General features: G+C 42.0%; 36 protein-coding genes across 47 annotated transcripts; 18 read left to right on the forward strand and 18 right to left on the reverse strand.

Annotated features, from left to right (window-relative positions):
• Positions 1 to 1,689: 1,689 nt before the first annotated feature.
• abcb7 (ATP-binding cassette, sub-family B (MDR/TAP), member 7) lies at positions 1,690 to 23,540 on the reverse strand. The gene is made up of 16 exons (XM_070912973.1): positions 23,391 to 23,540; positions 21,887 to 21,970; positions 21,728 to 21,805; positions 20,232 to 20,351; positions 17,448 to 17,580; positions 15,306 to 15,574; positions 14,543 to 14,631; positions 14,250 to 14,337; positions 11,644 to 11,818; positions 10,904 to 11,061; positions 8,699 to 8,862; positions 8,403 to 8,532; positions 7,798 to 7,969; positions 5,979 to 6,082; positions 5,152 to 5,259; positions 1,690 to 3,760 (listed from the first exon to the last, which is right to left on the reverse strand). Exons 1-16 carry the CDS (start codon positions 23,538 to 23,540, stop codon positions 3,542 to 3,544), a joined length of 2,241 nt encoding a protein of 746 aa, XP_070769074.1. The 3' UTR covers positions 1,690 to 3,541.
• A 78-nt stretch (positions 23,541 to 23,618) lies between these two features.
• uprt (uracil phosphoribosyltransferase (FUR1) homolog (S. cerevisiae)) lies at positions 23,619 to 28,983 on the forward strand. The gene is made up of 7 exons (XM_070913159.1): positions 23,619 to 24,145; positions 25,268 to 25,310; positions 25,445 to 25,514; positions 25,733 to 25,795; positions 26,310 to 26,471; positions 27,196 to 27,294; positions 28,159 to 28,983. Exons 1-7 carry the CDS (start codon positions 23,919 to 23,921, stop codon positions 28,263 to 28,265), a joined length of 771 nt encoding a protein of 256 aa, XP_070769260.1. The 5' UTR covers positions 23,619 to 23,918; the 3' UTR covers positions 28,266 to 28,983.
• Positions 28,984 to 30,639: 1,656 nt separating this feature from the next.
• Positions 30,640 to 35,218, reverse strand: zdhhc15b (zinc finger DHHC-type palmitoyltransferase 15b). Its single transcript, XM_070913167.1, has 11 exons — positions 35,101 to 35,218; positions 34,661 to 34,687; positions 34,452 to 34,546; positions 34,229 to 34,349; positions 33,834 to 33,903; positions 33,460 to 33,492; positions 33,258 to 33,378; positions 32,930 to 33,062; positions 32,619 to 32,745; positions 32,189 to 32,307; positions 30,640 to 30,683 (listed from the first exon to the last, which is right to left on the reverse strand). Exons 1-11 carry the CDS (start codon positions 35,216 to 35,218, stop codon positions 30,640 to 30,642), a joined length of 1,008 nt encoding a protein of 335 aa, XP_070769268.1.
• Positions 35,219 to 73,026: 37,808 nt separating this feature from the next.
• Positions 73,027 to 77,514, forward strand: fgf16 (fibroblast growth factor 16). The gene is made up of 3 exons (XM_070913405.1): positions 73,027 to 73,330; positions 74,929 to 75,032; positions 77,269 to 77,514. Exons 1-3 carry the CDS (start codon positions 73,027 to 73,029, stop codon positions 77,512 to 77,514), a joined length of 654 nt encoding a protein of 217 aa, XP_070769506.1.
• Positions 77,515 to 82,457: 4,943 nt separating this feature from the next.
• atrx (ATRX chromatin remodeler) lies at positions 82,458 to 109,671 on the reverse strand. Its single transcript, XM_070912955.1, has 34 exons — positions 109,613 to 109,671; positions 109,422 to 109,471; positions 109,183 to 109,304; positions 108,992 to 109,072; positions 108,717 to 108,826; positions 108,524 to 108,591; positions 106,983 to 108,142; positions 106,098 to 106,949; positions 105,353 to 105,425; positions 104,635 to 104,804; positions 104,378 to 104,527; positions 104,143 to 104,257; positions 103,910 to 104,009; positions 103,458 to 103,631; positions 102,362 to 102,503; positions 102,137 to 102,246; positions 101,412 to 101,558; positions 101,094 to 101,271; positions 100,441 to 100,578; positions 100,168 to 100,343; positions 99,955 to 100,072; positions 98,489 to 98,619; positions 98,127 to 98,221; positions 97,854 to 97,993; positions 97,012 to 97,162; positions 96,794 to 96,894; positions 95,907 to 96,015; positions 95,605 to 95,782; positions 95,032 to 95,223; positions 87,084 to 87,233; positions 85,167 to 85,283; positions 83,851 to 83,946; positions 83,545 to 83,673; positions 82,458 to 82,698 (listed from the first exon to the last, which is right to left on the reverse strand). Exons 1-34 carry the CDS (start codon positions 109,667 to 109,669, stop codon positions 82,474 to 82,476), a joined length of 6,105 nt encoding a protein of 2,034 aa, XP_070769056.1. The 5' UTR covers positions 109,670 to 109,671; the 3' UTR covers positions 82,458 to 82,473.
• A 5,063-nt stretch (positions 109,672 to 114,734) lies between these two features.
• On the reverse strand, positions 114,735 to 130,009 carry kif3a (kinesin family member 3A). Of its 2 annotated transcripts, XM_070912765.1 has the most exons (19): positions 129,869 to 130,009; positions 129,007 to 129,280; positions 128,597 to 128,741; positions 127,901 to 127,985; positions 127,595 to 127,700; positions 127,107 to 127,246; positions 126,769 to 126,966; positions 126,377 to 126,551; positions 126,176 to 126,274; positions 125,348 to 125,437; positions 123,862 to 123,870; positions 123,118 to 123,274; positions 122,835 to 123,015; positions 120,728 to 120,838; positions 120,368 to 120,493; positions 117,315 to 117,368; positions 117,118 to 117,186; positions 116,877 to 117,007; positions 114,735 to 115,823 (listed from the first exon to the last, which is right to left on the reverse strand). In XM_070912765.1, the coding sequence occupies exons 1-19, from the start codon at positions 129,872 to 129,874 to the stop codon at positions 115,775 to 115,777; spliced, it is 2,205 nt and encodes a 734-aa protein (XP_070768866.1). In that variant the 5' UTR covers positions 129,875 to 130,009; the 3' UTR covers positions 114,735 to 115,774. The 2 variants fall into 2 exon arrangements, with proteins under 2 accessions (XP_070768866.1, XP_070768867.1); XM_070912766.1 differs by lacking the exons at positions 123,862 to 123,870; positions 125,348 to 125,437.
• Positions 130,010 to 131,166: 1,157 nt separating this feature from the next.
• sh3rf2 (SH3 domain containing ring finger 2) lies at positions 131,167 to 146,480 on the reverse strand. Its single transcript, XM_070913381.1, has 11 exons — positions 146,406 to 146,480; positions 145,663 to 146,095; positions 142,971 to 143,267; positions 141,481 to 141,576; positions 140,030 to 140,431; positions 133,503 to 133,624; positions 133,167 to 133,337; positions 132,671 to 132,945; positions 132,272 to 132,576; positions 131,892 to 132,196; positions 131,167 to 131,766 (listed from the first exon to the last, which is right to left on the reverse strand). The coding sequence occupies exons 1-11, from the start codon at positions 146,438 to 146,440 to the stop codon at positions 131,586 to 131,588; spliced, it is 2,622 nt and encodes an 873-aa protein (XP_070769482.1). The 5' UTR covers positions 146,441 to 146,480; the 3' UTR covers positions 131,167 to 131,585.
• A 14,996-nt stretch (positions 146,481 to 161,476) lies between these two features.
• Positions 161,477 to 170,992, reverse strand: LOC139291311 (BTB/POZ domain-containing protein KCTD16-like). The gene is made up of 2 exons (XM_070913310.1): positions 170,170 to 170,992; positions 161,477 to 161,928 (listed from the first exon to the last, which is right to left on the reverse strand). The coding sequence occupies exons 1-2, from the start codon at positions 170,990 to 170,992 to the stop codon at positions 161,477 to 161,479; spliced, it is 1,275 nt and encodes a 424-aa protein (XP_070769411.1).
• Positions 170,993 to 176,621: 5,629 nt separating this feature from the next.
• nr3c1 (nuclear receptor subfamily 3, group C, member 1 (glucocorticoid receptor)) lies at positions 176,622 to 194,109 on the forward strand. 5 transcript variants are annotated; one of them, XM_070913551.1, is made up of 8 exons: positions 176,622 to 177,820; positions 188,724 to 188,894; positions 189,125 to 189,246; positions 189,383 to 189,664; positions 190,349 to 190,493; positions 191,498 to 191,628; positions 192,289 to 192,446; positions 193,728 to 194,109. In XM_070913551.1, exons 1-8 carry the CDS (start codon positions 176,622 to 176,624, stop codon positions 193,878 to 193,880), a joined length of 2,361 nt encoding a protein of 786 aa, XP_070769652.1. In that variant the 3' UTR covers positions 193,881 to 194,109. The 5 variants fall into 5 exon arrangements, with proteins under 5 accessions (XP_070769652.1, XP_070769651.1, XP_070769653.1 ...); XM_070913550.1 differs by having other exon boundaries at positions 188,724 to 188,884; positions 189,130 to 189,246; XM_070913552.1 differs by having other exon boundaries at positions 188,736 to 188,884; positions 189,130 to 189,246.
• Positions 194,110 to 199,240: 5,131 nt separating this feature from the next.
• Positions 199,241 to 200,742, forward strand: fgf1a (fibroblast growth factor 1a). The gene is made up of 3 exons (XM_070913562.1): positions 199,241 to 199,406; positions 200,274 to 200,377; positions 200,551 to 200,742. Exons 1-3 carry the CDS (start codon positions 199,241 to 199,243, stop codon positions 200,740 to 200,742), a joined length of 462 nt encoding a protein of 153 aa, XP_070769663.1.
• Positions 200,743 to 201,764: 1,022 nt separating this feature from the next.
• On the reverse strand, positions 201,765 to 208,391 carry ndfip1 (Nedd4 family interacting protein 1). The gene is made up of 8 exons (XM_070912883.1): positions 208,240 to 208,391; positions 206,935 to 207,028; positions 205,356 to 205,495; positions 205,147 to 205,234; positions 204,647 to 204,771; positions 204,377 to 204,443; positions 204,147 to 204,255; positions 201,765 to 203,839 (listed from the first exon to the last, which is right to left on the reverse strand). Exons 1-7 carry the CDS (start codon positions 208,273 to 208,275, stop codon positions 204,149 to 204,151), a joined length of 657 nt encoding a protein of 218 aa, XP_070768984.1. The 5' UTR covers positions 208,276 to 208,391; the 3' UTR covers positions 201,765 to 203,839; positions 204,147 to 204,148.
• A 779-nt stretch (positions 208,392 to 209,170) lies between these two features.
• On the reverse strand, positions 209,171 to 211,622 carry gnpda1 (glucosamine-6-phosphate deaminase 1). Of its 2 annotated transcripts, none has more exons than XM_070912881.1 (7): positions 211,573 to 211,622; positions 211,178 to 211,321; positions 210,575 to 210,676; positions 210,299 to 210,481; positions 209,957 to 210,141; positions 209,630 to 209,804; positions 209,171 to 209,487 (listed from the first exon to the last, which is right to left on the reverse strand). In XM_070912881.1, exons 2-7 carry the CDS (start codon positions 211,299 to 211,301, stop codon positions 209,426 to 209,428), a joined length of 831 nt encoding a protein of 276 aa, XP_070768982.1. In that variant the 5' UTR covers positions 211,302 to 211,321; positions 211,573 to 211,622; the 3' UTR covers positions 209,171 to 209,425. The 2 variants fall into 2 exon arrangements, with proteins under 2 accessions (XP_070768982.1, XP_070768983.1); XM_070912882.1 differs by having other exon boundaries at positions 211,178 to 211,305; positions 211,573 to 211,610.
• An 833-nt stretch (positions 211,623 to 212,455) lies between these two features.
• hspa4b (heat shock protein 4b) lies at positions 212,456 to 219,987 on the reverse strand. Of its 4 annotated transcripts, XM_070913679.1 has the most exons (20): positions 219,768 to 219,987; positions 219,709 to 219,726; positions 219,087 to 219,144; positions 218,758 to 218,898; positions 217,591 to 217,713; positions 217,173 to 217,272; positions 216,882 to 217,015; positions 216,463 to 216,707; positions 216,257 to 216,333; positions 215,977 to 216,128; positions 215,728 to 215,834; positions 215,489 to 215,622; positions 215,025 to 215,209; positions 214,805 to 214,900; positions 214,353 to 214,508; positions 214,112 to 214,237; positions 213,882 to 213,989; positions 213,670 to 213,789; positions 213,295 to 213,456; positions 212,456 to 213,005 (listed from the first exon to the last, which is right to left on the reverse strand). In XM_070913679.1, the coding sequence occupies exons 1-20, from the start codon at positions 219,875 to 219,877 to the stop codon at positions 212,799 to 212,801; spliced, it is 2,559 nt and encodes an 852-aa protein (XP_070769780.1). In that variant the 5' UTR covers positions 219,878 to 219,987; the 3' UTR covers positions 212,456 to 212,798. The 4 variants fall into 4 exon arrangements, with proteins under 4 accessions (XP_070769780.1, XP_070769781.1, XP_070769778.1 ...); XM_070913680.1 differs by lacking the exon at positions 219,709 to 219,726 and having other exon boundaries at positions 214,353 to 214,498; positions 214,825 to 214,900; positions 219,771 to 219,987; XM_070913677.1 differs by lacking the exon at positions 219,709 to 219,726 and having other exon boundaries at positions 219,771 to 219,987.
• Positions 219,988 to 220,919: 932 nt separating this feature from the next.
• uqcrq (ubiquinol-cytochrome c reductase, complex III subunit VII) lies at positions 220,920 to 223,244 on the reverse strand. Its single transcript, XM_070913530.1, has 3 exons — positions 223,206 to 223,244; positions 222,062 to 222,233; positions 220,920 to 221,102 (listed from the first exon to the last, which is right to left on the reverse strand). Exons 2-3 carry the CDS (start codon positions 222,213 to 222,215, stop codon positions 221,008 to 221,010), a joined length of 249 nt encoding a protein of 82 aa, XP_070769631.1. The 5' UTR covers positions 222,216 to 222,233; positions 223,206 to 223,244; the 3' UTR covers positions 220,920 to 221,007.
• Positions 223,245 to 225,123: 1,879 nt separating this feature from the next.
• Positions 225,124 to 231,719, reverse strand: gdf9 (growth differentiation factor 9). Its single transcript, XM_070913482.1, is given in 3 exon segments — positions 225,124 to 226,064; positions 227,435 to 227,766; positions 231,628 to 231,719. Coding segments are annotated over 3 exon segments (1,365 nt in total).
• Positions 231,720 to 235,242: 3,523 nt separating this feature from the next.
• On the forward strand, positions 235,243 to 243,478 carry LOC139291514 (septin-8-A-like). Of its 2 annotated transcripts, none has more exons than XM_070913564.1 (10): positions 235,243 to 235,272; positions 237,075 to 237,189; positions 237,338 to 237,533; positions 238,092 to 238,278; positions 238,369 to 238,530; positions 238,939 to 239,035; positions 239,255 to 239,423; positions 240,334 to 240,466; positions 240,568 to 240,755; positions 243,339 to 243,478. In XM_070913564.1, exons 1-10 carry the CDS (start codon positions 235,243 to 235,245, stop codon positions 243,391 to 243,393), a joined length of 1,332 nt encoding a protein of 443 aa, XP_070769665.1. In that variant the 3' UTR covers positions 243,394 to 243,478. The 2 variants fall into 2 exon arrangements, with proteins under 2 accessions (XP_070769665.1, XP_070769666.1); XM_070913565.1 differs by lacking the exon at positions 243,339 to 243,478 and adding an exon at positions 241,141 to 241,204 and having other exon boundaries at positions 235,243 to 235,257.
• Positions 243,479 to 244,687: 1,209 nt separating this feature from the next.
• Positions 244,688 to 248,985, forward strand: ccng1 (cyclin G1). The gene is made up of 6 exons (XM_070913130.1): positions 244,688 to 244,874; positions 246,173 to 246,436; positions 246,533 to 246,786; positions 247,176 to 247,254; positions 247,516 to 247,626; positions 247,808 to 248,985. The coding sequence occupies exons 2-6, from the start codon at positions 246,173 to 246,175 to the stop codon at positions 247,997 to 247,999; spliced, it is 900 nt and encodes a 299-aa protein (XP_070769231.1). The 5' UTR covers positions 244,688 to 244,874; the 3' UTR covers positions 248,000 to 248,985.
• nudcd2 (NudC domain containing 2) lies at positions 248,738 to 251,395 on the reverse strand. The gene is made up of 4 exons (XM_070913131.1): positions 251,053 to 251,395; positions 250,413 to 250,461; positions 250,160 to 250,311; positions 248,738 to 249,401 (listed from the first exon to the last, which is right to left on the reverse strand). Exons 1-4 carry the CDS (start codon positions 251,239 to 251,241, stop codon positions 249,318 to 249,320), a joined length of 474 nt encoding a protein of 157 aa, XP_070769232.1. The 5' UTR covers positions 251,242 to 251,395; the 3' UTR covers positions 248,738 to 249,317.
• A 523-nt stretch (positions 251,396 to 251,918) lies between these two features.
• Positions 251,919 to 258,593, forward strand: gabra6a (gamma-aminobutyric acid type A receptor subunit alpha6a). The gene is made up of 10 exons (XM_070913129.1): positions 251,919 to 251,977; positions 252,054 to 252,160; positions 252,316 to 252,383; positions 252,827 to 253,047; positions 253,150 to 253,232; positions 253,336 to 253,479; positions 254,358 to 254,510; positions 254,617 to 254,867; positions 256,464 to 256,708; positions 258,572 to 258,593. The coding sequence occupies exons 1-10, from the start codon at positions 251,919 to 251,921 to the stop codon at positions 258,591 to 258,593; spliced, it is 1,353 nt and encodes a 450-aa protein (XP_070769230.1).
• Positions 258,594 to 259,786: 1,193 nt separating this feature from the next.
• On the forward strand, positions 259,787 to 287,989 carry gabrb2a (gamma-aminobutyric acid type A receptor subunit beta2a). 2 transcript variants are annotated; one of them, XM_070913127.1, is made up of 10 exons: positions 259,787 to 259,860; positions 259,979 to 260,079; positions 260,517 to 260,584; positions 271,665 to 271,885; positions 279,411 to 279,493; positions 283,253 to 283,390; positions 283,690 to 283,842; positions 285,634 to 285,878; positions 286,345 to 286,485; positions 287,633 to 287,989. In XM_070913127.1, exons 1-10 carry the CDS (start codon positions 259,787 to 259,789, stop codon positions 287,987 to 287,989), a joined length of 1,581 nt encoding a protein of 526 aa, XP_070769228.1. The 2 variants fall into 2 exon arrangements, with proteins under 2 accessions (XP_070769228.1, XP_070769229.1); XM_070913128.1 differs by lacking the exon at positions 286,345 to 286,485.
• Positions 287,990 to 292,674: 4,685 nt separating this feature from the next.
• atp10b (ATPase phospholipid transporting 10B) lies at positions 292,675 to 309,626 on the forward strand. The gene is made up of 21 exons (XM_070913419.1): positions 292,675 to 293,084; positions 295,863 to 296,067; positions 296,415 to 296,500; positions 296,806 to 296,912; positions 297,415 to 297,546; positions 297,785 to 297,912; positions 298,009 to 298,261; positions 299,487 to 299,686; positions 300,889 to 301,047; positions 301,773 to 302,313; positions 302,399 to 302,499; positions 302,588 to 302,714; positions 302,815 to 302,999; positions 304,844 to 305,111; positions 306,027 to 306,103; positions 306,187 to 306,312; positions 306,409 to 306,609; positions 306,734 to 306,814; positions 306,955 to 307,059; positions 307,284 to 307,471; positions 308,761 to 309,626. Exons 1-21 carry the CDS (start codon positions 292,675 to 292,677, stop codon positions 309,044 to 309,046), a joined length of 3,966 nt encoding a protein of 1,321 aa, XP_070769520.1. The 3' UTR covers positions 309,047 to 309,626.
• Positions 309,627 to 311,741: 2,115 nt separating this feature from the next.
• On the reverse strand, positions 311,742 to 313,880 carry fbxl3l (F-box and leucine-rich repeat protein 3, like). The gene is made up of 4 exons (XM_070913510.1): positions 313,527 to 313,880; positions 313,120 to 313,242; positions 312,708 to 312,879; positions 311,742 to 312,385 (listed from the first exon to the last, which is right to left on the reverse strand). Exons 1-4 carry the CDS (start codon positions 313,878 to 313,880, stop codon positions 311,742 to 311,744), a joined length of 1,293 nt encoding a protein of 430 aa, XP_070769611.1.
• Positions 313,881 to 319,638: 5,758 nt separating this feature from the next.
• On the forward strand, positions 319,639 to 331,275 carry atp7a (ATPase copper transporting alpha). The gene is made up of 23 exons (XM_070913646.1): positions 319,639 to 319,707; positions 319,998 to 320,128; positions 321,483 to 321,987; positions 322,640 to 323,404; positions 323,592 to 323,795; positions 323,899 to 324,062; positions 324,518 to 324,679; positions 324,829 to 324,905; positions 325,489 to 325,711; positions 325,871 to 326,104; positions 326,221 to 326,312; positions 326,675 to 326,802; positions 327,150 to 327,304; positions 327,393 to 327,527; positions 327,702 to 327,896; positions 328,106 to 328,288; positions 328,411 to 328,624; positions 328,777 to 328,923; positions 329,045 to 329,187; positions 329,563 to 329,766; positions 329,971 to 330,088; positions 330,168 to 330,270; positions 330,411 to 331,275. The coding sequence occupies exons 2-23, from the start codon at positions 320,009 to 320,011 to the stop codon at positions 330,682 to 330,684; spliced, it is 4,545 nt and encodes a 1,514-aa protein (XP_070769747.1). The 5' UTR covers positions 319,639 to 319,707; positions 319,998 to 320,008; the 3' UTR covers positions 330,685 to 331,275.
• Positions 331,276 to 335,129: 3,854 nt separating this feature from the next.
• Positions 335,130 to 341,697, reverse strand: sfxn1 (sideroflexin 1). Its single transcript, XM_070913318.1, has 11 exons — positions 341,663 to 341,697; positions 339,725 to 339,894; positions 339,441 to 339,611; positions 338,983 to 339,081; positions 338,793 to 338,868; positions 338,354 to 338,439; positions 338,027 to 338,154; positions 337,787 to 337,836; positions 337,473 to 337,522; positions 335,404 to 335,451; positions 335,130 to 335,226 (listed from the first exon to the last, which is right to left on the reverse strand). The coding sequence occupies exons 2-11, from the start codon at positions 339,886 to 339,888 to the stop codon at positions 335,130 to 335,132; spliced, it is 969 nt and encodes a 322-aa protein (XP_070769419.1). The 5' UTR covers positions 339,889 to 339,894; positions 341,663 to 341,697.
• A 799-nt stretch (positions 341,698 to 342,496) lies between these two features.
• On the reverse strand, positions 342,497 to 345,644 carry LOC139291317 (serine/threonine-protein phosphatase 2A catalytic subunit alpha isoform-like). Its single transcript, XM_070913317.1, has 7 exons — positions 345,508 to 345,644; positions 344,850 to 345,059; positions 344,577 to 344,750; positions 344,403 to 344,492; positions 343,672 to 343,833; positions 343,432 to 343,550; positions 342,497 to 343,288 (listed from the first exon to the last, which is right to left on the reverse strand). Exons 1-7 carry the CDS (start codon positions 345,607 to 345,609, stop codon positions 343,216 to 343,218), a joined length of 930 nt encoding a protein of 309 aa, XP_070769418.1. The 5' UTR covers positions 345,610 to 345,644; the 3' UTR covers positions 342,497 to 343,215.
• A 1,728-nt stretch (positions 345,645 to 347,372) lies between these two features.
• Positions 347,373 to 349,965, forward strand: atp5po (ATP synthase peripheral stalk subunit OSCP). The gene is made up of 7 exons (XM_070913220.1): positions 347,373 to 347,421; positions 347,699 to 347,749; positions 347,857 to 347,967; positions 348,119 to 348,248; positions 349,270 to 349,382; positions 349,507 to 349,593; positions 349,698 to 349,965. Exons 1-7 carry the CDS (start codon positions 347,395 to 347,397, stop codon positions 349,806 to 349,808), a joined length of 630 nt encoding a protein of 209 aa, XP_070769321.1. The 5' UTR covers positions 347,373 to 347,394; the 3' UTR covers positions 349,809 to 349,965.
• Positions 349,966 to 350,309: 344 nt separating this feature from the next.
• On the forward strand, positions 350,310 to 352,285 carry LOC139291499 (UPF0461 protein C5orf24 homolog). Its single transcript, XM_070913543.1, has 2 exons — positions 350,310 to 350,522; positions 350,811 to 352,285. The coding sequence occupies exon 2, from the start codon at positions 350,814 to 350,816 to the stop codon at positions 351,480 to 351,482; it is 669 nt and encodes a 222-aa protein (XP_070769644.1). The 5' UTR covers positions 350,310 to 350,522; positions 350,811 to 350,813; the 3' UTR covers positions 351,483 to 352,285.
• Positions 352,286 to 353,679: 1,394 nt separating this feature from the next.
• On the forward strand, positions 353,680 to 366,434 carry nsd1a (nuclear receptor binding SET domain protein 1a). The gene is made up of 23 exons (XM_070913799.1): positions 353,680 to 353,776; positions 354,404 to 355,275; positions 355,705 to 355,846; positions 356,006 to 356,178; positions 356,260 to 358,120; positions 358,312 to 358,436; positions 359,114 to 359,345; positions 359,539 to 359,642; positions 359,766 to 359,825; positions 359,928 to 360,149; positions 360,277 to 360,369; positions 360,486 to 360,609; positions 360,729 to 360,929; positions 361,923 to 362,102; positions 363,164 to 363,320; positions 363,420 to 363,625; positions 363,733 to 363,845; positions 363,950 to 364,219; positions 364,316 to 364,432; positions 364,556 to 364,697; positions 364,826 to 364,932; positions 365,064 to 365,268; positions 365,587 to 366,434. Exons 2-23 carry the CDS (start codon positions 354,421 to 354,423, stop codon positions 366,432 to 366,434), a joined length of 6,537 nt encoding a protein of 2,178 aa, XP_070769900.1. The 5' UTR covers positions 353,680 to 353,776; positions 354,404 to 354,420.
• Positions 366,435 to 368,283: 1,849 nt separating this feature from the next.
• Positions 368,284 to 373,910, forward strand: slu7 (SLU7 homolog, splicing factor). The gene is made up of 15 exons (XM_070913221.1): positions 368,284 to 368,378; positions 368,641 to 368,809; positions 369,503 to 369,656; positions 369,752 to 369,832; positions 369,947 to 370,111; positions 370,504 to 370,569; positions 370,694 to 370,825; positions 370,989 to 371,086; positions 371,180 to 371,247; positions 371,840 to 371,979; positions 372,318 to 372,479; positions 372,572 to 372,673; positions 372,791 to 372,868; positions 372,966 to 373,088; positions 373,174 to 373,910. The coding sequence occupies exons 2-15, from the start codon at positions 368,649 to 368,651 to the stop codon at positions 373,351 to 373,353; spliced, it is 1,710 nt and encodes a 569-aa protein (XP_070769322.1). The 5' UTR covers positions 368,284 to 368,378; positions 368,641 to 368,648; the 3' UTR covers positions 373,354 to 373,910.
• An 11,860-nt stretch (positions 373,911 to 385,770) lies between these two features.
• On the forward strand, positions 385,771 to 387,346 carry c1qtnf2 (C1q and TNF related 2). Its single transcript, XM_070913640.1, has 2 exons — positions 385,771 to 386,044; positions 386,706 to 387,346. The coding sequence occupies exons 1-2, from the start codon at positions 385,795 to 385,797 to the stop codon at positions 387,344 to 387,346; spliced, it is 891 nt and encodes a 296-aa protein (XP_070769741.1). The 5' UTR covers positions 385,771 to 385,794.
• A 1,943-nt stretch (positions 387,347 to 389,289) lies between these two features.
• ccnjl (cyclin J-like) lies at positions 389,290 to 404,648 on the forward strand. The gene is made up of 6 exons (XM_070913547.1): positions 389,290 to 389,361; positions 390,071 to 390,181; positions 393,851 to 394,061; positions 403,000 to 403,299; positions 403,431 to 403,590; positions 404,126 to 404,648. The coding sequence occupies exons 2-6, from the start codon at positions 390,104 to 390,106 to the stop codon at positions 404,646 to 404,648; spliced, it is 1,272 nt and encodes a 423-aa protein (XP_070769648.1). The 5' UTR covers positions 389,290 to 389,361; positions 390,071 to 390,103.
• An 8,530-nt stretch (positions 404,649 to 413,178) lies between these two features.
• On the forward strand, positions 413,179 to 413,947 carry LOC139291590 (gastrotropin-like). Its single transcript, XM_070913658.1, has 4 exons — positions 413,179 to 413,258; positions 413,343 to 413,506; positions 413,629 to 413,718; positions 413,841 to 413,947. The coding sequence occupies exons 1-4, from the start codon at positions 413,192 to 413,194 to the stop codon at positions 413,892 to 413,894; spliced, it is 375 nt and encodes a 124-aa protein (XP_070769759.1). The 5' UTR covers positions 413,179 to 413,191; the 3' UTR covers positions 413,895 to 413,947.
• Positions 413,948 to 414,924: 977 nt separating this feature from the next.
• On the reverse strand, positions 414,925 to 416,028 carry LOC139291144 (gastrotropin-like). Its single transcript, XM_070913079.1, has 4 exons — positions 415,878 to 416,028; positions 415,609 to 415,769; positions 415,402 to 415,491; positions 414,925 to 415,265 (listed from the first exon to the last, which is right to left on the reverse strand). The coding sequence occupies exons 1-4, from the start codon at positions 415,942 to 415,944 to the stop codon at positions 415,206 to 415,208; spliced, it is 378 nt and encodes a 125-aa protein (XP_070769180.1). The 5' UTR covers positions 415,945 to 416,028; the 3' UTR covers positions 414,925 to 415,205.
• Positions 416,029 to 420,755: 4,727 nt separating this feature from the next.
• LOC139291235 (alpha-1A adrenergic receptor-like) lies at positions 420,756 to 430,441 on the reverse strand. The gene is made up of 2 exons (XM_070913201.1): positions 429,469 to 430,441; positions 420,756 to 421,917 (listed from the first exon to the last, which is right to left on the reverse strand). The coding sequence occupies exons 1-2, from the start codon at positions 430,439 to 430,441 to the stop codon at positions 421,352 to 421,354; spliced, it is 1,539 nt and encodes a 512-aa protein (XP_070769302.1). The 3' UTR covers positions 420,756 to 421,351.
• A 37,624-nt stretch (positions 430,442 to 468,065) lies between these two features.
• LOC139291853 (hepatitis A virus cellular receptor 1 homolog) lies at positions 468,066 to 469,949 on the forward strand. Its single transcript, XM_070913971.1, has 6 exons — positions 468,066 to 468,108; positions 468,283 to 468,621; positions 468,698 to 468,751; positions 468,960 to 469,039; positions 469,553 to 469,646; positions 469,796 to 469,949. The coding sequence occupies exons 1-6, from the start codon at positions 468,066 to 468,068 to the stop codon at positions 469,882 to 469,884; spliced, it is 699 nt and encodes a 232-aa protein (XP_070770072.1). The 3' UTR covers positions 469,885 to 469,949.
• Positions 469,950 to 506,701: 36,752 nt separating this feature from the next.
• Positions 506,702 to 510,793, reverse strand: egr1 (early growth response 1). The gene is made up of 2 exons (XM_070913275.1): positions 510,127 to 510,793; positions 506,702 to 509,309 (listed from the first exon to the last, which is right to left on the reverse strand). Exons 1-2 carry the CDS (start codon positions 510,335 to 510,337, stop codon positions 507,988 to 507,990), a joined length of 1,533 nt encoding a protein of 510 aa, XP_070769376.1. The 5' UTR covers positions 510,338 to 510,793; the 3' UTR covers positions 506,702 to 507,987.
• Positions 510,794 to 571,746: the final 60,953 nt, after the last annotated feature.

A 571,746-nucleotide genomic window follows, 5' to 3' on the forward strand; every position in this document is an offset into this window, starting at 1 on the left:
CATATTACAAGTGTGTGGCCTGGATCATCCAGGCTGTGCTCAGAGGTTGCATCATCTGCAGCATAGTGTATAGGTGTAGAGACGGTAATATCTGTGTTTATTGACTTTAAAAGGATCAGCCGTGTGTGTGTGTGCAAGTGCACGCATGTGTGAATATTCACTCTCATTTTGACCAGGAGCATTGATATAGTACACAGGGATTACGCACATAAATTTACACTCCCACACAAAACGGTGGAAATAACTACATCTTCTCTGAGGCATCGATGCATATTTATCAAGGCGTATAGACGCCCTTGGCCACATACTAGTTCCATTGTAGTGGGATGGGAGTGAGCTGACTGTCTGGTGCAGAGGGATCGCCCTGAGTCTCTGCCTGTTATCATGATGAAAAAAAGCGCAGTAGACTTCAGCAACAGGCCACAGAAGGGTCGGCTGGGATTTGACGTGTGTGGCTGAACCCCTCTTATCACCTGTGCTCTCTGGACAGCTTTCATGAGAGCAGGGATGCAGCTTTTTGGGGCGTGTTTAGAGGATCTACATATTAAATCCATCATTGACTCGTCGTTCAGGATAACATGATATAGCCATGTGTAGACAGAACAAGGGGACATCATGCTATCTGCACATCAGCAGCATGTTCTTCGAAAATCTTTCCTTCAGTAGAAGGTCGTGGTTTGCATTAGGGGCTGAGTCTCCGACCCATATTAAGGACGTTATTGAAGGCCTTTGTGTGCCTGTCTTGCTTTATGCCTGCAGAATGCAACATGGTAAACAGGGAGATGGCTTCCTCATTACCTCCTGAAGACATGCAGGCAAACAGCTCACAAAAGCACTAATCACATGCACGCCATACAGAACAATTAAGGGTCATTGAACAATAGATTTTGTGATTCAGTTTTTAAACATAAATAGCCAGGGAGCAAACACCCCTCGCTTGTGTAAGTCCATCTCGCATTGCTCAATAACTTCACTACTTGAGTGTTATGTCCTTGACCGTATCAAACGCAAACACAAACACAAAGCTTTGCCTCAGCAAAGAGGAGGAAAGGCATAAAAATTCTGCTCTGTATAATATCTAAGGCTCTCTCACAGAGCCCGAGCAGATCATAGTGAATTATGTTCACTGAATAATTAGCGAATAACCTGTTAGGGGCAGCAGCTGAACGTTGTTGGGAGTCGCTAATGAATAGTCTCATAATCTCTTCCTAGGTTAGATTAGAAGGACGCCATTAACATCAACTCATCTGCCTGGACATCTGACGCATGAAAGGAGACACATCCAACCAGTAATCATCCAGTTGCTTTCCTTTTAAGCAGGGCTCTACCAAAGTCTACTTTCATCTATAATGTGTGACTTCCTCAGGAGGTGCAGCGCAGCAGGGTTTGGTCTGCCACGCTACGTGAATGTTTACCAGCGGCGACAGCGTGTCTTTTTTTATTGTTTTCACCTTGTGTGTGTGTGTGTGTGTGTGTGTGTGTGTGTCTGTGGACAGATTTTGTCAATGTGATAGTATCACAACCGCGCAAGACGCAGTCCTGAAACGTTACAGGTGTGTAGTTGAGATCAAAATGAAGGCTGAGTTCAAAGATGGGTGTGGTCCAAGCAAGGGCACTGGAAGTAGGGGGGTAGCCCTGGTCCACATTCGCTTTAAGTTGTTAAGTAATTGTGAATTTGAAAAAAAAAAAAATGGTATAATTCTTTATTGCTGTATCAATACAAATTGTATCATCAGAGATTCATCAGAGACACGTTATAGATAAAATAACCAGATGCATGTCTGTTCTTGGTGAATCCAGATACTTGATTTTTTTTAAATACAAAACTCCTCCAAATCCAATATTGGAAACATTTCCCACAATAGTGTAAAACAGTGTTTGGCTTTAAAAGAAAACAATGTCAAAGTTTACATGTACTTCTATGACTAATTTTACCCCTTCAGGCCTCTAAAAATACTCAAAATAAACAAACTGAGCTAAGCGAACTAGCAGAACATATAAATATGAGAGTGGTATTAATCTTCTCATCTAACTTTCGGCAGGAAGGAAAATAAGTATTGCTTCAACAAGTGAAAAGCAAACACTAGAGAAATGCCATGGTTCTATGTAGCAGAAATATGTTTTTAACAACCACTTCCACCACCCCCAGTTTGGGAACCAGTGGTCTAACCACTAAAGACATAGTTTCCTTGGTATAATGGTATAATTAAATATGGTCTTACTATACAATTTCCCCCCAGGGACCAGTAAAGTATTTCTGATTCTGATATCCTAATATCACTCAATCAGATGGAGACCTTGTTATTTAGACAAAAGTCAACATTTATTAATCTGTCTGCAGTGAACTCACACAGTCAACATAGTCCAGGATACTATGAAACAGGCTTTACGTTGTGTGTATAGTGCAAGATTTTTAGATCTTTTGTAGATACAATATCAAACGTTTCAAACATAATGTGCATATCACAGCCAAAACAGCCCTCAGAAAATGAGGACCTACATGTACTGTCTCTAGATTCTGATCATACAATCCAAAATGCTGTCTTAGCACTGTTAAAACTTTTCATTAGAAGAGGCCCGTCAACCAAGGCTAACTGATATGACTGCAAAATGTTCCCAGAGGAGGCTTTCAAGTTGTTGCCTCTTAATGTGGCTGCAATTGTGGTGAAAACCATTCATAATTTATTAGAGTCACTTCCTGTCATTCTGTGTTATATTTACATGAATGTGACTGTGACATTGTGATAATCCACTGGAGAGCTAGTTTGTATCTTCATGAGACCAAAACATCAACATTATGTTGCGATTCGTCTAGAAGACTTGGTTATCTGCCAAATTTGATATTTTTAGAACATGCATTGAAAACGATGTCATGGGCAATGTGCATTATGCCTGAATCCCATTGATGTATGTGCTTTATAAAACAAACACATACAGCAAAATAATCTTTGTAATTCAGTATTTTAACTGTGATCTCAGAATGAATTGTAATATGTATACATCCTTGATATAAAAATGCAAACTACCGGTTCAGTTTATTTTGAAAATAATTTAAAAAATTTAAATCAATACAAATTTAGTGTCAACATCAAGGCATATGTAAGCCATTACGTGTACTCTCATCTGTTTCCAGTGCAATGGAAGATGTCAATAAACCTGATGTCAAAAATGAGGAGGAGGGGGGGGGGCTACCATGTTGACTAACAGATGTCTTAAACACACGTATGTGATATACAAGGTCTCTTATGCTTGGCTTCAGCTGAGGCAACTGGCATAGAAGCTCCATCTCTGGACACCAGCCAGTGCTAAACACACTTGCTCCCTGTTCTGCTCCTCCTCCTTCACTTTGGCGAGCAGTGGCCTTTATTCACATGAGTAGGAGGAGGAGGAATAGTCACATGGGTGGGGGCTTGGCTGAAGTGGGAGTGGGTAGCGGGGATGTGCCCCTACCCTGCTCCCTCCCAAATACTGCACAGACTCCAGCGGATTCCAGCGTAGGCCATCTGTGAGGGATGAAGGGACGTGGAGGTGGCAGCTTCTCTCAACAGGAGCAATTCCCACAGCCCTTAACACTGTTGAGGATCTCCTCCTGCAATTTCTTCCTCTCCTCCTCCTTCTGGGAAAGACGCTCAGCTGGCGGCTCGGACAAGCTCTTGCTGCTGTTGAGGATTTTGCTGTTCTGGGTGTTCCACAGGTCTGCGTACAAGCTGCCTGGGAGGTTGAGGAGGGTGTGATGGTCGCCTCGCTCTGCCACTTTACCCTGGCAGAGAAAAAAAAAAAAGAGCAGGGAATCAAGGAAAAAAGAAACATATGAAACCTAGACTTGCCAAAAAAAATGGCTGCAGCACATATGAAGTTAAAACAAAGAGGCCACGCACACAGAGTCCTATAGTTAGCATCTCTTCATGACCAAACAACACTGACCACACTCTCTGCAGAGAGTCAGCTCCCCCCTAGAATCCCTGCCGCCTCCCCAACAACTGTTGCGATTCCTCTCGCAAAAACACGGACTCGCAGACACACACGCGCATGCACACGCAGCAAACACACATCCCTCCCACACAGTCAAACACAAATGAAGGCACCCCCTTCCCCCACCTCCCATGAGCATGCAGAGGTGTTGGCATCATCTTTAGTGCACCCAAGATGAGCACGTGACTGTTTCCGCTCGTTATTTTAATGAGCACCCCAGGCAGTCCTCCGCTGGTGACACAAGCAAACGCCATGGCGACATCACACGCAAACATGCCTCCTCGCCACGACCCTCTGATCCCTGCCATCTGACTCTGGAAACATGGAACGGCACATGCTCACTCGCCGCAGTTCAAAGAAAACTCTTTCTCATTTTATCCAATCTGACTCTAGCACTGGTGTAAAATGTCACTTTATCTCTGATTTTTCATTTCATATTAACTCTTACTTTCCAGGTAATAACTGACTTCACTCTCTGTCTTTTTGTACAGTTTCTCAAGCCCAACCCATTACGTACTGCAGCATTTTCTCTGATGCACAATTCAATGACAATGGACCAAAAAGATTCCCTGTCTCCACATTTATTCTTAAAACGTTCTCTGTCTTCATGGCGCCTTCAGCCTGACTTAAACACTTCAGACCAAACACTGTATAGATAAAGCATTTGAATGGCGATCTCCGTGTTCAGTCCTGGATGAGGCCTCATCAGTGTCTGGGAAGCTGGCCCATACATTATTAGTCACCGAGACAAACAAGACACACCATCTGACCAAAACAGCCAGTCGAGTCTGACTGCTTTAATGAGCCCTTATGGAGAAAATAATACATTCAATTCTACCAACAGTGTCCTGTTGTTGTTGAAGTTAATGAGAGAAGCTAAACAAAGCATGTTTTCATCACGTACGTTGTAGAAGGTAAATGAGTGGCAAAACAGAGGCTACTTGCAAAATTCTTGTTGCTGGCAGAGACAGTGCACTGCAGGTCACGCAGAGTGCAGGTCATCATCCTTCCCTTCAATGCAAAATCGTCTAATTGGACTGGCAATTAACACAGCGCTTGTTTATACTAAACTCTAAAGTGTCGTACGATTTGCTTTTTATGAGACTGACGTTACAACAGGAAATGTTAACCAGGGAAGGTACGAGATCAAGTAAAAAAAATAAGTGGATGAGTTCTTACCTCATTGAGGACTACAATCTCGTCTGCGTCTACGATTGTGGAAAGCCTGTGGGCAATGAACACTGATGTCCTGTCCTTCACCATCCCCTTCATTGAATTCAGGATGTTCTGGAAGCACACAAAGACAAATAGCCTAATCAGTCTGTTCAGCTTTACAAGAGTATCCCCTAATCCAATAGAAAATAGTTCCCTAGGTTTGTAATAATGGGGGCAATAACAATACGTTTGAAAAAGTGCATGAATGACAGGATATATATGAAATGTACTCCCAAATTTTGATCTGAAGGAGAAGCTAAGTCAACAGAATGTTGCTCAGCAACATCCTCCTTCATATGCTTTTCTTTCCAGTGTTTACATATGATAATTTAAAAACACCATCGAGGTGGAAAGCAACAGAAAATCTCAATTAACTGTCACATCTACTGCCCCACTCTTTTCTCTGAAGTTCAGAGACGGCATGCTGAACTTTCTCATTAAATGTAACATTTACAAAGACTGTGGGGTTTAAGCTGAGCTGGAGATTAAGTAGGAGAAAACAGTGGCAGGTGGCAAGGGAGAACATGGGGGTGGTGTGTGTGTGTGTGTGTGTGTGTGTGTGTGTGTAGAGGGGGGTGTGTATGTCACAGCAGGTATGTGACGCAGGAGTGAGCTGAATTATTGTGTACCTACAGCAGGTGACTGAGTGGGTGTTTGTTCTGCTAAATGTGTATGCGGGCACGGTGAGGTGTCAACCTGTACGTGCAGCAGAGAACGGGCATTTGTGGGTATGTTATGTCCGCACGCCTGTCTCTGTCAGTGTGTATGAGTTCATGCACCGTCAGGCCCACCTCTTCTGTGATAGAGTCGAGGGAGGATGTTGCTTCGTCATACAGGAGGACGGGTGGATTCTTTAGTATTGCACGGGCGATGGCGACACGTTGCTTCTCCCCTCCTGAAACAAAACAACAGATGTCGTCAATAAAAGCAAACCAGGCTAAAGCCAAAAGGTTTGAAATATGTGAGGATACAGCAGGTCTCTCTCTGGCCCTTCTCATCAGATAATTACCTCAAACAGAGGGCCAACACCGATGCTACAGGCGTCAGACTGGTAAAACAGACTTTCATTCAATTGAGAAGGAAAATCAGCAGGACGCAAAGACTTCTCCCACTGTGTCCAACTCGGCCTTTATTACATATGAGCTGTGTGTGGCCTCTTGAAAGCAAGCGGCATTCAGCAGATATAAATATTGCTGGCAGTGGAGAACAGCAATGAAGGAAGTTAGGAGCCTCACAGCCCAGACTGCCCCCCTCCCCTTCCTGAACCCCCCTCCTCTTACAAACTCACTGGCAGCTGTCACGTACAGCAGCAGTGAAATTAATGAGAACTTAGTCATGTCTTTATTTTGTCCGTTCTCTCACTCACTCAGTCACTCCACATAAAGAAATCTGTGCTGCCAGTAATTGCATCTTGAATGCTGAGTGAAAACGCTCACACACTGTGTGTTTACGTGGGCTAAATGAGTTGCAGAGTGAAGCTAGGAGCCAAATACTACGCAGGCTTGTGCTATCACTGCAGATCAAATAAGGCAACATGCCATTAAACAAGTTCATACGACACATAGAAGAGGACAACAGAGTAACAATGGTGCAGCTACAGATTAACTCATAATGAATCTCATAAAATGAGGTCAAATTTAATGATTAACTCATTCATTATCACCTCCTTTTACAAAACACCAGCTCATGATCAAAGTCTTAAAAGTCATTTTCAACTGCATAAATGCAGACATTTTATGTAATCTAGAGCTGTGCAAACTTAAATATTCCTCACAACATTTTGCAGTCACTTTCTCAAAGCATTCAACATGGAAACTACCAACCTAATATGTATTCTTGGCAGCAGATGGAGGACGATTAGAGTGGCGTGTGGAAGATTTAGGCTCTTGTACTTTGCTTTATTTCTACTAGTAACTGTATAGAAATGACTGTGTGTAAATGTTGAGCTGCACAAAACTGACAATCAAATATCGAAACATTTTAGACTCAATACTTGAAGATCAATAATGAGGCAATAGTTAGGACTATTTCTGCTTTTTATAAAATATTTGCTGGGTAATCACATAATATGTAATGTGGTTAGGAGTTCAGCTACAACAGCTGTAACAGTCTGTAAAGCACCCTTTGAGACCAGAAACATTACATATATACCCAAAATACCAGACAACATCTAGCCTCATGTCACAATATCAATATTATATTAGAGATAAAAGTATTAGACCTGCAACAACTTTAATAATCAATTAATTGCAGTTAATTAGCAAACAAACGGAACACATTCGGTCTGGTCCCAGCTCCTGAAATGTCAGGATTTGCTGCTTTTCTCTTTTTTTTTTTTTACTTCATTGTAAATTACACGTTTGGGTTTTGGACTGTTGGCTTGACAAAGTAAACTATTTGAAAGTCACCTTGGGCTTTAGGAAATTGTGACAGGCATTTTTCACTATTTTCTTATGTTTTATAGACTAAACGTTCTGTGAGGATATTGAAATGACTTCTGGGTTTTTAAATTTTTCAGCTTGGTATACCATCCAGGGAAATACACAAAACACACAGCTCTTTTACTTGCTTCTGCAGAGGAGACCATATTTAAACAGTAGTGCAACAAACCTGACAGCTTGAGGCCCCGCTCCCCAACCTGGGTGTCATAGCCATGGGGCATCCTGAGGATAGCATCATGGATGCCTGCTAGACGTGCCACTTGGTACACCTCCTCTGGTGTGGCGTTGATGTTCCCGTACTGCAGGTTGTAGAAGATGGTGTTGTGGAACAGAACAGCATCCTGAAAACAACACAGTTACAGAGAAAAAAAATGAGGCTTCAGAGAATATTTTTATTGCAGCAGAGACGGAAACAGAGGACTGCAGATACAAAGACAAGGGTAGGAGGGAGAAAGAGAAAGAACGCAAATGACAAAAATACTGTTCATGTACCATCTGTTCAGATCAGCCTCTGAGCTCACTGCAGTGAAAATCTAACTGAATTCAGCTTATTTCTAAGGCTGCTGTTAAACTACTAATGTTACATTGTTCTATGCTGCCCCCTTGTTGTATATAATTATCAATAATATATTACATTTACTATTCAAAATTCATATCTAGAAACATGTACATTTAATTTGTGAGGAAGGTCCAAAGAGTGAAAATCAAATCGATGTGGTGTTACTTTTTCGTTGTGTGTGTTTGTTTATTTTGTTGTGTTGGTGTGACTCAGACCTGGGGTACGACCCCCAAAGACTTCCTCAGGCTGTCAAGGCTGACGTCTCGGATATTCTGCCCCGCTATGTAGATGTTCCCCCGCTGGGGCTCATAGAAGCGGAACAACAGCCGCACAATGGTGCTCTTCCTGCAACCAGACGTGGAACCAATCGTCAGCATCATTCTGTCAGTGAGCTGCACCCCCACAGTCTAGTGATGATATCTGATGATAAGACTGTCTGCACACACACACACACACACACACACACACTAAAGGTTTGATAGTCAGTGTGCTTCTATGAAATCTGACCTACCCTGACCCGCTGCCACCGACTATCGCCACCTTCTTCCCAGCAGGCACTTCGAAGGACACTCCGTTTAAGACTTTCTGGCCCTCCAGGTATTCAAAATAGACGTCCTCGAAGCGAATAGTGGCCTCCTGTGGTGTGATGGTTAACGGCGGGGCGAGATCCCTCTCCTGAAGGAAAGCATCAGAGGGTTGAGACAGACGAAAGGAGAAACACGAGAGGAGACGGATACAGAACAGCCACTGGCAGACGTGGCCCGACATGATGCAACATACTCCAACACCTTGTAAAGAGGGATACTGCTGGAGCACAGAGGCAACATGGACCACATAAAGCAGAGACATTCACAGCAAATTCAAGAGGTCGTTTCAAAAGACCGTCTGAATCTTCACACGCTGCCCTTCATGGTGACTGAAGGATCAATAGGCGTGAAAACTTTCGGTACATACTGAGCTGAGCCATAGGGCTGAGATGCAGCCAAGGTCAGCAGCGAATAAAGCGCTGTCCTTACCCTGAGAGTAAAAAGCCTGTTCTGCTCCGTTTCTATACTACCTAATAGCAACATAATCACCCACAATCCACCTCAGCCAATTAATACAAATAACTCACAGTCCATTAGTATAAACAGATGATAATTTCACACACCCCCCCAACATGGAAAAAAGCCAAAATCATTTATTTTTTATTTTGTGGAGCAGTTTCAAGTGAGGGGGAGTTTTAAATTATTTTACATCTACATAATAGGCCAATGTGTTGCTTCCAAAAAAAAAAAAGCATTCAGACAGTAATGGCCTGCTGGGCAGCGCCATTCCACAGGGAATCACAATGGAGAGGAGTATTACTGATGAGTGAAAAATAACTGGACAGATTCATTTCTCCTACTGTAATTACAGGCTGGAGATGGGAATGGCATTCATATTGTTAGGCAGCAGGCGCACAACTGCACTTAAATGTGCTCCTCTGATGCTAGGAGGACTGTCAAGTCGTGTTAAATATATATATATATATATATATATATATAAATGCAATGAAATGTCTCATAAATGATTGATGGCTATGACGTTGAAGAGGACTTGCATGTCCAAAATCTTAACTGTTTTGGTATTTGTAATGGTTGAGTTAGAGAATAGTAACTAGTTTTGAATATGATTTAGTGTCTCTGTGTGTTTTTAAGGTGAACATTAATAACACTATGTAGTGTCACAACCCTATATAAAAAGGCAGTAAATGTTAGCTGGCAGAACTGAAACGATTAGTCAACTAATTGATTAGTCCATTAGAATGTAATGATTTGATGTTTTCCTTTATCAAATATGATAGTAAATAGAATATCTTTGGGTTTTGGACTGTTGACTGTATAAAACAAGCAATTTGCCACCTTGGGCTGTGGGAAATGATTGTTTGCAGAAAAGGGTGGCTTTGGTTAACACAAATATGAATGAACTGAGAGGCAAACATGAACCACAGGAAGTTCAACAAAAACAGTTTAAACTATAACATTTAGAACAGTTTCACCCTTCCTTCCACAACTTCCACGACAGTGCTCATTCACTCACTGTTTAGAGGATCTAATGATACATAATAGTGAAAACACTACCACTGATTGAGCAGATGATCTGCACAAAACAGTACAACAACAACCAAAAAAAACCACACCATAGTGGAGTTGATCGTTTTTATCTGATCATAGTTTTGTGGAACAAAAAACAAAACTACACAAACAAAACAACCCTGTGTTGTGCTATTTGAAAGACTGAAGACAAAAAGAAGAAAACTGTTGATGTGGGAAAAACGGCCTACTGAAAAGCCTTTATACACATTACAGAATCAGTCAAAATTAAGAGTGCTTCAATTAAAATGGCTATTGATCAGAACTGGTTAATAAATGCTCTGAATAAAAATGTGCAAATCACAGTTCTGCTGCAATTTGTTATAATATCCCGATACAGATCATGCTAATGCAGCAAGTAATGTTATGCTCCACAAGTGGCAATATATGAGGAAGCACCTGAGTCACATCAAGCACGGAATCACTATGTTTTACTGCAACCAAGAGTCTTGTGTTAAAACCTTTTACCACTTGTGCAATTATATGTGCTGTTGTTGGAGAAAAAGGCTTTATCAAGTTTTTTGGGTTTACTTTGAGATTGTATATTTGAACCTTACATTTTCTTTCTATTGTGTGCGAGTTCATTCAAGCCGACGGGTTACCTTGATCTTGGTGTCGACACTGAGCAGGGTGAAAAGAGTGTTCATGTCTATTAGGGCCTGCCTGGTCTCTCTGTACACTGTACCCAGGAAGTTGAGGGGGAGGGAGAGCTGGAAGAGAAGGCCGTTGACCATCACCAGGTCTCCCACTGTCATCGTACCTACATGACAGCAACAGAACAACTTAAACATGTGATACAATAGAGCTACATTATGTGCAGCTATGTATCTTTGGAGACATGATCTAAAAAAACAACTACACTAAAACCATTTCTTCTTTCAAGTAGTGAAAGCAGACAAAGCATGTTACAGCCTGAATCTCCACCCACTGTGATTTCATTTTCTGCATCAAGGCTATTTTATTTCCTATTCATGCCACTTTTTCATGCTTGCTGTGCTTTGTTCTCGTTTAGTTTCTATTATCCAGTTCAGTAAGGGTTTTGCTTGTCATTTTCATCTGTCCTTTTCATTTTGTTTTGAGGTGGGGGTTTTTTAAGCTTTCTTATTTCCAAATGCACTATTTTTTCCACTGTGCTATGGACACAGATCGTGGGCATAAACAGGTAAATTTAGGTCAGGTGATGTATTTTGCACCTTTACACATGGATGCTATGAAATTTTTTCATGGTTTATAGATCTTGAGGGAATTATTTTTCAAATATTGGAAAATCCTCCCACCTCACACACACACACACACACACACACACACACTCACACATGACCATTGAAAACGTCTAACTCACCTGCCACAATGCCCTTGCTGGCCAGCAACATGATGCCAGTGAGGCCGACACTGAAGATGGCACTTTGGCCAAAGTTGAGCAAGGCGAGCGTGGACGTGGTTTTTAAAGAGGATGACTCATAGCTCTTCAGGTATCCATCATACTTTTCAGCTTCATACTTCTCATTGTTGAAGTACTGCAGCCGAGATGAGAAACATGAAGAGAGGGAGGAGATGAGGGAGCACAGGGGCACGGAGACCACAAAAGGATTCAAACAAGGAAAGAAAGTAAGTTGGGAGAGAAAGAAAGGGAGACACAAAATATGGTTAAGGTTAGAGGTTAAGGAAGCATGGAGAGCAGCGTCAGGCAGATAGACACTTTAGCGCAGCCTGCCTCAAGGCTGCATTTGTTCTCAGTGACCGCTCTGGGCGTAGTCTGGGTCTCAGTTGGCCTCTAAAGCACTTTTTCATGTCTCTGTATCTTCATCTCCTCCCCACTGATCTTAAAGGATGAGCTTCTGCTTTGCTGAGCAGAAGCTTTGGCACAGTTTAGAAAATATTAGGAAAGCCTGAACATCACTTGCAAGTTAAACAATTAGAGTAGTCATCATCGGCACAGTCGTCAGCTTCTGTATTTACATCTGCAGCAGCTTACCCAGACACCTACTAACAGAGCACAGATAGCTCTTAAGTGTTACACCACACAAGCAGCACTAATTTTGATTAAGACATACAGCTATCATTGAGAGAAAAAAAAGCCTCATGAATCAGCCAGAAGCACACCTCTTAAATTCAGCACATTAAACTACGGCATGATCATAACAACGACCCTCCTCAACTCTGCTGCCAATTACCTAATATTGCTGTTTGTTTAGTTTGCACTATTGTTTCTCTGCTCTGGTTAAGTGGGCGATTTGCTTCTCTAGCTAACGGCAATGGTGCTGTGCTGCTACCGACTTGCCACTGATTTGCATATAGGGAAATGCAGGAAATCATAGAGAAAGAGAGAGAGACAGAGAGAGAAAGACAGAGAGAGAGAAGCACATGGAGGACAAACAGAAGCAGTGCAAGGCACCGTGTTCAGGTTCTCATCCAGCCCTTTGTGAAAGTGGAACGGATTTCTGAGTGGGCGGAGATCTAATTACATATGCACACTCACAGCTCAGAGTGATGCTAAATCCGGCCGCATTGGCACAGATGACACAAAATAACACAGAACAAAACGTTAAGGAAAACAGGACGCAAAATAATACAGAAAAGAAAATAACACGGGTACCAAAATATATCTGGAGCAGCCAACAAAAGCACCCCAAACTGGATAGTGGTGATTATGTTTGTATGTGTTCTGGGTACAATGAGGTTACCTAGAAAGAGGCTTAAAACAGCAAAAGATGAAGATTCATGATAACCATGCCACTGAGGAAAGTATAAAGCAATGTTTACATCCACACCACATCACACCAGTCAGGTGTCAGTGAGTGCACACTGGCCCTCAGCAGACATTTCTATTCACTTCCAAAACTATAACTGAGACACAATTTGGGTCATTGACTTAACCAGGAAAATAGTCCTGAGTGTCCGGTGAACAATGTCTCATTGTTTGTAGCGACTGGAATGAAATTTATAAAAAAAAAAAAAAAGAAGAAAAAATAAAGTGGACAATTTTTACACTGGAAGAGGAGAAGAGCAGGACAGAGAATGAAAGCAAGAGAGACAAAAATATGAGCAAAGAAAAAAAACAAGAAATTATGTGTTTGTCAAATGTGTGTGTTAATTGATCAATATAGATGAAAAGATTATTTGATTAATTGATCGACAGAAAATAAATTGACAACTATTTTGATAATCATAATAATTTTTCAAGCAAATATGCCGACCAAATCCTCTAGTTTCATCCTTTTCTGTCTTTTGTGACAGGAAACTGAATATCCTGAGGTTTTGGACTGTTGGTCGGACATCACCTTGTGCTTTAGGAATTTGTGGTTACATTTTACAGTCAATTATTCAAAAAAATGGGAATCACAAGAATCATATTACAGCATATGAATATTTGAAATCTCACCAAATGCTGAATAACTGCATAACAAAAAGGTTCCACGACCACACCAGCCTGCATCTGTAGGCTTACGTTGGTGTGACGCTGCTCTATAATCAGGCAAAATATGATAACCTTTAAGTAAACCTCTAATAAAGATTGGCAGTGACTTTCCCCCCCTTTAGCCATAAATTCCACTCCTCTCACTCAGAAATATAAACTTGACTTGAGTTTAACACAGAGAGAGAGAGAGAGAGAGAGAGAGAGAGAGAGAGAGAGAGAGAGAGAGAGAGAGAGAGAGAGAGAGAGAGAGAGAGAGAGAGAGAGAGAGAGAGAGAGAGAGATTTTCTTTGATTAAAAGGCAAATTGTGACAGTGACAATCATGCTGGTGGAACACTATTACCACAGACGAGTAAATATTTATTCACGTCAATGTGCCTGGTTTAAGTGAACAGAAAAAAAAAGACAAGAAAGGAGGAGATAAAAGGGAAGCACTGATAAAGGAAGGAGGGGTGAGGATGAGGAGGAGCTGGAAGAGGGGTGTATGGTAGGTGTGTGTATATGTGTGGTTGTGCGGGGGGTTGGCTCTTACCTTAACAGTCTCATAGTTAAGGAGGGAGTCAATAGCTGCGTTGCCGGCTTCATTGTCCGCTTTGTTCATTTCTATCCGGAAACGAGTCCTGTGTGCAGAGTCACAAAACACAATCACGTAAGCACTTTCTCTAAGCACATATTTCAGCCTACGAGTGAACATTAATACTGTCAACACAGATAGTCACAGAACTATTCACTCAATCTATTTCAAGAGATAACAAACGTAAGCATTAAAACAACCATTTAAACTACAGACAGACACAGGATTAGTACAAACATCCTTGTGGTTACCTCCACTGAGTGAGGAGAATGGTGAAGAGGGCGTATGCTGATAAGGTACCCAAGGACACTGCTGCAAACTGTCCACCACACTTGTAATACTGCAGAAGAGAAAAGCACAGTCAAAACAAAGCATCTTTTACATGCTGTGACTCAACGGCTTTGTGATAAAAAGTCAAGCGACCACATCAGACCACGTTGGCGTCACAAGGCATTTTGAGAGTGTACTGTTTTTGACCATTCCACTATGAAATTGAGTGTTACAAATGGAGGAGAAACTACAAGAACTAATCGTGCTAATGCTTTAGCTATTTGGGCAATGGAGTCTGCCCTCATTACAGGCAAGCTGACATTATGGTCCAACGTGGAGTAATAGCAAGAAGCTATAGACGAGCCGTGCTTTCAGTGGTGGCCAAGGAGGGGGGGCATCTGTTCAGGGCATACTCCACAGGAGGACATTAAGCTGTTACAAAGCTTTGGGATTCATCATTGACACTAATGGGCTCTGTGTTGCCACCAAAAGTTCATGGGGATTCATATTCCATTTAGAATGTAAATGAGACAATATCCCGGAAATTAATTTCCGGACAATCTGCTGAGAAGAGGGCCAAGGTGATGGAAGGTCCTGAGCTAGCATTAAGGACTGAAACAGTAACAGCAACAAGAAATAAAAACAAGAAAGGCGTGAGTAGTGTTTCTGGGGGTATCCTACAATAATGTTGAAGCAAATGACTACCATCATTAGTATCAGCATGGATGTCACCATGAGACTCACCAAAATGGCACTGACAAGGCCCATCTCAAAGACTGTGGGTCCTAGGTTGAAGACGAGTGCACTGAGGACAAATGAGATGCCCCGTGTGCCGCGGTCGATGGCCTTGGACAGCGCTCCTGTCTGGCGGTTGAGATGGAAACCCAGATCCAGATTGTGCAAGTGCAGGAAGACGTTCTTGGCGATGCGTCGGATGGAGCTCTGGGCCACCTTGCCGAACACAGTGTTCCTCAGCTCGTTGAAGAGGGCTGCACAAGCCCGTGACACGCCATCTGGGATAGCGGAGGAGACAGAGAGTTTAGCACACCTGCTGTGAAAGGCAGGGAGATTCAAACAGCGGGGCTAGGCGCTATCAAGTCAGAATATATCCTCATCCTAAACACTGAGGACTGTGTTGTAGCTCTAAAGTGACATGAGCCAGCATCTGACCCCTACCTTTCCTGTCTTGTAAGATGTTGTATAATATTCAAACAGTTCAGACTATACAGGATTGAGGCTTGACAACTGCTCTAAAGTCAAGGCTTGTACGGCGGGGCAGGTTTTTCACATCATCTCTGGTCTGCAAGCACTGCAGTGCAACAGCAGCAGCATCCCCGAGCCTGTGTAATTACAAAGCAGGATGCTGTCTGAAGCCTCACTACTATGGCAGACCAGCACACTGCAGGCTGAGGGAAGGGAGGGTATCAGAGAGTACACAAGTGTGTTCAGTGTGTGTGTGGCGGAGAGTGGGCTACATGTGTGAGCAGAATACTAGAAGAGGGGGAGGAGGTTTTAATAAGTGTCATGGAAAGATGTGACTATGAGTTGTCGATGAGCAGGCTTAATTTCACCACTGTCTGAGTCTAGACTTTGTCTGGCTGATCTGTATGATGATGCTGGATGCCAGTAACACAGTCTTTCCTTAAGGTATTCTTATTGCTGCATATTTTGGGAGTTTTCTTTAAGGAAGCCATCTGATATGCAGAAAAAAACCAAAGCAGTTCTATAAAGAGTTTCAGTTCAATAAAATCACCAATCTAATTCCAGGACAGTCAGTTATTTGATCCCTTACACTTCTCATAAACTGTTATACAAGGAGATGGCTAGCATGACTGTCACAAATTAATATTAGTCTGTGTTTGAATGACATGTGGCCTTCCTGTGGCGATTTCACCGAGTTGTGTGAATACACGACTTGTCTGCTGAGACCAAAGTCAGGGTAATAATCGCTCTGTCTGCCGGTCTTCAAGGGGCTGTAATGTGGCGTTAAATAGGAATGCTCATCTAATGAACAATGTGTCCACATCTGACAAGGTAGGATGAGCACCGTGCAACCTTTTCAGCCAAATTACACCCATCACCACGGGCTCCAAGTACCGGGCCCCGAGGGTCGCGAGGGAACAAAAAAAATAGCAAAAAAATATTTCCTTTCTTTAAGAGCATCCCCTTCATTCTTCCTCGTCATCTTAATTCGTCCTGTCTGGAGTCCTGTTCATGAGCTCCAATTATTCAACAAGCAGCATTAGTGTGCAAGACCTAAGTGGGCTCATTAAAATAAGTGGCTACAGGGCTAAGTGTACATTGCATCCAAGCTGATCTCACTCAAGGCCAGAGTGACTTGCAGTGGGTGTCAGGTTCACAATATTTATTTATTTTTGCTTTTCATCAGCAGCTCAGAGAAAAAAAATGCTCTAATCAGGAAAGAACTTCACATTCACGCTACATGTCACCCCTGACCCCTCTTGCTTTCGCAGGACTCATTTGGACAAAGGGGAGAAAAAAGGGAGGTGCTGTGAAGGGATGAAGTAAGAGAAACATCCCTGGCCTTTGCATAAGACTAAAAGATATCCAACCACTTTCAAAAAGGACATTAGCAATTTCTTCCCCACTGCTTTAGAAATACATCCAGCTCTGTTTGCTTTGAGAGTACACAGGTATCATACTGAAAAGTCGTCCGCGCTCACGAGAGGGCCGTGTGGATTGATAAAAGTGAACTCGGACGCAGGACGGAGCACATAATGTAAATAACGTGAGGGAGAGGCAGAGGTTGCGGAGTGGCATTGATATGGATGTGTTGGTAAAGGTCAGCCGGTAGATAATAGGCAGTCCCACAGTCCCCTCTGATGAGCGCGGCACCTGCCAGTGCATTACAAGTCTGGGACTCACAGCCAATCAGCACGGCCGTTGCCATGGTAGCCACAGTGCTTGGCGCGTCATTCAGGTTCAGCATGTGTCCCGACATCTGGTTAAGCTCGTCCACTGCATACTTAAACATGAAGGGCACCGTCACATTGGTGATCTGGGAAGGCAGAGAGGGAGGGAGGAAACATTCAGAGGGGAGGAGAAAAAAAGAGAAGGGAAAGAGTTTCAAATGGCCTATTAGACAGACATATGCTCAATATAGTCCAGTGCCATTTTTCTAGTCCTGTGTAGTGCCTCTCTTTTTCTATATGTGGACCCCATGTGCTTAGAAAGATGGATTTCTGCGATTGTTATACAGTAAAACATTACCCGTTCAGGTGCATTCAAAAGACACTCCATGTATGCATGTATGCTGTGTGAGTGTGTGTGTGTGTGTGTGTGTGTATATTCTTCTTGACTGGCTGGTGAGGTGGCTGGTGCTTCCTGCTAATGGAATTGAAATGGTTATTAGGGCTAATTAAAAGCACAGGGACAGCTGTGTGACTCAGGCTAGGCGGTCCGCTGCGCATTAGGACAGCCAGAGAACACAGCAGCACACTGCAGAGCATTTTCATTTGAAACCCATTTTATTTGAACCTCTCAACCCCTAATACAGGGGAGCGCTTCTTTTTTCCCCCCAACTTATCTTTTTGGTCCTTCACTTCTGTCAAATTCTCCATGGTACAAGTTTGATACAATAATAGTAATAACAATTATGTAAAAAAATAAACCCATGTCTACCCTGCTAATGTAAAAGGACCCAGAATAATGCACCATTTATACCGCAAAAGCTACATCTCCAGGGTTCTTGCTTTATACACTTGGGTATTATACTCAGACAATAGAAAGCCTCTGAGTCCCCCAAGGAAAAACAATATCTTTGCTACCAAGACAACAGAACATGACACAAAAATAGCCTGGGCCTATTATCACAGGGCCAAAACATGTCCTCAATTTTACCACTAATACATGATAAGGTTGGATGTGCTCTTTTAATCTATCAACTGGAGGTTAAATCAACACCATGTCAATCTGTACCTGGCGATATGTCATCTCATAATAGAGATATTGTGTCAAGTAGAGAGGAAGAGGCTTCAGGCTATCAAGAATTAGCTTAAGCTTATAGTTCAACTCACAGACATAGAGGGGCTTCAGCTGAGGCCAACGAAAACAAGAGCTTCTATATAATCAGTTACTTGAAATGAAAATGTCACTGATATTGTGGAGTGCAGAGGTGTGATGCACTGTAACCACCTAATTATTCAGTTGATTTAAAAATTGCCTCCACACTGCTGGTGGTTTCAGTTCAGACAAACTGGAGAAATCGAGGCTAACTCCAGCCATGCAGGAAAATAGGAGGAGAAGATTGGATCGCACGTGTGTGTTCTCTCCTCCTTAGCGCACACACACAGTCATGTTGAGCGGCAGCAGTGCATGCTTATTTAGGAGCTGTGAATTTGTGATTGTTTTCCAGGGTGTAAATTAGAGACCATCAACAAAGGAAGAGGAAATACATTATGCACTGATTGATGCTTGCAATTAATTATTTTAAAAATTGGTATCTGTTTTAAATGCACACTATTTTTAGTTTTACACCGGTTCTTTATATAGTGCAATAACCTATGATGAGCGCTCATGTTGCTTGAGCAAAGGGTGGTTATTTAATTTAGCATGAAGGTATTTCTGATTATTTCATATTTTAACAAATAAAACCAATGCTTTGATGTGTTTGATCATCCACCACATGACCAGGCTTTTCATATCAACCCTGTCCTCCAACAGCAGGGCCAAACAACAATGGCGTAGCACTGACAAATAATAAAACCAGGCATGATGTTTGCCTAAGCTAGTAGTGGCCCACTTTGCTGTGAAACAGGTTTTAGCTAAACCAGTGTGATGCTGCAGCCTTCTCTTAAAAACATGAGTGTTTAGGAAACTTGTTTTGCCAACTCAAACTTTTTAACAGTGGCATACTTTCATGCTTCCTGACACTTGCTTCAGAGACACTATGAACTTAAAAGATCTCTGACATTTAATAATCTTGTAGGTTTAATTGACGTCAGCAGCAACCTTGGACTGTCACTTCACTCTTTCACTGTATTTCAGTGGCTGCTTTTCACTTTGAGGCCCAGCAAAGGCTCCTGATCTCAGCAGCCACTTACATCATTTATTATTACTATTAGGACTGTGTGTATAGTGAATTTACCACCCTGATGACATCTAATCATAAAAGATCTCTATAGATCAGTGCTCTGGTCATATTGTGAGATACAGTATTTACTGTTTTTCTCATCTTAGCTGTAATATTAATGTAATATTTAATTATTGTCTATTAAACACCATTTAGTGAGCTTTTAATAAATAAGAGAGAAGAAATTATAACCCCAACCTGTGAAACAACGAGTATATCTTGTAAAAGCATTTCGCTTCAGTCTTTCAGTTGTATCGGAGAGAAAACTGGTCCTAATGTCATCAGGGAGAGCATTGGCTATTGTTAGAAAGTTTAACTTTAGGTTGGAAGAAATCAACAAAGCAGAAGGCAGAAGTAAGACTCACCAAGGATAAATATGAAACAGGGACTGCCGCCTCTTCCTCAATGTTAAGTGGAAAGACTTCGAATAAAAATATCTTCAGTTGTGGGGTATGCATAAACACTGCTTAGCGCCGATTAAAACAGATCAAATTAGCTTTATATGACAACAAATAACACAGACGTAAGAAAAGGAAAGAACCCCACTGTATTACCCATGACACTGTCTGCAAACTTACCTTGGCTCCAGCGAGCAGACCCAGAGAGATGGCAACGCGGGCCCGCAGGTCTGGTCTATTCTTTGGCCACACGTACGACAGCATTGCAGACAGGATCTGGGTTGAATTCACCTCCTTCAGCTGTGGAGAAGAAAACAAAAGCAAAGCCTCTTCTTAGATCATAATACCCTTAGTTTGATAAACGGTTCTGCCCTGTAAGATACTGGTCAAATGAGTAGAACAGTACAAACTAATCTACCATATGTTTGCCAATATTGGCAACTAACTCGCATTTTATTTCAGTGTGACAATCACAATAAGCTAAAGATGGTTCTCTGGGCAGATATGGAACATCAAATGTCGATGGGAGTCCCTCGAGAGCTCTGGGAGCAGCGATGACAGCAGAGTCTCCAGGTGGACTTGGGGATCCAGTCTGACACTACAAGTCCCAGGAGACACCTGCACTGTCATCCCAGCTGAGTTTGGGAGCGCACTGGTGCCAACATGGCTGTTTACCCACACTCCACCACACACCTGCCACAGGGACTCTCTGCAGGCCAAAGAATATGCAGTAATTCCTCTAATCCACTCAATATGGTGGCAGCAACATACAGCAGTGCTGTATGGCAGTGCCTCCAAGCAAATTACAGTGAAATTGTGCCCAACACCTGCCTTTAATCAAATTCAATCAAGCAATATGTGACACTGTGAAGTGAGGATTAACATTAACAGTTGAGTGCTCTACCAAGGTCCCTGTATGTATGTGGAGGAGATCAGTTAACGTATAATGAATGTCTGTTAGCCTAACTTCATTACAGTTTTTTTTTTTTTTTTTATTAGTTGACTGACTCAGCATTAAACGCTTAACATTTTATATAGTTAACAAAGAGATGAAAATGTCTGTTTTGGCATGTAAAACATGTTGCATACACTGATCATGTCAAGACAAAGAGATTCCCACTATAGCGCTTAAATTATTAACCAATGAATCGATTAATCACAGGCTTTTTCAAATGTTTCTGGCCCATAACCCAATTTCTAGATTCAAAGAATTCTCTTGACCCCAGCAATTAGACAGTTATACTTTTGTATAGAATTTTAAGGAGAAAAAAAGGAGAAACGATTATGTATTTCAAACCTCTGTCATTTTTTATTCAAATTTGTCAATACGTATGTCAATATCAGCCTTAGAAATCTTATACAACTCCATTGGCACAAAAACCGATCCCAAGGCATCCCGACCCCAAGGGTCACAGGGCTGACAAGAGTAAATATCAGCAAAGACACTTTTAGCTTTGGTAACTTGGGAAAGACATTTGTCAGTATTTTTTAAATGTATAGACCAAAGGATCAATTAATGAAAACTGTTAATATATAAATTAATACTGAAAGTAATCATTAGTTGCAGCTAGAGTCCACGGCAAGATTTTCAATTCACATGTGCTCTTTGTTTACTGTGTGTGTATGGCCCTTAAAAATAAAACTTCAATGACTAAAAGAGGTACTGTACTACTCACCACATTTTTTGGATCTGCACTTAACCTTCCTCCTGCATTTCCATGCCAACATGTTCTTTTGTCTGTGACCTGCAAATGCTGTGGAAACATCATACATTGTTATTCATTGTTTGATTTTGATAACAGACACTGATTCACAACTATTTCTCAGACACCTACTTTCGCTGCTTCCAAAATCCGACGACTGTTTTCGCTCCTGCTGGTACTCCATGTTGCCTTTTGTAGGTGTGGAGGGGAACTCAGCTGAAACACATGAAATGTCTTAGTTGACTGAACACTGAACCCCAATAATAAACAACAGAACAACCAAAACATCCACACACAAAAAAGGTAAAATAAACAGCAAATTCCAAACAAACACTAAAGCTTTTCTTCCCTGAGTGTTTTCACACACAAAAAAAAAGCTCACAGTTTAAGATCAGAGTTTAAAGGTTGTGCAAGGGTTGGGGACATGCTGAACAAATATATGGTAAGGTTTGAGAAGCTTCCATAAATGTTTTGATAGCTGTTGATATCTTCACCATGAATATCTGTTTTAACCAAAGCAATACAAGTTGAGAACCTTTCTGAGCTCTCTTAATTTATGCACAGTCACTGTTTATGAAAGATGAAAACTGTTTGATAATGCAAGCTACATTGTGGGTGGTTTAAGATTGGCATACTGAGTTTAAACTTACATGTATACTAAGACTCTAACAACAATAGGTATCTTTATTGGTGATATGTGTGGGCCAATATTGAATTATTTTATCTCCTTGAGGACACTACACCAGTGCAACCCATACTCTTATCTATGATGACTGAGCACATTATGTACACAATACTGTAAAAAACAACGCATTTAAGAAACGTGTTATGAGGCTGTAAATTTACATATTTACTTACTTATGCTAATGATCTAAAAAATACTCCATACATTAATTGTAAATGTGTGATATAAAAAAACCTTCAAAATGATCATAAAGGTAAATCAACACCTCACAAAAACAGTTTCAACAAACGCTGAACATTATAACCTTCATGAAGGTAGGAGTTACGGCAGGACAGTTGCATTAGACTACATGTACCTAATGAACTGGCAGCTGAGTGGCTGTTGAAAGGTTAAGTTATCAAATATTCAATAACAAACTGTTAACACGTGATGACATGACGTGATGTTACATGAGTAGTTACAATAGCGTTAGTTCTCCTGGGTGGGACAAACAGTCTTATCTAACATTTACTGACTCTTGTCAGTCGGCACATAACACGTGACTGAGACCACTGACAGGCTACAGTGTTAGCATTAGTGAATAGTGGCAGACAGCAGGACTTGTGGTATAATCAGTTCACTTGTCATACGGTCAAATATAACGGGACATGAGCAGAGCCCCTTGTAAACATGGTGTTCAATAACCTTAATGTTGACGCAGATGACACAACTAGCTAGTTCATATTAAGTTAGCCTGTTAGCTAGCTAACGTTCAAAGCCAAGTTAGACGGCTGGTTGACTAACATTATATTGCCATCGACCACTCTTGAAAACAATCGAGAAACCCAAACCGAATCATTTAATCTAACTTCCCGGAAAGTTAGTTAGAACCACTTTCCATCTCTGCCCTTGCGCGGTGACAGTCACACCACAAACACTGTGTCCCCTCCAAACAGCCGACCCCTCACTCACTAGGTATGTACTTTGGCGTTTGTGGTCCGTCCCATTTTCACTGCGACTCTTATTCCAAATATGATATGAGCTCGTCTGTCGAAGGAGAAGCGCTAATTTTCGTCTTTGGAAGTGAAAGCCGCATTTCAGCGGTACCAACATCGGCGCCATGTTGACGAAGGAGGAAGGCGGTTAGTCAACACGCCGGGGACGTCATATCCGGTCTTCGTCAACGCTGTCAGTGTCAAAGCTAGCAAGCAAGCAGCTTTACTTGACACTACATTTTTAAGGGAATATCAGCCGCTAGTTTGATTTTAACACGACGTGATTGAGTGTCTAAAGGTTTGTCGATGTGGTCCTGATGCGCAGTTGCTATGCGGTAGCTGCGTGAACCGGAGAATTACACTTCAAAACAACAGTCGAAGCTAAAGGAAGAACACGTTGTCTTCTTTGTCAGACAGCGGGTAAACCGTCTGTAAGTGGGTCGCTCGGTCAAGAAACGCTATCTGGCTTTAGCACAGTTTTAAGGGAAAACTCTTCGTGCTCAGGATGCCATGCCACAATCAGCAACTGAACAGTGTGAACAGTGGCCAGGAGCACCCAATGAAGCAAGTACGTTTTGCTAGCAACAGCAACAGTGTGCCTGCAGTGCTGCCCAACTCTGAACCAACTGATGCCACCATACAGCATGTCAACCAAGATAACCTGGGACCTCAGCTTAAACTGCTTCCTCTGAACGACCAGATCCGTGAATTACAGACCATAATCAGAGACAAGTGAGTCCCCACTCTTCTATCTTGGCATACAGACCTCTGCCAATCTGGTGGTTGTGTTAGAAATAAAAAAAATGTAGAACAATTTCAAGACAAAACATTAGGAGCCTGGAGTATTACATCTAAACTGTGAGTGTGTGGTAGACAAATGTTGAAGCTTTCATAAATTGTTCATTTCACTCAACTAGAATAGGCAGACTTTAATTCTAGGAAAAGGCAACATTCAAGCGGTATCATAACTAAAATCCTGTAGTCTAGTCTCATATAACTGTGTCAAAAATACTATATATATTTGAATAATCTATATGTCTGCTGTGTTGTTTAAAGTAGTGATGCACCAATCTGATATCTGATGGGTATCAGCGCTGATGCTGACCTTATGAATCTTTGGTATTGATCATACAGGGTATGTGACTGATCCGATTTAACCTCTTCCCACTATCTTGCCAGCGGGACAGTCAATGCAAGTTCATGCTGTGCAGCCAAACATCCTTCAAACCCACAGATCTTTATTTCAGTATCCAGTGGAAGTATCAAAGACATCTAGAATATTTACATTTGATGGAATGATGCAGTTTGAATAATAGTTCACTCAGTGTGAACATAATGTAGCTATGATAAAGACCTGGAAGAAGCTGCTAAAGGATATACAGTATATGCTGTACTCTCAAGACAGTGTTGAATAAAATAACTTTCCAACCTTAAAGCTACTTAAAGGATAAATAATAGGAAACTGGATGTTAAGGGGTTGAATACTGTTTAGTTACTGTCATAATAAATCATTTTAACTACACTATTCAATAAACCCTCTACAACGTTGTAATTCAAATTTTGCACAAGAATCAAAAGAATATTAGCGTATGAAGTTCTGTGTAGTTAAAGCCTCATTTTACCTCACCGTACACACAGAGGAAGGATCCCAATCAGTTCTACACGGTGAGGTAAATTTTAAATTGAAGGAGATCACTGGTATAGGATCAGTGCCCAGTATCGCAAATATATCTATATAATACCTATATAATATATTTATGTGTCATAACAGGAGAGAAAAAGTGGGTTTGGTGCGTCCCTAGTGAAAGGTACATTCTCAACTATCTAATCAGATGTTTATATTCATATTTTCAGGACAACCAGCAGAGGAGACTTTGTGTTTTGTGCTGATCGACTGGTAAGATCATGACTTAATACTACATACTGTATATATGTGTGTGTGTGTGTGTGTGTGTGTGTGTGTGTGTGTGTGTGTGTGTGTGTGTGTGTGTGTAAGCTACATGCTGTGAGCTTTTCTTTCTCCAACAACAGATCAGACTAGTAGTTGAAGAGGGTTTGAATCAGCTCCCCTACTCAGAGTGCACTGTGACTACACCAACAGGTGAGGATCTCTTTCTGTTAATAACAGTCAACGACCAGGTTTAACATATCATAAGATATAACATACGATCCCTCTTGGATAGAACTGTATAGAGCTGACCAATTATAATAACATAAATGCAAAAATAAGTGCAGGGCTCCCATCTTGTGTTTCACCTCCAACATGTATGTGAGCAGCTACATTTGTGAATGTTCCTACTTCATTTTTGTTCCCCTCAGGGTACAAGTATGACGGTGTCAAGTTTGAAAGAGGCAACTGTGGAGTCAGCATAATGAGGAGTGGTAAGTTAAACCCGCCATGATTGCTGTGTGTTGCACCTACGTGTGTGGGGATGCAGTCAGTAATGTAAAGTAAGGTAAAGGTAAGGTAAGGTAAATGTGGAGAGGAAGTTGACAGCATTGTTTTTTGTTTAGTGTGATATTTTGATTGACAGCACTGTGTACATAGGCGCCAAGACTTTATATTTTATTAATGTTTTAAAGGTGCATTTAACTTTATTTTCTACGCACTTATCCAGTTGTCCATTGTATTCTGCATGTTTGTAGAGTGGTGGGCTGTACAGACCTTCACACACACTTCACTTTGTGTTCCGAGACAGACAGAATTCAATTACTTTTTTTTTGTTGTCAAAAACCAATCAAAGGCGCTCTCTGATTCCTATCCCTAATATATGGCGTGTAAAGAGAATGCCTTCAAGCTGTTGTTATCCAACGCTTGCACACTGGCTCCAAACAACAAATGTATTTAAATGGACAACATTTCGATCCCAGTTGTGACCTGTGTGTCTCCATACAGGGGAGGCCATGGAGCAGGGTCTCCGGGACTGCTGCCGCTCCATCCGGATTGGCAAGATTCTCATCCAGAGTGACGAGGAGACACAGAAAGCCAAGGTCTACTACGCCAAGTTCCCTCCAGATGTGTACAGAAGAAAAGTGCTGCTCATGTACCCCATCCTTAGTAAGTAACAGAGGGCTGAGCACAGTTTATCTTACTGATGACTCCAATTTACCATCTTCAGTAGCATGTAAATGTCAAGAGACATCTATTTTTGTGCAAATGTAAAAACAGTTTCATGTATTTATTCATTCTGAGAAATCTCCCTTGAGTTGACCTTCACCAGCAAGTCTGCATTTCCACATCATACCGGCCCATTCACACTGTTCTGATAATTATAGCTCTCATGGGGGAAATTATACACTGCCTGGGAGATGGCCACCAAGCTGCTGAATAGCATAATGAGGGCCAACAAAAATAGTATCTTAATAGTCATGGTTTCCCAATGTCACCAAGCAGCATTTTTCTGCTTTCAGTTTTTAAAAAAAATATGATGGTGACCAAGCCAGGTTGAAGGTATGTTTTATTATGTCAGAATGATTGAACATATGGTTACACTGATGCATGCTAACAGGGTCAGAAATTAAAGCCTGCCAAGTGCCCAGACTCATGGGCGGATCAATCAGCACACAGCTCAGTGCCTTTTTCAAAATGCTAACATACTGTGATAAATCAATCAATTTATAATGCTTTTAATAATTATAATTGCATTATGAACCTGATACGTTGTGAAGGTGAGTGAGCACGTTTTAAATGAACACATTGTTTTTGTTTCTGTAAATAAAGTGACATTGCAAACATTGGAATGTGAGGCAAACGTCAAAACTTAAATGTTCTGTGTCTGCAGGTACAGGGAACACTGTGATTGAGGCGGTGAGGGTGCTGATAGAGCACGGAGTCCAGCCCAGACATATTATCCTCCTCAGCCTCTTCTCCACGCCTCATGGTATACAACCACGGCCAGTTCACTGCAACTGCAGCTCTTCACCAATTTACTTTTGTTTACCCACCAGATCACAACACTTAGTCTTCAATCTCCTCTCCACTCCTATCCCTGCTGTATCATTGTCTCCGTGCAATATACTGCTGGTAACCACAGTGCTGCTCCGTGACACTGCTGACTGTCAGTCTTCCTCATCAGTTCAGCCAACAACGGCTTTAAATGAGTGAACAAAGCAGCAAATTATTTTTATATTGGACCAGAAATAGGGTTGTCCTGGAAAAAACTCAACATAATATTGGAAATGTATGGGGTAATTTGTGGACTTGTAATAGTAGTTGTCTACTAGTCAAACTGCTATGACATTTAATGTGGATATTCATGGTTTCCCAGAGAGGGATTTCTAATGTTTTTTTAACGGCTTGAGTTTTCTTCTAGTGCCGTTATTGAACCAAAAGTTCTGCTTTAACACAAGAAATATTGAAATCTGAAGGGCATGTTACCATAAACATTTTAATGCTCCGAAGAGGATGAAGCCCTTTTATTTTAATAATTCCACAGACTCTCCTGTCACACCACCCTCAAGACGATTGTTTTGGAACAGTCTTTGTTTTCTAGATTTTTTAACTCCGTACTTATGTACTAAAAGTTGGCTTTAGGAGTTGGCTTGGTTCTTTGAGACATGTCTTTCCAGCATTTTAGAAATGTATTGACCATAGAAAATAAGTTTGATTTTGGCTGAACAACATTTTCTCTAGTTGCTTTTGCATCACTTTCAACCACTATTTCTACTCATTCCTAACAGAAGCAGAAATGCTTCCTCAAACACTTCATTTAAAGTGTAATACCTTTTTTTTACTTTTTTCTTAGGAGCCAAATCTATAATCCAGGAGTTCCCAGATATTACCATCTTGACCACTGAGGTTCATCCGGTGGCTCCGACACATTTCGGACAGAGGTACTTTGGCACTGACTAAACCGAGGACAACCTGAGGAACATGATCTGCAAAATGCTTTGAGTATATTTTGTCTTGTTTATTTAAATGTATCATGTTCTCCTTGTTGTGCCAAATACTGCTACTTTATCTCCAAAGTTCCTAAACTGATACAAAATGATTAATCTGAGCGACTGTATTTATTATCATCATCATGTGTTTTGCTGTGTATACCCAAGCTTGAGAAAGAAAACTGAGCAATATAAAGAGTTCAACTTGGATCATTTTATTTTGCATGTTACAACAACTTGATGGGAAATAAAGAATTTATATTTGTTAACAGACAGAACAGCAAATGAAACGGTATCAGTACTTTTGGTGGTTCAGTGGTGTTGAAAAAGGGGAAGCGCCACAATCACGTACTCCAAACGACAATTCAAAAGGGACCATACTGTATGTGCTCTAGCAATATTGAACTCCGGTCTACAAACTGGGTATAATTTGTCATTTTTTCATGTTATAAATATCTTACTATCTGATAAAAGCACATTGCTTCAATAGTTTATTATAAGTGTCACTTGATGGAGCAAAATATACAGACACCGCCTGCAGCAGTTATGAATCAGTAAACTCAATACACAGGAAAAAAGCTGATTATTATTATAACAATAAATAGACACAAGACTACATGGAACACTCAACATCCATATCTTTCCTAATGTTTTATACATGCTTTCAAACACTGAATCATACCTCAGATAAAAACAGCTTTAAATCAATAAATGTATGTTATGTTATTATTTCTCAGACATGAGCAGCATATGATTTGGCTTAGCCAACAGAGTAGAAAAACAGATCTGATGAAGCAAGTTAAAGTGTCAAGATCATACAGCATCAAGGTTTGATAAAGGCCCAACTTTTTTTTTTACTCATACTAAATAAGTGGGTGTACTCAATTACAGAAATCGTTCTCAACTAAGTACACTGGCTAAACACACACAAGTCCATAAATCAAAACAGTCTCGATGAGGAGAATCTGTTTCACCGGTATTAAAAATTTCAAAATACATAAACACAGGTAGAAAAAATTTAGGACATCATATTGCAGAAGAGCGCTGACCTCTGCCAACCAGTGGATGAGGATCAGTCATTCTATATATGTACAGTCATCTGCATGTTTAAAAAGATCAAAAATGGAAACAGACAAAGAACCTACAGTACGTCCTCTCCTATGAATGATTTTGTGCCAAAAGCTAACGTTACTTGACTTTCCTTTGACTTTGCATCCACACAGAAGAGAAGTGTTATCGTGCAGGGATGGCCGATATGGTAGAAAACAAGATTGTGATATTTTTCTTATCACAGTATGTCTCAAATGCTCATCCCAGACTTAAATAATCTAACTGATCACTGCATCCTTAAAGTCATATTATACAGTATATTTAGGATATGACTCCACTGAAAAATGATCAACATTATATTAAGTTTGCCATAAAACTCTGGTTGAGATTTCAGCATTCATTTTCAATCATAGTGAGCTGTGGCTGTGAACCAAAGCTACAAATGTATGCTAGTTGTGTTTTTATTACTGTCACCAGTGTGATCAGATGTTGATAATGGCATTTTAACTCTATACTAATGCTGATATTCTCTATTAAAGCTTAATATGAGAGGTTTTTCTTGGGTGCTGGATACATTCTTAGGAGAAATGGACTCCCAAAACACAAGAATAAATATGTTAATAAGGCGCAGGTTAAGTCAGGTATTCTAAATATGCTTATGTTCATTGAAAAAAAAAAAAATAAAGTCAAATCTTATGTTAATATGCTGCAACACCCAAACTGGTAGAGGCCAGACAACTGAATCACTACAAGAGACCTCTGAAGCATTATGAGTATGAGGTCAATTTAGATACCACCACCCTGCACAGACCAAGCTCTAAAGGTGCAACACTGTAAACTCACGACCCAACGCTGAAACACAGGCTTATAAAATTGTACAGTGCCAGACAGAAGCTTCCAGATTAACAGCAATTTATAATCCCACAGAGGCCAGTGCCTCGAGATGAACAACCAGAGGGAAATATAGGACCCATGGTAAACAGCAGTTGTCTTTTTGTATGCAAGGTAATATTTGACAGGTTTTTTTTTCCCGAATCAAACTGATACTGTTGTCCATGAGAGGAGAGGTGATGCCACCGGTTGTCCATCGAGTTCCTCTATACACCATAATGTAAAACACCCGGGTAAAAGTGGCAATGACGATCCAAATACAGCTGTTAATCCACACGTTTGGCCCCCTTCTGAGTGTCTGGACATCCTCATGATTTGGAATGCATTTGCCTCGTGGTACACAGTGTGAGCGATATTAATCTACATCCTCTGTACCAGTGTAAATTGTCTTTTACATTTAATTACTATTCCTCCATCTCTATGGTAACAGAGGGGTCTTGGTCCTCCACTGAAATGAAAAAAACAAAGACATTTCATGCATTACACTTGTTGTACAGAGTGTTTGTTGTAACTGATTCAGCTCACACATTAGTTAACATTATGTTGTATATGACCACCAGGTGGTAGCAGAATATTATGGTTGGAATCCAAACACTGCAAACTATTGTGCAGGGGGAGATTGGTTCCAGCAAATTACTGAATTTGAACACACAAGTTTGATTGTTTCACTATGGCAATCACATCTCTGAGCCTTTTTTGTGTCCTCCTAACTGCTTATGGTGGTACAGAAGATATTTTTTGTTTTTAGGTGTGTGCCCAGTATCATGACAATAGAAAACTGAGTTATGGAAAATGTGGGGTCTAAAGATGAATCCAAATCAACTGCAGTTGTTGATGCATTTTCAGGCCACATCTTTTTTTGGAATTTGAGAAATCAAGTGAGTACAAATAAAACGTACAAATAAAAAGAAATTCTATTTGAATATAATATATTTCAATGTGCTACTGAGGCTTTTAATTTTTATGTTTAACTGAAAGACAGTGGGACCTGGAAGCTTTTGTTTGGGAAGAAAATCCTCGACAGGCTTGCGAGGAAAGTAAGAGTGAAGGGATCATTTGCCACTTAATTTTACAGCCTTACCACAAGTAGAAGTGCAAAACTAATTTGAGAAGTGAAAATTGTCCAAAATAAACACAGTAATTAACTGCATGATATGGTCATATCTGGAAGAACAGCTATACGCGTCATTTTGTACGTCTGTGAGCTGTGCCAACAACATCTGTGATGTGAGGTTGAACTTTATGAATGTGGCAGAAACATCAGTGGGTTTGCAGTGGTGATAATAATAATAAAGCTTCCCACGTTTTATGTGAAGACAAGTGCACTGATAACTATCTTGGCTTTATAATGCATTATTTACTGTAGCTTAATAACCTCATTAGCAGAACTGGATATGCTTTTAAGATTATGGTGATTATAGTGGCACATTAGGCAGCTCGGGGGACTCGTTAAAATTTGCACCTTTACTTAATTGTTTGAAATTCAGTAATAATAATAACTGATATTTAGTTTTGATTGAATTGAAAGCAGCTTCAAAAATACTGTCGTATTGTACTAAATTACAAACTCTTTCAAAGCCACAATTTCACATGAAATTGATGAGAGGCAAAAAACAACAAATTCAGAGCACATATTCAAATTCAGTTTTTTGGTTGTACCAATCAAACCCATAGAAGTTTATCAAAAGTTTAAATCCATATTCTTTGTGGATTAGGTGTTCAATGTACTGTACATGTACACAAGACATACACGTCAGACTGGTTTATCGGGTGACACCTGTCCTGGTTGACACTGCAAATCAACCATCTAATTTTATAACTGGAATAAAAAATGTATTTAAACTCAATGCAAAAAGTTACTGATTCAGTTGTAATATATTGAAAAGTATTCTCTGTACTGCAGAGAACAGATGGAAGTATAAATATGAATATGACAGAATTAAAGTGACTCACCCAGGCTTCCTTCTTCAGAGCAGTCATCTGACTCCTCCCACGTGTCCTCATTAGCTAATAAGGGGTTCTGGGATTCAGAACTCCGATTCTTCAAGGGGAAGTAGTGGCCATTCCCTTGGCTGACATGTACGTTGCACAAAAGAAGATGGAAGGTAGTTAAGGAACCATCACCATTACAGTACCGAGTCCCATCCACTGATCCAATCCCTCATTCTACATTTTGTTCATTAGCTTATATTGTCCGCCCTATCAACTGTCCATATCCCCTGTATTTGTATTATATAAATGATATAAATATAATTATTATGGGCATTTATGTTGTATGGTATTACTGTTCTCTGGTTAAGTATTTTAATTGTACAGTACAGGTGCATTACAGATGCAAAATGAGCAAGAGGAGGAGAATCAGCTAATTATGCATCCTACTCACCTTGTGAAGACAGGGATGAACCACAGTCTCCGATCCTCTCCAAATACCTGCTGCAGGTTTCTGCGTACACCGACATTGAAGCCATTTCTGTCTGGTCCACTGACAAAAACTGGAGCTGAGAAGGCCTCTGGAAAAGGGAAAACAACTGTGGGTCAGAATATGTCTTCATGCTTCAATTCTCCACATCTGCTTGACAAGATAGAAAGATATCAAGACCTAAATTCAAAACACAGCAAATAATCCACAAGTCATTTAGGTGGTGAGAGAGCAGCTTAATGAGCAGAACTAACAATAAATATGTAAACCCTCACCTAAAGTGGATCGGTTCTTGGCCACCAACCAACAGTGGTAGCCAAAGAGGAACATGAGACTGACGAAGAACATGAGCGCCACAAACATGAGGAAGAGGACATGGAACTTTGCGGGCCCATTTGGCAAGTCCCCCTGGGAGAGAGAAACAGGAGAACTTGAAACTTGAGGAAAATGGTGGGCTTTAAAAAAAGGTATAACTCATGACAGAGGGTTTAGTTCGCTGTTCTTGTGGAATTACAATAGTGCTGACAATGTGCAATTGTGCTGACAATGTCATATGACCCCATTATGAGAGCATGACTGATCATTTAGACGCATAACACTCACCACCCAGAATTTGAGGAAATACTGAAAGACTGTTGCTGCAATGAATACACAGTACAGCATGGAGTAGGAGAGGAAGAGCAGGAAAAACTTGTAGTTGGAAAAGCCCACACAGTTGTTCACCCTAAAAGAAAGAGAAATCCTGGTGTCAGAACTAAATTAAAGCATAAATTCTTCCAAACAGGGAAATAAAGTTACTACTTACCAGGGACAGTGATGGTCCATCTTCAAGACACATCTTTAAAAGAAAAACAACATATTTTTGTTTCTACACGTAATTTTGACAGTAAGGCAGATATGCATACAGGAAGCAGTAAATACCTCAATACCCTTTCTACATCATAAAACTCATTTCAATTTGTCTTACAGTTAATACAACCTTTTTTTCATGTATCCTGACAGCAGTCTGCTAATTCCTAAAGCTTTGCTCTGATTGATCATTAGGATATTCTTTCTGGTAGATTGTGTGCCAACAAAGCAACACCTTCTAATTATCACAACAGTCCCTGGCCAACAAATATCTCCTTGCCTAGGGCAATCTCTCTAGATGAATGGATTGAGGAAGAAAGAGTGACTTACGTTTCACAAACCGAGCAGTGGTGACAGCGGTCAGGCTTCAGTACCTGGCAGCGGTCGCAGAACCTGATAGCTAGAGACAAGAGGATGGCTAGTTGAACCAACGACATTCGAGCTGAGCTTACCCTTCACTTACTTCCTGCAGCCTAGAACTTAGTCTTAGCAATCAGCACTAATGAAAGAGATACATTGGCTGATTACTCTGGATGGGGATGCTGAGGAGCACACCAAGAGCTAATTGCCCTAGCCTACTTGCTGTCAACACACAAAGACTATGAGCAAGATGACAAACTGGGGCTAATGTACCTGCCTTGTTACCCCTGTGGTTTTGAGATATGGCAAGTAAGTGACTAAAACCATATGTAATCATATCAAAATGACTCGACAGGACAACTGACCTCCAGACTGAGCTCGAGTAAAGAGGGGCAGTTTCTTTGCAATCTCAACCAGGATTTGTTTCTGAGCATCTGGCCTCTCCTCCATCTCGTATCTTTGCTTGTCTGAGTACGACAGCTGAAACTAGAGCAACAAACAATGAACACCAGATTTGTTTTATATTACAGACTTATTATATGGTACAATACATCAATAACATTATGTTCAGCCAGTCATTCAGGATACCTTTTTGCATGGCGATGCAGGGGGGGTAAATATGGACTTCCAGTAGGTCCAGGAGAACATCACAAAGCAAACATGAAACACCAGTAGATAAGCCACTGCAAGCACAAAACAGCAGTCACAATAATTTACAAAACAATCATATAATAAACTGAATGCACTGTTCAGCAGCGCTACACTGCTTGTATCAGTAAAATGAATGGGTAACTCACCTTTTTCCAAAGGGTTGGTCAGTGTAACTGTAAAAACAAGAATATGGCATCATAAAAACACAAGCCGGATGCCATAGACTAGCAGCAGTGTAACTAACAGTTTCAAAAAAAAGGAACAACATTTATCGGCTAACACGACTAGCCAGATTGACAGGTTGTAGCTAACGTTAAGAGGCACAACAATAGCCAGTCTTCTTCTACAGAGTTAACACTGACCTCTGAGTGGCAACGAGACAATAAATGAGGAGTCACTTTTCTTTTATAAAAGTTGAATGTTACGTTAACCAAATAAAAGCACACATCCTTAACCACTTCCGCCTAGTTTGCTAGCTCCTGCTGTCTTTAACGTTATTTTAGTCAACACTGCTGTGCGGCAGTCTGCGATGTCTACAGTTAAACGGTCAAAATCACAACAAACGAACACAGTTCCTCATACTTACAAAGACATAGCTCAAAGACGTAAGCGTAGTATGACCACAACACCACGGAGGTTATTATAAGCACAGGTATCCAGGAGAAAACCCTTTGACAGCATCTCAAACCTCTGGAGAGAGCCATGTTCTATCTATCCTCTGTTCTTATCTGCGCTCGACTACCATGCCTGGGATTTATCCATCAGTGACATCGGCGAGCGATTCACCGCTCTCCAGGAGCCAGACCAGTGTCCTTATCTAAAATGACCATTTTTTTGTTACAGTATTATGGCAAAATAACTATTAATGTAATATCGTATACTTTTTTAAGATAAGAAAGGCAGAATTCTTGGGAGACCCAAAGCTGCCGTGCCATAAGCAGAGCAAACCATGGCAAAAACTCCCATCAACTTTCTATCTTATCGGCCATCAGTTTAGTTTATTGACAAAATTGTGATACATGTATTAAGAAGGAAAAATCTATCAAAACAATTCCCAGATCGTCCAATATCCCTGTTTCCACAGTCAGGTGTACTTTTTCTGAAGTATGATAAGATGAATAAGAAAAAAATCACATTTTCAAAGAAGACAGTCAATAGCAGTACAGAGGCATTACATTACATTCATTTTACAGACTCTTTTTTCAACAAAGCAACTTCAATTTTATTTCCACACATACATACTGTACATTAGGAGCAATATGGGGTTCAGTGTTGTGCTCAGGAGTACTGCGCTGTCTCCAGGAGGAGCTGGGGATTGAACCACTAACCCTACAACTAATGGATAACTCCTACCAGCTTCAGTCTCCCAAGTGCAGCCTTTTCACATGAATCCTATATAGTCCAGCCCATATGAGCATGACCAAACCAGAACTGTCAACACGTTACGTACTACTTGAAGATTTAGGGTCTTATTACGGCTTCATACCAACAGTCAAGTATAGACAACGATAAATGATATTCATTTTTCAACATGAATGCTAAATATAAACAAATTTTGATAAGGATTCCTTGATTTGCAATTTTGCAGTTGGAAAAAGTTCTCTCTGGTGGACAAAATGTAACAGCAACAATATCACTGTGGTATTACCAGGCAGACATCGCCTGTGGTTCTTTACAGCCTTTGTCTTTGTTAGATAGTGGACTGTAGAGAGCTGACAAGAAATGAGGGGAGAGAGACAGGGAAGTGACAAGCAACAGAGGTCCCCAGCTGGATCTGAACTGGGGTTTGATTTAACTTTAACAGTACTTTTTCAAGTAAGTGCCCTTGTTTTGCTCGTGTGTGCCTCATTTGTGAGTTACACAACCAGCTGGAATTCTGTCAAAATCTCCGCAGGCCACACACACGAACAAGAAACCACCTAATTGTTTTGCCCTCCCAAGAGCAAAATTGGATCAACATAAGCCACAAATGCTGCTGCAGTTCATCTACTTTTAACATAAACAATAATGTTCCCCCTCTCCATTAAAACACGCAGTGAATTACATCATCTTGGGTTGTTTCTTATTTGCATTTAATGTGATAATACTGCCTTGAGTTACTTTCATCCCTGCCTTCCCCGACTTACACACACACTTAAACAGCTCATCTTTTAGGTTTGACTGGATTAGATTAAACTTTAATGATACTGTGGGGTCATTGTGTACATTGCAGCAACAAACAGTAACAAGATACATCAGAGGAAACTGTATTAAATAAAGAGAAGAGCAAACGAGTGTTACATACACATCTTACAAAGACCAGTCCTTGAACATGTTATGTATATTATGGGAATAATGGATTGCAGTAGAAGTTTAGAATAACAGTAATAGTGGAATTGGAAGCAAATGTAATGACAAATGCAGTGTGAGAGTATTATATAACAAAAGATTTTAACACAAATTCATTAGAAAGAATATATGTGGAAATATCTGCAGGTCTAATATTTTCACATTAATGTGTTACAAAATATCGTACTATATATAAGCAGGCAGGATCATATACTGCAGTACAGTGTGTGGCAGATGTTGTTCAGCTCCCCCTGGTTGCCTTAGTGTGAGCCTCCTTGGTCAGGGAGTTCTGCAAAGTTGTGATTGATATTTGCACAACGGCTTCCTGTCACACCTCCGAGGTATGAGGTGGATGCTGTAGGTGCTTCATGCGTCAGCTCCTCACAGAGGAGGTAAAAAGGATTGTGTGTAACTGTCTCCAGGGTGTCAGGTTCAGCCCTATGACAGCCAGCCTTTTCACTACTTTGTTCATCCTGTCTGCCTCCCCTGACTTGATGCTGCCTCCCCTAAACACCAAAGCTATTAATGCTAAAGGGTCGATTGATTACATGTACTGTAGAATACTGAAAAGCTTGAAACTCATCAAGAAGAACATTTCTTCTGCTCAGTGCCATTTAAGGTTTAGAAGTAACACTCCAGATAAAAACAGATCTCTCGCTCTGTTGGAAATTTACTGACAGCTTCTTCATCTTACTGAGGCTGAGCTGCAGATGACTTTCCTTTCACTGGTTGAAATTCTCAGTCCTGCTGTCATCCCAGAACAGTGGGGCAATCAGAAAACTTCTAGAGGTTACACGACTCACAATGGAGTCTGAGGCTGTGAGAGTGAGCAGAAGACGAGCATCTATACTGCTCTGGAGTCAAAGAAACTGCAGCCAATGTTAGGCCGTCTTGTCTCGCTGTGGGTTCAGCAGAACTGGTTTGTGGCCCCAAACTGTCATCTGGCTCCACAACCTCTGTCACACTACTTTTTAAAGACATGAAAGTTTTGCTTCACTGCTGTTTTTCTTTTTTAGCATCCTCTCAGCTGTTACAGGCTACCAACAGTGTGGTAAAGGATTTACATAATGATCAAATAGTGGCAAACCCAGAATCAGTTTTAACACTTAATGCTCACTAAAGGGGAAACTTACTGACTTGGTTTATTTCTGTGTTCACTTGAAATGAACTTTAACACATTTGGGGGTAAAACGACATCAACACCACATGCACTTTGCAGCAGTGACCAATGGGAGGCACTGTGAGACTGTTCAAAAACCAGTGACCTGCAGCCGTGCAGCCCAAGATATCATCTAAGCAGCTTACAGCACACCTTTTACCGCTGCTCTTCAGAGATTCTCAAATTTGAACAGTGTGGCTATAGTCAAATGTTGGTTTAATGTGAACTCATCAGCAGTGTTCATCCCACTACGCAAGTTTTGATATCTGCATCAAAGGTTTAGGGTTACTGAGGCTAAATGCCAGTTTGTGTGAACATCAAGGTACCCAATTAGACTGGTGATTGGACTTGTTTGAACATAGACTTGTGTGTTTTTATGGCTCACAGTTATCTTTGTGAGTCAAAAAAGGGGAATCCAAGCAGAAACAAACTGATCTCATGCCAGGAAGACCAACACAGCTGATGTCACTATCAGCACTGATCTCTTGTTTATGAGTGTGCGACTCTCATCTTTTATATACACCATTAATTCCTCCTCCATCCCTTCAGAGAGATGCTGCTTCATCCGTTTGCTCCTTTTGTTCTGAAGATTTATGACATGCCGTCATCCTCTGACGTGGCCGTCCAACACAATGCGTAACATCTAGTGTAATAGTCTCCCCATTACTGAATGCTGTGAAACTTTTCATCATGTCATGGGACCCCAGAGTCACTGGAGCATTTAACCATGGACTCTAACAGTCCAGCAGGCCTGTTGATCCGCAGGCTTCGTAGAGAGGCTTTGTTTGCTCCACACTACCACCTGCTCTCCCCCTTTTACGTAATGCAGACTCCCTCTCTGCAGTGCCTTCTGGGATAGGGGTGTGAGGTGAGCTGCACCCAACACTGACCTCCTCTCTTCCATCACACATGTTCTCTCCTCTCTTTCTCTAGGCCTGCTCCTTTCCCTGACATCTTCTCCCACTTCAACACATTGTCTGTCGCTGGCTCTCCATCCAATTCCTGCTCTCTCTGCGCCCCCCCCCGCCCCTCCTCCTCAGCCTTTCTCTCTCTTCAGGCAACAGTGTCGGCAGCTGGGTGATGACAGCTCCTCTCTCATTCAACCGCTCACTGGAGGCAGGGAGCGGCCGTCCATCCATCAGCACGGCAGCAAACCCCTCAACTACAAAGCCATTGTGACTAGCAAAATAGTAACGGCCTTTTAATCAAAACATTTACCCCCGTGTAAAAGTAAAACACAAACAGCTCACATCAGCAGGTTGAGGCAGACTCCCCGTCTCAGAGATGTGTGTGAGCGGAGCGCGTTGGAGGTGCATTCCTTGCCGCCCTGGTGGTAGTCTACATAAACAGACAGTAGGGGCTGGAGGAGAGCCCATTTGGGGAGAAGTCATGCGTGGCTGCAGAAAAGTGCGAAAGGACCCTGGTTTACAATGTACCACCATGCTGGCTTGCTAAGGGGCGAGAGGAGCACAATGGCCGACACAATTCTGGTGTTATTTGAGTTTGCTCTTGAGTTGCTGCTCACTGTTATGCCTTGAAGATGAAGTGGCACTTAGAGTGTGCATTTCATTTGACCCCTGAGACTCTCATGTCATGCAGTTGTGCTCTGCAGTCATGGCTGGTTCAGGGAATGCTGATGATGCTAAGCACTTGGGAGGGTGATTCATTTGGGAGGTGTGTGTGTGGAAGCAACAGGCCTCATGTGTGTATGCATGTGAGGAAGAGTAATGGAGGTGTTTGTTTTGTGTGTTTGCAGACTATGTTTTTTTTTTGCAACAGCGCAAGATGATGCTGTATTGAATTTGATAGGATTTCCAATTAATTCCCTGCATGCTTCAGTGTCGGACGGGGCATTCATCATGTGTGCATCCTTTTGAAGTCAACATGGAGCACATGTTGGAAAGTCTGCATTCATCTTAACATATTGTCATTGGTGTGCATCCAGGTGATCAAAGAGTTGCTTTTGCGGCTCACATTTAGACAAAAGGTATGTGTGCAAAAATCAGACATGAGCACAGGAGTAATTAGAGAGACAGACCAGCACAAGAAAACACAGCTATGACTTCACAGAACATGGTCACAAACGTCATTTGCAATTTAGCTTAACAGAACACAGAAAAGGACTTAATGCATTCTACCGTTAACATATTAACACCAATGCATTGCCCTGAGAACTGTCTTGAAGCTTGTTTTGGTGTATTATGCATGTATGAATAAGTCATGGTGGAATCAGGGGGAATAATTCATGCCTTTTCTGCATCTTTTACATCACACAGCCAAATGTTCTGACTCTGAGGACAACCGCAGAGCCTCAAGGTCTGGTTCTCACCCCACTGATGGACACGGTGGACTACAGACGTCTGGAAGGCTGTTGGGTTAGCGTGACATCAGCAAACGGCACTCAGCGGAGCAGGAGAAGCCCTTAAACAGGGCTATATTTCTGCCTGGCCTCCGCTCACATTCACACTTAGCAGCAGAACAAACAATGACAGGGCGGGGAGGAATTGCAGACACCTCACCCAGCATGTGTGAAAATAAATCTGCTCAAGGGTGGAGACCTGTGTGTCTTCAACAATCATGGAAATTGCAATGGCCACGCCACGGAGGAGGGCTATATGTGCTTTAATAAACACCGCGTGCGTGTCATGCTCTCCTGGGTGATTTTCTTTATCACATGCTGCCTTGAAAACACACGGGGAGCTCTTTTCATTGCCTTGATGCAGAAAGGATCTAAACTGAAAATGTATTTCATCAGTATCATTGTTCTTGATCTCTGCGCTTGTCATCAAACAGATTAATTGCATTTCGCCAAGTGATACATTGTGTCTAACCACATGGCAATATTTGGAGTGGAACATCAAAGGGAACTTGTAGCAGCTTTGTCGCTTTCAAGGGCCCTTTTGAAAGCTGAAACACTGCCGGTGCTGTCTAAACTTAACCACCCCTCCGCTACTGAAAATGCCTGATGGAAAATGTGATCTGGAGATAACCCTTTTCTCCTCGGAGATAGCGAGGACAAAAGGCAATCCTCTCACTCAGACTCATTTTCATCACCTCCAGTTGGCTTTCCATAAAATACGATTGGTTGTATCAATGTGTGTTATTTGGTTGAGTGAAAAGGAAGTGGTTGTTAAGTGCCACTGGTGAGATACAAACAGAGGCAGGGGAAAAGAAAGAGTGCAGCACTGGACACAGAGGGCAGCTGGAAAGTATATCATCTCACAGGTTTAGATGCTGTTTGCCTTGCATTGTACACCAGCCTCCAGGGTCCCCCAAGGACACTTATCTGTGGCGCTGCACTCTTTCCATGAAACACAGACACAACATACACAACACCACACACAAGGAAACATTTACTGATGAGTACAACCCCCCCCCCCCCCCCCCTTTGGATGTTTTGCTGCAGGATATGAATTTAAGTAGGTGAAGGAAAATAGGAAAATCAGACTTTTTTTCTCTCCTGCTTGTATCAAACTCGCTCGAGACATAGCAAGCAGTGAAAACACATAACAGCAACAACCAGAGCTCGAATATGTGAACATCCCTTTTTCCCATACTGCCTCAGAAAACAGATTACTCCCTGATGGTGCAGCAGGGAATAGACTGAGGTAGACAGTGGAAGGCCTCATTGGGTTCTGATGATCCAGCCCTACTGACGCAACCATGTCAGGCTCACATGGAACCAAATCAGTCTGCTTCCACCATGGGTGTCTGTCACTCATCCTCATGAATACACACTGCTGTGCCTATATACACACACAGAATGACCTTTATATATCAGGCAGTCGCTCCCAGGATTAATGTTATGGAACTATTAAAGCATACGTAAACTTTAAAGACTTATTGCCCACTGTATGAAAGGCAATAATGAAAGATCCAGGTGGCACTTGGCAATAATCAACAAATCTTATTTTCTACCTGCCGTTCTTTGATGGTCGTACCTCATTTTCCATGTTGCACTCACCTGAGGACATGGCCCTGGTTGGAGAGAGGACAGAGGTTAACTCAAGTGTCAGCACTCTCGTACCAGATGTGCGTAACTCTATCAGCGCCGGATCACGCAAAGAACCGAGCTCTGACAGAGCAGTAATGTGGCATAAAGAAAATCTGGGTGACAACAGCTCATCTGTCTCTTGCTATGGTAGTTTACAGTAATTTATGAGCACCCCATTTCAACCATACCCAAATGAATGCTTTCCAAGATTACATGCTCATAAATATTCTGACAAATGCCTCGAGCACAGAGGTGACCCCATCAGTGACAATAATTTACATTTCAAAGGTCGCAAAAACACTTCAATGGCTTGTTTTTTCTTTCCCCCCTCTGAAAATTTGAGTTTGCGTTGACTGTTTTCTCAGTTCTGCATGGAAAGGGTCTGGAGTTATCATCGCGGAGGAGATTCCAAAGCAGGTACTTAAGGGAATCTGTTTCCAGGCTCCAATTTAACATACAGGGGTAGAGAGGCAGACTGCGAGAGTGAAATAAATAGAACAGAGAGAGAGAGATGAATGTGGGAGGGAGAGAGATGGAGAAAAAGACGAGATGGCGGAGGAGTAATGAGAGCAGGGAGCAGACGGGAGGGTAAACAAAGCGCAGGTAAGAGAGATTAAGAAGATGCATGAATGTGGGGGGTGCTGACAAAGAAACATCCAGGTATAAGGAGCCAATAGAAAGTGTATGGGGGTGGAAAGGGGCTTATGGAGTTAGTAATGCAGTCAGAGCTCCCAGCACTGTGGGAGAAGGCAGCCAAAGGTGGCACAGTCACTGAGTTGTAAACCACATTAAGGAAACCCAGCCATTGCGTTTAAAGCCTCCTGATGTAGGCACTGATGTGTTTTCATGCTCCAGGTTACCAAAACAAACGGGGTGACCATGTTTTGTTCTGTTTTGCAAGGAATGTAACAGATGCAGTCTGGAGCCGCAGGGGGCTGGTTGGTAGTCATAGCACACGTTGTTGACCTTGTCTGCACCCCCAAGAAACCTGGACCGGTCGCTGTATCTGATGCATACATGCCTTTGAAGTACAGACAGACAGACAGGCAACCGTACAAACAGGGCACACGTGCCATTTCAAATCACTGTCTATGCCAGCGGGAACACTTCATTAGCTGACATTGCTTATAAAAATAGAAAATAATACATAAACCATGTGTCTTGCAAGTTGTTACTCATACTGTAAAGAAATTTCCTCCCAATTTGTTCAACACTGCATCACGCCTGAGGGTTCACACTGTGTAATCAGTTGTGATGATAGAAATGAATACCAGCAGAAACCTGTCTGTTGCCATTATAAACAGCAATTTATTGTTTCATTTGATGCACTTTCTGAATTTTGGGACTTTTTTCCCTTGGAAACAATGAGTGCATTCAGGGAGGTGGTATTTTTGTCTCAAAGAGAAAGAGGTGGACAAATTAAACAACACTAAGAGTCTACAGCCATGCTAGCACCTCTGTGAGGCTGCACTTTGGCACATCAGTGCTTTGAGCTAAATGTTAGCATGCTAACATGCTCACAGTGAAAATGTTAATGTCAAGTTTAGCCGGTATAATGTTTACTTAGGTTAGTGTGTTAGCATGCTACCAATTGCTAGTTAGTACTAAACACAAAGCTCAGGCTAAAGGGTATGTCATTCATTTTTCAGGTGTTTGGTAATTCGTTAAATTTTGACCTGATGGTAGCGCAAGAAGAAAAAGTTGTTGAATCATCAAAGTTATAACAATTCATCCTGAGAGGACCATGAATGTCTGTACCAAATTTGATGGCAATCCATCCAATAGTTGTTGAGATATTTCAGTCTGGACCAAAGAGGTGGACCAACTGACTGACCGACGCACATTTAGTGTGGCTAAAAATGTTTATTAACACATGTAAGATTGTCATGTTATAATTAATTTAATCATTTTCTGAATGAAAATCTTCCACCACTTTGACTGACCTAACATTGCTACAGGCAAATATTATAAATTAATGAGTAAGTCAGTTCATCCCATATTTGTCAGTAATAAGTGCAAAGAGTGTGTCAATAGCTTCTTTTATCAGAAGGGGAAAGCTGGTTTCATTGAAGGTCTTTCCACTGATGTATTTTAAACGCCCCGTCTTTCCATTGGCAGTGTCATGTAAACCCTGGCAGCTGACTTTGTCTCCCCTGCGTTGGATCCAGTGTTACAGTCCCACTGCTGTCAGGAGCCACTGGCCAGACCGACAGCTGCCTGGAAAGAGATTCTTGTGGGTCAAAACAGAACCTTAGTTGGGGTCCTCTGGGTCTCAGTGTGATTGTAAATCCTCATCCAGTCTATGATATCCCAAATGTTCCCAGTGCACACAGATACATTCACTCATTCACTCACACAGACTGCAGACTACACCTACAGTGACCCCAACGCCTACTATGGCATGCCATTCCAGAGGCTATTATAAATTTGACAACATAAGTAATCACTGTCGAAAGAGTGCAAACACAAATACCTCTTAATGTGTGTGTGATTCATTGATGGGAAACAGTAACTGAACGGGTAGAAACATGTTTCTCTTGGATAGTCCTGTAGGGTTAATATTATGAGCAAGTGTTGTAGGTCTGGCTTGGATTGAATTCAGACTAATAAGAATGGCACTACTGTTGTTTTGTTTCAGCTAATCTTCAGCAGATTTTTGTCATTAGTTATAGTGTCAGAGATCAGTTACCTGATGTAGGATATATGCATTTGTGCAAAATCCACACTACCAGTGTGCAGATGTTGTTCCCCTGCAGACAGAGATATGCATTGTATATTGTATATACAGAAGTGTTTCCATCACCATGACAACAAATTCAACTTGCCCACATGTCATCAGGTGGCTGATAATGGACACGTCTTGTAGTGATGATGTCACTACCTCCATACAAAGGAGAACTGCAGCATTAAATAGAGTGTGGAAGAGACTTCTCATTCACATAAGAGCTCTGTGTTGAGTTAGGGATTAGGGGGGAATTAGAGTGCCAGTGTCACCTCCAAATAGTTCCTCCATCTTTTAAAGTCACATAAAACGTTAAATCTATGCACTTGGGCAGCAACAAGAACTTTGTTACATTGTATTTTCCATTCGGTTTCAATAGCCAAGAAAAATATGGCATAACCAGCAGTGCTACATCAAAGTCAGGGATTGCAAAGGGAGGAGAGGGAAAGCAACTGAGAGGGAGGAGGGGTATGGTTCATACTGCTCCTGTGTACCCCACTCCCTCGTCCCGCCCTCTGGCAAATAACAGGCCCGCACTGCCTCAGTGCACCAGTGCTGAAGCTAAGAGCTGGGACGGCAGCCTAACTATTTAGCCTCCACAGCCATACACCCTTCATGCTTGACACTTCTCCCTGCAGTCCCTCAACACATTAGCATAACAAACTTTCCACTTGAGGTAGTTCTCTCATAGTTCTCTTTGGTTAAGCAGGGTCTTTGAGGAATGTCTGTTTTCTGGTGGATGGATGGCCACTGATGGGGCAGCCGCTACGGTCTGTATGTGTCACTGGAGGCCAGGCTGCCTTTCTGGTCTGCAGGGTTCTCATAAAGTCCCAGTCGCTTGTGAAACAGCCTTTCATGTTAACTGGCTCAGAGCAGGGCTCAGTGGATCTTTCATGTTCATGAGTCTTGCTTTTTTCACACCCTTGCCATGCTCTAATACAAGACCTGGTACTCATTTAGAGTCTCATTTAATCATAAATGATTACTCTCAATGTGAGTGCAGTAAAATGATATTAAAGCTGTTATAATCAATATTTTTACAATGAATCACATGACTTTTTGTATATGAAAGGGGTTTCTTGAAGAGACAAAACCACTTTTATTTAGCGTCTTTCAGCTCCCTGCATTGGTTTTCCACTCTTTTACAGTTTTTGTTCACCCTTATCCATTGTAATAGCGTAGCTTCTGACTGCAGCAGGAAGCTGTTTTTAACAAAAGCTCAGACAAACACTGTTTGCTTCCTGCCCTCAACAGACAGACAGAGTTAGCATAGCTGGTGGACATAGCGGTGCGACAGATATCAACTCAGGAGTTGGTGGAGACCAAAAGCTAAAAGGAAAGTGACATTCGGCAAGTGGCTGGAAACACAACTCCAAATGAATACTGATGTTGCTCCAATTTGCTTGATGTTTAAATAGACGATCAACTTAAAAGGTGATAATACATCAGCGCTGTGTTTAGCTTGTTGCCCTCAAGTGGCCAAAGAAAATCTGTTTTAGTGAGGTACAACTTAGCATAGTGACTAAATGTAACGACTTTTAATAACCTGGTTGACAAAGAAAGAAGGCAACACTCACAGCTGTCCAGACAGCCTTGCTCAAAGGAAGGATGATTACGCCTGTTTTGAATCTAATAGACACTCATATCGTCTGCCCTTCAAAGACAACACTTCTGCTGTGTCTAAAACACAGGAAGACACATATATACATATGCCTCCTCCCTCTGATACATATAATACAGAGAATAAATTGCATCTTAAACCCCTCTGTTATGCATGTTCTCTTACTGATGCCCTCAGTTTTGCTGTTGCACCTGCAGGTGTGTGTGTTGTACCGCCCACTGTAACCTTGACAGTTAGAGATGTTTTGTGTTTGTCGGGGGGGGGGGGGGGGGGGGGGTGACAAAATGTGAACTCTGCTGCACACTCTGTTGTGAACTTTCTTGTCTGGTCGAGCTGAGGACAGCCGGGGTCACAGCACCGGCCAGATAATCCCCATCCCCACGCACGGCTAACACGTCTGTGTTTGGCCCCTAATAGAAAACAGACAACATTAATAGCAGATTCCTGCCCGTGATTAATGATATTGATTCAGTTTCCCATGCCTGTGTTTTTCTCCTTCTGAAATGTTTCATCAGTGTTGCCATGGCCAATTAGTCTGATTGCTCTGCGCTGGCATCAAAGGCCGGCTGGGAGAGCGGGCCTGATGGGTCCTGGGCTGAGTGTTCGACATGCACAAGAAGGACTGGAAAACAAGCCTGATGTCTCTCATTAGAACCTTTCTCACGTAATCAAACAAGACTTGGGGAAAATGTCAGCTATTTCAGCTATGCTTTTACGTCTGCTTGCATAAATGGTTACAGGGACTAAAAGTCTGCCATAAAGACGGCACAACAGGGGGTTGAGATCTCCCTGATGCAGAGGCACAGAGAGATGAGAGGACTGTTAATGCAGGTGTCCTCACAAATAAGCTCTTATTACGCACATTCAAATGTACTATGGTTGATTGGGAGACATTACCACATGGCTGGAGAGATTAAAATGGAAATGGGAATCTTTTCATAATTAAATCTATCATGAGGAAATGTCATTCAAAAAGCAAATGTCATTCAACAGGGGATTTACAGATGCAGCACCAAAAGGACAAGTGGAAACAATCAGTGTCTGAACCAGGAAAAGACTGAGCGACAAACACCTACAGCATTCTTCCTCTCTCAGCCTTCACATTGTGCTGAGCCACTGGACCGGCTACGCCTTAGGACACCTGATACAGGTACACCCTCTCTTCCATGCATCACTTTCCAATTCCATTCAGTTCAAACTGCGTCACGGACAGGAATAAGCTGGGAAGACACAACGTGATCTGACAACTGATTTAATGATCATTCTGCACTTGTGCAAAATTAGGTATGCACCAGCCCAACTTTTCTCTCCCAGCACCGAATCCAACATCTCAACTCACTTGCAGAAAGCAAGTACCAATCCAATATTGGTGCTCTCTTTTTCCCAAATTCGAAATCTGTATGGTGGCTGGCCATGACTGAATGAAGTGCTTCCTTATGAAAAGAATATAGATGAATATTACAAATGGGAAAAACACTGCTAATAAAATACAACAATACACTTTAAAGTTGCTCTAATCAGTTTCTTAATATCAACAATATGACTACATGTAACGATAAGAGGTTGCTCATAGTGATGAACCCACAGAGAATTATCACGTTGCTTTGAGTTTTACAGCCCACAACTTTGTTGTTTTGGTTCACTCTCACTGCTCTCATCAACCTCTTTTCCAGCAGCAGCAGCAGGCAACTGTTTTCAGTGAAAAGGCTCTGGTAAACCTTCTGTCAGAGAAACAAACAGCAGACTGACGAAGTCTACGAACAGCTAGTGAACATAACAAAGCATTCAGTGGCTTAAGGAGCAGATATTTACATCAGGATTTTGTTGAGACCAAAAACAGAGCTTAAAGGAGAGCGAATACTGGACAACTTGCTAAGGGTACTCTGTAACTGCTGGATGTGTATAGGGCCTATATCATCTTATATAACACCATATCAGCTTATATTGTTGTACACCTTCTTTCTGCTGCCCAAAAAATCTGTTATTGCAGATTTATAATAAATCCTGTAATAGTGTTTTTTTCCCCTGGATTACTTAGTTGCATAAAGGTTATCAGTTGCCACATTCAGCCGTTGTCTTCACTTTATAACATGCAGTCAAATATTAAGCAGATAAAATGCTGTATGTCATTTTCCACACACTATCTATAGCGTTTAATTAAGTTGATTATATTTGTCACATTTTATGGAAAAATGCTGTTATGCTGTTACCAATTTTTTTCTTCTTTTGATCACTTCTTTTTCTTTCTCCCTCGCTAATATTTTGTTTACTGATCTGCCATTGCTTGATGCGATTTCCCAGAGACTCTCTCATCAGAGATTCTGCTTCTGTAATATGCAAACGATTAAACTAAATTACCTTAGCACACAAGCTGCAGCACATGGCTCATGAACTGTTTCTATTGGCGTTGTTGAATGAGACTGAAGAGCATGTTTGGTGTGTGAACACAGACAGAGGGGGAGGTGGGGACTGTATGAAGGCAAGTTGGATGTTCAAGGATAATTCAGGCGTGAGAGAAGTGGACTTTCACATGTTTACATGCATATGCTAAGTAAAGATAATCTGTTACAAACATATAATAACTTTGAGTAATTTTAGTTGTGTCTCTCTCATCCTGCTTCTAGCTAATTTAGCTAATGGAGACGACCAAATCTGCTGCTTCCTGCCAGAATGATCTGTGCTTTACAGCCGAGTGGCAACAGAGAGCACTTTAATGGTGCTGAAATTTGTGCAACATGTGGTTCACAAGTAACATACCAGAAACAGGAGCGAGGGTGGGGTGGAGGGGGGTGAGGGGGGTCAGGCACTTCCTAAAAGCAAAATGGTGCACCGTCATGGTGCAGCGGCTCCCTCTGAACACGGGCACTGCATCCCACTGAGAGTCCTGCGTTTGTTGCACACCGTGAGCCTAAACTGCTAACAAGGCTTTATCGATTTAGTAATGACATTCCCGTCCACTCTATCTCCACAGGGTGCCCCACCCTAACTCAATCCAGATGAGCTCCATCATGTCATACTTGGAGAGAAACCAATCTTACATGACAGAAGTGGGTGGGTATTTCTATACTTCTGATAAAAATGGGGAGAGTAGGAAAAACATTTCTAAGGGGACACTCTATTAAAGAAAAGGCATGAGGCCTTTTCCACAGCTGTTTTGCACATTGGCCTGAGTCAAGCGGCGCGGCTGGTAATGGAGTGATAGGCCGTGTGGAGGCTCGCTCCACTGAGGGCCATTTTACGCTTTTCAGGGTGTTGAAGAAGTACACTAGCAGGACCGCACACACTCACAGCCTTTTCTGTTTGTTTCTCACACAAACGCAGACGCCGTCCAAACGCAAAAAGAATCAAAGGCAGACAAGAACTGATACATAAACATATGCTAGACACTTAGCATGTCAAAATTCGTCTGTGAAGAGAAACTTTAGTAACCGCCTGGAGATCTTGTTTTTGCTGACATCCACTGGTTTAACTTCTCACCTTGCTGCAGTGATGTACAGGTGTATTCTGGGATACCAATGACACCATTGTTGAGCAAGGTCACAGGACCAATAAAGGACAATCAACCAACCACACCCAGCAGTGATGCTGGTCAGAAGACAAACAGGTTTAAAAATGTCAAAAGACCAGTGAGATTCTGCTTATCAGCCTGGTGTGAAGTTACTCTTTAAACCTGCAATAACTGAATTTGGTCCACCTGCGGGCAGCAGAAACAAGCAAAAACAACAAAAAGTTGCTAAGTCGAGAATTAAAACACACTTTATGGTCTAAAGTCAGAGAGGTGAGCATTGCATTATTTATCAATGTCCAGCTGACAATGAGGAACAAGGCTCAGCAGCTGTTTTGAATGTCATCACTGTTCAGAGATCAGTGACACACTTTTCTTTTCCATGACTGCCGCCGCTCCAGTCCATACAGTCGACACAGCAGCGGTCAGGTCTGAGCAGGCCTCTTGCGGCGCAGCCTGCAAACAGCTCAGACAGCTTGACAGGCCGCGTGGACTCACTCTGTCCACCGGTTCCCACAATTTAACTGCCTGGCGTGCAAGAAAAGTCATTACACGAGTGTGTACTTCAAAGTTCATTTGGATTCCTGAGCTTCATGCGCACTGATTGCCTCACTCCTACATTAGAGTCATGAGCAATCCTAAAACAGGCTGTAAAATTACAATGTGACTGTAATGTTTAAATGCAGTTTCTGGTGTTTGCAGCGCGGCACAAGACTTAATGTTTCCTTTCCCCACAGCCAAGCCTTATTTCAGTGCATGCTCCAGTGATCACTTTGCATTTACACTCGGCGGCGCTTTGTTCGAAACACAGACACACATCTAGAATCATCTGTGTCACACGTGATGATGTGTGAGCAGACGGAGGAAGGTAGGTAGAGAGGGAGGAAAGCAGTGAAATAGGATTAAATCAATCAATAACAACAACAAACAAAAGGGCCCAGGTCAAAGCTGCAGAGAGTTGCTGACTGGCCCCCAGGGGCCAAGTACACCTCTGCTTGTTCTTCACCACATTTGGCAGCTTTCTCTGCTCTGAGTGAAGTAAAAGCTTTGCGTGTCTCTCTGTCTAATGTGCTTTCTCCTGCTCAAAGCTTTCACTTTCTCATTATTTTGTTTGCAGCATCTACTACAAATCTGCGAGGTTTATAAGCTATAATAATGGCTGTATTAATGGTTAATAGAATAATTTACTAATGCTTATAGTTAGAACAGTTATAAAGAAGAACACTAAAAAAGTCCTCATCCAGCATGACACACTTGCTTTGTCTCCCGTAAACCGACATTAACTCAATAAGTTAATGTTAATTAAGTTATTAATAGATAGATTTAAGAGTTAGCTGAAAGGACAAAGCTGGTGTCATATTAGATTTTCCACAAATCAGTCTTGGAAATAGCTTGTAACTGATGTATAAAGCACTAGTGAACGATCTATTAACCTTTAAAAATGTCATTAGTTACAGCTTATAAACCCTTTATAAAGGGTACCTTATTCACAAAGTGGTACCAGAAACTGCTTTCTTTTAAAATGGCCACACAGTTTATAAATTAATACAAAGGTTGGGAATTAGTCTCATCCCTTGGAGAAGCATGACATCTGTTAAGTAAACCAAAAGTGTGAAAATCATACCAGTTCAACATAGAAGGTTTTCATGCTCCACTAATAATATATTACACACACACACACACACACACAGTTGCTCACAAAAACTTCAAAAGAAAACAGCATGAATCAGCGGTTTCTTATTGTCTTTGTATTCACCTTATGATGGAGGATTTATACAACTGTGGCTATTTCATTTGACTTTATGGTGCCTGCGGGAGCACTTAAAGTCAATTAATATACGGAACAATAAACAGCTTCACGCAGCCATTTAAAAGAAGACTACGCCAATGGCCTTCATCAGTCCAGCACATAAAACACCTAAACGGTAGGTTTCACAAAACCACTCGGACTTCTACTGAGCAAAAAGCAAAATAACAGACAATTATCTGCCGAGGTTAGTCAAGGTCCAAGGGTTCACTTCCAGTTTCCTCTGCTGCCAAACACTAAGACTATATTAGTTCACACCTTGTAGTGCAATGAAACATGGTTGTGCTAGTTTTACGGGTTTTGGCCAATGGTGCTCTGCATCCACACTGACCAGTAAAAACCTCAGAGTGCACACAGTGGAAAGTCAAGGTAGTTGGCCCAAGTGTGCAATCAGACAGAGACAGTCAGGATGGGAGAGATACAGGCTCTCACAGCTCACCCAGCGCACAATAATGTCACAGAGCGGAGAAATGAATCCATGGAAAAGACACATAATCCTCATTACAAAGGGTTTGGCGTCTCTTTTTATGACACATGTGACTGGCGAACAATTATGTATTCTCTAATCCCATCAACTAGTCAGCAGCCAGCCTTCTGGAGGCTTAACCTTTGCGGTAATAATGGAATCTCCCGATCAAAACAGGAACATGTCAGGTTCCTTTCTCTCTCTCTCTCTTTCCTGCTCACACTCGCTGTCCTTATTACGTTACATCAAGCACCAGTCTGACAAATTAGCACATGCATAGACCAGTACGTGGAGAACAAGTCATGTGTCTATGTGAGTGCACTCCAACAGGATAATAGTCGGGAAAGAGCTTCTCATTTCATGTCTTGCAGGATTGAGCCCTCTGCTTTTATTATTTTATTTTTTTGTTTGTTTCTATGGCCACAGATGATTTGAGACATTTCCTGTCAGAGTAATAAGGCTATCAGTGAGTGTCTTGCTTTGTTTTAAGGTGGAGTGAAGAAGACAGAAAGAAGTGGAGAGGCTGGCAGCAATGGTGGAAAGAAGACGCAAACAAACAATAACACACTGATGAGCTCCCGTATGAGAGGAGGATATGTGCTGCAAGTGTGCACCATCCTGTGCGTGCATCTGATACTTTGCACCAGAATGCATGCGTGAGTGTATATAAGGTGCATGTGTGTGTAGTCTTCCAGAATCGTTAAGGATGGGGTTCGCTCGGTGACCCCGCACAGGGCTCCTCCAGCAGCTTGTCAGGGTTGGCGGCTCCTTCCCTGGGACCTCTGGCTCTCTTATCCAAATTGCAGTCAAGCTTCAAAAATAAAGAGCCCCTGAGACCCATTCGCCTGAGCAGGCAAACCCCGCACCGACAATGCGTCACAAACTCCACATTGACACTTTCATGGCCGATTCTTTTTCTCTTTCTTCATTTTTCTCTCTTTTTTTTGTATATATATTTTTTACCAGTGCTTTGAACTTTGGAAGATTTTCACAATTGTTTCCTGCCTAATTCCCTGTTTTCTTCTTCTACACCCCCCCCCCCCCCCCCCCCCCCCCAATTACAGTTGTTTTGTTTTTCTGTTTCTTGCTCTTGATTTCTATGGTGACAGTGCACTTCCCAGGAATAATGGAGGCTGGGGGATTAGGAGGCGTGAAGGCGGATGGATGGCTTTCTCATAAATAGGTAGGAAACTCCTGGCGCTGGGTGGATGGGATCAGCAGATGTGTGACATGAGCTCAGGCTCTAATTGGAGACGTTTCAATCACTCAGAGGTTCAGGGAACCAGGAAACATTCACACAGGAGAAACACAGGCATCCTCTTGTACAGACCTTCATATCATCTCATCTGGATTGTGGGGCCACGATGAAACACCACTTAATCCCTTTTATAACCCAACATAGGTGCACACGCACACACACACACACACACACACATATAAACACTGACACACATCTCCTAAGCTCCTACAGGTAATGCCATCATCAGATGCCACTTGCAGGCTTCATCACAGCGAGGCTCTAGGCTGACAGGATTCCGTCCAGTGCAGCCCCAAATGGCATGGGAACCACACACACCGCAAAAGCCTCAAGTCAAAACACATCAAAACACTCAGCACACACACATGGGCAGCAGAACGGGAGGTCGAACAGAAACAAGCTCAGCGTGTTTACAGTCTGATTCGACTTGTTTGGAAGATAAGTTCGGGCCCTTGGTGGGTTCACGGGGATGTCTCACTGCAGCGCGCGGCAGTTCTAACACGGCATAATGAGGGAGTTGGATTTCGACAAGTGGTTTCGTCAAAGGAAATGCCAACCTCTGTGGTACGGCACTGTTGGCCTTTGGAGAATGAAAGACAGAGAGAGTGTAGCTGCTGAGAGTGTGTGTTTCTTAGAGAGCATTCAAACATCCAGTGGCTGCTGCGCTCCATACTTGCCTGACCGCGGTAACCACAGGCGAGCCACAGCTAAGCCTCCAAAGCCAATTAAAATGTTATGAAGTGGAGTTCCCTTTATTTATTTATTTATTCCTCCTGGCGGGGAATAGCCAGACAGTTACTGTAACTACACACTGCACAAAACTGGCTGCGAGCGTCAGGCCTCCTCCCCCTGTTGCTGCTGCCTGTGGGAAACGTGTGAGTGGAGGTCCCTCTGAGGCCTGGCAGGGCAGACCAAAACCTCCAGATTTTTGAACAAGCCTCCTGACAGACTGACAGCGGAGAGGAGAATGTGTACGAGCCTGGCTGCCATGAAGTAGACATCAGACAGAGGCTACGGGAAAGGCCCCGCCACTGCACTGAGACCGACCTACGTGCCACATACCGAACATATTGCGCAGTGACGCATGGTGCACTGACCACGTAACCCTGTGCCGTCAGAGCTAAAATCTGTAAGCACCTGTGTGTGTGTGTGTGTGTGTGTGTGTGTGTGTGTGTGCAGGAGGGGATCGCCTCCCTTATAAAAACATCCTGCAGGTCCAGCTGAACACACACCGGAGTCCCCAGCAGCCCCAAGCTCCCCACACTGGGCTGCATGGCAAACACCCCAGGAACACACACACTTCTTCAGGCCTCACACACATCCCCACCCTCGTCCCTCACTGACTTCCCCAAGGGAGCCATAACCATGCTTTTCCCAGGCTTTGCTCATATTGTGTGTCGCAGGTGTTTAAGTAGAGAAACAGCGGCAAGGCTTCGGATATACTCCCGCTGCCAGTCGCAGGCGTGAGGGAACATGCTTGATATCGCCTTGACAACATGTTTATTTCTTTGCTGTTTTGCCTTCGCCTCAACTAAAAATGCCTCTCCCTGGAGTTCGCTGCATAAGTCCACGTGCAACACCAACACCCTGCAGATGACAAGGCATCACCCAAAGTAATACCCAACTCCTGATGTAATCCACCTGGCCTCGGTCTGCAGCACGAGTGTGTCTCTGTGGCCTGTATGTGTGCGTGTGTCTGAACCAGAGGAAGAGCTCTTTCTTATTTCTTACCCTGTTGTCGACAGTGTGTGTGCATGTGGGACATTGTGTCTCCTGCACTACAACAGGAGGGATTACAGGTGATTGTTTCCACTGTCTTGTTGGGGAAAAACTGCTGTGAAATGACTCCTTTGTCTTTCTGTCCTCACACACACACACACACACACACACACACACACACACACACAATCCTTCAGGGCACCTCCACCTCCTGACTGAGGAATGTTTTTCTCGCTCACCCATCAACACAGGGGGAAATTGTTTGTGCACGCGCGGGCTCCGGAGAGACAGCTCGTAGAATACCTGTGAGCAGGAAGACAATATCTCATGTCTTAGCAGGTTGAGGAGACAAAGTAAACAGCAAGTAAGCACAGCAGGAACATGTCAACCTGTTCCTAGATCAGGCGGAAAGTTCCACATCGTTTTCCATCGGTTAATCTAGATTGCTATCAGAAAAGATCAAATTCTCAGTCATTACCACTCCCCTTGATGTGGAAGAGCGTGGAAACATCAGCTGCAAACCAACTTACAATGCAATGGAAAATCCTTTTTTTCCCCACATGTAATTGCTGAAAAGACATGCAGCTTGTTTCATCTTTTCAGTCACATATCAAATTGTGTGACCACTAGAGGCCGTAGTTTGCTCTGAAGTGCAATTCATCAAAATAGATAACACACGCCCAAGGTTATGAGAAGGATGCTCTGAAAGGAATGAAGGAATTCAGATTGCATGTTCGGAGAGAGAGATCCAGCTTGAGAAAGACGCTCTGTCCTCCGCTGGGTGAAGAATGACGATGTTAATGGTGCTCTAGTGGGATGATGGATGTGTGAAGAGTTGTGTTTCTCCAGGGCCCAAGAGGTGTGCTTCCTCACTCTCCAAATCCTCCCCAGCCCTTTGATATCATTTCTTCCCTGCAGCGTGTTTCGGCCCTGGCAAGAACACCAACACTTATCCTCCCCTCTGGAAGGAGTGGGAATACTTGTATTTGTCAAAATGGTGGAAACATGGAAGCCAGTGAGAGGATGATTCCCACAGAGCTGAGGTGCAACCTTGAAGAAACACAACCAGTGGACCAGTTCAGTGGATGACTGAACTGCGTGAGCATTTACATTTCCGTCAACAAAGATACCACTGCTGAAAAACAGTTCTGTGTATCAGTAGCTGAGGGAAAAGTCAGAGCAAATCCTGATGGGTTGTAAAAGTGTCTAAAAAAGCAGGGAGTTCTTTGGGCTTTGGGAGGAATTAAATAGACTCATGTCCTCCAAAAACAGCCAACAGTATCCAGCAAAGACAAAAAGTTGTCTGAGGAGCTGAGAGGCTTCATATATAATTTGCTCTGCCTTGTCGATGTTCCACTCTTGATTTAAAGTTCTTGGATATGCAGGGAATCTCAAACAGCAAGTAGCTTTTTTTATCCAAATATAGAGCTAAACCTTACGTCTGAACTTTGACTTATTTCCCATAAATAAAGACAGATACCCATGGCAAAGCACATATAACAGCTCATATTTTTATCAAAGGGGGCTGCAGACTGCACCGGGGGAATGGGGGCGGGGGGGGGGGGCGTAACTCACTTCGGAGCAGTGCATGCAGACCATCTCAAATCAAAAAAAACTCTTTGATCTCCCGCTGTCTTCCTTAGCTTGAAAAAACAAACAGTGGCATTCTTTCCAATCGAGTCTACTGTATGTGCAGGCGCATATTTGTTTTCCCTTTTCCCCCTTTTTTTCCCAATCCCAATCAATTTCTGATGGAATTACTGCATTATTCCATGGAAACTGCCTAACATGAGCAGGTGTTTCAGGCTCTCGAGCTGATTGCCAGACAGAGCAGGCCGGGGTGCAGCTGACTGTTAGCGCTAATGTGAAGTGACAGGGCCTCTGAAGCCAGAGAAAAGAATAGAGGATCATTCAACTTTCCAGAGCTGCTCCAAGAGTTATCAGGTTAACCACAGGTTAAACACAAATCAGAGAAAACACTTACATCCAACATTAATTGTTTTTCTACTTGACAAGTTCAACTGCAATTGATTAAAAGGCACTGTATTTTATTGCTAAGTAGTAAATAAATGATATCATAGAAACTATCATTAATGTATAGCCTCAGCTGTACAGATTTAACACTTGGTGCAGGGCTAAATCAGAAGATGAAAGAACATTCTTGGAAAAGGCTGCAGTAATAAAGCAATAGAGATATTTCATCCCTGAGTATATTGAAGATAGTATAATTTGTCAAGATGGTACTTTTTATAGCATGTAAATTAATGATGGATGCTGCTTCTCCTTCGTGTATAATGTAGCTTCTGTGGCACACATTTATCTCTTTTATGAGCATTACAAAAAAATCACAAATAATATGTCAACCAAAAGATATTTTTCACTTTGCATGCTTTCCCGTTATTTATTTTTCCGTTTGATTTTCCTTTGTACGGCGATGTCAGAGACGTGAGAGTATCAACTTTGACTTGACATCTGCCCCAACGCAGCAGGTGTTTTGAAAGCGGAGAGACACTCCATAAATCCAATGAAGAACATGTTCACAGGCAAACAAAATGTCATCAATCCGACCATCTACCAGGTTCTCGATCGAAAACAGAAACCAGCATGGAATCTCGCTCACATCTGTTTCTTGTGACGCCAACGGACAAAAGTCATGAAATCACTCACTGGAGAGGCAGAGAGGGATGGAGGCAGTGAGAGAAACAAGAGTCAAGGTGGTTCCAATTAGAGCGCTATAGATAACCCTTCATTTATTTGAGGCTTGGCCTCGAAGAACAAACGTTAAATTCACACCATTGGCTAATAGAGTCGTCCTTAATGAAAGCAGATACCTCTATCATGCCTGGACATCATCAGCTGCTGGCTGTTTTTAGCCAGTATCCAGCCATGCTGACAGGATGAAGGGTAAACACTGGGGAGGGCGCACGCAAGGCCCGAACCTGTACTCTCTGGGCTGAACCTCTGACAGAGAATAACTGAAAGACTGCCATGGCAGCCTGGACGAGGAACAGAGAGAGGACCACATCTGTTAGGCTCATGACTGGGCCAATCCACACCGAGTCTGTGCCCCTACGCAGGAGCTGAGGCTAAAAGTAAAAGTCAGAGCCACCTTCAGACTTCTTCCACACCTCGCCCCCTCATCCCAGTCCAGTTCAAATAATCCTGCATTCATCCCCCCAAAACATGATATCCCCCAATAAAAACCATGCTGTTTTTAAATCTTTCTGACTGGTCACCCTGTACGGACAATAGCACCTAATATTGCACCACAGAGCAGTCTGCGAAAAGACGACGGCACAGCTCAGTTTAACTTTTTGTCAGCGTTTTAATATTCCAAGGCGGAGGACGTATGAGTGAAACCTTATGGGCCAGGTGCATCCGCAGAGCAGCGTCAGAGTCTCTGATTGAGACACAGAGAGAGGCGGCAGACAATAGACGGGCTTTGTGAGGACAATGAAAAATCCACGTGTCCACGTGGGCATTTCCAGACCCCGGGGTCAGAGATGTAAAGTTTCATAATACAGTGATCACGCGGCAAAACCTAAACAAGCCTATGATTTTAACATCGCTGCTCTCCACCTTCTCTGGAAAACGGCTTATGTCTGGACCTCTGGAATGTGTTTATAGACGGCCGTCCACCTGACAAAACCATCGCCAGATATATGAACTACTGTCACCAGTCACTTCAAAGGTTATGCTCATATCTTCCGAAGAAGCTGCCGCTGTGTGTGTTCTGTCTCCATCGTCCTAATGCTGAATTCAACAGAAGGAAATGTACTTAATACTACAAATAGAGACCACCAGGTCTATTTCCTCTGTTTCCCACAACATGTCAGAGTCACCCAGTATCGGTACTTCTCTTTATTGCAAACTGACTGTTCACTTAACCCCTACCCCGAACAGTGGTTGTCCAACCATAGCTTAGCAACTGTAACCGCGCATGGCAGCCCTGTCAAGCTTTGGATTTCTCCACATGTTGAAGCAGCGTGCACAAGACTGTAATAACAGCGAAACTCTGCATTTTAAGAGTTTGGAGGGTGGTATCTTTTTGATAGCTTTTCCAAAACTAAAAACACAAGAACAAAAGTGTAAGGAATTCATTTAATTCATTTATCTGCTCTAACATAAGCTGTAATCGTCTACTACCAAGCTGATAAAATCTGCCAGTGAATATGTGTCATTTCAGCCAGTAAAATCCCCAGTCGCTGGCTAGAAATGAGAAACCTGCATTTGTCTACCTCTGTCTGAAACGAGGGACCCGTTGTTTTAAAAATAATTAAGAATTCTTAGTGGTAAACCTCCTCCACTGCATGTTTAAGCTTGACAGGCATAGCAACAGTAACTAATGGGGGTGAAGCTTAACTATCAGTCAGTTACACACTGGGTTAACGATGAATTTCTAAAGAAATTGCTTCATCATTGTTCCTTTTTCTTGCAGTCACTTCAGCTCTCTGGTGGATGTTTGTGAGAAACACATCACTCTGAGACGCAAAGATCTATTTCCGTCCCTCTCTTTTTATACAAAGCTGCCTGTCCTCTATGAAATGCAGCTGCTGCCTTTACTAGAGCTGAGAGACTGTGATAATTAATAACCTCACTTGTGCCTCACATGCAAAAGCCAATAAGAACATGTTTAACGTCAAGATACACACTATGCATGACAAATAGGCCCATGGAAATCCATGAAATGCTGTTTTGGTCTGCGATGGTCGAAGCTGATGTTGTGTACTCTGTGATATTGATTTGTTCAAACTTTCTGGAAACATCAAATGAAGTCGATGATATCAGAGGATGATTTAAGAAGCATGTTGTCAGACTTTCAGAACGTGAAAAGGGCGGAGAGACCAAACCACTTGTGGACTTGAGTGTCCTTTTCAAGTTTGGAAAAACAAATATGCACACATACACGCAAGCACACAAACAGCAGAAAACATGCATATGTACCTCATCTCTATGCCTTCAATTAGAGTGGGACGAGCTGTTCAAAGGAAATGGCTGCTGTCTTTTCCAACTGACAGATCTGAACATGTGCCCCCTGAAACCACAAAGGGCAGTCAGAGTGAGGGTTTGATTCAAACTCTGCCACTTCCACGTAAAAACACAGAACGGAGTGGTAAAAGAAACTTCCCAGAATGCTTAGCAAACTGAGGCAGTGTAACATGGAAAATGGCAACCTGGCACCCATATCTTCGCAAATAATCATGCAAATGATTTTTTATTCATTGAAATACCTTAGTTTAATGTAGATGCAAAGGAATATGTCATTGGATCGTTATAACAAGCATTTCAGAAAAATCGCTATTCAACATGTCAACATGCTGCAGGGATGACGTATTTTTGTCGGCCAACCCAGAAGATAGCATTGCCCAAGCTATTCTTTCAGTACCTTCAGTGATTGATGCCTGCTGATGCCACACTTTGATGGTACTTTGAAGAGTAAACTGAATGCAATTTAATGCTTAGCAGGTTGTGCTAAATGTATTAATTTGTGTTGATACCAGAAGGAATTCTGCTTATCCCAGCAGAATATTTGACACTTGAGTACACAGAACAAAAGATTTACTGTTGCAGTCATGAATATATTTAATCAATTACAATTACTGATTTTTTTTCAAAGTGTATGTAGTTTGACTTTAATTTCTTTTTGGTGAGATATGAGAATGGGGTGGGGTGGGGGGGGGGGGGGGGGGGGGGTATCTCAACAGCCCAATTAGGTTTGTAATCCTTTAATATATTGTATTTTTTGTGTTCTGTGACCTGTTATCTGCAAATTAATGAACTAAACTTTCAATTGGAAACAAAAAAAAACCTAACCCTCTTGGAGCAAAATGGAAAATCAGAACAACCGACAGGTAAACCAAAGAGCCTTTGTTCCACCCCAGTGTGTCTGATAACCACTTTTATCTTTGCCCACATTTTTCCTCATCTAATCCCCTGCACGTCGACTCAAACAAGGAAATGAAAAACTTCTATTTGATTCCATAAATCCATTTGGCACATAAACAAGGCCTCCTCTCAGTGTGTGATCCCAAAGAGAGGCAGCGCCTCATCAAATTACCACAGCTATTCATATCTGCCTCCCTTCTACTGGAAAGATTTAGGTAGAAACCAATCCCATCTTTCCTCAACAATCTTCAGTCTCTCTTAATTGTCCACTGTTTAACTGCTGGATTAAACAGCATCAAACACATAGCCTGCGGGAGTGAGATTAGGCTTTCTGTTAACTAAAACCTAATTGAATAACCTAAGTAACCTAAATTCTCAGATATTTTATCTTTGGCAGTCTGTAATCTTTAGTCTCATACATTTTGTCTCTTCGTCTTCATCTCTCCATACATTGCTGTTTAATTCTCACCACTGTTGTTTCTCAGTTGTGCTGTATGAAACTTGTTTACACCAGCCAGGAGGGGGGAAAATAGATTTGGACCTCAGTGCACAAAGTTTAATTGTGGATTACAACCCACTGTTTATTGAGATAAATGTCTCTAATGGAAGTAGAAGAAAGAAGCTTTTAATGCAAACTTAATAGCACTTTTTCCAAACCAGACAGTTTTCCGACTGTTTGGACAAATTATAGATCTGCAAAGCTCAACAAAACTTTTACAAGATGCCCCAAAGTGATGTGTTTTTTTACTGTATTTAATGCTATTTGATTTTTAAACCAAACACTATCAAATTTGGGTTCAATTTGTTCAACTTGAATAAGAATTTCATCGTTGGCCTTTACAAGCTGGCGACGCCTAGTTGCTGCTCCCCAGAGTAGAAACACAATCAACCGGTGTTGTCCAAAGATAATCAATGAAATTACTGCGCATGTCATTTCTCATAACAAGTAAGAAGTAAGAAGGACAAGTAGCCATGAACCAAGTACCATAGTGTCTTTGCAATAGCAACAAGCAAACATCATCTCAGCTTGGCTTCAGCTGCTGATTCAGAAATGTATTACCCGGTGTGTTGCAAGAAAAAATACTAGAGGCAAAATAATTTCCGACAAATACGGGGTCAAACGGGACATTTCAGCATCAATCAAAATGTCTGCAATAGGTGCATTTTTTGAAGTTATCCTTCTTAATTTTGACACATCCTCGGCTTGTTCAGAGTGGACTACAGGGACGGAGCAGACAGACGGCTTTGGAAGAGTCCTTTTCTTTGGAAGTTGCACAAAGTTGGACAGCGAGTGCATCCTGGTGTCCTGCAGCGCTGAAATTTCCTCCTGCTCGGAAAATTTATTACCGTACTACAAGCGACCTGCAGCTTAGCGCTTGCATTACTGTCTTATTCATGTTGCAGACTGACAGTGAATGGAAAATCATATCTGGTTCAAATAGCTTCACAGTATTGCGAGGCCCGAGGCTTGATGTTAAAAATTGTGTGTAATCAGTGCTTTGGCATTGTTATCCAATCGCTGCAGCCGGCCAAGTGCAAAACTACAAACATGTACAGTTTTTTTTTAAATCACAAGAAACTTAACAAACTGAATACAAGATGGCATTTGTGTTTGTTTGGCTGCAAACACCTAGATTGATTAATCCTCTGTGTGGGAGTCGAACAACAGGTGTCTTTGTGCATATGAGGCTGCAGCGGGCAGAGAGCGGCCGGCGCTTAGGGTTTCACTCTTTGAAACTGATATGGGTGAGCTGCTTTTCTCAGGCCTAACCCCAAATCTGCAGTTGATGGACAGACCACCCAACTCTCAGCTCTTGTAGGCGCACAGTGGGGCCGCTCGCAGCAAAGGCAGACCCCTGTCATTCTCCTTTGGGAAGGAAATGGATCAGCCGACTGTTTGTCAAGTACGCTGTCAGGGTCTCCGCCACAATCAAATGGCCAGATTTCCTAAACAACGGCATTACACTAACAGATACCACTGGAACACATGCAGTGCTTTACAAACCCAAACCCTTACATCAGTCTTAAGACGGCTTCAAATGTGACGACAGAAAAGAAAAGCTCATTCCTTGCTCTTTGTTTAAGTACAGAAAGGTACCTTGTAGGAAAAATAGGACAGTGTAATCAGTAAAAGTAGAACCCCCGAAAGATAAATGACATTTTTATGGTGATCTGTCCCCTTCGCCTCTCCAGTGAAGTCCATGGTTTCTCTGTTTCACTTTATTGGGGGACTTTATAAGAGGTTGCTGCCCTGTATTCTGATCAGAATAAAGATTCCCCCAGGACGCTGCAGTGCCAGAGCCGAGGATGCCAGAGCCATTGGTCAGAGGCGGAGGGCCGGGGGTTAGCCTCGCTGGGCTGCTCAACTGACAGCGCGTTGCCGCCAAAAGTGGACTCAGACTGAGACAAAAGATTTACACCCATCCTCTTCTCTCCAGAAGGATCCCTTCCCTAAAGTCTTCCTGATCAGTCGCAGGGAGAACAAAGCCACCAAATTCACTTGGTTTGGTCTGTATTCTGCTTGTTCCTAAATTATCTCTCACATTTGTATATTTGCAACAAATGTTCACGTATACTGGAGCAAAGAAATATTAGGATGGAGGTGGGAATGTAGTTCTGGTGCCCCCCCTCTCTCAATAACAAGAGGAAAGGCTTGAGAACAGCCAAGTGTTGAGTCAAATCCTGAGCCAAAAACAAGCTGCTCTACCTCTTGTCCTGGCACATCACACCCACTATCTTCTTGGACACAAACCCTGAATCTATCTTTCTCCCAGATCTTTTTTTCCGTCAGAGGACATGTTGCTACATATGTACTCGCACCGTGCGCCCAGTTTTTGTGAAAGGATACAAGCTGTGTTTGGCTGGTAAAGGGGGCAACCCAGTATAAGTACAAATCCTAAACATATGTCGTCCCCCAGCTCGCTGGATGAGGTCTGAGATACTGATCATTACTTTCATGGCTTTTCAGGGGTGAGCTCTTATGAGGGAACCCCTCCCCAATTAAACTGGGGCCCCATGTGACTCTCCAATCAATAAAATGGGAACCGGATCGAATAGCTCGGCCAACAAACAACACAATGTTAGCCACACAAATTAAAACCTACCCTCAAGAGGAAAAAAACACAATAGCTGGCCTCTGCTTAATGCGGTTTATGTCAAAATGAGTATATAATCCATATGCTTTGGAAAGCGTGAGATGTTACAAATATTCCAAGTTGAGTCTTGAATTGGTGACTGCAGTAATCCAGCGTCTCTGCTCTGAAATAAATCAGTCCATTGCCACATAAATCATACAGCTTTTTAAAAAAAAAAATGGGGCTGAGAAGAAATTAAGCCCATGATTAATTTTTCTGTGGACATTTTTGTCAAAACGCTTACTTCATCCTACACTTTGTTCATTACTCAAACACATCTGGCTGACAGGTGCCCCATCTGTTAAACGTTGAGTAATTTCATTCCGGCAAAGAGGAGCAAATGGAGAGGAGTGGAGGATAAGGTACTCTATCTTCTATCTGTGATGACATCAGGGCTCTGAGAGCTTGTTAGAGATGGAGAGTTAGAGCGGCGTTGCTCGCTTTCTACAGACAGTAATCCAGCCCGCCGCTGTCAGTGCCCTTTCAAAGCACTGATTACTCCATTTCCAAGGGCCTAATCTCTGTAAACAATCTCTGTTTTCATTATCTTTTAAACTGATTAGCCCTATGAATATAACTTTCCAGCGCTGGACTCAGACAGAAAAAAGCCCTGCCATATTGATGCCAGCTGTAGCTGCATGACCTTACAAGAGAAATAAAGCTGTGATACAAACACAGATAGAGGAGTGGACTGTGGAGGAACATATGTGACTAAGACGTGCTTGAAAAGTATGACAGACGTCGGATAAAAAAAGATTTCCTGAGGGAAAATCCTTAACCTGCTTGTGGTTTTTGCTCAATTTGCAGCTGAATATTATAGTAAAAACCTAGGAATAAACAAAGTCTCTACCATTTTCTCTCAGAAGAGATTGTCAATTAAAACACATGTCCACAAAGAGGTTCTTGTGGTTACTCTTACTACTTTATATTATCTTTAATCGCAGCGCTTGGACTTGCAAATATTAAAATTAAATCTTGATTGATTTCTCTCTTATCTGTCTCTTTCTCTCTACCTCAATGTCTTTCGTGCCATTGGAAATTAAACGTTGCTTTCCACCCCATCCCTTTTTCTCTCCCCTCTCTGTGGACAAAGTGAGGTAACGTTTGCCAGCACATGTCTCCATCTGTTAACAAACACTTCCAATATGCTGAGAACAACATCTTGGCCCTCGGTCTCCTCCATCAGGATGTGATGAACGCGGTGCACCTGTCTCAGCCTCCAGCCTTGTTTCTGGCAGCGGAGAGACTGTCTCAACCTAACAACTATTCGCCCCCATAACATCAAAGACGGAGAAGTTGAAGACTTCAGATGAAAACAGTGGGTTTCTGTGCTTTCTTTTCCATTTTAGCCTCCCAATACAAATCATCAACAATGAACCCGTTGCCCCCATTAGTTAGTTTGGTGTTTCCTCATTTGCCAAAAATCACTTAAAGTCAATTAAAACGTCTCTGGTAGAGGAACTGTTTAATGTCAATGAGCACACGAAAGACATGCCTTCTGTTAATCCTATTTGGTAAACAAACTTTAAGCATTCACATGCACAGGCCCGCACAATCACCCCAAACTGTAAATCACTCTAGACAGTAAATTACCTCCACTAATATACCAGATCTGAGTGTTCACTTAAGTCAACAATAGAGGGGAGAATAACAGCAAAACTACGTCAGAAGCTGAGGCGGCCTTGATTACAGAAACTGAGAGAGAACTCATCCAATCACGCCAGGAGAGTCAGCGAGTTGGACTCGGCTCTGCCTTTTGCATCGTGACACGGAGGAATGCTTAAGAATGAAAGCAACCAAAAAAAAAGGGACGACCTGCGTCACCCCACTCTGAACTCCCCACTTTAATTAACTAATGTATCTCCATTTGTCATAGCGTGACATTGCATGATTCTGAGGCAATCTGAGATGTTGGCTGGGCTTTGAAAGGGGAAAACATCAGCACCCTCTACTGACGAGCCGGCCAGCTTCAGGGTCCCAGCGGACTTTGATTTCATTTCCTTTCATTTGCATGAAGGTTGCTTGTCTAATTATCATCTTATGATAATGCTGCCACTGAGCTGCCTGCTAATGAGGACCAGATCCCTCCTCTGAGCGAGAAAACTCTGTGCTGTTTTGCATCATTTAAGTCATTGTGACTTTTATTAAAGCTTTATTGTGAAAATGACAACAATACGCTAAAGTGTCAAAACCACACAAGAGCACAATATGTGGATAAATATAGTCTATCCACACTTTGTTCACTGTTTCTTGCTGCCACAGTTTGGCTCCTGTTCTTAGGGACTGTATAAAAATTATTAGGAGGAAGCAGGAGGTCAAAAAACGAGGAGAGCTATGTATTGTTTTTCTGAAGGGAGGGCAGTTTCTTTGGAAAGCTGGGGAGGTTTCCTTTAACTTTTTCTCATCCTAGATTTATATTTTATTTCATTCTTCCTTTATATCTATTGCAATGTTTATTTTTTTTAAAGTCACATATAGAATTATTAGAAAATAATTGCTCCATTACCATCTTAAGGTTTAATTGGGTTATCTTAAATTACTACTCCACCATTAGTTATTAATGATGAAAATAACTGTACCATGTTTGTACTGTTACATTATTTTTAGATATTAAGGAACGTTTGTTGCAAGTTTTCTCTCACTCAAGGGGAGGGTCCAAAGAAAAATGTATAAACCCAGAGGAGGGCCTCTCTTTTTCATGAAGAGAAAGACGGTTCAGCCCCTCTCCCTACTCCAATAATTTGCGTACAGTCCCTTAACTACTCTGAACTTGATATATGAGTTAAATAAAATTAAATAACAAATGACTTTACTGTAGGTATGCACATATCAAAGGCCAGGCTTGCTAGAATAGAAGTGCGAAGCATTTTATATCACCTCACATGATTAGTGAGAAAGCAAATATAAACTCTGATTCCAGGAACGGTTATCATTATAAATCCTTCCCTCCCACATCTGCTTGGGCTAGAGGGGACAATAAGTCAGCAGGTAGAAGTTTTTGGGATATATTTGGCTTTTCTGTGAAAGGGAATGACTAAATATAAAGTGTGGGCTAAAGGTTTGCGTCAGCACCGAGATATTCAGAGATACGGGACGCCTGGCCTTTTTCATCTCTGTGTAACTGAACCTGCATCAGTATGTCACTGTCTCCTCGGCTAAACAAATTAGTACGTTTGATTGATCAAAGTTTATATGAGAACGGGTATTTGATTTCAAACAGTGAGGGGAGGAAAGGGAGGGAGGAAGAGAAAGAGGAGGGGTGTAAATGTAAAGACACAAGCAGAGCGAGAGGGCAAAAGCAAGGGAGGGAGAAGAAGAAAAGGAGAGACTGAGCAGCTGGATTGCCATGTAAATAGCTGTGCAGATAGGTAGGGTTGGGCTCCATGCCAAAGGCTCTACAAAGGGCTCCTAACATCTGTTTGAGGGTAGATTCCTGCTCTGTGTTGTTGTAAGAAAAATAGTCTCGCTCTGAGGGCCTGTTCCCTCATCAGACAGGATCATGATCACGCATATACACTCTCTAACGTCAGACCGCAGCCCTGCAGAGCTGAGAAACACAAGTCGAGCTGTTATTGATGTTATTACACCGCGCCTCAGTCATCAGCATGGACGGACAGGTGGAACATCGCTCAGATGGTGAGGGCTCCTTTCAGCTAGTCAGTCACAAAGCAGGAGTAAGCTGATGGGAGGCTGCAGTTAATTAGACTCATTAGCATCAGCATCACTGCCTGTAGCCCTAAACATGTCCATTCATTGATGAATCAGTGGCTGTGACGATGACCAGAAGAATCAAATGTGTAAAAACCCAAGTTATATCATGGAGAAGTAGGAAGTTTAGAGCATGAAATACAGCGTTTAGTGTTCCAGTTTATATTCAAGTCAGCCGTCTGATGAAAACAGCAAAACCACAAGTTTGGAGTACGGATAATTAACTGCTAAACCAAAATGTTGGAGACAAACTTAAAATATTCCTACCGAGGTTTTCCCATCGAGTCAAAAAAAACATGGTGGGACATCTCTGTTGGTGTGTCATGACAAGAATCTTTTTCCCTCTCCCAAGAACATATGCAAGCAATTTGTACAACAAATGTTGGTTTTAGACTGTGTTCCTTGCATACTAGTGGCTTCTCAAAACCTGCAGGACCTGGAGGGCTCCATTCGTTAGTGCTTGAAAGCAAAGCAAACAAATTAATTAACACTATCTCTACATGGGGTGGCCAAGGAAAGCAGGCGCTGAAATGTTACACCATTACCTAAATTCGCATGCATCTGTCTGCCCCCCCCCCCTCCCCGCGTACCCTCCCACCCCTGCCCCAGCGCACACAGCGCCCTTGAACAAGGCCGAAGGACCACCTGTGTGAAAGAGGAGACCCTCTCTGTTATGTCTCTGCTAGGGAATGAAATAACACGGAATCCAGCTCTGCAAATAACTCACAGTGAAGATCATTTTCCACATGCTGCTTGACAAAAGGTAAAATAAGAACAGATGATGTCCTCTCTCTCCTCTCCTCTCACTGGGAGTTTGTAGCTACACTCTGCAGTCCTCACAGCTTTGTTGTGCTGCTCTGCCAGCCAGGAGACGCAGGGGTTTGACCCCTTTAGTGGCCTTGTTAAGCGGGCGGTATGAGATAGGTCTCATTCCTAATAGCCACTGACATCGAGTCAGCCGTTTTTTTCATGCCCTCACTTGGCTGAGGTTAAGAGGGGTTCGAGGAACCTGATCCCAGATCGGATGATTACGTGTGAGCCATCGGGAGCAGCAGGAGGCCTTCTTCTAAACTGGGCATCCATCACAGCAGAGGGAGGCTGCAACTGGCTCCACTATAACCAGTATAAAGGGGGGGGGGGCTGTGTTTCACAATCTTCACATGTAGAAGATCAAATGCTCAACAAATGAGCATCTTGTTGAGCAGTTCACACAAATAATACATTTTGAGAAATACAGTTATTCGATCAATACCACTCTCATGTCTGTCAAATATGAAGCTACAGCCAGCAGCAGCTGAGCTTAGTTTATCTAAGATAAAGACTGGAAACAGTGGGAACCAGCTAGCATCTACCAGCACCTGTAAAGCTCCCAAACGAACACATTGTATTTTGTTTGTTTAATTCGTACAAAAACTGCAGTTTAAAAATGACAATTTGCTGTTTTTCGGGGGGTTACAGGTCAGACTATTTCTTGGCCAGGACCAGTTGCCAGGAAACCGGCGGAAACTCCAGGAAGTTACCAGACCCGGCCGAGAAGTAGTCCTGCACATAAACCCCCTCTGTAAAAATGCAGATTTTTCACTGTTGTACGGATTACACAAATGACATATGACGTTGTAATCTGTGAGTTTTAGAGGTGCTGGTAGGAGGATTTTGTTACCGTTGGACAGAGCCAGTTTAGTTGTTTGCCCTTGTTTCACGTCTTTATGCTAAGCTAACCGGCTGCTGGCTTCAGCTTCATATTTACTGTACAGACACAAGAGTGGTGTCGATCTTCTCATCTAGCTCTCGCCAAGAAAGCGTACTTCCCAAAATGTTGAACTATTTTTTTAACTTGAACGGTGAGAAAATACAGACAAGCACCTCCAGCGTGCTCCGTCAGCGTTTCGAACACATCTCAGTCAGTACAATACGCCGGCTTTATTTGTCCAAGCACCTTCGCTCATCCTATTGAAGAGGACACATATGAAGTTTGTCTAATCTAAATAAACAGATGAGGCACTTATTAGCCCCCAGTTCCCGCTGCAAGTGTAACTTCATTTTCAATTTCGACTCTCCCGCTGTGACTCATGGGAGAGCGACTTCAAAGCTGCAGCTATGCACTTGAGGTCATTATCTTCATTTCTATATCCTCTGCAGGTTCTCAGCATATGGGAACATTTTAACTCTGGATTTGTGTGTGTGTGTGTGTGTGTGTGTGTGTGTGTGTGTGTGTGTATGTGTGTCTGCAGCCATAAATCTACCATGTCAACTATAAAATATAGCTGACCAGCAACAGATGTAGCTCTAATAGCTACCAAAAAAAAATCTGAATTTACCACCTCTAGAATTTTATTCTAACACTTAATAGTCTTTAAGATTGATTTTAGTTTTGCGCACAGGAGATGGACAGTGAGCGAAAGTCAGAACACACTCATGAAGAGGAAAGAAAAGGGGGTTGGGTGTTTCCTTTTAATTTTCGATTACTCTGTTTCACTTTCTTTCTTTCTCCCCTTCTGTCTTTTCTTTAATCCCTCTCCTTCCAGCCTTTAGCTGAGACGAATCCTCCTTTCATCCTCTTCTGCAGCGAGGGCCCTGGTGTCTGCTCGCACAAAGCCTGACCGTCCCTGACTCCTCGTCAACCCCTTGCCCAATTCATCAAGCAGAGGCCCATGGGCATTCATCACCCCCATCACCTTTCATATCCCCCACCAGCTGAAAGCCACTGTCCCTCCTCTGACTTCAATGCAGCCACGACACACCCGTAAGATTTATAGTGGCATAATTAGTAGCAGTGAAAAAGGCCTGCGTGCTTTGGAGGGTCAATCATACTGTATCCCACTCAGAGGAGCTCTGAAAGCCAAGTCACATCTGCTTCAGAATAGATTGCACCGACACCACAAACGTTGATGAATTGGCCAAAAACAAGAAGCCAAGAAATTCATCAAAGCCCGGCAGTGACATCAAAACAATCATACGTACTTTGGGTAATTTTAACATACTATTTGTCACCATTCATGGCAGTGAGGCGCTGTCATAAATCCCATTTCCCTACAGGGAGGCTGCTGCTGCTGCTGCTGCTGCTGCTGCAGCTTGTGATGAGCAGCTCTGAGGTGAGAACTCCCCCTCAGGACGGGGGTTTCCGAAAACAGCTTGAAGGAGGTCTAAAATAACATGCCTAATAGTTAAACGGTGTTATTGATGTAATCATGCCCTCCCCTCCCGTCCCGTCCCGCTGTCACTGATATCTCAAGAACAGTGAACTAATTAAAACACTCCTGGCGTTTGTTTTCATTTCGATCCTCACACAGAAATAAAGGCTTCACTAAACAGCTGCATTTTTTTTTCTCCTTTTTTTCCTGCAAATCCACAAGTTGGAACCCGTCACCCCAATGTGCTCAGAGGAGATGCAAAATCCCCATTCAATCATAAATTACACCTATTATTCATTATTCCTGTTGTGGCTTTCTCTGTGTTCTCTTTCATGTACATGATGGCACAGCTCACTGTGCACCTGAAAATCAAGATGTTTGACATCAGTGGAGGCACTTTGGCCTCAGACGGAGGTAACTTAGTACATTTACTCGAGAAATGTACTCAAGTACAGTTTCAAGGTACTTGTACTAAATGTTATGCTACTTTATACCTTTACTTCACTGAGTTCACATGTTTTCATTTGTACTCCACTGTGTTTATTTGACAGCTACGTTTACTTTTCTGATTATTATTTTACAGACAAAACATGTGATCATCTTTTAGATTTGTTAATGAGAGTTAAAATCAGCACCACCTCCACTAACTACAACAGAAAAATGCTACTTATAGTTTTTTTCTTTGCATAACAAATACTCGTTGACTGCAGGACTTTTACAAGTATTTTTACAATGTAGTATTTATACTTGTATTCAAGTAAAGTATCTGAACCCTTCTTCGACCACTAGTGCTAATCCTGAGGGGACATTTGTTGTGACTTATGACAGTAACGTAGTTAAATATATACGGGCATGTCTTTCTTTTCACAGTGTGTGGTGCTCCTGTTTTATGTAGTTACATAATTACTAAGCAGCAGAGGTTTTGTGGAGAAGCAGCAGCTTATTTGAAACTTTGCACAGAAGTCAGTGGTGGAAATTAACATTTTGGAGAGAGGTTTTTAAAAAACAAACATCTAAATCATTTATATTAAAGGATCTCTGATGACTCCAGAAGTTCATGAAGTCTCTGCACCAGTCGGTTTTGATACTACACGTCATCCGCATTTGGATTTTCCTTTTTTTCCCCTTCCTTGCCAGTAGTACAAGTGGTTAAGCTGCTGGTTTGCTGGAGCACTTTGCAAACGTTGTGCAGAGGGGCGAGGAAGCACCTGCTTCCAACGAGGAGGTGGAGAAAATGCTCTCATGAAAACGTCCAACTGCAGTGGTTGGCACTGACTCTTGTGCAGGAGGTCGGATTTGCTCCGAGAGTATGCACAGGTTATTTTGATAATCTTGTTGGGAGAAACGCTCGCCTGATGCTTTGTGGTTTTCCTTTTCGTTTCCAGGAGAGGCTGTGGTGTGGCCAAAGCACCAGTCAGAGTAAATGATGGATTTGCTTTGTGGTGGTGTGGTTGTTACAGTTTGGGGTAGATGTAGCTTTTCGCCTCTGTGTTTGAACAATGATGATCTTTGCTTCTGCATCTGTGTCGCATTTTAATGCACCACAACCTGTTGCCAGAGTTCCCTGCCCCTGGATAGGCGATGTGGTTTTATCAGACAGCCTCGGACCGCAATCAGGAGCGCAGGAAGCTCTGAGGGGATACTTCTGGACTCGGATCTGCTCGGTCGGGAGATAGATACAGCTTTCTGAGAGAGAGAGAGAGAGAGAGAGAGAGAGAGAGAGAGAGAGAGCAGTGACAGACAGCGCGTAGACAGCGGCATCATCAGTGGTAAAAGTTGGACTGAAAGTACACATTCAGTGAGGAAAACTGATGCGCGTAAGAAGGGATGCCAGCCAGGCGTGGCTTGTGTTTGAATATCCAATGTGAGAATGCGTGGGGAGTATGTATATAATAGAGTGTTTCCATCTGATAAACAGAGATATCAAACTGATGATTATAGCGAAGGACGATCAATAAAGTGAAGGGACGCTGCTGATTTGGAGGAGCACGGCGCGCTGGGTACGCTTTGTGCGTGCATGGACCGGACTTGTGCAAACTTTTTTCCCCCCTCCTTGAGTCGCCGTACATTTTAAATGCCTTCGCTTAATTTGACAGCTGTGCACACGATGGGAGAGGTCGGGAGTTTTCTGGGGACCATCGACTTGGATTTACAAAGCTTTCCTGCACTCGGGAATATGCCCTTACCGGAGTCTCCAGTGGGCTTGAATGAGCGGCTGGGGCAGATTGAGGGGAGGCTGCAGCGGGGGTCGCCGACGGATTTCGGGCACCTCAAAGGGATCCTGAGGCGGCGGCAGCTCTACTGCAGGACTGGCTTTCAGCTGGAGATATTCCCCAATGGGACTGTGCATGGGACAAGACAAGACCACAGCAGATTTGGTGAGGGCATTTCTATAACATTTCTTTTTTTTTTTTTAATCATTATTATGAGAAATATGGAAGATTATGTTGTGTAATTTGCCTGCTTTAATTGACAGAAACAGGCCTATAGTTTGATTTACCATCCGCGACTTATTATACACAATTACTGTCAGAGGTGGAGGCTGAATGAACTGTGTCCTCGGGTAATGTAGAGGAAAGCAATTATCAATATTACAACATTTAATTACAGTTATGAGTCATTTACGTGGTCACTGCTGTGTAATATATCTTGTACTATCAATTTAGATCATTTCCACTGCTGTCACTCTAAAACTGGGTGACGTGAGTTTAATTAAGAGGCTTTTTCCTGCCGCGCATCCCCAGTGGATACTCATTCGTGCGTCACTGTCACCTGGCGCACAGGGAAGCAGCGCCACACACCTTTCTCTGGCAACCCCCCGCTGCGCTGGGGGGGGGGGGGGGGGGGGGGCAGGTGTCTCTTCTCAAAGCCGCAAACAAGCAGCGCGTGCGCGTCTCGCGGTCACGGCAACAGCGAGACAACTGCGCGCCCGCACTTCTGAGGATTCTGTGCCGTTAATGTAAATGGAGCGAGGTGCGGCTCGCGGGAGAACGATAAACAAATGAAGTCAGAGGGCAGATACGCACATGTCTCGCGCCTCATAGCCATGCAGTCATCTCACAGGTGCAGGCCGGACGGCTAAATTAGAAGCACGACCGAAGGCGGAACTCAGAGAAGGTTTAATGTTCAGACTTCAGCCAAAACAAGCCGGTTTACAGGGATGGGTGGTCCGCGTGTTTGTTTCTGGCTTCACTTAGCTTTTAAAATGCAAGGTCTTTGTCAGAGCTGCGAGGAAGACGTGGCTTTGATTAGAGGGATATGAAACACACTCTTCACCCCACAAAAAAATTAGAGGGATGTTCTCTGTCATCCTCTGGCATCAGATGAGGTCGGCGAGATGGGGACCAGGTGGCTGTAAGCTGGCCTCTGCCAGTCAGCACGGCCAGCTGGATCCTCTCTGACTAACCTCTGCATCACAACGGCCAATAGCTTTTAATTTCACCGGTTGTTTCCCTGCCTTTGAAGCACGAGTTAACTTTGCTGTAGCTTCCTGTGAGTCAGCAGCCCACTAAACAACTTACCCACATCTCAGCTTCATGAAAGTGACTTCTCAGTCTGTATTAGTAGTCGGGAAGTCCCGAAGACAGGATGAACACATTTATAGACACCACATCCTATTCTGATTAACTGAGCAATGTATGTTCTTTAGGCCAGAGTGAAAAAGTGAGCTACAAAATCAAAGAAATCTTTATCTGGTGCTGTTCTCATCCGGTCCTTACATCTGTCTTTTCTGCTGTAATCAATTACAAAATCAGTTATTTAGTGGCCTTAAAACAGCATTTTTTTCTGTTGTAGAATGGAGATGTAAGAGGATGCTGAACATATACTGCGTGACGCAACATGACAATGAACAAGTTGCAGATCAAACTCAGCAGTCTGGTCTGCTGTCACATAAGTGGAGGCCACTTGTTGCGGTGTGTTTGTGGGCTTCTTCTGACTGGTTTCTGTGCATTGTGTGTGCATTGTTTGACCTCAGGTATCCTGGAGTTCATCAGTCTGGCAGTGGGTCTGGTCAGCATCAGAGGGGTGGACGCTGGACTCTACCTCGGCATGAATGAGAAAGGAGAGCTCTATGGGTCGGTGAGTCAAAAGAAAAAACCTCCTTTCATTCACAACCCCGCCCTCGCCATGCAGCCCTCATTCACAACAAGTCTGGCACTTGATACGCGTGACTTGTTTTTACAGAACACACTATTTTCCAGCCATTCTCAGTAAATGAAGCTTTTTTTTGTCTTACAATATGCGTCAGTAACTGAGCTATCAAAAGTAAGTTTTCAGCAGCAATCTGAGAGTCACTTTGTTATCACGGTTCCCGTACGTCACCGATGGGAAAACCTCTGTGAGACAAAACAAGTATATGTTTCTTTTACAGAGTCCCACACTCTCCGTCACATACTCCCCCCTGCTGCTGCTGCTTTACTTCAGCATGTTGACCAGAGAAATTAATAAAGACAGTAGATCCAATACATGATGATGACTTTTTGACCACTGGCAGCAGCAAAGAAAAGACCTTTATACTTGTTTTCCATGTGAAGGAACTCCGGGAAAAAGCAGAGTTCGCAGCTTTAGAGAGCAAACCAACCTCTTCATTTCGTTTTGAGATATGCAGAAATATTTACATATTTTCCCAAAGTGGAGACAGGAACGTTTGGAGTCACTCTGGATGTGTGCTGTGGGTGAATTTGATGGAGATTACCTCTCTTTGCACAGCTGTTGGACTCTAGTTTGGACCGCAGTGTTAAATATAGAAGAAATATCTTGTGTTTTTCCACAGTAAATTTGGAGCATCTAGTTTTTTTTTACTTTGTCTCACATGTGGTTGGTATCTGGAGACAGGGAGAGAGGAAAGGGAAGAGATAAAGACAATGAAGGGGAAGTATGTGAGGGTTACCTGTATCAGGTGTCCCAGGGCATTACCTGAGGGCCTCTCCGGGCTCAGACCAAACCAACCCCCCCCCTGGCTCTGAACATTTCGAACAGAGGCTACTTTTAAGCATGGCCATTATGTTGAAAGTGCAGATATTGTTACTGCGTGCTATCAGAGTCTGGCATCCTGGAGCTTTGACCCTGGGGGAGGGGGCGGGTGATGGAGGGAGGCAGGGGTTTGTGTGTGTGTGTTGGGGGGGTAATTGCACACCTGACTGAGTCACCTGACTGACAGAGGGGAGCGATGTAGACACGTCTGTCTGAAGCCGAGAGGCCAGGAGGTGGAGGGGGGAGGGTAACAGGTAGAAGGGTGCTTCCGTCCCACAACCACCAGACCTTGACGAGCTTTTGATCCGATGAGGTGTGTGTGTGTGTGTGTGTGTGTGTGTATTAGCATGGAGCTGGCCCAGTCATGTGCCCTTGGGGCTGTGTTTACAGACAACAGCTTCACCACACAGCCGCAGCCAAGCAGAGCCTGACAGCCAATCAACAAAATTGCTGCTGGAATAAAAAACGAGACTCTTGCACAAACACTTGCGAGAACTATAACGTGTGTTATTAAAGGCAGAGATTGACTGATTGCCGTGCAGAGACGCCACGTCCTCTTAGCCAAAAAAAAGTCCAAAAGGTCGGGGGGGGGGGGGGGGGGGGTCGGGGTCGGGGGGGGGTTAGTAACTGTGGGGAGATAGTGACTGTTTGGGACAACCTCAAAGGGGGTTCATATTTGGCCCCTGGTCCTCTGTGATACCCCTGACTCGGCTGAGGTTCGACCCTCTTGCAGAGCAGCATGACTGACTGGTCTTGGCAGGAGAGCAGCTCCAACCCTGATGTCTCTTATTGTTCTCACACACTCAGCTCAGCCAGCACACTCTCACCTGCTGAACCCGCAGCCATCGCTCATGCTGCACTGTCAGCGACGACCGAGGCTTTGAAAGCTGCTGTGTGTGTGTGTGTGTGTGTGTGTGTGTGTGTGTGTGTGTGTGTGTGTGTGCGCAAGGGAAAGATTGTACGCCTGCTCGCTTTCGCCTTCTTCTTGCATCACAGGGAGGGAAATAATTCTCCACGCACAACGAGAGGTTAACAGGTCTGAGGAGTGAGTGTGGGGCGTACAGTGAAAAGCCGCTCCTAATGACTTCCCCTCGTTTGTCATAATGAGCACCTGCCTAAATGAGTTTCTACTGGTTCATTTCAGCTTTCAAGCGCGGTCCAAAATAGTTAGTGGAATACATAAACCAGTATATCTGGAAGGGTGGAATCTGCATGCAAAGTGGCATCATCCATCTCAATCTACACTCTCTTTAATCTTGCTGCAAATTGTCTTCTTATCTCACTCAGTGCCCCGTGAGCAGGACTCGAGCACACGACTAATCTGTTGTTTTCTCTCCCACAGAAGAAGCTGACGGCTGAATGTGTGTTCAGGGAGCAGTTTGAGGAGAACTGGTACAACACCTACGCTTCAACTCTGTACAAGCACAACGACACGGGGCGCTTCTACTACGTGGCCTTAAACAAGGACGGCTCGCCCAGGGAAGGCGGCAGGACTAAAAAACACCAGAAACTCACCCACTTCTTACCCAGGCCGGTGGAGATTGAAAAGATCCCTCAGGCATACAGGGACTTGTTCCAGTACAGCTGACCAGGGCTTACACGTGAAGAACTGGTCACGTTCGGAGGAACTGAGATAAAAGAGGAGGAGAGAGGGGGTGTTGTGGATGTTTTGGACCTGGTACAGAACTGTTTACCCTCAGCTCCCCCTGAGGTCACTGTGTTTGCGCCTCAGCCCACTGCCAAGCACGTACAGCACTGACATAAACATTGTGCATGTTCCTGGATGGAAACGTCTTTGCTTCTGCAGTGGACTTGTGACCTCAGAGAGGAGGAGAAAGTGATCTTGTGAAACCACTGCGGACATGGACTGCCACACTGCGGGGCCAATCAGGTGCCACGTTTTCTCAATAACCACTTTTTTTAGGGGTAAATGTGTTGATATTGAAGCGCCATGCAATGACAAGTGGAGTCTCTTGGCAGTTTTTTGCGTAGCACTAAGCTGATGTGGGAAAATGAATGGTTGACTATAAGACACCAAGAAGAGACTTTTAGGAGCTCCAAATGATGGATATTGTGCATCATTGTGCATTTGTCATGCACTATACACAGTCATGGCAAATGTAAGAAAGGCCACATATGCAGAGATAGACAGGAGAAGAAGAAGAAGAAGAAGAAGAAGAAGAAGAAGAAGAAGAAGAAGAAGAAGACGAAGGGTCAGAAAGACACAAACTATGTGCTACATGCATGTTAAGTGAGAGGTTGGGATGGTCAGGTTACTAAAGAGTCTGTAAGGAGGATGTCTGTGAGGCAGAACTGGAGTTTTATTAAAAAAATCAAAGATGAAAGAGATGATCGTGTGATAGATGAAAGAGCACTTACTGCACATCCCCAGTCCCGGCTGTAGGCTTACATGCCTCCCATGTAATCATCGGAGTCTAACGATCTCATTCATCACATCTGAATAAAATATCAAGCAGCGCCTTGTAGGAATTGTATGCAAAAACAAGCGATTAAGCTCGGGACAGAAGCACTTCTCTGGCTGTGGTTGTAAAGAATAAGTGATGAGGGTGTTTTTTTTTTTTAAAGGATGGTGACTTGTAATGTTCAGAGTGTCAGGAACATTATTAAAAATGCAAGCAGCTGAGGTGTACATATGGGTGATCCTATTTATGAGATGTACAATATATTTATTTTCTACATACTAAAGTATAAATATAAATCTATATATTTATTTATTGCAAAGACTTTATTTTGTAATGAACTTGAAGTTATCTGGACTGTAGATCCTACTGAAATTATACCAAAAAAACAAAAAAAAGAACTGCAATGAACGTGACAATAAAATTGTCCTGCTATCGAGAACTCATTGTGAGAGACTATTTTTGCTTGGATAAAAATCTGATGTACCAATTAAAACCAGATACAGAATCTATGTGAATGTTGCATTTCTTTCCTTTTATTTTCAGCCATGCTAGCAACAATTGTTGGATTGCCATGAAACTTTGTACAGACATTCATCGTCTCCAGACGTTCATCATCGACTGACTTTTCCTCCAACGCCACCATGAGCCATTATGAGGCTTTCACCTGATAATGAACAAAACTGTCTCAGATAAAAATTATGGACAAAAACGATTTAGGCTTTGCTGATGTAAGATAACAGTACTGAAAGACCATTATTATGCAACAGGCTCATTATTATTAAAATACCTCAAATGAAATAACTTTAAAAGCAATGGCCACATGGCACTTTGTCCTGCAGTCCAAAAGACAGAGAGAAAAATGGGTAAAAAGATCCAGCAGATTTCTTCCCAGAGGAAAGCACTGATACAATCCCATGCCAATTTGCCCTCATAAAACCTTTACCAAGTAATGTGCACAGGCCCTCTCTGTCTCCACAAGGTCTTAGTCAGCCTACATCCACCATACAAAATCAGATTCCTTATGCAACTGGATCCCGACTCCTAATTGGCTTTACACATCAGCATGGATTTAGAGCAGTGATTGGTTGTTCATTGCAGGGGCCTCACAGACTACAGTGGAGTCAATGGACAGAAACAGCTGCCTGCTGCACAGAGAAGCAGCAGGGATGTGCTGCAAACCTGGAGTGGTGGTAATCTGGGGCTGAGAGGGGATGGGATCAACATTTCAACATCTGCAATAGTTGTAATGTTTCTCCACTGGCAGATATCTGTAAGCTGTGAGAGCAAGCTCCCCTGGGGGGGAGGGAATGGAAAAGTCAAAGACATGCAGGGGAAAACCCTGGCAGACTGAGAAATGAAAACAATACCGGGAGAGGGAAAAATAGATGAAAGATTGAAGGGAGAAGAGAGTGGGACAAAAGGCACTTAGTGCTGTGGGTGTGAAATACAGGGACAATGCAGCAGGATGTATCTGCTATCTGCTTTCCAACTGTTTAAGAATAGCTCTACATTTTGGGAAATAGGCTTTGCTTTCTTGCAGAGAATTAGATAAGAAGATTGATACCACTCTCACATTTATACAGTAAATATGAGGCTGGACTCGGTTAGCTTAGCTTAGCATAAAGACTGGGAGCAGGGAGAAACAGCTAGCCTGGCTCTATTGGTTGGTAAAATAAATCTGCCTACCAGCACCTCAAAAGCTCACTTGTTAGCTTGTTATCATACACTTATTTGTTTAACCTTACTAAAACCCACGTTTAAAGAGTTGTGGTTTTTACAGTTCTTGGTCGGGCGCAGTGACTTTGTGGAGTCTCTGTTGGTGGCCTGGCAAACCAGGAAGATTTTGTTACCTTTGGACAGAGTCAGGCTAGCCGTTTCCCTGTTTCTAGTCTTTATGCTAAGCTAGGCTAACCCACTACTGGCTGCAGCTTCATATTTACCACACAAACACGAGAGTATTATCAATCTTCTCATCTAACTCTTGGCAAGGAAGCAAATAAGCGTGTTCCACAAGATGTAAACCTTTAATTTCACACAAAACAGTTTTCTGTTGATTGATTGTTGACTCAGACTAAACAGGGAACCTGAATGAAAATATATAACAGAATAGGTGTATATGTTGGCTAATAAGTAACAAGAAATTGCACTCCAGAAATAATAAATATATGTGTGAGCGCATTTAGAAAAACAGTTTTACACTTGGGCACTTGAAGTTTTAATTTTTCTGTCCAAATTTCCCTCTTAATTTATAGGGTCCATACCAAAAACATGTATTTTTTGTCTCTATGTTCTAGTGGCTTTCTGGTTCTGGTTTAAGGCACTGACCAGGAACTATAATGTCCCTGATTCAAGTCTGGCTAGGGACATTCGTTGCACATCATTCCCTGTTTCCCTCCACTCATTTTCTTTATCTGTCAACTGTCTAATAAAGATAAAATGGCACAAAAATACTGGCTAATATTTTGTTGTCAGATTTTTTTAACATCTAAAATATCAGTATTGGTATAAGCCTCAGAGACTTCACGATCAATAAAAAATCTGTGTAAAAGCTACAACAACGACCCCCCAACATCCCCCGTTATACATCCAGCCAGTGCAAAGGAACGCACTGCAAATCATTGGTCAGTATTTCAGTCCTGAAACAAAACAACAAATAACTCAAACTCAAGAGTTGCTCATCCTTTTGGTCACTTTATTAAATGTTATATTAAATACTTATCAAGATAATAGCAGATCAGATTCATGGCAAATCATGTTGGTGTATTTTCTAACATAAGAACATTCTTAGAGGAGGGCAAAAAAGTTTCTCTACATTTATGAAATACACCTTGTGCAAACACAGGAGCCAACTAGAGACAACAGGCGCCTCTGTGAGAAATGTACATATTCCTCATGGTTAACAGCTACACCAGTTTAAGCATTTAGAAGCAAACATGTGCCAAAGTAGAATACAGGTAGTCTGGGGGCCTGTCTGGTGAGACTACAGTGTCCAGAAGGCATTTCTCACAAAGCAGAGGAAACAAATCAGCCAGACATAATAAGATTTCCAGTCTTTACTCTTTCTATCGAATCCGCCATCAAACACACATTTCAGTCTTTGACAGACAAGTAAAGGGAAACGTTTTGGGCCCTGTGACACCCGGCTGAACTGCTTGTTGCTTTGTGAGACCCAGTCACTCACCCAAGCTTGGGATCAACACAAGTGGAACATAAACAATGAACAGGACGCACAGTGCTATGCTAGACAACACGTGACAATGAGAATGATGTTACAAAAAGGTCATAGGAACCGGCAGGCAGTTTTGAACAACACAAGCATTCCATTACCATGTTCAGCGACAACTAATGTAAACACTTAAAAGTATAATAGAAAAGATTCTCAACAAATCTCAAATCTCAGAACTTTACAGAGCTTTTTTTTTTTTTTTTAGGAAACAAATATAATATAAGGCCATCCTTTTTAAAGATTTTTTTTCTTGTTTTTGTTGACTTATCAATTTCTTCTATCTCCCAAAAAGAGCAGGACTTTGCAGCACCATCAGCTGTCTGCTTTGCTAGATATTGGTGAAGGAATCTATTGGGGCTAATAATCATGTAGAGCTTTACAGTATAGAGTCCTGTCACCAACGACACTGGTCCCACTCAGGTTCAGTTAGGCATTTAAAACAGTATAAAAAACTGAGTTTAAATAATAAGGAAACCCTCTTTTAAGGGGAAAACAATACAATGCTTAAAAGCATTGGGGGTAAAACGTGTTTGTCTTTAAATACATGAAAAATGAAGATATAGAACTTGAATAACATTAAGGCGGTATATACATTTTTGTTTCTGTTGAAATTCCTAATAGACGCCGTTCACACAGTCATTTATACATTACCTTCCACCTTCTCTCAGTGAACTACAGAATAAAGAACTGAGAGTCTTGAAGCCCCAGTGGACAGAAGCCTAGTCTCCAAACTACTCCACCCTCTGCTTGGTGCATCAGTTTGCTTTGAGCTCTGAGCGGTCTCACAGTGTGTTTGTTACAGAGAACTGGGCCTCACTTGAACTGGGCCACTGGGAGCCGGCTAGCTGAGTGGAAGGGGGGGGGGGGGGGGGGGGGGGATTATTATGAGGAAGAGTCCCTACAGGCCCTTGGAGGGCCCAGGATTCTTGCCCATGCTTTGATGGGAGCCCAGGCCGTGGAGCTGCTGGTAAATCCCCAGCAGGTCCATCTGGCTGAGCCCGCTGCCTCCCATCATGCCGTTCTGCAGGGCCAGCTGGTTCAGGTAGCTGGCCTGGTTAGCCATGGCCAGATGCTGCTCCTGCACCTTCCTGTTGGTGATCAGCTTCTGCACGAACATCATCAGCTGGGCAGACACAAACAGAGAGACAGTAAGTACCAGCTGAACAACCAGTCCAAAGCACATGTGAAGACAACGGACAAGAAAAACTATAGACACTGACGAACTGGCCAAATATGACTGATCACCAAGGTATAATATTATGGCTTAAAGAATTATGGAACTAAAAACAAAAGAGCAAAAGGTATGTGCACAAAAAAATGCTTTTTGGATGAAATCAAGTTAAGGCAGGAAATTAAAGAAAAGTATAAAAACACACTGCAATAACCTGGTTACTGTAAAACCCAAATTTACATGCAGCTGGATTTCCTACAATATTTCTGAACTACGGCTGGCTGCATTTATGATGCTACAGCTTGAAACACTACAGCTTGATGTTGGAGGTCAAGTATAATGGTGTCTCAGTGATGGAGTAAAGGTTAAATAAGAGCTTTTAAGGGGTCAAACAAACAGATGCTATTACTGCAGTCCAATGTTTAGCTCCTGCGGGTACATTTATTCAGCTAGGAGTGGGCAACACATAGCCGTGATGTGCAACTAGAGATCATCAAGATTTTAATATGAATGAATAAAACTGTTTCTTGGTCTAAAAGACTGCATTACATTTAGGTTACACAACTTTCTGAACTTATTAGACTTATTAGTTCTTGAAGAGTGGATACCTGCTTGGTCATGATGTTCACATTATTAATGACCATTCAGTTACCTAACCCTAACCCAAGTGGACATATCTCCGTTAAGCACCAACAATAAAATATTACGACTGAAAAGTATTGTGATGATAGATTTGGTCAATATGGCCCAGTTTTTCCTGCGATAATTTAGTTTTTCTAACCACAGAGCAGTTCTTACCGTCTGCTGCCTGGTGAGAACGTCCCTGTACACGACTTCCCTGCGCTTGAGCTCCAGCTCCACGCTGGCCTGTCGTCCCAGAGCCATAGACTGGACCTGATTCTCTGTCAACGATGGGTTCTCCTTCCACTGTGGACAGAGAGGACAGCTCACACATGTTGCCCTCAACCACCATCACAACTGACAAATTCTGTCAAAAAATCTTTTCAACAAATTAAGATTGTTGCTCTAAGAAAAGTTATCAAGATTATCTTAATTGACTGAAGACTGATTTAGAAGCAGTGTAGCATTCGTTTTGACACTCACCACTCTGGCGATAGTATCTTCCAGTGACTCCCGTGATAAAGTCTTCAGTGCATTTGTTGCTTCAATGACTTTCTGTCGTCCCTGATTAATCAGGTCCTGAACACAAATGAAGGAGACATTGAGATTTACATTGAATAAAAAGAGCAATGACAAAAGGCTCGTAGTGACAAAACCAGGGAATTATCATTATATTAACTGTGCAGCTCTGCAGAAATTCTTTTAGCTCATTGTTTTGACGGCCTGCATATTTACTGCATCGTTCAGTCTCACCACTCCCAGTGACACCTAAAGGTGCAAAAAAGCTGTAATTGATTAACTCTTCCAGCACCAAATGGCAGACAGACAAAGTTAGCGACTAGCTGGTAAAGAAATATTTTTCACAAGAGTTGGTGGAGACTAGCCTGGAAACCAGACGAATCTGCGAGCTCATATTTTATTTGCTCTGGCAGATGTGTCTGGCTCCCCTCCCGTTCAGACAGATTTCCAGCCGACCTGGCACAGGTCAGGCCAATCACTTTTCACAATTATCTAATTTGGAGAGGGTTTTATATCATGACTGACAGAGGAGCGCTGTTGAGGCATTTAAACAACCAAGATGGCTGCCGCTGATGTAGAACGTTCTGTTGAATCAGCTATCATGTCAGTATTAAACAAACAGGATGGTATGTTGTCTCTATTTTTCTCATTGCTCTGATTGGTTGCAGTACTGCGTCCAGAGGCATTTTGGTCTGCGCCCGCTGATGACGCCCCTTGGAAAACAAAAATGAACGCAGCGGTTCCAGGCGATGGCGATGCCAGGCTAGATGGAGACCAAAACAAAGCTTAAGGCTAAAATATTACATTTAGATTCATCAGGTGGCACGAAACATGACTCCAAATTAATACTAATCAAGCTGTTTGTGTGCAGGATGTGAAGGTAGGCAACACGTTTGTTGATTTTAAGCTCCAAAAGTTGATGTGACAGGAGGATGCATAACTTACAGTTACTGAATCACTATTGCAAGTTTATAAGAGTACAAGGATCGAAGCCAGTGTCCAGTATTTCTACACTCATTTGACTTCCTTATTGAAAAACACAATCTGCCTCTCGGACCTTCTGTCCTCTCCCTCAGTCCGATGTGCCACTGTGTATAAATAGCTGCTGCCCCAGACATAGAGTATTACAAACTGCTGGGTGGAGGAGCGGGGCAGAGCCAGGGACATCGGCTACTAGACTGTTGTCACAATTAGCAGTGGGGTCTGAGGAATGTGGGGCGCCATGCCGTGGGGGAAGGAGAGGGGAGGAGTGTGAGGGGCATGTGGAGCTCATTACTTGCCTCCAGCTGCTGGTTGGTCATGGAGGCCAAAGCCGCCACGTTGTAGGAGAAGTAGTTGGAGCCGCCCATGTCCATCTGTGAGTACGATGACTGGTAGTTGGTCCTCATGGACAGACCCTGAGAGATGAAAGACACAGAGGCATCCAACAAAAGAGCAGGATTAGTACACATCAATTAAGCAGGTGTTAAGAGCCACCTAGGGCATGATGGGAGACACTGTATGCCATCACTGTGGCTGACGAGAGACGACAGCTCACTTCGCCTGTCAACCTCAGTCAGTAACTGGTCCAGCTCCTCACTTCATGGTCAGTCAGTAATCTTGACAGCAAAGCTTTCAATTCTTCACACATGTGACTTGGTTCAGTTCGTGAGAGTAACAAGTAGCCCGGTATCAGCGTGCTCCTCTTGTATTAAACACGTGTGTGTGAGAGGAGTGACCTGAAGTAAACAGCCTCGTCCCAGTAAAGGCCAGCAGGATACCGATGTTTGTATGTAATTGAGCCTCTGCTGCAGATGGTTTTCCCGTGCCCTGTAATCTGGCCATCCGGTATGTAGGGGTGGGTGGGTGTATGTGTACTTGTGTGTGTGTTTTGGGGGCCAGTGGGGGTCTTTGGACGTGGTCAGAGACAGGTGTGCAGGCTTAAATGCTACAAAACCTCAAAACAACCGCAAAACCACAACACACATGAACGCACACACACACACACACACACACACACACACACACACACACACTTCAGTTTTGGGTTAGCTATTAACAAGCAGCCACTCTTGGACTTCAGCTGCATCCTGAGATGCTCTGCAGACTTCATACATCTTCAGACAGACACAAAATCTAGACTTGACTTCATTTCCAAAAACTCAGTGTCTGAAATCTAAATTTATGACATGAGCCTCGCTAAGCTCTGTACCGAGCTGAAGTCATCCCAGTGAGACTGAGGGCTCCTGGGTTCAGTTTAGTTTTGGGCGCCTGATCATGTTCTCACAGTTTTTCCCATTTCCTGAGTTGCAAATCTGATATTCATACACATAGCTTTTCCTGGCCACCACCGGCCAACCCTTAAGTTGTGAAGACATTAGCAGAGGCCGGGTTACGTTCCAGTTGATTCTCCTACAAAGCTCAGAGTATACAATGTGATACTGAACAGCCTCTCGTGGATGAAAGTGGCTGCTTGTGCATCTTTACCTTATGACAGATTGCAGTGATGCGAACGCAATTGAAATTCTCACATTCGACCTCAGCGCCGCTGTTTTTCCAGCGACTGGGAACCCTCTGTTCTCTTGAAAAGCAGAGGAGCTCTGAGGGAAAAGCCGCTTAAGGCACACAGAGGGCAGAGGAGGGAGAGTGTGTTGGAAAAATAATCATTAGAGTGAATTAGAATCTAGGATTACACAGGGGGGAGAGGAGACCTGCTCCTGCTCTCTTACATCAACCCCCCCTACACTTCTCCAAATAAACCCCACTAATTGTCCATTGATTTGTCCCACAAGAAAGGAGAGGGAAGAGGAGGGGACAATGGAGGAAATGCAGGAAGAAAATAGAGAAAAGTGAACACAGAGAGAAGGAGTCCCTAACCCTCTGTGGATCTACGTACTGACTCTGCTTGGACAACCTCTCACAGATTTGTATGGCAGATCACTGGCCTGATGGTGGGCCAAAATGACTATCACGGTAGTGGGGGGGGGGTCCTGTCATCGGCTTATTCTAAGTGATGAAAGGATTGTACAGATCTTACACTAACTCACACATCTTGACAAAAGAGGGGCCTCGCGTAGCTCACCTTGCACTTTGATGTTAATGATTTAGAGAATGATGGACAGAAGGGCTAAGTGTCGTATGTGAGTGCTTTGGTTTTGGAACTGGTCGATATGCCAGTGTGCAGCATGCATTTCTGTGTGGTTTTTCTCCTTGCCTACCTTTTTCTCTGCCTCATACTCGGCCCAGGCAGCCTTGCGATCCTCCTCGCTCAGGGCCTCCTCCTCCTTGTGGTCCAGCAGGGAGTCGTGTTCGTGGTAACACGCAATCTGGTCCTTATTGTTCTGCAGCATCTCAGCCAGGAAAGGATCCTACAGCGAAAGATGACAAAAAGAAAGGAAGGGCGTCACTGTGGGTTTAAATAATCATTGGAGGAGATACTCTGTGTATTTGTCTAATTCAGACTGCTGAAGCCTCACAGTAGTTTCAGATAAACTTTGATGGTGTGCCTCAATATGTCCTCTCAAGTAAGACATTCAATTGTCTTTTTAATAGTTCTTTGGACACTTCTGTCACCAGTGGAGAAATGACAGGCAATGAGGGGGGAGAGAATGACATGCAACAAGGACGTTGCAATCATAGTATATTTTATGCGTCCCTAAATTGTCTCTTATGTCACAATGCAACACGAAACACTAAAGTCGAATTTAGAACTGTCTGCTTGCACCAAACAACCTCCACAACAGGAGGTCTGCACAGCAACTAGACATTGCTTTGGTTTGAGGAGCAAGTTCTTTATCTAGCCTGCAGCTTGGTATTCATATTGGGAAAAACTGTGGCACCAGTTACCATGTGTACACCTGCATTGTTACTGCAGCAAACAATAGAAACAGGTCAACAAAACCTGAATACACAAATCCAACCTCATCTAGGTTCTAGCAGTTCAAACATTTCAATTTAAGAAAAAACTTGGATTTCAATGTAGGAGGATTAAAAAGACATGTAAAAACTCAAACAAACAACAATAAAATAAATAAATAAAGGGTTTTCTGGACTCTGGTTTCCATGACTACATTGTTATTGAAAACAATACCTGAGTAAAATTAAGAGAGCTGGGCCAGGCTCAGCTCACACAAACATGGTTTAAATTACCCTCTCAGCAGCACGTTTGCTTTTCTTTGCCTCGACTTTGACTTCGCTTTACATTAAACTGGAACTCTGCAATCTGGAAACAACGTCATACAGAAGTTGCATCATTAACCTCCACACGGGCCAATTCACAGGGAGGCTCTGCTCTCCTCCCCCGCCCTTCTCTGTCTCACTTTGAAATGTGACAATGAGTGTGAGGTTGCAAACAAAATTAATCATAGATGTCACTGGTATTAAGGAGGGGAAAGAAGACAAAAACAGAAACACCACACTATGAAATTAAGCAGTGATTGCAGACCTGTATTGAATAAACAGAAAATAAACACCAGACCAGATGGAGTGAAAGTGGATCCCTAAAAAGGGGGGCGGGGGGGAGTGAGCACCATGAAAACTACATAAGAACCTATTTTTAGGGCTCACAACTCCAGATATTGACAGATAAGGTGGCTGAAACAGGTAGGAGCAGACAGGGGCACAGAGCTTCACACCTGCATACCCTTCAACTTCCAACACTCGGACCCTGGACCTGATTGTGCTCTTCATTGACACATGTTTATGTTTCCCAGCCATCGCACTTAATCAGGACAAACCAGGCCACCCCTGAACAACCAGACATTTTGAAGCAGCGGCACAGCCAGCAATTCAACTGCTGCTTTGCTCTCTAATTAGGACATAAAAGCACAGAAGAGCCTGTTGGCCTGACTAGGATAAAAGGCATCCATTGTGGTTTGTTCTGCCAAAATAGGTGAGCACAAGGTCAAATAAAGGCCACAGTAGATGCCAGCACAGGCACTTACGTTGGCGCTGGTATAGATACAACATGGTTATGACCACAACGTATGACAAAGTCCAAATCTGACTCAGTGGTGACTATGAGGATTACCCAGTGGCCACATCTGGGCAAGTTGATTTGTCTGTCACAGTTCCCCGTTAAAGACGATGAATTTTCAGCACAAATTTTCACCGCTCTGCCTGTCGGAGGAGGAGGAGAGGGACAGCAGGTACTTCTAACTATGACGCAAAAACAAACAAATTAGAAATGCCCATAATTTGAAAATGAAAAACCAATCTCCTGCTGTATTTTGCACAACTCGCAGTTGATTCCTAATTAAACAGAGTGAGAAACACCCAGGTCACTCATTCATCTGAAAAAGCCATAGCCTGCTAAAGAAAGACCAGACTTTGAAATTAAAAAAAAAAATTCAATTAATGCTGAAGTCTAAACTATGGTTGGGGGAAAAAAGCTGCAATCTGTTAAACATGTAGAAAGTGCAGGTTTTATTTAAACGCATGAAAGAGGAGCACTTTTGACTGTCGACCGTGTAACGGGTCAGTGGAGCTACAGGTCAAATGACAGTACTGACACTCCCACTGGAAGTGCATTCTGGGATCCTTAAGTAATTCCCACCAGCAATGGCTCTGGGGTGGTCTGGTCCATCTCCAATCCTGGTGCGCTCAGTGTGTGTGTGTGTGTGTGTGTGTGTGTGTGTGTGTGTGTGTGTGTGTGTGTGTGTGTGTGTGTGTGTGTGTGTCTCTCTCGAGCCAGCACTAATGATTGTAGGTAAACTGACCTGGGCTATTGTCATCCTCATGGAGCTGCATGGTAAAGCCTATCGCTTTACTGCAGGGGGAAGAGAGAGAGAGAGCCAGACGCTGGGTGGGCAGATGCTCAGAGAGAAAGAGGTAAATTACCCCACTCAAGTTTTTTTCCTCCTCTGAGAAAAAATATGTGGGGAGCAGGGTGAGCATTTCTAGAGGGTGAAATTTGGGAAGGAATTTTGGCATCACAGAATGTGCATTTGTGAGTTCAGATGTAATAATGGAGGTGGCTGCCCATGTCGGAGGATAAGCTCAAAACTTTGTCCAGTTTAGACCAAAGAATCTCAACAGGTTTGGTCTCAATGAGGGTCTGATAATCTGATGTCTTGATTCTAAACAGCACTTTTGTGCAAAAAAAGCCTTTTATTCAACAAAGGGTGTGCAAATGTGCTGTTAATGTAAAGCAAGCTGGAAGTCTCGGCTTCAGCTGACTGTTAAACAAAGCAAAGAACAGGAGTCAGCAGAGCAAGAAAACTTGGTGTAAGAATTGGTATACTAATCACACAAGCCATCCAACATGCATGACATTTACCACTGTATCAAACCATTTCCATTCTTTCCATTGAGAAAACAATTTATGCCCTCCTTAAGCCAAATTCTTGTACATGTATACATTATGAAAATGGCTACCCTGCCAGCAGTCCATAAATGATGTAAAGCAGTTTTCAAGCTCGGCAGCTCTCACATCAGAAAGATGAAAACTTGGGAGTCGACATAAGTGGGCCTCATGTAGACTTTACAACTTGGCACTGGCACCAGCATGTACTTTACCAATAGACTTTAGGTGGCGCTTAACTGTAAAAGGTCTGATGCAATTAAACACCCGCCTACATTAATAGCTCTGGGTTCTATGCAGGCAGGAGTTTTGGCCGCTTTATCAGATATTTCTCGAGCTGAGAACATTTTCAACCATGTTAACCCAATTTCCTGCACAACGGCCGCTTATTGTGTTGAGAATACCTTAACCATGCTTCTACATTCACCTTTTTATTTTATTTCTGTCATTGCCACAACAATAAACCTCTACTTAACAGAGAAAAACACCACACAGGAGGAATTAAACGTGCAGAAGGAGAGATGACAGTTGGGTATACTGTAAAGATGGGAAGGGAAAACAGACAGGAAAAAAGGATAATACAGATTAAAGGGAAAGAAAAGGAGAACATAAATTAATACAAAAATAAACCTTAAAGTAGCAAAGTGACAGAGATCCACAGTTGTCCAACTATAGCAACTAGTTTCTGGCTGTGACGGTGTCTGCCAGGAACTGCTTTTGACACACAGGTGCGTTAACTATAGCAACAGAGGGGGCCAAGATCATCAGGAATGTGAGTGGCTGAGATATTTGTAATACCTAAACATAGCCAGTCAAAACTCACTCTCTCCCAGCTGCACACAAGTGATACACATAACCCTACTGGCCTGCTCTAAACAGTTTCTCTGCAGAAACGCACTTAACTGCAGGCGCTGTACCTGATATCAGGAGGCCACCCCTGCCCTCAGGACCACATTGTCTTTACACCCTACAGGGCCTGCACAAGTCAGAGAGTTTATCTAGCTGTCAGCCAATTAACAAAGAAACAAAATCACGCATGTCACAAAGGGCTAAACAAAGACGATACACATACCACATTCCTATAAAAACAAGCCTCAGCCAGCAGCGGGGGGGGGGGGGGTGTTTCTACGTGAGCTTGCTACAAGGGCCAGCCAGCTGGAGCTGGACATGCAGGTAAAGAGGGATTCACAAGGAGTCAATTAGAGGATGATGGCTGAACTGTACTGGGCAGAGAAAAAAAAGTAAAAACATGGAAATTGGTTTTTGAATAATTTCTCAAGTGAGAAACAGGCTGTGCACTAGTTGTAGTAGTTGAAGTCTGCGAGTGGAGAAGAGGTGAGATGTTGCTCAGTTCAAATTCAATGTTAAGGGTCGGGTTATGTTAGAAAAGAACCGGTGCATAAGGTGTGTTATCAAACTATGTCGGAAGTCATAAGTGTTGAGGCTCTTTCAAACAGCCTCACTGAAGGGCGGGGTGAAAAGCCTACTGTCATAGATGGGGGAGATGCGACATCGCTTAAATGTAAGGATAATGGATAATACATTTGGGTATTCATGGTGTTGCACTTGTACACGTGAAAAGTGACAGAAATAGTTTTGTAAAGAAAGGAAAAAGAAAGCTTGGGAGAGAACTTCAAACTCCTGCTCATTTCTCATCTCATCTCATGAAGTGGGTGTGAACAGGGTCTGAAATCAACCCGTCAAGCCGGGTAGATTTTCCGTTCTCGGAGTGCTATCCACCACACTGGCGAGTAAATGTTTGTACCAAATTGGTCATGTAATAAAAAAGTGTGCTGAGTCTCTACTGCGTTTTGGTGCATTTGAGGGTGCGCTGCTTCTGTCCTGTGTTGTCTGTGTCAGACTTTCTCACACACACAATTATGTGTTTTTACGTGCATCTCAACAGTGCCGTGAAACTGACCGTCTCAAGCGCATTTCCTGTTCTGTTACCGTGCAGGACATCAGCTGCTCCGCTAAACTATCACTTGCCGCTGCACTGCTGCTAGCTACCGTTAGGTTAATTAAATAGCGATTAGAAGATGTTCAATCGTCCGATGAACAGTTCTGAAGGAGTATACTGGTGCCTTAATACCTTCAAGCTAAATTTTGGCCATATTCATCTTGGCTTCAGTACTACAGCACTGTTTAAAAACAGGCATTGTGTTCTGTGCCCATTTTATTGTCTGGTGGTGCGTTTCATTTCACTTCTATCAAACAACCATCTTAGTGCATGTTGCAGTTCAACAACATTACAGAGATTCATCATACAGAGCAGAGACATCAATATCTCCACAGACATGGCTCTCGCTTTCTCTCACCTGCAACCACTCGGTCTCTTCCTGTTACTATCATTAGTGATCTCTCCACCTGCAATGCAACAAGCTCAGGCATGTTTTATGAAAGCTGGCAAAAAGCATTCAGGGAAGTATGAGAAACCACTTACTCAAGTAGATATAGACGGGGCAGGCTGAGGTTGGGTACACCCAAAAAATAATTTACAAACCTTTCATCACAAAATAACCCCTGTAGTCCCCTGAACCATCACTGTCTGATGATATATAATGCCTACAGAGTATCTGAGGCAGAATTTTCCTTTAAGGTCAAAGTGACTTCCTACCCCTAATGAGACAAGCATGGTGTGGCTTATTGGTCCAGTCTGCTCCTGTCTATGCTGCAGGTTCAAGTGCAGCCTTCCCACTGCCTTTCAGTGTACGTGACAGAGCCTAATGACCATCACCTGCTGAGAGCCCATACAGTGAGGTACGCCCACAGCCTGCCAGCTTGACCGACAGTGTACAATGCAGCAACATTTGGAGAGAACACTGTGGAGTTGTATAAAAAAACAACACCGTGCTTGCCTTGCGTTGTACAAGTGGTCGCATGTTAGATGGAAGTGTGATGTACAGGAAATGGGTGAGGGTGTCTCAGGATGGGTGGGGAGTCAAAATCTCATGTCTGGGCTGCGACTGTGAGGACCTTCTTTGTCATTAGGGGGAAGTGCTCCTGCTTCTTTTGTCTTCAATTAGTTTCTCTGAAGAGCGCAGAGACATCTTTAAGAGAGGGGTTTAAATAATGACCCTTCATTATGCAGGGTAGGCCAGAGGGAGAATAAGAATAACAACTTTACTGAGCTTGCTTTGAACATTCGGAGGCGGAGTGGCGAGTCAGGGCAATGGCCGCAAAGATGGCGGGGCAAAGACGCGGTGGGGTAATGGTGGACGGGGAAGAGAATGAGGACATCAGTAAGGACAAGGGGGAGGAAAGTGGAAATGAAGGTAGGATATGAGGTGAAGGTGGTGGCATGGTATATCCAAGGCAGGACATAAGCAGGTAAAGGACATAAAGGGGGACTGAGGAGAAGTGATAGCAGAGAAAAGACAAAGCAAAGCAAAAGATGAGACAGAAATAACTCCATCTCAGTTTCTTAAGCATAAATATCAACCACTGGTGCTGTGGCCTGTGTGACCCCAGTTTTAAAGCAATATGCCCTCTCTGGCTGAGAAAACAGCACTTCCCAGTGTGAAGAGTATAAGAGAAGAAGAACAAAACTCCCTCTGCTGTGGCTCGAATCACTCTCTCCTTCTGTGCAGAGCGTTGTTGGCTCAAAGTGATGGAGGGCGTCTGACTCATCTTCACATCATTCCAGACGGCAAATTCCTTCCGTAATACTGCAGTCCTGCTGCCACATCATAGTTAACCCCCTGGCCAAAACAGGTCGGCTTGTTAAAGAGCTTGTCAGCCTCTCCGTCTTTAATACTGTGTCACATAAATGTCACTGGGCTCATTAAAGATCATACACATCTAACAGGCCGCGGCTCAATGAACACATCTTTCCTCTTCAAATCTCCAACTGTGCTCTGCTGCACTGTAAGTAGGCTACTCCTGGTTTAGAGGAATATGGAAGGTGAGAGTAATGATATCAGCTGCCGGCTGAAAGGATTCATGCAGTGCTCCTACCTGTTAATACTCATGAAGGGAATAGCGATAAAGATCTTTTGACAGCGTAAATGTAAAACAGATTTTCCATTAAGGTGCACTGAAAGGCCTCTCGACTGTCCGGTGAAAGAGCGAGAGAGTTGGATGTGCAGTGTTTCTGTTATCCATTCTGTTTACAGATGTCTGCGGAGTAACCCAGGTCAAACCAAAACAAAGAGGTAAAACCACTTAAGATGATCTGAATAAACCCAGAGACTGCAAAAAAGGAAGGAGTGGGAAAGGATGGGAGTAATTCAAAGTTCAACAGAGAAGGAATGAATGAAAAAAAGGAAAAAGAGGAGTGCAGGTTTATAGCTGGGCAGCAGCAGTGTTGCAATGAGAAGACTATTTAGTAAATAGCAGTAAACAGACAAATCTGTGCAGCTGTGCGGGGTTGGATGGCCCATGTAAGGGCTGTGTGTTCTTATTAAACCCCATGGGGCCCAAATAGTGACACAGCACCTGCATTAAGGCGAGCGCGGGATTATGAAAGGAAACGAGAAGAAATTGAAAGATCCCGGAAAGGCCAAGCAGGATACAAGCTGGCATTGAGTCTAAATAACAGTTTATCACAAAAGTGCTAAACTTCAAAAGGAAGAACATACTACTTGATGCAAGTTTGGAAAAACAAGCTTGGCATTTAAAATGGCATTCTGCGCCATGTTTGTTGAAGGAAAAAAGACTATTTTACTACTGTTAATGGGTTTCAGCCGGCTTTTCTGCATTTCCTTTGGGGATCAGACTAAAGAAAACCATGAACTCTCAGTCAATGGTTCACCAAAGACCAATAACATGTATGATTTATTCTATATTTAATTTACAAAGTCCAACATAGAAGCATATTTGAACAATCTATGTAAAATATATGGCATGCATATATGCCTGTTTACCTTAGGGAGCAAGGGTGTGGCTTTCTTGTTCTTCTTCTCTGAGGGATCATCCACCATGTCCGGCTCAAAGGTGTAGAGCTCGGCCAGCTCGTTCGTTGTAAAGTGCCTCTCAATCTGCTGCTGGTCCACCACCCGGAATGACAGAGACTGTTTGGTTACCTGCCGGTCATAAATCTTCTCCTCCATTGTGCCCTGAAAGAAGAGAATGACATGAGAAGACAGCCAGGAAATAATAATTACAGCTTTACTTAAACATCAAGTGTCACAGGAATCAACAGTTATTCGCTTGTCCTGCATTAGTATTACAGGTAAGGCTCATTTAAGCCACAGTGACTTAATACGAATACGGTACATGAAACCGTTACTAGATATGGATGCTCTGAAACACGATGATCAAAATATATTTTACATGAGCTGTCAAAACCTTGTAACGCCAAACCTTCGAGGGATCATGGTCACGCAGCAGAAATGGTGATCACAGATGACATGTTTGCAATCATCTTTTGGTTGATGATTGATGACCAATCAAACAGCGCATCTACAGAAATGACCAAAACAGTTTCATAAGCTCACCTGAGCCAGGAACCTGTATACATAGACGGTCTTAAGCTGGCCAAAGCGGTAGACCCTGAAGATACTCTGGACGTCGTAGGAGGGGTTCCAGGAGGCGTCAAAGATGATGACCCTGTTGGCTGCCACCAGGTTGATGCCAAGAGAGCCGGCTCGCGTTGAAATGAGGAACAAGCGACCTCTGGGAAGACAGAGACAGAGGTGAGCTAGTGCTTAGAAATTCACATCAACTGTGAAAAATGTCATTATTGTTCTGTGTTTTGAGGGTTAGGGTTAACCCTGTTTTAAAATAAAAAGTATAGTACCTTGTGTTACTGGTGTCATTAAACTCTTCAGCCCACTTCTTCCTGGTGGTGGCGTTGGTGGAGCCATCCAGGCGATAGTAGTCAATGTTCCTGAACCACTTGCCTTCACCTTCACAGAAATGTTACAGTTAGAAATCGGCTATGACTATTCAACATCCATATCCATGCTCCACAAAACCTTCAAAAACACACGTGTCACCATCAACTGGGCCCTTTCCTTGTCAAAAGGACTTAGTTTGGGTGTTAGCAGACAGCAGATAGATGGTTGTGTTGGTTAGAGGCCAGCCGTGTTTAGCCTTCAAGATGGCCAACCCCCCCCCTACCAGCCTTCATACAACATTTCAGTATGTTTCCAATTACGGCACTGTGATCTTTTCATTACAAATTACAAACCCTTGAGCAAACATTTTTTTGTGGAATAAAAAGTCAAGGTCTAATCATTTTCAAAATGAAAGTAAAAACAGCTGCTGAAGTTTAATTAGGAACATGACCTTACACCAGCGGCGGTGTGTGTGTGTCTGTGTGTGTTTAAGGGTAATAAGCACACCAGCGCGTACAAGAATACATGTTGCATGTGGGCTGTCGAGTGTGAAACCTGTATCACCATATGAAAATACTTCAGCCTTCTCCAAAGCTAATGTTAGCATTTTTTATATCTCACACACAGCTTAGTGAGTTCAAAGACGAGAGTGTAAAACCGCAAAAATGAACCTCGGGACAGACAACTGGGCTCCTCGAGCTTACAGTATTAAACATTGCTCTGTGATTTTAGCACATCATGAAAAAAGAGCAGCCTTTCAGATCATAACATTAAGAGGGAAGCAGATGAGTCGACTGAGTACAGTGAGAACGTCTTGAATAAAAGAGGTCCTGCACTAAAAATGCACCTTTGTATGGAGAGATTTTGCCTTCATCTTTCGCTCGACAAGACAGCTCCAGGAAATCCTCAATCAGGTCCAGAGAGATGAGAGACTGACTGAACACCAACCTGAGGACGCATGAGGACAGCTACATGTCACTCTGTGATTAACCCAAACACTTTCCAGGAACATAACAGAAAAGGCCAAAAGGGTTTTATTTGCGCATAGAGTACAGACACACTTACACTTTGTCGTCTACCTCCTCTGCCATGCGCAGGATCTCAAAGAGGAGCGTTATCTTTCCAGAGTGCTCTATGATCTCAGCGTCAGCCTCAGTAACAAACTCCTTGTGCCAGTCAGGAGTGGGACTCCCTGGTGCTGAGCTAGTGGGCTGAGCTGTTAGTGGTACAAGTTACATATTAGTCTTCATGCAGTCAGAACAGTCTCACAACAACAAGCTGTAACAAAGACATACAGTTTCACTATTACATGTTTCTCTGCTACGCTACAGATGTTAGCTGCCAAAGCAAGAAAATCATTGAGAATCACAATATAAGTAAATATATTTTTTGTTTTCTTCTGGGCAAACTTATTCATGCATTTTAAAATGACAACAGCTTAATAATGTTTCCGAACATTTTAGATGTAATAATACAGTGACATCTATAATAGTGACCATGAAAGCATCGCAAAGCCAAGTCAGTTGTTTTGTTTTACCCCAGTTTGTTTGTTTTTTGCTTTACAGTCGACTGGATCACCTTTAACCCCTCAGAACCACAAAAAAACTGAATACAGCATTAGTAACATTACACAGCTAATTGTTGTCATATAGAACTGGTCCCTGAAGTCTGCAAATTGCAAACGTCTGGATGCCACGCTCAGTACGCTCACTCGCCTAAGTGGATCTGAAGAGTATCTAGGAACAAAAATTGAACAGTTGTTTTTCAAAGATGGGCGAGACCTATGGTCCGTGTTTGAGCAGAGGCGAAACACACCAAACACTCCAGATATTCCCATACATGCAGTTCTGGTACCTCTAATACCTAGCCAACTGCCCATAACGCTCTCATGTGCATAACAAACTTACGTTCCTCTACAGGCTCTTCTCTTTTTCGACCCTCTCCGTTTCTGCCCCGAGAGCTGGTGTTCCACTCCTTGATGACCTCCACGTCATCACTGTCCGAGTCATCAGATCCCTTCTTTTTTCCCCTCCCTTGCTTCTTTTTCCTATTAGGAAGGAGGAATAGTGGAGGAGACGGGGTCAGCAAGAGTAACAGATGCAAGACAGAAGGGCAGTTAAATGAGGTCATCTCTGTATGAATGTACAACAAAGGGAAATGGAAGTGAAATTGTATTTTACTTTTTTATCTTCTCGTCCTCAGAAGTAATACTCATAGAAGATTCTTCCGTTTCTGAAGCGATGAACTCGTCCATACTGTCCTCGTCAAAGAAACCCTGTAAGAAAGTGCACTCGCATGAGTCTCGACTGTGACGACGATATAGGTCAACCAAACACTGAGAGCTGAATCGTGGGTAGCAGAAATGATGCATAAGGGGAAAATTGTGCTGCAGTGGCAATGTGTGTGTTGTTGTCCCCTGGTGCATGACCTGTCAGCACTATGTTTCTATTGTTTTCCCGCAGTGTGTGATTTGCACTAACGTATTCCCAGTTTTTGAGTTAGTGTTTAGTGTGGTTTTTCGTCTCGTCTTCCCCAGCCCTACCCTGTTTTCTTTACTGATGTAGTCCAGCTGAAGGCACCAGGGATGGGTCCAGATTCTGCTGAGCATCTGGAAATCCTGGAAGAGTTTGGTCCCTGCGCGGCCCCGGCCCCCCTCCATAGCATTCCCCACACCTGCACACAAGGGAAAGAGTGTGAGGAGGAAGATGGATGTGTGTTTGCATTATGTACTTGACAGCGTGCCCTCAGTCTTCATACATACACACTAGAGTGGAAAATGTAGTGCAACAAAACTTGAACATTGATGTCTGCCCCTAACCACCTGACTATGGACAAATTGGAGTCATTAATCATTATCATTTAGATAAAACAAATCACACCAAGTATCAGCCATTCTTTTGACAGCAATATCCAGTCTAGAACTTGTCTGGTCTGATCTGTTCAATCAGTGGGTTCACGAACAGAAGTGAATGGCAGCTGCTGAAATGTTAATGTTGCAACTGCTCTGTGTTGACCCTGAGAGGTCAGACATTACGGTGGGTTTTACATAAGCAGCAGCAAGAGGATGTAACATTTGCGGCCGACTGCAGACCGACTGGTGGTCTTGGGTCCAAAGACACCACTGTGGAGGTCCAGAGCCACAGTCACAACATCAGCACTGTGCCCTGTGGACAACCCAGACTAATGAGCCACAGTACATACCACCAAACCCCCCATCACTCCTCTTCTTACATACCGGCTCTCCTGTTCTTTGTTTTCGCTTTTGGTGTAAAACCTCTGGCCCCTCCTTCCACTAAATTTCTTTCCCTTTCCTTTATGCCCCTACATTCCCCCTTTTACCCCCCACCCTATGTTCCCTCTCTCCCAGAGCTCTTCATTAGGGAGACGTGGGAAACTGGGCTTAAACCCTGCCTGCGGCACTCTGCCAGCTGCCACTCTTACACACACACACACACACACACACACACACACACACACACACACACACACACACACACACACACACACACACACACACACACACACACACACACACACACACACACACACACACACACACACACACACACACACACACACGTCCTGGGCCACATTCTGAGAGGAAAGTCCACTAAACGACTTAACAATGCAGCACGAAAAAGTGAGAGACCAGAAAGGCCATTTATCTAAAAACCTTGTCTGAGTAAATGACGTCCAGTCAAGAGAGCACTTTTAAGAGAAACAAGACTCCTGCAGTAGGATTTAGCCTAGTCCTAGACTACGCATGTTTTCCAGTGGAATTCTCAATTGAATTTTGTGTTAGTCTACGACTAGGCTAAATCCCTGTCTGGGCAATCAGACCTGACCTTGTAAAAACCCTGTTAGCAGCCCCTAGAGGCTCTGCTGCTCCAAGCACCCAAAAAGATCAGAGCAGTTTGAACCAAGCAACCAAGGGCACTGCCATTCTCAGCACCCTGTGCTCCTGTGCAACTAAAAGTCAAAAAGGCTAGATTAGAGCATGGTTCTCACCTGTGAAGTGCTCCAGGTAGTATCTGTAGAGTTTACACTGGATCGGAGTCACTCTGACTGACAACACATACTCGTGTTTAGGAGGCAGGAACTTGGTGAGCGCTGTGTAATCTTTCCTCTGTGGGAAGCAGAAATAAATCTTTGGCTTTAGGAGGCAACAAGAAGGAGGTCAAAGAGAACCTGAGTCAATAGTTTCAGCCAGTTTTCTTTTACCTGGACACAGCCAGCCAGCATCTCATAGAGGATGTGAGCCCTCTTCTTCATGATCCGGACATCGTGTAATGTGGAGTCTGCACATTGACCGTTCTGGATGGGGTTAATGAAGCGGTTCCTGAACTCCTTAACTGACCCTAGCAGGTTCTCCTTGATGAAGTTCACCATGCAGTGGTCTAAGGAGGAGTAAGGAGACAAAGATCACAGGTTTTAGATACATCCATCCACACAAAACCTTAGTCCAACATTGTCTTTATAACCATGCAATCTCACATTCAACAAGGTTGTTTTGCAGAGGCGTTCCAGTCAGCACAACCCTCCTCCTCGTCCTGATAGAATTCATCGCTTTGCACACAGCAGACGCCTCGTTCTTCAGGATATGACCCTCATCACAGATCACCATGTCTGGACCTGGTGAGAGCAAAGGAGAAAAAGAAAAGGTGATCACAGGTGGAAGTACAACTAGAGACATATTTGAAAAAACATAAATGCTTGTTAAACAGTACAAGCTAGGAACTGATGTAACAACAGAGTGATGTCTTTTTTGACATGTCTTATGGGCTTCTTTCACACTTTTTCAAGCTTGATCAATTCAGCTTTATTGCCAAGATTGTAAGCCTATTCTAAAGTGGCCAATTTCTGTATGAGCAAATCACACTCCTGAACTGATGCACATGCACAAAGAACATCAAAGTCATTACCACTAGCAAGCTCATGCTGATGCAAACATATCAAAGGGAGACTAATTTGACTAATGCCACACACCGTGTCATTTGTACATGAATGTATAATGGATACCATCTGGGAATTTGCAATAAAAGTATAACAAAATTCCTTTGAACACTGAGTAGTCATGCTTTAATGAATCAAACTTCAAAACAACTCCATCACAGCTGTCCACATAGGGGCATTACACAGCACTGTACCTGGATCTACCAGTGTCTTCTGGAAGGTCTCTTTGAGCTTCTTGCTCTTGATGTTCCTGCCCTGCGTCAGATTTCTGTACATCTCATAGCCGATGATCATAACGCCCCCCATCTCTTGCCACCGCTGGAGAGCGTATGCTCGCTCTTGTGGCCTCTTTACTGTGGCTAGTTCAGTCACCTGGTGACCACAAGATAGACATTGATCAAAAAAAGAGAAGCCCTGAATCAGGGGTTTTATAAATGCACAGACACAAAAAAACAGCAGCACTGCTGTCAAATAGGACCTGAACCTGAAAGGTTACAAAAGCAACTTGTTACCTCTAAACTCTCGTCGTCCTTCATTCCTACTTGCCACTTCTCAAACTCGTTAAGCCAATTAAGGACAGTGTTCAGGGGACAAACCACCAGCGCTGTAGTGAACTCAAGCTTCTCACAAAGCAGTAAAGTGTGAAGGAATGTCACCACCTACAGGGCAAAAACAGAACTACAGTTAAACATTGTTACCAGTGTCACACACACACACACACACACACACACACACACACACACACACACACACACACACACACACACACACACACACACACACACACACACACACACACACACACACAGACAGACAGACAGACAGACAGACAGACAGACAGACAGACAGACAGACAGACAGACAGACAGACAGACAGGGTTTTACAGGCTCAAGTTTCCGACAGTTCTTACATGCACTATCGCACTTCAAAATTTTTGCATTAGGCTTCAATTGCCACAGTTTGCACAAGACTGGCAGTGCCTGAAAGTACATCAGTAATTCAGTTTATTGCTGTTTTTTAAATTCGTTCAGACAAATGAATTCTGTTTTATTCATTTAAAATTAAATACGCAATTCCAGGTACATAGAAATGTACCAAATTGTCTCAGAGGGATAGAAACACATCCCTAGTGTTTCCACAAACACTGTGTAAGATTACATTTCTTTCCATATTGCACAGCTTTAGTGTAATTTTCACCCCAGACAACAGAAAGGCTTGTTGCTCTCTCCTCTGTACCTGCAGAGTTTTTCCCAGACCCATACAGTGGGCGAGGATGCAGCCGGAGCCAGCAGACTTCTCGATCTTCTTCATAGATTCACAGCAGCAGTCCCACATGAACTGCACCCCTGAAACAAAACATAAACACAGAGGGGCCGACATTAGTCCAAAACATCTCAGTGTTTCATATACAGGCTTGTGTTGGAATTTGAATTTTTGAGACTGAATTCACTTTGTCCTTACCATCAACCTGGTGAGGTTTGAGCTTTGTGACAAGGTTCCTGTGCACCTGCACCAGCGGCTCCTTGGTCTCCTCATCCTCATCCAGCACCAGCTTGGTGGTGATGGGACAGGTCACCTGGGAAGACTCCTTCACCACAATCACCTGAAGAAGGATCAGAGGTAGACAGAGAGGAAGAGGAGTCACACAAAATATGTCAGTTTCATTCTGAGAGAAAATAGTGTTTTTCACATCCTGGGTATACACAATCTTATCAGATCAGTAATTCTGCAAGTGCCATAATGTCATAAAGTCATAATGGCTGGCTTTCATCTTTCTGATACCAACTCATGACAAACATCCACCTAAATGAATGATTACACTGTATGATTTAATCTCTTCAAATGAACACAAAAGCAGACTTCATTTAAATTGAACTATGATTCCAAACACAAATGCCAGAGCCTAACTCAGATATGTTAAGTGACAGTGTGATTAGTGCAAGCAAGCTGGTAGCATCACTATTATACACAAAAATAAGCAGCAAACATGACGCTGTATTTGGATTAAATTGAACTTCAAATGCAGGGTTTCACCACAACCATTCATTGTGGGCAAGAACATGGAGGCATCATAATTATTCAATTTTGTTTTATAAAACTAAGGATCATTGTTCAGACTGCGTGTCACTTAGTCGGTCTGCCTGCTAAATATCTGACTTCTTACCCATCTGGTCAGATATATTTACATCACTACATTTCTGGATTTAAGATGAAGAAACCTTAATGAGACGAATGGCTGGTCTTTGATGAGTACATTTTGGAGTTTAAATACTTGAAGCAAAGCCCAGAGCGGACTCCCCAACTGTTTGATCTGACAGACAGTGGGCGATCAGCAGCAGCATAGATTGTTATCAGTCTGGCTAACTCACCAGTTGGTTATGTCTCATCCCTTTGCGTACATTATCTGGTTCAGTGCTGCCAAGCCAGTACTTACCTCCTCAAAAATTGCATCACAGTATTGAATGAGGTCTTGAACATTTTCCCCTGGCATGCAGTATCATCAAGAGGCTACAGCTCAGGGCTTCGGACACACAGCCTGTTTCTGTTTCATTTTTACCTCTCGGAGTTTCTCCCTGAGTGCCTCTCTCTCAGCTATACGTTTCCTCCTTTCCTCCTCTTCTTTCAGAGCATCTCTCGTCTCTGTCCGCAGCTTGTCATCCTTCAGGATTTTGCGGATCTTTTTGCGTCCTTTGCGATCCTCTCCATCGGGGTTATCATCTTCCTCTCCGCTCTGTGGAAATGACAATTAAGTTCAGCCCTCTGATCTTCCGCCCATGGGAAAAAATTCACTTGCTATGATCAGCAGCCAAGCAACCCTATGGTTAATTTGTGCCCTCAATAATCCTCACAACACACTCCAGGGGTAAGTTCAAATAACATTTTATGTGTCATGCATGACTTGACTAGTAAACGTTATGTGGGTCCAGCTCCTCCACCTGGCAAATCCTGCCATGGAAAAAAAAGAAACTCAGTTCAAGACTACCACCAAGTGCTCTGCATTTTAAACACCTTCTCATTGCTGGAAGAGGAATCCTGAACTTTGATCCTGCGTCGCTTCTTCTTCTGCTTGTAACTTCTCTGTTTCTCCTCATCCTTCTTCTTCGAAGCTCTACAGACACAAAACAGAATTCAAGCAATTTATATTTTTGGTATAATTTAAGCAAGAGCAGCAGGAGATCAATCCACATTCAGTGGCTGTAATAAATTACTGCTATTGATTGGTCGGAGTTCTCTCATCTCACCTGGTCTTCCGACGCTTCCCGTCGTTCTCTGATTCACTAAGCTCCTCGCTTATCCCCGACTCTGCACTGGACTCTGACTTCTCAAAGTCTGAGTCTTCAGAGTCATCGCTGCCCACTGACAGACAGACAAAAGACAAAGAAACAAAAGTCACTTGCTGGTCTCAAAGAGTTCAGAATATTTGCTTCCATATTGTTAGACATGACACACCGGGCAACTGAAAAATTCCAAATTAACCTTTCTGCCCCGACTTCTTCTTGCCCCGCTTGTTCTTCTCTTTACTGGCAGCTTTCTCGTCTCCCGATTCACCCTCGCTCAGCGAGAGTTTATGGCGAAGCAATTTGTGTCGTCTGCCACGCTTCTTCACTTCGACATCAGAACTTGAGTCTTCTGAATCCTCATCTTCAAAGAGAAAAACAAACAGTTTGAGAGGATACACAATGAAAAGAGGCTTATTCAAAAACAACTGGGTATATTTAGCTAATGTATGCTACCTTTCTGCTCTTCTTCATCTTCTTCTTCTTCTTCTTCTTCATCCTCATCCTCTTTTTTAACTCTCTTTGAGGACTTTTCATCCTTGTCTGCTCCTTCATTATCAGAGGAACTCTCTGCTCCAGAAGAATAGTTGGATTTTATTTGGGCGAGAAGCATTTTCTTTGCAATCCTTCAGCATAAAAAAGGGAAAAAAGAAACAGAAACAGACAAAAACATTAATCACATAATAAAAATGTGTCTTTACAAAATTATGTTGATGAAAAAAACACAAAATAATCATTTTGAGTCATGTGACAAATAATCGATTGTCCCTTATGTAAATATAATTGTAAAATGTAATATTTATTCATAAGAAAATACATATAAAAACAAAGAAAGTGCTTTTCTGCTAATTTATTATCGCTACACAGAAGTTTACAAGTGGAATAATACAGGACTAGTTGCAGCTTGTGAATGGATAACTGATGGAAACACTGGCAGCCTATAGAAATTGGGCAAAATACTGATTCACTGGGATCAACCCAGTATGTAACAAGTTACAAGTATGTAAAATGTAAAACACCACTTTCTTCAGTGAGGACCAGACTGAGCAGCCACACTGTCCTTGCTGAGTATAGTAATGCAGTGTGCTGCCAGAGCCCAGCTAATATATTAGGTTAAACAGCTCTACCTGATGGACAATCAAGAGTATCTTTGCAATTTGTGGTTTCTTAGTACCTGTTTTCAGGATCATCATCGTCATCATCTTCACAAACCTGGGAGATTCTCTCTTTATCATCCACTTCATCTCCTGCACAACAAAACAGGACACATGCTGTTAATGGAGGAGCACACAAGGCATTAAAGGAATAATTTGACATTTTGGGAAACACGCTTTCTTCCTCATTATGCCAAGGATTCTATTTCTTACTTTTCTTTTTTTAAAGATTCTTTTTTTGGGCCTTTTGCCTTTAATTGACAGAGTGATAGAGAGGAAAGGTGGGAGATAGAGAGACGGGGTGACATGCAGCAAAGGGCCCCATACTGGAATTGAACCTGAGGCCACTGCGGCAAGGCCTTTGTACATGGGACGCCTGCTCTACCAAGTGAGCTACAAGGCACCCCCATTTATTACTTTTCACTATCCAGTTTTTGTACAGCTTAAACAAATTAGATAACATGTTCCTGAGTGAGCTTTCAAGGTGCTGATAAGCAGATTTTGTTACCTTAGGACAGACCCAAGCTAGTTTCATGCTACGCTAAGCTAACTGGCTGCTGGCTCCAGCTACATATTTACAGTACAGGCATTAGAGTGGTGTCAAACGTTTAATCTAATTCTTGGCAAGAAAGTGAATGAACGTACTTCCCAAAAAGTTCCCTAAACTCATGGACTTAAAGTCAAGTCAGGTTGGTTAAAATGTGTGATAGTCAGCCAGACGCTGAGCTGAACGCCACTCAACACTCCTTCCTCTCTTCAAATTACCTGAGGATTGATGGAAAGGTCCGCTGCCTCCCAACACGTTATCCTCCACAATGGGTTTGATCTTTTGCGCGTCACTGTCATCTCCGGAGTCGCCTTCAGCCTGCTGTTCCTCTTCATCCTCACTGGAGGACGACTGCAGCTTGGAGGCCGATTTGAGGCTCCTTCCCTTGCACTTCTTTTCATAAGATCTTTTCCGCTCGGCTGCCCTCCTCTCAGGTGATTTTTTGTCTTCCTCTTTTGCTTCATCTTGTTTCTTCACACGGCTAGATCTCCTCTTTGCTGTGCCCACTTTACTCTTTGCCTCCTTCTCCTGGTCAGAGTTGGAGGAGTCTGAGCAATTCTGTTTCTTCTTCTTGGATGTCTTTTTACTTTTGTTCTCCAAGTCTGAATCAGAGCTTTCAGACTTCCTTTTGCGTTTGGATGCTTTGTCTGTGTCCTGCGTGGATGTGTTGTTTAGTTTGAATAAACACTTTTTAGCACTTGTGCTTCCCTGTTCGTCATCTGTGCTGTGGCCTTCTGCAGCTTTCTCTAGCAGGATGTTAGGAACTTCGTCCGAGTCAGAATCCACCGTCTTTTTCTCTGAAGCCTTGGTCTGCTTCCGATCCTCTTTTTTGGTGTGACTGGATTTCTCTGAGGATTTGGCTTTGCCCTTACTATCTTCCTCTGACTCCGACTCAGAGGACTCTTCCTTGCCCTTATTCTCAGCCTGCTTCCTCAAGGGAGTGGTCTTTACTCTACTAGAGCGACGGCTGGGTGGAGGGCTGTCTTTCCCATCAACTGTATCAGTAGCATTGTCTTTCTCCCCCTCACATTCTTCTTCTTTACACTTTTTCTGTGTCTCTTCATCTTTGTCTCTGTTTTTTGACCTGGATGACCTTGACCCACATGTTGTCACTACTGGCACAGGAGTCAGTTTGACTATAAGGTTCTTCACCTTGGGCTGGGGGCGTTGAGAGTCTGTTGAGTTTCCATTTGACTTTTTATCTGTATCTGTGACCAATTTGGTGTCAGCCTGTGAGAGCATGGTGGAATCCGCAAGACTCTCCACCATCTGAAAAAGCTCTTCGGGAACCGAAGGAGGCACAGACATAATGTCGTGATCTAGGGACATTTCACCAGCTGACACTAGCCCATCATCACAGACTTCAGTTTTAATTGATTTTTTGGTTACATCAGTTTCTGTTTGGTTGTCTTTCATTTCAGTGTCATCTGACAGTTGATCATTGTCCACGTCCTGTTCATTATGCTGCTCTTCGACTGGCTCCCCGTCCGGCTCCCCGTCCAGCTCCCCGTCCAGTTCCCCGTCCGGCTCTCCATCTGGCTCACCATCAGACTCTCCGTCCAGCTCCTCAGCTGTTTTAGCCCCATCAACTGCATCCGCCACATTATCCACATGGTCATTTTCTACAGGTGCCACAACATCAGTGCTCTTTCTCACAATATGTTGCCCTTCATTACCATTCTGCAACTCCATGTTTCTGAACTCAGGCCCCAAAGCCGCCTCTAAAGCACTATGGGCTTTTTTCAAATCGGCAAGCACGGCCTTGAAGGCTTTCAAATGCCGATACCTGATAGACTTATCTCCCTGCTCCTCGGCTGCCTGCTGAATGAACTGGATGAACGTATTGTTCAGACCTGTTGTAGTTTCAACAAGCTTTTTTGCTTTCTTTATAAGTTCTTTGGGTACCTGCAGTTTTTTGTAGGAGAACGTCATGGTCCCTGAGCCTTCGTTGTGTTCTTTTCCATTGATAACTGCTTTGTGCTCTTTGACTTCTTTGTTCTTGTGTCTCTTGCTCTCACGTTCCTCGATTTTATCAGTTTTCCGTTGCTTGTGTTGCGCAAGTTCCTGTTTTTCCATGATGCCATGGCATTTGGAGACCAGAACCTGGAGGGGTTCTGACCTGCAGACATAGCAGTGCCACTTTGAGTTCTCATCAGTAATGACTGACAGCTCCTTCCTGCCCAGGTTGCGTAGGATGCACTTCTTGCAGAAGGCGTTGTTGCAGTAATCACAGCAGATGAGCTTGCCACCTTCAGCACACCACCTGGGGAGGACATGTTCAACAGAGTTTTAAAGCATAAAGAGAATGAAGTCTTCAAAACCTTAAACAGTTCAGACTACTTATAACAAGGTTTCCAAAATTATTGGCCCTTAATAATTAAGGTTTAAGCCAAAATATTTGTCTGAAGAATAATCATCTATCAAAGATCAATTTGAGAGAAATGAAATGAAAAAAGGGACAGAAACACACATTTAATGTTGCTTTTAAACAGGCAATCAAATCATTACGTCATACACTTTGAACACCCAAAAAATGCCCAGCCAAGCCTACAATGTTAGAATTCATACCTCATTACTTATAACTTATTGTGTATCTTAACAAATGAACCATAATGTTGTGTTGGTCTTGTGTAAAATGTTGTACCTGCATTGCTCATCCATCCCATCAGAGTCTCTGTTGATGTCATCACTTGTGTAATACTTGTAGCATGACTAGAGGAAGAGGAAATAACGCTATCACTACTACATCAAGAATGGAAAGGCAGATAAAATGTCAGCGTGGAACTTCACTATAATAGCTATGACAGTATGTGAAACGTATATTTGAACGTTCTTACCTTACAAATAAGTACTTTGAGCACAGGATGCTCAAACACAGAGTTGCGCTGAAACTGGTTCACTTGTTTTCCACAGGCAGTGCAATTTACCTTCTTCTGCAGGGAATCATCTGCGATAAAGAGAAAGAAATCACTAATAGTCACTTTGTCCCTGTAACTTTTTTCCACACATTACTTTCAGGCTATCCAGCTCATTACCAACTCTATGCATGCTCACTTGTGAACATCAACATACCAGACACATATATAGTTTCCAAATAATGAAATGAAATCACCTGTATGTTTCTGTTTGAAATCCACTCTGAGCTTCATGGCGCCTTTATTTTCATTCCCAGCTGGCCTCATCACTAAAGTGCCTAATCAGAGGCAATAGCAAAAAAAAAAAGGTCTCCCAAAATCAACATCCTGTATCCTCAGCATCAACAATATATTGGTCAAGACCAACAAGTACATTGATAGTTCATACCTTTAGATACACCGCCTGTGTTACTGTCTGAAGGATTGTCAGAAGTGGCGCCTTCATTTTCACTCTCAGCTGAGGCATCAGCTTCATTCAGTCCAGTGTGCTTAGCTACCGTAGCGGGCTTCCTATAATGAGTTAGCAATTAGCTTTAATATTTTAAGCTGTGTCAGTTGGAACTCCTTTGAGAACATGCAACTGCAAACAAAACAATAACAGCCACATTTAAGAAAACTGCTCCTCACCTCTTGTTGCGAGAAGAAGAGGGCTTCATAGTTTCTGTTGAGCTACCAGGCTGACGGGAATAGAAATAGAATAGATTTATTTTAATATCTTGACAATTAAGAACAAAACAAAAATAGTAAGTTATGTGTGTATTGTCAACATACAGAGGTCAAAACACATGGTTTGACAGCCACAGAGGCTGCATACTTACTTCCTCTGTTTTTTCTGCCATTTGGTCTAGATTTGATTCAGAAGAAGGCAGACTCATTTTACCTGGAGAGACATTTGAAGGTTTTCTAATGAACATACTGGTAAATTAAGATGTTGAACCATGTTTTATCTGAATTACAGAGATTTGAGTCTTAAAAAAACTGTATTACTACTGTTACTACTCCAACGGGTTACTGTTACCAAACAAGAACCAAAACAAGCATGCTTTGCACTGGTCAGTACGTGATATTACACTATGTATTTCCATAGTTTGTGTTTAACTTTCCACTGTTTGTGTATTTCATTCCTTACAAAGCAGCTGAACTTCAAAAATATTCATTTGAGACTTTTCGCCAGACTGCCTGGTTCAAGGATCAAGTCTTCCACTGAAGGACAAGCAAGAATTACACACATGTTGCACAAAGTCAGAAACGCACTGATACAAATTTAACAGGCCAGGACAATAAAACAGGAAATTAACAACAGCAGGAGAAGAAATTATTACCCACAAATTTCAACTTTCTTCCTAAGGACTATTTTATCATTTTTCAAATTCACATGCCCATTTCATTTTTATTTTCACTATACAAGACAATTGCATTAACAAAACATAGCTATGCAAACATTTGCTATAATGATACATTATGTTCAAGAATATTTAGAAACTATAATTACACAGAACTATATTGGGGACGTGAGACCAAGTGAACACGTTTCCTTCAAACAGTTAATGTCAAAGCTTACTGACAATGTTTGGGTTTTAGTTGTTAATCTATACGGAAAAAACAACAAAACTTCACTGAATACCGACAATAAACGGTTAATAAACTGCATGTTTTCCATCATTTGTGTGATTATATCATATTGCATTAAATCTGTGCGTTACCTGCATGATTTTACGTGCATGTATTTGGAGCACATCACTCCTGAGCCAGAGGCACCGCTGTTTATTTAGTCGTTTTGCGTCATCATAATGTGCTGATTAGATCGCTATGAGCTGTGTTGAGCTATCACTCAGTCCTGCCAGCAACAAACAGGCCTAAAATCTATCCAAAAAATTACTGTGTCAGTCGAATAAAAGGAGTCAACTGGCCTAACAAGCAGCGCACGCTTCTGTATTTGCAGCCCTGTGCTCCTTCTTTATCCTCAACGCAGCCTTTCTATGTTTTGACAACACAGGAACTCCTGACTATCAGGGATGCCAAGTTTAGGCTTGCTAACATTAGCAGGTTTAGCGCCCGTCGTTAATGCAGAACTACTTTTCACGGCCCCACGTTGCCCTGGCAACATTGCAATCTCGGTAGTGCATACAAGGTCCAATGCATGGGCATGCACCGAAAAATGCATCTACAGGCCTTCTCTGTTTCTGACGATACCATGGCATGAACCCGTGCGCTAAACGCAGCCTGGCACTGCCTAGTAGACTCCAAAGTAGCAATGCAACGTTTGGCTAGCCACAATACAAAGCAAGTAGTTGCAATTCTACAAACAAGCGCATATTTTACATTTTAATTACCTTGGCAAACATCCTGGAATGCGCATATGCACGTCTGAATCTGCGTTTGTACGAACTTAAACATTGCCGGCTGCGCAGCTAATAGCTACAACTCAGCTAGCCTAGCTTGCTAACTAGCAATAGGCATTCACGGGCCGGCTCGCCGCTAGCGAAGGTAGCAATGTAATCAATGCAAAATTGACTTGTCTAAACAAACAGGCTAAACAGTGTTCCTACCTGCTTATCACCGTCGTCATTTCTTGACTGACAGAGACACGTTTTCTTTGTGGTAGGGGCGGCCCAGTTTAATCCAATTTGCAGATTTTCGATGGTACGGAAGCAATAATAGCCGCTGAATACCGAAACAACTCCGGTCAGGGGAGACAAAGCAAGGGGACCATCTTGCCGGATGGCTGTGGACGCAGTAAAATGGCGCATCTAGCCTAAATCCTGTGAGCTTTCCTATTGGCTGACCACCTCAGATGCTCTCCCGCTCTGAGTGGTCCAGCCTCACAGGAGCTTATTGATTCGTTTAACGATGGAGAGGATGATTTTCTCTGGGAAGTAAAGTGGTGCTGGCTGTATTTCCATGTCATTCATTTGTTGATACAGTGAAAGGCGCGCTGGTTTGTTTCCCCATCCAAGCTCTCTAAATGATGTAGCAATATTAATAGATAGATAGATATAATCACATAATAACAACATAAGCACACAAAGAGGTAAATAAAAAATAAAAACAAATAACCAGTGATGAAAGAAGTATCAAATCATTTACTGAAGTAAAAGTACCAATACAACAATTAAAAAATACTGGGTTACAAGTTAAAGTCCGGTATTCATAATCCCACTTGAGCAAAAGTATTATCAACTAAAAGTATCTTAAAGTAAAAATACTCATTATGCAGACTGATATAATACGAATTTGTATTCATGTTTTGGAGTTTGAAGTGAATCTTTGATGAGAAGTTTGGAGGAGAAATGTCTCCTTTTATGGACCTGCCAACAACTCATAGACAGCTTTTTTTGTAAAGGGTCACAAGCCAAAGAGGTTGAGAAACACTGGTTTAATATTTAGCAATGTATTGTATTTCATAAACACATACTTTTTATGCTTTTTAAGAGAACTGTTTCCTGAGGTTTAACATTACAACTTTCTAATTGCACAAAAGTAAATGAACATGATTATTTGGAGCATGTCTGCCTGCCCTGTGGCTCGGGTACCTAAACAAACTGCACTGGCGTGAATATCGTGACTCATATAAGTTACAAATATTGCCTGAAGATGGGGCTCTTCTTTAAAAAGTTGTCAGTTGGTGGTCCAAAATATACCACAATAGAAATAGTAGACGTAAACTGTGGAGATGTGAATGTGTTAGAGTGTGCAAAGCTAAAGTTTTATGAGCTAAAACTTCCATCATATAAAACAAGTCAAAACAGAGTCACTATTTTACTCTTATCAACAATTAGTGCCTTGTTTCCAAGTTACTAGAGGACCGGTTTTATCACTCAACCAAATAAAATAAATCTATTTTTAATTTGTTTTATTAAAATTATTTTAAGTCATATTCAAAATATTTTGAGTAATATTTAGGTAATATCTTTTTTGTGAAACTACTGTTTCCCAGATCAACAATGTTAAATATTTAATTTGTTTTATTTTAATAACATAGTTCTTCTGTATTTTAAGAATGACAGATGTTAAACAGCTGTTGTGGGCTCTCATCACCCAAAGTAAAAATGAAACTTAGGCAGAGTGGAATTATTTCTGTCAGTCAGAGTTTCCTCCTAATGAGTGGGATAAAGGTAAAAGCTTGACTAAAAATATTTCCCATATGCCTACTCACTGCAGTCATTTTGACATGAAACCCACAGGTGTTACTAATACTGTAAACTACATTAATTATAGCTGCATCCTGGCTGTCACAGGATTTAATGGTCATCATTCATTTCTTCAGGTCCACCTGTGCTTTTCTGCTGCGACAGGTCAAAACGTGGTGTGAAAAAGGTCCATAAGCATCTCAGTTTAAAGACACACTTAATAGTTTTTCACAGTGAATTCATACTATTTGGACATTAGATGGTTTGTAATTCTCTGCTTTGTGTTCTTTCCCATCCTTACACACTAAGACAACATTCACAAGATGTTAAAACAAGGTGATGACCAGCAGTTCTTGGTGGGAGCTTTGCTGATAAGGGATTAATAGGTAATTCTTTCGCAATAGATAACAAGTCTTTGCATCTAGTGGAACATTTGATAGTAAAAGAGATACACATCATGCTTTAGTCCTTATTTGGTGTCTTCCTCCTCTGACGTGTCTGTATATTGTGGTGTCAGAGTGTCAGCATGATCACAATATAAGCAACAGTAGTATGAGTGCAGAGGGTATTCAACTCTTCTGGGCAACCTGACAGTGCTGGCTCACAGTCTCTTTCAAAGACATGAAGAACTTCAATATTCCAAGACTTGCACTGGCAGTGATGATTGTGATGGTCTATGCAGCATCAACCAAACCAACTCGTAAAGACAACCGTCATGTTATTCTTGTAGAAGCAAAGAACGAGTTAAAGAACGTGGTAAGAAAACAACAAAACTACACCTGGTTTGTTTGTTTGTTTGTTTGTCTGTTTTATAATGTACTGACATTCTTATCTTGTCTTTGAAGACCGTGAATGAAACCGTGGAAATGGCGATACTAGAAGACACAGATTGTGTGGTATGTTGGAAACATTTTATGATTATTGTACACAATGGTGGCATTTGTCACACATATTAAACTCCTCAAGATTAAGCTTAGCTGGTTTCTCTAGACTAATTCAGTCCTAATTCCTGCTTGTTTGATACCATTACTGATTGTGCCTTTCTCTTCACAGAGTGAGTTCTTCTGTTTGGCTGAGGAGGCTCTGAATAACACACGTTTAAAAAATTCTAGTCTCAACCGCCACTTGCACCACTACAACATTGAGGTAAAGAGGAATTCAATGTAATTGAACAAGATTTTTAGTCCTAAACCAAACCAAAATTCTCTAAGGGGCTTTTTTTCCCCCTAACAATGAGTATGGTCTTTAATGTCAAACATGTTCTATATCATTTAAGTTCTGTGTTCAGCTTTATGCGCTTAAAATTTAAATTGTCAAAATGATTTTGTTTTAGGAAAATGTCCCTTGTCCTGATCACAGGAAGAAATCCACAATACGCCTAAAGAAACTTCTGAACTGCATCATAAAGTGTGCGCATTGAACGAAGAAGGGGAGTGACCACATGAATCATTTGGAGTGATCAGATGTATTATTTAAGTAACACGTGTAATATACATTAAGTTATTTTTATTTATTGTAAAATGTAATATTTATTTTTTTACATCTTATTTTTGTAGCACTTGTATTTACATATCAATAAATTATAATGAGAAAGTGTTTTGTTGTTAAAGTTGTATTTTTCACAGCCTGTCTGCTTATAATGTTTCAGGTATCTGCAATCCGTCCTTATCATCCAAGTAAAACTGTTCAGTTAACCAGCTGTTTCAGGACATTTGAACATATTACTGATTTAATAATGAAACACAGAAAGAGCAACAAGTATGTGAGATAAAACATGTAAAATAATTTAATAAATAAAATATCCAAGGGATGTAAACATTTGACATACACTATGATAAAAGTGACAAAATAAAAGTCAGTTTGCCTCCACTACAGAACATCATAAAATCAAAGTATCTCCACAAAAGCCTCATACTAGTGCATTATACTAAGGCATACAGTATGTATGGTGCATTTCAATGTCAGTGTTCTGACATTTGAAAATAAATAAAAAGATGACTTGCTTAGATTAGCAAATGGCACTAACATAAGAGCTGGCTGGCATGCATGCCCCCTATGTTTCTGACCTCAAGGAAAAAGTATAAAACACACTTCTCAATTACATACTTGATACTATATACTCTCCTCTCCTTGTTCCCTCCATATTAGTGTTTATTTTTGTTTCTTTCCATGTTAATGATTTCTTGTATTCAAATGGGAAGAAACATGGAGGCTACAGCTTGTGCTGAGAGTAGAATAATTTGCTTTCATTTAAGTGAAAATGCACCCTTAATTACAATTCAGTTATAATGTATTCATATCAGCATGGCCAATTTAACATGAATCACTTTCTCACATAGCAGGAAATCAGTAGAACAGAAGTTACGACTTCATCTACATGGTGTTCATCGTGAGACACTTTCAGAAATTTCAGAAGATATGAATGCAGTTTCTAGTTCATGTCCTCAATTCTATTTTCAACATCCTGTCAATTATGTACCTTCTTTCAGAGTGCAAAACCAATGATGTTTCAAGTGAAATACGTTTACGGTAAATTCCTGCTTACGTAAAAGAGCTTGATTTAAACAGAGGCTGTGGTCGCCGAAATGTATTCCAAAGCAACATTAAAATGTTGAACATCCTCAAAGAAGTCTTGCACAATAATACAAATAACAGGTCCTCTTGTCTAAGAGGTCTTAATCGTATCATAGGTACAGCTCCTTCACATTTAAAACCTTACCAGCTATACAGTGTATTTAGATAATCATATAAATAATGTTCAACAATAAATTCTTCAGACTCGACTAATGACTTGTTTTCCTAAAGTAGCATGAAAGTTGCAGTGAAACCAAGCTCTCCTGTACGCCGTCTTCACTGCAGAAGGGATTCGATCACAGCGTCTGGCTTTGCAGATCTTTTCCTGTGTGGAGATGGGTACATGATAAGTGTTATCAACGACTTCAAGGAGATTTCAGCGTTCTCATTTCTCAGAATAACAGCATATCATGATAACAGCAAATACCGTTTTGCTAAGGTTTTATATCATCATGCTATAAACAAACCAATTATACAGTGCAGCCAGTGTGGCGAGGGAATAAAATGTTACTAGCAAGTAAAGTTGCAGATAACCAGCTAAGAATGTGAACAAATTACCCCAGAATCAGGTTTTTGCTTTTCAGAAATAGCCCATTTACACTTAAGTAAATGGTAAATGGTCTTCACTTATATAGCGCTTTTCAACCTTCCCAGTTCCCAAAGCGCTTTACAGCTAAGTCACATTCACCCACTCAGTCACACATTCACACACCGATGGCGACTGAGCTGCCATGCAAGGTGCTGGTCTCCATCAGGAACTTAGGATTCAGCGTCTTGCTCAAGGACACTTCGACATCACAGTGGATTGAACCCCCAACTCCCTCTACCCTGTTCTACCTCCTGTGCGACAGTGCTAACCACTGCGCCTCCATGCCGGCCATGTGGCACCCCATGTGTCATGCAAACAAGAAGCATTAGAGATGGATAGAAATCCAATTGTTTAAGGAGGTGGTCTGTGGAAGTGGACATTTAAAAGATGTGATAATGGCAGCTGAAGTGACATTAAAATTATGCTGAAGCCATCTCTCTCTCCCTGTCTCATGATAAGTAACAACAAAAAACAGCTGTTTTTTCACTGTGCACGATAAATTCAGAAGACGTTAAAGTGCTGTTGTAGCATTTATGTGATCCCTGATCAGTACATCCCCTGAATGGTCTGTGTGGGTGAGGGAGCAGTATCAATGAGAGCCTGTGAAGACTTGCATGTGGCAAATCCATGCATGTTTGTGTTATGTGTTGTGGGACAGTTATTACAAACAGTTATTGTTGCAACTTTACTGCTAAACTGAACGAGTTATCATTAAGACAGATGCATCAGTAATGCTCAACAGGATGTGGAGCATCAGCATGTCTGTGGTCTGTGTAGAAAGCAGATTACCTTCGCCCAGTCTTGGGTCGACCACTCTTGCCACTTTTAGAGGTTCTGGGTCTCTCTAGTTTCATCAGTGACTGCCGCATGCTCTCCTCTGTGTAGGCCAGATACACATGGGACAGATCCACCTCAAATGGCTACAGGGGGCAGGGACAGAAGAAGAGTGTGGTCAACAATATATTGTCAGGGAGTATCTCCGAGATCATCATTACACAAAAACAATCTCAGGCAGGGACAAAAAACATACATCTTTTTCTTTTTTGTCTGGAGCAGGGGTCTGTTTTCTCATGTTGTTGCCAGTGTATGCCACACATTTCTGAAAGATAAAGTACAAAGACACACATTACTAAGAAGCAGCCCTTAACACAGTTTCACATTTCAATTGATGTCAATTGAACCGCAAAAAAGCAGAGCGTGTGTATGAGTTATGCATAGTGAGCTCACCAGCTGCCATTCTCCAATGTCTTCATTCCAGTGCACGTAATTCTCTATCATCTCCTGCACAGGAAAACATGTGAAAATATAAAAACTAGAAACAAGGAGACATAGACAGTGATGCAAAGCCAAATAAAACCCAGCTAATATCATCCAACTGCAGAGCCTCATGACCTGCAGGTTGATGTGCTGATATGCGCCACCTACAGGCAAATAATAGTTACAGCCTCTGCAATTCTTACAGCTGCGTCCCCTGCAGGCAATGGGTGTTACAAATGCCAACAAAACTGTACAAATTGTATAGCTGCTGTTTGTTTGTGTGTTTTGGGGTTTTATTATTTACATTTCAAACCTGCAAAATCTAAAAATGTAGAGGGATCTCTGGAGAGTGATGAGTGAGGATACATGAGAGCAGCCTCCCCGGAAGATAGCAGAGAAACACTAAGGGTCCTATCTTACACCCGGCGCAAAGCAGCGCACAGTGCAGCTCAAGTGTCATTGCTAGTTTCCAACCAACGCAGTTGTCATTTTCACGCCCAGCACTCACGCTGTGTAAGAAGCACATGTACTTGTGCCACACAGTAGAATACCTGACATTCTCCGTGAGGGGATGAAGGCTGGGAACAAAATGAAGCCTACTGCTGTGAGAAAGAGGGGATGATGCGCACTGTAACAGTCGGGAAAAAAGGCAGCTCACCATGCGCCAACAGGCAGGAGGGAGAGCACACAAAACGAATCACCCGATAACAATCACTTCGACAAAACACTCAGTACAGAAGCTCTGATGTTCACAAGTTCACATCACCTCATTTAGGCCTACGATCCGTACAGCTGCGAAGAAAACATGTTTTATCGTTTGAATTATTAAGCCACAGAAAACCTGAGGCCTACATGAGGTGATGTAAGAACTTGAACAACAGAACTTCTGTACTGTTTTGTCAGAGTGACTGATGTCGGAGCGCATGGAGAGCTGCCTTTATTCCCTCCTCTTCTCCTTGCTGGACTGTTACAGTGTGTAACCTTCATCTCCTCTTTCTCACAGCAGTAGGCTTTATTTTGTTCCCAGCCTTCATCCCCTCGCGGAGAATGTCAGGTACAGTGCATCCGGAAAGTATTCACGGCGCTTCACTTTTTCCACATTTTGTTATGTTACACCCTTATTCCAAAATGGATTAAATTAATTTTTTTCCTCAAAATTCTACACACAACACCCCATAACGACAATGTGAAAAAAGTTTTTTTGAAATTTTTGCAAATTTATTAAAAATAAAAAACTAAGAAATCACATGTACATAAGTATTCACAGCCTTTGCCATGAAGCTCAAAATTGAGCTCAGGTGCATCCTGTTTCCACTGATCATCCTTGAGAGGTTTCTGCAGCTTAATTGGAGTCCACCTGTGGTAAATTCAGTTGATTGGACATGATTTGAAAAGGCACACACCTGTCTATATAAGGTCCCACAGTTGACAGTGCATGTCAAGAGCACAAACCAAGCATGAAGTCAAAGGAATTGTCTGTAGACCTCCGAGACAGGATTGTCTCGAGGCACAAATCTGGGGAAGGTTACAGAAAAATTTCTGCTGCTTTGAAGGTCCCAATGAGCACAGTGGCCTCCATCATCCGTAAGTGGAAGAAGTTCGGAACCACCAGGACTCTTCCTAGAGCTGGCCGGCCATCTAAACTGAGTAATCGGGGGAGAAGGGCCTTAGTCAGGGAGGTGACCAAGAACCCGATGGTCACTCTGTCAGAGCTCCAGAGTTCCTCTGTGGAGAGAGGAGAACCTTCCAGAAGGACAACCATCTCTGCAGCAATCCACCAATCAGGCCTGTATGGTAGAGTGGCCAGACGGAAGCCACTCCTTAGTAAAAGGCACATAGCAGCCCGCCTGGAGTTTGCCAAAAGGCACCTGAAGGACTCTCAGACCATGAGAAACAAAATTCTCTGGTCTGATGAGACAAAGATTGAACTCTTTGGTGTGAATGCCAGGCGTCACGTTTGGAAGAAACCAGGCACCGCTCATCACCAGGCCAATACCATCCCTACAGTGAAGCATGGTGGTGGCAGCATCATGCTGTGGGGATGTTTTTCAGCGGCAGGAACTGGGAGACTAGTCAGGATAGAGGGAAAGATGAATGCAGCAAAGTACAGAGACATCCTGGATGAAAACCTGCTCCAGAGCGCTCTTGACCTCAGACTGGGGCGACGGTTTATCTTTCAGCAGGACAACGACCCTAAGCACACAGCCAAGATATCAAAGGAGTGGCTTCAGGACAACTCTGTGAATGTCCTTGAGTGGCCCAGCCAGAGCCCAGACTTGAATCCGATTGAACATCTCTGGAGAGATCTGAAAATGGCTGTGCACCGACGCTTCCCATCCAACCTGATGGAGCTTGAGAGGTGCTGCAAAGAGGAATGGGTGAAACTGCCCAAAGATAGGTGTGCCAAGCTTGTGGCATCATATTCAAAAAGACTTGAGGCTGTAATTGCTGCCAAAGGTGCATCAACAAAGTATTGAGCAAAGGCTGTGAATACTTATGTACATGTGATTTCTCAGGTTTTTTATTTTTAATAAATTTGCAAAAATCTCAAAAAAACTTTTTTCACGTTGTCATTATGGAGTGTTGTGTGTAGAATTTTGAGGAAAAAAATGAATTTAATCCATTTTGGTATAAGGCTGCAACATAACAAAATGTGGAAAAAGTGAAGCGCTGTGAATACTTTCCAGATGCACTGTATATGGGGTTGTATGTGCTATTACGCAAGGCGGTTGGGTATGGAAGCCTTATTGCTTCATCTCGTGAAGTGGGTGTGTATTTGTGCTTGTGGTACCGGACCCAGTGAGGGCATATAGACTACATCCTGCTTCGCCCCTGGTTACGACGGCAATAACATTACAAGCATACACCTGGCTGCCACATAACAGAAATGACACTGGCTGATCCAGCTGTGTCAGTGCAGGCGTCATTAGAAATGTAAGTTGCTTCACATGGGAACAATGCACATCATAGGTATTGAGCAAAAACAGAGTTGCTGTGCTACAAAAGTAAGCACACATACACACCTGGTATTCCTGGGGAATAAAGTTGTCTATGATGAGCATCTGGAGCCGCAGCTCTCGACTCAGCTGGCGGATGTTCTCCAGGAGGCCCTCGATCTCTCTGTGATGCTCCTGCTGCAGATCTGCCATCTAACAGACAAAATGCAACAACCACAGTTGATCAATTTGTTTTGGTCCCCTGATCAAGTTTCATAATTTATCAGTTTAAGCTCCGATTTGAAAAGTATTTCATTGTATTCTATAGGAATTCAATCTCTCATGAAAGCCTTGATAGTCCCTCCACACTACACCCCCCAGCTGTCCTGACAAGGGCTGTTACAATGTATGATCTCTCTCAGTCTTACTCTTTTATGTTATGCTTACCTCTGATTTGGCAGCCATCAACATGGTCCATACTTTCTTCAGCTTCTTAGTCTTTCCTTGAGCCTCCTCCTGCAAGCTAGTGTACTTCTCTTCTATGTCCAGACGTTCTTGCTGTTTTAAGGGGAGAGAGAGAGAGAGAGAGAGAGAGAGAGGGATCAGTGCTTATGCAAAAGCAAGCTAGCAAGCTGTAGCCTCTTGTCATGACTGTGAAGAACCCATATTGACAAAGGGCAGAGGTCAAAATGATGTCCTAAAACAGTTTTTTTGTGCATATAAGAAATTGTTTTAAAAATCTGACATTTGCGTGCTCAAAGGTCACAAGTTCCCCTGGCTTTCTCTTAACAGTGCTTATTCACCTGAACACAAAGGAAGTGAGAGTCACTATGAGCGTCTAACCATATTTGCCAACCACAATGATGCAGCCATGTCTGCGTAAATCAAGCTAATATTAAGATCGACACCTCATGTAGACTATGTTGTACCTGATGTCATATCTTCTTACCCACTGCACTGCTTGGCAGAACTGTAGACAACTGATGATGTTGCACGCGGCCTGTTGATGAACTCTAGACCTAAACTGGATTATAACTCATTTGAAAGCCTTGTTCGGGTCTCTCACTCCCAACCTGGAAAACACTGAAGCCAGTTTTATTCGTTATAGTCTATCGCGCTCCAGGTCCATACTCTGAATTCTTATCTGAATTCCCAGAGTTTTTATCAGGTTTAGTCCTTAAAACAGACAAAGTCATTATCGTAGGTGATTTTAATATTCATGTGGACGTTGTTAAGGATAGCCTTGGTACTGCATTTATCTCTTTATTGGATTTGATCAGCTTCTGTCAGAGGGTACAGAAACCCACTCACTGTTTTAATCACACCCTCGACCTGGTTCTGACATATGGACTTGAAATTGAACATCTAATAGTCTTTCCACAGAATCCTTTGTTATCGGACCATTATTTAATAACTTTTGAATTCCTATTACTGGACTACACGCCATTAGGCAAAAAAGCCTACATCAGATATCTATCTGATAGTGCTGTAACTAAATTCAAGAAAGTGATTCCATCGGCATTTAATTCAATGCTGTGTCTCATTAAAACTGAGGACTCCTATGCAAATCTTCATCCCTCCCAAATGGATGATCTTGTTGACAGTGCTGCAGGCTCAATGCGATTGACACTTGACTCTACTGCCCCTCTTAAAAAGAAGATAATAAAACACCCAAACCCGCAAATTAAAGCAAACAGTGCAGAAACTCGAAAGGAAATGGCGCTCCACCAAACTGGAGGAATCACGTTTAATTTGGCAAGATAGTCTTAGAACTTATAGGAAGGCCCTCTGTAAAGCCAGAGAAGCCTTTTACTCATCATTAATAGAAGAGAACAACCCCAGGTTTCTCTTCAGCACTGTAGCCAGGCTGACAGAGAGTCACAGCTCTATTGAGCCATGTATTCCTGTAACCCTCAGCAGTAATGACTTCATGAGCTTCTTTAATGATAAAATTCTAACTATTAGAGACAGACTTGATCACCTCCTGTCTTCAGGAGGTACCTTACCTTCAAACACAGGAATCTCAGAAACAGCTGTAAAACCTGATATATATTTAGATTGCTTTTCTCCCATTGACCTTCACCAAATTACTAAAACCATCTCTTCATCTAAGCCATCAACTTGTCTCTTAGACCCCATCCCAACCTGGCTGCTTAAAGAGGTTTTACCTTTAGTCAGCACTTCGGTCTAGACCTGCTCTATTTGTTAAGTGTCATGAGATGACTTTTGTTGTGATTTGAAAATTGAATTGAATTGAATTAAAGATGGTACTTATTCAATTTGTTAACAGGCTGTGAAATAGCTTATGCCCATAAAAACACTATTTATTTTGGTGAAATTGTTCATTCAGTTATTTACTAAAGACATCTAAGCCAACAAACCAATACAGCATTAAGCATTTAACTCTGATGTAACAAATGCTTACATTCATGTAAGTACCCCTCATCAGCTGATCCACTTAGTGGTATTTAGTAGTATTTTGTAATCAGTAGCTGGATTGTTTTTTGGAAAAATGTCATTGTGCGGATCCAACTACACTGTCATCTTTCCCTACCTCTTTCTCCTCCAGCTCCTTCCGCAGCTGCTCTGCTCTCATGCGACGTTCTTCCAGTTCATTGTTTGACTCCTGCAAAAGCTTCTCCTGCTCCTCAGCCTTGGCCAAGAGGTCCACCCCACCCACGATCACCTTCTTCTCCAAGGCTGACAACTTCTCCAGCAGAAGGTGATGCTCCTGCCTTAAAGGTTAGAGGTCGATACGGTATCAAATGAGCAGTCACCACATACCACATTTAAAAAGTTCATCAGAAGTACAAATATTCTTCTTTTCATGGACTCACTGGGCTTTAAGAAGGTCCTTCTCCCTCTTCTCAAGCTCTGCTCTTGCCTTATTCCTCTCCTCCTCCTCCATGTCCAGCTTGGCCTCCAAGGCCTTTCTTTCCTCTTCAATCTTTGCCTGCATCTCCACCATCTTGTCCGGTGAAACCTTCTTCCTCCCTTAAGAGAGACACACAGGGAACCATAGTGTCTTTAATTGACAGGTTGTTTTAGATGTATCTTCCCATACTAAGTACTTGTCAGTGCATAGGTTAGAATGCCTTAAATGCAGATTAATTCATTTTATACTGTGTTTTTAATCAGCATTAGTATTATTTAATATGTGCAGTTTTAGTTCATAAATTTGTACGACAGATGTCAAATTTATGTTTTTTTCGAAGGAACCTCCTAACAGTCCTAACAGTGAGTGCCAGTGAGATCCAGCTGCACAAAGTTCTAACTTGATAACGCACAGTATTAAATAATCATTGTTAATGTAAGCAAAATTTGAACATAAGGTAAACTGTATAAATTCCAAGATTTACTTAAAGACATGGTAGCTATGAAGATGGAGAACAGGAGACCCATGGGTTATATATGGATGGACAGAAAAATGTTAACAATGATTATACAATGAACCGATGTTATCTGATTAGTCAGAGTTAGTGAAATTGCTACTGAAACACACGGCAGCCGCCTGGATAACTTGTGCAAGTGGAGACATCATTGCTACAGGACAGAAGGGCTATGTAGATTCTTACACCAACCTCTTTCTTCTTGAATTAAGAGGTGTATAGCAAGCCAGACAGGCGGCATTTGCACGAGGAGGAGGAGAGAGAGACAAAGAGCAACACATTACAGAGTGATCTCAAAAGTCTTATGACTCTACAGAGTGGAACACCACATATGGGACAATGAGTGGGAGAAAGACAGATCAAACAAGAGAAGTTTCAGTGATAATAACAAAATTATTAGTTATAATAACAAAATGCCAGTAGAGAAGTGACAATGAATAAACATGAGGCAAAAAAATAAAACAACCACTTCACATAATGAAAAATGATGTGGGTGATTTGAGTCACAGATTACACAATACAAGCCTGGCAGAGGTAAGCTGAAACTGAGGATATGAATCTGTCATGCAGAATCGTCAAAGTTGTGCTCATTTAGGTCACACCAGGAATCACCATTTTCATGTAAATCCTGACAATGTTTGGGACATGAAAATTCAGCAGTATGGTCAGTCGCGCATGCGCGCGGGGGGTCTGGACTGTGAGCCTACAGGGGTGGCAGTGACACAAGGAAAGTATAAAGCCCCTTTCACACATGCACTGTAATCCAGGAAAATTCACTCTGGCAATTTGCCTACTTAGGACCTTAAACAGCTCAAGTGTCAATTAAATGAACAACATTAACAGAGAAGGTTACAATGAAGTTTATTTATTTGGTTCTTAAAAAAACTCTTCTGTTGTGAATTCCTGAAAGAAAAATACTAGAGATACTACACTCTAATTAGGCTGAACAACCCTCTAAAGTTGTTCATTTATAAATATCTAATTTTAATAATAATTAAATATATATATATTATATAAAAATAATCTTTTGGATGTGGATAAGCATTATAACACATAGTGACATATAGCGATTGACATGAAATTGTCAAGCACACCTGCTGCATTATAATGTGAATCATGTGCACCCCTCTTCAGACAGCTGTGCAATTTCAACATACTATATAATAAGCACAAGGACAAGAAATGAATTAAGCCGACCACTTTAAAAAGGAAATACTACGAATGACTCAAGCTGTCGAGGAGACATCAAGTCATCAGTAAAACCCCCTAAGAAAACCACCTACATATACCACACTCCAACACATCAGTCAAATTGCTCTCAGTTTTCAACTCTCATGCAAGCCAACTGTTAACCACACATAAACAGAAAAATAACGCTCTGCCCGGTCAGCAATCAAGTAATGGACATAAACAGCAAAATCAGCTGCAAAATATGCTCTCTCATTTAGACTGCTTGCACAGGATGAGAACTGATACACTCTTCATCCAGAAAACCTGGATTGGTCATGAGTGATCATCTCAACATGGAATTTTTCTGTATAGAGGAGCTCAGGGTAAATGACAAAAACTCTGCCTTACATTTACATTTTAAACCAGCAATTTTACAGGTTCTATATGTGAAAAGGGCTTAAGTTTGTGGGCAAGTGGGTTGGCAGAGCAGAGTCCTGCTCCAACTCACTATTCTGAGGTTTGTCCTCAGTGGGCAGTAGCACTGAGGAGGAACAGGCAAATTCTGAGCTATTACTGCTGCTGCTGGTGCTGCTGCTGTCTGAAAAAGAAGCAGAGGAAGCACCATTTCCACCAAAGCCTGCAGTAAGAACCAGGCAGAGGTAGAGACAGAGCTCTAGGAGCTGTTGCAGAGCGTAGCCTTTGCAGAGCTAAAAAGCAAAATATTGGTGCTTTATGTGGGTCTAACAAATCAGGCAGCTGTGGGTCCTCCATGCATGCATAGTACTGCAGATACAGCAGCATACTCACAGAAGCTGAATGGTTATTATCAATTCAGTAACCTTATACTGTAGTATTGGAAGGAACAGTAAGGACAACTGGGAAATATAAAGAGACCAACATCAAAGCATCTTATATGGCATCACAGGAACATTAGTGTCAGCATTGCAACGTGATGACATAATGATGCTTCTTCCTCTTAACATTTTCCACTTAAAACAGAGAGGAGTAGAAGGTGAGAATACAAGGGGAATTCCTAAATGAGAACAGTGTTATGTTTATGGAAGTCTGTTAACAAGTAGAGCCTAACTATGACTTTAAAGCAACTGATAATTAGGAGGAACTGAACGCTGACTCATATTACAATTAACATGCTGATAAGAGATTAAACTAGATACACACAAATTAAACGGATGTATATACAGCCATTTACCAAAACCACATATTAAACCACTGCATGAAAAAACGCCCAGGCTTATGAAGATTGCATCAGCAGGTTTTCAGTCATTTGCTCTAATGCACACTTGTATCTATGTGTGCATGGATGACAATTTCTTACCTCTTCTTCTCCTGCGGCCTTCTCCTGCCTCTCCTCCTTCATCATCACCTTCGTCCATTTCTTCTGATCCACTGCCCTCTGATCCAGAGATCTCTTCACCTAGAATCGCACAAAACAACATTTTAAAACGACACGAGTCAGTCTTTAAAAAATACCTGTAATCCGAACAGCATGATTATTTTTTACTGTCTGGCTCATTACCTTCCACCAGTTTCTTCTTTAGCTCCTCAATCTCCTTCTGAAACTGGCGCAATAGGGCATCCTTAGGATCCTCATTAATCCTGGCTTTGTTCTTGATGTTTTTAGCCCTGTTAGCGTAGCGCAGGGTACTGATGGTCTCATCATAGTTATAGTCTGCAGGGCCTATATTTGCACACTGGTGGGGAGAAGTATGTCATTTAAAAAGTGAGGCAAAAACTGTAATATCAAAGTAGAGTATAGGAAAATGCTTAGAATTTAAAAATGCTGAGAAAATGTTAATTTGCACATTTATTGCTCTCTGAAATTATGCATTTGAACCCTTCAGTTTAACAGGAGAGTTTTTTGTGTAACTCACTCATGTTTCTAGTACTGTTTTCAAACTTTCACTCTACCATCATGGTCTTGGAGTTTCCTCCAAGTGAATCCTGCAGCAGACGGGTTAGTTTAGAGTTCCTGTAGGGTACGTGTGTGCTCTTGCCATCCACCAGGGCAGAGATGACGTTACCCAGCGTGGAGAGAGAGAGATTGATCTTTGTTGCTTCCTTTAAACGCTGACCTGTGGCTCCAGTCTTGCCCTGTCTCTCTGAACCCTGTAGAGGTAGAGTGGGAAATTAATTGGTGGTCAGATGGATTGTGGGTGATAAGGCATATATCCTAGTTATATCTGTATCATCTAATTTTCTAGGAAGTAGTTTATTTTCACTCGAAATGTCTGGCCCCAGATACATACTGCAAGATCAACCAGATGAAGCTTTCCCATGCGCACATGCTGGTTTCCATCCATACCCTTCTCACTACACTCGATGGTGATGGTGAAGATAGCATGAGAACGGGAGCTGTGTTCATTCATGTTTGTGGCACCGACAGACCCTAAACACAGTGAAATATTATTTCACCAGACAACATGACTCATGTGGTATATGTATGACAACATACGTAAATATTAGCTGAATGTCGATTTTTCGAAATGATTACCTTTGACGACTAACAGCAGTTTAAGTATTTTTGCACAGAAGGCCATTGCTTAATAGTTTGAATACATTTCATTTTGAATAAAGAACTTATAAGACATTTTATCTGATGTATGTCAACCAGCTGAATCAAACACAATGTTGTATATAACGCAAGACTGCATCTATATTTCTATTCCTTGAAAGATCAATGTTTGCTTTTGTGAGTATCAATTTCTCTTTTAATGCCGTCGGTTATTCTGCTTACGGTTTTTGTGGCCCAGTGTCATAATTCTGTCCATGTCATCAGCATTGTTCACGACGTAACCAGAGAGGTCTTTGATATACACGCCAACATCTGGTCTTTCTTTCACCTGTGATGAAAAAAATAGAACTTTTGTCATGGAAAACTGCTGTCAGCATCAAACTGTTAATACAAGCAAATCTATTCAGCCATCCTCTGCAAGTTTTCCAGTTTGGAAAAATGACTCTGGTGCCCTTTAAGACAGATCCTCAAAGATAGTTTTGTTATTATTCACTCACTTTTTAGCATTGAATTTAAATATCCTTTTACCTCTAGCCTCTGCAGCTGGTCCTTGCCCAACAAGTCCCGCACTTCCTCATTGTAAATCTCCAGGTACGAAACACGAACCAAAAACCTGTGAAAATTCAATGTGTAATCAAAGTCATGTTAAATGCTGAAATGTAAAACTGCAAAATAGGCCTTGTAAATAAATGTTTCACTCATAACACTTGTGCCCCTTCACAAGAGCTCTGTTTACATGCAGCCTTCTATTCTGCTTATTCTGCCTCCCATTGCAATCTAAGAACAATAATAAACGTTATCTGTAAGTAATTAAATTAATTCAGATGAATGTTTTTAAATGCTTTGTCCAAATACTTAATGTTCTGAATATACATGAGCTCCCTCACTTGAGTAAAATTAGAAATATACAACCCTCTCCACTAATACTTACTCACAAGTTTGTCTTTCTCAAAGAAACCAACTTTAAATAGGTGTTTAAAATATAAATAGATAGCTAGATAGATAAAATAAATAGATGTTTTTACTCGCCTTTAAGACTCATAACAGTACATTCAGATGAAACGTCAGTACAAAACCAAGGCAGTTTACCAATAATAGTGTCAAGCTCTGTCCCCTTTACTTTATTTCAAAAGGTTGCTTATGGTGGAGTGTCCATATTAGACAAATAAACAGGATACCAAAGTTCTCATTTTATTTAGCACTGCTGATTGATTGCTTTCTTACCTTGTGTCACCCTCTGCCTTGGCAATGTGACCAAAAATATGAGCAAAGGAGTTTGGGATTATGCCTCTGAGTTCTGGCACTGCTCTCACACCCTCCATGGTGAATGTTTTTCCTGTGCCAGTTTGCCCATATGCAAAAATGGTGCCTGAAATGAACAGTCAAGCATAAGACCACACCATCAGTGCCAGTATGGAATATGAAAATTAAAGATAAAATAATTAATTGTAGTTATCATATTATTATTACAGCTAATAGTGAAACCACAAATTTGAGGATTAGATTTATAAGAGCCAATAAAGTGCATGTTTGAGTGTATCGCAGGGGTGATGCAGTCATTACATTGATGATGCATATTTTACAGCAATGGTTGATATTGATAAATATGATAGGTAATGTGATATTAATTTTACCATTGTATCCCTCTAATACTGAGTCAACAATGGGGCGGGCTGTGAGATTGTAGACATCCAGCTGTTTGCTGTCTGGTCCAAACACAGTGTCAAATGTGAAGGTCTTAGGAGGCTCCTGGGGAGTCTCCAATTTGTTAACTGTTATGGTCCCACGGATCTCGTCCACAAGGACGGACAGTTTGTGGCCCATCATCTTCTCTTTCTGGTTGAGGGGACGACATCTCACCACCACCTTGACGTTATCATTGACCTCAGGTTTCTCAAGCTTATTGCTCTGGAAAAAAAACGGACCGTAATAAGAGATAGTTATATCAAAGAACGTAAGCTAATATGTAGTGATAACTAACTAACACATGTACAATTTCAGTTACCCACCATGAACATAAGGACATAGCTTTCAATCTCTTTACAGTAAATAACACCAGGCAGTAAGTGTGCAGCTAGCTTGTTAAGTGACTCGTCAAAACGCTGCCAGAAGCTAGCTAACGTTAGTCAGTTGAACGTTATCTGTTATGCCTTTGCGTTTGCTGGGTTGCTAGGCAGGCAAACGCTAACGTTACTAACGTTGACGATAACGTTAGCTATAGCGTTACCTGACTAGCACTATAGACGGACAACAGCTAACTAATTTTGATAATTATTTTCTGACAAACCCCCACATTGTAACACTTCATGCAAGTCATTTTGTGCTGTCTGGAAAAACCCAATGTTGGGAAGAGTATACCATTTTCTTGTATCCTACACGAAAGGCAACTGGTAAGCTAACTATGCTAACCGGTTAGCATCACATCAGTGAGGTCGGAGGAAGGGAGGAACCCCTTTGCAAGCAAAACAAAAAATGCAAACAGGGGTAGCTACTTACCGGCATAGTGAGCAAGCAGAAAGGCGATTATAGTGTATGTGTAATGACAATGAAGTGTGTGTAAAGCTGTGTTCATGTGACTGTTGATTATCCGAAGAATTTAAATGCCAGCGCAGTGCCCATATCATCAAAGGCTCAAAATACGATAGCTTGTTGTCAAGTCTGTGTCACAGTGCGCATGCGTTGCAGGGGACGGTGGATGGATTGGGGGTGGGGGGGGGTTGGTCGGTTGCAGTAACTACTGCAATGTACTGCATGACATCTTTATGTCCATATATTTAATATAACGGGAACAGGGGACATACATAGGCAGAGGTGGGAATTACCAACATACCTTTACTGTAGCACTCACTGTAGGGGACAAAAGTAAAAAACTCCATGACAAATGTCCATGACCAATTAACAGCAGGTTAGGGCCTCAGAGAACAAATTGCTGGGACCCCGTTTACTCTCTGTCCGTTGTCTATTATATTCCTGTGCCGGAGTACTGCCTGGCCCCAAGTTTGCTGTGTGTCAGTTTGATAATACACACATTAATTTGGCACATATTCTATGCGCACATTACTGAAATGTTGACAGTCTTGAAACTAGATTTTGACTAGCGTTAGGCAGATAAATAAGCCGATAATAAATTCGTCCAGACCGATATATTATTGCAGATATATGTCTGCAGATAAGTAGCAACAAATTGCAGTAAAGAATCCCAAAGAAATGCTTGAGTTTAATTAGGAACAGTGTCTTCAATACATAGTTTTTCTCACTGAAAACACTGAAAAGTTCATTCATCAACTGTTCAATTCGTGAAAAAAATAAATATTGACATACAAGGTTATGACATTTTTCCTAAATTCTCAAGTATTGATTTGAAAATCCAGTGTCAGTTGGGCTGATTTTTACACAAGAAACCTCTTCAAGACACATTCAGGGAGGACCCACCATAACCTCTTATGTTAACTTGTTAACATGTTAACAGTACTTTAGTGGTGCATATTCCCAATCACATTTATTTATCTAAATGACCACAAACCAGTTGACACACAGTGAACTAGTGGAGCCCCAAGGCTTGTAGGGAATCCAGCCTTACCTCAGTTGCAATACTAAAATAGTTCTTGCATGAATATTTTAACATGCTGCAAGAACAGGTAGACCTACTTAGACATTTTGCTGCCATTACTTATATATCTTCATTTGCAGTTGAAGTTTCAAATGCAGGACTTTTGCAATTAAGATATCCCCATTATGGTATTGTTGTTGGATAAAGGATTACACACCTGAAGTAAGACACCAAACTACTAACGTTCAGGAAGTATAGTTTATTACCACATAAGCAGTACAGATATTTTACCTCATAATTTCTCTAAATATATTTAAATATAGTTTGTTTTCTTTGCAGGTTTTGACAAAGGCACTAACCAATGCGTGTAACATGGGTATTAAACAAGGAACAGTCATTAGGTGGGTTTTTGTGCAAAACAGTACATGTGTAACAAACATGCACATACATTGAAGAACACACAATATATGTCTGGAGAATTTAACCACACTCTCATATGCACTCAGGACAAAAAATAAACACCTCCTTCATAGGATTGTCATTTGGCAGTATTAACCTTTGAACCTCAGCACGCATCTTCTTGTTGAGCAAGTCAGTCAAGTCATCAGGCAGTTTGAAAACATGGAATATAGAAATATACACCATTACTGTAGTAGTACACAGTCAGCTGAGCCTCTCGAGGGCTTGAAGAATACTGCTGTGGAATAAGCCGGTATGCCCACTGCTCTCCTGAGTAACCAGAACCCGTCCATCAGGTCGGGGTCTGTGGACGAGGACGAGCTCTCCTTGAAGCAGACTGAGCTCCGAGTCCGTCTGGGCTAAATGCGTTGCGTTCACTCTGTGTCTGGAAAAGAAAAGACCCCAGAAGTTTTTGTCCAGTCAATCAATAAAACATTTTAAGTCTTCTCTGTCTGTCTGACAATCAATCTGCTCTTTATTTTCAAGGACAAACATACAAATCCAACTTACCTGCTGGGGCTGAACTGAGCTGACACAGCTGATAGCGACGGCTGTGAAGATATCAGTTTCTGCGGGTTAGAATTTAGATCTGAGATGGTTGTTTCGAGGCCTTTCCTGAGAATAGGAACTTTTCCTTCTTTGAGGATGATCCCTGGTCCGTCTCTTCCCAGGGTGAGCGATGGGGCCCATACTTCTAACGGAGGGGGGCCGGGGCGGTAGCTGGAGGGAACCTGATTTCCCGACGACCACGAGGAGGTCCGACGTCTTGGAGGAGGGGAGTCTTCCTCTGTGAGGAACCGCACTGACTTTGCCGGCTAGGGGAGTAAAATATTTACTGTGAGGCACATGCAGAACAGTGATCACACCAGAAATCATCAGTATGACATTACCTTGTCTATATTGTTCTTGTGTGAGGCAGGTCTGACTAGGATTGAGTGAGGCCCATTGGAAGGCTGTCTGTCATGCTGAAATGTGGCCTCATGTGAAGTAGTGAAGTCCCTGTCTTTAAAGACTGCAACAGCAGAGGGCGCTGCTGGCTCAGTCATCCAGCCCAGTGGTCTGCCAGAGTTGGACAGGATGCCGCTGTTCTTCTTCCTCTGCAGGGCAGGTGAGTAGCCGGACGCCTGAACTTGTGCAAAGTGCTGTGAGTTGGACGGGACGTTCATATTGGACGTATGGGAGAAATGGTTTGAGCCTGAAAAAACATTTAAAGACAATATTTGACAACCTGGCGAAATCTCTAATTTAATGAAGCAGTTTGAAGATAGATGTGGTTGTTTAACACTCGCCTCTATGGGGGTTAAAGATGCGCCTCACAGTGTCCCAACCTTGTGCAGTCCCATAGAGGGATGGTTTTCCAGCGCCAGTGGATGACATTGCATGCTGTGCTCCATTTGGCATAGATGGGACTTGTCCTGTTGAGTATATCGTTCCATCAGCGTTTACCCTATCAAGAGCAAGGACCACAGCAGGATTCTTGGCAGCTGTGGGTTTCTTTCCAGCAACTGTGTTGTGCTGTGAGGACACATTTGCTGCTTTGGTCTCCAGGAGCCTGGCCGAGGTTCTGCAGTGAGGCAATGAGACACTTTAGTACAAACTGAAGTAACTACTGTATATCACTTGTTTTACAGCAGTAAAAGCACCAGCCTCAGTGTGTTATTACTGTTCCATGGATCATTTAAATGAGTGCATGATGACATGTCATCCTGCCCACGTGAAATTACAGTCTGAATCCAAAAGTCATTTAGCTCCCACTTTCTGCAGTCAGGGATCACAGCCTCTCACCTGAGCACAGGCGAGATGTAGTTGCTGGGCAGAATGCCCACTTTGCCCGTTCTGAGCGATAACCCACGCAGCCAGCCTTCTTTGAACTTTCCGTACACTCCCACCATCTCTCCTTTCCTCAGCTCCAGCTCCTCTGGTCGTCGTGGTTTGTAGGAGTACAGGACGGCACACCTGAGAAGTCACACGGAGGGTTTGTCTTCATTACTACCACACTTTCTACAATATATATCCGCATTATGTTGCGTTTTTTCTAGTTTCTTTTTTCTTTTTCTATATTTCACATTTTGCACCTGTGATCTGACATTCATTAATATAATGTTTAAGGCAGTGACTCACACACTGATGGAGAGCTGCTGCGTGGAGGAGTTTTTGCCGTCTGCAGAGGCAGAGGACATTTGGGGGTTCACCAGTGCCATGGAGATGGTGGGTGGAGTCTCACTGGTCATCTTCTTCTGACTCTGTATTGGGATGGATTCAAAATGAGCATCATGTGGAATGCAAACAGTGATGCGTGGCACATTATTTGAGAACACAATATGAAAACATGCCAGGCTAGCAGTCCTGTCATTCATGGCATACGTGTTGAAATCTTTCAGACCAACAAATACTGTGTGTGTGGGAACCCTCTTTCTAACATTGTCATATTTGTATTTTTAGATTGTTTTTATGTGTGCAAATTAATTGTATATGTGTACTTCTGTTTGCACGCTTGCTTTCCTCAAATGCCCCCTTGAGGGACGAATAAAATAATTTGAATTGAACTGAATAAAATTAGGCACAATTGTTTTGAGCTAAATACTAACATCAGCATGCTAACATGCTTATCTTAAGCGGGTATAATGTTCACTATCTTGGTTTAGCATGCTAGCATTTGCTAACTAGCTCACAACACAAACTACAGCTGAGGCTGATGGGAATGTCATTAGTTCTGCAGGTATCTGGTCAAAAATGAAAGGATTTAAAAAAAGAAATTACAATTTTCACTGGCTGATGGCAATAGATGAAAAGTCAGGAGATTACCAAACTATTTTACTATAACCACCCACATACAATAAAAAAAAAGTAGTTGTTGAGATATTTCAGTCTGGACCAAAGTGGTGGACTGACTTGAGGAATGATTACAGCAAGCAAAAACAGTTTCAAAGGGAATGTGTGTATTATTTTAAGACAGACCATCTTATATCTAATATCTTATATTTAATATCTTATATCCAATATTCCGTCATTTGGTTTTAATGATGGTGGTGGGGAGCACTGTCTACCTAAATTTCCCATAGATGTTCAGTTGGTGACTGCAAACACCACAGCGTTTGATTTACGTCATTTTCGTCTTTATCCAACAAATCAGCGACCCCTCGTGTTCTGTGAGGAAAAATATCTGTGTTCATTACGTTTGCTCATTAATTCAGGCTTTTCCTTTCATTTGTCACCCATCTGAATATAAGATATGATTTGTTGGATTTTCTTTTGAGTCTTAGCTCCAACTTCATCAATACAGAAATTAATACAGTGACAGTAAAAATAATATATATAATGGCCTGGCGGACCTCTTTTTGCATTTTATCTTCATAGATCCAAACTTCTCGTTTTAAAGCTGAGAACTGAGAAATTCTGACAGGCTTGAAGTCGGCAGGCTGTGAGTCAGGCCTGCCACAGACAGTGACTAGCAGGGAGTGACACTGAGGTGTGTCTCACAGCCGTTAACGACTATATGTATGTATGAAGCTTAATCCCTCAGTAATTGCCAAACTGAAGAGGGCCTTTTTTTTTTCCTCACTCATTGTTATCATTACAGAAAGGCAATAATAACTTTCCCAGTGCCACAGTGATGTCTACAGAGGCTTGCTGCTATTTACAGTGCTACCACTCAACTACTGCTTAAAGCATTCATGCTGGCCTATGGGCCTGGGGTTCCCTCTATACAGCATGTGCCTGGATCCTGCAGCTCTACCACCATTAAGCTGCTATGCATTCACACTGTACCTCAGAGAAGCACAAAAGAAGTCATAATTAAGAGGCAGCCATTGCTATAAGCACAGTCTCACTTGTCAAAGGCAGTGCTGTGAGGCAGAAGTAAAGCGAGACAAAGTTATGATATGTCCTTAAGACAAACCAGCCCTTCATCATATAGGAGAGTGGATGGATGAGTGTCACTGTCATCTACAGCTTTTTTGTGTATGTGCCTTACACTGTCTTCTTACACTGAAAGCAGCCATGGCCACTAAATTAAAAATGTTATGTAATGCAACAAGAAACTCCTTTTTTGATGTATTAAATGATTTAGTTCTTTTCATCACTTTGTGTCCTTTTTCTATTTATATTCTCGGTTTGTGTTTTATCAGATACATAGAGACTGCAGTCACGCAACGGCCCAGTTGCAGTGACCCAGCAGTGGCAGTGGCTATATTTACATGGAGAGGGTAATTCTGTGTCTTACATGGTGTAAACGGGTTGATATGCTCCTGCAGCCAGAATCCCTGCCACCATAAATAAATCAGTTAAGAGAATGTCAATGTCCATCTTTTGGTGTTATCCTAGAACAGTCAACCAGCAACCTTTCTTCTCACATAATCAAAGTAAGACAGTTTTGTATGGAGGCTCAAAATGTTAAAAATGAAATACATAAATAAGACATTATTAAATAAATAATCACACAAATAAATATGGATAAAATATATAATCATAGAACTGTGAAACAATCCAATATTTCTAAAACTCATTGTGAAGTTTTCTTCTTCTTTTCACAATAAAAAAACATTTTGCAGTTAATTTATATTACTTAATTCAAGCAGTTTTTACTTCAAATTTTTTCCCAATTACTGTTTTATTTTATAACTGCAGTCTTAGTCTGTCAATCAAGACAAACAGTGCAGAGCCGGTTATGTGATTAGCTGTTTGTTCTGATTGAAAAAAATAATGATAACTGTATGTTATATACTATATTTGTATTAATTCCTATGATTGTTTATTTCATAATGACTAATTTATTTATTGAATTTTGAACACTCTGAGTTGCCATGTTATGACTAAAACTGTCATGCCAACTGACTTTCAATGCATCAGCTGATAACTAGCTTCCTTAGTGATCATTTTAAGAACAAAATTCACCCCTACATGCCCAAACTGTATAAAGGACTCAGAGATGTCTAGTTTTTAATGTTGCCACCTTCGGCAACAAAGAAACAGCCAGCGATATTTCCTGTTGAAAATAGTGGATGAAAACCCCCCCAAATCCCAACTAAAAAGATATATGATAAAGATATGTTTGTAAAGCACAACACTATCAACACTAGCTCATGATGAAAAGACACACAGGATGTCCAATATTTTTTCTTTGAGATGAACACAAAGTGAAATTTGCCAGAATGAATTACTGATGCAAAGGTCCTGCACGCCCACACAGGTGTTTTCAGTTACTCTGGCTAATCAGACCTCAAAATCAGGCTGAAGTTGGGTGTAGCTAAGTTGGGTGTAGCTAAGCTGGGAAGTACCTAAAGTCATCAAACTCTATTAAAAAGCAACATTAGACATGTTCAAGATGAGCCAGGCCTGCACAGTCAGCCACACAACGCATGATAGTTAGATTTCTGTCTGTTTGGATTTCCAAATATTCAAAATACAATAAAAGAAGCTCATCGGTTTTTAATCACTGTGATGTGACACAAAACGTCTGGTAACAAGTGGGATGTGAGGAAAAAACAGACTGAAGATGCAACACTTTGCTGAGTGAATAAAATCTTAATATATTGGACAATTATACGGGATAGGGATCTGATCTAGCAGGAAAGGATTATATGACTTTCTGTGATGTATATTCTGGAATATATTCTGGGCCGATTTAACTGCAGCTTTTTTGCACTTCCACTGACTGCAGCCACCATCTTTTGTCCACTTTCCAGCCGAAGTCAAATTAATCTCAAACACCTACTGATAATGGTGTAACTTGTCTGTCCTACAGGTGCAACAAAGCTAACAGGAAAGTGAGTGAGATGTCAATCAAATGCAGTCTGCACATGCCCACACAGGCTCAAGGAGGTCTAATCAGGCAACAACAGGTGAAAACACCTGTGTAGGTGGACTATGTGGCTTTAAAAGTTTAAACACAATTTATTGTGTATGGTAGGTCTGTAACTAAGGATTATTTTCATTATTGATTAATTTACAGATTATTTTCTTGATTAATCAATGAATCATTTGGTCTTTAAAATGTCAGAAAACAGTGAAAAATGCCTGGACGAAGTCTGAGGTCTGAGGAGTCTTCAGTTTGCTTTTTTTGTCCAACTAACAGTCTAAGACCCAAAGATGTTCACATGTACTATAACATAAGAAAAAGAGATGCTGCCAATCCTCAAATTTGAGAAGATGGAACAAGAGACTGCTTGCTTTAAAAACTTCAAAATCCAGGCTTTTATTTCATCAGTATTGTCAAATCCTCTTCACCTGCCTCAGCAAAACATCCCTGGATCGCTTGCAAGTCCAAAATGCTGCTGCTGAGCTTTTGACCACGTCCTCGAAATGTTTCATGTCACCAATCTTGATTTATCTAAAGGAGAGTTTCCCATCGGACCTCAGATCCGTGGACACCTTTAAAAAGCTGCTTAAGACCCATCTGTTAATACATGCCTGTATGTCATTTTCTATTAATTTCTGTTTATATTGTTTTTACTCTTCCTAAGATTTGTTGCCTTATTTGTGTTATTGTGAAGCACTTTGCGACATTCTGCTCTTGAGAGGTGCTATATATAAAAAAGCTTATTATATAAATAAAACTACTTACTAATCAGATATCACAATAACTGCTGATTAATCAACTAACCATTTCAGCTTGATTATAGTCAATTCACAGTGTAACTAATTGCAGTTAAGCTTTTTGTAAGAGTCATATCAGGTATTTTGGTGTACCACTAAAGTATGATATGGAATTGAACTTTTCTATGTTGCATTTGAAGATGTTTCTGCTTTTGTCTCATTTCCATCCTAAATCTTGCTCTTACATAACGACGCCAATATTCCCACTAATACGCATTGTTTCATCCACCGTTGGTGAGAAGCCGCTTCTCTCTGTGCAACAGTGGAGCTAGAGGTGAGAGCTGATGGGACGCAGCACTAAGAATAGCACACATGCTGGCTTGGTCAGTTGGGAGCGCAGCCTCGGCTTTAGGGACAGAGCTCTCCGCTCCTTTAAAAAGGGAAGTGCGTGGCTTGTCTGCTATTACTGGCCCACTGATGTGAAAATGAGTGTTACCTGCTTAGTGAAGAGGAAGGAGTTTGAAGGCAGGGGAGAGAGGGGTCTGTTATGTAACCAACTTCACCAGTGACTCATCATCATCAGCATGAGAGAGATAAGCAGACACACTGAGGGACTCTCCAAGCCTCCCACTCTCTACATCTATCTCTCATTTTTCCTTCTCCTTCTTCCTACGTCTTGTGTTTTGCCTTTTTTGCAGCTCACACATTTTGTTTTCTGTTTCTCTTCCCAGCTCTACGCCATCTTTTTTCCCGCCAGTATTTCCTCTCACCTTTTCCTCTTCCTGTCTTATCGTTCCCATTTCCTGCTTTTTTTTATCTTGTTCCCAAGTCTTAAGTCTCGTCCACCTCCCTTCCTCTCCCGGTTTTTCTCCAACCTGCATGAGGTTTAGCATTTTTATGCTCTGACATGTATAATTGCAGGGTAGAGCAGTGAAATATGAACTAAATCAAAGGAAATCATTATCTCAGGAGGCAGGGCACTTGGCAGCAGGTTATATTATTAAACCTGGCAGAGGCTTTTATGTTGGAAGTGCACTCAGGCATTAGCTGGCTATGACTTTATGCAGTATTCACAGTATTTTATGACATTGTTTCCAATGCAAATGAATGGCAACATGTCTAGCTGTATATATGAAATTGTTGATATGAAATGTATCCACCCAAACTTTTAAGCTAAAGTCATCAGAAGTAAATGAGTTCATATTCTTTTAGCTTTACCGCAACATGTTATTTTACAGTATTTCTCTCTGATCTCTCTAAACATCATCCATTCATCATCCTGCCATGTGATACAGACTGTCTAAAATATGCAGCAGGTATCAAGTTAGAGGGATTTAACACTTCACCCTGATAGTTTTGAATTCATAGATGTCAAATGCAGCCCTGAAAGAGCCTCAAGTAACATTGAAAAAGCAGTAAAAACGGTCCCTTTCAAGAGTGTTTGTTACACGCACTCTCCTTGTGAGTAATTTAGATGGCATGATTAAATTGGGCCTCTATGTGTTGTACATTTAAACATTTGTTATTCTATCAAACGTTTAATTCAAAGGAGCTTCTTTCTTTTATTTTCCATGCTGTTTTGCCTTTCCAGAAAAAGACAATTACACAACATCCCTCGAGAACTACATCTATATCTGAGCTGAAGAAAGAAAAAGGACACACACCCTATTATTGCTATTCATCTCTGAGGGGAAACCCTGGCTTATGTCCCGGGACTCTTGATTAAAGACCTTTCAAAGTTTCGGTCCACTCACCTCCAGTCTTCACACCTTTCATATCTAGCCCCTTTCCACATCTGTGTTGTCTTAATGAGAGGCACTTAATCATGTGGCGGCCAAAATGAGGGCGATGCCTCTCTCTCATTCATTCCTTAAGCTTAGTGTCACGGTTCCCTCCCTGTAGTCCGGAGGACAACTGGATTCGTTAATGACTCAAATAAAAAACATCAATTATCTACCACCATGCCTTTTTGCAAACCAAATGCTCTCTGCATCACTGCAAACAAAACAAAGCCAGACATGGTTTAGCCCAAAGACTATGAGAAAGAGGGATGTTATAACTTCCTCACATCAGTATAGCATGCGTAAAGGCAGATATGTTGGCACATGACTCACCTGTAACAGGTGCCTGTGTGTAGAGTCAGCGTGGCGTCTCATTCGCTGAGAATTCACTCTCGAGGAGTGAGAGAGGCCGCGGGTGGCAGGTTGCACAGAGAGGCAGTGTGACAGACCCTGATGTTTGAAGCTGTTGAACGTGCTGATGTTGGTCGCCTCTGCTTTGGTAGTCTGATAAAAGTTGGCGCTGCTGGCTGCGGGCTGTTTCCGCTGGTTGGAGAGGGGCGAAGCATTGATGATGGGTGTCTTTGCTGGGACTTCAGGGACTCCGTAATGGGTGGTCCTATTGGATACGTCAGTGGCCTTGTCTTTGCCCTCGCTACCAGTCCGATGGTGAAATTCTGCTGAGTCACTTCCCCTCCGATTCTTTCCCTCTAGCAGTTTGGCAGCCAGTGAGTTTGGCTGTAAGAGATGAAAACATAAAGAGAAATCGGGATAAATCCTTACACAGAGAACAGTCAATCCTCTGTCAGAAAAATCCTCTCCAACTCGCTCCTACCTGCTACTAGCAAATCTGCTCCTGCTGATCAGCGAAATGGCTGTCTAAATACACCCACTTATGACTACTCCACTCACCCCTACAACTTGTTGGGCAGGCAGGCAGGGAGGCAGGCAGACAGGAGCATAAGCACCAGCCAATAAGCCAGGAAGGGTTGACTGGTGCTGAGAGAGGAGCTGCACAGACAGGCAGGCGGACAGACAGACATGGCAGGGTTAATGCTTTCACTCCCCACAGTGATGTGCTGTTATGCCACCCAAGCAGAGAAAGCATTACGGTGTCTTCACGCCTGGCTGCACGACACGAGGAGAGGCAGGCTCAGAGATGAGAAGGGAGAGGAGAAAAGAGGAGGATGAAAGAATAGAGCGCGGAGGTAGAAAAAGACCAAGAGCACCACTGAGGCGGCGCTTCAGGAGGAGACATGGGTGGACAGGAGGCGAAAGGAGGTGTAAGAGGAGGAAAAACTACAGAAAAACATATGACAAGTGAGGGAACTGTATGAAGCACCACATTAACCCCACTGTAGGAACAAATGCAGTTTTCCTCGGCAGGGATGAAGTTAATTCCTGGAGGCAGAAAGTACAGAGGAAAACAAATGACAGTCAGCTAGCTAAGCAAGCTCTGTGAACCTGAGTAAGTCACATAGTCACACACTAATGAGCAGCTGCAGACACAGCAGGACTTCACAGATTAGCTCTCTGCCTCAGCACTTTGCAGCGCAGGAGTGACATTTATGGATGAATCAAAGATTTGAATGAAAATCAAGGTAGCGCCCTGGCAGTGACCTGGAATTAATGACATCCAGCGACGACATCTATGGTCCAATTCATTACAAGAGCTACACCATCAGACCAAAGTGCCAAACGGCAGGTGTCAACCTTGATCACGCTGAAAAGGCCACGAGCCACATTCAAACAATGAAGCACGGGAGAGAGAGCTAAGAGGGACTCACCTCTGTGAACTGCAGAGGACAAATTCCAACTTTCTCCCCGAGCTTGGCTTCAATCCAGTGTTCATCCAGCCGTCTGATGACAGTAAGGATGTCTCCCTGTAAACCAGAATGAGTAACAGACACACAGAGAAAACCAAACTTAGACAAAGTGCGGAAAAGGTGAGACGCAGAGAAGAAGAATAAAACAAAACAGGATGCCAGGTGCTTATAACTGAGTGCGGTCGCCCTGGAGACTGAGCACTCAGCTCAGGATCTCTCCGAGCCCTGCGTTCCTCCTGCAGCATGTGACATCTACTCCCTTTGTGTCTGCAGGCCCAGTCCTTTCTGCAGCCAGCCTCGCTCTAAAAACCATTTGACCATCTGCATTAAAAACTGAAAAAAAAAGAAGAAAAAAGGCGAGTGCGTGTGTGCTTTAATGGAAAGTACTGAGGCCCTTATATAACTGCCTCAGAAATCCTTCAGGGTAACAACCACTGCAGCAGAGGTCTGAGCCTCCAGCTCCACAAGTCTCTCAAAGCAGTGAAAAGAACAAAAAGCAATGATCATTATGTATTAGTACTATTAGGAACTTCCTCTGTTCTATATTATCATAGACTACCAAAAGTCCAAAAACAGTGATGCTAAATGTGTTAAGTGGCCATTTTTCTAATATTTGAGCAGGTGGTAAAGCTAATAAATCAGATATTTGAAATATTATAATGCAGCTCCCTCACTGTTTTCAGAAGTGAGGGATCCAGCCATTAAGCTTTCAGTAAATCAATACATTATTTCGTCCATAAAAAAACGGGCCAAAGTGATGTCTTTACATTCACCAACCAGCCAGAGAGTAATAATTTATTATGAAATCAACCAGCAAAATCAGGCAAACAGGTAAGTATTTTAGAGCTGCAACAATTAGTTAATCAATCTATTAGTCGCTCAACTGGAAATGAATCTGCAACTACTGATAACTTTTTAAAGCAAAAATGGCAAATGTGAATATTTTCTGATTTTCTCCCTCTTCCATGATAGAAAATATCTTTGGCTTTTGGACTGTTCGTCAGACAAAACGAGACATTTGAAGATGGTGACTTTGACTCTTGGCTGCATAAAGAAAATAATAATTGGAAATGAAAATAATAATAAAAAATAATTTTAAAAGGTATTTTTTCTCAATACATGATTTAAATGAGCACTAGCAGCATCCCCATACGTCCTAGCTAGAGTTTCCAGATGCATCTCGTCAAGATCAATTTAATTAGCAGATGATGGCCTAAACAATAGCAACACTCATTACATGCAGTATAATTGAGGTGACCCTTTGCTCTTTCCCCCCGAAGGTTAATGTTTCATTATTCCCTGAAGGTTTCTGTTAAGTGTAATCATTTTCTTTGTGCATTAATTAAAGCGTATGAAGAGTATTTTAAAAGATCAAGTGTGTAGAAAGAAGACTGAACCCAATGAAAAGAAGCTTTTCCTGCTGTGTGTAGTCAATAGTTTGAGAGTCACACCTTGAGGAAGCTGAGACAATATTTACTGTCTTCCAGATTCATCTCTTTGGGGTTAAAGTCGTGCAGTGCCCTGCAGAGAACCGGAGGCTGGGACTGCTGGAGGGGCTGCAGCTGAGGTATCTGGCTGACGGCCTGCAGCGTGCTGCCGGTGACAGACGCGGTGCTACTGTCAGCAGCATTTCCGTGGTGCCAGTTCTCATCCGCTTTGTGTTTGGGGGTGATACCGTTACCAGGCGTGAGGACCAGCTCTCCTGACGAATCACCTCGTGGGTGACGCATCAAGGCTCTGAGAGCAAGCTGAAGAACAGATGAAAATCACATATCAGCTACTGTATGTTCAGATGAAGTGGTGGGTTTATTTTATATGATGATACACATTTATGAAACCAATGTCTTCAAAGAGTTTGGGGCGTTAAGTACTGCATTTTCTGTAACCGTGACAAACTGTGACCAAGTGCTTTGCAGCAGTCACTGGTTAACAAGAGAGACAACAGGCTGAAACATCTGTAAACGTCCAGACGCATGATCTCAGTCAGGATAAGTGACGGCAGTTCAACACACTCTGGTGTTTGTTTTCAGGACATTTGTTAGTAAAAGCACGAGGTGACAAACCTCTGCATGTTCTTAACAGATCGTTTTGTGCTGAGCAGACATTCTGTAAATGTGTGATGTTCTTATCAGGATATGCAGATGTGTTTAATTACAATCCATAAATGTGATCACTGTCATTCACGATTGGCACGATCATAACTAAAGAAACAAATTAACTTGTATTTCATCTCACACTTACTTAGAACACCCAAGATTTCACTGAGCAATACTGCTTAGGAAAATAATGAAGTTGCTTTATATGATAAATTTGAAGAGAGGGTTTCAGGAATTTAAATAATAACATTGAGTCTAATAAATAAATCTAGTTTTCCTTCTCAGTTTCAGGTCTAGGTTACATTTGATCAGGTTGCTCCTCGTAAATGTATCTACAGACAGTGAAATGATGATGGTGGAAGAAATTGCAGAATATTTCATCGTTTGGCACTGGAGGTTTCTGAACGATCATAAACTCACCACTCGGGAACTTGGCTGAGCTGTTTGAACTCCGGTTGAACTCGAGCAACGGATTACAAGTAAACTCTTTGACGCTCTGAACAGTTTATGCACAGGACTACTGAGAAGGCAGCGTGCTCGGTGTTTGTAGCCACCTCAGAGAATAAAACATCAGCCTCAAATGAAAACTGCGTACTGATTTTAGGAACTGTGAAGTACGATCCTCACATCTCTGTCGGGCACAGACCTGCTTCACACAGACAAATGATTTTTAAACATGCACAGAAAAAGTTGCTATTTTGTAATTTTCTCTAAAAATAAAATGAGACTGAACATAAATTTCAATAAGTGTTTTCAGGGTTCTAAAAATGACCTTTTATCATTATCCAGCAGTAATACTGAACAATAATAAGCGTTAGTCCTGGTACAAGTCAGTTTAAGGTATTAAACTACTTATTAATTTACTCCAATGATGATGTCACAACTTGAGTTCTCTTTGTCATCTGTTTTAGTCCTTCATTTGTTAACTTCTGATCTTTAATATTTGAATCTTTGTATGTAACACACTCATTTCTCCCACCCCTTCAGATCTCAGTGTATCTAATCCACTCCTTCTGTCTACTCTTAATTAGTTTGAGATATTCATCTTCTGCATTACTTTTAATTCATCTTTATCCGTCCTTCACCTACTGCCCTGTATAGTAGGTGTTATAATATAAGTTATAATAGAGCTCTCCTCACAGGGAGGACTAGGAGAAGAAGTATTGGGCTTCTTCATGATGCGAGAAACAAATCATCCTCCGTCTTAAATGCACTTGGTAGAGTCATGATAGACACCATTCATACAAGTCAGAGGGGACATTTTGGTGAAGTTTGGTAATTCAGTACACACAAGGCCCTATTCCACAAAGTGCGAAGGAATAAATCAATGAGACATCAAAGGCGAGAAGACAATAAACACCACACGAGGCAAGAGACTGAGATTTCTTCATACTGTTAGTACCGAGAGAGCTCTCCCTTCAACATGTGTGGGTGCATTAGGACGTTGTGGGCAATGTTACAAATCAATGAGCAGGACTGCTTTATGGAAATATTTTTATGATTTTTGCATCAATGTGATAAAGTACTTTGATCTGTCAGGTAATTGATTTGCTGAATTAACCAAAAGCAGACATTAACGTCTGGTAATTTCATCCATTAAAAGGTTTGTCAATAGATTTTCAAGAAAATGTAAAATATCACAATATATATCAATATTGTGATATCAAATGACCGTACATGTACTATTATAGAGGTTATTATCCACATTGCGCACCCCTAGGAGGTCATGTTTACTATCCCAAACAGTTTATGTGTTGAAAAAAAAAAAACGAATGGCTGCCTGGAGGGAGGGAGGTAAACATTTAAATAACTGTAATAAACAGGGGTTCCCATTCACAAAAACTGGTATCTTGGTAACCACTGAGCCAACAAACCAGTCTTTGTTGTAAGAAAGAAAACCCTTTGGCTTGCACACTGTAGTGGTGAAACAGTTACAGTAGGTCATGGCCATCCACAGATTGTGTCACCCAAAGTGGGGACAAGGTTGTTGTAGGTTATATTGCTTGTTCTAGATCTGCAGAGGGTTAGGCGGGGGTCGTGCACTGACCTCATTGTGCCCTTGCTTCTCACTGTGTTGCCTCTCCTGCTGCTGCTGACCTTCCTTGACTGTCAAGCCACCCCTGGCCAAGGGCACTGTGTAGCGGGCTGTCTGTCTGTCCCTGCCGGGCCCCGCTGGGCCCTGGAGCCCCTCCAGGAGCCGCACCAGCAGGAGGTTTGCAGGAAGCTCCTCCACCGTCCTGGCGGGTACAGGAGCGCGACACTCTGGGCAGAGCAGCTGGGAGTGGGCTACCTCCTGCCTCAGCAGGCAGGACATGCAGAAAGTGTGCTGGCAGGGCAGCACCTTGGCTGACACATCCAGCTGCTCGAAACACAGAGGGCACTCCAGCAAGGCCATTAGAGCCAGCTCCTCCATTTTAAAAGGGCCACCTGTCTTTGGGACTAGGGCTTCTGGTACATCTGAAACACTGTAATCCACCATACTGGGAGAGACAAGAATGGAAAGCCAATTCAATGAAAGAAGTTAATTCTACAATGAAAGTGTTACAACATTACTGATCAAAGTCCTCTAGTGTGTAACAACCAATAACACTCGAGGATACCACCATAACATTAGATAAGGAAGGAATTACTAAGACACGCTGTAGTAAACATTACAGGCTGCTTGCTTACAGGTGTCATGTCAGCTCACCTGGCTACACAGGTAAGTCGGCAAAAGGAAATCTCCGCAGGAGACGAAACATCCCCATATTTGTCTCAATAACACCGAGTACAGAAACATTTAGTACTTACACATGCGTCTGCGGACAGCCAGAGAGATACTCCATGAACACGGTCAGGAAATGCGTAACTTTGTCGCCGCCGTCGCCATGACGCAGTGCGCTGAAGACGGAACACTACGACGCAGAACAGGCGCGCGAGCTTTTACATTAGTATCACCGACCAACTCGTGCCAAACATTATGACCACATGAAACCCACCTGTGGAAAATTAGACTAAAAGCAAACTGGTAACAAGGTCTCAGTCACAAGCAGGCTCATTCATCAGGAACTGCATCGGATTTCAGTGTCACGTCCGACTGAGTTTAACCCTTAACAGCTAATCAGCTCTCACATTTACAACAGCGTCAACTTTAACGACAGGAAAATACGGCAATGTGATAAAATAATAATACACATAGGTAAAATAATTATAAAAAATGTTGTGCATTAAAAGACAACAGTTTAGTAATTGCTAAACTAGTTCTTAAATAAGGATTAATTAAAAAAAGTTTTGAAAGGCAGGTTTACTTTCATTAAATACTTCAATTGTTACATTCTGCTCCCTAACCAGTCTGGTACTGGTTTAATAATATTTATATCTCCTTATTTATATAATTGTTCTGTGACTAGCCCCTCTTTTATTGATTCAAATGTGTGGGTAAAAGGGAAAATAAAAGCAGAGCAGTATTCGCAGCTCTGTCATGTGACATGGTCTCCCTCTGCTGGTGCATTCACTGACCGGCTCTGCAGCTCCAGCACGGTCCACATGAGTCCTGCTGGAAACAACACCACAAAAAGGCAACAAACCTGAGCTTTACCAGGCAGCCATCAACCTCCATCACTTTGCTTAACGTTTGTGTGAATGTGAGCCTTTGTGGGACATGCAGAGCACCCACACTTATGCTAATGATGGTGCACAAGTCACAATCACTGGCTTTATCATTGTTTGGACTTCGTTTGCAAAGTCCAAACTCACAGATTCCCTTTCTTGCATCCCGAGACTAAATAATTTATCCATATTGGCTGTGTAGCAAAAGTTCAGGACATCTGTTTGAATTTTTTAAACAAGCATGAATCTTTCATCTCTTTCTTCACGTCAGCAGAACTCGGGGAATTCTAAAAATGTGCATATGGCTTTTACGAAGAGAGAGAGAGTGAGAGCAACAGAAAAGAGAGGGAGATAGAGAGATTAGCCATGACTTATTTACACATTCATATCAAAGTTGATACAGGCCCTTCCTCTCAGGCCTCTCACAGTTTAATGGCTCTGGCAGAGTAAAGGGGGGCCTAAACAGGACTTGGTTTTTGTTCATGTCTGGATAATGTGTTTTTTTTTGTTCTGGATTGAAATGTAACTCCTTGATGACTGCAGCGCTCCCATCTGTGATCTGTGAGTGATGGATCTTCTGTCATCCAATCAAAGACACAGAGGAGGGAAAGCAGTTGTTGTTGCTGCTCAGAGGAAGTCAGTGCATAAGTGCTTATCGGCTGCCTACAGCCCGACGGTCAGTCTGGCCTCTACTGAGGAGCCTCGGATGTTGTGGGATGAGGGAGCGTGTTTGATGGTCCTGATATATAGTCTATCTGATGGAGAGGGAAGGGTCTCCCCAGGGATAGCTCTGAGCTCGGTGTGCTGTCTCTCAGAATATCATGGCTTGTCACAAGTTGCTGTATAAGGAGGAGTGCCTTCTTCTCCAGCTTTCATGTTTTATTTAAAATGCTGTCTTACTCAGAGAGTGCTGCTAACTCATTGAATGTGATCTGTCTCAGCATAGCCTTTCCCTCTCTTTTTTCGGGTCTCTTTCTCCCCCTCTGTCTGCGGCTCTGTTTGATCATTTGACTGTGGTGTATGTGCAGATGTGCTTGGCAGTGTACGAGGATGTGTTTCAGCAGTTTCATTTGAACAAGGTGTCAGTCAAAATGCATAATCCTTGTGCAGCAGTTTGATGAGGATTAACCACAAATCGAACAGCACTTTAGGTGCATCAAAGCCACATAATTAACTTCTCCCTTTCAGAGGGAACTAATCCTCCGCCCAAAACTTCGCTGTCATAGTTGCAGCAGTTCTCAGGTGCTGATTAGGTGACTCATTTTTGTTGTGTTTCTTTCTTTTCTGAGAGATGCATTGACTAGCTTCAGTAAAAGCCAGCTTTCTCATACAAAGTAAACATGTGAGGTGGGGCTGCAGTGTGTGTGTGTTTGGAGGAAAAGCACAGCGCTCCAGTCAAACTGGTTCAACTGGAACATCTGCAGTTTTTTGGACAATCGCTTGTGCACCTTTTATGCAGGTGAGGTGTCCACTCCCACTGTCAGAAGACAAAGTCCTGCCGACAGTGAGATCTTAATGGCCCACAGTGTGTTGTCACTCCAAGTCAGCTGACTCCCTGAAAGCCTGGGAATGTAATTTAGGCTGGAAATGCATGCAGAGCAGCAGGCAGCCCTCCACCAGATGCTTTCTTTAGCATCTATCCATAAAGCAACTTTGCGATTCTTCCACCCACAGTTTGTTCTGCCTGGTCCTCCTCTGCCAGTAGATTGAATCCTATAAATATTTCATATTTGATAAATAAATGAAACAACCTCTTTTCTTACTTCTGGGTAGCGCACTAACTTGTTCCCCTACCTACGTATGCAGGAGCTTATTATCGCAGCTCTGACATGGTTTCAGTCATTGCCTAAATGAGGTTTGGCTCAGGGACATTTTCATTTATTTTTCAAATTTGCATCAGATGCATCCATTCTGCTGGTAACAACAAAAAAAACTGTTTTCAATAGTGCTCCTGTTCCGTTTGGAGCCATTATTGAGGTACATTTAAAGATTTCCTAAAGCATTTCATGAATTAAATATTTTGTAACCATAACAGTGTCTCAGTGTTTCTTTAGGAAAAGAATAAATAAACTATTCTTTCTTTTGTCAGCAGCCTACAAAAGAAGCTACTTTTCCGGAAGATATCAGAGTGACATCTCAGCCCGTCGTGTCATTAATGACCTCCTTTGACTGCTGGGTCCCGATACATTAAGTCACATGGGACATATGCTATTTACAGCTGCCTCTTGCTTGCCAGACTGCAGGCGGTGTGCATCAGCAGTACTCCGGGTCATGTGACTTTACGCTACACCTCACCTTTGTGTTCAAGTCTAAAAGGAACTCAACCTTACAAAAAAACACAACCTGAGGGAAGCGGGAGCTGAGAGGCGGGACTGGAGCTTTGAGCCAATCACAGCTGAGACACCTGAGCCAGAGTAAAGTTTAAGCTTTCCTGTTGGTTGCGTGGGTTTTTTGTGTCTGCAGGAACGACGGTGCTGAAGTCTTTTGGTGTGCAAATGCTCCAGCAGCTGTTTGAGTTGGAGATGTGCATGAGGGAAACTAAAAATAGGACGCACACACCTCTGAGCCAGCTGCCTCTTCACTGCCTTTGGGACTGCCTTTGCGTCTCCCCTCTCTCCTCTTTCAGTCCTCTTGCTCTCCTCCCTCCCACAGAGTGGCTGTTGCCCCTCTCTCTCTCTCTCTCTCTCTCTCTCTCTCTCTCTATTTTCCTGGTTTTCTTAGTGAATCAGGCCTTGTGTGTGTCTGGCCAGTCCTGTGCTGGCATGAAAGACCTGAAACGGGACACCGCCTCCCTTCACTATGGTCCATTATCCAGCCTGATGGGAAACTAGAACACTGTAGCACAGTACTGAAGATGTGAAGTCTCTGTCCCATGAGTCTTGGATCCAATTATTTGAGAAGCGCACAGAAGTTTATATCCATCCCAAATAAAGAAGATCTTGTGGTAAAAAGGATATTAATATCAGAAAATGTGTGCTTGATAAGGATCTTGCCAAACATTTTTGTATTCCAAGGTTGGCAGGACATCAGGCATGCCTTGGTGCAGTTGGAGCTATTTCTTTGTACTCTGCTCCTGTTTAATCATAAAAACACTTCTTTCCATCTCAACAGACAAACTTCTCATCTGACATCAGACAATGGTCATTTTGGCATTTTACATATATAATGTTTTTGCACAACAGCGTAAAAGAGAAACGCTGGCAACACTCACACACACAGTTTTTTAAATTAAAAAGACCAAATTCAACAATTAATTATTCCAACTAGTTTTGCCTGTGTAGCTAAAGCCTGACCTTTTTCCTCTGTTGTCCAAAAAATGAATCACCATTGCGGCTTCCTTCAGCTGGTGGCATTTCCCTTCCAACCATATCGGCAGACAACAACGTCGATAATGAACGATTGTGCAAAACCCCGGATTATATTCAATACCGACCTTTTTAAAAGTCTTGCTTTTTGCAATATCTTCACGTGGCAAATACAGAATGGTTAATATTAGGGAAAGTTCATGGTTATGGCAAATTAAATATGGTTATGGTATGGTTGGGTTTAGTATCTAAACACTTGATTAAGGTTAGGCAATGATCACAGTTTCAATGAATAAAAACACAAACATTAATTGCAGGTCTGTGACAGGAGGCAAATCTGGTCTCCTTCATGAAAGTCGGGACTTGCTACACTCGTATCCACCACCATCCAGGGATATTCAGCCAGTTCCTTTATTACGAAGAACGTAGGCACTGTAGTTTATTTTGAGTCAATCCCTCAGAGACCGTCCTGGCACCAAATGTGTATTAATCCACGGCTGAAAATAGTCCCCAGCAAATACACCATTTTCACCTGTTTAAGTCATGTTCGCTAAAACCTACAGTACCCAGCAGTGTCAGGAAACTACTAAACCTTTTTAAAAATGTAACTATACATTTGTGACCCATTTTTAAAGATTTATGTCAGGAGGAACAAATGGGCTTGGGACTGAGTGGGGGAAATCTGATAATATTGAGAGATGGACTAATGCATTGTTGGCTTTAGTTTTCATGGTATTTGACATAGCCCGTCTTATCTTTTAAGTAGAGCAACACGCCAAAAGGCTTTTGTACTTGTACTTCTGCAGAGTATCAATTCAAAGGTGAAGCTGCATAACAGACAAATATTTGGCTCTTTTCCATGAAGGACAAAAAATCAAGCAGGCCTGTCCACATGTACACTGCTTGGCCTATGAATAAGACAAGAAGCAGCCTTTATTTGTCGTCCCTCAAGACTCTGCGAACAGGAAAATTCTCTTTCACAAAGTAAATGCAGTAACATGATTATTATGGCCTGGCGCATGTGTGCAGATGATGAAAGTAATTCACATCTGAAATGACTGGCGGAGTTTCCTTCACTCATCTCCTGTGGAACAAACCCCCTCAATCACACCCTTTGATGTGCTTTTGTGTGTGTCTAATTCCCATTCAGTAGGCAGATACATGTGTCACACTGTTTGCTCTGTATCAATTCTGGAGAAAGACTCGGAGCATTCAAAACAGGTTATGCAACCTCTTCCTTTCTCTCTCTGCCTCATGGTTATTCATGGACGTCCATTACAAAAACACATCTGTGATACTGCTACTGTTCAGGAAATTACCTGTTGGGCAAACCCTGCAATGGATGATTGTGAAAACGAAGGTTGGAGCTACAAGAAAAGACGAATATACATGTGAAAAATGTTCAAGTTGCAAATATTACCGGAGCTCTTCTGTCAGTCAAGCTTCACTATCCTGTGACATTCTTCGAAAAGTGGTGGATGTGGTCACGGCAGTGATGAAAAGTGTGTCAGAAGTGATTAAGGTGACACTGAATGCCATCTAGAGGCCAGATCACGACTCCTGTAAAACTGTGGATATAATCTGTATGCCGCACAAGACTGAGAAATGTCACCAGTCCCTTGGAGGGGTTTATGCATTTGCTCCCTCTCTCTCACACACTAACACACACACAGCAGTAACTGAATACTGTTTTGTCATACTCACTTTCTGTCATGATTTGAGTGTTTTCTCACGTGTTTTAGCCACACCGTAAGAGTGAAACACTGTATGTGTGTTATTTTTCAAAAGAAAATAACTAGATTATGATCCTGTAGAGAGTGAGGTGTCCTTCATCCTGTATGTAAGTCTCGTCTCTATTTCCTCCAGGAGCTCTGATCCTGCTTGGCCAGGTCTCTAGTCTCCTTTATCTAAAGTTAATCACAGCAGACCTGTCCCTGACTCATGGCTGGCACCCAAAAAACTGTGGATTTATCACACACACACACACACACACTCACAGGGCAGCTCAGTATCACCCGCCGCCTGCACCCCACCCTCAACGCACTCGTCTTTCCTCTTCTTTCACCTTGACTTCACTTACATTGGCTTGACCTCTTGTGACTTAAGAAACAACTGTCCAGATGTTGATATTTCACCCAGCAAAATGAGACTTGAGGCACTGAAACAAACGGCAGACAGAGCTGTCGTTCAGATGCAATCAGTGTTACTTTTGAGGCTAAGCTTTAGTTCAGCTGTGTAAGAAGCTTGTAGGTTAAAACCACATGAGTAAGCTCTTTGATTGTAGACTGTGATAGACTGTCGGCCATCTTCATGAGGCTGACTAATTAACAGTGCCCTAATTTGGAAATCAGTCATTCTTCGGTGCAGAAGCAGGCTGTGATTTAATACCATAATCAAAATCAAACCCAATCACCCAGGCTTTCAGGGTCTGCAGGATTATTTTTTGAGTTTGTTGCCATGGCAATCAAGTCCATCCCATCGTGGCATTTTCCAGAGTGTAGTGAAGGATTAGATGGTGATGTCAGACATCTGTGTCAAATCCTTCTCCAGCTCATTTCAGCCATTTGTCATGTTCTTAGATGACAGATGACAGCCTGACACTAGCAGAGGAAGTGAATGTGCTGCAGCTCCGTGATGAGTTTCAAACTCGTGTTCATACCCCACTTCCTTTTTCCCCGTCTCTTGGCTCCCCAGCTCCCTATCCCTCCTCCCTGAGGTAATAAGGCCTTTGAGGTAAATACCATTTGTTTTGTGGCATTCCTATGATGGCTGAATAATGGCTTGAAGTATGTGGCTAAATGAGAGTCTAAGGCCGGGGATGGGAGTAATCTCGCCTTTATTTCTGAGCGTTGACACGGGCCAATAGAGATTAATGAGAGTGCAGGGGTCTTAACACTTTCACTGCTACAAGAGAAACAGCATCTTCTCGGCTCTGTGTTGTTTACACTGGCCATACTTTGCTGCACAATATTAGCATCAACACTACACAAGTCTTGATGAAAATAAACAGAGTACAGATGATACTTAAGCCAGGATAAATACCCAGGTCATCAATAAGTCCCCACATCATGACCTTACCATCCTCAACTCCTCAGAAATTTCATAGTAACTTTTCCTCTATCGCCACCATCAAATTTGCTACATTATATGAACTTGGTGAACTTGCGCCACCATCAAGGAAAAAGTTCAGTGTTTCCAATGCTTTGGTTTATGACCAAATACATGCAAAACTTATATTCCCATCAGTCTCAGCTGTATTTTGTGTTTAGTGCTATTTAGCAAATGTTGACAATGTTTAGCATGCTAACACGCAAATGGTGAACATGGTAAACATTAGCACGTTAGCGTTGTCATTGTGAGGATGTTAGCATGCTGGCATTAGCATTTAGCTTAAATAACCCCTGTGCAGCCTCACAGAGGCACTAGCATGGCTGTAGACTCTCAGTCTTGTTTCAGTTAATTACTGAATTAAATTTCTTACATTACAATACATTACATTACATTTTTATTTCCCTACAAGAGAGCCTAAATCGTGTTTCTTCTCCAAAATTCGGAAGAGGGGAATACTGAATCCTTTATTGTGCGTTGGCCCTTTGTTGGCCTCAAATTTAACACACAGAGTCTAATAATACTGAAATCAGTCTGTAAAATACCCACCATGTGTAAGTTTTAGGTACTAAAATTGACATGAACTCTATAAAGCAATTGTTTGCAAGAATCTGTGTTAAAAAATATTTCTTTCTTTCCACAGGCTCTGTTTTTAGTTTAATATCTCTCTTTGCTCATGTTCATTGTTGTCATTGATGTGTGCATTATTTTGCTTTAGTGCTTTATTTTAAGCCAAAAGCTGGAATATTCATGTGCAGAATTTAGTGCTCTGTTGATAATCACAGAGCAGTGGTAGCAGGTCAGCCGATGTGGATGCAACATGCCCACCATCTGTCTGCAACATTTAATCTCTGGAAGGATTAATCTGGTACTCCATGGGTAATATGGAGGGTTTCTTACATGCATAATGCACTCAGCTTTGTAAAAATACTCAATGAAACCCCTCAAAACACATCCTGCAGACCTGTACTGGAGGGTGACAATGAGATAATTACTGCTCCAGAGAAAAAGAATGCTGTTTAATGAGTGTAGCCGGGGAATAAATATATTTGGCATTAATATGCGGCTTCTGTTGTGTAGTGCTGTATCCTCCCATCCTTTAAAAACAACAGATTACCACTGAAAATAGATTGGATTACATTCAAAGAATTGTGACAGACTGAGAGACATTCTTCCTCACTGTGGGTTTGTGCGCCACATGATAGTCACCTCCCAGCCATGACTCTCTCCAACATGAAACTGATTTCGATTACAGAAAAATTCTGCAGATTTTTTTTTGTGAAAAGACAGATCCTACATACAGTGGCTTTTGTTCTATCAGTGAGTTTTAAGCAAATCGTGTGGAGGATTTGTTTTGTCAAACCTGAACCCCCCCCCATTGCCTTGGAGTCAAATTGAATGCTCAAAATTAATACTGCGATTATTTCCTTTCCTCAGACAGCAATAGCTCCTTCCGAGCAGGGTTTCTCCCTGGGCCCTCGCTAAAAGGCATGAAAGAAATTAACAGAGTCTTTATCCCGCTTATGTGCTAAAAAGGGCAACACATAAGGAAAAGTGCTCTGAAGCTATTTGAGGATGTTTTATAAAGCAACGACACCTCAAGGTATGGTTCAGGCATGCAATTCTAATTGCGCAGCACTGGGAAAATGTTGGGAGGAATTAAGACAATGTTCCCCTACTGATTATTTAATCAGCTGAGTACAGCACATTTTGACTGTACAAAATCTGTCTCAACAGAGAAGTGAAATCTTCTGTCTTTACTCCTGTATGATAACACATCCTGACAAACTCCATCATAAAAAGTCAGAGTATAAAAGGTTCTTGCCATAACTTCACCGTCCTAACAGTAAGTCCTTGTCCATTCTCTCATAACATCATAACTGTTTACCTGTCCTGCCGTATTCATTGTCTGATATCACAGCTCACAGACAATCAGTGATTATGTTCCAGATTTATGATAAGGTGTCCTACAGTATTTTATCCTCTGCAATATACTCTGTACTCCTTCCTTTGATTTATAACAGCCGCTGCCCTGCTCAGCAGCACACACCACTGTGAGCTCCTTCACACTGTGGTGTGGCAGCTCTGATCAGTAGCCCTTGGAGGTGATTTATGAGCAATGGGATTTCCGGTCAGAACAACTTAATTGAGCCTGTATATTCTCCAGAGCAGTCCTTGAGAAAAGGATAAGGTAATGAGGGGGAAAATGACGAGTGGAAGACACTTTGGCTGTAAATCAGTCTCCTTACAGCTGCTAAGAGGAAATTATTTAAAAAAAAAACATTAAGTACACCTGCACAAATGCTGCAGCTTCAAGTTCACTTGACTGACCTCATAACAATGGAGCAGCTTCTCTATTGTCATTTTTCTCCCCTTTCTTCACCCACTGGTGGACTCTTTGTCCCAGGGGGAGCCCAGGTGAGCACAGGTAGGTCCACTCCCCTCCACTCGTCACTCGGGTACCCTGAATATTTTGCCCAATTAGGAGCTTTGCACCTGGATTCAGAGCCTTGTTTTTGTGCAGTGCGGGAGGCTGAAGATCCCAGAGGAGGTTGGAAGAATATCCAAGAATGCGTTGAGCTGCACGGATAATACAGATAACTAACTGTAATGCTGACAGTGGTTGTCTAAGGAGGTGAGTGATGGTGTGTTCTGTGTTGTACCTCGCTGCTGGCGCCTGGGCAGCGAGCTGAGGGAGGAGATAGGGCGCCAAAGGAGTGCAAAAGTAGACTCACTGTGGACTCAATGCCTGCTGAAGTCAGCACTATTGACTGACATCTGTCACTGCAGTATATAGATATATATGTCTGTGTGTGTGTGTGTGTGTGTGTGTGTGTGTGTGTGCCCATAGTGATGAGAACAGGGTTTTTGACTACCAAGGGCCTAATTTGAGGGAAGGCCCCTATACAGTAGTTTTTGGTCCTGAAGTGTGTATTCATAAATAGATGAATAGACCCAGTTGCCAGGCAATAAATCATACCTTCTTGAATCTAATTTGATGAATTTAATCGTACTGTGAGATGTTTATAATATTTAGTTTACCCTTACTGATATAACTGTGTTGTGTTGTGTTGTGTTGTGTTGTGTTGTGTTGTGCGTGGAAAAATCTCAGACTTGTTTCACCCAAATTTACCAAAAAGACATATTTTCTAACTTACCTGTACTGTTATCCAGCCATGCAGATGTTTTGGTTTTACTTGCCCGTGTTTTGAGACCTCCATGTCTGAGATTTCGGGTTTTGTTGCACTAAAAATCAATAACTCTTTTCAGATGTTAGTCCCTTGTCATCCTGAATAATCCACAGACCTAACTGTCAACAGTTTTTATGGGGACTATTTCTTCAGTATAAAGTAGATCCAAAGAAACCAGTTCACCGCAGAGTCAGTCGATTCTCCAGAGTAACTAGGAAACTAGTTTCTGCTGCATGTTTAACATAGATTTTATATTTAAAACTAAAACTGATGGCATGACTTGAGTTAAGTGAGAATTTGGCTTTTTTTGTGGTTCGGGTGAACCGTCCCTTTGTTAAGTTTGGCTCTTTTATCCTGTAAAGAGTTTGAATTAGAGGACAGTATGTTAATCAAAACCAATTAGCACTCTCAAATTAAGTTTCATTTCACGGAATATGTGCAATAACATGAGTAAACAAATGTGTAGGTTGTTAATAATGTTTAGTCAAAGGCAGGACGATGTTGAAGTGGGGATGAGATGAAAGCAGACTGAATGTGCATGTTTATGTTTGTACCTCCCTGTAAGCCTGTGCTGTGTCCACATGTGTGTTTGTGTCTTCTTCTCTCTCTCTGTATTTGCATTCTAGTGGGGAAATCCCACCACACGGGATATGGCTCCCAATTTTCTCCAGGGGGTGATGGTAATGACATTCACCGTGGTTTTGTCATTTCTTCCCCAGGATTCATTTGTAATCTGTTCCATTGGTATTTCCGCACATTGGATTTGGCAGAATCAGGCCAGAGTTGGACCCCAAATGTGCTACAAGGCTGTAAATTGGCTCCCATTTTCTCTAACTTCGTCCCTGCAGGCTCCCTTATGAAAGAGCACAAAGTATGTAGGTTTAGTGTGACTGCAGCTCAGAGCACAATGTAGCTTAAAAGGGAGTAACAAGGAGAAATTGACCTGAGTATATAATATATATAGTCTATGATATATTTGTCAAAAACATATACATTAAGTGACACTAATGGGAAATCTGGGCCCCAGAGTTGTGACGCTAGAATGTAAATGTTTTGCTGTGACTAATCATCCAATTATCTTCCCATTTAAAAAGATAATTTATAAAAGTTGCTTCTGGGCAAACCATTTTGAGCCATTGTAAGTTTTTTGTGAGCCAAAAGCATTTGTACATGATCATTATCTGTCTTTTCTCAAAGTGTACTGTAGCACAGTCCTGGGAATACCCTCTTTTTTTGCCATCATAATGAATAAATATGCAAATAACAAAGATGTGAATCTCAGGAGAAAGATCTCCCAGTTAGTCAGCCACATTTCCATTCACTTCTCCAGTGTTTATAAAACTCTGAGGTGTCAGTCATCTAAAATTAGATGAGTGAGCAGGAAAACATGTTGGTCTTATGGATATTTATGGAGACGTGCTGCAGGCAACAAGACCTCCCCCAGTAAGAGTTTGGGTATCTTTTTCAGAAGAAAGAGACACATTGCATATTTCATCTTTCTATTCCAGATGTCAAGCTTAGTAGAAATCATCCTGCGCCGCCTTGATAAATCCAGACATCTTCCACATTGCAACACAATAACACCAGTTATCACCTCGGATTTATAACGTTATGAAAGTGAATTACAGTCTCTTATATAAAACAGAGCCTAATCCTTATATTCATTGTGTGAAAAATGAAATCCTGTTTGCTTGGTTTTACATTGTGCCTCTATTATTCCATGTGTGAATTGCAAGTCTTTTCTGGTCGCCTAATATCTGATAAGCATTGTAATTCTACCACTCTTGAATCCACAGGCTTTGCAGTAATTTTCTAATACAAGGGCAGTAATTACGCTGTCAGACCTGTCTCATGCTAAAGAAAGCTGTTGTGGGAAATGCAAGGCCTGCAGGCAACCCTGCCGGATAATTGAGGGCAGTTAGCGGTGGCAGTGATGTTTTTTGATTGAAGATTTAATGTTACTTTGCATCCTAGAGGAGGATGTTGGTTATCGACCGACTATAAAGACAGTAAGGCCAGGGCCAGGATCTGAGGCTATTGATCTGTAAGGAAGGCAGAGTGGCAACGGCTGTTCTGTGGGATAGGCCAGCAAGGTCACCAGGGCCAGGCCAGGCCAGGCAACGCCGTGAAGCTGTGTATATTTGATATGCAAAAACAAATTCATTGATTTCTCATTGGGTATAGGATTCAGATCGTGCTAAGTGCGAGGCGAAAAGCCTTCCAAAGCAGATCTGGTTGTCAAAGACGAGGAAAGGGGCATTGGATTTCAAATTGAGAGATTTCATGCTGTGCTCCTGTTGAATGGAGGCTGAGGGGAAGAGATATGGGTCCGGGTGCAGAGTGGAGGAGAGGAAGAACGGCCACTATATCCCTGACAAATTCATTATGTTACAGTCCCCCACCAGGTTTTTGCTATTTTATTCTCTGCTGGGATATTAAGAATCTAATGCCCTTTTTTATGAGTTTCTGGAAGTTCATTCACATCCTAACCCATATCTCTTCTTAGTTAAATAGCAGCTAAGTAGAGACTTTAAAAAGCCCTGAGATTATTTAAAACTTTCTTTTTGTAACATATGGGTGTCTTTTTTGACTACGATTATAGGTTTCAGTTTGCATTTATGCCTTCACTGACAAAAGTAGAAGGGCTACAGGGGTGAGCCTTATACTTATAATCTGGTTATTGTCATATGTATTTCTGTATATAGAGCAAAGTTTACTGCCAAGCCCTAACAAAGCCTTTTCCTTTGAACTTGTGTTGGAGGACACTCACTGTCTCAAGAGAGCAGCAGTTCTTCATCTGTCATCACACGGGCTGTTTTTGGGGTTGCAGTGATACGGTCCCCAAGCCTTGCTCCTTACGGATGCAATGTGGCGACACTGCAGAAATCTGTTCGCTAAAAATAGTGCCTTCTATAAATGGTGCTTGTGATGCACAGCTATGGTTCTCTTCCCATTTCCTTGAGATCCTCTCAAGAGGATGAGGCACACATTAAAATGTCAACAAGGAGGGATCTATTTCACTTCTTAAATGACACCAGTTTTGCATGGGGTTGGCTGGTGATGGTGGGAGCAATACAAGGCAAGATGCGTTTGTTTTCAGCAAAGCAGAGCGTCTATATCTGGAAAATCCCAGAAATCTCAAACCAAACTATTATGCTAACATATGCAAAATCCTGTCGCCTGTGACCGGACAAACACAGAATATGCAGCTGTCAGTTACAGGAAAATTCTGGTATTTTTCAACCTGGATCTTGTTCTCATAATTTTGGCCTTTTTGACAAATAGGTTATGCTAAATTTGCACTCGCTACCTCCGTTGTAGAAATTTGGGAAATGCGACTCAAGCAAAACAACATATATCAGAGCAAGCCTCCTAAAGCTTTCCAAATAAGCTTATATTATACACAAATCATTTCAAACGTTATTTCCAAATCCAAACAAAAAAGAACACAGGAGGTATACAGCACCCTAATGAGCTGTTTAGCTAACTGCATCTGGATCTACTTATGGGAAAAACTGCCAACTAGTTAATCTTGCCGTAATATTTATTACTCATGGTTTTATGTATAGCATGATTAGTAACCAGACCTTCTATTTTGCCAGCGACTATTACCAGCAGATTTCATCAGCTTTAACGTTTGCAGCTTATGTTTGAGCAGATAAACACGCTGTTTAAACCATTCCTTATTTTTTTGTTCTTCTGTTTTTGGCTTTGGAAACACAAAAAACAAGACGCCACTCTCCAAACTCTTTAGAATATCTTACCGAAGCCCTGTACAAACCGCTTCAACGTGGAAAAATCTAAAGACATTTCCTTGTAAATCTAAATGTACTGAAGGTCACAAGAAGGTCCACTATGAATAAATACAATTCTAACCCATTTATTAGCTTTTTTGCACACTTACAATCAAGGATTAGTCAAATATCCATTGGCATTATATACTCTACCTACACAACATCATCTATCCAACACATAATGACAACAGTGGACAAAAAGTTTTACAATGGCAAACAGATCTAGGCAGTGCTTTCCTCATTTAAGTTAGTCTCAGTCATAACACACCATTTTTACCCATCACACAGGAGTGAATTGAAAGTTTGCTTGATATTGCATAATTATGCTAAGGGTGAAATGACATGCAGTGCCGTTATCAAAGCCTACTATAACTATATGTGTTATCAGTGGAGTAGTAGTGATATTCCATTGCTAACTCACAGCACCATCTGGGTACATCCATTTTTAAAAAACAGCTATTGTGGGTAATTGCACATACAGTATGTGATAGGTTCATGAATTGAAATGATGTTGCCCCTGAGGTTGCGTTGTTGCTTCAACTAGTGATATAGCTTTTAGTACACCTGGCTGCCAGCTCTTTGAAGTGAGAGCAGGGTTAGTGACGTAAGCCCCAACAGGAGTAACCTGATTTACACATGTGCATATCATACACAACACTGTGCATACTTTACAAATCAAGGACTCACACTGCCTTGTACTTTTTGTGTGCGCCGCAAGTCATGCTGGCGGGAAAGTGGCCATAGTTTTGTTTTCTAATACAGTATGTGTCTTAGAGGGTGCAGACTATTGCCTATGCAGTTAATACTGTTCATTGATGGTGACACGATACGGATCTCCCCCTCTCCTTCGTCTTTCTTCTTCTTCACACTCATATTTAGAGACGGTACTTTCTCAGGAGCTCTGATTGCCACATGTACTTCCTCTCCGGAAAGCGATCAGGAATCCTAATGCGCCGGAAGTCCTGGATGCATTTCTCCATCTCCTGCTCTGGAGTCATCTTCTCCTTGTTCGCTTTCCTCTTTGCGGCCTCTCGATCTCGGACCCCAAAGGTCCTCACACGGAGCATGTCAGTCTTGCGCCGCATCTCTGTCTGCTGCAGCATGTGCCCTGGTCCTTTTGGCATGGGACGGTCCAGCGTCTGGATGTTGCCCTGGCGTCTCACGGGGCCACAGATCACAGTTCCTTGAGGGGAACTGGCCTCCGACTGGGTCTCAGAACAGGAAGTGGAGAGCTCATTGAAGGAGGTGCCGCTCTCTCCCTCGCGCTCGCTTTTGTGGCTCTTGCAGCAGCAGTCACAGTGAGAAGACATCCACCTTGAGGGCCCACCTGGAAAACACACACACATTTGTCAGTTGTTTTGACCACGTGCAGTCAATTTTCTGTTGCGGAAAGACCCTCATGCAGAAACGCACTGTAAACTAATGTCCCAGCTGTCTGTATGGTGAAAGATTCAAGCTGTAATCAAAAGAAACAGTTGCACTGATCAAGCAAATGCTGACAAATGCCTACACAGCAGTTTCAATGTCATACAAATATCTTTAAACGACTATCACATGGGTGTGTGTGGGTATTTAGGAGGCTACAGATGTAAAAACATTAAAGTTATTGGCTTTGACATTTAATTGCTGAATCTCAAAGAGCTGGTGGGCTGTGCATATTGCTTCCTCTGATAAGGAGAACCCCAGAGCTCTGTTCAGTACGTCTCCCTAAAAGACCTTTCCCATTTCCCAAGGCAAAGCTTGTCTCGGAGCCAAAGCAATCTGCTTTGCAGTTGCAGTTTCTTATTAGAACTGTAACCTGACTGACTTGTATCAAGAAGGTGGTGTATTATTTTTGTGTTTTCAGATCACTTCGTCAAATAAGTTGGCAAGGTGCTTTTAACCTTTAGGGAGGCAACATGGTAGAAAAAGCAGGTAAACACAAAGTGTAATTTATCTTGGGTGGTAACAGAACCGGGTCAGCGAACAGTGGAGTGAATATATGTACCTGCAGGCCCCGCAGGTGTCCTGACCTCCTGTCATGAAGTTCGGATGAGAAGTGAGCCAGGTAGAGGGTTTTAGTAGTCTTTGTTTTTCCTCCTGCACCTTCTTCTTGTATCATCTCACATCCTCCTACGCTGCTAATTATGAACCATGAAATACTGTACTGCGCTGCCCGCTGGCTTGTGAAGTGTTCAAGTAAAGACAGTAAACACCGCAGCTGTCTTTCTTTTCCAAAAATATCCCTGAACTATGGTCTCCTTTAGATGTACTAACAGGTAGAAATGTGCTGAAAACTGCTGTGCTAGCTGTAACAAAACAACAGTGTATGAGAAATAAACTAATGTACACAGACTCTAAAAACCTCTTAATGGCTTTTTCCATTGTGATGATACAGACTCAACAGCAATGATATCTCAGAGGGAGCAATAATTTGTCCATTACCTCCTTCCACCGCACGCACCAATTTATACTGAACAGAGTTCAAGGGGGATTTTAACCTCTCCGCACACACTGTAATAATGACCTTATCTCTGGTGCAATGATTGCGTTGAGCTGATAGTGAGAGAGTCACTAACAGCTTTTTAATGGCTAATCCATGAGTAAAGAGGCCAATCAGCGCACCAATTTCCCCCCGCAGAAAATGAATCTAGCTGGATCCGGCAGACGGGCAGCACCAGGCAAATGGATGCAGGCGCTTTAGTGAGGAGGATCAAGAGGAGGGAGGCTGAGCATTGTTTCTAAATGGATGGATGCTGTGGTCCAGAGGGGCAAATCCGTTTAGGAAACTAGCCAACACCCAATAATAGCATCATAAAATTTTCAGGCCATGCAGGAGAATGAATTGTATTAAAGCCTTTGACAGGCTGAGACGCACCTGCGCTTGCATTTTCTTTTATATAACGATTTGGACATGGAAATGACTGTTGCCGTATAGCCTATAATGCAAAAACACATCTGTGTGTGAGAATGCAACCACAAACTGTTTCGGTTAAAGTTGTGTAGCGTCAAGCTTTGATGTCCCCTTCAGAGCCAAGACAGGAAATGACTAAGAGCCTTGTCAGGAAACACAGTCATTGTGGGGTACATCTAAACAAGAGGGTGTGTATAATACCCTTTGGTATCTTTTCAGGGAAGCCATTGATTGCAATGTGCAGTCTAAGAGATCACATTCCAACCACATTAGAAGACTAGGGCTGGTCCTCAGTCCAGACTCAGGCTGTGTCAGACTTCTCATAAATAACACAGAGAGAGGGAGTCGAGTTCTGCACAGAGGCATGCAGGCGTGTCACACGGGGTGTCCTCAAACTCCTCTCCATCTCTAATGAAAGCAGGGATGTTTGTCCTCGTGCCTGAGAGAGGTCAGAGCTTTATGGAAATTCAGCTGCCAGGATATTAGATTAAAATGACACGTTTTTACCCATTAAAAGGTTTTAAATGGCAGAAAAGTAGGACACGATAGGGACTGAAGGCGGAGGGCTCTGGCAAACACAAATTCAAATGTCAGTGGGTTTCTTGCCAGACATTAGGGTGTTTGTTTTTATCTGTGCCTCTAAACTGACTCATCAAGGGTGTCTGATGATTAGTCCTTTAATGGCAGAGCAGCTCTGCGCTCCAGTCGTGTAATCTGAGAGACGCTCTGCACAATCATACGCTGAAAGTTGAGAGGCGAAAAAATAAATGAAGGAGAACAAGAAAGACTTGTCACTCAGCAATTTCATGTTGTTGTTGCACATAACCAGGAGGCCATAACGCAATTTATTTCATATTTGGACTCAAGTGACCCAAAGCTGTCTGCTTTTCAAATTTGACTCTCTGCAGTGATGTGAACTGCGCCCGCAATCTAAATAAATGAAAATAAGTTTTGAACACAAAGCAGCACTTTACATCCAAGCTGCTGGAGTCAGACAAAATACAGACAAAAAAAAGCGAAAGCAAACTTAACTTTGAATTTCTGAAATAAACATACTTCCTTTCTTTGCCCGCACACAACAAAATCCTGAGAGGCTGAGAGGAGTGAATCATCTTCAAATGCCTTCGGTTGCTGCTTGGTTCTAGTACAATAATATTCTCTGGCCAAGACTTTGGTTGTGAAACAAACAAAATAGGAAGAAAATAAATTGAGTATCAGCGCTGATTAATTTGGTGAAAAAAAGCTGTATGTATCAGGGCTAATATTGCCTGGCAGGTTAAATATGCATATTCATTCAGCCAGTCAGGGAGTTAAGCCCATATGAGTGGAGACGCTCTGATCTTAGACACACTCTTACGTTCTCCAGCTCACATATCCAGTAACAAAAAATTATTTTTTTTGCTCTGCCACTGCCTCAGGAAGAGTGTAGTTTACATGCTTGTTAGCTCACAAATTAGGCCAGCGTGTCCTTGCAGCAGAAAAAAGGCTTGTCTTGCAAAGGCAGTGACCGTCCTTACAGGGCAAGGGAAATCTATTTCAGATAGTCCTATTTGCTGCAAAAGTATGACTTCAGCAGTTTGTGTCCAGTCTAACTGATGGCTACAGCCTTCCTCTTGCCAGGTAAAATAACACCTGTAATATCTGCATACAATTGAATTTGTCAATATGAATTACCTCCACACAGCCAGCCTGCTGTGCTGGAACAACCCTCTTTAGAAGCAGTGATGAGAAGGAGCTGGAGAGGAATAGTCGGGGTAACCCATGGAGTCCCAGTAAGCTTTACATGACCGAACTCAAGGACAGGCTTACTCTCTCATAGAGCCAGCACTGCCCTGGCCGCAAATTATGTGCTTTCCATGAGGAGAGTGACAGCTTCACTGGCTGATTGTTAATGACAAGCGGGTGCTGTCTCCTCCCAGAGTCAGAGGGTGGCTGCCAGCTGAGTGTCTGCCTGACAGGGAGATGAACAAGCAAACGCAGACAGATTGAAATGTCTATATCAGCCTCTCCCCGTAGGCCTGTCCCCTGACCCGGAGCCACACCCCTCCACTCCACAAGCGCTGATGAGGCGGGGAGAAAGCGGGAAGGTGTCCCAAGTATTCACCGAGCTCCTGTCATCACCTCAATGATGCCTCAGGAGCCTGGAGGAAAGAGGAGGGGAAAATCTCGCACTGTCAAGTAGGTGATATTAAAAAGTGCACCTCTTTGAATTTCTGCATCACTAACAAATGTTACCACATATGTATAGTACACCCCCCAAACATGCTTTCATTTGCTTGTCACACAGGTACCCTCAGAAAAAGCCATGCCAAAACAAAACAATCGCTACCTCACAAAGCTGACCTCCTGCACAACCAACACACGGGATCCCCTGTCTTCAGAAAACTCCCAGCCCAGCCCACAATATGAGTTCCACCATCCCAGTAGCCATTAAGCATCTCTGGAGGGATCATTAAGGTGTTACATGTCAGACGGTAAGCGATGTTATACCTGTTTTCCAACAGCCGCAGAGTGCAGACACAGGAGAACCAGAGACAGAAAAAGTATTCAAATTATGGCTGACAAATGCTGTTAAATAAGTGTATGTGTTCTTTTAAAGGAACATACTGGAGGTTTGGGTGGGTGATCCATCAAAGTCTATATTTAGTCTTTTGATTTCTCTTATTATTGCATTATCATTCACCTTGGTAATGAAGTTACTAGCAGGGACTATTTCAAAAACTCTCCTTGTTGGTGCGTTCAAGGACACTCCCGACATCTGTGACAATCAATAAGCAAGAACGGACAGTGTGAGAGGGTTAATGTGAATTAGCTTATTCCATGCATGAAAGTTTTATTTCCAATTTATTTTGCTACAATCCTCCCAATCCCTGCTTGTAACAGCTACTGTACAAAACTTGAAAAAAAAGATGAAATGTTCATAATTATTGTAGTGAAATGAAGTGGAAACTAACGGCAGCATAGAAATCAATATAAAAGCTTGTATAAGATTTAGAAAACAATCAGCAGTCATGTGAAGAATACTATTTGTAGTCTAAAACATGAAAAACCACCAACATGACCCTTCAAGTTTCTGTGCATGCTGCTTCACAGAATGATTTATTTCAAGAAATACATTTCCCTTTTGCGTCTGCAGCTTTTCAATAAGCTCAGGTTTACTCCCAGGTGAGCTGGATTGTCTACTTGAGCTGATGTAGTGCACAAGGTCCTGCACACACCCGTGCTTTACTTCTGACCATCTTTCTGCCCAGCTGCACTTCGAGACGTGTGTGAGTTGTTCATAGGAGCACCATCCGTCTCTTGAAGGCACTGCCAATCCATCCAGACTCCAACCAGGCTCTCTGGGAGTTCGGAGACGGCCCAATCTTTGCTTCCATTACACCCAAGCAATTGATTACCCCCCCGTCTCTCTCCCTGCCGGTGTGTGTCCATTGTTCTGGAGCCATCATGGCCACACATCATCTCATTCACAGCCTAAATGAAGACTGCACAGTTATATTAACAAAGCACACCTAGCAAGTATAATAATTCTCCATCTTTTCTGTGCGTGTCTTCCATTTTGACAAGGCACTTCTGCACAGCCCTTTCAGATGGAAAAAGATGAATGTCTCTGATGTTACCAGTCTTACTGTTCAGTGGTGATTTGCTCTGCCACTGTGATGTGGAAGCAGTCATGTCAAAGCAGGTTATGATGTTATTTTCTCCATGACAATGGGTCATTTTCATCTATGAATTGACTGAAAGAACCTTTTTTTCTATTTTAGAATATGACTTCTATTTTAAATTGCCTTTAAAATAGGTCAGGCTTTATCTTTCTAAATTGCATCTCCATCCTGGGTGACTGGAGACGAGGAAATATTTTGGGATCACAGATTGCTTTTTAATTAGCCAACACTCTCCTCTTTCCCCAGAGATAATTAGCAATAAGGAGACTGGGCCCAAACGCCAACTGGGAGGTTAGAGTTGTTAATCACTACAGCAATAATGTTGTCACTGCCAATCGAAAGAACTAAATGTCCCCATCATGCTCAACGACCTACATTTCTGCTTGACAAATATCTGACAGGATCAATTATCTATGGAAGCCTATTTCTGCCAGTAAAATAAAAAAAGTCCTTTTTTTTGTTTCTGTATTCTAATTTTTGCGTAAGACTTTTAATACATTTTACGTTTTTTTAATTACATCATATATTTGACTTAATAAGTCAAATGTGGACTTACCATCTTTTTAATCATGACTACCTTTTCATCTATTTTTGGGCTTCCATACCTATCCCCTCCATGAATAGCATGCAACCAGCTGATCCTCTGGGGCTTCTGTTCGTCCTTCCCCTTTCACTCTAATGTGTGCTGGTTATCGGTTTTGATATATTTCTCTCTGGCTCAGTTGTTTATTCAAAGGGTGAGCAAGTCACACCCGGTCAAATGCAAATTATTCATCACGGCCATCAGGTGCACAAACTCTTGGTCATGATGAATGCTCAGACAGCGCGGCCTCCTGAGGAGAGTGCCCTTTTCCTGAAAGATTCATTTGTTTTAGTCGGTGGAGAAACCAACAGCATAAATCCTACTGAACAGGAGTGTATGACAATAATTAAGAGCGGAGTGTCTTAACTTTATGAGGGAACGAATCCCCTGCCTGTTAATACAATTGATACCATGCTGTAAAATTATGAAAATCTACTGTGGGCATTTTGCAAACTGGAGTCCACACGCTCTAATACTGAGAGTCAGTGGAGCCTGTAGAAAACAACTGACGCATTTAACAAGAAGAGCAGCATGGATGATGCTAAGGAACTGACAGGCTGGAAGAAAGTCTCTCAATTTGTTTACTGCGCTGGATTGCTCTTTTTACACTCTGCACAAACCCAGCCTCCCTGTTTCACTCCATATGAGCCTGTGAGTGGATGGGAGGGAGTGGATGGGAGGGAGGGGAGGGGGTGAAAAGAAAGCAGTGAAATGTTCTGCTGAAAACAACAAACAACAATAGAGAACATCTGTTTTATGCCCACCCCAAAGGTGCACTTGTCTACATGCATTCTTAGTTTAGGACTACCTGCCCTAGGCCAGCCAGTGTCCCACATTCAGAATCAGGTTACTGTATTAGTTTTGAAAGTGGATGCGGGCCGCTGTGCTGCTGTGTAGAAAGGGCTCTCACGCCTGTCTGCCTTTGATGTGTCCATCCATCATCCTGACTAGGCCTCCGTCTCATTCACTATACGCATGTGTGTGTGTGTTCCTCTCATCCTCACCTTGTCTGCTCTCTTTTAATGAAAACCCATTCTCTCCCTCGTCTTCCGTGTCTTACCACCAAAAGATATTTTTCCTCTCCCGCTCCCTCGGACCCAATGAACTTTCCTGTCTGATACTTACTTTAATCTATTTTTGCTCCTCGCTCCCTCTCTCTTCTTTCTGCCTCAGTTCTTTCTCCCCATGGCCAGGTCTCATGCAACTTTTACTTCCTCATCCATCCTGCTCAGCCGCTCTCTCCTCCATCTGCTCGCCTCCCTCTTCACTTCCTTACAGCTCGCTTCCTTAAATTCCCTCTCTCTCCATTCCTTTCCTCTCTGTGCTCTTCTTGGTCTGCATCTCCTTTCCTTCCATGCTGTACTTACTGCAGTTTCTTCCCTGTCTCTCCTCCCCCCTCTCATCCTACTCATAATTTGTCCTAGGGCAGAGTCTGTTAATGGGGAAGGGGGTGAACACCCACACCATATGCTGTGCTCCAGAAAGTTGAATGACTCAGGAAAATCCTACCTGGCTGGATGTTCGTGCGGGTCAAGGCAGACCCCTCTGTTATAATTAGCCTGTATTAACAAAACTATTGGTAAATCATTAGCAAACCATATGTCATGTCTTCCTCAGCCCACCCTCCTGCACCCCCAACCTTGACCCACCAACTGGGTTTTCTTCTGCTCTTCCAAAGGGAGCCATTCAGAATAATGAACAAAGTGCTTTTTAATCGGCCATATGGTCCAACTCCTCCCTCTGCAAAGAGTGGAATGAACCATATTTGCAGCTAATTAAGGCATTTGCTGACGACCAAACTTTGTCTTTGAGTAGAAAATTGAGCTGATTCAAGAGAACGCTGCAGCGTTTATATGAAACGTTGCTGCCCACTGGTGCTATATTATTCATAACCCCTCAGTTTATGCATGACGCATGTGTGCTTGAAGTGTAGCAGCGTTGTGACTCAATTCCCCCTGCGGCCTGTGGGCAAGTTTGCCTCTTATCTCGGACCCAAAAGAGAGGTTTAAAGTCAGCCACTGCAAGGCATGCAAAGATTCAAGAAGGATGTGCTGTAACCCGACCATGCCTCCTGGTGGTGTGAGCTCACACACACCAGTCTCTGCAGATCACCTCTAAATGTGGAACACTAGAATCAAATAAAATGGGTTTTCTTATGGGAAGCTATGTGTGTAAACTTTTTAACACCATTTCATGAGAAAACACCCTTTCTCATGGACATCATGCAATGATGTGCCCACATACCTACATCCAGCCTGGATGTGGGGATGTGGGGGGAGGGAGGGGCACATTTTTTGTAGTATAAATTGGGTGCTGTTTGTGTTTAACTTGGCTGTTGTTTACATTCTAGTTACTTCTGGAGGTAAAAGCCACCAGTTTATCTCACATCCCTTCTGAAGTGTAGAGTAGGAATAAATCTTCACTCACGGTAGAAGATGTACTGTGCGTTATTGGACCAGACCCTGTCATCCGCGTAATGACCTATGGAGGACGCGGTCAGGGACGAATTGCAGGCCACAATGTGAAAGCCGCTCTCTGACAGCATATCAAACGCTCTCTCCAGGTGCTTGAACTTGAGGAAAAACCTGCAGGTATAGCGGTCCGGCGGCCTGTCCGAGTCCCTGTTCTCGTTCAGGGTGTCTCCAAATACCTCTTTCGCCAAGCCAATCCTACTGCTGATGAAGATCCGCGGTAACTTTTTGGCCTTGGCATCACTTTGACTGTCTCTGCCTCCCCCGGCGCAGACGCCTTTGAAAGCGACCGTGATGTAGCCGTACCTCCCGTCCAGGGAGTAAGAGGGGTGAAACCTGGGGTCGCTGCCCTGCGATGCGTCATCGAAATCACTGTAGTACAAGTCGTCTGGAAGTAGTTTTGAATCCTCGGATGACAAAAGTTTGGCCAATTCTGGCAGCTGGAAGTATTCCGCCTCTCTTTTCAACCTCCCTCTCTCGGGGAAGTGGTCAGGGAGGACAACTTGCTTGTCTCTAAGGTAATCCAACACATACCGAAACAGAAAGCCATCTCTGTCAATAAAATAACGCCCTCTGAGGTCCCGGGACAAGTCATTTGAAGACCCCTTCTTGTTAGAGAACAGCTTCCCAAGTAAGGAATTTGGAAAGCTTGTCAATGTGGCATGGCGAGTGTAGTACACCTGACCACCCACGTTCAGCTCAATAACGTCCGATGGAGGGTTTTGGACTGAACCTGGCTCCTTAGCAGGTTGCGTTTTGCAGTTTTCGCTCAGTGCCATTTTTCCCCTTCAAGATCTTGCACGAAATCTGAGTCTCGACTCGGAGCGCAAACGTCCCAGAAGTTCAGGGTGTGGGTTGTCGCTGCATGGTGTTGATGCGCTCAGACCCAAAGCATAGTCTTGATTCAAGCTGCAGTCCTTGCATCCAGCGTCTCATCACAAACAATCCCAAGGTGTGCCTACCGTAGATCCTTTAACCCCCATGCGTAAATGTGCCTGCCCGCTTGGCTTCAGAATCGATTATCATAAGCAGTGAGCGCATCATGTTACACACATCCACTGCGATGGGTCATTAATGTGACTTCAAAGAAATGTAATCCTCACTTCACTCTGAAATCTCACCCACCATCAGAAAAGTAAAAACATTTTCTTTTTCTGCTCAAGTTTTCTGTGGAAAGGTTCACCGTCTTGCGTCCCGGCTTCTAGTTCAATCACATCAGCCCGAGATCAATTGAAGAAGGCGCGTGCATCCCATCATGCTGCTGCTAAGCGTCACTCCTGACAACTGGGATGCTGAAACATGCTCACAGAGAGGAGGAGGAGGAGGAGGAGGATGGAGGCGCGACTCCGGTGCGCACCCATCTCTCCAAACTGCTGAGTGAGGAAGCGGTTGGTCCGGCAGAAGGTTTAAGATAATGTTGCTCCAGGCTGTGCAAGAGAGGGGGGGGGGGCGTCCCATGAAGTAATGTCTTACATCATCTTAAAGGAAAATGACATTTTCAGACGATCGACATAACGCGGACTGATGTGGGTGCATCTGTGCAGTTTTTTTTTTCTCATGAAATTCTGATCTATAGCTGCGGGCGACGTGCAGCTGGCGGAGAGGATTCAGGTCTGATGCAGTTTTAACATCCAGCGTTGCGGATTTTAATCCCTTTTTCTGAGTCTTCACAGAGGCTTTCGCATTTACACTTAACGCTTTTAGCTGACGCGCTTATCCCGAGCGACGGGTGAGGGGGTTAGGTCCCCTGCATGTGTCTTGCTCAGAGACTCATCGTGATTTAACTACACTACTACTCCTTAACTCATTGTCTGCCCAACTGCCCATAAAGGCTCAAACGTTACATGAAATGAACTAAAATCAAAATGAGCTGCACTGATCTCCAAGCAGCAAGAATCACTTCTCTCACCCAGAACACTGGGACTGAATATGAAAATCGATCCCTTCCTCATCGATTTGACCGAGTGAATTCTTAATTCAGCATCAGGGACTTGATGCTCCATCCGCTCTCAAATGAACGGATATAGTATACTTCAAAAATAAAACAATACATTGATTCATCTCTTAATTTTACACAAGTATGTGAGTTTGATGCTAAATGAACATAATGCATCAATATGAGCTCCATTTTTGGTATCAAATCCCCCAAAAAAGTGTATGTTCCTTGCAGCTTTCCCAGCAATTTTGAAGGGGGGAAGAAAGAACTGAACATTACTCACATTACTGAGTCATTTTATTCTGGATTATAGTAGCAGGGGGACAGGGGGTTTGGGACTTGTGTGTTATTGCTCAGGGCCTGCTCAGTGAATTTGTCATAGAGCCATCAGTATACTCCACAGTGAAGCCAAGTAGTGTAGGGTGGAAAATCCAGTTTGGAGGAAGTGAGATGCGGGCCTGAATTTAAGGCTTGACAATGCATGTCATCATGCGTACACAGTCATATATAGGTCACAAGCTAGTGTTGTATATAAGGTGTACAACAAAGGATATAAATGTGGACGTTTACCAGGAAATATGCATTCAAAGGCGTGTGATCGTGTGAATTCGTGAGACCGAAGGTGATATAATTTTATACTTATGGGCCTGTTTGTTTTATATATGAAGTATAAGGTCCCTTATCTCCACATAGCCACATATCACATGGAGCCACCAGCAGCACTGACACAGATCTGGGTTTCAGACTGTTTGGTACCTCGTGTTTGCTTTTCAGCTTGTTTGTTTTTGTGTGTGTGTGTGTTTTGAAGCCACGTTGTAATAAAATCAGAGGGCTTTTATTGCTGCAGTGCTGAGAGAAGGCGTGGATGATGGGAGAGCACCCTTGACTCGTGGTTTTTGAGGAGGCAGCGGTCACGCTTTACCCTGTTAATTCAGAGTATATTGTGCTGGAGAGGGGTTGCTAAGCAGCCACAGGGGACTGAGTGGGATTCAAACAGTGGGGATTTAGAGCTACAGTGAGCATACCACTGATCTCTTTTTCTGTGATGTGAGGTTTCGCCGCTTACATTATACATAATATTGTAATATTTTGCGGATTGTGTGACCTTAACAGCAGAGCAAACGCCACTTTAGATAGGAAAAACTGACATCATTAGATGGTGATACTCTAGATTATTCTATGGGGGGTCTCTTGCTTTATTTGTTTAATAAATTCATATATATGTGACTACATCTCTGGTGTTGGACTTGTATAACAGTAAGACAATAAGAGTGCGTTCCCTGCCCCTTGCTTGGGGATGATTCTCTTTCCACATGTGCTATAAACCCTGTTTCTTATTCATCTCACTCATCCTCCTATTAGAGCCAATTTCCCTACCTCCTGTCTTCACTTTATTTCCTGTTCGTGCACTACTCCCAGGTTAGATTCCATCTTTTGGAAGGGGTTGAATATCATGCAACTTCAGCATGAATAATGTAAGACAATATGGGTTCCCAGCTGAGTGTGAAGTAAGGAAATCTGTATGTGCTGTAACATTAAATTGACAATTGTGGGTTTTGCAAGCCTTTGCATTATAATCAGCAGTGTGGCTTGGGCCAAAAGAAACATCTTAATTAAAAAATTAAGACATTTTGAGGCAGGTCAGGTTGTGTTGCATGTATAAAGCTGTCAAACAAGAAATGGTTTTGAAATTATTTTCTAAATCTCAGCAAACATGATTTACATGTGATTTGTGTTCATTAATGGATTTTACAAAAAAGCCAGTGAAATTGTTGTCTTATAACGTTTTATAATGCGCTGTTGTGCAACCTTGAAAGCAACAAATAACACAGTCCTCTCTGCAGAGTTATTATCCCTATGCACACACTAATAGCCTGCCTTACCCTATTTCCTCATCTCCCCGGCACTTTTCAACCACTCATATTTCCAGATGAAAGAAGCAGAAGTGTGAACTGGCATGTCTTGAGAAACAAAATGAATTTTGCAGTTTTCTGACTAAATCATACATGGAATAACGGTGCTGCAGTTTTTGATAAGTTAACAACCACTATAACCTCCCTTCTAATTGAACAAAGACATCCTTTGCTTCATACTATCTTTGAAAATGCATGTGTAGATTGTTTCCTTCCAAACAGTAAGGTAAAAAGGCCACCCATTACAGCTTTCTGATTAATAATCATCCAATATCCAAATCCAGGGATTTATTGTTTACTGGTACAGCCATTTCAGTGACATTGAGTATCCTCTTGAGCCCCTAGAGGCAGTACAATAAGTAGACCAACAGGGAAATTATAGTCTCAGAATTTTTAATTTCATTAAGTTTATCTAATAAGCATTCAATTAGAAAATCTTAACATATTAGATGTAACTTATTTTAGTCAGCACATGGTTATTAGTTTGCACAAACTAAGAGTGCCCTAAATTAAATAGCTGTTTCAAACATATTGCTTCGAATAACAATCATTCAAGAGTAGTGTCATATCATTGCATGCTATTTACACTTATGTCATTGTGTTGCATCCTGTCAGAGACATCGTCGGCTACAGGCCAGTTTAGCAAGGAGTGAGACGCTTCAGATTACAAAAAGACAAATGTTATAACCTACAAATAAACACCAGATAGACTTGAAAGCATTTAAACACAACAATCTGTTGCATCAGATTTGAACAACAATCCTGTTATTTAATGATAATTTATTTTGAAATTCTAATAATCTTACAGTGATGTGGTGCACTGCCTTTTTGACATGGCAGATCTTTTGTATTTTTCACAGGAAGAATTAAGGGCCACCCGCAGTTCCACTGCCCAGCCCACAGATCATCATCAGTGCATTTTGGATGACTACAATGTCAATTCATAATTTCTCTCATTGTCCTCTGCCTCAGATGTCTGTCTGCCTGTCTGTCTCTTTCTGTCAAAAGCTCCATTGACAGCTGCAAGACAGTGGAGCCCCCGCGCTGGCCAGCTGTATGAACAATTATGTAAGAAGAGACAAATGCTGACGTTTTTGATGAGCACCATGTGTTCATGCACTAGGATAGCATTACTAAATTGCACTGAAATATTTTTTTGCCAAGGAAATGTGAATATGTATCATTACATAATTATTGCATTGTATTTTGTTAATTAATTTTCCTCAGTTTTTATTCATTTAGTAATTTAGTTATTATTGCTTTTTCATAAATATTTATGTATATAGACCACACATATTTTTTCACCCATTTGTATGTGCATAATAATTCTATGTTTACTTATCTTTTTTCAGCTTTGTGGCTCTTGTTTTTAGCTGTGTGACTACTTCTATCGTCCTGAAAATGGTTTTGAACTGTACGAAAGTAGGCTACACTGAGAGCAACTTAAAACCGGAGTCAAATTCCTTGTATGAGTACACCTGGCCAATAAAACTGATTGTGAGAGTTTGAGCTTGAACTCCAGCACATGACAAGCTGCAGTCATCCGCCACGGCCAGCAGGTGGCGCTGCGTGTTGTAAACAGGTCTGCCATGGGCCTGGCTTGTTCAGTTCTCCATTTTGTATGTTTTTCCTGGAGGTTAGCGCCTACTTTCCTAATGGCTAGCTGCGATTCACCGTAGCTCAGCCAGTTTAACGCAGTTTGCATGACAGAGTACAGCTAGATCTAACCGGAAGACTGGAAACTCATAAAACACACTCAGCGTGGCAGTTTCTGTCGCTTTAATCAAGTCATGTAGCTTGGACACGACGCGCGAGGCGTAACGTTAACAAACATTGAGTCAGTGTTGCGTGTTGTGGACTGCCACTTTCAACCAAAACAATGTTGACAGACGACCTGTGGACACATCCCAACAATCAGTCATTTCAAGGGTAAATATGAGCTTTTATTCAGATTTGAGTAGATGCACATGTTAGCTAAAGACAAATACAGTAACGTAGCACATTTAACGCTAAATGTGCCATTATAAGGGCTATGTTGGCTAGCAGGCTAACATTAATGTCAACGACATTCGACCGAAATGTGGGCACGTAGCCACTTTAACTGTTAGCCACATTGCTACCTAGCCTGCCAACAGTTAGCAATAAGCTTACGTTAGCATACCTTACACTTGGGTAAACTTTGCGGCTCTCTGCATGTGATTTGTGGTTGAACACATGTATGTTTACTTTAGGTGCAGTGTATATAAGATGGACACGGCTTTCTATGCGCTCATGTGAACACTGGAATAGCTAACTGTGATAGCTATCTTTAGCTTCGTTAGCTATCAAGGGCGCGCATGGGGGCATACATTGCAACTTTCCCCAGTTTTACGTTGACCTAACATTGGTTCTTTGCTCTCTGCATGTGCACAACCTGAAACCATTTAAAATGACATTTCAATGTGGACACACTACCTTTTCAGCACGTCAGATAATCCCCTTCTAGTGTGTCTTAATGTGGTTGCTATGCACTCTACTTAGCCCTATCTGTTAACGCTCTCTGTCTCCCCCCCAAAAAAGATGGATAAAGGTGGAGTGAAGAAGATAACGTATAGAAGAGATGACCATTTAACCAAACTGGTCTACACCGAAAGCCCTGAGGAGGGAGGTCTGTTGAAAGTGGCTCCTCACAGTGCCATGACCTCTGTTGTTCTTCCATCCAGCTTGTTGATGCAGCCAGGACAGGTGCATAACGGCCTCAGCAACAGCCCCCTTCCAGAGGAGCTCACCTCCACCTCTGTCACTGCCATCGTAAGCCCTTTGTTGGAAGACGCAGAGCCCAGGGGCCTGACCAAAGATCAGAGGCCTCAGCAGCAGTTACTCCAGACACAGACTTCCAGTACGTTTGGGCGTCAAACCTTGAGGGAAAATTTGGCCCAGTTGGAGGCCAGTATAGCTGACATTACCCAGTCCTCCATGGATTCACTTATTGGGGGTTCAGATCCCAACTTCTTTCCCATGAAAACAGAGGATTTCTCCATGGATAAAGGAGACCAGGACCCCATTGACCTAGACCATGCCTTTGAGCACATTGGGAAAGATGTGGACGCGAACCAGAAATTGTTCAGTGACAACACTCTGGACCTGCTCCAAGACTTTGAGCTCACTGGCTCCCCCTCAGATTTTTATGTAGGGGATGACGCCTTCCTGTCCTCTCTGGCAGATGATTCTCTGCTTGGGGACATTAGCTCGGACAGGGATGTGAAGCCCTCCGTGGTTGAGAGCATTAATGGCAGTGGGGCAGTCTCTGTTGCTCTTAATGGCAACAATATGACAAGTCCAGATCAATCCAGCTCTAGCATATCCACAACTACCTCCTTAACCCCTACAACCACTCTGTCTGCGTTGGTGAAGAAAGAAAAAGATGCTGGCTTCATTCAGCTCTGCACCCCCGGTGTGATCAAACAGGAGAAGACGTCTGCAGGCCAGAGTTATTGCCAAATGAGCGGCACATCCTCCACAGACATGCCCAGCTCTAACCCCATCTCCATCTGTGGGGTCAGCACCTCAGGAGGACAAAGCTACCACTTTGGAGTCAACCCCAGCAGCAATGAAGCTCAGCAGCCGAAGGATCAGAAGCCAGTGTCCAACCTGTATCTCCCATTAACAACCATCAGTGGGCCCTGGAACAGAGGCCAGGGTGTTGGGGACAACTTGGCAGTGCACAGGGCCAGTGAGGCTTTCTCAAGCTCTCTCTCTTACCCCACCAGCTTTGTCAGGTAAGACATGTAGGCAATACTCAGCTGTGTGGTCTGACCTGACCTCTCATTTTAGTCTTACTAACTTGAGCTAATGTATATATGTGGTTATGTCTCATTTTATCCCCCCTTGCATCACCAGCCATCTAATGTTCTTTGCTCAAAGACCAGAAGCCTTAGTCTTCATCTTTGCAACAGAACTGTGTCCTATTATTTGGTTCTGGTCATGAGCTTCATGCCCACAAATTCTCAAATCCTTGTGCTGAAATGACTAGTCATTTTATCAATTAGTTGATCAGAATATTAATTAATGATAATTTGGGTAACAGATACTGATATTTTCTGATATGTATTTCCCATTAATACAGCTGCACAGTGCACTTCTGTACTGCCAGCAAATTTGGGCACGATTTGGACAGCCTTTCTTTATCCTCAACATGAACACAATACAGACATTTAAATTCAGTTTCTTAGCCACCTACCTTAGTTCACCTGAGAAATTTCAACCCAAAGAGGGTTTTGGCTCACTGAGGCTTTCTAACAGGGTAGATATTAATCAACACTGCTGCCTGCTGATTGTTTAACGCCACTTTCTGGTTCGTTTACGTTTATAACCTTGTGTGTTAGGAAATGGTTTCAGTGTTGTAATTTAGGTGTCATTGACAGCTCGTGTAACCTGAGTGCAGTAAACAAAGGATCAGAAAGAGAAGAGGCTTCATGAAGCAGATACTAATCTATTTTAAAAATGCCTTGGTCAGCCCCACATTTAAAGACATTACTAGGGCTTTAGTAACTTGTGATTGGCATTTGTCATTATTTTTGACTTGCCATTGACAACATTATTAATCGGTGCTGAAAATAATTGTTAGTTTTTCAGCCCTACTTGTGTTGTTTATAGCTCAACTTTGGCCGTCTCTGTTATCTGGTTTCACAAATGAAACACTGGTGATTCTGGATAACAGCACTCACAAAGCTGGTTATCAGCTGGCAGTGGCGTTAGTCCAGGATTGTCCAGTTTATGAGTGCCTGCACATGAAAGAGTTAGGGTTTGTAACAAACAGCCAGTCACATGCAGCATTATTAGATAAAGCACAGGATATTTAATACATGTTGAAGTTATTTATCTCTGCGGGGAAATCTGGATAATGCAGTTTCAAAAAGTAGAGTAAACAGGGTAAAAGATATACTCTATAATGACTTGATTAGAAGAAAAGGTGATGGAAAGAGTAGAAAATGATACAGTCATCAAATGCCGGAGGCAGTAATCTATACATTTGTGTTGAAATATATTTAGGGCTCTGCATTTCTTACATGCTAAGTAGCCTCTACCTATGTGCAGATAGATATGCATTACGGCATCGTAGTGCACATAAATTAGCTACCTCTCAGTGTCAAGATTCACTTCATTATTTGAATTAAAAGGCTGATCAGTGCTTTGTTAGGGCACAATGGGAAAACCACTTGTTTGATAGTGTCATCTCAGTTATAGGCTATATAAAGATTACAGATTTCATCAAGTGGCCTCATGTGCACCTGAGCAGCGCTGTCAGTTAGATACAGGAACTTCAGCACAATTAATATGCAACAATATGCACAGAATTTCATTTATTATAAAGAAAATCTATATCATAGCTACCTGCTATAACCTCTATATACACCTCTATAGAAAATGTGTATCTGATATAATGGAAAGAAAAAACATTTTGTGGTTCTTTTGCATTTGTAACTTTAACATGAGTGTGGTATTTTTGTCAATTTTTGTGATTGTGTAAGAATGGGAACTCTATTTTTCCCTCACAACTGATGGATGAGGAGGTGTGCAGGTGTGGTTTGTGGTGTTGGTTACCATAGCAATGGAGCTGGTTTAACCCTTATGATAGTTAGTTAACCTACTTAACCTCCTTTGTGAGAAGGGCTCATGGACTCTACAGGATGTGGCTGCAGCAATATGCACCAAGATCTGGAGAAAGGATGTGCTGTTAAAAAACCAGGGGAATTCCACTTTTATCCAAGTCAGACAGTTAATCATTTTTCACAAGGCAAGTCTGAGCATCATTATGTGTTTATGGCATTTGCCAATCCGAATGTGTTTTCCTTCTAAACCAGATAACATTTTTTTTCTCTTTTACTTTTCAGTTTAACAGCCTGTTGGCTCTGCTCAGCAGATCTCTGGGCAGATCTCTTTCATTATGCCAAAAATAAACGTGAGATGTACACTGTCTTCACTCGAAGCAGATCTGTCCCCAAGGAGCAGTGGAGACAGTTCATTCAATAATAGGGATGAATGAATTGTGGCCTTTACAGAGTAGTCAGGCCTGTACAGTAAGAAGGAAATTCTGTAGTAGAGAAAAGTGAAAAGGCTGCTTGTTCACTGACTTACTCGTGATTTTGCTGCATCTTAATTTCTACTGTGATTCCTTTCCAGTGAGTATCGAGTCTCAGTGTGTGGACTTCACAAAGTCTCACAAAGTGTCTTTTGTACAATTATTACTTTGCTGCATTGTAGAGTTTTATAGGATTCAGCTATGAACGTGGCTTTGGGATCCAGTCATGAAGTATTTTTATAGGAATTCCTCACCAAAAGTGGTCTGACAGAGTCACGGCTTAGACACGTCTTAGAGGCTTTTTTGTTTGAGTTTCTTTTACATTCACACCTGTCTGATTCACAGTGACAGGGAGTGATCAGCCCAAAGACTGGCACGCAGAAGTGCGTCATGTCAGCGAGGGCACAGCTATGGTTGTGTTTTTATCGTGCCACTGGTGACTGTCTGACAATCGTCCTAATGCGTGGTGACGAGGAACAGATGGGGAGAGACACGAGATACACCTCATCTTCATTTCACATGTGGCCTTAATTGTCTGTGTGTGTGTGTGTGTTTAAGCATAGGATTATGTTTGTGCATGTGGTGTGAGCCCAGATAACTTTGTGTGGGTATTGGCTTATCTGTGTGTAAGCTTAGCATTTCTCTGTTTGGGTCTCTAGTTGTTCGCCTCAACCTGTGACATTTAGTGGCTTGAAATTAGTTGGTTGTCAGGCTGTTGGCATCGGGTCTCCATCTCCTCCAGCTTCTCATGCAATGGTGCTGCTGCTGCTTCCTGCTGAGGCTCATGGCACAGAGCACCTGACCTGCCGTAGCCCCACAGTTTGCTGCTTTGTCTTTTTACCTTAGTCCCATTTAGCTGGGACGCGTAACATAACCAGTTCTCTACCACATCACCCGTGCTTTAATTTTCCACATTGTCTGTTTATTTGATGCATCACCGTTTTACAATCTGACTCAGTTTTAAGATCTGACTCACAAACAACCGGTTCTCACACAATGAAGAATGCTTTACCTTGAGAAATGCTCCGCTTTGTTCCTATTTTGGGAAATACACACCCTCATCATATGACAACTGGTTTTGATGTGGGATGACCTGATTAACATTGAGTTGCACTGAAAGGAAATACCTGCAATGAATGCAGAAACATAATCCTACTGGTAGATAACCACATGGCTCATTTAGTAGGCCTGCATTATATAACCTTTGTTTTTAGCGTGGCATTTCCTCCTCTGCCTGTGATTGGCCCAGCCCATAGAGAGGAGTTCAATTTGTGGGTCAGATGTTAGGCCATATATCCTGCTGCTGACTTTAGCCTGTGTCCCATTGTGTTCCTTAGGGCTCTTTGATTTCAAAATAAGAAATGTTGTGCGTTATTTATAAATATATAATAAACATTATTTATAATACACACCATAGCTTACTGGAATTTCTTGGAGGGTTTTGACGTGCAAGAGTAATAAAACCAACGCACTGAATAGAGCTGTTCTCACATCTCATATTCAGACAAAGCAGCATTGTTCTGCATCTAGTGTTCTCTATGTGCATGTTTGTGAGTAACGTGTGGTTCACGTTTTCACACAAATAAAAGGTAATTCATTCTGGCTTTCACTGACGTCATGTCAGTGGAGATGGATGCATAACTTTCGTTCAGTTTTAGACTTTTCGTTCAGATTTAACCATTATTCTCTGGTGAATATTAACTTGAGCTGAAACAATTAGTTGATTAATCAATCAACAGAAAGTTAATCAGTAACTACTTTTATAATCAATTAGTGTCTTCACTAAGGTGGTAAAACTCACAAATTTCACATTTGGGATTATTGAGTCAACTTTGGAAAACTGCTATGACTCACTGCTGACTGAGGGCCTTCTCACACCTGAAGGTCTGAACAAAGGTTTGCGCTTTTGTACATGTATGTAACAGATTCAGTTGGTTGTTACTGTAACAACAATTATAATTAGTAATTTGGTCTCCTCTCCCCATGTGCCACCACGGCTCATTTTGTTGAGTTGTTTTTACTTGTTCCGTTTCTGGCGATAGCCTGCCTGTTATTGGTCTGAAAGTCCATCCAAAAAATATTTTCACATTAGAAACGACCCGAACCATAGTTCAATTTGATCTGGACCGAGACCACCTCTTTCAGTCAGACCAAGGTTCGGCTGTTTGGTCCAGGGGAGGTTTCACACCTGTAATTTTAGTCAGAAAGTCCAGACCAAACGAGGTTGGTGTGAAAGGGCCCTAAATCTTTGTAAGAAAACCACTTGAAAATAGACGCTTTTACTATGTCCTCATGTTGGTTTCCTCAAATCCTGCAAAAGATAAATAACTAGCATACTTCAGATGCAGTACTACACAGTGCTCTTGTTAATGCATTGTATTGATGAATTATAGGTATGAATCCTTCCCTCAGGGCTGTGTTTGACAGCTGCAGTGCCTGCAGGACTTTGTAACAACTTGTTGAATGTGTGAGTTTCTTCATGACAGGGTAATTGTGTAGTAGAGCTGAGTATTTATCAGGTTATTATTCTGCCTCAGCTTAGAGCCTTATCAAACCATTGCAGTGACCAGAGTGATAGGCCTTGATTGGGGGGGCTACAGCTGAAATAAAATGTGTCTGTCACAGGTGTGGTCTGGTGCCTGGTTTGATACATGAGTAGTTTATGGTCTTCAGTCCATTTATATACAGCTGTGTATATATATAAAGCTTATATTTAGTGTATGAATAGCCTCCGCTCTCAGTCTTGGCTCTGTGTTTTGTTGACAGTAATCTTTGGTCAGAGTTGCTATTCAGTGCACAGTCTTGCTCTGGCACGCCCCCCCCCCCCCCCCCCCTTCTCTCGCTCTCGCTCTCGCTCTCGCTCTCTCTCTCTCTCTCTCTCTCTCTCTCCCCTGTTTTTGCTTCCTGCAACCTAGGGCAGAGACCTTGACTGTCAGCAGAAGCTTTCAGCTGCTGCAAATTACCTTTTTATGATTTGCTGCGTGTCTGTTGGCTTTGTGTATTATGCATGAGTGTGTAGGTGTCTGCATGTGAGTGCTGTGGCAGGCAGGCAGGCGGATCACAGAGCGCTGCCGTGAAGCTCTCACTCTCCTGACCTACTTTCCCTCCCGCCTGCCCACAGCTGGCGCCGAGTGAACGCACCAAATCAAATGCCAGCCATTCCAGTAGCTTTCGCGTTATTACCGCATTCCCCTGTAACCACAGTTTTGCTTTTTCAATTTAGTTTTTGTTGTGTTTTGGTGTTTTGAAACCGAATAGGCTTATAGAAATTCCGTGTATTGAGGTTAAGAGGATATAGCTAAGTCAGTGTGTTGTTTGTGCTTTTCTTCTTACTTTTGTGTACAATTGTCGAGTCAGCAAAGTCAAACTTTGGGAGTGGGTTCCTCCCACATCCAGCGGTGTCCAGCTAAATGTATTACAGTTATGCACACAGTAGCAGCAGCAAGCCTCCAATTCATTTTATGGGCTAGGAAGCTGCCTCCCACCTACACACAGTCGCTAACGACTCCTATTATGGAAACTAACATGGAAACTTAAATCCTTTGGGGTTATTTTTCTTGTACTCAGCCATGGGTTAGGTTAAGTCTTCTCCTGTGGTGTTTGAAGCCAAGCAGTAGCTGCTGCTCTGGGCTACAAAATGTAGCCGTTATTGAAACAGGTTTGTCAACATATGTAAGTGAGTATTGCTGTATCATGAACCACAACAATGGCCATAAAAACACTTGTCAATGTAAAACTGCTCTCCAGGGCTCTCCACTATATTCATTTTCTGTGGCAGCATGACTTATGTTTAGGGAAGATGTTGCACTAATGTCAAGTACTTCTAAAGACATACGTTCTGTTTTTATTGGAGGGCACATGAGGCAGATATTTTAGAAACGTCCAGCCCAGTCTTTTAGCTAAACAAACCCAGTCTCTCCACTCCTCATAGAAGCTGTGTTGTTGTTCTGCATGCAAGAATGATTCAGAGCGTGCAGACCAGTTCCCCTTTCTATTTTGGTGGCTCTTACCTCGGGGAAGGAGCACTTCCTTCTGCTCTTCCTCTGCTCTCCTCTACACGCTCATAGAGTTTTGATGAAGATGAGCAGATGTTTGTGCAATGTTGATCCATATCAGATCAGTGCACAGAAATCGGGTGTTAAGCATGCAGCCACCCTGCCAGATTTGTATTTATTTAGGAGGCCAGAGACAACCAGGTGAACAGAAATAATTATTAATATTTTTGAATGATGATGACTCATTTATAGTGGCTGGGCCTGAAGTAGGTCAAGTAGGATGATGTAGGCTAATATGTAGGATAAATGCACAAGCACAAAATAGTCTATCACACCTAAAAAGAAATAGCTGGGCATTGCAGTGATGTAGCTGTAACAGCTGCTGGTCTGAGTTGACAAAGAGGCTGGGGTATATAGAGCAGGGGCCTCCCAAGCTACTCGTGACACTCGCGGCTAAAAGGGGATTATGAATTGTTAAGCAGGGCACTGGGCCACCGGCATTATTGTAAGTGCATGAAGTGGCTTGCCTCGTTTAAAACCCAGGCTGATTGATCGCACTCCTACAAATGTCAGCGGTTAACTTTCTCGGCACTGCTCTTGTTGAAGTCGAGGCCCATCTCGGGGTGTCTCTGCCTTTCGTGCTGCGGCTGTGCTCTGACCGATAGTAAACTCTGAGGGAATGTGAGAACTTCCTGTCGATTGCGAGCACTCACTTCAACAGATGGTTTCAGAAAGAGGAAATTCGGTCTCTCCACATTGCCATGCTACTTTGATTGGTTTGTGTATAGCAATCCTAAAAACAGATTTGTAACTTGTCTCATGGCTCAGTTGAATGTCGTCAACTGATTACAATGATGAGTTTTGAGAAAATACTGAAAAGCACTGACTTCAGGCTTACTTTGTTGTTGGAAACATAGCGGCTGCAGTAATTGGCTTTGACCCAGTAGCCTAAAGCCTTCTGGTAAAGCTGTCCTGCTGACACCTTCCCAGTGGACCATTGAAGGACAAACTGGTTAGCCCTCCACACCCTCTGACATCATCATCATCACTGGACTCTTTAGCCTCTTCCGCCGCACCCTCCTTTTGGTGCGTGAGGGGCTTTTGTATTTATGTGTGTGTGTGTGTGTGTGTGTGCTCTCTTAGCAGCATGTTAAGAGACCCAACATAAATCTGTGTGTGGGACAGATGGCGTACTGGTTACATGGTAACATCATTGCAACAGCACGGCTTTTGTGTGAATTATATTTACCATATGACCCTACACCCAGGCTGCTGCTGTTTGTGTTCACTGGAGGACTGTTGGCTGTGATCAAGCTGGTGGAAGGCTGAATGAAGAACTGAGAACTATAATTCAGATGATGATATGTAATACATATATATATATAATATTTATATCTTCCAGGACAATGCATAGACAACACATTTTGAATTATTGCCCATCTTCAAATGGCTACAGTGAAGTATTCAGTGTTTGACCTTGAACTTAACTGACCTTGAAGCAGCCTTAATTGTGGGCAATGGATCAAGCTGTCAACACAACATTGACATATTATCATTAATGTGGCAAACTTGTTAGCAAACAGTTGCCGACTTACACATTCAGCTGAGTCATTCTTCTGGCCGACACGCCTCACAGCAGGAAGGTCCTGGGTATCCAGCCTGCCTGCTGGCCAGACCAGTTTCCTCCCACGGTCCAAAGACATGCAGGTTAGGTTAATTGGTGACTGTAAATTACCCGTAGGTGTGAGTGTCAATAGGTGTCAGCCCTGTGATTGATAAGCGACCTGTAGAAGGTGTACTCCACCTCTCACTCAATGTCAGCAGGGATCGGCTTCAGCCTCCCTGCCCGCGCAACCCTTGATTTGATTTAAGTGATTCAACCGACAAAATGACATTCGAAACCAGGGGGTTCTTGACTGATTATTTGAACCGGGGAAGCCCTAGTCCACACTGACTCTTGAAGGAAATATCTGGCTCTTTAGCTGCAAAATGATTCACTATGTTCACCAGCTAGTTGCTGTCTTTGTCTGTCTGCCATATGGTGTTGGGTGATTTTGATTATATTTAATTATAAAACAATGGGCTATAAAACAAAAACAATGTGCTGAAAAATGCTGAAATGCTCTGTAGAGCTGCAGTGTTGGGTGATAATACTGTTGGATTATCACTATTGGCAACCTCTTTCACATTACGCATATATTCACATGTAGTGAGATTCATTGTTGATATAAATATATTGATTATTGCAGCTTTAAGTCCAGTTGGCTGGTGAGTGTTTTGTCTGTTACAAACCACCTTCTGTAATTTGTCCAAACAAATAGTGCTGCTATCAATTTATCACTGGCAATATTACCAATAATTCATATTTTAAAATGTATGGTACTACACACAAGTAATATATCAGTAAAAATGCTCTTAAACTTTATTCTTACTTGTTTCCTTAATCCTGTATAACATGGTGCAACTTTATTGATCAATTTTAGATTTCTTAGTGGAACGAGGCAACTACCAAAAAAGGCTGATCATATGTACACCTATAGTGTATCAGATTTATTGGATCAGGAAATGTGACTGTTAATTTTAATGTTTCCTATTTCCACTTTTACAAATTAATGATTAATGTAGTTTCTGTAGAAGTAATGTATCTGCGTAGGTTGGGCTCTTTTTGAGTTAGAATGATGAATCCAATTTTCAAGTCTAAAAAAGAGTTCTTTGATTTTCACTAGCTATAAATATTTATGTTCCTTCTGTTCAGCTCATCGACTTCAAACAATGATACATTGTGCACACAATATGGGATGTGATTTGTTTAGTGCATCTGTATGATACATCTTGGCTGTATCTACCAAACTGAAGTCAAAACTTTTGTTCTTCAAAACTTTTGGTAAAATGTGTTATTTTTTGCTGGTTTGCTGGATTTTCATGGATTTAGTGGTCTCAATAAATCTGCCCCTGGTTTCACCTCTCACTGCTGGACCAGGAGGGTGCTGTTCAGTTAGCACCCCTCTTTGTCACTTTGTTTTTTGGGTAAACACTTTAGGGTTTGAATCTCAGCTGTACGAAACAATGCAGTCAAAGACACTCAGGAAATAAAAGCTCACAACCTGTCAACACACAGTTTTATTGAAGAGGTAAATGGGAAGACTTATTGACCACAGTGTGTTTTCAGTGGTGCTCAGAAAGCTCTCAGCGCTGTCGAGGCTAGACAGTCTCTCCCTGATGGGTTTTTTTTATCCGGCTGCTGAATGCTTCTGGACTTGATGCTTTGATGTTTCACTCAGGTTTTCCCATCCTGCTACGCCCACTGACTGCTGGGGCCTGACTTGCTTTCATTCTAATACCCTCATGTTGTATAACTAAGAGTGAACTTGGCTCCCCGGCTCAAATCTGCATAAGTGTGTTAGTGTGCAGTGACAGTTCAGAGCAGCTCTTATCAAATAAAACTGTTTGTTTTCATTGTGGTGGCAGACTTGTGGACACATGGACGGACAGACACAGTTGTTGCATGTCTTAGGCTCAACATCCTCTCAGTAAGGTGGGCGTTGTTGCTGTGGCCACTTGGTTAGAAAGGGGGTGTGGACCTCCGGCACATGTATGCTGCAAAGCCTGACGTCCTCTAGTGGTAGTTTTGTAAAAGTGCATCTCTAACCACTGATGACAGGAAACGTTTGTGGTTCAATCAAAGGAAGAAGGGCTGTTTTATGACAACCACTGGATTTGGGATGTGACCACACATCTTCAGATAATTTAGGCTTTAAAGGCCCAAACGGGCACAATGGACTCACTTCACTCACGTCACTCATGATGATGGGTAGGAACGAAGGCAAAGTGGAGGAAAAACAAGCACAAGGACCACATTGACTCTGATGGGAGTATATGTATGTGTAGTGTATCTGTGTGTATTTAAAGTTTTAACGCAGAGTTGTAAATATGAACTACAGCTGAACTCTCAAAACTGAGAGGATGCTTTCAGGAGTAGGTAGGCAGTATAAATGGCATACTGTAGACATACAGTATTTGTCTCATATGGATTTGACTGAAATGTTTGTGCAACTATTTTGTGATACTTAAAAACGTTTTAATGCAACAGAAGTCAAGATATCATAGTCAATGTTTTGTCTTTGTTGGTAAAATGTACAGTGTTTTTATGGTCAAAGGGGCTCTGTAGAATTTTCTTCTAAACAAAAGTGATGTTAGGTTCAGGGTTACTCAACACATTGTGCATATCATTGAAGTACAGCAAACATGGTGAAGGCTTTTCCTTCCTTATAAAACACTTACAAAGCCAATTTTTACTATGAGTTTGAAATCTGCATTGTTTACATCCATGTTTACTAGCAAGCAGTTTGCTTCTTTCCTGCCTTTGCTGTCGCATTACTGCATATCTTGGCACTACTGCCAGCTGTAGTGGAATAGTGTTACACCATTGACAGTGTCAGTGACTGTGCATGTGCATCCATGTTTGTATGCACAAGACAAACAAAATGGGGACCCACTCATAGAAAAACAGCTCTATAGCGCTACTAGAGGTCAAAAACTCCACAGGAACCTTTTAAGAGAATACCCCTGACATTTCTCTGCTCTGTCTCCATCCTCTCCCTACAGTGTTAACTCCAGACAGGAAGGGGTCACCGCTACACCCTCGGTGCAGGGAAAAAGCGGGACTCATAAAATCTGCCTGGTGTGCTCTGATGAGGCTTCAGGCTGCCACTACGGCGTTCTCACCTGTGGCAGCTGCAAGGTGTTCTTCAAGAGAGCAGTGGAAGGTACAAAGCCATAAGACATCATTATTTCCTCACTGATTTATTCATCACCTGTGATAAACTCATTCATCACTAATCTGTGTCACTTTAGTTTGCTCAAACGCTGGAGTTCTAATGATTTTAAGTTGGAGGCATGATCATTACAAAGTAAAGGACTGTGCTACAGCTAATTAGTTTTTCCCCCTGGAGTGTTTGCCACAGCAACGAAGGTAAATAACAGATTAATCTTCCTCTTCTGTGCACCTCAGGGCAGCATAATTACCTGTGTGCTGGGAGGAACGACTGCATAATAGACAAGATCAGGAGGAAGAACTGCCCAGCCTGCCGCTTCCGCAAGTGTCTGATGGCAGGCATGAACCTGGAAGGTACATGTTAACCACACGGATAACATCGAACTGTGTAGCTTTGAGTTGCTTTAACTGCTCCTGTCTCCTCTTCACCTTATGTCTTTATTTCACTTACCTCTTCCCTTCATGATTATCCCCGTTTCCTCTTCTGCAGCGCGCAAAACCAAGAAGTTGAACCGCTTAAAGGGCGTCCAACCAAGCAACCCGCCCGAGCTGACTCCTTCCCCGCCAGTCGAGGCTCGCTCCCTTGTGCCCAAGTGCATGCCTCAGCTCGTTCCCACAATGCTGTCACTGCTGAAGGCCATCGAACCGGACACCATCTACGCCGGCTACGACAGCACCCTGCCCGACACCTCCACCCGCCTCATGACCACCCTCAACAGGCTGGGCGGCCGGCAGGTCATCTCTGCTGTCAAGTGGGCCAAGGCTCTGCCAGGTTAGTAGTGTACTCTGCTAGTAGGAGTGTAAATATGTCTTTTGCAGTGTGTGTAGACTATGTATGGTGAAATTAAGGTTGTTTTATATTGGTGAGTGACACATTGTTAACCTGCAGTCGCAACAAATTTCTCTCAAACTTTGTACATGTAAACGCAGTATTTAAGAGTTGCATTTGATGTTCTTATGTGTCCTCATTGTTTGTTGTTTCATGCGATATGTGACCCAAAATGCAGCCAGTATGTGCAATCACATTTTATTTTAATGGCGCACAACAGATTGGAAGCATGAATATTTGACAAGTGTTAGCTAAAAGCAAGAGATGTTGTAATGTATTGTAATCTTCTCTGCTTTGATTTGTGTAAACAAACACTTGTGTCTGGATCTGCTCCATCTGTGGCTGAGATGACACAGAGGCACATTTGGTAAACAGTGTGAAATCTGATAAAGGTTCTCACTTGGACAAATAAGTTAAAAGAATTGAGTAAAATGTGGTTGTGTCAACCAGATTCTGCTTCTACAAAATGTATGTGACATATTTATCAGTATCAGCTGCCTAAGATGTTTACGAGACATCTGTATTTTTATTTGGTTACTCTTCAATGTAACTTTCACCAGCACACCCTCTCGCACATTGTGACTGTATTGGTAGTCAGTTGAAGTATTTCCGTGTCCTTCCCCTCAGGTTTCAGGAACTTGCACCTGGACGACCAGATGACTCTGCTGCAGTGCTCCTGGCTCTTCCTCATGTCTTTCGGTCTGGGCTGGAGGTCTTACCAGCAGTGCAACGGCAACATGCTCTGCTTTGCTCCAGACCTCGTCATCAACGAGTATGAATCAATCCATTTTCAGTCCATATATGTCTAACCCTTGTTGTTTATTTGATACCAACAGTAGTACTACACTAATGTGTTTAAAATCCTCTGGGTGAAATATTGTATCAGTATTTAGTATTTTATGATTATTCATGGTGAAAGTAAGAATATACAATATGACCATGGCCTGGAGTCTATTAGCACCTCACATGAATTGAGCACTAAAGTGATATTTTCCAGCCTGTGATTCTTATTCCATCAGTCAGCCAACACATGCATCTGTTTATGTATGTCTATGCTGTGTGGGTGTGTGTGTGTGGGTGTGTGCGTGTCTGTCTGTGTGTGTCTGTGTCTCCCGAGAATCAAATAGTGTCTGTCAGCTGTCATCAGTAATCGGTGCTTCATCCGTCTTTATAGACTTGATGACTCTGTTAGTAAACAGCGCTCTGAGTGTAGTGAGCAATCTGCATAGTTACCATGCTGCTTAGGCCGTGTTTCTTTTTCCACAATCACAAGCTGAAAGTCAGAGTGATCATAATTAATATCTGATGATGTTATGTTCTCTATTTCATCAGCCATCGCAAAAGCATATTGCCAATTTCATTCTAAAGGTGGTTTCTTGAATAATCACCAAGAATCTGGCCCTGGTGTTTTGTGATGTACATTTATAATACATTTTCAGTTCACTTTGACTCAAATGAAGGAATGAAAACTCCTGAGCGAAGAGTTTTTGCACGAGTTTGTCCCCATTTTCACCCCCAATATTACTTCATCACCCATTCATCTGAAATATGCATTCGCAACTTTCTACTCCACCAAACTAATAGACTGAATCCGGAAGAGCGATTTTAAAATAGGATCCACAAATTGTTAGCAGCAAGACCTTGAACATTTCATCTACAGAGATATTATGGGGAGCTGCTTCATCTCCCTGATTGAGACTGCAGCCCCATAAATCAACTACGACTTGAGCAGAAAAGAGAATGTGCTGTTTAACTGTCTTTGTCTAATTCCACCAGAGAGCGGATGAAGCTGCCCTACATGGCCGACCAGTGTGAGCAGATGCTGAAGATTTCCAGCGAGTTTGTCCGGCTGCAGGTTTCCCACGACGAGTATTTGTGCATGAAGGTCCTGCTGCTGCTCAGCACAGGTCAGACTTTGAACCAACCCCACACACCTGCCTCCACCATCACGTCCAACATGGTGCTGCGTTAATGCAATCATTACAAAAGCCATTACTCCCATCCAGTACTGTCCACGGATGCTGAAAGATAATGTTGATGCATGCACAGGACAAAACACCACATCACAGCACTTTCCCAACTCATTAACTGACATGCAATTATCGTAAATTAAGAACTGAGTCTTCATAGTTCTGCCTGGTTTGATGCAGAAAAATACACACAATTTCACCAACTGTTATAGATCAACTGCAGAAGTACACAACAACACTTTATGTTGTCTCATAAAGGTAATGTAGTGCAGGAGTATTAAAGGAGTAAACAAAGACTCTAATTATACTCAATTATACTGATACTTAAATCCATAATTGCATATAGCTTAAACACAGCTTACAATCGACAAAGCCCTCCTCAGGGTGTGCTGGTTTTGTTCTGGCGGTACGTTGTGCTGCTAAATATTTTGAGGGGTACACCCTGAAACTGACCCGATGTAATGTAAAGAACCTCCTTTGAAATTTAAAGCTGGAAGTTTTATGTGTGTGTATTGGCACAAACAACTCCTCTCGGGTGCAGGACATTATTCTGATCTCTGTCCCAGATATTGACTTTTAGTTTCCCCTCTCCCACAGTGCCAAAGGACGGTCTGAAGAGCCAGGCGGTGTTCGACGATATTCGGATGTCATACATTAAGGAGCTGGGGAAAGCAATCGTGAAGCGCGAGGAGAACTCCAGCCAGAACTGGCAGCGTTTCTATCAGCTCACCAAGTTGCTGGACTCCATGCATGAGGTACAGAGACAAAATGCATCCTCTAACATCAGCAGTGCACGTTATCAGCTGGTGGTTAATGACCACCTGCAGTCTGCAGCTTTCTTAATCCTTAAACAGTGATTCACTGTCTGTGATTTACCTGATTAATCAGTTTAGTTTTTTTCCAATAATGTAAAGTTATCTTGATCTGCAGTATTTGATAAGGTTGTGACAAATGGGATTGTAACCACTCAGCTTTGTGCTTATTTTGTGAAACCAGGCCTTCGTTAATACAGAATTTTTCTTTACATCTAACTTCAATAACACTAATTATCTCAAACACGTGCAATGTTTCATCTAGAGCAGCATTTGGGTGATATGGGACTAGTGATGGAAAATAAAGTTTTTTTTTACAAAGAGAAAATAACGTACTGTATGATCTCATATCTGAACTAACATATGATACATTGTGTTTGTCCATGGAACATCACCTCATTAATAAGTCAAAAATACTTTTCGGATTGCTTCTGCTGTACTTTGATGTTTTTACTAAGGCGATAAATCATAAAGAATAATGGCAATGACAAAAGTCTCTGGAAGTTTTGCTGACGCAAGAGATCCTGCTGAAGTCTGCACATCAAAAGTTTCATGTTCCTGTTACAAGAAACAAATGGAACTGTATAGCATGATACTGAGAGTGCATGTCAGTCTCATAAAGGTAAACATAGTCTGTTACAGGCGTTGTTCCCCAATAGGGCTGGGCAGTATAATCATTAGAAACTTTGATAACAACCAATCACAGAAATTACATTTTTCTAACCAAAAATATGGCAGTCCTTTTGGAACAGACAGCCCACCTTCCCAAAGTAGGCACAGCAGGGTTGGTTTAGATACTTAAACACACCTCATGTTATTGTTTTGATTTATAAGGATTTATGCTGACATAATTGAAGATTTTTATTTCTTTTTGTGTCATTTATTTATTTTAAAATGGATTTTGTCCGCAGCTCATAGGTGTCTTTCAGGTTTGTGAATCTACTACTCATGAATGTTAAGCTTAGAGGAATCTGTAAGCGCAATAGAAATATCAACTTAATTTATATTGTGATATATGCTCATAAAACAAATCATGAAAAATTGTGATTAAAAAACACAAGAGATTATTCGTCGAGGAGGAGATCTTGATTTGATTTGCAATAATTTGTAGGCTAACCCGAACCCAGATATATCATATTCCATCAAAAGGTTTAACAATATCACCAAATGTGTGTGTTTTTGTGTAAATGACCCACTAATCCGTTCTCCTCTGTGTGTCTGCAGATGGTTGGTGGGCTGCTCAGCTTCTGCTTCTACACCTTTGTGAATAAATCCCTGAGCGTGGAGTTCCCGGAGATGTTGGCAGAGATCATCAGCAACCAGTTACCAAAATTCAAGGCCGGGAGCGTCAAACCTCTCCTCTTCCACCAGAGATGACTTTGCGCCGTAACAGACGCAATGCCTTAAAATCCCACCACATCACCTCACCCCCACCCCCCCCCAACCCCCTTCCCTCGAAGAGCGACGATGAAAGGACTGAGGATCCGAGGCGAGGACTGACTGATGTTTTAGGGAGCGAGTATGCAACTTTGTGTAGTGGCTTACAGATGTGGAGAGACTGGAGATGTTTGTGTAGAAACCCGACAGCAAGCACAGAGGTTTTGTTTTGTTGAGCAGTCTAAGATGTAGTGCGTAACAAGTAGGAAATGTCCGTAAGATAATCACAAAGAGAAATAGGCTAACATCCATGTCGTCTCAGGTTTCTTACCTTCAAATACAGAACGATATCTAAAATAGATAAAAACAAATATCTGTGTACAGGTTCTGATAGTATTTTCTACATTTTCAAATTGTAACAGTTTATACAATTTTCCAGGTCGCCGTTACCTGGGAAGGTAACAAAGCTTAATTAATAACATGCTCTTAAGTAGGCTTTTAGACTGTATGTTCCTCTTTTAGTTTTTATAGGAGGTTGTAACAAAATGTTTATCAGTCACATGGGGGGGGGGACTGTTTTGCAGTCATTTAAAAAGCATATTTCATTGCTTTAATGGATACTTTGGACATTTGAACAATTCTGTTGGATTGTTGATCGACGTGCACCATTCAAAGGATGATTTTCTCCCACAAGCTGACCTCTTCCAGGTTTACACACGTCTGTTATAAAAGGGAAAAAAAATGTGCCTTTTTTGCTTCAGATATCATCTTAGCCATTTCTGCTGACCTGTCCAAGGCGAGCTTCTCTTTAACCCAACGTGGTCTACCTTCATCGTATGTTGATTGTACTTTTTATGTTACATGCAGTTGCAAGTTTTTCCTTCTTCTTTTCAATGGCGTTGTTTATCTTTAGAAGTGGCAGCTCGGTCCATCCTCCGTGTGTAGAAATGATCCTTATCGCTACGAGAGAATATTCAAAGCCGGTTTCCTTTCACGCGACCTCTCGCACACTCAACTCCTCCAGTGCGATTTGAGCACTTTGAACCCTGCTAAAGGCTTTAAAAGACTGAAGAAAGACTGTTCTGCTGTGCCAGTCTTTAATGTATGACTTTAGATGGAAGTTGGAGAACTTTTTCTCTTAGGAAATAGCCCACTTTAATGTTCATTTTAGCCCCCCACGATAGTCTAATAATGGAATGTGATAGATACCTGCGTCTACCAATCAGAGAAGGGAGGGCATATTTTATTGTGTTTGAAACATTATGTCATTTTTAATTCATCAGGAAAACTAATTGTTGTTCTAACGTGGCTCAAACTGGTTTGAAAATAACCGTCCTTCATTTTTTAAATTCTTTTTACTGTCTGTTTTGTAAATCTGACAAACATGCAGTTGTGATTCTGCCTCTGATGATCCTTCTTCGACAGTATGTCCATGCTCTCAGTAAGCATCTGATTTGGATGATTAATTATTGAAAGCCTTTGCATTGTTGCTTTGCTGTATTTGTTAAAGGAATTGTTTGACATTTTGGGAAAATGCACTTATTTTCTTTCTTGCCAAGAGGTAGATTGATACCCCTCTCATGTTTGTGTACTAAAGATTTACCTGGAGTCAGCAGCCACTTAGCTTTAGCTTAGCTTAAAGACTGGAAATTGGGGGGAAAGCTAGCCTGGCTCAGGCTAAACATAACAGAACCAGCTTACTTGAACCTCTGCAGTTCAGCTATACATGAGTTCAAGTTTGTTTAATCAACACAAAAACCGCAATTCAGCGTTTTACAGGGGGTTATGTGTCTGCCTACTTTGTGTCCACGACCAGTTGCCAGGCAACCGGCTCCAGGAAGTTGTTGATCCCTTTATGCTAAGCTAAGCTCACTGGCTCCTGGCTGTACGGTCGCATTTACAGACGTGAGAGTGGCATCAGTTTACTCATCTAACTCGCAACAAGAAAGTGAATATGAATATTTCTCAAAATGTTGGAGTATTCCTATTAAAATGAACGATTTGTAGGATAAACAGCTTGTGTATGCAGCACTTTGGATCAGGCGATGGCAGATTCATTAACCTGTAAACTTCCCACAGCTGCTGAAAACCTTTGACCCCTTCTGCTCCTTTAACGCCCTGTAGGCACCTTGTCTTAATGTCTGTGTCTTTGGATGTTTGTTTGGTCGTCTGTTAGGTAGTCCAGCCCCAAAGTTTGAAAGCACTTAGCATCAGTCACCTCATGGAGTCGTGTCACAGTGAAAGTGTAGTGTCACTGACTGGGGGAGGCAGGCAAAATGGATCCTTTTATTCTCTGGGAACTATTTCAGTGCCAAACTCCTGTTTTGTCTGTTTTCAGTGATGCTGAACGTCGGTCAGTGTTTGTATCAGAAGAGGAAACAAAGTCCCAGTATTGCAGTTTATACATTTGTCCACAAATAGATGAAAAGGTCCTGAATTATCTGCACCTCGGTCTGCTGGATTGAGATCATTATTAATGAGGGATAGCTGTATCACTCACGGATGTGTTGTGTAATCGCACAGAATAATGTAGGTATCCCTTTATTTGTGTTGTGTGTAAGTAAGTGGGAATTTTAATGTGCTGCAACATTTTCATCAGCATAGTTTGTCATCTGTGTGTTTCATAACCCCGACATGTTATTTGTGTTTAAAGCACAAAATAATCCAGGTTATTTGACATGAATGTGAACCTTAAAGAGAAATTTGTTTCACTTAAAAGAGATGCTCTTGCGCCTGCCGGTTTAAAATAATTGGATAAATATGTCAAGTGGGCAACTACAAAGGGCTCACAGGTGCAAGTTTAATATGGAAAATGTCAAATTGTTCTGCTGTTGGTCTTTTGCTAAACTATCCCGACAACAAATATGAAAGCACTAATAATACATCTCGAACTGCTCCCGTGCTCAGGTTGTTCAAATTTGATGTCTGGTTCACGCAGTATGTGGTCATCCATGTTTGAAGAACCAAAAACATTCAGTTTGGATTCCCCAAATGTGTCTCCTTCTGTGATTTATGGTGTTTTGTTTTGTTTGTTTTTGTCAGGAAAAAAAAGTTCACTTGACATATTAGGAAAGTTTCAGGAATGTGCTGCCACCGTCGTCATTCATACCCAGGCTCAGAAAAGGATTCTTGTTTTTCTTTCTGAGGTTTATTCAAAATAGTTTAAAACCATTTTCATTAACTGCTTAAGGGTTACTCATGGGTTACTTTCACATTCAGTGTATCCAAATCTCTGCTGCTGCTGCTGTTCATTTAAACAGGTATATATATGTATATATATATATATATACATACATACAAGAAATCGCACACTTGCCTCTTCTTGCTCAAAAATGTATCCTTGCTTACTTTGGTGTACATTTTTGAGGAGGACAACTGAATATGCAATAGAAACGCCAGATAATCTATCACCATCACATAACAAGATGTGGTTGCTTCCTTTTCTTTCTTTTTCTTTCCAGTATAAGCTATTTGCATACAGGAGATTCACATTTAACTTTATCTCTGCAGGCCAGACTTTCAGGAAAAGATACACTTATTCAGTAATCAGTCCAACAAGACTGCACACACAAAAAAGCCTATTTTATGTTTGACTACAAGGTGACCAAAGCAAGTACAAATTCAACACGTCAGTGTAGACTAAGTAGCTCCTAGAAGACAAATGTACAGTTCTTTGTTTTGTTTTGTTTTGTTTTAAAAAAAAACAAACACATTTTTTTACTCTAACGTGATGGCTTTGGTCAAATTGTGTAATACTGTGAATAGGATAGGAGTCAGTCTTTTTCACACACAACCTGTTTGTGAAAGTAATCAACCAGCTTGAATCTAAAAAGATTTGCACTACCCAAATATTGTTTGAAAATCTATTTTGTATAAAACATATGCAGACATTAACTTTTGAGAATTATCAAGGGCAGATCATGTTTCACTGGTATATGCTTTCTCAAAAAAAAAACATTTGTTTTGCTTAAATTTTTTGAATATGTACATATAATCCATTGTAAAGAAAATGTGGTGTATTTGTTTTTCTATACCCACCCTCTGTATTATTTCTCCTCTGTAGTGTGACTCCTGTTGCTCTTATCCACCGTTGATTAAAGGTCGAACTGTATGTCTTTGTGTGGTACTTCTCAAAATAAGGAACTGTATGCTGATGTTTGCCTTGATAGTAACTCGATGACTCTGAGTAATGGAAACGGTAAGCTCTTTGTAAGACACTTTTCATGATCACACCAAGCACTTGTTCATCAAATAAATGTGCTTTTCCATTCTGACACCTGGTTTATTGACTGTTGAAGGTTACTGAACTTCTCCACCTTTATGTCTGTAGCGCTCAGAGTTAAAGGTTCTTGTTTTCATGACTTAAATGGTCGTGTTTAGTGTAAGTGCAGTTAAGATGGTATGAATGAGGATGAGGAAAGAAGCATTCAAACTCTGGACCCTGATTGGCCGACAGCAGCAGCTCCTCTAATTCAAATGAGGTAAAACAGCAAACTTCAGGCACTTTTGCTTTGCTTGTTCATGAAAGGTAACACAGACCAGATTGGACCTTAGTGGGTCTTCATCAGGGTTCAAATGAAGTAAACCTGCTGAGAGGAGTCACATGATCCTGAGGAGAGCCAATCGGGACCAAGTCCAGCTGTAAAGTCACAATGAAACTGCTTGTTAAGAAATTAACCAGAGGTGGAAGAAGTACTCAGATGTTTTACTTAAGTAGCAGTAATACCATAGTGTAGAAATACTCTGTTGCAAGTAAAAGTCATGAATTCAAAATCTTACTTAAGTAAAAGTACAAAAGTATTAGCATCAAAATATACTTAAAGTCCCAAAAGTAAAATTACTCATATGCCCATTTCAGAATAACGTATATCATACTGATGCATTAATGTGTGCATCACTTTAATTATAATAATTGTATTATTAATCTGAATCTGCAAAGTAACTTCAGTTTTCAAATAAATGTAGTGGAGTAAAAAGTACAATATTTCCCTCTGAAATGTAGTCAGGTATAAAGTAGCATTCATGATCAGACAGGCCTGGCGGTGTCCTTATTGCCTCTAGTGTGATGAAGTACATAATTATTTTCAAATGAGTAAACAAAAGAAAAAAACATCAACAGACAAACAATAATAACCCAACACTTTTGAAAAGTTATGTGTCAGGGATCTCACCATCGTCCCAGTTGGAGGTTGAGGCCCGGAGTCGGGGACGCGCACCCAGTGTGATCTCTGCGCTCGTTCACGCGCATGTAAACACCTGACCACTGCAGGAGTCAGAGACCGCTGATTATTCTTCATAGAGAAACGGGCACCTCTGCAAACCTTCCTGTTGATCACACGGCTGTGCGTCCTCCGAGCGGGATGACGGATGAGCAGGTGTTGGTATCGGAGGATCAGACCGTGGACAGCGGCCTGCTGCGGGACTACAGGCGGCGGGCTCGGCTGTACTGCATGAATGGCGGACACCACCTCCAGATCCTCCCCGATGGGACCGTGCAGGGCCAGAGGGATGACCGAGACGTTCACAGTAAGGCTGCAGCACACGGCGCATTTTACATCCAGGCCAGGCCTGCAGCATGATGCGTTCACTGCCTTTCACTGCAGGTGTGTCAGGTTCACGGAGCAGGAAAAGAGACCAAGAAATCCCCTCAGAGGGGAAAGGTGGAAGATTGTACTGACATCTTAATGTTCGGCTTGGAAAAGAGAGGGCATCCCAGTAACCTACTGCTGATCTGCACAGGTTTATTTGACTTTGAAGTTCATTTTAAACTGTAAGAGGAATAAAATGCAAAAGTACTCCTGTGATAGACACAGATAACACACACACACACATTTTAGGGAACCAGGACACTTGGTGCTATTTGGTGCAGAGGTAGGCCTACTTTTGAGAATATTTATTTTCTACAAGGTCAATCTTTTGCTCTTGAACAAGTGAACATACACAGAGGGGAGGACGAAGAAATATTATAAAAAATATAGGTCTTCTCAATAATGTCTAATATGAAAGGTCATTACATAAACATGTCAACATTAGTTGCCTGTCAGTCCTCTTACTTGTGATACTTTGTGCAAATTTATGATGTATATATGCATTTTATGAGATATGACACCTGGCCAGGGACGACAGATGAGATCAAATGGGTGGTTGCCGTTTACCTTTTTTAATTCTCCTTTTTATCGTTTTATCCTCAAGTACATCCGTTCCAAATGCTGTACAGACTGAGTGACACTGAAGACTTCAAGACAACACATTTATTCAGTCTCAAGAATAACAAGGATGCTCTAACTGGAGCTGCGAGGAAACAGCAACAGTGTTTGAAGTGACACAGAAACCTCAGATTTGAGGTGTATTTATAGGTGTCAGTTGTTTATTTGAAACATTCTCTCCTTCCAGCTGTTTTAAAGCTCACAGCTGTGGACAGAGGCGTGGTGCTCATCCAGGGAACAGAAGCCGAGCGATATTTGGCCATGAGCGATGAGGGGCGATTGTACAGTTCAGTGAGTATCTACACTAGACCTGATGATCTATGTGATTAGTACATTAGCTGTAATGATGCAGGCATATGGAGAGAAAGAGCGACATTTTCCAATTATCTAAATTTGATGTCTGCATTTTTAAACTTTCAACCTCAAACCAAACAACTGGTGCTTGTTTTGTGTTTCTCTCTCAGCCCACAGTGACTGACGAATGTTACTTCCTGGAGAAGCTGGAGGAGAACCACTACAACACATATCTGTCTCAGAAATATCAGGAGGAGAACTGGTACGTGGCTCTGAAAAAGAACGGAAAACCTAAACTGGGTGCAAGGACTCACATCGGACAGAAGGCCATCTTCTTTCTACCCCGACAGCTGCAAGAGTGAAGACGCTCGTCTCAACACACAAGTGATACCTCAACACAGATTTCTGTTGAAATACACCTATTTCACCATGTCACCAAGAGATGAAGAAGTGGTGTGAAAATGGTTGATGAGCTGCTGGCAACACCAAATGAAGCTCTGATGCTCTAATATTTATCAGAGCAAGGACCAAGGATTAGTCTTAATGTGCATGTCATCTTCTTTTTGTCCACTAACACAACATCCTGCTTTATTTGGCAGCATGTCTTCTGAGTGCTCAGAAGAAGCAAACAAGAAAACAGTATCATCACAACAGATACAGCGACCGAGGCTCAACCAGCACTGATTTTGAAGTCAGTTTTTTGAGTGAAAAAAAACACTGAACAATAATAATCTATAATATACTGTATGTACTGTAGTTATTATTAAAAAACTCTGTAGTGTTAGTACATATTTAGTTATCTAAATAGTTTATTGTCTTAAATATTGTTTCCAGATGTCAGAGACATTTGGTGAAAAGTCAGGCCAGAGGCAGGAACAAGTAACTCATTTTTCATGTGGATGTGGACAGAGGGATGAATGCAGGAATCGCTTCAAAAGGTTCATTGTGACCTACAGTAGGAAAAATTCCCATTTTCACGTAAAATACTGCCCTTAACTTGAATGAAAAATGGCACACGTAACACACCAGTAGAGAACTTGCTGGCTTGGTGGTTTGAGGTCCTTTTCTGCTTTGCTATTGACTCGGCTGATTAGAAGAGAAGAAATATGAATGAACAGCTTGAGAGGGGCTGTTCAGCCTTTCAATGCATATATTACACTTTGCTGCCACTTGGTGCCACCAATGTGTAAAAGCGCACAATTAAACATAAATAAAGGCTGTGACTCTATTTTGAGCCACACATTTTAATTTTCATGCCCCCCCCCCCCCCCCCCGTGCCATAGCTTAAAAGTACTGATAATCATACTAATAAATAATGGTATTACATTTGCATATCATCAGAGCATATCTGACCACCAAGCAGTCAATAATCCAGACTCAGAAATGAGGCATTAAAAGTGACATTTATTTAACACTAAACGTTCTGTACAGTTCATGTCAATAAAACCCCAAAGGTTGCAGCTCTACATCACATAGAAATAAGCATAATGGATCTGTATGAAAGCCACGGCAGAAGTATGAAATTAACTGATAAATAGATCAGTTTGGGGACCAGACTAAAATCAATATGAACTCCTTCCATTGACAACAGTGGTTAGATCATGAAAAAAACTGCATTATCCTGACATGCTGTTTCCTCCAGAGTATAAAACAGAAACAAACTCCTGCACCAATGCGTCATTCATTCCTTGTTTTATATGTCCGGGACATAAAATAATGATGGGAACATCCTCTGGGTTTTATTGGCTATGTTTCTAAAAGTGCACCTGCATACAACATTCTTTGATATAGTTTTGATACCCACAAGATAGCTAACATCTTACACCTTATGAATCATTTAAAAAAAAAAAAGAAGAAGAAAAAAAGTTCCCTTCACCATCTGTCAATTAAATCTTAAGGCAAAAAACCCACCTGAAAATGGAATTTGAGTTATTTTTATGCTCTTGAGATAATTTGATCCAAATGTCTGAGGAGCAAAATCATTAACAGCTGAAATCCAGACCGCTAAGACTCTTTTCCTATAAGCTTCTTTCCATCGACTATGAATGAGATGCCGAGCACACTGACTCACTGACGAGTCATGGAAAGGTCACGCTTTTGCATCTAAATGAGCTTTTTCAGGACACGAACCAGAAAATTTGCTCACATGCGGCATAAAAATCATCTTGGTTGCCGTCACTGTCCAGAAAATTTGCCGTCCCCTCACTCACAACCCAGCTGCTCCGGGGGGTTTGTCGCCTGACATTTGTGGCCATCTGGTTTCTGGCTGCGGCTTGTTCATGTTCAAAGAACTCAAGCTGGATCATCCAAGATCATAATTTGTCACCCAAATTCAATTTCCAGGGTAGAAAGTTTCACCTGATTTAATGTACAACAAAACATTTAACAGGCAGAAATCATGACTTCTGACACATGGATGTAATTTTGCTGCGCTCCACTGACGTTTGAATCACAAGCATGTATGTTTTATTATGATGATGCCCTTAATGAACACTTTCCAACAAGTTAAAAGCAGCAGACAACACTGCCCCCTCCTGGCTAAATAAAAAAGGGCAACACTACTTAAAGCCAACAGGTGAGTGAACTATGTGGTAATGCGTAGATCAGCATTTACAGCCTAATGAAAACTTGCTTTGTAAGTGTATGTGGTATCTAAAAACAGCCTATAATAGTCACAATAAAACCATGAAGTGAGATTAGTGCAGGTTACAAAGTGTGCTGCATGCTATGGAAAGTCTTCAGAGTGTTGTATTAATTAATACCTGTTGGCTTCAAGTGTTGCCAACATGAGACTCCCTATTTATTGACTTTAAGGGCAGATGCATGCTCATATGCTACCATCAAATTATATAAGGCATTACTTTACAATACAGACAGATGTAAATAGCACTTAACATTCGCCACTAATGAGTACATTGAGGGACTATTACTGTTAGCCATTATCCAATAATAAGGTTTCAAAACAAAATAAAACAAGTGATATACAGTGGCTTCACAAAGTACTCCAACCCCTTCACTTTTTGCACACTTCATTGTGTTGTAGATTTACAGGGAGTGGGATAAACCTCCTAAATCTAGGTGTGCAGAGCTTGTAGAGACTTGCCCAAGAAGACTCGAAGCTGTAATTGCAGCTAAAAAGGCTTCTACAAAGTATTGAAATGCAAACATTTCTAAAAACTTGTATTCACTTTGTCATTACGGGTTATTGAGTATAACTTGATAGGCAAAAAAGGGTATTTGATCCATTTAGAATTGAATCTACAATAAAAGTGTGCAAAAAGTGAAGGGGTCTGAATACTTTTCTGAAGCCACTGTAATTCCTGAATATTTCATTGAGAGTTGTCTTCATCTATCAGTCATCTGGCCGATTTCTGGTGAAGCATCTTCACTTAAAATGTGAAACTCTTCACAGAGTTGCTGCTTGTGTCGGTCATGTCCAGTCCTTCCACATCCAACATCCTGAATTCAAGTCAAGGGAAGATGTACAAATCAAATCTAGAAATGGACCTCGTCTTCAGAGGAATTAATATTCGAGGATGTGGTGAGGTCTCTGTGGTTTGTCAGGAGTTATTGTTTACACGCACATTAGTAACTCAGACTGACAAGATTAAGGCAACACTTTTTTTAAATTTCCTGTATTTAAGTTATCAACATAAGGACGTCATGTGTATACCTTAATCACTGTAACTGGAGTCCTGTGTGCATGTAAATGTCTCCAATGACAAACATGATCCATGATGAGTGTGACCTGATGAAAACACCTTACCTCTAATAGATGAAGAGTACCCTTGTTCGGGGAAGAGTGGCATAGGTGGGATCAGCCAGTTTACGCACTCTGGAGTAGTTAACAAAGCCTCTGATGAACAGCATGAAGCCTGGAGGGCAAAGAAAAGATATGTAATGCAAGACGTTACAATCATACAACTGAAGACAAAATGTAACTGTAGGAAATAACAGGAAATGCTATTTGTTTATAAAATAAAGTCTCTCACTTACCCAGGGCCAGGAACACCCACCACAACCAGTACTGCCCATCAAAGTAACCAGGGAAGTAGGTAGAAAACTGGAAGAGATATCAGATAATACCTGTTAGGAGCTGTACATTGACACATTAAAGACATGATCCCAGAAAGTTATCATTTCCAGAGTTTTTGTCTTCCTGTAGAGTAACACAGATAAGAACTAGTAATCCTGCACCTTCACACCACTGAGCAGCCATTTAATAGCCGAACTGGCAGACGTGAATATTCACTCAATAACTCTTACCCTGACAATAAGAACCCATTTGATGAGGGACAGACCGAAGCCAGAGATGGCCCCATATCGGCCGGCGGCTGATGTTGTCAAACAGAACGACAAGAAGAAACCGATCCAGTTGAAGAGGAATGCCACTGGTGACACAAAAAAAAGAATAATTAATGAAAAAGAATGAAAAATTTGGTTTAACACAAACCCATAACTTTGAAATTTTTAAAGCATGACCCATAGATATGAGGACATTTTTAATCAAAGATGCAAGTCGTTTTTGAAGTCATCAGACCCGCCAGCACACAGTCTCCTCCATCTTTTGCTAGAAAACAAACTTGTGTGGCGAGTGTGCACTCAGTACAGTATTTAATGGCCTTATACCAAATTCAATTTAGAAAATAGTACACCAGAGCAACTACCCAACAAATGAAGGGAGAGTGCAAACTGAAAGTCAGTTTACTCTTTTAAAAGAACAACTGTACACAAGGCAACAGCTGAAATGCTAAACGAGTTCTTACTGAAGAAAGTGAGCATGAAGATGCCGTCATTTCCTATTCGCAGCTGGTCAGCATCTTCAAAGTCATCCCTGGCCACAAAGTCGTCCTCCTGCACCAACAACAAGAAGTATGCTGATATATTACAGTAACTCGTGTTTACCTCTGTTTTCTTTTGATGTTTACTTAGTAATTAGGAATATTTCTAAATGTCTTAAATGAGATCAATCTACCGTGACTCTTCCAGTGACCAGGGGGATGGCTGCCTCTTCTTTGCTTCTCTCGGCCTCATCATAGGACGGCAAAGTGGTGGCAACGCTGTAGGATGGAGGGTTGGGAAATCTTCCTCCATCTTCCTTGTATTCAAAGAAAGCTGCGGAGGCAACAAGCAAATCACTATGAGGTCTCAAAATAAACTCCTGACAAAACAATGTCATGTGCTGATTCATTGTATACGCAGGCTGGGCTAATATTTAAGCTACAACACTGCATTTGTATACTACTACCATAAAGCTGGATTTAGTAACAATATATCAATTTTAAAAAACATTACAGATTTCAGCTTTATGTAGTAGCAAATGATAAAACATGAGTTGCACTAAATCAAATTCCACCGAAACCTTATCATTTATAATTTTTCATATGTTTTTTGTCTATTCATGTAATAAAATGTGTATCCAAAAATGTCTCTGGTAACAGCCAACATTAGATAACTTTGAAATCTGCTGATTTACCAGCGGTTATGAAAGACAGACAAAATCTACTTTCACTTCTGCTTTCACCAGACCAGTGGAGGTGAGGGGGGATGTTACAGCAGGAAGAAAGACATTAGTAGTGTATGTGTCCATTACTCTTTATGTTCTGTCCCATACAAGCCAAGACTATCTGGGTCATTTGGCGGCTTTCCAGAATGCTTCTTTGTATTGCTCAAACACAAACTGCATTGAACCAGATCAATGCACTTACCCAGGAAAGGCTCAAGGCTACACCCACTTATGCAACATGTTGACCTCTGCCCTCTTAAGACATGAGATTAGAGACATCAGACCTTTCTAAAAGGCCTCGCACACAACCCTCTACATTATTCATTCTAAGGCTAACAGCGTAAGACAACTTAGAGCAGAAGATTGACAGAGCTATATACACTTATTCAAGTGCTCCACTTCAACACAGTTATGAGGCTTTGGTACTTTTATATTGTACATTGTACCCTTGTTTTGACTATTTATGTGCTGGATGTAGTTACTTTTCACTTTGCAGAATACGGTTTTAGATGGAAAAACACAGGATGAGCTCATAAAATTTGAGGAACTGTTAAGAGTTTTAAGTAGTCAGCAGTACATGCAGTTGTTAAACAGCCTCAACATTAAAATACTTCATAAAGGTTGGGGCTGTGATCAAAGAGCATGTGACTCTCAAATGCAAGGTACAGCAATTAGACAAGGTTCCTGCTTTGCAAGAACAATGTGACACTGTGGAAAGAATTATTCTGAACAATGATTACTTTTGCTTTTGTTTCTTCGGCACTGCAAGTACTTCTACACTAACTAACTATGCTTTGTCGTCCGTGTTTTTAACTATATGCCTATTTCTATCTTCCTGTAAATTGTTTTCGGAAATCTGTGTAAGTAAAAACCACAGTCAGATTCCTTGTATGTGTACACATACTTGGCCAATAATGATTTCCCTTTTAATACAGACTTAATAAGTAGTGGCACTGATATTTATGGATTTAAATATTTCTCCCACTTCTAAATTTTACTTGTTGTGAGTTATCTGACAGTATGTGATGGAGCTGTGAAGGTTCCTAACCTGCATTTGCTGCAGCAATGCTGCTGTAGGGTGGTGGTGCGTCCTGGGCAGGAGCCTCCTGGGATGACTGGGCGGGTTCCTCCTCATTCACCAGCTGAGGAAATGTAAATAAATGACATCACAACTAGGGTCAAACTTAAATGACATCTATTAGGAAAATTATATTTACGGAATGGAATTTAGGAAAAAATACTGCAAGTTTAACCTTCAAGTAGGGTTGGGCAATATGACAATATGTTTATATATTGTGAGATAATAGATATTTGCCAACTGTTGCCATATTGTTTATGTCTTGGTAGCTATCCCTTTAAGATTTCTGGTTGCATTGGGCCATTACAGACGTTACAACTCATTTTCACTTGCAGTAAACTATCAATAACAATAACAATAAATATATATATATATATATATATATATATAAACGTTGCAATGTTTAGAAAGATACAAGAGGATTTTATCCATATTGTCCACCTCAACCCCAAAGTACCTCTTGGTTTGCGCACCCCACGTATAGCCCTGGTATTGATCAAGCACAATACAGATGTACTGGAGGTGCTTTAAGGGAAAATTGCACTGATTGCTCAAAGAGTAACAGTGCAGCAGCACTGATGTCGTGTAATGTACTGTGCAACAAGTGGTCATGGGAGACATGTCTGCCCCCAAACCTTTCTCCAAATAGGATGGATTAACATTCGCTGTACTACTTCAATCAGTTATAACCCAGTCACCTCTGATACACCATCAAAACCACATAACCCCAATCAAACTATAAGCTGCGCACTCATGATCTCACACATAGTCTGCAATATATGTAAATAAATGAGCAGGCTGCACCTTCATACTTAATATTAGTATTTTAATCCAGTTCTGCCTCTGGAGTGCAACTTACTGACATGCTGGACTGGTCACTGATCCAGGACCGTCAGGTAGTATGACGGTTTTGGTCCAAGGCTAGACAAAGTGACACTACACAGCGTTCCTGTTCAGACCAGCCAACACTAGCTAACGTTCCGAGTAACTAACTAGTCAGCTGCTAAATGAAAATGGGTCACATAGGCTTCAAGTTATATTTGACATTATTATCATTTTGATAATTCATTTAAGCTTATTTCAAGGGGAGAAATTCGATTTGACATAAGATCAAGATATGAATCGCCAACTCAGGCCCGCCCGTAAACAAATGTCGGCTGAGCTCGCGGTTATCCTCTCAGTGACAGGCTAATGTTGACCAGTGTTAGCTGACAGGGCAGCAGCTAACGATAGCTGATAGCTACATTTTTAGCGTGCCAGCAAACTGTTACATACCTCTTGATATCTGACGTTGCTGGTTTGTTCTGCCATTGTGGAAGAGGAGCAAAATATTTTAAACGTCCTCTGTCCACTTCAGCCGTGAAGATGTTTTAAGTAAAAGCAATCTCGCCTACGAAGTAGCAAAGCTAACGTCTCCTCCTAGTCGGCCATCTCCTTCCTTCTACCCTCCTGACGCCCGGACGGCAGCAGGCTATTGTGCTGCCTTCATGTGCTGTCGGAATATTTAGCTGCAAGTTGTTCGCACACCAACGAGTAAAAGTAGAAATATCACAGTGTAAAAATAGAGGAATATTATTAACAAAGTGAACTTCATGTATTTCAACACTCATGATACAGAATGGCCCATTCCACAATGTTATGTTTTTGTGTCTGTTATATTATTGTATTACCAATAATGATGGGCAGTATTTTAATGTTGTAGCTCCTCAAGGTGTAGAAAAAATACTTTTTATATCATTGAGTAATTTTTCATTAACAATGCACCATATTTTATGAGATGGTCATAGTTGTTTTTTTTTTTATAAAAGACTGCAAAGTCACCACAAAATATAGCTCTCAGATAAATGTAGTGGAGTAAAAACTACAATATTTGCCTCTGAAATGTAGTGGAGCAGATGTATAGTCAGTGTATGTGCTTGAAGAAGTATTGACTAGCAGATAATCACTAGCAAAATAGAAGTATCACGAAATTGTACTTAAGTATGGTACTTCTGTTCTTAGTTACATTCTACCGCTGGACTCTTTAACTTAAACCATATATGAGAGCAGTTTGTTAAAAGGGCAATTTTGTAATTTCATTACACCCAGCACAAATTTGGAAGCAGAAGCTTACAAGGAGCACTTAAAGGCAACAGCAGTAGTTCCGTTTTGTCATGTGACTGAATACTAAACACTATTCCCAACCACACAGAGAGATAAGGAGATGTACAAATTAAATGCACTTTATTAAAAAGAACAAATGATAAGCAAAGCTGTATGAACAATCACCTGAAAACCTGAATAGCCTGCGTAACATCATAATTACCTGATTATTTCTGCAAGGATTAGTTGAGGTTGACACCAAGCACTGCTTGATGTCAACATATGTAGAAGATAAAGATAAAGAAGATAATCATTGGAATGTTAACTTTTGAAAGATGCCTCATGAATCAACAAAAGGAAAAGTTTGGAAAAGATCTCCTCAGTTCTTCTTCGGCCCTGAAGGAGGTGGCTCCACCAGCTTGTTGTGCACGTGCATCATCCCTAAAGAAAGAGCAAGAATCAACATGTTCTCTATGATTCACGTCTGTTCGGAAAATATCTTTGCTTAATGCAACCTGGGTGGCAATTTAATAACAGTCAAATATAATAACTTAAGCACTGCAGTTTGGTGATTTAGTCTCACCTTTGAAGTACTTTACAGTTTTGACCCGCAGTTCCAGGGTGGCGTCTTCGTCACATACAAAAACAGTCTGCGGGTGCTGCTGGAACGCAGACACTGTCCACATGTGATTCACGCCGTCCTCTATAGCTTTGTATAAAGCAAAGGCCTTGTGTGCTCCAGTGATGAGAATCATGACCTGAGAAAAAATTGAAAGTGTGACCTGTGTGACTGAGTAAGAGCAACTTGCAACTGGTGTTCCTAACAATGTATTATTTGAGATTTTGCAGAAACACAAAACAACAAAGGCACAAACAGGTCAGATGGTTGACATTCTTGTGGACTTCGAACCTCTTTTGCGTCCATGACAGTGCCCACTCCCACAGTCAGAGCCATGGTGGGCACCTTTGAGAGATCCCCATCAAAGAATCGGGCGTTAGCCATGATAGTATCCTTTGCCAGGGTCTTCACCCTAGTCCTGGAAACCAAGCTTGAACCAGGTTCGTTGAAGGCAATGTGGCCATCTGGTCCAATACCTGACAGGACAGGAGGAGTAGTTTGAATTTTACTACAGCTTCAACAATGACTGCGGAATCACTTGATACCAGAATGGGACTGAACACCAATCTGAAATGTGTAGCCACGATGTGTTTGATAACAGTATATTCATTATCAGCACTGGGACCTCCTGACCTCCAACAAAGAGCTTGATCCCCCCAGCAGCTGTTATCTTTTCCTCAAAGGCTTCACACTCTGCTTGCAGGTCAGCAGCGTTGCCATCGAGGATGTGCGTGTTCTCTGCTCTTATGTCTATGTGCTTGAAGAAGTTATTCCACATGAAGGAGTGGTAGCTCTCAGGGTGATCTCTGGGAAGTCCTATACAGGAGTATAAGGCAGTTTCTTATGCAAGATCACAGCTTTTAGGAATTCCTAAATCTGTAACCATTTTAGGAGAAAGAACAGACTTACCCACATATTCATCCATGTTGAACGTTTTTACATACTGGAATGAGATTTCTCCATTCTTGTAGTACTCAATCAGTTTCTTGTAACAACCCAAGGGGGTGCTTCCTGCAAAAGTAACAGAGAGGAAACTACCTAAGTGCACATTTTGAGTCACAGTACTTCAGTCATTCCATTTTGGGAGACTTCATACTACTACTCCTCTGTGTTTCAGAGGAAACTATTATATTTTTATGGCTGTACTGGCTCTTTGAAATATAAAGATTACATGCAAAACATGTAATGTCACAAAATATGATGTGTTGTTTGATTTTAAACTCCCAATCTGCATGAAGACAAGCTAAGTTAGACCGTTTTTACAGATTCATGCATCAACAGTTTTACTTTGTGCAGAAATATAAACAAACTTTAATATTAAGTATATTAAGTATAATTTTTCCATTACTGGATTATATAAGCACATGGTCTGATGGCTATTTCTGCCACTGACACTGAATCAGCAGATTTGGGGGGATATTGCTGACTTTATCACTGTTTTACACACTGTAACACAGTATATCCTCAACTGAAATTAAACGCAGCTTCAAGGCGTTGCCAGCTCCTCCTTACCTGTGGGCAGCCCCAGGGTGAAATATCTGTCAGGGCCAGGTTTGAACATTAAGATCTTGTTCCTGATGTACTTCGCAGCCCACTCGCTCGCCTGGTCGTAGTCATTTAGGATGATCAGCTTCATCGTCCTGGACAAAAAAACACCTGAAGGAGCTCAGCCTCGAAGTAATTCAGGACAAAACACACCTAAATCAGACTTTAGACTCATCAAGGAAACTAACAACTAACAATCCAGCAACAATAAAACGAGATCACTGGTCAAGATTTGATTACTAAACAAGCTGCCAAAAACACTTTGACGCAACCGCGCAGCAGTGTGACCAAAACTTTCACCGCAGTATTAGTGTCCTAATAAAACACACAGAACAGAGTTAATTGCATGCACATATAGATACCTTGGACTATCTGTAGCTTTTACTCGCAGCAGACAGGATCTGGATGTGGATCATGTGATTCCTGCGGTTGAATGCAAACAGCGCTCGCCGCGGAGGTGACGTTCACTGAAGATGTGTTCCAATCATCAGATTTTGTTAGCTGGTAAGCTAAGGAGGCTAATTTAACGTGAGAAATGGAAGCACGGGGCTCTTCAGGCGAAAACTGGTCTGTCCAGTGGTTTATAGCTCTTTAAAGTTATGCATAGTTACATACACGTATCAAAGAGCGCAAACACGAACGTTATCATTTATTTAATTATTTATTGTTTGTTTTTTCCCAGCAGAACGTTAACAGTGGTTGCTAAGCGACAGTACATTTTCAGTGGCTCTGTTTCAAATACCCTTGATTCTAACTCAGCCTCCTCATCTTATCAGTATCAGGTTTATATGTTACCCATAAAGTTACCTACATATTCGACAAATCGCATCGGTTACGGATTTAAATAACCTATATTATGTCATGACTCATTTTAGAAATACACGAGGTCATGAGTCCCAGTTACTCTGACACCAACTAGGTTAAACTTAAATGTCACATTTGTTCATTTCACTGTTCTAATTTTCTGTAAGTTTCACCTATTTACTTTATGGGGATAAATGCTGTTTTTCTAATGCTGAGCCCCATTTTATTTAAATTTTTTTACCTTTTTACCTAAAAAGTACAATTTTAAGGTAGTCTAAAATGATTTGAGAATCAGTCATTGAACCCAACATGTGTAAAATGTGTCAGGAATATAACCAGAGATAATTTGTCTTCAGTGGTAGTGACCACCCTGCGAGCTAGACGCAGTACCTCCGTGAAGCCATGGGTATTCTTTGACCCAAGTAATATAGACGACACAAGTGATTTTCAATAACTTTATTAAAACCATATTGTGACACAGACCAGAACACGTACAGAGCACACAACAGAAATAAATACCATCATGTGTACAGCGCTCATTGTCAAACAGGCTTATTGCGGCTGGCTTTTGATTTATGTCATCCAGAAAGAGAGAGGGGCATGCTATGTCATCAGAGAGATACCACCAGGAGCTGGGCTCAGTGTGCTAATCACCCTGCCTGATTTTTAACTGTGAAGTGCAGTTCCTGAAACACTTAACCTGCTCTGATATACACCCGGGCTGCATCTCAATCTGAAACAACCAACTCCCGTTCAGCTTTGCTTAGGGAGGCGTTGGGCTGCTTTAATCAAGGTCCATGTCGGGCTTGTTTTCTGTGGTTTCTGAGGTGGGGTTGCCTGTGTTCTCGGTAGTTCCCTTGTCTGCAGTTTCTTCCTGGGGTTTCTCCTGCCCGTTGACAGGCCCGTTCTGCTCTGCAGGCGTGTCCTCCTTGGGAAGCTCCACCTTGGGCTTGGGCTTGGTCGCAATGGGGTTACAAGCAGAGAACAGCTCCTGGGAAATTACAAAAAACACAACATGTAATAATGGTTTTATTAAAAGAAATATAGTTGTGTGGGAGATCTACCAAGTGGACCTGGCCCAAATAAAAAAGTACATAAGTGCATAGGCACCAAGTTGTGTGTTCCTGGTAGACAGGCTGACCCCAGTGCCGCATTTTTCAATACCAATATATGTGATGAAAAAGTGGCAGAAATCATAAGCTATTCACACATTTATTTTATATGTATGCACTCTAGTCACTTTTCTCAGCGCTTTGGTATTATAATGAGTAGAAACTCACCCTTGTTTTTGCTTGAATGTCTTTTACTTTGACAGACGGATCCACTGCCAAGCTCTGTTTGCTTTGCTGGTTCATGGCGCTGTTCATCCAGATCATTGCATCGTTGGTCAGTTTGTCCACTTTGGTGACATCTGCCTCATCTAAATGGTCATACTGCTCATCCTGGAAATCAATAATGGAAACAACAAGCATTATTACTTTTATTTGCAATGATTCCTTCAGTTTTTATTGTCTAAATTTATAGTATTCTAATGTCATTTGAAAGGATACACAATAAACACGTGTGTATGAGGTAAAGGCTGTTATGTGGAGAGGAATAATAAAAGATTTTTAAAAAAAAGCCAAATTTCTATTTTAAAAAGCCTTTAGTTTTACCTTGATTTTGAATGCTTCAACAAATTTCATGTACTGCTGGATTTGTTTTCCCAACTCCTCAAATGCTTTAGGTCTCTCTTCAGCCTCTGTATACCTCTCCTGGATGGGCTGGCCAAGTTTCTGTAGTGAACACAGTATACATGTTGGTTAAAGAAATCAAAATGTCAACCAAGCAATGGAGGGAAAAAAGCAAGTACTATAGCAATAATTACCTTTAACTCTGCCAGTTTGTCAATGTACACCTGTTTGGGTTGGTCCTCTCCATCTTCATACAGCCAGTTTTCAGTATCCTCCAGCTTTAATGACAAAGCATCTCGGTCCTAAAAGTAAAAAAAATTTTTTCACAATATGTAAAGAAAAGTCAAATCTGTTGTAAAGTGATTATAAATAACTAACTCACAATTATTTCTTTACAATGAGTTAGAAGTGACCGTTTACTCACAGATTCACCAACAAACTTCTCCAGCATCCCATGTAGTTTGTCCCTCATGTCGTACACGTACTCTTCTACATAATTCTTGGCGTCATTCCTCTCCTTCTCCAGCTTGTCCTGCATGATCATCTTACCCTGTGAAGAACCCAAACAGCAACTGTAACGGCGAAACACTTAAGAATAGATCACATAATTAAAGATGACAGTGGATTTACTAATGTGTCTGTGTGATGGCTGAAAGTTTAGTTACCTCGTTTTCTACAAAAAGGTTGAGCATGTCCTCCGCTAGCTGCCACTGTGGACTGTTTTCAATTGGAAGCTCCAGGACTTTTGTTTTGACTTTAGGCTTTTTGGCTTGTGGGGGTTGGTCGGACTTCTTCTCGCCTTTGCCCTCCTCTGGGGTAGTCTGACAAGGAAAGAGAATCGCCATTAAGTTTCAAAATATCACTCAAAGTGAATAAAGACATGCAAGGACATACCAGTTTATTAGAACATCTGTCCAATCGAATGAAATCCAATTAGCTCTGCATTAAACGCATCTTTGTGAGACAACGTTTTTATTTTCAATGTTTCAAATGAAGATGCAAAAATGAACATTATAAGCTTCTCAAAGATTTAATTTAATTTACGAATGGATCTCAACTTGAAGACAATCTAATAAACTGGTAACTATTTGTTTTACGCAAAAAATGAGCATCTTACCTCCATCTCTTCATTCTCACGTGGCGTCTTCTCTTCCGTTTCTTTCTGACCCTCTCCCTGACCCTGCTGCTCATCCTGATCGGTCTGCATCTTGCTCTGCAGAGGAGAAATAAAAACCAGACATGTTTTTTTTTTCCAGTCTTTCAAAAAGAAGTACAGATATTTGTACACACACTGATCTGATGCTCAGAGTAAAAGCACACTCATCAGGCTGCAGTACCTCTCCATCTTTGTCATTCGCCTGTTCTGTCTCCATGGGTTCCTCTGTCTCATCAGACTTCTGCACTTCAACCAGAGAGGCGCTGGACACACTGAAGATACCATGGATGTTCACTCGCACCTTGACTTTCACCTTGGAGCTCTCCCCAGATGCCTGCGGGACAACCTTCTGGATCAGGAACTGACCTGTAAGAAAGAAAAAACTAAATTAAAAAAACTCTTTAAGGCCTCCTGATGCAATCAGTCTCGGCAGGTGAGGTCAGTAGTTTAATTTTGCTCATCAATTTGATCTTGTTAATTAACCAAGATATTTGTCTCTGTGGACCAAACCGGTGCTAAAAGGAGAGCGAATACTGGACTTCAATGACATGATGCTAATCTTGCTGTGTGTTGGCTGGATGTGCACTCAGGCGTCTTTCTATCCCCTAGTGGTCAGACATCACTCAGGAAGCTTTAGTTGCTTACCAATAGTGGGATCAGGGTAGGGCAGCTCATTAGGGCAGTTGTAATAGGCCTCCAAAGAAAAAGGCTCTTTCCGGTAGAAGGTCAGCACTTTGGAGAAAGGTGCTGCATGGTTCTTGGGAAATACCTCGCAGTCACTGTAACAAACGGATATTTCATAATAATTATTACATTCAATAATCCAGTCTAGACACAGTAGGAAAAAAAGATAGAAATGATCAGTAACATTTTTTTTTTTGTACCTCAACCCTTCCTCTGCAGCAGAGTGCCACTTCAAGGAGATGGGATAGGGAGCAACGTCTGTGATGGAGAATTCACGCACTTTGAAGGCAGGTGACAGTATCGCACACTGCAGAGAGACAAACAGTGTTCCAATGAGAGCTGCGGTCATAATAAAAAAATTTAATCTGAAAACAAAAAACATCCCTTTCACATTACTTTCAATGTTGTGACAATGAGAGGGGAGGAGACCGGCTTTAAAATCAAAGTACCTGCAGAGCACACCCTCTGGCCACAGCTTCGTCAGCATTCAGTGTGGTGCTCAACTCCTTCCCAAAGAATTTGCTGATTTTCTCTTTGACGACTGGGATCCTGGAAGCTCCTCCCACTATCTCGACTGCATAGATGTCTTCCTTTTTCAGTTCTGACGGAACACAAACACAGTTTTATTATCGCACCAACTAATGCACTTGCATATGTTGTGTTCTTTAACAGAATTCATTAAAAAAAGAAGACGTGAAGTAAATCACAACTGGGGAGAATTATACTCACTGGATTGTTCCAGGAGACTCTGCAGTGGAGCCTCAACTCGGGCCAAAATGTCGGCACTCAACTCTTCAAAACGAGCCCTTGTGCAAAAGAAAAGGCGAACATGACTTAAGACTTAAAAAGGACATTAAAAAGAAGACGGATAGATAGTACGCAGTAGCTATGATCCATGGATTCTAAAAGCACCAAATAATTTATTGTTGGTCTACCTGTTCAGTTTTCCAGTGACATCAATGTCATTCATGAAGCACTCAATGTTGAGCGGCAGGTCAGAGGAGTTGGCACTCATCAGTTTTTTCAGTTTCTCACACTCTTGGTAGAGCCTGACCAGGGCCCTGGGCTTTGACTTGACATCAAGCTTGTACTTCTTGCCAAATTCCTCACAGAAATACTTCACCAGTACCTCGTCAAAATCCTTTCCTCCCAACTCTGGGTCACAAGCCGTAGCCAGGATCTGAGAGACAGGGAGAGGAGCAATGAAACAAAGCCTCTCATAGATTGATAAAGAGCACACAGTAATGTTGATTTGACCACACACACACACACACACACACACACACACACACACACACACACACACACACACACACACACACACACACACACACACACACACACACACACACACCTTGAGTTTGCCCTTATTAAAGGCACACACAGATGTCTGGTATCCAGAGTGGCCCAGTTCCACAAACACCACGTTCCTGGCCTTCTCCTCGGGTGCAGGGAGATCCTGTTTGTAGATTCCATATGCCAGTGCAACTGGAAGGGCATTTGTTATATTATTAATGAAGCAAACAACTACTGGAATCAACGTCAAAGTGTGCATTTTATGACTAATGTTTGTCTGATAGGCAGCCACAGTCAGTTCAACAATCAGTAACACGCACATCTTTGCCCAAAAACACCTAATACAGACCTGCAGTTGTCTCATTCATGAGCCTCAGGCAGTTGAGACCAGCAATCTGAGCAGCATCAACCACTGATCTCCTCTCAGCATCAGTGTAGTAACAAGGGACCTGGTTACAAAAGAACAGCATTAGAAATGAATTTAATAATTAACATAAAGGCCCTGCACACTCACACAAGTGTTTTCAATCAACCTGCTTGATTAGACCTGAAGTTGGGTGGAGCTACACTGAGAATCTCTACAGACAAACTCTACATACTAATAAACACTGATAACAGGTGTAACCAGGCAACACGAGTGAAACCTCCTGGGTGGGTGGAGCATTTAAGCTTTCATATGCTGAAAAAAAGGGACTACATATGTTGCCTCTCTATGTATCATGTGCAAGGGCAGCATCAAAAACTGTACAGTAAAATGCAATACTTACAGACACAACACAGTCGGCCACAGGCTTCTTAAGCGCACTCTCTGCGGTCTCCTTCAGCTTGGTCAGCAGCATGGCGGTGACCTGTTCAATGCTGAACACCTTCTCCTCCTCCATGTACATCACCTTTAGAAACAGTCACATTGTCGGACGCGACAAGATTACTACGCCGCTCGAGATGATTTCTACTATGTCAGTTCAAAATTAAGTGTTCTGCAAAGCAAGTGACTGAATGATCTTAATCTAAAAATAAATCACTGACTTATTTGCGTCATTGAACATTGCCTGTAACTAATGTTTTCAGGTGCCAATGTCAGTCTTCCATACCATATCCCTTACACTTCCACTGTATCACCAAGGCTACATTTCATACTTTATCTCAGTTCCGCTTGTGATGTCACAGACATTTCACAACTTCAAGACACACACATGCCACGTCACAAGTGCAATAAAGTGTTGTTCATCTACAAGCTTTTAGTGCTTGTTGGCATTAAAGCTTTCTTTGACAAAACTAAATTAATAAGCACCAGACTAACACCACAGGAGAGAAAAATAATAATCCAACACAAAAATAGTTTGGTCTTCCAAACACAAAGAGATACACACATTATAAACCACTTTAATAAACAATACCTGTAATTACACCTTACCGTGATTATACCTTATGTGTGACAAACAAACTTGATTGATTGATTTACGGGACTACGTCATGCTGTGCAATATGACTTGTATGTCTATTGCTTTATTATCTTTACTATATAAACATATTTGGGTTAGGGTTAGTGATGTACTGTCTTGATAGAATACCAGGTTACACCTCAATCTCTTTTTATTGTCTCTGCCTTGATGAGTGAAGCAGAAATCGGTTATTGTTTCAAACCACAATTATGCCCAACTGAATTAAGGCTTTCTCTGTGCCAATGTAATGTTTCTTTCCTCTGGCCAAAAATGTGTTTGGCAGGTTGTTAATTACCTGGGCTGGCTGGCCAAATGGTAACTTATGGGAATCATTATAGAGTTATTATCGTCATTGTTACTATCAGAGTGAATATTGAATTTTAAAAGGATAATTATGAAGTACCTTCACCTCGTCTGGGCTACAACTAATAGAATCTACAGATTACTAAACACTCTAGCGTATCAAATTAACGGTGAATGTTCTTCTCTCACCTTGATGCCAGTTGTTCCTGCAGGCATTTGTGCAATGTCGTAGACCAAACTGTTTTTGAGACGCTGCACAAAGGGATCAGAAAACGCCCTGCCATGAAACCTCTTGAAACCTTGGACTGTGTTCTTGCAGTTTGTGACGACCTGTGACAAAAAAAAAGAATAACATGCACACCTAAGCAAATTGTGCAATGAATTTAATTTGCTATGTGCTATACCCATGCCTAGTATTGGTCATGCTCGCACTCAATGCACTATGGAAACACTGGTTCCTCTTTTGTAAGGTTAGTGATCAGGTATCCAGTGTCCCACCACTGCCCATGAAAACATACCTGGCTTTTGGCAGCTGCACCAATCGATCGATTCCGGGGCCCAAAAGAGACACATGCTCTAAAAACAGAAAACACAGTTCAGTTCTCTCTTCTACCACTATTCATACAATGATGCAGCTTCGTAAAGGGTTGAGCTAACCACTAATAAAATGTAATTCATTGTGATGATGACGATTTCCCGTAATAATAGTTTCAAATGTTTGCGCATATGTATTTTTTGCGCCTTTATAGATTTCTTCTACGGACTATGGTCTGAAAATGAAGTACAATGGATTGATCAAGGCGTTTTGACAGCCAGGATCCGGCCTCCTCCCATCATGCGCTCATTCATGCCTGCAGTAAAAAAAAAACATCTATCACCTGACTGGGCAGGTCAATTATCAGTCTTTAGGTTACCTCGACGACATTAATGTAGTAAGACACCACATGAAGCATTTCATCACGTGAAGTGGTGCCGGGATTTCTTTATACTCACAATGGTTTCGTTTAAGCTAGCATTAGCTTTAGCGCTCACATGCCGTTTTCTGTTGTGAAATCCGTTAGCCTGCTAACTAGCTAAGTAGCAACGTTAGCTTCGCTCAATATTATGGTGAACAAAAGTGGATTCGTTCACCTTCGGTACCTGCTATCAGCGCAGATAATACAACGCAAATCACACACAAAAATGTGTCTAATCGTACTCACGGTGTACATCGATCGCTGTATTCATTAGCGACCGTTTCAATCCCTCCGGCTCTTGCTACCGCTACATAGCAGTTCATGAACCCGACGTCAAATCCGACAACTGACATCTTCGCTAGCTATCTGAACAGTGCAGAGTGCAGTGATTAAAAGGAAGAACAGGAATTTAGTTCAGTGCTAAAGGTGACAGCAGCAGCTACAGTGGATTTCAGTCAGCGGACGGTGATCCACCCTTGTTCTTGTTCCATGAAGCTGAGTAGCAGCATGCGGTGCGCCGGTAGATGCGTGATAGCGTTCAGGAATTTTCTGTCTGTCCCACTGACCAATAGCATCCGACTGCAGAGCACGAGAACCCGTTGTCGGGCGCCACTCAGAGTTGAGGAAAGTCATTACAGCAGCAGGTTTAGCTACGTAAATGTACTCATAGAGGTGCCATTTCAGTTTCTTGGCCATATGAATATAGCATATCCGTTATAATGATCTGGACCTGCTTTATTCGGTTATCTGCTAGTGCTGTGGCTCCCCAACTTCCGGTAGCCTACTTCAACATAAAAGCCACATCCACTACCACCACCATTACAACTACTGCAGATAAAGGCATATATGCTTATCATCACTTGCCTTATTATTGTTTCTAGTGTGATTCTATTTGTTAGGCAAGTGACAGTGACGACTCTCTCGCCAATGAAACATTTAAGTCGGCTATCATTGCCAAGATTTTCTTAATTTATGCAATTGTTTTATTTACATATATATATATATATATATATATATATATATATTTATTATTGATTAATCTGTTCATTAGCTTGTCTTTAACCTGTCAGAAAATAGCACAAATGTCCATCACACTTTCCCAGATCACAAGGTTGTATCTTCTTCAACCCAACAATATTCAATTTACAAAAGATGAAAAAGAAAAAGGTAGCAAATCATCATATTGGAGATGTTCAAATTACAAATAATTTACATTTTTGCTTGATACATTATTTGAAGCCAATTAATTTTCTGCTGATTGACTTATCACTTAAGCACTAAATTTGTATTATAACTTGTCAAACTGCAGCACTGATTTGACATCCACATTAAGGAACCCTAATGCACATTAGTCCAACCACAAAGAGATGGCAGAATGAAATCAATCAACACTGATTTTCACATAAATACTTTCATCTTTATTGGTGAAACATACAGAGCTGGAACTAATAACAGAGGGCAGCTGTCAGAAGGTGTGAGGAGTTCATTCATCCTTCTCGAAGTCAACAGGATTCTTCCTCTTGCCCTGCTGATGGACACTGTTGCCCCAGCTGTATGTCAGGTACATGACAATCATTGCTGCGAAAGCAAGAAGATAAAACAAATTAGCACCAGGACGATCAGTATATTTCATTGTATTCAGCTGCATCTTACTGTGCAATAAAGGCCATGAGTAAACTCTTAAAATCAATTGTGTCAGAGGGTCAGCAGTATTTGCTCTACCAGCATAATCTTACTTTCCAAATACCAAACAACCAAAAATTAGTTACTTTTCACCCCATAATTTTAAGTGAATATATAGAATACAATGCATGAAAACTATTATAAAATTACATTATTACTAAAACAAAAAAAACAGGGTTTGTGCAGTAAAGAAAGGTGCTGCCAGCACTTGCGGGCATGCACGTGTCATTTGACACAAAGTATTGTATTGTATTGTATTGTAAAAAAAAGTATTCCACTGTGACTTGTCATTTAAACCAAACAGAAGCTGGGGTCAAAGCAGGTAATGGGGCTATCATATGACTGAGCACCAGCCCAACTCAACGCCCACGTACTGACGAACCTAGACATTAGGTGAGGATATACAGTAGTTTTACTAGAAAAAGTATAAAAGCCTGACATCCAAAGCAAACATCGCTCACAGGTTGGAAACAGCCGAAACTGGCCAACATCCTCCTGACATTGTGCCAGATGAAAGTAATGAAATTGAGAAGGGCAAATAAGTTAGTCCCAGACCTATTTTTCAGAGCTGCTCTGTTTTTTAAGAAGCACAAACAATCTTGTGCAGAAAGGGGAGAGGATAACTGGTAGGCTACAGACCCCAGTGTGGAAATACTGGCAGATGATATGACTGGCCATTGTAATGTTGCAACTCAATGAATAGACTACTTTATGGGAATATTGTACTTTTATATTGTTTTGTATCAATGTGATTGAACATATCACAATATGCATCAATATAGCAGTATAAAATTATATATACAGTGATATAGAACTTTATCCATTCACTCATAAAAAGAAACGCAAAAACTCACGGGGGGCAACTTTGAAGAAAGAGGTTGTGAACCGTCTCCACACATTGGGGATTCCCTTGGAGAAGTAGTTGGGGAAAGCCCTCTGCTCAAAAGGGGACAGGCTGTATGTGATCACATGCCTGATCTTAGCCAAATCTCCGAAGTGGCGGCCCATGTTCACCAGAGAGCTGATCTGAAATGACAATAAGAAATTTAAAAAAAAAGGTAAATGAATAGGCAGCCGCTAGCATAAAAAATGTTTTCATGATTTACACTAAATGCTAAATAAAATAGTCCAAATCAAATAGATGGAAAGTGTATCCAGGGACACTCACACAACTCTGTGCATCTTGGAAGAGAGAAGCAAAACTCAGTGTATCTCAGTAAAATTAATTACATTTTCTTATGAATTTTAGTGTGACTATTTAATAAACATCACCTTACATCCAGCTGAACTATTACTACGGCTACTAACTCATTTTAGGAAATTAAATGGGGTTGGCTGTGTTTGGTGACAAGCAGCTGTAATAATTCAGCAATAAAAGCATGAGCTTACATGTAAGTTACCGAGGGTTCTTCTGAGTGTGACTTTATTTGACATTGATTTTTAATAATGATCTTTTCACTTGGCATGATTGGCTGGATATTACGTCATATGTTTTGTATTAATTGCAACTGTTACTTAATGAATTGTTTTAAAGATGTATCATTGTTAATGATCGTAATTTGTTGGAATCAACTAACCTCGCTAACGTCTGCTTTTTACAGATGTTTCCCCAATAACATGAGAACGCGCGTGTAACGTTACTAAAAGTGTAATTACGTCGTTCATAAAAAGCTTCCATGGATAAATTGTAAGGCAAGAGCAGATTATATAAATACATGATTGCTACACCACAAAACAACCCTAAGCAAGATAAAAGAGCACCGGACGAGCTAGGCTTGTTAGCCGTAATAGCGAAATGTTAGCATCGTTAGCTAACTGCTAAGGTACACACAGACCTTGAAACGTTTCCGTGACCAGCGCGTTAACGTGGTCATTTAATCGGAAGACGCCAAAACTAAGTCACTCCTACTACAATAAGGCACATATATCTCACACAATTCTGCGATAAAAGCTAATGGAAGTAAAACTGCATGGTTAAAATATGACATTGAGGCTTACCGTACTGTTGCTCAACAGTGTTTGCTAATAAAGTTCCGGTGTCCTTCCTTTTAATTCAAGCGGCGGCTGGCTGCTCACTCTGCAGGAGATACCGCCACCTGCAGGACTGGAGGTTTTTCTTCTAGCTCCAGGTACACCAAGGATTTATTCACGGGCCTTCACATATTCATGGAGAACTTGTTTAATGTGTGTATCGACTGATTTCGACAACAGTATGCCAATGACTACCCAGAATTCAGCAAGAACCACCATCTGAGGTTGACATCAGAGAAAAGGTAAAAGCCACAGAAAGCCTTGAGCTGTAACGGCGTAGGGTCTGAGGTTTTTGAAATGCTTCACAACTTGGCTCATATACTACGGCTTGCTCACATGCCATTTGGCTTAACATGTGGCCTTTCTATTACGATTAACATGAGTTATTTCTACTCTGTCTTCTGTTTGTGCCTTCCTCAGACAAGCAACACAGAATAAGTGGAGAGCGGTGCAGTATCTGCAACCATGGAGATCGACAGTAGAATACCAAAACTAAATCACTTACTTGACAAAGAGCCAGAGGATGTGGGAGTTCTGACTGAGGCTGGGGTATCTCCTGTGAACTGATCTACCTGTAAATACTCAACTTTTTCAATTTCAAAAATGTACCTTTATATGTTTACATGTTTGTTGTCCGTCAGATTATACGTTAAAGCACCATCAGACCACGGCAAATCCCTTGTAATGTATATTACTTGGCAATAAACAGTTTCTGATTCTGATCTCTACAACTGACTTCAGTTACATGCAGGAGATCCAGGTACTTTTTCCACATTATGATCCCAACCACGAATGAAAACACGCTTTCATCTGACCTACAAGCCCCAGAGAGACAAATCACAGGGACATATGTCAGAAAGGCATCTAAAGAGGGGAGTATTGACAGATTGACAGTCCACTTCTGCCAAGTATCAGATAACTCTTTACCACTATCTTCACTGAGAGTGTCAGACAGACAGACAGACAGACACACACACAGACACAGGCACACACACAGACACACACACAAACCCTTTCCCTATGTCATATGAGCCTGTTTAGCCAGCTGTTTGCAGACAACATTTTTGCATGTTATTATTTTTTTTATTTTCCAACTTTTCTTTTCAGAGAATCTGTCTATATATTTTCATTCTTTTGAATATTCCTAAGCTGAGCACAGACACACAGTGAATTCATACAATTTGCATAAATAGACATGACATAAATTTAGTCACATTCAACCAGTACAAATTCATAAGTGCAGTCAATTCATACGTATGCAGTCACTCAGTGACCAGAAGTCATTAATACACACTGAAACCTTGACAACTTTCATTCTGGACATTATGAAGACGGCTGCCATTCAGACAGTTGTCCGTAATCCCCAGGAATAAAACGATATGTAAAAGGTTTGATAAGAGTTTGAGACTGCTTTTTCCAACTTTGGTCCAGAACAGGGCTACTTAAAACTTGGCAATTGTGTTAAATTAAAGAATAATGACAGACCACCCACCCAAAATAAGTTAACAAAAAAAATAATCATACAAAATCATACAACACTCATTTTCTTCTTCAAGTGTGTCAGATTCAAGACAATGTTTCAAACAGCAAGTTGAAGAATAGGATGCATTGGCATCCTTTCTTGTCACACCTTAACAGAAAGGAAATAAATGGCACGTCTCCACATTTTTCATTTGGATAAAATACTTTTTGTTTAAGTAAACACACTTGATTAAGTAAACACGCCTGCTCCAGATCAAACTTCTTTCATGCACAATGATTTTATAAATTCATGAAATCACTGAGCCTGGTCAGAGTATCTGATACTCCATCTGTGACGTCTGTTGAGGAGGTTTGTGGGGATGTTCTATTCAGCCTGTAGAAAAGGGAAGAAAGAAGAGCTGGCTTAGCGACATGTGCACCTGGTGGCAACCATGTCTTCAAACTCCTTGTAGACATAGGAGCCGTCCTCTTCAAAGATCATGACACTCAGGGGGCTGTAGTGGGAGGGAATACACGAGGGCCTGGGCACGGAGGAGTCAAGCTTCTCATAGATGATGTTTTGCACCATGGTGTGGACAGGTGAACCGTAGATGAAGCCCATGGTCCTCGGGCAGATGCCTCTGCAGTACCTGGGGTTGTACTTTGGTGGAAAAACAATCCAGTGATCCAGTTTGAGCTGGCTGAATCGCACCCTGAAGTCATACAAGGAACAGTCGCTTGTCGGGAATTCAGAGCTTGGCAGAAGCTCAGGCAGGTGGATGTCCAGACTTTTATCCCCTCGTTTGCTCTTCGAAGATTCCCTCTTCCATCTCCTCTTTCGCCCAATCTTCTGTTCTGGTTTGAAAACCATCTGCTTGTGAAACGTGTTCGCTGCAGTGTCTGGCCTTTGACCTGCTTTGCCACTGACCAGTAACCTCTGGTGGGCGATTTTGCTGGTGTCATTGAGATAAAGAAGCAGAGGAGGGGACCTCAGGGTGAACTTCAGTGGGCCTCTGCGCCCATCACCCCTGGCTCTTTGTTCCTCTGGGCAGGTGACGTTGATGAGCAGGTGTATATTCTTCTTCTGAAACTTTAAGAGAGGCTGGAGAAACGAGGTGACGTCAACCTCCACCCAGTTCCTCCTGCTCCTCACGTTCGTGCTGGCTGTGAAGTTCACAGCGTGGTGGACCTCAGGACACAGCTGACACTGGTTTGGGTGCTCCTGCACCTTGATACTCAGGTAGCACACGGAGTTGACGGGTGCTGCACGGTCTTGGTCAAAATTGTACAGCAGGGCCGACTTCATAAGCTGCTCTTTTCTTCTCACTTGATCAAGGCTGTAGGAAAGATCCTGCATGAAACTCTCTGGAGGAGAATACAAGAAAACATAAGTCAGTCATCACTGCATGTCTGTCTCACAAAAGAGTCAGGACACAAATGTCACACAAAATTTAGTGTAATCATGAGTACTCATGATTACACTAAATTTTAAGTAACCAGAATAAACATGTCCATCTTGTACAAATGGATGTTTAAGTGCATAATGGGCTTTAAGGGGAGGCACTACAGGTGAAAATGGCAAATTTTGATTTGATTGGTCCATTTTGAGATATCATATTTCCCTCCTCTAACGACTATTTCACAAAAGCAAGATTCAAAAACGGAATAAAACAGATTGATTTAGTACCAAATGTACCCATTTAGTGTATAAGTAGTTTTTAAAATATATTTAATATGAACACTTAAATTATAGTAAATATAGGAGATTATCATAATAAATTGTACTGTTGAGAAAATTCATCAATAAGACATGGCAACACACAGATTTGCTCATTTTAGGAATATTTTGTCAAATTTCCATGTGGCAATGAAATATTAGATATCAAAGTTATACAAAAACATGTCTTTCAGGCCATGGGGATGAAAATACCATTAATACCTCTTAATCCAACTTTAATGTTTTTGTGTGACATTGTACAACATTTAGTCAAATCTATTAAAAAAGGACCAAAAGACAAGCAGCTTTTTGTTTAAGTGCTGTAACACAGCACATGATGCATTTCAGTCTGGCACCGAACCACTATCTGACACACCAGTGTCATTATGACCCCACTAATGATCAGATTAAAGCTGTTGAGCCACTGTTAACACTTTTTCCACCCTGCACATTGTGTGTATACCCCTGTAGTTTAAGTACAGTGAATATAGCAGACTACACATTGCAAGTCATAACTGCTATGCTGGAATAAAACTACTGTGCCTTTGGTTTTCTGTGTCATGTCAAGTTTGTGGACATTTGACTGAACACAACTGTATTTATCTGCACCATACATGCTCAATGTAAATACTTAAGGTCATCAAACTCGATTTTGACACATGGCCTTTATACAAAACACAGCCACATCATTAACGCAGGGCCCTCCTTCATGTTGTTCCTTAATGGTGCAATTCACCTAACAAAAAAAACATTTAATTATATTACCTAAACCAGAGACCCCTGGAGGTCTGGGACCTACAGCTTTGAAAAAGTGACCTTTTGACCTGCTTAGTCACTCTTTACCAGGCCAAAACATTGGAGCTGTTTTTTCAGTTGATTAGACCCCATGAACTCATTTTTGTGTCTTCTATTGTTTAGAGAAATGCCAATTTTAATCATGTAATTTGCCATCGACCCTCAGCACTGTGAATGTTATATTAAAGTGTGTGTATGGTCATGGTCTGTTTCACTTGCTCACCTTTAGTATTACACTGTGCGAGACATTCATCTTGTGGCTTGATCAGTCGGACCGTGTTGTAGATTTTATTCCCGTCCAAACTCCTCTGCACTCGGGAGGACTTCTTGTAAACCTCCGTCAGATACTTCATGTACTTGTGCTCAGGTTTCATCTTCCTCTTCAGGCGTGGGTTCCACCTCGACCCTCCGTGCTCTGACAGGGCTTTGAGCAGCGGGGAGAAGATGCTGCCGTAAGGGTACGTGAAGTCGCCCAGGTTGTGCAGCGCATTGGAGGCAGCCAGAGAAGATCTAACCAGCGGGCAGCTGCGGGTGACCAGCAGCACTAAGACAGCCGTGCGAAAATAACCAAGGACAACTGACATCAGCATTTGTTTTTCCATTATAAACAACGAAACCAGTCAAAACGTAGAGAGACTCTCTGCTGAGAGCTCGAGGTCAACAGGACCACGCACGTGCCGCCGCTGATCAACACACGCAGGTGTTGGCAATCAACCCCATCACTCATATCACTTCAGGTATCAGGTAAAGACACCTACTACCAGAAAACTTCACTTTCAGTCATGTTGTCACAAAGAGTCATCAAAAACAGCAAGAGGCCAGTTTTACATGATAGCGTGGTTAAGTTGAATTAAACAACGCTGTGTCCTGCACCCCTGATTCTCATCACATTTAGTAGCCTAAGCATTTTAGGAACTTTAATGTAAAACTAGAAATAATAAAAGCAATTTCCGGCTATGGTCACAATAACATTCAAATTCAACATTTCTTTTTGAACATGCCATGTCCTTCAAAAACAGATTCTGCGCTTTTATTTTGAAGATACATCCTCCCAGCGCCCGGTTCTTTTTCGAGTTAGTTTAACTTTACATCAACATAGAAGTAAAGAAAAAACTGGGCCTCTGGAGGAGACTTTCAAAATGTGCAGAACACACACAAGTGTCTTTGTTTGACGAATTTGATATCAAACACAGTTCACTGTTGATGTTTTGAAACTCAGCTGTTATCTGTCATCTTGCCCTTGCTGCTTGGCATGTATACCTAAATTTGCTGCGATGAACAAGTCACTGCTAATATAATATATATAATAAAGTGTTAACGCTGATAGAGGGTTAATAAAGTGTTAACTTGATACTAGAAGCCACAGATCAAATGTGACAATGTGCAAATTACAGCATGCTTGCAGTATTATGTTTTGCAAACTACAGTATATCATCAGCATTGTGGTTTCATGTGTACTTTTTACTGGTGTGGTGAGTTGTGTTCTTCGCCTCTGGGTTTGCAGAAGTCTGCCAGACAGCAAAAATACTGGATGTTACAAACAAACAGCTGGACTAAACAGTGTTATTGCACACTGGAGGTTTTGCATATCTTTGGCAGTTGGCACAGTACATATGGAGGTGTGTTGAAAGGCACACACTGCTGAATTTTTCCACTTGGTTGGTAGTAGGACACCGTGGGATTCTGGTAGTAGGGCTTGTTCATATAGTTGATCAACTTTCAGTGTAATCTTATCATGATGATACGTTACCATTTCACACATTTTTGTTGATGATTGTACTTAAAAATGAACAAAATACATGATTTACTATTTTATTTAAGAGGTTTGGTGTTATTGCACATTGTTTGTTGCCGTGAGTTCAGTTTATGTGATTTTATGTACATTCAATTCAAAACCAAACAATATTCTTACTAATCATCATCATGGCATTGATTTCAACCATTTCAGCCAGTTTTAGTGGCTGCACATATAAAACTAAACTTTTTTTCTCATATTACACATTATCTTACTTAAACTGTGATGTGGTACTTCAATCTTTGAACAAATATAAACATGGACCACTACTTCAGTGACCATTTAAACTGTAATGACGCCATTAGCATGCCCTGCTCTCTAGTGGCCTGAAATATGAAGTGCAAATAAAGGGACACAACACTTCCCATCATGTTATTAAAATCATCTAAGATAAACTAAATAAACATGTAATGTGATTAAAATGAAAGAGTTGGTCTGTTCAGCATCAGTCAGCCATGGAAAAAGAAAATCAGCCAAGGTAGTACAACAAAATCTTATGCTCATGTGTGGTGGAAATAGCTGTAATAGGCCCTCATGTTGTGGCCACTGTAAATGTGTTTACTGCAATGACTTTACTTTGTTACCTCTTTAGTAGCTCCATTATCATGCTAGCAGCATACAATGTTTTGTACAGTGGTTGTCAGGGTAGAGTTGGATAACATTAAAATTGATTGATTATTGATTGGTTGATTTAATTGAGGGTACGAGCCATTTTGTTGACCGTATGGTTTTCCTGTAATGCCATCCAAGTTTTACAGTTTTTGCCCCACTGCTGGCAGGGTTCTAAAAATAGCAAAATGATGTTGTTTGTGTCATCCAACACTTTCATATCATAAGGGGCAATTTCAGGGACCACCAGCTGGGCTTTAAACTTTGGTTGTAGCTGTTGCACAACATAAAATGTACACTAATGTGCATGTAATACTGTTTTGAAGCAGCTATAAGTATACAAAAAATAGGTCCTTTTCTATTTTGTACTGACAGGAAATGATACAAGACCTGGATCACACCACAGTATTGTTAGACAATCTTTGATGTTGGCAAATTTTGTCTGAACCATTAAAAAAGAGACACAGGAAGCCTTTCTGTGGTAGATTTCCTCTTGTGATCATCCAGTTGTTTTGCAGTATTAAAGAAAGGTTCTGAGGTGGGATTTAACACATAGTCTACTATGCTGATGGTTGTTGTGAGTGCAGCTGTCCTTTGTCGGGATCATTATGCAAGCAGCTTCTTTTCCAGATAACAAGACAAAGGACATTGTTCTGGCAGTGTTTTGCTCATGGCTTCATTGTCTGAGCTCCAACTCTTTTCATGTCATCTGGGATTGTTTTCTCTCTTGGTCAGTTAAGGATAAAAATAGTGCTTTAGTGCTGTTTTAGATGTCTGATCTGGGAAAAGAAGGCGAATCATTCATTCATGACAACATGAACATTAAAATGTGTTTCAATAGGTTGTTAGTTTTCCACTTAAGGTTTATTTCCTTACATTAGACCCTACCCTACTATTTCATCTTCGACTTCTTTGTTTGCAGGTGAGAGAAATCATGTCAAGCTTGTATTCGGCTGACATCCTTTCTGATCGATACTAAAATGATTGATTACTGTGGGGGATTTGGGAACATGGTCTAGCATGTCACATCAGTCCAGAGAATGAAGCCCATGTTGACCCACAAAAGGAGGCCTTTCTCATCTGTTACAGCTCAAGTTCACAAAGAGATTGATAAAGGAGACATTCCACCGCCCTGTCTAGTTGCCTGCTTTGCATAACTGGCCCCACAAAGTTCCCCTTTGCTTTTACTGAAGTTGAACGGCAGCTTTTTCAAAATGTTAAAATCTACCACTGCTCTTTTCTACAACAGTATGCAGTGTTTTCTCTGCATTCTGTTGGCTTTGAAGAACTTTAACTGATTTAGTTTTCATGATCAGAATATCATAAATAGACGATCGGCTGTGCACAAAAGCAATGAGCATCAACATCAACAACACAATGACCAGTGTTGATAGCAACGGTTTCCCAGGTGTGGTCTGTTTTCACATTTCCTCATACTTTAAAGTCACAAATCAAGAGCTAACTGCTACAGATTTATTACACATTGGGTAATGAAGATATGTGTGACTATCACTGATTGTTTGTGTTGTTAGTAAGAAAAATAATTTAAATGGCTTCAAAATAACAAATTCATTGTTAATTCATGGAGTTCAACTGAAGGAAAAAAAAGATGATAAAATGATAAATACTGTTCATAAATAGTACATCCAACAGTGATACACTGTACAAGAGAGCTAAAGCCTGCAACAGGTACTAGTAGACTACATGTTTATAATTCAGATATAGACTTTAAGTGATCTAAAGGAGATTCAACAATGGCTTACATTGTTTTATATTAACATAATATACAAACTAAGACAGTATTATCTCTTACGATTTTAAGATTGTCCACCTCACAGCTTCTTTTGTGATCCATGTCATCCTCACCAGTCATGAGCAAACTTAGTTGCTGTCTTGTGTTTCTTCCCTATGTGAGGCTGGAACAGTTTACTAATGGTATTGAAGCCCTTCGGGTGCTCTCTGTAGTCCCCATCTTCTGCCTTCTCCCGGTCCTTGCTCTGCTGTTGTCCTCCCAGAAGTGCTCTGACCTCAGCTGACACACTTTTGCCCAGGTAGTGGAGGGCCTTCTTGCCATTGTTATCTCTTTCGTTTACATTGGCTCCATACCTTTGCACAAGCAAAGCCATCACGTCAGCGTGGCCGTGTATGGCTGCGATGTGCAAAGGCGTGTATCCTCCGTGTGCTTTGCTGTTGATGTTAACGTAAGTGCCTCTTTTCCTGGAGATCTCCACGAGCTTATGTATCATCTCGCTGTTGCCGTCCTTGGCAGCCCAGTGCAGGGCTGTGAAGCCTGACATGAAGTCTTTCTTCTGTGCTAGTCGTGTGTCCTGCAGCAGCAAACCATAGATCTGTCCCCACAGTCCAGCTGCACACTTTACCAACCACTCATGAGCTGATGGCTCCAGAGGCACACACTCTGAGTCCTTCACATCATCTCCCTGTCTGGTGGTCTTGTTTTGGGGCCTCACCTGGGGAAACCCTGAGGGTTGCATGTCCTCTGTATGTCTATAACATTGGGAGTCACTCAGTGAGTCCTTCTTGCAAGCTGGAAAGTTAGAATTCAGAGTTGGCACTGATGGTGCAGAAACTTTGGTTACCAACGTGACTGGTTCGTGTGAAGTTTTCTGCTGATGCACTTGGGAGAGTAATCCCTCTTGTGTTACCGGTGCAGAGTCTCTCGGTGGGGATTTTACTGCTATGACAGCGAACACAGCTCCAGATTTCCTCGCTCTGCTCGCCTTATCTCCGGAGATATTCAGGACTTTAACAGTGGTAGTGTCCGCACTACTAATGTTCCTTGATAACGGCCTCTTTTCCTGTGTGGCATCGCTGTAATACTTGTCATTTATGTCTGAGGGATAGCAGACATTATTGTTCTCAATGTCACAGTAAACCATCCTGGCTGACTCGGCTCGGTGAGGAGATGTGTACGAAAAGCTCGTGTTTTGGCTCGAGAAACTGTCATCCATCTGCGTTTTCTGCGAGCCATCATGCGCCACCTCTTTGACAAAGTCCTGATACCGTTTCTTCACGACCACAAATTTAACCTCGTCGATCTGTTTGACCACAGCGACGCTGTTCACCAACTTCTTGAAAAGGTCCCTATTGTGCTGCTTTTCCGCGGGATCACTGCAGCTGATTTGACTCCTGAAATTGTTCAGCAGCTCCGAGTTCTTCACTTTGCCTCCGTGCTCCAGTAAAAAAGACAAAATAGATTCCTGGGTCAAAGCCATTTCGTCCTGCCGTGGTTAAAAATGTGAAAAGATAGAACAGATGGTTTAAATAAACCCCCCGCTCTCTCTGCTCCCTCTCTGTTGTCTTCCACCAACCTGCTGCTTCCGGCGCCTCTCCAAATAAAATCACCCGGTTTTCATGATGGCTCTCCCCGTTAAAGGCTGTCTGAGGGCAGGGCAGACGGAATGTGTCGTCTCGTGATTAGTGGATCAATGTCAAAGCTGCCAAAAAAGGCTTGATTGTATATTTATTTGTATGTTTACATTTATGAATTATGAAATGGCTTTATATAAAAAAGCCAAATGTTATAAGATTATAGTAGCGTAGAACTATATTTGAATGTTTATTATATCACAGGCATATATATAAATGGATATTCTCCTCCTATGAATATGAATACACAGTAAATGTTAAATCCCTTGTGACCTATGATATTAAATAAGATAAGAAATATCGTATGTGGTTTATGTTTATTCAAACACAGCAACACATATGAATGATATAAAATGGATCCCAACAAGATCTTGACAATATTCTGGTATTTAACACATCTGCTTTTGATGCCTGTCCATACTGCAGTAGTGCAAAGTACTGAGATTTCTTACTTAAGTATAAGAAGCAGAACCTCAACGTTACAATACTAATCAATATCTAAAGTATTAATACTACTCAGGTAGCAGAATGGCCCTTGTGAGAGGGCTCTGTTATATAATTATATAATTAGATAATTATTACTAATGGATGTAGCTTGTAGAGTGATGTATATATAATAATTTTATATAATGTTGGGTAGTGATGTGTATTATTTGATACTAATCATAAAAGTAATCTTTTCATAAAATGATATACAGTACAAAGTTGTCACGTATGCAATGTTCCAGGTAAATAACTAGCAGATGTTGGGGCCCCATACTGATAAGATTCATTATTGTTTGGGTGTCTCCCTTGGAATGTGGGAGTTATGCGATAGAGGTCTCTTTTCCTGACCCCTAGACTGCTGTCCAAATAACTTGTATATCATCGGTTTTGGGGTACTGAGGGACCCTAGGGAAATATAAGTTTATAGACTCATGTGTTATAGTAGGACCCTATGTATGCCTAAATGTATAAAAGACGAGTTTGAACAGTGTTCGAGGCAGCAGTACTGATTCGGCTACGGGTGCTGTACAGGTCAAGATGCGCATGCCTGTTGATCCTGATCTTTGATGCAAATAAAGAATATTATGTGAAAAGTCAGTATCAGCGGAGTCTCCTTCCATCATCGAATCATCGCCTACATCTGGGGAATGAAGAAGAAATTAACAACAGTAGCTTCACATTTTATATGTTTAATATACATTTTGTATGTAAAATCAAAACTACTAGTTGTTCAAAGGGCTGCAACTAACGATTATTTTCATTTTCGATTAATCTGCCGATCATTGTCACTATAAATCGATTAATTGTTTAGTCTATAAAATGTCAAACAATTGTGAAAAATGCTCATCACAATTTCCCAGAGCCCAAAGTGACGCCTTCAAATTGCTTCTTTTGTCCAATCAACAGTCGAAAACCCAAAGACTCTGCATTTACTAACATAAATGTCAAAGAGAAGTAGCAAATCCTCACATTTAAGAAGCTGGAACCAGCAAACGTTTTACATTTTTGCTTAAAAAATGACTGAAACGATTGATGATTGATTGATGGATTGATTGATTGATCGTTGGCGACTAATTTTCTTTCGATGGAATAATCGATTAATCGAGTAATTGTTGAAGCTCTATTTGTCCAATAAATGTAGTGGAATAAAAAGCACATTTTCCTCTGAAATGTATTGGAGAAAGTAGCATTTAATGGAAGCAACGTTGTTAAGTACTTAATTTACTTCCCCCCACAGCCTGAGTGCAGTTCCTCTGTCGTCGGTTTTGCGTTGCTAGGAGACAGCTGTTCAAGTGCTGAATGAACTTGGGCCCACTTGAAATATGAAATTACATTTTTTTCAATACTGTTGTAGTCGGACTACAGTCGTGTGAAACCCTTTGAGCATGGACAGTGAATCTTTATACAGTAAAAAAAAAAATCTAAAGTAAAATTGTAGAGAAACTGCTACTATTTCTGTGATGGGCTGTCGTTTCCCATGACAACAGCTACAAACCCGGATCCGTCTGTCAGAGCAGTTATCTGAATAATGCCTGGCATAAAAGAAAAACAGCTAATGGAGCATTAAACTCATTCAGACTTAAGAGTAAGGGCTGAGGTAGGCTGTTCAGGGCTGTTGTAATGTCGCCCTCCCGCACCGAGGGGGTGTTGCCTCCAAGTGGCCATATTGAAGGGAGTGAGAGTCTGTGCCTGTTAGATGTGGAGAGCAGGGCTGGCTGAAGACGGATAATTCCTACACACAGCCACTTCTGACGATGGCGGCCAATGAGGTAGATGTTTTCGCAGTGAGTATGATGACCTACTGTCTGCGGGCCTGCAGTGACGAATGATCTGGTGTCTTCAGAGTAGAAACAGGAATTAAACTAGCTAGCCCACAGCATTCAGGTGTATGTGAGAGCAAGGTGATGGTAATGAGATGTTTGCCGAGAATGCAGCAGGATCGCTGCGGTGTTTAGAAAGCTTGTCATGTCCGATAAATACGGATAAAGACGGATTTTAAGCTAACGTTGATGATGCATCGTCGCCCCGTGGAGACGTGCAGGAGGAAAAAAGACGCACTTAGACATCCAGCTGTCCAGCATGAAACAGCACGAAGCGTGTGCATCGACACTTCGCTGTTTACCATGTCAACACCTCTGACAGGTGGACACGGGTGCTGAACTGTCAGGACGAAGGGACCGAGCATTTGAATGCAACACTAAGAGGATAAACATAAGTAGCGTCCTCTTCAAGTGGTAGCTAGCTGCTTAAGGTTCAGCATTGCATTGCTCAGCTAAAATATAAGTATGTATCGGCCTAACGTGTAATTCGTGGCAACGTGTTAATTAAAAAGCCTTCATAGTTTTCAGGACGTGCCTGATATTTAGTCTCCTGTTTACATGCTGCAAATGATGGAAGACTTTGTTAAGTTAAGGTAGTGTGTGTGTGTGTGTGTGTGTGTGTGTGTGTGAAGGGGAGTTATGGGTACCAGGGCAGCCAGCAGCTTGGATATCCTCCCACCCTGTGAAATAACCTCTAGATAAAGAGCTCTTTGTGTGTGTGTGTGTGTGTGTGTTTGTGTTTGTGTGTGTGTGTGTGTGTGAAGAGAGAGGGACAGAAACGGATGATTGTTGTATTGAACACATCCTGGTCCTCATGTTGAGCCTTTTACGAGATGCCAGTATCCCAGGGTGTATCTGGTACAGGAGGAATGAACCATGAGTCCGAGCTCATACAGCCAGGGAAACATACATTCTATATAGTATGCATTCATGTACACAGATTCAAATGCCTTAATGTATTTTCAATGTTATGTATTAATGAACATGGTGAAAGTAGTGCTGAAACGATTGTCATTTCAGTCGTTCGACTGAAAAATAGTTGCCAACTATTTTGATAACTATTTAAGTCATTAATCAAGCAAAAGGGACCAATTTTGTCTCAAATTTAATGCTTTTATTTCCATTTTAATAATTATGAATTAAATATTTTTGTTTTGTACAGTTGGTTGAACAAAACAAGCAAGTTGAAGAGGAAACTTTGGGCTAAAAGTAAATGATTCATCTATTAATCAAAGAAAATAATCGACAGAAAATGGAGATATTTGTTAGTGTCAGACCTAAAGCATACTTATAATCACAAACCATTACTGTCTGCATCATTAAAGTTATTAACACATGATAGTTATACTATACTAAAGCTTATTAATTCAGACACAAGACACACAATGTGAAGTGTGCAGTATCAGTGCTGCACAATCAAGTGATTCTCTTAGCATGTTGTTGTCAAATTTGCGTGTGTTTAGCAGAGGAATTCTGTTTGTGATACCGAGACAGAACCTTTTTATAGGTCGGACTATTCAGTGTGTTAAGTGGAAGAGAGATGACCTCATTTGCAAAGAATGCTTTTAAGCTTGAAAGCAGAAATGTGGGGATGGGCTCTGACAGAAGGACTTATTTAACCTCACCATTTTATTGTTTTTTGTTGTAATTTCCTTTGGATATTTAATGATATGAAGTGAATTTGATGAAATATTGCTGAAATGTATATATATATATATATATATATATATATATATATATATATATTCTTTGTCCAAATACCTCAGAATGAAGACAAGCGAAACCTGGATCTCGGAGGCCATGTGGGGTTTGACAGTCTTCCAGATCAGTTGGTCAGCAAATCAGTTGCACAGGGATTCTGCTTCAACATCCTCTGTGTAGGTATGTCTGAACCCAGGAAGAGTTCATTATCCAAAGTTAGTACTATGAATGTAACATGCATTAATGGGGAATTTGGTGCATTAATGCATCACCTTGTCTTGCCCTGATCTCTGTTCACCATGTGTCATTTTCTCTCTTTTTTTTAAAGGTGAGACCGGGATAGGCAAGTCCACATTAATGAACACTCTTTTCAATACAACATTTGAAAATGAGGAGGCCAGCCACTATGGGAGTGAGGTACAGCTACGCCCACAAACGTATGACCTGCAGGAGAGCAATGTCAACCTCAAGCTGACCATTGTGCACACTGTAGGGTTTGGAGACCAGATCAACAAAGAAGAAAGGTACAGATTCTTTGTTTGACTTTTAGTTAGTGTGCTATCCAGACTGAAAAAAGGATTGAAAATGGAAGAAACTGTCTTGCTCAGTGGAAGAAAAACATAGAATGATAGTAAAATGTTATAGAAAACTCATCACAGAAATCCTCTGTGCTGTTTTGATGCTGATCTTTAAAAATTCACAGAGCTAGCTATAGAAATGTCTCTTGTTAAGATCAGCTCCAGCTATTAATGATTTCCCCCTCTTGCTCTGGTACTTCAGCCAACAGTGTGGACTTGAGGAAGAGATCTGGCCTGTTTCTGGCATGTGAACTGGGAGGGAAGAAAGGGAATATGGGAATGACTGGTTGAACTAATGCAATCTCAATAGACATTTGAGTGCTCAACAGCAGGGAGTAAAAAAAGCTGCATTCTTGGCTGCAGGACTATAGTTGCAGAGTTTGTAACCAGGATACTAACATGTCTCTCAAACAACAAGGAAAGCCATGTACAGTCTCATGTTCATACATGTAAGGATAAAATAATGATGCTCATCTGTTATGTCTGTGCTATCTTTCTGTGCAGCCATAAACCCATTCTTGAGTATATCGATGCCCAGTTTGAAACGTATCTTGAAGAGGAGCTAAAAATCAAACGCTCCTTGTTTAATTGCCATGACACAAGAATCCACATCTGCCTGTATTTCATCGCTCCCACCGGACACTCCCTGAAGTCCCTCGATCTCGTCACAATGAAGAAACTGGACAGCAAGGTGACAGTAGAATCTGGTCACTGCCTGTTTCAGCAGTTAATGTTACTTGTCCCTCAGTCTGTCACTCACATATTGTGTTTTCCCGTGCAGGTGAACATCATCCCTGTCATTGCAAAGGCAGACACGGTATCCAAGAGTGAACTGGACAAATTAAAGATCAAGATTATGAGCGAGCTGGTCAGTAATGGAGTGCAGATTTATCAGTTCCCTACAGAGGATGAAGCTGTTGCAGAGATCAACTCCTCCATGAATGTGAGTACTAGAAACACACAGACACACATACATAATACAATACACGTACCCTATGAATAAGATAATATGCGTCCACTGTATTGTAGCACTTATTGGGGCATCGGGTCATTTTATTAGTCTGGTTCCACACCTTTGAATTGCTGCCCACATCTCAGATTTTTTTCTGCAATTCAAATATAATATAAATGCTAGTAATATAGTAGTAATAGAAGTGGTTGCATAGTAGTAATAGAATAATGAAGTGAAACAGTATTTATCATGCTACCATTTTATGATTGATGTTGCAGAAAAGGTAGGAAATTATTACATTTAGCATGTTGTAATAGCAGTATGAGATCCTGGTTATGACAAGTATCGTGTCATGTTTTTTCAAACATATTGTAACAATATCAGTACTGTATGTTACAGACTCATCTTCCCTTTGCTGTGGTTGGAAGTGTAGAAGACGTTAAAGTAGGAAATAAGATGGTGAAAGCGCGGCTGTACCCCTGGGGATCAGTACAGGGTGAGTCCGCTGAATCGATTTGACACACACAATAAAAGCCCCCCCCAAACAGTAGAGTTGTTTAGTCAGATGCCTGCTGCCAAACTATTATTACTTTTTCAGTTCAGATATAAACATGACTCTCTGTTTTTATGAGCACAGTAAGCACTGAGTTGTCATTTAAGATTTTCAGGAAGTGCAAAATGTTAAATGACCAAGCTTCTGTTTTTTTTTTTCCAGTGGAGAATGAAAACCATTGTGATTTTGTGAAGCTGAGGGAGATGCTACTGCGTGTGAACATGGAAGATCTCCGAGAGCAAACACACGCTCGACACTATGAGCTCTACCGTCGCTGCAAGCTGGAAGAGATGGGCTTCAAGGACACAGACCCGGACAGCCAGTCGTTCAGGTGAAATTAGGGACAGCAGTGATGTAATACATCTTGGCAACTTACTTCTGTGGAACTGCAAAACTGCTCTCTTATGATGCTAAAACCGTGCTGATAAATGATTTTACTGATGAACATAAATGTTTTGGTGAGATGTAAATGAATTAATGCCATCTGAACACTATCCAGATGGGATTTCTCCAGGGAGGATCAGGTAACTCTGTGTATCCATGATATAAAATGCTCTTAGCGACTTGCTATGTTTTGTAGAAATGTGATGAGGAAAATGGGAAATGTTTGGTGTGGAGAAAAAAGGAATAGATAAATGATTAAACATGTGCTAAGACCAGAACAAATAAGAGAACTAAGGAGTTGAAACATAAATAGAGTAAAATAAACAAAGTTCTAAAAGGAAAAGATGAAGCTTTTCTCTTTTTTACCCACCGATTGGAGCCCTCTATTTAGACTCTAGTTGAATTATTTAATGAACAGTATAATTCATTGATGTATTATATTTTTGACTCATCTGAGCCTTTTAGTGCCTTCTTACATTCTTCTAGAGATTAGCCACACTAGCCCGTCTTCTTAATACTGGGCAGAAACTACAGTAAATCCAGCTCCTGTGGTCATGAAATGACAGATGATATGTTTATTGTTATATCTCAGATGGAGTTCAGTACTTTGAACCAGCTAGTTATAAATCCTGTTTGTGAAGGCCTTCTTGGCTTTTAGTAACTACAAGCTAACTAGTTTGAGGTGTACAACCCATTTAAATTTTGGTATGCATTAATCCCCACCTCATAAACATTGCTATGTTACAACTAAGCTAAGTCTGAACTTATAAACCACTGGAGCAACCAGCTTCTGGTTACTAATCCTCTCCAAATGGGCATTAGACTGATATTATCATTGCTTTTATGCTGATCTTCAGCCTTCAGGAGACATATGAAGCCAAGAGGAAGGAGTTCCTTGTGGATCTGCAGCGCAAAGAGGAAGAAATGAGACAGATGTTTGTCAACAAAGTGAAAGAGACAGAAGCAGAGCTGAAAGAAAAGGAAAAAGAGGTGAGGACTGACATCATCATACAATAACTACTCATTGAAAATACACCATATTTGGTTTGTCTCACATTGCGCCCTGTCCTCATCATCATCATCGTCTGTAGCTTCATGAGAGGTTTGAGCAGCTGAAGCGGATGCACCAGGAAGAGAAGAAGAATCTGGAGGAGAAAAGACGAGAACTGGAGGAGGAGATGAATGCCTTCAATAGAAGAAAGATTGCAGCTGAGACACTGATGGGACAGGCACTCCAAGGCTGCTCACAACCTTTCAAGAAGGACAAGGACAAGAAGAAGTAAGTCTGCTTTTCTGTATGCATTTGATTTGTATTGCTGCTTAAGTGGTTTCTTTCATACACCATGGTTGTCAGAGCGAGCATTAATGCCACTAAATAGTAAAAACACTAAGCTGTCTCAGGTCATTCAGGGATAACTGGCTAAATGTCACACATATATTATATTTACAAGCCATGGACGTGTATTCTCTGAGCCAGTCTATGTGGAGTTGATTGGACAGAGGGGGAGGCGTACAATATGATTAATGAGATTGTGTTATCTTCCCAGAAGCCATGTTGGCTCAGAAACTGATACAGGGACAGATTCAGACTGACACTGCGTGCCCAGACATAGTAGGGAGGGTCACAGCTTGCATGACACAGCCTGATGCTTATTTCTCTGCAGGCTGACCTGCCAGACTGTATCTCAGACAGGGGCACTTCTGTTTACATTCGACCGGTCTCACTGATGCTCACGCCACGTGCAATGCAGATGATACTCAGACATCCCACATAGAGCCTTAATCATTTCTGCAGGTGGAAACATTTTATGTCAGGATCGATTATATTTGCTCAAAATGTACATGCAGTTTGAAGCTCCAGATTAGCCTTGAATAGGTGTCTCAATTATGAGCAAAATGGAAACGGGTGTGATGAAATGAAAGCATGGTTCCCTCAAAAACTTTCACCTTTAATGGCAGCTTGTACTGGCTTTAATGCCCTACCATGTGGGTGAAAATGTTAAGAATACCAAAGGCATTAAGCGAGATTTCAACAGGTTTCTACTGTTTGTTTTACCTCCTAAAATAGCAGTAAAACCATTATTACATATAAAAAAATGCAAGAACAGCTACATACACTAAATACATGCACAAAAGGGTGTATAACATAATACTTTAAGTTTGTCATATAGAGGACTAAGATGAGGAATGTATGCTCTGGGTAAGTTAAACGTTTAAGGCAAGGCTTTGTTCAGACTTCAGGTACAGCTGATTTCTGTTTCAAATTGCAAGTGATAGGCTGGATGCCTGTATCTCCTTTGGTTGCTATGGTTAAGAAGAAGAGGTGGTGTGTTTTTCCAGGATGCCACCAAAACAGTAAACTGAAGTGTCCATGAATGGAGATTCTCTGAACTTCTCTGTCTCACCAGACTGCATTAGTGACAGAAAAAGTTGATTTTTATATGCAACCATTTTTGGTGGTACAGTCATGGTTAGTTAGCTGTGCTTTAGACGGGGTGTCAGCGCAATGTGTCTTGTTGGATATGACCTTAAAGACAGTTCAAACTCTTGATTTTAGTGATCAGGTTTTTTAAACCATCTGATTTAAATGTCAAAATGACTATTGGGCTGCCCGTCTGACTTTGAACATAGCCTAAAATGTACACCTACAAGCCAAACACTGTTGCATTCCCATTTCATTCATTTGATTTCTACCATACCTCAGGTCCTCCATCTTTTCTTTTTTTCCATATTTTGTCTTATTTTTTCCCCCTTTCAGTTGATTTATGGATCAAACATCCAGGGAAACCAGGAATGTGTCTGTCATCAGCATGGGAAAAAGAGACTGTCATATCTGACATTACTTCCTGACACTGTATGTGTGGACATAGTGTCACAGTGACTATGCACGTATGTGAGCCTGAATAATGTGATGGTTATAAGCCACTGTGTACTTATGGATCAAAAAGGTAGCTTTGCTCAGTGTATTTAATTTATCGCTAATGCTGACTCTGCTAGACACACAATCCATGGACTGTTTTCATACCAAGTAGCGTGTGTTGTTTTATGTTCTTGCCATGAATGTGTGTTCATCTCCCGTTGTAATTTAAAGTCTCTGTTTCTCAGTGAGACACTGACAAGACTTAATGGAAACAGAACAGTAGACTTTGAGTTACTGACTGAACTGCAGTTATGTTATGTGTTAACATGGAGTAGTAAGCATTTGTGTGTATTTATAAATGCAGTTATTCACAAGTTGAATGGTCTCTAGTATGTTTTTAAATACAGATTGTCTAAAAATGCACATAATAATATTGATAATTGATTTTTTAAATTATTGGTAGTTTGATGTAAGATGATTTGATTGTCTAACACTCTGCTAATTATATGCAAAGTGTGAGTGAGTCTGGAAGTGAGTCAAATATTTAGCCTTCATTTTTATTCAAATAAATAATGGAAATGAAAAAAAACGAACAGAGCATCAGTTCATCTGTTGGTCAGCTGAACCCATTCCCCTTAAACTCTCTCAGTTCTCTGAGACTTCCCATCATGTCAGCCATTTGTATGATTCAAAGCATTTCATATTGCACCCATTGTCGCCATGACGCACCAAATGTCCACATGCACTACATGGTTTTCTGATTTTGATTGGTTAACAGAGTTAACAGTGTTTCTGTAAAATAATGTACCCATTTAATTCAAGTGTCAGTTTTTTCCTTCAGTCAGTGGCAGCAAAGAGGATAAATAACAAAATGCTTAGTAAACTTCATTATCATTTGCACTAAATGTTTGGATTTCATATTGAGGTTTGTCTAGTGACCTTAATGAATATGTAGAGTTGCTTGTTCAGATAAATGACATGGCTTTTCTTTCCTTTTCATAGCTTCTTTAGTCTTCCATCTGCGTGCTCCTTAACCTCAGGAAGGAATTTGAATTAGAAGACTTTCTACCACATCAAAAGATCACAGACTAACTATCAAGTGTATTATTTTTACAATGTGAAATAACAATTTTATAGAAAAGCACTTAACATCCCTGGAAGTGAGTCAGCCTGAAGTCTTCCATGTCTACTAAACTTTCCTTTAAGCTTTTCAGCATCGCTCTGTAGCATGGTCTGTGCATGGCTCCTAACCTTCATTCCTAAAAGTATTAAAAGATCTTCATTGCCAAAATCTCTGTTTTGTACTAAATGTGCTACCTTCTGTCATCTGCCATGTTATACTTGTAGTTTCTGACTGATGACTATTTACACTGTGAAATATATATTATGAAGTGACATGATATTGCTGTTAAATGTTGTACGGATTGAGCATTATATTATGATTTATAAGCACTTTACATCAGTCCTAGTACAAATACTATCTTTGTAAAAGGTGCCCTATCATACTAACATGTCAGCTCTTATGTTGTGTCAAAAAGATCTAGTTAGAAGTATTTTATAGTTTAAAAATGCAAAAACTATATATACTGTTGTTACATGAAAAAAAGCCTGGATGTATATAAATTCAGGATTAAATCTCTTAATGTTGGTTGGTCTATATGGTGGGTCTGTGTGGGCCCGCTTGCATATTTGTATATCCTTATGTAATAAAGAGTTACTTTATTGAAAACGTGCATTGTTCTTTCCATATTTGCACTTTTGGACAGAAAAGTCGAAAAAGTTGACAGAAAACGGGTTGTGGTCTCAGCAGGTTCAAGTTCCTTCAAAAAACTTGCCAGTGGGCGTCCATTTAGGAAGAAGAAGAGACAGCATACTGTCATAATATCTGGTCTATGAAAACAATCCATATATGTAATTTTAAGAAATCCTGCAGTTTTCCAGAATTGTATCTGTTATTCCCCCTCTCCTGTAATGTTGTATGCCTTTTCTTGGCCTCCATTTTATTGAACGCACACTGTATGTGCTGTGTCAATTGATACCTTTTCTATTATGCCGCTTTATCGTTGAAAGTAAACGTTATTTATTGTATGAGTTTAGTATAATTTTATTGCCAATATAATAAGAGAAGAGACAGTAGGACGCAGTTTTCGGTCACGCCCCGCCTCCTCATATACGATTGGCCCGCCAACCTGTAAAGGGCGGGATTTAGTCGTGACTGTCTGGAAATATATCCAATTGAGATTTAGAACCAGGAATGTCATCCATCGATGACCAATGAAAGCTCACCATGTTAGGGCATGGGCTTGGTTTTATGCCTGCATTAAAAGCTAAACTGCCCTTTTCCCCATCGCCTTACGCCAAGGGTAGGGGGTGTGCATAGGCAGAAATTAACCTATGCTTAAAACTTTCTTTAGTGAAAGTTCATACTTACACTTTTTTGTGTTTTAAACCTCTTTTCACACGCTTATTTTAAGCGCGCGGAGGTTTTTTCCACTGCTGATTTTTCATTATAATAAAGGCAACGTAACTTGATCCAAGGTAAGTTAACCAATCTTCCTTCTATATCATGTTGACTAACCATATGTTTAATTTGATGTGATATTTGGGGTTTTAAAACCTTAACAACGCGTCGTTATGTGGCTGTCCGTAGCTTGAAATAAACTAAACTAACGCTATGAACATTGAAAATGCATGTAACGCTAGCGGTTATGTAGCTAGCGGTAGCAGTTGTAGCTAACGGTTACTTCGTCAACGTCGAATTAGTTTGTCATTTCCCCTTCACCTCCAAGAACCACAACGTCAAGTTGATTTAATTGCCACCGTGTTGTGTATTAGAGTTTTAGAGACAGTTTGAGGGTTTAAACTATGTTATATCACAGGTTTGTTATTGTCATCAGGCTCTGAGTTAGCTAGCTCTCCATTGGTGTGTATGGCAGGGACATGTCCCGACATGTCGAAGGTCCAGCCCTGCCATACAAAGGGCCTGGCCACTTGAAACAAAGCCTAATGTTGTGCCCAGACAGCCAACAATGTTACTAAATCAGAGTGTATCATATATTTTAAGAAACGTGTATTAATCTAATGTGAGAAAACGCTATTGTTGAAACTTTGTTTGACATGCCCCTGTTCTGTCACCCCAGTCTAGTCCAGTTGAGTCCAGATCAGTGACAGGTGTTGGGGGAAGGCTTGTTACTTGATAACTTACACATTTGGCAACACTCCCATGTCTCAGATAACGTTACTCCTAAGCAGTACATAACTTCATCCCTTAATTCAGATTTACTTCGATTACTAAACTACATTCATTTTCTATGCTGAACTGTGTTTAACCATTTTCTTATCGAAGTGCAGCTGTTCTGAAATGAACCATCCATTTGGAAAATTGGACACCTAAATGCAGTATCTTGGGTCCATATGTTACAAAATATTAACATCTGTTAGATTTCATATTAGATTTTTTTCATAGATATCAACTTATTTGACTGTTATAGCAGAGTGAAACAGTTAATGTCTCTACCTGCTTGGCCATAACATCCATATTATTAGGTTTTTAAAGACCATATTGCCCAGCACAATATCTTATTAAAGCATCTGTCTACATGCACATTAGACACAGTTATAGTTGTATAGATAAGAGCTATTAGGCGATTAATCAACTAATCATTTAAGTTCAAATATATAAAGATACAGCCATACCTGGTTACAAGGTATTACATATATTTTTATAGTCATGCGCACAATCTTGTCACATAAGTATTGAGACTTTGAGTAAAAAAATAATGTGTTTCAAGTTGATGTAGTCAGTATTATTCAGCTCTATTTCCCTATATGCACAGATGCTTGACACAGTGACAGGACCTGGAGCACAGCCCTTTGCAGTTCAGCTGAAGGCCCTGACGGATCTGGAGGGCCGATACCAACCAAAGCTGAGCGGCTTGAGGCTCATCGAGGGCTCCCAAGACAATGGCCTCAGGATGACCACCAGACTGAGGGAGCTGGAGGTGAAGGACCTGCTCTCCCTGACCAGGTTCTTTGGTTTCAGCTCAGAGACCTTCTCACTGGCCATCAGCTTGCTTGATCGATTCCTCTCTGTAATGAAGGTTTGTAAATACATAAATGCCTGTAAAGTAAATCTAGTTGGCTAAAAATAATGAAGGTAGTTTTACAAACGAATTTCCTTTCCCTGTCCTCCACAGATTCAACCAAAGCACCTGTCCTGCGTGGGCCTGTGCTGCTTCTACATTGCTGTGAAGTCCGCAGAAGAGGAGAAGAACGTGCCTCTGGCCAACGACCTGATCCGCATCACTCAGAATCGCTTTACAGTGTCTGACATGATGAGGATGGAGAAGATCATCATGGAGAAGCTCTACTGGAAGGTGAAGGCCCCCACAGCCCTCCGCTTTCTCCGCCTCTTTCACAGCCACATCCAGGAGCAGCTCGATGCTGAGAGGTAAGGACAGACAGTCACATCAACCTGCAGGGCTGAACCATGACTCAACAAGATTATATTTACTCTACTAAAATGTGTCTTCTCATATTTGGCTTTATAAAATAGTAGCCAAAAGTATTTTTAAGGCCAACAGGCACAGTCCTATTTGAAATCAGGTACATTTTTAGACATGTGAAGTGTTAGAAAACAAATATGAAAACCATCTTTTCAAAACATTATCAGTTATTATGGTGTTGTACTTAAGTTAAAATATATAAATACATTTTGTCGTCATTTGTTTGTCACGAGAATGACTGAAGCATATTAGCGTCTGATCTAGTGAGCTCTACCTCACATCCATCTTGTATAGAAGTTGCAGTCTTGACACTAAAAGCATTTTCTTTTTACAGCAAGAAGATACTGAGCCTTGAGAGACTGGAGGCTCAGCTGAAAGCCTGTCACTGCTCATTTGTCTTCTCCAAAATAAAGGTAGGCCAAAATAACTGATCTGCCAATGTTGTAAAAGATGGCCTATTTCCAGTTGTAATTATATTGTATTAAACAAATTCATAATGTCAAAGTGGCATCCAGCATTTCCTCTTTGCTACACATTTGTTCGAAAATCAAACAGCTTTCATGTTGCATAGTAATCATAATGGTAGGCCATCTGTCTATTTTTCTTAGACAAACATATTTACTGTGTTTGCAGTTTGTTTGTGATTGAGAATCTATACTCTTCTTTCTCTGCAGCCATCTCTGCTTGCCATGGCTCTCTTGTGTTTTGAGGCCCAGGAAGAACATGATCCTGAGCACACTGACAAAATATCAGAGGCCCTGAAAAGTCTGCAGCAACAGCTGAATGTAAGTACAAACTATTTTTATAATCTTAAATATGTGTTCTGCACTGAACTCAAAAGTAATATTTTGTGTAGCTTTGTTTGATTAGAGCCCAAAGATTACCAGGTTACCATTGAGATATGATACTGGCAATCTGGTATGTTGCCACAACTGTATGATTTAACATGTTGTTCCTTCTGTGCAGATCAGAGACGGGGACCTGGTTTGTGTGCGGGAGCTGGTTGGAAAATGCCTGGCTGAATATGCCACCACCAAGTGCTCCAGGCCCAACAGCCACAGGCTTCGCTGGACTATTTCGGGAAGAACTGCACGTCAGCTGAAGCACAGCTACTACAAGATCACTCATCTTCCCACCATCCCTGAGTCAGCTTATTAAACCTGGGGGTACGAATGGGTGATGCAGAGAAAAATTACAGCTGTCCCCAAATTATATTTGTTCTCTGATTGGATGTAACTTTTGGGTGACTTTCTTGCAGTATGTTCACCCACGTACAGCTTATTTTCCTTACAGACCTTCATTCGTGATAATGGATTTCTTTAAGGAAAAGCTAAAAATGTTACGCTTTTCCCCAAGTTTGTTTTTTGTCATCCGTTGATCAAGCACACTGTATTTTATCTGCCCCAGTGACAAGGAGTAATGCTTCCTCAGAAAGGTTTACCTACTACCATCCTGCTAAGTTTTACTTTCTTGGTTGAGTTGCTTGCACAAGTGTACAGTATGTTCTTGTTTAAATCCGTACCAAGGTGTTTGGTATTTCCTGGAACGGGTTGCTGGTTTTGAGCTAATAAGTATAGAACCACCTAGGTCCTCAGTCCACCATGTGGAAGAGGAGGGAGAAGGATTTTGTGAACAGCAAAAATGGAACCAAGAAATCGGGCCCAAAATCCTTAACTCTCACCCTAGGTTGCTAAACTGTCCTGAATGCACACTCCTACCCAAGGTGATGATTTTTTGTTTTTTATTTTGATATGGCGAGGGAGCTCCGGGTTTCTCCGGTGAAGTGAGGCTAGTGACGATCGCGTCATATATGGCTAACCATACTGTTAGAGCTGAAATGTCATCAGTGGTTACAGATGAGTTGTTTTCACAGATTCTTGATTTGTGTACACAGAGTGAAGCACTACATGTATTCATTTATTTCAGTTTCAATTATGCAGAGAACACTAAAAAAAAAGGTCTTTGCAGTGGAAATGTGGATTGGAATTTGTATTGCATTTTCTTTGCCAGTTTCCCTGTCTTGTTTAAGTTTCTTTTAGCGATAAAAGTAAAAATGTGTTCTCGAGTTCAAAATGGCTGATTGAATACACCATCTGATTAACCTATGTGCTTGTACCTTTCAATAAAACTTTATTGAAAAGCCATTGCTGTGTGCAGTCCTCTCATTATTAAAAGACAACACATCTCAGTCGTCTTACAACCAGATGGAACAGTTTAAATCAATTGTTGTTCTGCCTGTATTATGAGCCTTGCAACTTCCCGAAACAATATCAGTCCCTCACAGCCAAGAGAAGCCAGATGAAAGGGCTGCAGCAAAAAATGTCTCTATCGAACTACAGTCTTGTAGACCGCCCAGTGTTCGAGTTCTGAAGGCAGATCTTTTTGACTTATCACAGGAGATCTGATGAATCTGTTCCTCAGCATGTCATTAGGCAGAGGTGACATCTCCAGCACGTAACAGGTTCTTGACATCATGTCACTTCTGTAAACTGGAAAAGTCCGGACCACCACCAGCAAAATTCCCAGAGATCTCTGCACCGCTGAAGTCAAATCCAGGATTCTAGCACAGAGGAAGTGCAATTAATTAGGAACTCTGAGGCTAGCATACATTTTCATTCATTTAACAAATTCATATCTGTGATGTCTGTGGCTCTGAGGATGAATTAATATCTGATTTCTCTTTGTCACTTTGAGAAGTAGTTTGAGAAGAACTGATTAAGTGTAAATGGACAAAACAGACATCTGCTGTTGCTTTGCTTGTCTCAAAACATTCCCAAACAACAGTTGAAGAAAGTTTTGCAGCGAAGCGATCCAAGTTTCTATCTGGCGGTACAACTTTCTAATAAGGCACACTATTAGGGGTTTATAAGCTGTAAATTAATTGCCAACAAATAATTTACTAATGCTTTATAGAACAGCTAAAAGCCATAAATAGGAACAACTTTTGGGTTGGCATTTTGTTTAAAATTGCTTTGACTGGTTAGACCGTTCGACCACTTATTTCTAGAAAAGGGCTGCAAAATCCATTTATTAGCATCTTATTAACACTTACAACTGCATTTATTAATGATAACTAACATTTATAACTACATTATTACAAACAAAAGAGATTCTCAAAACCTGACAACCTAAAATGTGTTATTATTAATGGCTTGCAGCTGATCAATAAAGCATTAGTATAATATTTATATATTATAATAAAGCCATTCGTTAAAACTTATAAGCCTTAACAAAGTTACCCTGATGTGGCCAGGTGAGCATCTGATAATGTCTTGGCAACACGCCATGACCCTTCAGATGGCACTTAGTCAAACTAACCTCGCGCTGGAACCTCTCCAGTGTGAGCTTTCTCTGCATCTGGTCCTGGACCCAGGCATTCGCACAGTACTCTCCCTCCAGCAGGGAGGACCAGCAGTTCCCTGCCTCTCTGTTAGTCTTCATCAGAATGATCTGGATGAGGCACTTGTCCTCTAAGCAGAAAAAGAGGCAAACAGGAGGGAGAAAAGGGTGGCTTTTATACATTAAAGTCTAAGTCAAGTCTGAGATCGTTACTTAGAGGTATGCAACCTACCTAGTGTCCACGTAGCCTCGTCAGGTATGGTTGTGTCAAACAACTTTCCCTGACAGAATATAAAATGAAGAGACTGTTAAGTTAATGTCCTCAAAAAGCAGTCAAAATTGAGCAAATTGAACAACTTTGAGCATTCCTGTATTTATGCAGCTTTTGCAGTGTTGTAATGAATGGAGAACAGACTAATTTTACATCTGGACATTGTCCAATAGTCCCTTTTCACAGCTGACATTTTGACTTATCATAGCAGGAAAATCACAGGTGGAACATCTAATATTATCGATGGCTGTGTTTCGTTGAGGTTCACAGAAGGCCTCTCCAGTGAGCCAGCATACACAATACCAAACACTGGAACCCGATCACCTAAATGGAATACAGCCACCGTTAATGTTGTTGATGACATCATTGCTTTTCCTGCTTTGACAAGTACTCCCTGAAAGTTTTTCCCTACCAGTTTGTTTGACAGTGGATAGACTTCATGAATCACATATTTTACTTTCTGTCTTACAAAACAGATTCAGAAACTGCAAAGAGAATTGACTAAGATTGGATCTCACATTTTCTTTATTTAGCCTTTTTCACTCTAAGTTAAAATGATGTTTGTTGGGAGATGGGGGGAAAGGCCTGAAGAATCGCTTACTTTGAATATTTCCTCCCCTTTGACATGCAGCTCGATGTCTCTGGTCCCCAAGTGGCACTTGACCTCTTTGGCAGACGTCCCATGAGGCACATTGACTTCGATGAAAACCTCCTCCATGGTCTGGTACCAGGAGCCCCAGGGTGTCTTGCAGGGGACGACACCGCTCCTCTCATCGAAGTGCACAGACATGCTGCGGCTTCACACCGGCTGACAGGTCGGCTAACGTCAGCTAACTAACTAACAACTAACTAACAACTTACACTATATCTGGCTAGCAGAGAAGTTATGCTAACAGTTTGCTGCGCTGTCAACCTACACCACTCTTTACTTGTCGACTGCTTTACACTCATCGACTGTTATTCTGAGCATCTCAAGTTAATTTTGTTTCAGTATTTGGTGGTTATGTTCTCTTTCGCCATGTTGTGTTGCCCCTCACTCCCTCGAAACCTCTTCTTCTTCTCTCAGTGTGGATTTTAGTTCCGGTTGTGAACAACATTGTGGCGCCATCTGCTGTCTGATAACATAAACTACAACAAGAAAAACTGTTCTCATGAGATACATGACATACTTTTGACAGTGATTTATTGTAGTAGTACTGTAGTAGTACTGTAGTGTAGTGTAAACTGGTTAGTTGCATTAAATTTAGTTTTTAGTTTTGTTTTAATTATTTTACTTTGGCTTTAAAGGAAACCAATAGAATTCACTGTTTGTCTAAAAATGGAGTGGATTTACTAATCTGTTAATTAGATTACTTAGTGCCTCCTGTGTCCTTATGCATACCTACCAGTCACTTTAACGACTCTAAAGACTCCCCTCACACACTAGGTATGAGTTGCTCAGAGAGTGAACTGCAAATTTGGTGATAAATGCAGCCCAGGATGGCCGTCCTGACGTTAACTTTAGTTACTTTTATCTGTTGGATAAGGTAAGTCTTCCCTCTTTGCTTGAACATGGATCAGAGTGCAATGAGCCGTGTAGTTTAACCTTTTGTTTCCTTGCAGTCTTGGTAATGTAAGAGGGAATGAGAAGATTTACTCGGATAACATCACTCGCATTTTGGATCGACTTTTGGATGGTTATGACAACAGACTGCGACCTGGATCTGGAGGTAATTCAGACTTTTAATCCTTTAGGATTTAAAAAGGCTTTAACCTTGTTTCTAAAGACGTCTTCATTTAAGATAAAGTAAATACATTGAGCTGGACTATTTTTGTGCATCTTGTGTTATTATATGCATTGTACAGTTGTTAATTACTGTTGCAGGTGGTGTTACAGAGGTGAAAACAGACATCTTTGTCACCAGCTTTGGACCTGTTTCAGATGTTGAGATGGTAAGATACTACTGCTGTAAGGAGACATATATGTGCTGACTGTGGGATATAACAGCGCTTCAGTGACCACTGAATGCCTGCCTTATGGGCAATCTGCCATGAGACCATCTAATGAGCTTTAATCTGTTTGACCAGCCCCATAACTCCATTATTGATGGCCTCTAAATCAATATGACAACATGTCAGACAGAGGGAATGGCTGAATGGATTGATTAATGATTATCTGGGATGAGTGGCATCCATCATTGCCTCGTCATCTCTCCTCACCTTCCACTGCAAGTTGAAATGGCTCTCCAGTATTATGCATGCTGATGAATGATATGGACTACGTGTTTGGGATGAACAAAGATTTAGGTTTAAAGCTAAAATTTTTATCTGTTGGGTAGCATGGTTCACAGAGCATACAATTTTGCATCCACTAACATATTATGTTCATGCATCAGGAGTACACCATGGACATGTTCTTCCGTCAGATGTGGGTTGATGAGCGGCTAAAATTCGAGGGCCCTACAGAAATCCTGCGACTGAACAACCGCATGGTGGACAAGATCTGGACGCCAGACACTTTCTTCCGAAACTCCAAGAAGTCCATTTCTCATAACACGACCACGCCTAACAAACTCTTCCGCATCATGCAGAATGGGACTGTCCTCTACACCATGAGGTGATCTTACATTGTACAGTTATTGCTTTGTTGATGAGATCTTTTGTGGACACTTAGGAAAGGATAACTCAGGCTTGTTTCTGTTTGTTCTCTTGGTGTTAGACTGACAATTAGTGCAGAGTGTCCAATGAGGCTGATGGACTTCCCCATGGATGGCCACGCCTGTCCTCTCAGGTTCGGAAGCTGTAAGTATAACAGATGTGTTCATAAACAGAAGGAATAAAAATGTCCAAGATTCATAAATGTATCTAATCTTTGAGTTTTTCCTTATTGCCTCCTCATTTTTAGATGCCTACACGAGCAGTGAAATCGTGTTCACTTGGAGGAAGGGGCCAGTAGCATCTGTTGAGTGTCCCACAGAGTCCATGAGTCTTCTGCAGTATGATCTGGTGGGACAGACATTGTCCAGTGAGATATTTAAATCTAACACAGGTAATGCTAACTGTCAGCTATCACATTGCTCTTCTTATAAGGACACTGTTGCAGTCATAGCCACACTTAGAAGTTTAATTTAAAGACATTCTTGTGGAAAGAGGTCAAATGAGTCAAACTCTGCTCCAGTGTCCATTACTCCCCCACAGTAGAGTTGATATAAAAGACTTCCTTCAGCAGCCATCTACAGTAAGATGCTTAAGTGGTCAGGCCTAATGCGTACGGTGTGCCTAAGAACTATGAGGTTTAAAGCCCAGTGAATGCACTGACAGAGAGGAGGAAGGATGGAGCAGTGTTTGTGTGCATTTTCTCTTTTCACCAGAAGAAGGAGAAGTGCTCCCCTGCTGTGAACCCAGCAGATTCCTGGAATGGAGAGAAAAAAGGATGAGGCAGGCTCGAAAACGTAGAGATGATACCCATTTAGAAAACAGAGAGAGAGGGAGAACCTCTGTGTATATATGTGTGTGTGTGTGTGTGTGTGTGTGTGTGTGTGTGTGTGTGTGCAAGATGCAGCGTGCTTTTGGTCTGTGAATGTCTGCATGCATGTGTTTAGACAGAGCAGGGCAGTGTTACGCATAGTGACACTGCATGCTCTCCTCCTGCCCCCTCCTCACTCGCTCCTTCCTCTTGACTTTATCCCATTTCCAAATGTCTGCCATGCTCCCTCCTCCTTTTTGTCCTTCCTCTCTTCCTTCCTCTTGTCTCTCACATGCTGTCTTACAGTTAGCAGGGTAGTCCAGTCCTAACAGAAGCAATATATCAATATGTTTCTCCCCCAGCAGCTATTCTGTTTCAAGGGCAGGCAAGGGCATCCCTTCAGTGCTACCCTGCTCTGTCCCTCGGGGTCCCTCTCTTCACACGTGCTGTTTATCTTGCAGGTCACTACTCTGTGCAGGTGGTCCATTTCCACCTCCAGAGGAAGCTGGGCTACTACCTCATACAGACTTACATCCCTCTTATAATGGTTGTTGTGCTGTCACAAGTCTCTTTTTGGATCAACAAAGAGTCTGTTCCTGCTCGCACAGTTGCTGGTATGCCCCTCTTCCCACCGATGTTGGCCATTTAATGTGTACCAATCATATTTGATATTATAATACATCTCCATTTGTGTTTCATGAAATGCTTCTCTTCCTCCAGGCATCACCACAGTGCTGACCATGACCACCTTGAGCATCAGCGCCCGTCAGTCACTTCCCAAAGTAGCCTATGCCACCGCCATGGATTGGTTCATTGCTGTGTGTTTTGCCTTTGTGGCGTCTGCTCTAGTCGAGTTTGCAGCAGTAAACTACTTCGCCACCCTCCAGGCCCACCGTCTGAAGAAGCACAAAGCTAGACAGGACAAGCTTGAAGTGTTGGCTACCGGCAGCGAAGATGGCGACACAGGTTTGGTGAGCAGCTGACTTTATGCCGAAAATTAAGGATAAATTCAAGCTGACATGTCACTGTCACCATTAAAACATGGGATCATTTAATTGAGTACAACATATGTCCCAGCACTTTTCTGTGCCACTCTCATACCAATGGTTGTATAACTAGAAGAAGAGTTTTATTGGTAAGGTTTGCAGTGGCATATTACAAATTTGAAAACATTGTTTTAAATCTTCAGTAATATGACTATGACCTTAAATATTCATATTCATAGTTTGGAAAACAACATTCTATGTTAATATTTGTTAGGAGTTTCTACAGACTGTGCAGGTGTGGTTTGATCACATTTGACTGACAGTACTGGCAACATAAGCAAACAACCCAACAACTGCCATTACATTTTTATTTAAATGTTGCAAAACTCTGATTGGTGCGCAGAAATGTTTCACATCCTTTTTTTCCAACAGAGACCCGCCCACTTCAAACCAGTGGGAAGAGCACACACAAAACAAAAAATACAGAAATCTCTCGTATGAAATTAGTTGTAACTTTGGCAGAAAATGTTACAACACCATGGCTCATAGTAAGACACTGATCAAGAAAATGTGATTTCAGGGAAGTGTAACAGTAATAATTCAGTAATTCAGACAAAGACAAGAAAACCACAAGACACTGAATATATTCTAAGTTATAGTACATTATAGAAATAGTTGTGCAAGATGCGCTTATTCACTTTCTTGCAGAGAGAGATGCCTGTACGGTAAACCTGATTGTCTGCAGTGATAGGATAAGTGATAAGTCAGTCATTGGAAAAAACTAAATGTAATGGGTTCCTTTTTACAAAAGGATAAACATACATCTTTGCAGCCTGATCAGCTTATGCTATCACTTGAAGAAGGGGTGTGATTTATATCACGTGGCGTCTCAAATGCATTTACATAGCTAATAATGGTGAATGAAGGTGCAGAGTCTCCTCACTGTTGCAGAGAGTTTGATGCAGTGATGGTGATAATGAACAGGAAGCCAGCAGCTCCAGACTCCAGATGTAGAGAAAAAGAAATCATGCCACAGATAGGAGGTCTTTTTCTATGCATTTCCAAGTAGTCACCCTGCCTCTTCCATTCTTCCCATTCAGGGCACACCACACATTAAATAGCAATACGTGCTGTTGTAGTGTTCTCATCTCTAGCTATATGCTTTATGCTAATACAGTAAGCCACCACAGCTTCCTCCTGGGATCTGTCTCACGTGTAGGGCTCATGGTTAGATGCTTTAAAAATAGCCTCAGTGTGAGAACAGAGAACAACTCCAGCACTCCTCCCTGCATAATCTCCTAACCATCCTATGGGCATCCAGCTAACTACCTGCTGCGTTCTATAGGGATGTTGGCATGCCATTGAGAGAAAGATCCTGTGGGAACAAACATTACTTCCAGCCTTATATACATGACTCCAGCATGTTAAAATAACCATACATGCAATTGCTGGCCAGTTTTACACTACCTACCCTTTTTCTCTCACTGAGCAGAAAACCCACAAAAAAACAAAAACCCAAACTAACCCCATCTCACCTCTTCCTGCTTTTCCTCCAAATCACCCCCACCCCCCTCCCACCAGTCGGACAGCAGCCCCCAGGAAGGCCTGAAGAGGCGAAACCACTCAGTGTGTCGCAGTGAGCCAGGAGATGTTCCACCGCTGCCGATTTTCCTCCAGCAGGGCTCAGCTTTTCCTCAAATCCCGCAGCTGGCCGGCACCAGCCCCATCGACAAGTACGCCCGCGTCCTATTCCCACTGGCCTTCGCCCTCTTCAACCTAGCCTACTGGTACATCTACCTGGCCAAGGACACCATGGAGAGGGCCAGGTACACTAGTGACATTCAGTTATCTTGGTACATTATTGTGTTACTTTATATTTTTCTGATGATCAACAAATCCAAAACCAACAATCAATTGATCCTAATAATAAGTATTGTCTGTGTGGCCAAAGTATGATGTAGCTTATTCCTCTGTGTCATAGAGCCTCAGAAACTGAGAAACACACACTGTACATGGACACTGTAGTTTATTTTGAGTCAATCACACACACCATACTCTGTCTTGGTGCCATGAATACTCACTTGAGCACCAAATATGTATTCATCCGCACCTGAAAATATATTCCCCAACAAAATTGTTGAGTAATGTTTGTAAAAAAAAATAAAAAAAACTACAGTGCCCAGCTGTTTTAGGATATTACTTGGACTATATATATTATTTATATATATTATATATATTTAACCCATGGACGGGGTATGCTAGTCAGAAAGTATAGATTTTTTTTCTTATTCTTGAATTGTTCTTACACTGTAGGTAATGGAGATTGCAACAAGATAGTCTCTACCATTTTGGCCTGTGACCCCCTAAAACAAAGCACGGTCTAGCTGCAACCTCTTATAACAGGCTGAACGTATTAACCAGAGTGATTATCTCTCCCCACATTGTTTCATCTGAATAATATTTTGAGATCTGATGAGAATTTTTTTTTTTTTTAATCTCAAGATTTATCTTGTCCCAGCCCTACCATTTGGAGCCACTGACATGAACATACACACTAGTGCTTTTACCCATGATTACGTCTTACAAGTAAGCTTCCCTTTTGGAGTTTAACCTTTAAACTTTTGAGTCTTGCGTGACAAGGTAGCAGATCCAAAAGGCCTTTCATGCAAAACAGTAAAAATAGCAGAGACATACTTGGAGGGCATCCAGCATTCTTGCACAAATGAGGTAAAAAGGGAAAAAAAAGATCAGACAATGGGCAAAGGATATTTATGCACACTTACTTTGTATCTCAAAGAGCCACAAACCTGTCTCACTCTGTTCTAATTATGATAGCTTCAGTGGAACAATAACTACCCACCATTTTTGTCAAAGACTTTTATCTAGGCAGTAAAGACATCAATAATTTCTAATGCTGAAACAGCCCCGGGAGTTGTAGGCGAAAAAAGAAAGAGGAGAATGATGTTAGGTGGCGTTGTTCCTGCATTGACGCCAACAGTGTGGCTTTTATCATCATCATAGATTTACAATACAAAAAGGGCTGGGCGCTTAGTTAATTTGAGAAGAAAAACACGCATCAAGCTCTCTCTCCTCTTTTATATAAGGTTTACCTGAGGGCCGTTTTAATGACAACTCTGTTTCTCCATGGGGAGCAGGTCTCACAGGCAAAATAAACCAGAGCCTACTTTGTACATTAAGCACATGAAAAAGCCACTATTCACTTTCCCGCTTATAAGTGAGCCACTTATAGAACACAAAGCTCCATGTCCAAGACAGAAAGAGAGAGACACAGTGGAAAAAGACAGACAGAGAGAGAGAGAGAGAGAGAGAGAGAGAGACGGGGGGGGGGGCATGTTATGTAACACTGGGGAGTGCAAATCTGCTCATCATGCTTCTCATGTTCCTGTCAGAGAATTTTTATGGTTGTTTTGTTTATAACATTCTGCAGAATAATGAGAGAGACAAGATGGAAAGCACGAGAACATCTGCATCACATCTATACCCTTTACATAGTTTCGCCACGTCTCTCTCTGGGTACTTTTTGAAGAAGGCACTGAGAGGACAGGGAGCACAGAGGCAGTTTTGGGTTGTGCAGTGTACTGCAGATGCCGAGTCTCTGAATGTGGAAAGAGAAAGGTGTCTGCATGCTCCTCTCACATTTTGTGCTCTGCTGTATTCTGGTCTTGCAGGGATGCGGATCTGAAAAGCTAAGAGGACCTGGAAGAGGGCACGTGCAGCCGGAGAGACCTTCAGCATCCAGCCAGCCTCACCTCGCCCTCCTCTCTGTCTCTGTGAACAAGCTCTCAGCAGTCACTCTGCTCTCATCTGACAGAGGAAATGAATCAGAAACTCATTTATTCTCCTGCTGCACATCTATTCATTTCACAGGCTGTGACCACTGCCCACTTGTGTTCTGATCAGTAGCTGAAGAGCTGCCCTTCACGGGCCTCAATCGCTTTAAAGCCCTGCCGCGTACACACAACAACTTCTCGGGGCTCCGGACAGAGACAGACGCCACACACATACAGTATGCATGACACACACACACACACACACACACAAACCAAGAAACACATCAAAAAGAAGTGGATGATATAATCTATGATGGCTGTAACTGGTGGTGATGCAACAGTGAACCAATGCTTTCAGAAGCCTGCCCTCTACAGAAGCACAGCTCCCACTACAACAAGATCAAAGGCAATTTAGAGGAGGCTCGCATCCCTCCCCGCGGCTTCAAAAATGTACTCAAACCTGAGAAAATGAATTGTGGGATTGTGTTTTCCATCCCACCTTTCTGCTCTGGCGCTCTGGTGCTCCCTCTGCATTTTCAGACCCACTGCAGGTTCTCTGAAAACATTGCAGGGAAGAGTAGGATATAATACCCATGGGTGTTGATGACATTCATTTTTTCTATTTTTGTACGGATGGTGCATGATTGTTGGGCACAGATGTTTGTATGTAAAGTGTCTACCTGTGATGGATGTGAGTGTTATTCTCTTTTTAGCCACTTAACACGTCCTGTGACACAAACACTGAAGGAATAAACTTGATCTTAACTTGACCACTTTAACCCTCCGGTGCATCCCATTGTTTGACCTTGTCAGGATGTAAACTTATCTGTCATGTTAACAAACACGAGAATAAAACGAGCCTGAAATTAACGCCGCTGTTGTTTCATTTCTCTCCTGGCATGAACGCTTGTTTCTTCATTACGCACAACCACTTGTCCCTTTAATATTTTTCTCTGCAATGGAAACTGCTCATCCACCATCATCAGTCTCCACTCTTTGATCTTGGGCTGGCTGCACGCATGCGCCTCTCATTGGCTCCTCTGCACCGTCTGGAGTAAGTTGGATGTGCGCTCTCCTCACTCGCATCGCGAAACCGCCTCAAAAACTGTTGCGATGGGGAGGATCAGGAAAAACCACTTTGGGATTTTGACTTTTTCCTTACTAGTGACTTTCGTCTGGGCTCAAAGGTAATCTCGTTTTCGCCTCTTTTGTCCTCTTGTCTTGCATGTAGGCTTCTGTTAAAGCGAGCCTGGCGTGTGACATTAATAAGCTATTCTGCATTACACCACCTTTTTTTCTCCCCAGCGTCAAGGATATCAAAGATCCGAGCAATATGCCTCTGGTAAAAGAAACAGTGGACAGACTGATGAAAGGATACGACATTCGGTTGAGGCCAGATTTTGGAGGTAACGAGCAAAATTGAAAACGGAATGTCATGTTTTCACGCCCTCCTGACGTGCAATACATGTTTAATGAATCGCAAAATCTGCTTTAATTTACATAATCATCCCTTCACAGCCAAATAGGCCTTTCCAATTAGGCTATGAGAAATGATGTGCATATTTCACTTGATGAGGAGATAAGGCAGGCTTTTAACGTGATCGATCCCGCTCATCAATGTTTGATTATTCCAGTAGAAAGATGAAATTAACAGCATTTGAAGCTCATCTGCGTGTGAAATATGAGGGTTTTTTTTTTTTTTGCTCAGGCTGATGATGCACAAGTCTCCTGTAGGTGGAGGGGAGCAGAGAGGAACCTGAGCGCGCGTCACGAATTTGTTAAATTTACATGATGAAAGAATTATTCATATATGTTGTGTTAATGCCTCCTCTCTCCTTCTCAGGTGCGCCGGTGGCCGTGGGGATGAATATAGACATAGCCAGCATAGACATGGTCTCTGAAGTCAACATGGTAGGTGCATCTTCATGATTATTACCCCGCTTAATGTTGCCAATGGAGCCCTAGCACGGCAGGAATACCTTCTGAAGTGGGCTACTTATCACGGGTCAGTGTGTGTGGGGGGGGATAACCTGAGCCAGGCTGAGGCATCTTATTGTGAATACATTTTTACTCGGGTTTAAAAAAAAAAAAACATTTTTGAAGGCTTCCGTTTCCAAACACATCATCGCCATCCTCCTCTCGGTCTCCGCATTTGCAGCTCTGGTGTGTTGCTGCATTTGAATTCAAAACACACACTCACTGGCGCACTCGGACGCACAGCCCCGGCTGCGCGCGCGGAGGAGAGCTGCGTGTGTAGGCTTTGTGTGTGTGTGTGTGTGTGTGTGTGTGTGTGCTCCTGACTGCTTCACGTTGTCAAGCCTCGGTGGTGTAATTTTGTTGACACGCACCCCCCCATCCTCTCTCCTCTTCATGCAGTTACCTACAAAAAGAATAAAAACACCCTCTCCTTCTCCAAACTGGCATCATTTGGCGTTTTTTTTTTTAGCCTTTTAATTCGACCAATCACATCACCACCGTCTACGTAAATGATCTTCCCCCTACTTGTCAGATGACGTAAGCAATTTGTTAATAATAAATGTCTGGTCACACAGCAACCAAAAAAAGAAAGAAAGCTCTCTTGAGCTCTGGTGCACAAAGATGAACGTCATGTGCGACTTGGAGAGGACAGGGGGAAAAGTTCAGCAGCCCATGCAAGAGCACCACCTATTGATCCGTGTGACAGACAGACAGACAGACCGCAACCCACATGAAACTGAAGGCAATTTTAACCACTTCAGTGAAGCCCTGCTGAATTAAATGCTCTCTATTTATAGTGCAGAATAACTGGTTATGCTCATGTGATTCAGAGAAAAATATTAGGGGCCATCTTTGCAGAGAGTGTGAGATGATATTTTCTCACATGATCTTTTTTTTTACAAAGCTGCCTCTCCATGGAGCAACATAATAGAGATGTTATATAAGAGCATGAAAAATAAGTTTGCCAGTAGGAATGGAAGGGGATGTGTTTTCTATTATTAATTGAGCCATTTTTTTAAGTTGATGTCTGGTTAATGTTGCCTGTCAAATCCGTGTGTCTGGTGGTCATTTGAAACTGCACTGAATGAGTGTTTTTGGCTCATGAACACAACAGCGTATGTGACGAGGAAAAGCACTGAATGGTCAGAGCTTTTCCTTTGATGGAAATGATTTATTTTGGTGGAGGATGCAGCCAGGACGGAAGTGCCTTGGGGGTCCGGGGAGATTTGAAATAGAAACCCCTCACTCGCTTTCTCCTCTCTCTCTTTCTCTTTCTCTCTCTTTCTCTCCCTCCCTCCTCCATCCTTCCCTCCCACCACTTTGACTGGATCCCTGGCTGTGACTCTGGGCTCAGCAGCCATGTAATCCACCTCTGCCTTGCTCCAAAGGGTTATCTTACTTAAGAACTAGGCATCTATGCAAGCATTCGTCTGGAAAAAAACACTGCTTCATACATCCGTGTGTGTGTGTGTGTGTGTGTGTAACAAAACACAAAACTGTGCACAAACAGTGAATGGCGGCTGACGTCATGCAGCTCCCTGTGGCTAGAAGAGAGCGTTCATCTCGCTCATTTCTCGGAAAAGCTCTCCCTGCCAGATCTGACACACCGGACAAATTTAGACGAAAAGTTACAAAAAAAAACAAACAAACCAAAAAACATCCAAGACCTTGGCGGACTTGTGTTCCACACGTTGTTGTTACCTTGTGAAAAATCCTTCCTGGGACTTACATAACAGGCCGGATTCTCCTCCATCTCCTTCCCTCACGTCCAGCTGTCTTTGGTACAATAGAGGATGAGATTGATCTCAGAGAAATCAATAATATCACCGTGCAGCGTGATCACGTGGGTGGAGTTGGTGACCTGTGCTTGGTGCTGGGGCTGCTTTGATCTTCCTCATCGAGGCGAGGGGGGGCAGCCTCTTTTAAGATTAAAGTGCTGAGAGGGAAAACAACACGGAGAGGCGAGGATGAAACTGGTGAAGAGCAGGGTGGGAGAGAGGTGAAGGTTACTGTGATTTCACCGTCTCCTCTAATGATATCTACATCCTGGTGGAGACCGAGGAAAAGTTACTGCAGACCCTGTGTGTTACCACGAGAGAGCTGGAGCCAGTGTTTCATTAACCCCTTAACATACAGTCTCCATTTTTTCTACTCAAGTGGCTTTAAGGTGGCTTATTCCACTCAGTGTGACACTATCATGTTTATTATCTGCTTGTTCCAGCTCCTCATTCAAGCTCTGTGACAAACTGGGGGGAAATATTCAAACCCAAGATGGCTGCACAATTTCATCAAATAGATACTTTATATCTATAGATCTTTTGTGCATTATTTTATACCACATTTTCTCAAAATTTAGCCTGAAATATTTGGTATTTTAGCAAACTACAATAATCTACAATAATCTGAACAGTGTTTGGCTGCACAGATTGAGTTTGTAATGACTGGCTCAGTCGTGCTTCAGTGAGATCTGAGGGGTTTAAAACAAACCTCTACATGCAGCAAATTTTATAACTCTCAAATCAAAGACTGCAACTAATTTACCAATTATTCTCTTGATCAATTGTTTTGTCTGAGAAATGTCAGCAAAAAAGTCCTTTGAGCCCATATTGTTGTCTTCAAGTGTCTTGTTTTGTCCAATCAACAATGTAAATCCTGATTTTCAGTTTACTACAATAGAAAAAAAAATCACATTTGAAAAGCTGCATTTTTTTTTTGTTGCTTAAAAATGTACTCAAACGATGAATAAGAATTTAAAATAAGAATGAACACACTAAGTGCTGAGTCAGTTTCATATGTGGCAAGAGGTTGTATTATCACACACTTCAATCAGGGTGGAAATTGTAAAAACTGCACATTCAAAGTAGATTCTGATTTTGTTTATGATCACAACAACCAAACCCACACCAGTTATGCTTCAGTCCAACTGAAGGCTGGATTTTGCACCTACAGTGTGTGAACCTGAAGGAAAATGAAGCAAATTGCTGTCAGAAGAGAAAGAATATGATGTGAAATCAGTGTTTGTGAGCAGGCCTGCCATCATGGCGGGGAGCAGGTTTGGGTTGTAGACAGCTGCTCGCTCCTCTAATTAAAGATAAAAATGCCTCTGGTGGAGAATGAACTCTGCATTTTGGTCGGGGCTGATTGAAGCCATTGTGGCATTTTTCTTATGCGCTGACATGAAGGGCATGATGGTTGTTGAGGTGGTGTCTGAGTACGTAATGGGATTTGTAGTTTCATTGCTCCTCTGTGTAAGAGGTTGGTTCGCATGTGTACGTGCCATAGTGGAGTCTTTTTTTGTGTGTGTGTGTGCATTCCCGTGTGATCCACAACGATGGCCCGTTGAGGCTCAAAGGTCAGCCATGTTGTCGGGCAATAAAAATGTGCAGGTCAGTCGGCATCGGGGCAGCAGCCTTGTCTGCATGACATTACAAATGTGTTATTTTGAGAGGGAAGTGTCCTCCGAGTCCGAGGTGTGACCACACATCCTCGCTGGGTGGGCTGTGCTGACTCACTGGGGTTAGTGCAAAATATGGCACAGATATGATATCATGGCTGAGACCCCCCCCCTACCCCATCCTACCCCATCCCCCCCCCCCCCCCCCCCCTCCCGTTTATCTCTGTCTGTTCAGCGCTGGCATCTCGCTCCATCACTCATCTCCCTCACTTAGCAGCTGAAATTGCATTTGCATAATGCTGTTTGTTTTTGCTGAAATCACAGATCCAGGAACCGAACCCTGGTTACGGTGCATTAAAAAGTGTTCTGCACACAGCCAGTGCAGCTGATTAAATACAAGTGGAGTCTGTTGTCTCAGCAATGCATCAGTGCTGCATAATAACGTCTCCAGCACACATCCATATGTTGAGTATAGCTACAATGTGCACTCCGAGGCTGGAATAAGGAGGGAGGTAAATGAGTATTTTCACTTCTCGTCTTTTTCTTCGTGCCACTTGTTAATTACATGTAAAATACCTGAGGTTGGTGGTTGTTAAGAGGCACTGCCTGTACTATAATACTGCTCTCTGAATGTTAATTAGCTGGCTGTGAATTAAAAGATTTAAACAAACCAGCTGTGGTGGCTTCTGGGATGGAAGAATTAGTGGGGCGTGAGCGTTCCCTTTATTACGATCATTATCCTGACAAGTGCTGGTTTCTTTACATGAGGAAGGGGATCTGGCCGTCAGATAACGGGGGGAGCCGGTGACCAGAGGGAACGCGACGCTGCGGTGCGCCCGCGTGAGAAAGAGAGACGCAGCTTCTTGTGTCTGTGAATTAGCAACCATTTTGATCTTGTTTGTCCAAACTGATCCTGTTCCATTTTATTTTCAGCTTGTGGAAAATAAGCTTGTGTTATTTTTACTCAGTGTTGCCATGACAACGCAGCCTCTTTTGGTGGATCTAGGGAAGTCAAGGAAAAGCAAGTAAGGCCTCTTCTTCTAGGGACTTTTTCAAGGTTTTTTAACATGTATGATCCAGGTGAAGGTTGTTCTGTCTTTGAAGAGGCCACATTTTTGTTGTTTTTGCATTTTGTTGATATTTTGCCTTTTTTTTTAAATGCTGATGATACAAGAAGTTACCCAAAATGTTAATAGCTATAGTGTCTTAATAATTGTTTTAATTATTGTATTATTGATTATTTTCGTCGTTTACTCCATACAAAATGTCTGAGAATAGTGAAAAATGCCATCACAATGTATCAGAATCACTTCTTTTGTCCAACCAACCGTCTAAAACTCAAAGACGTTCAGTTTGCAAAGACATAAAACAGAGAAAAGCAGAAAACTCTCCCATTTGAGAAGCCGGATCCAGCAAATGTTTGGTGTTTTTGCATCATAAATGACTTCAACAACTACTCAATTATCAGAATTGCTGCCCACGACCTCTAATATTATGGAATCTGTATTCTTCTTCTCTGTGGCTTTTCTGAGGCTGCTGCAACAAATGTTGATCAAAACTACGCCCCATGCACATTTTTATACAGATATATTCACAATCGTTCAAACATTTGAACACAAGACAGATCGGGTCTCTTTGTTCATGCGGTGCAGCTTTGATTCTGCCCGCTCTGTTTGCTCTGCTGAGCTTTCCAGAAAGCTTAAGACAAGAATGCAGGTTGTCCAGAACAATGTCATTAGTTATGCTGAGTGGACACACATAGTAACAGATTAATATGGTCAGCAGCATAATTACAGCACAAGGACAACACTTAATCCTGCAGCTTTCTTGCATGCACACTGGCTTCTCTGTTTAATGTTTAGTCCATAGAGACGGGGGTTCATTTGAAGATAGAGCAATGTCAGAGGAGACCAAGAGCTTTAAAACATAATTTGCAGCATATCTGAAAGTAAGGTAATGTAAGGTTTTAATACATGCAATGTAGCAGTGCTTATCTTATGCATATCTTAAACATTATGCAGTTCATGTTGTATTTCTAAATGGTTATGTGTAATTCCATGTGGTTATGTGTAAATAATTGATTTGCTTTATGCGTTTGTAAATCGAATGGTGGCTTTCTGAAATGCATTTCCTCTAATGCACCTCATCGAAATGAATCAATCACATTTAAAGTTGAGAAAGAGTATGCTTATTTTTACTGAGCTGGTTTGTCATTTGCTTTAATTATCAACACTTACCCTTGCAGAGTCCCACTGCAAGAGCGAAGTTACGCCAAGTTTAAATTGGTGGTAATATTCTTTCATAATGGCCGGTGTGGAGGAACAAAAAAAAAGCTACTTGTCTTAAAACAGAGAGTAAGTTAGCCAGCTCCATTAAAAGCCTTTAATGTGCTGATGACTCCCTTAATGATTCTGTCAGGCACTTTCTCCACTGAAGCTAAGTAGCTGAAAAATGACCCATTGGAAAGAGAGTCATCAAGGCGTCCATGTTGTCACTCCCCTCAGGGCGTGTATGGCCGGCAAGTCATTCAGAATGCACTAACTCCCCCTTGACCCCTAATATTTAATTTGAAGCCTGTACTTAACCGAACACGGAGAGCACAACAAGCGAATAAACTCAGCTCGACCAGCTGATGTGCTGTGGCGTCTCCTCCAGCTCGCAGATGGGAGGCAAACAGACAGGAGGCTCAGACGTCTGCAGACGAGCTTGTTATTGCCCAAACGTCCAGTCGTCTCCTCGTAGCCGTGCACAGTAGACGTTGTTATTATCAGCAGATTCTTCTTCTGCTGGAGCTCGCTGCAGCAGGACGCTGCAGATGAAAGCGTTGGCGATATGGTGGACGTCTGTCTGGTCCTGTAAAGCTGAGCAGAGGAGAGAGAGGAGCTCACATGCCAACTGTCAAACCGACAGTTTGTGTTTTTTAGCCCTCATGTTTGGTTGAAATTGGCTCTGCTTTCTCCCATAGACCTCAATGCTGTGTGTACGGAAATGATAATTATAATAATTGCATTTTTTTTCAATTTGAAGAAGAGTGCTGGAGTGGTAACTCTTCTCTTTGCAATAAACTGCATTTGCATCAGTTTAAAAAATGCTGTTGATGCTCAGGATTTGTATGGGTTGTGCATAAACAAATATATATTCATTTTGTTTGCCAAAGTCATTCACAAACAAAGAAATGTACGCGTTATCTTGACGTCACTCATGTTTGGGGTCCCCCAAACTGCCTGTTAAACTTCTTATGAACAAAGTGTTATAAAACTACAATAACACAATAAATAAATTAATGATAATATTTTCTGCAGTGGACATCGGAAATATGTCATCAGCTTAAAGTCACGTTTACAAGCAATTTCATAAAATCAAGAAAAGTCATGAAGTATTAAAAATCAACAACAAAACAATGATAAGTATGTTTTTTGGCTGTTAAAGAGGGTGCGGGGTCTCCAGGACCCCAAAAAGAACATTAGGGTTAATAAGAAGACGACAAAACGTGCACATGCTGCTTTTCTTTAAATCAGGCACAGAAAAGTGGAATGTACTAAAAATGGCACCGTAAAAAATGTACTAAAAATGAAAGTGTGACTGTGACCATAAACAACAACAAACATAAAAGTCACATACATCGAATTTCATTACAGAGGCAAAGTGAACGTGTGAACATCGGCTGTTGCTTCAGATCTAAATCTACAAACAGAGCCGTGTGTTTTGTGTTAAGCTCGCCTATCGGCAGCCTCCCTCCCATGTCGGTTGTGACAGCTGATGTGGTTGTAATGGAGGTCCTGTAACAACTGCAGCCTGTCAGATTTCTCTGGGAAACACAAATGTACTCGTTGTCACTCTGTCAGAGTCTTAATGGGGGTTTGTTAGCCCCAGAAACATATCTGTAGTGAGACACTGTCACTGTGCAACCAGCCTTGATGTCTCTTAAGTTAGCCGGGCCTTGTTTGTATCTTCATCCTGTTTATATATTCAGCGCTGTCATTCTTTCTTTTCTTTTTTTTTTCTTTTTTTAATGTTGGTGCTCTCCACAAGATGTCTCCCTCACTGATGCTCACTGATGCTCACTGTGTGATGTTAATGGAGTTTCTGAGGAGTGCTTGTGACAAGGAGACTGAAGGTCGCTTTGGAGACCAACACTCCAGCATGGGATGGTCTGTCTCTCGGTTATCTGCAGCTTTTTTTTTTCATACGCTGAAAAATCCTCCTCACCTGCTCCTCATCCTCCATCTTTTGTGTGTGGAGGAAGAGACTCTCAACACGTTAAATGTCTTGTTTATTATTCAGAAAAAAAATTTACTCCAGGAGACAAAATGCTAAATCAAGGAAGACTTATTATTGTGACTGACCACTTATATTTTGTGTTTAAAGATGCTTTGATTGGCTGTTTTTACTCTCATGTTGCACCATATTGACAAAGAGTTTGGCAATGAATATCATGTGCAGATTGTTTGACAGATTTTCTTTATTTGCAGTTAAAAAGATGATTAAAAAAAACATGCAGATGTTAAGGATTTACTTTGTTTGCATGGAAACAACATGATTTTCCTGCTTTGTGTGCACAGCAGCAGAATAGTACAACACCTTTCCCCGTCACAAGAAAATGTACTCCCTGGCAGTACAGTAGTTTACGCTGCAGATTTGTTTTTCTTTGAACAGTAACTTTGACTGTACTGAGAGAGAGAGAGAGAGAGAGAGAGAGAGAGAGAGAGGGAGAGAGAGGGAGGGGGGGCAGCTGTATTTTGTATCCCTCTCTGAGCTCAAGTGATGTCCGAGCCGAGGTAAGCAGCACCATCTGTGAGGCCGTAATTACACTGCCATGTTACTGCACAGCCAGGAGGCAGCATGCAGGCCCAGGTGTTCTGTGAGCTGGAGCTGCACATGTCTATACTCTTAAACCCCCAAACGTATACAACGAGGCCCTGCTCTCTCTCTCTCTCTCTCTCTCTCTCTCTCTCTCTCTCACACTCACACACACACACACACACACACACACACACACACACACAAATGAGAGCAGGCATCTTTAATCCAAGCTCAGTTAATTTAACAAGAGACACATTTCAAAGGTTTTGTATTCAAAAGGCCTTTTTCACAGCAGACATTTTGACATGTCACAGTGGGAGAACCACAGGTATAAATAATAGACTTAGCAATGGCTGAATACCATTTAGCTGCTTCAGTTTCAGGGTGCTGATATTGTGCATGCTGGCTAACTGTCATGGCTTACTGGGACACTTGAACAGCCATCGTTGATGTTATTAGTAACACCTGTGCCTCAGTCAAAATGTCTGCCACGAAAAAAGGTCGGAAATCACTTCATATTTACTGTACAGTCGCTATATTTACTCTCCACCATTTTATTTGAGTGTCTGAATTTTGTGAAGTTTCTGCTAATAATCCCACAATGCAGTGCTCCACATTTGTGACACCAGACAAACAACAATGATTCATAAGAGTAAGTGTAAACTATTGAGGTTCTATAAGATAGGAAGCGAGTGATTGTCCATACAGTAATTTTGTTATTTTGGTCTATTTGGCAATATCTATTTATTTCTTCCATTTCTTCCCTGTTAAAGGGGAGTTTATCCAAGTTTAGAGGCTGTGCTGTACAGGCTGTAAAGCCCCTTGAGGCAAATTTGTGATTTGTGATATTGGGCTATAAAAATAAAATTGACTTCACTAGTGAGTGAGTGAACAAGGAAATGAGTTCGGACACTGCCTATAACAAAAATTTTACTTGTGCTGAAATCATTAGTAAATTAATCGATTTTGTCGATTGAAAGATAATTAATCACCTAACTATTTTGATAATTAATCAATTCATCAACTGTTGGTTGGGCAAAACATGCTATTTTGACAAACCTTGGCTAATTGTCATGGGCATTTCCCAGTTTTCTGGGAAGAGATTTGTCAATAAAAAAACAAAATAGTTAACACGTTATTTGATAATGATAATAATCGTTAGTTGCAGCTCTAAATTCTACCCTGTTAATGCAATATGCAAATTAAGCTATGAATGCAAAAATCCAAAATGTGTGTGTGACACAGCAGACACTCTCACGCTCTCTTGTTACCGTATCCACCAAAATGTCAAAGGATGTTTCACTGCAGTTAAATCAAAAAAACTGTGTGAAGCGAAAACGAAAAATACAGACAGACTGTTGCTGAAACACCATATTGACACATCATCTCTGCCTCAGAACAATCACGTTGCTCAGATTGTTACCGCAGGGCTCTAGTTAATATTGTTTGCTTCAGCTACAGACGATGCTAGCTCCTTGTGTCTCTGTGTTTCTTTGTCGTCATGGCAGAGGGTGGTGGTGGTAAAGACGAGCACGTATTGCGGGAGATGCTACCTCGGTGGGTGAAACTCACCGAGGCTGCAGGCAGCAGCTAACGATCCCAGAGGTGATAGAGACATCCGATCGACAGGCTGATAATGAGACAGAGAGGGAGCGAGTATGAGAAGAAGGTTCAGTGGGAACTCTTGTAAAACAGGATAAGGACGCGGCCGTCCTCGCTTGACTTTTCACTCCTGAAAAAATCAACATGGCAGCAGCTCATGTATTTTTAGATGCCCTTTTTACGCAGTGCTTTGGTCGCGCGCGCCACTGCATGCAATGAATGATAAGAGTTTAAGAGTGAAAGTGGCAATTGCTTTTGCAGTGTCACGCCAATGTGTGATGATAGACCAAAAAAAAGGCTTGGGAACATAGAAACACGGTGAGAAGTAACGCTGATGGCCGCTTGGAGTAAAAGCTCAAGGGCATAGTTTCACGGACGTTGTTTTTTAATTTGTTTTCCTACTCATTGCACTGCAATACACTGCAACAGAGCAGATCCAACTGTAGTGCTGTGTTTCACTGAGGCTGTGTGGGTGTAAGTCTTTTTTTAAGAGAGAGAGAGATAGAGCGAGAGGAGGAGATACAGTTTACTGCTACATCTCTGAGCATGTGTAAAAACAAACTATACAGTCTAGATGCAGTTTTCTCACTGACGTTAAATGTGGAAAACTCACTCCTAAATCTCAGCTGTTCGGTGGTTCATCACGCGGAATTAGAGGCAGAAAAAGAGACGAGGAGCTGCAGACGTCGCCTGGCCACTTGCAGCAGAGCGAGAGTGTTGTCTCTGTAAAGCAGAAAGTGGCTTCATTCGTTGGAGGGGAAGCAGATATTTTTAGCGTCAGACAATATAGTCAGCCAGCTGAGAAAGACCCCCTCTGGTTACGGTCTCAAAATTAAGTGAGGATAGATGAAAATTAACCCCCCCAACCCCGGGCCACCATGGCCCCTAGTACAGGCCGTGGCCTTTCAGACCACCAACGACCTTTTGGCTGACCTTCTCACTATGCAGAGTCCATACAACGCGCTGTGACACATCTATGGAGTCATGTTCAGATGTTAGTGTGTTAGTGTTAGTGCTGGTGCTTGACGTGTTTTCCGAGTTGAAATAAAGCATATTCTTGTACTGGTTGTACCACCTGAAAGACTTGTTAGAAAGTGTTTCTTTTGGCTTTATAGTGTAATTAACATTAGCATTATTGATTCTCACTATGAGTTTGTCTTTGAAGTCCTGCAGTAGCTCAACTAAATGCCCCCCCCCCCTTCCTCTGTCCTCCAGGACTACACCTTGACAATGTACTTCCAGCAAGCATGGCGGGACAAGCGGCTGTCCTACTCGGAGATCGCCTACAATCTGACTCTGGATAACCGAGTGGCGGATCAGCTGTGGGTCCCTGACACCTACTTCCTCAATGACAAGAAGTCCTTCGTTCACGGTGTCACTGTCAAGAACAGGATGATCCGTCTCCACCCCGACGGCACGGTGCTTTATGGACTCAGGTAAGCCTTTTACAACTGCCCTTCCCATCGCGTCATGACTATTACTGGATGGGTCATGACGCATAATGGAATAATGTGATTGTATCAGATGCATCAACTGAGCCATTAATGAACTCTAACTGTGAATTTAAACTATTGTGGCTCCTCAGGTTCCTGCTCAGCATCAATATACAGTTAAAGGATAATTCTGGGTTTTCTTTTTGCAACTTTGGTCTTATTTTTGTGATTTTGCCATCATTCTTATTTGGAATAATAATATTCTACTCACTAAGTAAACAGCTGAGATGAGAGCAGCAACATCGCTAATAATAATCCAGAAACACAAGCAGTCAAATGAAGATAAACCAAATCCCAAGATTAACTAAGAGAAAGGGGGACAGTAAAATTATTACCTAAACTGTAAAATGTAAACATCCATCATAGTTAAGTTACTGACCTCCGTTTTCAAGTTTGAATATCTGTACTTAAAATACTGCATTGAGGGACAATTATAGACATTTCGTGCTCGACTTTAAAAAGAAGTGGTTTAGGTCTGAGGTTTGGAACCTGTGGGTTTGGGACCGCCTGATGGGTTGCAAGGTCATTCTGAGATGAGGAAGGCAACGCAGGTTTATTTTTGCGACACAATTCAAAGTGTTCAGCATGTGTGTGACTGTGTCGGGTTAATGTGGTTAAACTGTTGGCTTGTTTACAACCAGTCTGATTGTCACCTGATCTCAGATCTCTTACTTTGGTGAATGAAATGTTAACATCTACGTCCACATCTACAGAAATTATGGCCACAACTATGAAAATAAGAGTTGTAATAAAGAAAAATTATCCTTTAACAGCTGTGTATGGGAGGAGGTATACGCCTTCATGCTTTATCCTTTCACATCCCCTAATGATCATCAATATCAATAATTGATTGGCTGTGATCAATAATAAAGCAGGGTGGCGCAAACCGCCAAACTGAGTCTGATTGTGCGGGATGGCTCAACCCGTCTACAAGACATCTCTTTGTGATGTTGGACTGTGATGCCTCTGAGGAGACTGCCATCCATAATTGATGACTCATAATCAATAATGTAGCAGTTCAATACAAACACTGAATCTGTATTTGTACTGATGCTGCGTATTTGACTTCACAGGCTAGCACAGCCCGTCCATCACTTTGCTGCTGCCTCCTCTGATCTGTCGCCTCCTCTTCTTCATGTGTGTCTGTGTGTGCAAATGATCTCAGATTAGTGTCCGCGTTTAAAAGATGAGATTATTGTTGCTAATTCAAGATGTTGCAGCATTTAGTCATTCTCTCTCTAGACTGAGATGCCCTTCTTGCGCAAAGACCGCTTGAAAAATTTAAGTATCTGCACTGCACCAGATTATTCATCGCTACATTTTGTTTCAACAGTCGACAAATGTAATTTATCAGAATCAGAATCAGAATCAGAATGACGCTCTGACTCAATTATATAAACCCAACACGTATTTTTGCATAACAGCCAAAAAGTAATGGAGTCAAGGAGAGGGCTTGTTGTAAATTTTGAGGGTGTGCGTGCAACAGAGGGATGTGGTTGTTACCTCGGATACGTTGTCCTTGTCAGTGCCGGTGCCTCCCGGCTCCTCCATTATTTGGTTCGTGGGTTTGGTCCAGGTTTTATTTGATGCTAGCAAGTCCAGACACAAGCTTCTGTCAGAGTCAGCCCGGCCAGATGCCTGCGCGCTCTGAGCACGCTGACACATACCTGTAGAGACGGGCCGGCTGGTTGCAACAGCAGGGCTTTAGTGGATGTGGAGGAGATGGCTAACTGAGAGGAGACTCAGAGTCCTCAATGGGAAAACAGGTTGTATGGGAACACCGGGGTGTCTGAGAGCAGGACTGTGTCGTTATCTGCTCGGCTATGAATTCATTTCAGTCGTTATCATCAGTGTGAAGGTCGGCAGTAGTGGAAGAAGTGTTTAGAGCCTTTAGTTAAGTAAAGGTAGCAATACCATGAGGTAGAAATACTCAGTGACAACTACAAGTCCTGCATTATGAGTAAAATGTTCTCAATCATTCTGCTGCAGAGGGAGTTATAGTACTGTTATATAATTTATTGTTATTACAGATAGATAATAAATATGTAAGCAGCCTTTTATTTGTGTATTTGGTCAATGTGGAGCTAAAATAATTTACTTCACAGATCAATATCTACAAAAATGCATCATATTTTTATTTATATTTTATTTAATATTTCATTTGTAAATCTAGTAAATACAGCTGTCTTGCTGCTTAAATGTATTCTTCAAGGAACAGATCAGTTTACTCTTCAAGAGGTGTGCTACTCAGCCTCTGAAAGCCGCTGTGTAAATGTCCTCTGTGAGTCTGGGAAAATAAAATAAAAATAAAATAAAACAACCTTGATGATGTCATAGTGATGTCATCAGGGCTTGGAGACTACACATTTAAAACAGAAAGTCTGCGTTACAAAGTTGCAGCATGGAGTTTGAAAACATGGGGTGTTCCTCTAGAAGGAAGGGTCTAATGAAAAGATGCAATCCAGTTGCATCATGGGAAACGTAGGAGGCAGTGTTTTTTCAGTCAGACCCATACTAGAGACTAAAAGTCAGGATATATCGACCTCCGCTTCGCTGCAATGATTTTGACCATTCTTTTTTTAAATATGCCTAAATCTTAATGGCAGGGCAATATTGAATCACAGGAGGACACCTTTTTAATCTCAAATATTTAGCTAGAATTTCATACACAAGAAAAATAATAAAATACAGAAAAATACTAAATGCAGCGAACAAACCATCAAGCTGTCTATTAACGTACACACAATTGGTTTTATATTTTTAAAATTACACAATAACACAAATTCAAAATCAATTATCTGCATCATTTCATGGCTTGTTTGCCTCCTTTTAAACCTCAAACACTAGTAAATATGCCACACTATAAGATGCACTGTTGTCCCACTAAATCATTGCATAATAAGCGGTAAAAGTAAACATATTATTGGCCTCAAAGGTGAACGTGGATTTGTGCTGAACTAACTGAAATTAGCTAACACCGTACCTGGGGAACACCAATAGATTACAGTGTTGTTTAGTTTGCAGGAGGCATTAGATATGTGTGTGTGTGTGTGTGTGTGTGTGTGTGTGTGTGTGTGTGTGTGTGTGTGTGGGATCTGTGTCTATGAGTGGGTGTGTTTGAGTGGGCGAGCGTTATTTTTGGGGTGCACGCGGAGGAGGAAGGGTGAGGGTGTTGTTTACTCCTCATTCCCAGGATATATAGTGCATCCCAATCCTGCCAAAGCCTGCTCTTCAATTACCAGGAGGAGCAGAAAATTGCAACAGTGCTCCCAACTGTCACTTTAGAGCTCGGTTTGACTCTCGGGGAGAGGCAGTCTGATCTAATTACCCAGTCCCTGAAAAGGCTCAGCCAATAACTCAGATGCCGCCCAGGCCTGTGAGAAAAAGACACACATACAACAGGAGAAAAAAACACAAACTCCACTTAGCCTTTCATTTTATGTAGGAAAAGGAGGAAAAGACATTCAGTACATGATTCCTGATGCATGTCGCTCAGAATGCACAGAGAGGGATCGAGAGGGAGAGCCAGGAAGAAAGAAAGAGACATGAAGGTCAGACTTCATTCAAAATGGAGAAATTGTTAGGATTCTCCCTCCTCCCTCCCTCCCTTCACTCTCTCTCTCCCCCCTCCTCCCTCCTCCATCTCTCTCTGTGAATATTGTAACTCCTTTTGTGAGAGGACATATCCTTGTGCTATGAAGGCTGACGTCCTCCTTTGTCAGGGCGAGGAGTGTTCCACTCTGCAGCTCAATAGATGACATCGCATGGCCAGGAGGAGAAAGCTGCTGAGTGGAGGAAGAGGGGGATTTAAATAAGCCTTTTTTTTCTGTCAATACGATCAATACGGGCTTAGCATCGCCTTCAAAGGTATCCATTGCTCTCTCAAACTACTGATCAGGCAGGGTGGTTTGTATGTTGTGTGCGTTCAGATGTGCCTGTGCTTTGAAATTAAGAAACCTCTCTTTTGATTTGGCACGCTTTGGCACACGCTGGACTCTTTCTGTTGCCACTGCAGACATTTTATTTTCAAATTTGGCAACAGTGCCTGAGCAGGGAGAGACAATCCTGCGTGCCATGTTTCCTCAGCTCAACACGGGCTCTCTATCCAAAATGGAGGAGGCTTCTCCATCTTAATTTAACTTCCAACTTCCATTACAGCGTCCATGTGATGACGCGTCAGTTTAATTAAAGGATGCAGAGGTTTGTAACCTGCTTGCAGATCTCTCTCTCTCTCTCTCTCTGCGTTCGGTCTCTGTGCTGTGACGCTCCCTCGAAATGAGATTCTGTCTGGGAATTCGTGGTGGTTGTGTTATGTCCGTAAACAAGGTCATTTGGAATAAAGGTGCACAGGCTGCCTTAGGGGGGGTCCACACACACCCACACACACACACACACACACATACAAAGAGCCCAGGCTGAACTGTGAGGGAACAGCACAGGAGAAAAAAAAACCCAAAACAGCCTTTTTTTAGAGCTCCATGTCCTATTAGCTCCGACGCAGAGCAAATGTAGCGTGTTTGAATCTGCGTGATCTGTTAGAGCGTGGCCTCTCCTCCGGCAGGTTGGGATGAGGGAGAGAGAGAGAGGACCGGCCCTGATGTTGATGAAGAGCAAACAAGCCTGTGCTTCATGATCACTGCTGCTGCTGCTGCTGCTGCTGCTGCTGCTGCTGCTGCAGAGCTCCACGGCAGACTCGGACTGCAGCGGAGATGACGAGGAGGAGGAGGAGGAGAGGCGAAGACGGGGAGGGAATCCTGCAGAGAAATCCTCATCCGTCTCCCCTCCTCCCTCATTATTAGCTGTTTATTAATTGTTAGCGTGGGTATTGGACATGCTAGCTAGGCCAGAGGATGCAGAAGCAGCTCTTGATCAGTGATGCCGAGTCTCAGACAAAAAAGCTTCGAGACTTCTGCTGATGATGTAGGTGGGCTATAAATAGGCTGTTATTTTTACCCCTGCCATTTTGGCCTCGTTTCCGCTTTTCCCCTGCGCTTCCTCTGCCACCGTGATGATTTAGTGGTGCTGATGGTGAGTGATGAGTGACTGGCTGGTGAGAACAACATCCCAGTAAGTTGTGGCCATAAAAGGGGTAAACTAGGACAGAAATAAGACTCCTGTGTTAATCCCCCAGTGCACCATGGCCCTGCTAACTGGCTCTTATATAAGAGCCCAGAGAGCAAGAAAAGGGAGGCAGAGAGAGAGAGAGAGAGCCTGAGTGTGTGAGAGAGAAAGACTGTGTCTCTACATCTCAGAAAATGAAATCCTAAACTTGCCAGGCTGGGCCCAGGGGAGCTGCAAGTCTTATGTAGAAGGATTTCAAATAAACTTTGGCTCTTAATTATTAAAGACAAAGCACTCTTCAAGATAAGTTTGCAGTTACGATGAAGTTAAGAGAGGAGAGATATTGTGATTTACTGCTACATTTAATTCTTATTTGCAAGGCAGGGAAGAATTATAAAATGTGTACAACAGGAACACTTCATCACAAAAAAATCTCTATCTCAGCCAGTAGGGTTGAGATATGACGATATACCAACAGACAATATAAATGTGTCTGCTGTCAGAGATTTTGTCATACTTTTTATATCATGGTAGCTATACCTTTAATATCATTGCCATTGTGTGTGTTGGTGAAAATCAATTAGCGGGACTGATTTATGGCAATATTGGATGTTATATATGATTTTAGCAACAATTTGATGAAGTATTTTATTTAGCAAAAAAAATCTGATTGTTTTATTGCTAAAAAGACTCAATTTTTTTTTAGAAAATTGACTATATCATGATATACAGTATATATATTGCATTATAAAATACATATATTGTCATAAAGTGTTTTATTCTATTCTTTCTAGTCTTAAAAGTCAAATTTTCCTAAAACAAGCGACAGATTATTTTAAATTGTTCCCATTATAAGCCTTGTTTCAAGAATGCAGTATCTTCATACAAGACAGAATAAGGCAGGTTACCATAATAAAGAAAGAAATCTTTAAAGTTGATTTGTATTAGAAACATGTTAAATTCATCTCACAACGCTGGCAGATTTCTTTCATTTGAATTAAGAAAATGAGACTTTTAGGACTCAAAAATGACAGAAATGACCTGGTAAAATTAAATTCATTTGGTTCACAGATCATTTTCATTGTCAACTATGAATGAATGGACCACTAAAGCAATGCATTGATTAACTGATAGTAACCAGCTATGACAAGAGAAACCCAAGGTCACAACACTTCATACTGGGAATTTTCCCACAGGCTGCTATTATTATTAATGGTCGCATGATGCTATCATGTTTTATATCAATCAGTGTGTGTGTGTGTGTGTGTGTGTGTGTGTGTGTGGGTTTGTCTTATGAGTCTAGGATGCTAGATTTAGTCCCTGTAGTTAAATTGTGTGTCCAGTCTCTCTCAGACAGCCTCGGGGGTTTGGCAGGGCTGGGTGCCAGCCCGTCTCAGCTCCGGCCAACTTGTCGTGTGTAACAGGAAGTACGTCTCTCTGAGTGAACCTGTCGGACGCGACTGGCTCGCACTCGGCCGCTCTTTATTACAGGATTGTGTGACCAGTGTTTGAACCCTTTTCTCCTTTTATTTACTTATTGGACGAAAATAAAACCAGCGCTGTGTCTCAGTTCCATACTACATACAGTACTAACTGTATTTGTATGTGCTAATTTTAATAGTATACTGTAAAGAGCTATAAAATGCTGCAAACTAAGCTAATGCTAACGTGAGGTCACAGTCCTTAGAGATCCCTGTCTGTGGACCTGATGGAGGAAAAAAATGTTTCGCTTGGTAAATAAATCGCCACAAAAATGAATTCAACCAACCTTTATTTATACACAGAGGCCCAATGAGAGCAGTTTATTCTCGTTGTTGCTGGCGCCTCGTGTACACAGGACAATCAAAGCAATCAAATCAAGCAAAAATCCAACATTTAGACAAACTATTTATTACTTCAATAGTAATAAATAGAGAGGAGGAAAGACTTTTTTTCATAGCTTTGTAGGCCAGCAGCAGGAGCTGGGACCCAGTGGAGAGCACAGAAGAGAGGGGTTATAACATACAAGTGTGGAAATGTTGAAGAAAAGCATTGTGAGCTAGTTGCAGGGATCAGCAGGAGGTTTCTTTTGAGACCCTCAAAACAGGAATGCATATAAAAAGAGCAGAGAGCAAAACCGCATTTTATTTACTTATATTTTTTCAGCTCGTTCTTTGACAAAACTTCTGCGAAGACGACTTTCTCAGATTTGACAAACAGCATTTGATTTTTAGTTCATCTTGATTCACCTATTGACATATATGACATTTTACATTTGAACCTGTTGTTTTTCAGAGGAATGGTTTTCCTCAGTTTGTCATCATCCTGCTTTGACATCGTACTCTGTAGTGAAGGTCAAATGAAATGAACCTGCCTTTCGGCTGACTCTTTGATGAATCCTGTATTTTCCGTCCCACTCTGTGTGTAGGATCACCACAACTGCAGCCTGCATGATGGACCTGCGTCGCTACCCTCTGGATGAGCAAAACTGCACCCTGGAGATCGAAAGCTGTAAGTACCGTCGTCCCTGACAACCAGCTCTCACGCCCACACAAAGACGTAGAATCAAACAGATCCCACGTACACATGCAGCTCTGAAATCTGGTTTAAGTCTGCCTGCCCAAGTGGCAAGGTAGAGGGAAGGTTGATAAGACTGCATGTAAAATGCTGAGAAAGGCTGATGAGATATCAAGAGATACGCATCAAGTAGAGGAACATCACTAATGGCTCACTGACTGATAACATCCAGCCTAATTAATTCAGCTGCAACTGCAGTGGCTTCCCAAGGCGTGGAGGAGCCTGATTAGGTCCAGTGTTTCAGGGATGTGCTGATAGTGGATGTTAGTTGCAGCTTCCTTCCGAAAACTGCCTGCATGTTTGTACAGTACAAAGAGCTCATTTCACATGGAGTTTGTAATTGTACGTGATCCGGCGTTCTCAAGCCGAGGGAGGGAGGGAGCGTGGAGGAACATGAGAGGGAAAGACGAGGTCCTCTGCGTGTTTTATCTGGGTCCCCGGAGAAAAGGATTATGGGGCTGGGATGTGGTGTAGGGCTCAGTCTTCCCGGGTTTGATCACACCATTGCCAGCAGCGTTAAGCAGCACAAAAACAGCGCGGGTCAGAGCCGCCTTTCGCTGCTCCTCTTCCCATTATGCTCGCCATCTCTCTCCTCATCACTCTCTCTTTCCGTTTCTCATCTCCTTTCTTTGCACAGTCTCATCCTCTTCTTTTTTTTCTCTCCCAGCCTTTTTATCTCTCTCTCCATCACTCATACTCTCTTTTTTTTGTCCTCCTCCTCCTCCTCTCTCAGGCAGCCCAACACAACACACACACACACTCCCTCCTTCACACACACACACACACACACACACACACACACACAGCTCCAGTTTTGATCACCAGGCAGTATCTGCTCTCATATGGATTAACTGGCAATGGTTTTAACGTTGGAATCGCTTCATGCCAGAGCATGCTATTTTATTCAGACTAATGAGCCCAGAGAACTCTCACTTCCCTTGATAAACTTGATGCATTTTTAACAGACACAAGTCTTAAAACCCCAGATCCCCCGATACATCAGCAGCTCACTACTGTGGCTCAGGCCACTGGTCTCTCATGCGGGGCTGCACTGAGCAATAATTGATTTTACCCCTCCAGCAGTAAAGATTTATTGTATTGCATACATAAACATGCAAATACACACCCACATACGTGCACACATCTTAGAGCTTGAACTGCATTGTCTCTCTCCTCACGTCATCCTTGTGGGACTCACATGACAGCCCAGGATGAGTACAGTGATGTAATACGTTGACATCTTTCTGAAAACGTGCAGAGACAACGGTCCAGAACTGATGGAGCTACAAACTGACTGACTGGTTATATACAGGCCATAAAAGGGAGCACCCTTTTACGGTGCTCCTCAAGCCCACACCTCCCTCTCCCAAACTCCTCTACACCCTCCTGATCCCCGCCCGTCATGGCTGATCAGAACTGAACTGAGCTGCACATCAAAACAACAGCATGGTGGACTCAGCCCTAATTGGGGTGATGCGGGGTTGCACGAGGCTGGGATGATGATGATAATGCAGACGTGGAGGGAGAGCTTACTGTATCTGCTGGTGTACAATTTCAGCATCAACCACATTATGCTCCACAGCTGCGCCAGGGGTGTGATGTGTTCAGTTTCTGTGTTTTTTTCACCGAGGCAAGAAATGCAACCATTAAAGGAGAAGGCCGGTGATAATCTATGCTTTATATTTACTATTTCCAACAAATTACATAAAAAGACCAAAACCAACAATTGCTTATTCCTCTGTGGCTGAGTGACATGTTCCTTCATTACAATAAACATGGGCACAGTAGTTTATCTCGATCCCACATACACAGTCCTGCTGATGCAAAAACTCACAAATTGTGTATTAATCCGCAGCTGAAAATAGACCCCAACAAATACACAATTTACTCCTGTTTGAGTAACGTTTGCTAAAAGCTATGATGCCCAGCTGTTTTAGGAAATTATTTATCCTTTTTAAAAATGAAAGCTATGTACTTGTCACTCGTTGTTAAAGATTTACACCTTCATTAGGAACAAGTGGACTCGGAGCTGAGAGCCACAGCAAGTCAGAAAGTATTGAGAGATGGAATAACACTTTGTTGGTTTTGTTCTTTTCATGGGATTTGTTGGAAATATAAAATAACGTCAACCTTAACTGATGCAAGATGTACATTCCCGGACCAACATCAGAGATAGAAGACCTGCTTGGCCTTTTTCTCAGCAGACATTTTGTCATAATTTGTAAAACACAGGTGTAAACAGTAAAAGGAATGATGGCTGTTTTTCTTCAGTTTCAGTGTCCTGGTATTCAGGTTCATATAGAACAAAGCCGTTGTTGGTATTATTAGTAACACCTGTGCTTGTGTGACAAGTCAAAATGTCTGCTGTGAAAAAGGCCTATGGGCGAAGTTAGCTGCCTGTCCAACCAATAACAACCCAACACAAGCACCATGACTAACTTCACCTTGAATGTCAGCGCCACGGCAACAAAGAAATATGTGTTCATTTAAAAAAAAATCAAAACCTTAGCGTTTAATTATTCATCACATTTGAATAGATCACTGCCTCTATTTTGAGTGCGAGGCAGACAAAGTGGAACTAGAGATGGCGGCTCCCTGTTTGCCTGTGACGCTGCTCATGTCAGAGACAGTCTGCAACACTGACTGCAACTGCAATGGTTTCCATCCATGTGAAACAAACACGTCAAGCTCCAAATCCCTGCTGCTCGCAGTGTTGTGTAGCTTTAAAATAGCACGTGTTTGACCCAATATGAGCATGCTTCAAAATGGAGCGTTGCAACTGCAGAATGTTTTGCTCCCAACATGCATTAGAGTTGTTTCTTTTTTCTCAGCTATAAACACACACAGTAGATCCCCATATGTGTGCAGTTATGTAGAAATTATAACTGCTTTACACTAAAAGCTTCTGGGAGGTTTCAAAGCTTTTTTACTTTGAAGTGACTCACCATATTTCACTTTTCAAATTGTAATGCCGACACAAATGCTGAAAAAGTATAGATTTTGTTTGCATTGAAAGTTTGCTGTTTGGTGCAAGCAAGTGATGTTTCCGGAGCTTCCAGCAAGCACATAAACACACCACCAATAAAGCATTTTAAAGATTACCTGCTTGCTACTGCATTATCATGCATTTAAAATTGATCTCTGACAAAAAAAAAAAAGTTAGCTAAATGTTTACTGTGATGGAGTACAAATCTGAAGCAGGTGTCAAGTCACTGTAAGTTGATTTTCATAGTGTAATGAAATAAATGTAAACCAATGGCTACCTGGAAGACGGAAAATCAATCTTAAAGGGTGTGTACGCTTGAGAACAGGGATTCCCAACTTAGCACTTTAAAACAAAGCAAAGTCAACTTGCAACACCTCTTTAAAGTTTACAGAGTTCTTCTTTACTTCATTCTGTGAAATTCTTCTCTTCTCAGATTGTACTTAATTTGAATCATTTTTAAAACGATCCTATTTCACCATAAAAAAGCTACAACAAACATCCCAAAAAATAAACTTAATTTAACGTAGCTAATATGTTTTTTTCCTCTTATCCAAACTTCTTGGGTTAGTTGTTGTTAGTTGGGTTACTGCTGAAAACACACAAAAACACTGACATTTAACAATTGATAATTTTACTGCACTACACTATGATGTATTATAGACCACTAATGGCTGATGATGATTTGTGATTGGGTTTCTCCTCTGCAGACGGCTACACCACAGATGATATTGAGTTTTACTGGCGAGGTGGAGACGGCGCAGTGTCCGGGGTCGACAGAATAGAGCTGCCACAGTTCTCTATTGTCGACTATAAACTCATCTCCAAGAACGTGGTCTTCTCTACAGGTACACAACTCCGCAGTCCACTTTGTCTTTGGTCATTTGGATTTGTAGCAGCAGGTTTTCACGAGCACTGGCTGCTATGTTGAGCTGAAAACAAACAGGTTATTAGGAAAGGGGACATTTACTATAAATAAAAAACATTCCATTTTATTTCTAACGTTAAAATCCACACTCACGTCTGTAAAACTATTGGAGACCAACACGGCAGGCTCCCTAGTGTCAAGGAAAATATAGCTTTTTGTGAACGTCATTGAGGAAAATCTATTTCTATCCCACTTCCTCTCTCCCTGTGCCTCCTTCAGGTTCCTACCCCCGCCTGTCCCTCAGCTTCAAACTGAAGAGGAACATTGGTTACTTCATCCTGCAGACATACATGCCTTCCATCCTGATTACCATCCTCTCCTGGGTCTCCTTCTGGATCAACTACGACGCCTCGGCTGCCAGAGTGGCCCTGGGTAGGATCGCCTCGCCACCGCTGAGCAGTGACCCTGGGAAATAACCCAAAACTAAATGATAACAGACCATAAAAAGAGCCATTTAACATGCACTGAGACTTTCTTCGGATCTATACATATTGTGTCCGTCATGATCTCTGTGTTGACTCTTTATTTTCCCAGCATTTCCTTTTTTTTCTCATTAGCTCTAAGCATGTGAGTGATAGCAGTGTGTGATAGGCTGCCTGGCTAAATGTCTGTTGTTCAGAGATGACTATATGCATGACTCATGCAGAGCGAGAAGCACTGCAGCTCGACCTTGAAGCGTGCTGTCTTTCTCTCTGCCTGTCTGTCTATCGGAGCCTCTCATTGGTCGGAGATCCCAGCTTATCTGAGCCAGATCACGGCTAAATTACAGCTGAATGAAAGGTGGCGACATTTGCCGAAATGCACCGTACGCATTCGAGTTAATGTTTTTTACGCCAATGTCAAGCTGCCACTGATACTGAAGTGAAAGCTCCCTTTAGTGTTAAACTTGGGTATGACAGGTCAGAGCAGCAGAGGAAATGGCTTTGAGCTTTATGTGTGTCGTTCTTGTCACACACCATTTGTTTTCTGGAGTGGGACACATGCGGGTTGGAGCCCCAGATCATAGGGTAACGTGATTTAAAGATCTGCCTCCTCCCAGCGTCCTGAGAACGTGCAGCGAGCGAGCGCAGCCAATGAGAGAGATGAGGCTCCACGCTGCAGTGACACTGCTGGCTGCTGGGTTATTTATAATACGTGTGAATCTGACCAAATGCAGATTGTGCATGCAGATGACTAATGTATCAAACACAATGTGTGTATGTCAAAAAAACAGGTGAATCGTGCTGTGACTAATAGCAGATGTTTACAGTGGCGACGCTGTGCTTTTTATATAGCCTACAGTTTGTTCCGTGTCCATTTGGATGCGTGATTGGATAAAAACCTTACTCACGTGAAACACACACATGCACAGTTTCAGTCTCAGGAGGTTTCGAGGGATCTTTTTATCCATATGAGTTCACATTCTTTCAGGTCTGTCTGTTTGCTATAAATAAATACTACATAATGATAAACATGAATGCTTATGTTCACAGGCACATACTTATATCCTTTGAAGATGAGCACCTGATCCCAGTTATGTTGATGTACGGCAGATTCCAGTGTGGCGAAACACCCTTGTTCACTCATTCACCACTCCCTTTATAATAGACAATCAATTGCTTACTGAATAATAGCAGTACATTTACATTTAGGACATTTACACTCATCGATATTGCATTGTGGGATTGTTGGCAGAAAGCAGCCTACATGCCAGGGACACAGCTTTTTTTTGCACTACAAAGTGCATAGATTTATACACACTTGGAATTCGGACCCTCAAACAAAATGGTGAACAGTAAATACAGTGCACAATATTGTAAATAGGGAGTGATTTTGGACACATACTGAGAGTCCACAGCCATGCTAGCAGCTCTGTGACAAATGTCAACCTGCTGGTAGTGCTAGAGGAAAAGTCCAAAGTCAGTAGGATTCATTCTTTTTGGACCATGAATGTGTGTACATTTTAATCCATCCATCTACATTACAATCCATCTAATAGTTGTTGACGTATTTCAGTCTGAACCAAAGTGGTGGACCGACACATCCACATCCCCAACGCCATGCTGCTTGCATGGCTGAATATAACCTAACAAACTTGTTTTTTTTACAGCACAGATGATGGTAAAAATGTCTTACATCTAAAGACTTCACTTTCTTTCTAAACGTGTGACCTATGGTATCCAGGGATCACCACGGTGCTGACCATGACCACCATCAACACCCACTTGCGAGAGACGCTCCCAAAGATCCCCTACGTGAAGGCTATTGACATGTACCTGATGGGCTGCTTTGTGTTTGTCTTCCTGGCCCTGCTGGAGTACGCCTTCGTCAACTACATCTTCTTCGGCCAGGGCCCCCAGCGGCAGAAGAAGGCGGCTGAGAAAGCAGCCACGGCCAATAACGAGAAGCTGAGACCCGACCCCAACAAGGTACATGCGCAGGCAGACTTTCTCTCGAGGTATCTGTGCTGTCGGTTAATGTGTGTGTTTGTTTCTGTGGGAGCAAAATGACTTCTTCTCCTCTCAAGGTCAATGTGATGCTGTGATCAATGCTTGATGTCCTTTACCAGCACTCTTTACTCCTGCTCTAGCTCTCCGTTTCTCACTGGTTTAGCCTTGTGTATCAACTTTATTACTCAGACTAGGATCTGAAAGAGTGAATGCAGAAGCAATGATTGGCTTATACTTTATCTCCATATTTCTGTGTCTCTCAAAAGGGCAAGGCGCCTTGGAGAAATCACTGGCTGTGGTGCCAAAGCCTTCCCTTTTAAATTTCATTCAGCTGCTAAAGTTAGCAGGAACAACAGCAACATAAAACAGTAAAACACCCTTTCCTTCTGAGTGTGGCAAGCTACGATTTCCCCTAAGTAACAGTGCTGATTTTGTATGCTTGCAGTGGCTGGTGGGAAATGTAGTTCAGAGAGATGATGCTCTGTATGCCAGAATGAAACAGAGGGAAATTGACGCATATGACTCGATGTGGGATCCCATCTTTGTGGACGATGCCGCATTAGGACTAGGCGAGCAAAGAAATAAGGTACTGGAGGTTTTGAAAGTCAAAACTAACAATGTCATCAATCTGAATCAATCCAGATCAGAGGAAAATGCTGTAGTTTTTGTGCATTTCTTTGATTTCTATAGATTTTTAAGGCAACTTTGATCATCACTCCCACCATTGTGTTTTTTCCCTCTCTTGGTTTGCTCTTCATGCATTTTCCTGACAAACATGGCTTAGCAGTTTGATTTCTGCAGGCATTAATTTAACCTTAACTTGGGCTGTACTCTTAAATTGACGGGAAATGACAAATATGTCAAGAGAGAAGAAAACATCAGTAGCTTCTCTTGATATAATATTATTTAGATACAAATACTGTACAATCTCAAAGGCAATTGATAACTCTCTTAAAACTAAGTGAAACAATTGAAAAAGAAAAAAATGGATCGTCAGATAAGAGAAAGAGATCATTTGCAGTTTGATGAATAATGCCAACTAAGTGGCTTCGCTTCAAAGTGAGTTACACAAAAACAACAAAATACAACAAGCTCCATTTACAGCGGGACAGGATTGGATTATAGGGACGTTTTTTCCTCAGAAGTCAGGCTATGGATGAAGAAATGTTGATCCGAATTCACTTCCCACAACGTCTTTCCTGACCTGCCCCGAACCTTTTTAGCCTCTCCTCCATCTTTGCAAAGTCCTTACTATTTCTCTCAACCTTCTCCTGTCACATTTTTTTCCTTTTGCTTTCTCTTCTTTTTTTTATTCAGTTTGTCTTGTGAATCGACAGAATTTTAATCACACTCTGGTTGAAATTCTGAGATGACAATGAAGATTTCTCCATGAGAATTAGTTTGTGGAGTGCGTTGCGCTCTTCCAGGAATGTTATCTCATATTCTTGTGGTTGTATTATCACTTAGATATTGATTGACAGATGATCAATAATTTTTCTAGTGCTTTTAAAGTTGCTTAGAATTTTTCTTCACTGTAAGTAACACAATTTTTGACTCATTTGCATTACCCATTCTAGCACCTCATCAGTATTTTTTACACAGTGAATTACTTAATGATCATTGTAGCTGTGCTTGTTTTGAATAATCATTTTACTAGACTTAGTTTGATTTTAAAAGATTTCCCTTTGGCAGTAACTTCTCATGGCTCCACCTGTTCTTACACCCTCACACAGATGACTCCCGACGACAACATCCTGTTCAGCACCCTGGAGATGAAGAATGAGATGGGTGGTGCCGGGGATCTGTCCCGGGGCCTGGGAGCACCCGGAGACCCCCGCAACACCATGCTGGCCTATGATAGCTCGACGCTGCAGTACCGCAGGGCAGCCATGGCTCGCCAGAACTATGGCCATAGCGCCTTGGAGCGCCACGCCCAGAAGAAGTCGCGCCTACGGAGACGGGCCTCCCAGCTCAAGGTGAACATCCCAGACCTGTCCGACGTGAACTCTATCGACAAGTGGTCCAGGATGATCTTCCCCACCGTCTTCTCTTTCTTCAACGTTGTCTACTGGCTCTACTACGTCCATTAAACCCGGCGGCGTCCGGTGGCCAGCTTGTGGCGGGCACGCAAAGAATGGGGAGGGAGGGAGGGGAGGGGGGGGGGGTGGGTTAGGAAAGATGAGAATCAAGAGAGAGAGATGGTGTGAGAGAGAGAGAGAGAGAGAGAGAGAGAGAGAGGGAATGAGAGATAAACAGTGCACCAACTTTTTTAGCTGGTTCATTTTAGAAAAAGTGAGGAGAATGCAAAGACTTTTGGATGGACTGCAGCAGCACCCAACACTTCAGTCAGCAGTGACTCTTTTAGGATTTGGGAAACACCTTAAAACGACTGACAAACACCTAAAAAAGAAGAGCGAGTTTTAAAAAGACAGAAATGGTGCCTGTTCCAGAATTTCAATATATCACTAATATTTGTCATTCGTAGCTTACTCTCTGTGGATCAAATATTTATGCTTGTGTTTGCATATACTTTAAGGATTTGTTTTGTTTAGTATCTATTTACTTCGTAGCCGAGCTGTCTGCATCCAGGAAAGCTTTATAAATGATTTTAAAGGAGTCATCCTTGATAGTCTATTTTCCTATAATTACTGTATATCAAAAACATCCTTTAAAAGCATGCTTATGTTTGATTTCATTTGCATCTCAGTCACGATGATGATGGAGCGCAAAGCATTTTAGTTTTACTAGTTGAGGTTAGTCTGTCAGTTACCATTTTGCAGCTTTGGCTTAGCATAGCCCACCTGGGCGGACGGTTTGAGCATCGCTGGATGACAACATGTGGACAGCAGGGGGCGCTCTTTTCTCTGGACATCCCTGTGGGGCTTTAATGGTGCCAATGCTGAACAGAAAAACGCTTCTTCAGTTGTTGATGGTCTCATATTATCCGGTGAAAGAGTGGGACTGTTGGACACTGACGCTTTGGCCAAGTTTATGTTTTGCTTTTTGCTGTGCTGACAGAATCAAGTCCATTTCACCACGTGTTATTTTTCTAAAGAGAACATTTGACTCCTCCGTACTTTCTGCCATCGTGTGAGGAGCTCCAGAGGCGGAGAATGGCTTTAACACGACTTAAGCTGGTGTAAGAACTTTGCTGATAGATGAGCGGAGTTTCATTGCAACCAGAGTTGCTGCATAAATATGGCAATCCACAATCATCATTATCAGTAGAATTGAATGATAGAAGTATGATGCGTTTCATTGTGATTAGGTTTCTGTTTTGAAAAAACTGTAGATAAACATAAATCATATTTAAAGAAAAAGAGATGATTCATTTTTATAAATCAATACTCACATTATTGTGTAAATATTATGGATTTATTCTATTTAAATGGGTCTCTGTTGTTGTTTTTGCAGTTGAATTACAGATCAAATGTTCCATTCAGTCAAAAAAAGAAAAAGAGCAATTTAACTGAGGAAAAAGAAAAACACAGTTCACAACTTTGCTGACTCTACTTTTGGGACTTTTCTCTCTTTTCTTTCTTTTTAATGGACTCTAAAAGCATCTACTTGCTGAAACTAAAGCACTTCCAGACACCAGTGACTTTTGGGTCAATGTTTTGTTCTCCAGAAATGACTAAACAAGGACCCCACTATCCAGGCATTGAAGTCAGGCATATTTTGTACAAAGTTTCTGTAAATTCCAATTGTAATATTTCATAATGACTGTAAATATCTTGTGTAATGATTGTCAGCAATTATGAAGATGTATCTAAATTCAATTAAAACTCAATTCAGTCTATCACTTCAATAACAGAGTACACGGGTGGCGGTTTTATGTGTCCTGCATGAATGTGCGGCTGTTGATGATTACTGAGTGTCGGGCTCACGGCTGAACGAGTGTCTGAATGAGCGAGTGAACAAGTAAAGCCGACACGGGGAGTGAGTAGGCAAGCGAGAGAAGCAAATGTAGGGGTGAATAGAGCGATGTGAGGGCTGCAGCTGGGGACTATTGGCTGCATAATGGATGGAGAGGCAGAGGAGTCGGAGCGAGAGGCCGCCGTGGTGGTCTGGGCTGAGATGGGCTCGGCTGGGGTCTGAGCAGGGCCGAGCGCCAGCCCCGGCCTCAGGGGACATTAACGCAGAGAGCCATAGATATAGAGGCACTCTGTGGACTCAACGATGGCCCGCTGGCTGCAGGGGCCAGAGCGCCTGCTACAAAAAAAAGAGAAAGAAAATAAAGGGCAAGAAAGAGAGCCATCCATCCGTCCATGCCTCGACCTCTCCCTGCATCCTCCCCTCACTCAACAAACCCACTGCACTGCACTGCACTTTCTCCCTGACCTGACCACTGTTACAACCCTTAAAAGGATGCTATTGAATATTTGATGGTGCAAAAACACTGAATATTTAATATTTAAAAATGTGGAGGATGTTTTAACTGAGGAAATATCTGATGAACATTATGAATTAGGGATAAGGATATAAGCAGGAAATGAGGATTTTGAGTTTGTTATATGGTTCAGCTTCAGACACAAAGAGAACCTTAAACATACAGTAGTGGGCTTTTCTCACTGTGCTCAGGAAGATGGAGGACAAATTAATATGTAACACACACAGAGAGAGAGAGAGAGAGAGAGAGAGAGACTGCTCGTGTTTGAGGATTTTATAGCTGGAGTTGAGATAACAGAAGAGACCAAACCATGCTCTGAATAGGACTGCACGTGGCCTGTGTGTGTGTGTGTGTGTGTGTGTGTGTGTGTGTGTGTGTGTGTGTGTGCACGTGCGCGTGAGTGTGTGTCTGATGCTTCTGGGAGTACAAACTCTAAGTGCAAAACTACCTAAAAAGGCAAAGTGGTGTAAAAAGTGATGTAAAGCGACATGTAACCTTGTTCCAGGTTCCTCCATGCATCGGTAAAAATCAGCTCTACATTACTGTTCCCTCTCAGTATAACAGATGTATTATCTCACTACATTAGACAGATGGTTTGTGCTAAATTGGCCCTCTCTCTTTTTTCCTCTTTTCAAAAAGGGCATTAGTGTTGACATGTAAGAGAGGGGGGAAAAGGCAGATGCTTTCTACTTTGTAGTGTTTCCATGTCACTGGAGTAATTAGGAATGCACAGACCTCCGCTCTGTGGAGTTGTGCGTGCGTGTGTGTGTTTTGTTTCCAAGAGTATTTTTTGTTTCTCTTTCACTGTGTTCGTGTGTGTGTGCGTGTGAGTGTGTGTGTGTGTGTGTGTGTTTGTGTGCATTGTGGACTCACAGCTGCTCCACTGTGCAGTCGGCGTGCCAGCCAAGCCAAACCCAGCCAGAGCGGGTGAGAGGGTGAGTCTGGCATTCTCGTGTCACGCCACTCCCCTGCTGTACCCGTATCGGATGGAAAAACACACCGAGCTACCGTGGAGAGATGAACCTGCCTGGGTCAGCTGCTCAAGGACAAAACAGGGAATCATTTAAATTATTTGACTGATAGAAAATCACCTGCAAGGTCGAGCGTGGCATGCTTAAAAAAAGACAATAAAGGTCCCTCTATCCATCCAATAACGCCTCTACATGCTGTGTCTCAAATACTAACCAGGCACATATAGTTTCAGTACTATGGCTGATACTGTGTCTGAAATTTAAATTCAAGCACAATGAATGAGGGACCCAATGAAAATCTGGCCTGTTTAAACAGGTTCTGCAGCCTGCTCTGGAAAAGACAACATATGTCAACATGAGGAAGTGGAAGGCATCCTACATGCATGCCATCTGTGCAAGAAGCTGCTTTGTTGTAGTCCGTCATACTTAAGCGTCTCACACACATACATGTGAACAGATTAATTCACTTTATTCAACTCTGGACAATCAACACAATCAAACTTTCAGCTCTCAACACGCAAATCTGGAAATCGTATAAAGCCTCTGCTCCATCGGCAAGAAGTCTCTCAAGCCCACCTTTCAGGCTTCTGTAGATGGCCTTTGACTTCTCAGTGGATGAGGGGAATCAGATCATTTCTTCACACGCACCAATAAAGAATCATGCTAATTACTATCTTCAGTTTTATTAAGAACAACAAAGAGGTTTCTCAGTGTCTCTAAACATCGTGGACTGTGTTCTCCATCTGTATACTCCTGAATGGGGTGTGTAAGTTCCTTCTGCTGTGTTCATTCACACTCTGCAGACTCTTCATATATGTTTGCCCCGAGCAGTCGTTGCACTCTGCTCGGTGTTGTGTTGTCAGTTCAAATCTCCTTATGACCCACTGCACCAATTTTCTGCTCTGCAAATATTAGATTGTCAGCTCGTTTGAGGCCTTTCTCGTGTGCATACCGTATTAGTGTTTTTGTATTTGTATTTTTTTTGTGTGTTTAATTTTCAAGGACAACATCAACATCAAGACTACTACATTATGTGGTCCTGCTCACTGACTCATAATTCTGCAATGTGAAGGACTATTTCAAAGATTTGAAAACATGCTGCTGGTTCAATGATTCTGCTGATATGAGATTATTGACAGCAAAAGTAGTGTGTCACTGCAGCACTCACAGCTGATATCCTGTCACCTTATTTCCCCTCTGTGCAACTACTGCCAGGAATGGAAACACACCTGTCAATGTAAGGGGCGGACCCAGAGGAGGACAAGGTGTGCTGTCACTTGTTTCAACCTGGCATTAGGCCTAACACACACACACATGGAGATTCTTTCATGGAAGTCATAGCAGGTGTAAGTTTTGAGAGGATGGGAAGGAAAAGTTGTTGAGGAGAGGAAAAGGGAAAACAGACAGAGCAGCCATGACGTGGAGGAGCCCTCTGGCCCTGGTGAGGGATGCTCTGAGAGGTCAGAGGGCACGGGAGAAGGACCTCCGCAACTTGGTGTCCAACCTGCCTTATGAGGGCCTGGAGAAGGGGAAGCAACCCAACCGCTACTTCCCTGGCAACGCCATCAAGACCACCAAATACACCCTCCTCCTCTTCATCCCCATGAACCTCTTTGAGCAGTTTCACCGTCTGGCCAACATCTACTTTGTGGGCCTGGCTATTCTGAACTTTGTTCCCGTGGTGAATGCCTTCCAGCCCGAAGTCGCTCTGATCCCCATCTGTGTCATTATGTCTCTGACGGCCCTGAAGGACGCCTGGGAGGACTTCAGGAGGTACCAGTCGGACAAGAAGCTCAACAACACGCCGTGCCTCATCTACAGCAGGTAAATGACTCAAGTACAATCCTGTCCTGAATATAGATACAGTACACTGTGCTGCTCATGGTGCATTAACGGCACTTCCACATCTGTGTTGATGTCTGAGAGACTGTGTAGATCTGTGTGTCGTGTGTGTGTGTGTGTGTGTGTTTTACCTCCTCTGTGTTTCAGCACCCCGTGAGAATTTTTGACTTAGAAATAGAAAATGTGTGGGAGATTATTTCTCTTTTGAAGAGCCTCACAACAATATCTCTCACTTGATGAAATCCTCATCTGGGTGTTGCATCAGCAAAGACAGTAAGGTTAGCGGTTATCTATTTTTGAATTACTGGTGAAAAATGAATAATTCACAAAGGAGGATAAACTGTCATTTTCAACCCTTTCACTGCTATGATTTTGGAGTAGAGTGGGAGCAGGAGGAGGAGAAGGAGGATCCCCTGGATATGATGTGAGACTGGACGCACCTCCAATGATGAATCCTTATAGATTCAACCTCTGGAAAGGTTTATCATTAACCAGCAGCTGCTTGTTTTAAAATTTCGCAAGACAAGTCAGCAGGGATGTTGGGAAGTGCATCCTCATCTGGGGGAAAAGCCTGCATCATGTGTGTGTGTGTGTGTGTGTGTGTGGCGATAGGGTCCAGGTGGTCTAAGTGCAGACTCAAGACGCAGCATTTCGAACACTTCGGAGAACACACCAGTCCCTCCGGGCCTGTTAGCGGACAATAGTCGTCTTAGCCTCACGCAATCAGATAAACAGCAGTTGAGTCATGGCGAGCGGGCTCTCGTGGGTCTCTCACGGCTCTCTGGGTGGGGATACTAAAGCTCCATTTTGGGCTTGTAAAGATTAGAACAGGCATCGATTGGCTGGGATTTCTTTGAAGCATACAAATGTTTTTAGAAGAAGCTCAAGAATAAATGTTCAGCTCCCACACACTTCCCTCTCTTTTCTCTATCTAGGTGAAGTTTATCCATCTGACCAGTTTTAACACACATGGAAGAAAGACTGCTCTTAAATCTGGCACTCGTCCCTGCAGTGCATGTGCTGCTCAGATGAGAGGGATTTCACTTTAATTCATCAGACCTTTACAGATGCACGTCTTTATTTCCCATCACCCTTCACTCGCATGTTGTTTTCACAGAGGTGTGAAGTGTGTGTGTTTGAGCATGACATGTCTCATCTTCAGGGTCATCATATCTATCTCATCTCTATTTCAAAGTCGTATCAATCCACCTGCACTCAAACGTACCAAACACGAAACATGCCGGCTGTTAATCGTGTTGATTATGTTACTGTATTGTTGCACATATCTACTTCTATTTGCAGCTCACCGCAGAGCATTAAAACCAGTCACCGCACCTCACAGGCTGTTCCTGTCTGTTGTTAAAGAGTCCTGAGAGTTCATTTCATCCACATGTTGTATGAGGTTATTGAGTGTCACTTTATCTCTGAACAATTGTTGACCACATATTCTTGAGGCTTTATCACAAAGACACATCAGGTAGCCAAATTCACAAGAGCAACAAAATGTTCTTTTTATCGCTTTAAAGATCAGAAATGTGTTAAACTTAGTGCTATCAGAAAATAATGTTTTAATGGCAGAAGTGGATGATTAGACTTACAAAGACATTGTTTGGCAATGCATGTGAGATCTTTAAGGCAAAAGTTCAACATTTTATTCACTTTCTGGCAGAAAGTTAGATGACAAGATCAACACCACTTTCACATCTGTCTGCTAAATGTGAAGCTGTTTAATCCATACGAAATCCAATGTGTAAAAAGAGACTCAAGCAGGTTTACCAGAAAAAGTCCAGGACATAACCGGATTAATATTAATTAATATTACATGACAATTAGTGAGCTTTAGAGGTGCTGGTAGGTGGATTTTTTTACCATTTGACAGGACAGAGCCAAGCTAGCTGTTTCCCCCTGCTTCCAGTCTCAGCTTAATGCTAAGCTAAGCTAACCAACTTCTGTCTTGAGTCATATTTAGTGCACAGACAAGAGAGTGATATCAATCTTCTCACATCACTCTTGGCAAGTAATCCAATAAGCGTATTTCCCGAATTGTCTAACCATTTTTTTTTAAAACAGTGTAGGATCACATAACATATATTTTAAAACCTTCTGATCGTGTCTGGGATGAAATGTGCTCCATGCAATGTGAGACAACTTTTGAGAAATGGACCTCCCTACTGTCAGTCAGGCTACATGATGTACAGAAAGCATACATAAAGCTTTCCTGGCAGGGAAGAATATTTGCACAACCTGGTTAACCTGCTATAATCTAAACACATACAACAAACTAAAAATACATAATCCCCCCTCCTGGTATTGTTTAGTGTGAGGTGTGGCAGCCACCCGATCAGGTCCTACATGCCAGGCAGCATACCTGCAGCTCTCTGTCACCAGCTCAACGCGCAGGTTCAAACCATAAAGCATGTGGCTCTCTGGGAAGCCTCAAACCGTACTTCATCAACCGTGTCTTCATCTAAAAGTTTCTTTATTCTCAAGCACGCAAAACACATCTGGGCCGCTCTCCAAAAACTACAGCATTGATTTTTCATTTGGTTGTATTGTTTATTTCCTAACTTAAGCAGCTGCTGTGATTTTTTTTTTATCCATAACGAGTGACTCAATATTTCATCTGATTGCATAAACATAGACAAAAGACACCCACTATGCCAATATTGCAGTTTAAAAATGTGACAAAAATCAATATAAAAGCCACCCAGGGACTTGTGTGTCTTTATAAAATAATCTGTAATGACTGTTTCATTTCAGGAAAGAGAAACAGTTCATGGAGAGGCACTGGAAGGATGTGAGAGTGGGAGATTTTGTGAAGGTGGTTTGCCACGAGATCGTCCCTGCAGACCTCCTGCTCCTGTACACATCGGACCCCAGCGGTGTGTGTCTCATAGAGACGGCCAACCTGGACGGAGAGACCAACCTGAAGCAGAGGAAGGCGATGTCTGGCCTCTGCATCTCGGTGAGATGCATACACTACTTCTGAGTTTCATTTCTCTCCTGTGTCCTCTTTCTGTGCTGCCTCAGCTTTCTCCTCCTCCTTGTGATGACATTTAACACACATCAACATAACAACTGTAACATGTCCTTACTGGAAGTCTGCTGTAACTAAAACATGTAATTATAATATGTCAAAGTCAGTAATGACAGACAGAAAACATCTGTTGGATTACATACCTTGAATGCAAATTTTTGGACCACAGTTGTATTTCCTGTGAGTAATAATCATTACGTCAGTCTGGAAGAACAAGTTAAGTTACATTTAAAAAGTTTCCATTCATGCTGTGGTGCCTTTTCTCATTTCCCCAGGATCCTGAGTTTGAACCTGAAAGCCTCACCAGCGTCGTGGTGTGTGAAAAGCCCAACAACAATCTGAATCATTTCAAGTGTTATGTGTGAGTATCAAATACACAGATCACATGGATTCCCCAAACAGTTCCTTTGAGCCTTTCAGAGCAGCCGAGCAAAACTAATTCCAACCCACTCGCTGCACTTTCTGATACCACCAGAGGCATTATTGGGGCTGTAATAGACTATAATCGATTTCCTCGGGCACCACAGTTCTTACAGCTGGTCTACCCATGCTGTCCAGCTATGGCTGTGAAGCAGGAGAATTACTAATGGGGAATATATAAGCAGTAATGAATATCTAACAAGATCTGACAGTACAAAGGAGGTTTCTCACTTTCTCCTGCCGCAGAGAGAAACCTGATAAGGAGAAGGTGGGCGCTGGAATCGAGAGTCTGCTGCTGCGAGGCTGCAAAGTGAGAAACACGGACCACGCTGTTGGCTTTGTGGTCTACGCAGGTATAATTCTCCATTTTCTCAATTGCTTTACTGCTTTGACCTTGAGCCTTCTGTGTTTCTGTTGTTCAGGGCCACAGCCAGGACTTTAGAAATTCTGAGATCATGAGTTCCCCACCACAAGCCCACCCAGCTAAGAAATGTCACTACCAACCAAACTCTGGAAATATAATATATTATAAACTATTTTGCATATTTAGTCTAGTAATTTTTCTGTTATACTTTATGATTTCCTGCCAATGTATGTAATTATAGTGAGCACTAAATTCCTTTCATTTTAATGTGATTTTTTTTTCTTCAGTCAACTTTAGTCAAACAAGGCGCTGGCATGCTTAAAAAGATCAGAATCAGTCTTAAAAACATGACCTTAGTGTCCTCAATAGTAGCTATGACCCTGTTTTCTGTTCTTGCAGGAACTGCCCCAGAATGAACACATGTTTTAAGGTATAAGAATCAATTTCCCTTGTTGATAATTGAATCAACACCTTCTGATCCCACCTTTAAGGCCATGAAACCAAGTCCATGCTCAACAACAATGGGCCAAGATACAAGCGCAGCAAACTAGAGCGGAAGCTGAACATAGACGTCATCTTCTGCGTCATTCTCCTCTTCACCATGTGTCTCATTGGAGCACTAGGTCAGTGATGAATTACATAACTTTACCATAAAATCACTACACAGGCCGGTCAATGATTAATGGTTTTACATTTATGAGGGGATGTCTAATTTCCAATAAAAACTCAGTCAGTTTGGCTACAGGCCCAAACACATACCAGGAGAGGAGGGAGGAGACAGAGGAAGGTGTGGTGCCAAAAATAGCTTTCCTCCCTGCGCAACGGTCGGTGTGATTAATCCCCCTGTCCTCACACATGCAGGTCACTTCTTATGGCTGCAGGCGCTGCCCAGTGTGCCCCCTTACCTGGTCCCCGACAGCAACGGTCACCTGGACAGTCCCAGTCTGTCTGGCTTCTACATGTTCTTCACCATGATCATCCTGCTGCAGGTGGAGGAGACTGACTGTGCATGAAAGAGAGTGTTTGGTGGTGTTTTTCTTCATTTCTTCATTTTCTTAAATCATCAAAACCCTCTCCTACTTCAGGTCCTGATCCCTATCTCCCTCTACGTGTCCATTGAGTTGGTGAAGATTGGTCAGATCTTCTTCATCACTAATGACGTCGATCTGTACGACGAGGAGAGGGACAGCCGTGTGCAGTGTAAAGCCCTGAACATCACAGAGGACCTGGGGCAGATTGAGTACATCTTCTCAGACAAGACTGGCACCCTGACTGAGAACAAGATGGTGTTTCGCAGATGCTCCATCATGGGCACCGAGTACCCACACAAAGAGAATGGTAATCTTTCACATTGACACATTTTATTTAACCAAAATGAGCTGTTGCAGCACAGCATAGTAGGCCTCTATGTAGTTATATTATACACTCAATTTTCAGCCAGCTCCATTACCAGTTTTTGCTCCAGGGATAATGATGTGAGATCATGAGTCTATCACTTCAATGGACTGCACATGAAATGTGACATTCATGGTCCCCAGTAACCCAGAAGCCACAAGAGAATGAATCCTTATTTTGGTTATTAGCCTAGCATAGAAAGTTCTGGATGAACCTGCAGATCAACATTTCCACTTGTGCAACACATCACAGGATACCTGGGAAACCTATTCCTGAGTTACACTCACTTTGACACATAGCAAGAAAACACATACGAATATTAGCATACTACTGTAACACACTGGCATACCAACACTGGCATGTTAGCATGCTAGCTGGAAGCATGTTATTGTAACAGGCTAACATTAGAATGCCAACATGTTAATGTTAGCATGTGGGCATGCTAATAAAGTAAAGCTGATGTAATCTAACTAACAACACAGCCTTTCCCCTGGACACCAGTTTTGTTTCCTGTAGTCTTGCCCGGTTATAGAAATATGTTTTTGTTTATTCCGAGCTGTTTGTCACATGTTCAGCTGGAATGCACTTCCTGGTTGGCTTTGCATGTGAAACTTAATTTCTGGTGATGCTGTTTCATCATTAGAGATATATGATATTATATAATGTTGATCTGATTTGTGACTCGGTCTTGCACGTGTGAATGCACACCTAGATTCTTTCCTGTATTGAAAATATACAATTGGATCAGACAGAAAGTATGTTGAAATATAAAGGAGTGGAGAAAAGGCACAGAGCAGATACTTATGAGACTCTTGTCAATATATTTTATCCCCCTTTTCACCTGTATATTCATCCATCATTTTTTGCTGCCATATTTGTGCTGCCTAGCTTCAATCTGGTCTGCTATACTGTCTAATTGTATTACTGATCTATTTCCCTCGGAGCTGAGTTCCCTCTTATATAATTCTTCCCAATGTTCACTTATTTTGGCTAATTGGATCGTTTTTTGGGGGAGTCTTTCCTTCCACCTGGGTGAGGCTGTCTAATCCGGGTCTTTAAAGTCCTTTGACACTGCACATTGTCATTCGAACATGACTTGACCGGACATATAGTACATATAATATACAGTACATACCATATGCATCAACATGGTTTTTGGGATTTGCAGCCATCCGCCTTGCTGTCCTTAAAGAACCAGAGTCAGAGGAGGAGGTCATCTTCAACCAGCGGCCACAAGCCCCGAAGACTGGATGGTCCCTGAATACTGAGGACACCAACCCTGAGGACACACAACATCGCCATGGCAGCCGACACAAGAGCAAGGTCGTAGGAAATGCCCAGAGCGATGTGGCCTTCAGCAGTCCGCTGGTAAGATGATCGCTCAGTCGGGAAGAAAAGGCAGATATTTAATTCAGAGTGGGGTTATGGATTTGCCTCCCTTGATATTATAATGCAGTCAACAGTGGTTGTTAGCATTTTAAGTTGCTGCTCATGCAGGAGGTGAAGTCAGGTGGTCCACACAGGGCCACCTGGAGGGACCCACAAATTAGACTCAGTCTTCTTGATTAACAAGTGTCCTAGCAGTTACAATCATGACTGAGTAGCACAAATAAATGACAGATCAAACATGATTATGCATTTATAGCGTGAAGATTATTAGGATAAAAATAATTGTAATAATGGATTCAGTTGAGGTCATTATTGTATGAGTAGTAGAGTAGATAATTAACTATTTTATTGGAGTAGCTCCAAGCTGAAGTATTTTTTATGCTTCTTTTCATTATATTTGTTTTCTAGTTGGGTACGTAGCATCTATACATGTAAGCTCAGAGTCATACATGTTTCTAAGATCGAGATATTGAAATTTTAACCTATGATCGGATTAAAAAAAGAACGTTTCTTTCTTAGATATATATGTTCCTGTCTATGTCTAAATACACATTCAAAAGACCTCAAATTGACATTTGTTTACCCAAATCTCACCCATCCTTGTGTCAAAAGGCCTCATCATCCCAGTCCCTGCTGCAGATGGCCGAGCTGCTAGGTGTCAGTGATGAGCACATCCATTTTGGCTCAAAGTTGCCCCTGTGTCTGTGACGGCACATATGGTCATGCTGGGCACCATTTGGCACAGACCATGGATGTCACATAAACTGTAAACGTGCACTATAGATTAGTCATCGTCGTCTTGATATACAGTACAGTAGCTTGACGTTTATTTTGGTCCACGGGGCAAAGATCAGAGGCCTGCAGATACAGGCTGAGACAGAAAGAGTCTTGTGTTTATTCCAGCAGGGCAGCACAGCGCCCATCTTTGGTTTTCCTCATGCTGTGTCTCTAACATGGCAGACTGTTTGTATGAATGGAAACTTCCTCCCTTCCTTCTGTCCCTCTGTCCGTCCTGTCATCTTTTTTCCTATGTGATCAAACAAAACTGGATGAAACGGTTAAAAGATAAAAAACTTTTTCCAATCATGTCATGTCAAATGAGTGAAAGCTGAGTGTAAGCAAGAAACAGTTTATCAACATGAGCTTTTAATTAAAAAACTGATTAACTTTTACTCCAACAGGAAACTGAGGTGATTCCAGACAGGAAGCTGCTTCAGCAGATTAGCAGGGCAGAGAGCAGCGGCGGCAGCCGGAAGACAGATCCTTACCTGGACTTTTTTCTGGCTCTCGCCATTTGCAACACGGTGGTGGTTTCCATGGCAACAGCTCAGAGACAGAGGGTGAGCGCTCCGTTTACTGCGACTGTGGATGGGAAGTAGAGATGGAGGGCACAGACAGGAGAGGAAAGATGGACGAAGGATTTGTCCTCTTGAAACTCCCAGTATGCAAACTTATAAAAACAACGGCAAACTTTTCATCTAGAAAACATGGGAAATAATCTATTAATTGCCTTATTCATTATTTTATGATTTCTATAGATCTATTAACCCAGTGTCCAGATATTTGGCTGCAGTGCTGCAGTGAAATCTCCATAATTTAATCAGCAACACACGAAACAATAAAGTTTAAATTCTTCTTATTAACCTCAAAAGATTTAGTTTAATTTTGAAAGTTTTCTTGAATTGTTTAGCTTTAAGTTTCTGTTCTTCCATCACTGGTCAGTACTAATTTTCTTTCGTCTTTAAAGCCCCAGTTGTCAAGATTGTGAGTCCTCACTAAATTAGCCACATGGTAAAGGGAGATTTGCAGGGGCAATCAGGGTTGCCTTTATTAATTTTAGTACTCGCTGCTCTCGACTGAGCTGTTCTGAGGTCTGGCAGATGGGAGAAATACGTGGGTTTTCCCTTGAGTTTGTAATTAAAGGTAAAAGCACAAAAAGAAACAGAGTGGAAATAGATGACAAGGTTTGAAGAGTTTTTTGTGTTATCACCATATGGATAAAATGTCGATATAGAAGTGCTATATGACAAACAAATTTCTGATTTCTTTGCTTGATTTTGTTCAGGTGAGTGGGTTTTTACGCTCCTCTCAGACAAATCACTCTCTGGATACTTCGTCCAACCTGGTGAAAAAGTATGGCTCTCTTCGCCATATTTTCACCTCCTGGCAGCGCAAGCCCAAGAGAAATCGCACCACGTCAGAGGGCTCAGTTGTAGAGGAGTACTTTAACCCCCCTGCAAAAATGGAGGGGCCTGGAGACGTCAATGGGCTCCAAACATGTTCGCTCCATGCTCCATCCCAGAGCGACAAGCCTGCAACCACCTCAGGTAATCTCAGCTATGAGGCAGAGAGTCCAGATGAGGCAGCCCTGGTGTACGCAGCCAAGGCATATAGCTTCACTCTGCTGGCCCGCACCTCTGACAGCGTGACAGTGAGGCTCCCGTTTGGGGAAGACCTGGTGTTTGAGGTGCTGGACACCTTGACCTTTGACTCCATCAGGAAGAGAATGTCTGTTCTGGTGCGACACCCAATCACCAAAGAGTATGTGCTGTACACTAAAGGTGCAGACTACGCCATCATGGAGCTACTTGGTGCACCATACGCAGGTATGTGTACATTTACACACATTTATTGCACATTTCATACATTATTTATATTTATTAGTCAATACTGAGGTCATATTATTTCCAGAGCATCTCAGTGGGAATCAGAAGACTATAGCTGCAGATACTCAGTATCACCTCGACTGCTACGCTAAAGATGGGCTGCGTACACTTTGCTTTACAAAGAAGGTGCATAATCAGATATATTAAAATTTACTAGCAACATTTTCGTATACAAGAGGACTTCTGTTTCATCTTTTTTCTGCGTGTGCTGCAGGTTGTGAGTGACAAGATGTATGAAAGCTGGTCAGTGAACAGACGGAGAGCTCTGGCTGCTATAGACAACAGAGAGGAGCTTGTTATGGACTCTGCTGTGCAGCTGGAGACAAACCTCTCCCTGCTAGGTAACATACTTCAGCCCAACACACAGCATTCATGATAAACACTGTGTGATAAGCTCCGTGTGTGAATCATGCCTGACTTTGGATGTCTGTCCTCCTGCAGGGGCGACGGGCATTGAGGACCGTCTGCAAGAGAGTGTCCCAGACACCATCATGGCACTGCGGGAGGCAGGGATCCAGGTGTGGGTGCTGACTGGTGACAAGACGGAGACAGCTGTCAACATCGGCTATGCCTGCAGGCTACTGGAAGAGGAAGACCTGGTGATTAACATGAGCTGCAAAAACACGGTGAGGAGGCCGATTTCTATCTCACTGAAGGTCGGCTGTTTGACTCGGAGCTGCTTTTCTTTACTGCTTATGTGAAATTATAAATGGTGGTACATCTCTGATTCATGTCTTAGACCACATTTAGAATTTATAGTAAATTAAACATGAAATGAAAACGTTGATACACTTAAAGCCACATTTTGGAAAATAAGCTTATACACTTATTTTCCTGCTGAGAGTTAGATGAGAAGATTGACACCACTCTCAAACGGGGAAACACCTAAACTGGCTTTGTCCACAGGTAACAATATCCTCGCTTACCAGCAGTTGCCAGGCAACAAGCAGAGAATCCAAGAAGTTACCAGTCCAAGAAATAGTCAGCCACATAACCTCCTGTTAAATGGCAAAAGATGTTTTTACTCCTCAGTTTTTTTTTTTAGGATTTATTACCTTTGGATAGAGCCAGGCTAGCTGTTTCCAGTCTTTATGCTAAGCTAAGCTAATCAGCTGGTGGTGGTGAAAATATTAAAAATAGTAAAAGACCTGTAGAATTAGAAGCTAACAAGTACCACAAACTCCTATTGAACATTGGCCTTTTTTAAACAGATTAAGGCAGGACGTCATTTATATTTCACATATCACATACAGCTTGTTTCAGAGGGCAGCATTGACTTTTTTTTGATGGTCATTCAGGACAAGTCACATGTTTTCCAAGCAGGAAGTTCAGGAGGTTTTACCCGTGAGCTTGTCTCCCTCCAATTTAAATGGCCAAACCTTTCTGACCACTTTTACATTTTAACTAAAGGTCAACGCCTCACATTTTCATCTGAGGATAAGGTGTCAGGTGTGGGCCCTGCTTCTCTGAGGTCATTAAAGATCTGGTAGCACGGGAATGAGCCCTTCATAACAACTTGACCATGTCTAATCAACCCCTGCCTCAAATAGACCGAAATTACCTGTCGGATCTAACGGATACGTTGGGAGCTTTCTGGAACAAAGGGACTGCCGCGCTCCTCTCAGACGGGACTAGTCACTGATGATAAATGGAGTGAGATACCCCCAATACAATATCTCCTGCTTTCATATCTAATTACCAGTCTAATATTCAACCCTCAGAGGAAATACCCCCTCGCTAATGATCCAGAGTGGAGGCATATTGGTAATGAACTATTTTTACCACCGTAACTCGATGTCCACCTGAGGGATGCATTCCCACAGTCATCAGCCTACCACACCTAATGAAATTTAGCCAGCATTAGATAGATGATATAAAAACAGGATGTGACCCAATTTTTTTTCCCATCATGACGGTTTTCCTTTTGGCGAAGAGGCTGGAGTTATTTACACACAACAATGATGAGTCTGATGGGACCAGAGCCTCGTAATTGCTTACAGTCAGACATCATGAACATGACTCAACAGCAGAGTAATGTTATGTTTCTTTTACCAGCGCATACCATAATCTGTACTCTGCTGCACAGAGGAGTTATCTTTAATGTTGTGCCTGGTTATGTTGTGCATTTTGCCTTTTTTTTCTTTTTTCTTTTAGGATTATAAGAATTGTCTCATCCAAGTTACAACCTATACGTGTCCTCTTTCATTTTCTATTTTCTTGAGGTCACCTTGGGTCAACTTGTGTGCAGCTGAGTCTAATTAACTTTGTAATAGGACTGCAAAAACAAGTATTTTCATTATGGATTCATTTCATGATTATTTGCAAGTAATCCTCACATTTGAGAAGGTGAAAGTAGCATCTGTTTGGCATTTTTGATTGAAAAATGAAAAAATGACTTAAACGAGCAATTAATGTTCTACAACTAATTGTTTCAGGTTGGAAAGCTTAATAAGCAGGTTTTGTTTTCCAGCTAACGTGCACGTCCATCTTGGACTGCACACTGGAAGAGGTGAGGAGGTACAGCGCAGACCCTCGTAATGTGGATACAACCCAGGACATCTCCCTGGTGATTGACGGACGCACCCTGACAATGGCCCTGTCTTCCGACCTGCAGGACCGCTTCTTGGAACTGGCGAAGCACTGCCGCTCTGTGCTCTGCTGTAGAGTCACACCCTTACAGAAAAGCCGAGTGGTGAAGGTGGTCAGGGAGAAACTCAAAGTCATGACCCTTGCTGTTGGTGAGAAACTTTGGTGCCATTCACATACTTCCAAATGCATTTAATCTGGGACTTTTAATCTGATTTCTGTACAAAATATTTTCAAAATAAAGGAGTTATATGAATACAGTAAACCATAAAAACAATATAAGCCTACCACACAAGATGTTACTCAGATTATAGAGCCCCTGAGACGCCATGGTGAGTATGTTTTTTCAGTAGGAAAAGCACAGTAAATAATCAAATCAGTGATGGCTGAATTCCATTTAGCTGCTTAAGTTTCAGGGTCCTGGTACATGGAGCCATCGTTAATGTTATTAGTAATGATGTGTGTGCTTTTCCTCCTATAACGAGTCAACATGTCTGCTGTGAAAAAGGGCAGAATGAGGAGGAAGGCAAAAAGCATTTTATGGGAAGGAAAATGCAAAAAGTGTTGCAAAGGAACTTTCTGTTGTGCAAGTTTTACAAGGTTCTTGATCTTGATCCTGTTCTGAGTCATTGAACCTCCTTTGTGTGTGCAGTGCAGTGGTTAGCACTGTCACCTCATAGCACCTGCCAGCCGGCTGGGGCCTTTCTGGGGTTAGTTTGCATGTTCTCTCTGTGGGTTTTACTAACTGCACGACCCACGACCCTCCAAAGCTAATGGATGCTGGTGCTTAGACACTTTATCCCTTCACAGACTTTTGGACGGACATGTATGGTGTTATCTCATGAGGACATTAGAGTTAATTCAGGTTGTGAGAAACGTTTATTATATGTAGAATATGTTTGAAAAAATGTATCAAAAATACAGGGTGTTTTGCATAAAACTCACTTGAAATTCCCAAATAAATGCATTCTGAAATAATGAACTTATGAAGACCCACAAAGTCAGTGGGATTTAATCCATTTTCAGTTGTAGCTGTTGTTAAACTGACATTCACTCTGTGGCTTCAGGTGATGGTGCAAATGATGTCAACATGATCCAAGCAGCTGATATCGGCATTGGGATATCCGGTCAGGAGGGCATGCAGGTCTGAACTGAGGTCTTTAGCTTTGAAAATGTTGTTGTTTCTTTCTTCTGCTCTCACTGTCCAGACCTCTTTGTCATCTGCAGGCCGTCATGGCAAGCGATTACGCTATATCTCACTTCAAACACCTGAAAAAACTTCTCCTGGTTCATGGACACTGGTGCTACACTCGACTGGCCAACATGATCATTTACTTCTTCTATAAGAATGTGGTGAGTCTAGTATCTACATTACAGCGCTCTGCTGTCTGAATTAACACTTTGCCTGGATTTCTCATCTAATCATCTACAGTTTAATGTGTTCCCCAGGCCTACGTGAACCTGCTGTTCTGGTATCAGTTCTTCTGTGGCTTCTCTGGCACTGCCATGATCGACATCTGGCTGATGATTTTTTTCAACCTCTTCTTCACCTCTGTACCGCCCATCATGTTTGGGATAATGGACAAAGACGTTTCTGCAGAGATGCTGCTGGGTGTTCCTGAACTGTACAGGACCGGACAGGGTGCAGGGGTCAGTGACACTCCCAAACCACAGTGCTACTCCTCATTCTGATCAGCATCCTGAGTACAATGCCCAGAATACTTTGATCAGTTTGTATATTTTTATGTATTTAAACTTGTGTGTCTTTGTTTAGGAATACAACTTTTTAAAGTTTTGGGTTTCCATGCTCGATGCTTTCTACCAGAGTCTGGTGTGCTTCTTTATTCCATACTTGGTAAGAGAGACATGAATTTTCTGTCTTTGATTACAAATTGTGCAAAGATGCATCTGTCATGGTGCATCCCAGTTACCAGTTATCAGTTGTTTTACTGGTTTACTGCTTTCTGCCTAAAAACACGTGTTTTCTCCCTCCAGGCTTACCAGGATTCAGACATTGATGTTTTTACCTTTGGAACTCCTTTGAACACAGTGTCTTTATTTACCATCCTGCTGCATCTGTCAATAGAGATCAAAGCCTGGGTGAGTGCTGAACTGATGGATATCTATTTCTAGATATAATCACGGTATACTTCCAGTGAGCCAACACTCTTATCGTTGAACAGTATCTGTCAGTATGCATTTGAAACGAATGTACCAAACGATTATTTGTATACTGTGGCATCTAGAAACTGCTAACCTAAATGTTTAATATTATGTACATTAATCCACTGTTTTTAAATTGATGTAGTAAATCTGTCTTGCAGACGGTGGTCCACTCTGTAATCATGCTGGGCAGCGTGGCGCTGTTCTTCATTGTGACACTTGCCTACAGCGCCACCTGCGTCACCTGTAACCCTCCATCCAACCCGTACTGGATCCTCCAGAGCCAGATGGCCGACCCCATGTTCTACCTTATCTGCATCATCACCACCGTGGTGGCTCTGCTGCCGAGGTACCATCAGTGTTATCCTCCCTGTGTCTGTCACCAGAGGGGGGAGAGTCATTTAATGTGCCCTTGTCATTGTTACAGAGTACACTTTTTTATGTACTTGTACTTATTTGAATACTTTCTGATATCTGTGCTTCTACTGGAGGGATTTTCTTGATGAATCTTTTAATTGTAATGCATTAATCAGACATGCCTCGCTCTATTTAACTTTGATGAGCATATGAGCAGCAGATTGTGGCCTTCCTTCCCATTTTCCTATTTTTTCTCCCTACTTTTATTTCCTGTTGTATATACATATACAGAAAAAAGGGGGGAAATATCAACACTTTCCACATTGACAGACACTAACACAAGACACAAATATATACTCAAGCATTTTTTTTTATCAGGTATTGTACTTTTGGAAAGGCAGGAATTAAAGAGCAGTCTACACAGCTGTGTTGGTAATTCACAGTCAGGAGGAAGTTAAATTAAAGTTTTCTCTTAACCTGTTTTTCAATTTGTTATTTTGTCTTTAAAATTTGTCTGTCTCAATATGATTAGAGGAGTAAGAAACAAAGTTCCTTTACATTTATCTGATAACTTTAGTGACTAGTTACTTTGTGGATTCAGATCAGTAATACAAAATATAATCAACAACTGAATTATAATGCGTTATCATTGTTAAGATAAGATTTTTTCTCCAGCATTTAATAAAGTAATTAAAATGAGCTCCACCTTTACCGGCTGCAACATAAAAGTGATACATCACATCACATTAATACATCAATAATCATAATTAAATAATATAATATACATTATTGTGAAATGGAACATTCTGCATAAAGAGTACTTTTACTTTTGATACTTTAAGTATATTTTAATGCTAATACTTTTGTACTGTATAAATAACCTGTGATCAGGGATCACTAGTAAACATTTCTCATTTTTAGGGGTCACAACTCAAAGAGGTCAGAAACCGCTGCTCCAGTCCTCCTCCACTCCTGTTTAAACCCAGTCAACCTCATAATTAAATTATTTATGTATTATTTTGGAGAATGTATTTGACTTGCACAGATCATTAACTGTTCTGTAATTGTAAGGTTGTTATGGTGCACAGACAGTCTAGGCTGATTTGTAATTAAATAATGTTAATTGTGAAGTTCAGGAACGACTGCACCACGGCTCGGTCTTCCTCCTAGTTGCTGATGCGTCTGAAAGTGCTGATATTTAGAGGGAATGCTCTGATTTACATCAAAGGGCCGCATATTTTTCACTGGCCTACTTTCTCACCACCACACTCTCTCCCCCAGGTACATGTTTCACGTGCTGAGGAACTCTATCGCCCCCTCCCCGCTCCTGCAAGCCAGGCATCTGGACCGGCTGGACCCTTTCAAGAGGGACCAGTGGATCAAGGAGTGGAGGAGCTTCAGGGTCAGAGGGCAGGTCAAACACTCCAGGCTGTCTACCCCACCCTCTCCCACCCTGGAGACCCCTGTGGACATTTACCCCCAGTCTCCCACCGCCTCTGATATCATGGGGGATGAATTCACACTGAATGTCATCACTGAAAACTATCAGAGGCCTTTACACACATGAGAAACAGACTTGTTGGCAGCTTGAAGGAATAAGATGATTATTTATTCAGAAAATTGTAAATATTCTGAACTCATGAGACACTCATGAGTGGATATATCCCAGTTATGTTTCTTTTTTTTGGGGGGGGGGGGGGGTCTTACATAAAAGCAATCACGGAGAAATACTCTTCCTCTCTGACTTGTGACAAATCATCGATTGGGGTGATGAGTTAATTTTGTAACAAAAAGCATGTAGGCCCCTCTCCTCCTTACTCTCCTCATAACAAGCTGCCATAGTGAACACATAAGCCTGTTACTTTCCTGATGGGTTTTCAGAGCACAGTGGTAACCCAATTAGTCATGCCACCCACCCCTCCAAAAATGTGGCACTTTTCCAGAACAAAATGCTTAGCTGGTTTAATATATTCCTCTCACCTAGATACCCTAAACAGTCACAATGCATCCTGTCACTGAGGCAAACACACCCGTGTGGTTTACAGATTTTCCATTCAGTTTGCTTATATAAAAAAAATTATGTTTTTATAGGCTGGGCTTGTGCCTAATTTTGTGTGTTTTTCTAAATCTGTAAAGTTTGCGAAGGAAATACATGTAAAAACAATCAAATTTAGTTTCCCTAAGTGTGTGTGTGTGTGTGTGTGTGTGCGTCAAGCTTCATCTTATTTCAGAAGCAGCATCTCAATCAAACAAGCAAAAAAGGTAAATTCAGGAGAATCAGAAGAAAAGGTTTCTAAGCTACAAAGTCTGACGCTTTTATTTTATGGAAATGGAGTGTGCACAAGCCGAATCCACTTGTAAAAAGGGCTGAGTTATCATTGGCACACTTCACTCTACAGTAGCAGCTCTGCTTATATAAGGTCCGGAGGCCTCCAGTTAGACCATTGCTGCTCCCTAGTGTTGAAAATGAGGAACTGCAGAAAGGTCAAATGGGACAAAGTCAGAAAAACAGACATTGAAACAGCCAAGATGAGGCTTGATTGTATTATAGCCACAAGAACATGAAACATTTATTGAGAATTAAATACAGTATAAGTCAAAGAAACAGCAGGTAAATAGAAGAAGACCTGAGAAAGCCTATCACTGCTGCACATGCATGTAAACATATGTGATAAATCATTTACATTTAATTGACAAATGAACAAATACAAGGCAAATCTTTACATCTGTTTTAATGTATCATGTGGTACAGTGTGGCACTGGATACTGTGTGCCATGTGGTAAAAAAAAAACAAAAAAACAATAGCATAGCAAAAAGTGAAACTACCAGATGTTTGGCACAAAGGCCTCTATTTTAAACACAGTAAAGACATCCGGTGTGGAAACCTTCATCTGCTTTAGCCAGTGCCCCCAGATGATCATCTATAATAAAAAATAAAAATGTACATCTGAAATAATAATAAAATAAGCTTAAAAATAGCTTCAATTAATACATTTTCATTTCACGTCCTGCATATATCTGATTAAAACCTGTGACAGCAGAACTTTAACACTGTTTTTACTTTTTCTAACTATGGTGGTGGTTTGGTTGTGCTTCATCATTTTCTTGAGGATTACTGGACAGAAGATGACAATAATGACAAACACTACATGGAGATAGTCGAATTAATCAGACTATAAGAATTGAACACAAGCTTTAAATGCCAATTTGAATGTGAAATTGAATCAATTTCAGCAGTGTAAAAGAAGGAAAATGAAAACAAGTGTTGACCTGACAGGATCATCAGTATGATTTAGATGTCTAAATAAAGAGTTCAATACGTTATAACAACATGTAAAGCCTTTAAATTAAAGAACATACCGTCAGATATTTTAACTGATGTTCCTCAATTGAAAACCAAATTAAAATGTTGTAGTTTAGGATGAAATATTAAAGTCTCCACCGACACAAACACAAAGAGACTACAAGAATACAAAACACCCATTGTGTTTCACATGAAGGTGTGACTCTTGCTCTGACTCAACTTGTTCTTTCTGTGCTGCAGTAATATAATTAATGAATTAATTAATGAATTCTCTCTCTACTAACGGCTGGATGAGACCACACAGGGGAAATGTAGGAAATCATACATCAACTTAAGCAGGAGTAGATGAGGCAATTTGAGAGAACAACATTTCACCACAAAAAAAGACTTGGAATTCATTGAACAACACACACTGATGATATGTGATAATGTAAAAACACATGAAGGTGGAACTTTCCTTTAAAAAGTCGATTGTGTTTTGAGATGCTGTTCAGGAAGCGTGATGCTTTTAACATAAGCAGCCAGCAGATGGCAGACCCACATCCTTTACACACAGTGGATGAAAGGTTGCAGTGAGAGACTGTAAATTCAGACCGTCCTTCACAGGCTAAGAGAACCTACTACATCCAAAATCTCACATCACAATATCTGTGCATAGAAAGAGCTGAGTGCTCGCAGGGTAGCCAGACAGACATCAATCTGCCAATGTTTTTAAGTGAGAGCAATATTAGTCTTACACCAAACTCACTGCAGGAAAAAGCCAGCCAAGAACACTGATGACAGAGAATCTGTCTCTCGCCTACTTGTTGTCCAAAAAGGGCACATTGCACTGCAGTCTGATACTGAGGCCTTAGTTAAACAGTAAAATGTGTAACTGTGGACACACACTGTTAAAATGACTCTCATGTGAGCGCCGTACAGTAAGTGTCATTTGTTCCACTCTGGCTTCATGTCAGCCTACCAGGTGGGCATCATATCAGGGAACCACATGCGGCCCAGGTGCTTGGACACCTCACTGTGGATCTGCTCCATGTTGTAGCTGCTGTCTGGGATCAACACCTCCTCCATGATTGACAGCTGAGTCAGCCTGCCCCCACACATCTTTACAAACTCCACAAAGCCACTGCAGGTCACCTCGCACTCGCCTAGCCCGATGGCCGTCAAGCTTTTGCAGCGTTCAGCGATGCGGATCAGCTCCTCGTCCAGGGGCTCGAGGCCGTTGGCGCACACCACCAGCTCCACCAGCCGAGGGCAGTTCAGTCCGATGCGGCCCAGCATCTCTTTGCTGACGGCCCGGCCAAAGTACAGGTGGGTGACGGGAGTCTCCTCACAGAAGAAGGGCTCAAACTCCTCCTCATAGAGGAAGAAGTACATGACGATGTTGACCTTGGGTGAGTGTTGGACCAAAGCCTCCCAGCTGCTTCTTTTGATGGTGTGAAAGTGTGTTTGGCCTGGGTTTTCGCTCACCACATCAATGCGCAGGTGCTCCAAGTGGACGTGTTTTTCAGAAGAGAGGGCAAGCAGGAGCTCATCGCTCAGGAGATGGTAGTTCAACGCCAGCTCCCTGAGTCCATGGCACTGGTCTGCAACACACAGGATACCTGAGGACAGAAAGGGACATCTGAATAGATGCTTTTAAAAAAACAAATAATCAGGAATGGATTTCCATTAAATCAATCATGGTCCCCAGAGGATGAATCCTACTGATTTTGGTGATCCATTGACTTTCCCTCTAGCACCACCGTGAGCTTGAAATGTCTCGACAACAGACATTCATGTTCCCCTCAGGAAAACATTTAATTACTTTGGTCCTCCCTTCACTTTTCATGTAGCCTGGCTAACAACATTTCCTGTCCACTCTCTACTGAGCTAACTAATACAAGCAAAACAAGGAAATTCCTTTGAAAACAAAAAGATATTGACCTGCTGGGGAGACATGAGGACAGCTGCTCATCTTCAGCAGCTTCAGGGTGTCACTGTTGTTGGCAACCAGCACCTTCAGGGACGGGTCGTCCACTGGCGTATCATCAATCTTGATAGAGGACAAGGACTTGGAGTTGACAAACACCACTGTCAGTGCAGACACAAAGTGGGCCTGAGGAGGGACAAACAATTCAGATTAAACAAGATTATTTCACCAAATAAATGTACAAAAAGTGCACAAATTAGGGGCTAAAATCGCGGTATAATCACTCGTTATGAGGGAGATGATTACACTCTTTAGCTTGACACGCAAATGGCGTACATTATGTGACTAATCCACCTCTTTGGTATGGCAAATAGGGCAGCACTGAAAGTGTGGAGATGTGCACATGAGGCACAGGCAGCCGCTTACCTGAGACACATCCATGAAGCTGGGCCGAGCTGTGGAAATCAGCCCCAGGGTCTTAATGGTACAGTTCACCAGCTGGGAGAGAATGTCACAGGCCGCCTCTGCAGATTCTGTGCAGCTGTCCACCTGATTTACCAGCAGTGATTCACCATTTAGGTAAAAATAAAAAATAAAAAAACACACACACAAAAAATGAGGAATGGAAAGACGGAGGTGTGAGAGTAATCTCAGCCTAGATGTGTTAAACCCACTAATGCTGAGACTGCGGATGCGTCATGAGCAGTTCTGCAGCAGATGGTTTGGATTAAAGAGGACACATATTGTTTTTGAGCCCGCTGTGATGTGATAATAGAGGAGGAGGAGGAGGTGAAAGGAGAGGAGAAATGTGCGACAGCAGGGAAGGCTCTTACCTTGAAGCTGACGTACTGCAGGTGCTGGGCGTGCTTCTTGATGATCTGCTGAATTAGGTCAGGGTGAGTGGAGCGCAGGTAAGACGTAGCCGGCTGATTGAGCTCAAACTCAAACCTCCTCCACAGGTCAGGGGTGTGAAAGACGTCATTCCAGCAGCGGCACACAGACGATGCCCTGGCCCGGTCTACCAGGGACAGATGCTGGAAGATCTGCAGGACCACGTGGTGGGGCAGGTTACCCCAGTCCTCTGAAGAAGTCTGGGCAAAGCTGGACGCCCTCCGCTTCTTTCTCTTATCCCTCTCCACATGGGAGGGAAAAGTCTGGCACTTGAGACCTGTCCTTCCTCGTTTCATCCTGAAACAAATCAGCACATTGTGGGATCATGAGAGTAGGAACGGTTCAAAGTTTAAATGCAAACAGTAAAATGATCTACAGCGTGTACATTTCTGATTATTAACAGTGTCTTACAACTTACAAAGTGAGAGCCACAGTATTATGTAAATACACTCTCGGGTTGTGGCTGAAGCCAGGCGCAATTTTGAAGGATTGTTAATTTAACCTATAATTAGGTTATTTTCTACCTGCCTGCATAAAAGATGGTAGTTATTTAACAACTACACCTCAAGAAGTTACACTTTCAATAAGCATATTATCACTGCTTGCCATTTCTCCAACATCTCAACCTCTGTTTTTAACCCCATGCCCCACTTATACAGCAGTAAAAATCAGTACTGAACTACTTTTTAACACGTTGGTTGGTATCGAGTCTAATAAATCAATAACAATCAATGATAATTGTTTACCAATGTAACTGCTCATTTTATCACGTAGCTTACACTTCATAAATCTACCACTAACGTCAGTGAAAATCCAAAGTGCATTAAATGTTGCTCATGTTCTCCCATTGTTTACCGAGTTAAAATCACTCATGCACAGAGTTACACTCAATCTGGCTATTGAACAACTTTCAAACTGAATTAAAGTGGGTATTGAATAATGCCAAACTCACCTCCACAAACTTGTCAAAGCAAAATTAACAGTGATGCTGAAGCACTACCGATATTATCCCCCAGTCTTGTGGAAGCAGTCTTTCCCTCAGTCCCAGTAGCCTATATACTGATGTAATCTGTACACATGCATGAACCACCAACGTGAAACCGCTATCATGTCATCCACCCAGCAATTAGGTTCATAACTGGGGACTATTTCCCACAGCATTGCAGTCTTTATCTGAATGTGAGCTGACACTTTTTTAATTTAAGAATAATCATTGACTCCTGCTTATTTAGAAAGGTCTTCTAAATAGAGTATAATTTGATGTATCTTCACTTCTCACAAACCAAACCTCTTCTGAGGCTGAGGTTTCACCAGTAAACACTGAGCTTGTAAAGATATGTTGGTCCAGACTATAAATAATAATTTACAACATGTTTGGAAGCTTGATACTCTGGTGACTCTGTGTTGCAGACACTAAACATCTTGCGTGTGAGCATGATCTGTATTAGCCTACTTCTATTAAAGTTATTACCCCATTATTATTATTGTGCACATTATTACTGCCATAATATTAATGTGCATTTCTGTGAAGGAAAACTCGCCATGAGCTAAACTAAATTAAAAAAAAACACCACCTGTGGCACCGGGTAGACACGTTTACAGAAATCTGGAGGCTTTCTGAGCACACAATAAAACACACATCATTTCAAACACAGAACAAACGCCAGTAAAACACACGTTACTTACATGGGCGGCTTAAAAACAGCACTTTCCTCTGGGTTTTGCGCTCAGACAGCGTGCACTTGGAGCCATGGCTGGAGATGACTGGAGAAATGCTGGCTGTTGCTGATATAGGACAGCAGGGGCAGCTCCCATAATAAGCTCTCCTCTCGGTTTTAGGGACAGCTTGACGGGCGCTGACGAGCAGCCGGTACACGTGAGCGGAGGAAAACATGGATCTGCTCGGCTGCGTCTCCAACCACCATCACGCATGCACATACACAGAGGGTATATCTACACTATAGACGGTCAACCTTTACTTTGACTCGTTTATTTACACCTGTGAGTGTGTGATTGCGTGTGTGTGTGTGTGTGTGTGTGTGTGTGTTATTGTCGTGTCGTGACCCATGAGCGGAGTGCACAAGATATACAGTATATGTTCACGCGTGCTGAGAAAGTAGGTCAGTGTGTCAAAGTGTGCGTGCGCGTGCGCGAGAGAATATTAAACTTGTGCAGATTAAATCGCGTTTAATAATAGTATTATCCCGAGTACAGCTTTTACCATTAAAAGGGTTGCGGAGGGAAAACAAATGAAAATAAGCAATGACTTATCCTCTGGTGATATTTTTACAGAATAGATGGATGCTCAGTGCTGGGTTTCTGTGAACCTTTCACAATGTATTGATGTATGTGATGGCCGCTGTGTTTCCATTCAACTATAACATCAGCGCTAAAGCCCATAACAACAACTGGTCTTATTATTTACAATGTTTTACATTTATTTGAATAATTGAAATTGCACAGCTTCAGCCATCACATGTAGTTTCGGAAGACCACAGCGAAAAACATGAAACCTTTCCTCAGATAATCTGTTGAGCATTGATCTTGAACTTAGACAGCAAAGTTGACTCTTTCATATACAGTACTTTGACAGATAGGGTTGTTTACTGGTGTATGTTCATGTTTCCGTTTCGTTTTCCTGTGAGTGACCATTGTTTGTGCTTCTGTTGATGCCTGCCTATTGTTTTGTTGATGGATGTGTTTGTGTCCAGTGGATCCTGCACACTGACTGCATCATTATGCTCATTGGGTTTTCTGTAAGGTATTGTTTGTATGTGTGCACATATGGCTGTTGTTTTGCATTAATAAGCCCAATATAACATGAGCAGTCTTCCCATTGTTCTTACCTCTATGGGCAGCATTGTTGCTCTCACTGTCAATCTGTGGTAAAGGCTATTTTATGGTATGAATGTGTGTACTTTTAGAGGCTTGGCAGCCCTGATGTTGTTTTTGTGTGTTTTGCATTTTACATACATACATACATGTGTGTGGCCATTGAACCAATCTTTTCCTTTTTCTGTAGCAAATGGTTCCCGTACAGTTTGCCATGTATCATACTACTAAATAAAACTTCCAGTTAAATTCTTAGCAGATGGTGTTGTAAACACTGTTGAACTGTATCATACAGTTAAGGGTGAAATAATCAATGATGCATGAAGCATGGTGAAAAGCTATTGGTATTTGGCAAGTCATAATCGGGAATGTTTGAAGTCGGTTTCACACACAGTGTGAGTCATTCTAGTTTTTTGCATCTTTTACACCCCCATGTTTTTTCACAATACAGAAGGCTAATTTAAGAGGAAGTGTTTATTGTTTAATGGATACCCATAAGTATTGCCTCGGAAACAACTACTCTTCCTGAGGCCCATTACTGGGAATCTCAATCTCATGAGCTGACTCATGTAGCATTATCACTTATCAAACACTCAGCAATTTATGAAATTACACATCACATTTTATAATAACAATAAAATTGTGTATAACACTTTTCAAGACAAATGTTACACAGTGCTTCACAAGACAATAAAAGCAAGATAAATGAAACAAATGTAAAAACAATAAAATAACCATTAAAACAGCAGCGCAAAAAGATTAATAACACAATAGAATAGAAAAGTAGTAAAGTGCTAAATCAAAATGATAAAAACAAATATGTATATGCATAAATGTATGTAAATACATACATGATGCATACACACACCAGCGCAAATATACATACAATATATATAGCACATAGTATATTCATAGTATGTATAAGGTACATATACTTAACTACACAAATGCATACAAACATGTATGCAGATACAGACACATAGGGATATTATAAAAAATGCCATTATTGAAAAATAAATAAAATGTTTTTTGAAAGTGGATACAGATGTTGATGTTGTCTAATCTCTACAGGAAGTGCTCTCCATAGTTTGGGGGGTCTCTGACAGCAAAAGCTGTCCCCCCAAAATGGGAACAGTTCCCAGGTCCAACTTGTTTTAGTTAACAAGTGATACAGGCCATAGCCCACAAATAAAGCAGGACCCGTCTGGCCGGTTAACAAGATGCTTCATCCCTCCAACTCTCATCACTATTGGACCAACAGTCAGGAAGTATTTATATCACGTGTAGGGTCAGTAAAAACTGGACGGTGTCACCACGAGGACAACCAGTGTAATCTTTCAAAGCTGTAACAGTGTTACGTGCCTCAAGTTATGCATCACATTTCACAGACACATTGTGGATTGTGGATTCCTGACCATACAGGGCGCATGGATGACGACGGGGGACGGGAATTAGTCAGGTGTTGAAAGGGAGGGACCAAACAAGGGACAAAGGAGTCAAGCAGACGAGGCCGCTCAAGAAACAAAACCTACTGAATAAACTGGTTTTCTTCCCACCCTGAATTTCGCCTGCTAGGCTCACACTTCCTCTCATGACGTGCCTTGGCAAACCCACTGCCATAAACCTACTAAAATCATGACTAATCTATAACGTTGAATTAAATTAAGTCTCGACACTGTTCACACAAGAGATAGAATAGAATATTGTTTTAGTGACAGCCGTACACTACATGGGAGTAAATACAGCCTGAGAGTTCTATTACAGGGCAAAATGTACACCATAGCCGTGCTTTGGATTTCCTCGCGTAGCTCCGCCCCTTGTCAGTGACGCATCAGTGTGGGGACGTGAGTTACGTCGGTATGAGAAGTAGAAACAAAAACTGCTTCACAGAGCTGAGTTTTGTGATAACAGGGGAAGAAAAGTATTACTTGAGCACTCTACGTTATTCCTCGCCGGCAGCACAATGCCACGACGTGTCCGTTTTGTTGCTTGTAACGTAGGGTGAAGAGAAAAAACAAGCTAGATTGCTAGCTCAATTTAGCCAGTCTGACAGGCAACGTCAGTAGCCTGTAGCTAACTAACGTTAGTTACCCTTTGAATAAGGTAAGAGTTGTGCATTTCTTTTCATGCTAACACTAGCTGTGTTCTAACAGACGGTACATTTTGTTTCAAGGGTTAAGGAGATACATTTTCTTGTTGACACCTCAGCTGACTTTAAAGAGATTACATATTGTTTTGTAAGTTTAGCAACAAGCAGCTAATGTTAAGTTTAACGAACTTGTTATTTTGTTTTGTCAAGCTAGCTTACTTTTAGCTGCCTTAACCTTAGCTCAATGAAATGCAGGAGTATGAGCATCTTAGTCACTCAGTCGCCGTCACCAAAAGTCACAAAACTAACGTTACAAATTTTACTCTATGCTAATTATATATGATGAGTAACTATCTTACTCTAATGGAGCATCAAAAACAAGTTTATGTTGACTTACTTTTGCAGTGTTAATCGTGATTGAATTGCATTTGTCTTCGCTGAGACCGATATTTGATTTGATCCACAAAAAGACATTTGTGTTAAAGGCATTGCTGGATTTTCTGTCCGTTAGCGTTCATTAGGTGTCTCAGATGTAAATCTGTCTCAAATCTGAGATCAAAGTGTCTATGAGACTCTCATCTTGTGATTAGATGGCTATCATTACAAACAAAACGGCTATAGAACTAAGATGACCTTGTATTGGTGTGGCAGGTGTCTCCCAAAACTCAACAGGATCTGATAATTGTCATATTTTAGATGAACATTGAGTTGATAGCAAAGTGACAGCTGAGTTGGCACTATGATTCTATCAGGACAGTAATGTTACCAGCCTTTCATTCTTCCTGAAATTGTCTGTTCTGTCTGTGTGTCACTGAAAGGGAGTGTATTTTTAATGAAAGTGACATAATGTTTTAAGCTTTAATCTGTTGTTGCGTGACAACAAAGTTTTGAAGCCCAAATGAATCCATCCAAGCATGGAAACATGTTAATAATAACCTTCCCTAGTGGTTTTACATTTTTTCCATTCTTGTACATCTTGGACAAAGAAGCTTTGTTTGTTTTGTTCTTCGTTTTTTTGTCAAGGTGCCAGAAGTGGAAATAGTGGTTACAGGTTATATAAATTGGTCTAATTTCACAGCGTTGGTGCAAATTTAAGATTTGTCCTTTGTTTTTTCGCAGCTGTATTATTGGATTCTTTGTCAGTTCTGAACCATAATCACCTAGAAAGGGCAATGAAGATTCAATTTGCTCTTTTGAAAAGTGTAAGATATCCTGTTTTTCTTTGATTGTAGTTGTAGGTACAAAACATCTTATATTTTTATATTTTTAGTAAAACACACTTCTCACAGTTATTACATCTCACAGTTCTCAGTAATATATGACTGTCTCTTTTGATTTGAATTTAAATGAAAAGGTTTTGAGGGAAGAGCCTACCTGTCTCTTTCATCATTTGCCCTGACTTTGAGGTGCTTTCCCTCTATGTTCATGTTTTAAAGCCAAAGACTTGCAGTTGTATGTTAGACAACATTTTGTCCTTCTTGTGTCCTTTTAGACAAACCAATCATGACACAGAAAGTCAATCTGTGTTCAGTCTCCCTTGGAGTGGAGGGTATGACTTGTGGCTCCTGTGTGCAGTCCATAGAGCAGCGCATTGTGTCTCTCCCTGGAGTGATACATATAAAGGTAAATGCAAAGATATAAGAACACTGATTACATTTAGTGTGATTCAGCAATTGTTTTCCACATTGAGGTGCAATGAAAGAGTCGAGTCACCATGACATGAAGAAATCATGAGATTCAAAATCATGTGCATATCATAACCAGCAGGGGCAACGTTTAACATCTTCAAGTTTGCTGACTTAATATTTCTTACATGGCACTTCCAGTTTTAAAACAGGATCTGAAATTGCAATGTGAATGTTGTACCATGCAGTCTGTATTTTGAAATAGAGCATTAGAAACGTGTGGAAAATGCAGATATGTATACATTATTATATTAGCTAAATGTTCCTGCCCATTTCTTTCTCCCTCAGGACTAGCTGGTCTGATTTACAACAAAGTAACATCAATGTAGCCATGAGAGATCACTAACTGGCAATAGTTGTGGCCTGCTGTTTTGTTTATTGTGTGTTTACCCCTCAGGCTGAGGTTAAATGAGAAGATAACGTAATTGTGTGTTCCAGATAGAGCTCTGCCCTTTGCAGGACTGTGACAGCAGGTCGATATACACTCTATACCCACAGGAAATGTCATTTGTATTTTAAGAGCATTTAGTTCCTGGGTCATTTTAAGTTAATCTATATAGACATGATATAGGAGGAGTGAATAGATTTTTCTTGGAACAACATTGTCTCATTTCTTGCCCTCCCCCGTCTCTCATTCTCAGAAGAAAAAAAAAAAGTATAATCTAACAGGCAGGCACACTCATTTACTACTAAACCCCCACTGTGGTTTGTAACTTATGGCTCAGTCAAGTGATCCCTTGTGTGTCACATGTTTCCTTCTTGCTGAAGAGGAAGAGTTAAGGATCATCATGCTGACCGAACATTTTACCTCTTTTTTATGTTGTGAAGTTGGGTTGTCGAGGCAAGACAGTATGGCTGTAAAAATGTCATTAAATGGAAATGGAAATGAAGGAAGTGGTTGTCGTCATATAAGACAATAATTTTCTTTGTACAGTAATTAAGTTAAGTTATTGAAATAAGCATCCGGACATAATTAACATACTGAATCCAGCACTTTGCCAAAGGCAAACAAACCTGCATTAAGTGCGTAACAGTATTATTGTTTTACTAATGCGCTCTCTACAGTTTCATTAGAAAATTCTACACATGCTGTTTTTGAACTGAAGAAGGAAAGCCACCTGTGGCACGTTCATTTTGGTAGTTAGCCCGATTATTAGTAGAATAAAAGGCTTTAGTCAAATGCAGCGAGTGATAGCTGAACTAATTTAGCTTAGCCTAATTTTTCACAGTTTATAAATATACTCTCTGTTTTATTGACTTATTTAACCCATAACTTGACTTTCATTTTGTAGGTGTCTTTAGAGCAGAAGAATGCCACTGTCATATTTGACCACAGCCAGCAGAGCCCAGAGTCTCTGTCAGAGGCCATTGAGGACATGGGCTTTGAATCAAATCTCTCAGAGTCCAGCACAACCACACCTGTCTCTACAGATACCCAGCTGATCGTCACCTCAGGCCTGACAACTGCAGCCCAACAGGAGGCTTTGGAGAAGCTATCCCAGATTCAGGGAGTGCTGGATGTCAGAGAGAGCCCGGACCAGATGGGTCTCACTGTCACCTTTGTTCCCTCCCTGACTTCTTTGCAGCAGTTGAGTGAGGTGGTGGCCAGCGTAACGCCTCTGGAGATACCCCCACCCAGCAGCCCAATGCAAAAAAGCCCAACCTTGTCTCCACCTCCCACCAAGGGGGGTGGGGTGGCCCTCCTTAAGTTGCGCATTGAAGGAATGACCTGTCATTCCTGCACCACTACTATTGAAGGGAAGATTGGAAAACTGAAAGGGATTGAAAAGATCAAAGGTGATGTACTTGACCTGTTCACAAACTTGTAGTCATGTATTACCTCACTGTCTCAGCTAGAAGTGATGTTGTAACACAGCTACTGCACTATGCAGTCGCTGCACGTCTTACAGATAACAAGTGTCATGTCAGTGAGTATGTCAGGCTCTGTACATTCACCATGGACAGATTGCTCAGTGGGATTTGACTATGACTCATGAAATCCTGTCACTGGTATTGTTGTAAGCAGTGACATGTAGACAGGGGATTATGTTTGCTGAGTACAGAATTGTCATTGTGTATAAACTGGTTGTATATGCTGCCAGCTGTATGCTGTATATTCTAGATACATTGACTCAAATGGAGTTCAACATTTCCAAAAATTATATCCTTAAGATACAGTTTTCTAATAATAATAATAATAATAATAATAATCTTTATCTATAGAGCACTTTTTAAAGTTTCAAAGTGCTTCATACAAGGCAGCAAATTAAAAACACCTCTGCTCAAGGATCTCAAACTAATTACTGGATATATTTTGTATACCTCATTGATTGTAAACATCTGCCGTCACCTTTTCATGCACAGTCACTTCCTGTTCTTGTGAAATGTTTCCTTTCCTTTGTGCTTCGTGTTTGTATTTTTAACTTTGTCCTGTCTTTATTTTCCACAGTTGTTTTAGAGACTCAGGAAGCTACAATCGTGTACCTGCCTTACCTCATCACTGTCCAAACCGTCATCGACCAGATTGCCGTGGCCGGCTTCAAGGCGTTTGTCAAGTCCAAGCCTCGCCCTCTGCAGCTGTCCCCTGGCGAAATCGAACGTTTGGTTGATTCTCAAAAACCAACTATTTCTTCTGCATCAGAGACATCAGAGGAGACAGAAATCTTCATAGACACGACACTTATCATGCTCAGGGTGAAAGGCATGCACTGCCGTTCATGTGTGGTCAATATCCAAGACAATATCTCTATGCTGCCTGGTGTCTCTTCTGTGGAGGTCTGTCTGGAGAAGGAAAAGGCCTCTATCTGCTATGATCCTCTTAAGGTCACAGTGACTCAGTTGCAGCAGGCAATTGAGGCGCTGCCTCCAGGAAACTTCAAGACTCAACCCTGGGACTCCTCTGGCCCTCTCAGTCCTGTATCGCCCACCCCTGCCTTAGTGTCACCTCGGCCTGCAACGCAGGCCAAACCTGCTGCCTCACAGCCTTGTTTTACCCAGCCGCTTGCATCTGTCGTTGATATTCACATCGAGGGCATGACATGTAACTCCTGTGTCCAGTCCATCGAAGGCATGATCTCCCAAAGGAAGGGGGTGATGTCAGCCCAGGTCTCTCTGGCTGATCACCAGGGGATCTTTGAGTATGACCCCCTCCTGACCACACCAGAGGAGTTGAGGGAGGCCATAGAGGACATGGGCTTTGATGCCTTCCTACCTGGTGAGAGGATAGATGTCAGCTTATTTCTCACAGTCAAATGGCTAAAGCAGTTGTAGTGTTTTGATGAGAGAATTTCCTGCAGATAGTCTAATGTTTAACTTCAGCCAGTGGGGCTACTTGAACTCTGAGGTTGAGACAACATAGTAATTTTGCTTCCCTTATTAAAACTATAATTTGTTGCCCACAGAGACCAATTCTCTGCTGCCTGCACCCATTCCCAGCCTCTCAAAGTCTTTGAGTGTAGCACCTGTGAAAGATAAGGACCTGGACAGTGAATTACACAAAGAAGCCTCCAACGGAGACACGCACTCTAAATGCTACATCCAGATTGGAGGGATGACCTGTGCTTCCTGTGTGGCAAACATTGAGCGAAACCTCAAGAATGAAACTGGTCTGTAAAAACACAAGTTTTATTTCAATGATGATTAGTCTTATCTCATTGCTTTGACAAGGAGCTAAAGAAAATCTTAATAAAAATCTTTAATGTTGTGCAGGTATCTACTCTGTTCTGGTCGCACTAATGGCCAGTAAAGCAGAGGTGCGTTATAACCCTGAACTCATCGAACCTGTGAAGATAGCTGAGTGTGTGAAAGAGCTGGGCTTTACTGCCTCTGTTATGGAGAACTATGAAGGTTCAGATGGAAACCTAGAACTAGTGGTGAGTCAACGTAAGGTTGCATTGACATTATGTTGTATTAAGAAGATACATTTCCACTATATGAAATGCAGATGACCGCCCACCTAGAGTCTGGTTCTGCTCGAGGTTTCTGCCTCTTAAAAGGAAGTTTTTCCTTGCCACTGTCGCCAAAGTGCTTGCTCATGGTGGGAACTGTTGGGTCTCTGTAATAACATTATTAAGAGTCGGTCTAGACCTGCTCTATTTTGTAAAGTGTCATGAGATGACTTTGTTGTGATTTGGCGCTATATAAATAAAATTGAATTGAATTGAAATCCATAAATACACATTTCCATCACTAGTTGAGTAGACCGTCTAATACATGCAACCTCCTTTTCAGTAGATGAAATGAATCATGTCTGTTCCTCACTTCATACCCTCTTCAATATATTTTTGTCCCTTTCTCTACTTGCCTGCTCCTCTTCACCTCCTTTCAGGTCAGGGGAATGACGTGTGCCTCTTGTGTTCACAAAATTGAATCCAGCCTCATGAGAGAAAAGGGGATTATATATGCCTCTGTTGCCTTGGCAACCAACAAGGCACACATTAAGTACGACTCGGAAATTATAGGGCCACGAGACATCGTCAAGCTGATCGAGGTATTATTCATTGTTCCTGTCTGTTATTTATGCATTTGTTCGGTTATTTTTAGCAATGTTCCTTTTTGCATGTCAACAATACTTTTCTATATGATGTGCTTAATCATAAGGGTATGAAATTTGATCAGTGGTTTGACTGTTACCTGTAGAATCTAGGGTTTGAAGCATCTTTGGTGAAGAGAGACCGCACTGCCAGTCACCTGGACCACAGCAAAGCGATACGACAGTAAGTAGCATTTTGTTTTTGTGCACCAAGAACACAAACGAGCCCCCGTTTATGCTTGTTTATCAATTGTAATCCATCTCTCCAACTCTAACTTTGTTCATGTGGCAAGTGACTCAACATTTCGTCTTACTTTTTCTCAGAAAGCAGTTCTGTTTTTAGGCCTGGCAGCTGCTGAAAATGCTTTTACAGAGGTGGAAACACCCCCGCTTAACATTACTCAGTGGATTCTGTTATTACAACACCCAATTTCTCTAGAAGTTCATATAGCTTGGACCATTTGTGCTGAGGAACTCTAGTTGGGGAATATTATGTAAATATATGTGGGAATAGGATGGGAATTAAGGTTATGATTTAATTTTTATCATCTACTGTTTATACAATACTTTATATACAAGCATACTGGCTCAAATATGTATACGTGTGAATGTGAGTTTGGTCAGCATTATGTACAGTATATGCAGTATTTTTGGATTGTAGTGAATCTCATGTGCATTTGCTTTGCCCCTCTGTACAAAGAATTAAAACCTAGATTACAAAATATAATGAATGCATTTCTAACACACAACTGTCTCCGCTGTCTAAGGTGGAGGAAATCTTTCCTGGTGAGCTTGTTTTTCTGTGTGCCTGTGATGGGCATGATGACCTACATGATTATCATGGACCACCACATGAGTGTTTCACATCAACACAACGCCACAGTGGAGGACCGCAACCACTACCACTCCACCATGTTCCTGGAGAGACAGCTGCTCCCAGGCCTCTCCATCATGAACCTCCTCTCCTTCCTCTTTTGTGTGCCTGTACAGGTAAATCAGAGGGATTAACTGCACTTCAGGAAACATGATATGGAAATTTCAGCAGCACACACAAATCTAGATTTTGAAAGAGGCCTTTATTCAGCAGAGGGGAGAGAGACATGTTTGTGGTTTAGTGAATACAAGCTTTTCTGTTTTTCCTCTCTTTAGTTTATTGGCGGTCGCTACTTCTACATTCAAGCCTACAAAGCTGTTAAACACCGATCTGCCAACATGGATGTGCTGATAGTTCTGGCTACCTCCATAGCCTTCACCTACTCACTGGTCGTCCTGATAGTGGCCATGGCAGAGAAGGCAAAAGTCAACCCCATCACGTTCTTCGACACACCGCCAATGCTCTTTGTCTTCATCTCCCTGGGGCGCTGGCTGGAACAGATAGCCAAGGTTTAGCTCCTTAGCATTATTAATATCTATGACATTTAATGTTCATTTTTGAAATGTTGAAATGCAGGACCTCAATTGAATTTATTAGTCATTGTATGCCTTCTTCTTCCATCCAGAGCAAGACATCTGAGGCTTTGTCCAAGCTGATGTCTCTACAAGCGACTGAGGCCACAGTGGTCACTCTCAGCAGTGACAAGTCTATTCTGAGGTACTCGTTCTCTTTGCTCATTTTGTTTACAAGAACATTTCATATGTTTAGTTGGTTTTAGATTACAACATATCTAAATGTTTGCAGTTGGAATGTCAGTAGAAAGGTCTAACATTGCATAACAAAGACTGTGTAAACAAGCTGCAAGGGGTTTTCGACAGTAAGAATAGCACAAATATTTTTGTCTATTCCAACTGGGATTCAGATTTAATCTCTAGTTTTAATCTTTTGTGTATTATGAGAACGCCACCAGCCATCCCTAAAATGTCATGATATCATAATTAGATTTTGCAGCATTGCCCATTGCTAATATGTGAAATGAAAAATCACGTTACATTGTTTGACATCCATGTGTGTTCCAGTGAGGAGCAGGTGGATGTTGAGCTGGTGCAGAGGGGTGATGTGGTGAAAGTCGTTCCTGGAGGGAAGTTTCCAGTTGATGGGAGGGTAATTGAAGGACACTCCATGGCCGACGAGTCTCTCATCACAGGTTGGTGACAGTGAGTGGAGGACCAGGTATCTATTAGTATTGATTAACGCCTCAATATCAGTATTGGATGGCAATAATATGCTAAAATGTAGGTTCTCAGGTGAAGTGAGCCGATGCAAGAGATCTGATTTGTACACACACTTCTGCTCCAATTGGTCCTTGATGAATGTGTGCTTCAGTTTAAAGTGTCCTCGATTGTATTATCTACTCTTTCAATGTTGAAACAGTTAACCAAAACAACTATTAGCATTAATTTGTCACATTGTTAGTATCAGTATTCAATCTGAACATCAATTTCCAGTACTAACAAACATGTAGTCTTATTAGCTGTTGCTTTGTGACATCAGGTGAGGCCATGCCAGTGACTAAGAAGCCCGGGAGCTCTGTGATCGCAGGCTCCATTAACCAGAATGGCTCTCTGCTCGTCAGTGCTACACATGTTGGCATGGACACCACACTGTCTCAGATTGTCAAACTAGTGGAAGAGGCTCAGACTTCAAAGGTGAATTATGTGATTTGAGACCTGCACTGTGTCTACCTGCTTTGTTGGTAATTGCTCAGGTGTTTAATTTCTGACATTTTATTTTTAGGCTCCCATCCAGCAGTATGCAGACAAGATCAGTGGCTACTTTGTACCCTTCATTGTCGGCATATCCGTCCTTACGCTGATCGCCTGGATCGTAATTGGATTTTTAGACTTCTCTCTAGTGGAGAAGTACTTTCCTGTGAGTCTTCTTTTCAATCTTGATGTCTGACTGTATCCTCCTATTCCTTTTTTACTGATTTAAAAAAATTAGACATGGCTAAATGTCACTGCTTACTTTCTTTTCTTCAGTGAAAGTAAAAGTGATTGTAATTCATTTGAAAGAAAAACTGACAGCCCCATTTCCCCCCTGCAGGGTTACGACAAGAGCATCTCCAGGTCTGAGGCAGTGATTCGCTTCGCCTTCCAGGCCTCCATAACTGTATTATGCATCGCCTGTCCCTGTTCCCTTGGCTTGGCAACCCCGACAGCTGTCATGGTGGGCACAGGGGTTGGAGCCCAAAATGGCATCCTGATAAAGGGAGGAGAGCCACTCGAGATGGCGCATAAGGTGCGTTGATGATGATATTCTGACACCCCGATGTAGTCAGCTAATTATGAAACAGACCAACTGTCAATTTAAACACGTTATGAAATGGTTCTGGTTTCCTGGGTTACACAACCACGTTAGTCTAGATATTACTCTGATTGATAGTGTAAAAATACGTAAAATTCAGCCTGATAGTATTTATTTTTTATCATATCTCCTTTTATGGGCAGGTCCAGTCGGTGGTGTTTGATAAGACTGGGACCATCACATATGGTGCTCCAAAGGTTATCCAAGTCAAGATAGTTGTGGAGGGGAACAAGATGCCTCGTTCGCGACTGCTGGCCATCGTGGGTACAGCTGAGAACAACAGTGAACACCCTCTGGGAGCAGCTATCACCAAATACTGCAAACAGGTCGGGCTCTACCTCAAATTTAACCCCCACAAGGCCTCCAGCAAGTCCTTGTCTCAGATCACTAGTCCACCATTTGATCTACATTTGTAAAGTGTTAAACATCCATTACTATCTGTGTGCAGGAGCTTGGCACAGAGGCTCTTGGCGCATGCACAGACTTTCAGGCAGTGCCGGGCTGTGGCATCCGGTGTCAGGTCAGCAACACAGAGGCGCTGCTGAGACAAGCGGACAGCGACAGTGAGGATAACAATCAGCGCAACAGCGTCCTCGTCCAAATCAGCGACACTCGGATTTCCACCAGCTCCCACCCACTCATCATGGACCCACAGCCTCTAAGTATGTCGGGAAACACATTGTTGCAGTCACACATTCAACGGAAATACTGGAGCATTAGAATTTAGTATTTAGGTAGTGATTCAGTCGCAGTAAATGTCATTCACCTTTATGTTTCTTTGCTGTTGTCCAACCCAAGTGATCTCTGTGTGCAGGCCTTGTCCAGACAGCCACCTACGTTGTCCTGATTGGAAATAGAGAGTGGATGAGGAGGAATTGCCTGCAGGTCAGACCAGATATAGATGAGGCCATGACGGAGCATGAGCGCAGAGGACGCACGGCTGTCCTGGTAGCTGTAGACAGTGAGTTCAACATGAAATGGAAATTTTATCTGTTTGCCATCATTTGGCTTAGGACTGCTAAGAGTGATGTTCTTGTCTAAAACTTACATTGAGGAAATACTTCTTATTTTCATGTGCGTAGATATGCTGTGTGCGATGATAGCCATAGCGGACACAGTGAAACCAGAGGCTGAGCTGGCAGTCCACACACTGACCAACATGGGTCTGGAAGTTGTGCTGATGACCGGAGACAACAGCAAGACAGCACGGGCCATTGCTGCTCAGGTATGGACAGAGTTTGGATGTAGAGCAAGGTGACATAACAAAGATCAGTTATTTGTGGAATAATTTTGATCCTTTTGCTGGATGTTATCAATTTAACAATATTTTAAGAAAATTTGCTTTCATACAAACTACAAAGAGTGATATAGTTTGAGAAGAATACTTGACAAGTATTAGTAATGTTAACATAAAACTTCAAGAAATTGTCACGATATTACTGTAACCAAATGCTTAGACTGGATCTAGTCTTTTTTTAAAGCCATTTTATTATTGTTCAAAAATATCAGATCATTTTTTTGCCATATTGCCCAGGTCTATGTTTTGTATATTGCGGTTCGAGTGTTTCTGAGCCTGTCTGTCTCTGTGCCTCCCCCACAGGTGGGCATCAGGAAGGTGTTTGCTGAGGTGCTGCCCTCCCATAAGGTGGCCAAGGTGGAACAGCTGCAGCAGGCAGGAAAGAGAGTAGCCATGGTGGGTGACGGTGTCAACGACTCTCCTGCTCTGGCAATGGCTGACGTGGGCATCGCCATAGGAACCGGGACAGATGTGGCCATAGAGGCAGCAGACGTGGTGTTGATCAGGGTGAGAATTTGAGCTTGAAGAACGTCTGTCATGAATTCATGTCTCGGGTGCACAGATCGGCTGTTTCGTAACATGAGAACGTCACACATGATGTTTCTGCAGCACAGACGCAGTGTGAGACACAGGATAAAGCACGGCACCGCATCATGATATTTTGGCCATGATAACAAAATTATAATACAAGTGCTTTTGCCTTGTCTGCAGAATGACCTCCTGGATGTGGTGGCCAGCATCGACCTCTCTAAAAAGACTGTCAAGAGGATCCGGATCAACTTTGTATTCGCTCTTATCTACAACCTGGTTGGCATTCCTATCGCTGCTGGTAGGTGACTGCAAAAGATTGATGTAAATGATGTCATCACATTGACCACAGCAGTAATGTGAGTCGCGTCTGTCCGCAGGTATATTCCTCCCCATTGGTCTGGTGTTACAGCCGTGGATGGGCTCTGCTGCGATGGCGCTGTCATCTGTCTCTGTGGTTTTGTCCTCCCTTCTACTCAAATGGTAATGAGATATCTAATGCTTTGTTGAGGCCTTTTTATGTGTGTTTTTTGTTTTTTCCCTTTCGAGTATATTTACGTTAAACCATGTTTCCAATCACTTTCTGTATTCATCTCCTTCTTTATTCCTGTGTCTTTGTTTAGTTACACTAAGCCCAGTGCTGAGAAGTTGGAGGCCAGACTGGGTAACAGCAGGCGGCAGGGCAGCCTGTCCGACGTCAGCGTTCACATCGGGATGGGCGAGATGCGTCGTGCCTCCCCCAAACTCAGCCTGCTGGACCGCATTGTCAACTATAGCCGTGCCTCCATCAACTCCCTGCGCTCCGACAAGCACTCACTCAACAGCTTGGTGCTCAGTGAGCCCGACAAACACTCACTGCTGGTGGGGGAGGCGCTGTGTGAGGAGGAGTTTTGCTGAATATGTAAGGGTCACGGGGGCCAGCGGCCACTTTTGTACACTAAAGTAGACAGTAACTGCATTTATTCGAGGCTAGGCCGTACTAAGATGAAAGGGTTACATTGAATAACGGCCCATTCATCTGCTGTCTGTGCCTCAGGGCAGCACTGAAGCTTACATGCCCCTTGCTTTCTTTTAGCTGAACCAGCTGATAACATACACTTCAGAGCACGCTGGGCTGATTTCCTCTCTTTCAGTTACAGACTGTGTCTTTTGTTGAGGTCACTGCCCTTGGGCACACTCTTTGACCAACGCTTTGACACTCTGATCCTCTGACACTCTGTGTGCAGGGGCATGAAGCCTCTTGGGAGCCTTGAAGCAGGTGTCCACATCCAGGAAGCAGAGTGATGATCAGCTCTGCCACTGTGGTCATTTGCCAGTACAATCTTTAACATCTATCCAAAGACATTTTAACAGGAGTGCCACTTATAAGAGTGGACACTACAGTTGTATTTTAACTAATTTTCCTTAAACGGAAACACTGTTGTATAATTATATTCCAGAGTATTTATATTACCCTTATTTATCTTTTTTCATTCTATCCTATGTGAAAAATGAAGTTGTTTGAATCCAAATGCCAATTTTCAATCTCTCAAAATGTGTAATTACTGAGTAAAGTATGACTTAAAGCTCAGTCAATCAAAAGAAGTCTTGTAACTTAACACATTTTCGTGCAGAATGCTAACGGAGTGAGTTGTAAATGTCGGTGTTTCCCAAGTGCCAATTGAAACGCCGCCTTGGCAAAGTCCAACACATTCCAAAGATAGCACTGTACAGAGGTTACCTTGGATTTCACGTGTACAAAGTGTGATGGAGATAAGGTCACGAGCAGAGACCTGAAGGAGGTTGAATGTGAATGGTGACGCCAACTGTAGAAGACTCTTGTCATAGACTTCTACAGTTGTGTCGACCCTCTGCATCTTTGGTTAATGATATAAGATGTCTGTCACTGAATGTGAACGTTATTCACTGTTAAACGGAAGTTGTTACATGGATGACATTGTTCGTGCTTGCATTACTTGATTTGCTCGTTGCAAAAAGAAGGTTTTGTGTTGTGAAGTAGTTTGTTATGAAGAGGCCAAATTGGAAAGCATTTGTGTTCTTTCACATTAGGCAAGATGTTGTCACTGTTTCTAAGAATTTCTTTCAGTGATGCAACTCTTTGTTAATTTCTCTGCTTTTTCGTATGATTCACACTGTTGCACTTGATCAAAGAAACATCTTTAAACCCAGGGCATCAGGAAACACAGCGGGATCAGCCGACTGAACAGCTGTGTCCCCGCAGTTCCACCAAACAAGTTACTGAGAGACAAATGTTGATGAATTAAGTAGATTGTTTCACAAAGATCACATTGTACACGTTGCAAAATTGAGATCACACCAGTTACATCTTGCAATCATAGACAGCTGCTGTTAAGACTGTTTATGCTTTATGTTTTCTCTTGTAAAATGATCACAAAGATTTTTGCATTACTTTCTGCTGTGTCAATTCAGGAGATGATCACTACAGTCCAGCTATTGCTTGAATGTTTGTGTCCAGACCTCTCTAGTATTTCTCTCTGATAATGAAGAGCCATCAGTTTGTCCTGCCGCTGTCCCATGATGCATTATGTTCTGTGGCTCTCACAGTGCCAGTATGCCAATCTGTTTTTGTGCATTGCTTTGTAAAGACGTCCATAGGGCTTCAGATCTGTGTGCAGTCAAATTAAGTCCATGTATGCTGTCTTTCATAGTTCCTCTGAACATTATGTGCCTTGGAATAAAAACGCCTTTGTAATGTCACTCGGCTGTGTCCGGTTTAAACCAGAAGATGGCGCTGTGGAGCCATCAGCTGCACCTAAACATGATCCCACACCAGACACAAGATTTCATCAACTTTATTTCATCCAATTAGTCTAAACATCACATCACCCCAGTGTACTGCAAAACAAGCAAATACCATTTTTTGTCATAATATTCTTTTTAAAAAATATTCGTTGTAATTAATGCAAACTGTGAATGACTTATTCCTCTCGAGTCGATTTGTATCGCTTTGGCTGTAGTGACATTTCATTTGATTTGGTAGATTGAAGCTTGTGAACATGTTATTTATTACGGAGTTAATGTAATAAGTATTGACACATTAGAGGGGGATTAGGTCTTATTAGAGGTTAAGGGAATAATAATCAGAAATAATGTCTACCAAAGGGTATCACCTTTTCTTGCTCCCTCACTGATCAAGAATGTGCTGAAATGCATTGTGGTCAGGAAACTGAACAGGTCGAACAAGTTTTAAAAATGTGCAGCATTTGAAATCTGTTACAACATTGTGCTTTTCTGGACTAACACACCGCAAACAGCTGCAATTGGAAAATGCTACATTCAGTTACCTTTAACACTAGAATAACAGACGTCACTTCAAACCAGCTAGGGAACAGCTCCAACTCCAAAATATGCATCTCTGGTAACACTGACGATCTAAAATGAAGTTACTTATACAACAATATATGTCAGTAGATTTACAGTATATTAAACATTAAACACCTTACAGAAATTACACACCATGATGAGCAAAAGATGCAATGAAATCAAATCAGTGTTCACAAGCGTTTATGATGCATTTAAATTTGAAATGTAAACATTAATTGGACCAAATGATTTAAACACACACTGGATCCTAAAATCTTTTTTTAAAGTTTCAAAGGTTGGTTAAGGATTTGCTAAATTCTGCTTGTGAGTTTTGTGGCATCAAGTCCTTCTTTTTCATCCTCATCCCTGATTTTAAAATATCCAATGGTACATCTGTAACGTCGCTGTACAGTCTCTGATATGATGTTGGCCTAGAATTCAACTCAAAGTAAAATACAGCAGCTGTAAATGTGGCACACAAATGCCATCAACTCTCTACACACTAGCAGAACAACATGGCAGCCTTTTTGGATGAACGCCATCTGGTAACGAGCCCACACACCACAGTTCACACCAACTGTGTCCAAACATACCAGACGGGCATCATCATGTGAATACTGACTACTGCAGGACAACAGACTGCACCTGCTTTATCAGCTCACTGGGGAAGAGCTCTGTGATGCTGATGTAACTGTATGTAATAACTAAGGCGTACAGACTTCTCACTTTAACATCAAAATGTTAAGGGGGGGGGGCAGATTCATGATGACAAAAGTCACATGTAAAAACCATACTGGTCAGATGGATCCTTCCTTGCCATGAAAAATACTATCTTGAGAATGTTTTTGGCATTTTTTATCCAATACTGACATCCATATCTAACAGACATCAAACAAATGTACTATAATACCTCAAAAATGATAAAACTGCCTCATGAATCTAAAATGTGCCACTTTGTGCCGTAATAATAAATGCTGCATTAAGATACAGAAGATAGATGCCGTACATGTCCATAAGGCATGAATGAGTTATTGACTTTTGGTGGTATCAATTACTATGATCACAAAATCCTGGATTATTAGGGATTAGATGAGTGAGAACCAGTGTGTTTTGCTGAAATGATCATTAATAACACATTTTGTCACCGTTCAGCTCTCCTGAGTATAGCCTTGTGTGACTGAATATACAGAAACACTATTTTCTGTAAAAATGATGGGTTGAATCCCATGAAGCTTGTATGAGGAGTGGTTTGTTCATGCATGTTTGGCAAGCAGAATAAATAGTATGATAAACACTGATTATTAAGACATCAAATAGCACCGTGTTGGCCCATCAATGGTTGCCACCATCATAGCATCACATTTTATAGGGTGGATCCCTGGAGAACTGTTTTCAGATTCATGATTAGATGTCAACAGGCCTCAAGGCTCACTGAATGTCACTCATTTGGCAAAACGAACTGAATTAAGTTAGAGTTAAAGTGAATGCCATTCTTTGAAATAACACTGTCAAGAGTAGGAGGTTGTAATCGTTGATGAGGTCTAAAAAAATGCGAGTATAGATTTGGCAAACGCATGAGGTCTTTGACTAATCGATGTTAAAATCTGATTATAATCAATTACACTGCAGGTAAGAAATAAGCTGACTGCCAACCTCAGGTAGGAGAGAATGAAAATGGTTTTGGCGGCGACGTATGATCGACAAGTCACCAACTTAGAAAAAAATACTGCACAGAAAAAAAAAGTCCACTTAAAAACAATCTTACACTTTTTATCCGGCCCAGTCGGAGAACATCTTCTCTAGCAGTTACAGTAAAATCAACAATCACATTGACAAAAGCAAACATCTCGTTACAAAGAGACTGACTGAGAGAGGGGGTCCTCAGATATCCATCTGAATGGTGGAAATGAGGAGACACAAACTTAACTTTGGCACACTGAATGAGGAGGGCTGGCAGAGAGGCGAGGACTGAGCCTGCAGCTGTGTTATGGCAGTGTTGGGATGAGGGGGCTGCACACTCATAGCCCTTTGTTGAAGTAGACCCTCTCCACTCCCGGGTGCTTGGCCCGGATTTTCTCCTGCAGCTCCGGCTCCAAGCCGCTGACCGACATAGAGCTGGATCGGGGGGGAAGGGAACGGGAGAAATGCAGGGGTTAATGGGTCAAACACACACACACTGTAGGCGTGTTATGCAACTTTTCAGGTGGAAAAGAATCATGCAAACTGCATATATTAAACTAGAGAAAAAGGCTTCTGTGGTTACTGTTATCGCAGTGTCAACGTTTCACTCACCTCTTCTGAGGGAACAATGCACAGCACAGTGGCGTGGCAAACACCAAACTGAAAAAGAAACGCAGATCTATGAAACATACAGTACAGGCAGACAGTCCAGAGCTTTCTGTTACGTCATCTGACTGTCTAAAAAGACACCCAATGGACAAGTGGTCACAGCCAGGTGGCTGTTTCATGTGTACAAGCTTTAAATCGGTGTTGCGTGTGTCCATATACAATATTGATACATATTATGATACAGTAAACTTTCTGGAAATCTATGTATAAAACAAAACGATGAGTCTACAGTCATGGTAGCACCTCTGTGAGGCTGTAATTAGGCACAGTGGTGCTTTGAGCAACATGCTAACATCAGCATGCTAATATGCTCTCAATAACAATAGTAGCATGCGGATGTTTAGCAGGCATAATGTTTACCATGTTCACCATCTCAGTTTACCGTGTTAGCATGCTAACATTTGATAATTAGCCCTGAACACAAAGCTGAGGCGGATGGGAATGTCATTAGCTTTGCAGGTATTTGGTCACAAACCAAAGTATTGGACAAACTAAATTTTGACCCAATGATGGCGCTATATGAGAAGTTAAGGGGTCACCAAAGTTATTACAATCCTGAGGGTTTTAATAATTCATACTAAAATAAAGACTCTGCCGTAAAACACTCCTGCTCATTGCTACATTGCAAACAATGGCCTAAAACAACCAGAGATATTAAGGAATCTACCTTGGTATAAAAGGTATAGCAAAATCTCAGGTGAATGACAAATTTATATTGTCTCATGGTATACATCGTCACATCACCCACCCCTACAACTGGTCTACTCTACTCTACTGTTCTCCACCTGCAGCGGTCAGACCAGGTCTGGCTTCAGATCTTCTACTCCGAGCAGAACGGACTCTTCTTTGACCCTTTCTGGACAGACAGCACCTTCACTGGCTTTCTCATCTATGCTGACCAGGACTACCTCAATGAGGCTGATAGAAAAGCTAATGCTAAGGATGACAGTTAATACTGTAGTCCTGAAATATATTTGATTTATTCTAATAATTATCTTACAATCACATCAAAATTTTATGAAAGCCCACGTTTGAAAAGGTTGCTCGCCTTCAGTGAATTTCAGATTTTTAACAAGTTCTGACACCAGGGGGCATAAGGGAAAAAAAAAGTTCACCACAGTTGAGGAACCACTTATAATGATTTAATATTGAAAAGCCATGTGGCTGCAGTATCCTTCATGGTGCTATGATTCTGACAAAATCTTTTGGAAATTTCTCAAATAAGAATTATTTCATTCCTTTAGATTATTTTACAGGAGCTGCAAGGTTGCCACAGGTTTTTCTTTAAAAATTTTTTTTTTTTACTTTTATATAGAAGGTAGCACATAGCCATCTTCTGTGATGCGGAATTACACAAAGACAACATAGAATTGGAAATAATATTAAACCAATAATGCTATATTCATTTTACAGTATAATGTGTTCCTGAGAACACAAGATGGTGGGTGTGTGTGTGTGTGTGTGTGTGTGTGTGTGTGTGTGTGTGTGTGTGTGTGTATGCTAGTTGGCAGGATGTGCTGCTCAAATCACTGCTAAACTAAAGGAATGCTACATGTGATATTAATTTGTCTTTCTGGAGGTCACAGGAGGCAAAGTGGAGCCAGGAAACATCAGCAAAAGACGTTGGGGGATATGTGGATAGTTTTTCAGAGGAATACAGAACAGGATCTGTGGTGTGTACTGAAAATTCAGAAATGTTGTAAATCTCCTGCCTGCTGACTACCACTTCACTGTTAATATAGCTATATATACTATATATAAATTACTGAGCCTCTGAACTCACACAAAACACACCAAATCACGGTGAAATGGGCTGAGAGAGCTCAGACCTAATAAATCTTATGAGCACATTCCTCTTTAGATATTTCACAATAACTTGAACAGCAACGTTTAAAAGTGACATAAATCTCAGGATCACAGACACTTCATATCCTTGTAGTAAGAAATGAGGTTGAAATTTCACAGGAATTTCACATGGCTGTTTATCAGGTGGATCATCTCTGACGACTCACCAGAATCCCACCAGGCTGACTTGAATAGGTGCACTCATCCATGGGAACTTCTGAAAAGACCAGGCAGAAACACGAATGAGGGGCACAAAAGCAGCAGTGAATTCCCATACTAGAGAGGCTTCATGTCCTCTGTGCTTTCATTCCTCTGATGTGCGATTACGAAAGGAAAACCGCGTGGCAGACACAGCGTGGGACACGAGGTTCCCAGCATTTAACTTACACCTTCATGGTGTTTTAAATCTGTGATGATTAAGCTGATGTTGAGGAGGTTCCTTGGGTCTTAAAGGATGCAACTGATTCAGAAATATGCCTACCTTCAGAAAGGCCTTCTTTTCCAAATGGTTCATTAAAAACGGGGGGATAGCTGAAAAGACACAAATAAAATATCACAGCACAATGCATTTTCAACTAAAACTATTAAAATAAACAAAGTTGGCGGTTTTAAACTATTTTGCTTTCCTTTTAATTAAACGCTGCCACCAGCTGCCAGTGGGGGAGTTAACAAACCTCCCATCAGGTGTCTAATTGGACTGATGAAACAAAGATCATCATACCCATTCCTGGAGAAGCCATGAGGATTCTGGAGACCACAACCTGAGAGATGGCCTGCTGTGCAGCTTTCGTCGACTCTCCTAACCGGTTGTCATTCTCATCTGTAATGGGAATGCCGTGTTGAAGTTCTCTGAAGACAAGGAGCAAAGCAAATTAAATCAGAGGAATCCAGCAGACCTTTTATTACACCTACTGAGAGGAACAGCCTTAAAATCTTTGTTTCCAGGGACATTGTCACCATTAGTGTCTCCTCTAGGTTAAAGCCGGTATGTATTGCAGTTGTAATGACATGCTTAAATACGATTATGTGCTTTGTATGTCCTCGTTACCTTTGTCTCATCAGTGGGATGTTGATACAGTTAGCAGCAGCTACAGCAGCAAATGGAACAAACCGTCCAATCAGGGGTGAGATGTGCTACAGCAGGCGAGAGGAGGTATAAAAAAACAGGAGGGAAGAAATGAATCACTTGGCTCTGCTGTACACTGATAGCACAAACTTCTCAGACTAGTGGAAGTCTGAGGTTATTGCAGGTTATATTTCAGAAGTTGCACATGTGGGCTTTTCTACCATAACTCAGGGTGTATAACACAAAGTCACAATAAAAGCTGGCAGGACAACATGCTGATACCAGGGCGTGACCCTGTAAATAATATGGCTCTTCTATGACAAAGAGACTGTCCCGTGGCTAACATAAACGTCAGCACACCCATGCGGCTGAGGTCGATACATTAAAATGAGATGTGGAATGGGGTTAGATGAATTGATACCTTTGTTAGTGCATTTAGTCCTAGAGCGGTGGCAACTGCCCCCGTGGTGGCAGACACATAAGCCGTGCCAAGCTGACTGCAAACGAGAGCAAGAGTCACCGATCACATCACGCAAAAAAAACACAAAAACTGTTGAATTAAAAGGGTTAATATGAGCCGGTGTCAGTAGCAAGAAACGTCTGTCTCTTACCTGACTGTGATTGGAGCATCGCCGCTCCTGTTGGTGTAATTGACTATTGCGTTGAAAGACTGATTGATCCACTGCCAGAGCAACACAGCCGGAGTTGTCCTGCAATGTTGAAAACAGTGGAGTCATTAGCGAGGACAGAGTAGAGATGCCACAGACTACAAGACTGTTTTGTATCAGCTTTGTTGTACAACTGAAGGTTGGATTTTATTGCTGCTGTTAGTTAGAAACTATGAAAATGGACTTCAGTAGAAAGAGTTTACATGACTAAAAATATGGATTACTAGGCTCAAACAAATATTTGCCTTTCCAGATGTCCTTTAGTGCACAAGTGGCAATATTTTAAGTTGTAGGAATCAGCCAAGGAACAAGTACTGGCTTTGGAGTTGGCAGCCATAGCTGTAGTGTATAGAGTTAAATCTATAAGCTTGAGTGTAACCGTCTGATAATAAAATCCTTACTTGTAAAATGTCATCATGCATCCAGTGATCGTCATGTTCATTGGAACCTGCGCTGACATGCGGCCAATCAGGATCATCTTCTCCCCAGTGTCGGGATGGAAAGCCGAGTCAAAAACATATTTGGCTTTCCACAGTTCATCTTCTGTCAGGCCTGGAGAGACTACGCCTTGCCTAGGAGACAGTAAAGGAAACATTTAAAGCACACCCATCTCATGACAGAACTGGATTTACATCTTGTTGCTGGTGAATTTTGGTGAATTTGCTACTGCTGCAGCCTGCTTTACCTGTAGTCAGTGATGATTTTGTGTGCATGAGCTAGTTGTTCGTTGGTGAGGAGGATGTTCCTGGGGTCTGTGACAGTGAAGAAATGTTTGGCCCGACCTACAAATGTGCTCTGGTCCCACCGGGGCTCCTTGATGTTTATGGAAGTGGATAGCTCTGCTGCCATATTTATCTGGAGAAAGAACAATGTTACTATAATCGTATCATATATAGGAATGATGCTTTCAAGGTTCAAGGACTTTCAGATGCTGAATTAATGTACACGTTCTCTGTACTGGAACAATAATGTGTGAGAGTTATCCAGAATGACTGGGTTTCATAACTGCACTGTATGAGGCCGATATTGACTGGTATTGTTGCAGGAGTCAAGGGCCCTGCTCACCACTCACCTCGGTAGTTACACACTTTCACTTCTTGTTTTCTTTGGCAGACACAAGTCAGTGAAGGAGAATTCACGAAGATAAAGCCCCTTTTCTGAATTGCGGTGCTGCTTATTCAGCATAATGTTGCCATGGTGATGGCTGACCTGACACAAGGGTTGTGAAGCACTAAATTGCAAAGCCCTATTATGAGCACACACCAACCCCCAAACTGTGGCTGAAAAGCAGCTCTAGGAAAGTGACAAAGCCCCTCTGCGTGCACGTCGCGAACAACTGTGAACAGCTGAACAAAGTGTTTATCATTTTCATCACTAAACTACAAATTGTATTAAGGGTTAAGCGATAAAAGCACAGCAGGTTATGTAATAATTGGGTTTTATTATCACCCCCCCACTAGTGAGTATTTCATTACAACTTTATGCATTTATGGTTTCACAGTCTGAAACCAGATAAGACCGGCCTGCACTGAACGGACACTGCGCTATCAAAAACATCAGCTTTGTGGGTGCTGCATGCTCATTCTTCCCTGTGTGTGTGTGTGTGTGGGTCCATGTAACCCAGTCTGATCTGGTTTTTAACCATTTGTTCTATGCTCCACGTGAACTACTGGCACACACCAAAGTGCAGCAAGTCTAGGCAGGGACCTGCAGCATGATGCTCCACCTGAAATTGCACCAAAGATGGCTGCTGGATTGACAAGAAAACATAAGTCTCTTGTTTGCCGGCGGCTGTGGGGTGCAGGGGGGCATGCTGTGTCTTTAAATTGAATTAAACTCCATAGGGTTCTCACGAGATGACAACAAAACACCCCCTTCTCTGAGCTCATCCAATGAAACACTGAATCACTGCATGAGCGGGTCTGAACAGAGGTTGCAAGGCACTCTTCTGTTGATAACATTAATATAATGCTAAATCACTAATGAAGGTGATACAGGACTGAACTTTGGACTGACACGGCCTTTGATCTATAAGCCCCTCAGCTGCTTCTGCCCTCACTCTCAACCAATCAAATGCGGCCTGCGTGGCTACACATTAACCTGCAATTCACTACATCTCCATACAATCAAAGATATCATTCAAATACTAATGCGGCATCTCCTGGCAGATTTTTAGCCTTAGTTCCTTGTGTGACATCTATTACATTGGAGAAGGGCTGCCTTCTGTGTGTGATCGCAGGGTAAACATGCTCTGTGACTGGATACGGTTAATTGTTCAACTCGACGTAGACCAGTCAAATCTGGACTGTGACTGGAGGTGTTTCTGCATCTGGAACAAAGCGGTTCACCCTTTTCCAGACAATAAAAAACACAAGGATCGTCATCTCAAAACGGCTAATTAGGCACGACATCTGTCCAGCACGATAATTGTCCAGCTGTGCGCCCCAGATTCAACTAGTATCAGCCTGCCACATCCACACATCCAGCAGGCTTCTCCAGGAGCCAAACGCGTCTAATGACAGCTCCCCCCCCCCCCCACAGATCCCAGACACACAGTGCATGCTGCTCTATTCTATGTCGACGTCTTGATTCAGCCATTAAAAAATATGGCCAGGTTACTTACTGCACTGTGGGCTCCGGCGGTCCGCAAGAGGTGTCCCTGAAAGGCTGCAGCCAGCTAATTTTACATGCAGCAGTGTCAGCAGAGCCACGCAGCGCACACAGGCACATCCCCCAGCGTCAGGAGCCGCACTGACAAAATAAAAGCCCTGCCTCGAAGCAGCAATTCACACTGGGAAAAGATTGGAGTCGTAATGATGAGTGGCCGATAGAATAAAAAGTTCTGAAGATGCATGATGATTTTCTACTCTTTCATAAAACAATAAATCTTAGGGCAGCATCTGAGGTGACAAGTCAAGTTTCATTCCTCTTCGTCCTTTAAGTGAGGCTTTTATTTTCAGGAGCGAGCTGAGCACTACATCCGTTAATGTTGTGTTATTTTCGCCACATTGATTCAAAGTCAGTAAATCATTAACTGGTAAAACTTTGGATTTCCAAACACACATGACTCTATGTACACCAGCCTGACATTAATAGGCGACACTAATGTCTTGTGAAATAAGTAAGTGTCCATTAAAGCAAACAAAGCATTATTTGGTTCATATACAAATAAATAGATACATAACAAAATCATAAAACAAAATTTAAAGCAAAACGAGTCTCCTCTGGCTTGGCTGCAATCCAGCAGTCTCGTCCCTTTCATGTTTCAAAATCATGATATATCAAACACCTATAATAAAACATAAATAAATAAAATTACCCAATTTCCTGCACACACTCACAGTAAGGCTGGTTATCCTATCAGAGTTGATCATCAGCAGTTTCTGGGTGTCTGTTTCCATCTAGTGGTGACTGGTGAGAGGGAGTAATGTCACAAACTGTACCTAAAGGCAATAAATGACGAAGCAACTTCAGTCTTTATTTTCGTATATAGCTGTGGCTGCAAAACATTAAGTTATCTTTTACAACTGATGTCATTTGTACCAATATTGCCTACTTAAATGAATTACATTAAGTCCCATAAGAGACAGCAGAGCAGAGAGAGAGCTACTTAAACTATAACAGGGTATAAAAAAAGAATATAGTCTGTCGGTGCCGTGTGATAAAAATCAAATACAAAAGTGCAAAGAGAACAGATTCATTTCTGACGTCTAACCCTATCATCTCACTTCACAAAATAAACTGTTGCGCTTCAGTTACAAAAAGAAAAAAAAAAGAGAGAGTACACATTATATTTACTGCAACCTTTGATTTGAGGCCATGCCAAGTGAAAGATGCAGCCTACATACTGTATATGGCAACACACTCTGGTCATCATTAACACCCTAACACAAAGACTACTTACAATTAGTCGTTATTCTCAGCATTAGTTCATTCATGTTTCCTGACAAAACCAGCAGGTATTGTGACGGTATTGTTCATAGTAGCAATCATTTCTAGCAATAAAAACATCATGCACAGAGAGGAAAAAGTTGAAAGGATGGTGGTCTTTAGCTAGATGTGACAGTTTCCATTTCATTGTGATTATGGCACACAATTTTCTTTTGGTCCATGGGGTTATGAATGTTTCTTCTATCAAGCTTCTGTGTAGCCTCTTGCCTTCCGCACCAGAGATCTTTACAGGAAATAGTCTGGCGTACGCCGCGTCACATGGGGCTCTCCTCTGCGCGGTGCAGGGTCAAACTGTAGGCTAAAGCAAACAAAGGGCAGCACCCCCATCAACTCACATGTAAAGATGTTTCATCAATAATTATCTTTAAAGAAGGTGCCTAACAAAAAATAAATGTTTATAAAACCCCCATTCCATGACATTAAAAAAAAAACTTTACTTACAAGGAGTATTTCAATGTGTCATCAAGTTCCATGATTGCTGCCTGGTTCCCACAACGATAACAATAGTTTGGTGCACTGAAGATCGTCACTACATTGCGGTCGTGGCACCAATTATAACCCTAGATCAAGAGATTACTTGCATGTTACCTATTCTAAATTCACATGTTATGTCAAAGCTGCATCTGCAAGTGTCTCTGAAAAAAATAATTACTGTCAGGGGGATAAACTAAGTTGAAGTACCTCCATCACCAGCTGGTGGGCTCTTGAAACCAAAGTTAGGCCGTTTGCGTGGTTGAACGTCTCGGAAATGTCCTGCCCGAAGGTGTAACCAGCACCACGGGGTGAGATGCCCCAGCCACCACGGTCATCTGGGTCTGACCATAACAAGTCACACATTGGACCCTGAAACATGCAGTAAACATCAGTGTTGTTTAGTCTGCAGACTTTGTTAAGGCTGCAACTAAAAACAATTTTCACTATTGATTAATCTGCTGATTATTTTCTTTATTTATTGCTTGATCTATAAATGGTCAGAAAATTGTCTATCACAATGTCCCAAAGCTCAAGTTGATACAGTAACAAAACCACGGTTCAAAACGAAAAGGAGTTTGCTTTCATAAAAGTTTAAAATTCAAGTTTAAAAAGCTAAAACCAGTGAATTTTTGGGATTTTTACTAAAAACATATCTTATATCGTTAATAAACCATTGCCAATTATTTCTCTATGAATTAATCGACCAATCGTTTCAGCTCTACACTTAATAATGAAATCTGATGAATGTGCATGTATAGCAGATTACAATGTAAAAACTGTAAACTTGTTGAAGCATCCGTGCAGCCCCATGCACCATCACACTCCTTAACATCCATATGTTATGGTGGTAAATGACAGAATAATTAATCACCTAGAAGAACCTTCAAGAGAAGTTCCTCTATTGTCAAATGTGTAGAATTTACATGGACTGAATTTACCTCATGAGGAACCTCCTGCAGGCGATCCAGCGCTCTGATATGTTCCAGTGTGTCTATTGAAGGGGACAATCCTCCATGGAGGCAGAAAATCTTAAAGAAGAAAGAGAAAATAAATGACAGAGTCCCTGTATCTGCGCTTTATGTCATATTCCATATCTGACTGCACAACCATACCTGGTTATCTACCAGTGCAGTAAGGGGCAGATAGTCAAACAGATCTGTGAAGTACTTCCAAACATTTGCATTTCCATATTTCCTTAAGCACTCGTCGTAGAAGCCGTACACTTGTGTGATCTGTCTGCTCTCGTGGTTCCCTCTGAGAATTGTGATTCGCTCACGGAACCTCACCTACAAAAGAAAAATGTATTTGTAAACAAAACACAACAATAATCACAGGTGAGCATTATCCTTAGTATATGTCACAGTACCAGTGCCAATTGTTTTTACCTTAAGAGAAACCAGGAGACTAACTGTCTCCACAGAATAGTAGCCTCTGTCAACATAGTCTCCCATGAAAAGGTAGTTAGTGTCTGGAGACTTCCCCCCGATCTTAAACAGCTCCATTAGGTCATGAAACTGACCATGGACATCTCCGCAGACTGTCACCGGACATCTCACTTCCTGCACATTGGACTCCTTTGTCAGGATCTCCTTGGCCTTAAATGGAGGACCAAGAAAACACAGGACTGTGCTGATTAACAGGTAACACACCAGTATGGTGCAGTGTAGGAGTGCATGCTTGTTTGTTTTTTTAATAAAGCCTTGAAACACTGAATATTAATCCTTTTTCAGACTGTGAAGGATACAACATATTGTTATACAGTTTGCTGTGGTAGTGCCAGTGCACTCCAGTGGTGAAGAGGTACTAAGAGTGGGCGTAGCTAGGGAAAACATTTGCAGGCATCTCCCTCCATCTTCTTGGCTAGTGACTTTCCCATAGCAATGCACGCAGTTGCAGCCAAATGGTGTGCTCCAAAGCAAGGCCACATGCATTAGCTGACGTTAGTCCAGGCAACACAGCCTGACGACACAGGAGATGTAACAGCGAACGGTCCTCTAGCATAAAAAGCTAACGACTGATAGCTGAAACCTGCGCAGACCTTACCTTTTCACATAGGACTTTGACCTGATTCTCTGATAGCTGTTTGCACTCATTCAGTTGCTCAATCCATCCATCCAACTCCTTGGTGAATGACTTGTCGTCCATGCCTGGTTTGCCGTCAGCTAGCGAGCCGACCAGCTTTAAAATACCTCAGGAAAACCTCTCGCTATTTCGTTACGTTTTGATGGCCCCGGCTACGCTACGTCCTAGCAAGCCTCTCTCTGGTCATTCGCAGCTTGTATGTGTATGTGCGTGTGTGCGTGTGTGCTCCGCTAAAACGAATGCGTCAACTGCCCTGCGTCCCTGCAGTTTGGTGGGGACAAAAGTGTTTAGTTCACATGATACAGAAATGATCTACGTCTCCTTGTTAAACGACCAAGGTCACACAGTTGCCTGCTAAGTGTCGCGAAGACAATAAAACTAACTAGCTGAGAGAGATTGTTGCAACCCTGCCAACTCTGGTCCAAAGCCAGGCTGAGCAACAAATCATTTTTATACTACGTCATGGCGTCCCTGGTGGGCCCTTCAAGCGTTGTTTGAAAAATGTCTCGTTTATTTGTGCGGGCGGGTGAAATTATAATGGGTTTATTTTTATGTGGTCTTAGTTTAGCTTGTTGATGTTGTGTTTTCTGGCTGTCGGTTATTTTAAAAGTGAAATTGATGATTAATCTGCCCTCTGCTGGACGAAACCGGAAACAGTCCGGACCAACGACTGAACAGTAACGTCACCAAAAATACAAAAACAGCTAGCTAGTTAACGTCTTTTGGTGAGTAACGTTACATCTCAACATATGAAACATATCTCAATATATGGTATAACCATAGACTGTATATACATATATCATATAACGTTAATATAATACAGTTTATGGGTGTAACCTGTGATAAAAGTTAGTTTTGCCTATTTATGGGGAACCATAATTTATTGAATTGTAATAAAAAGCTACCTAGTTAGCTTTCAAATCAGATCTAGCTAGCTTAGTTAGTAACGCGACGTTATTAAACTAGCTTAGAAATGAATGTAAGAGGAAAAGCAACCTATACCAGAAGTATGACATTACATAAAAGTTGCGCAATGAGTAACTAAGATTTTAAAAAATTATATTAGCTAATAATAACCACCACACAAATGCACAAATAATTATCACCCAGCTCAGCTCTTCTGCTGAGATTTCTAGTCTTTCTTTGGTAATTGTGTCGTTTTTTACAGAAAAAAAAAAAATCTATTGTATGGTTCAGTGGACTATGAATGTTCTGTACCAAATATACCTATCCTTCCAGTACATGCTGAGATATTGCACAAGATATGTGAACACTTTGACCTTCTAGCGGCGCCAGAAGAAAAGTGAGGGGATCACCAGTCAGGATTGGTCCAGCACCTGTTGAAGAGTACCTCTCAACACACACACAACAAACACAAATAGACAAACAAAAGTACAGTACAGACAATGTGATTGGCTCTAAGTGAGATATCATATTCCTACAGGTAAGACATATCTATCAAAACTGGTTACCAAATGTGTTTTAAATAAGGTGGATCATTTTGTCAGCAAGGGGTTCATTCTGTAAAGTGGAAAAACGAGCAATCAGTATACCAGTAGCCTAAATTCGTTTTTATGTAACTCTGCTAAGCCTTACAAAACATGCGCTTTAAAATATAACATCATTTTTATCAAGTTAGTTGATTGCATTTTTCACTTGGTAGAATAAGTATAGTGCGGAATTTTAAACTTTTGTAAACGTTTCTGGCTGTCCATTTAGATAGCCTTTCCTTTCTTTCCCTGTCTGAATGCGCTACAATCCTATGACTACATTACCCACAGCTAGACGCCGCCCTCTCAAATGCACATGCGCAATCGTTTGTTCTACTCTGGACAGCTGTAGGAGAAAATGGCAGCACTCATGCTAGGACAGCAGGTAAGACATTCAATGATTTTGGCGATTTGAATCATTTCACGATAGTTAGCACCGTATTTTTTATAACCTAAAAACGTGTCTTAAGTATTGTATTCGACCTGGAGGCCAGGGGGTAACGCTGAATGTCCAACAAATTCACACGAGGCATTGCACTTGAATGACTGCTAACGTGTTAGCCTACAAGCTAGCTGTCTTTAACGTAAATGGTACAAAGCATGTCAAAAGTTCATCAGTTCTGATTTCTCCGTGTTAAAAAAAACATGCATTTTTTTTCTAGGTCCGCCAGTTCAGCACGTCTGTGGTCAGACCTGCATCAAAACTGGTCAAGGTAAATAACGTCAGACTGCACGAAGCATAACCGCTCGTTTAACGTCACAGATTGTAACAGTTAAGGTTAGTGGTTGCAATTTAGTTAATCTCTTGTGTATCTTCTAGCCTCCCATCCAGGTCTATGGAGTGGAGGGCCGCTATGCTACCGCTCTGTTCTCAGCTGCCAGTAAGCAGAACAAACTGGACCAAGTGGAGCAGGAGCTTGGAAAAGTTACAGTAAGTTAAAAATACAGATAATTGTGCTGTATATCTGATGAATGAAGCATTTGGTTAAAGATCTGATCAAATTTCATCAATCCATGCAGTATCTACCTTTCCTCTAGTGCATATATTCAGTTGCTTTTTGTTGTTTCATTTTGTTTTTCAGGCCATGATCAAGGACCCCAAGCTCTCCAGTATTGTAATGAATCCTCATGTCAAGCGCAGCCTCAAGCAGAAGACTTTCAATGATGCTCTTGCAAAGGCTAAGGTTTCACCCATCACCATGAACCTCATCAGTGAGTGGCTGAGTTGCCCCATTACTGCTATGAGTTTGGCCTTAGCATTGGCATTATCTTGATCATAGCTAAGTAGACCATTGTAATCTTTGTGAGTGTATGTTTGAGTAGAGTGTTCATACATATCTTTGCAAAACTGAAATAAGCCTGTTACTTTCTTTTTGCTCACAGGAACCAACATGCAAATAATTAATTTCACAGTAAAGTTTGGTTCCCTTGCCTCAAACAGATTTATTTTTTATGGTTGGTGCCAAATTGAAATGTAATACAGACTTGGGTAGAATAGTATACGCAAACCCTTTTCTGTTGTCTTGTTTTCTGCAGATAGGTGTGTAGTAAAGAAAACCATCTTGTGCAGTTTAATTTAGAAAAACTATGTTTACTTTATTTCTTTATCTTGACTGTGTCCTTTTAAGATAACTGTTTAGATAATTTAGCTTATAGACACACTAAAATTGAAATAAACTTCAGCTCTTAATGTCTTTCTTTGGTTCCTGTGACCTCTGGAGGACCTATGGAGGTCACAGGGAGCTAAGGATTGTCAGTCCTACTGACAACACTAGCATTATGCAGCTGGTTTGCATTTTATATATGTGGTCTTACAATCTGCTGCACATATATGAAACATGTTGTGTACGGTTTTCAATGTCGCAGGAGAAGTGTAATTGTATAAATACATGTTCTCAAATACAAATAATCTAGATAAAAATGGCTTTTCAGTTTGCCAGTTGTAAGCTCCCCAATGCATTTCCCATAGCAGCATTACTCCACAAATCCTGTGAGTGTTGGAGTATATTTATATTGATCATGGTTTAAATACATTTGAGTGTATGTTTCTAAATTTGATATTTAAGTGAAAATGTTACATTGCAGGACCTGTTGGATGAAATCACAAACTATATTTTTAACTGATGTAATACAATGACTGCTGTCACTGTATAAAGGGTTCACAACTCAAGGCCATCAGTTGGTAATACAGAGAAGCGGAATCTCTCAAACGTATCCTGCTTTTGTTTTGCAGATGTTTTGTCTGACAATGGTCGTCTTCCTCTAACTGGTGACGTTATCACTGCTTTTGGTAAGATGATGAGTGCACACCGTGGAGAGGTCATCTGCTCCGTCACTACTGCTCAGGTATGAAATGGAATTGTTGAATTAACAGTCCCTGTTATCCATCAGTCACTTCAAACTAATGAATTGCATTCTTTTTACAGTAAATAAGTTGTAACATCAACCAATGAATATTTATCCATTTCAGGCTTTGGATGCAGCTAATCTTTCTGACCTGAAAGCAGCTCTCAATGGCTTTCTTCTGAAGGGTGAAACGATCAAGCTGGAAACAAAGGTATAGTGTCAATGCACCCCAGAAATGATGCCAATTTAGTGAATCAGCAGTTATGTCATTTTGAGAGTCCTCTTGTAATTTCAACTGTCGTCTTCTCTTTTCAGTTGGATCCTTCCATCCTGGGTGGCATGATCGTCAGCATTGGAGACAAGTATGTGGACATGTCCACCAAAACAAAGATTCAGAAGTTGACCAAGCTCATCAAGGAAACTTAAGTCCTGTGGACTTAACTTTGCAAAAGATTGGAGGTGACCATCGGGGGAAACGCTGATAAATGTATATTGCTACCTGTTCCAGCACTGCAGTTGCTCCATAAATCCAGTGTCTGTGCTTAAGTTCATATGGATGTTAATAAAAAATACAAAAAGTGGAGACTGGCCTGTGTTGTCACTGATTGTTGATGTCATTGGTACACTCATATGCCCTAACAATGTCCAGTGATAATGATGCAGACAGATGGTGTAATTAGTAAGTAGAGTAATCGGAAATACTAGACAATGTATCAGGTGAATAGTTGCTGGAGTAATGTCAGTTTATAATTTCATTGTAACTAGAGGCCCACGCTTTGCAATTGCGATATGTCTTTGTTTAATATGCTCTTAATTTGGCAGAAACACATTGGGTGACTGCTGATCTTCTCCCCCGTTTCCTGGAAGCTCCTATGCGCATGCGCGGTCAACGCATCCTGTTTTATTAATTTTTTTTTTCCAGGCGAAAATGGCTGCCTCTCTCATCTAAACCTCTGCTTAAAGGATTAAATGAGCATGAAATAGGAAGCAGAAATCGCAGACCCGCTTCAGGACAATATTGATGGACATCAGGGCGTAGTTAGACCAGCGCCTTCACAAAGATGTTGTGGCTGCCGGAGAAGGAAAATGTATGCGATTCGAAATTAACCCTTTCCAGTCCGACATCCACCAACAAATAAGGTACGAACTATTAATTTTACGGTCTTATAATACTTAAGCATTTTCGGGGGAAAATATGAACATTTATTTTTGTGCATGCCATCTTTTATTTTTTGCAAACTACAACTGTAGTTTCCCTCGCTTTGTCTGACATCACTTGTGTTTTGTGTTGCATCGCTAAAAGGCCTGTTTGCTCCACCAAAAAAAGTAAGCTAATATAAATGCTTCCTTGGGTTAGTGTTTCTCTGGGTACACGTGTGCAAGTGTAGCTTTCCTACCTAATGTTTATATTTCTCTGCACTCCAACAGAAAATGATGCATCAAGTGACCAGCAGCAACAGTGACTATTGTATGAGTGGATTGGCAGAGGACTGTCATCCAGGCAGCCACTTTGATTTATGTAGCACACAATCCAACAAATTCTACCCCTCTCCGACAACCCCTGGTTTGCAGCTGTCCCTTGCAGGCCTAGCCCCTTTGCCACAGGGCATGCACAAAGCCATGGCATGTCAAATGCAAGACACCCAGAACGACTTCCAGCCTCAGACGGTGAGAATCAGGGGCAGTGAGGCTGCAGGGCCCGATGGCTCCAAGAAGAAGAAGGGCATGGTGAAGTCGGGGCGGAGAGGGAGGCCATCAGGAACCACAAAGTCAGCTGGTTATCGTACAAGTACTGGACGTCCACTTGGGACAACTAGAGCAGCTGGGTTCAAAACCAGCCCAGGGAGGCCACTTGGTACCACCAAAGCAGCAGGATATAAGGTCAGCCCTGGCAGGCCCCCCGGCAGCATCAAGAGTCTAGCTCGGCTCAAGAACCTGGAGTTTGGTTGTGATGGCACCAAGAAACTTGACTTTAGCAACTGCGGTGTTCCCAAGAAACTGGACTTCACTAGCTGTGATGTTCCACATTTTCCATATGCCATGATGGAGAAAAGACCCCTCTGTGAGCCCAGTGGCAAAGTGGATGAAACCAGCGAATAGCTCTGCAGCTTTCTCTCCAGTGCTTGAAAAACACTTGTGTGCATGAGCAAGAGGATGCTGAGGAAAACATTTCTCTGAAATGTTGGTGGAAATAACTTTTTGCCATGTAGAAATGGCTCTGACTGAGTTCTCTATGTAGAGTGTTTGACATCGTCATCATCCTCTCATAATAAATGACTGAATTAGAAGTATGTTATTCCAGTTTGGCAGAGATGCATGCGTATGAATTAATCACACTAATCAGTATAGGTAAAATGTATTAGTTTGTGGTTCAAACCTCACTAGAGAGTGGACCCCTGCCACCCCCCCAACCATTTTGTTCCTCTGAATTGTGACACGTTCTCTTACTCTACTTTAATATTTATATGGCCAGGTTCTTGTGACATTTTCTACATTTATAAAAATTGCATTTTAGTACCAAAGGCCAATCAAATCAGCTTTTTTCCTGAGCATAAATATGTGGATGTGTAGTTGTCCTTTTTGTGTTGTCCAGTTCAGAATGTTTTATTTTGTGATATCCTGCATCATGCCTAAAATAGGAACACTGCTATACATTTTGAATTAGCTTGAACTGGTAAAACTCAATGCATAATATCCTTTTGAACACAATATTTGTTATTTCTGCACTTTGTGAATATAGTTTGGATTATGTATTGTGACAGCCTGTTTTTGTCCCCAAAGTCACTTGATAAGCACTTCCAGATTTATATGTATGTTGTTATGCTGTTCATTAGGAAAAAAATGACTTCATTAAAGTTAAAAAAAAAAAATTGTGGAATATGTATTAAATGCTTATGTGCTGTATGTGAAACCAAAATAAAAGAAAGAAATTCTTTTCCACAGGACTATTTCCTGTCAAATCGAAAGCATGCAATTCTCCCTGTAGACACAAGAGGGCCCGTGTCCCTAGACAATAGTAATCACCTTGTAATAAAACCTTCATTTACCCCCTGTTAAATGAAATTACGGCGTACTAATAGTCATGGTCTTACTTTTGGACATGGTCTTACACAGTGTGATAGCAGAATTGGTAAAAAATACTAGTAAAGGGCCATGTTTTAATGTAAACGCTACACAGTTGATCTATAATGGTGGGTGAATAAGTTACTTCTCGAATCAATGTGGTGTTTCTACTGGATCATTCACCAAAAAGATTTGAGAAATGAACCACATAGAGATCTGAGCCAGCAACCCTGACAGTGTGTTAAAATAAAAGCTGCACATAGAGGTAAGTTCCTCTGCTGTCAAGTCGGCATGTAACTGGATGGTCTTTGTTTGATCTTCAAGGACTGGCCCACTGCAGCGAGCCTATTGTGCGCTCTTAAGTTTACGTGTTTGTGGATATGCGGCCATTTGATTTACAATACGCGCATCAAATCCTTATTAGTGTTATATGAGGGCGAGTTGGAGGACGACCACTGGGGTTTTTCATCGGAACAAAACCCGTTTTTTATGCACGCTTACAGCCACACTGAGTCCTTCTTTATCTTGTTTTCCTGAGCGCCTAGCGGCCTGTTTCCTCATGTCAGAGGACTCTGTGAGGAGGCAACATGGCGCACGGAGTTTGGTTTGACCGGAGAGGCCGTGTGGCTGTTTGCGCAATGCCAACATTTCGTTTTGTCGATCTCCCTGCGCCACACACAGATACACAGGCCTACACCAGTCAGCAGAGTCAAGCTCAGAAACAATGGGGCAAAATACTAAAACAGGTCATTCATTCGTTTGCGGTTATTATGCCATGTAGCTGTTGTTTTATACCAATGACTATTAGAAACTTCACCTGTACGTGCATGTGCGCGTGCATGTGCGTGTTTGTGTGCGTGCGTGCTTGTGAGTGTGCGCGTGCGTGTGTGTGTTAGGAGGGTGAGTGTCACGGCCCTCTGCAGACGGGGGGTTGGGTAGCAGTGCCGATTGGTTGCTGCTCTACCAACACAGTCAGTCTGGGCTTGTTTTAACATAACCGGGGGCACTTCGACAGCAGGCAAAAATCATGTAGTAAATAAGCTGCTGTGGCTGTTAGGGGACCGGTTATGGCACACTGAATTTCGCCGCTGTATGCTGTTGCAGCGTAATGGAGATTTCCTTGTTATTTTGTATTTAAGGTGACAGTTTTTAAGGGGCCGCCGCTGATGAGGCGATGAAGTGCAGAGAATGAGAGCTGTGCTTTGGCCTACTACTAGTGCTGCTGCAGCTGGGATTGTGCAGATCCGCTTTCACAAACCGAGAAAACTACTCGCTTGGTGCCACATTATCAAACATCCGCTGTTGGTTTCACGGTGACCGACCTCCAAATGGTGAGTTTTTTCGCGTTTTTCCACGTGTTGATAGTGTTATGAACTTACTCCCGATCAGCCCTTTTTTGTGAGTTAATAGTAGCTTCCTATGTCGGTGTGTGGCTGTAGCTTGTTTGTGTGAGCCACTCACTGTTTCTGTGATGGCTCAGTGTCACCACCTCCACTACAGCCTCAGCGCTCCTCCATTGACTGTACTAGTCAGCGATCGTCATGACCCACAGCCATCAGACAAAGCGGTACTATTTTCTGATAGTTTGTGAATGAAATGTGTAAAAGCGGTTATGTTCTGTGTTTTGTCTTGTGCCGTCCGACCGGCCTCTAGTATGGAGGCCATGCAATGTCGGCTTATTAGTGTGTGTGTGTGTGTGTGTGTGTGTGTGTGTGTGTGTGTCTTGTCTGTGTGTGTGTGTGTGTGTGCACAGTCCATGGCTGGCATGCTCCTTTATATGTTTCTGTCGGACTCGATATGATTGCCGCTCTATTTCCGCAATGTTTTTATGTGTCTGTCAACATGCTTTATTGTATTGTACAGTATACAAGCCTCAATAACGCCCACAGATTATAGTTGATGAGAAACTTAAATGGCACATTTCCCTTATCTAACCTGGCTCTTTGTTTATTTGACAGGATATAGCCGTGACAACATGAATCAGTCATACAGACCGGCTGTTAGGGTAGGCTCAGTGTTTGGCTCAGGCCAGCCAGAGCTGAGGCCCCGCAATGGTCTTGTGAGCACTTCCTATGGAAACCAATGTGGCATTGTGAGGCGTGGGTCAGACCAACCGTCAGCCATGCAACTTCCATCCTCCAGCCTCAAACAGCCAGCTGTACTGGGGCACAACCAGCCAGACCGATCTCACCGTTACAGCCCGCTGAAGAGGCTGCAGGACCTGAACACTGTGGTCAACAGGCCTGACCTGGAGAGGGACCTCCATCCTAGGAACCACTTACACTGTGCAAGCCCAATCAGTGATGATGATGCTGATGAGTTTGAGGCACCGTCAGTCCAGCTGCCTCCTTCTCCAGGCAATGATGACATGGAGCCCTTGGAGACTCTGCAGGACGTGAACAGAAATGGCTTCTCCCCTCACAGTCCTGACAGCTTGGAGCGCTGTTCTCCCATCCCCAATGGCTACCTGCATTTTGAGTCCACACTGTTTGACAGCAGTGACATTAAGGATGAGGCTGAGGAGGCAGAGCACAGTAGTAGTGAGGAACTGGCGCCTTTTCACCACTCCCCAAAGTTGAGTAAGGACCGAACTGTTACTGATAGTAAGACCACATGTGGGTCAGTGGTGGATAAAAGAACGTACAAACCTACTGTCTTTAATCTGATGTCCAAAACTATATCTGAACTCAACCCTACACTAAGTCCCAGCGCACTGCCGGAAATCACAATGAGAGATGGGTGGAGCTTGGATGAGGAATCAGACAGTGATGGTGAACTTACCTCTCCTGTTGACCCTGGACTTATATCACCAGCTGGCACAAACTCTAATGTGAGTCTGAAACACCCGGAATACGTACTTTATAACCTTTGCACAACCAAGGCTAAATTATGTTGTCAGAGTTTATCTTAGTTATGTATTTCCATGGAGAAAGGCAGTAGGAATGCACATGCGTCAAAGTGATACTTCAGTACAATTTTATTTTACGTGGACCACATACCCGCTTCCAGCTGCACCGTGTAACAATGCCTTCAGATATGAATTTCACCATGTATATGGAGCAAAAGTTTTAAAATAAGAACACAAAACACTGGAATTGAATAAGTAATTAATGCAAAAGAGGATCTTGTCTCTTAATCTGTTATTATTCAGAATGTCATTTCAATCATGGCAGGAATATTGATTTGCTACTAACTATATGATATACAGCGCTGCTGTTTTCTGCATTAGATATTAAAGTATTTTCATTGTCCTGGTTAGTCCAACAGCCCAAAGAAAAAGCCTCCTCCTGCAGTGAAATACTTGGAAGGGGACTTGGTGTGGGCTAAATTCAACAGACGGCCCTGGTGGCCCTGCCATGTCACCTGTGACCCAGATCAGGGGACCTACACTAAGATGAAAGGTGAGGTGCCATTCATAAAGAGTAGTGAAGGTGAGAGGGTTTGATTTGAATATGGATTTTAATATCTGATTGTTTCACACAACTTGACCTTTATCTGACAGGTTAACACCTATCAAAGGAATTATACTGTTTGTGCACCATTATTTTATTGTGTTTCAGTTCCCAGTCCCCGTCCTTGTCGGATGTATTTCCTGGAGACGATTGGGGAAATTATAGAAGGTGCCTGGGTCCCAGGGAATGTCATTCTTCCTTTTGAAGGAGGCCATCAGTTTGAAGACCTACCTGTGCTTAGACGGAGAGGGAAGCAAAAGGAGAAAGACTACAAGTATACGGTAAATTCATGAAATTACTTGAAATATGTCATATAATCTTATTGTGAACATTATTTTGAATGTTATTTCTGTTCTTGGCAGATACCCAAAAGTTTACTGACTGCATGGAAAGTCAGTGTGGCAGAAGCTGAGTATCTGCTACCAGATCGACAAAGGAATACTGAAAGCGTGCTTTCAATATCTATCAATGGAGAGGAGCGCGTGCCCTGCCCACTCCCTACTGAAAAGCCACAGGAGGCCCCCACTGTCTCTGTGGACCCTGGTCGATCCCCATCACCCAATATGGCGCCCAATGGAAATGAACCCCATCTCATCAAAAACTCAGCTGCAGTTCAATCCAGCAAGAGCAAAGCTTGTAAAAAGAAAAAGAAATGTTTGTCAGACATATTTGGCCATATAGTTGGTGGATCAAAGGAGTCATCTACTATCCCAAACATGGCGGATCAGTTTCATACTACAACTCGTGCACTGAAAGAGGAGCCAAAGGACTCACCTTATGCAGACCTGGATTCAATTCCAATGCTGCATCGTCCTAAACGCACAGCAATGTCTCCAATACAGGATATAGACCGATTGGTCCAAAAAGAACAGGGTTCAACAAAAGCTAAAACAAAGTTAAGTGAAAAAGTGAACCATCCCACAGATTCCTGTGATTCCTCTAACCTTTTTTCAAATAAATTGACATCGAAAGATACAAACTCTGAACAGAGTTTTGGCAGCTGTAATGAATTGTCGCACAGTTCAACTGAAAAGCACTCTATGAATCTTCCTGCCAGCAGTCGTCTGATGACGAGGGCTCTGAAAGCAGAGGAAGAGACAGATCTCAAAGATGCACTGGCCTCAAGCCAAATCTCAACAGATGCCCACTGTAATGATTGTCCTGAGAATACACCTACTAATACACCCATCAAAACTGAAACGTCTCCTAACTGGGAATCACCCAGCAATGCATCATCCTCTACAAATCACAACTCTCCAAAAAGGCGCGCAAGGAAGCCTGATAAGAAACAAATTCGTAATGGCTCACTGATAAAGTCTAAGTGTGTAGGCTCAAGTCTACCCACTGTGCAACCTGTTAAGATCAAAACTGAAAACATCCCAGATCTATCGTCTTCTTCTTCCCCGTCCTCATCTCTGTCTCCAATGGATGCTTTCCAGGATGCCAAGGAACTAACGTTTAAATCTCTTGTGAAGGAGGACAGCAGTGACTCTGAGTTGACTGTATTTCGGCCTCATTCCAATTATAAATTCAGTACCTTCCTGATGCTTCTGAAAGACATGCATGATACCAGAGAAAAAGAAGGTAAACCCCTGAGTCTCCCGCCATCACCGGTCCTGATCAAGGAGGAACCCCTGGTCATCCCTACTTCTACAGGAGGAGACCCATCCAAGGGCTCTTGTGATGGTTTCGCTCAAGGGATCAAAACAGAGAATGGGCGGTCAAGGAAATCCACAACACCCCAAAACAGAGCAGTGAAAACCAAGAGTAGGACTAAAGCTATCATGACCGCTGACACCTACCATTGTGAAGACTTTCCTGTTCACTCTCAGATCGGGAACTCAGACAAGCAGCGCCGAAAACAAAGACTACCTGCCAAACTGAAACTCGGCATACCTGGCCTCTCTTCGGACCTGGTTGACTTGGCTTACGGCAGGGAGTTTGTTAGTGGCCACGCTGACTTAGCTGATCCTGGGTCTCGTCCTCCAGTCGCTGCTGATCCCCCGGCCAGCTACCTCGATAAGAACTCAGGATCTGTAGTGGCTCCAAAGAAGCGCTGGCAGTTGGTTGAGGAGGTTGCTGAGAATAAGGGTGAAGTTATGAGTGAGGTGTCTTCTGAGATGAATGGCCCTTACACCATGAGAGCATCACCGGATCTTGATCTGGGAGTTGAGAGGCAGGAGGAGAATGACTCGCAGTTCTCAGAGACAAGCAGCACAGCAGGTAAGACACAAACTGCTGCTGTAGTTTGTCCACTGAGATGGTAAAATGAGTAAGAAAGTGTTATACCTGTATATTTGTGTTGAGTCACCTTTTCTCAAAGATTTCTTCTTGATCTACTGTTGCATGGATTGTACATATTTAATATGTTTCTTTGGATGAAAATGTAAATGTACTTTATGGTGTTTTTGCAGGGCATTCAGAGAACAAACGTCTCCGTAAACCAACTAAAAGGCTCCTGGAGTCAACTGAGGCGTATGAACAAATATTTGTCCCAAAAAAGAAATCAAAGAAGCACACCTCAGAATCTTCAAAAATGGTAAGACGTTCCTCTTTCTTTTAGTTACCTTACGATACAAATGAATGGACACAGCAACAAGTGATATAAATGTCAAGTATCTTTTTTTCACTTGATCCTAATATATATAATATTATATATAAGAAAAACATTAAATATCCAGTGGTGTAGGCTCTTAAAGTATTTTTCCACATCCTGTGGCAGCCCACAGTATATATTGTGTTTCCAGGTAGGAGAATATTCTATATTGTGTACATATTGTGTATAAAAGGTATGCCCCAGTCCTTGATATTACAGTACATTAAGACATTTTGAAACCCATTTCAAAAGGACAGACATACTGTATATCTGGCAGATTCAGCCGGTCGTCTCCATTGCCCTTCTCTGTAAACATAAAACTAATCCTTGTACTTTCCGAAGAATGATCGAAATATAGATTAATTGGAATAATTGCATACCATAATAATCGCACCATTCTAATTTTGTCTGTACAAATAGGCTTATCGTTACATCAGTTATGGTCTTCTTGCCAAGTTATCAAGATGTTATTGTAAATAGCATCTTGATAGACTTTTCTTCTCAGGAAAACATAAAATATCACTGGAACATGTTACTCTGTAGGTAGGTAAACACAGTTTCAGTTTCAAACTATATATTTGATGTACTCAGTGATGCTTCGTTTGCATGTGTGTACACAGCAGACATCAGGGATGACAGAACTCCGTGATCACAGCACCACAACAGGAATGATTACCTCAGCCTCGCCCTCAGCCTCGTCTCCTGGAGAGCCCACAGAGGGTCCGTCAGAGCTGGAACAGAGTCCATCTCAGGATGAGCTTTCTCCTGTAGCACCCTCAGTATCTCCCGCCACAACACAATCCCCCGTTGACACAGAGGCAGTAGAAGAAACTGATCTACCTCCGGAATCTGGTAAATAAGAATAAGTGTGTCTTTTCATGGAATATTATGTCCAGGCCAGTATGTTGCTGTATGATGAAAAATAGACTGGTGTCGCTGGACAGAATATTTAGAATATTTGATCATGAAAGGACTTTTTTTTCTCCCTGACATGTTATTTTTATATTTGAATAGATAATGCATTATTGAGGTATTTTTACTTCAGACACAGGGTTATTAATTCAAGAAAGAAAGAGGCCGAGGAAGCTGTCGCACAAGGTGCTGGAATGTACCATAGAAGAAGTGTCTGTTGCTCCTACAAAGAAGAAGGTATGTTGGGACTTAGACAGCAATGGACAAGTGTACTAGCCAGCTATCTTTGTGAGGGGGAAAAACTAAAACAGTGTTTTGGAATGGCATCGGAAATGTTGAATGTATCGGTTTGTTTTCTAGGAACCAAAGCGACAGACTGGAATTACATCAGAGGTGAAAGTTCTAGTCAAGAAAACTCAGGTACTACAAAAGCACAATCACTATCTTCATATCCCACCAAACACTGTGATGCTAAAAATAGATTTAACCATCCTAAACACAATGCAATCTCACATTGGATAGGTTGGATCTGTAAAGAAGGAGAAGCCTGTACCCAGCCCATCCTCTCCCCCTGCTGCTGCCCCCCAGCACTCAGAAAGCCAAGATCTGCTTGGGGCCCGCTCTCCAAACAGACCTCCTAGCCCCCAAGGATCTAAGACCCCCAAGCAGGAGGTAGAGATGGAGGCCTGCAGCACTGAGGGGAAACAAAATGTACACACTGGAACACTGACTCCCAGACCTGAGGTGTGCATGTTGTATTGTTCAGCTAATGAGTCATTGGTCGTCCATCAGAGAAAAATAAGCTGTAGTGTTGCATCCATTGGTATAACTGTGTGCATGAGTAACATTATCTCTTTATTCATTTCTGTAGGTGCTGTCTGTTGGTTTAAATGACAGCCTCTCTTCCCAAGTGGATGTAAAAGGGAAAATAGGAGCTACATCCTTAAAGGAGAATGTCTGTCAGGTGAGATAATCTACCAGAAAGTATATATTTTTAGCTTTGTATGGCTTGGCTAGGCTTTGTAAAGGGTAGACCATTAGCATGTTTCTTATTGTGTGTTTGTGTGTATGTTTGTGCAGGTGTGTGAGAGAACAGGAGACCTGCTGGTGTGTGACGGACACTGTTATGGAGCCTTTCACCCGCAGTGTATTGGCCTGTCAGTGGCTCCCAAAGGAAAATTCCTCTGTCGTGAATGCAACACTGGTGGGTATACCTTGTGTCTGACACAGTGCTGAAAGCAATCTGTCACTGATCATAAAATATGTGTCCTTACATACTTAACAAATACTTACATTTGAATATTTTTTTTCTGTTGCTTCCAGGTGTCCACACATGCTTTGTGTGTAAGAAGTCTGGTAATGGGATAAAGCGCTGCATGATACCACTGTGCGGGAAGTTCTACCACACCGACTGTATACTGGCGTATTCAGCCACCCAGCCACATAACAAAGGCTTCCGTTGCCCTCTGCATGTGTGTCTGTCCTGCCACATCACCAACCCTCTCAACATCTGCAGCTCTAAAGGTAATCTCCATCCTTTGCCTGTGGATTTAAACCACATAATATGATAACTATGACATGTCAGAAATGGTCCATGATTTGAAGCCATGTTGATTTCAGACCACATACGTATCTTGATTTATTGAGCTAAGATCTGGGAACCACAGGAGTACAGTTACTGTCGTGTGATAGAGAGTTAAGTCATTGTCATATTTCTTGAAAATGGTGCTTTATGCTCCTGAATCAACTTGGCAAAAATTATACTGCCCTGATTTATTTTTTTTACCTGCTTAGCAACACCCCTCAGCATCATCCAAGTATACTGTCCTGAAAAATGGATCCATATTGTTTTTACCAAACTCTGAACCTGTTATCAATGCGTCACTTTGGTGATCATGTGCCAATTCGCGTAATCTCTTTGTTCTAAACCAAAATCCATGGAGCCAATAAAAGACTTCAGTTGCTTGAGGTTTTCTGCTATCTGCACACCAACTTGAGTCTGCCACACCAACTTAAGCATCTCCTCTAAACTCATTATTAAAGGGCTCTCAGTTTCGTGACCGGCGATATCAGGATTTGTTTTAGTGATTCAACTGAGTGACTCACTGTTTGGAGCAGTGGGCTGTTTGAATAAATTGAGAGCTACAGCTGATATAGTGGCTGAAAGTGATAACTCTGCCAAAACACATCCTGTTTCAAAGATGTTGTATGAACAAAGCATCTTGGGCTACTGGCACTGTTTCTAATGACACATGAGCAAAGATGGCAGTTTGAGCTGGCTCTGTAAAACACTTGCCACTCAGGATTTTGGCTCAGTTATCGTGTAACCATGGACATCCTGTAAAAAGTCAATGTATGTCACTCAAGGTGAAAGTGCATTTAAAGCACTCCATAAAGTATTAGTTGGGATGAGAGTACTGTGTGTCGTTGGTTTATTGTTACAAAACTTAAATTAAATTAAATGTCCAGATTTGCATGGATTAAGCTGTCTTTGCTGCTCCTGTATTTCTACCGTAGGTCGGTTGGCTCGATGTGTACGCTGCCCTGTGGCCTATCATGCCAATGACAACTGTATGGCAGCAGGCAGCTTGGTGCTGGCAAACAACAGTTTCCTCTGTCCAAACCACTTCACTCCCCGCAAGGGCTGTAAGAACCACGAACACATCAACGTTAGCTGGTGCTTTGTCTGCTCTGAAGGTAAGCCTGGTCTTGTTTCATGGTTATTTTACTACTATGATTGAGATAGAGTTAGTACCTCTGGGATGCCGGCTTGATAGCTGCTTTAAGGACAGAGAGTAGGGCAAAGAGTGTTCAGTCCAAATAAACTTTAATCACTTTTTGGGCAAATACAGGTCATGGATGAGCACAAGGCATTGGTTTGGATGTTTGGGTGTGTATGTGTGAGGTTCTAAAGAAAACAGAAGAAATAAAATTACAGTATTAGTCTTCAATAAAATGTAGTTTCATTTATACATTAATAAGTATAAGTAGTAGTATTTAATAAAATAGACTGGTTAAATTAAACCTAAGCATTCTGGTTTATGCATGAAAGAAATTAGTGCTATCTATGTTACAATCACTGGAAATACTCTATTGCTGTCCAGAATGAACAATTCTGTGGTCAACAGAGCCCTCCTGTGGACAAACAGCGTAACTGCAGTACTGAGAACGGCCACATGGCAAAACACTGCAAATGTGATAAGGACCTGTACTTATGTACATTATTAGTTAATTATCAAAGTATTGCCAAGTTACCGAAAACACTCGCTATGAAATGCGTATTCCAAAAGTATGACACTCCTAACATGAAGATATAAGGCAAAGAAAGCTATATTGAATACACTTTTTCCCAACTGTCTCTATGTTTCAAATGTTAATAAAAAACCATGAAAGTCACTGCTTTGGGAAATGCACCGTGCTTTATTCTTCGGGAGAGAATCAATTTTAATGGCCCACCCTATTTTCCAATTAAATGCTCCCACTTGGCATGTTCATCTGTAAAAATAGCTTTCTCTCCATTTTGTGTCTGCCTCTGACACCCAGGATCTTAAAGGGCCAGGCAATACAATAGCTTGATTTTCCCTGTTTGTTTCATATTGTTGTAAATTCAGAACATTAATTAGACAAAATAAGCAATTTTCAGACACTATGGCCACTTTTTCAACATTTCATAGACCATTCAATAAAAGATAATAAGCAATAAACAAACTAATAAAATTACCTAATCAATGTGTTGTGTATTTTGCTTTGATTTTTAGGGGGCAGTCTGCTGTGCTGTGAAGCCTGCCCTGCTGCTTTCCATCAGGAGTGTTTGAATATGGAGATGCCTCAGGGCAGCTGGTTCTGCAATGACTGCAAAGCTGGAAAGAAGCCTCGTATTAAGGACATACTGTGGGTCAAATGGGGTCGTTACAGGTAAGGGCACAGCATTGCCTTCCCCCACACACACAGCGGCTCTAAGCAACGGCTAATATGCCGGTATTTGTGTTTCTGAAACCTGATCTAACTCTTTAGGTGGTGGCCAGCAGAAGTCTGTCTGGCCAAAGATGTTCCAAATAACATCTTGAGGATGAAGCATGAGGTGGGAGAGTTCCCAGTGCAGTTCTTTGGCTCCAAAGACTTTGTGTGGACGTACCAGGCCAGAGTCTTCCCCTACATGGAGGGAGACACTCACAACATAGAGAAAATGGGAAAGGGTGCCGATGCAGTGTACAAAAAGGGTATGTGCTTGTGTCCATCCATTGTGTATACTGTATCAATGATGTATTCCTGCTTTTGATGTTAATGTGTATGTCGTTTGAGTAAAGATCATGTTTTATCTTTATAGCTCTGACTGAAGCAGCAGAGCGGTTCAGAGAGCTCCAGGCAGAGAGGGAGATGAAGCAGCTTCAGGAGGACAGAAAGAATGACAAGAAACCTCCTCCATACCGGCACATAAGGGTACTGAGAGGCACCACATACTCACTCATTTGTGCTTTTCTAGCCTGACGAGAGAGCAGTTCACTGAGATCCACGGTTTTAAAAAAAATGTCTCCGTCTCTTAGGTCAACCGGCCAATTGGGAAGGTGCAGATCATTACTGCGGACCTGTCAGAGATCCCACGTTGTAACTGTAAGGCGTCTGACGAGAACCCGTGCGGCATCGACTCCGAGTGCATCAACCGCATGCTGATGTACGAGTGCCACCCCCAGGTGTGTGCGGCGGGGGAGCGATGTCAGAACCAAGCCTTCACAAAGCGCCAGTACACACCTGTGGAGATTTACAGGACTCTGTCCTGTGGCTGGGGTCTACGCGGTGTGTCGGACATCAAGAAGGTATGTTGGAGGAAATGTGTGAGTGGAATGCTCAAGTTAATGTCATTAACTCATTGATGTCGTTAATAATCTCGTTGTTTTTCTGCTGCTTCTCAGGGAGCCTTTGTGAGTGAATATGTTGGAGAGGTTATCGATGAAGAAGAATGTCGAGCCAGGATCAGACACGCCCAGGAGAACGACATCTCTAACTTCTACATGCTTACACTGGACAAGGTGATTCTGAGCCTGATGCCCACAAACACAACACTCTGTATATGATGCAGCTTAGCAACACTACTTGATTCATAATGTAGATCATATGCTTTGTGCAAACCAGTTTGTATTTTGTCATTGCAGGACCGGATCATTGATGCTGGGCCCAAAGGGAACCAGGCTCGCTTCATGAACCACAGTTGCCAGCCAAACTGTGAGACTCAGAAGTGGACTGTGAATGGGGACACCAGGGTGGGGCTGTTTGCTCTACAAGACATCCCATTAGGTTTGAGTGACCTCCTACTTCTCATTTTGGTGTTTTGTATTGTGTAGGATTAAGAATGCAGATTATTTCATGAATTTACAATCTGCACATCTGAGCACAGCATAGATATAATACATCATGTACTTTAGGAGTGGAGCTGAAGTTCAACTACAACCTTGAGTGTCTTGGCAATGGGAAAACTGCCTGTAAATGTGGAGCGCCCAACTGTAGCGGCTTCCTGGGTGTCCGGCCAAAGGTAAAAGCTTACATTTGAACAGCTTCGGCGCTGTACGAGCACGCTTTCCCCCTTCAGATGATCCTCTGACCATCCTCGCATAAATTTACAGCTTCAGAGCAGAGCTTGTAACTTTTCTTTTCCATGTGCAGAACCAGCCGTCAGCTGAGAAACTGAAACTAAAGGAAGGGAAGAGGAAGGTCCCCATGAAGAAGAAGACCAAGCAAGAAGTGACCAAGGAGAGGGAAGACGAGTGCTTCAGCTGTGGTGACGGGGGCCAGATAGTGTCCTGTAAGAAGCCCGGCTGCCCGAAGGTCTATCACGCTGACTGTCTCAACCTGGCTAAGAGGCCTGCAGGCAAGTAGAGGTGGAGGGCTGTTACTGTTTATGCTTTTCCAGCAACCTATTTTAGATGACCAATATTAGTCTAGTTATGGTGGAATGTAAAATTTGAAAAAAATGTCTTATTATGATGTTGGATGTTGGGATTTTCAGGAGATTTTGACAAGATCACTATGATCTTAATAAGAGAGAGTTGTCGTTCGGCAAAACTAAGTGATTTATTATTAAGAAATCGTATTATTGGCACCTTCAGCCTAAAAAAAGAAATTTAATTAATTAAACCCCCCCCCCCCCATTTTCTTAACTTAGTAATAACCAAGATCTTGTTTCCAGGGCGATGGGAGTGTCCATGGCACCAGTGTGACATCTGTGGTAAAGAGGCCGCCTCGTTCTGTGAGATGTGCCCCAGCTCGTACTGTAAGGAGCATCGTGAAGGCATGCTCTTCATCTCCAAGCTTGACGGCAAGCTTTCCTGCAGCGAACATGACCCCTGTGGGCCTGACCCGCTGGAGCCGGGGGAGATTCGTGAATACGTGCCCAACATGACCTCCGTGAGGCCCGGGGCCATTGCTGTGCCTGTCACGCTCTCACTGGGGCCAGACTCCAGGAGAACCAGCTCTTCTCCCATCACTTCCACTGCTGGCCAGGCTGAAACAGACGGGCAGGGACCTCCTCCTCGTCTCTACATCAACACAAAGACTGCTACCTCGAGCTTCATCCCCTCCAACAGGTCTTACTCCACAGACAGGACTGAAGGGGATGCGTTCTCCACTCCCACCTCTTCCAGGGATGAGAGAGAGGACGGTGAGGTGGAGGACGGGGAGGTGTGCGGGTTAGAGGTGGAGGATGTGGAGGATGTGGAGGACGTGGATGACGATGTGGATGACGATGATGATGACGACGATGATGACGACGACGACGACGACGAAGAAGGAGCAGAAGAGGAAGAGGATGACATGGAGGAGATGGAGATAGTGGAAGATGAGGAGGAGGAGGAGGAGCTGCTGTATGGAGGTGACCTGCTGGAGGAACACGACAATGACGACGAAGAGGAGGACGAAGGAGGGGATGTGTATGACACTTGGGGTGATTATGTGGACGAAGATGCTGATGATGGAGAGGTGGAGGGGGAGGGGGAGGAATTGGAGGAGTGGGGGAGGGTGGAGGACGATGACAAGTGACTCAGTCCATCTATTCCTTCATAACTACTCAGCTCTCAATAGGCATTCAAAGGACTAAAACATTAGTAAAAGACTGAGAGAGTTTGATATTTTGGTACCTACTTGAACGCGACACTGCCTTCACTTTGGTACCGCGTTGCCTTCTCGTCCCCAGACTGCTGGACTGACAGTGGGGGTGTGTACTGGTGCTAAGGCTCGAGGACTGATTCAGTCCGTCTCTTTATACTTCTGTCGATATGTTTATTTGTGTCTGGTGCTGTTCTGTTCTTCTGTTCGTTCTCTCAACATTGTTTACATTTTTTTGGCCTTTTTTAATGTTCGGAATATAAGAAAAAGGGTGAGAAGTTTCACCTGACCAGACTGTCATCATAACGCCATCTTAAGTTGTTGTTGTTGCGGTCTTTAACCTTGTCTTTCTAATTACAAGAGTGATCAAAATGGTGTTCTCACTGGTCCATGTTACAGTCAAGCACAACAACACCTGCCTGGTGCTTCTGAGGAATGCAAAAATAAACCCACTGGAGTCATCGAGGCTTTAGTTGATTCTTCTCACTACAATAACTGCCTGCTCTTTTTGTGATTTACGGTTTCTATCAATTCATCCTTTTTTCCCCTTAAACAGGTAGGTCAGAGCTCAGGATCGGAGGTACAGAGAAATAAAGTAAATGTCAAGACATTCTACAATCTCTAAATGCATCACAGATATAACTAACATTTGTTTTGCATCCCTCGCTGTTGTTCCATTCACTAAGTTAGAAAATAAAATCAAAGTACTTATTCACTTGGCATCCAGTATTTTGTTCACTTACAGTCACATCTGGCATAGGAAATCTTATATATATATTTTATATCTCATGTTGCAAGGCTTTATTTAAGTTAGGTGCCGCAGCTTGAGCATGTACATGTTTGATCAATAAGAAAGTTGTTTCTTCTAAACTGAGTTTTTTGGTGCTCATTGAGCTTCCTATATCCTATTTTCATGTTTCATTATTTTTCTTATTGAGGTCTCCACTACAAATGATGTCAGAATTTTTAAATATATATCTCTGTAATTTCTTTCCCATTAAGTAACTAACTAACTTGAAGTGAGGTGTCAAATTGCGATCTATTTTCTGCCGATTGCACACACACATCATAAACCTTGCAAATTTGTTCCTCACACTGTATGTGTTCAGTTTTTCTATGCTAGAATACTACCTGGCCCCAGATTTGCTGTGGGAGGATTTGATTAAACACATTCATTTAGGAATTTGCCACATGATAAGCCCACATTTTTAATTCAAAGGTTGTAAATCAGACAGGGCCTCAAGATCCGCTATCAATACTAGTTGATACAAAGTCCCACCTTAGGGACCTTGTATCAGTTGTTATTGTGCTTTGGTGTTGCATATTCCCCAACTAATTTTCAATTCATTAGTACAAACCAGGTGCTAATGACACACAGGGAGCCTGGAGCTTTCCTGGCCCCTGGAGTTCTGTGGCCCTAGGCTAATCGCCCACTTTGCACTGTTGGTAACTCAGCAGGGCAAAGTGTGCCCCCTATTTACGGGTGTGAATAAAACATCAGTTACACTTCAGAAGTGTTGTGAAAAAGAATAATAACATCTCTTGTACCACGCCAAAAGAAAAAGCACTGATTAGATAACACAGTCGTGTAAACAGCAGTGTCCTTGCGGTTGAGGCGGTAAATCGTGGAGACTAGTGCGAGCAGGAGCAGCGGTGTCCACTAGATGTCGCTCTGTTCAGCAATGACGTTCCATTGGTGATTTCAACACCACAGAGGAAGAAATGACGTGACGTAGTTGCAGTTGATGTGAAATGGCGACGATCGTGTGTTAGTCAAAACACAACGGAGGAGCTCAGACATTGAGCAAGATACAGAGAAAATTTACGTTTTTGCAAAGGAGAAAGCAACCGCAGTGGTATTTGTTGGACCTTACCAAGGTAACCAAGTTATTTATTAAATAAATGTATAAGATATAAAATACTTCTTCCACGTTGCAGTCACTCAGCTGGCAAACAGCTAACGTTAAAGTGGCAATAGTTTTAACTTTTATTATTAAGAACAAAATGCACTCACTGCTGGGTGAGCACGACTAAGACGACGAAAGGGAGACTATATTCAGGACCGATTTGTTTCTGCGAAACACGTCGTTGTGTTACTCGGCTGTATTGTAAGCTTAACGAGGTACGTTTCTGGTGGCAGGTTCAGTCATGACCGAGCAGGCTACCGTTGGCGTTAATGTTAGCTCGGAGGGGATCGTGGGCCTGGATGAGCCCAAGAAGATGACCAGGGAGGACTGGAGGAAGAAGAAGGAGCTGGAAGAGCAGAGGAAGCTGGGAAACGCTCCAGCTGAAGTGGACGAGGAGGGGAAGTAAGTTTATGTCTGCACAGAGAGTTTGGTAGTGTCTGAAGAAACGCTCCAGTTGAGCGTACAACTTATGTAAAAGGTCTAACTAGTAGAGGCCAGTGATGTAAAACCATTTCACCAAAGTATACACCAGCACTTTAATATTGCACTTCCATAAAGTTGGGGTTAGTCACAGTCTTAAAAAACACAATGCTCAACATCAATGTAACCGAGGCTGAGACAGTCAAAGTTGATTATTATTCAAGGAAATAAAACCCGTATTAAGTGGATCTTGTTCTATGTTTTCAATGCACAGTGTTTTTGACCATTGCATCATCTTTGCCATCATACAGCCGTCTTAAGTTGATGTAAACGCTCGCAAGTCATAAACAACATTTACCACCCTTCCTATATGACGTGAATGAGGCAAAATGTCATGCCCCCAGTGTGTAGCGCAAGCAGTCTGTTATACATTTTTAGTTTCCAAGTCGAAGCTGAGATAATCCTAAAGACGTCATTCAGGTTATTTTCTCAAACAAAGGTCCTCCAAAGCCTCAGAAGACATTTGACAACTGTTTTCATAGGCTGAGTGGTACTTCCCATGATGGGTTAACTGATTTTCATGTGTAGAAACGGTGGAGTGCCCCGTTTTATTGTCATATTTACAATGAAGCTACTGTTGCAACATGAATGTGAACCACTTACTTTCTTTTCCAGGGACATAAACCCTCACATCCCACAGTATATTTCATCCGTACCATGGTACGTCGACCCGTCCAAAAGGCCCACACTAAAGCATCAGAGACCACAGACTGAAATTGAGAGCCAATACTCATCCATTGGAGAGTGGTACAAGAGAGGAGTGCAAGAGGTGAGGGTGAATCAAGTTAATCAAGGGAGTTATTTTAATGTAGCCATTACAAATTAACTATAAAGTTAACAGCTCAATTTCATTTCTTCAAACAGAACTCTGTCCCCACTAAATTTCGTAAGGGAGCTTGTGAAAACTGTGGTGCCATGACGCACAAGAAGAAGGACTGCTTGGAGGTAAAATGGATCTTCCAGTAGAGATGAACTTTCACTCATTTCTAATCCTGAACATGATGACAAGATGACAGAAGACATTAAATAATGTTAACCTCTGACCTTTTGTCTCATCAGCGACCCAGAAAAGTTGGGGCTAAGTTCACAGGCACAGGCATAGCTCCAGATGAACACGCTCAGGTACACCTTGACTTGGATTATGATGGGAAACGGGACCGCTGGAACGGGTATGATCCTGAGGAACACCAGCGCATTGTGGAAGAGTACGCCAAAGTAGATCTGGTAAGCAGTCCAGTGGTAAATTAAGCTTGGTTCAACTGTGTTTACTTTGTTTGGATTGTTGAGAAGAAGAAAAACAAGACGAGATTCAATTCAAACAACCTATACAACAGATACGGGTCAAATTTTGATATCTGGCAACCCAAAATCTCAGATTCTTACAAAGCCAAACCTAGCAAACGTAACTCAGGTAACTGATGCTTATGTACCTGGTATGAAGACTATAAAAGATAAACTACATGATAGAGAACACTTGAGAATTGCAGGTACTGGGACACAAATCAGGTGCTATAATATCAGGTTATAAATCAGGTTGAAAACACTGCATTGTAACCCTGTTATCTACTTCCCGTTTACTACACAAATCTGACTTTGTATTTGTCTCTGCTGCTCAGGCCAAAAGGACACTGAAGGCACATAAGCTTCAGGATGAGTTGGCCTCTGGAAAACTGGACCAAACTGTAAGTGTTCGTAATATCAAGAGTGTAATAATAATGGCTTGTGTTGTTGTCTCATTTAAGAGATAAAAGGCAGCCTCTTGTCTAGAAGACTTAACATTTAATGCTTTGAATCCTTTCCATGCAGGAGCGGGAACACGACAGTGAGGATGAGGATGAAGATAAATATGCAGATGACATCGACATGCCTGGTCAAAACTTTGATTCCAAGAGACGAATCACAGTCAGGAATCTGCGTATCAGAGAAGACACAGCCAAAGTAAGAGACACATCTGGAAACAGAGGACCGTTGCCTATTCTGAATTACTGTTTTACTCTCTTCATTCTAACTGTGATGATACTTATTTTTCTGTGGTGGTGTTAAAGCTGTTGTACTGTTACTAACTCAGAGATGCCCAACTTCTCATGTCTGTTTCTCACAGTATTTGAGAAATTTGGATCCAAATTCAGCATACTATGATCCAAAGACTCGTGCTATGAGAGAGAACCCGTACTCCAACACCGGCATGAACCCTGATGAGTAAGTGACTGTATTCTTACTTCTTTTCTGTAAATCTTCAACGCTCCTCGTTGGCTTACATTGAAATCATTTTTCAACTGTTTCGTCTGACAGAGTGGGGTATGCTGGAGACAACTTTGCTCGCTATTCTGGGGACACCATCACTATGGCTCAAACACAGTGTAAGTCACCAAGACATTTCCCTGCTCTCTTCAGCCCCTCACCACCTCCTATAACTCTGCACAAATCAGAGTTATAGGAAGTACATTTTTACCACTGCAGTGAAAAGTGAGTATAGTCTCTATTGGGATTATTGGTACATCACTGATGTAAAAGTACAGTTGGTAGCATCAAACCTTCTGTTCTTGAGCAATGAGGCATTTACATAAGGGTGTGAAGTTTAAAATAGTACATTAAAAATGAGCAAGAGTGGAAAAGAAGACACATCCTGAAATATTTCAAATGCTGTAGTCACAATTTCTTTAATCTGTAGCTGCCAGAGTTTTAGCTGCCTGGTAAGTAAGCATGGCCAAGTTCAACAATCTCACTATCAAAGTACTTGTGCATATCGCCGCAGCACAGCAACTACTGTTCTGATAAAACATGGTAGATATGAGATGAGACTCCAAAGGCAGGATTGACCACAGTTTTGTAATAGATTGTGTATTATGTATTGTGTATAAATAGATTATGTTCACTCTCAAACAGTTATGTAGCATGTATTAGTACCATACCTTGTAAATAAACAATAGTCGATGCTTCATCTTGTGACAGTGTTTGCCTGGGAGGCCTATGAGAGAGGCTCTGAGGTGCATCTGCAGGCTGACCCCACCAAGCTGGAGCTGCTCCACAAGTCCTTCAAGGTCAAGAAGGAGGACTTTAAAGAGATGCAGAGGGATGGCATCCTGGAGAAGGTACACAGCTGGCATCCTTTTTTGTAGCAGCAGGCTGTTAATTGCATGTCACACTGCGCAAAATGGGTCTAATAAAATCTAGGCCACAATCTGTGTCAGACGGTATAATGTCAGCTTTGAGGCATGTCAGACTGTTCAATGAATGCCTGATGAATGGTAGTGTATATAAATAGAAAAAAATATGCAAGCAGAGACATGTTGAGGTTTTCCTTTTTTATACATTTTCTTTTTTTTTTTTTTCAGCCCAAAAATGCACGGGCTTAATCATTCATGTAGACTGAAAACCTATGACTTCACTTACAACTGATGATGTTTGTGCTTTTGTGTGTGAAAATCAGTATGGAGGTGAAGAGCACTTGAATGCACCGCCTCGGGAGCTGCTGTTGGCCCAGACGGAGGACTATGTGGAGTACTCTCGTCACGGTGCTGTACTGAAGGGGCTTGAGAAGGCCGTGGCTCGCTCCAAGTATGAGGAGGACGTGCTCATCAACAACCACACTGTAAGGACGGCAGAACACACAGCGGCCGCTTTAGGAAAAACTACATTTTGTCACATTTTGTTCTTATTATATGAAAAATTTCTCTGTTTTAGTGCATTTGGGGGTCCTTCTGGAAGGATGGCTTCTGGGGATACAAGTGTTGCCACTCCATGGTCAAACAGAGTTACTGCACGGGAGAGGCTGGAATTGGAATAGTAAGCAGATGCGCTAACAGTGCTCAAATGCTCTGTTTGATACACACAGTAAATCAGTTTTTGTAAATTTAAATTTTGTAACTTACATATTGTTTTTGTTCACTTCATAACCTGAAGAACAACACAGACTGTGTCCCGTTTGAAGAGGGACTGACCGAGCCTCAGGAGGAAGAAGAACCTAAGACTCTGCTGGAAGTAAGTGACGCTGTTAATGATCATATGGGTGTTTTTATTGTCGGTGAACATTCAGATCTAATTGTATGTTTGTTGTGTCAATGTTTTTAATCCCCAGATGCATCGAGATAAGCTGATGAAAGAGAAGAAGAAGAAAAAGAAGAGCAAAAAGAACAAGAAGCACGGCTCTGACAGCAGTGATTCAGAGGATGAAGAGAAGAAGAAGGAGAAGCTGAAGAAGGTAAGATGGCAAACAGTGGTTCTGTGTTCATCCATCTTTGGCTAATTTCACTGTGACTGACCTCAAACCTGTTTCCTGCGCCCAGGCACTAGAAGCAGAGGACAAGCGGGTGAAACATGTAGAGACAATAATGCAGCTGGACGAGAGGAAGAGGCCGTACAACAGCTTGCTGGAAGTGAAGGCGCCCACTGAGGAGGAGATGGAGGCCTTCCGCATGAAGCGCTGCCGGCCAGATGATCCCATGGCTTCCTTCCTGGGACAGTGACCTCATCTTAATCCCCGCTGATTCCCCTAAACTCTACCAGAGCCGCTGCTCGGTGGAAAAAAAATTCTCAGACTCATAAAACTTAGAGCAGGAGCTGGTGTAGCGTTTTGTTCATTTTCATTTTGCACACATTTTATTTTTGATGCCACAGGTCGATAGACAATAGGAGAATAATGATGTGTGCTTTTGTTTGTACTTAATCAGATCTTCTAAAAATGTAGTGGAGCCACCCTCAGTCAACAGTCATTTGAGGACAGCAACTACTTTTAGTGGGATTAATGCATCATTTTTATAATAAAATATATATTTGTCTGAATACTTTGTGTTGTGTAAAATGTTTTTATTTTGTTTGTTTTTTTAACCGAGACAATGCACATTGATTAACATACACACTGTAAATGTGCCAAAAGGCTAATTTTCAACCTTTGCTCCTTGGCCAGATGTCAAATGAAACATTTCATTAGCCATATGAGATACTGCTCATTAATAATGGATGGGGATGTATTGTATGACATGGAATGAAAGTAACTGAAAGAATAAAAGATAAGTTCTCTCTTGCTATGATTTTCAATGAAATAGATCTCAGCTGCAGTGGATCAGTGTGCATTCTGTGCTTCTTAACTTGCTTCACAGATGGCATTGCATTGGTTGCAAATCTTGCAGTTAACTTGTAGTGTTTTGCAGTGCTTCACTGGCTTTTAATATTGAATACATTTTGGCACTGTCACGCAATTTGAACATGGTTCCAACTCTTTTTCATTCTTTGTCTTCAGTACAGCATGTGCAGGTCAGTTATGAGACTTTTGTGTGATCACGTGTCTGTTTTTTGTTTTGCTAATAGTGTCTCATGGAAACTTGCTACGCGACAACCGGTTATGTATTTTCTATTCACATGGTTCCAGTTAAAGGTGAATACAGTAGATTGCTGAACACAAGGGGCTGCCTCACCCAACAGCTGGAACATTTTTATTAGTCTTTCAGCTCTCAGCTCTGCATCACATCCATAAACATAAACACGTCTGGCAATATTCCTAGTGTATTTTATACACTTCTGCAGACCACCCTGTTGTGCTTGTCCTGATTTTGCACTTGTAACTTCAAAATAAAATTATTTTAGTATTTAAAATGCACAAAGTTGTAACTTTATCATGATTATATATAATAAAACCTTTGTTCTATACGTTTTATCATGTCTGTTATATAACGTATATTTTCCCACAGTAGGAGTTTGTGAACAAGTCATGCGTCACCACTTCAGCTGTGCAATACTGTTGCACTGACTTGAATTTAATGACATCATGGTGAAAGTATTTTTTGGCACTGTACTTGCTTAAACAGGGTGGATGTTATGGACTGTGATTCACTGGGCTGCACATTTCTCTGCAACACTCCTCTTGAAGAAACTATCTCATGCGATTATTGCAAAATCATGTAGGAAAGTTTGTGCACTCTGATGCAGAAAAAGGACTTGGATAGAGCTGAAAATGCCCATGGGTCATAATTCCTCAACTGGTGAGTTCTTTCTCTGTGTTTGTGATTTAAAATGTCTGCTACACTCCCTTTGAAAAAATATGTAAGCGGCACTCTGTGCTTTGATTTAACCCGTGCATCAATGACGTATCATATTTCTCATAAAGCATTGAGTCATAACATGAAAGTGACCACAGCACTTAGATAATAACTGTTTACATGTTTTTCATGTGATTCTAGCTGTAGATGGTCTGCATGAAATCTGCCTCCACTCTCCATTTCACTCTCATTTAACTTGGCAGATTTCATGTTTTTGTTGACGGACATTTGAATCATCTGATTATGACTGATGTGTATTATTTGATACTAAACATAAAAGGAATCTTTTCATAAAATGATATACAGTACAAAGTTGTCACGTATGCAGTGTTCCAGGTGGATAACTAGCAGATGTTGGGGCTCCATACTGATAAGACTCATTATAGTTTGGGAGTCTCCCTTGGAATGTGGGAGTTATACGATAGAGGTCTCTTGTCCTTGACCCCTAGACTGCTGTCCAAATAACTCGTATATCATAGGTTTTGGGGTACTGAGGGACACTAGGGAAAGATAAGTTTATAGATTTATGAGTTATAATAGGACCCTATGTATGCCTAAATGTATAAAGGACGAGGTTGAACAGTGTTCGAGGCAGCAGTACTGATTCGGCTACGGGTGCTGTCCAGGTTAAGATGCGCATGCCTGTTGATCCTGATCTTTGATGCAAATAAAGAATATTATGTGAAAAGTCAGTATCAGCGGAGTCTCCTTCCATCATCAAATCATCGCCTACATCTGGGGAATGAAGAAGAAATTAACGACAGAACTTGGCGTCACGAACAGGATTTGATGCATCCGAATTGACAGCTTAACCCACGAACTACCACATCAAGACGTCAGGTGAGGTTGGTTCGTTTGGTTAGAGCTGTTGGTTGCACTAATAAGAAGAATCTGTGTTGATGTGGTGGTGTGTTGATGGTGAAAGTGAGACTCTGTCTAAATTAATGTAATACTAAGGATGTAAAAGATAGAAATAAGTGAAAAGAGAAATAAACGGTAGAAGAAAAAGGAATAATGTTTAAGGAAATAGCTATATGAGTAACAATAAAAGTGTGCTAAAATAACCATGCAGTCAGATTAATGAAGTACAGGGCCCGTATTCTTCTTTAACAGTCAGACATGTGTAAATTTAGACATTGTGTGAAAGTTAGCTTTGAATAGTCAAATTGGTATTGGTAAAAATAGTAAAATTAAGGATCCTGGGCCCAGGATAGATAGTTAGATAATTGGTTAAAAGAGAAATGGTTAAGAGAAAAATGGTTAAAAGAGAAATGATTAAAAGAGAAATGGTTAAAAGAGAAATGGTTAAAAGAGAAATAGTCAGTAAGATAGTTAGTTAAAAGAGAAATGGTTAAAAGAGAAATAGTTAGTAAGATAGTTAGTTATAAGAGAAAAATGGTTAAAAGAAAAATGGTTAAAAGATAAAGTGAAGATAGAAAATAAGAGAAGATAAAGATTAAGAAAAGTGAAAAGAGAAATGAGAAAAACATAAGGGAATAAGTTCAAGCGCTGGGGGTGTGTTTGAGAGCTCATGTGTGTGTGCTGGAGGATTTTTGCTGCTGGACAGTCTGCCTCTATGTGTGTATGTTGTGTGTGGTATGGTAGTGTGTGTGTGAAGCTGTGGAATGTTTTTTGTAATGTGTACTTGATATATATGTAGTAGAATTTTTTAGACATATAGGTTGTGATTGGCTGCAGGAGATTAACAATTCATAAGGCAAGATATTTTTGTTGATACAGTGTTAAAAAACCAATGAGCTCTTTTCGAAGGGACTTTATAATGTGATGAAAACATGAGCCCAAAAAGGAGGACATTTACAATTGTATAAGAGAATGAGCCCATTCAGGGACATTAATAGTTTGATATAATTGTATAAGAGAATGAGCCCATTCAGGGACATTTATAGTTTGATAATATAATGAGCCTCTTTGGGACATTTTATAAGAATAATAATAATAATAAAAAGATATGAGCCTTTGCTAGGTCTGAAGACCGGCAGGGACAGTTTGTTTGCATAAACACTGGACAATAATTTGAGGAGTTAAAAGGGAAAGAAAATCTCCTGATAAAAAGTATTAAAATGTGTTTTTCTGTGGTTGGTGGATTGTGCAGAAAGTAGAGGAGAAGATTGGATGGATAAAGGATAAATTCTGTATTTCGGCTGTTGATTGGGAAGATATGGTTCTGGCTTTTGAGTGTACCTCGTCTCTGTCTTTGTGCTTCATACACTGAGTTAATTTTTCTTCAGGAGAGTTGGGCTGGATGTTCGCTCCCCGACAGTCAGTGTAAACTGGAAGTCTTTGTTACTTTCAAGAGGCGGAGAAAAGAGTGGTGTCTCATTTTTGAAGGCGGCTCCTTCTAAAAAGAAGAGAGCAGTGAGTGAGCCCCCCACTTTTTTCTTTTTCTCTCTCTGTGTAAAACAGAAAGAGAAAAGGGACAGAGAACTGGAGGTCACGCCACATTGAAATTATATTAAAATACTTATTCATTAAATTCATAAATTGATAAAAGTATGTATGAATATAATGAACTGTGATACATTTAATTAATTAAAATTGTTTAAAGAGAAACTCTTATAAAAATATACTCAATATGACAGAATAAGATAACTTGATGGTAAATAGAGTGTGCAAACTTCATTGAATTATTCATTGGCAGATATACAAAGAGCAAGGGTAAGAATAAGACATTGAAATTGTTGTTTTGTTTTCTCTTTTTCTTCCTCTACCCAACTATGAGGGTATGAGAGTGGGGGAAGACAGGAGATGGAAAGTGTTTGAATTTGGACCCTCCAAGAGACAGATGAGAAAAACATCTGGCAGTTCTTCACATCCATCAAGGCTTGCGGATGACAGCATGTGTGGATCCTGAATCCAGCTCAATCAAGGCCAGTGTATTTATCCACGAACTCTTTTAACAAATATCTGTAGTCACCTACATACATATACACTCACTTATAACTAATATTATTTCAAAATAGTCACACAACATTCCTTTTCAATTATTGGTATTTAGTTTGGGGTTCATAAAATACATTTAGGGGATATATATATTACACTTGAAGGCTTGGCAACGGACTGATCAACTGATGCATTTAATCTAATAGTGGAGTAGTATTGATTTAATTACTTATTTGTGAACGGTTGATTTGATTCAAATGCAGTTGAAAGCTGCAGAAGAGGATTTCATTGTCTGAGCATGATCTTGTTTGATTTGAGTTAAGATTAAGTGTTGAAATAATTTGGCAATTTAAGATTTTGTTTTTGGACCACTAAACCTTTGGTTTCCTTTGAGGTTGGCAAATTCAGTAGTTTTTTCTGGATTGTTTTTGATAATAAGGTGCTTCATAAATGTACTTTTAATTTAGTTTTGATATAATACGAGAGTACAGGGAAGCCATCACAATGTCAAAGATGGACACTAAAATTATGAAAGCAATTACCCCTGTTGATGTAGTACAGAAGAATAATCCTCTTGTCAAAGGTGTTTCAGAAATGTCGAAAAAATGGAGCAAGCGTTGGCCGGACATTGATCAACCCTGGCCAGTGGAAGGCACTCTTAACCCAGATGTGATTAAAACAATGCAAGTGCTGGTGGCTACTTATAAAGTAGGGCAAAAGAAAGGTAAGAAGGGACAAAAACGTAAGGACAAGAGACAGACCGAGCTTGGCATTTTGCAGTTATTTGAGAGTGAGGGACAGAAAGTAGTAAAAGCCGCAAAGGAAAGGAGAGAAAGAACGGAAGAAGAAATAGGGAAAAATGTGAAGGAAACAGAAAAGTTAATGGCAAAGGTCAATGCTCCATTCTCACATACTGCCTCAGTAAAGAAGCCCCCACCTTATGAGGAAAAGGTGCAGCTCACTGATGTGTATCCTCAGCTCCCAGTGATCAGCCAGGAGGGCAATTACCACATCAAAGATGAAGATGAGCGAATAATCGAAATGGGAAAAGCCAAAACAACCATAAAAATGTATCCGACCTCCAAATCCAAGAAGAAGAAGACACACCGAAGAGGTTTGAGTAGACTGAGGTTCAAAAGGATGGAGTTGGGAGATGAGAGTCAGAATGACTCGGATGAGGCCATTGGGGGATATAGCCAAACAATCAAAAAGATATTGACTAAAGCAGAAGAAAGAGGATGTAGATCAGTCAGGAGTCCAGAGGAGAGTGACACGGATAAGAGCGAAGATGGAGCCAGTGATGAAGATTTGGAGGATGAGGGTCTTTCATTTCTTTTCCCTACAGCATCCAGTACTGGGAAGGAAGACGAGAGACAACAGGTCTTAAGAGAGGTTGAGAATACTCTGAGCAGATGTCAACTGGACCTTGAAGAATCTGTCAGCACAGAGCGCAGACAGGTATTGAAGAAGCAGATACAGGACCTGCGGGCAACGGGAAGAGAATTGCGAAAGAGAATAGTTCAAAAAGCAGACTCTTCAAAATATGCACTACGCCCAAGGAAGGAAAGGGATTTGGATAAGATGTGCCCAGTGGTCATTCGAGGTAGGAATCTGGAGTATAAGCCCTGGCAAAATACAGATATGTCTGACATTCTTGGAAAATTACCTACTCTTCAAGATGGAGCACATCCTTGGATCGCTAAGCTGGAAGAAGTTTTGGTGGGAACACAGCCTGCCATGGGAGACATTAAGAGACTTCTGGCCAGTCTCCTTGGGATCCCAACTATGCAAGAGATTCTGCAAAATGCAGGACTTGATCGATATATGGGGACTGCAGTAAATGATCCGGAGTTGTTTGCTGCAAGTAGAGGTCAATTTTGGAGAGCATTGAGAGACATGTTCCCAACAAATGTACATCCTGACAATATTCTCATTGAGCCATTGGGTTCACAGGAAAACCCGAGGGCTTACGTGTCAAGGGTTCATCAAGTTTGGAGAAATATAACAGGGAATGATCCGGATTTGAATCGGATGGAGCAATCAATCTTGCGAGTTAAGCTACAGAAAGGGCTGCCCCTGCCAGTGAGGAGCAAACTGGCCGAGGTGGTTGGACTCGGAAGCATGACAAGAGGTGTCTACATGGATCATATAGCACACCAAGTGGAACTATATCGGAAAAAGGAGCAAGACCAGAAAGAACAGGACCAGGAGACTCTCAGAAAACTTAATCAAATACAATTGGTAGATAACAAAAAGAAGGACAAAAACCAAGCCGTGGTTATGCAGAGTCAGTCCCAGCCAAATCAACCACCACAAACTCAGCCAGGACAGATCCAATTTCAACCACCACAGTCATCATTTGTGACTCCCGTCGCTCCCTTTTCACAACCAGGTTTTGGCCAGTCACAATTGTGGAGAGGAAGAGGACAAGGAAATCAAGGAAGAGGAAGAGGAGGATATTTTAATCCTAATTTCCAACAGTCGACTGAAGGATGTTATAATTGTGGACAGATGGACCACTTTGCTTGTGAATGCTACAGGTCAATAGGAGGCTTCAGAGGAGGCTTCAGAGGAGGCTACAGAGGCAGAAGCAGAGTTGGGTTTACCACTGTGCTACAGAGCAATGGTGGGAGTTCATTTGATGTATGACAAAGCGTCAGCTGTGACTATGGGTTATCCTGTGACAATTCTTACCCATCACAGTCTCAGAAATCTTTTAAATTATGGCAAATATACATTGACAATGCCTAGGCTCAGAGACTATCATAGACTCTTGGAACAGGAAGATGTTACCCTGGCAAGATGTGCCACAGTAAATCCAGCTGAAAATTTGCCAACTCCAGAGGATGGGGAGCCACACGATTGTGTTCTAGAAGCAGAGAAATACTCAAGACTCAGGTCAGATTTGCAAGCTCTTCCATTGCAAGAGGCAGATCTGGAGTATTGGACTGATGGGTCCTGCTATCGAGTAGGAGACACATTGAGTGCTGGCTATGCAGTAGTGAAAGCACAAGGAACTGAATTTGTTGTTGAGAAAGCAGAAGTAATACCACAGCCTGCATCGGCACAACTTGCTGAGCTAGTGGGGCTGACAGAAGCATGTTTGTTGGCAGAAGGAAAACGGGTGACAATATATACAGATTCTGCTTATGCGCATAATGTGTGTCACTTGTTTGGAGCAGTGTGGAGAAATCGAGGATTTAAGAAAACGGATGGTTCTCCTATACAGCATCATGCTCAGATAATGAAGTTGTTGCATGCTATGATGAAGCCTAAAGAAATAGCAATAGCTAAGTGTGCTGCGCATAAGAAAGACATGTCAAGGGTCACACTCGGTAATAAAGCAGCAGATGAGGCTGCAAAAGCAGTCACAGGAGCAGATAAATTGGGCAAGGTCTTTCTGGTCACTCATGAGGTAGACTTGGAAGATAAAATTACACTCAGAGATGTGGTTTCAATGCAGGAAGCTGCCTCTAGGATAGATAAACAATTGTGGCAAGATCGAGGAGCCACTCAAGATTCCACTGGTCTGTGGCGAAACCATGAAGGATTGATGGTAGCACCACCAGACCTACTAGGTTTGATGATTCAAGAAGCACATGGGCTAGCTCATGTCTCAAGGGGGGAAGTAAGGAGAAAGATAACGAAAGAGTATGGTTTTTGGGCACCTTATTTGCTTGAACAAATTGATTATGTCATAGGCAGATGCACTATCTGTTTAAAAAATAATGTTCGGAGAGGTTTGACAGTCCCTCCTGGTCACATTCCAACTCCGACAGGTCCCATGCGTGAGTTGGTTGTGGATTTTGTTGACATGATAAAACCAATTGAAGGCAAAAGATACATGCTTGTTGTAGTGGATAGATTTTCACGATGGCCTGAGGCTTGTCCTACCAAGCGGAAGGATGCTCAGTCTGTTGCTAAGTTCTTGTGTCGTGAGGTCATAAGTAGATGGGGACTTCCAGATCGTATATCCTCAGATAATGGTAAAGAGTTTGTGGATAAAACGGTAAGATTGATTCTACAGAAATTGGGAATTAAACAGCGTCTAGGAGCTGTTTACCATCCGCAAAGCCAAGGAGCTTGTGAAAAAATGAATGGTGTGTTGAAAAATCGCATTGTTAAGATATGCCAACACACGGGTCTAAATTGGGTAGCGGCGCTTCCATTGGCATTAATGGCTTGCCGTTCGAGTGAGCTCCGTGATTTGCACATGACACCCCATGAGTTGGCCACAGGTCGACGAATGCCAACACCTTGTTTACGCACCAGTGGAAAAGGTCCAAGTTTGGCCCTCTTGGAAGACGAAATGCGAATGTATGTTCAGTATATGGCTGCTTTACATAAGAAAATATCCACATATGTTTCTGACAGGCAAAAGCAGGAGGAGGTGCAAAAGAGGCTAGATGAGCAAAAGAGGAACACAGTGCAGCCTGGAGACAAGGTGTTCGTGAAGGTGTTTAGAAGGAAGTGGTTTAACGAACGCCGCCAAGGACCATTTGAAGTTGTTCGCAGTACTGGAACTGCAGTGCAGGTTAGAGGGTCTCCGACTTGGTATCATTTATCGCATTGTGTTAAAGCACCAAAGGATGTTGATGGCTCAAGAGAGCCAGGAGAAGCAGAGGTTCATGAGGACCTCCAAGGTCAAAATCCGGATGGAGAAATTGACCATGTTGTGGACAGTCATGTTGGTGTTGATTACACTCCTAATGATGCCAGAGATGACTTATCAGTCAACGAGCAGGAAAGAAGATTTGGTGACATTGTGTTGCAACATGTCCCAGAAACAACAGGGCCTACTGCCCTGCGGAGTGGCTCGTCAGAGATTCCAGAGGGCTGCAATACCTCACCTGGAAAATACACAGACCCAGCCAGGCCAAAAAGTCCAAGGCCCGTGCGGAGCAGGGTTAAACCGAAACGTTACGAGGACTAGAGTTGAGGTGGCCTTAGGAAAGTCAGTTCAGCTCCCCTGTCAGTGTACAGGAGAAAATAGCGGACAAGGGAAATATCGAGTACAGTGGGAAGATCCCCACGCAAGAGTCATTGATTTATCAGCAAAGTCACCAATTGGAAGATATGTGTTAATTAATGATAAAAGAAGATTCAAGGTTGAAGGAGACTGTAGTATTTATCTACGAGGGTCTCAGTTGGATGATCAAGGTGACTATAAATGTTCTTACTATGACCTACAAGCTGAGAGTGCGACATCAGAGATAGCCTGCAAAACTTATATGGTGACTTTAGTGGTGATAGATAAGAGTAAGATCGCAGAGTCTCAAGTGATTGAGAACGTAAAAGAACAGACAACCGTAACATCAACTCTTCCGTCAAAGACTATGAAAACGACACAAACGTCCACTTCTTTAGTTTTAAATGTTACTGATGCTAAGAATGTTTCATATTTAACTACAGTTTCAAGAACTACTAGTAGTATTAATATCACCTACACCCTACAAGGTTTTGCAAATGAGACTATAAGAGGGTTTGACTACCTGTCAAATACTCAAAGAAGTCATAAGTTAACATTGTTGAAGCATGACATGGCTCTTGATTATATTCTGGCCAAACAAGGTGGCCTATGTGTGGCTTTAAACTTAACAGGGGATGCCTGTTACACTTTGATTCCTGACAGCTCTGACAACATAACTAGTGTCATAGATGCGTTAAAGCACATTAGAGATGCGTTTGGTGCATCAGGAGGAGCTGGATGGTCAGCTAATGCTTGGTTGCAAGATAAATTAGGACCCATGGGAGCTGTATTGGTTCAAATTCTGGTGGCTCTTGTTTTGTCACTGTGTGTGATGTTTTGTTTTTGTACGTTGTTGTTGACTTTCGCAAAGGCTATGATACTGAGATGGGTAGGAGTGGTAATGCCGGCAGATAATGCCCAGATGCCACTGCTACGAAGAGATAACTTAGATGAGGATGAGGAGGAAGTAGTGGCAGACGACATAGTGGATCAATATCCAGTTTTGGTTGTTTAACTTTGAAGTAGTCAAAGCGACATTTATCTTTTAGGATTATTTTAAGATTTTTATCGTTAGTGTTGACATATTATTTTTTATTTGACTTTCTTTGGTTGGTGTATTCTGTATTATGTTTTGATCGTTGGAGTTACAGGTAGTGAGATTACTTGGGATGATAAGTTTACATTCCAAATTGGATTTGGAATGGTAAAGGGGGGAAATAGAAAATTGAACATTTGTAAAATTTCTCTACATTCCATTATACATTTCATAAATATGCCATCATTTTGACAATAGGATTATGAACTGAACATGGTGAAAATATGAAAACAAGGTGAATTAATTGCAAACTACTATACTGCATCTGATGTTTTTGCAAAGATATTGGCTGGTGTTTTCTCTTTTCCCAGGACAATAATGGGGAGAGCAATGTGAAGGTGGAAGCTTGTCCAGGGATCCCCACAGTCTCCATGGACTCAAACACTCACACATGGACATTGAAAATGGACAAGGGGACCCTGAACAAGGATACTGTAACAATAAAATTGATAAATCTTATTCAGAACACTATGGGGACTATATTCAATTGTTTAGTATGTTAGTATAGTTTTTTATATTCATACGTTATTGCGTTTTGTTTATTAATTTGTAACCTGTGTTAGTAATAGCTACGTTATATGTCCTTATATACATCACTACAGGGGACATTGAAGTAGAACAATTAGTTTAGTCAACAATGATCTTGTTCAATTAAAGGTGTTCTTGACTTTTATATAATTACATGAGTGATAATCAAGTGTGTATAACATGGGGTATAAGACTGAGGAAAAGAAAATGTTTTTGGGGTTTATTCATTGTAATTGTTTTGAGTAGAATGTTTTCTGTTATGTTGTGGATACCTTAGGATCTCAGCTTTTTGTTTTGTTTCGGTGGTTAAGGATAGTAATGTTAGGTAGGGAAAGGTCCACTGGAAGGTGCGATGGGTCGACCAGCCTGACTTTGGACATTTTTAATTTTTTTCTGAGTATTCCTATACGTATTTGCTTAACATTCTGCTCTTACAGTATTTTTAGAACCCTTATTTCTTAATTAGATTGGAGTGCCTGATCGGTGGTTGCCTTGGGCAGAGGGACCATGAGAGAGTTTTCCTGTCTTGATTGTTTGATGGATATTAAAGGAAAGATGGCTGCCAGACAGGTTTTTCGCTCTCATACTCCGCAAATATACCAAATTTCAAAATTTGTTATATTACAAAATTCATATATCACTGAGGCTATGCTGTAACAAGCATGGATGGAAGGGATTTCATGAGTATTCTGTGTGTGTCATTAGATGACACTTACGTGGCCAATTGCAAATATGACTCTTTTATTTTTCATGTATTGCGGGACTTAAAAAGTCCCGAGGGGGGAAATATGATGTGTATTATTTGATACTAAACATAAAAGGAATCTTTTCATAAAATGATATACAGTACAAAGTTGTCACGTATGCAGTGTTCCAGGTGGATAACTAGCAGATGTTGGGGCTCCATACTGATAAGACTCATTATAGTTTGGGAGTCTCCCTTGGAATGTGGGAGTTATACGATAGAGGTCTCTTGTCCTTGACCCCTAGACTGCTGTCCAAATAACTCGTATATCATAGGTTTTGGGGTACTGAGGGACACTAGGGAAAGATAAGTTTATAGATTTATGAGTTATAATAGGACCCTATGTATGCCTAAATGTATAAAGGACGAGGTTGAACAGTGTTCGAGGCAGCAGTACTGATTCGGCTACGGGTGCTGTCCAGGTTAAGATGCGCATGCCTGTTGATCCTGATCTTTGATGCAAATAAAGAATATTATGTGAAAAGTCAGTATCAGCGGAGTCTCCTTCCATCATCAAATCATCGCCTACATCTGGGGAATGAAGAAGAAATTAACGACATGACCAACAACAAATATCATATTGTTGTAAACAATGACTTTCCCTCATCCTCTCGTGATTCCACAGTGACCGTCATGCTGCAGATATGTGGGATGTTCTGTCTGCTGTCAGCTGTCTTCTCCCAGTCAACATATTCCTCGCCCAAGAGGGGTCGCAACATCACCATCCACTCCTCCCAGCTGATCTGCAGTGTGCCAGGCCCAGCGGGGCCTGCAGGGACCCCCGGAGCCCCTGGATCATCAGGGGCCATGGGCCCCATGGGGCCCCCAGGGAAGGACGGCCCCGACGGGAAGGATGGAGAGAAGGGAGGGAAGGGAGATGCAGGTAGTTATTGACTGACTCTCCTCTATTGTGATGCTGACACTAATGTTGTGTTTGGGGTCCTGGAGACCCTGGGCCCTCTTTAACAGCTCAAACAACATATTTCACATTGTTTTTAACAGAGGACTTCTCCCATATCCCAAATCTATCTATATATCTTTGGATTTCTGTTACTGGAGTTTTAAAACTGTTTAAGTAACCAATTTGTAGCATAACATGCTGTACATTTCTTTGTCTGCGACTGACTTTTTGGTCAACAAAAATAAGATATATTCTTAAATGCATAGCCCATATAATATATAAAACATGAAATATTAATAATAACAGTACTTTGCCAGCCCAGTACATTTCATAAACTGGGCTGGCATCAAAGATTATTATTATTATTACAAGTACAGCAGTGGGGTCTTTGGGACCCCAACAATAAGGAAGTACTGCTGATGTCAACAGAACAAAGGGTTAATGCATGTTAACTGGATACACTCTGGTGCCACTGTACATAATTAGAGGTAACAGGTTCCTTCAAAGCAAATGATAAACTGTGAGGTATAAAGTCAGATTGGGGAGCTATTCTAGACTCTTCTGAGCTTTTGTTTTGAAGATTATCTCAAAGCCGTAAAATATAAGTAATGTCACTCTGTCATCATTTTGCATCTGTTGTCAGGTGATCCGGGGAGGCCCGGGAACCCAGGCAAGCCAGGTGTGAAAGGGCGAGAAGGGGTAATCGGCAAGGCTGGACCTCGAGGACTGAAGGGGCTGCGGGGGACACCAGGGGTGGCTGGAAAACGAGGTGAAAAAGGAGAGCCTGGTGACGTGGGCCAGCAGGGAGCTCCTGGAGGCTGCAACTGTGGCACTGCAGCCCGATCAGCCTTCTCTGTGGCGGTGACAAAGAGCTACCCTAAAGAGCGACTGCCCATCCGCTTCAGCAGGATCCTGCTGAATGAGGGGGATCATTACAACGCTAGCAGTGGGAAATTTGTCTGTGCTGTCCCTGGGGTGTATTATTTCACATATGACATCACTCTGGCAAATAAGCACCTGGCCATCGGGCTTGTCCACAATGGACAATACAAGATCAAGACATTTGATGCAAACACAGGGAACCATGACGTGGCGTCTGGCTCTACTGTTCTCCACCTGCAGCGGTCAGACCAGGTGTGGCTGCAGATCTTCTACTCCGAGCAGAACGGACTCTTCTTTGACCCTTTCTGGACAGACAGCACCTTCACTGGCTTTCTCATCTACGCTGACCAGGACTACCTCAATGAGGCTGATAGAAAAGCTAATGCTAAGGATGACAGTTAATACTGTAGTCCTGAAATATATTTGATTTATTCTAATAATTATCTTACAATCACATCAAAATTTTATGAAAGCCCATGTTTGAAAAGGTTGCTCCACACATTAGCCTTCAGTGAATTTCGGATTTTTAACAAGTTCTGACACCAGGGGGCATAAGGGAAGAAAAAAGTCAACCACAGTTGAGGAACCACTTATAATGATTTAATATTGAAAAGCCATGTGGCTGCAGTATCCTTCATGGTGCTATGATTCTGACAAAATCTTTTTGAAATTTCTCAAATAAGAATTATTTCATTCCTTCAGATTATTTTACAGGAGCTGCAAGGTCACCACAGGTTTTTATTTTAATTTTTTAACTTTTATATAGAAGGTAGCACATAGCCATCTTCTGTGATGCGGAAGTACACAAAGACAACACAGAATTGGAAGTAATATTAAACCAATAATGCTATATTCATTTTACAGTATAATGTGTTCCTGAGAACACAAGATGGTGTGTGTGTGTGTGTGTGTGTGTGTGTGTGTGTGTGCCATTAAATGCCCTAAATTCAGTAAATACAAGAAATTGGCTCTTTGACAAGTTAACATAACATTTCTACATTCAAGTTTTTTTTAACATACAGTAAAGCATTACAAATTTGGCTTGACACAACTAATAATGGCTAACATGTTCTTAGCATGCATTAGTACAATAATCCCAAAGTGGGGTCTGGGCACCACTGGGTGAGAGGGTTCCCTGGATTACCAGAAATTTAAGAAATACTTTAATTTTACACTTTTTTTTATTGAGATGAATTTAAGACAATGAGGAAAGATGGAGAGAGGATAGAGATAACTTTGTACTTCATGTAATTGTCCTGTTTATGTAACCTGATTTATTTCATCATTTGGATAGTTTCCACATCTCACTTGTGTAATTTGCATATTGGACCATGATTGGCTTCCAAACTAGTTGATGTCAGAAGATCATGTTTATATATAAACGTCTTAAACTCAGATTTAAGGTGACCAGCAGAGAGACTTTATCCCTTCAGCAGATAAATGTAAAAACTCTGCACATACTTCATTCACAAGCTCAAGCATCTAAGTGAAGTAACAACACTTTAAATTAGACTGATCAAATATTGCTCTTCTCACTAGTTATCAGTGTTGTTAATTGTGCAACGTGGATAGAAAATAGGCTAATTGAAAGAAGAGATTTAATAACATTTGTCTTTAATGTTTGTATCATTTGGATATTTTCTGGATATGTTAAAAACGTTTAAACGTTTAATTCTGCTCATTGTTGTTACTTTCTCATCTGCAGTGTTGACAGCATGTCTTTGTTTAGCATTAACTCATAGCCTGTCCAAAAAAAACAAAAACAAACCTGGGTTACTTTGAGAAATTTGTATTTTTAACTAGGGGTTTTCTTTGTATTTTTCCCATGTACACGATGGTCCATGGCTTTAATCTATCAACCAATTAATCAAACATTTCCCTACAGAAGCTAGGTTCTAGTGGACAGTATAAAGTATATCATAAGTAAGGTAATTACCAAAGAAATAAAATCAATAATAACAGAATTACAATTAACAGTTAAATAATGAAAAAAATAAAATAAAATAAAAGGTTTTCTGAGCAAGCGTGGGTGCTTGTAGTTCTGGCGCTGACCTGTGAAGGACTACAACTCCCAGGCTGGAGGAGGGACCTTCACGTCGAGCACACGAGCCTCGCACCGCAAAGGCAGCAGCTGGTGCAGCCGAGGAGGTTACTTTGTTACAGCGGAGCCACCGGAGAGAAAACGGCCGAGCTAAATCTCTCGGAAAAGTGTAAACAGTTGGGGGGAAACGGCGCGACCAAACGCCCGTTGCCGGGATTTGGCGGTGGCAGGTGATTTACGAACTTGTCCGCGGGTCTGAACGTTGTGTTTTCGCCGAAAAACAGAGGTCTTTCTCAAAGTTGAGCCGAAGAGGACTTCTCTCGCTCAGGATGTCGGACTGAGACAAAGGGGTCTGGGGGGCATTCCCGTCGGAGCGGTGAGTGGCACATGTAATAACCTCCGAGATGAAAAGTTCACCTGGTCGCTGCCATGTTGAGGGAATGAGCCGTGTTTGTGTGGAGGGGTTTAGTTTTTATCACAGCGTGTAGTTTCTTGGTTTTAAACGAGGCCAGTATCTGTGAGCTCGGTGGGCAGTTAACTTGTGTAGCCTGCACTGTTTGGCCGCTGTCTCGTGGTGCATACGCGATGTGAATGATAAACAAAGTGCGGGATTTGTTCGTAATTTGTCGTTGCATTGATCAACAACCATGTCAAAAGTGACATTAGTGAAAGGCTGCTTTGATTCATTTGACCGACAGCGTGGTCGAGCGGGCATTTAACTGAGCCATTTAAATTCCCGAGCAGAGAAAATGGCCTATGCAGGAGAAGAGACCTCTGCTGTGGGATTAGCAAGGTGTTCAAAAACTTTATTAAAACGACTGTATTTCTCAAAAAATGAATACATTAAAAAAGGCCTTATTGTAGTTGTCAGTACAAACACAAGCGTCTAGTTGATTTAATCATATAAAAATCAAGTTTAATGAACACATTTGCAGAATAACTTTAATTCAACTTGACCCTCTCTTGTATCAGATGGTTTTCTCATCAAATATCCTGTTTCAAAACTATATATTTCACCCCTCTCAGCCCAGCATGCCACCTTGAAGTGTTTGAACTTTGTCTTGTTTTGGACACGTCTGTCTCAGCAGGTACAACTTGATTCTTGAAGTCTCCTCTGGATGGGAAAGATGGAGAGGGAGTTGCAATGGTGGAAGGGACAGCTAGCTGCAGATATCCATCAGTCGCTCCGCATCAAGGTGAGTCTTTTTATTATTTATTTGGATAGGACGCTGACCGTATGAGCCAAACCTGTTTTGATTGTGTCTGTTTAACAAAGCCTGACATTTACAGTGAGGAACATTCATATAATTAAGTCTATTTAGATTTTCCCATCCTCCCAACAGCCTGAAAATAGGATTTGACATTTGAAAAAGTCACGTTAGACATTTTAAAGACCAATCTATTAATTGATGAATCAAGAATTTAATCGGTAGTTTTGTAAATAATGAATATAACTGTTAGTTGCAGCCAATTAATCGATCAATAGAGAATTTGGAGAAATTGTGATACACATTTTTTTCACTATTTTATTGATTAAGAGATTAATTAAGAAAAAGTAACTGGTAAATGTATTTATTTGCAGCCCCACAAATAAGACTGATGCTGATATTCCACAGCAGTGTACTATATACTGCACAATGTGTTGAAAGTTGGGAAGAAAATATAATTACATGGTCCTGTTGTCTATTTAAATGTGATCTAGATTAGATTACATGGAGGAGTTAAGGCTCATTAATTGAGAATGTCTTAATTAACCCAGAAGCGTGATCATATTTCTTCCCATGTGTCACTTTAATGGAGACATCTGTCACTTGACTGGCATCTTGGAGCTGGGACTCTGCTGCCAGCTTCACACTGAGGGAGACGAATACAGATCAGGTTTTAGATATCAGGTGCCCCAAACGTGCCAGAGATTGTGTGCATGTGTAGAGTGCGGACTGTAGCGAATCACATTGTGAATCGGATGTTTGTGAGCCATATAATGAGTCATTTATTTACACCCAGTTTGATGCAGGTTACTCATGCTGGACAGTGTGTGACTCAGAGGGAGCTGTCGATTCGAATGGAAATTTGCACGCTGAGCTGGAAACTAAATAACACACCCACTCTGTCGTCATATACCGTAATGAGAGAGAGAGAGAGACATCGTCAGTCTAATGCTTGGTTTGATTACCCTATATCAGCATCTCTGGTGAAACCCCAAACAACAGACTCACCACAGTATATACTGTACAGTGCATTGTCTTCATTGTAAATGCTGCAAAGTTACAAAGAGTTAAATAGAAATATCTGATACATATGACAGAAATGCTGGATGCTTTCAATAGAAACAGATGAGAGGTGAGTGCTTTATTTAAGCACCTGTAGCAGACGACATACTGTGTATTTGTCTGTGTTGTTACTCACCCCTTTGAGAACAGCGTGTTCTCCAGTTTCTAGATATCTTTTGATGGTGTAACTCTTAATTAGAGCTGCAACGAATGAATTCATCTAACTAAACTTGATTAGTTGTTTTATCTATAAAATGTCAGAAAATGGTGAAAAATACATGTTAAGATTTCTCACATCCCAAGGTGATCTATTTTGTTAACTTGTTTTATTTGACCAGCAAATGGCAATTAATTTATCAGTAGTAAAATAGTTGCACATTAATTTTCTGTCAATCAACTAATCGTTGCAGCACTCCTCATGATAAAGATACTGAAAGAGTCTCGCCATTTTTCCAGGAAGACGAACATTTCACTCCTCAGAGGAACAAAGGCTTGATTTTTCTCTGCCATGAGCTTACATTTACCTCTCATGGTGACTGCTGATATATTTGTAATTAAGTACCTATAAATCTGAAAGCTCTCAGATCCTTATTTCTAATGCTGAAACAGTATACTTGATTATTTAGTTATTCGATTGACAGAAAATTGGGACAACACATGATTTTGATAATCAAATACTCGTTTAAGTCATTTGTATGTCACAGGAATCAAACATTAGGAGTCATCAAGTGTTACTGGCATTTGTACTTGAAAATTTACTTAAACGATGAGCTGATTACTGAATTGCTGCTGATTTTTTTTTTTTCAACCGCCAATTTGATTAATTTACTAATCTTTGCAGCCCTACCAAAAAGTGATCACTCTGGACTCTGGCAAGTTGTGATGGGCATGTTTGATATATTTTATATATTTTTAAAGATCAATACATTTATTAAACATAAAATGATTGTCAGTTGCATATCTTAACATATTTTCTATGTTAAGATATCTATATTTAGCAGATTGCTTTACATTTTAATACAAATACTTTTAAAGTGTTGAAAAACTTTTGATGACTGGGTGTGTATGTTTTCAGGCGTGGGTAAGCTGAGGCACAGTAAAACTTGTGGTAGGGGACTCAGTATCAGAGCTGTGTGTATAAAGGCCTCCACACAGTGTTCAGATTTCCTGCATGGCGTCTGCTCCCCCACAGTCTCCTCAGCCTTAATGACGTTTGCTGCAGCGGTAATGCCCTGATGTGGGAGATAGTGGTGGTGTGTAGCATGTGGCAAATTATCAGACATGCAAATCAGGCAGAGGCAGCTGTGGAATCCTTAATGATGGTGTGGGTCCCCCACAAAGGCACCTCTCCACCCCACACAGACCCCCCCGGATCCCCTCCAGACTCCAGCAGCCCCCCCCTTCACATCCACCCCCACTCTCCTGCTGCCCTTGTACCCCCAGACAGACAGATGGACCAGAGGCTGAAGCAGTGGGAGGAGAGCAGCATTTGGGGAGGATTGGGTGGTATGGTTGGTTGTGGCACTGGGGGTGGAGTGGTTATATGTGGGTTTGTGATGGGAGCTGCTGCTTATTTTTGGATTCCATTGAAGTGTCAGACTGAGCGTCATTGTTGTTTTAGTTCAGCTCAAAATAAATAGTTGACATTTTGTGTAAACCCAACAGTGTTGGTACATTTTGCCCTCACAGCACATTGTGTTTTGTGTATTGACTGCAGCTTTGCTATGAGTTTATTTTGAAATGTGGAGCTTTAGAGCCACATTGGGACTGTTTGAGCCTGCCTAAGGTCACGATGTTCCTGAACAATAGTCCTGACATGATGTGGATGTTTTCTGTACTTCTCCTCTAATGTAAGGACCCCTCACAGTTTGAATTTAAGGAGATTAATCTACCAATCCTCAATCTCTTATTAAATCCAAATCAAAAGCCCTTGTTTTTACTCGGATTCACAGAGAGCAAAAAACAAACAAACATTTTTTGATATAAGCAGCTTAAATACAGAGAAAGTACGTGCTGTGAGTTTGTTCATCCAGGACTAAATGTTTGTTATTCTGAGGCAGAATTTTTGAAACTGGAGCCTTTTGCTATCCTGTTTCTCTTGCTGAAAACAGGATAGCATAGATAGATACCTGAGGCTGACTCAATGCTAATGCCCCAAGCATCTTCCTCCCACTTTGAAACACATGCAGCTAATTGAACATGAATAGGAGATGTGCTAGGGGTGAAACCTAATCCTATCTACTACTCAACCCCCCCCCCCCCCCCCCGAACCACACACACACTTACACGCCACCGCCCATTTCTTCAGAGACCCCTGCAGTGACCCATATTAGCTCCTGTTCTCTGCAGCGATGGTGAATTAAATGAAATTGAAATGAGGCTGAAGCATAATCAAGAATTTCTGATGGTAAATTGAGTTTTATTCTCGGTATGAGTATTTTAGACCCACAGCAGCTCTCCTGTCAACAGTTAAACCCTGTCAGCAGGAGACATGCATGGCTCGCTATTATTATGCATATTCTTTACAACCCCCGTGTTTCTCCACCACTTCTTCCTGCCCCCCCCCCCCATCCCTCTCCCCTTCTTCCTCTCCAGGAGCTGAAGCTACCGGTCTACCGGGCCCACTCTCCGCAGATTGGCATGCGACGGTACTTTGCAGACTTGTTGGCCATCCTGAGTAATCGCTACCAGCTCTGTCCTACTGCACGTCACCTCGCCGTCTACCTGCTGGACTTGTTCATGGACCACTACGATGTGGCTGTCAAGCAGCTCTATGTCATCGCCCTCTCCTGTCTGCTCCTAGCTAGTAAGTCCATTATCAGCCTTCCAGCTAGATGTTTGTTTTGTTTTTTAGGAACATTTATTTCAAGAACAACTCTTCATTGTTCTTTTTAAGTGTTTAAATATATGTTTTGGAAAATGTATTTCTTAAATCTAAACTTAAGTCTAGTACAGCTGTAACTTTACTAAGATGAGCTTCTGTGTTTCATCTCGAAAATCATTGTATTTCGACTTGATCTGTAAGTGCAGAAGAGCCACACTGTAAATCTTCTGTGCTCAGAGAGATAGTGTGGCTGTGGTTTCTGCACAGATGGCACAAGGTGAAACACTTCCTGCAACAAGGCTAATTTGAGTTACGCTCAAGAGACCATGATGGTATTTTTTCTTCCAGCTCCACTTTTCAGACTGATCTGATAGCCTGTAATGACAGTTTACTGTAGCTGTAACGTTGGTTTAACAAGATTGCCATTGTGTGTGGATGACTGTGCCATTGTTTTAGGAGAAACGGTTGGGGTTTATACTTGTGTCTGCAGAACATTTTGTATGTCTTTGGTCATGGCTGTAATAACATGTCTGGGGCTGCTGCTGTTGCTTTAGTCCCATCCAGTCCGTTTGAGATGAGCTAGTATCGCATCTGCCAAGGTCAAAATGTCCTCTAATCAAAAGTGTGAGGTTTTTTCTTTTTTTACTCTGTCATTGAAAATGTGAATCGTTGAGAGGACGGCCTACCCATCATCTCCATACAAATCCATTTTGTCTTGAGGTTAATTCTCTAGTAGCACTTTTCTCTGTGATCAGCCCATGTTTTCATACCTAAAGGATAAGTATTATGATTTTGTATATTTTTCTCAACCATAAAAAGACCCAAACCAAGAACAAATTGATCCTACTAACAAATATTTCCTGTGTAGCCAAAGCCTGATATTATTCCTTAACCCTAATCCATACTTGGTGATTGCACTGTAGATTTAAACAATCAGGTTAAAGCTTTGGATTTAAATTCCTAAATATCTGTTCTCTCCTACACTGATGGTTGGTTGATGCTATTCTTTGCTTTTGCCTCCTTTCTCAAACTGTGTTTCTGCAGAAGTGAGTGAACTGATGATTTATTCATATTAATTTCAGCGTGATAACCAGTAACCAACATGCTTCTCTGCTGTGAAATATAAAGTAGTGTCTTTGTGTGTGTTTTGTGTAAAGCAGGTGTGTTAATCTTTCTTCCCCTGCTGAAGCACGGTGCAGGTTGTGTGGTAGTTATTAGTGTCTCTGTGTCTGTCTGGTGATTAACAGACTGTGAGGTTTTCTGTACATTAATGCAGCCCTTGGCATCATGGGTAATTAGACTAATGATGCCGTCAAAGTGGGAGCCTGGAACAGGGCCCGCTCACTTGGGAGGGCTCTGTGTGTGTGTGTGTGTGTGTGTGCGTGTGTGTGCGTGTGTGTGTGTGTGTTCGTAGTCGTGCACAGGCCATCATTGCAATCAGTTTCTGTGGTGGGATAAATTTGAATATGAGACTTAAAAGAGGTTTTATTTAAAAGCGATCTCCTGAGAGTCCAAGAATAGCTTTGAGAGATTGCTCATAGAGTGATATAAATATAATCAAGCCAACGTGGACAGAGGTTCTTCTTCTATTCTCTAATAGATTAATCAGGTTTTTTATTGAATCTTTTGATTGTGACTTTCAGTTAGTCAGGCTCTCTCCTCTCAGCTCTCCTGCCTCTGACTCCTCCAGGACTCTAGGGAGTCTCTGCCATGATTGATGAAGGCTTGAAAGGGTGTTTGATTCAAAGTTGTCTTGGGTTTTTATCTGTCCTGAGGTGCTTTGGAATCTGGCCTAGTTATTGAACGGCCTCCCCAGGTCCCACTGCCTGCCTTTGACAGGCACAAATACATTGTCTTTCTTTAAATTATTCTGCCTTCTGCACTCGGTTAATTAATCGCTACCTCTTTTGTGCCTCTCAGCAGTCACTGCTTAATCCTGTTACTCTATTGTGTGTGTGTTTTTGTGGGTACTTGTGTTTGCATGCATTTGTTCATGGATGAGCTCCTCTTCATTTGCAGGAGGAAGATTATGGTCAGTTTTTCAAACCCACAGAGATTGAGTGTTATTGACTGTCGGGCACTTATTTAGAGACCTCACCTCATTCCAGAGAATCCAATTATTCAAAGAAACCAAACTCTTGGGAAATTTAATGTGAATTTCAGTGAAGACTGTTTGTGTATTTACTGAATAAACCCGTCCACTTCCCCAAACTTAAGTTTCTATTGTGTTGCATTGCATGAAGTCCTGCAGTGATCACATCAGTCTTCTTGGCAGATCTTGGTCCCTGAAGTCAGAGCTCTGCATACTGCAGCTATTTGTTATGGTAAATGACATCATGGTCGTACCTCTGCTGCCAGCTGGTACAAGAATCTTATGGATTTTTTTGTTGTCACCATGTTTTATTCTCTCCATGTATTTTGTTATGTTTCTTCTTTGGCTCTTGATTATGATACTTTGATGCTCTTGTGATCTGTTTTGTGGTGTGTTTTTACAGCAAGTTATTGTTGAACTGGATTTAATCTATTTTGTTCAGTGAACATGATTCAGTGAAGGGTCTTTAAACAAAAAAAAGAGCATCCTGTGAAACGCACAAGAGGCGCAGTTATATTGACTACACAGTGCACTTACATAGGCCTTGGAGCCCGGGGGTGGGGAGGAACTGTGTGCTGAGGGGCACCTGCCATATGCTCTCCGAGTCAGGCCTCAAACAAAAGCCCGTCAAATGCAAGCAGGACAGCCAGCCAGGCAGCCAGACCCTTCCCAGAGAGGGGGAGGGGAGCAGAGAATGAGGGGTGGAGGTTGTTGTGTGTGCAGGCGTGTGTTTGTGTGTGTGTGTATGTTATTTTGCTAAATGAGGAGATGGTTGCTGTGGCAACCTTTGGATAAACCTATGGACTTTTTTTCTTCTTGTGATCATCTAATTAAGATTCACATTGAAGTCTAATCCATTAGAGAATTTCCTATTGAAAGGGTAATGCTTTACTGCCGTATAACCATTTAACCGACTGGGCTCTGATGGTGTCCTTTTACCTTTGGCTGCTGGCTGTGTTTCCTCTTCATTCTCTCACCTTGTCAGGGAGAGGAAGAGTGAGCTGGTCCTGGGACAGGGCGGCCAGTAAAAGCAGCCCCACGTCCCTGGGGGGTTGGGAAACGAGCGGAGAGCGGTACTTCAAAGGCAGGTCGGCTGCTGATGTTAAACAGGGAAGAAAGGGAGGTAGAGGTGGTGGCCTGCAAAATGGGACATGTTAGAACTGAACCACCCAGCAGGGTGCCCTGAAATGTAGATTAATAGGGAACCCACTTCCCCCTTATCCCCTTCTTGGAGGTTTGACAATAATTCTGACGGAGCTGTTGTCATGTGGGGCTCTCATAATTAAACACATTATGTAAAGATGTACAGATGGGTTTGCAAAAAAATGAATATTATTCATTATTATCAGATGCTACCAAAGCACCAGTTCACCTTCTTGTTTATGTGATAGATCTGGCGTAACATAGTACAAATGTTAGGATTTAATTATATTCGGTTTCGTTGTGTAATGCCTAAGGCTGTTTGTTCACACACTCCCTGTGTCAGCCCTCGTCACCCATACGGCAAGGCGCTTTACACCCTAACTCGATAGATCCCCCAACAACGCACCACGCACACACATGCATGCACACACAGGGCTGGGTTTCTAGGATTCTCCTTGGTCAACCAGGCATTAGCATCAGGGGTCAAGGGTCAGCCCGGGCCTACATTGTGAGAGCTGCCGGGGCCAGGGGTGGCAACATGGAGATTCTGTGATGGAGCTGTGACCAATTTCACACTCCCAATGAAAGATGAACCGGCAAATAAAAGGAGTTTAAAGAGCAGAGGAAATTCCTCCACGGCTGTCAAGTTGTGGAGAAAAAGAAGAGAATGAGGAAGAAAACGAAGATTACCTTACATTTTCAATGAAATCTTTATTAGCAAGAGATAATCAACATTAAATGATGACAGTAGGTAACATAAAAACAGTTTGAATCATATGTAGTCCTGTCATTTGTAGCGCCCTACAATGTCCCCGTTTTGATTCTTGTATAATGTCATTTTTTTCCCCGGTTGTGCTCCTTGTAGTCTCAAGATATGTGTCAGTTTTCCCATTTAGAAGATTTCCTCAACAATTATTACCCACTGGTTATGTGTTGGGAACACTATTAACCTCCAGTTCTTCGTAATAGCTTTTTCACTTGCTAATAATTGTATTTCAAACAAATATCTGTCGCTTTTCATCACACTTTTGGAGAAATTACAGAGATAATGTACCATACAACTCACAGCGACCTTATATCCTAGTCCTAATTTGTTGTGATACCTTACATATCATTTCCCAAAGCAGTATTCTTTTGATATTACCAAATATATGTGAGTGATCTACATCACATACCTGATGTCTATGTTACTGCTTACTTTTTAAAAGTGCTTTAGGTTTTTTTTGGGTAGATTTAGTTTTTTGTTTACTGTGTGAAAGCATAGAGTTGGTTTTGGTCACTTTACATTTTTTTTAGAGGAACTGTTTTGAGGACTGATCCAAATGGACTAGAATTAGGCTACATGATGTCTGCAAAATGAAGAGCAACAGAAACAGAGGCCTTTCTCTCTGCGTGAGAATACAGCTCTCAGGTTTCCTAAAAGCCCCTATCACCCGAAACCCCTCCCCACCCTACCCCCACCTCTTCCCCAAACAGCGCACCTGGGGGGAGGCCCCGCATCCTGGCCTTACCTCTCCCTAACCCCTAACCTTTAACTTCTCGCTGTTTACTCGACCTTTTCTCATCATCATCACCTGTGGGTGCTGTGAGAAAGGGTATGTGTCCTGTAGTTGCAGTGTATGGTAAAGGTAGTTGGTATAGATGAATAGGAAGGCTGTTTTTTTTTTCTTCTTCATCAGTGTGTCTCTTCCCTGCACCCTGACTTTAGATAGGATCATTTAGCCGCCTGCATTCCAGGTAGGCTGAACTCACAGGAGAGGAATGCACCATCTCTCTTAGGCCACATTCACACTGACAACAATAAAACAAGGGGCTGCATTGGTGTCGGCATGTTGCTACAGGGCTGCAGCGAGAAGATGACGTACAAATCAGGAAGTCCAGTCAAATGGCAGATCAGGCACTGATGCACTGAGGGGTTATATTTGTTTGAGATGGAATTGTACAACTTGTGAGGCAAAGTGTGAAGTAACGCAACACTACATGGCGGACACTACAAGGTATTCAAATTGGTTTGTGCACTAGTCTTGTTCATGTATTCATGGATCAGATATTTCCTGATCTAAATAATAACTCAGCTAATATTAGATCTTGTATGTCTGTTTGTAATGAGACATTAAACACTAATTCTTTGATAAATTTGGCATAATTTAAGTGAAAAATAAAAGGGTCCTGTAGAAAAACATTCCTCAAACTAAAGTACTGAAGAGTATTATTTTGCTATCAGAACTGAAACTCGAGCACTAGAGCTGAAATGATTAGTGGATTAGTCGATCTACAGAAAATTAATCCGCAACAATTTTGATAAGTTTAAGCAAAAAGTATTCTTTCAAGCTTCTCAAATGTGAATATTTGCTTAGTTTTATAGTTCAATAGATAGTATAATGAATGTCTTTGTGTTTTGGACTGTTGGTCGGACAAAACAAGCAATTTGAAGACGTCACCTTGAGTTTTGGGAAAAGGTGATGACCAAACTAATCGATCAAATAACAATTGACAGATCAATGCATACTGTAAATAGTAGTTAGCTGCAGCCCTAATTAGCACAACGATTTCAAAGGATACCTGGCCCTGTTGCTTGATGTTGGGTTGTGCTGCAGATGAAGTAGAACCAGGATCAACTTCTGTTTTTTGCTGGAGCCCTCTGTGGCTGCACCCTTGCTGTGCCAGCTCTTTGAAATGAATGAGACCACTGTTTTGTCATACAGGCTGTAAATACACACAGGAGTTGGTTCTTTTTTTTCAGTAAATCAAACAGGTTTGTGGCTCTAATCATACTGTACTTTTGTAGGTCCCTCTGAAGTTGCTTTGTTTTTTGTTTTCAAAGCTTTTGGGCATCCCATGTCTCATGTGCCTGGTCACCCACAGTAGTAAACCAGAGGACTAATCACATAGCACAATGAGGAGATTGACTTGCACTGTGTCTTTCTTAAGATCAAAGAGGCTGGAGTTGTGTGGAGATTGGGGACATTGATGGCTTTTTATGGCAGCGTCTGTGTGGACATAGCAGTCTAGCAGGAGACAGAGGCCTGATCCAGAGGATATGAGGGTGAGAGAATGGGGCAAGTGTGGACTGGGCTGTGGAACGAGCCCTGGTGGGTATAAACAGCCCTGCTTCACAGTGCTTCCTGTTCTGGTGGAGAGATGCCATTATTGCCTCTCTGCTAATTACCCCTGTGGCCTGTTGGGCTGCAGATCCCCCACACCCCTCCCCTCGTGCTCTCTCAACCATTCCCCCTCTTCCTCTCTCCTGCCCTGTTTAATGGTAGGTCGCAACATCAGTGGTAAAACTCGCACTCGGTAGGAAGACGCCCCACTCCCTGAGACGTGGGCATAAAGGGGTTAATGAGGTCCATGAAAGACATCCACAATAGCTGTGGCACCACGGACAATTGTTGTCCACTTCTAACTGCAGCTCGGAAAAGTCAATAAAGCCCCAGTTCTTAATGTTTGGTTGCCATGGTTTTAGATTACGGGCCAAGATTTACCCCAACAGAAGGGTTGTTGTAATTTCCAGCTGGATGCATATTTTCACAAAGCCGAAACATAACTTAATAATCCCGGCCCGTGGATGTAATACCTAGTGATTCTGCAACAGCGACTGAATGGCCACATACACACTGGTCAGCAGTGTGTATGTGTGTGATTGTTGGTGTGTTTATATGAATTGTGAAGGGCCCCATTTGGCTGCTGCAAAAGTATTTTTAGAATCAGGTTTATATACTTTGAGAGGTAATTCTTAGCTTTGTTTTGTACTCATGCTAACCATACTTCCCACAAATATAGTGACTGAAGAATAATTCTGGGTAGAGCGAGAGAAATCGTAGAGCTACAGTCGTTCTGATATATCTACCAATATTCGCTTCTTGCAGATATATTGGTGTATATGTTGTCTGATAAATAACAAGAAGTACAGAAATGCCTAAGATATGTTTCAGGTTGTTTAGAAACTGTTGCCATTAAATAGACAACACTAATAAGTTTGTTTTTTCAAAGACCCACTCAATACTTATAGGTAAATTAGTATCCCCCTATTTAACATTTATAAACAGCATGTAAACATTTAATAAGTGGTTTATAACCTACTATATTGTAGTTGTACGCAGATATCAGGACAAAGTGTTAATATCCAGTATTTGTCATGAGGAGTCATAGTTGTTGACAAATACATTAATAAACACATATCTGCTAGTGTTTTAATAAACCATTTATTAAATGTTTATATACTGTTGCTGAATGCTAGATAGGGGGACTTAAAGTAAAGTCTTACCTTTATCAAAAATGATCTGTCCTATATATCATTATTATATTCACAGAGAGTTGAGCTATAATTTTGGTTTCAGTTTCATTGTGAATCCACAATGTGTCCCCACATCGTCCTGCTTAAAGTGGTGTAGCTCAGGCACATGTTGTAGAGGAAAGTCTGTATCAGAGTAACCTGACACCTCCCTCAATTTTGAAGTTTGAGCAGAGGAGGCCTGTTGGACCCTTGGATTAAAGGCAGACTCGCCCCTCTTCATTGGTCACATGGACCCCTGAGGCCTCGGGGCTGTTGCCATGGAAAGGAGGATATCTTAGGAGGGGAGGGGGCTCACCATAATGGCACCGCTGTAATGTCTGCGAGGATCTGGAGCGAGGGACAGAAACATTAGGGATCGGGCTAACTGGCTTTTTCATAGAAAGTGTGAGACTTGTTTAATCCACAGTAAGTGCCCCACACTCTGTAAGCCTATAGCGATGCTTCCCTGTTAGTGTAATAGTTGAGCTTTATGGCCAGATGTTCAGTAATAGTCAGCTTAATTGCTAATGCTTAGCAGGCACTTGTTAGGTTTTGTGGAAGCTGGAGTAAGCTGGCTCTTTAGGGCTGACCATAAACCTTCTCCATGTGGTAATATTCATTGTAATACTGAGAGAAACTAATTCATTCTTTTGCAAAGATATATCATTGCCTCATATCAAGATGACTGGTTTTAAGGTGATATTTTCTGTTGAAATGTTCCTTGCTTCTCTTTTTAAAGCTAGTTGGTGTATTTATTGGGATTTTGTGATGAAGATATAATGAACATTGAAAGAATTTAAGTTCTACAGGTAGTTGTCTAATTTGCTTATTGATTGTTAGTATGTGCGACCGCTGTGGCTATGATTTCCAAAAAGCATCTGGCAAATAAATGAGCTGCAACTAATATTTTCATCGATTATTGTTTTGATTAATCCATTCATTGTATTGTCTATAAAATGTCAAATAGTGAAAAATGACAGAACCCCACATTTTTCACTTTTTAAAGATCTAAAACTGCAAATTCTCACATTTGAGGAGCAGAATGAATGGACTGTATGCCACTATTCCTTGATAATCTTGATGATTAATTTATTATCAGATTTGTTGCAGATTAATTTTCTTTTGGTCAACTAATCTGTTAATCTGATTGTTTCAGCTCTGCAAAAAAATCTATTTTCGTAGGATGATGTTTTTGAATTATTGTGAAAATAAAGTGGGGAGCAAATGCATTCATCTAATGCAATCCAAGCACTTTCATGTTCAGCTGTAATGTCTTCACATTTTTTTTTTTCTATTGTCTATGATGCACTAAAATGTTTAGAGTATGTGCAGTCTGTCTTGTCACCTCACACTGTCAAATGTGGCTGTGGAGTATAAACACTGTTCTGTGTCCCTTCCTTTCCTTCCAGGTAAATTTGAGGAGAAGGAGGACCGGGTTCCCAAACTGGAGCAGCTAAACTCTCTGGGCTTTATGTGCAGCCTGAACCTGGTTCTCAACAAGAAGGATCTGATCAAAATGGAGCTTCTGCTGCTGGAGACCTTTGGCTGGAATCTGTGCATGCCCACACCCGCCCACTTTATTGACTACTACCTCCATGCCTCTGTGCAGGAGGGCGACCTATACAACGGCTGGCCCCTCTCCTCCCTCTCCAAGACCAAGGCTTTCATGGACAAATACACTCACTACTTTCTGGAAGTCTCGCTGCAAGGTGGGTTAAGAGGAGGAAGGAGAACTGGACTTTGCTTTTCTTGTTCCAGCAGTGTTGGACATGAATTTATTAGCTTGTGGTGTAAATGTGATCTAAGTATTTATGAAACTCTTGTCTCTGGGTTCTTCTAGACCACGCCTTCCTGAGTTTCCGACCATCCCAGGTTGCTGCTGCGTGTGTGGCAGCGTCTCGTATTTGCCTTCAGATTTCCCCTAGCTGGACGACTGCTCTGCATCTACTAACAGGCTACACCTGGGACCACCTCACCCAGTGCATTGAACTCATGCTGCTGTAAGGGACACACACACACACACACACACACGTAGAGGAAAAACAGAAAGCCAGGCTGGCGGACAAGCCTCTCAAAGTGTAGTGGGCAGCTCAAGGTAGAAGTCATTAAGGCCCCTATCTCTCTATATTTTTGGTTGCCATGGTTTTGGATTATAAGATGCCTGTTGCTTTAACCAGTAGAGGCTTATAATGTTGTGTGTATCATCTGACAAAGCCCGTCCATCTGATAATCCTAGCTGATAGCCTCAGTGCTGTGTAATTTAACAACTGCAATTAAGTTGCACGTTTCTTGGTCAGTGGGCGGCTGTGTGTGTTTATTTGTGTGCATCTGTGTAAGTGTAATTGTTTGCACATGTTCACACTATTGTGGGAGTAAAAACGGTTGATACAGACTGATCTCTGTTAATGGATTCTGAGCAGCCATTTTTTTGTGGATAGATCGTTTAGTCAGTTATACACACATTTTGCTCTCTCCCTGCAATGCAAGGATGATGCATTTTCTTTTTTTTTTTACGTGTACCTTTCCGTTCCACAGTGCTCATGACAACGACGTTAAGGAGGCCAACAAGACCAAATCCACTCCTCCTCACCGTCCCTCCTCTCTGCAGTCTCAGCCCCAGACCTCTCACCTCTCTCCTGTGTCAGCCATCCAGAGACCGGCCTCTTCCTCCTCCTCCACCTCATCCACACCACAACTGCTCTTTCAGCCGGACGTCTTCCCACACCTTTCCCAGCATTCCCCGTCCTTGTCTCAGCTGCAGGCGCTAGCTGACTCCCAGGCTTTGGGGCCTGTGGTGAACATGTCTCAGGACTTCCTTCAGAGCCACAGGATGGGTCTCCTAACTGGGGCTCCCTCCATTACTCCTGGGGGTGGGTTCCCCTCCTACCCAAGCCTGACCTCTGGTCTCCAGCCGGGGGCTCGTGCGCTGCCGCTCCAGGGCCCCATTTCTGTTCAGATGGCCCTCGCTGGAGAGCCGCGCCACTGTCTGAGTATGGCCTACAGCGGGGGCTACCTTGGGGCTCACCACACTTTCACAGCCGGCTGCTTTGACAGGTGACGCCAGGAGACGGAGAGGGAACACAAACCCCTGCGGGAGTGCACTGCTATGTTTCCGTCCCAAGTCCCTACCCCGAAATATCCTTTTGCAGACCTCCTCTCTCTCTCCGTCAGCTCCGCAACACCTTCAGCTTGTCCAACTGCCCCGTCCCTCTCACAGAGACGCCTCAAACGTAAGCAGAGGTCCAAAGGCAAGACAGACCCGGTGGAAATCATCACGCTGTCGTGACAGATGCTTCACGGACTCATATGAAATACTGAGGCATTGCAAAAATGTTATTGCCATATTCTGAACTGGTTTTATAAATCTGTGTTATTATGAGCCTGTCATCACTGTGAATGAGATGAAAGCAGCCGTGTGATCAACGCCCACCTCATTCAGTGCCTGTTCTCAGTTGTGTGATAGCTGAGCCAATTTTAGAAGTGCACAGAACACAAAGTATCTGTGATAAGGATATCTTGCTGCTTGACATAATTATTTTAGTTTTTTTATTTCCATTTCCAAAAATTGAACTCATTTTAGAGAGGAAACAAGTGGCCGGTATTATTTGTTGAGCCACTATTTGAGAGAAGTAGATGAAGAAATAGAAGCTTGCCGCTGACTTGGCAGGAAACAATGAGGCTGTGCGTGTCGTGAATGTCAGTGAACATTGATCTGAAGGGCCCCTCTGGTAATTCCTCACCACATAAGCCCTCAGAGGGGACGAAGAATTCATTATTTTGAGGACAGCAAGTGAAGTCTGTGGCTCGAACATGCCTGCAGTGTTTTTTTTTTTCTTTTTTTCTTTCCTCCTCTCCGTGTCCTCGTCATCTCTTCTCTCCCATCTCCAAAGTCGAGCCTTGTGGCCGAGCATCACACACCCCGGTGAAAATGTGGCTCTCTGGCAGCTGCAGGCTTTGTCATACTAAAGTTTTAATTTCAGTGTCTCCAGCGCCACTCAAAGAATTTAACACAAACTGATGTGACTGGACCAGCATGGTGAAGGAGACGCGGACATCGGTTGTGTATTGTACATATGAATTGCTGCTGCCTTCTTATGAACTGTTGGTTCTGTGTCTGTGATAATGACTCCAATGTTTACATGAACCACTAAGTATCAGGGACTTGAACAAGATTACTTGAATATGATGCCATTGAAACATGCCATAGCTTTTATTTATGATGACTAATTTTTTCTTGCTCTTGATTTTCTTTTAAATTTCATTTTTGTTTGATATAGTGTAGCTTTTTATACCAGCTTAGAAACGCACCATTGATTAATTATAGTTGTCTTTGTACCTGTTCATAGAAACTGTATATTCAGGCTCAGGTTTCAAGGCTGAAACTAGCAGCCTTCCCATTATTTTGTGCTATTATGCTTTAAAGTGGATGCTAATGCAGCATCTGCGGGGGCTGGAACATTCCCCTTCATCATCACTGGACCATACTCTGCTCATAAGTCAGTAACTGAGTGCATGAAACAGTCAGTTTGCATCACAGTGGAACAACCTCGTGGTCACTGGTTTCACACACAAACATCTGTAGTCGGTCGATGGTAATTGCTTCCCAGATTTCTAAAGCTGCAATGCCCAATCTTCCACTTCCTGGTAAAGTATAAACACATCCAGATTCCCAGTGTTGGTCACAGGGGTTGCCCGCTGGTTACCATGGTGATACCTTAAATGACCGTGGACCCCAAGTTTTGGGATGTTTGTTGACTGAATTAAGGCTGCAACTAACTATTCTTTTCAGTACTGATTAAAAAAAAAAAGAATATAATGTAAAATGTCCCACAGCTCAAGGTGATCTATTCAAATGGCTTGTTTTATTTCAAAACCCAAAGATATTTAGTTCATTATGACGAAGAAAAGCTTAAAATTCTCACATTTGAGAAGCTGGAACCAGAGAAATTTGGGCGTTTTTGCTTGAAAAATTACTAAAACAATGACTTTTAATCAATTAATCCACTAATCGTTGCAGCTTTACTGTGGAGCCCGACCTCTGGGAGGATGTGGACTGAATTGAAACCAGTAACTCCTCAGTGTTGCGTAGCTTTGGAGCTTCACCTGAATCTATATTTGCATGTGGTTTGAACTCTTCAAACTGTTCTGCTGTGACCATGTCGTGCCTTGTCCTCAGCAGGTCGCCATGCTTCAGTTTTCTCAGATAATACTACATGAAGCCTTCTGAAACTGCAACACAGACTATTGTAGTCATGAATCACCAAACCTTTTACAGCTAGATATGTTTGTTTCCCCTTTCACTGACATTAACTAAGATACTATGCCTTTTGTTTTAACTTTTTATGTACAGTTTTGTTATATATATTTTTTTCTTACATTCCCTTTCAGCGTATTTTAGTTCAAGTGTTTTGTGATTCTCCTGATGAATGAATGCTGTTGGTGTGAACTAGATTTTCCTCTTTTTTTTTTTTTTTAAGAGTTCAACTTGCTCTTTTCCTCATAATTCACGAGCAACTTCTCACTGAGGTGTCAAAGGTGCAATATGTTGTATATGTTTTTCTGTTGAAACTGACCACAGCCATCACTGTCTCGTGTACACCACTGGTTCATCTTTTGTAACTTATTTTTGATAATTGTGTGATTTGACTTGCTGTAGCTTGATCTCCCCTCGAGGGCAGTGGGCTCTGAACACAATGAATATGTTGCATATTGCAGCCACCTCCTTTGAGTGATAGATATTACTGAATGCTTTTGTCTTTTAGCTAGAGGTTTACCATGCATTTTTCCCTCCCGTGAAAGGTGCTGATGTCACTCACACCAAACAACACTTGTCTAATGTGATAGTAAAGAAATGACACCACGAACTTCCAGTTTATATTTTTGTATTACTTTGTACCAATTTGTAGTCTTGGTTTATGTGACACTGAATGATTGAAGGGATTCTTTTATCATAATGTGCCATGAAAAAAATAAACTCACAAGTGAATCGAGTTTCTGAGGGGTGTGTTTCTTCTGAGGAAGCATGACTAAAGTGCCTGCAGCTTTTAGGGAAATGAAGGTTTCCACTGCTCTGCTCCAGTTGGTTCAGAGGGAAGACAATGATAAGCCCAGCAGGATTTACACACAATCCTCCAGCTGTGACCGCATGCTGTCACTGCAACACATCATTCATTAAAACAGTGTAGCACTAATCCAAACGAAAGCCAGTGGTGGACTGTAACTAAGTACATTTACTCAAGTACTGTGCTTACAATACATTTCTATGGTATTAGAGAGCATTAACTTGAGTATGTTCATTTTCTGTCTTTTTCCTTCTTATACTTTAAACTATATATAAAATTACTTTTTACTCCTCTACATTTATCGGACATCTGCAGTTACTTTGCAGATTAAATTTCACATATACATGAGCAGTTTATAAAATGTGATGCATTTCTCCAGATTAAATGGCCCAGCAGTATATAAGGTTGTATATAGTGAGTGTGTGTGTATGTATATACAAAAATGAAGTGCTTCTTACAAAGCATGAATGATAAGTAAATAAATAAACTCTGACGTGGGCCATTCTGCTGCATAATGAGTACTTTTACTTTTACTATATATTTTTCTGATAATACTTTTAACTACTTTTACTTAATTTTGAAATGCAGGACATTGACTTGTGCTGGAGTATATATAGTGTGGTATTGTGACATTTACTCAAGTAAAGGATGTGCATACTTTTTCCACCACTGACTAAAAAACACTTTGTATGTGAGGGCAAATTAAAAGCAAACAATTTAATCTGACATTCCCATACTCACTAACCATGGGTGGAATACTATGTCCATGAGTGCTTTTGACCGCAGACAAAGTTTTTATTCAGCCATTGAGAATCAAGTTCTGCCTCTTAACTCCGCCTCTGCAGCTCAATCAGAGCTTTCTATGTCTTAAGGCATTTTGATATATAGAAATCTATTCGGCGATGGGGCTCTCCCTCACACATAAGACATTATTCTCCTGTATGATGCTTGCAAATCGCCCTTCTTGTGATGGACACAGCAGAATATTTATTTTATTATAAAAATGAGGAGTTGTTTGGTAGTTTTTTTTTCCTGAGTCAGAAATCTGGAACATAACCATGTGCCATGTTATCATATCAGCTCACAGATCTTTAATTAGCATTAAGTTAGATAACAGACTTTAAAAAGATAAAGTTACACAATATTCCTCCACATAAGCCTGATCAAATGTAATTAACTTGGCATGCAGATTAAAGAGCAATCAGTATTTGGCAGTGCTCTCATGGATGATATTTACATGATTTGTCTATTTTTATCAACATTTGGTAAAAAAAAAAAGATGTCTTGATGTTGAGATTGAGGGGAATTTTTCAAAAATCTCCAAAGTTAAGTGGCTCATCTGTAAAAGGAGGTGGAGGTGGAGGAGGAGGGGGTGGAGACAGCCGTCAGTTTGATAATGGATCATTCTCACAGTCTGCTGGCTTCCTTTCATGTGTCCTCGAGGAAGAATGTGGGGAAGGGTTGGTTGTGGGTGCAGGGAGGGCTGCTCACCTTATGTTTCTGGAGGGTGTCTCAGTACACGTGCTTTAAAATTACAATCAGCTTTATTGTAGTGATCATGGCACCTCTATCAGGACTGCTGAGCAAAATCAACACTTAAGTTTATCAATGCAAGAAGCAGTTGGGCTATCAGAGACTTCCCTTTCATGTATTCTTAACAATTAGTTTCTGTTTACTTTTTTGTGCTTATTTAATAGATTTTCTTATGGGGGGGTATGTATAATTAAAGGAGGGTCTTAAACTGGCCTTAAGGTAGGTCTAGCTTTATTACATGTTCTTGTGATCCTGTCTAACACATCCTTCCTGTGTCAAAGATCTAATTTCAAGACCTTCATTACAGCAAACCTGGGGCCTGGAAGTATTCTGGCCTAGAAAACATCCACACAGTTCACTAAAAGTCAGGGCAGCTGGGGTTAAAAGGGGCCCGGCAGCTCTGTCATACTTTAACACCATGTTCTCTCATCTACTGCTATATGAATGAAATGTTTCTGTGATGCTTCATGAAATTGTAAACTTTGCATACTAAAGTAATCTGATAAATCTGTAGATGTACCTGTGCACTGGAATTACTGTATCGATTTGAGAATAAATACTTGAAAAGTATTTGAAAATGTATATTTTGTGTTGCCTTTGGTCCTGTGAACATGTAAAACAGCACCTGTTTGTGGTAAAAAAGACAGCACTGTGTCAGTTTTCGAAGCCATGAAGTTGAAAAAAGGCCATCAATCAAACTAATGAAGGGTCGTGAGTTTTAAGTGGTTTTAAAATTGGTCTTCCTTTATCCATGCCCTCTTTTATTCAGAGATTCAAAAGTCAAAAAGTAAAAGTAGTCTGTATCATGAAATTTCAGTTTTATTCCTTGCAAGAACACATGGCAGAAAAGATGGCATCCTTCCTTGGGATGTGTCGTGTCACAGTCCATGACAGGAGACTTGTGATATGATACCGTACGCAGGATTTCTTGCCATTCAACAGCTGCAAAAGCAACAGATTCTCCTTTTTCCTCTTCTTCATGGTGAAATGCAGCATGTCAAATGTCCAGGAGGAGTGTATGAACAACAACAAGACTATCTGTTACAGAGGGAGCAATGTGTTAGTGTTTGCACAGACTAATACATGGAGACTTCTTCCATGCAACAGCATTGTTTTGGCGACAGCTAAACAAGTATAAGTTGAAGATTTGTGTCCCAAATGTCTGGTAGGAATAAGTGATTATTATTGACACGGTCGATATAAATTACAGCTTTCCAAATATGAATGTAAGGTTATTTATTTGATCTTATTCCTCTTGCAAAAAGCAGCAACCCATTCACTTGAAAAAGATAAACAAGTGTTACTTGGAAAGGGGAGTCCCTCTGGTGTTTCACTGAAGAATGAGGGTGCCTCTCAGTGGTGATAATGGAAAAGTGCAGCTTCTTCATGCAGCAGCGTCAATGTCAGAAATGGACAACAGAAATATGGAAAGGACTCTTAAAAAATATGGATATTATTAATAAAAAGTGTTCTTTTTTTACCAAAACCTAAAACAACATTTTACTTTGGTAACATTTACATGATCTTGGGTTTCTCAGATGCTCACGTAATAATAATAATCAGACTAAACTGCTGTTTCATTTCACTTCATAATTTTCTTCATATCATTTATTATCTTCATTATGTGATGATTCAGAGGTCTGGAACCAGGCTGTGTGCTTATTGCATTTGAAATCAATAGAACTCAAATATGATAGACACTTTACAATATACTGCAATGTTTGCAATAAATACTCAAAAAAATTGAATGAACACGTTTGTGACACGCTTTCAATAAACAATTGTTTTTCTTGCTCCTTTAGCTGTTGCATTGTATTAGTTTGCACAGGTGTTCATGATATTGTGTTCATGACACCAGAACCTCCTGAGGCACAGTTCACATTAATCAAATATCTATTAAAATATATTCTGTCTCCTGGGCCGAGGCCTGGCCCTGCTCAGCTGCCGTGCCTGCAGCGGTTCATTTGTGCTGAGTAATGCTGACAAAGGACCGACATCCCAAGCAAACATTTGGTTTAATTTAGTTTATTTGCATTTTAAACAACAAGACAAACCAGTAATAAGGAGAAGGAAACAGAACAGGATGAAAAAGTATGATGAGACCAGATACAGACTTAAAGAGATGCCTCCTTTGATTTCAAGTAATGATTGAATACGATAAAGAAAAAGAAAACAAGTGGTGGTCCAAGTAAAACTGACATAACCGACTGTAAGATGGCGGACCTAACTATAAAAACAAGACCCCATTTCAGAAGGATCTTTTTTTAAAGAGTTTTGGGTTAAATATTCAAAGTTTAAGTGGGCATTAAAAATTTCTCTCACTCACTCTGTGCCATGCAGAGGGAAGGAGAGGAGAAGTTGCATGTGATGCCACGTGTGTCCAGTGCTTTGCTATTATATGCAATATGGAATATTATTTCACAAGCCTAGTTTAGCAGGTTTAGATCTCCATTATCTGTGGGAACTCTTTATCGGGGTCATGGCACCTCTGTTCTGAGGTAATCTGGTCCTACCTTTTTATTTGTTTACCCTTTCAATGTACTATCCTTCACCATGTTCATGTTCAGTACTGCTACTGCAGGCCTGTAGGAGATTGGTTGCCCCTCTTCCCTCTGTGTGACAGGTATTGGCTCAGAAAACACTGTGTCTACCAACACCTCTTTGCTTGTCAATGGAAACGAGCGGCAGCTGATCGTCTGAGGTCTCTATGTGACGGTCAGTCAAGCTTATTATGGAGCTGTGAGAATCTGCCTCCCCATCCTTCACTGCAGCATTTGGTCTTCGATTGGCGGCCTGCTGCAGCATGACGGGTACACAGGCAGGACTGTTGGTGTCATGACAGCTGGTGTCGTGTGCAGGCTGAAATTCTACTTTATACATGAACACCACAGATGGCACAGTACTTCTTACACAGCGGATCAGATGTAGTTACACTCCACCAACCAACCAAAGGCTCGGGAGGCAAATGTTAATCATATTTTAGAAGCTAATGTTACTTGCTTGTAGACCCATTTGTTGTTATTTGTACCAACACTTTCTCAAGGTTGTTACCAAGACTATGTGCTTGAGGTTGATCTAATGTTGGAGGAAACACACTCAAAAGTTTCCATAGTATACACCTAAAGCCAATATAATCACGAGTCACGGTACGCTACCACTGGTCTGGGATCATCAGGTACGCCACATGTACTAACACTGTGTCCATACAGACTTGGCCCCTGATCTTCATCATGTCTTTGAGTCCTTTGTGTGATGACTTTTGATTTACAAATTATCGTTTTTTCTTATTCGTTATTCTGCATCTGCACAAAGAATGGTGATTGATGACTTTTAACGGAATAGTTTGACATTCAGGGAAATATGCTTTCTTACTTTCTTGCAGAGAGTTAGACGAGAAGATCGATACCTCTCACAGCTAACAGTCAGTTAGCATAGCTTAGCACTAAGACAAGAAACGGGGGGAAACAGCTAGCCTGACAAAATCCTCCTACCAGCACATCTAAAGCTCACTTATTAACACGTTATATTTCGTTTGTTTAATCCGTGCAAAACCCGATTTGTAGAAATGACAAATTGCGCCTGTACGGGGGTGATGTGCTGAACGGTTTCTTGGCCCTAACTTCCTTCTCGTTTTTTCCAACCTTCCTACAAGGTTGAACTGGTGAATCAGCGTAACATTGTGACAGAGAAATCTCTTTAGGAACACGCTAGTGTTCATTGATTTATGTGCTCAGAGTTTGGTAATGGGTGAACCTGAATGTAAATGGGTATGGAAAACATCCTGCTATTTGCTTATTAAGCTGCATGTCTGGAAAAAACACTGACTGCAGACCGACAATCAGAAACTCGTTTCTCTAAAAATTTATATTCATTTGGTTAAACTGGTGAAAAACAGATATATGCCCAACTCCAAAACATTTGCATGAAGGGAACAGAGCAGAAACAGCATATAAAGAGGTCCCGGTCTTGTTTAGTTTAGTTCGACTGTCAGAGCGTTTGCATCATCATGGCTTTTACAGGGAAATATGTGCTGGAGAGCCAGGAGAACTACGAGGCTTTCTTGAAGGCTCTTGGTAAGACCCCTGCGCTTACTGACATGCAAGTATTGGATTTGAATGTCTTGACTAGAAGCTAACCGTGTCCTGTTTCCTCTGTAGGAATTAAAGACGCCAAAGACCACAACAATGAGGAAATCATAACAGATATCTATCAGAATGACAACTTCAGGTTGACTAAATTTCTGATGGACAAGACCTGGAACAACACATTCCTCATTGGGAAGGAGAGCGAACTGGAAACTCTGGATGGCGAGACATTCAAGGTCATTTCATATGTTTGTTTTTCTAATAAAATGTTTTATGATAATTTAGATGTTTGAACACTGACTATCTTTGTTCCACTGCAGTTTGATCATACTTGTTCTTTTTTCTTTTTTCTTTTTAGACCACTGTCACTTTGGATGGAGGTAAACTCATGATTCAGTTCCCCAAATACGTGTACACTGCTGAGGTGGTCGGTGACAAGCTTGTTGAGGTGAGCACGTACAACTTTACACTAGTGAAATGGTGACTGTGTGTGTGTGTGTGTGTCAGAGATGTGACAGCGAATGCATCTTTTAGAAAGACCTTTACTGTTTTCCCTCCCTTTTGTTTTAGGTCAACACCATTGATGCTGTTACTAACAAGATGGTTAGTAAGAAGACAAAATGAACTGCTTCATTTAATGAGATCCTACAATAAATCATTCCATTTCAAGCGTTCAACATTCATCTCTATGTGTCTTTTTTTTATTTGTCTTTTCACTGTCATAAATATTGAAAGATGTGCTTACTTCACTTATGACTTCTTCTTTAGGCCAGTCGCAAATGATTACAGTGTGTAAACACTATTGCATCTATTAACTGGAGATTTCATCAACGATCAGTGGTACAGAATGAGGAAACCTTTGATAAGACACGGTTTTCAAGTAACGCTCTGGTATTAGCCCCCAGTGGTCATGCTGCTTCCAACCAGAAAAATAATAAAAATAGAGGGAATGATGATGAATTATTATATATATATATATATATATATATATTATATCAGCATGTCTTAATGTCAGTGTGACTTCAACTTAATTTAGCATTTTGATTTACACTTTTTTCTCTGTAAACAACAGCTCTTTGTGCCACAGCTAACTTTAGATTTACAGTTTCTGCAGGCCATAAGCCACAAACCATGAAGGGCATGGATGTTTTCTCTGACTGAAGAAGTAATGAATAAGAACCATTTACAAACTGACCACATGTAATTAGCTTGTTTATTCAAGCTAGCGGACCTGAATTAATGTTCCAGTCAAAACTAAATAAGGAAATGCAAAAGAAAAATCTCTGCAACTGCCATATTAGTGGAAAACTCTATTTTCTGCTCATTTGACATAAACATGTAACATATAAGGCATATAATACCTGCATGTATCTGTATCTGTATCCCGTTTTATATCTAAGTATCAGTTTGTTTCCTACACATGGATTCAGACTTTAACCTAAATAACTTAAATGCAGAGGATAATAAATCTGTCCTTAAACATTTCAGGAACGGTTGTAGCTCCTTGTGAAATGGTGGTTTGTCTTTGCCGTGAAAAAGTTACACAGAAAATATGTTTTCAATATTTAAGCCTAGAATATGAGAGACAATTAACACGACAGCAAAGGTGTGAAACAAGTGACAAAAAATCCCATCATTGCCTGGCAAAACAGGCTCTATTTAGGTGATTTTTATTGGATCAAACATGAACACTGGTACAGGTGTATTGTTTCATCCTTGTAGGAAGTACAGCACATAGTGTAGCCTAGTTTCACCACTTCTATTGCATTAGATCTGAAAGTAGAACAACAAAACGCAGTCCTGTGAAGCCGAGGGATGTTCCACTTGCTACTCACTACAGATGGTTGCTTTATTCCTCTTGCTTCAGTAATTGAAGCAAGCATTTTCATAATGTGTTTTACTCTTTTCCACTGAAGCATGTTGAGTCTCGCCGCATTAGATCCTCTTGCTAGTTCTTTTGAAAGTCACACCCTTCTCTCCTGGAATTACGCAAATCTAGAAGACACGGTGTGGAAAAGATAAAAGGTGATTTGGGATGAAAATACGACAAACTACAATTTCTATTCAGGTTATTGAACATATTTTGAGAGAATTTGTACCAGTGAGTGAGTATTACGTTTCATTCTCTTACCATCACCAGCTTATCGTCGATGATCTCTGCTGTGAAGTGGTACTTAGGGAACGGTACTGAAATCTTGTCGCCTTCCATAGTGACAGGAGCCTGAAGGTCACAAGGACAAAAGGTCACATAGGGAACAGCCAATGATCTCGATTACATGAAAGCTTCGTGACAATATGTGGCAGATTTGCTGTTGGAAGATCGTTGTTATAAACTCACCTTGAATTTGGAGCCCGTCATTGTCGCCAGCTCACATTCCTGACCGACGCTGAACTTGTTGGACCAGGTCCAGTTGGGAATGGTTTGCGTCCAGGTGAAGTCGTTCCCATCCTGAACCACCTCCGTCACCACTTTGTGGTCTGTCTTGGCATTGAGAAGCCCTGTGGTAGAGCAGGTCAAAATCCAAATACAGAAAATGGACAACGTTTAAATGATTCACATTTATCCATTTGTGGCTGATGTATCAATAAATTAAAAAATCCTAATACCAATTGCTTCCAGAAACTCCTCATAGTTGTCTTGACTGTCCAGCTCATATTTCCCAGTGAAAGCCATGATGGTGAAAGAGAAGAGAGGAAGTGAGGAAGGAGTTTATGAGACAAATAAAAAGAAAGGAGTGGCCTGCGACAGATACTCTTCTTTCTGTTCTTTTTAGTATCGCTGCCTCTTCCTTTCCTCACATGTACCTCACCACGTTTCAGTTTTTGCAAGACACTTTGTCGCATTGTTTTATGCTACAATGTCAACTTCGCAAAAATCCCAAGTATTTCCCTGCTCCTGTCAGTGTCTGGTAACCTGAACCCAGCACTGCAAGTTTGAGCATGTATGGTGCAGTAAAAAGCTCAGAACATAAAATACAGTACGTCTTTGTACATGTTACCAACATCCTGTAAAAAGAGGTCATGCAGGTATTTTCAGCTTTACGTAATCTTTTTCTTTCCTTCTTTGAGCTTCAGCACTGAACTTTAAATAAGAAAATAACATCCTTGACCTGTTAGTTAGCACTTGCTAAGGCTTTTAACGTTTCTTGTTGAGAGCTGCCTGAAGAACTAAAACCAAAACAACTCGTGTAACAAATAAACCTCCACCAGCACAGCTGCCCTACAATGAACATAACCATGAGTTACAGTTATGCTGATTATTTCCATAATTAATCGATTAATTATTTGGTCTATAAAATAACAAAAACACACATCATAGAAGTTGTTGAAGTGGTGGCATTTGAATTAGTGGTTTTGTCCGACCAACAACCCAGATCCCAAAGATGTTCAGTTTAATAATCATAATTATAGAAGACTAAGAAAACACATTTGAAGGGCTGAAATCAGGGAGTTTTTATACTTTTACTCAAAAATGTACTTAAAACAAAAAAGAAAACTGTCACGATTCATTTTCTGTTTGCAAACCACTGCTGGGTGTTGCTTGCCGACAGGAAGGTCTTTCAGCGTGCACCAGACGTGAGATAAAATGTGCAAAGTGGAAGGGACATATAGGAAGAAATGGGAAGCTGTAAGATGAAAAGATAAAGTGCTCTCAGCTGAATTAAGATTTGGACCTTTTCAGGAGAGCCACCTCTCTTTCAGCTGGAGGAGGAAATGAATGCTGTGCTCTCATTCAAGTATCAGCTACTCTGCTACACATTGAGCCCTTTTTCACCTTCAGACCACCTTTATCCTCCAGAAACCTTCGGTGTATCTACTGTCTCTAACACAGAGTGCAATGAATAGTCTGTCTCTCTAAGTGCTGGATGAAAACATTATCAGTGTTTGAGATCAGTTATATGTGTTGTGTGTTCCAAAAGTCATTAACTCATAGGAACTCATAACAATAGCCTGGGTCACTTTAACACATAAAGATGTATGTGTGTGTGTGTGTGTGTTTGTTTTGTGTTCTTACCTTGATGCTGATCTGAATTTTGGAGTGATCCAGCTTCATCCAATACATATATTTTAGCATAAAGCACTTAACCCCATTGTCTTGCACAGTATGGACTTGTGCAATTCGAAAAGATCATTAGTTATAAGATAATATTACCATAGTATATTTACGCTACCTATGTCCCAGCCTTATTTAGCTAAAATGCTTTGTTGGTGTCTTGTGTGGTGAAAGCAATACGTTACTTAGAGACTATATGAAAAGTATTACTATCAATCATGGTAATAATTGTTTGACGTGTCATAAGATCTGCAGTAGATCTTTCACATACAGCTTACAAACCCATTGATCATCATGGTATGGCATGGTTGGTATGACTGGTATGTTAATGTGTGAATAAACTGTAACATTAAACATTCAAATCTGCTACTAATAAGGATTTTAAGATGTTAAGACTCAAGTCTGTTTACAGGTCTTGGGGAGTGCACCCGAATCTCCGACCAAACTGTCGGCTGTTGGGTTGCATACATGTTTTAACCTAATGTTATAGGAGCGCAATGCTGAAACGGTGGTGTGCGCCTTTAAGCCAAATGTTTCCAACCATGTCGGTAGTTCCAGTTTTCTCTGCTGAGGTTTTCAGATATCTGTTTGAGATGTTTGTTGCTAACCTAACACAATGGAGGTTACTGGAATTTCAATTGCGATGCTGAAATCACTGAAAAATGTGTTTTTTATTTGTTCATTTTTTAAGGTTTATGGAGTTGAGATGAAATTTGTTTTAGTGATTTATATTTTAGTATTTAATAGAAAACAATACCCATTTTGTTTAAAAATACATCTCAAAAAGTCATGCTATGATGTTAAAAACATAATTGAAGTCCATTCATGATGGGCCATATTAGTATTACAATGTAACTAAATATTTTTAATATCAAAGCATCATGAACTAATTTAAGCAAGCTTTGTTCTTCTAGATGAGGAGCTTGCCAGAGTGAGGCCTAAACTTGTGAAGAAAGTGTCCAGAGAAGTTATTAATCAGCTGCTGGATGACCTTTTAGCGGATAGTGTCTTGAATAACAGGGAGACTCGATACTTCTGGAGAACAATACCAGTGCAGACAGGGCACGCTGCCACGTTATCTTTTTGTTGGACATCAAATGTTTGAAGTCTAGCGCACAGAAAAAAAACAATTTTGAACAGAAATCTGGAAAAACAGTGATACTATATTCTGGTGTTTTTATTGTTAATATGTTTAATCAACTCAAAGCACTGGATTAAAGCTGCACCAATCAATATTTTTGTATTCATGGATAACATTAAGTGAAAGAGGTCATCAAATGAATGATAATGTTGCTTTGTGTTGTTGGTCATAACAACTTTATATGTTGATAATATAGTGTATATCAAAAATACACTAAATACATTCCAATAGCATTCTGATGAATGTAAGATTATTTTCTGGGATTAACAAATATAAATTAATTTCTTTGAAAATGAAGTGCTTTTTTCTTAATATTTACTTAAATAACTGTTTGTTTGCAATAACATGTTTGTTTGCAATAACATGAATCAAATTTCAATAAAATATTTTTCATAAAACTTGTTGTGCTTCATTGTATTCTTAAATCTAAATCTACTCTTGTATCCAGTGGTGGAAAAAGTACTCTTACTTTACTAAAGTAAAAGTAGCATTAGCAGTAACCACAGTGTAGAAATACTCTGTTACAAGTAAACGCTCTGCATTCAAAATGTTACTTAGTAAAACTACAACAGTATTAGCATCAAAATATACCAAAAGTAAAAGTACTCATTATGAAGACTGTCACATTTCAGAATAATGTTTATTATATTATTGGATCACTTTAATGTTGCAGCTATGTTGTTAGTTTAAACTGAAATTATATGACTATGCAACGCTGCTTTTAGTCTTTATAATCTATTGCAATGCTAAATGTGCACTAAAGCTTATATAAAACAATTATACGCCGTATTAAATAACCGTGGAAATATTGGAATGAATCAATGTTTTAATTTGCAAGTAAACTCAGCAGTATGCATGGAATTGATAAATACAGCAGCTGAAAGTGTCTTTAATTGTAAAGTGTGAACAAACCTTACATAGCATCTGCTGTGTCTGTACAACCCACTCTGTTCTGAGAAAGTTAATTTCCCAGCCAACATGGAATAAACTCTGTCAACAGTCTGAGCACAGACACTTTTACATCCACTGTGTCATAAAGTCCTGCTGCCATGCAGGAGCTATACAAAAGCTATACAAAGAATCTTTCCATGAATCTTCATTAATTCAATTTATTTGAGTCAATTCAATTCAAATTATTTTAGTTTATTTAACTTAATTCAATGTAATTAAGTTCATTCAATTGAATTATTTTAGTTATTTTAATTTAATTTATTTGAATGAATAATAAATTGAGTTAATAATCAATTTAAGCATGCGTGACAAACTGGGGTTATATATTTTGAAAGACGTGGGCGTTTACCAGGACAGGAGAGTGTAATGAACGATGCTTTTAAACTGCATTGTGGGAAATGTAGAATCCAGTGTTTTTGGAGTTTGACCCGCACGCACTAAAAGTCTGGATATCTCGGTCTCTGCTGCACCGATGTGAAACATGGCCAGACAGGTCTGAGTATCCTCAGTATCCTGTGTGCTGCTGCTTACCACAGCAAGAGGCGACTGAGTGTACAAGCCGAGGGAAAACGCAAAGGGAGGAGATGACCCGAGGCAGAATGCAGCAGAGCAACAGCAGTGCAGCCACACATCTGGGAGACATTCGGGCAGGGAAGTGCAGTGGGTTGCACACTGCTACGTATTGGTCCAGTGCCATGCAGCTGAGATTAAAAATAGAGGACGTACAGAAGGTGACATCCAGCAAGAAGTGTGGTCGGCATCACCAGCACAGCCACCAGGAAGTCTGCCACTGTTTTGAAACCCAAAACACATTGGTGGTCATCCGAAGACTTTGGAAACGTGCCATGATGACAAGAATTCCCATGATGGCAAAGATGGGGATGGGTGAGGTGTTAATCCCTGGCATGGAGATCATGATGCAGCCAGAACCAAGCCATCAGCCGCTCAATATAAATCCATGTGGTTCATCGAGGAGATGCCTTATTCTAAACCTGTCTCTGTTCCTTCACCATGTGGAGCTGCATATCCTGTGATGTGTACCAGACTGTCTGTTCATGTGTGCGTATGTCCAGTGTTGATCCATTGCCAAAACAAAGCCCATCAGGAGCAATAACCCCTCGTATTTATCTTACTGGAAATGTTCCTCTAAATAACAGCCTAATTTTTTGCTCTTTATCTCAGACACTCAAAGCTGTGTCTCTTCACTCAGGACACCCATTGCTGGTCTTTTATCATCAGATAGACATTAGCATCTGTGACGATATATAATGGTGCAAGTTCACGCCCAGAAAGTAGAGCTACACAAAGAGAGAGTTTGCCTCCAAGCATTTGAGCAATGTTCTATGTTTATTCATGTATCGATCACATTTCTAATACTGATATTCAGAACTTTTTGAACATCAAAGATACAAACAAGATGATATCTGATGATTGTGCGCACAGCAGATAAACCAGGTTATACTTTATTTCCACAACATATCATGAAGATATCAAGTGACTGCAACAGAAAGGTGATCATTTGTCTTCATCACACATTTTACATGAGTCATGTTCAGTCTTTTTACAGGGCAGACATGGACTGAAGGGGAGGCTGCGAAATGGGAAAACTCTTCTGAAAATGGGTCCTTTTTCCTCCAAATGTCTTTTTTTGTTCAATCAAAATGCATGCACTAGTGTCTTTCCAGTCCCAAAGAGGGCGGTGGACAGTGATTTTGTCTCTTTACTGTCCATTGAAAGAAACCTTCCTGTCTATGTCAACCACAGATATAGTAACATAGGACAAAATACCTCTGATACAGCAGCATAGTCAACACTCAGTAATCTTCACCTTACATTCACCACTAATGACAATGACAGTCCACTGACTGATGAATGATCATGGGACGTTACTCCCTATAAGGAATGAACAAGTCACGTCTCAGTAAGACTCAGCAGTCACACCTTGTCATCAGGCACGATGCTGTCTTTGCTGATCCCTGTCTTGTCTCGATTCTTCCCAAAGGAGAAAGAGAAAACACCACCAGTCGTCTCCTCGGCTGCTTTCCCTCCTCTTACCTCCCCTCTCAGAACTACCTGCTGGCAGTCTGCGGGGCTGCCAGGCAGCAGGTTGGGTGTGGAGGGAGTTGGGGTGGTGGCCCCCCAGATGTATAATGCTTCCCCTTCAGGGCAAGGTGGGAGACCCTTGCTCAGGTAGCTGGGGCTCGGACTGGCTGAGGAGGGCAGAGTACGCTGGCTGCCGTTCAAGCAGCTGGAGTTGTGATCCGCTGAGCCTTTGCGTGAGTGTCCAGAGGAGCTGAAGTTGGAGGAACGGTAATTGTATGCCCTCCAGCCGGGACGTTTACGCTGGTGACACTGGCATCTTAGGATGCGAATGAAGGCCAGCTTGAACTCGCGGTTGTAGCAGGGGTAGATGATGGGGTTCAGGCAGCTGTTGAAGTATCCCAGCCAGAAGATCACTTTGAAGAGGAGATCAGGTGGCCGCAAATTCACATTAAAAGACCCTGGAAACAGAATAGAGACCGAAAATGGAGATATTGAATTCAATAAGTTTGCTATTAGTTACTAATGGCTTTGTACAGAAACCTCAAATCAACAAACATTTGTTCTCAAACAGCTCCTTACTATGAGCAATGGCATGTTTTCTGACTGGAACACTATATTTCTGTCTCGACTGTGCTTGTCTCACTCGTTTGATGTGGGTGAAGATGAAGCAGATTAGCTGTGTCTACCTTAACCCGCAGAGACTCCAAAGTCCACTTCCCTAAGCTTTCAGTCTATGCTAAGCTAAGCTAACCACCTCTATCACCGTACTTAACGCACAGACATTGACAGAGTTGAATCATCTAACTCTCTGACAGAAAATGCATTTCCTAAAATGATCAAACATGGACCTGCTGTTAGACCTGTCATTACAAACACATGTTCAAACTCTCATAACTTTATTTTAAATTCTAGTAGTGATCCCACAGTTTCAATATTTCCATTGGATGGAATGGATACAGTCTTGTTTGAATATTTCACTCACTGGATAGAGACGTTTTGCACTGATCCAACTTTTCCTCTCCCAATACCTGAGTGACAATGTGATACCAGTTCTCTCCTTTTCTCAAATTTAAAGATTTTTTCCTCTCACTGCCTGGAGGTCATGAGGCCAGGAAGTGCTGTGAATGGTTGTAACTGATATTGGAAACACTGAATTTTTTATTGACATGAAGTAACTGTACTTAATGTGGATGGGTTACATTATGGCCGATATCCAATCTGTTTAATCAGGGCAGTATCGAATCATCCCTGATTATAATACATTGACTCAAATTAACTCCCTAAGGCATCCAAATGCCTTTGGATTTGCTGATCTTTGTGACTGCAGGTTATATTTTACCCAGTAGGTGGCAGCATTGATTAAGAATAACATAGGGCTTTACGGTCAGATGACGGCGAACAGACAGGATGTGAAGCAGAAGAACGAAAAGACCAGAGGGCACCCAATTCCGCATGTTATTTATTATTAAAGAAAGACATTGTGCTTCCTTTTCAAAGACCAATGCAGCCGCTCTGTCACAGTTCATAAGAATACAGAGAGAGTGGGATGACCCTGAATTTCCTTTTGGATAAATACAATGTGAGAGAGATGCTTTGCTTTGAGCAGAGGGTAGACATTTTAGTTGAAATGAAATGGCACCTTTTCTCTGAGAGGTTGTGGAGGTTACGCTATACAACAACAAGCTTTCACTCCTGAAGTTGTACATATGTGTGTGGAGGTATGTTGTCAGTAAGACTCAACAAGACTCTTATTTCCCACACTTAAAGGCAATCCTAATGACAACATTACAAAAGAAGCAGGTTTCTCGTGTATGTTAATGAGTGAGTTTGGGACGTGTTAAACTGCATTAATCTCCCCCTGTGGTGCCTTTTCTCTTCCTGTGGCCAAGCTTAAATGGAGTAAGAATATCGTTCAAGCTAATGAGGTGAGAGGGGTAACAGGGAATTCATAAGCACAGCAAGTGTGAGATTAGTGTGAAAGAAAGAAAGACTGTGTGTGTTTGTGTGTGTGTGGGCAGATTTGAGTAAAACAGTTTCTTTACACCCACTTTCTTAAATGAATATCACATTCCTGGAGAGACTGAGGATGCACTGTAATCTCAACCTTTCAAGTGTGAAATTACCTCTGGTAAATATATTATAGGCAGACAAGTAAGACACCTCAGCTTCCTTCTTTATGAATATCAGATTAACAGCTTTAACAATTATTTTAAACGGTACAAGGTACATTATATAGTACACAGCCAGGGGGTGAAATGTGTCATGGGCTACAAATAATGATACCAGCCTGACGGGAGTTGTGTCCACTTAATGAGTTATACATAATGAAAAACATCCCACGTGGTTTTGGTTTGATGCCACAAAAACCTGTGCGCATACCTGCAACTATGCAAGCCTGAAATTCAAGACTATAAAAGGATCAACTCTGTCTTCCAACTTTCATTTAACTCAGTGGTTCCTGAATGACGGCACTACAAGCAGCGTGTGTGATGAAACTAGAGAAGTATGTCTGAATGTGTCTTGGCCTCTCGTGCTGCAAATGAATGGGGCCCTTTTTGTAGTGGCTGGTATTTTCACATGCTATTTTCGCTTCTTGACAACCACTTAAATGTGATTATATAACCGTGTGAGTTATGCCTGTGATTGGGATACAGAGTACGACGGAGGGGAATTAAAACGTGCTCATTCTTTCATATCTCTCCCTGTCTCACTCTCTCCTTTCAACTCTCTTCGCCTGTCTCTCTCTGATAGTAGTCATATTGATAACTCAAATTTTTCAAGCTGAGCTCAGCATTTGTAATGCTCAACATCAACACATCAAATGTTTTGTATTTTTACATGATAAATAACTAAAACTATATTGAGCTAATCTGTTACGTTTAATCAACAAACACTAGATAAACACAATTATCTAACTAGTATATAGTAAATATGAATTGTAATGTAATTCTCTTGAGTAGAAAGCTTTGTGATGCTCGTACAGCGAGAGATTAAAACATTAAAACATTAATTAACATTTCTGTGCTCTAATCTGACAATCATTTTCTCAATTAATAGCTTAAACATAGTGAAAAATGTCTTTCAATCCCCAGGTGACATTTCACATTGTCTGTTTTGCCGAAAACCAAAATCTATTAAATGTACAGTGATCTAAAACAGACAAAAGTAGCAAATCCTCACACTGGAGAAGGTACTGCAGAATGTTTTGACATTTTCACTTGAAAACTGACTTTAATGGTTAATCAATTATCAAAATAGATGTTGATTAAAATTCTGTCTAATCTACTTATCGATTCATTGAATGTTTTTTTCAGCTTTTTTCCACAACATGACAAATTTAAAAGTCACCTATCTGTTTTTTTTTCTTTTACATAACAGACTAATGAGCGTCTGTATGTAAGAGTGAAGTGGGCATATTCAGCGGCAGAACGGTTAGTGAGGAGCTTGTGGCTCTCTCAGGCTGAAATCTCTTGGTTTAGTCAATAGTTGAGATGCTTGAGAAAAAACACTGTACATGTGAATCTGCATTTCATTTATAAACCTCTCAGATGGGCTGTAACATATCGTGGCATCTGCAAGGGCAAACACAGCTGTGTGGCTCTGCCTGGCTCCCAGGAAGGGCCCCCTAAACAGCGAGAGGCCCCAACAGAGACTAAAAGGTGGGACCCTGCCAGCATGGAGCTGGATAAAAGTGAAGGAAACACAGAAAAAAATCTGGTTGACAACAGGTCTTCCTGTAGCCAGATATGGTACGTGTTTGTGTGCTTAAGTTTTGTGTGAACGTGGTCCATTTTTGTCCCTTGAAGAGTGTTTATGTTGAAAGGCTATATAGTGTTAACGGCAGAGGATGCGAGGGCTCGGCTGTAAGACAATAGTATATATAGATAACCGTGGGAGGGTTATTGTCGGTGGTCTCGCCCCTTCTGCTAAGAGAAATGTTTGCACCTCCTTCCTGCGGACAGACACACGTACACACACATCTCACTATGAAACACAGGAACATCTTAACAAAACAAAGCATCCTGTTATTCTCAATAATTGGAAGAAGCGATGTCTATTCTGTGCCATGTGGAGCACACACACACACACACACACACACACACACACACACACACACACAATCTGCTCTCCTGTTTCATAACACATCCACAAATATGATTAATACATCTTGATCTAAAAGGACAGAAGTGTTATTGCCCTCGACGATTACTTTCAATGAAACCATAGCATGAAGCTATTTCTGGAAAATTGGGTTGACATCCCAGGGACCCTCACTTTCACCCCTGCTGCCCTGTGGCCCTTCCAGCTCCGCTCTGCCACCTCCTTTCTTCTTCATCGCTTTTACACTTAGCACTCTGATTATCTTTCCCCTTCAAAAACCATTTCAATTACCCTCTGAGCACGGGGGCCGGCCCGCTCATGTGACAAAAAACATGCACACACGTGTGAGATGCACACATCTCTGCCAAAAACACACATATACACGGAAACAATTAGTTAACACCCCAAAGTGTTGGTTTGGGCACACTGCTTGCACCAGTTGCTATTTGTGAGGCCTTCACAGGACATTAGTGCCTGCGCTGGGTGTTAAAGAGCCGTGGGACAATGTGTGCAATGAAATAACGCGAGTGTCCCCTGAGGACTGATGATTTCTCTTCGGCTGAGTTGGGAGCAGAGAACGAGAGAAAAACAGCTAAATGTAGACAAAGCTTCCAAACCGAAGCTTCCGTGTTCTCCATGTTTTAAAGGTTAAAACCTTTTTTAAGTTTAGGACATTTCTGTAAGGCTTGTCATAGTTATGGTTCGTTATCTTGGTATTGTTGTCTTTGTTTACCTGTATGTAGAACTGAAACTATTGGTCAATTAATCAATTTGTTGATGGACAGGAAATGCATTGTGATCGTCAATGAATCTCAATTTTTCAAGCAAAATTGGCAAACATTCACTGGTTTCAGCTTCTAAAATGCAGGTATTTGCTGTGTACATCATAGTAAACTGAATACTTTAGAGCAATATGAAGACATCACCTTGGGCATGTTTCACTTTTCCCTGACATTTTATAGATTATTAATCAATGAATCTAGAAAACAACTGGCAGAATAATCGATAATGAAAACTAGTAAGTTGCAGCCCCAGCTGTATGTTTACTGTATACATGCATCTTCCTGTACATTTGTTTTCAGCTCTGCGTGCAGGTGTAGCTGCTGACAACTGGAATCTTTACTCGTTGAATGCTTTTTCTGGTGTGTGCTTATAGTAAGTGCTTATGTCAATTAAATTGTTTTGGTTTGTTTGTTACATATAAAAGTCATAAGAAATACAATATTAGTGATAAAAAAAGTATCCTGACCTAAGCTATATGTTTTTTTAAGACTGCTCTATAACATCAAATTGAAATATTTAAATATCTTGTGCATAATTCCCTGTCTGTCAGCCTGAAATACATTTCATGTTTAGAAACTTCTGGACTAGAAATTAGAATAAAGTTCTCTGTGTCTGAACAACGTTTAGCTGCTCAACATACTGTAATAGAGACCTGCTGGTGGTACAGGTGCAGTTTGAAAGGAGAGTCAATGAAAACACATAGTTGTTAAGATTGAAGCTCTGTGTGCATTTGTGTGAAACTTTGGCTGCTGTCTTTGCGTCTGGTCCCTTAAAAAGCCTTGTTTGGTCAATATCTGCACTAGCCTCTGATTGTTACTGTGTAATTTGGATGTTACTGTGTCATTTTGCCATAATGTGATACAACAATGTGCTATGAAATAACTTTAGGTTTAGATATGTCACCCTTACTGACAAACAAGCACAGTTAGACAGCGCTCAGTGAGTGTGTGTGAAGTTTTTGGGCTGCTTTTTGTCCAAGGAAGCTTGCCTGGAGCAACACTAATTTAAAAACTTTGATGTAATGTTTATAATCTTGAAGTCTGTATACCTTATTTTGCTCCAAGTTAAAGGCGTAAAAGGAGACACTGAAAGGGAATGACTGAAACTGGACTGCATGCTTGCCATTTATGTACAAAAAACAAAAACACAGAATTTGAATCAGAAGGGTTATATCAGTTGTGAAGGAGAGAGTTCACATATTTCTTTAAGTTGCATATGGTTGAGGCTTCAGGGGTCAGAGTTCACAGTGAGTCTTGCTGGCAGCATCCAGCCTCAGTTTAATCTTTACAAGCTTTTAATTCTTTAAAAATGAGCGGCGATAGAGGAGACGAGCGGCTGCAGCCACATTGACGCTCAAAACACACATGAACATACTTTTACATACATTTTCCAGCCCTCCTCCACACACACACACAAACAAAACACTTGTGCCACCCATTGACCACCAGCGCGCACACACACACACACACACACACACACACCAACAACCAGAAACCCCCCACCTACGTTACATATCAGTGACAGCGTGCAGAGGAAGGAGCAGGGTAATAACAAGTGTGAGACAGGAAATCCCACTCTGTGGGTGGAGGCTAATGAACACTCAGGGAGCAACACGAGGGACCCTATCAGACTGCTAGTGTTTAAGTTCAGACGTGAGTCACACAGGAGAGCAGAGGCACAAACTTACATTGAAAAACAACAACATCTCCCACGAATCTCCTTTTGGAAATAGAGGAGGCTCTAGTGCTGGTCAGCGAACAGGTTCAGTGTCCTGCTTTGACATATAGCAGATGCATTATGTGTAATTCACCACCAGAAGACTGATGGACCTTTGCCTGAAAGAAGGTCGTATGGTGCTTTGTCACGATGTATCAGTATGCTGCACCAGAGACTGTACAGAGAAACGTACCCTCAGGGGTTTCTTGGCAGTTTGTTTATTAGTGTTACATAAACAGGCCCTTCCTGAACCTCAAGTCCCCCCGTATCTGCTCTCTGATGCCTCTCTCGAAAATTACTTTTGTTACGTGCTTTCGGTATCTAAGAATGCTGCGAGGTGAAATAATCCCCGCTATGTGACCCTACATAGTAATCCTGCCCCAGGTAGTAACGTGTGTGTGTGTGTGTGTGTCCATGTGAGGATGTGATGAGCTGCAGCTTGAAGCTAGGGGCATAAACACATTCCCATATGACCACAATAAATGAATGCGCACAAACACACACTCATATGCAACCATGGCCCCATGCTTGGTTAAATTTTGTCCACACTCCATCGTCCAACATCCATGCCACAACACAGCCAGCAGCATGAGCATTTCACCACATAATAGATAGTTTAATTTCCTCTGCAGTTTTTTAAAACCGCCATGACAGCGGGATGTTGAGTACCTGCCAGTCTCAGTGGCATCAGGGAGCCCCGACAGGCCCCACAGGCCTCTGAATCAAGCAGGAGGAGGCCATCGACCCTTCACTTGGCATGCTCGAGGAGTGCATTTGTTGCACCAACAGATTAAGTGAGACTCAGGGAATAGAAGGATGGAAGAGGAATATGAGGATTAAGATAACACTGATAATGTTTGAGCTTGTGAAGTGTGGGCCCTGAGTTTACAGCATCAGTATAGCTTTGGTGTTGTAGAGTGAATGGTTCAGAATTGGAAAATGTTTTGGTCCATATTTTAAGTCTGTATCATAAAATATGATGCAAACTAACTTAATTACATAAACAGGCTGTGAAGTCAGAGACATAATACAGATCTACTCCTACAGTCCATATATTGAATGCTGCTGTAATATATGGGTAATGTTATTTTTATTGCTGCGGTATAAAACTGCCACTACAGTAAATCAAAGCCCACTCAAATGGTGACAGTTCGGAGCAGTTAAATGCCAGCTATAGCTATGATTTGCGAGGCCTGCAGCAGCCTTTCACTGCCTCCTTTCTAACTTTCTACAGACATTTAGATGACTCTAATATATTTTCTGTAAGTCTCAGTAACTAACTGAATATCAAGAAGTTTTTCAATTGGACTGGGTTGTGAGAAAAATGGGGTGTGGGTTGTATTGTTGTGAACTGGCCTAACATAAGTTTCATGCACGACAGTATAGCAGACCACAGTGTGAGGACCTACCTATGGGCAAGGCGAGAAAGAAGGGCAGCCAACAAAGCGTAAACATGCCGACCACAACTCCCAAAGTTTTAGCCGCTTTCTTCTCCCGGGAGAATTTCAGAAGTTTCACCGTGAGGGAACTTCTCGCTTGGTGCGCGCGGCCCTTGCCGGTGCCTGAGCTGCCGGGCTCCTCGTGCACCTGAGAACCCTTGTGGATCCTGAGGGTCAGCTCACTGGAGTTCATCCTCTCGCGCATCACGCCGGCTTCCAGGTTCTTAGTGGTCCGTTTGGCGACTATATACACCCGGCAGTACATGGCCAGAATGACGACGAGAGGGATGTAGAAGGAGCCGAGGGAGGAGAAGAGCGCGTAAAACGGCTCCTCGGTGATGGGGCACACCGTGTCGTCCGGCGACGGCGGCTGCTTCCACCCGAACAGAGGTCCGATGGAGATGACCACCGACAGCGCCCACACCCCGAGCATGGCCAGCAGAGCCCGCTTTTCCGTCACGATGCCCGGGTACTGTAGCGGGTGGCTCACTCCGATGTAGCGGTCGATGGATATTACGCACAGGCTCATGATGGACGCGGTGCAGCACAGCACATCCACCGCCGCCCAGATGTCACAGAAGATCCTGCCGAACACCCAGTAGTCTAGGATCTCCAGAGTGGCGGACACCGGCAGCACCGTTGTGCCCAGCAGCAGGTCGGCGATGGCCAGGTTGATGATGAAGTAGTTCGTCGGGGTGCGCAGGTGCCTGTTGCACACCACCGAGAGGATGACGAGGATGTTGCCCGCGATGGCGAACACGATGAAAGCCCCCAGCACCAAGCCGAGCGGGATGGCTCGGGTGAGGTCCACTTCGCTGTGCTCCGTGTAGTTTCTCCCGGAGCTGTTGGTGAAGTTGGTCTGGAAGGACGCGCCCGGAGTCCCGTCGAGTTCCGAGGAACCATTTTTCCACAAGTTTGTGACATTGTCAGTGCTCAGACTCATTTTGACTCAAGAGGTCCTCCATAGCAGACTTCAGATCACTTGGAACTGTAACTCACGGAAGAGCTTTACTAAACATAAATAAACTGTCTAAATGGCCGAAGTCTGCATGGCTTCACTGCGTGTTTGCAGTTTGGATTCCAAATCAGCGCTGAGAGAAACCGTTCACTGTGCAGCAGCAGCAGCAGCAGCAGCAGCAGCACAGTCCCCATGCAGTCCCGCTCCCTCCACTCTCCTGAGGGCTCAGTGGAGAAGTGAGGGGGGCAGCAGTCGTCTCCTGCCTCCTCTGCACCACACACAGTTCTGCCATGTACTGACCAAACACCTAAACAGGAGCCTATGAAGCGCGCATGACGCATCATTACATGAGGAGCAGTGACTCCACAGAAGACGCAAACATAAAATAAAACATATATTTGCATCATTTTACGCAACGCAATGAAGTAGAGAATTGCGCGTTTTGGGAGGCGCGCCTCTTTGGTGTCTTGTATTTGTTTTTTTCCTCGCTGTGGGAGGGCGCTTAACTGGACAATTAGAAGTGAAAGACCTTTGTGCCAAAACCACCTTAACTTTGTTGCCAGCTTTTAATTTGAAATCCCTCATACGGGCTAGAATGGTAGTAGGAAATATGATAATTTATAATACAAAAAACGTGACTCAAGGTATGCTTGAGCATATAGGCTGCAGTATGTATCAGTGTAAATAAACCTTGAAATAAGATCTACACAGTTTCCACCTATGTGTGGTCCTGGAAAATATTTAGGATGTTCAGGCAGGCAACTTAAAAGGTTAAGCCGGAAAGGTCAAATTGATTAAGTTCAAAAGTAGATAACAGAATCACATAGATCCTCTCTGCTGTATCAGGTATTTCTCCCCTATTTGGTCAAATGCAGGAGTTTCTCAAAGTAACCTCTTTTTGGATTTGAGCTCAGTTAGTGAGGAGTGACTGATTTAATGGGCTGAGTTCAGACACACGCACATTCCTAAAACTGAGGTTCCTCCTGTTTAAGAGCTTTTTGACTACTCATGATGTAACATTGGTGGAGGACAGATACCAGCAAAACAGAACCTTTAAAACTCAGTGAAGGTGTTTCTGATTCACCCAGCAGTTTGTACTTTACTTTTTTATTCGCCCCCCTTAATATTTGTTTGAAACATAACCCAGCCTTTATTGTCTTCATCTGCATTGACTTCATTGTCTTTTTCTCAGGAAAGTTTGGAATTGGCCTGTCACAAAGGTCAGCATGTTAAGTGTGTTTATTCTCAATATTCATTCTCCATATTTTATGTTATAATATTAAGCTTTTCTTTTAAAGGTAATCTTGTTAGGTGGAAGATGTTTCTTTTTTCACGCATCATGATTTTCATCTAACTAAAACCTTCGTCTTTACTCTCTATTTCTTAATGTTTTCTTTACTCTTTCATTCTTGCAGGAAAACACAATCACAAGCATTTACTTGCACCTAACTCTTCCATACCTGCGTGTGACCTGGAAATTATGGTGTGCAGAACTGGAGAAACATGTTCTGAACATTATGTAAAAACTAAACGTGCTGTTCTTTGTGATGTACCTGATGATTGATGAGGCACATAATAATAAAAGTTGCATTATCATAAAATGTAACAGTTCTTCACAGCTAAAGTGTAAAGCGACTTGACAGGGTCCGTTCTCCATATAAACACAAAGCAAACACAAACCAAGAGCAAAGAGGAAAGTAAAAGCATTTATTTATTTTACTTATTCTCAGGAGCCCTGGAAAACTAGTTTCAAGAGGTTCATCCTCCTGAAATTAATCAATGAGTAAAACACAGGAATGGAATTAAAAATGACCATAAAAAAGAAAGAAGTGGTGAATTTAATGAATGACTCTTTATATGGGGTTTACCTCCACCTTCCTTTAAAGGTTCCCTGTGGAGTTTTTGACCTCTTGTAGCACTGTGGAACTGTTTTTCTATCAATGGGTCCCCTGCTTTGTTTGTTTTCTGTACACGTGACGCAGTACACGGTCCAAACAATGGTTTCACACCATCCCACTGAACTCCAGGTGGCAGTAAGTTATGCTTCAACATGTCAACAAAGGCAGAGAAGACGACTGCAAGCTAGTAAACATGGATGTAAACAATGCTGGGTTTTAAATACTTGTTTTATGAGGAAAGAAATGCATTCAACACATTTGTCAAGGATACACACAATGTGTTTTGGTGAGTAACACTAAATGTAAACATAACTTTTGCTTGTTTACAAGAAAACTCCACAGGGACCTGCATCATGAAGCAAGTTCAACTTAGTCTGGCTCTGTTGGGGTTCTCTGGCTTCACCGAGCCTCACATCAGCGATCCTGGATAACCGCTATCACGAAGCCGGTGATCAACTGGCTCAGTTAACCAATCCAGCTTTGAGCACGTTCATGTGAAAGAAATCACAAGCAACATCATCAGAACCATAAATGAAGTACTGAATATGAGATGAGATGAAATATACCCGCGGGAAAGTTCAGTTACAGCGACAGCAAGAAGTGATTCAAAGATATAGAATATAATCACAACTAGAATAGAGTAAGAAGAAATAATTAACATTAAAATTAAGGTTATAACACTATAAATAAGAGTGCAAATTATTATATATGTGAGCATTTTTTAAATGTGATACACATAAAGAAGTTAAAAGTAATGTAAGACTGTTTCTGCTGCCATAGCAGGTATAGAGATTAGAGAAGAAAAACACCCTAGTTAATGCCTGATAAGGTCTGTCTGACTGAAATGTTGCATTTATAAACATGGGAGCCAATTAATAGTGTGTGGATTATTTTTCCTAGTAAAAGACAGCAGACGGTATAGTTTTCGTTTCCCATTATCATCACAAAGTCGGCTCACGTTATTCTGAGCTGCAGTGATATAATAAAAGTGTAAAAGCATCGACGCTGTCAGGAATCCTGTCAGGAATGAGTCTTTGCGTAATTAAAATGCAACTTTAACCGTCTTTATGGATTTAGTGTCATAAACCAGTAGGAGTAGGAATGTTATACCTGGAGCAGCAGATTTATTCGACTGATCTATAAATATTGCTCTTTATTACTCACTTTATGGTAAAGTCTGTACTTTTGTCCCTGTCAGGATCAAGCACCAACCTCCGAGGCACTGGTTGGAAAAAGAAGTCAGATTGTGTAGAAGTCTATGAGAAAATGACCCTACTTCTCACATGATTTATTACCTCACTAAACATTTTCCTAAAGAGTTTATGGTCTCAATCATCAGTTGCTTCAATACAGCATGATATTAATTTTGTAAATAATGCTCCCATTTAGAGTAAAATAGACAATAAAGCAGGGTATGCTTTAGGGCGTGGATATCTTGGGATTGACAAGTTGCTACCACGGCAACCTGTCAATCAGGATAGCAGTGTTCAGTTGTACTAAAAGAAACTCTAAGGTGCAGTCAGGTAAGTCGTATAAGTAGGACTGCATAGTGTCCTCGGGTTCTCACATCCCCAGCTCCCCCCTCTCATCCAAATATGGTCACTTCTGGCTCCAAAAAAACAAGATGGCGACAGCCAAAATGCCAAACTCTTCAAAGGCTTCAAAGTTGGTTTTGTGACACCAGAAAACCTGTGTTAATTTAAATGAATAAAGTTTCTCCATGTTGGTCGGTACGTGTTCTCTATTTGTTTGTGTTGTCTCACCTGTTTTTATTTCAGGGTTGATGTAGGCAACAAGAGATGCTTGAATTTTGATCACATGAATACTCAGAAATCATCCTAAGTGATGCGAGTTTTTAGTAGTTCTCCTTGGTGTCTGGTCCAAAGGTGGCGATGAGTTTATGAGTTCATAATGTAACTAATAAGACCCGAATAAGCCGGTCTCAGCACTGTTTCGGGGTTAGCAAAAGCTTTTTGAAGGTCAATTTAAAACATCTGAGTGATTTAAATAACAATAAATGAACCGGATTCATGCAGACATCTTTAGGTTCTTCCAGCTGCAAATCAAGAGATCCCTACATTTCTTACAGTGTGTGGCAGCATTCCTTCAGAGAGGATTAGGCATTAGACGCCCCCGCAGTCTTTCAATCCTTCAACAGGCACCAGAGCACCCGCTTATTATGAGCATCTTTCTTAAAAGATGAATCACCTGGAATTATATCATTTCATATTGAAGACCGGATTTTAGTGCTGGGATGAAGTGCATTTCACTGCCCATTTCACTTGATTGAATACACTGAGCTTTCACACAACATAAAGGCTTCTGCTGCTCAGCGTGTTGCCAAGTGCTGCGGGTGAGAGAAAAGTTTCATATCTTTTGCTGGAAATTCGACTTCAACAGGAGCGTCCTGCGTCTGTCTGAGTGCTTCACTGGTGAGGTTTTCGCCTCAGGTTCAAGAGGATCAACTTTATTTTCTTGGCAGGGCAAACAATATAAATCTTGAATTACATAAGACATTGAGCAATTTGATTTCTTTTTAAAGACGTGGCTCCTAGTTTTGCACAGTCATTTGTCATTATTTCAAGCCATTTGACATTAATCAAGTGAGATTAAGAGAGAAGATGTTTTTTCTAGACTGTAGATAAAGACATTTCCACATTTAGAATAGTTTTTTTTGCTATGTCAGACATTTGTTTCCTCTTTGAGCTCCCTTTCCAGTTTGACATGGCTCATCATGCTATAAAACAATAGTTAATTTCGCTTCTGGGAAACGTCCAGATCTTCTGCATTAAACTGCTTGAAAGTTTTTCCTGCTGTGAAGAGTTAAGAGATGAGAGGTCACAGTCTATCTTTGACCTCGCGCTTCTGTTCAAGGCCTGACCTCAAACCGGTCTGGTCACGGTGATGCTGTGCCCACTGACACCATGTGTTCAGCATTATCCAGTTCAACAAGACACACAAATCGTTTTATCGTCATGCTGAACACACTGGACTGATTTAAGAGCTGATCTGTGATAAACTGAGCAAAAAGAAGTGTTTAACAGTAAACAGTGTGACAGGTTTGCTGCTTATCTTATTGGATGTGAAGCAGATGACGACAAACCAGTGTTGTTTTAAAATATAAAAACATGAACGTACTTAAGTAAAAATACACAAGTAATATCAGCAAAATGTACTTATACTAAAGTAAAAATACTCTTGCCCCTGTGAGTGATTATTATTATAAATGACACTATTACATTGTTAACACTGACGTGTCAGTGTGTAAGTGAATCTCATTGTTGCAGTTGGCTGAGATGGAGCTGCTTTTAACTACTTTACACCCAGTTTAAGTCCTGTGCTTCCCTTCAAATGGTTACAAGATACACTTGACAGATCATTAATTAATTAATGTGGCAAACATAAGAAAAAAACAAACTTCTACTTCACAAATCTGTATTCATATTTTAGACTTTTCTCTCTTTTTTGTGAAATATTGGATAGTTTTACCTTGTTGTGCCTCAAATAGTTATTTAAACGAAAACATCTAGTTTAGAGGTGAAATGTCCCTTTGGTGGAACTGCTAACAACTCGTATCTGAAATGTGACAAAGGGCAACAACCAAACCACTGTGACAGAAGGTATTTTAACTGGATATCACGTTCCAGTAGCTTTTGACCTGACTGGACGACAGTGATTCTGACAACAAATCTGGCTCCTGGGAGATAAATAAGTCTGGAAGTGGTTCACCATCAGCATTTATATAACACAAAGTTCTCATTTTAGGGCAAAACACCTCCTATAGTTGTTTTGATGTTTTTGTCCCATCAAAAGGCGGATAGTTGCCAGCTGGCAGTGAAACCCACACACAGACCTAATCTATAGCGGCCCACCTGGATGAGTGGGCTCCTGCTGCCTGCTCGTGTAGTCTCTCCCACACCATATATGGAGGATGTTGTGTAATATGCCGAGACCCAGAAAATACTTTTTGTTGTATAACAGTTTTTTGGGATTAGTAATATGATTTTGGAACGACCATAAATAGACTCAAGGAGCCAAGATAAAAAAAAATATAGAGAACACGATCAGCTCCTCTAGTTTTGTCACTCTTTTCTTCAAGCACTCGTCTTGGAGAGAAATCTTGGCCCTTCAGAGTATAAAATACCAGAACAAAGATTGAAGCTTGTACATTCTGCATCCATCACTCAAAGGAAGTTTTATTTCAGCATGTTTAGAGTAATATGAGAACAAATCTTTCACCTGCCAAGTCAATAGTTCCTTTTTGCAACAGTCCCTCTAACTTTTGCTCAATCCCTAAATGCTGCATGTAAAACGTCAGTTTAAATATTTACTGAACCTCAAGGGTTTTGTAACTTAATATACATTTTGGTTACTGTCATCTTTATTTAGGTAAGGCCTGAAAACAAAAGCTCTGAACACAAGAGAAACTTCAAGCTGTCCATACTCATCTTCAGGGCTGCTGAGTTTTGGTGGTTTTGACTTACGTATTATTTCTAATACAGAGAGCATGAGGGAGAGAAAATGAGAAAAACAGACGAGAGTGCCAAGCTAAAAGACACTGGTTCAAGGAGGTCCTCATTAGATGAAACCATTAGCACACTCACTCAATAAATCAGCATCACACACACACTGTCACACTCCCCTTACCTGACAGAGGCCAAGGTGATCCGTCTGTGGAGAGACCATACTCCACCTGGATGACCCTGGTTCATCTGCTCTGTTGTTGACCCTGCTCACCTCCCTGGACAGAGGGCAAACAAAAAAGGCAGCCGGAGAGAGGTTGGAGCTAATACATAGCTTGTTGAGGTTATCAGCTACTAATTACCATAGGAGAAAACCCTTAGTTGGGAGTGAAAGCAGCGTACCCTTAAAGCTACACTATTACTACAATATTTCTATATTAACATTGTATCAAATGACTTAACGTAATGTGAAAAGGGTTGCTCGTAGGATGAACCAACAGAGAATTATCTCTCGACTCAGCTTTCAGCTGTGGTGAACACTGTGGAGCATTCAGCAGCTAAAGAGACAGATATTTCCCTCAGGAGTTGGTGGAGACCAGAACTGAGATAAAAAGAGAGTGAATATTGGACTGTGTAAATAAGCCACTGTTTGCTAACGTGCTCAACATTTTAACTTTACAATGTTGTGATACGTGTAAGCAGTGTTTACAGCTTCTTGTGCTGCTCCTACGTGGCCAAAAGAAAATTAATTAATGCTGCTTTAAGTGCTTCTTGGCATTTAGAGATTATTTCAAATTCTACAAGCTTTATTTTATTTTTGTAATCTCATAAAGCCCATGTGACCAAAATAAATCCTTGTATTAACACCAAGCTACTGTAATTTTTCACACATCACTTTTACTGCATACAGCATCCATATATTTTATATACTTATAAATATACTATTTCAACACCTTACCCTGTCCTGGAAAAACAAGGAAGATCCCATCTGGTTTCCATCACTGGAGCAGAGGATTCACACCTCAGCTCATACATGCGACAGGCATGGCCACCTGGTAGCACATTTCCTAACCCTAACCACATAGAAACCAGACCCAAGACAGCAGAAGCTAGAGTTAATGTTTTTGTTTCCCTGACAACAGACATCTGGAGCTGCTGCTGAATGTTTCTTATTTGGAATAACATGGAATATTTTGGACAAGAAATCCACATTTGTGTCCAAGTGAAGTTAAAGTGTCCCTTGGGACTTTGGTGGGAATGAATTTGACAGGCAGTGAAGGACAGTAATGTCAATATCTCTGAAAACTATTCAGAAAAACAGTTATCAAATGTACTTTCGTAAACAAAAACTTTATCAACCTTGTGTGTTATTATTTTTATTCTTATGGATAAACTTGTTTCAGTGCTAAATTGCTGTGGAAGAAGTCCAAAGCTTTCCAGCTGAAATGCAGAAGAGATGAATAGAAACCATTTCCCCCAGCTCCCCATAAGTCAAACTGCTGATTTTAGCGTTTTGCTAATGTTCTATGCATGCAGATCTGCTTATACTGCTTTGCAAAAGCCTTCTGCTACAAATGGAAATACCTGCAGAGACGGTGAATATTATGTACACAGCCGTGACTAGCTATCATTTAATATACTTTTCAATGCGTGTGTTACACATTACCTTCCCAGCCCCGTTATCCCATGTCATATTGGAATTTGTGTGTGAACAGCAACCAGACAATTTTCTTCCATTTCACACTGCTTATCCAGTTTCTGGGTTTCGTCAGCCACATCACAGCGGAGTTAAAGGCTATGAGAATGAGTGGTCAGGATAAGAATGGATTTGATTTTAAACACCAGAGTGAGATCGATTGTTTTCTTGTCAGTAACAGTTTTGTTAACATAATAACATGCTGAACAGTGTCAGGTTTCTTTCAGTGAACTGGTGAATAAACCATACTTAGATTAGACACAAGTGTTTTTTACACTAACTGCTCTAAACCACAGTGGGAGGAGAATCCTGCATATGCTTCTCTGTCTCATTTTGCTTTTTTTCCTGTGATTTTTCTCTGTGTTTTCACAACATTTTACCATTTTGTGTGTTCTTTATTATTATAACACAGAGCATGCATGTCTATTGGCGCAATTTGTCCTATTATTGCTGGCGGTTTCTGGTTGTTGTTATGTGTTGATCGCATTGTAATGTAAACTTCCTCTGCAAATGCCTTGCTTATTATTGGCAATAAACTACAACTTTGACATCTACAGCAAAAGTAGTGTTGACACAATGACTGTTATCTGTCTGATCGGATCGGCTCACTTGTTTTCGTCTAATGTGAATCAGAGTAGTTTAAGCTATTTGGAAATTGCTCTTGTACTTGTGGATCTTGGACCACAGCAGTACAATAATTTAAGGACAACAAGATCCAGCTTCAGCACGGCTCAACAGCAGGCATCAGTCAGTAAAGAGTAATGAAAAGAGAAGAAAATGGATTTCATCAACGCTGCTCAGCTGCCAGTGTGCAGGATGAGACCAAACTGTTTTGGCTGCACAAAAGAGCAGATGAATAGCCTTTCTCCTGCTTGTAAAGGGCCTGAGGCATGATTGAGCTTATCTGGTAGAAGATACAATGAAACACTATTTTTATAGCTCAGTTTCTCTCTGGCTTTCACTTTGTCTGCCCCCACCTCTCTCTCTCTCTCCCTCTCTCTCTCTCTCTCTCTCTTTCTCTCTCTCTCTCTCTCTCCCTCTTTCTCTGGACATTACTGGCCATTCAGGATAAAATCATACCTGCCCACACAGTCACAATGACTGCCCATATAGTTATATACACCATGGAATGGCACATTTACTGCCGCACATCGATATGGTACCTGCCCTGCTGGAAATGACCAGCTGGCAAAGAGGTGATTTCCTCCCCCAGTGGGAAAACTGCAAGTCTAGCACTTACTTCAGCACTATTTATATTTGACAAAAGGGAAGCTGAAGCAGTGAAGGTAGGGCCGCATTACTTAAATTTGATAAAACTCTGGTATGGTTCCTGGCTGACCCCATCAGAAAGCTCATGGCTGCGAAATCAGTCTGTTAGCGCAGGTTGTTTGACAAAGACAAAAACAGGACCGGGGCAAGAGGTGCGGGTGCGAGGCTGATGGACCGTCCTGTAGCAGGGTTATAGGAAGGTGCGTTCATCAGAGGGGATTCTTGGCAGATGATGCTTGAGGCTGGAAATGGCCCTGGCAGGATCCCAGGCTCTACATACACAGTGCTGAGTGCTGCTGAGTGGACACTTTAGCAGTGCGGTGAGCCCCGACCATTAGATGATTGCCTCTGAGGTTTTGTGAGGAGAGCGAGACTCGTTACGTCTTCCATGTTTCCCCTGCAGGATCATGATGACGAGATCTTTGATCCACCACAGTCTACCACAACATCCTTGGAACTTCATGCTTCACTGTCCCTCTGCGTGTTTTCTGACCAATGCAGAAGAAATGCCAGTGGATATGATGCAGAGGTCTCAGATGAGAGAAGCCTTCAGGTGCTTGTTTGGTTTACGGCATGTAAACAAAACTTATTATTATTTCATTTCACCTCCAATGACTGAGGTTGTTAGCTCTGCAAAGATGTGATGATTGGCTCTATCAAATAGCATGTTAGTAGCAACCTCAGGCTCTCCATCATCTAAGAGGTTTTTATATCATAGTAATTTGGCTCCACAGACAAGCCTCCGAGCTGCACATCATCGTTCCATTTGAATACCAGCAATCTATTTGAACACCATCTTATTCCACCTGGAAGTAACAAGTAATTGGAGCTTGAAATGCTTTGCCCATATTCAAAGGAATGTGTGTGTGTGTGTGTGCATCACTGTGTCTTTATAACTTAAGATTGATTGTCACTTTGGCACAGATTGTGATTAAAGAGTGTGTAGCATGTAAATGTCAGCCTGTCAGTGTGAGTGTGTAGTGTGTAGTGTAATGTTTGAGAGAAGTGCTCTGTGGAACAAATGGAGCTGACAAACTAATATTGACACGAGAATAAGAGCAGATCAGATAAATTATAGCATTTCAGCTTTCTTTGTTCATCTTCCTTTGACACCAAACCTTTAGCGGATGCGATTGAAATCAAAGTTACAACAATCACAAATTTAGATCTTTAGAATGACTAACACATTTGGTTCTAGTGCTTATATCTGGATTCAGCCTGTGTCTCAGCCCATCAAGGAAATTAAAAGGGAACTGAGACCTTCGCCAATCAACGCGTGAATGATAAGCGCATCTTTGTGCCGCAAACTAAATTTAAACTTGGCGCTGGGCCTTCAGGGTAAAATTAATTACTGTCAGTAAAAGCCTTGTTCAAATTATGCACTTACAATACATCAAGGAAATGTTTATGTTGTCCTGCTTGTCTTGTTTAGACAAAGTAGTATGAAAAAACTTGAGGTTGAGGAAGGAAGAGAAAGTAACACATTCTTGGTAAGTTATACACATACTGCATAAGACACATTATGGGTTACTCATCATGAAAATATATGATGTGCTTCTTTACCATTTTTAGCCACACCAGCAACATGGCTGCTGTTGGTCTTTCCACCACAGACTGAAATATCTCAACAATTGGATGGATTGCCAGGAACGTTTGTGCAGACGTTCATGATCCCCACAGGTTGAACTCTGACCCCTGACTTTACCTCTAGTGCCACCATGAGGTTGACATTAGTGATTTTGAATGAAATGTCTCAGCAACTAAACTGCCACACATTTAGTACAGACATTAAAAACTAATGACATTCCCTTAATCCTCAGCTTTACTTTGTGTGTTAATTAGCAAATGTTAAAATGCTAACATGCTAAAAAACATGAACATGGTGAACATTATACTTGCTAAATATCAGCATGTTAGCCTTGTAATTGTGAGCATGTTAGCATTCTGATGTTAGCATTATGGGCAAGAACAGCCTCACAGGGCTGCTAGCGTGGCTCTTTAAACTCACATATGTTTTATTAAAAAAATTAATAATTAGTGTTCAAAACGGTGGGTTTATATAACTACATTTAACAAATTGACTTATTTCTAAATATCAGAAGTGCAGTTTGCCTGTAGGTTTTCATCTGACTCTGTTGCGGTCAACTGTTTCAGGGTTGTTGCAGTCTGGAGTGTACTACATGTACTTTTGACTGATACAGTCAAAATTGTCAGCATAATCTGTCTCTAATGTGTGCCATGAATCCTTTTAGAATTTGGCCAACTTTATTGGATTTGGTGACAATTTTGCAAACAGTCTACTGTCATGCTTTCCAGCAATTCAATTTTCTTATCTGTGAAACTGATTCAAATGACTGATGATGGGCTTTGTTGCAATAAAAGTCATGGGTGATTATTACGAGTCAAGCAATGTGCAAAAAGTGGACACTTATTATTTGCAAATTCAACTTCCTTCATCCGTCTTTTTTACTAAGTAGGAGTAACCCCTAAATCCCTCCAGAAAGTTTTGTCCTTGCTTTGTTCTTTTACACAAAATGCACAAAAGGGGGAAATATATATATATTCTCAGTATAGATGATCTGTACACAACACATCAGCTGCTGTGATGTATTGCTTGTTTAGCAAAGTAAAGTGAGCAGACCCATTTTTGTCCATTGATCCAAAAGAACACAGAGCCAAGACAGGTCACATGACCTCAGCTCAGAGGCCTTAATGAAAACCTATTGAGTTTGGGTGAAGTGACTGTGAGTCTGCCTGCGTCAATGGCTCTCTGTTTCTCAGAATATCCTGTCAAAACCAGATAATACGTCCCTGTGCCTGAGGTGTTATACGAAGCCATACAAAAATAACAAACCAATGTAACAACTGCTCCTCAGGAAGCAGGCAGAGAGGTCAAGACAGATGAGCAATGACTTGCTGAAGCTGTCCATTCAAATCGATTTCCTTCATTGAAGAGAGGGAACATGTTGTCCTCCTTCAGGTCCAGGTGCACTGTGCTCACCCCACACTCATTTTTCTTTTCTCATGAGAATTGGTTTATTTTGAGCTGCTAAAACCCATGAAAGGCTTCCTGATCTTTGGAAAATGTCTCATATATTCAAAAGGAATGTACACATTATAATTAAAAGCAAAAACAAGATGCTCTGGAATCTACGGGAGGCCTTTCATGTAAAGAAAACATTATAGAAAATATATAGACATTTATAGACATTTTCTATGGGAAGAGGCTCTATTTCTCATAGTATAGGCCTGTTTGGTTAGCCCTGACATTGGAAAGGGTCTCTGAAAGCAGCAAGAGGTTTCTGATGATATGACCACGGCCCCAGACTCGCTGAGGTCACACCAGGCCCCCTGTAGTCAAAGCAAAAGCTGTCAGTATGTAAAACTGGCTTTTCTTCATCAAACATGATTCTCCTCGAAGCCCCCGCTGCCTTCACTGTTTTTAAAAAAATATCTACAACACAGCTGTGCTTTAGCTGGTATGTGCTTGAGTTGAAGGTTGTTGCCCCTGCAACAGTTTTCCATCACATCCCAAGAAGCACGAATATACTGAAAGACTTCAATCCTCACAGCATGCTGTTAAATTAGTGACAGTCAAGAATATAAAAAATATTTTTCATCCTAAATTTTATTCTCTAATTGTGGTTCTGTTGCCATAGGCCATTCTGGACACTTTTGTAATGTGTCTTGACTTCTCGAAGTAAAATCATGCTACATATGCAACAATAAGTAATAGTAAATGTTAACTACTGTAGATGAACTGGTAGGTTGCCCTGTAAGTACTGTAGATCCTTATGCAGTTAGCAAAATTAGTAAAATTTAAACTTGCAATAACAGATCTTTTGGGCACTTGAGGGCACGAGAAACACTGACATATTATCACCTTTGACGTTGATATGGCGAACTTGTTAGCAAAGAGTTTCCTGTTTACACATTCAGGTAACACAAAGCAACAGCTGTTTTTCTGGTCTCCACTGACTCCTGAGGGAAATATCTGGCTCTTTAACTGCTACATACTCCACTATGTTCACCAGCTAGTTGATTACTTCATCTGTCTGCCATTTGGTCCTGAGCAGGTAGTGTACAGTGACTTTTTAGAGCTATGAGAGTGAACCAAAACAGTATGCAGCTGGAAAACTAAAACAAAGAGCTGAAAGACGCTATAAAGCACTGCAGAGCTGAGGAGAACTGCAGATTCTGGCGAAGTGGAGCCGCTGTTTCTGGAAGTGTTTTTCCCCCAATTCTGCATTCCTGTAATTCCTTATTATCAGACTGACCCAATAAGTCCCTTAAGACACACCAGTTGATCCAGAATGCTGTGGCACATGTACTGACAAGAACCAGGAAAAGAGATCATATTTCTCCCATATCAGCTTCTCTGCACTGGCTCCCTGTAGAATCCAGAATCCTTCTCCTCACCTCTAACTGGTCAGGGACCATCATATCTCAGAGCTCATAGCACCCTATTACCCCACTAGAGCACTGCACTCCCAGACTTACTTGTGGTTCCAAGAGTCTCCAAAAGTAGAATGGGAGCTGAAGCCTTCAGCTATCAAACTCCTCTCGTGTGGAACCAGCTCCCCGTTTGTGTTTGGGAGGCAGACACCCTCTCCCACATTTAAGAGCAGGCTTAAGACTGCTCCTCCTCTTTGATAAAGCTTATAGTTAGGGCTGGCTCAGGTGAGTCCAGAACCATCACTTAGTTATGCTGTTATTGGCCTCGACTGTCCGGACACTTCCCATGATGCACTGAGCTCCTCTCTCCTCCTGTCCCTCTCCATCTGCACGAGTTCTCATCCCATAAACACATGTTACTAACTGGACGTCTTCTCTCTACTGTAGTTGTGCGGTTTCTTGTCTCTCTCCTTCTGTTGCTTTCTGCCTCCGGAGCTGTAGAGTCTGCATCTATGACTGCAAGCCTTTTCACATTACACATAGTCATTTCATCTATTGTTATTACAAGAATATTGATTATATCTGCTTTAATCATTTGGAAAGCCTTAGGAGGCTGGCATTGCTTGCCCCGAGACATATTCTTTTGCTGCAAATGTGTTTCCCTAATCTCTACAAAGTAGGTGCCAAGTTAGCATTACCCATAGTCAAAACAGACACAAGTATGAGAAGAAGTGCCAGGTTGAAAAACACTGGAATTCTCCTTTGACTGATTATCTGGTTTGCAAAGTGTGAACGGATATAGAGTAAATAACTCTCAGGCAAATTGTGTCTTTCAAAATTTTGTGCCATCTGTCAGGTGCCTTAATATTATCGAGTATTACAGAGCTGCACCAGACAAGGTCACCATCGGCACACCTTTTGGAAGCGTTATTTGTGGCTTGGATGCTGCTCAGTGTTGGGAACTGCGAGCTGGAGGACCTCATCGCATTAAGTCTGAGAAGAGAGATGCTTCCCTCGCTGGACAGAGTTATCATTCCCAAAGGTAGACAGTATTTTTATAGGGTCATATGTTTTTGCTGCTATTATAAATCTCGCAGGATCCTTCACAGTGTGTGGACATCGAGTGCATCCTCACAGCGGAGTCGATAACTGGCAACAGATAATGTAGATGTGCTGCTGTGAGTAATCATGAGCCGAGATGATATGTGAGTGATTTGTGGCCGTTCCAACAAACTGAGGAAAATATCACCCAGTTCGAGAGGTTTACATAATATGCAAAGAAACATGTGGACACACAACATGAATAGCTAAAACATTTGGTTGAAGCATTGTGATAATCTCAGAGTCTTTGCCAAAAGGGAAAAAGTACATGAGTCAAAATAAACCTTGCGTGGAAGTTTGTAAATAAGTCCCAAAATAAGGCCTAACAGATAGCTCTCTTGACATTGACCATGGCCAAACCTCCGTGAGGAGGGAGATATTTTCATCCTGAGAATTGCTGTGGACCATGAGATCCTCGGGGCAGCGAGGAGGACCAGGGACTTAGAGTATTTCTGTAGATGATCGAAAAATAAGTCTGGACCCATTCAAAGCCACTGAGAGCGAGATGGATTACCAGCGTTTGCTGAATTCCTAATTGTGAGACATGCAGCATATTCCAAATTCAGCTCCCACTGGAAACTAATTTCAGGTGCTTTTCCTTGCCAGTGATCAAACACAGATATCAAAACCACTTCTGTTTAGTGTCATTCATCACTTTGGTGATTTATGCCTCATCCCGGGAGTGAGGGGTGAGGAAAAGTGCTCAGGCCATGATGAAGTTATTCTTTATCCCCAATTTCAGGCCTTAATATCTGGTCATAGAAATCACTGTGTTTCCCTTTGAGGACATCAGCAGCAGTGTAACCCAATCAAAACATATCTCAGCTGTGCTTTAGGATGCCATGAAACTGTGTGAGTGCAGCCGCTTGGAGCACATAAATATTTAGGAAAAGCTCAGATTCTTCCATGTTGGGAACACATGGTTGCAGTTAGTGCTGGGAGAGATATTAGACATGGACAATGACAAATGTGTTTGCATATGTATGTTTTATTTATCTAAGCCTGAGTGCATCTGCTGCATGTGTGTGGTGTGTGTGTATGTGTACAGTATGCGTGTGTACTCCTGGTCATTGAGCTTTAGAGGCGCTGGAAGGAGGATTTTGTTACCTTTGTACAGAGCCAGGCTAGCTATTTCCCCCTGTTTCCAGTCTTTGTGCTAAGCTAAGCTATCTGGCTGCTGGTAGCTTCATATTTACGTACAGACATGAGAGTGGTATCGATGTTCTCATCTAACTCTTGGCAAGTGACTATGTTTATTTCCCAAAATGTCTAACTATTCAACCTAATCTAACCTTTCATGAATGAACAGTAAAGAAGATCCCTTCCAGCATCTACTTCAATCAGCGTACTGTCTACTGTATATTCTGTGGTTACAGTTTTAGCATAAAAATGCATTTGATTTTTAGTTTATTAACCAATCCTTTCTTTTCTCACCTGATGTAATTTCAAAAGGCTGAACTACCCAGAGAGCTCTGTGTTGAGTCCTAACAAGCTTCTTATATTGGAAATACTGATTGACACCATTTCTATTATACCTTTAAAAGCCCCTTTGGGCTATTGAGTCAGAAAAAACAATTAATGTCAGTTGCTTGACCGGCATCTAATGAGTACTACTAAGTACAGAGCTTTCAGACATTTTCCCCCTCCCTCTTTGTTCTGCTGTTCCCTCTCGGTAACTCATACCACACCTTCTTCTCTTTTCCATTCTCTGTTTCTGCCATTTGGCCGCTGTTTGCTTATGAAGCTATTTTCTTAATTAGAGGGAAAAGGTACCGTTCAATTTGAGCTCAGGTAATGGATCAATGCCCTCGATGATAGCGATGAAAAACAGCTAATTTCAAGGAACATTGGTTTTTGGAGAGCAGGCAGTGTGGGCTTGAATAAGTGGAAATTCATTTTTATTAACAGCGTGTTAGTGATGAATTTTTAAGCAAAAAAGGATTAATTACATATTGCTTCCTTTAAACTTTGTGGAAAAGACTTGAAATATTGCAATGACATTTACTGGCGAGACTGTCGGCTTGATTAATACCACATGAAATAAGATTGGCCCTGTCTCAATTTGATCCACCAGACAAAGACAAATATATTTAATTTGCTAGCGGATAATCTGTGGCTGTATGGTGGTTTAGTGAGAACGCCAGCAGGAGGATCAGAGTTGAAACCTCTATGTTGACAGTGAATCCCTACTAGCTCCTGACCTCTGACCTACCAACTCATTTTGGATGCAAGACAGAGAAACCAGAAAAAACTCCTTACTTAAATAAATAACTTTTCACTGTATATTTCACTCTGACAGTGTCACAGTGACGCCTAGATCTTAAACATTTCTGCATCTTTTAGCTTTGTTATTTGCTCGTCATAAACTTCTCTGACATTTCAGACTCTGCCTTTTTCATGGAAGACAATCTGACATGTCACAGTAAGAAAAGCACAGGTGTGAATACAATTAATGATGGCTGAATTACATTTAGCTGCTTCAGTTTCAGGGTCCTGGCATTGTGCACGCCAGTTCACTGTCACTGTTGCTTGAATAGCACGGAGCCATTGTTAATGTTATTAGTAACACCTGTGCTTTTTCCTACTGTGACAAGTCACACGAATGTCACATGAATGTTTCGGCAGACAACAAAGACCACCTGCTCTCAAGGACTGCTACTGACTACTGTTATTATTCAAGACCATAAATAAACCCACAAACTCAGATGACAGATTGAAGGAAAACCTGAAAAGAATGATTGAAGAATCAGAGAGAGGGCAGCTCCCTCCATACAGGACACACAGGGTCAATGAATGGTTTGATGAATGTGTAAATTATGTAAATCATGCCCTTATTGAACATCCATGTGAGATTTTGAACTATGGTATTAGACAGCTAGCGCTGGATGCTTGTAGTGGACAAACACCTTACTTTATGAAACGTTATGTTGTTTTTATTGTATTTTGTCATCTGTACTGTGTGTGAACTGGGCCTACAGTAGGCCCCTTAATGGTTTCCATTTTGCTGAATATCATTAATGAGTATTTTGAATAATTTCTAATGCACAAGGTCTTGCAAACATATTTAAAACATACATATTAGGAGTAAAGAGGACTATATGATTAATATGTCACTTTGAGATTTGCCTTTCTGAAATTGGTCAAAATTATCCAGAGGGAGTGAACTTAATTACTACCTTAAAAATCTACCAGGATCTCCTATTCTAGACCAAAGTGTAGTAATAGTAGTAATTTCAGTGTCAGTGTGAGCCAGCAGTAATTGCTTCCAGACCACAGCCACTGTGGTTGACTGAACTCACCAGACCCACGGCAGCTGCTGCACTGCGGCTCATTGTTTGGGTTTTTCCCTCCTCTGCTGGTCTTAGTGAAGTTTGATAACTGTTAGCCAACTTGATGGTAATCTCAGCCATGTCTTTGGCCTTGATCCTTCAGAGGAGGCTCTTATCTTACCACCCTCAACTTTCAACAGTTTTAAGTCGATCATAAACATTGTCTTGTAGGTTTTGGGCTATTTTATCTGATGCTGTCCACACCAAGAAGTGCATTTTATAGATATACTTTATAACACCCTTTAAACCTCGCTGGCTGCTGCTTAGATGATAAAACACACAACCCCAGGGGATATATTAGCTTGATTTCCCTTAGGAGCAAGAGATACTGGAAGAGCATCCGGACCCAAACTACGGAAATTCTTAAGCTAGTTAAGCATCTGTGGTCATGTTATGAAACTGATTTTTTAACAACTTGACAAGGCTGAGATGACCGATGATACAGAGAACAAGCACTATCTTCCACTCTCTCTGCTACATGCACAGAGGAATAATATGTCATGCTGTAAAAGACGCTCTTTGGCTGATCTCTCTAGAATCAATCAGTTCATGTAAAAATGTTGCTTTAGAGCGGGAAGATTACACTCTATCCCTGTGGATGACAATCTGACCTCAGATGGTCTCTGCTTCACTCAACACGATGCTTGAGTAGATAAGCTCTCTACTGCACAAGCCTGTTCAACCCTTAACCCACAAACATTTAGTTTTTTACAACAAAGTCACTCAGGAGCAATTTCTTCTTCACAGTCAAATTAAACTGCAAAGGGCACTGGGGGGAAAATGTACTGTGAGGCCCTAAAGTTTTATTTCACCTGCAGAGAGTGTGTGTGCACAGATGCACTGGCATTACATTATTTGGAGATTTGTTTACATGCACAACAGTGGTCCATGGCCCTGGGGCATCTGACCGCTTGCCCTGAGGGTAATCCCAGCATGTACGTAGACAGTCGGGTATGCACAAGGCCATATAAACAGCTTCTGTTCTCATTTGTGGCTTCCTGTCTATCCATGTCTTCCTCATGAGTCCTAACAAGAGGCTGCTGTGACCAGCTTCCCATGTGAAAACTGACAGGGCTTGCCAAAAAGGCCATGGCTCTACTCCACAATGATACCCACACCACCCATGTGCTGCTCCTGTTTCTTCATGTGACATAGGTTGATAAAGGGTTGGTACTACTTCATAATAAGGCACCCTTAATAAAGGCCTTATAATCTGAACTTAATGTCTTTCTTAATGTTTAATAAATCCTGCTATATATATATCAGTTATAAGGGAATTCAAGGAAGTGAAAATTCTCTCTCTGGCTGATTTTTATCTTTCTGTATTACACTTTATTTGTCTTATTTGCTCTTTAATAGACCATTTGTTAAACGCTGCCCCGAAACAATGATTATCCAATCACAGCTAAGCAACTATAACTAGGCATGGCAGGTCATTCAAGCATTCGATTTCTCAGTGTGCATAGAGCTGCGATACTCAGCATCTAAAACGTTTGGAGGGTGGTGTCTTTTTGTCTGCCTTTACAAAACCAAAAACACAAGAACAAAAGTGTGAGGAATTCATAAAACAGTGTGTTTATTTGCTCTATAAGCTTGCTACCTACAGTAGTAACTAAGTATTACATCATGAACTAGGTTTAGTGAGCGGTGACCGCTCATTAGAAAGCGGTTAAGTCACAACAAAGGTAGCAGAACAACAGGAATTTTAATCTCCTCCACAGAATCCCCTTAGGTGTAGTTGTGGTCTGAAGTGAACTAGGACATTCACAGTTGACCATCACTGACTCCCAACTGGAATTACCCTTTGAGCACCGGCTCTAGCTGTGTGAAATCAGGACAAAGCAGCAGGAGGTTTCTGTGTTTTCTTGCCTGCACTCTCCTCATTTAGCCCCACAATATAAGGTCAGAGAAGGCGCTGGACTTAAATAAAGAGTGATTAATGTGCCATTAAGCCACACTACCATGCAGGCTGTGTAAACACTTTGACTATAGAGAATGCTGCACTGACCCTTCAGTTTCATGTTGCAGCAGTCAGGAAAGGAAGGGAAACTGAATTGTTTTGGAAGACTATAATGCCATTTATCACTCATCTTTCCCGCTTTCTGTATACACGACAACTGTGTTACTGTTTAACTAATGGAGAAGAGAGTCAAGTGCTTTGTGGTGCCCAGCAGAGCCTCTGAGAAATTGCCCGTCATGGTTCAGAAACAGACTGCAGGAAATGTAAAACATGATTTAATGATAATTGTTTTGATTCACAACAAAAATCTGGTTAATGTAGGAGGGTCTTTTCTTTGTTTAATGTGAGTGGCATTATAACAACACTTAAATAACTCCTTTAAATCATACATATTTATAAAAAAATATTTTTTTCTCACAGTTTATTGCTCAGAAGAGACAACACAGGCCTCCATAAAGCTGAGTTGGAATTCATATTAGACCCTACTCTCCAATAAAGCATAAGAATCTCAAATAGTAATGCATGTGTTGACAACTTATACCACTTGAATTTGAACTCTGACTTCTTGAGAGTCTCAGAGGAAGTTTCACATCACTGTTGCATAAACGTTGCGTAGACATCTCATCAAGCTCATGGTGGTTTAGAGAAAATATAATATATTATGACATATAATATAATATAATGACATCATGATGAGACTTTTGTAAATCCAGAGCCAGCCCTTCTGTTGAGTTTTAAAACACGTGCCTGCAGAAACAGGAGGTGCAAGTGGTTGAAAACAATTTCTCTGCAGCATAATCTTATTAGTTTGAAGTATAGCAACAGCCTACTGTGTCTCTTAAGTGAGTTTTGTGTACAGACAGAACACAACTATCCTTATAATTATGTATATGCATAGCTGTAGTGCTGCCGGAGAGCACCAGACAGATGCTCCGCCACGTTTTTTTCTCCAAGTGAGGAAGTAAAATATTTGCAGTTTGCATAATCCTGTTGAAACTCATACACATTTTTCTAAGCGCTTGGAGACACAACCATCACTAAAGTGTATGTCATGCAAGAGAACCAATAAAAACTAATGGAAAGTTGTCATATTGACATTGGCAGCCTTTGAGCGGCACAGTGAATTAAATTAAAGCTAGCTAACATTAACTAGTAAAGGTGAAGAGGCAGCAAAACATCCTTTCATTTTTTGGAATAGCTAAAAATGTAAAAGTTTATGATGCTGTAGTTAAACAACAATATAAACTTACTTGACACCAGGCCCACGCCCACCTCGGGCTAGCTAACCTCCTACTGATGCTAGCTAGCTAACTAGCGTTGATGACGATAATGTAACATTAATGTTGCTGTTTTCTCATGAATTACTGTTTACATACATACATCCCATTTACATACTGTCTTTTGAGACAGTTATAAATCACTTGCTGCCTCGAGTCTGACTTGTTGAATATTTTACCTTTCGTGGAATCTGGCCATGCTGATAGCTTGGTTTTATAGTTGGTTTTGTTTCAGCAGATTTTAAGTTATCGGTCTCTAGCACAATGGAGTTGAGTGAACTTTTCATTTGTGTCGCACACAGCATTGAAAACATGTCTCTCCAGTATCAGTGTTACGGTACCTCTAAAGTCTTCATAGAGACCAGGTGTTTGACAGAAAGTAGTTCCAATTAATGTGTTCACAGTGGTGTCTGTGTAATAAGCAGAGTAACAGGGATACTGATGCTGGAAAGACATGTTTTCAATGCTGCGTGATGAAAAGTTCACTCCATTGTGTTAGAGACTTAAAATCTGAAATAAAACCAATAAAACCTTGCTGTTGAGTTTTTCTAAATGCACTTTTTCAATGATGTGAGCACCACAAACAAATAATTATTATTGAATTGGGGCAGAAACGGACACAACAGAAATATATGAATGGCTGGACACCAATAGAGTTGAGAGAATATATATATATATATATATACATATTTATATATATATATATTGGTGGTGGCCACAGGTAGTTATGTCATTTATTTCAACCAGAGAAGGCTCTTGAATTTCCTACAGACACTGTTGAGTCAGCAGACATCACTCTTGGACAGGGCCTTGGCTTTTAATCTGGTTCTCAGGAGCCAGAGAAGGGCTGCCCACTACTAACTAATAGTTGCTTTGAATTACAGAGAATCAGTCCCTTGGTGTGTGTAAAATGTACTTGGCTAATGAAGTGATTCTATTTCAGTTTGGACTGGCGGAAAGGGAGTCGCACTTGTTTTGGAAGATGTTCTTAAACTGGCCAACAGCAAATACAGGATTCTACAGAGCAGACAAACGCTGTGTTGCAAATTAGCACGTTAGCTTAGTGACCGTATATCAAAGGAAACATAAGGAGATGATGTAGATCTCTGTTTAAGAATTAACCATCTTAGTCGCTCATATTTGGGTGTAGCGAGTATAAAATAATATCTCTGAAAACAAAAATGTTTCCTTCTTGTGGAAATAGACATTGCTCATACCTGAATTTCTCTATAAATGAACACTTATAAGCTCCCTGCTTTTCTTTTGTCTGTGTGCCCATTAGTTGAAAAAGATTCACAGCACAAAAGTTCTGATTTTATTTACATTTGAAGAGACTGTTGTGTATTAACATTTGTTTTGAAGGTTTTGTTGTCATAATATCTCTGATCAGGAAGTCAGTGCCTCAGCAGCACACATTCCTCACAGACAAACAGAGTGTGGTCTATTTATTCCTCCATTTGCTACACTGGAATGCGCTTTTCATGTCTGCAGCTTGTAATCCTGGAAACAAACTACTTTAAACACACACGAGTTTGCTCATCCTGCATGCTCTTGTGTTGTGGTTGTCATGTTGCTCTACAAAAGGAGGATGTGATGACTCTACGTGCATATGTAACATGTGCTCCGCCCCAAGAGAGGTTTATATTTGGAGTTTGTCTCCCCAAATATACTGAGCAAGAATGTGCCTCTAGATTTTGGCAATCAGTGAACAGAATTTTTTCCACAGCTGTCTTAATCAATTTGTCTCCACCATCTTGTACAGCTGCCATAATCCATAGCAATCACTTATGTAAACAGACAACACTGACATGGCAGATACAGTTCATCATGCTGTGAAGAATAGATGGTTTCTAGAGGAATATAAAAATGCTATTCATGTAGTTTACTGAATCAGTGCATGTGACATACAGGAATAAAACATAATATAATTAGTTTGACAAAACAATCCCAAATGGTCCACTTACTTGGTTTCAATCGTATCATGCTGTCTTCATGAGTGAATGGAGTTTTCTCCGTTGTCATGGAGATGGATCTGTTGACATGCAAGCTTAGTGGCTACACCGAGTGGTAGCCTAGCGTTGAAAGCTCTGGAAAAAGCTAATAAGTGGACCTTGACTTGGGATTGTTTTGTCAAATTAATATTTCCAAGGTCAAGACTTTGATGCTTAATATAATGAATAAATCATCATAATTAATCAAGCATCTATGACTGTTGAAGCCAAGTTTTGATGTGGGGAATTTATAATATGGCAAGCATATAATGCACACTGGTTAGCTCTAGAAACCAAATGTTATAAGTGGAAATATTGATTTCATCTAATATACATGAAAATGGTAAGATCCACAATTCTAACCCAATCCACAATATTTCATAAATATAATAAGTAGATGTTCAAATGTAACGCATAAGAAATGTAGAGAAAAGAATAACTGAGATTGACTGTTTTGATTATTATGGTGTCAACACTGACACCATAGTAATAAAGGCTCTGCGTCAGAGTGCCAACGATGAATGGTCATTGCTATGAAAAAGGCTATAACACACTGAATGCACCTAATAATTTAGTTGTATATTAGATACTCCATTATATATGTTATGTGTACATTCTTCACTGATTAGTGGAGTTTTATTATGAGAGTGAAGTTATACAGACTCCAGACTGAGAACGGGTTGTAAATTTTGAGAGTTATGATTGTTGTTACATGTCAAGTGATATTGTTGCAAACCAAAAGCCCTGTTTAGATAAACAGTGAATTTTGTATGTAAAGAAATTAAAATAATTGTATGTATTTTAAACTAAAAATGTATTATATTCTTCTTTCTGAGTTAGTTAGTTAGAACTTAGCCAAACATACTGTCACAGGCACCCAATCAATATTAGACAAAGATTTTAACATTTAAAGCAGTAACTCAGTGGGCTGAAGGGTGCTCTTAAGATAGAAAGATGCAGGCTTTATAGTTTTCTTGGACTGCTGAGAGCAATGGGTCATCCAAGACCACCAGAGGCTAAGTTTAACTTGGCGTGCAGGCAGTGAAACTTGTCAAAGATTTAGACCATCTATGATATACCATGTAAACTCCTTAAAGAAAAAAAAACTACAATGTTGAAAAGCGATTCAAGGGAAATTCCACACACAAGACTTTTCCAAACAAAATGACAAGCTGCTGTTTGACAGTTCATTTTTCTTATTTCCATGGTTGGCCCCACATAAACCTTACAGTGACAGTGATACTAATTTACAAGCTAATGATATAGAGCAGCATAATTAAATTAAAAACGGACAAAGGATGCTCAGTTGTCAACACCATTCTCTGAGCTATTTTAAAGGCTATTTGGCACACAAATGCAATTAGCAAACTAAGACAGAATGTATGTTGTTATAAAAATAATAAAAAAGTGTGTAAAAAGGCATTAAATTGTTGTGCATTGTTGTCTTTGCAAGCCTGAACTCAGGCACTTTCTTCTTATGAGAGATTGCAGCTGCACTTTCCCTTTGCTCATCAACTGCTGGTCTCTTAACTTAAACTGCTCTTAACTACAGAACAAACTTTATCTGTTGCTCTTCATTGGTTCTTTCTCCGCTTTCCCCTTTTCGACCAAATAGTTCCAGGAAGGAACGAACAGGAACTAAAATAATACACTTTGTTTTTAACGTCAATAAACATTATGAAATATGATAAGATAAATGTCCTCTCCAGGACACCCAGGACTTGTTTAAAGTGTGAACAAATCTGTGCCGACGTTGTTGCAGCCACAAGGTTTGTGTTTGTTTGTGCAGGGGCGTTCGGGGGCACGGAAATATGGTAAAGGGACCAAATTTAGACCCTGTTCACCAGGTCAAAACGTAAGGTTCCTGAGTTCTTAAAATCTCCTTCTAACTTCCGCTAGCAGGTTTCGAAAGGCCTTGTAGGAAAAGTGTGAAGGATAAACCATGTTGTGGAAAATGAAATAATTCCTTGAATGTATGAAATAATCCCAGATCAGCAACAGTTTTAAGGGTGTCCACAATCTTTAAATGACTTTAAGGGAATGAAATACTTGTCAGTGCTGGAGCACCACAACCAAACATAAAGGGTAAGAGCTCTGCTATCACAATAAAAATGACAGCCTGGTACCACACTGATATGATGATGTGCTCCACATTGTGAAGATAAGTGTCAAAAGTGATGGAGGATGCCATCAAGGACTCATTAAAGCTGTAATGTCAGTGTGTGTCCCAAATGAAACCTGGAATAAAACAAAAAGGCATTTCATTACATTGAGGAGCTTGAGGGGCTGTTGTCATAATTCAAAAGAAAAAAAAATAATTGTGTACACTCACAATAATGTGGGATGCCAAGAAATGAGAGCTTTCCAATGGGAGCAACTGATATTTAATGAGCTGTGCGCTCTCCAGTTCCCTCATAACTGAAGTGCCCACTCACCACATGAAAAGTGGGCCAGACTTGTAGCAAGTCAATGGACCCAATTATATCCATTTACTTTTATTGTTTAATCTGTGCAGCATCCAAACAAATTTAAATAATGAAAATATCTCTGTGTGCTCACAAGAAGACAAGCTCAGCTGAGCGCTGTGTTGGCTCGCCCCAGAAGGAAGAGCTCAGTGAAGCAAATTAGGAGAAAACACATCATAGTCCGAAAAAATCATTAGTGGGCAATGAACTGCTGCATGTTTTTCATTAGATTTTATATTTTAAAGCCATCTTTTGGCAGAGCTGTTGTGTGTGAGATTGACAAAGAAGCAGTTTTGTATTTAAGATTTTTCTGTTGCCATCCGTCCGTCTGACAATCCTCACACTGCATCGCAAAGCCATTAACACCTCAGGGCTATTACACACACACACACACACACACACACACACAATGGACATTAAAATGTGCCAGCATGCCATTTGGGAGCGGAGCTGCTATCTTCTCTCTCTGCTTTAATTACTGTCATCACAGGAAATAGCGCAGACAAGAGTTTGTGTTATTTTCTCCCACTTTGCTTCTTACAACCAGACTCACACAGCGTTCAGGGGAGCCGTTCCCAGGCCCGGGCGCCTCGCTAAATCATCTGTCATATTCAGCTCTGTTGTGCCTTGCTTTGACAGCAAGAGGGCCACAGATTTGCAGCATTACCTTATCACAGTCAGACTATATCTGCTTTAAAAATGAAGGCCTGTCAGGAAGAAAAATACGTTGAACATTTTTACATTTTGTCATTTCCCAGAATGTGTGTGAGTGTATTTTCAAAAAGATTAAATGCTGCATTAAAAACAGTGGAGCTGCTTTCACTGCATACGCCTGCCTCATATGACTGTGTAGCTGGTCAGTTAACTTCAATTTACATTTGTTTTTACAACAACAGCCATCAGTCATTGTAATGTTATAAAATATTAAACATTATAAAAACATGTCTCATTGGCAGCCTTAACTGTCAATGAGATATGATTTTAAGATTCTTTTTTGTAATTTTCACCTTCATTGGACAGTTGATAGTAAAGAGGCAGACAGGGAAGGAGGAGAGAGAGAGGAGTGTGACGTGCAACAATCAAACCAGGGACGTTGGGGTTATATGGTGAGTGCTGTAACCATTCGGCTACTTGGGTGACCATTGCTGTTGAGATATTTGAAGTAAAAATGGGATCCAGCACAATGAAACCTGTCTAAAATAATATGCAATGTATTTGTCATATGCCATGATAATTGCCATAAATAGCAGTGTTGTAGCAGGGTAAGTTCACATTACCCCAGCGTAACCCCACCCCACATTTGTTTCACATTATGCTTTCTGTAAATTTCATCTCCCTTCATGTTAGAGCCCAACTGATACTGCATTTTTGAGGCCGATAAGGACATCTATATCGGAGAGCTAGAAAAAATTTGGTAAAGATATACAACGTAGGCTGATCGTTTTCTTTTCACATAAACATGTAATATTGTATATAATACATTTGTTTTCTAAAAGACCTGTGATGATATGCACTGAGTGGGACATTTTGAAGTTGAGTTGTCAGTGCTCTCTGACATTTACGCCAATACGTGCAACAAGCTAATATTGGACAATATCGGCCAATTTATCCGTCTAACTTTAGTCGAAAAGGGAGATCATTTTGGTGGATAAACACCATTTACTTTTATACTAATACTTATATTTTAACCATTTTTCCCCTAAAACAGTCTGATTTAAAGATAGTGACTTTAAAGAATATCAGTATAAACCTTAAAAAACAGCATGTGTAACTGTCTGTCAGAAGTAATAGTGAGGACTTGAACTTATGAAATGATGTTTTAAATATATAAAATAAATATATAAAAATTCTACAGCGGTAGAACACGGTCTGTGTCACATGCAGAGTCTGATTTATGAGCCTCGCTCCACACTACTGTGTGTAAACGGCAGATTTGGAGGCTTTGAAGTGATACAAAGCTTTTCAAAAATATCAAACACAGGGCATCAACTTCATGGACGTTCCCTTCAGTCCCCTCCTAGGTAATGCGGCCTCCAGCTCTGTTAATCTCTTGATCAAATGATGATTTCATTGTGAGTTTGACTCAGTTTCCATTTGCTTCACATTAGGGTTTCCAAAGCCATGTGTGCACAGGGCGCCACCAGAAGAATAGAGTAAAGTGTTCATCCATCACTTTTCATCTTTTATTAATGCTGATGGTGGCAGACAACAAGTCTTTTAAATGTTTTTGTTGCATTTAAACTTTTTAAGGGACTGTAATTATTTCATTAATGAGTAGTAAACAATTTAGTAACTATTATTAGATGCTAGATGACCTATGATACACATTCAATAATCAATCAAATCCAACACTTGAGTCTTAGACCCTGTTCAAATGAGTTATTTATAATGCATAATTTAAACATGAGCACAGACAAGTGCATTAATTAAACATTAATAATAGTGTATGAAGCATTTTGCATCGCGTGGTAATCAACAGATACTTCAAACGTTGAATTTGCATGACATCATCACTGATAATAACGATAATCATCAATAATTTACAAATCAATTGACCATTCATCAGAATTTGGCATGTTTTGTCTTCCAGCAACACTCTAAACCCAACTTTTCTATTGCATTTACAGTATTTATGATGCTGCATTCACTGTGTTCAAACACCACATTTTCCTGCACGACATACTGATGTTTAATATTACTAAGAGCCAGTGTTCCACCATGTTTCACTACATAAAAGAAAAAAGGATAACAGAGGAGGTAAAATGGAAAAAGCAATACTTCTTTTTCCCGTTTTACCAAGCCGTCTGGTAACACATGAGAAAAGAGATATTTTGCGCAATCTTTTATTCACAACAACGGTTCGTGCGCTTCTTGTTTAAAGCCGACTCTGGGGTCCAAAATGTTCTGAGCAGAAACACACCATGAAACCATAAGACCCGTGTTTATAATCCCTATTGATGAAAGAGTCGCAGACAAGACTTACTGCAGCCTCTCAGTACAAACACTGCTCTTTTGAAATCCACAGACCTCAGCCAGAACAAACAGCGAGACAATAGAAGCTCGTACAATATCATTCCTCATTCACAGTCGCTCCCTCTCTGCTCTTATTGGCAACTGTGTTTATTATGAGAAAGGCGGTGAAAAAAACAGAGTTAAGTGTACTTTTGACAGATGCAAGATATTGTGAGAACAAGATGTGTATATCTCCTGGGATTTTGTGCTTGTAAGACAAATTAAATTGTTGTTGAGAGAACAGCCAGCAATTTGTCCAAACCTCTTTTCTTCTAATGACTTGTTAATGTCTGAAGCTGTGTACAGAGAGTGCAGAGTAAACCTGGATGCTACACATGACGGGGATACATCATCTAAATTGTTCTGTGGAGTATTATGCTCTCTGGTTCAGAGTGGAAGTATTTTTCTGTGCCTAATTGAAATGCCACAGGCGTCTGTGAGAAACTCAGGCCATCCCATCAGACCCGGGGCCAAGCCAGCTGCACAGTTGCAGCTACAGCGTCTCCAAGGAGATTGCAGTGTGATTATAAAGAAGTGCCTCCATGTTTGTACCCTGTCTACAGGGTGCAGCACAATGCAGCAGAGACGTGAGGTCGATTGCGTAACCTGGGAGTAATTTCACTGATTGGTCATTCAGGCCTGGACCCAGGCTGATAGACTTCACTAGAACCCATGAAGCAGAAAGCGAGAGGGGGGGGGGGGGGACCCACCAGGCACAGATGGTTTGTTAGAAATTCTCCTCAAAGTAACCTTTACTCTTGGCTGAAAGACAAGTTTTAAATCACTTTGTATCACTAAATATATTTTAGCACTATTTTAAGTCTTGTAGAGAGATAGAGATGTCTCTGCAAAATCCTGAATAGCTGTTGCATGCTATTTTTAAGGTAAACAACAAAAACATAACCATATAAAGTCGTTTTCTAAATATGTCTTATGCATATATGACCAATACCAATTCATCATGATGCTGAGATGTGGGTCCACCTCAAGTACAGGAGCAAAGTCCATCAGAGGCTGACATGTTTTCCCTGTGGGGGTTTTGACCACTAGAGGTGCTGTGGAGCAAAGTTTTAATCACTGGGTCTGCGTTTCCTTCGTTCTCACAAATGACACACATTTAAACAAATCCACGCATTCATCATCTCATCTAAATACTTTAAAACAAAAAGTATTAAATTGTCAGAATAATCTCAACTGAAGGTCAATTTAGTAGCATCATATCACATGATCTTCATCAGCAGATGGAGTTTGCCCAGTTGTCGTGGAAATGTAGATGTTCACTTTTACATTTATACTGGACGCTCTAAGGACTTCTCGTCCTCTTTCACAACTGCGTTGCCAACATGGAAATGTGAAAATCTACATTTCAATTTCAGCTGGACAAACTGCTGATGACGATCATGTGGTATAACTGAAAGCTCCACAGCAACTCCTAAATGAGGTAAGAGTGTTTTGTTAGCTGCGGTTTCAAAGGTCAAGAATTCACTTTAAAACTGAAAAAGATAAATGTTGAAATTATAAGCCTCTGGTTGAACCACTGTACTGTACTTACTGTTGTTGCACACAGTTTTATGATGCAGTTAATCATTTTAATGGGCATTTTGGAGATGTACATTTCTGTTTTCACTTGCGAATATGTGCCTTATATAACTGCATTAACTGGGGATTGTTTAAACTATGTCTGATCACCTGACTGCTTGTTTTTCTTGCCCTAATAGACTCCACATTGTTAAACTGTGACTTTGTGAATAAAATGTTGTTGGAAACTAACAATAAATTAACCTGAAATGTGCTCAAACACTTAATAGAAATAAAATAAATGTCTTTACATCAATGCTAAACATCTCGTCTTTGATCTCTGGAATGTCACATCTGCTCTCTCAGGTGAGTGTTTTTCCCTCTGACTCCGTGCCCTCTCTCCAGCTCCCCATTGTGTCCGCCCATGCAGACAGGGTGTTTCCTTCCTGTCTTTGTTCAGGTTCCCCATATGAATCCAATAAACAGGGGTCATTGGCTGAAGATGGATTATGTACTCTGTACACAAGACGGAAGGAAGAAATGTGTGTGTGAAAATTCCTGAAATGTCTCCAGTAGGTAAATTTGTCCAAGTACAGATTCCATCTAGCAGGAATGCCAGTGATGTGAGACGTAATATTCAACAGTGGCAATGTTTGAGAGGAATTTTAAATCACTGGGAGATGTCATATCCTAATATAAAAACCCCCCACAAAAACATCACTTTCTGTTTAAATACCTTTTCGAACGAGTCTGGATTTAACCTTTGACAAGATGTGGCTGTAAATTGTTTTCTGTAGCTCTTTTAAAGCCTCCCACAGCAGTGTTGGACTTGTTAGTTTACCCTGCTGATTTATGTTTCAGGCAGGTATGTGCAGCAGCCTTCTACCCATATCTCTGACTTGAAAATAGTTGTAATAGATCCACCCACCTTCTGTCTTCAACAATGACTCAATCACATGCCATTGAATGGGCATTACTTCCACTGGTCTGGTCTGAATGATTGAGAACTGGCTGGCAGTCATGCAGCTATTGATAGGATTGTTGTTTTCTGCTTCTGTGTCAGAGAGCGGTTGAATGAATCTTCACTATGTGAATATTGAAAAAGGACAGAATTGGATTGGACAAGGAATTTAGTTTCTACCTTTGACAGAAAAGGGCAGATTATTTACACCATGATGTTGTAGAAATCATATCACAAATGTTGAGGGACTGCAAGGCAAAGGTCATGTGATCGATGGGAGGTAGCCGAGCTAGCACTACCGCTAGTATATATACGTATATACTGTATATATGATTGATGTATGATTCGTAGTCACCGACCATAGTTTGTTCACTTTTTTCCTAAGCTGCAGGATCACGTCCCTATTCAAATGTCAGTCAGTCTGTCAGTTCATAAGGTTAGCTAATAGCTAATAGCTAGGTTAACAGGATGAAACTGGTCTTCTTTTAGCTCTTTCACTGTGCATGACTTGGATGTTTATATTTTCATGTTGTGGTGCTTGTTAAATAAACTATAACATATGCACCATATATATTACAACAGCAAGGAAGCATACACTTGCACACAGATAGAACACAAATTTTCTCATGAACCTTGACTCTTGCTGTGTTTAGCGCTGAGGACTTGTGGCCTTGGGTTGATTCACAGTATTGTGGCGGAGTCAGCTCTGTCTGCTCGGACACACCGACAGGAAAAAAACAGTCTGATAAAAGCCGGGGGGTTTAGCCAACAAGAGGACTTTAACCTGCACATGCTTTACTTGTTTGGCCCTGATTGTGTGAGTTTGTATCCCTGGTTTGAGCTTATAGTTGACTTGAATGGGTGGACAGCTAAACCTGTAAAAACTATAAAATCCAAACATTTTATATCACTGCCACTAGGGGACTTTGTGCTCAGGATAATCTTTCCCATAGTGGTCCTCGCACGGTTTTCTCAGCATCCCTCTGTCCTGTGTAGTAGCACGGGTGGCCGGGCCATGTGAGAAATGAAAAGAGGACTTTGTTTCCCAGCGGAGAGAAAGAGTTGGATCTGGATCAGCCTCGGGTCAGGAGAACTTCTTCTCTGCTGTACACTCCTAATCATCTTTCCTTTAAGGGCATGTTTATGTTTGCACATTTTTCCCCTTCGATTGTGCTGAAGGAGACTGAACTCATGAGAATGCTGCTGGTTAAGTATTTTCATATCCTGCAGTGCCTCTCTTCCTCACGCTGTGTAGGCATGGAGACAGTATCAGCATCCTACCTTTCTCATGCCCATTTTTAGGCCATAATCTGCTACAAAATACACAGCACAGATGGTTATGAACATCGTCAAGTGGTAAGTAATTGATCCAGAGAAGATTGTTTGTGGGAAAACACTGTTTGCAACTGTATCTCCCATAACGATGCTGCGATGAGTAACAGTGACGGGATTCATGGCAGCGTACCAACACACTGGGGGTGGGAGGAAAAAGAGAAGAAAACGAACACTGGGAATGTTCAGAGCAAAACTGCATTCGTCAACCCGATGTCCTTCAAAAGGAGACAATTTAAAAATAAAATCCTACAGCCAACTGTGTGTAAGGTGTATTTCTATCTGGGACAGCTCTCCACATCCTGTCCTGTGCCAACTTCTCCATTCTTGCTGCTCATTCTTACTCAGCTCATATCTTTCTTTCACTTCCATCCTGTTTCCTCTCCTTACTCACACTTTCTAATCCTCTTTCACACATTCAACTGAAATTTCCTCCTCATTCGCCTCAATCTCTGTCCCTCTTTCTTGCCCCTCATCCAGCTCTGTGTCTTCCAGGAGTGCTCTTGCAGGCGTTTCCGCTCCCAAACTCCCCGCGAGCTCTGGTCTCCCTAGTGGGATATTAATAGGAGAGAGGAGGGGGACACTGAGACACACTCCCAGGAGGGATGAGGGTGGGAAGTAAGAAGTGGGGAAAGGGCCGGGGCTCTACAGTCGGCGGGAGCAGCCATAGATCCGTCAAGGCATGAATTGCAAACACACAGATATAGATACATACAGAAATGATAGTATACATATATATAGTATTATAGACGAAATAAGAAATAAATAATAAATCCCACACAAAAAGTCCACAAAATTTCTGCAATCATCTCTTTTTAGTGCGGAAAATCTCATTCATGGTTGAAAGAAGTGACAAAACCAAGAATATTATAATATTCTGACATGCTTACTCTTTTCATTATTCTTCACAGATAAAGTGAATCCATGTAAAACCCATTATCTTCTGGTGATTTCGTGGATTTATAGAGAGATTTTGTAGGGTTTAAAGCTGGATTTACAGGATATACTTGACGCAGCGGGTTAACAGGAGTCCCACTTAGGATATGTTAGGTTTTGAGTTATAGTTTAATGTGGGATTTCACCCATGGACAGCACCACCACTACACTAGACAGACATGTTGAATGTGATCAGGCCGAATATTTGTCTTGTCTCATCACTGAATATGTGATTATTCTATGCTGTTGTTGTATTCTGATCTGACGCCGATATCAGCAGAACGACATCCTTTGTTTGTTCCTCCCAAAACTGTTACACATCACCACTGAAAAATAAATCTGTTTTATGATGTGACAACACTGTAGTTAGGGTTTGGTTAGGTTTAGGCACAAAATGACTTGGTTAGGTTTAGGGAAAAATCAAGGTTTGGGTTAAAATGACTACTTTGTTCAAGTTAGGAGAGTTATTCGTCATGGTTACAATAATAAACACATGGTTAAGGTTAGGGAACGATCGTGATCATGCTATAAAATGACGGCCGGTTGGAAACAGGAAACGAACAAGGCATCCTGTGTTAAAGTCTGATATTTTGTTGTCAGATCCATCGACCGCAACCTCCTCCACGTGAGGACTTTGTCGCTCTATAATACGTCACCTGACTTTCTCCTTTTCTCCGATTTTAATTACTTTGGTCGCGAGAGGGCTGTGTCACTTGAACATAAAAAATATGTCATTTGGGGGATTTGTGTTCTTCATGTTCTCTAAAGTTACGCTGTAACCCCTTAGTGCACAACTATAAATACACCTTAAGATGGCTGAGACATGCATCGCTCAAAAGGGCCTCAGCTCAATATCACGAAGATGGCAATATTTAGTATGCCAATATTTACTCTGGGAGCTCAGTGGTGGTCTTTTTTTTAATCTTATCTAACTGATAACAAGTGACAAGTGGAGGCAAAAACAAGCTGTCATCGGAGGTGGGCAGAGGGCAGATGAAACCTGTCAAACCAAAATATTTGTTCAACTCTGCGACCATGAGGTTGTCACCGGGTCATCAATTGTTGAATAAATGAATAAATAAATTTCACACTGGGAGTTGACTTTCGCAGCACCTCACAGTTATTTTGCAGTGCAACATGTCTTTTTCTTTTGTTTTAAGTCAAAATATTTAACTTTTCTCATACACAGTGTGTTCTTTTCCATTAGTAATGTTCAGATAACAATGACCTTCTTACATAGGGGCATTTACATGTAGGTGGTACAGACACACACATCCCTAAAGAATTACATTAAAGCACTTCTTCCCTTTTAAAGTTTGTACAAGTTACCTTGATATGTGGAGCAGTAAACAGGTTTTAAATCTGCTTGAGGGGGGCGTGATGACTGAAGCACCTTCAAGAATGCTGTTGTCCCATATCATCTCAAGCAGATGCTTTGTGTCCCATCAGGAAAACACATTTAGGGAGTAGAGGTCATCTGACCAAGGAGTTGTTTGACAGCTCAGCATGTTTGCTCCAAAGGTAACAGCGGCTTCTCTAGTGTCAGCAATATTGCAAATCAATGCTTTCTCTCGCCTGCAGTGATGGATCACTTTAGGAAGGCCTCAAATTGACAAAGAATAAAGCTGTGATGTATGTATTGTATTAGCGTATCCATCGTTCTTGAATTACTTAACATTTCAAGGAGAAAAACTCAAGATCAGGTTCTCTCCGGACCAGGAAACAACTGCCCACCTCCTTCACGACTTCTAAAACTGACAGACTTCTGTCGTCGCACTTCTCCTTTCCTGTTGGCTCCTGGTTTTATCAGACATCAGCAAAAGTCGCCAGTCACAGATTTGTCAGTGCTGCCACTTTGGCTTTGAACCAGACCAGTTTTTCTGCACTAAATGCCATTTTTAAACCTTTATCTGTGCAGCAGATTGACAATGGCTCCAATTTGAACCCACATGGGAAAAGTAAAAACAAGACTCCTCTTGAAAAGTTTGAGCATATAACTAGAGGATTTATGGAGGGAGCAGTGGTCTTACAGTCCCTGAAGTAGTGCATGCACACAGGCATTTATTTTCATAATATTTAAAAGAAAATAAATGCTACTATAGAGAGAAACTGTAATAAGTTGTTGTATGACTTCAGTAAACTGCTTTCTTTCATATCAACTGTTACAATGAAACCCCCAAATAAACATGATTCAGTTATTTAAGTAATATTCTCTCACTACATTCATGTCTTTTGAAAGGTTTCACTTTCATTATGTTTCTTGTTAGTCTGGGACAATCTGAGAACAGAGTCACAGCAGAGAGAAATGACAAAACACACATCATTGTGGGAGGACAGTGATCTATGGATTACTATATCAGCTTACTATATCAAGGTGAGACTGACCTGTCAGAGGTGAGCGCAGGGCAGATAAAGGTTGGCAAAGACAAAATACTTGCCTGAGGCTGCGGCCCTCGTATACACACCCTGACTCCTTCTTTCCATTAATGATAATAAAACAATGACCTTTGAAAATACACACACGTGTATGAACATGCACATACACACAGGTACCCACAGACACTGTGGGGGTTTTCACCTTATCTTACAATCAAAAAAGTGTTGCCAAATATTAATTCAGACAGAGTTCTTGTCTACTACGATAACATTTGCAAAAATACAGAATTTACTGAGGCAGATTTGTATCTTAAAAATGACTCTCTTCTTATTTGTCTTATTTGATTTGTATGCAGTTCACAGATTTCTAAGTGCGACTTGACTGGTTTTGATGTTACACACAGCTGTGTGTAATGGCATTCTTGTGAAAAATTGTGTAATGTTTGTGAAACAAAAGTGTGGGTTTGTGAAAGAAGAAGAACAAGACAGAAATGAAACTTGCTGGACAAGAGAGGAGGAAGTTACACCTGTCCATAGACTGATGAGTAAAAAGTAAAGTAAAATTAAACAGCAAAGCAAAATAAAAGAACAACAAGATGGTCTGCAGTATCATAAGGATCAAAACTAATAAAATGGATCATTTCAAGTTTATTAGTCACTTAAAGGAGTCTCTTAAACCTAATAGGATTTGGTAAAGGGTCTTGTTTTCACTCATAAAGGGTAGCAAATGGGTTATTTTAAACACTAGATAAAAAGGAAGAGAGTGGAGCATGTGGTTGGAAGGTTTAGTAAAATGAGATTACGCCATTTTGTGATGGAAGTTAGAGGGAAAATTAGTAACCACACAGCTGTTTGTTGAAACTGCACTGATCAATTGTAATAAATCTCCCAGAAACTCTGTATGAAAATCATTTATGGGGCAGACAGATGATTCTTTACAAAACACTGTCTCCTCCGGGGCCAGCAGCGAGAAATGTCTTGAAAACAACTCAGCACAGCCAAATGACAACAACAATCATCAGTGTGCTTCCCCTACTATTACCACTACTCCAGTTACCACTATTACTGCTGAAGATAAGATGATACGGTAATGATCCCTGAGGAAAATTGGGGACTTCAATCCAAAAATGTCTGTGCAAAACAAAGCAAAAGCCTCAAGTGACAATAGATTTTATAAACAGACAAGAAAAGAAGGCTTCTCAAGAACTCCTCATGTCAGTACATGACAATTACTCAACCATGTTTCCTGTGTGTGTCATCTTCCTCTGGCCTCTTTTAACCTTCCTACACTGAATAAATGTGGTATTGCTTGTTGTATTTATGTTTTGCACGGACAAATATTTTCACTTATCTTCTTACAGGTGAGAGCTGATGTTTTTATGGGCAATGATGAACTCAGATGTGGTTTATAACGGCAGATAAGACAGATCCTATTCGCAGTGAGCTCATTGCGTATCATAAGAAGTTGAGTCCAAAAGTGGAGAAGACTAGTATTGATTTCCTTCCTGATTTTCAAAATAGAGAAGTTAAACCTTCAGCATATGATACCTTGATTCTGTCCCGCAGTGTGTGGGGAGAGAAATTCATCCTATCCTCATTTCAGGACATTGTTATACAATAGCCTACACACATGCGTGGTCTTTGTTATTTTTTCCTCTTAATCCTGACCCTAGGTAAGTCGATATTCTGAGCTTTTTTTGTTTTCCTCTATTTGTTGAGTGCTTGTGGGTGCAAGAGCGGTGGTGTGTGTGCATGCTCGTGTGTGAAGGAAGGTGGGTGCATTCGTGGGCTTCACAATTCAGGATTACAATTGCAATCTGCTTTCAAGTCATTGATGTCTTCCACAGTGTCTTCCAGCACCTTCAAAGTCATTGGCCTCTGTGGGCACAATGTCACTTTGCCCTGCAGGTATGACACCCAAACTCAGAGCGTCCTGAGTTTCTGCTGGGGGCGAGGGAAGGTACCCAGGTCAAAATGCTCCAACACCGTCTTGTCCTCCGAGGGTGGGGCGGTACAATTCAGGCAGTCCCCCAGGTACCAGCTGCTGGGCAGGGAGACAGACGGAGATGTGTCCCTGACCATCCTGGATGCTCAGTGGAGTGATGCTGGTGTGTACGGCTGCAGGGTCGAGATCCCTGGGTGGTTCAATGACTATAAGGTCAACACACACCTGGTCATGGAGGAAGGTAATGCTCATGAAAAAACCAACCAGGGTGATTATGACCCATGTTATCCAGCCTGAAGGTATCTTGTTTATTCCAGGTCCTGTGGAACAACCCGTTACTGAGGCCTGGACACTTACTAGTGGGAGGCAAGGTGAGCAATCACCTGTAAATAAATAGTATTAGTAAGTAAGAAAAGAAAAAGTAAAAAAAAATCCAAATGTCTTAAAGCAGCTATTGGCAATGTTTTGTATTCAGGGATAAAACATACTGTAGTTAATTACATTTAATTTAATTTTAATTTATTTTTATTTTTATTTTTATTTTACGTGGTCTTAACTGACTGTTTCAACTCCTTACAGAAATACTGACAACATCCGCACCTAAAAATGTAGAAGTCGGTGACCCAACATGTGACACAATTGGAATTGTAACCACTGAGGTATGGTACTGCTTATTTCTAAAATGAGGAAATATAATATATTGTTTTATCTATTCACAGAACAAAATGTATACAGATAATTATACTTTTTACTGCACAAGAGGACTTTCAAACATTTTAATGACAAATTTAAAGAAAAATATGATGGACCGAAGGAAAATGCCCATCTATGGAGGTGTTTGCTTGCAATTAGACTTTAAAATAAGGAGGAGAAAAGCTGCACACCCGTAGCTCTGATGCAGTTTTTATTTATTTCTAACCAATGTTTCGGCACATCTGGCCTTCTTCAGGAACATTTTGTCTAAAGAATGATGTGACAAAATCCTAATTAGAGTTAAGAGTTAATTAAGTGTGTGGCTTGTGTATGTGAGTTAAGGCTGGAAGTGAGAAATAGAGAGTACAAAGATATATTAAGGTTTTCAATAAACTGTATATTCATGGCACATATTTCAAACTATGTGCCAATTATAATTGACCCAGTCCCTCATGATAAGGATAAGGTTTTCATTGCAGGAAAAATTCAAAGCCTTCCTTGGAGTGGGGAACATTGGCAGGACGGCAGCAATTTTCTTCTTAGCCATCATCATAATCCTCGTCTTTATTTTCCGTAAGTGTGGAATGGATTATAGTTTGTGACTCATGTGCCATTCAGATTCATTTTACACATTAAAAGTGGGCGTCTATTGAACCGTTGAAGTCACAGAGTAGGCTATCCGTTTATAGACTGAGAATATAATTTAAACGTTTGCATTTCAGGGAGAGGATTTCTGCCGAGGAAGACACTTGAACATCTCAACACCTCAGCTGCTGAGAACATTTATGAAAGTGTCCCCATGCCATCATGAGTGATGGTCAACATTACGAGAACAAAGGAGTCCGCAGATTTCTATGAGGAACTGCTTGCTGAATGTGTCTGCTTGTCACGTGCTGACTCTATCCACCTTTTGAACTCTTGTCTGTTATTCAGTAAGACAGCGAAAATTAGCTATTACCCCAGTGAAGCAGATTACAGCATTGAAAAAGGCAAATCTGTGTCATATGTGGCTGAGAAGATGCAAAAATATCCTGCAAATTAATTAATTAGCTTTTATTTTCTGTCCGTCTGTTTTTCATGGCAAAACTGATTTCACAGCCCTTAAAAGCTTGTGGATGGTTCACACTTGTGGACACAATGCCACCTACTGGTGTCAATGCATTATTAGTGGACTTAATACGTCACAGCAGAGAATAGGTTTGGTAGGTAACGGGATAGAGGGAGGACAGTGTGGGAGATATGTCTATTCCTACCCTATACGTTTTGAAGAAAGTTGTTCTTTCCTCAGTTTGTTTCATTTTATGAAAATGCTAAATGCACACTACACACTGTGCTCAATCTTAACTTCCAGGCCCACATGTATTACATTTTGACCACATTTATGTCCAGTTTGTCATTAAACTGATTGATGACTCAATTCCACAGTGAAACACTGCACTAAAATTCTCTCACTGAGGTGAAACAAATGTGGTCTTTCTCTCTCATTCTGTTCCACCTCTACTTGTTATTATCACTCCAACACCGATCTTGTTTTTCTGTCCATTTTAATTAATTAAAGATTACTTATAATTACTTTTGTAAATGTAACTACCTCTACCTCAATATAAATCTCTTTGGATTGTGGGTGTTTGGAGGTGTAGAAGTCTATACATATTGACAAATCAAGTGGAAGAAAGTGTGTAAGATAAGATAAGATAATCCTTTATTGATTCCTCAGTGGGGAAATTTGCAGATTTGTGTGAAGGGAAAATCAAACCAGACTTTCTATTTTCATCAGTGTTATATTTCAGGACCTAATGAGTATATGTTTTTGGAAATGAAGATTAAGATTATATATCTAGAACCACGGATTGAGACCAAACAACAGGAGAGAAGACAGTGCATTGATCACCTTGATTCTGCCTCTGTCTAATCATCAAAAAGAAACAGTGTGCCACTTTTCGATTAAAAACAAAACCTACACCATTTCATTATCTGTAAGTGGAGCTCCGGTCACAAACACCACCTGCAACGCCTACCATCCCTAACCCCCAACCCTCCCACTGCCATCCCCCTCTTCAGCCCCACCAAACTCCCTCTCAACACCTCTTCCACACAGACACACACACACCAACACATATGCGCATATTTAGGCACATTAAACCCTCTCAGTCAAACTTTCACTCCCTCAAAGATCATCAAGTTGAACTTGCTTTTTTCCCTGATTTCTTGCTTTTTTCCCTTGTTTGTTTGTTGGACTGTCTTCTCTTTTTTTGTATTATTATTTCATTCTGTTTTGTTTTGTATTGTTTTTGCACTTGTACTGTAATGTTGTACGTAATTGCACAATAAAAAAATAAATAGGAAACTGCTTTTTTCTGCATTCCTCTTCTGCCGACAGAAGTTGTTTGTGTGAGTATATCAAGGACAGCATCATGTGATTTGTAAAGATTTCAAAGCTGAAACCACACTGTGGTTTGGTTCAGTGTCGTTTAGCAGGTGAACTAAATCCTTTGATTGATTCTAAGAGAGTAAAATAGTAAAAAGACACCTCCCTCTGTGTTGCACTCTCCTCTTTTGTCTACTCCTAGGTAAGACAGTGTTGAGAATGATTTACATCAGAAACAGAATCAGAAATACTTTATTGATCCCCGGGGGGAAATTGTACTATTTAACCAATGATGATTAAAAGCTTTTATTTAATATATCTTAACAAATATTCCTTTTGGGCTTTCTGCCTTTAGAGGGTGGTGTCTGTAAAAAGCATCATAGCCACAGTGGGAACAGATGTTACTTTGACATGCAACTATGATGCTCAGTACTACAGCAAGCTTTCTGCTACGACTGCAGAGATGAAGTGATCAAGTCAGACGCTACCTGCTCCTGGGTGACTTTGATAAAGGTGACGTGTCCCTGATCCTCAGGCAGGACTTTAGGCAGGTAAGTATATCTTTCAAAATGTATCAGAATCATAAACATCAGAAATGCCTGTCCTTTGTACTGAAAATGCACTCTGGATCTTATTGCACCCATTTATTCTGACCTGTTGCACAGCATCCTGGGATACTGCAGTAAGAACCGAAGTCTCAAATCCTGAACTGACTCAGCTGACTTTGGTGGATTTGCGTCAGACCAAGAGCTACAACCTTTGCCTGCAGAGTGTGAATTACACAGTGACAATCGGAGGGGTCAACCTTTTTTCCAGGATGTAAAGGGAACCCTGTACAATGCAGTCGTGTGCTTCAGTGAACTTGAGTCTTACGCGATGTCTTGTTAACGCAATGTCTGCAGTCTATAGATGATGATAAATCAATCCATTACACCAGCTCATGGGGAACGTACCACACCACAACTTTTGTTGTCAGGGGTCACCAACAAAGTATCCTAGAGCAAAACTGCCAGAGTTCATCCGTAGACACAATATAATTCAGAAAGTAAAGTGTATTAAACTAGCTAGTGTTAACCCGATTCTTTTGTTGGAAGCCCAAGAACAAACTGGAGCAATGTTCAGTTCACAAATGTAAACTTTATTTCGGTCACAGGTAAAGTAAATGCAGCGCTGGGCTCGGAGTGACAGAGCTCTCGCAGGATCTCAGTCAGAAGGAGCCCCGATGTCCGAAAATGATTCATATTTATCTTCTCAGGCTGGGCCTGCCCTGTACAGAGGTTGGTTGTTGGTGGTACGGCGTAACTCAGCCATCTCCTGGTATGAAAACCAGTTCTAACCAGTCATATTATCTTCAAGGACGTACATTGTGCTCAGTAGAAAAGTACAAAACAGGATCATAGGTTCAGTGGAGAAATACAGAATCAGAATACATGATAGCTCGAAACATAGCCAATTATAACACTAGCTAGCAACTTACAGTAACATACAGCGTCTAATCCAATTGGCTTGCGCTCGCACGCATGTACTTTCATCCCATCCATTCCAGCAATAATTGTTTTCTTTTTTAACATTTTTTTTTTTTACCATAAACACAACCTTTCTCTGACCTTATCCAAGTGTTTTATCGTGGATACCTAACCTTAACCATAGGCTAACCCTAGTTTATTTTCCATAATTACAATCTTTCCCTAACATTAACCATATCCCGTACTTAACATTACTAGTTACTGTGTACAGACATTGTAGAAATAAATAAACAGTTGGCATTCATTGAACATCAAAAATATTGTCGCTGAAAGTAATCCAGAGTTTTGCAGAATTGTCTACTATCAACGTTTTGTCGGGTGTACGGTTCTTTAGACTCAGAATCTCACTTAATATTTGCATTTTTTGAAACCAGGGACAAGATTTCTGCAGAAGAATTCGTCTCAACATGCTGAGAGCATTTACGACAGCGTCCAAAAGCTTGAGTGACGGCCAGCATTACAAAAACAACAGAGTCTGCAGATTTTTCTAAGGAACTCCTGTGTGAAGCGGTGTCTGTCATGACATTTGTTGACTTTATTTATGTTCTCAACCTTTTGAACTCTTTTCTGTTAATCAGTATGAAAAAAGAAATGTACCAAATTCTGTAGAGCAGAAAATTACAGGATCCCATTATTCTCAGATCAGTTAATTTCCTTTTTTTGTTTTTCTTTCTGGTTTTTTTTTCATGGCAAATTTAATCTCACAGCATGAAAACGCTTGTGGGTGTTTATTTATGTCTATTCTATTTATTACCACTTTACATTTGTACATTACTCTGCAATTTACTGCTTTTTTCCCCACTTCTGGTTAGATGCTAAACTGCATTTCATTGTCTCAGTACTCTGTGCAATGACAATTAAATCTAACCTAATCTATTCTGATACTTGTGGACATGATGCCACCTACTGGACTAAACACATTATTATCAAAATATTAAAGATTCCACCCTGAATACAGTTCTTGTTTTGATGCGGAGTTTTATAATATAAAGGGTCACTACAAATGCTGATTTTGTTCCTGTTTTTTTTTTTTTGTTTGGAGTATTTTTTTTTTATGACTTAGTGTAGCAATGTAAGTAAAATCCAAGAAATCAGGGGTGGGGCTTCTTCTCTGAATTGGTGAGGGAAAACTCTTCATGTGGCTGTGACTCTGTTTACAGGAACTTCAAGTGTCATGACTGATGCGAGAAAATCATATCAACTGTAGCAAGTTGCTGTCTATTTTTGTGTGTGTACCCGGGTGCACATGTACAATGAAGTTAGTGTTCTCATATAGTAGTAATATGAGTTAAATAATTGGATTTGCATTAGTGATGGTATACAAAAATGACTAAATCCATTAAAATTGATTCTGCAAATAAGATAAATTAACCTGCTTTCAATCCCACAAATAATTACAATAATAAAAAAATCTACAGCTTTGTATTTTTAAATATTGTAATAGTTAGTTGTACCAGAGACATGTCTGTGGGAGTGATCAAAGAGGAAGTTCTGTGCTGGGTTACTAAACATCCAGCAGACCCAAATGTTTACTCAGCAGTCTAAGAGGTGTTCAAAAGTTTATGGCCCTTGAGTAAACCAGACTTTCTATTTTCATTTCAGGACCTAATGAGTATACACTTTTGGAAATGAAGATGAAGATTTCATATCTAAAACCATTTTATGTTTGTGCTCACATGCTGACAATAAAAGTTAGCATTGAAGTTAGGATCAGAGTGTTTAGAGTCTTTTGAGAGTTGTTTTGAAGTGCGTGCTTAGTTCAGAAAGTAACACATTTTACTGCAAAATTTCAGTGGATGTAAAGCTGCTCTGTTAGGCTCCTACAAGGGAGAAGTCAAGAGTTTGAATGGTTAAAACTAAAACTGTCAATCCCTATCACTACAAAGACTGAGACCAAACAACAGGAGAGAAGACAATGAGTTGATAACATTGATTCTGCCTCTGTCTAATCATCAAAATGAAACAGTGTGCCACTTCTAGAATAAGGAACCAAAATCGCAGAAAAGGAAACAGCTCTTTTCTGCATTCCTCTTCTGCCGACAGAAGTTGTTTGTGTGAGCATATCAAGGACAGCATCATGTGATCTGGAAAGATTTCAAAGCTGAAACCACACTGTGGTTTGGTTCAGTGTCGTTTAGCAGGTGAACTAAATCCTTGATTCTGAGACGAGAGCAAAATGATCTTTTTAGGCAGAAGACGCCTCCCTCTGTGTTACAATGTCCTCTTTTGTCTACTCATAGGTAAGACAGTGTTGAGAATGATTTACATATTTAACCAATGATGATTAAAAGTTTTATTAATTTTTTTTTAACTTTCTACCTTTTCAGGTTGTGTGTCTGCAGAAAGCATCATAGCCACAGTGGGAACAGATGTTACTTTGACATGCAACTATGATGTTAAGTACTACGGCAAGCTTTCTGCATGCTGGGGCCGAGGAGCCATCCCCAACAGTGGCTGTGAAAATGAGGTGATCAAGTCGGATGGGACATCAGTGATCAGCAGACTGTCAGAGCGTTACCTGTTCATGGGTAATCTTAATGAGGGTGATGTGTCGCTGACCATCAGGCAGGTTGAGGAGAGCGACTCGGGGACGTATGGCTGCCGTGTGGAAATACCAGGCTGGTTCAATGATCACAAACTCCAGCTGACTCTGACGGTAGTAGCAGGTGAGACCCACAGGGACAAACTATAATTTCTAAGGGGAGGAAAAAATTGACACTAGTATTTGTGATAAAATTCTGAGTTTAGTCAGTGAAATTCCCCCGTAACTCCCTGCTTCTGAGAAAAATGTCTTTCTCGATTTCTCAGAGACCAAGGTGACGTCTGAAAATGATCACATTTGAGAAGCTGGACGTTTGGCAAATGTTGTCTGATAAATGACTTAAAGGATAAAATGATTGTAATATTGTTGGCAATTTTCTGTTTTTATCTGTCGATTGATTACTTGTTTCAGTACTTTAGAGCATTGTATTTAGTTTTTCTGTCTTTTTAGTACGCCCAAATCCCCTGAAGGTGGAGACAAGAGAGGTGAAGGAAAGAACCATCACTGTTCGCTGGTCTCCTGTATTTGATGGCGGCAGGCCCGTTACAACCTACAGGATTGATCTCAAAAACAAACAGGGTAAGAACAAGAAAACTATCCCAATAACCGTAATAGAATTTGGATCTATCTTTTGAAACATACTTTGGAGTATGCAGTATAGATCTTATCTATGCATTCCTGTTGCACAGCATCCTGGGATACTGCAATAACAACTGAAGTCTCAAATCCTGAACTGACTCAGCTGACTTTGGTGGATTTGCGTCCGGCCAAGAGCTACAGCCTTCGGATGTTTGCAATCAACAGTATGGGCATGAGCGAGGCCAGCAATGTTCTGACAGTCACAACAAAAGAAGCAGGTAGAGTCACTCATTATTTAATGTTAAAAGAATTACAATTATGCAGAACTAGATTTGTTTGATGGATGGTTCCTTTAAAATGTGTTTTCCCTGCAGCACCTGAGGGTCCTCCCCTAGATATGCAGCTTGAGGCCCTTACTGCTCGCAGCATCAAAGTAACTTGGAAGGTAAAGTCAACTTTATTTACTAACAAATTCAACAACATTCTCAAAAAATGTGTTTTGATATTTGAAAAAAAAAAGGGCTATAGATACTCTACATAGTGTCCTTTTTATCCAGGTTTAGTGGTTCGTCATAGTTTATCCTAAATGTTATATCTAAATAGAAAAATTGTGTTAAATACTTTACTCCTAAGTTGGTTTTCTCTTGGCCAGCCTCCGAGGCCTGATCTCAGAAACGGGGTTCTTCGGAGTTACAGCATTAGCTACAGAGAGTATGACCCTGCAGGCAGACAATTCAAAAGGTGGCAACACCTAAGTGTGACCGCCACACAGGAACTAGAGAGCATCGTCCTGAGCAACCTGAACCCTTCCTCCAAGTACGGCGTGCTTGTACAGGCCAAAACAAATGCAGGAATAGGACCTGCCTCAACTGCACCTCTCTGCTCCACTCTGGATGAGGGTAAGTTGGCTGACTAAAATCATGAATTCAATTATTATTAAGATGCCAGTTTAATATCAAGTAATTTACAGAGATTTGTAAAATGTATTTTATTCTATTTCAAATTCACAAAACTTCAACAGCGTCAACTATTAAGTCTACTTCCACTGCTGCCACAATGTGGATACAAGACACTACAAGTTTCACTTCAGGTGGGTGTTATTGGAAACTATAAAAATATAAACAAATAGATTATAAATAAAATATAAATAAATGACTGAACATATTTTTTATACTGTGTCTGAAGTTCACACAACTTCAACTGTTGAGACTGTTACTGTCACTGTCTGGGGAGACAGCACTACCAGGATCACTTCAGGTACTTCATTGATAAGACACTCAAAAACTGTTAAGAGTTGTTCCACTCACAATGAATTAATGTTACTCTCACGTTTTTATTTCATTATCACATCCAAAATAACTTTATTTGAATGTAGGTCTTCCAGCTGCTAATCCACAGTCTCTCTGAATCACAAAATGTAACCAAATCCAAGTTAGATCACATGGGTGCTGTTATATTGTATATATATATTATTGTCCCATAACAATAGATCCATTATTCACAGCTCCAGGGTTTGTCTGTACATCACATGATCATCTCAATCTGTCTTTATGCAGAAGAAACATGTTCAAATTCACAAAACTAAACTCAGCTGTATAAGAAAACCCTCTTCTTTCTTTGCTAAATGTCTCTTCCGTGTCTCCTAGTGCCCCCAGATCCCCCAGTGATTGAGTTAAAGGAGATCAAAGACAATACAATTTCTCTTTTATGGACTCCTGGGTTTGAAGGTGACAGCGCCATTACTGGATATTACCTGGAATATAAAGCCGTTAATGGTACGAGAACATTTCACTGGAGGAATCTAATCGTTGCCACTTCACTGTGAATCAACTGTGAAAGCTATACTTACTTTGTTAATTCTTTTGGCATTTGGTAATATTATGTAAAATCTCTTTTTTCCCCCTCAACAGCCTCGTGGGATTACATAAAGACAGTTGTAGACTTTAGCCCTGACCAGACAGAGACCACAATAATAGAGATAAACCCCTCAACATACAACATCCGCATGTTTGCCAAGAACAGTGTGGGCACCAGTAAAGCCAGCAATGTCCTCACCATCACCACTGGAGAAACAGGTGTTGTTTTTCTTGATTCTAACTGTGTTTTTAATTCTCACCGTCTCAATTGTGTGTTACTATGATACATCAGGCAGAACAGGACGGGTGTTTTCATTGCTTGATGATGCCGTGGTTCATTAACAAGTGAACAAGTAGTAGACCTTATTTGCACTCTGCAAGGGAGCCCAAATATATCAATGAACTACAATTTACAGTGATTACAAAATCACAATTCCTCCGAGAACAGGAAACACACTTCATGTGACACGATATTTTCTCATCTCGCGTTCTTCAGGAAGTTTGGCAGTTTTCGAAGAAGCAGCACTTTCAAAACTTCCTCTTATAGCTAATTTACTCTCCGGTTGTGTCTGACAGGTCATCAGAGGGATGATCTTGTCACCACCATATCTACTGACACTCATGCTGCTGTAAGTATGAAACCAACTTCAATAACAAACTATTTGGATATTCACATTGAACATGGTTTGCTTATAGTGACAAACCCAAACAAGCTTTAGCCTCTTGTAGCTTATTGTTTTGGTTTTACTGTATGTTTGAGTCTGAGATATTTATCATCCCCTGTGGGCAGCTGTTTTTAGCAAAAAAAGAAAAAAAAGCTCTGATACACCAATTGTTCACTAGCTAACATTACCGGCCCAGCAACAAAAGGCAGGCAATGTTAACGGCTAGCTAGCTGCTGAACATCATCAAGGAAGCTAAAATAAGTTAAGCAAATCTTCTCAGGCAACAAAACAGAGCTGAAAGGAGAGTGAATATTGGACTCACATTCATGTGGTGGCCAGACACACGACTCCAAATGATGGTGATGTTTCTCTGTATCCGCAGGACGTAAAATAATTGTTTGCTAACGTTAACTCATTAGCCAAAAACAACTCGATAAGCAGGTGACTCTGAGGCTGTATATCCGTTTGCTTGTTTTGACGCTCTGTCAACAAGTCAAGGAGAGCCAGCTACACTGAACTGTTGTTGAAACCTCTCCTGCTAGGCGAGCGTTGAGGAGGGTCAAAGTGGTCACCTGGCGGCCATCGTGGTGCCCGTGGTGCTGGTGGTGTTGCTCGTTGCCATAGTAACCGCATGGCAACTTCGACGTGAGTATTTCCTAACAGCGTAAATTTAACAAGTCCGACTAAATGTCCCCCTTTAGTTTCATCCTCACGCTCACTGTCCACACAGGAATAAAACTGAAAAAGGGCAGCCTGAACACGTGAGTATTTGCCTCATTTATAAAGAGAATTGAGCCACTTTACAACACTTCACCGATATTGCCTCTACTGGACTGAGCTTTTTCTTGTGTGCAGGTGGCTGACCGGTGGAGCGCTACGTTACAGAGGCTCAGAGTCACTACAAGAGCTGTAAAACTCTCTGTTACTCTACACTTTGACACAACTCACAAATAAGCAGTAGCTTTGAATTGGATGACATTCGCAAAAGAAGAGATATATTATCTATTATATATACTGTATATATATTTCTGTTTATTATGTCACTGAGGAAAACAACAGAACCAGCTACAACGTCACCTGCGTGTTTAGTTGATTCACTAACAAACCAAAGAAACAAATAATCTCTACTTTGTGAAGACTCAGAAGCTGTAATCACCACACCAGCAAAGTTTGGGTTTCATACAGTAACTTCCAATATGTGTCACTGAGTGTTGCTGAGATAGGCTACTACTTCTATACTACTATACTTTATATTAAGCACTTTTTGTATTAGTTCATTTGTCACTTTTTTTTGTTGTTTTCTCTCTTTCTAACAATATATATCTCCCGTTTACACCTTTATAACCATCAACAGGTCATTAAATCACTTGTTTCATTTTTGATATGACTTTATGTGTAATGGATGGTAGATCTTCATCTTTGCTATTTTCCTTTATGGTAATAAACTTCCATGGTGTTTGTTCATTGACATGTTTATTTGGGGTAAAACATTTTGTGTTAAATGAAATCAGCTGGTAAAAGTTTAAACAGCTAAAATCACAAATAAATACATGTTGAAATACAGTTTATGAATGCAGTGTTGAGCTTACATTTGGATGAATTGTTAAAATCTTCTATCCCATTCTTTTCTTTAAATCAAAGCCAAACTTATACAAATGACTCTCCTGACTAAAATCCTTTCAGTGAAAAACGTTTCATCACTGTAAAACTGAATAGCCTACACTCATACATCATGGTTTATTCAAAATATAAAGAAAACAGAAATTTGTGACATTTCCTTTACACAACTCACAACTGCTGACCACAAGTATCCACCTGAAACCACAAGATGGCGCCAGAGTCCCACCCAGCGAGTTGATGTAATGCTCTCCAGCGCTCACTCAGATCTCACCTCATCATCGACAGAGCCGTCCTCTGGGGCAGGCACTGCAGCCAGCTGGATTTCCATCCATCTGTCCTGTAAATCTCTTAATTGTCCTAATTAAGGAGATGAGGAAGAGGAGGAGAGCTGATACCTCTGTGGAGCTTTGAGGCAGCTGCATGCGAGGGAGTCTCCTACTAATGGGTGATCACAGGGGGGATACCCAAGCTTGTGTCTCAGCGGGGACCACAATAGGGATCAATGTTTATATGTGTGTGAATGAGTGTTTAAAAAAAGGCTTCCACTTCCTTTTCTGCTTGTTTATATCTCTTTCTAAAAAAGGCCTACAACTAAGCCACTGATGAAGGGACTGTTGTTTTTGTTGTTTCTGCATTCATATGCTAAAGTCTTACACTTCCTGAGAAATTGACTAATTGTCTACAGTGATGTAAATATGGCTTGATTATTGGTTTGCAGTGGTAACCCATCACAAACTCAGAGCTGCTGACGCACAAAGCCACAGTACGCTGGGTGACCGTGGCCTGTAAATACAACTCCACCACATCCCTCCTCTCTGGACTTCCTCTCATCTCTGGACCCCTCACTTCCGCTGTCCACGGCCTTTCTCCCTTTTCCCTCTTTCCTCTGCCTCCTTGCTCTGGCTTTGCTTACACAAACACCAGCACCTTCCTGTTCTGGTGCTTTCCTCCATCTCTACACCTCTCCATCCTCTTCTCCTTTCATCCATCTTCCTCTCTGTTCAAGCCCTGCTGATTACACTGCATGGCATAAACAGAAGAAAAGAGGCAAGGAAGGTTGTGGGAAACACTGGTTGGATGGCTTTGATGAGGTCGCTTTGATTGGCCACACAGCCAAAAACCAATTTACCTCCCAGCCACCTCCACACCCCACTCTTATTGGTTCCCCTCGGACCAAGCCTGCCACTCATAAACCACACAAGGCAACAAACCAGTAGTCAATGCAACAAGGACGAGGAGATGGGATACAAATGGAAACAGCTGATCTCACTGACCTGCAGCCGATTAACAATGTGTCATCACCTCAACAAGTTTGTCACCTCATCCGCAGCATGTCTTCCCCGCCCTCTTTAAACATCATCTACTGAGACCAAACATCCATTAAGGCAACAACACAACGCTCCTTATGTAAGCCATGCAGAGCTGTGTCAGCTGTATCTGGTAAAGGCTTCGGTCTGAGACTGCAGGTGGGAGATTGAGGAAGGAGGGGGGAGTGTATGGTCATAATAATGGCAGTATTAGCAGTGGGGACAGAGTTAGTGTAATAAATCATGCACTATGGTTCTGGCCACATCAAGGCACCAGCACACAGGAAATGGAGACTCTGAACGGTACCACACACACCAAAGGCTGAGCTCCACAGGAGGGGCTGGTCTCCAGGCCTCGCTGCCCCAGAACGGATGCACGGCCCTGGGCCTAAGGAGCTGCCAGATGTTGGCCCTTCTGCAGCGCCTTATGAATTTGCGAACAGCAGAGCAGATGCGAGTATTGAACGGAACAGAAATGAAAGAGGCGGTGAGGTGAGGTGAAACAAAAAATAGCCACAGAAGCAGTTTGTGAAAGCATGCAGAGTGCTGGGGTATGGCCTGATGAAAGAAGCACTAATTGAATCAAGTCTTTATCCAAAAACCCTGCAAACTACGGCAGCTCAAAGGGGAACTTTTCATCTTGTTAGAGCTACAGCGTGCTTGTCAGTGTGCAAATGAAAACAAGGCAAAGTAGCAATCCTAAAATCAGATCCATAAGTTTTGTGTGAGCTGGAAAAACAATTCAGATATCACGGTGACTGAAAACAAACTTGTTGAGAACGATGGCGACGTAGCGATCTAAAAAATCACCAGAAGATTCTCCTCGTTCATGATTAGATCTGACAGATCATTTGTGTGTGTGTTGATGTGATCTGATTAGCCAACCTGAGCCAGATGGAAGGCAGCGCACATGTTTGAAGGTCAGACATAACAGTTTCCATGGAGACATCACCAAGTAGACCAAGTAAACCAAGTACAACGCTGCACTGCACTGTCGCTTCCCCCGGGGGACCTGCATTAGCCTTTGCATGTGTGTGTGTTAGTGTGTGTTGGTGCGTATCTGCGTGGTTGTGCATGTGTGTACAGTATAAGAGCATTAGTCTGGCAGTTTCAATTATCGCTCTGCACCGTGCTTTTGTGCATCTGCATGTACAAAGGCATTAAGATTCATTTTCAGATCATTTCTCACTGCTCCTCAATCCTATAACCGGACAAATTAGTCACAAGTTAAACAAAAAATTACAGCATGAGACAAACTCAATACTTTTTAAAGTTGTTTGAAGAAATCCAACTATCTTGTGTTTTGCTTGTGACAAACACAGACTAAAAAAAGAGTAAAATGTAACCGCATGCTTTCATGTTTTGAACTGAAAGTCTTTGTGTGTTAAAACATATGTTTGACAACATGTGGATGCATAAAGTTGTTTAGTATTTGTGTATCTGTGATGCTTGCAGACTGAACACATTGTAAAGATTCATCATAGTATGTTATTATTGAGCAGATCTTGAGTTAAGTGGCAAATTTCAACCTTCTCGGAGGTCTAAGTTTCCATAGAAACACGCTAGACTTTATATTGATGTACTGTAGCGAGTTTATCAAATGCTGGAAAAAAAATGTATTTGGCAGCCAGTCATTGAGGACAGAAATAACTATACTGACATGCTTGTTGCCTCCCTTTGCACACCCATAATCCTTAATGCTCGCAGATATTTCCATAAACGTTTGAACATCCAAAACCATATCTTGTACGATTCATATCACACGTCACCTCTCATTCAGGCAGCATTAAATGTCAGAGCTTTGAACAGAGGCATGGGTCTTAATCTGTTTAAATTTGCTTCCTTCTCTGTGCTAACACCACTGACTTTTGCTTTTTTATACACCTGCCCAGAGGCGAGTTCTAGTAAGGAGAGGCGTCAAATTGGAAGACCTCCATCGTCCTGGCAGCTGAACACAGTGGAAGTCTTGGATCTGTTCAGGGGATTGGACCAGCTGAGCTCTGCCATAGAAGACAAGTGGCTGGCGCTGTTGAATGGGAGAAAGAGTGTAGAAGGGGGGGGGGGGGGTAGGGAGGGAGGGAGAGGTAATCACATCAGGGGATTAGTGGCTGTTATTAATGGAGGATAAGGCTCTTTGCTGTCACTCTCTCACTCACACGCAAACACACATACGCATATACAGATGCACATATACACTCCTTACATATCTATCTGTCTATCTATCTATCTATCTATCTATCTATCTATCTATCTATCTATCTAGCTATCTATCTATTCCCTTGTCTGTCAGACAGTAATTCAATTACACAGCTGCCTCTCCTCTCCTCGTCCGACCTCTGGCCTACGGCAATGCGTTATGATTTTGGTTTGTAATATTCTCGCTACCTACTTCATGAGGAAGAAAAATGATCTGCTCCCGTGTGCAAATCTGTGTGTGTGTGAGTGTGTTTGTGCTGGCATGCCACCCGTTGAAAGATGGCCATTCGGTGGTGAACAAACAAGACATTTGTCTAAAGTCTTGCATCACCTCAGGGAAGACTCTGTGGAAATGTGCTTTGCCAGGTTATCTTTGCTGTTATTTTCAGTCTCCTTGTGACTCACAGGATCCAAACTTCATGGCAAGAAAAAAAAAGAAATCTTTTTGACACCTGTCTGTCATTTGTGCCACATACACTGAAACATAATTTGACAAAATGTCTAACTTGTTTCTTCACTCATGCCTACACACATGAATGTACACACATATATGGCTGCTCTGACAATAGGGGTGTGTGAGAGGCAGTTACAGAAGATCATAAGAGAATGGTGTTATTAGCCTGTATAAACCCAAACACACACACGCACACACACACACACACACACACACACACACACACACACATATGTAGGCAGATGACTGTCACAATGGCTTCTCAGTGAGAAGACGTATGGGCCCAGGCTAAAGAGGCACATTTGCAGGCTCTTTCATCAGTGAGAATTCGCCTCAGCCTCGCAGAGAGAGCCACAAAGACACTAGCATCCCACCGTGAGCCGCAGACACAGCTGCACCGCAGTTTCATCATCTGAATGGAGTTTCACAGCAGTGGCAAGGCAACCAAAGTCCCCAAACCCTATCATATCACCCAAGGACCCCGGAGGTGCAGCGGCATGTCAAAGAAGCTCAGAGGCGACACAAATAAGTAAATAGACAGAATCCACATACAAAGCAAGAAAGAACTGGAGGGGAGGATGGAGAGAGAAGCAGCCAGCCGTTCCTTTTGGCCTGAGAGGCATCAACAAAAACACATTCAGGATTGTGGACTTGATAGTTTGTCTTTGGTTCCCTTTTTTTTTTTTTGAAAACCTTGCCGTAGATGAAGCAGAGCAACTTAACTTGTGCATGAAACTTCTTCACAGGCGCTGAATTAAGATGTAGTTACTTAAATAAATTGCTACTTTGTTGCACTTTTTTCCAAATAAGTAAACAATGCTAAAAGTACAGCTGCCTGCATGCTTTTACATGGCTGTGTTTTTTAAGTTGGTCCCTATGAACAGAGGGAGCTGAAGGCCCTGTGGGGATACACACACACACACACATATCCGCAGACACACACACGCCAATCTCTCTGTCTGTCAGCTCTGTGCTCATAATCACATCCTATCCCCTCGTGTTCCCGTACACACAACCCCCCTGCCTCGCTTCACTGTAGAGGGAGAGAAATGAGAGATCCCTCCAAACGCTCTCTAAGATTAAGGCTTTGTGTTTTACATGTGTTATCGTTGCTTCCCTTCGTTATCCCCCTGCTTTTGTCTCAGCCTCCTCCTCTAATTAGAATCTTGTCCCTTTCATTCCTCCATGCGCCTTCCTTACACCTGTGAGAGCGAGGAGAAGAAGAGCACAGAGAGGCAAGAAGAGGAGAAGAAGAATGAGGAAGGAACGGGGAGAGGAAAGATGAAAAGCGCGCTACACGGAGCGAGTGGCGGAGCGTTGTGGAATGCGGCGTCTGAGGGGAGGATGAAGGCGCTTGTCACGTCTCATCACACAAACGTACACACACACACACACACACACACACACAACCTGGCTGTGGTGCAGCAGAGACACACAGTCCCGCTGAGCCGAGCTTTGAAAAGAAGAAAGTGCAAAGGGAATGAAAAAGAAGAAAGAAGAACAAGCAAGAAGAAGCCACCGTGTTGGATGTTTCATTTTGACCCATATTTGTCCTGACGCATAAATCAAACAGGCGCTGAGGAGCCCAGCGCATCTGTCACGACAGGGCGTTGGAGAAAATATCTAAGCAGATCCACCCGTATGCACACACCGCTGGTGGCATGAACCGCAATTAGGAACTGCAAATAATAAGCACAATAGAATATATACAATGTTAAGGCAACTAAGCCTTGATGCCACAGTTTTTGCTTTTTTTTTTCAGAAATGTGAACTGCTCTAACAAGCATAAAATCATTGCCTCTTGCTGTCTTTCCTTCCTTGCTCCCTGCTACACCCCCCCCTCCCCTCCCTCCTTCCCTTCCCTCCTTGCCTCCAGCCAAGTTCAGTGCTGTCTGTCCCCTGGCCCACAGTGTGGCCTCCTTGGCTGTTTATGTGCGAGGTGAGGGCAGGCTGGCACCGCGCCTCTGTGTGCGGTCAGGCCGTGTTTACATCTGTCTGGCCCTGGAGCCTGGAGCCTGGAACCTAGAGCTGTGCGCCGGTGCATCCTGGACATCACCCAGAAGACTGTAGCATGACTCGGGGACCGACTCTCACTCAGGCTCCGACTGTGCAGCCCCAATGAATGGCCTACAGTCTCTCGGAGCCATGCATGTCCCTTTGCATAACTGACCCCTTTTTCCTACATTGCTCTTAAATCTGCCTCCAACTATCTCCGTGCTCCACACTCTCCCCAGACTTCCCAGTATCTTCACATAAGGGAAAATATAAGGAGCTTTCGCCAGCATGTTCAGACAACTCTCTTTCTCTGATTGAATGTCTATATGTTAGTATTTAGGATTTGTGTGTCTGAGATATGTTTAACATGCACTAATCTGCCAGAAGCAGCATAGAAGGGAGAGAATTGAATAGCACTGGTTGTGGTACATGACAAACAGTGTGATCTGCCTTTTGTTTTTGATAGCTGATGAATATGCATGTGGCCCCGGGAGTGACTGAGTTTGGGGTGGGGTGGGGGCTCAGAAGAGCATGTTAAACAATGGAATTACATCTCTGACATGCATCCACCGCAAGGCTGGGATTAAACCCAGCGCAGAGGAAAAAAGAAGGAAGAAGGGAAAGAAGGGAGAAGGGATAGAGATGGCGAGTGAAGCGATAAAGAACAGATCCGTTGCTTATCTATTGAAGAAATGGAGGCCTCGGGGAGAAAAGGGGAGGAAGGAGATGAGGAGGGAGGTAGTGGTGGCGAACAGTGGGGAGAGGCGGGGAGGGAATGAGGAGGGGGGAAGCGGGTCGTCAATCCGATGTATTTAATTTCTTTTGCTGTTAGTGAATCATCAAGGGGATGATCCAACAGCGGATCAAAAGAACGAGCAGGGGAACGGGAAAAAAGCAGATTAATGCAACGGAACAAAGGAGCAGTCTCTCCAAGATGATCGCAACTCCTCTTCCTCCATCATCCACTTACTCTCCCTCCTTTTCTGCCCGCTCTCATCTTTCTATCTTTTCGCTGTTTTTCTTCACAGACAACTTTCATAAATGGCATGAAGACATGAGCAAGACACAAGAGAATTGGCAGGAGTTTATCACGCAGTGGGAACAGGCTTGACGCTGGATATTCTGGCCCTCTTCACGACAAAATGTTCTTGAATGGCAAAATCTGGTAGCATCTGTTTCATCTTTATGTGCTTCATCCGTGTCCTGTCATGTATTATGAGTAGCTTCCCACGGGGCTGCAGGCAGACCACTTGTTTAGTCTGAGCTGCCCTTGTTGGGCAAGACTTTTAAGAAAAGCCTACCGATCAGAGCAGCGGATGTCCAGTCAGCATATCCGTTTTTATTTTGAATCCCTGAGTCTGCTCAGACAATGTTCATGTTTAAAGGAAAGCCTTAATCTGGACTGTTATATCCCAGTATAGCCATAGCATAGTTCCCCTTGAGTGGCGTTGCTCTATGGTGGTGTCTGAAGTGTTTTCATGTAGTGTTGTTGTTGGACCTGAACTGCTCCTTCTGTCTTTCTGCCAGTGAGAGGAGCAGAGCATTATGGGCCATATCTCAGAGGTTTCAGCTCTGAATACAACACTGTGGTGAAAGTATTCCGCTCAGGAGGGATTGGGATTGCAATACTGTGGCTGTGTGTGTGTGTGTGTGTGTGTTTGTGTGTGCAGGAAGGGTGAGGGGCCTTGCCAGGTCAGGCTTGAATAGCGCTCCAAAAGACAAACGGGCAGCTGAGATGGTATGACCGTGTCCAGTTAAAACAAATATAAGAGGCCTCAGCGATGCTGTTATAATCCCATTTTACATTTCACTGCACCATCCTCCCTCCCTCCACCCCCTCCCCCTTCCAACACTCTCTCTTTTTCCTCTCACTTTCTCTCCCTCTCTCTGTCACCTTTTCTGTCACTCTGCCCAAACCGCTGCAACTCCCACACAGTTCACCGTAAAGCCTCCTCATACCTGCCTGTCTTCTCCAGATGGCAGATTGAGACTTTTGCATGTGCATGTATGTGTGTTCGTGAGAGTGTGTGTGTGTGTGAGCTGTTAAGCCTGGTTTTATTCCATGCAGTCCCTTCCCCGGACTTTCCCTCCCCCAGTTAAAGTAGAATGAACTGAAGTCTGAAAAGTCAAGCGGTGTCCAGCCAAGCTCACGGATGGTTGACGGTCAATATTGACCCTGGGCTCCATGTCTCTCTGTGGAAATGAGGAATAAACCCCAAACTCCTACCTCCCCACTCCATGTCACCTTGGACTCGCTCACACACAGATAGGACCAAGTTGCTAGCAGAGGCTTGACCCAACCGCTGACCCTGGTCTGGGTATTTTCTCATCCTCCTGCTGGTTAAGAACAGGCTAGAAGAAGGTGTGAATCTGTTCTCAGTTCTGCGAGCCAGCAGCGAGTGATGGATGGGAGTGAGATATTGTCACTGATGCTTAAGTTTGAAGGTGCATCGTTAACTGCTCTTTGCCAAACGACTACAACAAAGCCAATCCTCATGCTCACACTCATGTACTGTACTGTAAAAGCTCAGCTCCAGTTCTGAGAGTTTGTGTCTGGAGAGAGACAGAGAGAAAGTGAAAAAGTATCGTACGTGCGTGCACTGATGTATCAGAGTGCCGCTGTGTACTCGCCTTTGTGTGGTTGTCAGCACAAACACCTAACATTGAAGGAGACAGGCTGCCTCCTGACAGTTATTTGCTAGTTTTGGTCTCTCTGTGCTCTGTCTAACTTTCTGTCTCTCTTCCTCTCCCCAAATTACCCCTGGAGGACTGAGTGAGGGTAAACACAACTGCTGAGAAAAGGCTCGCGACACACCGCTTGTTATTGTGAGAAGCTTCCCTCTCTCCGTCTTTCTCTCTTCTGTTTATCTGCAGGCTTGTATGATTCCCTATTTGTCAGCCATCTGTGTTCTATAGAGACTGCGTGTATGCTTTTTATGCATTTGCCCCACAAAGCCGAGCAAGCATTGTGCAGCAGCATTACATCCCAGAGACACGCAAGACACACAAGGTTTAAATCCAGAGAAGCTTTTGTTACAGCTGGGTCAGCTGCTCTGTCAGTGCATTACAGAGAAAATTACACCATTGCGACAATGAAAGCGCCGGTCCTCAGAGGGCTTGGGAAGGGGCGACTGCGCGTGCGAGCGTAGGAGTTTGATATTACATGAAATCATTTCAAGTTCCATCAATTATCCAGCTCATTGGCTGAGGTGAGATGCCACCAGCTTGAGCATCGAGGTTTTAGCCTCGCTGAGGAGAGTGAACTGATAAAGTGATTTATTCATGACACCACATCTCCATCTCTTTCTCTCCCCTCTGAATATGAAATGCCTTTGGGATAAAAAATCTTGCTTTTGCCTGATTATGAAGAACCCAACTCCTGTCAGAAAAGTCGATCATAGATATATAGATAGATAGATAGATAGATAGAACACCTGAGGTTGCTGCAGCCAAGCATATGTCAGGCATGCATGAACACACACATACACCATAATCACAGATGTCCTTGGTTTTCATCAAAGCCCCTAATTTTCCGTGTTCACATCTTATAACCCCGCCCCCATCTCAGTCTCTCACAGCGCACCTGCACTCAATATGAGCCCCCTGCCCTCCCCACCACATCACACACACACACACACACACACACACACACACACACACAGTTTGCAGGACCTGCTCATGTGTTCCTAAGCGGCCCTCAGCCTCGTCACCGGTTTGTGTCATGTGTCCACCAACAGGCATTACACATGAGCTACACCCACCCTGTTCCCTTTCATTCAACCTGGAGTTTCATTACAACAGGATATCCTGAACATTTTACATTTCCTTCAGTTGTGCAGCAGATGTGATCGACTGGCACAAAGAGAAAGAGGGAGAGAGAGAGGGAGGGAGACCAATGAAAAAAATTGCCAGCTACCAGTTCAGATTCATGTGTTTCCTCTTTTCTCTTCATGTTAACTCGCATGTCTGTTCACTTCCGCTCTGCCGCATCCCCAAGGTGACGGCTGGCTCTGGGCCACTGTGGCTCATGGCTAAAGGCTACGGGGCACTGCTGTCCTTAGAGGTTTGTGGCCAGAGGCCGTCCCTCCCCATTGATTCTGACCGAACCGCAGCAGCATGTTTCTTTGATGAGTTCTGTCCAGATTAGTTAGCATGAGTTACTCTCCATCTCGATCAAAGATATCACCAAAGCTGGGGGAACAAGGAGAGACACTCTTGTGATAACCACTGAACTGACCCTTTTCCTTGACATACTGTGAAATTTTAGAATTCCCAAATAAATGTTTCTATCTCGCACATTTGATCCATCTTTAAATCTGAGAACGCACAAACATGCACACAATCCCACCCCACCCCCCACCCCCCGCCCTTACACTCTACTTAAAATATCATTTGTTTACACCCCCCACCAAAAAGTCCCAATGTGCTGGAATGCGCAGGGAGAAGCACTCTGAAGCCCCAGTTTGTTTGCAACCCTATAAATAAAGGTGGCGGTGGGGAGTGTGGTTGACCATAATTACACAGGCCCTGTTAAAGCCGAGGCGCGCTCTCTGTCTGTCTGTCTGTCTGCTGGTTCCCTTACCAGTCATGGCCACTCCCATCCACAAACACACACACACACACACACACACACACACACACACACACACACAAATACAGAATCCCTTTCAGATGGGATGTGGGTCAGAAGTTTTGTTTTTCTACATCTGTCTGGACTTTTAAAACATTGTGACTGCTGACAGTTTATTACATAATTTAAGTATTTGAACAAACACATTTTTTTCGGCTTTTTTCTTCTTCTTCACAGATGTACAGCCTAAAAGAATCACTTCTGATCTGTGTGTGTCTTGCTCTTATTTGTTTTTCTAATGTGTGTGTCTGTGATTGGTTAGAGAACATTAAGTTATTGATTTAGCTTATAATCCGTTGGTTGAAGAAATTGAGTTTTTATGTCTTGAGTGGACATGTCGGCCCAGCTGCTCAATGACTGTTGAGTTTCCAAAACCTTGTAATTGAACTACACCCCCCCCCCCCCCATGCCAAAGCTGCACTCAGTCAGACCTGATTAGAGTGGCAAGACTCTCTGTTTTTAGTGCTTTTCGCTATGTGTATTTTCATCTCTGTGGCGCGCATGTTCACATGCTAAATCTCCATCTGGCCGCTGTGAAACGAAGTTCACAGCATTGGAGTCGAGATGTAAACACACATTCACACAGTGTTCTCTTTCTCGCTAAGCTGCAGAGACAGACATTTACCAAACTGTGCTGTATGTCGCGTATCTGTACCAGCCAAGAGTGGTTTAATGGCGTGCATGTGTGTGTGTGTGTGTGTGTGTGTGAACGTGCACCTGCATGTGTGTGACTGTGTGTAAGTGCACACGGGCAGGAACATGTTCGTACGTCAGCCAAGATTTTCTTTCTTACACATGGAGCGGAACTGCTTTAAGCAGCCAGAATAACGCTGCAAATTTCTATAGTCTCAGCCGCATGGTACAATTTGTTCCAAAGCACTTGCCTTGCTGTACAAATCACAGTCAGGCAGCCAACTATAGCTAGCTCAGTCTATTAACATTCAACAGGCCAACTGCCAAGAGAAGAAACACATCCAACAGTTTTAATACCTTGTTTTCACACAAGCAATTTTTCACTCCAGCTTATAAAAGCCAAATGACAATAACAATAGCATGTACAAGAAAAACAGCCTTTTTTTGGTGTAAACTAAAGTCTTCTTAAAGCTGGTGTTATTGCAGCGGGCCAATGGTTCCTGCTCCCCCACCCTCCTTGTCCTCTTGTGGTTTGGCACAGAAGGCATGCGGTCTGGGCAGGGTGAGACAGGATAGATAGAGCATGGCCAGGGTCAGATGTTTTAATGCCGTTTGTCTGCCCCGTACAATGTGGATACAATGCTTGGTCCAGTTTTTACTATTGTGTGAAATATGACACACATTCCTTGTCACACATTTGCCTTTGCTTCAAGATTCTTGCACACTGAATGTTTGAGAGTTGGATGATTTCCCCCACAGTGGGAAATTGCTGAAAAGCGTCAGGTTAGTGTGATTACTTTCCCCTCATCTCTCTGGTCCATTTATCTCAAAGGTACTGCGAAGCAGAACGGCCGTAATGTATTTTAATGCACCTCTACATGATAGAAGTTGACTGGCTGCTGCTACATGTGCTTCAGTATTCATCCCCCCACACATCAAGTCTTCCTATGTACCACTGTGCCTCGTAGCATTAAACATTCAGGAGAAACAAATGAAAGGCTCTCTTAAAAGCTCTAACCAATAGGCTTTTACAAGCCTACGAGGCTGCATTCGAATAAAAACCAAGACTAAAGTGGTCTAGACAGCCGGAAATCCAACTCTGAAAGAATACAACAACTGAAGTTAAATGTTTTCCCCTTTGGTGGTGTTGAATGCATTGTAGAGTACCATATATATATATATATATATATATATATATATATATATATATATATATATACACACACACACTCATTTGGTTTATTGCAGAAATTGAATTGGTGCCACAGAGATGCAATATTCAGATCTTAAGGGGGCTGGTGGAGAGTGGCTGGACAGATGAGTGAAGGATGGAGAGTTTGTGGAGTGTTTGATGAACGGTGATGTATCATCAAATACTTTAACTGTCTCCAACACTCAGGATCAACTACAGTTATTCCAAACAGAGGCAATGACAAATTTCACCAGGGAAATGTGGAAAAATATGAAATTCCTCACTGGTTTCAGTTTAGAAATGACATTAGTGTTGGACAGTAAATCAACAGTATCCAGAGGTGTCTCTCCATCTGTCTACTTGTCTGTCTGTCTGTTTCCGCCTGGTGTCCTCTAGGTGTCACTAGAGATGTTCATGGACCAGACAAGGCTGACTTATCTGGCGCGTGTGCTGGAGAGTGTGCATCCACGTGTGTGTCTGTCCGTGAAAAGTGAAGCTGCAGCTTCTCCTGTACGCTGACAGCCTCAATCCAGTTGCCGTGGTGATATCCTCTCCCAGGTGCATCAGTCACATTCACACACACACACACACACACACATACAGAGAGAGAGAGACACACACCTTCTCACTCTGCCTCTCTCAAACACACACGCACACACACACAAAGGGACACACACCTCTGTCTCAGGAGTCGGCTCCACTTGCTCACATGCCTCGACACCCACAGCTGGCTGTTTGTGCCCTTCCCTCCAGTAGCTCAGACAACCATCATTAACACCAGTGTCCCTGTGCTGCGCTGGTGTTAGCTCCTCCGTGTCACCCTCTCCCTGCGCTGTTCACCGTGCACCCCGCTTTTCCGCAGGTGTCCACCGCATCCCAACCCGCCCCCACCGCGCACTCGCTAATGAGAGTGAAAATGAGAACAATGGGGAGAGGAGCGCGGGGCCCGCCAGCTCATCTGGGCTCCGTTGATCTTGTTAATTGCGTCCGTGGACGCGCTCCGCTCCCTTTGAAGTGTGTCTGAAGAGCCCGCTTCAGAGACTGGCAATTACCGCACATCATGTAATTGCTGCAAGACAGGCAGCCATATGAGAGAACTCATGTTACTGTATGTGTGCGTCAGGGTGTGTGAGTACATGTCGACAGAGTGTGTGTGTGTGTGAGAGAGAGAGAGAGAGAAAACGAGTCTGATGATGGTGATGCCTTCCAAGGTGTTGTAACAGCATGTCAAGTATAAAGTCCTGTCAAACTACAACACCTTCAGAACAAAATCTTAACAGCTTTTGATGCAACAAATACATTTTGTAAAATGAGTACTTACCACTTTGTTCAAAATCAATTTGCACCGATCAAAAGGAATTCTTCCCCTTTTGGAATTCAATTAATCTGTTTATGTGCCATTGCTGTGGTTTTAAGCGGATATGTCCATGGCCTGTTTACATCCTCCAGTTCTGCTTATAAATGTTTCGAGGCCAGTGGAGCTGTGTGATTCTTTGTGGGGAGATTCTTGTTTTGTGTCTTCAAAGGCCACGTAAAGTCCCTTAATGGGTTTAATGCCTCCCCTTTGTAGATTGTAACATACTAAGTTTGCTGTTTCCACAAACCATCCAGGCAAGGTAGATGCTGCATGCTTTCAGCACTGTCAAGATACTTTAACAAGACATCACTTGGCAAAGAAGCAGTGCAAGAAGTTGCGTAATAGCTGGGATCAAGATCTCAGCCCTAAAAGCAGACCTGCTGTAAGTATACAAGCACTTAACTGTAAACAGCCTGATTATTAAGACGCTGCCAGGAGTATAGTGCATGAACACGCAGCACGGTACACTAGTGGAAGAGAGGTGGATGAATTACCTTCCCCTCTTTCTCGATCAAATCACCACATAAAATGCCTCCCTCTGTCATCAAAGACTCTGTTTCCTGCAGTTGCATTTATCTGGAATTTACTCGTCTGCATTGTCGATAGTCATTCTGCCCACATCTCATCAGATAAGACAGCCCATCATCAGAGGCCCGTGCATCTGCAAGATGACAAGTGTTTACATTGCAAGTAAAGACAGGAAACCAAAATTAAAATGAATATTTTGGATGGTGAACATATAGTCTCTGATTTGAACATAAGAAATAAGACTACAAGGGACATTTTGGAAAGAATACAAAGACCTTGGAAAGATCGATATCTTATGTAATGCCGTTTATACAATCACTGAAAAGATAATGACATTAACTAAGGAAATATCTATCTATCTATCTATCTATCTATCTATCTATCTATCTAATCCTTTCAACCACTGATTCAATACTCTCTACAGTACTGTATTCCAGAGGAAAAAAGCCCACTGTTTTGTACAAAAGACCCAGCTGATGTACGCTGCCAACCTGCTCTGAGCTGCAAAGCCTCTCACTCTCCCCCCTTTGCTATAAATCAGATAATGTAACAGTAGCATGCCGCTGTGCTTTATGAGAGATACAGATACAGCAAGGCAACCCTGTGCTCCCACTCCCACGTCTGAATACAATTCAAAGTGGTACAGATGAAATGTACCACTCGGGGCGAACTACAGCTGTAAGATAAATACTGCTGTGGTGGCAGACAGGGATTTGTCTCTGTGTGACAGACCACAAGTGTGCACGTTATCAAACGCACGCACGCACAACACAATCTTTGTGTGTGTGTGAATGATCATATGTAGGCATATGATTAAGGTTACAACTGCAAGAGGAACTAATAGAGGATGAAGGGTACCTGGTTGTTCCTACTGTAACAGTATGCAAATAGTATTTTCCTCCTTTGTAGCAATAAAACAATTTCAGTACAATACTGTAGGTCAGTGCTCCACCATTCACCTGTCCTCTGCTATCAGATACATGAGATACTTACAGTGGGTACATGCATGGACATAGAGAGAAATCTGACATGTAATCAAGCAAATAAGAGTAAGAATCTACAGTCATGCTAGTGACTCTGTGCTGACAGTGGTGCTTTGAGCTAAATGCTAACACATCTTAGTTTAGCATGTTAGCATGCTATCCTTTGCTAATTAGCACCAACTACAGCTGAGGTCGGGGGGACTGTCATTAGTTTAGCAGGTATTTGGTTATGAACCAAAGTATTGGAGAAATTGCAAGTTTGACCTGATGATGGTGGTAGAGGGAAAGTAAATCAAAAGTTATTACAATTTCAGGGGGACATGAATGTCTGTATCCAAATTCTAATTCAAATTCATGGCAATGTATGCCAGACATTTCCCTCCAAACCACAAATGTCAGCCTCAAGTTAGTAAGCTTCATCCTCTGAGGACCATGACTGTTTGTGCATAATTTCATCTTAATCTATCCAACAGTTGTTGAGATATTTCAGTCTGGACCAAAGTGGTGGACCGACATTGCCTCCCTAGACCCACAGTGCTCGTGTGGCTAAAAAGTCTATTTCCTTCAGCAATTTGTTGCAGTCTATGATCAGAAACTACTGATGCCAGCCTGGAAGTGACATCAGCTCTAAATAAGGAAAGAAGACAGTGGACCGGGCCAGTTATCAATAATATGAACACCTGGATGTCATGATTGGTTATGAAATTTCACATATACAGCCCGCTAACTGTAAAGAGAAGTTTGAGAAGCTTTAATTGTTTCTTTGAAAACTAGAAATGGTTGTTTTCTACAAGGTTACAGGTGTGTCTTAATATCCTTATCTGGCTGATTATCTTAAGTGTATTAGAGTCTCAACAATCAATATATATTTCATTAAATAAATTATCTTTTTCTTTTTTTGTCAAAAGTGCAGTGTCACCCTCACATGGACTTCAGAGGTGTGCCTCAAAAAAAGTCTTGGCAGGCAGCTCTACCAGTTGGATGGAAGCTTAGCCAAAACAAGTGCCTCCTAATATTATGGTTATGTTATAGACAGTTTGCATACATGTTCCACCCTGAGCTGTGGTGTTATAATACACAATGACTGGAAAGAGCAGGATGAGGTTAATTGCTCCATTGACACAACAGGCCCTCCTGACATATTCTCAAAAGATACACAGAACACACCAACTTTATAAATCCCATACAATATACCATAAATAGGTCAAATATTTTGGCGGTGTTTAGAAAGTGGATGGACCAGCATAAAATAATGTAAACACGCACACACACACACACACACTCACACACACACACAAACACACCTAGCAAGAGGGCAAGGAAAAAAAGGATTGCACTGAGGCGGCTTGCCGAAGGGCAGCCTGCCAAAAGAGTGGGAGAGAGAGAGAGAGAGAGAGAGAGAACAAGGGGGAAGAGGGAGAGAGGGCAGGAAAGTCCTTACATAGCCCACAGGAAGAGCCGTGTCAGGGCAGGAAGCGCCTTGTTTGGGCATGGAGGTTTCCTGGCTGGCTAGAAGACTGACATTTCCTCTTCTGGTTGGCTTCTGGAGAGGGGATCACATGAAGGCTTGAGGGAGGCTGCAGAGGTGGTGGTGGGCCGCCAGTCGGGCTGGGCTCGGCTGGGCCCGCTCTCTGGTTTCAGCTCCAGCGCTCCCTCCCTCCCTCTGTCTCTGCCTTGCTCTCTGTACAGCCTGCAGCTAGTGGCTTATTGCTGTAGCAGACACTTCACAGGCCAGCATTCATTCTCTGCACTAATGACATACGGTATACTACTGTGCAGTCTGTAATGTAACATGGCACATGTTGCTCTATTAGCATAGTGATGCATTTACTGTATAGATCATAAGGGACTTGAGACAGCATGTTGAACATGTGTGTCTGCTTATAACTATGAATATGTATAACTATGACAGTTTTGCATTCATGATGACTTTCATGGGTATTCAAGATTTAGTCTGCTTTGGACTTTTTAACCACACTAGCGACATGGCTCTAGGGCTGGCAGGGTCAGTCTCTTGGTCCACCACTTTGGTCCAGACTGAAATACTTCAGCAACCATTGGATGGATTGCCTTGAATTTGGATACAGTTATTCATGGTTCCAGAAGATGAAGTCTAGTCACTTTGGTGATCCTCTGACTTTTCCTCTAGCACCACCATCAGGTCAAAATTGTTATTTGTCCAATACTTTGGTTCATGACCAAATAGGCTACCTGCAAAAGAAAAAAACATTCCCATCAGTTTCAGCTGCACTTTGTGTTTGGTGCTTACGCGCTAAACTAAATGGGGGACATGCTAAACTTCAGCATGTTAGCATTGTTACTGTGAGCATGTTAGCATGCTGACAATAGCAATTGTTTACAAAAAATTTAATAAAATATATTTATAATTATTTATGTCTATTCTTAAGTAATTATTCTAGTAATGCATGTAGCTATAAAATGCAACTTTCTCTTAATATTCTTTTGCAAACTTAAAATGAATGTTAAATTCCCTCCAAAACATAACATTTCTAACATGGATGGTGTAAAAAGATACGTTTTTAGCCTCTTGTTGTCCAGATCGTCGATGTTTTCTCCTTGTGTGAGCTACGTAACAGCTGGTTGTAAATTCCATTGTGGAGAACAGCAAAAAGTTAAAATATTGGACGGCAATGTCGTCTACCGTTGCTGGTATTCTCTGCCAACCTCACCTAATTTTACCGCCCTGCTCTCGTCCATGATATCCGGTTTGCCTTCTGTCATCTGCCTGACTCCATGTGAATGCAGCATTAGTCTTAGTCCACCTTGAGTTAAACTTAAAAGTCCAACTGAAATTAAATTGCTTTTTTCAGACGCCACACTGACGGACAGACAGACAGCAGCCTGCTACACAACACAAGAGCCGCGGACTCACAACCAGAACTACCCACGTTAGCTTTCCCGCTAAAGTCTCCTTCTTATCTAACTCACTCAACGCACGTCTTGTCCTGCACCTTAGCTTGGTGAATGAGTGACCAAACAAAAATTCACCAGGGAAAAGTACACTGTTAACATCAGTTTGTAGGCTAGATAGCTGATTAGCTGCTCAGCTGCAGCACAACATGTAAACTCACCTGCAAATGTCACTTGAATCCAGTTAGATGCTGGTGTGGGCCTGACTCTTCAATACCACTAACAACACACTGTTTGCACATGACACGTAGGCTAGAGCGCAAGTTTGTTTACTTTGTCTCTCATGTGACACCAGCACTCTGGCAGCCTTGATACGGCAATGCTACGAAGTCATTTTTGACACATTAGTTAATGGAAAATGCATGCTTATTTTCCTATAAGGTGTTCAATGAAGAAAGCATAACAGAAAAATTATTTAAATTATTTCCTTTTTAAGTGCTTGCTACTGTAGTATATTTTGAGCTCTGACATTCAAAGCGCATCCTGTTTCCATTAAATTTGCATCAAAGTCCAGAAAGACGTCTGCTTGTTGTGTTTGAGCTCCTCTCAGTTAGTCTGCCTTTAGTGATGCTGGTGGCCTTCGCTCTCCTCCTCACTTTGCCATTTCTGACGGTGTGAAAATGGGAGCCAAAAACTAAAACCCAGACACTTTTCCGTCAGTGGCTGAAACCTTGTTGTGGGCTCATGCTTCATTGCTTATTGATCGGCCATCTGTGCATTTGTGTTGACAATAAACTTACACTGGTCCCAGACAGACAGGCAAACAGACAGGCGGACAGACAGACAGATAGACATACATACAGATGTTTCCTGGTAAACAGCGAGTACTCCAATCAGACATAAATCTGTAAAGTGACAAGTTAAGTCCTGCACCTGCTCTCTCTCCCCCCCCCTTACACACACACACACACACACACACTAAGAAAGGCACCAGACTGAGGAAAAGGAATTAAAAGAGAGAGGAGAGAGAGGATGGACACTAGACAGGCAGCAGGGTGTGAAATACAGTCCTAGACACAAACAATCACAAATAAACACACACACACACACACACACACACACACACACTGAAATCCACAGCTCAACCTGAGGCACACACACTCATGTCTTTCCTACTTGTCATGTCTCTCTGGACGATTACCTCATAATGCACAGCAGTGGGGCAGCAGTGCAGCTTCATAGCATCACTGGCATGGCTAGAGTGGTGATGATGATGTTTGTGGTTGCCAGGGAAAATGTGTGCGTGTGAGTGTGTGTGTGTTGGACGTGTTCAAGCTTGGACATCATGAGCAAACCTATAGAGGTAGAACATTGTTTGGCAAGGGGAAAAAAAGCGACAAATAAAAGCAATAATGTATGTTAAAGGTGAAAGTGAAATAGAGGAGTGTAAATGCGCACACATCAGCAGAGGAAGATGGATGAGGTGTATTAGGGAACAACGCAGCGAGTAAACAACCATTCATTTAACTGCAATTTCTCCTCATTTTACTGCTTTAGAGAAAGAGAGAGACCCTCATTCTCATCCTCACATCAACTTTTAGCCCGCTGGTCTGGATAGAATAACAGAATAGGGCTGGGGTCATTACTCACGATGGAGGACTCTATTAAGCGACAGTGTACAGAGCTAAATGCACACATACACTCACACCCTGAGGTAGAGAGAGCACACAGGAGTGCATGTGCGTGCATGCATACAGGTCAAATGTGTGGCCCTCCGTGTGTGAATTATACTTAACTGCAGGGATATTTTCTGAGCTGTAAAAAAAAAAACACACGCACACGAGTCACATGCACTCTTTGTAATCTAGCACCATTACTGGCGGCTTCACGTACATTAGAGGATGAAAATGATGGAGGGCAGGAGGAGATAGGGCTGCTGAAGGGGTAATTTCACTGAGGGGGCATCTGAGGTATTTATAGCCAAACGATTGAAGCGTTGAAAGCGTACAGAGTTCATGATCTGATCACAGATGTGTCCTAATGGAAACAGGATAGCCAGGATACAGTAATGTACAGCTTACACTCGGCTGGATGTTTGACTCTACTGTATAGAAAACTTTGCTTGTCTCACCTTGTCAAAGCATTTCAGTGCTGAGCCAAAATTTTCTCAGGTTAAAGTTGGGTTACAGCCATGGTCAAGGCTCATGACTTCACATTGGCAGTAATAACCTGTCAACTGTTTCACATTAGGAAGCGTAAAAGCCTACATACACACTTGACAGAGCTGACAGATGCTGACATGCCACTGCATGCAGTCACAGGCCCTAAATGAGGACCTAACGGTGTGGATGTGACAGAGATGTGGCTGTGCTCAGCTCGCCACAGCACACACTGCTTACTGTTAACTAGCTGTTAGGGAGGCAGGAAAGGAGAGACAGACAGAGGGAGAAAGAGGGAGAGAGGATGGATTGCTTAGATTTATATCGATATAAATCGGCAGAAAATTAGATTACATTAAAGGACTAGTTCGGGAAATAAACGTACTTGCTGTCTTGCTGAGAGATGAGGAGACTGATAAGCCTCTCATGTCTGTACGGTAAATATGAAGCGGTGGATTTTGATACCTTTGGACAGAGCCAGGCTAGCTGTCTTTATACTAAGCTAAGACAACGGCTGATGGCTGTAGCTTCATATCTACATGACAGCAAGGAAGCAAAAGGGCCTATTTTTTAAACATCAGCAGGTCCCTGGAGAGTGCTCACCTGTGAACTTCCTCTGAGAACATTAAGTAGAAAACAAGTGAGCTGATGAGTTGATGTAAACCATTTATACAATGTGCACATGTGTGCGCGTGTGCTGGTGGACAACAGAAGCTCCCAGCAGGTATCCCGGCCGCTCCCACCCTCCCGCTCCCCAGGCGCAGCACACTGATGACATCAGCTGGTGTGAAAGTGGCCATTAGTTCCACCTCATCACTGTGGGACAAATATAGCAGCACAAGGCTTTCATCAAACGTGGAGGACAGCTGTAGTGAGGGGGCGGGAAAGGAAACCTGGCCAGATGATGATACACATTCACCGTATCCCTCCTCCTCCCCAATTCTAATTTCTCCCACTCCCTTGCGATCACGCTGTCACCCTTGAGACTGATAACACCTTATGGCTGCAGCATATTGGCACATGTTACAGGCGCACACACACACACACGCACACACACACACACACACACACACACACACACACACACACACACACACACACACACCTGTTACCTTAATTCTACATTTTATTCACACAGGATTTTTTTTTTTTTGTATGTGATTGTGGCTCAGCCTTTAAATGAGGCTTAGCAGCAGCCGGATGACAAGCACTGCTTTTGTAATACCTGGTGCTGTATTATGAAAGCAGAGCAGCGACAGCACACACTACCATTGTCAGTGTAAGTCAAAACTGTAAAACACCAAGACAAAAGATGTCTCCTGCCACCGCTGTGAGTCCTGATTCTATTATCTTTGGCCCTGAACCAATATCTTATGTTTTCTTCTTTCAGTTGTGTGACTAAAGCTTCATATCTGTGGCAGATACATTATTTATTATCAACTCGATCCACAGGTATTACCTAATAAGTGGGTTAGTGATCATTTTTGGCAGTGCATGCACAAAAGACCCTGGGTGAGATTATGCTGTGGTCAGTGCTGATAGAAAAGCAGTGCACAGATCGTGTGCGTGGTGCTTCTCAGAACAGGTGGCTGCGATGTCGGATCAGACACCTGGCCTCCGCCTTTTGAATGACAGGTGGTGAAGTCACTGCAGGGCACATCTGGAGGGTGGGGGGAGAGACACAGATTTTCTATTAGGTCTCTCGCTCAGCGTTTGATGTATCAGAGTGAGACGCAGGATGCCCTGATTTGATTACAGGAGCTGGTTGGTTGGTTTTGTATGAACTTTATTATTTTAATCTTAGTGGTTGTAGCAGCGCTCCTCATGAAAATATGCTAGTGTCTCAATGGCCAGGAACATGTAAATAAAAGCCAAACTACATACAGTAAATATGGTTGTAGTTATATTCAGTTACAAAGCCTGCAGACACACACACACACACACACCCACACACACACACACATACACACACACACACATACTCACAGCACTGTAGCTCTCACCTCTAATCTGGGCTGTTGTGACAACTGGGTGGTTGTTCTGAACTCTTGAACTACAGTTCAAGCAAAACCAGTGACCCTGAAACGCATCCCTACTGCTTCATATGGGAAAAAAATGGGTCATGGAAACACGCAGATTTATGAGGAAATAAAGCAGGATGAGCTATCAATGATCGTTTTGTTGCAAAATTAGGGCAGAACAGCTCTGTACTAATCTACTACTACTCTGCTAATGTCCCAAAATGATGGTGAGACAGTACAATCATTTTCACCAGTCTCCAATCTAAAAACTTCCATTAATTTCTTTGTTTGAATTGTTGTTATTTAGGAATTGATGTCTTGCACGGTGCCGTCAGAAGGCTTTAATTTGCCTCTAAAGCTGTCTGCTGCAGAAGATGCATCCCTCTGGTAAAAACAGACAAAGCTCTGAGAGGCATGACTGCTTTTATTGACCCAGTCTCAGATACCCGGCTCAGGGATTGCATATGATAGTCAGACTCACAGACAGAAAAAAAAACAACTCGAGCCCACTTACTAGCCTTAATACATAAAGACATATGAGGGCCTGTTTGCATTTCAGAGCCACCCAGGTGCCTTTTGTGAAGCTGTAGTGCACTCGATGCTGAGTTGAAGAGGTGTCATATTTGGAGGTACTTAAGCATGCACTGTTTTGTTGTCTGTTCAAAGCCATGTACTTCAAACAAGCATGGCTTATTAAGTAGAGCTAAAGTTGCCAGGACACCTGTAGATTATTGTGGAAGTGATACGTTAAAAATCTCTTCTGTGTGCCGCAAATAATTTCAAAGATGCTTGTGAGTTGTGCAGCTCTTACATCTTGTGTGTTTTGAACACAGATACACAGCTAACACACATGCAAAAGACTCACACATCTTAACCCAGATATGAAGAGCACATTTGTGACATCTTGATTATGTGCCTGTGTATCTTTATGTGCAAAGCAACGCATCTGTTGTTTCAGGTTGGTCCGTGTGTTTCATTTACAGCATGAGGGGAATATCGAACGCAAATGGAGCCACTACATTTTGTCCAGGTTTGTCAAACTTACACTTTCTGACTGATATTGGTTTCACTGTGACATGCCAGGCACGTTTCCTGAGCGCTGCGTCTGTGTAAATGTTGCAATCTACCTGAAATGTAATGGTGAGGAGGCTGGAAATCAAGCAGTTTAAATATAACCTACTTATCCCCAAAGGCTCAACAGGTGTCGAGTGCAAGAGGCAGAACAGGAGAAAGCACCTGACGACGGTATCAGCGTTCCCTATTGGAAAGATAAAAAATAAAAAAAAACCCAGCGAGGCAAAGCGAGGCTCTGAACATGAGATCAATGGAGCATATTTAAAAGACATTAGAGAGCAGTCCTCCTGTCATATCCTTGTGATAAAGTACAGGAATCTAGCCTTCCAGCATACAGTACCGTATCTCTATGAAGGCGATTCTCCAGTGTCTTCCCTCCTGTGTTTAATCTCCATGTGGAGATGAAGGATGGAGGATGGCCAACGGTGCCTAACGTGCTAAGCTGGGCTCTGGGTCGTCCTACCCAACACTGGTCTCTCCCCAGCGGCCCGGGAGATGTCAAGGGGTGAGGGCAGAGGAGAACGGATAGCTGCCGGCCCCGGAGCCCCTCATTCACCCTCTAACTTGCTCACATTAAAGAGAGCTCTAATCACTGCGGGGACTTGGCCAATGATGTGCTTATCAAACGGCATATTTCAAAAAGCCATCTTAAAAGGCCCGAGGGCGAAGAGGCAATAAGAGCACATTTGTATGTGGATGAAAGGGAAAAGTGTAGACAGACCTTGCATCAGAATACAGAGGGGGAGATCATTAGCATCTCCAGCAAAATATGCACTACCAGAGAGGGAGAGCGAGGTAGAGACAGAGAGGGAGAGAGGGGGAGAGAGGTGGTAGTGGGATGGGGTGGCAGGGTGGGGAGGGAGGAAGAATGATTCTCTTCGCCATTCGTCCTTTTTTGTTTAACACAGTTCCCAAAAAGAATAAGAGAACAAATACATTTTTGAACAAAGGCAGGGCTCTTGAAGTGGAAGCCCGTTGGGTGCGTGAGGTGGCTCCGTTGTGGGTTACAACAGAGTGAAGCCACGACGCAACTGCGCTCCCAACTCCTCTCACACCTCCCTAAACAGAACAGGGCCAGCACATGAGCTTTGATATGCGAGTGAGAGCTTTGAATCAGAGCATGGAGGATATGATGGGCTACACAATTCCCTCATACTTTGAGGGATATTGGCCGTCTGTCTTCCGAGCATTTCAGTTATGGACTGTGACAACACTGGTTGAAATATTGTCTCTCAACATGGGAAAGGGCTGAGCGAAGCATAGTCTGCGGTTTTCACATTGAGTAAAAGAGTTCCCTAAAAGCCTGCTAGTATGAGAAAGTTGTGATGCAAAAGCTGCAGAATGGCTCTTGATTTGCAGCCAGGGACCAAAATAATGCCGTAAACAATGACAGGAAATGACAGATTTCAGGATTTGAAGCCACACATGGAGGCTTGAGATTTGCCCAAAAGAGCTGTGTCTGAGTGGAGAACATCATTATTTAAACATCAAGATGATTTAACTCAGCGTAGAGATCAACCACAGTGCTGATTTGTGTTTGTGTGATTTGCAGAAGTATATCCTCTTATGTGTGTGTGTGTGTGTTTCATTTATTTATTAAATTGTAGCAGAGACGTAGATTTCAACCAAGAAAATGGACCATTGTTACCTTCTGTTGCTATTTCTTGCTGCCGTTTGCTGTGTCATTTGGGAGTGTTTATACGTACTCACGCAGACACACACATGCGAACTGTGTCAGCAGATGAGAGGGTGGTGTCCAGGTAGATCTGTTTCATGGGGACACTGAGCTTTAACCAAGGAAACACAGGGCAGAACAACAGCTGCTAACACGGCAGATTTCACACAATTACACACTTACACATCACCGCAGCAGATTGCAGGCACACAGCAGGAAACAACTACATTAGTCAGTCTATAGACAGTCACTGTGTGTATAGCGCACACAAATGCCTGCCTACATGTGCGCACAAACACACACACAGATACAAACACACGCAACTCATCAGACCCAATTTAGAAAGTCAATTTGGGATCAGGAGACCAATTATCTTAATTATTTTCCTTTTCCCTCCATCACTCTCTTCTACTTGTTTTCCTGCTTTCTATTTTAGCTGTGTTTGCATTTGTGAGTATTTTGGTTCGTGCATTTCACAACACAAAATTACTCCAAAGCTCCGAGAGAAAAACTTCTTGTCTACATAGGCTAAAAAACCAAGCGATTTTATTTTCATACTCAGACATGTAGCAAGAATTCCTTGCCTAGGGAAGAGTGGCAGATGAATAATGACGGTGCGACGAGGCTGTTATTATATTCTGCTTGAAAAACCAAAAGAAAGAGTGGTTAAACCTTCAGGGCCAGTCTGTTCAGCTGCACCCAGGCAACAATTCAGCATAATCTACACGGATATTGCCCAATTGTGTGCTACTGCTCATGAGGTGACAGCATCCTCACCAACCACATTTGTGGTAAAGAAGGTAGTTATCATGTGATGGATTTCACCTGCACTGAAATGAGAATAACCCTGTGCATGTCTAAGCACAGTCGGTTTAAAATATCCCTCTCCAAAAAAAAGTCATTTCTCTAACAGCACACAGAAGAGGAAAAATTATTTTTCAAATTGCTGGAAGTCTGTGTACTCAACAGTAAGGGCCAGCGTGTATCATGAAATCTAAAATGAAATGGGAATTTAGATAAGCTTAATATCTTCAAGAGCATGTTGGATCTAGATAAGAATTCCTCATCTTCAGTGTTTATAGGCATGGGAGTCGTGCGTTAGTGTTATCATTAATACAGGGTTCAGTTGGAGAACAGCGGCTAAGATGCAGAGTTTCCTTAATATTATCCGGTGCAGATTTTTCTCAGAATTAAAGGGTGGCTCTCTGTGATGCGCAATAATAATCTGCTGACAATTAACATATAGGATGATGGAATATATCGTGTTCATGTATGAGGGACGTACATGACGAAGTGAAGGGTGGGGTGTAATGTAATGAAGACGTCTCTCTGTGACATGGTTTGAATGGAGATATTTGCCAACACAAACGTCGAACAATAAAGAATGAAAACAAATATACATATATTCATATTTTTATTTATATTTCATTTCTGGGAGGATATCTTGTACACCAAATATCCCATTGGCAGTTAAGCGCATTCAATGTGTTTAGAAGCCAGAAACAGTCACTTGTTTTAACAAACACAAATACAAAATAAAGATAACCACAAAATAATGAACTGCATGTATATAACATACAAAAGAATCCCATGCCTACTCAGTAGGTAACTTCAACATTCCAGCTCTTGAAGATGTGGATATTTACACTTCAGTTTTACAAAAATATACTTTATAATTTTTCTCCTTTTTTGCTTACATTCTAATGAAATGAAGCGGTGCCCTCATAGCTCGTCCCTTTTCCTCCCTCTGAGTATGACTTACATTCTGTAACAAAAATATTCCCTCAAACCTTAAGGCGAGATGCAGTGCATCCTCTCTCGCGCGCAGCCGAGTCACAACATCAGCAAGGCTTCACAAAAGGCACCAAATAACGGGAGTGTTTGTCTTGTTTAGTTGTTTTTTTTTTTTGTAAATGTTTTTCTTTTTTTTTTCTTCTCTCTAGTTTTTCCATATAACCGAGCGATATGTCACATGTGAGAAAGAGAGAAAAAGATAGTACCAGTGGATGATATTTACAAACAGAAACTAACATCACTCTTACTCATGCTTGAATACTTAAGTGCTTTTTTTCAAACAATGTCAAAACGTATCACAGCATCATCACTACATAATAGAGAAAGTATGTAGAAAATATGGCCCTGCTCACTTCAAATAATACAATGCAAATATGCAAATCATTTTTCACATCAATGGTACCAAAGAATGATAAAAACGAAACATGGCACATGTACAATATACATATATGGTAGCTTATGTATATCATTCAATGTCTTTTGTACTGTGTGAGTGCCTGCGAGGGCGAACGTGCCTCAGCACCACAACTGCTGGCAATCTCTTTGTCTCTTGGTTTTTGTGTACCTAATAGTAGAGACCCGTCAGTGCCCGTTTCTATTCTCTTATCTGTTGAGTCCCTTATGCATTTGAAGTGCTGCATTTGTTTTACAGAGACCAAAAAAACATCCCTTTTCATCTTCTATTGTCTTTGCCCAGTTCTTGACATGTGTCTTTTTCTCTCTTTCAGGTAAATCTCAAGATTCACCTAACACTGCACAGGGAGCAGACAGAAAAGTGCTTTTTGGAGGGGAAAACAAAGTCTTTTGATGCTGATTTCTTTCCCCTCAAAGAACCTTAAGGAAGGAGAGGTACGGAGAGACTTAAAAAAGTTTTTCTCTTTGCTCTTTCTTAGCAGATTTCGATTGTCCTTGGGGAGAGAGTGGTCTGCATGTCTGATAGCGGGGTGGGGATGGGGGAGCTGTAGATGTTGGAGGCGACTGAGGAAGGGAAGGAGGAGGCGACCTGGGACTGAAAGGTGCTGGACATGGACACCGATGGGTAGGTGGTGGCGACCGAAGGAGATGGATAAGAAGTGTGGACGGGAGAGGAGTAGCAGGAAGTGACGGGAGAGGGGTAAGAAGACACCGGAGAGGGGTAGGAGGTGATGGGAGAAGGGTAGCTGGAGGCAGGTGAAGCGGCTGATACCGGTGCTGTTACTGCCACTGCTCCTGCCTTCTCAGCTTTCTTGTCCTTCTGCCGTAGGTGGATCTTTGTGTGCCTCTTCCTCTCGTCACTGCGGGCAAACTTGCGTCCACAGATCTCGCAAGCGAAGGGTTTTTCGCCGGTGTGAGTGCGGATGTGTGTTGTCAGGTGGTCGCTGCGGCTGAAGTTGCGCATGCAGATGCGGCACTGGAAGGGTTTCTGGCCCGTGTGGATGCGGATGTGACGTGTCAGCTCATCAGAGCGAGAGAAGCGTCGGTCGCAGGTCTCCACGGGGCAAGCGTAGGGCCTCTCGTGAGGAGGTGTCTTGCTCGGCCGGGTGGGGTACTTGCGCATGCGGCTGGGCTTAATCAGCTGGGCCTGGTAGACACTCTTTAAGTCCTGGGAACCAGTCTGGGTGGCAAAGGCCTTGATGGTGGACAGAGGAGTGAGGGAGGGCTGGCTTGACTGACTCTGGAAGGGCTTTTGGTCAGGGGGCACCAGGCTAATCTCTCCCTGCTGCTGAGGAAAGAGATAGTCAGGAATCATGGGCACAGGGAAGTTAGTGCTGCAGGTTTTGCCGTTGGGGTAGGCTGGAGGAGGGTACTGCACTCCTCCTGGGCTGGGGAAAGCCTGGCCCTGGTCTGGGAAGATGTCAGAGTTGGGGCTGGAGTAGGTCGGGGCAGCTGAGTAGATGGGGTTGGGCTCGCTGTGGTGAATGGAGGAACTGAGGCTGGAGCTCTGAGAAGAGGAAGAGGTAGAAGAGGAAGAGGAAGTGGAGGAGGACGGGATGGATGAAGAGGACGAGGTGGTCTGTGAGGCAGCAGAGGAAGAGCTGGAACTGGGGGCAATGTTGCCCATCAGACCGGTGAACAGGCCCAAGATGGGCTCCGCCCAGAGGCTGTTGCTGCACGTTGTGGCGGGCTCCAGGGTGAAGCGGCCTGTGTAAGAGATGGGGGGCAGCCTCTGGGTGGGGTAGGTCTGCTCTGCCACTGGCTTCTCGCAGTTGAAGGAGATATCAGGTAACGTATCTGCAGGGAGCACAGAGAAAGGGGAGACATTAATCAAACTGTCAATATCCAGAAGGAGGGAGAGGGGGAATCCTGCCAGAGCGGTGGACAGTGTGTCACCCCTCTCTTCTGTCACAGATTAGTCAGGTGCCCACACAGAGAACCCCCCCCCAACTAAACTCTGTCCCCCTAAACTCTAAAACTGTCTCGTCCAAACCTCAACAAGAGCTGCTGTGCAAGCTCTCTATACTCGCATTTTCCTCCTCTCACACTCTCTCAATCTGTCTTTCGTTCTCTCCGTCTTCCTGTCTTGCACACACACGCACACAGACACGCACATTCTTGAAGCCCATCACAGAGCCCGAGGCAATTGATTACCGAAACTGCAGTTCAGCTGGTTTTAGGAATGCAATTTGAATTGAGCTGTAGGAGTGTCTAGAGGCATGCGGTGACTGAGCAATGTTTGAGTCCTCAGAGAGTCGACAGGGATTTAGAGCTATCAATAAATTGGTCTTAAGTAAGTTGATTTTTAATTTCCCTGCTGTTGTTCATTTGTAGTATTTTATTGTACTAATGTTTTGTGTCCAGTCAGCTGAAATTTGAATTTACTTGTAGCCTGCAATTCCAGTTTAAGTATAACATTTCTCACCAAAAGCCATGATAAAATATGTAGTTATAAGATCATTTAATGAATATTACATAAATAATAATTAAAGTTATGCAGCTGTTTATTTCTTTAAACTCTTTTCTTGTTTTAGTGTAGCTCAGAAGATGTGATCTAATCTTTACATGCAGCACAGAGAACCAGAGGCAAAAGAAACAAATCTCCAGCTCTTACCTCCAGCAAGGTGGTCGTAGTGGTCTCCCGGCTCCCCGGAGCCAAAGCCTGCACCTTCGGGTGCGGAGGCGGTGAGGAAGGGGGTCCCTGCAGAGCTGAGCATCATCACCTCCTCCAGCTTGGGGTAGTTATCCATGGGGGAGTGAGGGAAGCTCAGGGGCTCTGAGATCTGCAGGGCTGGGAGGATCATCTCGGTCTTGGCTGCAGCCATCCTCTGCTGGTGCTGGAGCTGCAGGGCTGAGGCTGCGCTGGTGGCTGCTGAGAAGTGCAGGGAGGCTGAGTGCACGCTGGCAGAGCGGTGCCTCGCAGGTGGAGGGAATCACTTAGAGCGCTGCACACTTCTGCTGATGCCGAGGAAGAAGCTGTTTTCTGCCTTGCTCCGTGTTTTCCAGTTGTCCTGTTGTTTTCCTTTTTCTCTCAGAGATGAGTAAAGATCCACTTGTCTTTTCAGAAAAAATCAAAAGTGTCCTTTATACTCATTCCCTAAGATTCATCAAAATTAATCAACAGATTAATTTTTGTATTAAATGACTTATCCAGTCAGGTTTTGACCTTCTTGGATGAATGTTGTTTTGAATTGACTTTTCACTTTTGTTGTGATATTTCTCAGTAAGGGAGTTCTGTGTGTTTGTCTATCTAGCTCTGCTCTAACAGTTGCTCTTGTGGGCTCACAGGGCTCTCTCTGAGCTGAGAGGTTTCCCCGCTCCTTTTATACCCTCTTGCCGTGACGTAGATGTCCATATTTGGAGCGGAGGAAGCCCATATTTAGGCACTGCAGTAGAGGACACATGACGCTGGCCTGGGGGGAAAGCAGAGAGGAGAGACTTTATATTAAGCTCTCGCAGTAAATTGCGAAGACAACGCCGCTCTTCCTCTGTCCCGAATCAATGTATCTTCATAGCAGAACAGCTCCGTGAGACAGCAGCATAATTCTTGCACTCTCCCCGTCGCCCCATAGATTTGATTTGGATTTCCCATCTGTGCAGCAGGCTGCGCTGCTGCCGGAAAGCCCGGCTCCGCCGTGCCATATAAGGTCGTGACTACATAAGGATCTATTCCGGTGGGTTTCCATTTCCCTGTCCTTATTTGGAACTTCCTGAGGCAGCGCTGATCGCTGCTTGGCAGTGAATGAGAGGCTGGAGTGCAAATCATGTCCAGCGCTCACAATAACTAATGTCAGCAGCAGAATCCTGCTCCTCTGTGAAAACGCGCAGCTTCAGCTGAACGATTAGACTTCATGTGAAACACACAGCAGACAAACAGCTTTACTTTGTTCATGTTGGAGCAGTCGAGAGTGTGTGCTCGGGCTCTAAAATAGAAACGAAAATGTGTTTTAACCACAAATGCAACAGTTCCGTGTATTTACGATACACATACATTTTCAACCAAAACAAGCAAAAATAATATAGATACAAAGGTGACTTCATGCTTTCTTTTTCAGGCTGGAACAGAATTTTCTATTATGGTTGGAAGCTACATTGCCATGCATTTCTACAGCCAATAGGCTTATTGATTATGAATAATTACATTTGATATAATATATAAGTGAAGGTATTTCTAAGGCTGTGAGCTTAAAAATATAAGACTGTGCAAACTTTGCTGGCTGCTAGCAAACTTCCTCTAAATTAACTTTCCATCTCTCGGCTGTGCCTGTGTCATTGATTAATGAGAACAGATAGCCGCGGATGCTGACGAGGTGCGGGGCGATCAGTCTAATTGAGGGGTGTCCTCGGCTCAATATTCGGGGAATCTCTCTGCCACTCAGCGGCCTAATGGGCCGCATTAACAACGCTGCGCACAGCTGCCAGGACGCCTGCGGGATACCGATGTTCCCCCCGGCTGCTCCAGCTTCGGCTGGCGCGCCAGCACTCCTCGGTGGATGCTGACGGGAAATCAATGTGTTTCCCTTGCTGCTGACTGGATCTATATGCGAGCAACCTCATTGGGAAACATCGTGGGCAGGACACTTTGAGGTGGCCTGAGAGAGAGAGAGAGATGGTGCTGATGTGTTGGAGGGGGCAGCGCAGGTGAGACTTCCCGCTCCTCAAATATCATTTATAGATAGATAGATAGATAGATAGATAGATATGGAAACAAAAAAATTCGGGCACACAGTAGGTTTTTGGTCTTTACTGGATTGCATTCTCTCCCAGGCGTTTCCCATTCAGCCTCTGGCAAATCTCTCTGTTTACCCCCATTAGACTGATAGCAAAATTCTGTCATATATTATGGATGATCTGGAGCAGAGGCTCCTTCACAAAATCCAAATAAGCCTGAAGTAGAGGGCGCAGCTGGAGAATGTGTAATGTTGTTTATTCATACAGTCAGATACGTATAAATGATCCAATCTAATCACTTTTGAAGGTATGTGGCGGTTTTGTATTTTAGGAGGATAATGGTGCTCCCACTGCACACACACTCCTAAAACTTGAGTTTACATATTGTTTTTCAGCAAGGGAGTTGCCACTCTTCTCCAGGCTTGTTAGTTTGGGGAAAACAAATCCCAGAAGCTCAGGACATGATAGTGGTGATCTCCACAGAGTGACTGTAAGTGTGTGGCGAGGTGGTGATGCCAAATCTAAACTCCCGTCTGCATCCTTCGCTGCTGTCATGCATCAGTTACCGAGGTCGATAAATGTGTGGCACGGCAAAGAAGAAAGAGCAGAGAGAGAGCAGATGAGAGAACTCATCATCTGATGACAATGTAATAAAATCAGGTTAGGGAAAACTGTCAGAAAAGTAATAAAGTAATAAAGATGATAAACAGTTCTCAGTGGCTGTTTGGGCCTCCCTTCACTCTGATGCATGGAGGGGGTGGAAGCCAGATGCTGTAAGGGCAGGGGAAGGAGAATTAGTCTGTGTGTGTGTGCATGTGGATGTGCATCATGTGTGCACTGTTGCATGTTTGTGTGTGTGTGTGTGTGTGTGTGTTTGGGTCAGTCGGTTCATTCTCCTCGGTGTGTTCCCCATTGCTGCCCACACAAACCAGCCAGAGGAGTCCTCACCTGATGAAACTCCAACGCTCTGCCAGTCGGCGAGAGAGAAAAGGCTCTCCCATTACCTACGCAGTCACCACACCCCTGTTCACACACACACACACACACACACACAAACACACCCTGCACGATCACTGGTTGATATCTAATCATGCCCCAATCTGCAACAGAGAAAAGACGAGGAAGTAGATAGGGAAGCCAAAAAAAGAGAGAGAGGAGAGGAGGTGGAAGAGAGGAGTTGGAACATAAAAATAAAGGGAGAGGAGAGAGAGCGAAGAAATAGAGATGTATAGATAGCGAGGAGATGGAGGCAGGTTGAGAAAAAGAGATGGAGAAGGTGGGAAGGAAGGGTGAGGGCGACAGAAAAGTAGAAAATAGAGAGACCGAGAGAGAATCCTCACACCCACATGCTGTACGTGGGAGCAAATACCAAGCTTTGTGCTGGCATTTGTCAGCAGCCCATGCCAGGCAGTCAGTCAGGGAGACAGCACAGGACAGACAGACAGACAGACAGACACTCCTGCTCCTCCGTCACACCTCCTCACCTACCGGGCCGCCCACACCGACCAGTGGTGCAATCCCTCCCCATTAGCATACAGGTGTGCACAGCCTTGTGTGCTCCCATGATGGGTGGATCAAGATTAGAGGGTGGACGATGACAGTTACCAAAGCCTGCATGTTACATAATGTGGGGGGAGGGCCGAATAATGTAATGACAGAGAGAGAGAGAGAGAGAGAGAGTGAAAGAGAGAGAGAGGGGGGATCTGGTTATTTTGCAGCACAGAATGCAGCAATAATAGTTTTGTTTTGCTATGTGGGATGGGGTGAGAGTGGCAGATTTTAAGATGACCAAAAATGAAATGTAGTGTTGATGTGCTGGGGCCTGTGTAACACACGGGGGGTGTTGATAATTAAATGGGAGAAGAGCGGAGGCCTGATGGTCTCGGGCAGAGTGACAGGCTGAATATTAGCCCATAGTCACAGAGTGATGGGGAGAGGAGCAGAGAACATGATAGGAGGGCATTTGATAAATGTCATTTTTCTCACAGCTTTTAAAGTGACGCCAGCAGTGAGTGTGTGCGGCCTGACCTTTTACATGCAGAGTGAGATGCGCCTGGGAAAAGACAAACTGGCGTGAGAGGGATAAAAAATCTGTTGAGGGAGCTGTGAAGGGGTCGTGGAATATCTCCGGACTAATTGACGTGCATGAAAAGCCAAATGGATCTAATGGGATTCTGGAAACCGCAGTGGATGAAGACATCCAGGACTGTATGTCTGTTTAAATACTTGACACCTCGACTCCAGTCAGCATAAACCTTGGCTCACTTATTGAAATCTAACACAGCCCATTACAATACGATGCAGAAGATTACAGCACACCACCTGTTGCTGAAGCAGCCAGACATTTTTTTTGTTGCTCTGTTCAGAGGCGTCCAGGAATGCCGCTGTAGAATGCCGGCCTTGTGTTAGCAGCGTATGATTATGCTCCGGGTAAGATCACAAGTTTTCTTTTACCGCGGGAGCTGACCTACTAAAGCTTTAGGCCCCGGTGACAACGTTTGAAAGACAATCTGCTCGCACTTCACAGTCACTGCAGGCATGCCTCCCTGTCGTATCACCCCCCAGGCTGTGGAGCAGGAACGGTGTTGGCGTATCACACAGAAGCAGGGCCCCGGCATCGAATAGCCGCTCTATCTGCTTATCTGCCTGTTGTTGCCTCCCGAAGGTGGTAGGTGACAGAGAAACAATTACCATACACGTCCCTGAGGACGTGTGACTCACTGAGGCCCCCCCACCCCCCACCCCCCGGCCTGTTTGTTTGATGCTTCTGACAAAAGATCTGACCCCTGACCTTTCAGCTCCAGATGAGTCACCGGTAGCGCGCTGACAGAAGGGGCTTCCCCACACCATGCAGCAGTCACAGCACAGCAACGGGTAACATTTAAAGGTTGTCACAAAACACTTTTCTGTGTTTGTCTGAGCTGTGTATACCATAATGTGTGGGCGGCAAGGCCCCAGCATGTTGACAGAGCCGATGTATAATAGGTCAGCTCTGTGTATGGCATCTTCAGTGTGATTTATTGTTCAGGGCTGGAGAAGCTAGTGCATTAGCTTAGCAGATCAAGTGAAGGATCAATGACCACTGAGGCCGCTGCTCAAAATAAAACATTCTATTTAAAAATACTATTGAATTTTACCTGCCAAGATAAGCAAAGGCACCCGTTGTGCTGTTATTGATCGTGAGATGAGATTTGGCTCGTCTCACGGCCTTTGTACAAACTGTACCTGAGATAAGATACAGGTTTTTCCTGAGTGAAGCATCTACAACAAACATCTCCTGGTGTGCTTAAGTTTAATTTCGAGGTACTTGTACTTTACTTGAGTATTTCTATTTTATGCACTTTATATTTCTACTCCACTACATTTCAGAGGTCAATATTCTACCTTTTACTGTGCTCTATCTTACAGTTATAGTCTGTAGTTACTTTTCAGATGAAGATTTTACATAAAAAACATAATGATTTGTGTAGCAGAACTCATGACCCCTCAGACTTATCTTGACCTCTAGGTTGGAAACCACTGAACCAAACTACCTAACAGTATATAAAGTAGTAGTAGTTAAAGCTAGCTCCACTTCAACCAGCTACAACAGTAAAATGCTGCTTGTGTAATTATAGTATGGCTCAGTATGAATCTTATAATATAATATAGAGTAATAAATCAAAGAGGCCATGTTTAAGCAGAATGGATGCTTTTACTTTTGATGCTTTTTTTTGCTGCTAATACTACTAGTCAGATTTTGAAAGCAGAACTTTTACTTATAATGCAGTATTTGTACATTGTCGTATTATCTGAGTGCTTCTTCTAGTCACTGCTGTCAATAAGTTTAACATTTAACCAGCCTCATCAGCTGTTTGTCACTTTGCGGAGGAGAAGGCGCGGATCACACTGGATTCATTTTAAGTTTACTTCAAAGCTGCCTAGATGTTGCGCCTTATTGCACCGGGACAAAGCTTCTTATTGGCTGGTTGAGTGAGCTGGCTAGAGCCAACTGCTCTTCACACTGCTGACGTCTTCATAAGGACAGAGAGGCAGACAGGAAGGAGCGAGGGAGGCAGAAAGATGTGGCCTCAGCGTCCAGACTGAGCAGCAACTGGTTTGTTGTCTTTAGCGAACACGTTTTGGTGTGACTCATGTGCATACGTACACGGAGCAGACAGAAAATATCCAGACTCACAGACCTGTTTTCATTCTACTACAGTCTTCGGATTTTTGTCAGGAATTTAAACTTTGCTTTAGTCCACAGTCAAATGGAGCTCTGCCAGTCCACATCTGTTTATGTGGAAGAGCGGCTTTATGCAGCGTGGGTTTATTATTGCATCAGACAGTCACGCCATCACCCTTGCTCACTCTTTGGCCCTTGACGTTTATTGAGAGAATGGTAAAAAAAAAAAAAAGGGGGGGGGGGTTTGGTTTTTATTTTATCTTTTCCTCTCTGAACCAAAAGCTATAAACACAAAGCCTGAGCTACTGAAAATTTGGTAAACTTACCCTGAAATCACCCTGTCTCTCAAAGGATGACCTGTCTAAACCTGCTGTTATACAAACAGGCGAGGCAGACGCACACACACACACACACACACACACACAAGCCTTTAAGTTGTTCTCCAGAGTTTATTTGAGTTTTGAGTCACATCAGAAGTTGCCAAGACAAATAGTCTCCTCTGGTCCAATGGCCAAAGCTGTTCCCAATAACTTGCTGTGAAGTGAAAATGACAGTCAGAGCGTGGCACATCTGCCCAGGTGAGAGTTATTTGTTTTGCAGTGTCGAAGCTGAAGTAAAGTGAAGGAGTAGAGAGGGTGAGAGGCAGAGAGATAAATGGGAGAGGAGAGATACAGAGGCAGAGGAAGTGATGGAAAAGTAGAACCAGAAAGCGACGGAGACAGAGAGTGAAAGAGAAAGCGACTGTCACTGGGTTGTTGACAGGTGGGCCTCAGGGCAGGTACGACAGGTTGATTCAGGTAAGCCCCTCTCCCTCCTCCCAACCCCCACCCTCCAACCCTCCACTCTACCCCAGCTGGAGACTGCCGATGTGGGATAGCCTACAGGGCTGAGGAGACAGGTCTCCATCAGAAAGCCCTTTATAATCATACGATAATCATTTAACTCCGAGTCCCGCACGTCAACAGGCATGACGGCTGACGAGGCAGACAGACAAGATGACAAACAACACCGACTGCAACACCCGTCGTATGCTTCCAAGGAAAAAGGGGGGAAAAAACAAGACATGGAAGGAGGGAGGAATGAATAAATGAATAACTGTCAGAAGCATTTGGCTTATGGGACAATGGGTTTTTCAGGAGTTGAGGCTCGGGGGCCAAATGTCACTTTGGGTCACTTGGACCGAAGATTCGCCAGCAGATTTTGTGATCTCTGCTGACGATAAAGCATCTTAAGTGATAAGTATTTATAAGTAATCTAATTTGCTCCAGTGCTTTAAATTTAGATGATCTATTACAAATTAGCAGTTGTCTCTCTTTCTCTCTGTCTTCATGTGAGGACTTGGAAAACGACTGGGTGTGCAGGTTAATGGTGCAACTGGATTAAGGAGACTAGATTCATACATAATGCAGGCATTTACCTTAATGGGAGAAACGTGACTGGGGAGCGGTGTTTACATTAAAGGAGGGTGAGAGTTCAGCTCAGCTGGGGGAATATTTTTCTGCCTACGCTGGCGGCAGACAGAGTAATGAATTTCTATAAAGCGCACTGCAAATAAAAATAAAGACACACAAAGGAGACTGCATGTTGATGGTTGTCGGGTGATGCTGACAAGGAGAAATGGGTGAGGACTTGCAGCAGTGTACAGTTTGTAAAAGACATCCAGTAGCCTCTGTGTACTCTCAAAAAGATCAGCCTTTTCCTTCCTTTCAGCTGCTGCAGTCAAGATTATGGAACAATAATCTCCATGAAATCCAGGATTTTAACACATGTATGAGGAGGAGTGATCAAACAGGAAGTAAAAAGCTTTTATATTACCTTAATCGCCCACCTTTCAACAAGAATATACACACAGGTTGGTACAAGGACACAAGCCAATGTGCTCCATTGTTTGTGTTTGTCTTACTATCCAAACACACCATGCACGTGGCGTACTGAACACAAACACCCACTTACACACACAATCATGTCCAAGGGCCGACGTGACTGCATGTATCCACAAGTGTGCTGACGGCACACACCCAGCATATAGCCTGACATTCTCTTGGCCTCAATATGCCGCACAATTAAAATAAATCTCCTACGAAGGCCACATGGTGCTGCGTCTTCTAACAGCAAGCAGGGGAACAGCTCCATAGCAACACTAGAGAAATGTTTACGTATGAGAATATTTGGATATGCACTGTTGGAAACATAGACAGGCTTAGTGTCATAATTTAGTTGGGAACACGATTTCTCTCTGTACTGAATTAAGGAGTCAAAAGGAAGAAAATAACGTGAGCTGGAAAGTCATGAACTTCCATTTTTCTCACAGTGGGATTGTGACAGTGTGTGTTCTCATTACGAGCACACAGACAGCCCTTCATGGGTCTCACTCTCTGAGTCTCTCTCTCTCTCCCCATCTATCTCTGCATTCCCAGACAGCTTTAGCAGTTCAAACCCTCGCACTGCGGCATTGTCACACACCACACTGGTTGCCATGGAGAAATAGTCCTCCTGGTCTCCAAGGTACCCGAGTCTATTGTCTTTGGCTTCTTTATTTAGATGAAAACATGATTTGTTGGAAGGGATCTACTTGTTTTTTCACTGCTTCTCTTTGCTGCCTTTTCTTTCTTCTTCTTCCTCCTCATGAGCATCAATGCGACATCGCATGATGTGTATTGTTTCATTCTTCTCCTTTCCAGGAGTTTGACTATGCGCATGTGTGCGTCAAGCTTGCCTGATGTTTTGTAGCAATTAATTTCAGTGTGTCTGCATGTCAGGCCCCAGGAGGGGGGCTGTATAAAAGTTTTCCCCATTGCCACAGCTCTCGCCAGGGCTTATAATTGCCTTCTATTACCCGGGCTGGGTGTCACAGCCTGTCTGTCACTAGGAGACTCTCAACTAGCGACAGATGATGAGGAAAAGGAGTTGGAGTTTTCTTACTGCTGCTCTTTTTGGCAGAAGAGATAATACAGGAGATATATATACTGTATATAGTATTGTATTGTCCTCCAGCCATGCGGCCTTGCTTGTTGTGCTGTGCAAAAATTTCCCCTTCAGTGATTTGTGCGCCTGTAATGTTGAAGAAGCCTGCATAAGAGCAGTGCACTCACCAATGACAAGCTTAAGGTGAGCCACATACCAAACAACAAAGAGAAAATGTAATGTGGCTTTAAAAAGCAGCTGTGAGGGCTTACAAACACTTACAATCAGCGAGCTCTCACCTTTGACCCCGTTTATTTGCATGTTTCCAGCTCACAGCTGTCAGCAAGCTGCTACTTCTGTAGTCGCTGGCAGAGCGGCTGAAAAACCAAACAGGAAGTGACATCACATCCGTTGCTCCGTGATATCACCCGGGCTGAGTCGGAGAAAACGATAGAGTGAAAGGAAGAAAAAAAAAAAGACAAGAGAGACAGAGGGGAGCGCGGCCAATGGGTGGAAAGAGGAAGCTGTCTGTGTTTCGTTCTCATTCAGTGGCTGTGGCTCAGACATCCCAGACTCTGTGGTCTTGTTTAAGGCCGGCCAGACAAATAAACCGATCCAATTTAAGTCACTTATCTACTTAATCAGGGGCTACAAACATGCAGTCTTCATCTCCTGCTGTAGCCTCAGATGACCGTCTTGAATCACCACATATAAAAGTTTTTTTTTTTTTGGAAACTTTACAATCATACACACATAAATATTTTTAGGCTAGACTCTGCTGACGTCATCAGTTGCTAGACATTTGCTCAGTCAGTTCTCATGTTTGCTTCTTGTTTCTTCATTCAGTTGTGTTTCAATAATTCTATTTTTAAGAAACATTTTTCACTTTTAAGTCACTTTTAAAAGGCTGCGCAATAACTCAGAGGGAATGTGTGTGTGTGTTTGTGAAACCATGTCCTCTGTACAGTTCTTTAATGTATTTCTTTGTAACCATAAAATTCAATCTGCTTTCAAAGATCCGGTGTGTGTGTGTGTGCGTGTGTGTGTGTGTGTGACCTGTGTCAGTTCACACCAATACACCGACATTTCTGTTTTTTTTGCATGCAAGGTGATGCAAAAGTGGAAGGAGAGGTTTCGGAAACTGTGACGCTGTGCTTTGTCAGCGCTGGGTGCAAGGCAGGGTGAGTTACTGTTGTGTGCTTTTGTGGCAGAAGCGTGCGGCAGCTTGTTCCTCTGGCGCGGAGGCTAAACGCTGAATGGAGTGGGTGCAGGTAAACATGCTAAAACAGGCCCTCACGGTAATTGTGCCGCCTTGTTGACATCTTCGTACACCTACTTTTTTCTCAATATCTGTCGTCATTCCTGTGTTTGGGATCTGGCGGTTGGACGATTCATGCTTCTACTCAGCGTTTTAGAGTTAAAAATCAGCAAAAAAAAAGAAAGAAACGAATTTGGATCTGATCATGAATGCGCATGTTAATTACTTGAACTTTTGAATCATCTCAAACAAGAAATAGGTGACTTCCTTCTCAGCACCTGAATCACGTACATTACTGTAAATCTCTTAAAAAAAGACCCTGCCCACCTTAACAGTCGTTCCAGGAGACACACACTTGAGTTGTAGTATTTTATCACCCATTACCCAACATTTGTTGCTATGATGATGACGGTTGCGTTGATGATGGTATTCTGACTGGGTTTGGCCAGAGCCACAAATAGGCACAAATAGTTTTGAAAGCAGCCTTCGTTTCTCATTTTCAGAATGGGGAACCAGAGAAAATGAGTCAGAGCACATGTGTCGCGATGCTGAGATAGCAGGCGCTGACTCCAGATCAGTCCTATCTAATGGTTTAATAGGGAGATTGAGCCCACAGGGGTTAAAGGAAGACAGTCCAACAGCAGTGTTCAGAGGAAGGGTGGTGGAGACGACCCACTGTGAACAGGACAAATAAACCAGCAGTTGTACTGTATGGACTGTTGGGAATAGCCAAGCATGTCCACACACACACACAAACCCATATCACTCTTCAGTGAGAAAGCCAGCGGGGAGAAGGGGAAGCGAGTGGGTGAGAGGGGAGAAGGAGGGGAGGACTGTGGGAGAGAGGCAGGAGGGAAGGGAGAGGAGGTCTGGAGCGAGTCCAGGGGAACTCCAGACTGCTGTTACCCAACGTGCTCTCTCTCTCAACAGGGGCTGGGAGACTGACTGCTGCTGCTGCCGCTGCTGCTGCTGGAGAGACAACAGGGAGGGACACACACACACACACATTCATGTACACCCTCACCCCCCCACCCGCCGGCCGACACCACACACACACACACACACTGCCGTGGCTGTGTCGCCATAGTAACACACTGACCCTGGCCTTAAAGTTGCTCTCCCCAGCCTGATCTCCTGCCAAGCTCTGAGTAGTGGGGTGGACTAAATCTGCCTATTTATAGCAGGCCCTTTGGCTCATTTTCTACTAGTGACAATAAGAGCTAATCTGCTTTCTCCAAAGCCCCACCACATCTACCTGACATCAGCCTATCTATAGAGCCACATTAGCGAAAGGACAGGGATGGCACGTGTTAGGGATGGAGAGACAGAGCTGGGAATAAATGAGAGGGAATGAGTAGGAGGGAGGAAGTAACAGGGAAAAAAAGAGAAAGACAATGAAATAGAAACTAAGAGGCTGAATTTTTTGCTGCCTCTGATTACGTGTTCATCATGTGTGCTTGTGTGTTTTGCTCTCAGGTCTCTCATGTAAAAGAGATTCTGATCTTGATGAGACTTCCTGATCAGATAAAACTTAACTTAACTATTACAAACTTGTGTTCTGTAGCCAAACATTATTCAAACTCACAAGAGAGTTCTCAAAGTCTGCAAAAGATAGCAGGTATGTTAGGCTGACCTTTGGGAAAAATGTACAGGATGTTTCCATTTGATAGAAAAAAACGTTTCAAATATTTCACTCTGTGTAAACATCAAATAGCCTCAATGAGAAGCTAAAACAAGCTGGTACAGAGTATAAAATGTATATGTGATAATGTCAGACAGCGTAGAATAAGATGACTTAAGGGGAAACAAAGTGGGAAGTTTGTGGTAAGGGGTTAAAACAACCAGTGTCTCAGATTTGTACCAATCAGCATATGTGTAGCGAGCGTGTGTGTGTGGCTGAACTTACACCCACATGGACGCAGACCAGACTTTGGCCAACGTGACTCGGCAGTGCCCAGGGTAATTGCCCCGCCATTGGCTTCTGCTCCCAGCCAGACTGACTTAGCGGAGCCAGTCACAGTGAGCAGTGCGTAACTTTAGCCGGAGTAAAACCCACTCTGGCCCTGGCTGCGGTCCAAGTGGCCTCTTTCTCAACACCCCCCCCCCCCACCCCATCTCGACTGCACTGATACTGAGCATACGCTGGCAGCGCACAGAGGTGGGTTCAGTCGAGGCCTCACAATACCCTTGACAAAAAGACAGAGTGGAGAGAAGAGGAGCTGCTCCAGATAAAGGGGCTGATATTGATACTGCCTTTACAGATATATTTGAAGGGGTTCAACAAAAATGTTACACTGCTTCAGTCATGTCTCCTCTCAGTGTGATTGATCCATGGTCTCTTTCACATTTTCTTCCCCCCGCAGCTTGTTGGATGGTGTTTCTATTTTCACATATTTGTTTTTCTGCTCCTTCTCTTTCATTTTTGCATTTTTCCATTCATTGCCTGTACTTCTCTCAGACTTAACTGATACCAAAAGTATTTTTTACTCCTTCCTCTTTTCTGTGGTACGAAGCTCATGAACCATACATCTAATTAAAATAGCCGATCGTATTCTATTCTTACACTGACATGTGACACACGACAGGTTTTGAGGTGGGAGACATTTCAGTTCCTTAACTTTGACTAGTGGTGAAGAGGACTGACTTGAACTCAGGAATGATGTGTGTTTATATGGAGCATTTTCTGTGACACAAACAGACGTCAGCACATGGGGTCACTTTTAGCAGAAATAAAAGACTAATCCAATAAACTGACCAATGATGACCACATCTGCGTCAAAACTATGCCTAACTATACAGTCAGGTGTCAGATTGACACACATGTCGGTGCCAATCAGACTTCATTCATGTGATCATCGTGGCCAGTTAAGCTTTAGCGGCTAACTGTCCTGACTTGACTAGCTCCTCTCTAACTCCAAGGCCTGTTAATTGGCTTGGGCTGTTTCCTTTGTGGCAGACTGCGTCACACAGTAAACTTAACCTCAGACCAGACATAAGTATATTAACATGGTAAGTATAAATAACTCAGAGTAGTTAAATTAAACCTCTATGTATGTGGAAGTGAGTATTTTGGGCACCTGTGATCTTGTTATTGGTGTTAAATTTAGCTCTGTGGTCCTCATTGAGGAGTGGAAACAGTGACAGGGACCTGTTTTTGCCACAACACACTTCCTGTGCTCTGTGAGTAGTGAGAAAACCACGACCCAGTGACGCAACGCTCGGAAAAAAGAAAAAGAGAGCAACAGAGAGGCGTGGAAAATCAGCAATGAGGAAGTTGTGGCTTCATTTGAAAAAGGAAAATTGTTGACTGAACTGTAAGTGGATACTGTAAGTGAACTGTAAAGTTTCCTGTGTGCGGACTTTCCCCTTTAAGATAACACGATAAGCTGCGGTGATAAGGTGAGCAACAGACTGAATATACTGCTGCTCTCATTATCACTGCTACTTTGATTAACTGTGGAATTATTTCTATGCTTTGTTGCACAAAATGCTCTACACCCATCGATTTCAACAAGCATACACACACATATAGATCCTTTTTTCTTTTACTCTTTTCTATTCTCAAGCTTGTTCCTTTGTAGCTGCTCTCCCTTCCTGTGGGCTATTGTTTGTTGTGACCTCCGCTAAGCACACGGTGCACAGCAGAGCACGCAGCCTTTCCAGGACCACAGAGAGAAAAAAAAGGACTTTATCCTTTGTACTTTAGACACAAATGTGCTGCAGCGCTTCCTGATAAAGCACAGCAGAGCATCGAATTAACAGACAGATTTCTCAAAGTAATCGGTTATATAAACTGTTTATTTATATGAATGAATTTATATGACACCACTGAGTAAATCTTGCCTATTGTTATGTGATTATGATATTCATAACCACAATCATGAGCTGCTAGTCAGAGGAAGTGCGAAATGAGTGCACGTTAAAAGATATTTTTGGTTCATTTGTGTCAGTTACCCCAAAAAGCATAAACGAAGATGCACTCATTTTTGTCTATTTGTGTGGGAGTTGGAACACTCATAACAGCGCCAGAGTGCATGTGTGTGTGTGTGTGTGTGTGTGTGTGTGTGTGTGTGTGTATGAGAGAGAGAGAGAGAGAGAGAGAGAGAGAGAGTGAGTGTGTCATATGAGTGTTGGAAAGAGACAAATTTATAGTGTGAATTTTCTCTCTCTGAAACAACACAGAAAGTCATGAATCATCTCTGCTGCTGCTGCATAGCCATAACCACAGGAAGTACCCATGGAACAATAACACATATAGACACACACCCAGTACACAACCAAACACACTCAGAATGATCTACTGGGACACACACAACAGGCTAGAAATAACACATAAACACAGCCCATAAACTGTGAATATCTCAAGAGTATAAATTCATCAGGTTTGTTTCCAGGGATTTCGTCGTATCGACCGAGAGCCTCAACAACATAGAGCAAGATTTTTCTTTGAAACCGGCACCAAATCTTGTGGATCAATAAACTTTGGTCAAGACCCCATCACAACATCTCAGCCATTTGATGAAGAAGACAACGTTGCCATGGTGACCCCTACACACTGGGGACATAGGAAAGAAAGTGGAAGTCATAAAGAAGTATGTGTGGCTTATGCGAGACAGGGAGAGAGAGAGAGAGAGAGAGAGAGAGAGAGAGAGAGAGAGAGAGACAGCCTTGACCCCCCGGAGTCCCTCTTTCTTTGTAAACCTTGTTTGGCCCGCTGCGACAGAGAGGAATAGTTGCTCATTATTCCTGTTGTATGAGCCTGGTCCTTGGGGTTGACAGCCACAGTGAAAGAGTCCTCTCACTGACCAGAAGGAATAAACACACACCTCTCTCTCACACACAGAAAGTGAACAAGACATAAGAGAAAGGATCTCAAGGTGAGAGGCAATCCAGGCACGGCCATTGAAACACACATAAAGGAGTACAAAGTGCATCATTTGTCCATGACCTCCTCTGACATCTTGTTACGAACTGTGGTGAAATTAATCAATGAGAAAGGTGCTTTTTGTACATTTTTGTGTTTAACTTCATGTATATTTGCCAGTAGAGAGCATACTGACACATACATAACTACAAGGTAACAAGATGTGAACTCGGGTCATATAAGGGGGTAACAATCTGGGTCCTTAACAATAAATTAAACTGTAATTATTAACTTATGGGTACCTATTCTAATAATACAGGATGCAGTGTGACCTACTGAGCAACAAAGCTGGAAGATGCTGTGATTTATTTCAAAATAACCGTGTGCTTTCCAACACTGGAGTGATAAATGGCGCTGCACGTTGTGGGCCGCAATCTTAAGCGTTACCATATTTGCCTTTTTGTGCGCACTGTTTGTATACATGAGCATGCGGTGAAGCAGGTGGAGAAAGCAAACGTCCCCAGCCTCGTACATGCTGCCAGTTGATGCCGTTACTCTGATATCCTCAGATGTGGCCACAGGCTTGGCATGCTTGGTTGTCCAGGTGACGGCCACCGTGGAGACAGAGGGCCTGACCGGTCTTGGCCCACTCTGTTACACCAACTGTGCCAACTTACCGTCAACTGGACACTAAACAGCAGCGACACACATGTACGCCACCTTCCTCTGCTGTAGACCGAGGGCACACACGTTTCGAACCTGAGAAAAGATAAACTAAAAAGGGTGCACAGCCATTTGAAATCAGGAGACATCTGAAATCAGATTTGCCGCCCTCAGATCTAACCACATCAGTGAGAAGACGGTTGAAATATCTGACCCGGCATCAGCGATGCAGGGGGGTGATTTTGTTGCTGGTGGGCTGTAAGCAACACAGAGAAGAGATTTGCAGAGACAGCCCATAACAGCTCCCTTGGAACCAATGACTCAGATATGCAGATGTGTTTACTTCCCTTCTGTTTCCCACCTCAACCAGCACACAAAAGACAAGGGGAATGAAAGTGCCTGATAATGTCTTTAAGTGTTTCATTTATATATTTATATGCCGTTATAAAGAACTCATTTTTTACTAAAACTTAGACAGGCACTTCAAATGGTCTCTTTGCCTCTTCTCTCTATTCCCTCCCTCCCTTCTGAGGGTATTCATCTTTTGTCTAATGCGTAGCGCTGCTCTCTGTTAGTTTCTTTCTGACACCATGCCAGCAGAGTCATCTGCAAAGGGACTCATGTAGGGATTAAAAACCATCAACAGCTCCCCTTTAACAGGGAGGTAGGGAAAAAAAATGTTGAAAAATAAAATACAAAAAAAAAAAAAGAACTCCAGACAGTTTTGAGAAAACTTGTAGAAAGAGAATGCAGATTGTCACCTGACCCTGAGGCAAGGCAGCCCTAAATATAATAAAGAGAAGACAACAGAAGAAGACGAGGCGACACGACACGGGTAATGTGTTTTCTCTGCTGGTGTCGTCTGGCAGATCTGGGATGATTGAGTGCTGATGCCTGCCTGGGCCGCTTCAGAGAAGATCGTCTACCCCCCCCCCCCCCCCCCCGCTCGCACACACATGCACACATGCACAGCCTCTCTCATGACACACACTAACACATGTGCGCACACACACACACACTCAGCCTTCCTGTTTTCTGAGTGACAAAAACATCAAGGCGTATTAACTGTCATCATCCCAGCATCTCTTCGTCTCTTCTTTTTGGTCGAGGGAATATTTCAAGGTAACACTTCTTTATTATTGTGATACGTGTGTGTGTGTGTGTGTGTGTGTGTGTGTGTGTGTGTGTGTGTGTGTGTGTGTGTGTATGTGTGTGTGTGTGGTTTTCTCCATGGTGGATGTGTGTCTTAATTATAACAGGGTTTAGTGAATTAGGGCAGGATGTGTAATAGACTCAAATTTGCATAATCTCTGTTGAATAAACCACAGTGACAAACATGCAAGCAGAAAATCATACATACTTACTGTACTGCATGGCTGCAATACGAAAAGAGGCATGACAGTAATCTGTTGCATTTACTTACAGACGGTGTGTATTAATCTCTGTATATTTTCACAATCACTTCATATTGTGAAATTGTCAGCAGCAGATACAGGCAAACAGGTGCTGGCTAGAGAGGAAGTTGATTGGCCTGATTCCATGATCCATTTTCCCAAGGCTTCCACACCCCTGCAGCTGTCCTCCAGAATATGAGAACCATGTGTGTGTGTGTGTGTGTGTGTGTGTGTGTGTAGTGCATGGTTGTGGTTATGACAAATTCACTCCTCATTACTTGCCAATAAGCCAGACAATGATCTTCATTGACAAGGAAAAATAAAACGGCAAAATTCAGGACCAAAAAGAAATTGAAAGTAATTGTCGAGATTTACCACCAGAAGCGTAACAGCCTTTAACTTAATTCCTTGGACCGATTTTAAAATGTCTCAAAGTTTGAAAGAGTCTGACCTGCTTGTGAATGAGTTTCCCTGATGTTCAAAGTGAAGTCATAACAGGTTTTGGGGGCTTTTGGCTGTTTTGCATGGCAGAATGTTTTGAACCGAGCGGTGACAGCCTCAGCTGAGGAGTCTACTTCGACTCGCCTCATTTCTATTGGAAAACACTTCTCTCTCTCCCTCTCTGTCTCTCTCCCTCACCCTCCTCTCTCTCTGAAGCTGCAGATCACTTGAAAAAGAAAGGGGAAGGAACATGAATAAAAACTGAAGGCACTTCTCTTAGATATGTCTCTTGATGCTCTTCAGATCTTTAAGACTTCATCACAGGGAAATGCAGGGTTACTCTAAGAAAACTGAAGGACTCTGACTTCCTAATCTACCGTACAAGACCTGAATTTGAGAACACAACGCCTTTTTAGAGCAACGTCTTTTTCTCACTAGCAATTTTGATCTTTTCTGTTTGGTTTTTATTTATTGATGGACAGGTAGAGGTGCAGCATCGCTCAATCAGTCCTTTTTGCTTCCTAATTTGGATGAAAAAGAAGAAAACCAGGGACCATATTGTCAAAAGAAAAACGTGGTCTGTCTGTCCTTGATCATTTCATATTCTCATGCCTCAAGAAACATTTCACAGGGAATAAACTTCAGTGCAAGAAATATTAGAGAATTTTCTATATTTTTTGACACTTTCACTCCACACTGGCTCCATTGTATCATTTGTTCAAGTGAAAAGAAATTTAACTTAGCAATCAAATGAAACTGTCCAATAAATTGGTGGGAACATGAAACAAAGGCTATTAATTAATCAATAATTAATTTCAGACATAACTGGTTCGTTCCCATAATCCCACTGGGAAAAACAGTTCAACAGTTCAAGATCTGTAAGAGTGTATCTGTCACAGTGTTTGCACTGACTCCTGGTCAGTTCTGTGGATCGTCTGTAGGTTAAAAAGATTTAACTTTGGAGGAGTGAAAACTGAACCTGGGTCTGCACCAAAACTCTTATCTCCCTGAGCCGGAGACAGGCCAGACATATTGACTGATGTTCCAGGCATAATGAAAACATCCCCTGCAAATTGAATCTGATTGGATATCAGCTATCAGCCGTCGTTCAACAACAGCCGAGCAAATGAGCCGCCAGCAGCATCCTTTCTCTCTCTCTCTCATTAATCACAGACTAAACTGCACCAGGTCTGACCCCACTAAGTGAAGGTCTTATGGGTTTCCCTGGGTGTCCCACGTCTAAATTGTTGAGCATAGAAGCAGCAAATCAGCACTGAACTTTCTAGTTTTCTCTGCAGATATTTTAGGAAAACTAAAAAGAGGTGCGCTCATTAGATGAATACCAAACCCAGCACCTGCACTGACACTATAGCAGCTTATTCACACCATTATTCTCCCTATATAATGTCCAATTTAATGGGTAGAAGAATAGAACAGACATTTATGCATGACTCACATTGTCTTTTGGGGGCTGGTGTCAATTTGGGAGGGTCACTTGGCCTGAGGCCACCAGCTCCAGTGCTTTCTCTCTCTCACTGAGCAGCCCAATCACATAGTTCACTCACAAGAGAAGACAAGAAACAGCACCTCCTATTGGAGAGTAACAGCATTTCTTTGAGGGGCAGCCCAACACATCCGTGATCTGTGACCTCAAATTTACATTCGATGGTCTACATCAACCCCAGAAATATTAAGTTTGTAGGTTCTAGTGTATTGTCACCCTTGTGGGAATGGACACAAAATAATTCCAAAATGTCTGACCCTTGAAGTGCTTTACACTGTGCTCCCTGCTGTTAATTGTCTCCTTGTGTTGCTCAAAATAACAAGATTATACAACACCCCAGTGAAGAAGTGTGAGACTGAGATCTCTATTGTTCTTCTTGTCTCTTGTTGTCGCTGCAGCTCCTCGTCCCTCCCTCCGCTCCCTGGACATCACCGAGCCAACAGATTAATTAGACAACTGATAGCAGTGTTCTCTCTTAGTGCTGGCCCACTGAGTTTTGTTTTTTCTTCCTCACTTCTTGTAAGCCTCTAATTTCTCTCTTTACGTTAATGGGGCTTACTTGGTGCAGTGACCCAGGGGAAAAAGAAAATTAAGTCTCTTTTCCTCCAGGGGGACTGCAGCTTATCCCCAAAAAAACCTAGTTTGATTCATCCGTTTGACGAGGGAAAATATTACACCAAGCAATTTTGTTAGGCCTGAATAAAATAGATCCTGAAGAAAGAAGTTTGCATTTTAGCATGGCTCTTTATATCAGGTAATGTGTAATAAAGGTACAGGAGCAGCCACTGTTTCATGTTCTTCTATTCAACGTCTGTCAACCCTCTCTGGACACAGGTCCTGCTTGGTTGCCTTGGAAACGAGCATATGACTATTCTAAGAGCCACGGTAGTGAGGGAGAGAGGAAGCGAGTGTAGTTAAGGTAAGTCACACAAGGACCCTCTGGTCAACCTGATAAGGTGTGATGAAAATCAAAGGCCATGACTCTGCAACGCCTGCGATTCCAGAGAGAGAGAAAAACAAGTTCTTTTTCTGAGAGCTCTGAAAAGAGTTGAACACAAACGAGCAGATATTGTGTTGCTTTCAGAGCTTATAAAGTGGAGGAATCAATAGAGAAAATAGAGAATGGAATTTTTTTTTTCCTTCTCATATCATACTCAGCGCCGTACGTTGCAAAAGATGCTGCGCTGTCCCTCTCACATATTTTTGCACACACACACACAACACACACACACACACACACACACACATCCCTCTGCAATATCAGTGCCTTAATCTGTGCATTAATTACATGTGTCTGAAGTGTGAGCCGCACTCTTTTTTCCCCTTGTACTAAACCATTATGCATGAGTCCAGGTCTGGGGCTCCACTCTTTTTATTCATGTTCTTTGAGGAGGCTGTCAGGCCTAATTAAGACTACATGCTTCTAACCAGCCTGTTTAGATAGCCTCTGCCTCCCTACCCCCCAACACCATCTCCGCCTGAATGTACTGCTGCGCATGTGTATCTGTGTCTGTGCTTTGTATGAATCACAGAGATTATATCTACTTTTACAGTGTGAGCAAAGGCAACAGATAGCAGAAAAACACTTAATTTGTTAATCTCTGCCATCTAATTGAAAGAATAGAATTAGAGGGATTTGGATTGAAAGTGAATATGGTTTTGAGAACTTGTTGCAGTTATTACACAATGCGCCATTTTAATGCAAGCCAAAGTCAAGGGCAAAGTTTTGGGCAAGAAAGAAGATAAGAGACAGAGGAGGAGAGAAAGGTCAGAATTGAGAAATGCTGTGAAAGCTTCTAGGAGCATTTCTCTACTGTTTTACATTCCTGATAACAACAACCAGACCACCTCTCCATTCCTGCCACTTCTTATAGATTTACACACTCACACACACATAAATGTAGCAGGCAAAGAAGCTGCCATGAGGTCAGTGTTTGTTTTCTTTCCGTTTGTCCCTGTCTTCATTCTTCTCTTGTGATCCAAGGTGACAGGGCAGCGCTGGGGCAGACAGGGCGAGCGAGAGAGAGAGAGGCCTGGGCAGCATGGAAGGAAGGTGTAGGTCTGTTTGGTGACAGCGCTACAGCCACACAGGGGCCTATAGAGCCACTCCAGAGGCCATAATTCAATCATAACACAACTGTGATGAAGACAGAGAGACAGAGCTGGGGGGATAAACCGAGAGAGTTGGAGGCAGAGCAGAAGAGAGCGGATAGAGTAGAAAGAATCAGATTACCATGCTGTTAAAGGGGAGGAGAGGATGACACTCATCCGACCTGATTTAAACGACAGAAGCGTAAGGAATGAAGTCCTCGGCTCGTCTGTCCCCTGACCTCGTCGGGGAGAGACGAGTGTGTGAGAGGGGAGCAGAAGAATCGGTCATGCTTGGAGTGAGATGGTGCCTAATCGTCCAGAGGCCCGGATTGAGTAACTGTGACTGGGCGCATCCGCCGCCGAGCGAGGGACAGGGAAAATCTGAAAAGCTAAAAAGTCATAATCAGTTTTTTTACGAACGCGGGCCGCTCGGGGGCCGTGTGCGATGAGGCCATCAGCCACTAGTGGTCCCGCAGACGTGACACAAGTCATTTCACCTCAGCTCCACTCCACTCATGCAAATTCACAGGATGGTAATCTTGCCCTGCGCTCTCTGGCTGATGCCGCCTGTGCGAATGTATCCAGCCTATGCAGCTGGTTGGCTGGATTGATGGTTTTTAGTCTACCTAGCTGCCTGTTTTTCCTTTGCTTTTCACCCTCAATTCCACTCACTTTTCCCTGTCAATCAGGTGCTGTAATTGTATCAAACATCAGTGGGAAACAATTTTACCCCTACAGTAAGAGCCCCTGTGATTACAGCTGAAGGGCCCAGATATTGTCCTTTAACATGTGTGTATGTGGTTTGTTCTTTTCCCTGCGTGTACATCGGTGTGCATGTGTTTATGTGTTTGCATGTTTGTCTTGGACTATTGATCCGGCCAGCCCACAGCACACATTAAATGAGAGGAGTAGAGGCTGAGGCCGACAGGGAGAGGGATGGAGAGAGTGATGGATGGCAATAAAAGAGGAAGGGGCTGTAGGCAGGCAGACAAATTCTACAGAATGTGAACAAGGCCGAACATTTTGAAGTATAAAAAGTAGAGAGAACGCACTTAAAGATTTAACTAAGAATGTAAGAAATAAAGCGCCACACATTTTAAAATTATTTTGATCTTAACATTGCAACGTAAAAGAAGCAGATACCTGTGCTCCCAGTTTTACCAGTGTCTCCAGTGTTGCCCAGTTCCATCACAGCTGGTGACACCCACGTATGGCTGAGGCATGAAGGGGAGAACGACACAGAGAGGCAGAAAGCAACATATGGACACTGAGTGGGACACTGTACAGTCCACCAACACAACAGCGACTCACAAACTCTGTCTACTGTATACAAACACACACACACACACACACACACACACACACACGCAATGAATGTGTACTTATAAATCCATACAGCTCTACTATACAGACACCACCGGATTGAAGGAAGTGGCTCGGAAATATCAAAACAACCTTGGGGAGTATGAGCTCGCTGTGAACGCTGTGTGCCTCCACTACATGGGCCCTTTATATCTCTCCTATTCAATCAATCTGTTCTCTACTCTTTCATCCATTAGTTTGGTCTCTCTCTCTTTCTCCCCACATGTTATTTGTGTCATTGTACTGCTTGTCCTGTTCAGTGGGTAATCGTAAAGCAGTGGGGAAGACACACACACACACACACACACACAGAGAGTCACAAATTCATGTGTGTGATGCACTCAGAGATAGGAGAGGAAATTTCACAATGTCGGCGGCGTGATGGCTTATTAACTAGGACTATCTATCCGAGAGGAACAGCAAATGAACAGGTTCCCTTCATCTGTCATCGTATGATTTATACTATGAATACATGCCATGAAACACACACACAGGAATGTACACTCATACACGGAAAAACATACATATAATCATGTGTCCTTGCCATCCAGAGTGAATGCCATTCTTCTATACTGTCTATACATTAACCATAGACAGACCCAAGTACTGTATGTTCACATGCCAACAGACTCGTATGTCAGTTGTTGCGGCATATACATACAACGCACTGCACTCACAGGAGGTCAAGAGCACCATCTGTGCGTGTTCAATACTTAATTAGATTCACAGCCACTGAATAATGTATTTGCGGGACAGAAATACCTGAGATTATGATGGGGGCCATTTTTGACACATTTTACATCGACATCTTTGAAATCATCATGTTTTTCTTTTCCATTTCCTGCACAGCTTGTCTGGTGGGAGGCCAACAGGTCAGTCTCATTAACTCAAGGATTCTTAGAAATTAAAGTGATACTCCACACAATATTTGAACAGCAGTTGTCAGAAGCTTCCTCATTGTTGGAGAACAGCAGTTTGTTCAACATGAATTCAGTCCATACATTGGATTGTAATGGTTTCCCATTTTAACAGTGGGGAAAAAAAGGTATCAATACCAGCATAGAAATGTCTGAAACTGAACCTGTGGCATAATCCATCTCTCTGCTGCCCGTCTGAATGCTGAGTTTTTCTTTTCACCAAAACATGCTAAATACATTACGTATGATGGAGCTTTGGAGTTCTGGGGAGGACCATAATGTGGCACAGTTTAGGAACATACTGAGCTAGTACTGAGAAAGTGATTGTAAGAGCATTTATTAGGACATTTTATAGTTTTTATACCGTAAAAATGTGAGTAATTTGAGAATCACAGCTGCTGATCCCCATCAACGAGATTGCAACCATCTTTCAAGTCTGCAAAGGGACAGTGTTTGACACCTTTTGGCCTTAAGTGTATCTGATGACGGGGACTGGCTAATGACTAAATGCTAAATGCTCTTTTGTGCAATGAAGAAGTTGATCCATTGCTTCCAAAGTCAAATTGTGTCACAGAGTGTAAGTGCAGGTTATGTAAAAACTGTGTCAGCCTTGTACATCTGTTCCAACTACACAGAAAACAATGCCGAGCTCTGCTGAAAACTGATATTGTACTGAAAACTCAGAAAAGGTGGAGCTTTGTAATGCCGACGCATCTCCTCGCTGTCAACACTGACGCGCTCATAAAACACGAGGCCTCATTTTAAGTCAAACAGGAAATAGCCCGCACAATCCTGGGAACAAACAAGAGAGGACGGCGGTGCGGTTTGATTGGGCCGTGAACGGTCGCTGTCGCTACAAAGCACCACTGTAAGCTCCATCGATTATCAAAGGGCTCCGAGCTCAGACGGGTAGTCTACTGATCTTTCCCAAGCTTAGACATGAAAAGCCCCCAGTGACAGCTCATAGCCTGGGCTAGATCACGCCGCTGTGGTGGTGGTGGTGGGGGGAGGCTTCTGTGGTGCCTGTTTTCTAACCACCTGCTCCACAGGCCGTGGTTTTGTTTTCTTGTTTTTTCTCTCTTAACGCTGCGCTCTGTCAGGGGCGACAAGCATGTGCTTTCATGTGAACTCGGGGCCAGCAACGACATAGGTGTGCGGCAGACACTTGGTGAAACAATGCAAGACAACCTTTTATTATGGCAGCGCCTCATTACTTTTTAACCAGTGTAATCGTACGTGCTGCTCCCCATGAATTATTCACAGGTGAGTTCTCTTCACAAAATGACAGGGGGAGATAGCAGAGCGCTCCAAAAAACAAGCACAAAAATAGGAGAAGGCATATGTCGAGAAAGTGATGTAGTGATACGTCTCTTCATGCCTTCCATTAACTCATGAAGACTTTCACGCAAAGGCCATTGATTATGTATGTGAGCCTACAACACTGTAACGGAGTGATACAGTCTGGGTTTTGAGCACATGGATTGCACATTGAGAGCTTCTTTTATCTGGTACACGAGAAAGTTACTTTCAACTGAATTAAACCAATTTGAAAAGTGGTACAACGCTTGAGCCCCAGTGTGTTCTCCTTTCATCGTCAGTGTTTGGCAGAGAACAGGAAATATAAAAAGGAAGCGAGTGCTGCTAAAGAGAGGTCAAAAACATCAAGTCTTTCTCCATTAGACCACCTGAGATGCTGAGCCGGTCCACTGAAGAGTTTTTCCTCCAGCTGAGGAGTTTGTTTGTGTGTGTTTGAGAGAGAAACAAAAAAAAGAGGGAAAGAGAGGCTGCATGAAAATATATGACTCCTCTGTCACAGCTCTCTTCTCCAGCTGCACCTCATATCATTCCTTTGCTCATATTTTCCCACTTTAACTTCCTGTCTCATGGTGACTAAACACCTCTGACCAGATAGAAATTAACCGGCCCTCTATGAATATGGAGGTTCTGCAACTTTATTGACTAAACTGTAACTGATATCTAAGACAAGTTAAGGTCTTTGCTGAGTGCTTCATGCAGCTGTGTGGCACAATATCGACATTGTGAGTCTATTCATAGTCTTTCAGCCGACTCCAGGGCTCCCCCGAGAGTCTGCAGACGCCTTCCACACACCCCTGAATTCACGGCTTTATAAAACATCCATGATCAATTAGACACCAATTAAACAAGGTGTTAATGAGCTGCCTAAAGACTAAACAGCCATATTCACCCTGTGAGGTTTCTCGGCAATAGTTCAGGCTGCCTCCCTCCAGGGTGAGAGCGGGTAACAGGAGTCATGGAGTGGGCGTGCGCTATGACTCAATTTTGCTGTCAGCGTGTCTTATTCTCTTGACCTCTCCTTACTCGATTTGTGTGTTTTTTCGGTACGCGGTCAGGTGCATAAACTTAGTCTTGGCTTGTTGAGTTGTTTCCAGATCAAACCAATCTGATGCAAAACTGCTGACAAGATGACAATTAAAGCCACCAGCACATTAGATTTGAGTTGAGGCTGCTGTTACCACGGCAACCATTTGATTCATTTCATTGTCTAACAGTTGTTTTAAGTGTTTTGTTGCTCTGTGGAGTGACTGAGAAACAAACTGTAACCATTTTGTAGTACCACCAGAATAAAATATTGGCATTTTGTTACATAATCTGGCCCACTTTGCTAAATTTGCTCCAGCATGATTTGTGATATATTATTTTGTAACTCAGCATTAGCAGTTCTACTGACCACGCAGGGTTAAAACAGCAGGGGCACACACACAAGTCTCTATGACTCAGAGCTGGAAAATGTGTGAGAAAGTAAAATAAAATTAAAGGTGAGTTTGAAAGCCTCTAGTTCAACCCAGCTATTCTCTCGCTCCACTCCTCCACTTTCTGAGTCAACCGCCTGCTTTTCAAGGCTTTCATCCACAGAATGCAGAGTGAATCACAACGTTTATATCATTAGATTTTTTCTCTTTTTTTTGGCCAAACTTTGTTTAAGAAGTTGAAAATGCTAATACTATGTAGGGAGAGAGAGAAAAGAAAGGGAGCTCTGAAGGAGATGACCCACTTAGTGTAATTATCGCTAACGAAGAGACGGGAGAGTTGTAAGCTAGGGAAAACACACAGGCCTAAATGCGTTAAATTAATCCAGATAATTCAATAGGCGATGATGAAACGCCACAATCAAGCCCCCTCTGGCTCTAGTGTTTGACTGATAATGCACTGGGCTGTTTTATGCGAATAGTTTTCCGTAACCTTGTTCTTTGTGTCAGGCGGCGTGGCTGTGGTCGGTGCTGCTGGGTTTTGTTTGTCTGCGGAAAAGTGGAACACTAGCACACAAGCACATTTGCACGCACGCATTACCACACACACACTGGGGTAAACACACCACTGTATATCGTCACCCTTGGACATTTCCCGAGCCTCATGTGAGATTCATACAATGCGTTCAACCATGGCTTCCCTCCGGGTGTATGCAAGTGCATCTTCTGAGGTTTAGTAACAAGATCATTAAAATAATCAAATTATGATAAGAGAGAGTCAGTCGTGCTGAAACTCGTTGTTTTGAGTCCATCAGAGGCGATGCTGTTAGTGTGCGGAGCGACGAGGGGAAGGGCATCATCAACATTAGCTGACAGCATGGGAAAAAAGCCCGCGGTGGATCTGAGCAATAATAACATTATCGCCGCTTTCCCACAATAATAACATTGCAGGAATAAAAGAAAAGTTCCCTGTTTTGAGTGTGTTAAGTGTCCCACTTTTTAGCCTCAGAGCAAAACAACCCTCGCTCATCAGATTGTGTCTTACAGAGAAGACGTCTGACTGGCTCACCTCATGTTAGCAGGCTGCTGGTTTGTTTCCGGAGGCGACGCAAAAGCAGCATCTCCTCACTAACTCATTGCCATAGAAAGAGAGCGAGAGGAGCGCGAGAAACCTACAAGTGTCTTCAGAAGGGATGTCTGCACCTTTATGTGCAAATATTTGTTTAATGAGAAAAATATTATTCCACCTTTAATTACAAATGCGTCTTTCCTCCCTGCTTACAAACATCTCCTTTGAGACGTCGTCTTATTACAATTGCAGTTTAATCTGAAAAGGAATTAAAGCGGCAGTAATTAGTTTATATGGGAGTCTAATTGTCTTATTGTGTTTTTAAAAACATTGCTTCATCTCCTCGGGAACTTTGAAAGTAGGATAGTATTTCCCCCGTACAGTCCACCCCCACCCCCTCCTCCTCATCAACTTCTCTCTTCTGCCGCAGCTGTACAACAAAACTATTCATTTAAACCAATAATCTCCAAGTCATTACCACTTATCAAAAGGGCTGCAAATTAATTATGTTAACTGCAAGAATTTTCATTAGATCTTTAAATGTGTACACTTCATCAGTTCTGAGAACTCAGCAATTTGATTACAGTTGATTTCTTTCTATTTAATGAAGCAAGAGTTTCTTTTTTTCCTGTCCTTTTTGTCCATTCCTCTTTTTTTTTTTTGTCATTAATTGGATTATGATCAATGCTAGCTTTAATGTTATGGAAAAAACTTAACCGAAGCCTCTATCTACTATGACACAGTTTTGCGGTGGAAGATTAGAGAATGCCATATCTTCATTCGTCAAATATCAAACTGTCTTTCCTTAACGATGTTAGAATGAAACGTTGCTAATCACTGCTGACGAACGCACACTGCTGTTCTACAAAGATAATGAGTCTGCCAGAGTCAAGGGGAGAAACAAACAGCCGAGGAGAGAGGAGTGAGACGGAGAGGAGAGGATGTGACGGATCAACAAAACACAGATATTCCAAGTGCAACTACAGACTGACAACTAATGTAAAAAAAGAAAAAAGAAAGACTGGAGGAGAAAAGACAGGGGCAGCACAGGAAATGAAGGAGAGCAAGATATGTAAAAAGGTGTGAGGGGAGAGACCGTCACATTGTTTCAGGTTAGAGAGTTGACCTAAATGGAGCTGTGAGGCAGAGCGGGAGAGACGGAGTCAGAGACATTACTGAGACACATGTCAACCACCATGGGATGTAAGGTGTGAAAGAGAGAAACAGAGTGAAAGAGGGTGAGAAAGGGGGGAGGCAGAGTGAAGAGGAGAGGGAGGGAAGCGGAAAGGATGAAGACAAACTCAGTCTGAAGAGAAGGTAGACAGCCAAGTGATCCTCCTCCAGGGGGGTCCACTTCTGCAAACTTTTGTATCATGCTGAGACTAAAATTGAGTATTTCCCACCTGAAATGATGCATTTAAGTAACCCTGCTTAGCTCGACTTTTGTTTGCAGCTATTTCAATGAAAAATCTGGCCAAGAACTTCAAAAACCTGATGATTTATACCTTCCACATCCAACAACACACACAGACAATTTATAGACATGTGAAATGCACCTGTGTGCTTTAGCCTCCTCCACTTTGGACCCAAAATGTCACACAGACGCATAAACACACACACACACACACACACACACACACACATGCAGGCAGACACACACATACACACAGGTGCTGCTGGGTGGACCGTGGGGAAGAGGTGAGAGCGCTCTCGCTCCACTGAGTGGAAAACCTGATCTTCTTACCTCAGCAACTTCAGATGGAGGGACTCAGTGGAGAGACATCTGTGTGTGTGTGTGTGTGTGTGTGTGTGTGTGTGTGTGTGTGTGTGTGTGTGTGTGTGTGTGTGTGTGTGTGTGTTGTGAGAAGGAGGGCCACACCAGCAGAGGAGTAAGCGTTGAGATTGAGGAGGACAGGAGAGATAGACAGAAAGAGCTGGAGACACTTTGGCTGTTGTCATGGCAACATATTAGCAGGCCGTAAGGTAAACAGGTGTCTCCTTTTAACTTAATCAATCCAGCTAAATGAGCTAATCAGCAACTTGTGATATGATCCACAGGGCTGAGAAGACGTCTGACTGGCTCACCTCATGTTAGCAGGCTGCTGGTTTGTTTCTGGAGGCGACGCAAAAGCAGCATCTCCTCACTAACTCATCGCCATAGAAAGAGAGCGAGAGGAGCGCGAGAGAGACCTACAAGTGTCAACATATTAGCAGGCCGTAAGGTCAACAGGTGTCTCCTTTTAACTTAATCAATCCAGCTAATCAAGCCCCAACCTCGACCCCCGTCTCCCCAGCGTGTCCTGCTCCGGCCCGTCCGGGGGGTCAAATGAGATTTGCGGGGCGGTGTGCTCTTGGCTCACCACTGAACCAGGAGAAGCTTCCCACCAGCTAATGCTGTTTGTGTGTATGACCACCCACTATCATCATTAGCATCTGACAGAGAAAGAGGGAGCACCGGTTGTGTGGATTATCACAGCCGCGCGTGCTATTATCATAACAGTTACGATAGCTGCGCCTTCGTTGAATGGATAATCAGCAAGGTATTATGTGCTGGGATAATAGCACCGTGTGAAAACTGGAGATGCACTCCCGGCTAACGTGCCTGCACAACCGTACCAATTATTATGAGCAGGGTTCATGCTGCATTTCGTTAAAAGCTGTGTACCGCCGCAGATCTGATTACGATAACAGTGTGTCTTGTGATGATGATTATTAGGACGATTGCAGCGATGATGAGGGTGCTATTTCTAAGACCGAGCTTACCTTTGTGTGCTCAAAAGCTGTGTGTGTGTGTGTGTGTGTGTGTATGCGTTACTGTCAGCGTGAGAGAGAGAGAGTAACGGTGTGGTCTTATCCACTGAAAATTATTTTATGTGTGAAAGAAACACCGTCTGTCACATTTCACACAAAAGCAGAATTATCACTTCGATAATGCAGTTTAAACTATTTAGTTAAAGAGACGAGTGAGAAGATTATCTCACTTTGCAAATTGTATAAATCTCTGTTTCTCTACGCTGACACACCTGCGTCTGTGGGGCTCGTAACTAATGTTAGCAGTTGTCATTAGGAGAGACTTTGCACTAATTATCTCATCACTGTCTGTCTCGACGGATTTCACATCCTGCAAAAGCTAAGGAAGCGAAAGGGAGGAATTCAATACAAGTGCATATTCATTTGAAGTCTTCATCACCTTCGATCTCTATCAAAAAAGGTGCAGAGATGCTTAATGATGACAAAAACATGACAGGCAACAAAAGTGGTTAGCAGGTGAAAGACGCAGCGTTTTACAATTAAATCTGCTGAAACGAGAGGTTTGCTCTGCTCCGGCAGTTTCCCCGTCTCATTTTAAGAGGGCAGCATTTTTGTTGCCTTATATCCCCCCGCCGCTGTGGGCATGTACACATTATTAAGCTGCTCAGGCCTCTCACCAGCACCACCCCCCTCCCACCAAGCTCCCCAGAGACAATCAGGGTATTACAAATGAAAAGTCAGAGCCATAAATCAGGAACCCGCCCCGCCCCACCCCACAGGTTCTTTCACCCACTCTCCTCCCCACTTTCCTCACTCTGCCTTCCCATCTTCGTCTAACCTGGACAAACAGAGGCCCGATCTGTCCTGCTGGTGAGAAAAAGACAGAAAGAGAAGAGATATGGACAGAGGGGAAAGAGGGACAGATGGGGGGAGGGGGGGGCTGAGTAATCCGGGATTTCCACCGGATGACGTCAGCAGTGGGCCCATGTCATCCATCAAACTCACATCTGTATTACAAACATTGTGTGTGTGTGTGTGTGTGTGTGTGTGTGTTCTATCCTACATGACTCAGACGCAGCTGGTCTGCTTTGTGCTGCTGAAGTGTACGTGCGGGGACAGTGAAGGGTGGAGAAATACCAAAGAAAATAAGCAAATAAACCAATTTTAAGAATCTAACTTTGATGTTCTGTATGGAAATCATCTCAAAAAGATATTCCAGAGACGTAAAAAGGAAAGAATGAAACAGGCGCAGAGAAATTAGGACATCATACATGATAAAACACTTTTCACAGTCCATGTTGTAAAATCTGCCGAATGAAAAGCGTCTTCTCTCCCTCAGCGAGTCGCACACCAGACAGAAATTGATGAGAAACTGATGTAGACTGGGTGAAGTCCTCAGACATCCCTGGCAACAGATGAAAAAAGTTGCTGCTGTTGTGTCAAACAGACAAGGACGACAAGACAAGCCTGATCCAGGTGTCAGACTGTACACTGCAGCAGCTAATAGAAAGAGGGAAGGAAAGGAGGAGAGAAGGAGGGATGGAGGGAGGGAAGACCCCCCCCTTCCCCAGCCTGTCAGTCAGTCACAGAGGGGGAGAACGACAGGCCACAATGGGGCCCTTCAGCGCCTGGCTGAAAGTTGTAATTTAGCATGAAGAGCCATCGAGGGGCGAGCCTAAATATAGCTCCACATATACATTGTGTCTTGTAGAGAGAATAGCAATTAACAGCCAATTAAATGAATGACTGGGGTCAGCAGCAGCAGCAAACTAATGGTGGGTGTGTTGCCGCGCTACCGGATAATCCGAGGAGACAAAGAGAGAGAGGTTGGGGAGCGAGAGGGGGCAAATTTCTCCATGTTCTCTTTTCTTTTGAGCAAGGCAGCATAATGAGATTTGAAGGCTTCCAATTATGTGCGTCACCTGTGCTTCGCATACAGTGTGTGCCTGCCATGTGAAGACATATGATAACTATACGGTGAGCATGTCACCCTGCGTTAATGCATGCATGTCATCTTCATTGAGATAGGACGAGAAAGAGGGGATATGTGTGTTTAAAGAGTGTGTTTGCGCAGGAAAAGGTTGCTCGGGTATGTGTAGGTGCACCGTGTGTGTGTGTGTGTGTGCACCGTGTGTGTGTGTGTGTGTGTGTGTGTGTAGCGCAGTCATTACATCATATCGCTGTGCTATTATTTCACCAATCGCTCTTGTCCAGCATTGATTGGCCGATAGGTGACAGCTTTACTAAGTCACTGCAGTAGCCTAAGCACAACGGAACAAGTCCCCCTTTAATTGCCTTGCCTTTGAAAAGGCAACTCCTCGCTTCAAAAAACAAGGCGAGTCATTAACGCCATTCTGGCAGCCAGCCCACCTCCCCTCTCTCTGCTGCAGCTGATAACACCTTGTTCAGAGCCAGTGATCAAGGCAGAATCATCTCCTCCTCACCCCCATCTCCTCTGCAACTCCACCTGCATAATTGCCGCACCTAACCTTTTCAGCGCTGCCTCCGTTGGGAGTCAGCCAGCCAGCCCAATTGGGCTGCGGGTATTAATAGAATCTCATTTCATGCCTCCATCGGATAAAACAAAGGTTGGGTTTCACCGAGCAAGTTTGATCTTATTACTGCGACTGTTGAGAAGGTAAAGGTGCTCTGTGAATTCAGGAAGGTGTGTGTTTGTGTGTGTGTGTGTGTCTGCCAGCAGGGCCAGATCATGGAGGGGTGATGACCAACAGGGTGGATGATCATGATGACAACCCATCAACAAGTCCTCCAAAGTCAACGACAAAATACGTCTTTTGACACATAGAAGCATCTTCTGATCTGATGCCCCGAAGTAGAACATGTTCCTGGACCAACATCGCATTCAGAGGCAAGTTTCTCCAAATTGAAGTTAGTACAATTGAAAAAGATTCATTATAGGATTCTTTTCCTCCATGTGGTTTTGTTATCAATCCTGGATCTCCACAGTGGCTGAAAATTAATCTGTACAGTGATTTTATGGTTTATGGACCCATGTTGAAGTTCACGACCTTTCAGTGCCGCCGTTAAATTAAACTCATTAGTGGCTAAATACTCGCTGAAGCATCCTCTGAGTTAACGTATTCTCCATTTTTTTGTCAGTGCAGCTTCTTCATGTTGACTTCCTTTAATTAAACCCCAAATTAGAGCCTGATTGTCCAGTTTGTAATCGTGCCACAGAAAGCTGCTCCTGCTCATGATTCACATAGGATTTCTCAAAAGATCATGACATCATAAATTAAGTTTAAAGGTGAGTTGTTGCCCAAAGGGAATTTTCAGCTTACATGGCACGTTCTTTTAGTTCAATTGCCCTTTCTGGACACATGACGAATCTCAGTTTCTAAGTATATCAGCTGCTGTAGGTGTGAACTGCTCGGCGCTGCGGGCTGTTGGAGGGCTCTCAGGAGCTGAATATGAGGCTGCTTAAATGTCCTTTACCCAACATGGGGCCTTTTGACATGCTGCACTTTAATAGTATTGTGCTAGCATTTAGAGATCAACGCGAGCCTCGCCACGCACACACTGATGTGAGCCGCTCGTGGATGAGATGCATCTTGGGAAATCTCTTAAATGAACGAACACAGTATAGAGAGTGGCGAAGCAAGCTTTTCCGTTTAACATATGGAGGAATGCATGGCCACGTTGGCATTTAACATGTTCGTCTTTCATCTATCTCTCTGCATTTTGTCTTCCTGTTTCTCGCTCTTCTTTGTATCTTTTAGCTCTGTAACCAAGGCTGTGGCAGACACTTTGCAGGCTGTTTTTCTAGCCTTAATAATGCATAGATGTTGTGGGTGATGTGGCAAAGGCATCTTTGTTCAGGGAGTCCCTGGTGTGACACAAATTGATGGAGATCTATGAGAATCCAGCTTGTTATGAGGGAGCCGGGGCCATTTATGAGTGGGGTGTGGGTGGGGAGGGGTGTAAGGGGGCAGATAGAAGGCAGAGGAGGAGGGAGGGGCGCAGCAGGTCACCGAAGACCAGCCACCAACTCTCATTTAAAAAACGATCGAGAGTGACAAAGGTTTGCTTTCATCCGGGGTTGAGGAAGGAACAGAGAAGCGATCATTATACAACATACGCATACACCCCCACGTGCACACACACACACACACACACACACACACACACACAGTTCAGTGAGTCTGCTAGCCTCAGCTCAAACCTTTGTAAATTAAAAGTCTGACCAGAAAAAGCATTTATGTGCAATATGTGCAATAAGGAGGTGTGTGGGTGGGTGGGCTGCTGTCTTAATTGGGAATTAATGAGGGGGGGCAGGGTGAGGTGAGGTAGGAAGTGAGGGCTGGGAGGAGGTACAGAGAGAGAGAGAGAGAGTGAGGAGGGGATTACCTTGCAACAGCATGGCGAGTGGGAGGGATTCACTCCTGTTCTCTGGGGGACTGATGGGACCGGGATCTCCCTGGAAACCGCTACCACACCCTTCCTGCGTGCACACATAGAAAGCTGGACTCACATCCTCCTCAGGACTTTTGAACAAGTAAAACATTAAAAGACAGAAACCCCAAGATGAACCCCCGAGATTGCCAAACAGGAGGAGCAGTAAAATGTTGCCCGAACACTTCAGCTGTTTTGCGGACAAACCTTCAAGTGTCTCTGCAATAAGTGTTGTGGGGATTTATTTGCATCACTGCTGCAAGTCTGTAGGGACTGCTCCACTTTCACCCATAATCTCTCATTTTCATTCGCATCAGAATACATTAATGAGAAATGAGACCCTGCCATATACTGTACTTCATGGTTCAAGCCTTTCAGAGAATACTAAATATAGTAGGGTTCTTGTTCTCTTTCCTTCTCTTTCTTCCTTTCTTTCTTTCTTTTTTTCTCTCCCTTCGTCTCTGTTTCCACACCATCTTCGTCGGTTCCTTTCTCTCATCTATATTTATGTACTCCATATTGAAAAGTTCTTTTGCGTTCAGAGCGAAGCTGTGCGTGGCTCCTCACTGCAATTACTGATTAATTACAGGGAATTAAAGCAATTAGAACTGCAGAGATATACAATTAACGAACACACGCTTCATGACGCCACGCACAGGCTGTGCAATCACTAGATTGCAACGCAAATACCTCTCTCTTTTAATCTCTCACACAGTTTTTCTTTCATTTTCTCGTCCTGCTTTCCAGTACTTCCCCAACATGTACTCCACAAACACACACACACACACACACACACACACACACACACACACACACAGAGGGTGGGGGTAGGTTTTCCAGTTCATTAGATAGTATTTAATTTGAAAACACCTCTGTGTTGAGGGAGATGTGAGTTCTCCCGGGGGATGTAAGCTGAAGCAGAAGTGGGCGATGAGACAGGGATTCCTCCATCTGTCCCCCTCAGTCCAACAAACTGGAGACGGCAGACACCAACAGCTCCTCAGCAACCACAGGAAAAAGGAGGTGAAGTGATCTTTGTGATGGCATTTGAGCTGACTTTGTTGATATATAGCAATGACAAATATAATTTATTTTTACAATAAAATTGTACCCTGAATTCACACAGAGAGACGATGTCCCTCTTTCCACCTGCTAGTCTAGAAGAAACTCACGATCAGTGAAAAAACTTTTTTTTTTTAGCTCTATAATATCTCTGTCACCTTATTCGCTTTCTTATACAAGAGTCATATAAGAAAATCACAACCACTTTCATGTCTATACAGTAAATATTATGGATGGTGTAACTTCTGCCGATCAGCAGCAGCAGCGCCCTCTGCTGCCACAAGTGGTATTAACAGGACGCCGAAGGGTACGAAGGAACAGTGAAGGGTACCGTACTGTTCTAATAGAAAAGAAACACTATTTGAAGGGGAACAGACTTCGACACAAGACCACTGACTGAGTAACTAGCAACAGGAAAGGGTCTCGTTTTGGCAGGGGTGACAATTCAAGTTATGGCAACAGTCAGTTTGTGAGTTACCCATCGTGTGATTATGTCCCACTTACGTTGTAATCCACAACATGTTCACACACTGGAAAAGACTGATGGCTGCTAGTGAATTTGGCGAGGTACCAAGCGACCATAAATAAATTAATGAAAGCAATTGGGATGCCTCTGCCTCATGTGTGGTTACTAGAAGTAACGCAATGGATAAAATAAACCTGGCTAAATAATACTTACTCTAACGTTAGTTTACTTTGTAGCAGTCATTAGCAAAATTAATCGCAGCCACAGACAGTAATAAAATTAAAATGTAATCCCTTCAATGTTAGAAGTTACCGGTTGATAAAAGCTGACGCCATCTTTTGTTTCTTTACATTGTCTTATTGTTGGACCAGGGGTTATTCTCCACCGCCCGCTTTAAGCTGCAACCAGCAGCTGGTTAGCTTAGCTTAGCACAAAAACTGCAAACGGGGAAACAGCTAGCCTGGCTCTGGGTTATGTGGTGGATATCTTGGCCGGGGGCAGTCATTTCCTGGAGTGTCTGCTGGTTGTGTGTATCTTGTGTAGTTAAATATATCAGAGAATTGCATTAACAGTGCCATTAGGCCGATTCTTGACTTGTTTTTACAAGATGCATTTAACAAGTCCTGCTGTGATGTCAGACAGGTGCTGGGTGACATGAAACGATAATGCAGCCAACAAATCAACTGCTTCATTAAAGTGTCATTGGATGAAAAACATCCTGCAGGTAACGGCAACATCATAACAAGAGAGAACAGGCTCCCTCTCTGGTCTGTTCTGATTAAAAAACAGGTATATAGTTGTTAACTGATTTAATAAGAAATCATATTCACCCATAAAAAAGGTGTCATGGTGGCTCAGCTGATTCCCAGCCTGTGAGGAGCTTGCATGGGTTTCCTCATGATGCTCTTTTCCCCTCCCACACTCGTTAGGTAAGAATCTGAATGTGAATATGACTGTGAGAGAGCGTTTGTCTATCTGTGATGGCCCTGTGACTGACTGACTGGTGATCTTTTCAGAGTCCCCGGTGACTGTGAAAAGGATTGAGTGGGTAGAGACTATAAATGAATCCCTGACTTTCTCACCCAGTTCTGCGGAAATGTGATTGTGCAAGTGTTTCTGAGGCCGCGGTTAGTGTGAATCACTGAGAGTTAGTGCTGCAAAAAACTGATTTCCATCATCTGCTCTGTCGGGATACAACAAATAATTTCAAAGGCAGGGGAAAATGGTGGCAGAAGCACAGACGCACTTGAAAAAGAAAGCATACAGTATAGTAAACACACATCTTGCTAAACTAATACAAGCATAAACTGTACTGTTATTGTACAGTAAATGAAAACTGACAGCGAGAACTTTGACAGCCTAAAGACAAAAAGAGAGATTTGGAGTTTGGAGGCCTCATTGTCCCCTCTCTCGAGTTTCCACAACAATAACATACGTTCACACTGAGCGATGCATCATCTGAAAAGCAGAGAAGTTGAAGGAAAAACAATTTGTGTAAACAGGTGACGGGAAAAAAAACAGTAAAATAAATAAAACCTGAGAGGAGAGATTGATAGGTGACAGGATGCTCCTCTACTCCTCTGTCTGTCTCTCTCTGGCACTCAGAGTGTGATGCCCTGAAGCGATGCCCACGGATACACTCTCCTTTTTTCCCCCCACCCTCTTTGCCTTTATTTAACAAAAAAGCACACCATCTCTGTGACTCGTATGAACTTTGAGCTCTCTCTTTGCGTTTAAAAACTTTTCTCACCTGCACAAATACATCATGTGCACCTACATCTGTCAAAAGTGTGCATCACAATACTCCCTTCTTTTAATTTCCTCACAATGATCCACAACAGACCCTCAGAGTCTCTCAGAGCTCATATAAATGCTGAAATATTCATATACATACATATTTTTTCTCTTCTTTTTTTTTTTTTGCCCATTTTCAAAAAGGAACATTTTTCTGCACTTTAAGGTTTGCTATATTTATGAGGAGGGCACAAAGTGTCCCCACAGCAACGCAGTGACTCATCCCAGGGTCCTGCTGCAGTGAGGAGACTACACACACACACACACTCACACACACCTGCTGCAACACACATATACAAAAACAGACACGCAAACACACAGGGGAGGAAATAAAACATGACGTTGGAGAGAAGAGGTCAGTGTTCTTAGAAAGAGGAAGAGGAACAGTCATGATTACAGTCGGTAACACAAAAAAAGGTCAAATGTTTTCAAAGTCATTCAGAATTATAAAATTACTGTTGGAACCTCAGTGATTAGCCTGGTGTCCTTATTAGGAACAAAGTGGGGGATTTACCATTAAATCTTTCTGAATCCTTTCAAGTGGACTCAAAACCAGAGGAGAGGAAACAACAATCAGCTAATGGAAATCCACTCAGGTTAGTATGCCATGGGTAGAAAACACAGCTCATCTCACGCTGATGCATTTAGTAACGAGACCCAGAGTCGACAGACGTGCTAGTGGCTCTGTGAGGCTGTGCTGTGAGCTAAATGCTAAGATCCTCATGCTAGTCTTTAGTTTTGCTTGTAGTTTTTTATGGGTGTTGTAGTTTTTTCTGCTCTCACAAAGTAATCGTTTCACTTTGTAACTTTGTGAAACAGAGGCTGAACAGGACTAGATGTAATGACTTTGGCTCTCTATGATGTTTTCCATGTTCACCACTATCTTAGTTTAGCATTTTAGCATGCAAACATTTGCTAACTAGCACTAAATACAAAGTACAGCTGAGGCTGATGGGTATGTCATTTGTCTGGTCATAAACCAAAAAACTGGAGAAATTACAACTATGACCTGGTGATGGTGCTGGATGAAAAGTTCATCTTTATTTAACCAGGAAGTCTTGTAAAAGACATTACTTCTTTTACAAGACAGACCTGACCAAAATGGCAGCTTAGAGTAGATAACACATAAACACATATAGCACAATAATATAAGGACCTGAGAGACATAAAGGAGAAAGCACAACTATTTAACACAGTTGGATTCTTGATAAAAACATGTTTTGAATGTGACGTTTGAATGCCTGATATGAAGGCAGTGTTTCCAAATTAAATTTGTCATATAAATTATTCCGTGCCCAGGGTGTGTGGTATGAAAATAAAATTTTGCCAAGTTCAAAGCAGACTTTGAGGACACTGAAGATTATCCATTTAGAGGATCTGGTCTAAAAGCAGCTGGTTATAAGAAAGCACCAAATTTCATGGCAATCTGTCGAGAAAATGTACTCAAAACCCCAAATTGAGAGTAACGTCTTGGTGGCGCTGGAAGAAAAGTCAGGGGGATTACAACATTTTGAAGGATTCATTGTCTGGGAACCACAAACGTCTGTACAAAATTTCATGGCAATCCATCTAATAGTTGCTGAGATATTTCAATCTGGACCTAAGTGGTGGAAGGACAGGCATTGCCATCACTAGAGTTTGGCTGAAAGGCACCAAAAAGTGTAGACAGTTTAGGGAGAAGGAAAAAAAATGTATCCTGCCATCTACATTCTTACTGCGTCTACATCTGTCACCATTATGAACAGATTTACACAAAGGTTGTGCCGTCACACGCAGATCAGCCTCAACCAGTTCAGTGGCTAAACACGCCACAGTTGTGCAGCAGTGAAAACTGTAGGTATGCAAAAAAGAAGGACAAGGGGCCATTTTCATTCCCTATTTTCATCTCCCCGTTAATCCTCACTCCTCTTTGCACGCAAGCTGCAGAATACCTTAACTGTACCGTAACTGGAATATAGTTTACCATCACCCCTCCTCCTCTTCTCCCGTTTCCCACAGAACAGTTTAACACATAATGACCGTACAGCCATACACTCACACAAATGACATCTAATGCATTCAGCTCTGATAATGTGCGCTGTGGCATGTTGCATTTCCATACTGCTGCTTAGTACATCATCGTCACAAGAAGCCATTATGGTAATACGACACCTGAGGGAAGAGAGACGGAAAGAGGGAAGGGGTTGCCAGAGAGACGGAGGGAAGGGGGGAGACGAGAGGAAGAGTACTTACTGGTGAAAATGGTGTGCAAGGACAAGGTTGTGTGATGGTCCTGATGTGCAGGCTGATGAAGTAAGTTTTGTTTACAGGCAGAGAATTAAAGCGATATTGTGGCTTGTGAACTACTGTTTATTCTCAATAACTTACATACATACTTCGTATTCGTTTACAAGGTTTGAACTGAAAGAAGAGGAATCTCCTTTCATACATTAAGACCCTTGGTTTTTAGTCCCAAGTAAAAGACTGGTCAACACCACCCCAGTCATTGGGTTCGCCCAGCATCACTGGCAGCTCTCATAGCAGGCTGGAGATGCTGCTCTGCTGTCAGTCAGTCAGTTCCCCACAGACAGAACAGTATGAAGAATGGGTCTTGAGTTGGTCTCAACCCCAGGATTCGATTGAAACTGTAAAACTCATCTAAAAAGATCAATCAGCTGTTGTTTACATTTTAACATATATTGTGCCCATCACTGTTATCTCTTATGGTTCGATTTATTGATTTTATATAATTATTTTAAAGATATTTAAACCTGCATTAACTGATACTTTGGCCACAAATAAGCTGAGAACACAACACTGACATATCATCACCTTGTAAGTTGACTTGAGGAACATTGTTGCCTCTTTACACATCCGGCAGATACAATGCAACATGAGCATTCATATGAAGTTGTGTTTCTGGCCACCTGATGAATGTAAGTCCAATATTCACTCTCATTTCAACTCTATTTTTGTTCTCTACCAATTACTAATATCTTTTTTGCGGCTAAATGCTTTGCTATGTTCACCTGCTAATTGCTAACTTTGTTTGTCTGCCATTTGGTGCTGGGCAGGTAGTGGACAGTAGGTTTTTGGAGAGTTATCCCTGATGAGAGGACGCTGATGAGAACAGTGAAACTGAACTAAAACCATGAAGCTTAAAACCCAAAACAATGAGCTGAAAGACACTACAAGGCTCCGTAGAGCCAAGGGGGACTGCAGAGTCGATATGTGCATCCCCTTTTACATCCATAAAAATATTGATTATAGCCACATTACTGTATTATGGTATCTGTTTTTTAATTAGCTTGAGGCAACTTGTTTTTTGTCATACATTCTTTACAAATTGTGACGTGTTTTTGTTCATGAAGGGCAATTTGCAACAGCTTTACAAGAAGATGCAACTTCATCACCTCTGTTGCGACATCACTCTACATGCCAGTAACTCGCCCGTGATCCTTCGCTCTCCATCTTTCTCTCACTCCCTCTTTCTGTTCACCATTATCACAGTCTCACCTTTCCTCTCTCACTCTCTTTCTGTTTCTTTCTCTCTCCTCCATCCCCCTCTCTCTCAGTCAATAACACACAGTGACAGCTTATGTAACATGCCAAGTTCCAAACTGAACTCAACTCTCCTTGATCTGCAGCCTTTTCCCTCTTCTAAATGACTCACTTCTGTTATAACACTTCAGCCTGAGTGAGAGACACAGCAGTGAGGGCGGGAGGAGGGGTGGCAGACAGAGACATGACATGAGAGGAGAGGAAACGCAGGTTTAATTATTCATACCTACTGCAGCAAAAAGAGAGCGAGCGAGGGAGTGAGAGACACCGGGGGAGAGAGAGGGAGAGAGAGAGAGACTGACCCAAATGGGGAGGTATTCCTAGGGCAGTAGTGCACTCTGGGAGCCAAAGCTGTGCCACCCCAGGGCCATGGGTGTGAGGGAACTCCACCATTAGCTGCCAGAGGACCTCAGAGAGGAGGGAGGGAGAGGAGAGATATTCCTGAAGTCTATAAAAACTCGCACATTACTTTTATTCTGCTTCCTTAACGCACTTTTGCTGTTATCTATGTTGAATTCGCTTTTTACTTTCCCCTCGAGTCTACCACACCCTGTGAACATAACTACTGCGGAGACAGGAAGTTTTATCCGTAGTGCTCACTCGGGACCATATCCTCTAAGGTGTGTGTGTGTGTGTGTGTGTCGGTGTGTGTGAAATGTGTGTGCAGTGCACTTATGAACAGGGGTGAATGTGAACCGGAGGACCACAGATTCTATCGTCCCACTCTGGAGATGCTTCATCCCAGAGATGGCGCGCTGCTGCGGGGATGAGTACTGAGAGAGCGCAGGGCCTCCCCGTTCAACGCTGGTGCTCCCCCGAGACCAGCTCCCTTTCATCTCCCCCGTCTCCTCAGGGTGCCCAACAACAAACCACCGATGGAGGAAGAGGGGGAAAGAAACATAGAAAAGAGGGAAGTTTTGGCCGGCGGGGGGGGGGGCGACAGCAAAGCTTGTGCATTCCTAGCTGGGGGTCAGCCAGTTGTGTTTGTCTTAGTTTGGCTGGTGTGTTCAAGAACCGGGTGTCAACATAACCTTTTCTTTTCCCTCTCTTACCAGAGGTTATGGATGTGAAACAGAGGAGGTTGTATTTGCGCGTCAAAGCACAATTGTCTTTATTTTATCTCTGATCCTTTCGCTGCAAGCAACGGCAACTGCCTGGGCGAGGATGTTGAAACTGTAACTTCTTAATATTTCAGAAGACGAAGAGGAACGTGGGCCTGTGTGGTGGTAGCCCAGCTGATTAGCAGTGATGTGTCTTTGTTGATGGCGGGAGAGAGGGAGGACGGGAATGGGAGGAAAGAGGAGGGAGTTTTACAGAGATGAGTTGTGGCAGGTGTTGGACAATGACGGGAACAAAAGAGAGATTTGAACATTGCACTTCAAAAAACCCTTTCCCCTTTCTATTCTGTGTGAGCCCTGCCTCATCCACCGCTCAGTCTTTCTTCCTCTCCCTCCTTCCTCTCTTAATTGCTGCTCGCCGAATCCCTTGTTCTTTCTTCTCATCCCCCCTGTGTTCTCCTTGTCTCCCTCCCCGGCTCCCCGTGTCCCCGTCTGTCTCCTTTCTTGCGTTTTAATGTCGTCCTCTTGAAATCCCCCCCCCCCTCCCCGTCATCTCCTCTGTTCTAACTCTCTCTCCGCTCCATCTCTCATCTCATCTTCATCCTTCTCTCCTTGGCTCTGCGTTCCTCTGCGATGAGACACCCGCACATGGTTTTTCTCGAGGAGGCAGCGAGTTGTCACGGACGCAGTGACTAAACTTCCGATAAAATCAATGTTTAATTCAGATGACTGCAGGCCATTGACAGAAAAAGTGGAAGCCTTTCATCTATAAAAAGGGCTGAGAAAAAGAGGGGGATTGAGAGAGATGGAGGAAGAGGACTGACAGGATTAATGGAATTGTCATCAGTTGTATCTTTAGCAATGAGAAGAAACCATCAGCACCCTGTTGCCACTTCTACATAACCTGCATGTGTGTGTGTGTGTGTGTGAGAGAGAGAGAGACAGAGAGCGAGTATGTAAATTATTTCTCCTTTCACCTGCTGTTCATTCTCCCTTTATCCATGTGTATCATCCCTCCCTCACATTTTCTATCTTGCACTGCTCATGTCATTCACAACTGTCTTCTCTTCCTTTTCACACTTTACACATTTAGATTGTCAGTCTTTATACAATACTGAGCAAATGTTGTGGGGAGAGCTAATAATGAACATGGAAATTGACAATAGAGTTAAAGCTGAAAAAGCTTGTCAAGCTCATGTGTCAAATATGGAACAGCACAAGTAGGGCGAGCCATTTGTTTAAGGTCACAGATATACAGACATGCACGGATGCTTACACACACACACACACACGCACACAACATGCAGAAATGTCTGCTGCCTGCATGTGCGTGTGTGTGTATGGACGACGTCACGTGTATGTGAACATCAGCCCTGCTGGCACTGTGTTCAAATGTCAGACCTTTAACCTTTTGAATTTGACCCGAGGTGGCGTCCAGGCATGGCAGTCGCTGAGTACCACGTGCAGGAGATGAGCTATAGGAGGTTAAAAAAATGAAAATAAAAGACATGAAAATAAAGATAAAATACCAACACTCAATCCTTCTATCTGCTGTAGAACAGATTGAAGTGTCATGCGGAGAGAGGAGAGAATCTGTTCCCGTACAGGTGGTGAACAGAAGGTGAGGGCTGAGGGGAGGTGAGGAGAGAGGAGAGGAGAGGGAGGAGGGCTGTTACTCCCATTACATAATGAATGAGGTGAGAAGCCACATATTTGCTGTGGAGGCTTTATTCATTTTACTCTGCTGTACATTGGAGGCCCTGAACCCAGCACTTTTATGCACACAAACTTGTCCTACTATATTTTTGAGTACCATTGTATCCACTTAAATTCATTTTATAGAGGCCTATAATCACCTTAACCTAGTCATAACTCTAATCTTAATATTAAAGCCAACTATAAACCTTTAAATAAATGGTTAACCTTGTGGAGGCTTGATTTTGTCCCCACATGTGAATAGATTTTTCTTTTCACAAGATGACAAGCACACACGCGTATGTCATGGTAGTTAAGGCTGTGTATTTCTTGCTCATTGTATGCACACGTGTGTGTGTGTGTGTGTGTGTGTGTGTGTGTGTATTCATGCTCACACAGTGTCAGTACAAGTGATGAGCTAACAGGCAGCTCAAAGACTGACAGGTGACCATACTACAAAGATAGAAATGTCAAACTGAACTGGGTGATTGGGGGGTGGGGGTGAGGGGGGGGTGTCAGGAGAGGCGGTGGAGAAAGGCAGGAAGCCTGGAGTGATGAGTACATCGCCGCAGCCCCTGTCACTTCCTATTAGCACCCCATACACACAAACACACTGGCTGTGATTGTAATTAATTCATTAGGCTGGTTGGGAATGTGTGTAAGTGTGTGTGGGTCTGTGCACATGGCAGCGCATGTACCAGCATATATCCATGTGTGTGCGTGAACATATATGTGTGTGTGTGTGTGTGTGTGTGTGTGTGTGTGTGTGTGTGTGTGTGTGTGTGTGAAGGACATGAGCATCATTGTAAAGAATGAGAGCTGACAGAATCGGTGATGGCATGCTGTGGGTTAAACCAATGGGATGCTGCTCCACACACTGTGACACCATTAGCCCCTCTGTACGTTCTGTCATGCCCACTTATAAACCATGGATTACTGACTGGCCGGCTCCATAGCATTTACTGAACATTTACCAAAAAGAGCATATAGGTGGGTTAGTGGGGCTTTGGTTGCAAACTCAGTTCTTTTTTTACCACTTACTGTATGTTTTATGTAATTTATTGTGTGTTCAGACAGTCCCAGTCCTGCCCCTGCGTTGGTGTTGCTTCAGGTACTGGTAAAACATGAAATACGATCCAGGAAGTCCAGTTTGAGGCTTATCAGAAAACAAAACACAGAGACAGGATTTTAAAATTCAAGTTAGCACCGCGGAAATCATTTTACATCACAAAGTGATCTACTAGGAATGTGCTCTTGTATGTATTTGATTTGATGATGTTGTGTTGCCAGGTTCAACATTTTTGCTGTATCCCAAGGCACATTCAAATGCATCAATATAGCGCTTTGATTCAAAGCGCATTACAATTTGCCTCTCATTCATACTTTCACGCACTGATAGCAGCGAGCTGCCATGCAAGGTGTTCTTACCGATACTTCATCATGTGGACAGGAGGAGATGGGGATTGAACCATCAACTCTGAGATTAGTGGACTACCCGCTCTACCTGCACACAGTGCTGTTGTCTGTCTGAACAAAGCCTTAATTGTGCAAATAAATAAAGACTCAAAAGACTCGTCGGCAAGAATTCACCCTGCTGAAGTGTGGTTGAGTAAGACACTAAATACTTAACAGATCCAGAGAGCCACAAGCGACACCTCTGCTTCCAAACTGATTCTGTGAACACATTAAAGCAGCAAAAGAACAACTTTTAGTCAGTTCTTGCAGTTTTTATCTACATTTGTATTTAAAGTTCAGGAACCTCTTGGCGGTTATGCGTAGATTTGTTGTTTTCATTGTGGAGGCTGGAGAATTTCCTTTGTTTTGCTACAGTGTTGTAGTTTTTCTGCCATAGGAGACTTTGAAAAGAATTGTCAAGGGACTACATTGTTTTTGAGCTCAGCAGGCCTGGACAGACCCCCCAAATGAGATAGGGACTATATGCAAAAGGCTTTTAGCGTCCCACTGTACAGCAAGTTTAATTTATATTTACATGAACATTTTGGGCATACAGCTAAATCTCTCTATCCAGGAAGACTCACAGTGAATGCTCAAACAAACAGTGAAGCCCTAACAATACCAACTAATACAACGGTCAGGTGCACACAAAGGTGACATGCCTGTTTTCAAGAGCTGGCGGAAACAATGTGATATCACGGATGAGTGTGTCACTCTGTAACAAAACAAAACCTCTGTGTCAGATCCAGGTCTGCCCAGAAACCTGTGGGTGGTGCTTCACGAGTGAGGCCCACTAATCTGAGAGCGGGCTCTGACCCAGATCTCACTGAGTGGGAACCACCCTGACCATCTGTGGGTCTCCACACCCTCCTGGCACCTCACACTGCACACACACACACACACACACACACACACACACACACACACACACACGTACAATAACTGTAACAACAGAGACATGGCAAAAGAAAGAGAAACAAGGAGGAAGAAGGAAGAAAAGACGGGATAAGAAAAAGACAGGAATACAGAAATATGAGCGTGTGAGGGAGGAAGAAAAAGAGAAAGAGGGCTTAAAAAAAGTGTCATGTCCATGTGTGTTTCTCTGGTCAGTTTAACAGAAGGTCATTATTATATATGCACCTGCTTAATGACATAGATGGCACAAACTGGCTTTCAATACCATTTTCTGGCTGTTTTTCTTCCTCTGGCAGGGAGCTGTTGGTCTGGAAGGCGGCATCGCAGGGCAGGCGGGCGGCTCGGTCGAGTCGACCTTCTGCGGTAACTGGGTGGGAGGGCAGGAGGACACCCCGCGCCCCAGCCCAGGCCTGCCGAGAGGCCATCTGGACGGGGGAAACACATGCAGAGTACCTGGCCAGACCTGGAGCTCAACTCTGACTCACACAATCGCACACACACAAGCACGTATACACCGACACATGTATATACACATGCAGCACGTGTAGCATCATTAGGAAAAGACACATGGCCACGCAAACGCTCATGCATTCACACACATACTTGACAACTGGTGATGTGTGTTGCTGCAGAACATTTACAGCAGTCAAACAGGGATGTACATCTGTGGGTGTGACACACAAAATGATCTTTGTGCATTATACGTATAATCAAGACTACATCAGTAGACTATATCCAGCCTGAAACTCCCACTCAAACCCACACATGCCTTCCACACAGCACTCGTCGCTCTATGGTGATGTTAACGTTAAGCCCCTCTGATTCTGCCCGTCGATGAGTGTTTTACATTTGGTTAAAACAGATTCTGCCTGTGCTGCTTTGGAGAGTGCTACATTTGGTTAAAAGCCATTATTATGGTAATGTGAGGGTGCTTGAGATAATGGCAAGATGAGAGCAGCTCGACTGCCTCTGACATAACAACCCTACTCTATCCGTCTCTTCAGCTTCTTCTCTCTCGCACTCTCTATACTGTATTTTGCCCCCTCCCATCTCTATACCTCGCAGTTCCTCTCCCTGACTCACCTCTCTTGCTGATTGCAAAATTGTTTTTTTTTTTTCTCCACAAGATACCAGCTCGCAGCATTTTGTCATTTAAATCAAACATTATTGTATGAGAGCTTTCACTGTGGCCACATTTCAGCAGTGTTTAAGAGATTGCCTTTCATCTGTTTCCATATATCTGCGGTATTGTTGAAAATGATATGCTATCCAGCTTCAATCTGTTGCTGTTAAGCCTGGATGCTACCTGTGACATGAGGAGCTAACAGAGTTAGTCCCCAGGGAGAGGGTGGATGGCAGAATCACTACCGGCGGCAGAAAACAGGATCCGCTCAGAGAAGGGACCGTATAAGTCACTGGCAACACATTTTTCAGGTCACTAGCGTTGAGAAATTGGGAGGTGATGGTGATGATGACAGATAGAAAGAAGGACAGGAAGAAATGGAGTAAGAAAGTCAAAGAGAATGAGGGAGAGAAGAGCAGAAAGAGAAAAGAGGGGAGATTGAGAGCAATGTAATGCCATGCACATCGAATTTCCCTTAATATGATTTTGTGTTCTGTGTCTATTCAAGTCAGCCCTGATTTGGTTGTGTGTTATAATCGCATCAGAGCAGGGATTTACTCTGGCTTTTTCACTGCTGTTGTGTTGTTTTTTTCCTCTTATTGGAGTTGGCATCAGCCTTCATGACACAAATCCCCTCTGATAAATTAAAAATGATTGATTCAGAGTCAAAGATGGAAACTGCACCGCAGGGAGCGAGCAAGTGTCCCCACTTGTGTCCGCACACAAGTGTGCGTTGTAAAGTGCATGCATGTGCACTGCAACGTCGAGTGCAAAATCCTCAGTTCATGCAGGCGTGCAAGCGCTGCCGCTGGAGTGAACGCGTGTGTACAGTATGCACATACATTTGTGGGCACTGCAAGGCGGGAAGGGTGGGTTTCTTACATTGACACTTTTAAAGAATGTGAGAAGATGGCAGATATCTGATGTGTGAACCTCAAAGCCATCAGCGTGCATGTAATGCTCTAAGCTGCGTATCTTGCCAACATCAACTAAAAGCGTGAAATTCTGGACCAAAAAGTGTGAAAATCCTCCAAGAACATAGAGCGAGCTGTGAATACCTACATTAGCGCTATTACATACATTTATCCACGACACACAATATGTAGCCTTAATTAAGTGAGTGTATATACATCTACTTTGTCTTACATTCACTTACTCCTCCTAAAACAGACACACACACACACACACACACACACACACACTCTCGTTGTGGGCTCTGGCTCTCCCAATTAAGCGGAGGAGTGTTGTGGAGCATCGGTGTCGGGGGATTCTGCTTTCTTCTCCTCTGTCAGGTCCCATCACAAAGGCTCCTCATTAGTGTCAACCTCAGCTGTGCCACCACTTTCTCCTTCCCTCTTCCTCTCTCCCTCTCCCTTATCTCTTTGACTTTTCCTCCTTCTCTCACTCCACATCTCCATCTCTCTGTCTTCCCCCTATTTGACTTATTCACATCGCATTTATTGCTGAAAACCTTCCCCCAAAAGCCACTGCTGATCACCCTGTCTTCACTCCTGTTGCGTCCAGCATCGTTTCTGCCTCTCACTCCCATTCCTAGTGAATCTCATCTCTCATACAGGCGGCAGAGGCGCCGGCAGCATTGCACTCACAGGTTGAGAGCGGTTTGTCACATCCGCAGCATCGATAACAAACAGGTGTGGGTTTTTTTACAGCACTTTAATGACAATGAGCAAAGAGACATTTCAACAAAAAGAAGAGGTTGAAAAAGTTAGTCAGATCATTAGACCAGCAGAAAGGATGGAAGGAAAGTTGATTTGTGACTCGACATGCAGTATCATAGACATATAATGATGTTAATGATCAACGTGCTATGAGCACAGCAGCGGCAACAACATGTAAACAAGGCAACAGGGGAGTTGACGTGGAAGCGCTGAGTTCAGAGATCACTAGATGCATGCAGAGGACGCGATGTGGAGGAAACGCAGCAAGATAAAACAGATGATTGTTGTTTGTTTGTTGTTGCCGTTTTTCCCCTGAGCAACAGTTCCCTCTACCCCTTTACCCCCTACTGCTACCCCTTTCTTCATTCCCTTACACCCTTTTTTCCTCCCTGTAGTCCGTCTCTGTCTTTATCTCCCTGTGTGTGTGTGTGTGTGTGTGTGTGTGTGTGTGTGTGTGTGTGTCTCATTTCATTCTGTAATTAAGAAATTTGATTTGCTTTGATTTCAAAGAAGGGTTATGGGTGCCATATTGGGATGCAACGTAAGATCCTCCTCTCACCGAGTTCCACTCCCCAAGTCCCAAGTCCCAGTCTGAACCTCCCCACACACTCATTGCTCTCTCTCTCTCTCTCTCTCTCTCTCTCTCTCTCTCTCTCTCTCTCTCTCACACACACACACAAACTTTTCTCTTTTTGTGCACAATTTGGTATCAAAGACATGATAATTAGGCTGAACAGAAGTTCATCTGGCTTCTATTATTTCTCTTTAATTAATAGTGTATAATAACGACAGAGTTACTCCAATGCACTTTATGACTCTGCGTGTGTGTGAGAGAGAGAGTGAGTGAACTCGTGCCTGTGCGTGTGTGCTTCTGCATGAATATCTTTTAAAGCACACTCAACTTTAAACCCTGAGATACAGCGCAGATAAAAGGCGCCAAGTGTCAAAAGCTCGCAAACTTTTCTCTCCTCTCTCCTTGCCTTCTACCTCTCCTCTCCTCTCCTCTCCTCTCCTCCTCCCCCCCCCCCCCCCCCCCCCCATGCAGCATGTCTCTCTTCACAGCATTTGTGGAGACCTAATGAGGACATTTCTGTCAAGCTCCTCAATCACACACACAGCTGCCAGCCCCAGCCAGCTATAAGACCCAGGTATCTGAGACTTCACTCCCTTTTCCCCCCAGATGAAAAACAACAAATAAATAAATAAACAAATAAAAGCACATTTAATGCAGCGCAATGATGTGAGGAAGAAGAGGAAGGGGGAGTATAAGAGGGAAGACTTAAAAGGAGACACAGTGGGAACAGAGCAGGGCTGAATTCACTAATCTCCGAGGAGGCATAAAGTGAACATGCCAACCACCTTCGGCTCCAAGGAAAAATTCCATTGGTTTGGTGGTAAATAGGATTTAAGTTAGGGTGACAGCTCTTCTGTCTGTATGTGTGTGCATGTGTGCTTGAATGTAAGTGTGTGTTTTTGTGTGCCTAAGCACATTCGACTGATACGCAGCAATGGGCATCCTTCCAGCTAGCCCCGGATGCTTTGCTCTGCGCTCGTTGTGACTTATCTCTCAGAAACAAAGATGGATGTGTCAGTGCGCTTATTAAAACATGCTTTTAGCCCTGGCCGCCACTCTTCAGGAGGAAATCGCTTTCTGGCGAAGATTGACAGAACAGAAAAGAGAAAACAACATCCTCATTTAGGCCCAACATCTCGGACATGATTGCTCGCTTTAAGCTGGGTGTTCCTATTGAGGTTTTTTAATTGTTGTTTGCTTCTTTTGCTCATAGTTCCATATTCACCAGCCAGGCGGCCATGGCTGGAATCTTTAATTACCTTCAATACTTGTCCCCTTATTTCAAACAATTGCGTGATTAAATGGGTGCTCTGCAGTATGTATATGCTTTTTTCCTTCCTGCGTCCTCAAAAACACCACAGTTAAGTCAACAGTTTTTTGTTGGTTGGCTTGTTTGTTAAACTGTTGAGCGTTTATTTTTAAAGCCACAGCGCACAAACCCACAAAAGGCTCCACTCGTACGGTGGCAGAGTGGCAGCCTGGTTTTTGAACGCACCCCGCTCAGATTCAATCCAGCCTCGCCTCTATCACATTATCGCGCAGACATGATGGTGTCAGCTTACAGAGGAAATGAAAAGATTGTTGTTGACAAATCAACGCTGACAAGAGTAGCTGAAGAGATCCCTCCAGCTTCACACAGGATTAGCTGTGTGCCATCTTAAAGACAAACACAGTGGCCCATGTGTTGCTATTTCCATCAGAGATGAAAACAAAGGCAGGGGGGAGAGGAAGGCTTGTGTTAAGTCTTGGCGAGATGATGGGCTTTCTTCATTCAGTATTACCAGATTAGACATGTTTTATGAGCCAATCACTCCAGATGATATGCTGGTGTGTGTAAACGCAGGAACACAGCGGGGCAAAAAAAAAGGGGGGAGGGGGGTTGGTTCACTTATAGATTTATAATTAAAGATGGAAGACAATATGGAATGAGAAATTTTTGGCATCTGTTATGATGCAGATTTACAATAATGTATCATCTTCAGCTCCATCTTCTGCACGGCCTTTGAAGAGACTGTCATCTGAATTGAAGTTTGTTGTACGTTTGATCTTAAACGGATACTTTATTCATGAAACGCATGGCAAAAAACTGCCATTTGTACACATATAGCCGTCAGTCCTGTCAGTCCTTAGGTTCACATGCATCTGCTATGTTCCAGAAAAAAAAACAAGGGGAAAAAAACTGAATCTTTTATTCGACCAAAGTAGATTCTACTCTGTGAGATGGCAGTTGCCCGCTAGCTACGATAAAGCCACACTTTCAGTCATGCAACAGTAATTCTTTGCTTTCTTTCTCCCTGTTTCCTGATTTCCTTCTGATGTCTTGCCAGAGTAATCGAGGTAATCTCTGGGTGGAGAGGAGAGGAAAGGAGAGGCGATGAGGAGCGTGGAGAAGTAGGCAGAGGGCCTGCCAGCACATCAGATCAGAGCTTACATAAGTGCAGCTAAAACTCCTGGGATTCACCTTTCTCTCGCGCTCTTGGGCCACCGACAACCGAGGGCTTCCATTTGGTGTTCAGGTTTTGTGCCTAATTAAATGCAAAGCTGTCTCATACGTGTGTATGGAACTCCTGCAAACAAGTATCAGCGTGATCATTAACCAATGTCAAAAACATACAAGACACCTGACGTTTCTGTCTTCATTTGTTCCACCTTGCCAGTTTTCCACACCAGAACAGGTGGAACAAAGTTTATATTCTCCCACGCAAGGCTAATCAATTAATTCCAGATTGATGGAAGTCCTGTTAGCCACAGTCGGTAGAGAATTTGTCACTGAATGCTTTCAACGCTGAATGCTTCTCAGACCATAATGTTTAGGATACAGTATCATTTGGAGTTGCAAGGCGTGAAAATGTACCCTGAATATGTAAATCCAATTGATTAAATATATATATACAAATTGGTCAGTGTAATCATTTGCAGACAATTTTCCTTTCACAGTAATATAATCTCTAATGAGGAATCCTTACTGTCAGAAATCATGATTGGATGAGGAGGGAGGTTTTCGGCAGCGAGCTGTGCTCCGGTAAAACACTCGAAGGGCCTCAGAAAAACACGAACTCAGCATTTCATTTCACAGACACATTTCTTTGAATGTTGAAATTGAATGTTAACTTAAATTGTGACAGATGTTTGAAAACGTTGCCCATCAGCCACTACTATTTAATAATTAATTAAATTAAATAAATATACCTGTTACTGTAGAGGTGCTGCTTCTGGATGACTGAGCATGCTGGTCCTTCACAATGATCTGAAACAGAAGTGGCACATGGGGGAAACGGTACCGAGATACTTCCAAAGCATACTCAATCTGGTCAAAGGCTTTTGCCCACTAGAGGGTGCTTGTCTGGATCCGGGATTGACAGTAACATGATGGTTCAATATCTATACTGCCTGAGTTATTCGCTGAAGACAATTTGCTTATGCTGTCAGGTTTGACAGGCCTTGGCAGAAATCTGTAGAAACAGGACCACAAACGTACTCTTATACACACACTCTCTCTCTCTGTTCACACACACGTCTTTGCACTTCTATCCTCATGGGGACCCTTCTTTTGCTATATTCACTCTATATTCCCTATCACTAACCTTAACCACTGCAGAAGCTAAATGTAAACCACCCTATTCTCACCTAAACACTTCCTTGAATAGGTAAAACACTACTTCACTCAGAAATGTTCTCACTCTGAAAGTCTAAAACTCTTGGTTCTCACGAAGATAGAGGTACAAGACAACACACGCACACACACACATATATGCACACATGGCTCCATCAGGTCACCGCCAGTATCAGCTCATAATCAATTTTGTCAGCCTTTAATATGGCTCTGAGTTTATGAGAGCTGTGGTGGGTGCAGGCTGCTGCCCATGTTAGAAACGCCTCTGTCTGCTTCCTGCCATGTCCAGGGGGGACAGCCTCTACAAGCCAGTCTTGGCCTGTCCCGTGCCCTCATGTGCCACCCTGCCTAGTCGTGTGGACATCTGCCATTCTGACTGGTGTCAGCACCCGTTGCCTCTCTTTGGCTAACGGCTTCTGACACCCCTTCACCCCAGGGCGCTACGCTGCTCTGAGTGGTGGGCATCTCGTTTGCGTAGTGCATACAAACCAGCCGACACATTGACCTATTCTTTTGGCTTTAGCATCAATGTCAGACTGTGGCCCGCCGCCTGTTCACTCCAAACACCTCCAGATAGACCCGGATGCCAGATAACCCCTTCACTGGGAAACATCAAAGAGACAAATAAGCGTGCCGGCGAACACGTCTATCAGGGGAGCGGTGGAGTTAACCCTTTCAGCGGAGCACCTCTGGGACAACTTCAAACACTTAAGGATGCCAGGGGCAGGAACAGCTAGTGAATACCACAGCAACTGCCTACAGTGGTTGCTATAGAGACAGCTCAGGATCCAAAGAAAGTCTAAGCATGCAACTCAGGCCTGTTCCTAGCTGGTGCATTTCTGGCTCTCGAGTACCAAATATAAACTTTCGTAGAAGTGCTATCAGCACAAGTTTCTTCTAAACTTTGAGGCAGTGGAAAATATTGTGGGATGCATATGCACATCAGCACATCAGGCTCCTGCAGGCCTGTATTAAATGACTCTACTGTTGACCAACAACAGTATGGATCCTCTGTGTGCTATATATCCTAGACATATTGTTATATAAGTGTTAGCTTGGGGGCAGCTCTCTCTCCCGCCTGTCTGCCCGTCCTGCTTTCATGCTCACCCTAAGCGCACATCTTGTATCAAACGACATAGCGTGCTTCTATTTCTGTGCACGCTGCTATGAAGACATGGTTTTAATGCTTCTGTGCTCTGAAGCTATTCCTCAGTGTAAACACACAGAAAGATGAGGAAAATATGCTACAGTTGCACTGTCCGTCCTGCGCTGCTCATGTCAATGTGACACAGTCAAGAGACTGAAAAGAGCATTGGGTCACTGAATATTCCCACCGGTTTCAACACTCACACCCTGGTCTGTAGCTGCTATATTAGATAATTGTATACACATTATAAGAGAAAAGGGGCCAAGGTGTATTTGTACGAGTCCCTGGTATGGCAAGTTATGATTACCTATGGTGGGATAATTCTCAGCTTCATAAAGATGGTGGGTGCAGAGCAACGTCCAGAGGAGTGTGAGTATGTGTACATGCGCTTTTTGTGAGCGTGTAAGCACACATGTATGCATCTGTGTGTGTGTTCATGTGAGCTAGGAGGGCATTGCCGCACCAAAAGATCCATTTAGAGGTAATATAGTCTTTCTTTCTAAAGGTGAGAAGGAGGTTGGGAGGTAAAAGAGTATGAGGAGAGAGATGAGAGAAGGTGTGGACTTAAAAGCCTCTGGGCCTTTAAGAGATTACTGCCTTATTGCTTTGAGACTATCCAATCTGACATCAGCTGTGTAGCACTAAGAACAGCTGACCACACACACACACACACACACGGACCCTGCAATAAAGATAGCAACACAAAACTCAGTGAAAACAGGCATAAAGCAATGACGCACAGAAAGATGGTCAAAGGAAACAAAGCGAAGAGAAACGAGGAAAAGGTGAAGAAAGGTCAGTGACATTACAATGCACACAGTACATGTGAACTGTGGCTGTTGGGAGTGCATGGTGGGATCGATATGAAAAAGACATGTGGCTAGTAAGAAAAGAGTAAATAGAGAAGAAAGCGACAGGTAAAGGAGAGCAGTGGGTTCAGGCAGGTGGGTGGAGAAGCTGGAGCGGTGGAGAAAAGGTCTTTCCTCAGACCATTGCGGAGTTCAGAAACCTCCATTCAAGACCAGAGGGTGGGGGGGCCAGCATGGGAGAGAGAGACTGAGGAAAACCCATTAAAAAAAACAGAGCAGCATGCAGGGACTGATGTCAGAAGAAAGTGGAAGATTGTGTTGGTGGAAAAAAGAAAACAAGAAAAAAAGAGAGGAAAGTACAACAGGCACAGGAAGGGGGCGTGGAGTGTGAGTTGAAGAGACAGAGAGAGGGAGAGAGGTAGTCCCGTCCATCGCCCCCTCAGCCCAGCGACAGTGTCATGAGGAGAGAGGAGAGCCTGGCTGCTGGTAACCACCCACAGAGCAACAGTAACCAGGGGAGCCCTGCTTCTGCCTGCCTGCCTCCCACTCTACATCCAATAACAGCCAGTACCTTTCCTCCCACCACACTGCTACTTACAGGCTCTACTTATTACCTCACCCACACACACACACACACATCACACTCTGTATCACTCCACACACAGGCAGACGGCTGATTAGTCAATAATGGTGGGAATGAATTCAGAAACAAACGCTGTGAACACTGTCATATGACATGGAGGTGTACTGCTCCTCCATGGGGTTTCCTCTGGCATTTTGCAAAGTGGGTGTCACGTTGACATGCTGATTCTTGTCTCATGTTGTTGTGATTACAGATGCCGGTAGGATGACGATGCAGTTCTGATAGTTTCAGCACAATGGACAGCTCCACAGCAGAACAGCGTCTTTGAAAAGGTGATGTTCTTTTGGAAGAGGTTTTTAATTGTTCTAGGCGTATTTGTAAGTTGTAGTTAAAGTTTTCTGGTCTGGAATGCCTATTCCCTTATAAACATGCTACATATTCCTGACGACTCACAGAGATTCATGTAATTCAACTGACAGAATAAGAGTTATGAAATGCAAGGCAGTCTAAACCCAAGCAATAACCCTATACATGATGCTCATGAGTCATTGCTCTACTCATATTTGTCCTTCACAGAGTAATTTGCTCTACAAGACAAGTAAGGACAAGTGAAATTTTATTTAAAGAAGAGTGAGAGTCTACAGCCAAGCTAGCAGCTCCGTGAGGCTGTACTTGAGGACAGTGGTGCTTTGAGCTAAATGCTTGCATTAGCATGCTAATATGTTCACAGTTACATGTTAACATGATGTTTAGCAGGTTTATTGTTTACCATGCCATCTTAGGTTAGCATGCTAACATTTGCTAATTAGCTCTAAACACAAAATACAGCTAAAGTTGGTGGGAATATCATTAGTTTTGCAGGTATTTGTTCATAAACCAGCGTATTGTGACATGACGGTGGAGCTAGATGAAAAGTCAGGGGATCACCAAAGTTGTTACAATTCATAATGAGGATGACTCATTCAAAAATTAAATGTTTAAAAATAATGATAGTTTGGAAGATGCAAAACTGGCTGATATATTTTAACCAAAAGCAATATTACACAGTTAATGCTGTGCAAATGCATATAATGAAAATAGTCATTTTAAAAGTGTGTGTCTCAAGGACGTAGCTGCCTCAAAGCATCTCATACACTTTTTGTTGAACACATCATCAAAGAGACGGAAGCAAATAGATTATGATTTCACTGAGTGGATAAAAACATTAATTTGGCCTCGCTGCTTACCAATGTTAAGTGCCTCACTAGAAACTCCATGTTCACACACACACACACACACACACACACACACACACACACACACACACACACCTGAGCTCTCTCCCATAATACTTAAGCTCCACAGGAAGAAGACTGAACTCAAGCCTCGTCTGTGCCCTTGGTTTGTAGAGTACAGTGGTGAGAGGAAGTGAGAGAGTGAAAACACAAAACTGATTTTAAGAAAGGGCAAAAAGAGAGGGGAAGAAAAAGAAAGAGAATGAGAGTGACTGAGAAATCTAGTGGCCGATCTGTCTGTCTAGGGTGAACATAACCCCTGAAAGCACACACACATACATAGAAACAGTGAGGGAGACACAGTGATGCACAGAGAGGTATCCAGAAATAGTGAGTGGGTGGAGGTTAGCCCTTGGGCTTTCCCCAGAAACCAGCAGCCTCATTACAAAAGCAAACACACACACACACACACACACACACACACACAGATGTACAAAGGGCTTCCCCCACGCTGTAACAGCTGTGAGGCCTGCGATCACAGTGAGATAACAGAGCAAACAACAACGCCTATAGTTGGCGGGTTGATAGCAGGTAAAACATAAAACAATGTATTATTCACTGGACCTTGTGCTCTAAATACAGTGTGTTTTAATGAACACACTGATGCTGTAGATGTGTGTACTGCAAACAAGTTTGGTAAACAGCCTGTAACGTTGTTGCCTAAAGGTCTTGCAGACTTGAGAGGCTCTGACTTTCAGGAGTTTCTGTTGTTTGTGTGGCTGCTTTGAACAAATAAGAAGGCAGGATTACATCGAAGGAAAAGCCATTAATGTCAGATTATTGATGTAATATTTATGAAGCCATATCAAGAGGGTCGTGTTTCATTATTCAAGGCGGCAGTTGTAGTGTGTGTGTGTGTGTGTGTGTGTGTGTGTGTGTGTGTGTGTGTGTGGACTCGGCTCTCGCTAACAGACTGCAGCAGCGGATGTGGGTGGAAAAGGGCTTTCCCGATGCCATGGAACAGTGAAATGCCTGCTACTCTTATGTAAACATGGACTTGAAGGATCTTTACTGTACAGCACACACCTACACACAAACACACACACGGATGATGGAGCTGCTCAGGGCAGCCATTACATAAAGACAAATAATGAAGGGCCCCGCCTTAAATAATGCAGACTGGAATACTTGGAGCACAAAGAGATCACACACACACACACACACACACACACACACATCGATGAACATGTGCAAACAGCGAACAGACAGGAGTTCAAACACTGTGCACATGGGTACATTTACAGTCACTAAACTATAAAACACACACACACGTTGTAGTTCAATTGAAAAAAAGTAGCATATCTCACCTACAAAAGAGTCATATTAAACTGGCCTCCAAACATTATTTATCACCCTAAAGATTTAAGAATAACAAGCGAAACAGGCAACAGAAATACATCCAAGCCAAAAAGTTAATGTTACCCAAAGGTGCATAAATAACAAAAACCTTGAAAATGACTTAATGAGTAACAATATTTAAATGGTCATAGCTTGGATCTTATCTACTATTAAAGACATTTATTTGAAAAATAAAGGTTAATTAACACCTCTGTGACACAGTCTCAACAAAAAGCTGCACGCCAGGAGCTTCACAAAGCCTTTAATCACAACACAGCGCAAGCAGCACAGAAACCTGCAGTCCTCTCTGAGGAGAGAGATGTTTTCCTACATCTAGATGAGTTGACATGGAGACAGTAAGATGGTGAACAACGCTCTACGCGGTGATCTGGGCTGCTGTCAAATAGGATTCACTTGTTCTGATGATTACTTTGGATATACTCTGCAGCCACAGTCGCTGCGGACCACGAGTGGTTTACACGAAGAGCAGGATGAAGAGAAACACTCTCCACAGTGAAATCTGAAATCCTACTTTAAAGTGACTATAGTCAACATTTTTATATAAGAATGTATCACCTAAACATTTTACACTATACTCTAAAATGACCCTGTCCCCTTTCTGACCCCCCTTCCCCTCTACAATTTCCATGCAGTCCCTAAACAAAGCTAATATCTAATAGCAGGGGGGGAATTTACAGATTTTAGATACAAGCTCAAATCAATTTGTCAGTATTAGTCACAGAAGTTTAAATCAAAGTATATATTTTTTTAGAATTACATTAATTAATTTTAGTTATATACGTATATCATGTGATACTTGCAGTATAGCATCAAGTTTATTTATACTAGCTGGTTCTCACTTACTTGACTTTCTGCACACATTTCAGAGTTTGGTTGAGGTTCACTCATGAACTAGTTATTTTTAACACCTGTGTAATCTTGTTGTCTCAGCTTCGAGACGCCGAGATCTGGTGGGCAAGCGAAACAAATCTTGTCAAGATAACTGACCCAGGACTACTGAAATTTCACAGACACCATGTCTAAATGTTAGTGTGGATTCATGCATAACATTGAGTCTTCTTCTCAAACTGAACATAGTCCAGTGTTATTCTGAAGGTGAGGGTGGCCTTGCTCCTTTCTAGGTATTTGTTACGCATTTGTTATGTGATTTTGTCAGTTTTCTATAAACACACACACACACACACACACACACACACACACACACACATACACACACACACACAGTGAGAGGCAGGTGTTGATGCCACCATTTGTCTGCCCTGTTCTGCAGACCGGTATGATTCATTTGTTCTGTTGTCTTCCAAATTCTCTCTTCTTCATTATTGATGAACGCTGCAGTACTTTTTTAGTTCGTGGTGCACTGTACTTGGTGCTTGGTTTGTGTGTGTGTGTCTTACATGCAAATTAAATGTCCCCATAGTAATAACAGCCTTATTAAAGCGCAGATTATTTGAATGTTAATTAAATTCTTCTTTATGTTACATTATTATGTATTTAAGCTACAATCAAGCTACAGTATATCTCTCTTTGTACCCCTCCATAATCATCTGCCACCTCACCACCCTGACTATCATCGTTCCTTCATTTCCCCCCTCCGTTTCTTAACCTTGTCTGTTTTTCTCTGCCACCTCCAGCCTTTCTTCCCTCTCTCTTCTTGTTTCTCTCATTCCTGTCTGTTCAGCACATTAAAGCTCAGCGGATGCCCTGAGTTCTCGTGACTCACCCCTCCTGTGTGCCTGCGTGTGTTTGTTTATGTGTGTGTGTGTGTGTGTGTGTGCGTCTTTATGCTCATTGGCCTGGCATGGGGAAACAAATTGGTTTGTTTTCACTCCTCTGCTCCGCACCCAGAGAGGTCTTCTAGGCAACTGTCAGGACGAGCCTGTGTCACTCATGCACGCCTCAGCAGGATTGCCTCATTCAATGTCTGCGTGTTCAGACTACTACAAGCGCGTCCAGAGCGTCAGCGTGCCTCCGTGTACTGTATGCATGTTTTTGTGTGTGTCAGTACGTGAGGGGAGCCATGAAGCATGCATTGGAACCAAGTACCACAGGAAAATCATTGTGCAGTAGCTTTCGGAGAAAGAATAAACACTATCAGTTTAATTCACGTATCTAATAAATTAACAGCCAAATGACACAGCCATAATCTGAAACATATAAGGAAAAATAATAAACTTCATTTACATGGCCCTTTTCAAAACAGAGCTACAACGTGCAGCCATTTCTTTCCTATTTCTAGTTGTAATCTCTGCTGTCTACAACTACACACCTTGCTATGAAATAAACAATGTAAGATCATTTTTCAAAACACAACTATAGTCATTACTTAGACATATGAAGCGAGCCACACAACATACTGTTGACAAAGGCTCTGTTCAAAGGCTGTATTTTTAGTTATTAGCATAGATACAAATGTCAGTGGGATTTTGAATTAAAAGTTCCGGTTTCAGTTTCAGTTCTCTCTATATAAAATACCTTTACCTGATCAAATGAAAACATCAGGTCCAAACAATATTCCATATACACAATACTATTCTCTCAGCACATAAATAAGAGACGGATGAAAGCCTTCAGAAACTAGAAATAATAAAATGATCATGCCGCAAACAGATTACAAACATTAGAAAATGGTCAGGTGCAAGATGAGTTGAGACAGCTAAAATATAAAAAGGATATAATTTAAAAGGCTTATTTGTAGAAGTGAGTTTTTAAAAGATTGAAAAGAAGCAGTTTTTGCTGCCAATGTCTACAGGCAGGTAGAAGGTACTGAACACAAAGGCTCGATCATCAGATCTCGACCTTGGAATAACCAGGAGGAAAGCATCTGCAGAACTCAAGGAGGAACACTGTATGTGAACAGCTCAGTGATATAACTACAGCCTATTTGAGCTT

The sequence above is a fragment of the Enoplosus armatus genome, chromosome 10 (genome assembly GCF_043641665.1).
Source record: "Enoplosus armatus isolate fEnoArm2 chromosome 10, fEnoArm2.hap1, whole genome shotgun sequence".
NCBI classification, from domain to species: Eukaryota; Metazoa; Chordata; class Actinopteri; order Centrarchiformes; family Enoplosidae; genus Enoplosus; species Enoplosus armatus.

Excerpts from the sequence above, each read along its gene's own strand:
- abcb7 (XM_070912973.1), bottom strand. The coding sequence starts at position 23,540 with ATGGCGCCGATGTTGGTACCGCTGAAATGCGGCTTTCACTTCCAAAGA. Across the intron at positions 17,581-20,231 it reads GTCTGCTCGCTGGAGCCAAG|ATCACCAATGTGACGGTGCC; the intron begins GTAAGTTTGCAG and ends CTGCCTTCCCAG. Across the intron at positions 5,260-5,978 it reads TCGACTCTATCACAGAAGAG|AACATCCTGAATTCAATGAA; the intron begins GTGGGCCTGACG and ends GTGTGCTTCCAG.
- uprt (XM_070913159.1), top strand. The coding sequence starts at position 23,919 with ATGCCATGCCACAATCAGCAACTGAACAGTGTGAACAGTGGCCAGGAG. Across the intron at positions 24,146-25,267 it reads CAGACCATAATCAGAGACAA|GACAACCAGCAGAGGAGACT; the intron begins GTGAGTCCCCAC and ends TCATATTTTCAG. Across the intron at positions 25,311-25,444 it reads TGTTTTGTGCTGATCGACTG|ATCAGACTAGTAGTTGAAGA; the intron begins GTAAGATCATGA and ends CTCCAACAACAG.
- zdhhc15b (XM_070913167.1), bottom strand. The coding sequence starts at position 35,218 with ATGGCTCTCTCCAGAGGTTTGAGATGCTGTCAAAGGGTTTTCTCCTGG. Across the intron at positions 33,379-33,459 it reads ATGGACCATCACTGTCCCTG|GGTGAACAACTGTGTGGGCT; the intron begins GTAAGTAGTAAC and ends TCTTTCTTTTAG. Across the intron at positions 32,308-32,618 it reads TTCATCCCTGTCTTCACAAG|CCAAGGGAATGGCCACTACT; the intron begins GTGAGTAGGATG and ends CGTACATGTCAG.
- fgf16 (XM_070913405.1), top strand. The coding sequence starts at position 73,027 with ATGCCTTCGCTTAATTTGACAGCTGTGCACACGATGGGAGAGGTCGGG. Across the intron at positions 73,331-74,928 it reads ACAAGACCACAGCAGATTTG|GTATCCTGGAGTTCATCAGT; the intron begins GTGAGGGCATTT and ends GTTTGACCTCAG. Across the intron at positions 75,033-77,268 it reads AAGGAGAGCTCTATGGGTCG|AAGAAGCTGACGGCTGAATG; the intron begins GTGAGTCAAAAG and ends TCTCTCCCACAG.
- atrx (XM_070912955.1), bottom strand. The coding sequence starts at position 109,669 with ATGAGTCTGCCTTCTTCTGAATCAAATCTAGACCAAATGGCAGAAAAA. Across the intron at positions 109,472-109,612 it reads TGGCAGAAAAAACAGAGGAA|CCTGGTAGCTCAACAGAAAC; the intron begins GTAAGTATGCAG and ends TATTCCCGTCAG. Across the intron at positions 82,699-83,544 it reads TTCTCACCAGGCAGCAGACG|CTGATGATGTTCGTGCAGAA; the intron begins GTAAGAACTGCT and ends GTGTCTGCCCAG.
- kif3a (XM_070912765.1), bottom strand. Across the intron at positions 125,438-126,175 it reads AGGCCGCAGGAGAAGAAGAG|ACAGCAGCAGCACCAGCAGC; the intron begins GTAAGAAATTGT and ends CTTCTTTTTCAG. Across the intron at positions 117,369-120,367 it reads TTATTCCCCAGGAATACCAG|GAGATGATAGAGAATTACGT; the intron begins GTGTGTATGTGT and ends TTTCCTGTGCAG.
- sh3rf2 (XM_070913381.1), bottom strand. The coding sequence starts at position 146,440 with ATGGAGTATCTCTCTGGCTGTCCGCAGACGCATGT. Across the intron at positions 141,577-142,970 it reads ATTGTCTCAGCTTCCTCAAG|GGAGACATCCTTACTGTCAT; the intron begins GTGTGACTCTCA and ends TCTGGTTTACAG. Across the intron at positions 133,338-133,502 it reads CAGCAGCTCTCCATCAGTGT|GTGTGCCGTCCTGTACTCCT; the intron begins GTGAGTCACTGC and ends GTGACTTCTCAG.
- LOC139291311 (XM_070913310.1), bottom strand. The coding sequence starts at position 170,992 with ATGGCACTGAGCGAAAACTGCAAAACGCAACCTGCTAAGGAGCCAGGT. Across the intron at positions 161,929-170,169 it reads CGCACAGTACATCTTCTACC|GTGGGCCCTCAAGGTGGATG; the intron begins GTGAGTGAAGAT and ends TGTGTTTTCCAG.
- nr3c1 (XM_070913551.1), top strand. The coding sequence starts at position 176,622 with ATGGATAAAGGTGGAGTGAAGAAGATAACGTATAGAAGAGATGACCAT. Across the intron at positions 188,895-189,124 it reads GCAGTGGAAGGTACAAAGCC|CTCAGGGCAGCATAATTACC; the intron begins ATAAGACATCAT and ends TCTTCTGTGCAC. Across the intron at positions 191,629-192,288 it reads CCTGCTGCTGCTCAGCACAG|TGCCAAAGGACGGTCTGAAG; the intron begins GTCAGACTTTGA and ends CCTCTCCCACAG.
- fgf1a (XM_070913562.1), top strand. The coding sequence starts at position 199,241 with ATGACGGATGAGCAGGTGTTGGTATCGGAGGATCAGACCGTGGACAGC. Across the intron at positions 199,407-200,273 it reads GGATGACCGAGACGTTCACA|CTGTTTTAAAGCTCACAGCT; the intron begins GTAAGGCTGCAG and ends CTCTCCTTCCAG. Across the intron at positions 200,378-200,550 it reads AGGGGCGATTGTACAGTTCA|CCCACAGTGACTGACGAATG; the intron begins GTGAGTATCTAC and ends TTTCTCTCTCAG.
- ndfip1 (XM_070912883.1), bottom strand. The coding sequence starts at position 208,275 with ATGGCAGAACAAACCAGCAACGTCAGATATCAAGAG. Across the intron at positions 205,496-206,934 it reads CATTGCTGCAGCAAATGCAG|CTTTCTTTGAATACAAGGAA; the intron begins GTTAGGAACCTT and ends TTGCCTCCGCAG. Across the intron at positions 204,772-205,146 it reads CTTCATGCTCACTTTCTTCA|TGGCATTCCTCTTCAACTGG; the intron begins GTAAGAACTCGT and ends TTGTGTCACCAG.
- gnpda1 (XM_070912881.1), bottom strand. The coding sequence starts at position 211,301 with ATGAAGCTGATCATCCTAAATGACTACGACCAGGCGAGCGAGTGGGCT. Across the intron at positions 210,677-211,177 it reads CACCCTGGGGCTGCCCACAG|GAAGCACCCCCTTGGGTTGT; the intron begins GTAAGGAGGAGC and ends TTACTTTTGCAG. Across the intron at positions 209,488-209,629 it reads AACTGTAAAGTACTTCAAAG|GGATGATGCACGTGCACAAC; the intron begins GTGAGACTAAAT and ends CTCTTTCTTTAG.
- hspa4b (XM_070913679.1), bottom strand. The coding sequence starts at position 219,877 with ATGTCAGTTGTCGGATTTGACGTCGGGTTCATGAACTGCTATGTAGCG. Across the intron at positions 217,016-217,172 it reads CATGAATGAGACAACTGCAG|TTGCACTGGCATATGGAATC; the intron begins GTCTGTATTAGG and ends ATGCCCTTCCAG. Across the intron at positions 215,835-215,976 it reads CCAGAGGGTGTGCTCTGCAG|TGTGCGATACTGTCACCTGC; the intron begins GTACTTTGATTT and ends GTCTCTCTGCAG.
- uqcrq (XM_070913530.1), bottom strand. The coding sequence starts at position 222,215 with ATGGGCCGCCACTTCGGAGATTTGGCTAAGATCAGGCATGTGATCACA. Across the intron at positions 221,103-222,061 it reads TTTCTTCAAAGTTGCCCCCC|CAATGATTGTCATGTACCTG; the intron begins GTGAGTTTTTGC and ends TTGCTTTCGCAG.
- LOC139291514 (XM_070913564.1), top strand. The coding sequence starts at position 235,243 with ATGGCGGCCAATGAGGTAGATGTTTTCGCA. Across the intron at positions 238,279-238,368 it reads TGAAGAAACTGGACAGCAAG|GTGAACATCATCCCTGTCAT; the intron begins GTGACAGTAGAA and ends TTTCCCGTGCAG. Across the intron at positions 239,036-239,254 it reads CCCCTGGGGATCAGTACAGG|TGGAGAATGAAAACCATTGT; the intron begins GTGAGTCCGCTG and ends TTTTTTTTCCAG.
- ccng1 (XM_070913130.1), top strand. The coding sequence starts at position 246,173 with ATGCTTGACACAGTGACAGGACCTGGAGCACAGCCCTTTGCAGTTCAG. Across the intron at positions 246,787-247,175 it reads GAGCAGCTCGATGCTGAGAG|CAAGAAGATACTGAGCCTTG; the intron begins GTAAGGACAGAC and ends TTCTTTTTACAG. Across the intron at positions 247,627-247,807 it reads GTCTGCAGCAACAGCTGAAT|ATCAGAGACGGGGACCTGGT; the intron begins GTAAGTACAAAC and ends CCTTCTGTGCAG.
- nudcd2 (XM_070913131.1), bottom strand. The coding sequence starts at position 251,241 with ATGTCTGTGCACTTCGATGAGAGGAGCGGTGTCGTCCCCTGCAAGACA. Across the intron at positions 250,462-251,052 it reads AAGGGGAGGAAATATTCAAA|GGAAAGTTGTTTGACACAAC; the intron begins GTAAGCGATTCT and ends ATATTCTGTCAG. Across the intron at positions 250,312-250,412 it reads CGAGGCTACGTGGACACTAG|AGGACAAGTGCCTCATCCAG; the intron begins GTAGGTTGCATA and ends TTTTCTGCTTAG.
- gabra6a (XM_070913129.1), top strand. The coding sequence starts at position 251,919 with ATGCAGCCCAGGATGGCCGTCCTGACGTTAACTTTAGTTACTTTTATC. Across the intron at positions 251,978-252,053 it reads ACTTTTATCTGTTGGATAAG|TCTTGGTAATGTAAGAGGGA; the intron begins GTAAGTCTTCCC and ends GTTTCCTTGCAG. Across the intron at positions 256,709-258,571 it reads GACACCATGGAGAGGGCCAG|GGATGCGGATCTGAAAAGCT; the intron begins GTACACTAGTGA and ends CTGGTCTTGCAG.
- gabrb2a (XM_070913127.1), top strand. The coding sequence starts at position 259,787 with ATGGGGAGGATCAGGAAAAACCACTTTGGGATTTTGACTTTTTCCTTA. Across the intron at positions 279,494-283,252 it reads CACCCTGGAGATCGAAAGCT|ACGGCTACACCACAGATGAT; the intron begins GTAAGTACCGTC and ends TCTCCTCTGCAG. Across the intron at positions 283,843-285,633 it reads GGCTGCCAGAGTGGCCCTGG|GGATCACCACGGTGCTGACC; the intron begins GTAGGATCGCCT and ends TATGGTATCCAG.
- atp10b (XM_070913419.1), top strand. The coding sequence starts at position 292,675 with ATGACGTGGAGGAGCCCTCTGGCCCTGGTGAGGGATGCTCTGAGAGGT. Across the intron at positions 296,068-296,414 it reads TGTCTGGCCTCTGCATCTCG|GATCCTGAGTTTGAACCTGA; the intron begins GTGAGATGCATA and ends TCATTTCCCCAG. Across the intron at positions 306,104-306,186 it reads CCGGTCAGGAGGGCATGCAG|GCCGTCATGGCAAGCGATTA; the intron begins GTCTGAACTGAG and ends TGTCATCTGCAG.
- fbxl3l (XM_070913510.1), bottom strand. The coding sequence starts at position 313,880 with ATGAAACGAGGAAGGACAGGTCTCAAGTGCCAGACTTTTCCCTCCCAT. Across the intron at positions 312,880-313,119 it reads GCTTCATGGATGTGTCTCAG|GCCCACTTTGTGTCTGCACT; the intron begins GTAAGCGGCTGC and ends GTCCCTCCTCAG. Across the intron at positions 312,386-312,707 it reads TCCTCATGTCTCCCCAGCAG|GTATCCTGTGTGTTGCAGAC; the intron begins GTCAATATCTTT and ends TTCTGTCCTCAG.
- atp7a (XM_070913646.1), top strand. The coding sequence starts at position 320,009 with ATGACACAGAAAGTCAATCTGTGTTCAGTCTCCCTTGGAGTGGAGGGT. Across the intron at positions 326,313-326,674 it reads AGTGACAAGTCTATTCTGAG|TGAGGAGCAGGTGGATGTTG; the intron begins GTACTCGTTCTC and ends TGTGTGTTCCAG. Across the intron at positions 328,289-328,410 it reads TCACCAAATACTGCAAACAG|GAGCTTGGCACAGAGGCTCT; the intron begins GTCGGGCTCTAC and ends ATCTGTGTGCAG.
- sfxn1 (XM_070913318.1), bottom strand. The coding sequence starts at position 339,888 with ATGGCAGCAGAGCTATCCACTTCCATAAACATCAAGGAGCCCCGGTGG. Across the intron at positions 338,869-338,982 it reads GATGCTCCAATCACAGTCAG|TCAGCTTGGCACGGCTTATG; the intron begins GTAAGAGACAGA and ends TCTCGTTTGCAG. Across the intron at positions 338,155-338,353 it reads ATCCCACTGATGAGACAAAG|AGAACTTCAACACGGCATTC; the intron begins GTAACGAGGACA and ends CCTTGTCTTCAG.
- LOC139291317 (XM_070913317.1), bottom strand. The coding sequence starts at position 345,609 with ATGGACGACAAGTCATTCACCAAGGAGTTGGATGGATGGATTGAGCAA. Across the intron at positions 344,493-344,576 it reads CTGCACTGGTAGATAACCAG|ATTTTCTGCCTCCATGGAGG; the intron begins GTATGGTTGTGC and ends TTCTTCTTTAAG. Across the intron at positions 343,289-343,431 it reads GACACATTGAAATACTCCTT|CCTACAGTTTGACCCTGCAC; the intron begins GTAAGTAAAGTT and ends TGTTTGCTTTAG.
- atp5po (XM_070913220.1), top strand. The coding sequence starts at position 347,395 with ATGGCAGCACTCATGCTAGGACAGCAG. Across the intron at positions 347,750-347,856 it reads CTGCATCAAAACTGGTCAAG|CCTCCCATCCAGGTCTATGG; the intron begins GTAAATAACGTC and ends TGTATCTTCTAG. Across the intron at positions 347,968-348,118 it reads AGGAGCTTGGAAAAGTTACA|GCCATGATCAAGGACCCCAA; the intron begins GTAAGTTAAAAA and ends TTTGTTTTTCAG.
- LOC139291499 (XM_070913543.1), top strand. The coding sequence starts at position 350,814 with ATGATGCATCAAGTGACCAGCAGCAACAGTGACTATTGTATGAGTGGA.
- nsd1a (XM_070913799.1), top strand. The coding sequence starts at position 354,421 with ATGAATCAGTCATACAGACCGGCTGTTAGGGTAGGCTCAGTGTTTGGC. Across the intron at positions 356,179-356,259 it reads AGAAAGACTACAAGTATACG|ATACCCAAAAGTTTACTGAC; the intron begins GTAAATTCATGA and ends TGTTCTTGGCAG. Across the intron at positions 359,346-359,538 it reads TGATCTACCTCCGGAATCTG|ACACAGGGTTATTAATTCAA; the intron begins GTAAATAAGAAT and ends TTTTTACTTCAG.
- slu7 (XM_070913221.1), top strand. The coding sequence starts at position 368,649 with ATGACCGAGCAGGCTACCGTTGGCGTTAATGTTAGCTCGGAGGGGATC. Across the intron at positions 369,657-369,751 it reads ACAAGAGAGGAGTGCAAGAG|AACTCTGTCCCCACTAAATT; the intron begins GTGAGGGTGAAT and ends TTCTTCAAACAG. Across the intron at positions 370,570-370,693 it reads CTGGAAAACTGGACCAAACT|GAGCGGGAACACGACAGTGA; the intron begins GTAAGTGTTCGT and ends CTTTCCATGCAG.
- c1qtnf2 (XM_070913640.1), top strand. The coding sequence starts at position 385,795 with ATGCTGCAGATATGTGGGATGTTCTGTCTGCTGTCAGCTGTCTTCTCC. Across the intron at positions 386,045-386,705 it reads GGGAGGGAAGGGAGATGCAG|GTGATCCGGGGAGGCCCGGG; the intron begins GTAGTTATTGAC and ends ATCTGTTGTCAG.
- ccnjl (XM_070913547.1), top strand. The coding sequence starts at position 390,104 with ATGGGAAAGATGGAGAGGGAGTTGCAATGGTGGAAGGGACAGCTAGCT. Across the intron at positions 394,062-402,999 it reads CTCCTGTCTGCTCCTAGCTA|GTAAATTTGAGGAGAAGGAG; the intron begins GTAAGTCCATTA and ends CTTTCCTTCCAG. Across the intron at positions 403,300-403,430 it reads TCTGGAAGTCTCGCTGCAAG|ACCACGCCTTCCTGAGTTTC; the intron begins GTGGGTTAAGAG and ends GGGTTCTTCTAG.
- LOC139291590 (XM_070913658.1), top strand. The coding sequence starts at position 413,192 with ATGGCTTTTACAGGGAAATATGTGCTGGAGAGCCAGGAGAACTACGAG. Across the intron at positions 413,507-413,628 it reads TGGATGGCGAGACATTCAAG|ACCACTGTCACTTTGGATGG; the intron begins GTCATTTCATAT and ends TTTTCTTTTTAG. Across the intron at positions 413,719-413,840 it reads TCGGTGACAAGCTTGTTGAG|GTCAACACCATTGATGCTGT; the intron begins GTGAGCACGTAC and ends CTTTTGTTTTAG.
- LOC139291144 (XM_070913079.1), bottom strand. The coding sequence starts at position 415,944 with ATGGCTTTCACTGGGAAATATGAGCTGGACAGTCAAGACAACTATGAG. Across the intron at positions 415,770-415,877 it reads GGAGTTTCTGGAAGCAATTG|GGCTTCTCAATGCCAAGACA; the intron begins GTATTAGGATTT and ends GCTCTACCACAG. Across the intron at positions 415,492-415,608 it reads TGACGGGCTCCAAATTCAAG|GCTCCTGTCACTATGGAAGG; the intron begins GTGAGTTTATAA and ends TGTGACCTTCAG.
- LOC139291235 (XM_070913201.1), bottom strand. The coding sequence starts at position 430,441 with ATGAGTCTGAGCACTGACAATGTCACAAACTTGTGGAAAAATGGTTCC. Across the intron at positions 421,918-429,468 it reads CTTTCTCGCCTTGCCCATAG|GGTCTTTTAATGTGAATTTG; the intron begins GTAGGTCCTCAC and ends TTCTGTTTCCAG.
- LOC139291853 (XM_070913971.1), top strand. The coding sequence starts at position 468,066 with ATGCGTGGTCTTTGTTATTTTTTCCTCTTAATCCTGACCCTAG. Across the intron at positions 468,622-468,697 it reads ACACCTGGTCATGGAGGAAG|GTCCTGTGGAACAACCCGTT; the intron begins GTAATGCTCATG and ends TGTTTATTCCAG. Across the intron at positions 468,752-468,959 it reads ACTTACTAGTGGGAGGCAAG|AAATACTGACAACATCCGCA; the intron begins GTGAGCAATCAC and ends AACTCCTTACAG.
- egr1 (XM_070913275.1), bottom strand. The coding sequence starts at position 510,337 with ATGGCTGCAGCCAAGACCGAGATGATCCTCCCAGCCCTGCAGATCTCA. Across the intron at positions 509,310-510,126 it reads CTACGACCACCTTGCTGGAG|ATACGTTACCTGATATCTCC; the intron begins GTAAGAGCTGGA and ends TGCTCCCTGCAG.